The sequence below is a fragment of the Bufo gargarizans genome, chromosome 2, assembly GCF_014858855.1.
Source record: "Bufo gargarizans isolate SCDJY-AF-19 chromosome 2, ASM1485885v1, whole genome shotgun sequence".
NCBI lineage: Eukaryota > Metazoa > Chordata > Amphibia > Anura > Bufonidae > Bufo > Bufo gargarizans.
In genome coordinates this window covers 666,474,634-667,051,349 of record NC_058081.1, presented here as the reverse complement: position 1 = coordinate 667,051,349, position 576,716 = coordinate 666,474,634, and the positions used below count along the sequence as shown (strand labels likewise).

The following is a 576,716-nucleotide window of genomic DNA, read 5'->3' as shown; positions in this document are numbered from 1 at the left end:
CTAGATAGTGCTTTAACCACACTAAGCACTTGAGAAATACCATGACTCTGGCAGAATTAACTAGAAGCATTTTATAACCCTGCTGGGCAAAACAGGGAGTGTACAGCCTGGGTAATAGGGATAATTCTATTACACCTTGCTGCACTGACTGGGGATCCAAATTGCCATTATATTGCTGCTTCCAGGTTTGCAATAGAAGATACCTCTGTAATTCCAGCAAACCGTTCCCTTTATCCCAATAAATGGTCTAGTTATATGGTCTAAAGATTTTATGTGTGTATTAGTGGCAAAAAAATATATATTATTTGCAGTTTAGCGTTGCAGTTATATGTTCTAAAGCCTTTTTGGGCATGTATAAGTGGGGGGAAAAAAGTATTATTTGCCATTCAGCAGTGCAGTTATGTGTTCTAAAGCATTTTTGGCGTATATTAGTTAGAAAAAAAGGGCTTATTAGACATTGTGTGGTGAAGTGAGAAAATTACAGCCCTTTCTAGCATTAGTATTAGATGCAAAAAAAAGTATTATTTGCCATTGAGCAGTGCAGTTATACAGTGGATATAAAAAGTCTACACACCCCTGTTAAAATGTCCGGTTTATGTGATGTAAAAAAATGAGACAAAGATAAATAATTTCAGACCTTTTTCCACCTTTAATGTGACCTATAAACTGTACAATTCAATTGAAAAACAAACTGAAATCTTTTAGGTAGAGGGAAGAAAATGTGTACACCCTTAAAGTAATACTTTGTTGAAGCACCTTTTGATTTTATTACAGCACTCAGTCTTTTTATTTAAGAAGATTAAGACTTTAATCTTCTTCTGGTGAAGCCATTCCTTTGTTGATTTGGATGTATGCTTTGGGTCGTTGTCATGCTAAAAGATTAAGCTCCTCTTCAATTTCAGCTTTCTAGCAGTAGCTTGGTTTTGTGCCAATATTGACTGGTATTTGGAACTGTTCATAATTCCCTCTAGCTTTACTAAGGTCCCAATGCCAGCTAAAGAAAAACAGCCCTAAAGCATGATTCTGCCACCACCATGTTTCACTGTGGGTATGGTGTTCTTTTGGTGATGTGCAGTGTTGTTTTTGCGCTAAACCTTCAACCTTGGTTTCATCAGACCATAACACCTTTTCCCACATGCTTTTGGAAGACTTCAGATGTGTTTTGGCAAAATGTAGCCTGGCTTGGATGTTTTTCTTCGCAAGAAAAGGCTTTTGTCTTGCCACTTTACCCCATAGCCCAGACATATGAAGAATACGGGAGATTGTTGTCACATGTACCACACAGACAGTACTTGCCATATATTCCTGCAGCTCCTTTAACCACTTCAGCCCCGCTAGGTGAAACCCCCTTCATGACCAGAGCACTTTTTACACTTCGGCACTACACTACTTTCACCGTTTATCGCTCGGTCATGCAACTTACCATACAAATGAATTTTACCTCCTTTTCTTCTCACTAATAGAGCTTTCATTTGGTGGTATTTCATTGCTGCTGGCATTTTTACTGTTATTAATCAAAATGTAACGATTTTGTTGCAAAAAAATGACATTTTTCACTTTCAGCTGTAAAATTTTGCAAAAAAAACGACATCCATATATAAATTTTTCGCCAAATTTATTGTTCTACATGTCTTTGATTAAAAAAAAATGTTTGGGCAAAAAAAAAAGGTTTGGGTAAAAGTTATAGCATTTACAAACTATGGTACAAAAATGTGAATTTCCGCTTTTTAAAACAGCTCTGACTTTCTGAGCACCTGTCATGATTCCTGAGGTTCTACAATGCCCAAACAGTAGAAAACCCCCACAAATGACCCCATTTCGGAAAGTAGACACCCTAAGGTATTCGCTGATGGGCATAGTGAGTTCATAGAACTTTTTATTTTTTGTCACAAGTTAGCGGAGAATGATGATTTTTTTTTTTTTCTCTTTTTTCCTTACAAAGTCTCATATTCCACTAACTTGCGACAAAAAATAAAAAATTCTAGGAACTCGCCATGCCCCTCACGGAATACCTTGGGGTGTCTTCTTTCCAAAATGGGGTCACTTGTGGCGTAGTTATACTGCCCTGGCAATTTAGGGGCCCATATGTGTGAGAAGTACTTTGCAATCAAAATCTGTAAAAAATGACCGGTGAAATCCGAAAGGTGCACTTTGGAATATGTGCCCCTTTGCCCACCTTGGCAGCAAAAAAGTGTGACACATCTGGTATCGCCGTACTCAGGAGAAGTTGGGGAATGTGTTTTGGGGTGTCATTTTACATATACCCATGCTGGGTGAGAAAAATATCTTGGTCAAATGCCAACTTTGTATAAAAAAATGGGAAAAGTTGTCTTTTGCCAAGATATTTCTCTCATCCAGCATGGGTATATGTAAAATGACACCCCAAAACACATTCCCCAACTTCTCCTGAGTACGGCGATACCAGATGTGTCACACTTTTTTGCTGCCAAGGTGGGCAAAGGGGCACATATTCCAAAGTGCACCTTTCAGATTTTGCAGGCCATTTTTTACACATTTTGATTGCAAGGTACTTCTCACACATTTGGGCCCCTAAATTGCCAGGGCAGTATAACTACGCCACAAGTGACCCCATTTTGGAAAGAAGACACCCCAAGGTATTCCGTGAGGGGCACTGCGAGTTCCTAGAATTTTTTATTTTTTGTCACAAGTTAGCGGAAAATGATGATTTTTTTTTTTTCTCTTTTTTCCTTACAAAGTCTCATATTCCACTAACTTGCGACAAAAAATAAAAAATTCTAGGAACTCGCCATGCCCCTCACGGAATACCTTGGGGTGTCTTCTTTCCAAAATGGGGTCACTTGTGGCGTAGTTATACTGCCCTGGCAATTTAGGGGCCCATATGTGTGAGAAGTACTTTGCAATCAAAATCTGTAAAAAATGACCGGTGAAATCCGAAAGGTGCACTTTGGAATATGTGCCCCTTTGCCCACCTTGGCAGCAAAAAAGTGTGACACATCTGGTATCGCCGTACTCAGGAGAAGTTGGGGAATGTGTTTTTGGGTGTCATTTTACATATACCCATGCTGGGTGAGAGAAATATCTTGGCAAAAGACAACTTTTCCCATTTTTTTATACAAAGTTGGCATTTGACCAAGATATTTTTCTCACCCAGCATGGGTATATGTAAAATGACACCCTGAAACACATTCCCCAACTTCTCCTGAGTACGGCGATACCAGATGTGTGACACTTTTTTGCAGCCTAGATGCGCAAAGGGGCCCAAATTCCTTTTAGGAGGGCATTTTTAGACATTTGGATCCCAGACTTCTTCTCACGCTTTAGGGCCCCTAAAAAGCCAGGGCAGTATAAATACCCCACATGTGACCCCACTTTGGAAAGAAGACACCCCAAGGTATCCAATGAGGGGCCTGGCAAGTTCATAGAATTTTTTATTTTTTTTGCATAAGTTAGCGGAAATTGATTATTTTATTTTTTTCTCACAAAGTCTCACTTTCCGCTAACTTAGGACAAAAATTTAAATCTTTCATGGACTCAATATGCCCCTCAGCAAATACCTTGGGGTGTCTTCTTTCCAAAATGGGGTCAGTTGTGGGGTGTTTGTACTGCCCTGGCATTTGAGGGTCTCCGCAATCATTACATGTATGGCCAGCATTAGGAGTTTCTGCTATTCTCCTTATATTGAGCATACAGGTAATGAGATTTTTTTTTCCGTTCAGCCTCTGGGCTGAAAGAAAAAAATGAACGGCACAGATTTCTTCATTCGCATCGATCAATGTGGATGAAAAAATCTCTGCCAAAAAAAAAAAATGGAGGGGAAAGGCGTCTGCCAGGACATAGGAGCTCCGCCCTACATCCATACCCACTTAGCTCGTATGCCCTGGCAAACCAGATTTCTCCATTCACATCAATCGATGTGGATGAATAAATCATTGCCGGGATTTTATATTTTTTTTTATATATATATATACAAAGTGCTTGCCAAAGCATAGGAACGCCGCCTCCTCCTCAGCTCGTATGCCTCGGCAAACGTATCTGTCACTGCAGAGGAGAAAATCCCGTCTTGCAGCGCCGCATACACCGACTTGCGTGTAATCTGACAGCAGTGCAATGCTTCTGTCAGAATGCACATCGGTGCTGCAGCTAGTCAATCGGTTGGTCCACCTGGAAGGTAAAAAAAGAAAAAAAAAGAAAAAAAGAAAAAACCAGGCCGCAACGCAATAATTTTATTAACTTTGCAACAGAACATATAAACTTTAACTTTTTTAACTGAACATTAACGTGTTTGCTTACTGGTGTGTTTTTTTTTTTTTGTTTTTTGTTTTTTACCTTTATAGAACAAACCTCTCCTTCCCCATGGGTCAATGTGCAAAGCGCAAATCGCCCAAAGATGTGGCGAAGTGCGTTATGCACTTTGTCCCATGTGAAAGGAGACGTTTGCAGCAGCAGTGAGTGAATGGGCCCTAATAGCCCTGTGTGCCTGTCCTGGTGAGATGATCCCTATGCTAATAGTGTACCTGTGAGTGGTACTTCCGGAAACACTCTCCAAAGCATAGGGCAGGGTGGTCCGGACAGTCAGGACAGAAATAGCGGGTGTCACGCCTTATTCCACTCCTGCTACAGACACGACATCTTTTTCGGGGTGACTGTTGGGTTGAGGTACCAGGAACGACATTGGGGAAATGTCGCTCGTGTAGACGGCTAACTACACTGGTGGTTGGGGCCACGGAACCTCCTGGATACAGGAGGTTCTCGATGATCTCTTCCTGAACTTTGAGGAAGGATCCAGTTCTCCCAGCCTTACTGTAGAGAACAAAACTATTGTACAGAGCCAATTGAATTAAATATACAGACACCTTCTTATACCAGCGTCTGGTGCGTCGGGAAACTAAATACGGAGGCAACATCTGGTCATTGAAGTCGACCCCTCCCATGTGGAGGTTATAGTCGTGGACTGAGAGGGGCTTTTCAATGACACGGGTTGCTCGCTCAATTTGTATTGTCGTGTCTGCGTGAATGGAGGAGAGCATGTAAACGTCACGCTTGTCTCTCCATTTCACCGCGAGCAGTTCTTCGTTACACAGTGCGGCCCTCTGCCCCCTTGCAAGACGGGTGGTAACGAGCCGTTGGGGGAAGCCCGCGTGACTAGTTCGCGCGGTACCACAGGCGCCAATCCGTTCTAGAAACAAATGCCTAAAGAGGGCCACACTTGTGTAAAAATTGTCCACATAAAGATGGTACCCCTTGCCGAATAAGGGTGACACCAAGTCCCAAACTGTCTTCCCACTGCTCCCCAGGTAGTCAGGGCAACCGACCGGCTCCAGGGTCTGATCTTTTCCCTCATAGACCCGAAATTTGTGGGTATAGCCTGTGGCCCTTTCACAGAGCTTATACAATTTGACCCCATACCGGGCGCGCTTGCTTGGGATGTATTGTTTGAAGCCAAGGCGCCCGGTAAAATGTATCAGGGACTCGTCTATGCAGATGTTTTGCTCTGGGGTATAAATATCTGCAAATTTCTGGTTGAAATGGTCTATGAGGGGCCGAATTTTGTGGAGCCGGTCAAAAGCAGGGTGGCCCCTGGGACGGGAGGCGGTGTTGTCACTAAAGTGCAGGAACCGCAGGATGGCCTCAAAACGTGCCCTGGACATGGCAGCAGAGAACATGGGCATGTGATGAATCGAGTTCGTGGACCAATATGACCGCAATTCATGCTTTTTTGTCATGCCCATGTTGAGGAGGAGGCCCAGAAAAGTTTTAAGTTCGGAAACTTGGACTGGTTTCCACCGGAAAGGCTGGGCATAAAAGCTTCCCGGGTTAGCGGTGATAAATTGTGTGGCATACCTGTTTGTTTCGGCCACAACTATGTCTAAAAGCTCCGCAGTCAAGAACAGCTCAAAAAATCCCAGGGCCGAACCGATCTGAGCCGTCTCAACCCGAACTCCAGACTGGGCAGTGAAAGGGAAAACCACAGGTGCGGCTGAAGTTGGGGACTGCCAATCAGGGTTTGCCAGCACCTCTGGGATTCTAGGGGCTCTATGGGCACGTCTTTGCGGTGGCTGCGACGGGGTCACTACTGCACGTGCCACCGTACCAGCTTCAACTGCCCTTCTGGTGCTCGCTACTTCACCAGGTTGTACGGCAGTGCTGGTACTAGGTCCAGGGAGGGCTGGGCTGCTGGTGTATGCCTCACCACGTAATCCGACAGCACCAGCCCCACTCTGCTGCTCTTGAAGCGGATCCTGCGCAACCTGCGGTCTAGCGACACGGGGCCGGGTACGCCTGGTGGTATCAGGGACCTCAGCCTCCTCGTCCGAACTTTGGGTCAGAGAGCCACTGCTTTCTACAGGTTCGTATTCTGACCCGCTGGATTCATCAGATGAGGGTTCCCACTCCTCATCCGACTGGGTCAGAAGCCTGTAGGCCTATTCAGAGGAATACCCCCTGTTAGACATGTGGGCAACTAAATTTAGGGGTATTCCCTGAGACTACCCAAGAAAAAAAAAGCAAGCCTGTCTTACAAAGGGGAGGCTAGCGAAGTACCGGAGGCCGCTGCGGTTGATAAAAAATATCAAAACTGATTTTTTTTATCGCCGCAGTGCGTGTAAAGTGAATGTGCAGTGATCAAAAAAAAATTTTTTTTTTGTCACTGCGGTGGGGCGGGTGTGGGCGAACGCACGTGTGGGCGACCGATCAGGCCTGATCGGGCAAACACTGCGTTTTGGGTGGAGGGCGAACTAAAGTGACACTAATACAATTATAGATCTGACCGTGATCAGTTTTGATCACTTCCAGATACTATAAAAGTACAAATGCTGATTAGCGATACGCTAATCAGCGAATAACGGACTGCGGTGCGGTGGGCTGGGCGCTAACTGATCGCTAACTACCTAACCAAGGGACCTAAACTATACCTAAAACCTAACGGTCAATAACAGTGGGAAAAAAAAGTGACAGTTTGCACTGATCACTTTTTTCTTTTCACTTGTGATTGACAGGGGTGATCAAAGGGGTGATCAAAGGGTTAATTGGGGTTCAGGGGGGTGATCAGGGGCTATAGTGTAGTGTTTGGTGTACTCACTGTGAAGCCTGCTCCTCTGCTGGATCCAACCGACGAAAAGAACCAGCAGAGGAGCAGGCAGCCATATAACAGATCATATTTACTAATATGATCTGCTATCTGGCACTTTGATTGGATTTTTTAAAAATCAGCAACCTGCCAGCCACGATCATTGGCTGGCAGGTTGCTGATGAAATACTGCTGTGCGAAATGCCGGCGCGAACTGCGCATGCGCGCGCGCATATTCGCGTCATCTCGCGTCTCGCGAGATGACGCGTATATGCGTGACTGTGCGCAGCGCTGCCACCTCCGGAACGCACATGTGCGTTAGGCGGTCCGGAGGTGGTTAATGTTGCTGTAGGCCTCTTGGTAGCCTCCCAGACCAGTTTTCTTCTTGTCTTTTCATCAATTTTGGAAGGACGTCCAGTTCTTGGTAATGTCACTGTTGTGCCATATTTTCTCCACTTGATGATGACTGTCTTCACTGTGTTCCATGGTATATCTAATGCCTTGAAAATTCTTTTTGTACCCTTCTCCTGACTGATACTTTTTAACAATGAGATCCCTCTGATGCTTTGGACGCTCTCTGTCGATTATGGCTTTTTCTGTTGGATGCGACTAAGAAAATTTCAGGAAAGACCAACTAGAGCAGCTGAACTTTATTTGGGGTTAATCAGAGGCACTTACTCCTGTTACTCCTATTTAACATGATTTTAAATGCAATAGGGTGTGCACACTTATGCAACCACATTATTTTAGTTTTTTGTTTTGTTTTCTTCCCTCCACCTAAAAGATTTCAGTTTGTTTTTCAATTGAGTGGAACAGTTTATAGGTCACATTAAAGGTGGAAAAAGTTCTGAAATTATTTATCTTTTCTCATTTTTTACATCACAAAAACCTGACATTTTAACAGGGGTGTGTAGACTTTTTATATCCACTGTATGCACACTGTCACTCCAGAGGTGGATGAAGAGGCCGAGACTGCAGCAGAAGAGGAAGCAGGAGGAGCCAGAGACCTTTCTTGGTTTTTGAGGTGTCTACTCCACTGCAGCTCGTGCTTTGCACTTAGATGCCTGGTCATGCAGGTTCTGCTGAGGTTGAGAACGTTAATGCCTCACTTCGGGCTCTGATTGCACAGCTTGCAAACCACTCGTGTCTTGTCGTCAGCACATTGTCTGAAGAACTGCCACACCAGGGAACTCCTTGGAGCTGGCTTTGGTGTGCTTGGTCCCTTGTAGCGGTGGACAGCAGCAGGCGTACTGTCTAGGGGATGGCCACTCCGCTTTTGCACCCTGCTCCCTCTTCTGCTGTGCTGGTGGCTCTGTGCGACCACTGCCTCTTCCTCCGAACTACACAGGTCATTCGCATTACCTTGATTTAATGTGACGTTGAGGACCTCATCGTCCTCTACATCATCTTCCACCCAGTCTTCACCCCTGCCCTCCTTGTCGGTCTGCACACTTTCAAAAGCCACAGCAGTTGGCACCTGTGTTTCGTCATCATCCGAGACGTGCTGCGGTGGTCCTCCCATGTACTCATCTTGAAACATAAGTGGTTGGGCATAGGTACACTCAATATCTTCCACTTAGCTCGAATCATTTCAAATTGGTTTCTTGAACATGACAATAAGTTCACTGTACTAAAATGGCCCCCACAGTCACCAGATCTCAACCCAATAGAGCATCTTTTGGATGTGGTGGAACGGGAGCTTCGTGCCCTGGATGTGCATCCCTCAAATATCCATCAACTGCAAGATGCTATCCTATCAATATGGGCCAACATTTCTAAAGAATGCTATCAGCACCTTGTTGAATCAATGCCACGTAGAATTAAGGCAGTTCTGAAGGCAAAAGGGGGTCCAACATCGTATTAGTATGGTGTTCCTAATAATTCTTTAGGTGAGTGTAGATAGCACAATTCAGGCCTAGTTAGTCAGTTGAGAAGATGTAGCAGTTGAGTTCAGAGTGTGGAGGAAGAAGGAGATGGAGTCAGGAGCTAGGAGGAAGGAGAGGTCCCCTCTCCTCTCAGCTCTCTCTTGGGCTCCACAGCCCAGAGGAGCCAACTTGTATCTCAGTGTCAAGCCAGGAAGATAGGCAGAGGTGAAGTCTGTATTCTACCATTCACTCTTCCGGAGTAGCAAGTGAATTTTGTCAAGTTTATTGTGGATAAAGACAAAGGAAGAACAAAGCCATTATTTTGGGCTATAGGCGCCTTTGTATCTAGGTGAAGGATTTATTAGCTTCCGGCAGCCTCACTGTTATTCTAAGGACAGATAAGATTTCTGTTGCATCACTTGTGTGTAGAAGACTAAGGCCCCATTCACACATCCGAAATTTCGTTCCGCGGACCCATTCATTTCTATGGGACCGCACGATGTGCGGCCCAGCTCCGGAAATGCAGACCCACACTTCCGGGTATGCATTTCCATTCCCGGAAAAAATAGAACATGTCCTATTCTTGTCTGCAATTGCAAATGCGGAACGCACATTGCCGTGTCCGTGTTTTGTCCGTGGATCTGCAAAACACGTTACAGACGTGTGAATGGAGCCTAAGACTTGAACTACCTCAACTAAGACTGAAGCAAGGCAAAGAGCTGAATATCAGTGAGTACATAATTAACTTTGATAGCCTGAGACATAACTACAAGTACAGCCTGTTCCTGGGATTCATCACATCCAACTTGCATGTGTATCAGAGACTGTTTTATTACTGGATGCAAATTGTTACCAAGAACCTGTTTATAGTAAAGTTCTCAGTTGGATGCAAACCTGCCTCATTCTTCTATCTCCATACTACTACCACTCTCAACATTTTGCACCATCAAGGTGCTGGCATCATGACATTACTTAACCCCTTAAGGACTCGGCCCTATTTCACCTTAGGGACTTGGCCATTTTTTGCAAATCTGACCAGTGCCACTTTAAGTGCTGATAACTTTAAAACGCTTTGACTTATCCAGGACATTCTGAGTTTTTTCGTCACATATTTTACTTCATGACACTGGTAAAATGAAGTTAAAAAAATTCATTTTTATTTGTAAAAAATACCACATTTGCCAAAAAGATGTTTCAAGTTCTCTACTTCTATAATACATAGTAATACCTACAAAAATAGTTATTACTTTACATTCCCCATATGTCTACTTCATGTTTGGATCATTTTGGGAATGATATTTTATTTTTTGGGGATGTTACAAGGCTTAGAAGTTTAGAAGCAAATCTTCAAAAAAAAATCAAAAACCCAATTTTTAGGGACCAGTTCAGGTCTGAAGTCACTTTTCAAGGCTTACATAATAGAAACCACCCCCAAATTGCCCCATTCTATAAACTACACCCCTCAAGCTATTCAAAACTGATTTTAAAAACTGTGTTAACCCTTTAGGTGTTTCACAAGAATTAATGGAAAATATAAAATACAATTTAAAAATTTCACTTTTTGGGCAGATTTTCCATTTTAATAAAAAAAAAATTCCAGTTACAAAGCAAGGGTTAACAGCCAAACCAAACTCAATATTTATGGCCCTGATTCTGTAATTTACAGAAACACCTCATATGTGGTCGTAAACTACTGTACAGGCACACGGCAGGGCGCAGAAGGAAAGGAATGCCATACGGTTTTTGGAAGGCAGATTTTGCTGGACTGTTTTTTTTGACACCATGTCCCATTTGAAGCCCCCCTGATGCACCCCTAGAGTAGAAACTCCAAAAAAGTGGCCCCATTTTAGAAACTACGGGATAGGGTGGCAGTATTGTTGGTACTAGTTTAGGGTACATATGATTTTTGGTTGCTCTATATTACACTTTTTGTGAGGCAAGGTAACAAGAAATAGCTGTTTTGGCACCGTTTTTATTTTTATGGTTATGTCTACTTTTTATTTATTTATTTATGCAAGTTTTACACAATGATTTCTTTTTTAAAGCAAAAAAAAATCATGTTTTAGTGTTTCCATAGTCTGAGAGACAAATTTTTTTCATTTTTTCGGCAATTACCTTGGGTAGGGTATGATTTTTGCGGGATGAGATGACAGTTTTATTGGCACTATTTTGGGGTGCGTGTGACTTTTTGATCGCTTGCTATTACACTTTTTGTGATGTAAGGTGACAAAAAATGGTTTATTTAGCACGGTTTTTATTTTAAATTTTTTACGGTGTTCATGTGAGGGGTAAGGTCAAGTGATATTTTTATAGAACCGGTCGATACGAACGTGGTGATACCAAATATGTAAAAAGAAAATTATTTATGTAAGCTTTACACAATAACAGCTTTTTTAAAACAAAAACAATTATGTTTTAGTGTCTCCATATTCTGAGCCATATTTTTTTTTTTTGGGGGGGGTGATTGTCTCACATAGGGACTCATTTTTTGTGGGATGAGGTGACTGTTATATTGGTACTATTTTGGTGGGCAAACTCCTTTTTGATCGCTTGCTGTTCTACTTTTTGTGATGTATGGTGACAAAAAAATTGTTCATTTATTTTTTATTTTTTATTTTTTTACAGTGTTCATCTGAGGGGTTAGGTCATGTGATATTTTTATAGAGCCGGTCGATACAGACGCGGCGATATCTAATATGTATACCTTTTTTTCCCCCTATTTTTTGCCAATTTTTTGTTAACTTTATTTGGGAAAATTACGTTTTTGTTTATATTTACTTGAAACCTTTAATGGACCCTTCCATGCCATCGGGTCCCCCTTACAGCCCCATGGGGACCTGATGGCACTACCACCGCCACCGCCTCTGCCGCACCAGGTAAAAGCCGCAAACCGCAGGTCTAAATTGACACGGGGGGGGGGGGGTCACCGGGTCAGCAGGCACCTGGTTCCGATCACCGCCCGCCTGGCGTGATGTACCATTACGTCATGGGTCCTTAAGGACTCGGGAACCATGCCGTACCGGTACGTCATGGGTCCCTAAGGGGTTAAAGGGAACCTGTCATCATGATTTTGTGTATAGAGCTGAGGACATGGGCTGCTAGATGGCCGCTAGCACATCCGCAATACCCAGTCCCCATAGCTCTGTGTGCTTTTATTGTGTCAAAAAAACGTTTGATACATATGCAAATTAGCCTGAGATGAGTCCTGTCCCTGACTCATCTCACGTACAGGACACACCTCAGGTTAATTTGCATATGTATCTGTGTATCTGCATATGTAGCTCTATACACAAAATCCCGGTTTTAAGTTCCCTTTAAAGGGAACCTGTCATGTGGATATTTGATTATAATCTAACTAATTATATACAATCATTAACTACTAAAAAGTGCCTTAGATGTATTCACTTACTGGTGTGACAGATGGTTACCTCATAATATACACACAAAGATGCCACATGCCGCATGCTAATGAGCTGATTCGAGTCCGGCGTGATATCATTGAGTCCAGCGTATATTTAATTCAGAGCTATAGCCACTCCCCTGCCCACCTGCTGCTGATTCCTATGGAAACAAACTGTCATTCAGCAGCAGGTGGGCGGGGAGAGTCAGGAGCTCATGAATATTCAGGACTCATCATTATCAGCTGGAGTTTTTCAATACAAGATGTTGGCAGATTGACTGGGTCAATTAAAGAAAGTGACCCAGCATTTTGCTAAGAGAATCAGTCACTTATTTATGTTGCCCTTAGTTAGGACACCATAAAACTGGTGACAATTAATTAATGGGCCCAGCTGCACCAGCACTCAGAAACCCAATCACCATCAAGGGCACCTCAATTACCATCTGGCCGGTGTCCTCTGTAATAGAGTGTTCCCCGAAGAATCCAGTGCTGTTCTCCCCTTCACTGCACTGCTGGCCCTGGGAGGCGTCTGCTAAACCGCGAGTAACCGATAAACTGTTTTTACACTTCAGCCCACCACGACCCTCACATGTTCTACCCCTGCAGACTGGCACGTCGCACATGTATCAAAACTGACAGAAAACTAGAAACTCAAACTCACCAGAGGATGAAAGGAACCAAATGCTCAGGGTCATAGTAAGAGGCAGTGATGGAGCAACGGAGTGGATAACAGATGTATGGTACACAGGTGGATAGTGGATGAATGACAGTGAACAGAAATGGAGAAATACTGAACTAATGCTTTCTGAATTCTAATCAGCAATAGTCAGAACCGTGCAAAAGAACAGCAACAAATTCCAAACAAAACCATACACTAATGTGGAGCTACAGATTCAAAAAAATACACTAGACTTAGTGGAACAACACATATCAGTAAACATAAAACATACACTGAACTAGAAAAATAGTGTATCAGATTCTGAGAGAAAATAAATATAAGAAACAGTGTACCAAGCCCAGGCTGAAGAGAGGATCGGATATAAATAGACTGAACCTGTCACGACCCTTGGTCATGGTCGTGACTCCTTGGGTGCCGCATGCTGTTGCCCGCGGTTTTCCGTTGTCAACCGCAGCTGGGAGCACTTCGTTGTTGCCTCAGGTGCGGTTGCCGCAGACAATAGGCATGCGTGTGGTTGCCCTTGACAACGTGTTTTTGTGTGCACTCCCTTTGTCTGTTTGTTGTGCACGAGGTGGTGTTTGTATGCACTTGGACTCCTCCCTTCACCTGCGGTTGTCCGCGGCAACGTCTGGTGATGTTTGCATGCTGTGGAAGTGTCTCGGCCCGTTGGCTGTTCTTGAGGACACGGTTGCCACGCATGCCGTTGCCATCGGAGACAGGTGAGTGAGTTTGTGTGCTTTTCCCTTTATGTGTGTTTTCCCTTCTGTGGTGTAGGAAGGGTTAACTCCCTTCCCAGTGTGTCTGTGAGTCACTGGGTGTGTCTGACTGTGGGTGTGGCCACCTGGCCTATAAAGCCTCAGTCCCTGGCTTGGTTCAGTAGGTTGCTCTCAGCCATGCTGGCTGAAGCAGCCTCCTGTCTCCTCCATCTGCTTGGTGGGGACCATCCTTCTGTTCATAAATCTTCGTTAGTTATATTCATGTTTGGTGTTCAGAAGATGTTTGTGTGGTCTCTTTGTTGGTGCAGCATATGGTTTCCTGGGTTCCCGTGAGATGTCTGGTGTGTGCTGTGTCCTTTATGTTGCTGTGGACATCAGCACTTGTTCATGGGTTCCAGGTTTGTGTGTCTGTGGCAGGTAAGTGCAGGACTAGTCTCACTTACTTGTCATTTCCATATGTCTGTTGATGTTCCCCCTGTGTTGCTTGGCCGTTGAGACTCCTGCTCCTCCGTGCCTAGGAGGAGTAGGGCGTCTGACTCTGTCCCCTAGTTCAGGGCCGACTTGAGGGCTCGTAGGGATATTTAGGTTCCGGCGTATGAGCCCTCCTACCACCAAGGTCGGCTCATACTGACAGGAGACAGGGTCAGCGTTAGGGACGCAATAGGAGGTGACCTGCTCCCTAACTCTGTGGTCCCGTCCAAGGGGTAACCCTATCATCTCCTGGCACCGCACGGCTGGGGGTTTCCCCCACCGCCAGCCGTGACAGAACCATTGCACTCCACCCAAATCAACCAGGCAAGGTTAGCTGATGCCCAGACCCAGATTCAGATGCATAGATCTTGTCCAAACAAAGTTAGTAACTTGGTGAACTTGAAGCAACCCCTGTTGCTCATGACAGCCTGCCTCAGAAATGCTCCCTAGAGGGCTTGTCACAGATGTCTCTTAGGGTACCAGCTACAGGTGGTTTTAAGATACTATACCCCCCCATACACACACACACACACACACATACATACATACATACATACATACATACAGTAGCACCAGAATGCAGCTTGTGATTACTAGAGATGAGCGATCCAACAAAGCAGAATTCGATCCAAATTTTGGGATAAATTTGAATAGCCGAATTTCCTAGTGCTCTATGGTAGCGAATCAATTTAATCTGAAATAGTGTAAAAAAAAAATCATACTTACCTCCTTCATTTGCTCACGATGGGCTGGGCGACTCCATCTTGATTGAAGATCTCGGTCGAAATCCCCTTGCATGGTGACGTATGACGGCCATCCTGTAGTGAGTAAATGGATGCGGTAAGTATGATTTAAATTTTTTTTCTGTCAATATTTTACACCGTATTAGTATGAATAAACGCAGCATCTGAGAGGTACAATGATGAGGAGCGGCACTATCACAGCTCCCTGTCATTGCACCCCCTACCAAGCACATCACAAAGCAAATTTTTTGTAAAATTCACCAAAGCGGCTGAATAGAATTTTCCAAAACTTCGCTCATCTCTAGTGATTACCCTACCTGTACTTGGATGTGCTCCCTTATGATCTCCTGCAGTTGTTGTATTCAGAGTAAATTAATAAAAGTAAAGGTATCTGATGATATTTTATTTCAGCCACCTAGCAATCATATATACTGTATGTGTCTATTTCATCAGGGCCAAAACAGTGAAGTACAATTCTCCTTGAACCATCACCCCATCATTTATGACAAAATACATGTATGATTCTTATCTTTGATAAGGAGAGATATTTGTGAATCTGGAGCATCAGTACAATGAATTGCCTTCTATAAATTACATTATCACTATACTGATCCATCTCTCAAATGCAAGCCGTGACCTTGTCTCCCCTGCAGCCGCCTGATAACTGAACTCCATCTTTTATAGAGGTTATAAAGGCCATGGTAGTGCACAGTGACCATATGTTCCCAAAATAGAAGGAATACATCTTGAAACTCATGTAATTGAGATTCTCTTCCAGACATCAGTCCCTGGACATATTTGTACAATTTATTAAGGTGCTAGAATATCACAAAGACGTACAATTATATTTTTACTTTGAAGCTTTACCTTATCTGGATGGGTTAGGGTTGTCTAATTGTTCATAGAATGTGATCTTAAAGGGATATGCCAATCTCTACCAGTTTGTAACTCATCTTGTTTATGATTAGTACAATTGCCTGTTATGTATGTGCACCGCTTATCATATGTACAGTGCTATGGAATGAATGGCGCTTAAATAATAAATAATAATAATAATAATAATCTCTGTCAGATAAGTATAGGTTCTGCCTCTGATATCAGCGCCTATCTCAAGAGCCATGTAGAAATGAAGAAGGTCACGGCACTCCAAAAGCTTCCTTATTCAGTGTTCTTTATTGCACCAAAAATACATTTGCTGCTGTATTTTTGGTGCAATAAAGAACACTGAATAAGGAAGCTTTTGGAGTGCCGTGACCTTCTTCATTTCTACATGGTAACCTTGGGGGTCTCTGAGGCCGGGACCTGACGCCACGAGCACCGCCGCAAAATCTTTTGAATTTTTTCAAGTAAGTGGTGCTGTCCTACCATCTATTTTTTTCTATCTCAATAGCCAACTCCCATTTCATGGCTGCTGTGAATGGATAGTATCCTTTCTCCATTCACTTCTATAGGAGTTTCAACAATAGCCAAGCATGCACAAGAATGAATGTGGATTTCCACCACAGAGGTGGAACCTGCAACTATCTGACCTTTATGGCATGTCTTATGGATACAAATGAAGGACTACTACTTCTCTTTTCTGCTGAATCCACTTCTAGCTTTCGCTGGGGGGAAAAAAGGCATCAAAAACAGACACAAAAATTTGTGTGTGACACCACCATTATCCTTCTAGTTTCAAACGTTAATTTTATTAAGGAATAACAAAAGGTATGGTTACACAACCAAAATCAATATTGCAGAATTGCACCTCGTGGGGTTAATGATAAGCATATGATAAGCATGCAGTCTCAAGCAACCATGAATTGGTGAGTAAGAGAACAGAAAAATAATAACAATAATGACAATAAAATCAATAGATTCACAAACAAGTAAGGCTCCTTTCACACTAGCGTTCGTCGGTCCGCTCGTGAGCTCCGTTTGAAGGAGCTCACGAGCGGACCCGAACGCAGCCGTCCAGCCCTGATGCAGTCTGAATGGAGCGGATCCGCTCAGACTGCATCAGTCTGGCGGCGTTCAGCCTCCGCTCCGCTCGCCTCCGCACGGACAGGCGGACAGCTGAACGCTGCTTGCAGCGTTCGGGTGTCCGCCTGGCCGTGCGGAGGCGTGCGGATCCGTGCGGATCCGTCCAGACTTACAATGTAAGTCAATGGGGACGGATCCGTTTGAAGATGCCACAATGTGGCTCAATCTTCAAGCGGATCCGTCCCCCATTGACTTTACATTGAAAGTCTGGACGGATCCGTCCGAGGCTATTTTCACACTTAGCTTTTTTTTTGCCATTTTAATGCAGACGGATCCGTTCTGAACGGAGCCTCCGTCTGCATTATTATGAGCGGATCCGTTCAGAACGGATCCGCCCGAACGCTAGTGTGAAAGTAGCCTAACAAAAACATGGTATTCTGTTAAAAGTAAAGCTTTATGGGATTCTTAGCCACATGGAGGGGGCAGGTGCTGCAGGCAAAATGTACCCCAGGGATCCCAGAGTACATATTTTGGGGAGTCATAAACCTCTAACCAGCTTTATAATGACAAGTAGGGTATCCTATGGGAAGTGTGGGAGGAGGTCAGCCATGGCTGCCAGAGTTTCAAGTATGATTCCATCTTATCCTCTATAGTGGCTGCGATTTTTTCCGGATATGGCCATTCTATCCATCCGCACACTGCAAGAAGAAAGAGTTGGGCCAATTTAAATGGGGCGTATTTTAGGCTTACAGGCTTATCTCCAAGGAGACAGACCGATGGGGTCTTATGGAAATTGGTGCCTAAAACGTCCGACAAGACTGCGCAAACTTCTGACCAAAACGAACTTGCTACAGGGCATGCCCACCATATATGGTACATTGATCCTAAAGCGTTACAGCCTCAGAAACAAAGATGTGAAACAGATGGATATATGTGATGTAGCCTTTCGGGTACTAAATAGGCCCTGTGGAGGACCTTAAGAGAGGTTTCCACCAGGGATATTTGCCAACTGCCCCTGGTAATGGTTTTACAACACTTATGCCATCTAGCTAAAGACATTGAGCAGTGGATGTCCTCCTCCCACTTAAACATAAAAGGCAGCTTGATATCACTGGATGGGGTATTTAACCAACAATAAAGGAGAGATATCAGTCCCACTCTTCTAAATGAATATAAGAAAGGCAATAGGGCCTTAGATTTCAGGTCATTAGGGATAGGATTTGTATCCCAAAACAATGCAGGCCAGGAAAATGGGGCAATCATGTACGTCTCCAAGGCAACCCATATCGGGGGGCGTCGATGACCATGGACCAAAAGAAGCTGTGCTAAGCGAGCTGCTTTGTAATATTTGATGAAATTGGGGACTGAAAGACCACCTGATCGCTTGTGAAGAAACATAACTTCTAGTTTAATCCTCGGCCTTCGATGCGCCCAGATGAAAGAGACGAGGTCTCTATGTAGTCTGCATAGAACCGCTAGGGGAACCGGGATGGGTAAGATTCTGAATAGATACAATAGAAGTGGCAATATTACCATCTTAATGGAATGGAATCTACCTAACCAAGACAGTAGAGGCAAATCCCATTTGGCTAGGTCAGACCTAATCTCTCTGAGGAGGGGAATATAGTTCACTTTGTACAAATTGGACAGTTGTGAGGTGAGGAGTATTCCCAGGTAGGACAGTTTATTAGAACAGGTGCAGAAACCAAATTCCAGGGTGACAGTATTGGCAGGGGGTGTTACAATGAAGGACCTCAGACTTAGGGGGGTTAATTTTCAGACCAGAAGCCCTAGTGAACTCCTGTAGGAGGACGTTGAGGTTGGGAAAGGAAATAGCTGGGTTGGTGATTGTAAGGAGCATATCGTCCGCAAATAAGTTCACTTTTAGTTCCTGGGACCCAACCATAATGCCAGTGATATTAGGATTTTGCCATGTAAGGGCAGCTAACGACTCAATCTCTTGGGCAAAGAGGGTTGGGGACAAGGGGCAACCCTGTCTCGTGCCTCTTCCAATATTAACAGGAGAGGGGAGGTAGATGGTAATTTTAGGAAGGCTGTAGGGTGTGAGTAGAGAGTCGCTAACGCTTGGAAAAAGGGGCCATGAAATCCCATAATTTTAAGGACCAATAGCATATATTCCCAAAAGAGACAATCAAAGGCTTTTTCTATGTCTAGTGAAAGTAAGGTTAGAGGGCGTTCATGTGACCATGAGATTACATTGAGAATTTTGCGAACATTGACAGGGGCTTCTCTTTGAGGGATAAATCCAACTTGATCGGGATGGATCAAAAGTGGAAGTAGAAGGTTTAGTCTGCTAGCTAAAATTGATGTAAAGATCTTTGCATCAAGGTTTAATAAAGATATCGGTCTATAATTAGCTGGGGATTGTTGTTAGGCTTGGGGATAACTGTTATAAGAGCGTCCAGGAATTCATCTGACATTGCATTACCCTGAAGGAGGTGGTTACAGTAGGTTCGTATGTGCGGAGTGAGGATTGGGAAGAATTTTTTAAAGCAGAGTGCAGTCAGGCCATCAGGCCCAGAGGCCTTTCCTTATTTCAGGTTTTTAAGGGTCATCTCAATTTCTTCAGCTGATACCTCCCTAGTGAGCTGTAGAAGAGCGTCAGAGGTAAGTTTAGGGAGGTTGGCTTTTGAAAGGAAGGCATCAGTTAGCGTTGGCTTTTGAGGGTTCAGTGTTTATAAAGGGCTTGATAAAAAATCATGGAAGGTCCTGTATATATGGGTTACTAGTGACTTGGCCTTCTTTTGTTTGAATCCGTAGGACTTGGGCCACTCCCCTACGAGATTTTCTCATGTTTGTTCACAGGTGCGAATGTTGGTTTTCTCATGTATGTCCCCAGGTGCGAATGTTGATCAAAAATTGGATCCTATATGTTGATCCTCGGGTATATAGATAGGCCATATAAAATTCCCCCACCCCATGGTTTGGGGTTATACATCCAGAAGTCTCCTTATTTATGATAATGTATGCCGTTTATGCCATGCGGTTTAGAGCATAGGGTTTACATCATGGTCAATATTTAAACTTTCTTTATGTTACACCCCCTTGCAGATCCGGCGGGGCCATTATAGATGTAGGCTTCATTATTTTGACGATCTCCGTTTCCGGTCAGGTGAGCGGAAGTGGCTGTTCCCTCGGCCGCCTTTCAATACATAGAAGCCGCGCAAGCGCGATAGGGTTTAGGAGACACTGTCTTCCCCGCGTGGTCCTATAGAGTACTATATGGTACAGCTCTAATGTAAGTGTCTGTTAATGATATAAGCATGCACTGATGGGATAAATACATGATGTGATGAGTATATGATAATGTCACTATGAGCACACTGAGGGGGGGAGGGGTTGACCATCTTTTGTGATAATTGTTTAACCAATCCCTGTGGAAATGGGTGTATAAATTGTGTTCACTTGCACTATGTATGTAGAGCTTGAAAAATACTTGTAAAGTCGAAACATTGCTTTGGTTCGGAGTTAATAAATATACGATTGGTTTGAAGATTGGAGTGCCGCGGTTTCTTCCTATACCTACTTTTGTGATTGTGGCGCCCCTGAGGCCGAGGCCTAAAACTGTGAGCACCGCCGCCCTGAATGGACTATAAATAGTCAGTAAGTGGTGCTATCCTTTTTTTTTTTAAAGTGGCCATGCAGCTCTATAGTGTAGTGGTTAACATTCTGGGCAGAAATGTAGAAGGTTGTGAGTTTGAATCCCGTCAAAAACTTTTCAGAAATAGAGGCTAAATTAGATTGAAACATATATATATAAGCTTTTAGCCATAATATATTTACATATATTATTATATATTTAGAATATATAATATACTAGCAGAAGGACCTGGCTTTGCACGGGTATATTTAATCTATTTCATTTTATGTTTCCGTGTGTCATAAAAAGATATTGACAGTTTCCCCCAAAACAGTGACCTCTACAGTACCCGCCCCCTTAACAATGACCTCCACAGTGCCCGCTCCTTTAACATTGACCTCCACAGTGCCCGCCCCTTTAACAATAATATTCACAGTGCCCACCCCTTTAACAGTGCCTGCCACTTTAACAGTGACCTCCACAGTGCCCGTCCCTTTAACAGTGACCAACCCTTTAGCATTGACAACCCCTTTAATAGTGAGCGTCATAGTGGCCACCCCTTTAACAGTGACCTTCATAGTGCCTGCCCCTTTAACAGTGACTTCCACAATGCCCGCCCCTTTAACAGTGACTTCCACAATGCCAGCCCCTTTAACAGAGACCTCCACAGTGCTCATTCCTTTAAAAGTAGTTTTCACAGTGACCGCCTATTTAACAGTGACTTTCATAGTGGCTGCCCATTTAACAGTGACTTTCACAGTGACCGCCCCTTTAACAGTGACTTTCACAATGACTGCCCCTTTAAGTGACTTTCACAGTGACGGCCCCTTAAACAGTGACTTTCACAGTGGCCGCCCCTTTAACAGTGACTGCCCCTTTAATAGTGACTTTCACAGCGACCGCCTCATTAACAGTAACTTTCACAGTGACCTCCCCATTAACAGTGACCGCCCCTTTAACAGCGACTTTCACAGTGACCGCCACTTTAACAGTGACTTTCACAGTGACCGCTCCATTAACAGTGGCCGCCCCTTTAACAGTGACTTTCACAGTGGCCACCCCATTAACAGTGACTTTCGCAATGACCGCACCTTTAAGTGGCTTTCTCAATGACCGCCCCATTAACAGTGACTTTCACAGTGACCGTCCCTTTAACAGTGACTGCCTCTTTAACAGCAACTTTCACAGTGACCGCCCCTTTAACAGCAACTTTCACAGTGACCGCCCCTTTAACAGTGACTTTCACAGTGACCGCTCCATTAACAGTGGCTTGCACAATGACCGCCCTTTAAGTGGCTTTCACTGTGACCGCCTCTTTAAGTGGTTTTCACAGTGACTTTAACAGTCTCTGCCCCTTTCACAGTGACTGCCCCTTTTAACAGTGACTTTCACAGTGACCGCCCCTTTAACAGTGTCTTTCACAGTGACCGCTCCATTAACAGTGGCCGCCCCTTTACAGGGACCGCCCATTTAACAGTGACTTTCACAGTAACCTTCCCTTTAACAGTGACCACCCCTTTATCAGTGACCACCCCTTTAACAGTGACTTTCACAGTGACTGCCCCTTTAACAGTGACTTTCACAGTGGCCGCCCCCTTTAACAGTGATTTTCCCAGTGACCGCCACTTTAACAGTGACTTTCACCGTGCCCGCCCCTTTAACAGGGACCTCCACAGTGCCCGCCCATTTAATAACAGTGACCTCCACAGTGCCCGCCCATTTAATAACAGTGACCTCCACAGTGCCCGCCCATTTAATAACAGTGACCTCCACAGTGCCCGCCCATTTAATAACAGTGACCTCCACAGTGCCCACCCATTTAATAACAGTGACCTCCACAAAAATGGCTGGGTTGTTATGGAAACCTGTAGTAAAACTGTACCAGTTGGGATTTGAAGAGAAAGACTTGCAGGCTTGTATGGGGGGCTAATTTTTTGGAAATATCTCAGGAACGGTACGTCCTAGAGAGCTGAGAAGATCGGTCCAGTCGTTTGGTCGTGCATAAAAAGCGTCCAGACAGACGTCTAGACAGACAGAAACTCATTTTTATATATATGAGATACAGTTGCAAGAAAAAGTATGTGACCCCTTTGGAATGATATGGTTATCTGCAAAAATTGGTGATATAAATATGTGATCTGATCTTCATCTAAATCACAACAATAGACCATCATAGTCTGTTTAAACTAATAACACACAGATAATTAAATGTTACCATGTTTTTATTGAACACACTATTTAAAAATTCACAGTGCAGGTGAAAAAAGTATGTGAACCCCTAGACTAATGACCTCTCCAAGAGCAAATTGGAGTGAGGTGTCAGCCAACTGGAGTCCAATCAATGAGATGAGATTGGAGGTGTTGGTTACAGCTGCCCTGCCCTATAAAAAACACACACCAGTTCTGGGTTTGATTCTCACAAGAAGCATTGCCTGATGTGAATGATGCCTCGCACAAAAGAGCTCTCAGAAGACCTACGATTAAGAATTGTTGACTTGCATAAAGCTGGAAAGGGTTATAAAAGTATCTCCAAAAACCTTGCTGTTCATCAGTCCACGGTAAGACAAATTGTCTATAAATGGAGAAAGTTCAGTACTGCTGCTACTCTCCCTAGGAGTGGCCGTCCTGTAAAGATGACTGCAAAACCACAGCGCAGACTGCTCAATGAGGCAAAGAAGAATCCTAGAGTGTCAGCTAAAGACTTACAAAAGTCTCTGGCATATGCTAACAGTCTGTTAGCGAATCTACGATACGTAAAACACTAAACAAGAATGGATTTCATGGGAGGATACCACAGAGGAAGCCACTGCTGTCCCAAAAAAACATTTCTGCACGTTTACAGTTTGCACAAGAGCACCTGGATGTTCCACAGCAGTACTGGCTAAATATTCAATGGACAGATGAAACCAAAGTTTAGTTGTTTGGAAGAAACACACAACACTATGTGTGGAGAAAAAGAGGCACAGCACACCAACATCAAAACCTCATCCCAACTGTGAAGTATGGTGGTGGGGGCATCATGGTTTGGGGCTGCTTTGCTGCATCAGGGCCTGGACTGATTGATATCATCGAAGGAAAAATGAATTCCCAAGTTTATTAAGACATTTTGCAGGAGAACTTAAAGGGGTTGTCCGAGTTATTTTTTTGTTCTTTCTATGTTCCTAACTAAGCAAATGTAACAGCTTTCAAATTCACTCACTTTATCTCCAGTGGCTGGTTTCTCAGATTTCACAGAGGGTCACATGACCTGTGATCTCAACCCTTCACTGCCGTCTACTCTCTGCTAGGATTCTTAACCCCTTCAGCTGCACAGCAGTGAGGAGAAAATGCTAGGCACTGGAGCTGATATACTAGAGAGAGCATTGCACAAGAAGGTAGGGGGAAGATCCTGTGTGTATTAGCAGTGTCATTATACAGGTGGGACATGTAGTCCTACACATACAACATACTGCAGAGTCTCCCAGCACTCAGGGCAGCTGTTGTATCCACTCCCTTAGCAGTGTCATTATACAGCTGGGACTTGTAGTCCTACACATACATCATGCTGCAGAGTCTCCCAGCACTCAGGGCAGCTCTTGTATTTATTCCCCTAGCAGTGTCATTATACAGCTGGGACTTGTAGTCCTACACATACAACATGCTGCAGAGTCTCCCAGCAGGCAGACATGTCACTCAGGGCAGCTCTTGAATTCACTCCCTTAGCAGAGCAGGGGGAGGGGCAGAGATTGTTTTTATTGCATGTAAACAAAGGGCCAGAAAATAACCAGGGAAATGAGGAAAAATATATATATTTTTTGCATAAAACTTGCTTAGCTCAGTTATATATCAGATTTTCAGTGCTATATTTTTTTTTTTTCATAACTCGGACAACCCCTTTAAGGCCATCTGTCCACCAGCTGAAGCTCAACAGAAGATGGGTGTTGCAACAGGACAACGACCCAAAGCATAGAAGTAAATCAACAACAGAATGGCTTAAACAGAAAAAAATACGCCTTCTGGAGAGGCCCAGTCAGAGTCCTGACCTCAACCCGATTAAGATGCTTTTACATGACCTCAAGAAACCAGACATCCCAAGAATATTGCTGAACTGAAACAGTTCTGTAAAGAGGAATGGTCAAGAATTACTCCTGACCGTTGTGCACGTCTGATCTGCAACTACAGGAAACGTTTGGTTGAAGTTATTGCTGCCAAAGGAGGTTCAACCAGTTATTAAATCCAAGGGTTTACATACTTTTTCCACCAGTACTGTGAATGTTTACATGGTGTGTTCAATAAAAACATGGTAACATTTAATTATTTATGTGTTATTAGTTTAAGCAGACTGTGATTGTCTATTGTTGTGACTTAGATGAAGATCAGATCACATTGTATGACCAATTTATCTGGCAGATACTTGTGTGAATGACCCCCGAAGAAGAGCTAACCCCCACAATATATATATATATATATATATAACGATAATTCAGGGCAGCACTCCAAGTATAAGAAGCTGGGTGCCAACGGAACAAGCACCTTACCAAGGTGTATAATACAAAAATAGAAAACACTGCAGCACATCCGTTGGTGAAAATAGTGGATCTTTATTCACCCAAGCGAAGTTTCAGTCCTCTTACTGAGACCTTTCTCAAGCTTGAGAACGATCCCAGTAAGAGGACTGAAACGTTGCTTGGGTGAATAAAGATCCACTATTTTCACCAACGGATGTGCTGCGGTGTTTTCTATTTTTATATATATATATATATATATATATACAGACAAAAATAACTGGCAGCACCACCTTAAAAGCAATGGCAGATGGGTGCAAAGTCCAAGTACGGTAACTGGATCTTACCCACTTCAAAATAATGGAAAAAATTGGACTGCACTCCAGCCGGTTCCTTTTAGTAAAACAAGTGAAGTTTTATTCACACATGTGATAGCAGCAAAAGAGCAACGTTTCGGCTCAACATGAGCCTTTTTCAAGCATCAAAAAAAAAACTGAAAAAGGCTCATGTTGAGCCGAAACGTCGCTCTTTTGCTGCTATCACATGTGTGAATAAAACTTCACTTGTTTTACTAAAAGGAACCGTCTGGAGTGCAGTCCAATTTTTTCCATTATATACATATATATATATATATATATATATATATGTATATATATATATTTTGTAATTGCACATTTTTTACAATTACTAAAAAAAACATATATTATTTTAATATAGCCTCTATTTCTGAAAAGTTTATGACGGATTTGAACTCGCAACCTTCTACATTACTGCCCAGAATGTTAACATAGAAACATAGAATGCGTCAGCAGATAAGAACCATTTGGCCCATCTAGCCTGCCCAATATACTGAATACTATGAATAGTCCCTGGCCCTATCTTATATGAAGGATGGCCTTATGCCTATCCCATGCATGCTTAAACTCCTTCACTGTATTTGCAGCTACCACTTCTGAAGCCTATTCCATGCATCCACTACTCTCTCATTAAAGTAATACTTCCTGATATTACTTTTAAACCTTTTCCCCTCTAATTTAAAACTATGTCCTCTTGTAGCAGTTTTTCTTCTTTTAAATATTCTCTCCTCTTTTAACTTGTTGATTCCCTTTATGTATTTAAAAGCTTCTATTATATCCCCTCTGTCTCGTCTTTCTTCCAAGCTATACATGTTAAGGTCCTTTAATCTTTCCTGGTAAGTTTTATCCTGCAATCCGTGTCCTAGTTTAGTAGCTCTTCTCTGAACTCTCTCCAAAATATCAATATCCTTCTGGAGATAGGGTCTCCAGTACTGCTCACAATACTCCAAATTAGGTCTCACTAGTGCTCTGTAGAGTGGCATGAGCACCTCCCTCTTTCTACTGTAAATGCCTCTCCCTATACACCCAAGCATTCTGCTAGCATTTCCTGCTGCTCTATGACATTGTCTGCCTACCTTTAAGTCTTCTGAAATAATGACCCCTAAATCCCTTTCCTCAGATACTGAGGTTAGGACTGTATCACTGATTTTATATTCTGCTCTTGGGTTTTTACGCCCCAGGTGCATTATCTTGCACTTATCAACATTAAATTTTAGTTGCCAGATTTTTTACCATTCCTCTAGTTTTCCTAAATTCTTTTCCATTTGGTGTATCCCTCCAGGAACATCAACCCTGTTACAAATCTTTGTGGCATCAGCAAAAAGACACACCTTACCATCGAGGCCTTCTGCAATTTCGCAGATAAAGATATTAAACAATATGGGTCCCAGAACAGATCCCTGAGGTACCACACTGGTAACAAGACCATGGTCTGAATATACTCCATTGACTACAACCCTCTGTTGTCTGTCCCTCTGCCTCTGCCTAATCTATTCAACAATAAGGGAGTCCAAGCTCAAAGACTGCAATTTATTCCTAAGCCTTCTATGTGGGACAGTATCAAAAGCCTTACTAAAGTCTAGATAAGCGATGTCTACTGCACTTCTGCCATCTATTATTTTAGTCATCCAATCAAAAAAATCAATAAGATTAGTTTGACCCGATCTCCCTGAAGTAAACCCATGCTGTTTTTCATCTTTTAATCCATGGGATTTTAGATGGTCCACAATCCTCTCCTTAAGTATGGTTTCCATTAATTTCCCCACTATTGATGTCAGGCTTACTGGCCTATAGGTGCCCGATTCCTCCCTACTACCTTTCTTGTGAATGGGCACTAAATTTGCTAATTTCCAATCTTTTGGGACGACTCCTGTTACCAGTGATTGGTTAAATAAATCTGTTAATGGTTTTGCTAGTTCACCACTAAGCTTTTTTAATAGCTTTGGGTGTTTCCTATCAGGCCCCTGTGACCACTACACTATAGAGCTGTATGGTCAGTTCCTAAAAAAAAATATATATATGAGACTTCTGCTGTATATGAAAATGTACTACTAGTAAGTATTCCTATACAGCAGAAGTCTCATATGATTATAATTATATATTTTTTTGTAACTGGCCATGCAGCTCTATAGTGTAGTGTTTAACATTCTTGGCTGTACTGTAGAAGGTTGCGAGTTTGAATCCCGCCAGAAACTTTTCAGAAATAGAGGCTAAATTAGATTTAAATACACTGACTCGAGCATCGCGCTCGAGCACACGCAATATTCGGCCAAATGATCCCTGGCCCAGTGAAAATGCCTGAGCTTGTGGATCTTGCTTAGAAATGGCTTCTTCTTTGCACTGTAGAGTTTCAGCTGGCAACGGCGGATGGCACGGTGGATTGTGTTCACTGACAATGGTTTCTGGAAGTATTCCTGAGCCCATTCTGTGATTTCCTTTACAGTAGCATTCCTGTTTGTGGTTCAGTGTCGTTTAAGGGCCCGGAGATCACGGGCATCCAGTATGGTTTTACGGCCTTGACCCTTACGCACAGAGATTGTTCCAGATTCTCTGAATCTTCGGATGATGTTATGCACAGTTGATGATGATAGATGCAAAGTCTTTGCAATTTTTCGCTGGGTAACACCTTTCTGATATTGCTTCACTATCTTTCTGTGCAACATTGTGGGAATTGGTGATCCTCTACCCATCTTGGCTTCTGAGAGACACTGCCACTCTGAGAAGCTCTTTTTATACCCAATCATGTTGCCAATTAACCTAATTAGTGTTATTTGGTCTTCCAGCTCTTCGTTATGCTCAAATTTACTTTTTCCAGCCTCTTATTGCTACTTGTCCCAACTTTTTTGAGATTTGTTGACACCTTGAAAATGTTAAAATGATACATTTACTCGGATTAAACGTTTGATCTGTCATCTACGTTCTATAACAAATAAAATATTGACATTTGCCATCTCCACATCATTGAATTCAGTCTTTATTCACAATTTGCTTAGTGTCCCAACTTTTTGGGAATCAGGTTTGTAGATTACCCAACAGTCGGGGGGGGGGGGTTACCCTAAATTTGCATCATATGATATAATTTTGCTCTTATATGTGGATATTGTTATACATCATCGCATTTAGTGATTTGTATGTTAAAGTTTTAACCAAGTTAGAAAATTTACAATTTTCTGCCATTAACTTGTTATTTATGTAGCTATTGGTGGTAGTGGTATTACTATTCCCAATGTGTATACAAGAGCATGCATACAAATGCATCCTCATTATTATTTTACTGCAGGTGACAAGATTTAGGATAGGCATAGCTTGCATCTTGCTCATTTTCACTCTCGGTACAGATTTACGTGATACTGGGAATATTCTGTCTTGATTATAAATGTTTAGCATTTTCTATGCGCTTGTTCTCTGAAGGAAGTAGAATTTCGGAGGATGTGAATGTTACTACGGTAGGGAAGCATGAATAACAGGACAAGACAAAAGTTATATGAATAATGTATACCCTTTCCAATATATCATGGTGTGATTTTTGCTCATGCTCTTTACCAAATTTCAAGTGAATGTCGACTCTTAAACCTAATTTTGCCTCTTCTAGTTGAAATTAGTTCAAAATTATACACTAAGAATTTTTTTAAATATGTTTCTCAGAGCCCTAAATCCCCCGTATAGATCAATACATAAATGATAAAATTCTGGATACCAGCACTCACCACTAGAGGGAGTATAGGAGCTTACTGTATATACTGTACATTACATAGTAACATAGTATATAAGGCAGAAAAAAGACATTTGTCCATCCAGTTCAGCCTGTTATCCTGCAAGTTGATCCAGAGGAAGACAAAAAAAAAAAAACTGTGAGGTACAAGCCAATTTTCCCCACTTCAGGGGGGAAAAATTCCTTCCTGACTCCAATAAGACAATCAGAATAACTCTTTTAGTAGCTATAGCCTGTAATATTATTATACTCCCATTGAACTTTGTAATAAAGCAGTATGCAGTGCATTCCCTCTAGTGGTGGCTGAAAGCAGACTGAATGCTATGTTTTAAATCTATATTTTTGCAGGGGATTTGGAGCTCTACATTATTAAAATGGAGCCCCGATTGCTACTAAGATATATTTTGATTTCAATCAGGAAACAATTAGAAACCAAAAAATGACATGGTGTTAAAAGTTGGAGATTCACTCCAAAATCTAATTTTAGAACCCACAAAAAAGCTGACATACTGGGAAACTTAATAAAGTAATGCCTCACTTGCAACTAACTTTTGTACAAGTGCTGGGAGCAAACTGGATACATAATTGTACAGATCCCCTCGAGTATAGGAAAAATAATTTCAAGAGTTAGAAATGTTATTGTATTCTCTAGCATATGATATTCTCCAAAGGAGAAGGCAAGCCAAGATAAATTTGAGATGAAAGGTTTCTGTAAAGAGATTACATGTCCGATTCCCTTATATACTTTTGAGCACAACAAATGTAATTCTGAAAGACATATCGGCGGTCCTGGACCGTATGATTAGTGCTTCATAGTATGTGGGATTACAGAGTCCTGTGGTCAACGATATTAAACCAGATGAGTCAGTATCCAGCAGCAGATGAAAACTAGAAGATACATGTGTATTTGGTAAATCCTTACATTGTGTTGCAGTTGAAAACACAATTTTCTCGGAGCAGGGATTGCAAGGTGAGGCTTGTAGAATTGTGAATGCAATTTTGGAGTACAATTCTCACCGCAAAGCCTCACGCACACGAACGTGTCTGTATTTGAAGCACGTGCAAGAGGCCTTATACTGTCTGCAAACCATGGATACTTTCTGCGTGCTTTATTTGTTTTTCTCACTCCCATCAACAGAAAGGACTTTTCCTGTCCAAAAAGTAGACCGAAATAGGACATGTTCTATCATTTGTGGAACGGAAAAAAAAGGATCCGAAAAAAACTTCGACATGTGCCCAGCCCAATAGTAATGAATGGGTCAGTTCTCTGTCCGCAAAATATACAGATAACACATGGATGGTAAAAGTGGTGATGTGCATGAGTTCTAAATAATGTATTAACAGACTATATAAACGTTTTTATGTGGTATAAGTCTATATTTTAATTGTATATAGGTTATATAATGTTGCTCAACAGGGACTATATTGGCTTTACTTAAAAGGATTGTCCTGCAAAAAATATTCAACATTTTTCAAACCAGCACCTGGATCTGAATACTTTTGTGATTGCATGTAATTAAATGTTTACTATAGCCACTGACTTATTCACTGAAATCTCTCTCTATAGTGCCACCTGCTGTTTGCTCCTTTTCCAATTTCTCTGTCTAGCTAACTGAGATGGATGCACATGCTCAGTTCAATCATTCAACTGCCACCAACTGAAGTAGAAAGGACATGCCCCATGGGAAAGGGCATGCCCCCTAAGCTCCAAGCTTGAAAGAAATCTGAATGGTCTTTGGATCCATGGAGCTACAGGGCTGGCTTGTTTGAAAGAGGCAGTCATGTTCTATATCATATACAGTTGCAAGAAAAAGTATGTGAACCCTTTATAATGATATGGATTTCTGCACAAATTGGTCATAAAATGTGATCTGATCTTCACCCAAGTCACAACAATAGACAATCACAGTCTGATTAAACTAATAACACAAAAAGAATTAAATTTTTACCATGTTTTTATTGAACACACCATGTAAACATTCACAGTGCAGGTGGAAAAAGTATGTGAACCCTTGGATTTAATAACTGGTTGAACCTCCTTTGGCAGCAATAACTTCAACCAAACGTTTCCTGTAGTTGAAGATCAGACGTGCACAACGGTCAGGAGTAATTCTTGACCATTCCTCTTTACAGAACTGTTTCAGTTCAGCAATATTCTTGGGATGTCTGGTGTGAATCACTTTTTAGAGATCATTCCACAGCATCTCAATTGAGTTGAGGTCAGGACTCTGACTGGGCCACTCCAGAAGGCGTATTTTCTTCTGTTTAAGCCATTCTGTTGTTGATTTATTTCTATGCTTTGGGTCGTTGTCCTGTTGCAACACCCATCTTTGGTTGAGCTTCAGCTGGTGGACAGATGGCCTTAAGTTCTCCTGAAAAATGTCTTGATAAACTTGGGAATTCATTTTTCCTTCAATGATAGCAATCTGTCCAAGAAAGCAGCCCCAAACCATGATGCCCCCACCACCATACTTCACAGTTAGGATGAGCTTTTGATGTTGGTGTGCTGTGCCTCTTTTTCTCCACACATAGTGTTGTGTGTTTCTTCCAAACAACTCAACTTGGGTTTCATCTGTCCACAGAATATATTGCCAGTACTGCTGTGGAACATCCAGGTGCTCTTGTGCAAACTGTAAACATGCAGCAATATTTTTTTTGGACAGCAGTGGCTTCCTCTGTGGTATCTTCCCATGAAATTCATTCTTGTTTAGTGTTTTACGTATCGTAGATTCGCTAACAGGGATGTTAGCACATGCCAGATACTTTTGTAAGTCTTTAGCTGACACTCTAGGATTCTTCTTCACCTCATTGAGCAGTCTGCGCTGTGCTCTTGCAGTCATCTTTACAGGATGGCCACTCCTAGGGAGAGTAGCAGCAGTGCTGAACTTTCTACATTTATAGACAATTTGTCTTACCGTGGACTGATAAACAGCAATGCTATTGGAGATACTTTTATAACCCTTTCCAGCTTTATGCAAGTCAACAATTCCTAATTATAGGTCTTCTGAGAGCTCTTTTGTGCGAGGCATCATTCACATCAGGCAATGATTCTTGTGAAAAGCAAACCCAAACTGGTGTGTGTTTTTTATAGGGCAGGGCAGCTGTAACCAACACCTCCAATCTCATCTCATTGATTGGACTCCAGTTGGCTGACACCTCACTCCAATTAGCTCTTGGAGATGTCATTACTCTAGGGGTTCACATACTTTTTCCACCTGCTCTGTGAATGTTTACATGGTGTGTACAATAAAAACATGGTAACATTTAATTCTTTGTGTGTTATTAGTTTAAGTCTTATTAGTTTAAGTCTTAATCTGAAGATCAGATTACATTTTAGGACCAATTTGTGCAGAAATCCATATCATTTCAAAGGGTTCATATACTTTTTCTTGCAACTGTAGGATTTTCCTTTTTTACATTAATCATTGGATAACCCCTTTAATCTCATGTGGTAAAAGTACATGTCTGCATTATTTTATTCTTCCTAATCGCAGAGGTAATAGGCATCACATAGGGTCTGAGATCGTGCCAAATTCAGGTGTCAGAAAATCCTGCATGAATGGCCCATACAGAGCACAGGAATTCAAAGTGGATGTCCAGTCCTGAGCTCAAAGATGATGTCAATATCCATAGGTAAAAATTACTTACCATTTACCGTATTTCTCCTAGTGTTTTTTGCTGAGTTGTTTTTTAGCTCCACTAGGACAGAGTTTTGACTGTGACTACATCTTATCTACCGGACCTAGAGGGAGTCTGTGGTAGGCCTTAACACACTTTCTGCCTCATCATTAGTCAAGAATGCTCCTCTGCAGAGGTGCACCATCAATGAGGTGAGGTGAGGCGATTGCCTCAGGCAGTATCGGGTAGGGGCAAGAGGGGGGCAGCAGAAGGGGGATTATTTGTTTCTGCAGTATAGTATTGGGAAGCACAGTGGGCACAGTATGTGGCGCTGTATTACCCTGTATGTTTTGTAGCTATGTATGTAATATTTTTCAATTATGTCTTTAACAGTAGGGCTGGAGGGAAGGGATTAGGTTAAGAAATTGGCATTGGGGATTGGGACACCGCTTCAGTTTTCGCCTCAGGCAGCAGAAGGGCTAGGTGCACCCCTGCTCCTCTGTCCCACCCCCTGTAGCTTGTCTTCATTAGATTGGCTGCTGTTTGGAAACAAGCCCACCACAAGTTCCCCAGGAACTCACTGCATGATTGTAGCATCCAGATTACTAAAACCTCCAGGGACAAAAATATTATCAGGGAATCGCCTCACATAGGGAAATAAGTCTTAGGGGGAACCTGGTTGAAGGTTATAGGTTGGGGGGATATGTTGCTCTTTAAAGTGAAATAAGGAGATGGAAAAATGTCTTTTTATTTTCCATTTGGCTTTCCTTGTGCTGTAGAATCATCTCTCTACACACAGGTAATAGAATATTCATGACGACTGAAGGATGGTTATTATATGTATGCGGCACAAATTACCCTGACAATTTACTTGTTTGATGCAAGTGCTAATTTCATTTGTATTATGAACGGAAAGAGCTTACTGCCGTTTGTGTGTGCGGCTTGTAAGAACAACTGCTTGCTTCCCCTGATGAATGCTGTAGGAAATGATTAGCAGGTAAGGAAATGGCTCAAGACAAATCTGCTCACTGCCTGAGCACACGTAGCAGCACAGTCACGTAGCACTATGGCTTATATAGGCTTTTAATATTGATGACCTTTCCTCAGGGTAGGTTATCAATATCATATGGGCGGGGGCCCGACACCCAGCACCCCCGCCGCTCATCTGCATGAGGAGACAGCACGCGCAGTACTCACGTGCCGTCTCACGTCTCTCTTCCTGTTCACCACTGCTGTCTATGGCAAAGCAGCAGAGAGCAGGAAGAGATACAGCGTGTGCCTGTGCCATCTCCTCATAGAGCTGATCACCGGAGGTGCCAGTTGTAGGACGACCTAGGATGGGTGTCGGATGACCTATCCTGCATATCAATGGAGTGAGACGCTCATTTGAGTGGAGATATTTATTTATTTACATATCTAATATAGTTAAACATTAAATAATTTATAAAACATTTGGTTATATTAGTTAAACAACATTATATGCATCGCGGCCTGTAATTTAATCCACTAAAGTATAAATATGTATTTAGTAACTTCAAGTTGTTGTCTTTTATTAACAAACTGTTTTTACTATATATACTAATGGTAAATTGAATGCATGCCACCATGTACTGTCTTTCTGTGTCATGTCTTGTGAGCACATGCTGTAAATGTATGGTTCTTGGGCCTGGACCTCAAATGTAAAGCTCCGGCATTCTAGTAGGAGCAGGTCAGGTGACTCGCTGAGAGAGAGACCAGGGATCCCAGAGAAGTGCATAGAAGCATTTTATAACCACTTCAGTCATCTCAGAGACTAAGCATCTCTAAGGAACGCAATGTCGTGAACAGAGACAGCAGCAATACCTCAGCTGTGTGAATGTCTTTGTGACCCCCTTGGGGAAATATCATCTAGAAACAAGATAAAATAACATAGCTAAAAATATAAAATAAAATAAAAATAATAAATAAAGCACACAGTGAGTGTAAGAGGGTTAAACATGTCTGTAGTATATATTGTAGCTTGCCCTATTATTTATATAACCTACATTCCATTGTTTACTATATTTGATACGTAACTGAGGTTGGATTTAAGTTATACGTCTCCCTATGTTGAATGAATACATTACTATATGCGACAGCCTGTGTCAGACATTGTAGAAAGTGCTAGAAAGAAGGGGGTGGAGCATAGTGCTGACAGGATGTAGGGCTGTGAGGGACTGTTATGGAGACTTATGAGAGAAGAGTCATCAACGAGAATAGTTTCTAGAGAGAGAGAAATAAGAAGACTGAGACCAGAGACAGCACAGCTACAGAAGAGCAACTGGGACTGTTACCATACCTCCCAACTTTTTAGATGGTCAAAGAGGTACACTAATGGGGGACGTGGCTTGCTGATGGCAGAGTAAGATGCTGTACCAGATTTCCCCCACACCAGTCAACTCCAGGCACCTTTTTGCACCCCAAACCAAGTAGATCGCCAGGTGAAAGACAAGAACAGCATCTGATGTTGAGCCAGAGCCAGAGTATGCCTCCATAGAGAAGTTTTTCTCTTCATCCTCTTCCCAGCCAGACTGTGAAGCACTTCTCAAGATGGCGCTAAACAATACAGACACACAAGCTAGTGCTCCATCAGCAACACAGGGCATCCACAGGGGACCTCACCTCTGAGACTGGTAGGCAGCAACCCTGGGGATCCACTTGCCCTCATTGACAGTCCACTCGCTGGCTCAGATCCTTCAGCGGCAAGTGTCCACTTTTCTTCAGAGTGGCTTACGGCCCAGCAAAATGCAGGGCCATCACCATCATGGTCCTCTTCCCCCCAGGGGTCCTCTCCACCCCACGCTTCTGGGAAAAAGAACAACAAACCGAGGAATGATGACAGCTGGGACTGAAAGGCTCATATTAGGGCCATGCCTAAATGGAGATCGATGCCTTATTGCAGCATTTTGAGGCTTCACATAAAAAGATATGGAGGCCATCCATAAAGATATACAGCACATTGAAGGCAGAGTGGCTGAGTTGGAGGACGCGCAGGAAAAGATACAAGACATGCTGGGTACTCATGCTAACATGCTACATGGTCATTCTTTGCAAATTTATGAGCACCAGAATCATTTAGATGATATTGAGAAAAGAAATAGGAAAAATAATCTCCATATCAGGGGCCTGAGTGAATAGGTTGAGGGGTCCCAGTTAGAGGAGTTTGTCCAATCTTTATTTGGTAATCTACTTCAATATCCTTCTGACCAAAAGATCGAGCTCAATCTCATACATAAAGCCCTGGGTCCAAAGCTCTCTGACCCGACAAGGCCCAGAGACGTCATATGTAGGATCCACTTCTTCAAGGAGAAAGACGCTATACTGAACAAGGTTTGGGGCTCTGATTCCCCTCTCATATCAGAATAAACCTTTACTGATTCTCCCGGATCTAGCCAGATGAACTCTCCTTTTACTGAAAGCTTTGAAACCATTTTTCATGGTCCTCAGGGAAAATACAATTTTGTACAGATGTTCCCCTTTCAACCTATACTGTAGCACGTAAAGATAGCAAATCTGTGGTCTTCAGATCCCCTAAGGATCCCCCAAAAATACTGTGAACCTTTGACCTGGGAACCTTTGACCTGTCCCCAGTGTCTCTACTGGAGTGGCCTACACAGCATCCTCCTTCCCAAGCCCCACCCAGAGAACAGTGGAAGATGGTTCGACCAAAACCCCGACCAAAACCCCAGTGAGCTATGAAGAAGCAACGTCAATCTGCACATGGACCCCTCGGCTGAGTCATAGAAACATAGAATGTGTCGGCAGATAAGAACCATTTGGCCCATCTAGTCTACCCAATATACTAAATACTATGGATAGCCCCTGGCCCTATCTTATATGAAGGATGGCCGTATGCCTATCCCATGCATGCTTAAACTCCTTCACTGTATTTGCAGCTGCCACTTCTGCAGGAAGGCTATTCCATGCATCCACTACTCTCTCAGTAAAGTAATACTTCCTGATATTACTTTTAGACCTTTGCCCCTCTAATTTAAAACTATGTCCTCTTCTAGCAGTTTTTCTTCTTTTAAATATTCTCTCCTCTTTTACCTTGTTGATTCCCTTTATGTATTTAAAAGTTTCTATCATATCCCCTCTGTCTCGTCTTTCTTCCAAGCTATATATGTTAAGGTCCTTTAATCCTTCCTGGTAAGTTTTATCCTGCAATCCATGTACCAGTTTAGTAGCTCTTCTCTGAACTCTCTCCAAAGTATCAATATCCTTCTGGAGATATGGTCTCCAGTACTGAGCACAATACTCCAAATGAGGTCTCACTAGCGCTCTGTAGACCGGCATGAGCACCTCCCTCTTTCTACTGGTAATTCCTCTCCCTATACACCCAAGCATTCTGCTAGCATTTCCTGCTGCTCTATGACATTGTCTGCCTACCTTTAAGTCTTCTGAAATAATGACCCCTAAATCCCTTTCCTCAGATACTGAGGTTAGGACTGTATCACTGATTTTATATTCTGTCAAGGGACTTCTCAACTTCCTGGTCTTCTCATCATCTACAGCGCCCCCTCAACTAAAGTCAATACACAGGACTAGCTGCTAACTTGCCTTCTTTGTATCGGTTTGGAGTTTTTTAGTACCCAATATTAGACCCTTTGGTCTTCATTCCTTGAGGTGGTGTGGGATACCACCTCCGTCCTTGGCTTCTTCTCCCCCCTACAAGGGATTATGACACTAGTGTGCTGTTGGTGCCTTTAGTCACTTAGTAGTTCAGGCATATGCCTTTCTGTGATTTCCTTAATATGGATGTTATTGTCTTGTCTTTTGTGGTCTTGCCCTTCCTCTTGTGATCTCCTCATGTTTCCCCTTTCTGGTACTGGCATCTCAATGTTATTTTAGTTTTCACTGGAGGCTTTCCGGCATCATCGCAACCCTGACATTCTGCTCTTTTTAATGTCCGTGATCTTAACGATATTGAAAAATTGAGCCAAATCTTATATCATCTGCATAGGAGGGGGGTTGTGGTGGCAATGCTGCAGGAGACTCATTTTAAGGCCTGTTCTATTCCCAAATGTCCCTCTTTTTATTGCCCTAACTGGCATAACTCTTCCCACCCTGACCATCAAGTCTGCGGGGTATCGATCGCTTTCCATAAATCTTTCAAGTATGATGTTATAGCCTCAGAGGCAGGTTTTTATTTCTTAAAGTGTCTATTGCCAATGTAGTAAAAACAATTGCTTCTGCTTACTACCCTAATCAGGATCAGGTGCACTTTGGTATTTGAGTTCTACAGGATTTGGCGAGGTTTGTAGAATGAACCAACATCATCCTGGAGGAGACTTCAATCTTTGTCTTGACCCTTTAATAAATTCCTCCTCAGGTAGGACCTCTATATCTCTTTTGTCATTGAGAGCTCTCACAAGCATGTTGACTTTGATGTCCTTGGAAGACCTTTGGAGACTTCTTCACCTGAAACATAGGGGCTACACATTTCACTCCTCCTCTCACAATAGCTATGGACGTATAGACTACTTATTTTTATACCAAGCTCTGCTGGACTCTTCCCCAAGGAGCTCTATAATCCAGTTTGTACGGTCGGAACATGCACCAGTTAGAGGTGCTTTCTCTAGCTCTGGCATGTCCTCCCCTTCTTTCACCTGGCGTCTTAATGACAACTTCCTGAAGGTCCCACTATGCATGGTAGAGTTGGAAACAACTATATGGGAATATATATGTATATATATATATATTTATATATATATATATATATATATATATATATACAGTACAGACCAAAAGTTTGGACACACCTTTTCATTCAAAGAGTTTTCTTTATTTTCATGACTATGAAAATTGTAGAATCACACTGAAGGCATCAAAACTATGAATTAACACATGTGGAATTATATACATAATGTCATATTCTAGTTTCTTCAAAGTAGCCACCTTTTGCTTTGATTACTGCTTTGCACACTCTTGGCATTCTCTTGATGAGCTTCAAGAGGTAGTCACCTGAAATGGTTTTCACTTCACAGGTGTGCCCTGTCAGGTTTAATAAGTGGGATTTCTTGCCTTATAAATGGGGTTGGGACCATCAGTTGCGTTGTGGAGAAGTCAGGTGGATACACAGCTGATAGTCCTACTGAATAGACTGTTAGAATTTGTATTATGGCAAGAAAAAAGCAGCTAAGTAAAGAAAAACGAGTGGCCATCATTACTTTAAGAAATGAAGGTCAGTCAGTCAGAAAAATTGGGAAAACATTGAAAGTGTCCCCAAGTGCAGTCACAAAAACCATCAAGCGCTACAAAGAAACTGGCTCACATGCGGACCGCCCCAGGAAAGGAAGACCAAGAGTCACCTCTGCTGCGGAGGATAAGTTCATTTGGGTCACCAGCCTCAGAAATCGCAGGTTAACAGCAGCTCAGATTAGAGACCAGGTCAATGCCACACAGAGTTCTAGCAGCAGACACATCTCTAGAACAACTGTTAAGAGGAGACTGTGTGAATCAAGCCTTCGTGGTAGAATATCTGCTAGGAAGCCACTGCTAAGGACAGGCAACAAGCAGAAGAGACTTGTTTGGGCTAAAGAACACAAGGAATGGACATTAGACCAGTGGAAATCTGTGCTTTGGTCTGATGAGTCCAAATTTGAGATCTTTGGTTCCAACCACCGTGTCTTTGTGCAACACAGAAAAGGTGAACGGATGGACTCTACATGCCTGGTTCCCACCGTGATGCATGGAGGAGGTGTGATGGTGTGGGGGTGCTTTGCTGGTGACACTGTTGGGGATTTATTCAAAATTGAAGGCATACTGAACCAGCATGGCTACCACAGCATCTTGCAGCGGCATGCTATTCCATCCGGTTTGCGTTTAGTTGGACCATCATTTATTTTTCAACAGGACAATGACCCCAAACACACCTCCAGGCTGTGTAAGGGCTATTTGACCATGAAGGAGAGTGATGGGGTGCTGCGGACCTGAACCCAATCGAGATGGTTTGGGGTGAGCTGGACCGCAGAGTGAAGGGCAAAAGGGCCAACAAGTGCTAAGCATGTCTGGGAACTCCTTCAAGACTGTTGGAAGACCATTTCAGGTGACTACCTCTTGAAGCTCATCAAGAGAATGCCAAAGGTGTGCAGAGCAGTAATCAAAGCAAAAGGTGGCTACTTTGAAGAACCTAGAATATAACATATTCTCAGTTGTTTCACACTTTTTTGTTATGTATATAATTCCACATGTGTTAATTCATAGTTTTGATGCCTTCAGTGTGAATCTACAATTTTCATAGTCATGAAAATAAAGAAAACTCTTTGAATGAGAAGGTGTGTCCAAACTTTTGGTCTGTACTGTATATATATTGTGACAGGACCAGGGGGAAAGTGGTAGAAGGAGTCTACATTTCACCTAGGTTCCTGTCTTATATGTTCTAAAAAGCAGCCAGGGAATTGACAGCAAGGAAAACTAGGTTTTCTCTTTGCAAGGGTTTTGTTAAAAACCTGGTTAGAAGGGCCTGGCTGCTTGGAGCAGGGAGAGATGGGTGGGTCCCTGCTCCAATTAGCCACTCCAGGTATTCAGGGTAACTGTGGCTAATCACCTTGGAACCTGAGTGTGCTATAAAAGGGCAAACAGCTCACTAGCTGCTCTCTCTGCTCCTGGGAAGAACCCTGCTGGGTGAGTCAAAAACAACAGTGTGTTTTGTTGATGGACCTGGGCACAAGGCTCAGTTTCATGTAGTTAGGGACTACTGCCTGTTTAGACGTAGTGGCCAGACAGCCAGGTATTTCATTTGTTTTGAACTGTTTTGTTTAATATTTATTTCTGTGCAAAAGTCAATAAAACTGGCTGAGGCCAGTTGCACCATACTTGCTTGGACTGGACTGTGTTTTATGTGCCTATAGCGCCCGTCTATCCCAGGAGACGGCGGTCCCGTGAGCTAATCCCGTCAATATATATATATATATATATATATATATAGGACCCTCCAGCACTCCGGTGTAATGGGAAGCTCTCTAATGTGTCTTGAGGTGTCTTGATTTTCCATGGCTGTTGACTGAGAAAAGAGCGTTTATCTAAGCTTAGGGATTTATTCTTGAAATTTGGATGGAAGGAAACCTTAAATAAATCCTCTCCCTCCTCATCCCTGTGTGCTGAACTTTCCTCTATTAGACATCAAATAGTAGTCATCTTGGAAAAATCGCTCTGTATTAGAGATAAGATACGCAAGAGATATTATGAATAAGGGGATAAGTGTGGAAAGTGGTTGGCCAGAGCTCTCCATCCTAAGCTCCCCCCAGACTCAGCTGTTTGCCCTTAATTCCTCAGCAGGAGGCTTGATCCATGGTCCTACCGACATATTAGAAGAGTTCGGGACATCTCATAATCTTTACTTTATAAACAGTGATCCTAACCAAACGCATGACCCTCCACAAGAAGATATTGTCTGTTATCTTGGTCCTCCAAGGATTACAGACTCCACCTTGGTCACTTTAGAATAGGACTTTTCTCCAGATGAATTGGAGGCGGTCATTAAAAGGCCTGAAAGTGGGTAAAATCCCAGGCCTAGATGGTTACACATACATTTTATAAGCTGCTTAGGACTTCACTCTCCCCATTATTACTTGAGGCTTTTAATGACATATCAAAAGGGTGTCCCTTTCCACCGCAGTCTGTGGGAGCTCACATAATAGCGATTCCTAAACTGGGGAAGGACACCTTCTTCTGTGGGAACTACCTCTCTATCTCATTAATCAATGTTGATGTTAAACTGTATGCTAAGATGATATCTCTCTGCCTCCAGCCACTCATCCCTGGCTTAATTCATTTGGAACAGGTGGGATTTCCAGGTCGCTAGGCTAGGGATAATATCATCTAAATTATTTTCCTCATCTCAGCAGCAAAGCGTTCCAACTCACCACTTTGCCTTTTAAAAGTAGATGCCAAAAGATCACCCTTATCTCCGAGGTAAAACACCTAAGTAAGGTCTTTCGATAGTCCAGCAGTGGTGGCCATGCTTACACACTATAGGGAAAGGCTGGAAATGCTCACACCTTTACCTATAGTGTGTAAGCACTGCCACCGCTGCTGGATTGCAGAGTGGTCAAAACCATGCATATGTGCTGTGTATAATGTGATGGAAATGAGTCAATATGGACAATCACAATACATTGTAGTAAGTGCCTTGTATTAACTTTCTCTACATGATAAATGCCAATTAGTGAGACAACACCTTTAACCCCTTTAAGTGTGCTACACTTAATAGGGTTAAGCATAAATGTCTTGATTGCGTGTTTCCTATGAGTGATTGGTGTGTGCTATATATGATTTATGTATTAGTGGTGTATATGCAGCATGTGACATATGCATCAGTGGCATGTGACCCATGTATAGGTTTTTTGTATGCCGCATGTGTCCAATGAGTAATTGGTGTGAGCCGCATGTGTCTTGTTTGTTCTGGCCTGGCAGGACAGCCACAAATCCAGTTTGGCTGCCCAGAAGTCCAGCGGATCTTCAATGTGGGGTGGCAGGATGCTGTCCAAGTATGCCACCACCTGCTGGTTCAGGTCCTGCTCCAGGTCTAGCTGCTGCTGCTGTTGAGTAGTTTCTTCACTAGGCAGGTGAAGAAAGCTGCTCATCAGCGACTCTAGGCTCAAGTTGCTGCTGATGGAGCTAGAACTGCTCCTACCCCCACCCTGCCACAGCAGCCATGGCAGAGGAACATGAGCACAGAGGGCCCCCCTGGTCAGACCTGCAAAAGGGTGGACGATGGCGAAGATAGGCAGCGGCCAACTGACTACATAGGATGTCTCTATAGTAGTTCAGTTTGTCCTCCCTCTCAGCGGGTGAAAAAAAGGCCCCAATTTTGGACCGGTAGCGATGGTCCAACAAGGTGGAGAGCCAGAAGCCATCCCTCTGCCGAATGCTGACAATTCGGCTGTCACTACGCAAAGCAAGTGAGCATGCATCAGGCCATTTGGGCAAGTGACTTGGAGGGACTCCCTGCCTCCATTTCCACTGCATACTGCCACGGTGTGTCTGGGACCTCTGCCTCGTCTTCCTTATCTGCCTGGCTGCTCCTGCTCCTCCTCTGTCACCATTTCCACCCATTTCGCTACACATTGCTTGTACTCCAATGTCATCCTCCTCCAAATCCAAGATGGTTGAGACTATTTATAGGGCTGTGACATCACAGGGCTGGCTGCTGATTGGCTGCATGCATGGCATTGTGGGTGACCCCTCGTTCCCAGAGTTCCTTGCTCCATGTCCTAACATGAGCAGCAGCGATTTTAGGAAAAAATGTGATTTGTTACCACGAAGTGTGAGGAATTTCAGATTCGGTGCGAATTGAATTGTTCCTGAAATTCTGATCAAATTCCACATCATCGTAAACTTTGATTTGCTCATCTCTAGTCCGGATGGAACGCAAAAGAGATACAGTCCAAACCCAAGGGATCTACTGGATGCCGGGTGAGGTTTCTTTTGCCTTGGGATCTGGACTTATTACCACACCAGGTCCAATTCTTCCCCTAGTAGGCAATCCATTTTCAATGCTACATTAGAGAAACGACTCTTCTCCTCCCCTCCTGACTCTATTGCCAGACTATGAGATGTAACAAAGGTTGGTACCCTTTGCCCTTGATCTGACCTCCTACAAAATGGAGTGCTTCACCAGGCACATGGTTTAGGTATCTACAACTAAGGAGCTTTATTTTCTCTTTCCTTTCAATCCCTCACACAGTCCACACTTACTTCATTTGAAAAGTACAGCTTCTCATCTACCACTCCTGCTCATGGGATCTCAGTGTTATATGGAATTCTAATGGAAGGAGAGAGTGGGACGAGTACTTCGGCTTTTCTGAAAGCTTGGGAGGAAGAGTTGCAGAACAAGGACTAATAGAATATGGCCTTTGATTTTACTCACAAAATGTCCATTTCATGTAGGTTCCAAGAAACTAATTATAAGATCCTCTCCCGCTGGTACATGAAACCTGTACGACTTCAATGGATCTTTCTGCAAAACTCTCATATTTGCTGGAGATGTGGAGCAGCACCGGGCTCCATGTTACATATATATATATGTGTGTGTTCTTGCCCGGCCCTGACCCCCCCTGTATGGAATGATGTTTCCTCTCTCTATAACAACCTATTTGGGGACTCTGTGGCTCTCACACCTGCTATGGCTCTGTCTATATTCCCAGATGAGCTTGTGAGGATTCGCAAGGGTCTTCTTGGGTTCTTATGGCAATGTGTAGGATAATTCCTAGAATGTGGAAATCCACCGCCCCTCCGAGCAGGCTGGACTGGGTCAAGGCCGGTAATCAGATCATGAGAATGGATGAACTTAGAGCCAAAGACACTTTATCAAACGGTAGAGGTCATGGTTTGATTTTAGGGCCTCTCTTAGGTATGCCAGTTGGGTGACGGATAACACAAAATGATCAACAGGATTTATGAGCTTAATACCTTAGAGGGAGGCAAGGGCAGCTGACTATCTTTCTTTCCCTATCAGTCAATCTAAGTGGCTGCTGGTTATGTTATATTGTTATATTCCCCTGACCTTTATACTTTCCTATTGTTTATGTCCCGGTGATGTCTATTCTGTTGTCCTGTTTTATAATAAAAATTGTCTAGATTGCATTGATTGGATTTCTATTTGCCTTTGTTCTTGCTCATTCATGTATCCGCACTTGGTGCATTATTGTGCACGCAGACTGGTTCAATAAAAACTATTTGACCATAAAGAGGGACACTAATGGTTCATTGTGTGAAAGATCTATTTTCCCGGCATATTTATACACAATAGCGCAAAAATTATCTGAATATAGAAATGTCTAAAATCTAAATAGCATCAAACAATGAAATAATATAAAAGGTGGGGTCTAATATACATGTAGGAACCAGACAAACACTTTCTGGATCAATATTGTAATTGTAATCATGTTAATCTATACTTCAGATCAAAATGAGGGACATTTAAGAAGCAAAGATGGAAAAGGGACTTTTCACAAGTGCAACTACGACCATATATACTGTAGTCACTTAGTATCAAAACTCTTTGGTCTTTAACCCTTTCATGACACAGCCATTTTTCACCTTCCTGACAGAGCCAACTTTATGTAGTAATAACTTTAAAATGCTTTTATGTGTACTTATCCAAGTAATTCTGAGATTGTTTGTTTTCTCGTGACACAGTGTACCTTATTTTAAAGGTAAATTTGAGTAGATATGTTTTAATCCCAAATTTACTGAAAATTTTGAAAAATTCACTATTTTCTAAATTTGAATGTCTCTGTGCTTTTAAAGCCTTATTCACATGTCAATATTTTGGTCAGTCATTTCCATCAGTGATTGTGAGTAGAGATGAGCGAATTTCATATTTTGAAATTCAATTGCGATTTGTTTACTGGTAAAAGGTGAATTGCGTTATGAATTTTATTACCACGGACAATAACGCAATTCTATGATGGAATGCATAACAGAATGCCTTTAGAAGCATCCGGTTATTCGTTCTATCGTAATAGAAGTCTATGGGCTACAAAACGGATCCATCCCATTTCCGTTATGCAGGGGAGTCCTCATGTTACATTTGAAGGCACACTAAGGTACCCCTACAGTAGAATCCCCCAACAAGTGACTCCATTATGGAAACGACACCCCTCTAGAAATTTATTGAGGGGTGTACTGACCACTTTGACCCCACAGGCTTTTAATAGAATTTAGAAACACCGGGCTGTGAAAATGAAAATTTTCATTTCTTACAATAAAATGTTGCATGAGCTCCCCATTTTTCATTTTCACAGGGGGCAACATGAAAAAAAGCACCACAAATTGTGTTAAGCATTTTCTCTTGAACATGGCAACACCCCATATGTAATTGTAACTTGCTATTTGGGCACGCAGCAGGGATCAAAAGAGAAGGAGCACCATATGACTTTTGGAGGGCAGATTTTGGTGGAATGGTTTACAGGCCATATTGCTATTGATCAGCCTCTGGAGACCAGTAAAGCCATTTTCTGACAGTTATACATTTAATTTTTTTTATCAACGGAGCTTTAATATTTGTTCTATTTTGGGGTACATACAACTTTTTGTTTGCTTTTTATTTAGCTTTTTGGGAAGTAGGATAAAGAAAAGTCGGCAACTCTGCCATTGCTTTTTTTGGTTTTGTTATTGCAGTAAAACACTGTACAGAAAAATTACATGTTATCTTTATTCTGATGGTCGGTACATTCACAGGGATACCTATTTTATGTTTTTTTTTTACGTTTTGCCACTTTTACACAAAGCATTTTTTTTTATCGTGTTTGTTTTAGTTTTCTTCCAATCATCTTGTGTGGGGGCTCATTTTTTGTGGGATGAGTTGATGTTTTCATTAGATTCAATTTTGGGTTACATAGTACTTTTTGATCGCTCGCTTTTACGTTGTTTGCAAGCCAAGGTGACAAAAAAATTGCTGTTTTGACAGTCTTTTTTCAGATGAGGATAACCTATCCTAAGAATAGGTAACACAAATATTTTACTCTTGGAAAATCCCTTTAAGTGAACTATGTATATTTTATCAATATCACCATTTTTACTAGCCAGACTACTAAACTTAATGTCCAGTAGCCCCCCCCCCCCCCCTCACAGATGATGACTACTAATATTATTGGCAGAAGCTGTTCTTTCACGTATTTATGTGGCTTCTGACACTCATGACACCAACCATTATTTCTCATGTGTTTGGGAAACCATATACATATATTGTGCAATGTTGCCACCTCCTGACCATTTGTGAAACTGCATGGTTCATAAATTGCTGAATTTTAAAGACAATGCAGCATTACTAAATTAAGTAAAACTAACAGTATGTACGGTTCATTCGGAAAGTCTTAAGTCTATTTGTTTCATTGACATAAATATTTCAGATCCTTTATTCAGGACGTAGTTGAAGCACTTTTGGCAGCTATTACAGCCTACAGTCTTCTTGTCTATGTCACAAGGTTTGCACACTTGGATTTTGGGATATTCTGCCATTCTTCTCTGCAGATCCTCTGAAGCTTTGTCAGGTTGGACGGGGGCCATGGCAGACAGCCATTTTCAGTTCTCTCCTGAGATGTTCAATTGGGTTTAAGTCAGGGCTCTGGTTGGGCCACTAAAGGACATTTACAGAGTTGTGAGTATGGAATAGAACCGGCACTCAGAACATTGGGAATTCACGTGGAACCAAGATGTATGATTAAAAGTTTTATTAAACAATAAACCCTGTGAACACTGGGTTAAAAATACTTATAAAATATAACAATAAAACATCTATTTGAACACACTGAACACACTGGCCATAAATTCTCTATGCCAGGGAAAGCTGCATCCGTATCTTCCCCAGTGGGTCCGACTCGTTGGATCGCAGCCGTCTGTGGCAAAGTGAATCAGGGCTGACTGTATTCCAATTACGGTATACAAATAGCATGTAGTACGTGCATACAAATCGCATATATAATATAAATACACTGTATAAAGGATGTCACAATGCAAATGCAAATGTTAGCTCGTTCGGGTGTTGTTTTTTCTTATAGGATCGAGATTGTCCGTCCGCTGTAATTGGCTCAGAATACCGAGTGTGCTGGATATTGTGTCAATTGTCCAGCAGGTCTGTGTTACACACTTAATTATATCGTTTTTGTTGTTCAGCAATATGTTTGTACTCACTGTGGTCTCAATGTAGCCATTCCGCGGGAGGGTTACTGCCGTGGCGTCCCACGCTTCCACCTTTCTCCGCTGTAGCTGTGATGTTTTCCGGTTCTGTCCAAGTCTCGTCTCTGATCTCGTGACAGACCTATCTCAGCAGCTATACTTTCGTGAGTCCTACACCAATTCTTTGTAGCGTATGTGGCAGAACCACGTCTTTGTGATGGATGAGTTTTTCGTCTTTCAGTACATGGCCATGCACCGCCGGGATGTATATCTCACAGGTATTACGCCCAGACGCGTTTCGAGATGTCTAATCTCTTCTTCAGTGGGTAACCTGTGAGCTTTGGTGTCTGTTTTTTTATACTCTCCTCTTAATTAGATAATTGTTTTAACCTGTTCTAGTCGTGCTCTTGTGTGGTACAGACCTTAGTTTCCATTAGTATTCTCATATATTGTGTGCATTGTTATTGCACTACATAGTTTTTCATCAACATTTAATTGTAGTGTTGCGGTTCGTTCATACTTCTACATGTCCATATTTATTGCGTATAGATACATTGTGTGACAATTTAAGAGTGCAGGGATCGTATCCCTATTATACTTTAAAATATGCTGATAGACAGCGCTAACATATGCATAATTATATCGGCAGTAATACTGACCACAAAAGCACATTTTTCAACAATGCTCATTCATGTTTGGGGTTTTACTTAAGGTTTTTATTCCCTTATATTACAATACAGTTGTTAGATCTATTTACAGGTATCATTTGCTTGTTGGATTTCCACGAGCTGCTTGTCATAGCAGTTTCGGGAATTATCTCTCAGGGGCTTATTGCGACCAGCATTATTTTAGAGGTAAATTTTCTCAGTGTTGAGATATATAATATAATGGTTATTCACCTATCTCATCCTATTATGGGGTCTACTGTAAGTGATATATTTCCACACTGGTCTACAGACTGTTTTCTACTTAGATAAAATTTGCGGTCGACATTCATCATGAGATTTATTTGTGATTTTCCAATTTTATTGCTTTTTCTATTTCTTTGCATTTTTTACATTACGTTTTTTTTATTGCGTTATTTTCGGAGATATATAAATTGATCTTGTTGGGGGATTTTTTTGTAGATACAATAAGTCCGGGATTTCTCAAACTATTATATTGTGTCGGAAATTTAGCATTTTCCAATATATTTATTTATTTGCCGTCTTTTCTTGTTCAACTTATCGGCAGATCTCACCCCTATTATCCCAATGATATTACTCTAAATATATTTATGATTTATTTCATTGTTGTTCTATTCTTATAGTATTATCCCTAGATCTCATACTTTTATATTTTTATTATTCTTTATTATTTTAGATAAAACCAAAGATTTCTAGGTCTGAGTTCAGCCCGGCGGGGAGAAGACTTCCGAAGTCATAGATCCTTCTAGACTCGGCCCGGGACATTCGCATGATGTGGTTGCCTCCTCTCCAGTGTATGTCTACCTTCTCCAGGGCCACAAACGAGAAACCCCTAGGGTCACTATTATGTGACATTTTAAAGTGTTTAGAGAGAGAGTGGTTTTCGTAACCTTTCTTGATGTTATTTAAATGTTCCGAAATTCTCACTCTCAGGGGTCTCTTAGTTCTTCCGATGTACTGTTTGTGGCAAGGGCACTGGATCAGGTAGACAACACTGGAGGAGTCACATGTCAGGCAGCCCTTAATATCCAGAGAAAATTGATTTTGAGTAGAATGGACCCTAATGTTTTTTTTGGGGAATGTCGAGTTTTTACACCCCAAGCATCTCCCACATTTGAAAAACCCATTCATATTCAGCCATTTCTGGAGTGTAGGTGCTTCTTTTTTCTTGTGATTCGTTATCGAAGGTGCTATTTTTAAACCTAAATTAGGTGCCTTTGTGAAAGTAATTAAAGGGGAAGTGTGCAACATAGGTCCAATAACTTTATCCCTAAGTAGGAAGTGCCAGTGTTGGTTTATAATGTGATGAATCTGTTTGGATGATGTGCTGTAAGGTAAAATTAGCCTCAATTCACCCTCCTTATTTGTGTTTTTATGTGTGTTTGGCTGAAAGAATGTTTCTCTCTCTATTTCTCTGGTTTTCTCTAGAGCATGTCAGGATCTTTTCGGGGTACCCTTTACATTCGAATTGTTTCATTTTTAGGGCCTCAATTTCAAAATCAGTTTCATCGGTACAGTTTTGCTTAATACGGCGAAACTGGCCCGAAGGAATATTCACCAGCCACTGGGGCAGGTGACAGCTCGTGTATGGTATGAAACTATTCTTCGCTGTGGGCTTATAATGGGTATTACACCTGTATTTATTGTCATGTTGTGTAATCTGAAAAACCGGAAAACATCACAGCTACAGCGGAGAAAGGTGGAAGCGTGGGACGCCACGGCAGTAACCCTCCCGCGGAATGGCTACATTGAGACCACAGTGAGTACAAACAATTCTAAGATAAGTGGAGTTGCACCATATTGCTGAACAACAAAAACGATATAATTAAGTGTGTAACACAGACCTGCTGGACAATTGACACAATATCCAGCACACTCGGTATTCTGAGCCAATTACAGCGGACGGACAATCTCGATCCTATAAGAAAAAACAACACCCGAACGAGCTAACATTTGCGTTTGCATTGTGACATCCTTTATACAGTGTATTTATATTATATATGCGATTTGTATGCACGTACTACATGCTATTTGTATACCGTAATTGGAATACAGTCAGCCCTGATTCACTTTGCCACAGGCGGCTGCGATCCAACGAGTCGGACCCACTGGGGAAGATACGGATGCAGCTTTCCCTGGCATAGAGAATTTATGGCCAGTGTGTTCAAATAGATGTTTTATTGTTATATTTTATAAGTATTTTTAACCCAGTGTTCACAGGGTTTATTGTTTAATAAAACTTTTAATCATACATCTTTGGTTCCACGTGAATTCCCAATGTTCTGAGTGCCGGTTCTATTCCATACTCATATATCAATCAGAACTAGGGGTGTTTCTTTGAACCTGTGCACCGATCGTGATAAACCTGAGTGAGCCACCTGCTTAGTATCCATTATTTACAGAGTTGTCCCAAAGCCACTCCTGGGTTGTCTTGAAAGTGTGCTTAAGGTTACTGTCTTGTTGGAAGGTGAACTTTTAGTCCAGACTTAGGTCCAGAGCACTCTGGATCATGTATTCGTTAAGAATATCCATGTACTTTGCTTCATTCATCTTTCCCTCAACCCTGACCAGTCACCCTGTCCCAGTCACTGAAAAGTACCCCCATATAATGATGCTGCCACCATCTTGCTTCACTGTTGGGATGGTATTGGGCATGTGATGTGCAGTGGCTGGTTTCTTCCAGATATGACTCTTAGAATTGAAGCAAAAAAAAGTTAAATCTTGGTTTTATTAAACTAGGGCATCATGTTTCTCACAGTCTGAGTCCTTTAAAGGGTTTCTACCACCTGATTTTGACCAAATTAGCTCTCAGACACTAGCTATCTGCTAGTGTCTGATCTACCTAACAATGCTATTTTCAGACCTTTGTGTGGATCCGTTTCACAAAAAAAAAAACTTTTATTGATAGGTGCTATGAGGGCGTCTTTTCAGCACCTAGAGGCTCGGTCTACTCACACTGTATGCCGCCCCGCTCGTCCATCAAGCTCGCCCATCTCCTCTAAAATGCCATCCTCCATCTCAGCCAGCGGACGAATTCTCACAACTGCGCCGTGCGTGCCTGTATTCGGCGCAGGCACAGTGAATGTCTGACTGCTCCCTGCACAGACATCTCCACTGCGCCTGCGCCGATTGCGTCAGAGTGCTCCGAGGAACAGATGGTGCAGGCGCAGTGGAGATGCCGGCGCAGGGAGCGTTCAGACAGTCACTGCGCCTGCGCCGAATACAGACGCACACGGCGCAGGAGCGAGAATTCGTCCGCTGGCTGAGATGGAGGATGGCATTCTAGAGGAGATGGGCGGGCTTGACGGTCGAGAGGGGCGGCATACAGTGTGAGTAGACCGAGCCTCTAGGTGCTGAAAAGACGCCCTCATAGCACCTATCAATAAAAGTTTTTTTTTTTTGTGAAACGGATCCACACAAAGGTCTGAAAATAGCATTGTTAGGTAGATCAGACACTAGCAGATCGCTAGTGTCTGAGAGCTAATTAGGTCAAAATCAGGTGGTAGAAACCCTTTTAGTGTTTTTTTTTTTTTTGCAAAGTCCAGACAACTTATCATGTATCTTCTGAGAGAAGGCTTCTCTCTGGCAACTCTGCCATAAATCCCAGATTAGGCTACTTTCAGACTTGCGGCAGGATGGCTCCGACAAGCTGTTCACCCTGTCGGATTCGTCCTTCTGCTGTTTCGCCGTGCTGCCGGACCGACCGCTCCGTCCCCATTGACTATAATGGGGACGGGGGCGGCGCTCCAGCGCAGTACGAAAGGCCGCCGGACTAAAAGTCCTGTGTGTCCAACTTTTTAGTCCGGCGGCCTCTGACCACGAACTGCCGTACTGCGCCGGAGCGCCACCCCGTCCCCATTATAGTCAATGGGGACGGAGCGGCTGTCCGACGGCATGGCGAAACAGCGGAAAGACGGATCCGACAGGGTGAACAGCCTTTCGGATCCGTCCTGCCGCAAGTGTGAAAGTACCCTTAGTGAAGTGCTGCAGTGATGGTTGACTTTATAGAAATTACTACCATCTACACACAGGATCTTTGAAGCTCAGCCAGAGTGACCATTGGGTTCCTGGTCACCTCTCTTACCAAGGCCCTTCTCCCCCGATTACTTAATTTGGTGCAGCGGCCAGCTTTCCAAACTTCTTCCATTTAAGAATTATGCTGTTGAGAACTTTCAGTGCAGCAGAAGTTTTTTCTACCTTCTAGATCTGTGCCTCCACACAATCTGAGCTCTACAGGCATTTCTTTCCTTCTCATGGTTTGGTTTTTGCTCTGATATGTATTGTCGTTGTGAGACCTTATATAGATAGGGCTTTGTCTTTCCAAATCATGTCCAATCAGCTAAATTTATCACAATTGGACTCCAGGCGTAGAAACAACTAAAAAATGATCAAAAGAAATGGGAGTCCTCTAGAGCTAAATTTATGTGTCATAGTAAAGAGTAGTGATAGACTAACATCGGTCAGGACGATTCGTGAACGCGATCAAATGTTCACTTTAATGGCAGGCGAAACTGAAAAACCTTCAGCTCATATTTGCAGCCACCAAATACTTACTAAAAGTGCATAAATCGTCCCACAACATGGACAGTGACATACCAGAGGGGGATCAATGGCCAAAATTCCCACAAAAATGTATTTTATTCAGGGGGCATTTTTATGCGTCTTAAAAGGAAACTCTCAAAAATGTGCCCTGCTGGAGCCTAGAATTTTTTTATTTTAGGCCACTGGAGTACAGGCCCCAAATATTAGGCATTCACTGGGCAGAAAACATCAAGTGATTATGTGGCTGGAGGTATATTAGACGCTCAATGGATATCAATTTTACTACATGCCCCAAAAGTTATTCATTCACCGTACAGAAAAGAACAAGTGATTATGTGGCTGGAGGTATATTAGGCGGTCCCCCTGCTGCGCTGAACGTCCTATCGGACAGGACACTGGACGAGGGGCAAGCCAACAGTTCTATGGCAAATTGTGCCAGCTCTGGCCACAGGTCAAGCCTGCACGTCCACCTGTCAGTCTAGGCATTCCCTGAGGCTGGATCCGGAGGGCAGCTGTCGATGGATTGGTTGCAAGAATGAACTCATATCTGAAGTTTTTTTGGGGGGGCAACTGGTATATCACACCAGTAGAAATTATTGGTTCCAATAGCGTTTGTCACTCTGTGTAGATGCGGTAACACAGCAAAACCGTAGACAAATGCTGCACTACTCTAATGTACTATATAGAAAGTATATTATTGGTAGATAACACCCTTGCTTCAATCAGTTTTTTGGGGGGCAACTGGTAAATCACACCAGTAGAAATTATTTGTTCCAATAGCGTTTGTCCCTCTGTATAGCTGCAATAACGCAGCAGAACCGCACACCACTGCTGCACAATACAATTGCACTATAATATACTTTCTATGTTAGAAAGTATATTATAAGTATATTACACCCCTCAGTATATCACACCTATACCAGTCCTTAAAAGGATTTTGGTGGCCCTATTAGCTAGCGTTTGGTGTCCATAAGAGCCTGTCCCTGCTCCACACAGCAACCTCTCCCTACACTGGCAAAAGTCTGAATGTAAAATGGCTGCCAGATCGGGTTTATTTATAGGGTTGGGGGTAAGTCCATGTGCTGAAATATCTGAATTGGCTGTCCTGTACCACCTGATGGATGTGTCATGGGTCAAAGTTCAGCGCAATGCAAAAGAATATGGCGCTGGCGGACATCGCCATATGTTCCTATGTTCAGGGAATCGCGAACAAGCAAATTTTGCCGCAAAACGACCGCCGGGCGAACCACAAGGCCATCTCTAGTGAAGAGTCTGAGTACTTATGTCCATGCAAAGTTTTAGTTTTCCATTTTAATCAACTTAATAAAATTCTCCCTTTCTCATTATAGGGTATTAAGTGCAGAATGATGGGGGAAATATGAAATTGGCCGCTTTCAGAGGAGCGAGTTGTACACTATGGACTCGGAGCGTGGGTATAAGACAGCTCTCGTCCTGAACTTCCTGCACTGCTGGAGTCAAATGTAGATGGGCGTGTTCAGTCTAAAAGAGGCGCTACCCTCAATATACTACTAGAGAATTTAGACTAGAACCTTCAGAATGACAGGTGCATATCCATGAGGCAAGCATGATTATAAAAAACAAAATGGCTGCACACCATTATACATCCAGACAATAGAGCTAAGAAATGGGGGTCATTCTAAATAAAAGTGGTATAATACTGACTATAAATGAGTTAATGGAAGCTCTTAGCGCACATATTTGATCAAACGTGTGTCGGGCCCATCTACCAGGCGTCAAGGTGGCTTAAGCCATTGCATCATAAATCAATATAATGCTATGTGACCCCAGCAGTGCAGGAAGTTCAGGACAGGAGCTTCTTATACTCACGCTCCAGGTCCATAGTGTACAACTCGCTCCTCTGAAAGTGGACATTGTTTTTTTAAATTTTAGCACAAGGCTGCAACAAAAGTAAACGTAAAAAAGGGAAAGGGTATGAAGACTTTCTAAATGCATTTAATGTAGGTTTTATTGTCCATTAAAGCTAACAATGCACATTTGTGAGAAAACCTTTTTTTGTCATTCAAATTATTCATATGTTTGGTGGTTTGCTTTTGCAGAATAAATATTAACTCTGTTAATAATCACTTCTTCCCTTTTCTGCCACCCCGTACTTCTTCATAGATTGCTTTAACCTCTTAAGGACCAGGCCAATTTTCATTTTTACCCCTTCCTTCCAGGAGCCATAACTTTTTTTTTTTTCCACTCACATAGCCGTATGAGGGCTTGTTTTTGTGGGACAAGTTGCACTTTCTAAAGGCGCCATCTTATATTGCATACCATGTAGGGAAGCTGGAATGCATTTTTATGGGTTTTATTTTTACGGCATTACCTGTGTGGTAAAACTCACCTGATTTATTTATTCTGTAATAAAAAAACAATAAAAGTCTTTGAAACAAAAATATTTTTTCTTTGCATTGCCATATTTTGACCCCAATAATTTGTATTATATTTATGTCTACAGAGCTATTTTTATTGATACCGTTTTGTCATGTGTATTACTTTTTAGTCACTTTTTATTTAATTTTGTTTGGGAGGTGAAACGATGAAAAAATGGCAAATCACTGTACAGGATAAATCCGCTTATATTTTAATAGTTACATAGTTAATACTGTTGAAAAAAGACATAAGACCATCAAGTTCAACCAAGGGATAGATGGGGATGCGAATCCCAGAAGGAATTTAGACTCAGACTTCTACACGTTTTCATAAGCATTAATGTTTACTTTTAAGAATTCATCTAAACCCTTTTTACAACTGTCCACTGTTCCTGCTGTGACCACATCCTGAGGAAGTCAATTCCACAGTTTCACAGTTCTTACAGTAAAGAAGCTTTGATGTGTCCGGAGACTGAACTTTTTTCTCTCCAATCAGAGGCAGTGCCCCCTTGTCCTTTGAGGGCATTTTATAAGGAACAGCTTTTCAGCATATTTTTTGTACGGCTTATTTATATATTTGTACAGGTTAATCATGTCCCCCTTTAGACGTCTCTTCTCAAGACTAAATAAATTCAACTCTTTTAATCTTTCTTCATTACGAAGACCCTCCATGCCCCTTATCAGTTTAGTCGCTCTCCTCTGTACTTTTTTCAGCTGCAGAGCATCCTTTCTATGAACTGGTGCCCAGAACTGAACTGCATATGCCAGATGCTTTGTAAAGTGGTAAGATTACATCCCTGCCATCAAGTCCATACTTCGCCTAATACATGACAATGTCTTGAAAGCCTTAGAAGCAGCTGATAGGCATTGTATGCTGTTATTCAATCTATGATCTACAAGGACACGCAAATCCTTCTCTATAATTGACTCCCCAGTGTTACATCCCCTAGAACATATGAAGTACAGAGATTATTACTACCAAGATGCATAACTTTACATTTATCCACATTGAACCTCATTTGTTAAGTTGATGTCCAATCACTCAGAGTGTCCAATTCAGCTTGTATTTTATGGACATCTTCCATAGACTGCACAGTATTACACAGCTTAGTGTCATCTGCAAAAATAGAAATAATGCTATTAATCCTGTCCTCGATATCATTAATAAATAAATTAAATAGAGGACCGAGCACTAAACCTTGGAGTACACCACCTATAACCCAGGACCATTCTGAATAGAAATTATTGACCACAACTGTTCTGTCTTCATACACGTTCACACAGTGTGCAGTCTGACATTCACCATAAACCATTCATGTCTTCCAAATAAAAGGACTGTTCTTTGTAGTCTAACTTGTTTATTGGTCAACAGGTTGTACTCTCTGCGTGGTGCGCGTACGTGAGAGATTGTACAAGTGTACAATTAATTGGTAAAACAGGATTGTTGATTGGCAAAACAGGATTGTTTGGTAAAACTACAAGAATACAAATAACATGTATAAGTATATAGCATAGCATGTACTATAAACATTTGCATTGCCAGTGAAAGCACATGGTAAAATGGCTGCCTATACATAGGCTTGCATGAATAGCTAACAGTAGTAACTCCCTGAGTAACAATTATAACTAACAAAACAGCTCTGCATAACATAATGTCCCTGAAAGAAATGTAGATCTCTCACCAGATATGATTTCACATGAGGTACATACTGACATGACTACTGTGGTCACATGAGGTACATACGGACATGACTGCTGTGGTCACGTGATGTACATACTGACCTGGCTGCTGTGGTCACATGATATATATACTGACATGACTGCTGTGGTCACGTGATGTACATACTGACATGACTGCTGTGGTCACGTGATGTACAGTACATACTGACATGACTTCTGTGGTCACATGATATACATAGTGTCTCCTACCTGGATACGGCTGGACTCCTGGCTCACTTGCAATAAAGTTGAGTGTAGTGATAGTAGGAATAATAGAGGTATTTTGCAGAAGAAATTATGTCCAGACCTTTAGATGAAGTTCAAATGTTTCCGTACTTGAAATAACTTGCATCCAAGTGGTATAAAGCTTTGGTCTCTTGGTCCCAGCATGTTTTGGCAATCATTGGTAGGAATAAGTACTTATGCTTTAAATGTGGAGCTTGCAGGATAAAAACGTCTGCTTGGTAGCTCTATAATTGTGGCAGGGTTAGCTTCTGCACTTATCTGGTACCTTCTGCTGTGTGGGGACAGACTAGCTGAGGGGGAATTGGCTTCTCCTAGGTCTCTGGACTTAACTCACAGATGCTTTCTCAGGGGATGCTTTCTTCCTGGAACTCTGGAGGTTGTCTGTAGTGTCTGCTTTTCTCATCCAGCTGAGCTGAAGGTGCTCAGACTAGGTATATGGCCAAGTCTCAGACAAGACTAGGTCCTTGCTGTCTTCCCTATGCATGGGAGCTCCTATACACTAACACACAGCATTCCACAGCAGGGGTGACTGGTACACTAACTCTAACTTCCTTCTATACCCATGCTGCAGGATGTGGGACCAGCCCACTTCTCCACAGAAGGGGAGCTAAGCTGGAATAATCCATTCCAGCTCAGATATACTGAACTGTAATTTGTACCTGCCAATGTGTTGCTGCCACCTACTGGTAACCAGGCAAATGACATGAACAATTACATTTAACATAGATTTATATGCACATTTGTGAAGGACATAATATAATTTACATCTGATGACAGTATAAGGCTCTTAGGAGATAGTAACAGGGTAGAGGAGTGTAGTAACACAACTCTGGTGTGTTACATTTCCCCTTACTTTGAGTCAAGCCGCCCTCGGCTTGTGCTTAGTATAAGAGAAATGAGCTCTGGGGTACCCAATCAAATACAATGTGCTGCATGAAGTACATATAAAGACATACAAAGACAAACATATAATGGCTACCCTAAGGTTCCTGCCCGCATGAGTAGGGTGTCTTATTAACAGTTTCCCTCTCGGTATATCTAGTGAACCAACAGTCTGCACTAAGCAATCATTACTGACTGATTTTGAAGTATTTTGCATCCTAATACCAAAGAAAGCATGGGGGTGTCTTTACTCTGTAAGTCCACCATTGTGTAATAAAAGGCCTGCAAATGGAACGGTGGCTTTATCCTGTATACCCTTCTCTGCACCAAAGTCTGAAATTAAGGCTTATAGCATGATCACTATGGTGACTATGGGTAGCTAAATGGCTCTAAGGTGGAGGCGCAATACCTTAGGCAAAGGCACAGAAGGAGGTATACACTGCTCATAATACTTCTGGCAGTCACAGGAGGGTATAATAATCCCATAAAACACCCGGAAGACATCAAAGGATGGGGGTTTAGTAGTACCATTACCAATCCTGGCACATATAACAAACAGGAAGGAGGGGTATATTATTCCCCTAGCCATTCTCGAAGCAGTGGGGTTACCCTTGTAGTTGCTGGGGCTGCCTGGGACTTAACACTTGTCCTACCTGGGTACCTAGGATACCTGACACCAGGAGTAGGCTATTAGTATTAGAGTCCGCAGAGGCAGTCCGTTTAAAGAGAACAGAGATGTAAAGCAAACTGTCACAAAAGAAAGGTGCTACTGATCTGGCTAAGTGCAAAAGTTAAGTGCAATTTCACAAAAAGTGCATAATTCAAATTACGGCACCTCGAGAAGAATACACACAATGGGCATAAGTGCTTGAACGTTGCTTAACCTGTAAACATGTTGGGGAAAACAGTGCAAATATATTATGCATTTATTAGTGCAATCAATATTATCATAATACACTCCAATCTGACTTGAGTCCTTTTTCTTGTAGTGCTTTAAAATTAGAATCCTCTGGAAACAAACAAAAGTCGCTTGCAATCCAATAGGAGGTATATTTATAATCCAAGGAACGGTATAAAATATTACAAAACACATAAAATAGCAGCATGATAAGAACCATAATTCCATGAGGCTCTCAAATAACCAGAGAAAGGGGATAAAACAATGCACAAACTTTGGGACAAACTGGGATGTAAACAGTTGTTGAAATGGGGGGAGTCCTGACAAAATTGACCATCACTTAAAGGGATTCTGTCACCTCCCCTAACCCAAAAAAACGATTTTAAAGCAGCCATGAAGCACAGCTTACCTTGATTAGGCTGTGCTCTTTTATCTTGTAATCCGTCCAGCAGTTTCTGCAAAAAACGACTTTTATTGATATGCAAATGAGTCCTGAATGTGCCCAGAGGGGCGTTTTGTTCCTCTTAGAGAGCCCAGTACCGCCCCTCTTACAGTGCCCAGCCCGCCTTCCTTGCACTGTCTATCCGCCCCCAGCCTGCCACAGCCTCTCCTCCCTCTCCCTCACGCCGAACGAACTTTCGCACAGGCGCAGTACCCACTGAGGGCTGCGCCTGTGCGATCAGCAGGAGACTGAGGGCAGGAGCTTCATCCTCATCACTGGGCATGCGCCGAGCCCAGTGACGTCCGATGCTCGCTCTTCCCTGCTGACTGAGAGAAGAGCGAGCATCGGACGTGCCCAGTGACGAGGATGAAGCTCCTGCCCTCAGTCTCCTGCTGATCGCACAGGCGCAGCCCTCAGTGGGTACTGCGCCTGTGCGAAAGTTCATTCAGCGTGAGGGAGAGGGAGGAGAGGCTGTGGCAGGCTGGGGGCGGAAAGACAGTGCAAGGAAGGCGGGCTGGGCACTGTAAGAGGGGTGGTACTGGGCTCTCTAAGAGGAACAAAACGCCCCTCTGGGCACATTCAGGACTCATTTGCATATCAATAAAAGTCGTTTTTTGCAGAAACTGCTGGACGGATTACAAGATAAAAGAGCACAGCCTAATCAAGGTAAGCTGTGCTTCATGGCTGCTTTAAAATCGTTTTTTGGGTTAGGGGAGGTGACAGAATCCCTTTAAGGCTGCAATAAATGGCAAATTAACACAACAAACTGGCCAACAGTCTCTCAGCTTTCAGGACCAGCCCACACTGTGGCTCCCATAAAGCCCCTTTCACATGGACGAGAATTCAGCGCGGGTGCAATGCGTGAGGTGAACGCATTGCACCCGCACTGAATCCGGACCCATTCATTTCTATGGGCTGTGCACATGAGCTGTGATTTTCATGCATAATTTGTGCATTTCATGAAAATCACAGAATGCTCTATATTGTGCGTTTTTCATGCAGCGCAGGCCCCATAGAAGTGAATTCCGGCTGCTTGAAAATTGCAAGCATGGTTATAAGGGAAAATAATAGCATTCTTAATACGGAATTCTTAGTAAAATAGTGATGGAGGGGTTAAAAAAAATAATAATTTAACTCGCCTCATCCACTTGTTCGCGCAGCCCGGCTTCTCTTCTGTCTTCTTCTTTGCTGTGCACAGGAAAAGGACCTGTGGTGATGTCACTGCACTCATCACATGGTCCGTCACATGATCCATCACCAATTTGTTTTAAACCCCTCCAGCCTTATTTTACTAAGCATTTTGTAGTAAGAATGCTATTATTTTGCAAAATAATAAAATCTTCAGAACACCTAACCCAAACCCGAACTTCTGTGAAGAAGTCTGGGTTCGGGTCTGAGTAGAAAACATGCTGATTTTTCTCAAGTGCGTGCAAAACGCATTAAAACGCTTTGTACGGGGGCGGAGCTAAGCGGAGCATGTGAGCGGCAGCACGCCTGCCGAGCTCCTCTGCACCGTGTGTCCTATTATCCTGAAACCCCATAAAAAAAACCTTAGCAAACGGTGGGGGAAGGCTCTGGATCGGCTCCTGAGTGTACCGCCGACCTTTGAATCGTACAGGCGGCTGCGTTTGGGCACGATGAAGCTGAAGAAGGATGGGAGAGTGGTGGAAAGGGAGGCCAAAGATGGCGCCGACGCGGCAACCCCGGGCCGACAATGCCGGGTGACGGAGACACAGCGGGACGCTGCGGCCAGGCTGGAAAGATTTGCCAGGTCCTCTGCAGGAGCGGTGAGCAAAGGGTCCCAAAAGAGGCAGGCGGCTGTAAAGGGGGACATACAAATGGACTCTGATCCTGAACTAGAGGAGTCATCTTGGGAGTGCATTGACCAGAGTAACAGGTTTTCTCCACTATGCCCTGACAAAGATGCAAATGCTATGGGGGCTACAGAGTCTGATGTGGATGAACCTACTCTAAAAGATGTGATGGCGGCCATAACTGGCTGCAGCAAGTCGCTGGCTACTCTTACTGGAAAGGTGGGAGCCATAAAAGAGGACGTTACCATTGTCCGCCATGACATGAGAAAACTGGCAGAACGCACCACGGCCCTGGAAGACAGAATGGGCGCGGTGGAAGACATTTTGCTCCCCCTGAGTAGGGATTTGAGAGAGCACGCTAGGAGAGTGGATGTAATTGCTGCCAAACAGGACGACCTGGAAAACCGGGCCCGCCAGAATAACATTAGAATGGTTGGCATCCCTGAGAAAGCTGAGGGAAATCATCCGGCAGAATTTCTCGAAACCTGGTTTAAGAATCAGTTTGGAGTGGAGGTGCTGACACAGTTTTTTGCTATAGAGAGAGCTCATAGAGTTCCCACCAGACCGCTGCCACCGGGGGCGCCTCCGAGACCCATGCTGGTGAAGTTGCTGCATTACAGAGACCGGGACATTATCCTGAGGAAGGCCAGGGAGATGGAGGATCTTACGATCGACGGAAACAAGGTGTCCCTATATCCGGACTTTTCCCAAGAGGTGCAAAGACGGAGAGTGAAATTCCTAGACATAAAGAAACGACTGCAATCCCTGAAGGTTGCGTACTCCATGATGTACCCTGCCAAACTGCGGATAGTGGCACTGGGGTCTACAACTTTCCACGACAATCCGGAGGAGGCGAGGAAATGGCTGGGCCGGCACGAAGGACAGCTGGCGGCAGAACGGAATTGATGACCAGAAGAGGCGGTGAAAAATGGCACAATCATTGATAAGACTGTGTGATGTGCTGGATGATATGGGTGGTAGTGTGAATGGTATAGCTAGGGGGTCAAATGTGTAGAATGCAATGTCTCCTGTCTAAGAGCTGGGTGATGATGAGGGAGGTATACTGTATGGGGGTTCAATACCTACTGTTGTGAAAGGTGCGGAGGATAAAGGTGTATGTCATATATTTGCTAAGTTTAACGTGCACTTTGAAGAAAAGAGGGGGCAGGGAGTTTTTCTTTCGTTGTTGCTGCTGTTTTTTCCTATAGAGATAGGTGCTGCAGACTCCACCCTATTACTGGGGGATATAGGCCTATTATTGGTTCTTGGCCTTGACGGCGGGTGTTAATTGTATCCCACGTGCCTGGTAATACAGGTGTTTTTTAGTGGGGCCCCGTTGTGGTGGCTAAAGTGCCCTTTCCAATTTAGTGGGAAGGGTATAGTTTGGTTCTTTGTTCGACAAGGGAAGGGAAGAGGGGGGTTTCTATTTCTGATAGTTAGAGTCTGGGAGGTGTGATCATGATTTCTCAAAGTTTTACAGATAGAGTCTTAAAACATGGAAAGCGGAATTTACTGGGCCCTTTCATAGTAGATTCCCTAGGCTACATCCGTTATACTGATCTGATGACTAAAATAATACTATGGCAGGGATAGTCCATTTCCTTAGCTGGAATACCAGAGGGGTGAAGGAGTGTATTAAACGAAGGGCTATTTTAGATAATGTCAAGCAACATTACCCTGTGATATGCTGCATCCAGGAAACGCACTTACTAGAGGATCAAACAAAACTGCTTAGTCCGCATTGGGCTGGACATTGCTACCATGCTACATACTCTACATATGTGAAGGGAGTAAGTATTCTGGTACATAAATCCATAGCATTTAAGTGCATCTCAAATAAGATAGACAAGGAGGGTAGGTATATATGCTTGCATTGCACGCTATATAATGTCTCTTGTGTGGTAATAGGGGTCTACATCCCTCCGCCTTACTCTCCACAAGTGCTTAAGGCTATTTTGAGCTATATGGCGGAAGTACCAGACGTCCCGGTCATAGTTATGGGAGACTTTAATAATATTGTCAATCCTGCGCTAGATAAGATGGGAGGAGGATCACATCCTCCTGGGTGTGGCCTCTCGGCATTTGGAAGGCTTCTACAGGAATCCCTCTTGTTAGATTTCTGGCGATTGAAGAATCCATTGGTAAAATAATATTCATGTGTCTCCTCTACTTATGATTCCCTATCGAGAATAGACCTCATATTGGGAAATGCTAGCATGGGGCACTATATCAGAGATGTCAAGTACCTACCTCGTAACTAGGGATGAGCGAACTCGAACTGTATAGTTCGGGTTCGTACCGAATTTTGGGGTGTCCGTGACACGGACCCGAACCCGGACATTTTCGTAAAAGTCCGGGTTCGGGTTCGGTGTTCGTCGCTTTCTTGGCGCTTTTGTGACGCTTTCTTGGCGCTTTTTGAAAGGCTGCAAAGCAGCCAATCAACAAGCGTCATACTACTTGCCCCAAGAGGCCGTCACAGCCATGCCTACTATTGGCATGGCTGTGATTGGCCAGAGCACCATGTGACCCAGCCTCTATTTAAGCTGGAGTCACATAGCGCCGCCCGTCACTCTGCTCTGATTAGCGTAGGGAGAGGTTGCGGCTGCGACAGTAGGGCGAGATTAGGCAGATTAACTCCTCCAAAGGACTTGATTAATCGATCGATCTGCAGCTGTGCATCATTGAGCTACTGAAATTCAATTGCTCACTGTCAGTCACTTTTTTTCTGGGGTGATCGGCGGCCATTTTGTGTCTTGTGGTGCGCCAGCACAAGCTGCGACCAAGTGCATTTAACCCTCAATGGTGTGGTTGTTTTTTGGCTAAAGCCTACATCAGGGTGAAGCTGTCACACCAAGTGCATTTAACCAGCAATAGTCTGTTCATTTTTTGGCCATATACTACATCAGGGGCAAGCTGCGCCCGTCACCAAGTGCATTTAACCCTCAGTAGTGTGGTTGGTCAAGCTGTCACACCAAGTGCATTTAACCAGCAATAGTGTGGTTATTTTTTGGCCATATCCCAGTCTAATTCTGTCACTAAATCCATACCGGTCACTCAGCGCCTAAATACTAGGCCTCAAATTTATATCCCGCTAAATCTGTCGTTACCGCTGTACTGTTGTGGCTGGGCAAGTTATTTAGTGTCCGTCAAAGCACATTTTTTGTTCTGGGTTGAAATACAATTCCCAATTTGGCAATTTCATAATTTAGTGGTTTCTGCTATATCAGAGCTATTTGGAATCTATCCCTAAAATGGTATATAATATTCAAGGTGCACATAGGGTCATTCAGAATAACTTCACACACACGCTACTGTGCATTTCCAAGTCTAATTCTGTTAGTAAATCCATACCGGTCACCCAGCGCCTAAATACTAGGCCTCAAATTTATATCCCGCTAAATCTGTCGTTACCGCTGTACTGTTGTGGCTGGGCAAGTTATTTAGTGTCCGTCAAAGCACATTTTTTGTTCTGGGTTGAAATACAATTCCCAATTTAGCAATTTCAGAATTTAGTGGTTTCTGCTATATCAGAGCTATTTGAAATCTATCCCTAAAAGGGTATATAATATTCAAGGTGCACATAGGGTCATTCAGAATAACTTCACACACACGCTACTGTGCATTTTCAAGTTTAATTCTGTCACTAAATCCATACCGGTCACCCAGCGCCTAAATACTAGGCCTCAAATTTATATCCCGCTAAATCTGTCGTTACCGCTGTACTGTTGTGGCTGGGCAAGTTATTTAGTGTCCGTCAAAGCACATTTTTTGTTCTGGGTTGAAATACAATTCCCAATTTAGCAATTTCATAATTTAGTGGTTTCTGCTATATCAGAGCTATTTGAAATCTATCCCTAAAAGGGTATATAATATTCAAGGTGCACATAGGGTCATTCAGAATAACTTCACACACACGCTACTGTGCATTTCCAAGTCTAATTCTGTCAGTAAATCCATACCGGTCACCCAGCGCCTAAATACTAGGCCTCAAATTTATATTCAGCTGAATTTGAATACAATACATTGGGCCAAATAATATTTTTGTTGTTGTGGTGAACCATAACAATGAGGAAAACATCTAGTAAGGGACGCGGACGTGGACATGGTCGTGGTGGTGTTAGTGGACCCTCTGGTGCTGGGAGAGGACGTGGCCGTTCTGCCACATCCACACGTCCTAGTGTACCAACTACCTCAGGTCCCAGTAGCCGCCAGAATTTACAGCGATATGGTGGGGCCCAATGCCGTTCTAAGGATGGTAAGGCCTGAGCAGGTACAGGCATTAGTCAATTGGGTGGCCGACAGTGGATCCAGCACGTTCACATTATCTCCCACCCAGTCTTCTGCAGAAAGCGCACAGATGGCGCCTGAAAACCAACCCCATCAGTCTGTCACATCACCCCCATGCATATCAGGGAAACTGTCTGAGCCTCAAGTTATGCAGCAGTCTCTTATGCTGTTTGAAGACTCTGCTGGCAGGGTTTCCCAAGGGCATCCACCTAGCCCTTCCCCAGCGGTGGAAGACATAGACTGCACTGACGCACAATCACTTATGTTTCCTGATGATGAGGTCATGGGAATACCACCTCATTTCTCTGATGATGACGAAACACAGGTGCCAACTGCTGCGTCTTTCTGCAGTGTGCAGACTGAACAGGAGGTCAGGGATCAAGACTGGGTGGAAGACTATGCAGGGGACGATGAGGTCCTAGACCCCACATGGAATGAAGGTCGTGCCACTGACTTTCACAGTTCGGAGGAAGAGGCAGTGGTGAGACCGAGATAACAGCGTAGCAAAAGAGGGAGCAGTGGGCAAAAGCAGAACACCCGCCGCCAAGAGACTCCGTCTGCTACTGACCGCCGCCATCTGGGACCGAGCACCCCAAAGGCAGCTTCAAGGAGTTCCCTGGCATGGCACTTCTTCAAACAATGTGCTGACGACAAGACCCGAGTGGTTTGCACGCTGTGCCATCAGAGCCTGAAGCGAGGCATTAACGTTCTGAACCTGAGCACAACCTGCATGACCAGGCACCTGCATGCAAAGCATGAACTGCAGTGGAGTAAACACCTTAAAACCAAGGAAGTCACTCAGGCTCCCCCTGCTACCTCTTCTGCTGCTGCCGCCTCGGCCTCTTCTGCTGCTGCCGCCTCGGCCTCTTCCTCCGCCTCTGGAGGAACGTTGGCACCTGCCGCCCAGCAAACAGGGGATGTACCACCAACACCACCACCACCTCCGTCACCAAGCGTCTCAACCATGTCACACGGCAGCGTTCAGCTCTCCATCTCACAAACATTTGAGAGAAAGCGTAAATTCCCACCTAGCCACCCTCGATCCCTGGCCCTGAATGCCAGCATTTCTAAACTACTGGCCTATGAAATGCTGTCATTTAGGCTGGTGGACACAGACAGCTTCAAACAGCTCATGTCGCTTGCTGTCCCACAGTATGTTGTTCCCAGCCGCCACTACTTCTCCAAGAGAGCCGTGCCTTCCCTGCACAACCAAGTATCCAATAAAATCAAGTGTGCACTGCGCAACGCCATCTGTAGCAAGGTCCACCTAACCACAGATACGTGGACCAGTAAGCACGGCCAGGGACGCTATATCTCCCTAACTGCACACTGGGTAAATGTATTGGCAGCTGGGCCCCAGGCGGAGAGCTGTTTGGCGCACGTCCTTCCGCCGCCAAGGATCGCAGGGCAACATTCTTTGCCTCCTGTTGCCACCTCCTCCTTCTCGGCTTCCTCCTCCTCTTCTTCCACCTGCTCATCCAGTCAGCCACACACCTTCACCACCAACTTCAGCACAGCCCGGGGTAAACGTCAGCAGGCCATTCTGAAACTCATATGTTTGGGGGACAGGCCCCACACCGCACAGGAGTTGTGGCGGGGTATAGAACAACAGACCGACGAGTGGTTGCTGCCGGTGAGCCTCAAGCCCGGCCTGGTGGTGTGTGATAATGGGCGAAATCTCGTTGCAGCTCTGGGACTAGCCAATTTGACGCACATCCCTTTCTTGGCGCATGTGCTGAATTTGGTGGTGCAGAAGTTCATTCACAACTACCCCGACATGTCAGAGCTGCTGCATAAAGTGCGGGCCGTCTGTTCGCGCTTCCGGCGTTCACATCCTGCTGCTGCTCGCCTGTCTGCGCTACAGCGTAACTTCGGCCTTCCCGCTCACCGCCTCATATGCGACATGCCCACCAGGTGGAACTCCACCTTGCAAATGCTGGACAGACTGTGCGAGCAGCAGCAGGCCATAGTGGAGTTTCAGCTGCAGCACGCACGGGTCAGTCGCACTGCGGAACAGCACCACTTCACCACCAATGACTGGGCCTCCATGCGAGACCTGTGTGCCCTGTTGCGCTGTTTCGAGTACTCCACCAACATGGCCAGTGGCGATGACGCCGTTATCAGCGTTACAATACCACTTCTATGTCTCCTTGAGAAAACACTTAGGGCGATGATGGAAGAGGAGGTGGCCCAGGAGGAGGAGGAGGAGGAGGAGGAGGAGGAAGTGGGGTCATTTTTAGCACTTTCAGGCCAGTCTCTTCGAAGTGACTCAGAGGGAGGTTTTTGGCAACAGCAGAGGCCAGGTACAAATGTGGCCAGCCAGGGCCCACTACTGGAGGACGAGGAGGACGAGGATGAGGAGGAGGTGGAGGAGGATGAGGATGAAGCATGGTCACAGCGGGGTGGCACCCAACGCAGCTCGGGTCCATCACTGGTGCGTGGCTGGGGGGAAAGGCAGGACGATGACGATACACCTCCCACAGAGGACAGCTTGTCCTTACCCCTGGGCAGCCTGGCACACATGAGCGACTACATGCTGCAGTGCCTGCGCAACGACAGCAGAGTTGCCCACATTTTAACCTGTGCGGACTACTGGGTTGCCACCCTGCTGGATCCACGCTACAAAGACAATGTGCCCACCTTACTTCCTGCACTGGAGCGTGATAGGAAGATGCGCGAGTACAAGCGCACGTTGGTAGACGCGCTACTGAGAGCATTCCCAAATGTCACAGGGGAACAAGTGGAAGCCCAAGGCCAAGGCAGAGGAGGAGCAAGAGGTCGCCAAGGCAGCTGTGTCACGGCCAGCTCCTCTGAGGGCAGGGTTAGCATGGCAGAGATGTGGAAAACTTTTGTCAACACGCCACAGCTAACTGCACCACCACCTGATACGCAACGTGTTAGCAGGAGGCAACATTTCACTAACATGGTGGAACAGTACGTGTGCACACCCCTCCACGTACTGACTGATGGTTCTGCCCCATTCAACTTCTGGGTCCTAAATTGTCCACGTGGCCAGAGCTAGCCTTTTATGCCTTGGAGGTGCTGGCCTGCCCGGCGGCCAGCGTTTTGTCTCTACAGCCAATGTGGACAAGCTGACGTTCATAAAAATGAACCAGGCATGGATCCCACAGGACCTGTCCGTCCCTTGTCCAGATTAGACATTAACTACCTCCCCTTAACCATATATTATTGGACTCCAGGGCACTTCCTCATTCAATCCTATTTTTATTTTCATTTTACCATTATATTGTGAGGCTACCCAAAGTTGAATAAACCTCTCCTCTGTCTGGGTGCCGGGGCCTAAATATATGCCAATGGACTGTTCCAATGTTGGGTGACGTGAAGCCTGATTCTCTGCTATGACATGCAGACTAATTCTCTGCTGACATGAAGCCAGATTCTCTGTTATGGGACCTCTCTTTCCCGCCTGGGTGCCGGGGCCTAAATATATGCCAATGGACTGTTGCAGTGGTGGCTGACGTGAAGTCTGATTCTCTGCTATGACATGCAGACTGATTCTCTGCTGACATGAAGCCAGATTCTCTGTTATGGGACCTCTCTTTCCCGCCTGGGTGCCGGGGCCTAAATATATGCCAATGGACTGTTGCAGTGGTGGCTGACGTGAAGCCTGATTCTCTGCTATGATATGAAGACTGATTCTCTGCTGACATGAAGCCAGATTGTCTGTTACGGGACCTCTCTCCTCTGCCTGGGTGCTGGGCCTAAATTTATGAAAATGGACTCTTACAGTGGTGGGTGACGTGAAGCCTGATTCTCTGCTATGATATGAAGACTGATTCTCTGCTGACATGAAGCCAGATTGTCTGTTACGGGACCTCTCTCCTCTGCCTGGGTGCTGGGCCTAAATTTATGAAAATGGACTCTTACAGTGGTGGGTGACGTGAAGCCTGATTCTCTGCTATGACATGAAGACTGATTCTCTGCTATGACATGAAGACTGATTCTCTTCTGACATGAAGCCAGATTCTCTGTTACGGGACCTCTCTCCTCTGCCTGGGTGCTGGGCCTAAATTTATGACAATGGACTGTTGCAGTGGTGGCTGACGTAAAGCCTGATTTTCTGCTATGACATGCAGACTGATTCTCTGCTGACATGAAGCCAGATCCTCTGTTACGGGACCTCTCTCCTCTGCCTGGGTGCTGGGCCTAAATATCTGACAATGGACTGTTGCAGTGGTGGCTGACGTGAAGCCTGATTCTCTGCTATGACATGCAGACTGATTCTCTGCTGACATGAAGACAGATTCTCTGTTACGGGACCTCTCTCCTCTGCCTGGGTGCCGGGGCCTAAATATCTGAGAATGGACTGTTCCAGTGGTGGGTGACGTGAAGCCAGATTCTCTGCTATGGGACCTCTGTCCAATTGATTTTGGTTAATTTTTATTTATTTAATTTTTATTTTAATTCATTTCCCTATCCAAATTTGTTTGCAGGGGATTTACCTACATGTTGCTGCCTTTTGCAGCCCTCTAGCCCTTTCCTGGGCTGTTTTACAGCTTTTTTAGTGCCGAAAAGTTCGGGTCCCCATTGACTTCAATGGGGTTCGGGTTCGGGACGAAGTTCGGATCGGGTTCGGATCCCGAACCCGAACATTTTCGGGAAGTTCGGCCGAACTTCTCGAACCCGAACATCCAGGCGTCCGCTCAACTCTACTCGTAACTTATCGGACCATTCTCCGGTTCTGACGGTCGCTGATTTTCGGCCCAGCAGGATACGGAGAAATATGATTTGGAAGTTGGACCCACACTGACTATCTGTGTTACCAGATACGGGGGGAATAGGGGATAAACTGAAGGAATATTTTGACATTAATCTTCCATCGGCATCAAAATTAGTGGTATGGGACGCCATGAAGGCTTATCTAAGAGGGCTACTAATAGCAGATATCAATGCTAAAAAGACCAAAACTAAACTAACTGACTGACTACCGCAGTGGGGCTCTTGGAGGCAGCACATGTTGCTGTTCCAACAGCAGACACTGAGACGCAGTGGAAAGAGGCTCAAGAAAAAGTTGAATGAGAAATTACTACAAAACGCGAAGAATAAGAGATTCTTTCAAAAGCAGTCCTACTACGAGGAGGGCGAAAAGGCGGGAAAATTGCTGGCCTTAATCTCTAAAGCCCAACAGCAGACATCATATATAGCGACACTTAGGGACTCAGAGGGAATACTAAGGGACGACCCTGACATGATAGTTCATATTATGCAATCCTTCTATTCCTCACTGTATGAATCTAAGATAACTGCCTCGGATGCAGAAATTCATGAGTTTCTACAACAGTTGCTACTGCGTACCCTGTCGGGAGAACATAGAGACATGTTAGATGCCCCAATAACCATCAAGGAACTGGAGGAGGCCTTGGGATCCATGTCTAATAATAAGGCGCCAGGGAGGGATGGGTTGCCACCTGAACTGTATAAGAGGTTTTCAGCCATACTTTTGCCACAGTTGCTGGAGGTCTGTAAGGAAGCGAAGGAACTGGGGTGCCTACCTGCCTCAATGAGTGAGGCTGTCATTGTGCTCATCCCGAAACCCGGTAAAGATGACAAAGAAGCTGATTCCTACAGGCCTATCTCGCTCCTGCAGACTGACGCGAAACTGTTGGCGAAAGTAATGGCGAATAGATTAAATCAGGTCATTACGATGCTTATTCATACAGACCAAGCAGGCTTTATGCCAAATGCCTCCACTGCTGTTAATGTCAGAAGACTTTTCATGAATATCCAGGCGAGTCAGGTCCACACCTTGTGTGCGGCGGTCGCATCTCTTGATGCGGCCAAGGCATTCGACAGTGTGGAATGGCGATATTTATGGCTAGTACTGGAGAGGATGGGCTTTGGGCGCCGATACATTGAATGGGTACAACTCTTGTATGCAACCCCAAAGCTGTGCTACGAATCAATGGGGCCTTGTCGGATCCCTTTGAATTACATAGAGGGACGAGACAGGGGTGTCCCCTGTCCCCGCTATTGTTTGCGGTGGCAGTGGAGCCCTTGGCGGAGGCTTTGAGGCAGGCAAGCTCGGTGAAGGGTTTTCAGTATGGGGAACTGACTGAAAAAGTCGCTCTCTATGCTGACGATCTGTTACTGTTCATGGAGGATTGGAGAAATTCCCTTAAGGAAGCCATGAAGGTTATTAATGATTATGGGGCGTTGTCTGGTCTCCGTATTAACTGGACGAAATCTGTAGTAATGCCATTAGCTAAAGGAGATGTCCCAAACCCAGAGGACGCCATGGGCTTAACGATAGTAGCTTCCTTTAAGTATTTAGGTGTCCAAATAACCCCTGATACTAGGGATTACGAAAGCCTAAACCTGACGCCATTACTAAACAGATTCAAAGATAAAGTGAACACGTGGATCAAGCTGCCGCTTTCCATGGTAGGAAGGACCAACCTTATAAAAATTATTTTGATGCCTCAGTTACTGTATCTTCTACATAATGCTCCTTGCTGGGTACCAAATTTTCTAAAAAGTGAATCCCCTGTTTAGGGACTTAATTTGGAAGAAAGGGGTCCCCCGTATTAAACTTGGCACTCTACGGCGACCAAAAAACGAATGGAGGTCTGGCCTTACCGGACCCGTGGCTATATTATCTGTCGAGTCAGCTACAACATATTAGAGGATGGGGAGATATAGAGAAAGTGAACACGGTAGGGAAAGTAGTGAGATTTCTTGTAGGACGGACATGTTTGATGTCTGCACTGGAGGATGGTACCTTTCGTATTAAAGGGGAACGATATGGAGTACTGAACACCATTCACAAGGTGTGGTGGAAAGCCAGGGATGTCACAAAGATCCCTGGTAGGTTGGGTTACCTTTGTTCTCAATATGCTTGTGAAAATCAAATAAAAATATCTGATTAAAAAAAAAAACGCTTTGTACTCGTGGGGAAAAGTCATGCATGTTCCCACAACGCACCAGCATCTTTACCCGCAATGCACACGCAACGCCCGTGTGAACCCAGCCTAACATTTAGAGAAGGACTTGCAGGTTCTCCTCACTGCTGGAGCTGCTAAAGCTCATAAGAGGGTGCTCCCGCCTCTGATAGCTAAGCTTTGCGGCTGTAGTGATGCACCACTGCCCTCTAGTGGTGCTTCCTGTAATTGGCTGAGTAGTCAGCCTGGAGAAAGCTGTGGTAACCTGCTGCAAGCCGTAGAATCAGGCAAAACCTCTGCCTGAAGAGGTTCTGGAAGGCAATCAAGGGGTGCCTGTGGAAGTTTCCAGGGTAGGACATAGGGTTGTACCCTGGGATTAAAAGTCAACACTGAGTTGTTATTCTGACCCACCCGTAGTGTTGGGGGTGCAGCCAGGTCAGGGTTAAGGGGTTCTGGTTCAGGTTGGGCTCGCTCTCTGAACCTCAGCTGGCCATCTGGGGCTTCCAGCAGGCATCTGACTCTCCCAGCAGAACCTAGTTCTTCCTGCCCGGCCTCTGGGGTGATAGCAGGGGATAGTGGCTTGGCCAGGAGGGTAATCCCTGCGGCAAAGGGGTCCTGCACGGAGCGCTTCGGGGTGTATTCCACCTGGTCCCCGACATATACCGTATTTTTCACATCATAAGACGCACCTTTTCCCCCAAAAATGGGGGGGAATACTCCTGCGTCTTATGGGGTGAATGCTGAAATTTTTATATCGCAGCCTGCGATGTATGAGTGAGCGGGGCGGGACTGGGAGGAGGAGCTGGGGGCCGGCAATTGCTGCGGGGCCGGTGCAGTCACAGTACTCCAGCCCCCTCCGCTCCAGTGCTGCACTATACAAATATAAAATGTCTCATTCAATTAAAAGTGATTAAACATGCCCCCCCACTTTTGATATTACCACTGTTATGGGGTGGGGGTCTGTGGATGGCACATACAGTTCCAAGAAAAAGTATGTGAACCCTTTGGAATTATATGGATTTCTGCACAAATTGGTCATAAAATGTGATCTGATCTTCATCTAAGTCACAACAATAGACAATCACAGTCTGCTTAAACTAATAACACACAAATAATAAATGTTACCATGTTTTTATTGAACACACCATGTAAGCATTCACAGTGTAGGTGGAAAAAGTATGTGGACCCTTAGATTTAATAACTGGTTGAACCTCCTTTGGCAGCAATAACTTCAACCAAACGTTTCCTGTAGTTGCAGATCAGACGTGCATAACGGTCAGGAGTAATTCTTGACCATTCCTCATTACAGAACTGTTTCAGTTCAGCAATATTCTTTTGACGTCTGGTGTGAATCGCTTTCTTGAGGTCATGCCACAGGATCTCAATCGGGTCAGGACTCTGGAGGTCAGGACTCTGACTGGGCCACTCCAGAAGGCGTATTTTCTTCTGTTTAAGCCATTCTGTTGATTTACTGCTATGCTTTGGGTCATTGTCCTGTTGCAACACCCATCTTCTGTTGAGCTTCAGCTGGTTGACAGATGGCCTTAAGTTCTCCTGCAAAATGTCTTGATAAACTTGGGAATTCATTTTTCCTTCGATGATAACAATCCGTCCAGGCCCTGACGCAGCAAAGCAGCCCCAAACCATGATGCCCCCACCACCATACTTTACAGTTGGGATGAGGTTTTGATGTTTGTGTGCCTTGCCTCTTTTTCTCCACACATAGTGTTGTGTGTTTCTTCCAAACAACTCAACTTTGGTTTCATCTGTCCACAGAATATTTTGCCTGTACTGCTGTGGAACATCCAGGTGCTCTTGTGCAAACTGTAAATGTGCAGCAATGGTTCTTTTGGGACAGCAGTGGCTTCCTCTGTGGTAGCCTCCCATGAAATCCATTCCTGTTTAGTGTTTTACGTATCGTAGATTCGCTAACAGGGATGTTAGCATATGCCAGAGACTTTTGTAAGTCTTTAGCTGATACTCTAAGATTCTTCTTCACCTCATTGAGCAGTCTGCGCTGTGCTCTTGCAGTCATCTTTACAGGACGGCCACTCCTAGGGAGAGTAGCAGCAGTGTTGAACTTTCTCCATTTATAGACAATTTGTCTTACCGTGGACTGATGAACAGCAAGGCTTTTGGAGATACTTTTATAACCCTTTCCAGCTTTAGGCAAGTCAACAATTCTTAATCGTAGGTCTTCTGAGAGCTCTTTTGTGCGAGGCATCATTCACATCAGGCAATGCTTCTTGTGAAAAGCAAACCCAGAACTGGTGTGTGTTTTTTATAGGGCAGGGCAGCTGTAACCAACACCTCCAATCTCATATCATTGATTGGACTCCAGTTGGCTGACACCTCACTCCAATTAGCTCTTGGAGATGTCATTAGTCTAGGTGTTCATATACTTTTTCCACCTGCAGTGTGAATGTTTACATGGTGAGTTCAATAAAAACATGGTAACATTTAATTATTTGTGTGTTATTAATTTAAGCAGACTGTGATTGTCTATTGTTGTGACTTAGATGAAGATCAGATATCCTTTTTATGACCAATTTGTGCAGAAATCCATATCTTTCCAAAGGGTTCATATACTTTTTCTTGCAACTGTATATAACAGTGCAATCCACAGATCCCCCATAACAGTGCCATCCACAGATCCCCCATAACAGTGCCATCCACAGATCCCCCATAACAGTGCCATCCACAGATCCCCCGTAACAGTGCCATCCGCAGATCCCCCGTAACAGTGCCATCCACAGATCCCCCGTAACAGTGCCATCCGCAGATCCCCCATAACAGTGCCATCCACAGATCCCCCCGTAACAATGCCATCCACAGACCCCCCCAGTAACAGTATACTTCACAGATCCCCCCATAACAGTGTCAGTCACAGATCCCCCCATAACAGTGCGTCATCCACATATCCCCCATAACAGTGCGTCATCCACAGATCCCCCATAACAGTGTCAGTCACAGATCCCCCATAACAGTGCGTCATCCACATATCCCCCATAACAGTGCGTCATCCACAGATCCCCCATAACAGTGCGTCATCCACAGATCCCCCATAACAGTGTGTCATCCACAGATCCCCCCATAGCAGTGCGTCATCCACAGATCCCTCATAACAGTGTCCTTCACAGATCCACCCATAACAGTGTCCTTCACAGATCCCCCCCATAACAGTGTCCTTCACAGATCCTCCCATAATAGTGCCATCCACAGATCCCCAGTAATAGTGCCACCCACAGACAACCATTAGTTCCAAACCCACCAAAAGCACACCTTTTGGTTAAACATTTTTCTTTTCTTATTTTCCTCCCCAAAAACCTAGGTGCGTCTTATGGGCCGATGTGTCTTATAGGGCGAAAAATACGGTAAGTTGTGGCTGGCCTGTGGCAGGTAATTTCATTTAACGGAGAGGCGGCCCACAAATAGTTCTTCCCAGCTATGATTGTCTTGGAGGAACCCAACACCTCTCTCCACGGAGAACCACAGCACAGTTCCCGTGCATCTGATTAGTTTAGGGTCCACTGGTTGTGGGTCATCCAGGACCTGCTTTACCCACTCTTCTACTGCCGTTTTATGCTCCCATTGACTTTGGGCATGGCAAGTGATCTCGAGAGGGACCTCGGGATTAATATGACTGGGCGTGGGTTCAGTCCTCCTGAGTGGCGGAGTGGAAACTCCTGCAGCTTCCGCCGCGGTCGGATGGCCAGTTGTTGCGGTCGGATGGCCAGTTCCGGTGCCTCCTGCCAGTGTGCAGGGAACTCTGTGATGGGCGACATGATCACGGCGGTCTCTGAAGCCTCAGTCGACTCTGCAGGGGTCGCGGCTTGCTTCTGGGCCGAGTGGCTTTCTCCGCTTTGAAGTCGGCCCTATGTTGGTCTCCGGTATTGGTGACGCCCCCTACTTCAAGAGGTAGTTTGTGATACAGACCGATGCCTCTGAAGTAGGTCCCAGAGCTGTACTGTCTCAGGACATTAATGTTTTCCTGAACCAAAAGCTTACCCCAGCCGAGACTAGGTACAGTATAGTGCAGAGAGAGTGCCTGGCTATCAAGTGGGCATTCGAGTCTCTCTGCTATTATCTGTTGGAGAGAAAGTTCCGTCTGGTGACCGACCACTCCCCTCTCAAGTGGATGAGCCAAGCCAAAGAGAGGAATGCTCGGGTCACGAGGTGGTTCTTGTCTTTACAAAACTTTAAGTTTTCCGTGGAACATAGGGCAGGCAGGTTACAGGAAAATGCAAATGCCCTGTCCTGTTTACTCTGTCTGGCAAGTATCCACCCCCTCAGGGTTGAACAAAGGGGGGAGGTATTTAGGAAGGTGCAAGGGTCTGTCATTGATGGAAGGTATGTGTCACAGAGATTCCTGGCCTCGGTGAGGTAAGAGCCGCTAATTTTAAGTGTCAGCGGCAGTTAGTGCTGACTGACACTATTTGTTATTTAGTATGGCTGTAGAGCCGATCCGGGCCGGCTCTTACTGGGAGCAGCCAAAGTGCAGGGTGGGTGCCTTCTCCCTACGCTCCAGGCCAGGTTTTGGCTGGGATATAAAAACCCAGCCAGCAGTCTCAGCTGTGTGGATTATCCTCCACTTCACAGTGATGCTGTGGTTTTGGGATTTGCATGAGGTGTGCCGTGCTAAAGGGCTGAGAGCCGCATTGCTGTAAAACAGGCCCCCTAAAGCCTGCAGTTTATGGCTGATGAAAAACTGCTAACCAGATGAACGTTGTGTTCTGTGGACTTTCCATGGTGTGAACATACACCAATACTGAAAACTGTTATTTTGTTTTGCTTTTCGTGTGAATAAACACTGAACTATTTAAGTTAAAGATTTTGAGATTGCCTCTATACTGCGTCTGCTAAGCTGCCTTCCAGAGCAAATCCCCACAGTACATGGCAGACCTGTGAGCCATTCGGAGGTCACCGGTTGACATGGTAACCCTTATATCTTGTTGGGGGCTGCTAACGTGGTGCAGGGTGAGCTCCCTCCCTCTGGCTAACCACTTAGTGCTACGGTCATCATACAATAAGCAAATTCCAATTCCGGCTGTTGCAGTAACTGTTGTGTCACAGCTGACACCTGCTGCTGATGGTGAAGACTTAGCTCCTGAACGCGGACCATCATCACACTGTACTCTTAGGCTTCTTTCAAACAAGCGAGTTTTCTGTGCGGGTGCAATGCATGACGTGAACGCATAGCACCCGCACTGAATCCTGACCAATTCATTTCAATGGGTCTGTGTACATGAGTTTTCTTCACGCATCACTTCTGTGTTCCATGAAAAACGCAGCATGTTCTATATTCTGTGTTTTTCACGCAGTCCTGGCTCCATAGAAGTGAATGGGGCTTCAGTGAAAAACGCATTGCATCCGGAAGCAAGTGCGGGTGCGATGCGTTTTTCACTGATGGTTGCTAGGGGATGTTGTTTGTAAACCTTCAGTTTTTTATCACCTGCATGAAAACGCATGAAAACGCATTGCACAAAAACTGAACGCAATCTCAGACAAAACTGGCTGAACTTGTTTGCAAAATGGTGCGAGTTTCACTGAACGCATCCAGACCTAATCCGTCACGCCCGTGTAAAAGGCTATGTATGCGGAGTTCCTTCCTGCAAAAGCATAATGGTATGGTGATGTGCATGAAGGGGTTAAAATAACACAGTAGGTGAATATTGTGAATATGAGTTGTTATAACTGATAATAAACTCAGCCCTGCTACATCTCTAACTTTTGTAAAAAAAAATAATAGATCTATTGAACAGATCAGTCTAAGGAAATGGATCATATGCTTAACAATGGTGCCATCTTGTGGCGAAAGTACATAATTACATTGCAACAAGGGAACAAATATCAGGCCTACCAGAGCATTGCATCACATGTATATGTCTACAGCCATGCTGCATGTCTAACAATTACTTGTCAGTTTCTACAGTGGCAAAGGATTTTCTGAACCAAGAATGAAGTGTTGTATATCTAAGAGGTCACTATAATCAATTTAGCAGCTGGAAATCACAGAACCCACATACATTTCTTGCACATGGGTCCTCTGTCACTTATGTATGTCCCTGGGTATTGGGTAAACTACCATGAGGTCACAACAATGTTCCAGTCAGGTAAGCTGTTGGGACATCACAAATGTGTTTCTGTCCTGTAACTGTTGTGACATCACAATTTGGTATTAAACTGATAAATTGCTAATACACAACTGTGTTGCTATAAGATATGTACGCTGTTGTGACTTTACACGTGTGTTAAAGTAAGGCAAACCACTGTGACATTACACATGTGTTAAAGTAAGGTAGTCCACTATGACATCACAATGAACCCTTTAGTGGCCACTGGCCACCAATACGTCTTTTTACACTGATCACTAAGGGGCCTTAGGCTCGGTCACCATCTTTTTATGATAGCCCAGTCTAAGCGCTGTACAGGTCTTCCATGCAGTGGAGTGCAGGGGCACAGGCAGGCTTGGACTGGCCCACAGAGTTACCCTGTACAAAAAGCACATAGGACAGTAGAGTAACTGACCTACATATAGATAGGCAGAGTATAGCATCTCAACAGGCCTATGTCGTTATCAAAAACTGGGTGTGTAACACCCTGGAGTGGTGTTACCACTCCTACACCCTGCTACTGTCTTTAATGGTCTAACCTAAATGCAATCTTGTGTATTTCTGTCCAGGTCCTCTACATTGTGCAATCTTTATGCAACTGTTTTATTACATGTAATGTGCCTGGTTCACCAGCAGATAGCAGCGCAAATGGCAGAGCTATAGTTAGAGAGAATAGAACTCACTGTTCCACTATGTGACGATTTGCCACCGGGTTGACCCTATTGAACAAGCCCCTAGTCCCCGTGCCGGTAGCTGAACACTGGCAGGAGGATCCAGTAGGCGCAGGCCATGTGCGCTGCCTCCAAAAGACCATGGAGGGAGTCCCCCATTTGCAGGAGAAACCGCAGCCGGAGCTACTGCTGCCGGGACTACCACCTACACCCATCTTCCAGCTGGGATACCAGGTCACCACCGCTTTCTCATACAACCCTATGGTGGTTAACTATCAGTGGAAGATGGCGTCCACAGCAGCAAAGGGTCCCCGTTTCCCATCACCGCTGACGGAGCCTCAATTACCTCAGCCCCTGCAGCCGGAGATTCTTAGTTCCCCTGCCCCGGCAGGAGGAGGTTCCAGCACCTTGAAACATGAAGTGGCCGCAGCAATTGCCAGTATTACTAATCATTCACCATCAGGGTCCTCCACTAGAGGGCAGTGGAGCTCTGCCACATCAGCACGTCTGGCTTACCATGGGCAGAGGCGACCCCTGACGTCCTTCAGCAATGAGGAGGATTTCAGGTTCCTCCTCTAAAGAGCCCCCTTTGTGATCTGTAAAGCAAAGAAAAATCATGGACTACGGGCGCAACAACGTGGACTACCTCTGATGGGTCAGAACTAGTTGGCCTGTTTTTATGTTTTGTTGCCCTAAGTTGACTCTCTCCCAGAGGAGCATGGTTTGTTAGGACTCCTACCCATCTGCAAAAATACTTCCAAGTTGTGCTCAACAATGCCAAATTCCCTTTATTTACCCTTCTTACGTTAGGTGGGAGCACCCACATGTCTTAAGGGTTCCCATTAAATTTGCTGCTACCTCATGTGTATTACAAATGACTTTGTTCCTTTTGGCACTACATGTTACGTTTTGCAATGTTACAAGCCAGCAACCCCCCAGGAATAGACTCAAACGTATACATGAGCTCTTTGTGATTTTGTCAGGTAATATTTTAATGTATCTGTATAGTGGACCCCCAGAATAAATTTACCCCGACACTGGGCACAGGTGTAACATAACAGCTCTAACAGCCTGGACTGGTAGGAGTGCCAATCCTGGCTCTTTAACCCCTTACATGCCACAGGCAATGCCGCCCGCCTCATATAAGCTGTTACAGAGAGAGCAGATGTCAGTGCACACAAGCTGGGGTCTAGTGTAGCCCCTCCAGAGTTTTTTAAGCAGGCTGTGCCTCTCTGGCACTGACAATAAAATAAATTGCTCTACAGGAATAGTGCATAGTATTTTTGATTCTATCAAAAGATCGACTTTTATAGTCCCATTGTGGGAATATTAAATGTTTAAAAAAAGCAAAAAACTTTGAAAATAACCTTTATTTCTATTGAAAAAACTATTTTTACTCCAAAAAATGACAGAATTCCAGCTTTTTTTGTTTATGTGATATTTTTACAGATCAGGTTCTTACAGACACGGCGATACCTAATATGTGTACTTTTTTTTATTCATGTAAGTTTTAAACAATGATATAATTTTTCAAACAAAAAATACGATTTTTAGTGTCTTCATAGTCTGAGAGCCATAGTTTATTTTTTATTTTTTTGGTGATTGTCTTAGGTAGGGGCTTATTTTCTGTGGGATGAGGTGACGGTTAGATTGGTACTACTTTGGGAGGCATATGACTTTTTGATCGCCTGATGTTGCACTTTTAGAGATGTAAGGGGACAAAAATGTATGTTTTTTTAGCACAGTTTCTATTTTAATTTTTTTTATGGTGTTCATCTGAGGGCTTAGGTCATGTGATATTTTTATAGAACCAGTCGTTATGGATGTGGCAATACCTAATATGTATACTTTTTACACAATATCATTTTTGAAACAAAAAAAAAACATGTTTTAGTATCTCCATATTGTGAGAGCAATAGTTTTTTTTTATGTTTTGGGTCTTAGGTATGAGCTCATTTTTGTGGGATAAGATGACGGTTAGATTGGTACAATTTTGGGGGCATACTCCTTTTTTATTGCTTGGTGTTTCACTTTTAGTGATGTAAGGGGACAAAAAAAATGTTTTTTTAGCACAGTTTTTATTTTATTTTTTGACAGTGTTGATCTGAGGGGTTAGGTCATGTGATATTTTTATAGAGCCTGTTGATACGGATGCGGCGATACTTAATATGTCTACTTTTCTTTTTTTCCCTATTTTTTTACAATTTTTTTTAACTTTTATTTTGGGAAAAGGATGCATTTTTTTTTTACTATTAATTATTTTTAACATAGTATATAAGGCCGAAAAAAGACATTTGTCCATCCAATTCGACCTTTTATCCTGCAAGTTGATCCAAAGGAAGGCAAAAAAAAACTGAGGTAGAAGCCAATTTTCCCCACTCGGGCAATTAGATAACTCCCTGGATCAATGACCCCTCTCTAGTAGCTATAGTCTGTAATATTATTACACTCCGGAAATAAATCCAGGCCCCTTTTGAACTCACCATCACCACCTTCTCAGCTAAAGAGTTCCATAGTCTCACTGCTCTTACCGTAAAGAATCCTCTTCTATGTTTGCGTACAAACCTCCTTTCCTCCAGACGCAGAGGATGTCCCCTCATCACAGTCACAGTCCTGGGGATAAATAGACGATGGGAGAGATCTCTGTACTGACCCCTGATATATTTATATATAGTAATTAAAGAGGACCTTTCATCAGGCTAGCTCTAGTCTAAATATCATCCTACTTTATAGGGCGGCCCCCACTGATGCCATGGCACTATATTTTGGCACCTTATATTATAATGAGGCGGCTCAGTTATACTAGGCTGAGACTTGTATTTTCCTGGGAGTGGATGCACTCACAGCCAGGGAGAAGATAACCAGTCCCAGAGAAAATACAAGTCTCCGCCTAGTATAACCGAGTTGCCTCATTATAATATAAGGCTCCAAAATATACGGATCCAACAGCGGACGAACGGGGGGTTCTTTAGAAAAAAAAAGTGCTATGGCATTAGTGGGGGCCACCCTATAAGGTAGGATAATAATAGACTACAGCTAGCCTGATAAAAGGTCCTCTTTAAATCTCCCCTCAGTCATCTTTTTTCAAAAGTGAATAACCCTATTGTTGATAATCTTTCAGGGTACTGTAGTTCTCTCATTCCAGTTATTACTTTAGTTGCCCTCCTCTGAACCCTCTCCAGCTCTGCTATGTCTGCCTTGTTCACAGGAGCCCAGAACTGTACAGAGTACTCCATGTGTGGTCTGACTAGTGATTTGTAAAGTGATAGGACTATGTTCTCATCACGGGCATCTATGCCCCTTTTGACGCAACAACCCATTATCTTACTGGCCTGACACTGCTTTTCACAGCTTAATTTGCTGTTCACTAAAATTCCTAGATCCTTTTCCATGTCAGTGTTACCCAGTGTTTTACCATTTAGTATGTACGGGTGACTTGCATTATTCCTTCCCATGTGCATAACCTTACATTTGTCAGTGTTAAACCTCATCTGCCACTTATCTGCCCAAGCCTGCAATCTATCCAGATCGCTCTGTAGTAGTATACTGTCCTCTTTAGTGTTAATTACTTTGCACAGTTTAGTGTCATCTGCAAAAAAATGTATTTTAAAGTGCAAGCCTTCTACAAGATCATTAATAAATATAATGAAGAGAATAGGGCCCAATTCTGAGGTACCCCACTAGTGACAGTGACCCAATCTGAGTGTGTACCATTAATAACCACCCTCTGTTTTCTATCATTGAGCCAGTTACTTACCCACATACAGACATTTTCTCCCAGTCCGAGCATTCTCATTTTATATACTAACCTTTTATGTGGTACATTGTCAAATGCTTTGGAGAAGTCCAGATATACGACATCCATTGATTCGCCGCTGTCAAGTCTAGAACTTACCTCCTCATAGAAACTGATTAAATTAGTTTGGCATGACCGATCCCTCACGAAGCCATGCTTATATGGCGTTATTTGCTTATTTTCATTGAGGTGCTCCAAGATAGCATCTCTTAGAAAACCTTTAAACAGTTTACCCACAACAGATGTTAAACTTACCGGCCTATAGTTTCCAGGCTCTGTTTTTGGACCTTTTTTGAATATTGACACCACATTTGCTATGCGCCAATCCTGTGGAACACTCCCTGTCCGTATAGAGTCCTTAAATATCATAAAATAAGGGTCTGGCTATGACATTACTTAATTCTCTTAGGATACGGGGGTGTATGCCATCTTGTTCTGGTGATTTGTCTATTTTAATCTTTTTAAGTCGCTGATGTACTTCTTCCTGGGTCAGACAGGACATTTTTCATGGGGAATTTACTTTTACATTCTGCATTTCATCTGATAGTTTATTTTCCTCAGTGAATACAGTGGAGAAAAAAATATTTAACAGCTTTGCTTTCTCCTCGTCGCTCTCTGCGACTCCCCCCTCATTACTCCGTAAAGGGCCGACACCTTTAGATTTATACTTTTTACCATTTATATAATTGAAGAACATTTTAGGGTTAGTTTTACTCTCTTTGGCAATTAATCTCTCGGTCTATAGTTTGGCCGCTTTTATTTGTTTTTTCAATATTCTATTTTTTTCCTTATAGTTTTTCAGCGCTTCCTCGGTCGCCTCCTGTTTTAGTGATTGAAATGCTTTCTTTTTGTCATTTATTGCTTTCTTTACAGTTCTACTTATCCACATTGGTTTCTTCTTGTTGCTTAACCTTTTATTCCCATAAGGTATGTACCTCTCACAATTAGATTTTAGGATGCTTTTAAAAATATCCAATTTTGTGGCTGTATTTTTATTTTTGAGGACCAGTTAGTTAGGCCTATGGCCTCTCTTAGTTGGCTAAATTTAGCTTTTTGGAAATCTGGTGCTTTTGTTCCTCCCTGAAGAAACACTCTTTTGAATGATAATTGGAAGGTTATAACTTTATGGTCACTATTTTAACACATTTTTATTTATTTTTTTCACTTTATTTTTTGTCCCACTCTGGGACTTCAAATTTTGTGGGTCTGATCCCCTTTACAATGATTAACAATACTTCTATATTGTAAAGCATTGGCTGTAAGTGTTTTACCAGTGTAATACACTGACAGCTTGCTTGCCCGTGAGATCCAGGGGGCACATGCGCAGACCTTTTAAAAATGTGAAAAAAATAAATACTGGATCTGTTTTTCTGGATGACACCGGAGCGACAGATCCGGGGGTTTCAATGCATTTGTCATACGGATCCGCATCTGCATCCGGAAACAAATGCTATCCGTTTTGCATACGGATTTCCGGATCAACGGAACTGCCTGCCAGAATCCAACAACATAAGTGTGAAAGGACCCCAAGCTGAGGTGTGGACAACCCATATATACTGTACCATCAAATTTGTAGCTAGTAGTCAACACGCCCATATACTTGCCAGATAAGTCGTACGAGAGGGGTTAGTCCTAACTGAGAAGTACTGTAGGAAATGACATAGGCAAATTATTGTAACAGTATAGAGAGGTCAAAGAACAGGGTTAGGAGGAGTAGTATTATTATATATGCTGCCTATTTAAAGGTTAATTAGAGTTTGTTAAAACCAAAGGTATTGCATAGAGCAAGATGGTCAGTGGGATGTGGGAAATAGTGCCATTGATGTGTTTATACTGTAGGTAATCCAGGATTAGTAGGATATGTTATGAGTCCTCAAAGTGAGAGTTCCTGCAGTCTGGAGATCTGGTTGACTTTGTTTATCCAGTGGTGGAAAGAGTGGAGTTTTGCACAACCACTCTTGTTCTATACAGTGGGATGCTAAAGTTTGGGCAACCTTGTTAATCGTCATGATTTTCCTGTATAAATCGTTGGTTGTTACGATAAAAAATGTCAGTTAAATATATCATATAGGAGACACACACAGTGATATTTGAGAAGTGAAATGAAGTTTATTGGATTTACAGAAAGTGTGCTATAATTGTTTAAACAAAATTAGGCAGGTGCATACATTTGGGCACTGTTGTAATTTTATTGATTCCAAAACCTTTAGAACTAATTATTGGAACTCAAATTGGCTTGGTAAGCTCAGTGACCCCTGACCTACATACACAGGTGGATCCAATTATGAGAAAGAGTATTTAAGGGGGTCAATTGTAAGTTTCCCTCCTCTTTTAATTTTCTCTAAAGAGTAGCAACATGGGGTCTCAAAACAACTCCCAAATGACCTAAAGACAAAGATTGTTCACCATCATGGTTTAGGGGAAGGATACAGAAAGCTGTCTCACAGATTTCAGCTGTCTGTTTCCACAGTTAGGAACATATTGAGGAAATGGAAGACCACAGGCTCAGTTCGAGTTAAGGCTCGAAGTGGCAGACCAAGAAAAATCTTGGATAGACAAAAGCGACGAATGGTGAAAACAGTCAGAGTCAACCCACAGACCAGCACCAAAGACCTACAACATCATCTTGCTGCAGATGGAGTCACTGTGCATCGTTCAACCATTCGGCTCACTTTACACAAAGAGCTGCGAGAGTGATGCAGAGGAAGCCTTTTCTCCGCCCACAGCACAAAAAGTGCCGCTTGAGGTGGGCTAAAGCACATTTGGACAAGCCAGCTTTATTTTGTAATAAGGTGCTGTGGACTGATGAAACTAAAATTGAGTTATTTGGCCATAACAAGGGGCGTTATGCATGGAGGAAAAAGAACACAGAATTCCAAGAAAAACACCTGCTACCTACAGTAAAATATGGTGGTGGTTCCATCATGCTGTGGGGCTGTGTGGCCAGTGCAGGGACTGGGAATCTTGTCAAAGTTGAGGAACGCATGGATTCCACTCAGTATCAGCAGATTCTGGAGACTAATGTCCAGGAATCAGTGATAAAGCTGAAGCTGCGCCGCGGCTGGATCTTTCAACAAGACAACGACCCTAAACACTGCTCAAAATCCACTAAGGCATTTATGCAGAGGAACAAGTACAACGTTCTGAAATGGCCATCTCAGTCCCCAGACCTGAATATAATAGAAAATCTGTGGTGTGACAAAGAGAGCTGTCCATGCTCGGAAGCCATCAAACCTGAATGAACTAAAGATGTTTTGTAAAGCGGAATGGTCCAAAATACCTTCAACCAGAATCCAGACTCTCATTGGAACCTACAGGAAGCGTTTAGAGGCTGTAATTTCTGCAAAAGGAGGATCTACTAAATATTGATTTCATTTCTTTTTTGTGGTGCCCAAATTTATGCACCTGTCTAATTTTGTTTAAACACTTAAGCACAGTTTCTGTAAATCCAATAAACTTCATTTCACTTCTCAAATATCACTGTGTGTGTCTCCCATATGATATATTTAATAGTACAATCATGACGATTAACAAGGTTGCCCAAACTTTCGCATCCCACTGTAATTAAACAGTAAAGCACAGAGCACAGCAATGACACTGCTGTTTCTCTCAGAACCCCTTCTTATATAGTAAGGGGTAGGCAACTTTCCTATTGGTTGCTAGGGATGTTGCTAAGCTCATACAAAGACATTGCAGCCTTCTCATTGGCCCACAAGCAAGAAGGGAGGTTACTGATGAAAATAAATCTTGAATATTCAAGAATACGAATTTATAGCACTATATTCTAAATCTTCGCAAATTCTTGAAGTGACAATATCCGCAATTCGAATATTCGCACCCAACACTGTTCACTTAAGGATACATCATCAATATAGCAAAGACAGACAACAGCATCAACTTTATTTCACTATTTTGGACAAGAAAGAAAGCTACAACATTCCACAAAGCTAACACCTCTCAATGAAACATGCAAGCTAGTTCTCTTTTTAGAAGGACAAGAGAAACTCTTCCTGCTTGGTTGACTTGCCTTGTGGGTACTCTTTGGGGGTACTCTTCATCACTAGGGAGACCAAAAAATAAGCGCTCTCTTTCTCTCTCTCTCTGACAGAATCACTGGTAGGTCTGGATTACTATGTCCAAAATGCTATAGCGCACTACTGGCACCTGAACGGTGTGCAGAATATAGCCATGTGTGTCAGCCAGCAAGTGACCTATGAGAAAAAGTCTCAGCAGGTAGCCAGTGGAGTAAGCAGGGATTGCCTGCTCAAGTGTGATCAGGGTTTTGAGTTTCTCTTTTGGGCAGCAAAATATATAGATGTCCCCAAAAATATTGATTTAATCATGGTTTGCTAAGTCTCTACCTGCTGCTGTGTTCCTTATCTAGCTTTTCTTCCGGTGCTTCACTGTCGGCTCCTGTGTTCTTGGTTCCTCTTCCTGGTTGTTTCCAGTGCCTCTGGTCATAAGTGATTGTCTCCTCTGTGTTACTGTATTCAGTTTCAGTACACATTTTTCTGTGTAGCATTCATATTGCTACTGAAATGTTTTAGACACATTTCCAAGTCTTCATACATGAATTACTTGTTTTCGGGCCCTGCCATAGCATCTCTATTGGGTTCAGGGCAGAGTGGAGCAAATAGATTCTACCGATTCAGAATTTAATCCAAATTTCCACAAATATTCGGATTCTAACAAACTAGATTCTCTCTCACTCTTTCTCTGGACTTCTAGGACTCATACTGTATGTATTCTCTGAATCTTTTCTATAAAAAAGGAGTCCTAGGTGACAGAAATTAATATACCAATTTTCAGAGCAACTGGAGCATATTTGATTTATGTCAGAATTATTATTTTTTTTTTTTATCACCAAATTGGACACATAACAAATTTCAAGAAATTCACTCATGTCTAGTTCAGAGATGAAGTGGCTTACCTGAATATCAAAGGATTCTCCAGTTAGTCCAGGTTTAAAATGAGCCCCAGATACAAGATTCAATTTTTTATGGGTTAATCACACATAACCGATTTGATCTTATTGATAAAATGCCCTGTGTGTATAATGATAACCCCAATCCGATGCTGGCTGGGTTAATTTCAGGACTAAGATTAGGACATAGATTAAGCTACTGCAAAAATTTGTTTAGATTCTCTATAGCCAGACAGGTTTTTGATCAATGTCTTGTGGCATAATCCAATTCTGCTTCAGTAGAGCTTAAGAAGTGCTTACTACATACTGGTTCATATAGCATCCATTGAAATAATAAATACAGCATTAGTGAGCTCCCCCTAGTGGTGGCTACAGGCAGCCAGAATGTAATCATATCAATTATGGCCGTGTGAAGGAAGGCAGAGGAGCTCTGCAATAGATAAACAGAGCAACAGCTGCTTTAAAGATTATATTCTAAATGAAAGAAGAAAAAGATATTCACATAAAATTTCCCGTTTTTGGATAGTTTATTAACCACCTTAGCTCCCCTAGCTTAAACCCCCTTAATGACCAGACCACTTTTTACAATTCTGCACTACACTACTTTCACAGTTTATTGCTCGGTCATACAACTTACCACCCAAATGAATTCTACCGCCTTTTCTTCTCACTAATAGAGCTTTCATTTGGTGGTATTTCATTGCTGCTGACATTTTTACTTTTTTTGTTATTAATCGAAATTGACCAAAATTTTTGCAAAAAAAATGACATTTTTCACTTTCAGTTGTAAAATTTTTCAAATAAAACTACATTTCTATATAAATTTTTCTCTAAATTTATTGTTCTACATGTCTTTGATAAAAAAAAATGCAATAAGTGTATATTTATTGGTTTGAGTAAAAGTTATAGCGTTTACAAACTATGGTACAAAAATGTGAATTTCTGCATTTTGAAGCAGCTCTGACTTTCTGAGCACCTGTCATGTTTCCTGAGGTTCTACAATGCCCAGACAGTAGAAACACCCCACAGATGACCCCATTTCGGAAAGTATACACCCTAAGGTATTCGCTGATGGGCATAGTGAGTTTATGGAAGTTTTTATTTTTTGTCACAAGTTAGCAGAAAATGGTTGTAAGAAAAAAAATATAAAGTCTCATATTCCACTAACTTGTGACAAAAAATAAAATTTTACATGAACTAACCATACCCCTCACGGAATACCTTGGGGTGTCTTCTTTCCAAAATGGGGTCACATGTGGGGTATTTATGCTGCCCTGGCATTTTAGGGGCCCTAAAGCGTGAGAAGTAGTTTGGAATCCAAATGCGTAAAAATGCCCTGTGAAATCCTGAAAGTACTCATTGGAAATTGGGCCCCTTTGCGCATCTTGGCTTCAAAAAAGTGTCACAAATGTGGTATCGCCGTACTCAGGAGAAGTAGGGCAATTGTGTTTTGGGGTGTCTTTTTACATATACCCAGGCTGGGTGAGAGAAATATCTCTCTAAAAGACAACTTTTCCAATTTTTTTATACAAAGTTGTCATTTGCCAGAGATATTTCTCTCACCCAGCATGGGTATACACACACCTAAAGAATTATTAGGAACACCATACTAATACGGTGTTGGACCCCATTTTGCCTTCAGAACTGCCTTAATTCTACGTGGCATTGATTCAACAAGGTGCTAATAGCATTCTTTAGAAATGTTGGCCCATATTGATAGGATAGCATCTTGCAGTTGATGGAGATTTGAGGGATGCACATCCAGGGCACGAAGCTCCCGTTCCACCACATCCCAAAGATGCTCTATTGGGTTGAGATCTGGTGACTGTGGGGGCCATTTTAGTACAGTGAACTCATTGTCATGTTCAAGAAACCAATTTGAAATGATTTGAGCTTTGTGACATGGTGCATTATCCTGCTGGAAGTAGCCATCAGAGGATGGGTACATGGTGGTCATGAAGGGATGGACATGGTCAGAAACAATGCTCAGGTAGCCTGTGGCATTTAAACAATGGACAATTGGCACTAAGGGGCCTAAAGTGTGCCCAGAAAACATCCCCCACACCATTACACCACCACCACCAGCCTGCACAGTGGTAACAAGGCATGATGGATACATGTTCTCATTCTGTTTACGCCAAATTCGGACTCTACCATTTGAATGTCTCAACAGAAATCGAGACTCATCAGACCAGGCAACATTTTTCCAGTCTTCAACAGTCCAATTTTGGTGAGCTCGTGCAAATTGTAGCCTCTTTTTACTATTTGTAGTGGAGATGAGTGGTACCCGGTGGGGTCTTCTGCTGTTGTAGCCCATCCGCCTCAAGGTTGTGCGTGTTGTGGTTTCACAAATGCTTTTCTGCATACCTCAGTTGTAACGAGTGGTTATTTCAGTCAACATTGCTCTTCTATCAGCTTGAATCACTCGGCCCATTCTCCTCTGACCTCTAGCATCAACAAGGCATTTTCGCCCACAGGACTTCCGCATACTGGATGTTTTTCCCTTTTCACACCATTCTTTTTAAACCCTAGAAATGGTCGTGCGTGAAAATCCCAGGAACTGGGCAGATTGTGAAATACTCAGACCGGCCCGTCTGGCACCAACAACCATGCCACGCTCAAAATTGCTTAAATCACCTTCTTTCCCATTCTGACATTCAGTTTGGAGTTCAGGAGATTGCCTTGACCAGGACCACAACCCTACATGCATTGAAGCAACTGCCATGTGATTGGTTGACTAGATAATCGCATTAATGAGAAATAGAACAGGTGTTCCTAATAATTTTTTAGGTAAGTGTATGTAAAAATACACCCCAAAACACATTGCCCTACTTCTTCTGAGTACGGCGATACCACATGTGTGACATTTTCTTGCAGCCTAGGTGCGCAAAGGGGCCCAAATTCTAAAGAGCACCTTTAGGATTTCACAGGGCATTTTTTACGCATTTGGATTCCAAACTACTTCTCACGCTTAAGGGCCCCTAAAATGCCAGGGCAGTATAAATACCCCACAAGTGACCCCATTTTGGAAAGGAGACACCCCAAGGTATTCCGTGAGGGGCATGGCGAGTTCCTAGAATTTTATTATTTTTTTGGGCACAAGTTAGCGGAAAATGTTATTATTTTTTTTTTCCTTATAAAGTCTCATATTCCACTAACTTGTGACACAAAATAAAATTTTACATGAACTCACCATACCCCTCACGGAATACCTTGGGGTGTCTTCTTTCCAAAATGGGGTCACATGTGTATTTTTTTTTGCGGGGTGTCGGTTGGTTTGAAGTACCAGCAACGACATTGGGGAAATGTCGCTCGTGTAGACGGCTCACTACACTGGTGGTTGGGGCCATGGAACCTCCTGCATACAGGAGGTTCTCAATGATCTCTTCCTGAAATTTGAGGAAGGATCTTGTTCTCGCAGCCTTACTGTAGAAAACAAAACTATTATACAGTGCCAATTGAATAAAATATACAGACACCTTCTTATACCAGCGTCTGGTCCTGCGGGAAAGTAAATAAGGAGCCAAAATCTGGTCATTAAAGTCCACCCCTCCCATGGGCGAATTATAGTTGTGGACACAAAGGGGCTTTTCAATTACTCCAAATGCTCGTTCAATTTCGATTGTCGTGTCTGCGTGAATGGAGGAGAGCATGTAAACGTCACGCTTGTCTCTACATTTCACCGCGAGCAGTTCTTCGTTACACAAGGCAGCCCTCTCCCCCCTTGCAAGATAGGTGGTAACGAGCCTTTGGGGGAATCCCCTAGGTCGCGCGGTGCCACAGCAGCCAATCTGTTCTAAAAACAAATGCCTGAAGAGGGGCACACTTGTGTAAAAATTATCCACATAAAGATGGTACCCCTTGCCAAATAAGGGCGACACCAAGTCCCAGACTGTCTTCCCACTGCTCCCCGGGTAGTCAGGGCAACCGACTGGCTCCAGGGTCTGCTCTTTACCCTCATAGACTTGAAATTTGTGCGTATAGCCTGTGGCCCTTTCACAGAGCTTATACAATTTTACCCCATACCGGGCGCGCTTGCTTGGGATGTATTGTTTGAAGCCAAGGCGCCCGGTAAATTGTATAAGGGACTCGTCTATGCAGATGTTTTGCTCAGGGGTATACAAATCTGCAAATTTGGTGTTAAAGTGGTCTATGAGGGGCCGAATTTTGTGGAGCTGGTCAAAAGCTGGATGGCCTCTGGGACGAGAGGTGCTGTTGTCACTAAAGAGCAGGAAACGCAGGATGGTCTCAAATCGTGTCCTGGACATGACAGCAGAGAACATGGGCATGTGATGAATTGGGTTCGTGGACCAATATGACCACAATTCATGCTTTTTTGTCAGGCCCATGTTGAGGAGAAGGCCCAGAAAAGTTTTAAATTCGGAAACTTGGACGGGTTTCCACCGGAAACACTGGGCATAAAAGCTTCCCGGGTTGGCGGCTATAAATTGAGGGACATACCGACTTGTTTCTGCCACGACTAAGTCCAAGAGCTCCGCAGTCAAGAACAGCTTAAAAAAAAACAGTTCCGATCCGATCTGAGCTGTCTCAACCCGAACTCCAGACTGGGCGGTGAAAGGGGGAACTACTGGTGCGGCGGAAGTTGGGGGCTGCCAATCAGGGTTTGCCAGCACCTCAGGGGCTCTAGGGGCTCTACGGGCCTGTCTGTGCTGTGGCTGCGACGGGGGAACTAATGCACGTGCCACCGTACCAGCTTCACTGCTCTTAGAATCACTGCACACTTCACTTATTTGGGTGGTCACGGAGCCAAAACTGTCCAAATAACAACTCAGCCTTAGATCTCATGCACACGACCGTTGTTGTTTTGCAGTCGGTTTTTCATGAATCCGTTCCGTATCTGAGTTTTTTTTTCTCTGATTTAAGTCCTCTTCCGTTCCGCTATTCCACAAAACATATCCATATGGTTTCTGCATGCGATCAGTTTTTTGCAGATCGGAAATGGAAACAGTAACTTATTAATCACCAAACACATGAGCAATATGGGCTGGGCATAGCATTTTTACAGTATGGATCCGCAAAATACAGATGACATACGGATATGTTCCGTGTGCGTTCCATATTTTTTGCGGACCCATTGACTTGATTGGGGCCTCGGACTGTGATTTGCAGACAATAATAGGACATACACTACTTTTTTGCGGAACGGAAATATGGAAACGGAATACCTTACGTTGTTTTTGCGGATTCATTGAAGTGAATGGTTCCGCATAGGGTCTGAAAAAACCCCCAGAATGGAAGCGGAAAGAAAATACATTTGTGTGCATGAGCCCTTACAGGTAGATGTTAGCGTCAAGAAGAAACGCACTCCTTTTACACCGTCGTCCGCTGATTCCACATAGATGTCTACAGAACCTGTTCTATTAAACACTTATAAAGGTAGAGCCCCTGACAGAGTGGAGAGGGTGTCAGCAGTAAGTTTGTGTTGACATTACTGATTTATTTTCACCATTCTCTGATCCGTCAGAACAATTACCCAGAAAAAACGGATGCTGTCTATGGAGCATATGTCTTCACTTGGTCAGCATTTGCTTAATAATCCATCAGTATTGCTAAAGGCAAACAAATCTGTGGATCTAAAACATAGATGACACGTGAATGGAATATTTGCATGTCTTCTGTGTTTTCTACTCACTCCTGCTTTTGGCTACCAAATCATAAGCCAATTTTGATGGGACCATACAGGCCTTAAAGCTGCTACACAGACAGGATCTGTTGCGCGTCTCATTTTTCCTTCCTTCTGACAGATCAGAAGAAGTGTCAAATAAATGATGATGACAGCCAGGCCGAAAGCCAAAATAGTGGACCAATCATGAAGTGGGGAGGGTGAGAACAGCATGAAAAGTCCACAGAGTTGACCTATGACAGGGTGTGGAGGTGGAAGCAGTATGAAGAGGCCACCAAGTGGCACAATGACAGAGTCTGGAGGTGGTGGCAGCAGCAGCATGAGTAGGCCACAGAGTGGCACAATGATAGAGTCTGGAGGTGGCAGCAGCATGAGTAGGCCACAGAGTGGCACAATGACAGAGTCTGTAGGTGGCGGCAGCAGCAGCTTTAGGAGAAGGCCATAGAGTGGCACAATGACCAAGTCTGGAGGTGGCAGCAGCAGCATCAGGAGGCCACAGAGTGGCACAATGACAGAGTCTGGAGGTGGCAGCAGCATGAGGAGACCACAGAGCGGCACAATGACAGTCTGGAGGTGGCAGCAGCATCAGGAGGCCACAGAGTGGCAAGGTGACATACTGTGGAGGATGGTGGCAATACCAGTACCAGCTGAAGATTGTGGGTGAAAGAAGGAGCACTTGTCATCAGATGTGTGGCATCAGGTGGGTGACAGCATCAGAATAGTAGCTGAGGCAGGTAGCCAGAAGAAACTGGTCTCTTTGGTCAAATTGTTGGTGTGGCACCATGGATGATCTAGTCTGATGCATCAGGCATTGGTGTGTGGAAATCCTGGCTGATCCACGCCTGATTCATCTTGATGCAGTGTCCCACTATGTGCTATATGTGGGCACTTTAAACTGTTGCTAAATGTCATGTCAAATGTATTATCATGCTGTAATTCCCTTTAGCAGGCTGGCAGTGTCATTTGCCTTTTTTTTGCCCCTAGGTGGTGCTGGAACCACATATATATATGGGGGGGGGGGGGGGGGTCAAGTCAGTGTGTGTCTTGAGGATGAAAATAAAGAGGAGAGGCAGTTAATGGAGGAGGTGGGAAAATTTCTCCAACAAAATAGGTCACAAAAGATGTTACCGCATATAAGTTCAGCGCTTAACGCTGAATACAATTTTTTTTTCCATCGAAATAAGTCACAAAAGATGTTACCGCATATAACTGCAGCACTGAACGCTGAATGAAATTAGTTTTTCCATTAGAACAATTCACAAAAGATTTTAACGCATATAAGTGCAGTGCTGAACACTGAATAAAATAAATTTTTCCACCAAAACACTTTAATAAAGATTTTACCACATATAACGAAGCACAGAGATGGAAAGGGTCTTCGGATTCCCCCCATACTATACGGACGTCTCAGAATTTAACCGCTGCTCCCGACAGCAGCTCCTGGGAAGGTCATGGAGCGTCCCGGTCATCCGGCATCTATTCACTCCACTGAAGAATTATTTTGAAAGTGTGTAGAAGCCACATGGGGCCCCTACGCTGCAGATTTATCATGGAGATTTAACCGCATATAACAGCAGCGCTGATCACTGAATAAATTTTGTTTTTTGACCGAAATACTTCAATAAAGATTTTACCACATATAACTGCTGCACTGACTGACTGCTACTTCCGTGAACCCCTGCACCACTACGTTCCAGGTAGGTTGGCTGCTGCGAAGCAGGTGCTCTACACCGGGTACACTGCCGCCAACAAGAACTGAGAATGCATTTTTCTGTTTGTACTGAAAGAGGCCACTAAACGCTTTTAACACATATAACCGTCGCCGATGTGAACTGAGAATGTATTTTTCTGTTTGTTCTGAAATACCAAATAACACATATAACCGCCGCACTGACTGCTGCCGCCGCTACTTCCATGAACCCCTGCACCACTACTTTTTTCTGGGTAGGTAGGTGCTCTACCACTAGCACATTTGGCTCCCGACCTCCCACTGCTGCCAATCTGCTGAATCCCAGCCATGCTTTCAACACATATAACCGCCGACGTGAACTGAGAATATATTTTTCTTTTTGTACTGAAATAGGCCAGTGAACGCTTTCAGCAGAAATAAATGCACCAGTGAAGTGCGTATAAATAGTTTTTTCTGTCTTTTTGTTTCCACAATTGTTTTTCCAATAGCTGTCCCTAGCGCCTTCACGCGTCTGTACCTGCACTCTGAGCGCTGGAAAATGTCTGACTGTAAGATGTCCAACGTATTTATAGGGCTGTGATATCACAGGGCTGGCTGGTGCTGATTGGCTGCATGCAGGCATGTCAATCTGGGTGATCCCGCCTTCCCAGAGTTCCTTGCCCCATGTCCTCAGTCCTCACATGTGTAGCCGCCATTTTAGGAAAAATGTGATTCGTTACCACGAAGCGCGAGGAAATTCGCATTGGTTGCGAATCAAATTTTTCCTGAAATTCTAAACGAATTCCACTTCGTCAGCTTTGATTTGCTCATCTCTAGCTGTAGTGGTCACAGTATGGTGATAAGCATCTTTTATTTCCCTCAAAGTTTTTATTTTTTTTCAGTATTAAAACACAAGAAAAATTATACAAGTGTGGTATCGTTGTAATTGTACTGACCTGGAGAATGAAGATAACAGGTGAATGTTACCGCATAGTGTACGGTGTAAAAAATATTAATAAAAACCTTTGTCCCAATTTTTTCCCAAATTCTACCCCATTAGGATTTTTTATTCTGTAAGAGCAGTGAGACTATGGAACTCTCTTCCTGAGAAGGTGGTGATGGCGAGTACAATAAAGGAATTCAAGAGGGGCCTGGATGTATTTCTGGAGCGTAATAATATTACAGGCTATAGCTACTAGAGAGGGTTCGTTGATCCAGAGAGTTATTCTGATTGCCTGATTGGAGTCGGGAAGGAATTTTTTATTCCCCTAAAGTGAGGAAAATTGGCTTCTACCTCACAGTTTTTTTTTTGCCTTCCTCTGGATCAACTTGCAGGATGACAGGCCGAACTGGATGGACAAATGTCTCTTTTCGGCCTTATGTACTATGTTACTATGTTACTACATGGTATACAACCATATATGATGCCATTAGAAAGTGCAACTTGTTAAAAAAAAAAAAAAAGCCCTTATAAGGCTATGTGAACGGAAAAAATAAAAGTTAGGACTATGGGAATGTTGGGAGTGAAAAACAAAAACGCCAAAATGGAAAATCTCAGGGTCATCAGGGTTAACAGTAATATTTATTGGATTGTATATTTATTGCCTAATTTTTAATTTTTTTACATTTTCATATTTTTTATGACTAAAGGTCTAGTTTAAGTATTTTCTTGTGTTCTATTACAAACATATAATCAACAGTGGCATCAGACTGTAATATTTTGATATGGCAGATTTTTTAATTAGGTATTATACCGTTTTTTATGTCTTTCCTAAAGCACTATTGCATCCTGTTTCACATAGGGAAGATTATAACTCTCAAGATCAATTCGTCTTCTGAAGAAGCAATTCTAGCAGTAAGTGGAATTTTGAAAGTTTATTCTATCTTTATATTTTATTTAACAGTAATATAACAGTAATATAAAGCAAGATTGTATGAATATTTAAACATGTAAAATTTTTCAAAGGATCAGGTTTTAAAGGGGTTTTCCACAAGTGACTCTTTTTATATTTTTATAAATTCTATCCCTATCCTGCTGGATCTTTGAAGTGGACTATACGTGCCTGCTCCCGGCTACTCAGTTCCGGCTCTGTGGCTGTCGTCACTGCATGTAAACTTCCTGTATGGATGGCTTCATATGTGCATGTGCCAATGACTAACAACCTCAGTGGTGATGTGACCCCAAGCAGCACGTTATTGCTGGGTCACATGCAGCTTGGGATACATCACCACTGAGGGCAGTCATTACCCTCAGCAGTGTATTTGACCCCATCCATGCAGGAAGTTTACATGTGAGGTGGAAAGCCCAGGATCAGGACCTACAGAGCTGGAACTGAGATGTGGGAAAGTTCTTAACACATGTCCAGTCTGTAGGCGTTTTTTTTTAGAAGAAGGTCATTGTGCTTACTGATAATGTGGACATCCAGCTTATTATTTATTTATTTTTACTTTCGATTACTCTAGCATTCATAGAATAGACCATTAAAATACTTTGGTGCTGAAAATAATGGTGCAGTTCTGACATTTTCCAGCATTATAGATAATTATAGTATTTATGGCAAAAATGAAACATTAAATGCTCTTATATGATAAAGCCTTCCAGAAGTGAGGAACAGAGACAAACAACATGATGAATGGAGAGGTGTTTAAAAGGAGGGTGGTGGAAAAACATCAAGTTCATTTTTTTAAATCATAGCACTCTATAGAATTATTATTATAGAACATCATCAATGTATCAGCACTTCAGGCTGGTAGTATTCTGCTTGGTATTCTTGTTAGGCAGAGCTTTAGTGTTTCAGCCTTAAAGGGGTTCACCGGGATTTACATATTGAAGACTTATCTTCATGGTAGGTCATCAACATGGGATCGTCAGTCACCAATGAACGTGACGCCATATTACCTAGAAAGACTCCTAAGTGCTTACTGAGCGCCGGGTTGTCTTAGTACAGGGAGTCAGACTGCCACGGATCTCATATTGATAACTTATCCTGAGGATAAGTCATTAATATGTAAATCCCTGAGAACCCCTTTAAATCACTGCAGGTGAATTATTGATTTTAACATTGAGTCAATGTTTGTTGTTTAATATTGTCCCTTCTTCACCGTGAGTGATAATTCTACCAATCAGACCAGCAAACCATCTCACAATGGTTTTTCATGGAGTGATGTTTTAGAAGATATGTACTTTGTGTTTCAGGATCAGTTGAACCTCTAACAAGCACATAAAGGGAAGAATTTACTAAGACCAACATTTTATACCATCTGTTCCAGAATGTGGCTGCAACTATAGCTGCAGTAATGTCCAGAATTTGAAACAATTATCTCTAACAATTTGCCCTCTTGCTGAGTCTTCCCATTCTAAATTTGTATTGAAGAGGTAACATATACTAAATGATGATAATGGAGGTTGCAAGAAATGGCAAATCGTACTAATAGTACAAGTAATACATGTGCCTTTCAAAACGTAAACAACGTTATAGCAAATGTAATATATTTTAAAAGGGCAGATATATACTGTATGGGCAAAGGTATTAGGACACACCTGTTAATCATTGAATCCAGGTGTTTTATTCAGTCCCATTGCCATAAGTGTCTAAAATCCAGCCCCCAGCCATATAGTCTGCCCTTACATACATTTACGAAAGAATAGCTCTCTCTAAAGAGCTCACTGAATTTGAACATGGTACTGTAATAGGACACTATCGTTGCAACAAATCAGTTTGTGCCTTCCCTCCTAGATATTCCATGGCCAGCTGTGAGAGGTAATACTGCAAAGGGGAAGCACTTAGGAGCCACAGCACTAGGGTCACCAAGTGCTGAGAGACATAGGGGGACATTTGTCATTTTGTGTCGGTTATAAGCCTGTATTTGCTTTGTGTGCCTGCCCCAGATTTATGAACTGGTGCACCTAATAATATAATTGGAGTGAGTGTACAGTGGTTTACACCTACATGTGTAAAACTACACCAGGAGGTTACCTGGCATAGGCAACCACCTCTTAAACATGGACCACTTATCAAAGTGAAAGTGAGATTACTTTCACCTCTTAAATATAGACTACTTTGATAAGTGACGAGGAACAGCAAATGTCGCAAACATTTACCAAAGGGTGCCATGACTTGCAACTTTTTAAGCCACAAAGCTGACATATCTGATTTGATAAATGTCCCCCATAGTGCATAAAAATCACTAACACTCTGCTCATTCCAAATCTCCTGTGGCATAATCCTCACATAAACTGTACACCTGGAGCTTTATGGCATTTTTATTTATTTTTTATGGCCAAGCAGCTGCATGCAAGCCTTACATCACTATGCACAATGTCAAGCATCAGATTAAGTGTTGTAAAGCATGACACCTTTGGGCTCTGGAGCAACAGAGTTTATTCTATGTGTCTGGATTTGGTGAATGCCAGAATAATATCACCTGTCTGACAGTATTGTGCCGACTGTACATTTTTGTGGTGGAGGAGGAATAATGCTATTCGATTGTTATTTAGGGGTTGGCCTAGGCCCCTTAGTTCCAGTGAAGGAAAATCTTAATGCTTCAGAAAACCAAGATATTTTGGACATTTGTATGCTTCCAACTATGTGGGACCAGTTTGGGAAGGACCCTTTTTTGTTCCAGCATAACTGTGTCCCAATGCACAAAGCAAGGTCCATAAAGGCATGGTTGGGTGAGTTTGGTGGGGAAGAACTAGACTGCATATAAAATGAGAATGCTCGGACTGGGAGAAAACATCTGTATGTGGGTAAGTAACTGGCTCAGTGATAGAAAACAGAGGGTGGTTATTAACGGTACACACTCAGATTGGGTCACTGTCACTAGTGGGGTACCTCAGGGGTCAGTATTGGGCCCTATTCTCTTCAATATATTTATTAATGATCTTGTAGAAGGCTTGCATAGTAAAATATCAATTTTCGCAGATGACACTAAACTGTGTAAAGTAATTTACACTGATGAGGACAGTATACTACTACAGAGGGATCTGGATAGATTGGAGGCTTGGGCAGATAAGTGGCAGATGGGGTTTAACACTGATAAATGTAAAGTTATGCACATGGGAAGGAAAAATGCAAGTCACCCGTACATACTAAATGGTAAAACACTCGGTAACACTGACATGGAAAAGGATCTAGGAATTTTAATAAACAGCAAACTAAGCTGCAAAAACCAGTGTCAGGCAGCTGCTGCCAAGGCCAACAAGATAATGGGTTGCATCAGAAGGGGCATAGATTCCCATGATAAGAACATAGTCCTACCACTTTACAAATCGCTAGTCAGACCACACATGGAGTACTGTGTACAGTTCTGGGCGCCTGTAAACAAGACAGACATAGCAGAGCTGGAGAAGGTCCAGAGGAGGGCATCTAAAGTAATAACTGGAATGGGGCAACTACAGTACCCTGAAAGATTATCAAAATTAGGGTTATTCACTTTAGAAAAAAGACGACTGAGGGGAGATCTAATTAATATGTATAATTATATCAGGGGTCAGTACAGAGATCTATCCCATCAGCTATTTATCCCCAGGACTGTGACGAGGGGACATCCTCTGCGTCTGGAGGAAAGAAGGTTTGTACACAAACATAGAAAGGATTCTTTACGGTAAGAGCAGTGAGAATATGGAACTCTCTGCCTGAGGAGGTGGTGATGGTGAGTACAATAAAGGAATTCAAGAGGGCTCTGGACGTATTTCTGGAGCTTAATAATATTACAGGCTATAGCTACTAGAGAGGGGTCGTTGATCCAGGGAGTTATTCTGATTGCCTGATTGGAGTCGGGAAGGAAGTTTATAGTCCCCTAAAGTGGAGAAAATTGCCTTCCTCTGGATCAACTTGTGGGATAACAGGCCGAACTGGATGGACAAATGTCTTTTTTCGGCCTTATGTACTATGTTACTATGTTACTGGCCGCACAGTTGTGACTTGGAGATTATGAGCCAGGCTATAAGAGTAGCAGCTGTTGGCAAATGTTTCTATTGCTTAGATTTTAGTCACTGTTCTTTGCAGCATTGGAGTGTTTCCTATAAGTAGGGGGAAATTCACTGTGCACCTTTTCCCTGCGAGTTGAATTCAATAGGGTCTGTAATGTGAGCCGCGTGACTCATATCTACATTTATATTATATATTCATGTGTAGTATTGGACCAAGAAGAATGACAGGCTTAATTCTTATCACATATATGTAAATATTTAATATGCTTAATAACTGGTTGGTTGCGTATGATGTAGTGTATGAATAAACACTTCAAGAGCCAGAGCATCAGAGAACATTTTGGAAGCGGAAAAGTTCATATCTGTCTCTGTTGATACTCTCTGGTATACCATATTTTTTCTTTAGAATTTAGAACTTAAAATTAATTACTGTAACAGAAAATGGTCCTTTGAGCCAGAAACCACTACAAGATACTGGGGCCCCTCACAGGTGACCCACCTCTGGAGATCAACAAGGCATAAGTGTGCAGGTAATAACCTTTGATTCTTACAGTATCCTTGTCTATCTACAGTTGGTGAATTTTCACAGGTGACTAGTGACCCAAGCTGGTTTCATTGCCTTCATTCTAGGTGGTGTAAATGAAGGTGTGGGACCCATTTTTGTGTGTGACTGGGTTGTTGGAAGCATGCTGAATGTGTTGTGTGAGATAATGGCCATAGTATGTATATTGGAAACAAAGTAATGATTGGCATGGTGGCGAATTGTTACTTGTGAAAATTAAAGTTTGTTGGATTGAAGTTAAAGGGAACCTGTCACCAGTTTTATGGTGCCCTAACTAAGGGCAACATAAATAAGTGACTGATTCTCTTAACAAAATGCTGGGTCACTTTCTTTAATTGACCCAGTCAATCTGCCAACATCTTGTATTGAAAAGCTCCAGCTGATAATGAGTCATGAATATTTATGAGCTCCTGACTCTCCCCGCCTACCTGCTGCTGATTGACAGTTATTTCCCATATGAATCAGTAGCAGGTGTGCAGGGGAGTGGCTATAGCTCTGAATTAAATAAACGCTGGACTCAATGACATCACGCTGGACTCAAATCAGCTCAAATGCGGCATGTGGCATCTTTGTATGTATATTATGAGGTAACCATCTGTCACACTAGTAAGTGAATACATCTAAGGTACTTTTTAGTAGTTAATGATTGTATATAATTAGTTAGATTATAATCAAATATCCACATGACAAGTTCCCTTTAAGTCTTGGTATATGTGTGTCAATGTTCACTACAACCTTTAGAAAGTAATTTACAGACAGATTCTAAATGAGTCTACTTGGTGGCTTGAATAAAGAAACAGAGTCCTGTGTGAGGAGTTGGTGTGAACGGGAAAGAGCTTGTGAGATTTTAGTAACATTATGTGCGGTGGGATTCCACCTATTCATAGTTTGCTTATTCTTGAGAGTGGCAAGAAATTAACACAAGATAAGTTCTTCCTCAGTACCAATAGTGACAGAGAATTATTGGGTCATATATAGCAACCAATCAGATGCCATCTTTCATTTTTGACAGCTCCTTTGGAATTTGAAAGGTGGACTCTGATTGGTTGCTATGGACAACTAAGTTAGTTCTAATTTACACCAGTCTGATAAATTATCCCATTAGACTTTGGTTTGGTGAAGTTAAATTTAAATCCCCTCCATATCCAGTAAGTGTTGATGCACCAGTGACTGAGCACGGACAGGACCCCAGGGTTGAGTTTGTTGCAGTTAGGGACAGCAGAATTCCCCGACTGCCAATCGGTGTGTAGCACTTGGAGCCTGCGTTTACACTGACTTCCAGTTATTACTAACACAAGAATGTTTGAAACGGCAGCTAGAGATGGGAGTTCACCAACTTACGGAAAGGATGCACAACAGAGCTTTCGACAATTATCTACAAAGCATAATAATGGACAACAATATAATATTAGATGCCCATGCAGTGGATGCTCAGCAGCATACAATGACACTAAAAGGGGCATCTTCCAGCTTGGGAGGGTGGAGTTGGGATGGGGCAGGTCCTGCCCTTCTACTGGCAGTGTCAGACCGGACCTCACCAATTCTAAGGCCAGCGATACAGCCCCCATTGAAGCACAACAGTGAAAACCTGTTATTTATGTCGGGCAACAAAAACTCTAGAACTCTGCACTCATTGAGACCACACAGCTTCTACAGTATGTTAATGATTTATTGCTAGCCTATGATAAGTAAGATGCCTGTATAAAGGAGACGGCTGATTTGTTACAAGTTTTAGCTACAAATGGTTGCAATGCCTTCAAGAACAATTAACAATGTCTCATTTCAACGTATATAATATTGTGTTTCTGTGGGCTCTATGCAGTGTACATGCAGTATTTCAACATAAAAAGCACATGTTAGAGGCCCGGCTTACTCAGTATGAAGAAGTATTACACCTCCTTTTTATAATTTATATGTACAGTTCTGAACTCTGTGTTGCTCCCTTATGATTTAGAGGGAGAGCGGGCTCACTAACATGATTGTCATTGACACAGTTCTGGAAATATTGATTCCTAATGCAGATTTTGAGTTTTTTTCTAAAAATGATTCCAGGTTCCACTTTGAAGGATCATACTACCCAAGCTATTCAGTAGTAACAGCACATGGGGTAATTGTACAGAAACCTCTCCCATCCTCTTGGTCAGCACAAGAGGTAAAGCTGAAGGCACTCGCAACAGCATATGGTCTGGTGGAAGGTAAGACAGCTTGAAAAAAAAAATGAAATTGACCCCATTTCGTAGTCGGGTCCAAATTGATTGAAGGCAGAGCCAACACAAGTAGGTGGGGCTAGCAATACCATATTGTGGCACATTATACCACCCCAGCAGAGCCAAATAAAACAGTGCATCACAAAATACTGCTCTAGCAGAATAAAATACCTTCTTAAAATCTGTCACTTAATGGTGGCCAGCACCAGCTGCAAAGTTCTGTCCCCCTACTTCAGTTCCATAGCTCATTAGTTACCTGGCTAATGGCAATGAGGAGGGCTCAGATAGCCCGCTGTGCATCTGCCCACAGGGAGGTTTCCCTGTAGAGCCTATGGCCAGTCCCCCCCTGGCTAAGGTACACACTGATTCAAGGTATGGATTTGGTATAGCCCACAATTATGGGCCTATTTGTAGTAGGCAAACCAATAATGTGGATGCAGTGGAGGTGGTGATGGATGCTTTCGCAAAACCTAAGCTGGTAGCTGTATTAGTGATGCAGGCTAGTGTTGATTGCAAATATTCTAATTGCGAATATCGGCACTTCGAGAATTTGCAAAGATCTAGAATATGGTGCTATAGCTTCGTAATTGTGAATATTCTAGATTTTTTTTTTCATAAGTACCCTCACTGCTTCTTGCTTGTGGGCCAATGAGAAGGCTGCAATATCTTTGTCTGAGCTTAGCAAATCATAATGAGGTGGTTATTATGGGGGGCTTCAACTTCCCAGATATAGACTGGGAAACTGAAACTTGTATATCTCATACAGGAAACAGGTTCTTGGCAATAACTAAAGACCATTACCTCTCCCAACTGGTTCAAGACCTGACTAGAGGGACGGCCATACTGGATTTAGTATTAACCAATAGGCCTGACAGAACAACAGATGTGCAGGTTGAGGGACACCTGGGAAATAGTGACCATAAAGTAATAACCTTCCAATTATCATTCAAAAGAGCATTTCTACAGGGAGGAACAAAAATACCAAACTTAAAAAAAGCTAAATTTAGCCAACTAAGAGATGATCCGTTGAGATGCTCTACCATGAATATATGGTAGTTTCCACAGACCTTTTCTCAGGTTGGCCAGAAGCATGGCCAGTGTCTACTCCTACTGCAAGGAATACAGCAAAAAAGTTGATCAGTAAAGAGGTTTGCAGATATGGACTTTATAGAGAAAATAATGCAGGTGAAAATACACATGCTCTGGATAGCTTTGTACAGTGTAAGGATTACACTACATAGAAGACTGGGCTCAGATCCTTTGACTTACTTTTTGAAGGTCACTCTAAGATAGGCTTGTACTTTCCACAGCAACACCAAACCAAGTTTGAGGATATAACAGATTACCTCCAAAGGTTGTAGAAACCGTTCATAAACTTGTGTACTCTTCAATTCCAGATCCAGGTTCAAAAGAATAGGTCATATGACCGTTAGCCAGTAACTGGGTGGTACTGAAGAGATACATCAGAAAGAGTCTGAAAACAAGGTTTGATGGTCCCTGTCAGGTCCAGTCACCGTAAGAGAGCCCTAACTCTAGAAGCTAAGGAACACCATCTTGACAAGGCTGGTTCTTATCCTGATGAGTCAGATGTTGCCAGGATATTTGCACATTTCACACAAATTCAATAGGAATTTCCGGCTGCCAAGGTAATAGTTATTGGTTAAACATAAAAATATATACATATATACACGCAGGTTGGCCTTTAACAAAACCTTTTGGCTGCTGCTACCAGGAGGGCTTTGAGTTTGTAAGCATCTGGGCTACCGATAGGTCCCTCTGGGAGCAGTAGGTACTTGAACTCAAGCTAGGTTGACACCAGTCACCTTTGTGATAACACACAACAAGGTAAATCCCAGTTATCCTATACCATGCTTTACATTGATACAAGAGAAAGGCATGCCTAGATGGTAGCTATGGCATTAGGATGGTTATTGCATACGCTCTTACAATTATTAATTACAGCAGTAGGAGTATATTTATGCTGCTTATTGCTTTGGAAATTACTTATGTAAATTACCAAAACGAGTAGATAAAGTAACTAAGGTTAAGGTACACCAGCCATATATGGAAGAAAATGAAACGCCTTTACAGTGGGAAAAATCCAAAAAATAATATTTTAGTGAAAAGTGACATGTGCCTCGGAAGGTCAGTGGTTGGGAAATGAGGTGAAGAAAGTAACATCATAAGTCCCCTAGCTCTAGGACTGTGATGGCTAACCTCCGGCACTCCAGCTGTGGTAAAACTACGACTCTCACACTTGCTTGGCTGTTCTCAGAACTAAATAGAAATGAATGTAGAATGCTGGGAGTCATAGTTTCTCCACATCTGGAGTGTTGGAGGTTAGCCATCACTGCTCTAGGAGGTTCTAGGCCCTAGGGAGAGGAATATGTACCTAAATTAACAGAGATTAAACATAAAAACAAAAGAGGGGTTTATGAGACTAGGAGTTGTTTCTCATGGGAGATGTTTCCACTGTTTAGACCAGGGATCAGCAACCTTCGACACTCCAACTGCTGTGAAACTACAACTCCCAGCATGCCCACGTACTTGGTTGTTCTTTTAACTCCCATAGAAGTGAAAGGATGATTCTGGGAGTTGTCGTTTGAAAACAGCTGGAGTGACGGAGGTCTCTGATCCCTGGTTTAGACTCTTTTCCCATAAGTAGGGGAAAATTCACTGTGCACCTTTTGTCTGCTGTTTGAACTTATAAGGGTCTATAATGTGAGCTGCGTGACTCTTATCTACGTTATTTTTATATATGCACATGTAGTATAGAAACAAGAAGAATGACAGGCTTAATTGTTATTACATATATGCAAAAATCTAATATGATCAATAACTGGTTGGTTTGGTTCTGTATGATGTAATGCAGGCATGCTCAACCTGCAGCTCTCCAGTTGTTGCAAAACTCCAACTCCCAGCATGTCCGATCAGCCTACAGCTATCAGCCTACAGAAGGGCATTGTGGGAGTTGAAGTTTTACAACAGCTTGAGGGCCGCAGGTTGAGCATGCCTGATGTAGTGTATAAATAAACATTCTGGAGGTCTAAAAGTTTATATTTGCCTATGTTGATTCTCTCTGGTATACCATATTTCTTCTTTAATTTGGAACTTGGAGTGAAGGTGAAAATGAATGACTAAACTGTTCATCATCAGTATCTGACCTCAGAAATTTTCTTCTAGATGAATGGCTAAAAATTCCCACACACACACTCCAAAATCTTGCAGAAAGCCTTCACAGAAGAGTGTAAGCCGATTTGTCTGCAAATGGTGGACTAACTTCATATTAACTCCAATGGCTTTATGATGGGATCTCATAAAAGCTCCAGTAGGTGTAATGGGTAGGTGTCCCAATACTGTGGCCCGTATAGTGTATCTTTAAGATGCCAGTAGGTAGAGGATCATTGTTAGTTAGTTTTTTCATACTGCTAATTGCACATATATTGATTTATATTTATACAATCCATATGTGGCAGTTATATTAATTGCTAATATTTTTTTTAAAAAGCCGTTAGATTTGCACACAATAATAGGCTTCAAAAACATTGTTGACACAGGTCGATCAGAGCAACTCTATTATTCACTATGACGCAGATACACTTGTTAACCCCATCCTGACTGCCATACGGCTATATACGTCCTATCTGCACATACCCCGTGCAGCTAGCACGTGTATAGACGTCAAGGCAGCTCTTTAATCCAAGAGCTGCCAAACGCTTGGATTAAAGCTTCTGCCCCTGACCTGCTGCTGTCACAGACAGCATATAGTCCACTCTGATTGGTCCCTTGCCGGCAATCGATGCGATTGCGGCAGTGTAAAAGTGCCTGTTCCAGGCTCTGATCTGTGCTCTGCAGATCAGGTAATCTGATCTGTGCTCTGAAATCAGGTAATGTGTCCTCGTGCCCCCCGATCTGTGCCCCCTCTGTGCGCCTCCAAATAATAAAAGTAAAAATAAATAAATAAAAATGTAAATTAGAAAAATAAATTGCCTTTTCCTATAAAAAATAAATAAAAAATAGACATATTAGGCATCACCGCGTCCGGAACAACCGCCTCTATAAATATAATACATGATCCACCCTGTCGGATAAACACCATAAATTTTGTTTTTTTATAAAAACAGTGTAAAAAAAACATTTTTGTCACCTTACATCACAAAAAGTGCAACACCGAGCGATCGGCGTATGTCAAACAAAATGGTACCAATAAAACCGTCACCTCATCCCGCCAAAAATTAGACCCTACATAAGAAAATCGATCAAAAATAAAAATAAAAGAAACTATAGCTCTCAGAACATGGAGACACTAAAATATAATTTTTATTTCAAATGTACTATTATTGTGTTAAAGTGAAATAAATAGAAACATATTAGGTATCGCCGCTTCCGTAACAACATGCTCGATAAAAATATCACATGACCTAACCCCTCAGGTGAATATCATAAAAAAAATAAAAAATGAAAACTGTGCCAAAAAAGCAATTTTTGTCACCTTACATCACAAAAAGTGCAACACCAAGCCATCAAAAAGGCGTATGCCCCCCAAAATAATACCAATCAAACCGTCACCTCATCCCGCAAAAAATTATACCCTACTTAGACAAATTGCCCAGAAAATAAAAAAGCTATGGCTCTCAGACTATGGAGACACTAAAACATATTAGGTATTGCCACGTCCGTAACGATCTGCTCTATAAAACTGACCTAACCCCTCAGATGAACGCTGTAAAAATAAATAAATAAAAACTGTTCCAAAAGAACCAATTTTTTGGGTCACCTTACCCCATAAAGTGTAATAATGATCAAAAAATCCTATGTACCCCAAAATGGTACCAATAAAAAAACTCATCTCTTTCTGCAAAAAACGAGCCCCTGCAAAATACGATTGGCAGAAAAATAAAAAAATATGGTGTTCAGAAAATTAACACACAAAAACATAATTTCTTTTAAAAAAAAATTATTATGTAAAACTGAAACAAAGAAAGTAGACATATTTGATATCATTGCGTCCGTAACAACCTGCTCTATAAAAATAGCACATGAGCTACACCAGGGATCAGCAACCTCCAGCACTTCAGCTGTTGTGAAACTATAACTCCCAGCATGCTCCACTCACTTCTATAGGAGTTCTGAGAACAGCTAAGCAAGTATGCATGCTGGGAATTGCAGTTTCACCACACCTGGAGTCCCAAAGGTTGCTGACCCCTGAGCTACACTGTCAGATGAATCTTGTAAAAAAATTAAAAAAACGGTGCCAAAACAGCCATTTTTACCTTACCTCACAAAAAACGTAATATAGAGCAATTAAAAATCATACTGTATGTACCCCAAAATAGTACTAATAAAACTGGCACCTTATCCCCTAGTTTCCAAAATGGGGTCATTTTTCGGGAGTTTCTACTGTAAGGGTAGACCACAGTTTACGACCTCATGTGTGGTGCTTATGTAAACTGCAGAATCAGGGTAATAAATATTGAGTTTTGTTTGGCTGTTAACCCTCAATGTGTTAAAGAAAAAAAAATATTCAAATGAAAAATCTGCCCAAAAAGTAAAATTTAGAAATTTCATCTCAATTTCATTACATACATTTCATACAATTTCACAACAATTTCTCATAATTTAAACCTTGTATTTAGTAGTTATACTTTGGAGAAGTTTGTCCTTCTCTGTAATCCCAATAATATTAATGATTAACGACCTGGTTGAATTAACAGGAGAGGCAATGTAGGTAACATCCTGACAAATACAAGCTTAATTTGAAACTTTATAGCTGTGCATCAACTCATGAAGATATGGTTTTAATTAAGGTGCAGGGTAATGGCTTCATATATTTCTGTCACAGTTTATCTTCTCATATGAAGTAAATGTCTTAAAATATTGATATAGACTAATTTAGTTTGGTTGTCATTAAGTGTCATTAGCAGGCTGGCTGTTATGAAAATTTCTTAAAGGTAGCTTACCCTTTTCCACAATAAGCTTTGTACAATGTGTGCCTGTGGTATCTGAAAATGCGGCATCGGTCAATATTTTACCTGTCAATCACAGAACACCTTTCTACGTATATGTAGTTTGGTACAAAAAGTTATTCAGACCCCCTGCAATCAAATAATTATCCCCCATCCTTTGGTTAGGTCATATGTTTATATCATGATAATCTCTTTAAAGGTTGGTTTTGAACTTTTCCTAAAATATAATTTTACTCAAAACACTTTCTGCAGTCCTATGGATAATTCAATTTTGAGTAAAATCAGATTCTCACTTTTATAAAATCTTTTAAGAAATAGAAATGTTTACATTAAGGGCTATCTACACCTTTGCAGGTAATTTTTTATTATTATTGCATTGTACTCATTATGAGGCAAAAATATTTTTTTTAATTAAAAATATGGAACCATTTTCTCTGTACATGACTGAAATGCTCTTGTAGCAGGATGTGAATTTTCTCTCTGCTCCGTGGGCCAGCTAACCCATGGGCTCCTTTTCTCTGACCTTATAAACATTATAGCTCAATTCTTATCTTACTGATAAGAATGTATCTTAAATAAGTGTTTATGACTTCTTAGTAATTTAAAGATAAGGTTTATTAGAAGACCGGAACAAAGTGAAAGTAAAAGTAGGCTTCACACAGCTAGAATAACAGTTTACTCTGTGTGACAGAACGGCTCACAGAGTTATTTTTAGCCTAAAATGAGTAAAATGCAATTATGAAAAAATTGCCCCCGAAGGTGTACATAGCCTTTAATTACAAAAGTTCACAATAAATAGAAGTGGTAAAAAGAGGAGCCACAGTGCGGATGGCATATAAACAAGGTACCTTGTACGGTCCATCATCTGGATTTCTCTGAAGAACCTGGTATACAAGGCCAGAAATCCTATTTGGCAGGTGAGGCTTTGACTTGAGATTGTGTGGATCAGAAAAAATACACTTTATTGCAAGCCATTTATTCCTGAGGACAGGATTTTATATGGATTAACTTTTAGCAACTCAAACAGGAAACATATTCACACTAGTATGTAAGATTAAAAAATGTTTTGAACTGGGAGATGTTTTCTAGACAACCACGATGTATATTGACCATCAAAGCTATAGCAAGGCTTTTAACGTGGAGTTTTACTATTACCTACAGGTTATTATTTGCCAACTACCCACTTTCAACCAAATGTCTGTTTCAATTCCATAACCTGAATTTAAAAGAGCTATAACTTTTTTATTTTTCCGTCTATATAGCTGTATGAGGACTTGTTTTATGGGACAAGTTTTAGTTTTTAATGGGGTACACAAAACTTTCTGATTAACTATGATTAACTGTTTCTGGGAGAGAGATGGGCATAAACAGCAATGCTGCCACTGAGTATTTACGTTATAAATTTTATGGCGTTAATTTTTCCATCTAATAACATAATATCTTTATTCTCTGGGTCAGTACTATTACAGCGATACCAAATACATATAGTTTTTTTCTGTATGTTTTACTACTTTTGTGCAATAAAACCTTTTTTAAAAGGAAGAAAAGCATTTTGCATCGCAGCTTCCCAAGACCCATAACTTTTTTTGCAGGACAACTTGTAGTTTTCATCGGTATCATTTTGGGAGAAATTATGCTTTTTGATCGCTTGTTATTACGTTTTTTTTTGGTAACAACTAAGAATAAATGAGCAATTCTGCATTCACTGTATGGGATAATTTACATAATATTTGTGTAGTGCGGGTCGTTATGTTATTTTTGTAATTTTTTTCATTGAAAAGCGTATTTTCAAATGGAAAACAAAGCATATTTCCAATGGCATAAAACGCGTATATATTTTTTATTGCAATTGTTTTTTATTATTATTATTTTTTTACCACTCAATAGTCCCAGAAGGGGACTATAACAGGCAATATTTAGACTTTTTAAAATACAATGCACTATCCCTATAGTGCATTGCATTTCAATGTCAGTGCTATACTGACATTGACCAGCAGGTCAGAGAGGTGGAGCCTGCTGGAAAACACTCAAGGCTGACTTGGGCCTATACCAGACCCCAGCCAGCCTTTACTCACATCAGCACCCCTGCCAGTAAGGGCTGTTAGAGCAGGTGCGTGGCTCTCATTTGAGAGCTGAGCCCCTGCTCTCCACTGCAAGGGGGACCCATGCAGTGCTTAGTCCTGACTGCTGTAAAAAAAGGCATATTGGTGCCTTTTTACAGTCACTAAGGGGTTAAAAGGCTTCTGTCAACAGATTTATACTATGAACTGTCCTGTTGCATGTGTGCTTGGCAGCTGAAGGAATCTGCATTGTTCATGTTCATATGTGCATGTATTACTGAGAAAAATTAAGTTTTGATATATGCAAATGATCTTTTACATGCAATGGGAGCATTGCCACTACAGAAAGGTGAGCCCATAGCTTCTAGAGCAGGGATCAGCAACCTCCGGCACTCTAGCTGTTCTGAAACTACAACTCTCAGAATCCTCCTTTCACTTCTATGAGAGTTACAAGAACAGTCAAATAGGTGTGCATGCTGGGAGTTGTAGTTTAACAGCAGCTGAAGTGCCAAAGGTTGCTGATCCCTGTCCTAGAGGCTCAAGTTGCAACTATTAGAACTTAATTTTTCTCAGCAATGCAGGCAAATAGGAACATGGGACTAACACAGATGACTTCATCTGCCAAGCGCATATACAACAGGTCAGAAAGTTTCATAAGTACAAATCTGCTGACAGGTGCCCTTTTTTAAAGAGGACCTTTTACCACTCCTGAAATGTCTGTTTTAATAGCTTCTTGCTTTCCCCACGTACTAACAATTCTGGAGCATCTATTCTTATGTCTGTATGTTATCCAATTCCTCTATTATTTCTACTAGAAGTTATGAATAATTGTTAGCTGTCTACAGTAAGGGTACAGAGGAGAGGTAACAAGTTGGGGGAGTGTACCTGCAGTCTAAAAATGGCAGCACTGATTGGATAGAGTGAGTCTGTGCAGGTACAACCCCCCCCCCCCCCCCCCCAACTGGTTACCTCCCCTCTGTACACTTACTGAAGGCTAATAGCAATTCATTCTTCCATCATAATTCACTTGATAGGCATTTAAAGCCCCAATAAATTAATTACAGGTGCAAATACTACCAATTGTCTCTCTAGTACTTACAGAGGCTATTAACTGGGTTAAAAAGGCATGAACTTCAACTTCAAATTTTTATATTTCCAGATAGATGGGACAAAAAACACACCCAATATATCTTTATTTCTTTTTATTTTTTAACAAGCAAAGATATGGCAACCTTTCACTATAGATGCATATATAATGAAGGTGTGCAACGAACTGGATTACTGTAGATATATATTCAAGATAAGGAGTACACATTCCCTTTAAATAGACAATATCATGTTTCCTTCTCTTCAATCTTTGAATTTAGACATCATATTAATATCCCCCATAATGCTACCATATACGGCCACACTATACACTGATTCGTAAATCTCTCTAACCTCAGCTAAGAGTTTCATAGTAAACCAACTGACCTTTCATTTTTTGGACAGGTGAAAAGGTGATTGCACACACCGCAATGCAACAGTGCTAATCAGTGAGCTTCATATCTGCCCATCACATTCGCTTTAGTTGCAGCACATTGGCATTGTAAGCTTTCATTCCTTAATTTGAGTGTAACCTACATCTTTAGTTTAAATTTTAGTCTGCACTGAGTATATAACCTCTCATGTATCATCCATATTGTTCTATCTCACATTTTGCTTTCTCTTCATTAGGTTCCAATCAATTCTGGGTTTAATATATGTGTTTTGTAGACTAGTGGACCTACATATAGTCAAGTGCTTTAGAATATTCCCCAGCCATTTGTTTATTCTGTTTATAGTGTGTCAATTCGGAATCTGTTGTTATTTTCCTTTAACAAGCATCTGTCAGCAGATTTATACCTATAAAAAGGATGCGGCAGTTGCAGAAAGAGCAGAGTGTCTAGGTGTAATGGCAACGCCCCAGCTGCTCCTAGAGGCTTATATGCAGAGGCTATATATATTAAAACATAATTTTTCTCAGGAATGCTGGAACACATGAACATATCATACAAATTTGTTTACAGCACTCCGTGATAATGATGTTAATAAGTGATGATTTATTTCATATTATTTCAGCCGGACACAGTGGTACACAAGTTGCTTGCAACGTTTTGGCTAAGGCCTCTTTCACACGGGCGTCATGTTTTTGGCCCGGATAAGATACGTGTGCGTTGCGGAAAAATGTGCAATTTTGCCCGCGAGTGCAAAACATTGTAATCCGTTTTGCACGCGGGTGAGAAAAATCGCCATGTTTGGTACCCAAACCCGAACGTATTCACAGAAGTTTGGGTTTGGGAAGATTGTATTATTTTCTCTTATAACATGGTTATAAGGGAAAATAATAGCATTCTTAATACAGAATGCATTGTACAATAGGGCTGGAAGGGTTAAAAATAAAAATTTAAACTCACCTTAATCCACTTGTTCGCGCAGCCCAGCTTCTCTTCTGTCTTCATCTTTACTGTGCACAGGAAAAGGACATGTGGTGACGTCAGTGTGCTCATCACATGGTCCATCACATGATCCATCAGGTCCTTTTCCTATGCACAGCAAAGATGAAGACAGAAGAGAAGCCGGGCTGCGCAAACAAGTGGATTAAGGCGAGTTAAATTATTATTATTTTTTTAACCCCTCCAGCCCTATTGTACTATGCATTCTGTATTAAGAATGCTATTATTTTCCCTTATAACCATGTTATAAAGGAAAATAATAATGATCGGGTCCCCATCCCGATCGTCTCCTAGTAACCATGCGTGAAAATCGCACTGCAATTTTCAAGCAGCCCCATTCACTTCTATATGGCCTGCGTTGCGTGAAAAACATACAAAATAGAGCATGCTGCGATTTTCATGCAACGCACAAGTGATGCGTGAAAATCACCGCTCATGTGCACAGTCCCATAGAAATGAATGGGTCTGGATTCAGTGCGGGTGCAATGCGTTCACCTCACGCATTGCACCCGCGCGGAAATCTCGCCCGTGTGAAAGGGGCCTAACATATGCCCTTCATCAGGCACTAGCAGGACCACAAATCAAGTATTACCGGCGCATCAACATAGGACCAACACAGATGCCTTTGGGTATGTCTTACATACCCAAAAATTGTACTATTAAAAACGACAGCTCATCCTGCAAAAATGAGTCCCCACACAACCGAGTCAACAAAAAGGTAAAAAAGTTATGGCCCTAAAATCTATTTCAGCAAATTCCATGTTAGAAAATGCAGATGCCACTCATTTCCTTATGAATTCTGTCATCTGCTCATACAGCAGTTTTTGACCACATATGGGGTCTTGCTTTGTTCAAGAGAAAATGGGCAACAAATTATGGGGTGCATTTTCTTCTGTTATCCCTTGGTATAGCGAAAAATTTGGGTTTAAGCGACTTTAAAAACCAAGTGTTTCTAAATATTATGAAACGCCTGTGAGGTCAAAGTGGTCAGTACAGCCCTCAATAAATTGAGGGGTGTAGTTTCCATAATGGGGTCACTTTTTAGGGGTTTCTTCTGTAGGGGTGCCTTAGTGTACCTTTAAATATAACACCCAAAAACCATCCCAGCAAAATCTGCTCTCCAAAAACCATATGTAGCTCCTTTCCTTCTGAGACCTGCTGTGTTTTGGTAACCTACAGAATGAGAATAATAAATATTGATGTTTGTTTTGCTGTTTACCCCTTGCTGTGTTATAGGAAAAATTGGATTAAAATTAAAAATCTGCACAAAAACTGAAAATTGTAAATCTCACCTCCATTTTCCTTTAATTATTGTGTTAACACCTTTTCAATAATTTGATGGGTGTAGTTTCTAAAATAGTTTCTATTATATAAGGACCTAAAAGTGACTTCTGAACTGAATTGAGGTACGGTATCATTATCTTCCTTTAATGCGTAGAAATTAAAATTTTGAAAATTGCTATTTTTTCAAAATTTTCGGTAAATTGGGGAATTTTTATAATATACAGTTAAAACATATCGACCCCTATTTACCCCTAACATCAAGTACAAGATATACTGGAATAGCTTGGATAAGTAAAAGCATTTCAAAGTCATTAGCACATAAAGTGATACTTTAGCAAAATTAGGCCTGGTCACGAAGGTGAAAAATGGCTTGGTCTTAAAAGGGTTAATGGGGTTCTCCCATCTGGACATTTATGACATATCGATGGTACGGTATATCCCATAAATGTCTGACAGGCGTGAGTTCCATCTCTGAGATCCACTCCTATGTCAAGAACAGAGCCCTGACATAAATGGAGAGCAAGATTTGCATGCGCTGCTAACTCTATTCAGTGGTATAGAATTTCCAAAAATTCCATAAAATCCTATACCAGTGAATGGAGAGGAAACCACACATTCACCACTGTAAAATAGCCAGCTCTAACCAAGGCCCTGACATGAATAGAGAGCAAGCCATGCATGGGTGGCTTACTCCATTTAGGGGTATGGGACTTTGAAAAGTAGACAAGTGCTGCTTAGGTTATTTTCGTAAGTCCCATACCAATAAATGTATAGCTATGCTCTCCATTCATGTTGGAGCCTTGTTCTTGAGATAGAAGTGGATCCCAAAGGAGGAACTTGCACCTATTGATGGTATATCCTTTCGATACGTCATATATGTTCAGATGAGTATACCCCTTTAGGAGGAAATGGAAGAATGAAATTATCACAGGGTGACTGTCAATTTTGCATCATATAAGTTGTCTTGACCATTTGTATATTCTAATGGGTATACTGACAAGTGTTGCCTTTTAGCATAATATCAAAGTCCAACCATGTACCACTACACTACACTAGTCGACAGGTTCAGCCTTGTTCAGATACTTTTAGATAGAATTCCTGTATAATTTTTGTTTTGAATGTGACAATGGAAAAAAGAACCACAAGGACTTGCACGTTTTTTGTAACTTTTATTGAACACAAGTATTTTGACAGAATGCAAAGTTCTTCGTTAGTACTCAGTATTTACAGCAGTGAGAATGGGAATAAAGTTGGTAGTCAATGATTCACGGGTAAAAAGTTTTTTTATTTATTTTTTTAACAAGAGAAAAGGCCCCAGTAATAGGGAACATTGGGTAGGGATGTGAATGGAGGCATTTGAGCTGCAAATAGTCGGCCCAGGACAAAATGAGGCCTAACCCAGGTGTCATATACAAAATGTTTCAACTTAAATCTCAAACCCAGCAATGAGCATACGCATTTTGTCATCACAGAAAAAACAACGTACTATTCAAAGGATGCAATACAATCTTGCGCTCCTCTGCAGATAAATATACAGTGGCTAACATTAGAATAATATATAATTACTCATACATGACAAGTGTGTATATATTCTTGGTCCCTAAAAGTAGTGTCAAGATTCCATTTGTAGTGCTAACATATTATGACCCAAGGATCTGCTTAGATGTTCATTGTCTCATTTTCTATACTTGGTCATAAAAAGGAACATTATTTTTAGAACAGCAGAAGCTTTCTGATATTACGTGAAGGACCTATGTCTCCATCCGCAACCATCTTGTGTTTCTTGTTTTCTCTAATTCAATGGAAGGCAGCATATGGCACTCCAGGATTTGCTGAACTACATGTTTTATTAGCTACGGTACATGAAGTAATTAGTGTCTAGTTATCTAATGACGGCATCAAAATATGAGGCACCTAAAACCTCTTTGTTTTTACATGCTCTGTGTCTAGATCATTGTTTTCCAACCAGGGTTCCTGGTGTTCCTCACAAACCGGTTAGGAGTGCCCTGAAGAAAGCAACAGCAAGAGCTGTAGGGGTTAGTTTGAACAACTAGGGGAAATACTTCAAGGGCTTGCCCCATGGTGAAGAGGTTGCAAATGACTGGTCGCTATGATTGCCTACGCCCTTGCAATATTGTAGGGCATGTGGGTTACTTAATTAGGAGGAACATGAAGGACATAACATATTTAAAGCCTACAGACCCTACTTGGCATTGAGTGTTAAGCAAATCCCTCCATTTTCATCCCTATTAGCATTAGCAAAAATGCAACAAAAAAAAGTAGAAACAAACAGTAATTAACACGAAGCATTGTGACAAGACCTTTTTTCACAGTTTAATTTACTTAGCGTTGTTCACTTTCCAGATGCAAATATTAAAAAAAGGAATTAAAAATAATAATAATGACTATTCCATTTTAACCAAATGTTCATTCACTTAAAGGCATGGAAACACACTGAAGCAGAACTTTGTCATCTTGACATAATCTGAGGAACCATACGAAGGACTCACCAGCATTGTGACCGATAAAGCCTCCTAGGCCGTCATTCCCACCAACTATTGTTCCACCACCAGAACTAGATGTTTTTGATGCTTTTTTACTTACTTTTATTTTTCAATTCTGATACTATGACAAAAACACATTTCACACTAATATTCACGCGTTTACTGTGCACAAGCTGACAGCAAAATGGGGAAAGGGTTTTCTTTGTGATTATTTTAATAAAAAATTTAGTGTTTATAGTCTTTTTTTCCATACCAAAGATAATTTGAAAGAAAATGAAAGCACATAGTATCAATTAGACATACTCAAATTGTTTGTAGTATGAGAAGAGGTGTATTTGTAATGGTTTTAGCATCCTGGTAAAAGTAATATGAAGAAAAGAAAAATAATATATTCAAGTTTATAGGTTTACCTGGCACAAACAAAATAAAAATATTTGGGCAGATAGTCATTGGCCAAGGCATAAAATAGTTTAGGTGGTCTCTGAATGGTCATGAATAGTTGGGATAGCAATTGTCACTTAAATAAAAACATAAGACTGCCCCATGAGATTCTCACACACTTCTCATATACAACATATCCATGCAAGCAAGTCTCATAGAACAAACACAGTAACCTTCTGAACTCACTTCGAACAAGTACAAGATAATTAAAGGTGTCCTCTAAGCACAGACAACCCCTTTAATAAGGGTGTTGCTGGCAAAATCTGATTTTGCCAGGGGATGATATAGCAGGCTATACATTTCTGCTATAGCTTCCGTAACAAGAGGAATGTAGCATTACATAGGCAGACTGGGTCCACCACTGAGAGCTCTCAACTATGGGTAACAAAGGGAGATCCCAAAAGAGGGATGCCCCTTCATATCGCCCATAGGTCCTAATTAGAAGGAGGTTGTTGTACACTATAATTCCTTCTGTACTGCTTTTCTAAAGTCAATGCAGACTTTAACATTCGCTGTGCTGTACTAGAAAATATCAACATCTACAAAATATATGACTAGTATTTACTACTGAAAAGAAGGATATTGTCTGTTGAGTTTCTACCACTTGCCCAATGTCTACAATCTAGAATTTCGTTAACATGACATTTTCCAGTATTTGTTAGTACAAGAATCTATTATTTTCTAAGACTTTCATTCTCACTTTTAAGTGCCAGAACTATAAAGGATGTCTTTATATAAGATATAGCTTCATGGTGAACATTCACATAATACAGCCATAGTGCACCTCGTTAGCATTAGGCTACTTTCACACTAGCGTTAATATTTTCCGGTATTGAGATTCATATTAGGCTCTCAATACCAGAAAAAAACGCTTCCGTTTTGTCCCCAATTGTCAATGGGGACAAAACATAACTGAACAGAACGGAATGCTCCAAAATACATTCCGTTCCGTCCTCATACTGGAGAGCAAACCGCAGCATGCTGCGGTTTGCCTTCTGTCCTGGGATGCGAAGCAAGACGTTTTCTCTGACACAATCGAAAACAGATCCGTCCCCCATTCACTTTTAATGGAGATCATGAATACAACCGGCTCCATTCATAACAGATGCAGATGGTTGCATTATAAGTTACTGAAGCGTTTTTGCTGAATCCAGCAAAAAATGCTAGTGTGAAAGTAGCCTTACATTGGTTGCATATGCTGTTACTTGTACAGCATACTGTTTATATGCTAGCCATTACAAACCGATGTCTTGATGTATGGAGAGTAACTGCACCACACCCCACGTTCTGTTTGGCCAGGGGCACTCGTTTTCAGTTTGGAGACTAATTTCAATGCTCCATGGGAGAAATGTATGCAAATTAGCTAATGTCAGCCAGCAGACTCCTCTAAAGAGAAGAATGGGGCATACAAGGACATACAAAGGCAAGTGGGACCCTTCTCTAAGAACATGCCGCTTCAATCCAGGACATTAGGGCCCAGGTCTTGTTTGGGTCCAATGCTCCCCTTCCTTCATTTCCGAAAGAAATCTAAAGAGAAGAGGAAGCCGGTGCATGGGATAACAGGGATAACCTGAGCTAGAGACTTAGGGATCCCCTTTGCTTTTCATTCGTTAATATATGATACAATTATCTGGACTTAAAAGTGGAATAATTGTACTGAATAATTGTTGAGCTGTGTGGTAATTTAGACTTTTCATTAGTTAAATGAAACAGGACCAAGTCTATTGTAAACATCCATTTTCCCCTCGATACAACTCATTGCAAAGCACGCATGCTAATAATCTAATATATATATATTTATATATACCATGTCTATTTAAAAAATGCAGTTACACAAACCCTCAAGAAAAAACAAATGTTGAAATGTAAAAGGATGAGAAAAACAATAAAATGTAAACATGGAGAACAAAATATAAAAGATCATCTAACAAAATGTGCATGTCAATACTGCAAATTGAAATATAACATAAAAGCAAAAATATACATTTGGCATCCTACATAAGAAAACAGAAAATACACAAATCCCAAAATGATCCTGTGCAATGCTGAGATGGAGAAAAAGTGTGACCACAGGGTTCACATTCACAGAATAGCTAAATCTCTGCAAGCCAACTCCTGATAAATTGAAATGAACGTTGGGTGTAATTACAATGGAACCAATACCCACATCAAGTAATGGTGAAAATGCTAGGAACCTAAATTAGTTTTTTGAGACTAGTCTACCAAAGGCCAAACATCAATGAAAGTACTATATAAGGCAGGGATCAGCAACCTCCGGCATTCCAGCTGTGGTGAAACTACGACTCCCAGCATGCTTCATTCACTCCTTTGGGAGTTCTGAAAACAGCCAAGGAGGTGTGCATACTGGGAGCTGTAGTTTCACCACAGCTGGAGTTCCGAAGGTTGCAGATCCCTGATATATGGACTTGTCTATCAATGATGTTGTGCCTTAATGGTCTTTTTTGTACAGTGAATTTTGATTGACTGCCAATGTGTGCAAGTGACTCCATCCTAAGCATAGAGAAATGTAATTTCTGACCGTTGTAGAACTTTCTAAAATCTGGATACAATGGCTGATCATATACAGAAACAGAATACCATCACTCCAAGAGAAGAGGCTGATGAGCACTGCCATCTAAATTGTGATATAGGAAATATAAGTGATGAATCCAAAACAATTTTTTTTTGTATTTTTCTGCCCATACATCATATATGTTCAAAAGTACTGTAACACATGTCAAATCCTTGTCTTTCACTGACCTAGTGGATTAATATAATGGAGTCATCAAAAACAGTTCCCAACAACTACTTACATTTTCAAGGTTCAAGATGCCCAAAATATGTCACTTACTCCCAAGTTATAAGTATCATTCCTATAAGTTTCAACTAAGCGGACAAAATGTCTTTACCTCTATGGTTAAAGGGATTATCTGGCCAGATAAAAATAGTTTTAATGCACTAAACATTGAAAGTGGTTCAGACACACAAAATGGAGCTTTCCCCGACTCTGTGTCGGTATATGACTCTAGTTATAGGTTTGAAGGGGCTGTGTGGCTAAGTGCAATTGCTAAGCCTGCCCCCTTCTCCATTACAGTGCATGCAGAGATTGACTTACCTATTCCACTGAGCAACACAGCCAACCCCTTCAAGCATATCATGTACACAGAGAGGGAGACCTGCTGTACCGTGTCAGAACCAGTCCAGAAGTGCAGCAGGCCTGACCCTGGAAGCGGACATTGGAGCAGCACTTTCAGTGTCAATTGCATTAAACAACCTCCGGTCTGGCCGGAGAAGCCTTTTAGACAACTAAACCACTTGAACAGCATTTATTTTGACTGATACAAATCTTCATAAGGATCTGCATTAACAAAAGATTGACACCACGACAACCCAATTGTCTGGAACCCAACTTGGAACCAATTGTTTGGAACCCAACTTGGAACTTTTTTTTTCCGTTAATGGAATAGAGTATCTTATGGACTTCAATTGCTGTTGTGAAGTAGGCGGCATTTCATGTAGAAGGCCTCAAATATAAGTTAAACTAGGACTTTTTACTTAAAATTTAGAAAGCACAGAGATGTTTCTATCGGCTAATCTGGCTAGATTTCTAGATTCTCATGAAAACCAATGCTCAGTAGACTTATGGGTGAAATGAGTTTTTTTTGGCAAGAAGGTACCTGTTTTACATTTTAGAAGAAATAGTACGGAGCCAATAATGTCATTGATGTACGGGGCATCTTGTATGTGTTACTTTTCTCCACTTCCTGCCTTGTTGGTACAATTTGATCCTTCAATTTCATGGACGTTGTTTCAGGCAAAAAGCACAATGACTGCCTCCTTCTGATGATGTCTTTAAATACTGCTTTAGAAATATCCCATGGAGCCACTAGATTGCTATAGTATATGTTTATATGGAGAAAGCACATTTTGAAGCAGTCGTATCTAATACACCAACAATATTGGTGCTAGCATGTATACACAAACACATTGCATGTGAGATATATTGTTACTGGGATGTACTGATGCAATAACATATTTCAACCCCAACATTTGACATACTGTACATCAGTTAAAAGACAAAATCAGACCTTACAGATATATGAGGAGCATAGATTGGCAAGATGATGCTGGATTCGAGGTCTTCCTTTCAGAGGTAAGACCATACACAGAAGATAATAGATTGGATTACCGTACATTGTTTGGGCCCTATGACCAAGCAACAGACACTGTCCATAGTCTATTCTGCACATTGCAACTCTTGATTACTCAACTGTGGTTAACATCATCATCACTGGTCTTCAAAGTAAGAAGTAAAGATTTCTACCTTTTTCCTATGACTTGTTTACCTTTTCTTCAACTGGCTTGACAGAAAACCGAAACAGGCACCAGACTAGGGTCTGTCATGTTCATGCCATCCATTCTATGTACATTTTATTAATAGCCCCTTTATTCCATGACTAGCCAGAGCGTAGCCACATGATGCACCTAATTCACGATGCCTCACATACTTTGCCAATGTGCCAGACATGAATCCATTCTTACAACTTTTTAGAAGGTGCCTGCCTACCTTCACTTCATATAACCAAGTGTAAGGCATTGATGCTTTCTATTGGATAAAGCTCAAATAATGAAGATAGAAACAATATGGGGAACATCTTTCTGTCATCCCTGAAGAAACGATACAAGGAATTAGCCACACACAATTAAGCCATCAAGCAATTTCTTTTAACCCATGTACTATTAGAACCATCCAGTCAATATACGAGGGTGAAAGACTTTAAGACACATACAGATTACTTTCCATCTTCTCTGACTTTATTTTCCTATACAGTGGTAGAATGTAACAGCCATCATGTAAACCTTCTCAATGCCAGCCATGCAAGTACAACCGGCTTCTACAACTCAAAAAACCAAATGTTCAGGGCAAAACATACAAATAATTTTTACATTTACTCAAGAACAGAACTAGGTTCTTAAGGGTTGCTGGACCTTGATGTGGACAACCGGGGTTGATAAAGGCCTTACTTAACCCAACTACATGCACTGGTGTTTACTGTCTAAACAATTTCCTTTCCGCATGATGAATAATCAGGGATGGTAATTTTATTTCGGGACATTACTTGGGAAATCTCTATGAAAAGTTCCCAACAGGATTTTTTTTTCATAAAGAGTGTGCACACAAGAGATGAACCTTTTGTACAGTCTCACAAAACAAACAGGTTTTCTTAAAAGAAAAAAAATAGAATTATAACAAAAAATAATAATTATAACAACAAAGGCCAAGATTTGAGAGGAATGATGCCGTGTTTGTGTGTATGAACCTCACTCTGTAAATGGCTAGCATGAGGCTCTTCAAACATTATTTTTAGTATCCACTTTCCCCTTCCCACGTAACACACCCGCACCCCCTAGGAGGAATCATGCTTTACTCTCGCTTGCATTTGTTTGAGTGGCTTCATTAGGAACTGTTTTCACTTCTGCAGGGGTGCTCTTGCTGTCTGATTCCTCGGGCTTAGAGTTCTCTTCTACAGGGGCCTTCCTATAAATAGATAAAAAATAGGATGAATCGATGGAGCAAATAGATCTTTGCACAGATTTCATGCACATCTTCACTATTAAGGCCACAACAGTCAAGAGGTATCACATTTAAAGGAGTTGCCTAAAAGTTGAAAAAAAATGGATCTTTTGAAGAAACAGTGGCACTCTTGTCCAGAAGTTGTGTCTGATATTGCAGCCCAACTCCACTGACTTCAATAGGACAGTTCTGCAATACAAATCACAAGTCATAGACATAAGTGCTTCTGTTTCTTATCTCTGACAACTCATTTGAACAGGATCAACTAATACTCCACTTTACGGAAAACATGAACATCCACGTAATATCTTACCAGGCAACAAGATCACTGTATGACATTTAAAGGGTTTGTCCCAACATTAAATGTTATTTTAATATAATTCAGCATGAAAGACTAATTCGTATTTTAATTTATTTGCTTTTACAAAAATGTTTTACGTTGTAAGATATTCACTTTACTTCATTATAAATGGTGCCACTTGGTGTTCAATCTGTATAGTAATATGTATGTCCTCCTACTGAGCTGAGCATGCAGATCGCACATTTTCAACGCGGGGGGGGAGCAAAGAGAGGAGGACCTACCTGTCCTATCCATCATACTAATAAGAGTGGAGTGGTCATTATATTAATAATAAATAATAAAGAGGGGGCCAATACATTAATAACAAAGAGGAGGCCATTACATTAATAATAAAGAGGGGGCCATTATATTAATAATAAAGAGGGGGGCCATTACATTAATAACAAAGATGGGGCCATTATATTAATAATGAAGAGGGGGCCATTGCATTAATTATAAAGAGGGGGCCATTGCATTAATTATAAAGAGGGGGCCATTACATTAATAATAAAGAGGGGGCCATTATATTAATAATACAGAGGGGGCCATTATATTAATAATAAAGAGGGGGCCATTATATTAATTATAAAGAGGGGGCCATTATATTAATTATAAATAGGGGGCCATTACATTAATAATAAAGAGGGGGCCATTATATTAATTATAAAGAGGGGGCCATTACATTAATTATAAAGAGGGGACCATTACATTAAATATAAAGAGGGGGCCATTACATTAATTATAAAGAGGGGGCCATTACATTAATAATAAAGAGGGGGCCATTACATTAATAATAAAGAGGGGGCCATTACATTAAATATAAAGAGGGGGCCATCACATTAATTATAAAGAGGGGGCCATTACATTAATAATAAAGAGGGGGCCATTACATTAAATATAAAGAGGGGGCCATTACACTAATAATAAAGAGGGGGCCATTATATTAATTATAAAGAGGGGGCCATTACATTAATAATAAAGAGGGGGCCATTATATTAATTATAAAGAGGGGGCTATTACATTAATAATAAAGAGGGGGCCATTACATTAATTATAAAGAGGGGGCCATTACATTAATAATAAAGAGGGGGCCATTATATTAATTATAAAGAGGGGGCCATTACATTAATAATAAAGAGGGGGCCGTTATATTAATTATAAAGAGGGGGCCATTACATTAATAATAAAGAGGGGGCCATTATATTAATAATAAAGAGGGGGTCATGAATATTAATACTAATACAGAGGGGGGAATTATAATATACAGGGGAATAATATTATGGGGAATGGGCGACTATCTGTATGGCTCTAGCACAGTATTGGCGGGCAGCAGGATGACAGTGTTGAGAAACCAGGAAGGATAGGATGATAGTAAAGTGAGGAACCACATTTTTTTTCTGTTAAACTCTGCAGAGACGAGAAGTGGCTGAAAGAAGGTATCATGGTGGTCTTATCTCTGAATGAAGTCATTGAGGAAAGTCTACATCACAGAAGACGTTACTGGATGCAACAGGTATGGTGCTGTATTCTCCTGTATGTAATATGTCCATCCACATATCTGTTTCACGGGTTGGGGGAGGAGATTGAGAATTTGGCCCACTCTGCCCCATCCTGGCCCCAGACTTCAGATCACACTGTGCGTGTTCTGAATTCTGGGGGCTCACACCAATCTACTACATTATCTGTACTCAGTGAGTTATTACTGTTATCTGTGGTCTTACATAGGACTGCAGGTGATATCAACTACATTATCTGTACAGGGAGAGTTATCACTGTTATCTGTGGTGTTACATAGGACTGCAGGTAATATCTACTACGTTATCTGTACTCAGAGTTATCACTGTGTTATCTGATGTGTTACATAGGACTGCAGGTGAATCTACTACATTCTCTGTTAAAAGAGGAGTGCCCACAGGCTAGAGGGTGCAATTTTTTTCTCGCCCCGGGTGTTGGCAACCCACGTTACGCCACTGCTGCAAAAGAAAGGCCACATCTCATGAGAAACAAAATGTAGCACAGAAATTAGGGCAATGAAAGTGGAGATCTGTGGATCCATGTGACAGAGCTGGTTCTAGATTTGTTAGAAAGAGACTATATGTACTATATGATATCTGATTTTCTTTTTTTTAGATTAATCAGAGGATAATCCCTTTAAATATCTGCCAAATATAAAGCAATTCTGAAATCGTCCACTACTGAGGCTGGGAAATAGCTGGTTTGATAATAGTGGGACTCCGCAATATTTCCTGCCCATATCAGAAAGCAGACATATGATATGATCAGGTAGGAGCCAAGTTACTAACAAACAGGTCAAAACACAAAAGGTTTTCATAGCAAGTCAAGTTTCATTTAAAAATCCTGCATGAAAAATTTCCAAGGGGCAGCAGCAGGGGCGGGCTTGGACGGGGGGCAGAGAGGCAATTGACCCCCCAGGGAGCCCTAAAGCATGTTAAAAACAACCGCTGTGCCGTCTAACAAATATTATTATTTTTTTAATTCCTATGGAGAAGGGGAGCATTATGAGGGCATTTACTGGGGCACTATATAGGGGTATTTTATACTGGCATATATTATGGGGACATTAGCTCAACTGCGGGCACTAAGCGGGGGTATTTCATGTACTGTCATATTATAGGGAGAATTATTACTACTAGGAGGTATTATGCAGAGCTTTACTACTACTGGGGGGCTATGAGGAACATGATCACTAGTATGGGCACTATAGGGGCATTATTACTACTAAGTGTGCTCTGGCAGAGAATTATTTCTATTGGTGGGATTTTGGGGAGCACTGTTACTTTGGGGGGGGGGGGGACCCTGGCACAATATCAGCTTAGGGTCTGTGTGCCAATAATTGTTGAAGGGGGCACTATCTGTGTGGTAGCAGTATTTCCAGGGGGACTATTTCTGCAGTATAGTACTGGGGGTGGGAGGAAATGGTGTTCAGAAGATGATGGAAATGTGGGAAACTAATGTCTGTTTGTCAATCTCTGCAGAGATGGGAGATGGCGGAAAAATCATCATGGCGGTCTAGTCTGAATGGAGAAGATAAAGAAAGAGAACGTCTACAACAAAGGTGACATCACTGGATGTAAGAGATATGTGGAGCTATGTAGGAGAGGAGATGCTCCGGCTCCTCCCCCTGCCATTTTCAGAAGGAGGATTCAGCGCTGGGTGAGGACGGCCAAAGGGGCAGCAGGTCACGGGCAGGTGGCAGATGGTGGAGGAACCACAAGCCTTGAAAAGGATCTAGGGAGGGAGGAGAGCGGAGCAGCTTCCTGGCTGTAGTCTGCTGTTTATTGTATAATATGAAGCAGGCAGTGCAGCCAGGACAGGCCCTCCCCTCTCCGTATGATGTGTAGAGACAGGCCTCAACTATAGAATGTCAGCAGTACAGTGTTTGTTGGGAGTGGCCTATTATATGTAGGAGGGGCTTTTAATAATGGGTGGGGCTAAACATGGGCCACTTGACTGGATTCCCCCCCCCCCCCAGGACTAAGGCTGCCAGCCCTCCCCTGGGCAGCAGCAATTGATGGTTACCATATTATTCCCTATGGAGCACTGTCATAAAGACTCCATAGTAGCTGGATCTCTGCTGAACAAAATCTTAGGACTGAACCAGCATTAGATGCAGCTTGACTAAGAAGGAGTTGTCACACTAGATATGCCCTATAGATACTGCTAAAAAGATAAACATAATTTAAGTAACTGAAAAAAAGTTATGGCTTTCAAAGCTGCATGTACTTAAAAATGAAAATGGCCTTCAAGAGGGGAAAATCATCCAGTCTTGAACTGGTTAATATACTACTAGGTAATTATGATGTATTCATTGTTAACATATATTATCAAAAAATTACTTATAATATAGCATTGAGGTTGTATTGAGGTTGTTCCAAGACATCCCACATCCATTCCCTTCTGGATCATGGTCGATGGCTTTGAATACTAAGACTAAGGCTGGGGGAACACCAACACCAATCTCTCCCAACCCCTCCATATATATGCACACTTGCTGTGGCTAAGCATGCATGAGTTCTCAATAGGGAGAGGGTGGTAAATAGCTGCCAGACACCTATGGTGATTGCTTATTTCCCCTGGAAGCAAACGGATCAGGCATGTTAAAATCCAGCTGCCTGATCCTTCTCTCCATTGCCATTGGGGGAGTCGGCAAGTGGCCATCTTATTAGGTGGTCGATCAAAATCACTGACCTTGGCGGACATTAATCTTATGTTTACAGCCTGCTTGAAGATAAATTTAATTGATACATAAATTAAAACTAAATAGTTTTAGAATTCAATCATACATTACAAATTAATCAAATCCCTAGCAAAAATTGTGACTGAACTAATAAGGGCTGAGTTAGCAGAAGAAAAGCAATAACATTAGAGAAGACAAGCACAACACAGTAATAAGACAACACAAGACATAACAAACAAGGAGGATTAAGAGAGGCCATACTCGGTTTTGGATGACGCAGGCGGTACAGAGGTGTCTGTAGTGGAAGAAGCCAGCTCAGGAGCTTTCCCACTAGCCACAGCGGCAGAAGAAGAAGTTCCAAGAGCTGCAAAAACATCCTTTGCAAGGTCAATGTCTGGAGTCTTGAAGGTCCCCCCATCATTTTGAAAGTCCTCACCCTGGGCGGGTTTTGTGTTGCTGAGGGAGGCTGCCTCATTCTTGGTAGCCTCCGTTGGACTTTTCACTGTGCTGGGTTGTACTGCTTCTTTTTCTGGGCTTTTGGTGCCTGATGCTGCCTGCTTGAGTTGTTCAGGAGTAGCTGGGGGGCTTGTGGTACCAGCTGGAACTATGGCTGGCGGCTTAGCAGTGGTTTTGGGAGACTCAGTGGTAGCAGAACTGGGATTCAAAACTCCCCCTTGATTAGCTGAAGCATTAGCTGAACTGTTAGTAGATGGGGTATCACTTAGATCTACCAGAGGGGCAATCTTTGGAGAAGCAGCAGGGGCAGGTGAAGGGGCTTTAGGTGCCTCTTTTTTGGAGGGAGTAGCCTGCACAGACTGTGCTGTATTTGAGTCAGGAGCAGATGTTGGTGGAGGACCAGTGCTAGAGGTTAGGGTGGTGGTTTCGCTTGTGGGACTACTTTGAGCTGTGGCAAAGGTTTCCGTGATAGTATCAGAATTAGTGGTGACGGTAGTGACAGATGGCAGCATATCCTCGACGGTAGCTGTGGTATCAGCTGGATGCCTGCGAGAAGCATAGTAACAGAAAGATAAAGAGAGAGAGAAAGTAGACAATGAAGAAAACAAGTGACATATATACAAAGAGTAAACCACACGAACACATGCACATTACTTTAGAGACAGGTATAGTAACACTGAAGTGAGGTAAACTGTTAATAGCTATACTTAAGACAGGCAAGATGGAAAAAGAGATAGGAAAACTATTAGCTCAGGTTAGTTGGCATCCCTGAGGGTCATTCCTTCCTACAGTTCTGAAGTGCAGGTATACAGTACTTTAAGTAGTATTTCCCAGTTACCCTAATGTAAGAATGCTGCTCACTCATATCGAGTCCAATTAAACAATGTCACAACAGTTATTGTAAGGGTGTTGAATACACATTCAAACATGTCCAAAAGACCTGTTTAAAGGGCCACCAAACTCCGGGGGAAAAAAAAGAAAAAAGAAAAGAAAACATAACCTCCTCAGGAAAGTTTGTCTGTAGTTCTTCCTTCATGGACATCTGCACTCTACTACAGGAAACATATATCCTACAGTAAGTGAAGTATCTTCTTTCTCCCTGCCTCTCCATCTTCAGCTGGAGACTGACTCCGTGCACTAGCATGAGCTCACCGGACGAAGTTTGGTAAGGGGGCAGATCAGTGTGAAAGAGGTGGAAGCTGGAAAATTTCAACAGCTTCTTACAAAACCTCCCCTGCATGTGTGCAGTTATACTATACAGTACCAGACCAATGACACCACTGAAAGTTCAACCCAGCTTTCCCAGGTGTCTGAATGTCAAGTTTGTCCACATATAGCCAGGAGGGATTTCTCACTGTCTGTCTAGGCCATTGTGACATTCATCAGTGTTGAAAATCTGGATTACAAGTCTTGTGGAGCTATACACACTGTCCATATAATGTTACCCTTACACAGTGCAAGGAAACCCGCTTTCCCAGGACCCTGAAAGGCATATCCTAGCCTTGCTAGGGCACTATATAAGAGTGAGGAGGAGGCTTTATCTTGGTAGATTTGGTATTCTGCAGTCTATAACAGTTTCACATGGTGGTAACCCAGCTTTGCCAGGACCATGAAAGGCAAATCTGCCTATTTATGGCACCATTTAGTTGTCAGCAAGGGGATTTATCTTAGTAGATTTAGTATTCTACAGTCTATTACAGTTCCACAAGGTTGTAACCCAGGACCCTGAAAGGCAAACCTGCCTATCTATGGCACTATTTAGGAGTAAAAAGAATAATTTATTTAGGTAGACTTATTATTTCGCAGTCCCTACTACAGGTCCATATAATTTTACTCATGCCAAAATATTCCACAGTGCTTTACATGCATTATCATGATTAATTTGTTACCCAGCCTTCCCGGGACCCTGAATGACAAATCTATGCTGCAGTACGGAGGATTTGTCACTAGAATTCTTACCCAGCTTTTTCAGGCCCGGCCAGCAAATCTAGCTAGGTTTTCTACAATACTGGGGATTTAGGGTACATGCACACGTTCAGGGTTCATGTGCACAGAATCGCAGGCAAATCCGTGCAGTCAATCCACATCAATTGGTGCGGATTTGCATGCAGATTTGGTGCGGATTTTACTAAGTAAATGGAGAAAATCCGGTCAGGAAAAATAAAATAAATTGACATGCTGCGGATTTTAAAATCTGCACAGCAGGTCAAAATCCGCTCTGAAAAAATCTGCATCGTGCGCATTGAGAATTTCAAATTCTCAGAATACAATGTACCGTACATGACCTACGGTGCGGATTTTCCGCACGCAATCCTGATAGTGTGCATTTAGCCTTACAAATTCATAAACAGGCTGATTTGACATTCTGCAGTCTGGGAAAGCTGGATATCAACCTCTGTAATTGGAGCATTTTGGTTATATAAAATACAATGCCGTTCTGATATGCTGTGTGCATCCATCATATGGTACCAGGGAAACGCAATCTGTTGTTACCAATGCAGCTGCATAGTCTTTTTGCTCAGCTTTTCCAGGACCCTGAATGGCAAGCTTATCTAGCTATATGAAGGGATTTATCAGTATATAGATCCTAAATATATTAGGACAATTATGAGTATGTACTATATATTCAATTAGATTTCCAGCTAACCTCCACATGCTACCTAGCTTTTCAAAGCTGCTGAAAAGCAAATCCGCACAATTATGCAGTGTTGGAGGGAAGTATCACTGCGTAACTAGGCTCGTTAGCTATTCAGCTGTATGTACTGCACCATGACTGGAGCTGTTACCAAATCTATTTTGTACTATGAGTAACTAAGAAATTACAATGGCCATGCTCACTGTGTAGACAAAAATGTTCCAGACTAAACCCAGTCCCCTCTTCCTTATCTTCCTGGCTCACGTGCACTAGCATCAGAGGGGGGAGAGGGAGAAGATATGGCTGCAGCTGCACTGCTTTTCTAGTTTATTTTTCATATTCTGCAGTTGTGATATCTGACAAAACAACAGCAAATAACAAAGACAAATCAGGAGATTATGCTAGTGTATGTTTTTTTTTTTTTTCACTTTTGTTTGCATTCTGGATTTAGTGGCCTGAAAGCCATACAATACCATTATCCAGATTAGATCTTATACGGTATATTATGCATTCTTACCATGCTCTGACCACACCCCTAAAAGATTATTTTTTAATGCAATTTTGTCTGGTCGCCTGAAAAGGGTTCCACTCACTTCCAAGAAATTTGCCTGAGATTATAAATACTAGTTGCATGGTTTAACATTTTAACATTCTCTGCTTGCTGTAAATACGGCTAAGCTGCAATACCAAAGCCCATGGACAAGAATGATTCTGTGTCTGGAAAATATTAACACTCTTTTTTAATTAAACTCTGAGAAAGTGGAACTAGCTCATTTCCATATACCCAATTAGTGCATATGTGCACCAAAGAGATGGTCCATCACTCCTATCAGCCAGAGCAGAGGGCGACCAGGTGTTATATGGTTACCCACAGAACAGGCACAACCTGCAACGTCACAGGAGGACACAGATGAAGATTTATGGACAGTAGATCAAGGGATAAGTTGGAGAGTTTTCCACAGCAACCAGTCAGATTCCACCTCATTTACAATAGGTCGATTGCTTGCCATGTGTGCCTGCTCCTCTTTCCTTTTGCACTAATTCTAATAATATTCAAAAATCATATAATTTTTTGGGGTCTGGCTCTAAAATATGAATGTTCCCACATACTCAGGTCCTGTTAGCGGAGTGGTCTCATTGGGTTCTGTCTGGTTGCTTCCATCATGGTTTGGTGTCCTCTCTTCTTCTGTTCGTACCTCAACAATGGGTTCCTTAGACTCATCTTTTCTGTATAGAGAACACAGACACTACCTTGTTAAGTACTAGGAACAAAAATAATAAAATCCAGCAACATCAGTATACCACAAATATAGACTGCATTGGACTCATGTAGAAATACACAAGGAGTGAAAATGTTTTTTAAATGCAATGGTTAAGAAAACCCAAAAGCTACACCATTTTTTAAAAAAATATTTTACGACTAAGGAACAAAATAGAAAATCTAGACTTCCGCCTCTATTGATTCATTCAGATGGTTAAATGATATAATAACAGCAGAATAGAAAACAACTACTATAGTCTTATTTCTATAATAACCTAGTTCTAATGCACTGGTCATGTCACTAATTTGCATTAAAGTTAATAAATCCTTCTTTAACGCGTTTTCCTATCTTAATAACTCCTGTCCCTATGCCGTATTCGAGCACATGGCTGTTATTGAGGAGTGTGCCCCTGTATGAGTCAGAGTGAAGAGTTGCCAGCAAGAGGCAAGACCTGCTCTAGTCTAGTGGATTTAAGCCATCCATGTATTATACGGACGGCCATTAATCTGAAATTGAAGTGAGTGCAAAATCAGCTGCTTGTCAGGGTCTTAGCGACAAAATTCAGTGATCAAATTATTCACGGCAGGGGCTCTGGATTAAAATGGTTGTTGCAACCCTTTAAATCAGACCACACACATAAAATAATTTCCAGCCAAACCTATGTTCCACCTACAAACCTGACTACATGGCAAAATACATATTGGATCAAATAAGCATGAATGTTTACTGCCATACTGAGAATATAAGAAGCTACTGCAAGACACCTCTGAAATTCATAATGCCAAATCCTTCTTTGTTCTGATGTGACAAATTGTTTGTCCATCGCACTAGAATCATCAACATATACCTAAAATGTATGCAGAGCATTACCACACAGATGGTTCTTCTTTTCCTCTTGGCTCAACACATCCCGTGACCAAATAAGAAAAAAACTTAATTTTGTGATACTAAACCATGACATGTCTACACTATACAGTATGCAGCTTTCTGTAGCCACCCGGTGGCAGTGATGTGAATTGTAGCCTGCCAAGGGTTTTATTAACGTGTTATATTGTAATGCATTTATTTTGATGGCGTCCTTAACCAAATTCGAGCAAAGATAAGAGCGGACACATTTGTGAGTGGCCAAGGCAACCTTTTTTTTTTACAAGATGCAGCCTAATTCTGAGCCAATATCGATGAAAACCCAACTTTATTTAGCAGAACCCCATATTTTTTGTCATTACAGTGACAGTGTATATTTAATATGCCCATAAAAGGTTTACTTACGAAAACGCTGCCTTTCCTTCTTCAATGTCTTTGCCTTTGGCACCTGGGCCAGCCTTCCCACAGAAATTGACTGCAATGCACATCAGCAGACCACATTTGTTGAGGAAGTAGCATGTTACATCCACAACCACCAACAGGAGAACAAAGACCACGATGAGAATGCCCACAATGGCTCCTGTACCCAGTCCCGAGCTCGTGCTTGTGGTGGCTTGAGAAAGAAAAAAAGGGATAATGTAGTTAGACATGGTTACTGAGGGAATTCACCATTCTGTACAGCAGATATTATTGGGGTCAAACTGGTGTAAAGTAGAACTGGCTTAGTTGCCAACAGCAAACAATCAGGTTCCACCTTTCATTCTCCAAAGGAGCTGTCAAAAATGAAACGTGGAATCTGATTGTTATGGGCAACTAAGCCAGTTCTACTTTACACCAGTTTGATAAATGACTCTATATGTTTCCATAAGTAATACATAATGTATATAGAGCTGGCATCAATACATACTTTATCATAACATGTGTAACTGATAATTGACCCGTTTAATGCAAAACACTCGTTTATCAGGTGAAATGATCGTTTATGGGTACAATAAATCAAAGTTTCTGGACAGCAGATTGTGCTTTGATAACATTGATCTGCTGCCCAGAAACAATTAATCTGTAAGAGGACGAGAGACCGAAGTAGCCATAGCTCGTCCCATTCGCTGCAGGTAAATACAGCTCTTCCCTCCACTGACGAGCAGGCAATTATTGGGAAGGAACAGACATTCCTGATAACTGCCTACTTGTTTGGCATCTGTAAATGTGCCTTAAAGAGGACCTGTCACCACAAAATGCAATGCAATCTGAAAAGATTTAGTAAAACATGAAATGTATACACTTACATCTCTGCTTTTTCTGCCTCCTGTGAACAGTTATCGGTACAGGAGGGGTTATTAGTGATTGATAGCATTGTGTGTATAAGTGTCCAGAAGGGATAGCTGTCAGTCGCTGACAACACCTTCACCCTGTACTGATGTTCACATAGGTAGAAAAAACTAAGATATAAATTACAGAATCTTTCCACAAAACTATATATCAATCGTCTCAGCTCCTCCTGCTCTATAACATGCTGCCTTCAGATTGCATTGGGGTGACAGGTCCTCTTTAAGTGGATAAGACTGCATGGGCCATATTTATCATTAGCTCAAGTCAGAATAATCGAGTGAAAAAGTCCTAAAAAAAGTCCCAAACGCTAAAACTGCGCACAAATTTGCGACTTTTTTCTGCTCTGCACAATGCTCGCCAGTTTTCTAAAAGTGGGCATGTTTTCTTATGTAAATTAATCTCTAGACAGATTTACTATTGGGACTATTTAAAAAGTCACAAAAAAGTTGCAAAAAAGTCGCAATTTCACTCCAGTGAGGACCATGCTTATCTTATGAGACTTTTTAATAGAACATGCTACATGCAACTTTTTCGTAAAGATGTGCTACTTTTGTAAAGCTGCTTACTGACGGATAAACTGCTACCGTCAAACCACATTTATTACAGTCTTAAAGGGCCGATCATAAATCTGACTTGGCTAAAACTGACTTTAGCCATATGTTAAAGTGGAGTGAGCTGTCAGAGTCATGATAAATCTGGCCCCATGTCTCTTGCCTGACCACATTATCATATTTTGCTGATAATTCTTTAGTTAGGGCTGAACAATGCACTAAATCCTGCTCAATGTGCGCCACGCATTGTCTACATGCAGTACAATGAGAATCTAAAGACCATGAAAACTTCCATGTTCACTGAATACATTTCAGCTGCTCTATGTAGCCATTTTCTATACTATACTCACGGTCCCAGAACCTGGACATACATAGCTCGACCGACTAATAGGGCTGTACCTAAGGGCTCATGACCAGAGGGTGCCCAGAGCTCATACCTAGTAAGGCAGGGTCAAACGATTCTCAGAGGGATTTCATGACTCCATTGTAAATGGGTTGTCCAGGATTAGAAAAACATGCTTGATTTCTTCTAAAAACAGCACATCTGTATACAGATTGTGTGTGGTACTGCAGTGCCCCATTTACATTATTGGAACTGAGCTGCAGGAAAGAAGCCATGTTTTTCTAACCCTGGACAGCCCCTTTAAGCATATTACAATTATAAAGGTTGAAGGGGGTGCATGACTTATGAAAACATGGAGTTACACTGAGTTATTCTATGAATGTGCAACATGTTCTGTAATCATTCTGCTGGATCCTCTAAGGCAGGGATCAGCAACCTTTGGCACTCCATCTGCTGTGAAACTACAACTCCCAGCATGCTCGGCTGTTCATACAACTTCCACAGCTGGAGTGCCAGAGGTTGCTGATCTCTGCTCTAGGGTATGCCCCCCCAGGGTTGGCTATATCTGTAATAAGTAGCTGCAATATCCATAAATCCATATGAGTTTTGGTACATGTTGCATATCTCCTGGTCATGGTCGGTAAAAAATCGCTGAAGAAAAAGAAAAGAAAAACCTTTAATATCACTGGGTTTGTGTGTAATTTTGAGGTTTCCTCTTTGATTTTAATACTCAAATCACCACACAATCCCATAATGCTTCGGGTCAGAAAAATGCTAAAACTTGCTTCTTAGCAGTATACTGTTTTTCACTAAATATAAAACAGCTGAGCTGATAGTCAAATCATAAAAACACAGACTGAGGTTCATAATGCTCCCATTATTTTATAAAGTATATTTATATAACTTTTTTTATTAAGGGTGTGCACATTTTTTTTAATGTAAATTATGAAGCGACACTCTTGATGATCTTCATTAAAAATATCCTACCGTTTTGTGGATACAGCTCTTATGCAGTGTTATCTGTTTCTATGGTTACAGACTACAAACGGTGCGTACAGTCTGATCCTTCATTCAAGCAGTTACTCGATTCCATCTGCTGCATCTTCTTGCTAACCAGATGGAAGGGGGTAACTCAAGACTGCAGAAGCAGATAACATATGTCCAGATACAAAACATACATATGCAATATTAAACTTACCACGAGAAAATCTTGTCATTTACACAATAGATTGCCTGAATTTATAAATTACATTTTATTTTCTATTCAAAATGTTACTGTATTGTATAAGAACAGCAATCCACTGAGCTGTTATTAGATATACAATAATTCAAGACTTTATATATTATTGGGAATCATTATGACCACATGTAGCAGATTTTCCACTTAGGAATTTTCATGGCTGAATTTACTGCATTTCTGTAATTTTTGCAGATTTTGTAAAGAGTAAAGTCCGGGATGTAAAATCCAAAACAAAAACTCATAATCTTTGGATTTAAAATCTGTATTGCAGGTCACTTTATGCGGTGATTGAGATTTCTTAAAATGTCATCCACATTGATGGTACTGTGCAACACAGATTTCCCAATCCCAAATCCACAAAGGGAAATCTACACCCTGGATTTACCCTTACGGGACAGTTACCCAGTTGTGTAGCTGTTCTTTGTGCAGATTTGGATGTGGGTTTTAGGCCTCCCGTCGATTTCAATAGGAATTTCTATGTGAAATACACACAAAGACTGAACATGTTGCCTTGTATGAACTACAGCATGATTATGTCCCAATTAACAGATCTCCCAAACTTACAATGAGGATATAACAGTTTTTTGGCATAAAAAGTTTAGCAACTTTTCTCATTTGTATGTTGTTCTTGCCACTGAAAAAAGTAGGCGGGGCTTTGCAGGAGTCTGCATGGCCTTCTGTGAGCCGGCAAATTTACTAGCTGCCATAGATTTCATTACGATGAGATGAGCCAAATTCATTAAGAAGCCTGCACATTTTAATAAACTAGCTGCTTCTTACTCCAGCACCCTTCTCACTGGTGTCTGAAAAGCTATACACTGTATATATACATCTCTTATATATATAAAAATGAGTTTCTGTCTGTTCTTTATGAGCAACCAAACAACTGAACCAATCTTCAGCAAATTTGGCACACAGGTACATCAGGTGTCCGGGAAGGTTTTAGACAGGGTCTCAGCTCTTTAGGACGTACCGTTCCTGAGATAGTCCCAAAAAATAACCCACATTAGCCAAAACAAGCCTGCAAGTCTTTCTCTTCAAATTTCAACTGTCATACACACAGTTTTACTCCAGGTTTCCATAACAACCCTAGCCATTTTTCTTCACTGCTGTAGGTCAACTTTAGGCTAGGGCTACAGGACGACAATAAGTCGCACGACACATAGAGCACAGCTACACTGCTACATGCATCCATCTTGGATGTTTTTTTTTGTGACTGTTGTGTTGCAGTGCGCGACATTTGTTGTCGTGTAGCCCTAGCATTAAAGGGGCAGGGTTCTGTGGAGGGTACTGTTAAAGGGGCGGGCGCTGTGGAGGTCACTATTAAAGGGTCGGGTGCTGTGGAGGTCATTGTTAAATGGGCAGGGCACTGTGGAAGCTACTGTTAAAGGCGCAGGGCGCTGTGGAGGTCACTGTTAAAGGGGCAAGCACTGTGGAAGTCACTGTTAAAGGGGCAGGCACTGTGAAGTCACTGTTAAAGGGGCGGGCACTGTGGAAGTCACTGTTAAAGGAGCGGGCACTGTCAAGGTCACTGTTAAAGGGGCGAGCACTGTAGAGGTCACTGTTAAAGGGGCAGGGTGCTATGGAGGTCACTGTTAAAGGGGTGGGCACTGTGGAAGTCACTGTTAAAAGGGCAGGCATCGCGGAAGTCACTGTTAAAGGGGCGGGCACCGTGGAGGTCACTGTTAAAGGGGCAAGCACTGTGGAGGTCACTGTTATAGGGGCGAGCACTGTGGAGGTCACTGTTAAAGGGGTAGGGCACTGTGGAGGTCGCTGTTAAAAGGGCAGGGCGCTGTGGAGGTCACTTAAAGGGGAGAACAGTACAAAAAAATTCTGTTACACTGTTTCAAAACGCACAGTGGCCTCCATATTTTTTTAAATGGGAGAAGTTTTGAACAACCAAGCCGCCTCAACAAACTAAACAATCAGGGGAAAAGGACCTTGGTAAAAGAGTTGACCAAGAACTCAATGGTACTGGATCTCCACTGGACCATGAAAATCTAGCGAGTGTGTGGATACAGGGCGCAAACTCACAACCAGATGGCAAGTATAATAAGGTTTAACATGCTCGCTAGACTTTCATTGTCCAGTGAAGATCCAGTACTAATGTTTACCCGATTGGCGGTCTGGCCCCCGCCTAAGGCTTTTTCGGACAGATACGGCAGCACCCAGCAGTTACCTGTAATTTCTCCAGTTGGCCTTCATTGTGGTTGCACCCAATTTGGTGCAACCCCAATAGGTGAGCATAATTAACTCCCCTGTGTTTGGAGGACACTGTTTGTTTTGACGTACTCACCCTAAGAGCGCCTTTCTCTCTTTTTGTGGTCAAGTACTCAATGGTCACTCTGGCTGAGCTCCAAAGATCCTGTGCTCAGAAGGGAGAAACTTCCAGAAGGTCAACCATCACTGCGGCATTGAACAATATGGGCTTTATGGCAGAGTGGCCAGAAAGAAGCTTAAGTAAAAGACACATGGAAGCCCATCTGGAGTTTGCAAAAAAGCAGCTAAAAGACCCTGGGACTGTGAGAAATGAGATCCCCTAGTCTAATGAAACCAAGATTGAACTTTTTGACCTAAATTCTAAGTGTTGCTTTTGAAGGAAACCAGACATTGCCTAATACCATCCCTAAAGTGAAACATGGTGGCTGCATCATGCTGTGGGGGTGTTTTTCAATGGCAGGGACATGTAGACTGGTCAGGTTACAGGGAAAGATGAAAACTTGATCCAGAGTGCTCTGGACCTCAGACTGGGCCACAAGTTCAACTTCCAACAATCCAATGACCATAAGCACACAGCCAAGACAACGCAGGAGTGGCTTAGGGACAACTCTGTGAATGTCCTTGAGTGGCCCAGCCAGAGCTCTGACTTGAACCTAATTGAACAACTCTGGAGAGACCCGAAAATGGCCGTCTACCAACGGTCCACATCCAACTTGACAGAGCTTGAGAGGATCTGCAGAGAAGAAGGGCAGAAAATCCCCCAAATCCAGATGTGCAAACGTTGTAGCATCTAATCGCTGTCAAAGGTGCTTCAACAAAGTTCTGAGTAAAGGGTCTGAATACTTATGTCTATGCAAGATTTTAGTATTTTGTTTTTAATAAATAAGCAACGATTTCTAGCATTCTGTTTTCACTTTGTCATTATTGAGTATTGAATGCAAAAGAATGGGGGAAAACAAAATGTAAAAAAATAGTCTTAAGACTTTCTTAGTGCTCTCTCTCTCTCTCTCTCTATATATATACACTGTATATTCCTGCGAATAAGACTACTTTTTAACACATGAAAATCTTCTCAAAAGTCGGGGGTCGTCTTATACGCCGGGTATGGCGGGCGCTGCAGTTCCGGGACGCCCGAATTATCAACAGAGAGAGCCCGGGCTATTGCCTTGTATCCCCAGCAGCTGAGAGCTGCGATGTAACCCACGGCATATGCCCCCCCTGCGCTGTACCTTGTATACCGCCCCCTGCTCTGTACCTTGTATGCCTCCCCCCTGCTCTGTACCTTGTATGCTCCTTGTATCGCCATCCTCCCGGCCGCTCGCATCTCGCTCCTACGCATGTGCGAGATTTCATGCGGCGAGCGTGGATACACGGGATCCTCATGGCCGCTTGCATCTCGCTCCTGCGCATATGCGAGATCTCCGTGTGGCGTATCTAAGTGCGGCGCAAATGTGCATATGTGAATGTGAATATGAAGAATAACATAACAAAAACATGTTCAGGGTATAGGTGGCACATGTTTAGGGTCTGGGAGGCAGGGAGGGAGGACAAGGAAGGTGGTGGGATGCAGGGATGGTGGTGATACCATGGGATGGCGGTGGTACCTAGGGATGGTGGTGGGATGCAGGGATGGCAGTGGTATCTAGGGATGGTGGTGGGATTCAGGGATGGCAGAGGTACCCAGGGATGGTGGTGGGATGCAGTAATGTACTGCTGTGTGTTGAAAAAGGGGTAGTCTTATACGGCGAGTATATCCCAAACTCTATATTTTCAGTGTAAAAGTTGGGGGTCGTCTTATACGCCCAGTCGTCTTATACGCCGGCATATACGGTATATATATATATATATATATGTATATAGTGCTTTATGAAACTGTCTAAAAAGAAAAACTGTCCTTGCTGCCCATAGCAACCAGTCAGAGAGTTTAGCTTTTAATTCATATGCTCCTCATGAAAAATGAAAGCTGCACTGTGATTGGTTGCTATGGACAACAACGTTTTCATAAATCTGTTGAGCTGTATCCAAAATCGCTGAATTCTGCTCGCGGGTCTTCCTTCTGTGATCTTTGAAGTGAAGCTGAAGGTTGTAGAGCACACTGGACAAATATTCCTGAACTGCATTCTACATTAGATTATTAATTCTCTAGACATGGCATAATTGATAAAGCCCATTCTGTGTCAGAGGAAGCATGTGGTTTACAGGTTTTCATCAAAATGGACATCTGGAGAGGCCTATACCCATTGATTTAATTAGCACCATCAGGTTTGGCTTGAGGTGTTTGTGGCCACAAGGGAGACAGAGAAGTGTCATTGTTAAGGTTTCACAAATAAGGGTACAACACCATGCCACATCACGACTAGGGAAACTTTCTTGAAACCTGCAATTTGTGGTTACTGTGACCCAGAAATTGCAGGAAATCCAGTAGGGTTGCATTTCTTACTATAGTTGGGTTGGATTTCTTGCAGCTTGTCGGTCAAAATTTGACCCAATTCACTTTCACTAGTTATGATGTAGCGTTGCTCTGATCTCTGTGCCGTGGGCCGTAGATCCAGCTTTATTGATTTATACTGTGGGAACCACTTCAATTAAAAGAGGAAACGGGAATCTGTTCTACATGCGATATTTCGTAGCTGTAGATTTCACACAAGATAGAAATTGGAAATATTCTAAACATGTAGCCCATGTAGCATATCCAGTTAAATAAATGATAAAAAAAAAAATCCACACGCCTTATCTTTATTTTTCTAGAATTTTATTAATAGGAAATTCTCCACTGGTGAAATTAACTGTACAAGAGATACAAGTATATGGCTTTTGGCTTCGTTCAACATTTATACATACATGCTCCATCCATTCCTTTTACAAAAATATCTTTCACAGACAAATCCTTTCAGCAAGCAGAAGAATGGACAAGCCAAAGTACAGAGAGGAAGCAGAGAAAGCGTTGTGGTGAAACAGAGAGAGCGTCCTAGGCAGAGCAGGTTGTCACAGAACTCTCAAAGCTGCCTAAACTAAAGGGTGCTGATGTTCATCCCTACTGAAGGCCATATCGCTGACAAATATATGTATAGGTGGCAAAAGTGACATTTTACATAGAAAAGTGCAAGGGTTAATATGTTTTTCTAATGATCAAATTTCATGATGCCATGGTGAAAAAATAAAAAATACCACAACAACCCCTGTACATCCCTAAAGTGGTAATATACAGGGAGTGAAAAGTATCTGGTGACCTCTATTTCATCATTCTGTTTTTTGGGTTTGTTAGCCTTGATGAAGACAATTTTGCAGTATTTCTAGGACAAGCACTAGCAGCACTGATTGGATAGCGTTAGAATGTGCAGGGACACCCCCAACTGGTAACCCCCAGTTGAAACTTATTTATAAACTAGTAGAAATAAGAGAACGACATCACATAGTTATATGAAAAGATGGTCCAGAGTTATTACATGGGGAGATATTTCACGTCAGGAGAGATTACTGTTCCTGGTTAGGTACCTACAATAAACCCCATGTTTGTTCATGGTTGAGAACACATAACTTAGAGTGCATGGATGTTCATGCTCAGTTTCCATTTCCCTGGGTAACATTGGAACTACACTTATATTTCATTACCTTGGGATTGTTATATTCAGGACAGTAGATCTATTCTACAACAGCCAGAGGCTCAGAATGACCAATATGACAATACTGCAGCATATCCTAGTCAAGAGTGCCATTGTGTGTGGAATCATACCAAGATGTCACATTTTTTTAGATGAATGTAGTTCATGACTATTAGTCAAAGTTGAATGTGGTTCACAAGGTCAGAAAAGGCTGGGAACCCCTGATTTACACAGTGACGTGCGCAGGCATGCAGTAATTCTTAAGACCCAATATATTCTTGGTTGCTTCAATCTACTTCAACTTCTTCCTTTTATTATCCATAAAGGACGGACACGTACAATATCTCAAGTGTCATACATGTGCATTTGAAACTTAGTTTGTAGAAAACTAATTGAATGTAACCAAATACAAATATAAAATTTGATAGGACATTGTGGTTATAAAGGGACATACAGAAGATACCATCATAGCCCATTATTATAATACACAATACTTTAGAGCCCACTCGTGACCTACTGTAACATTTCAGTTAAAGGGGTTGTCAGCTTTTCTATATTGATGAGCTATCAATGGGATGGCTCTTTTCTGTTCAAGTGAGTGGGGACAGTGGTGTCGTGATTACACCTGCTCACCAAAGCAGTTGGCCCCTGCTGATCTGATATTAACCCTATAAGGATCCATGACGTAGCTGTACGTCATTGGTCCGATCCCTAAACACGTGTAAGCAGGCGTCTTAGCTGCGGGGTTTCTGCTATTTTAAATAGCAGAGACACGCGGCACATGTATGCGATCAGTTATAAGGCTGACCGGATACATCTTACCTTTCAGATGTCGTGGTCAAATGTGACCAGAACCGGAAGTCGCGCACTTCCGGTCCGGTAACAGCTTTCCCCGGCTGAGATCGGGGAATCTGTTACCTTGCGCTAATTGACCGAAGCCTTAAAGGGGTTCTGCACTTTGTTAAAAACTGATGATCTACCCTCTGGATAGATCATCAGCTTCTGATTGGCGAGGTTCCGACACCTAGGACCACCGCCGATCAGCTGTTTGAGAAGGCAGCGGTGCTCCAGCAGAGCCGCGACCTTATCACTGTTTACCGCAGGCCCAGTGACGTCACGACTAGTATCACTGGCCTGGGCAGGGCTAAGCTCTGTTCACTTGAATGGAGCTTAGTCACGCCCAGGCCGCTACCTTCTCAAACAGCTGATCGGCGGGAGTCCCGAGTGTCGGACCCCCGCCAATCAGAAGCTGATGATCTATCCATAGGATAGATCATCAGTTAAAAAAAATGGAAAAAAACCCTTTAAGCAGGCTTCAGAGTCAATTAGATGTATATATAAATACAGGCCACTAGGTGGCAGCCTTGTATTGATATAGTGCAAATGAAGTCTTCAATGATGGCTAGTTAGCCATCATTGAATACTATGGGCAATCGAATGATTGGCAGTTATTGTCACCCAAGGTGACTTAAAAAAGTTAAAGAACAAAAAAATAACTAAAAGTTCAAATCACCCCCCTTTCCTTAAAATAAAAATACTTAACCAATAAAAAAATAAAATAAACACGGGCATCGCTGAGTGTAAAAATGCCCATACTATTAAAATATAACAATATTGATGGCATGCGGCAAATGACGTAGCGGGGAAAAAAATATAAAAACAGCCAATTTGCCATTTTTTTGTCACCTCAACTACCCAATATTTTTTTCATAAAAAGTGATCAAAAAGTCACACACATTTAAAATTCTGAATATGGTTTGAAAAAGGTTTCCTCAGGTTAAAAAAAATTTCCCCGTATTAAAACACAAGAAAAATGATACAAGTGTGGTATAGTTGTAACCGTACTGACCTGGAGAATGAGGATAACAGGTCAATTTTACTGCATAGTGTACAGTGTAAAAAAATCAAATAAAAACCTTTATCAGAAATGCTTTTTTTCCCAATTCTAGCCCATTCGAAATTTATTTCCCACTCCCTACTACATCGTATGCAACTGTAAATGGTGCCATTAGAAATGACAACTTGTCCCACAAAAAATAAACCCTCATAAGGCTATGTGAATGGAAAAAAAAAAAGTTAGGACTATGGAAGGCGGGGAGTGAAAATGAAAACGCAAAAATGGAAAATCTCAGTGTCCTTAAGGGGTTAATGACCTATCCTGAGGATGATCAATATAAAAAAGCGGACAAACCCTTTAAAGGAGGACCTTTCACCTCTACTCACATGCCTGTTTAACAGCTTCATGCATTCCCCATGTAATACCAATTCTGGAGCATCTATTTTTATGGCTCTATGTTGTGCTTTTCCTATATTATTTCTACTAGAAGTTGTGAATGAAATGCTAGCAGTTTGCAGTAAGGGTACAGACAGGCTCGGACTGGCCCACAGGGGTACAGGTGAATCCCCCGGTGGGCCCCTAGTCTCCCACCCCTTGCACAAGTGGCACATAACACAGTAGACTTATTTCACTACATACACATATTCAATGTACAGCACCTCAACCATCCTATGTTCATTTAAAAACTTGATAGATTATTAAAGAAACGCCACAATTTATTATTATAGAGACAATCAAAGATGAGATGACCTCTAGGTACAGAGGAAAGCTGCCAGTGTCCTCTTTTCCCCAGGATCTACCTACTCAAAGTTGCTGCAAGAACCCCCATAGTCAATCATCTGGCAGCAACCTGCTGCTGTGTGAGCAGGTAATACTTAATTGTATCCCACAAAATAAATTTTACTGGTGGGCCCTAGGCACCCCAGTCCGACACTGGATACAGAGGGTGGTAACCAGTTGGGGGGGGGGGGGTGTACCTGCACAGTTTGACAATGGCAGCATTAACTGGATAGAGTGAGACTGTGCAGGTAAACACCCCCAACTTGTTAGCTCCCCTCTGTACCCTTACTGCAGACTGCTAGCAATTCATTCATAACTTCTAGTAAAAATAATAAAGGAATGGTACAACATAGAGCCATAAGAATAGATGCTCCAGAAATGTTATTACATGGGGAATGCATGTAACTACAGGCATGTCCGGAGTGTTGAAAGGTCCTCTGTAAACTGACACTGATTAGACTATAGCCAATATGAAACCAGAGTCTACAACAAAATGCCTGACTTCATAGGAAACAACTATAAAACATAGTGTATCAGCTATATAAATCTTGTCTTCTGATACTTCTACGTAAATGTCTTGAAATTTTAAAGACATTGATGAAAATGATGGACAGAACATAAACATAACTATACAATATCATCTCGGAGCATTTTACAAAAATAGTGGCTTAATGTCTTGTTGCTCTTTATTATTATTACATATGTCTAGTGTCCTTACAGCGTTGTCTACAAAACTAAACTACTTCGTGCAGGCTGCTGGCACGCTTTATCAAGATACCTTGTAAGACTAATTAGGAACCAGTAACATTTGTGAGTCATCAGGCACTAATGGTACATAAGTCATTCAGAAACTGCACTGGTTACTCATAAATTCACAAACTCTAGAGCGAAAATTAGTGTCCCACCCTATGCACCGACTTCCTTTACACCAGGTACATTATGAAAAGGAAAATATAACATGAAGAAATTAAGTAGTTCTTAGGGTCCATTCACACGTCCGTGTGTGTTTTGCAGATCCATAAAACACGGACATCGGCGATGTGCAGTTCGTATTTTGTGGACCGTACATCGCCAGCACTTAATAGAAAATGCCTAATCTTGTCCGCAATTGCGGACAAGAATAAGACATGTTCTATTTTTTCGGGAACAGAATTGCGGACCCGGAAGTGCGGATCCGCAATTCCGGATACCGGCAGCACATCGTGCGGCCCCATAGAAATGAATGGGTCCGCAATTCCGTTCCGCAAAATGTGGAATATAATTGCGGGCGTGTGAATAGACCCTAAGGGTGGCTAAGCTATACGCATTATAACAGTACACAAGTTGTATGATTTTAGTAAAAAATAATAATAATTTGCTTTCTTTCAGTACCTATCTTGTCCATGGGGCTGTGTGTGGTATTGAAGTTCATCCCCATTCAAGGGATAATGCTGATCTGCAATACCAAGCACGATCCATGGACAAAAGTAAAGGTGCTTCTGGAACATGAAAAATGCCTTTAAGGGATGTAATCTGTGACAAGATCTGCAGGTTATACAGGCAGAATTTTGGGGGATTTATTGTGTATTTTACCTTATATGTTGCAAAAGGTGAAATCAGAGGTGAAAATCTTTAATAAATTGACATTGTAGAATTAAAATCCTCACGGCAGATGAATTTCTGCTATGTGTGAATGAAATTTGTTAAACTATCATCCACTTTTCTGCTAGTATAATATATTGTGGATTTTCCATCCGCAAAATTTGGAAGCAAAATGCACAGCATATCTGCCATGTGGGTATGTATATATAGTGTGTCCTATATGACAAGCTTCTATTTCCTACATGGCCAGCTCATGAGGGAGCTTGTAAAACCTGATATCCTCGTCCTTTTTTTCTAAAAACCCACATGGCCACCAATTCAGCTTCATTTGCTTGTTGTGAACACATTGCTGATACTTTTGAACACTTTCATAACACTGATATTTGCTGCTGTTAAATTATCTAAAAAAAATAATAATGCATTTTAAAGGAACTGCCATGGGTCAATCCATATGCCTCATTTAGAATCATATCGGGAGATGGAATATCTACTTGTAAGCCAACTTTAAATATCTGTAGTTCAATTGTGTTAACATTAAATATAACATTGAAGGGAGAACAGCAGACTACTGAAAGGGTGAAAATCACTCACTAATATTTTAGCCATATTTTAAGTCATTTTTCCCACTGTCCTAATTATATTGCAATGCAAATATTCTTCAAATCAATGTCAATATGACAAGGGATGAGAGACAACATGGCTATTTGGTATGGCTAATATTCCTTGTTATGTTTTAAGGTTCTTTCATGGGTTAACATGGGAGCTACCCATTGGTAGCACTAGAGAGACCCGAATTATTTTGATGTCACTGGTTTAAGAGCATAACATGATCAATATGACGTGGTTGTAGGAAAAATGAATATATCATGCTGTAGGATTCAGCTCCCAACGGAATCATATACACAATGGCCGCTTCTTTATTATGTAAGTGAATGGGAAATGTGAAGTGACCTTCTCATACTTATTAGTTCAGCCCACAGAACTTGGTTTCCAGTGCAAGCAGTGAGATGGGTGATGTTATCTGGAAGGAGCAAGTCCATGAGAATCATTAGGTCACATACATTTTGGAACCCAGGGTCAAGTGAACAGAGCTTAGCCCTACCCAGGCCACTGATACTAGTAGTGAAGTCACCAGGCCTGCGGTAAACAGCAAGAAGGCCGCAGGCGCTACTGCCAGCGCCGCTGCCTTCTCAAACAGCTGATCGACAGGGGTCCTGGGTGTCGGACCCATGCCGATTAGACTCTGATGATCTATCCAGAGGATAGATAATCAGGGAAACTGCAGAACCCCTTTAACTAAATATTTCAGCTGATTTAAAAAAAAAAAAAATCATGTGATTCAAAACCCACCACCATGGCATCAAAAAAGCCATGTTACTCAAATCCCACCATCATAGCATCATGTGGCATGACATGGCATGCCATTCCTGAAGTCATTGTATAGCTCTAGCCTTGTGTATTATTTGTCCATGCAGATTTTGTAAAATTGCCTTGAAACTGTTACAACATTTCCTAAGAACTTGCTTTCGAGAAGTTTCCAAATAATTTTGCCACTCGTTGGCCAGTGATATGGTTTTGATGTGCGCTTTGCATTTGTATGTTTTAAGGGATGGCTCTCTATCAAACTCACTAGTAACTCTTCATTTTGTTTACTCCATAACATACAGACACAAATGTATAAAGCACTTCTTTTTTTCCCCAGAACAGCACCGCTTGTCCATGGGATATGTTTGGTATTGCAGCTCATCATCATTAACTTGAAAGAGGATCAACTGCACTACCAGCCCATGAGCAAGAGTGGAATTGTTTCTGGAAAAACAAGTGGCCCTGTTTTTCTAATCTTGGACAACCCTTTTAGTCACCATGATCAGACTATACTTTTTATGTTTATTCATATAGTCATAAGGACACTCTACTTGATTTGCTCCAACCTTGACATGTTCCTAAATTCTTTAAAAAAATTATTACCCTATTTAAGGTCACCTTAAAGGGTTATTCCAGCTCTTCTATCAACTGGTCAGTAGAGTGCTGAACCTAAAATAAAAAAAGGCTCTTACAGTACCTGCTCATCACAACTCTGTTCCAGCAATTCTCGTTCATATTCCAAGGGGGTCACAGGTCCTGCTGCAGCCAATCGCTGGCTTTAGCTGTGACATGTCCCGCAGTGGCACATGACCTGACAGTTTGAAGACACATCACCTGTGGGCCCGGTGATTGTCCAGACAGGCACATGTGACTCCATCTGGAGGTTTACATGCCAGAGACAGGAAAGAGCTGGACTGGATCCTAGGCGCTGAAACTGAGCATCAGGGAGCAGGTGAGTGCCTTTTTACTTAAGGATTAGCCCTAAAATTAACAAAAATAACTGAAATAACCCTTTAAAGCTGCCTTAAATTCCGCATAACTATTTTCTACCATGAGACCACTCTCAGTCTAACCTTCCATTCAGAGGTGACTACAACCTGGTGAAGGCTAAAAGTTAGAAATTAGTTTATTTCTCCAAATTCCCTAAACTAAACAAAAAAAAAAAAATTGAAAATAAAATTTCAGACACATGACATGGGATTGCTTGAATGGTTGCTTCTCATCGACAGAAACAAATTAAAAAGTAGTTTAAGAGAAAAGTACAATCACAAATAAGGCGAGCAAAGCTGCGGAGGTGGATGACACAGTACAGTTCCCGTTACTGGTTGCTGATGCAATGATTCCAAGGAAAGATGTTGTTGGCGAGAGCAATTGGTGCATGTAGAAGAATGGATGTCCAGGGGTAGTTGAAGTGACGCATAACAGACAAGGAAGAAATCAGGGACAGAGGAGGGAGGTGGGAGAAACCATAGGAAAGAGGGAAGGAAAAAGAAAGAGAAAACAGATAAGAAAATGAACAGGTCACAAATACAGAGAAAGAAAATGTAACAAAACTCAGCTTAGCCAAACAAGAAAAGAAGAAAAAAAAGATTGTGGCTCTTAAAGGAATTGCATAGTTACAGAAGCAAGCCAAGAAGCAGAAGCTGTTAGCAGCAAATTGGGGCTCAGACAGGAGGTAAGCGCAAGACACCAGGGCAAAAAATAGAGGTAAAAAATATGCTGAGCAGGAAAAAAAACAAAAACAAAAAACAAAACAACAACTAAAGACAATTAAACATCACGATAATACTCAAAAGTGATCTACTGTATGTCTGGACCTATTTTGTTTATGAATGCAATACCACTGAAAATACCAGAGTAGTCCTCTTGCACAATGTCTTAAAGGGAATGTGTCACGTATATATTTTTCTGCCAGTTAAAGCCAGATAGCGACACATCCTTTTTATCTAATCTATTATTATTATTTTCTGATTGTAGATTCTGTTTTGTTAGCGATAATCTGCCTGTGTAAAGGTGTTACTCACCTGATGAACATGTAAAAAGCCTGTTTATCGGGTAATAGGATCATTCGTGCAGACACCTAAAGCTAGTTTCACACTAGCGCTAAACCGTTCCTCTAACGCAGTGATGGCGAACCTTTTAGAGACCGAGTGCCCAAACTGCAACCTAAAACCCACTTATTTATTGTAAAGTGGCAACATGGCAATGTAACCTGAATACTACAGTCTAATGTAGTTTATCTTCCATGTACTTTATCATGTAGCTATAATAGCCTGCCTACATTCAATGTGCTGCCTGTGCTGTTCATAGTGCGCCCTGTGCTGATGATGGTAGAAAACATCTAAGGCAATTTGGTACACCATAGACTTTTTCCAGGGTGCGGGTGCCCACAGAGAGGGCTCTGAGTGCCGCCTCTGGCACCAGTGCCATAGGTTCGCCATCACTGCTCTAACGGAACAACCTGCCGGAGTTCATCATGTCTGGAATAGCCGGATACCACCTTTCCCCGCCAGAACCCCTTGACTATAATGGGAGTCGACTGGACAAATACCACTGAAAGCAGTGTTTTTTTTGTCCATCCAAACTGTTACTGGAAACAGGCCTGATATAGTCAATGAGCTGTGGCGGGAAAAGGTAGTATCCAGCTATGCTAAATACGATGAACTCCGGCAGTAGTGTAAAACTAGCCTAATGCACACGACCATTGTTGTGTTCCGTTCCGCAAAATGGGGTTCTGTTGTTCCGTGATCCGTTTCCGTTTTTGTTTCCGTGTGTCTTCCTTTATTTTGAGGATCACCAGACATAGAGGAAAGTAAAAAAAAAATCTAAGACACGTTTGCCATGCGCGAACGCAGATGACAATCTTGCATGCCTCCGTGTTTTTTTTTGCGGCCCCATTGACTTGAATGGGTCCGCAAACTGTTTTCCGTGAAAATAATAGGACAGGTTAGATTTTTTTGACAGACTGGAACCACGGATCACTGACGCGGATGACAAACGGTGCATTAGCCGAGATTTAAACTGACCCATTGAAAGTCAATGGGTCCGCAGAAAATCGCGAAAAACGGAACAACGGACAAAGAATAAAACAACGGTCGTGTGCATGAGGCCTAAATCATAGTTTGCTTGCAGATGGCGCCATCTAAACAATGGAAAATAATGTTACTGTATGGGTACAAGCAATAGCATTAGGGATCACTCCTCCCTATACTGTAGAGGGGATCAAAGCATCAAATACAGCTTTAGGGTCCATTCACACGTCCGTTGTTTCTTTCCTGATCTGTTCCGTTTTTTGCAGAACAGATCTGGACCCATTCATTTTCAATGGGTCCTGAAAAAAATCGGACAACACAATGTCAGATTTTTTTTCAGGACCCATTGAGAATGAATGGGTACAGATCTGGTCCAGATCTGTTCCGCAAAAAACGGAACAGATCAGGAAAGAAACAACGGATGTGTGAATGGACCCTTATTCTCCACTGATGAGCAAGTGATTGACAGGAAGGAACGCTTCCTTCTCAACAATTCCTTGCTACATTGGGCCATGTAAAGGGGCCTTTAGTGACCAAAGCGAATACTGCAGTATTTTAGGCTATATGCACATGACTGCAGTTTTTTTATGACCATTCTTCATCCATGTGTGAATCTATTTTCTGTCCGTTTGTCCGTTTTTAATGGCTTTAATGGTCTTGTATCTGCTTTGATGAAGTTTATTTATTTATTTTTTAGCATCCCAACCCCCTGCAGTGCCCTCAGTACACCCCACAGCGCCCCCAGTATCTATAATGGCCCCTCTGTAATGCTCCCTGGGTCTATATAATGCCCCATAATAGCCCCAATATATATAAGGTCCACCAGAGTGCTACCCTGTATGTAAAATATCTTCAATATTGCCTCCTGTATATAAAATCCCCCAATAGTGTTCCCCCAGTATAAAATACTCACTATTTTGATGGGTGCAAAAAATAACAAAACTAATCTCACCTCATCCCCTTCAGAGCGCTGACACTTGCTCTGCACTAGAAAAACCTAACGCTGGGAGCCCTTTAAATGGATGAGGTAACTATATATATAAATTTTTTGTTAAACCCTGAAAGGCATGTTAACCAGTTTTTAATGACCGTTTAATGGGTGCACTCCTGTCTACACGGTCATTAATAAAGGGCCCACTGATTTTAATGGGGTCTGTCTGCCAGTGAAAACAACATGTCCTATTTTTTGCCGGATGGTATTCAATGGGCGTTAAAAAAAAAACACCATGTGAATAGCCCCATAAACTGCAGTGGTTCTAAAAACAGCTATGTGACAGCCGCCCAAAAAAAAAGTCTGTCACATGGCCATTTTTCTGTGTGCATGAACCCTTAGTATTTATTATTATTATTATTTTTTATATAGTGACATTGAAAATAAAAAAATAACACTACCAAATATTCTTTAAAAGATCTTGAAGATAGCCCAGTGATCAGCTATAGGTATGTCCGCCTGAATGGGAATTGCTTGCTCATAGTGGGGATCCCAACTTCCAGGGCTTTATAACACAGATGGACCCTCTGATATTTCTATATGTAATCTTGCTCTAACAAATGATGTGATATTTAGAAAAATTACAACCAGTAAGCAATTACTGCTTTTTCTGCTCTTTTGGTATAGTTTTCGCTTTATTACTGTACCGTAGTTCTGAAATATGCTATAAATCCTACCCAGCCAGTAAAGTTAACACAGAAATACAGATGTATTGACAAGTCCTCAATTGTTAAAAGAACTGACAGGCACATAATAAATATTAAACTTCTACCCCAAAATACATGTTTTGAGAGATAGCATTACATTTGTATATGGATCTTCTTCACGGATACTCTAGACATTCGTTCTGTTACAATATATTGTTTAGGCTACTTTCACACTTGTGTTTTGTGCGGATCCATCCTGGATGGATACATTCAGATAATGCAACCATCTGCATCCGTTCATAACGGATCCGTTTGTATTATCTTTAACATAGCCAAGACGGATCCGTCTTGAACACCATTGAAAGTCAGTGGAGGACGGATCCGTTTTCTAATGTGCCAGTCAAAACGTTTGGCTCAGTTTCATCAGACGCTTCCAGCGTTTTGGTGTCTGTCTCCAAAGTGGAATGGAGACTGAACTGATGCACTCTGAGCGAATCCTTTTCCATTCAGAATGCATTAGAATGCAAACTGATCCGTTTTGGACCGCTTGTGAGAGCCCTGAACGGATCTCACAAACGGAAAGCCAAAACGCCAGTGTGAAAGAAGACTAATACTGAAGAATCCAAGCATACCTAATTTAAAATACACAAATGCGAGCTAAGCACATGTATTGATCCTAATTCAGAATACATTTTCTGGTAATATTCATTCCTTAAAGGGAAGGTGTCATCATAAAATTAACTATTGCTTAAATCACATTTTTATGTTAGAATTTTTGGTATTTTTTAAAATTTATTTATTTCCAGGATACTATTTACAGTATTTTTTGCTTTATAAGACGCACTTTCCTGCCCCCACCAAGGGGGGGGGGGGTGGCAGTGCGTCTTATAAACCGACGGTGTAATTTTTACATGGCTGACACTGATGTAGAGCGGGCCAGTATACTGCACAGCGCAGCCGGCGATACATCAGTTACAGTTATGCGGGGTGGGAGGAGGGGCTGGCAAGTCGCGGCCAGGCCCGATGCAGTCACTGTATTACACCAGGCCCCGCACACAGCAGTCTCTCTGTATGTAAAGTCTATTTCTGTAATGCTGAAGAAATTGCTCTCCTTTGATAAACTAGCCTAATCGCCTGAAACAGTACTCACTCTATGAATGCAGTGGTCCGGCCGGCACATGACATCAGTCAGTCAGTCGCACTCCTGCTTCATTAATTAAGTGGGAGGAGTGTGACTGACTGAGTGACGTCACTCGCCGGCCGGACGGCTGCATTCATAGAGTGAGTATATGTCACAGCACACATCCCACATAAAAGTGCATCATCCATAGATCCCCCATAACAGTGCGTCATCCACAGGTCCCCCATAACAATGTCATCCCGAGACCATAATTAGTTCCCAAATTCACCAAAAGCACACCTTTTGGTTCAAAAAAATAAATAAAAATCTTATTTTCCTCCTCAAAAACCTAGGTGCATCTTATAATCAGGTGTGTCTTATAAATAAGAAAATATGGTATATACCATATATATATATATATATATTTATATTTATTTATTTTTTAAATGTATATAATTCTGCAATTTGTACATTGGCTATTAAGTCTAATAATAGGTCATGACTTAATGTTCTGTACAGACAGGACCGGCCTTAGGGCTGTGTGACTGCTCAAGGAAGTGCCAGAATCCCTACAGCTCTGCACACAGACTGTTCTTCATGGCAGTTTTAGGATTATCTTCTGGCTACTGCTCTATAGGACTCCCTTTCTATGGCATCAGGGAGTGAGGGTAGTTAAGACTATGGCGCAATATATATTAATGTCACAGTCACATGACTGATTTCTCTGTATCAGATGGCAGCGCTAGAAGGAGACTTAAATCACTAAGCTGTATATATTTATATATACACACACACATTATTATTATTTTTTCGGTGATAGAGAGGTGGGGGGTGGGCACTAAACTAACTAATCTAAGGCCTGCCGTGTGTGCAGGTAAGGCTACTTTCACACTAGCGTTCGATCGGATCCGTTCTGAACGGATCCGATCATAATAATGCAGACGGAGGCTCCGTTCAGAACGGATCCGTCTGCATTATTTTAGCATATAACAGCTAAGTGTGAAAATAGCCTCGTACGGATCCGTCCAGACTTTCAATGTAAAGTCAATGGGGGACGGATCCGCCTGAAGATTGAGCCATATTGTGGCATCTTCAAACGGATCCGTCCCCATTGACTTACATTGTAAGTCTGGACGGATCCGCACGCCTCCGCACGGCCAGGCGGACACCCGAACGCTGCAAGCAGCGTTCAGCTGTCTGCCTGTCCGTGTGGAGGCGAGCGGAGGCTGAACGCCGCCAGACTGATGCAGTCTGAGCGGATCCGCTCCATTCAGACTGCATCAGGGCTGGACGGCTGCGTTCGGGTCCGCTCGTGAGCCCCTTCAAACGGAGCTCACGAGCGGACCGACGAACGCTAGTGTGAAAGTAGCCTAACTTTTCAGTAGACATTATCATCAACACTCATTATCACAACAGCCAGGCACCATTCACAATAGATGATATCACAACTTATCAGCTCCCTCTTGTCCTCTGTATAGGTCACAGAGCATGCCTAGAAAACTCTACTATGGATGTCAATGGGTTAGATCCTGTCCATTGTGTCTATGGTCCAAAAGACAGGAAGTCTTAATATATTTTAGGCCTAGTAGGCAGTCATAGCCAGTGTGAAAATTTCAGGATTATATACATTTTTAAATATAAATGACACGGACAAATAAAAAATAAAAAAATAACAAAAAATTATGAAAAAAAAATGTTTAACATAAAAATGTGATTTAAACAAAAGGTCCTTTTCTGATGACACATTTTTTTAAAGGTATTGTTTTGTTTAGAAAATCATTTTTTTTTAATTCTAAGTAAAGACAGAGAGAATATTAAAGAGGCACTCCCAAAAAAATCTTTATTGTCTGGCTCATTTAGAAAGGTACCTGATTTAAACTGTAGTGACAGTAATATTCTTACCAGTGACTGTATTTGTGAGTTATAACCTCCCTTCTGATCCTCAGCTGTGTCATGTGACCAGCACTCTGATCACTACACTGTGTCAGTTACATCTCTATTCATTCCTATGAGACTGACACTGAGGCTCCCATAGGAATACCTAAACTGCCTTTCTGTCCACACATGCTGTGTTATTTGGAGAGTCAGAGTGTCAGTCACTTCATGACCAGTTTACGTCATGTACCTTTCTAACAGGTCAGAGAATAAAACATTTGTGGCAGTGCTTCTTTAACTTCTTCTATGTTATGGTTTACTATTAATTATGTATATTCAGACATAAAAAAAACTGTAATATGATCATCTATATCCATTTTGGAACCTTTTTAACAAAAAAACGCATGAGAACCGCATAAAAACCGCAACAATATTTTTGGTCGATTTTACCGTATATGTTTTATGACGAAGGTATGCCGAAACTCGCGTTGGGGTTGGTGCCATCCTGGAGGAGACACAGTATGAGTAATTGTCCGATGTCCTTTTGATTACAGATGATTTGTTTGCATTTGCACTTTATCTTCCTATGCATTGCATTAATGGACTGATGTACGGACATGTATCCGCTGTATGTTTCCTGCAGTGACGTTGTCTCTCTTTTTATCTCCTGCACCATATTTTCTTTTAATCATGTTTGTAAATTTATGTGATTTGGCAATAAAGTATGAATTCATTATAAGCGGACTGGCATTTTGTGTAGGTTTTGTATTGTGGTAGTTTGCCATAGGCTTATGCCAGTTAATTACTTCTTTCAGTAATCATTCCCTGGTTGGGGTATATATTGGTTTTTGGTTATATATATGTAGATGTAAAAAACATTAAGACCTTGGAGCACATTCACTTTGGCACTTTTATTTGCATCTACTATCTTCCGGCAAATAATAATCCCTATATACCTTCTATGGAAATGTAAAAACCGTTTAGAGCAAAAATCTGAATGAATCCATCCCAAGTTTTATCATGACCCTAATATCCCATGAACCCACAGGGTGTTTAAAGCCGCTACAGATGACATGGGGGCTCGACCACTGAGAAAAGAACAGTAAATGTTCCGATCCGCGTTTGGATTTTATTTGCCCCCTATGTATGGACACTGTAAGATGCTATTCATAATCAAGCTTAAATAACATATGGAGCGCGCCAGGATTGTTCTCATCTGAAGTTGAAAGACGGACTGCTAGCATCTACACACCATGCGGAAGGCTGATTGTGCCTTCTACAAACGTACAAGTCACCCCGCACAAGTGCACGAGCTGAGTCTATTACTTACAGATGGGAGAGAAGACTCGAGGTAAAATCTCGGTGTCCAGGACCACGTGGGACACCACGGCAGGCACTAGACCTCTATCCCTTAAACAACAAAACCGTGAGTAAGGCTACTTTCACACTTGCAGCAAAGAGATCCGGCAACTGCTTGCCGGATCCGGCAAAATGTATGCCAACTGATGGCATTAGTAAGACTGATCAGTCAGTCAAAAATGCATTTGAAATGCCGGATCCGTCTTTCCGGTGTCATACGGCAAAAGGGATCCGGCATTTACCTTTATTCGGTCTCCGCATGCGCACTAATACATTCCTATGGGAAAAAATGCTGTATCCGGCATTCAGGCAAGTATTCCGTTTTTTTGCCGTATGACACCGGAAAGACGGAGATAAAACCGTAGCATGCTGTGGTTTGCTCTTTTGCCTGATCAGTCAAAATGACTGAACTGAAGACATCCTTATGCATCCTGAACGGATTACTATCCATTCAGAATGAATGGGGATATGCCTGATCAGTTCTTTTCCGGTATAGAGCCCCTGTGACGGAACTCTAAGCCGGAAAAAAAAAAAGTGCCTAACGCAGATGTGCGGTCCGGAGGTGGCAGCCCTGCGCATAGTCACGCATATATGCGTCATCTCGCGAGGGCCGGGATTTCCTGTGAACGCGCGCACACAGGCGCGCGCGCTCACAGGAACGGAAGGTAAGCGAGTGGATCTCCAGCCTGCCAGCGGCGATCGCTCGCTGGCAGGCTGGAGATCCGAATTTTTTAACCCCTAACAGGTATATTAGACGCTGTTTCGATAACAGCGTCTAATATACCTCCTACCTGGTCCTCTGGTGGTCCCTTTTGTTAGGATCGACCACCAGAGGACACAGGTAGGTCAGTAAAGTCGCACCAAACACTACACTACACCCCCCCCCGTCACTTATTAACCCTTTATGAACCCCTGATCACCCATGATCACCCCATATAAACTCCCTGATCACCCCCCTGTCATTGATCACCCCCCTGTCATTGATCACCCCCCTGTCAGGCTCCGTTCAGACGTCCGTATGATTTTTACGGATCCACGGATACATGGATCGGATCCGCAAAACACATGCGGACGTCTGAATGGAGCCTTACAGGGGGGTGATCAATGACAGGCGGGTGATCACCCATATACACTCCCTGATCACCCCCTGTCATTGATCACCCCCCTGTAAGGCTCCATTCAGACGTCCGTATGATTTTTACGGATCCATGTATACATGGATCGGATCCGCAAAACACATGCGGACGTCTGAATGGAGCCTTACAGGGGGGTGATCAATGACAGGGGGGTGATCAGGGAGTCTATATGGGTGATCACCCCCCCTGTCATTGATCATCCCCCTGTAAGGCTCCATTCAGACGTCCGCATGTGTTTTGCGGATCCGATCCATGGATCCGTAAAAATTATACGGACGTCTGAATGGAGCCTTACCAGGGGGGTGATCAATGACAGGGGGGTGATCCGGGAGTCTATATGGGTGATCACCCCCCCCCTGTAAGGCTCCATTCAGACATTTTTTTGGCACAAGTTAGCGGAAATTTTTTGTTTGTTTTTGTTTTTTCTTACTGTCTCATATTCCACTAACTTGTGTCAAAAAATAAAATCTCACATGAACTCACCATACCCCTCACGGAATCCAAATGCGTGAACATTTTTAGACATTTATATTCCAGACTTCTTCTCACGCTTTAGGGCCCCTAAAAAGCCAGGGCAGTATAAATACCCCACATGTGACCCCATTTCGGAAAGAAGACACCCCAAGGTATTCCGTGAGGGGCATGGCGAGTCCATGAAAGATTGAAATTTTTGTCCTAAGTTAGCGGAAAGGGAGACTTTGTGAGAAAAAAACAAAAAAAATCAATATCCGCTAACTTATGCAAAAAAAAATAAAAAATTCTAGGAACTCGCCAGGCCCCTCATTGAATACCTTGGGGTGTCTTCTTTCCAAAGTGGGGTCACATGTGGGGTATTTATACTGCCCTGGCTTTTTAGGGGCCCGAAAGTGTGAGAAGAAGTCTGGGATCCAAATGTCTAAAAATGCCCTCCTAAAAGGAATTTGGGCCCCTTTGCGCATCTAGGCTGCAAAAAAGTGTGACACATCTGGTATCGCCGTACTCAGGAGAAGCTGGGCAATGTGTTTTGGGGTGTCATTTTACATATACCTATGCTGGGTGAGAAAAATATCTTGGTCAAATGCCAACTTTGTATAAAAAAATGGGAAAAGTTATCTTTTGCCAAGATATTTCTCTCACCCAGCATGGTTATATGTAAAATGACACCCCAAAACACATTCCCCAACTTCTCCTGAGTACGGCGATACCAGATGTGTGACACTTTTTTGCAGCCAAGGTGGGCAAAGGGGCACATATTCCAAAGTGCACCTTTCGGATTTCGCAGGCCATTTTTTTACACATTTTGATTGCAAGGTACTTCTTACACATTTGGGCCCCTAAATTGCCAGGGCAGTATAACTACGCCACAAGTGACCCCATTTTGGAAAGAAGACACCCCAAGGTATTCCATGAGGGGCACGGCGAGTTCCTAGAATTTTTTATTTTTTGTCGCAAAATTAAAAATTTTAACCCCCCCCCCCCCCCCGCCCCTCATTGTAATCTGCCAGCAGGCTGTGCAGGGGGGGGAGGTGCGGCGGTGCTGCTAGGATGGCCGAGTGGTTAGCAAGCAGAGTGTCAGCACATTGCTGACACTCTGTTTGAAACGGCTGACATCTGTGCTCTGATGTCAGCCGTTTAACCCCTTCCATGCCGCGGTCCGTAGCTCCCTCTCTCTCCCATCGGGGGCTGCTGTGCCATTTCAGCCCCCGATTCTTGAAAGGATCACAGAAAGAGGGGGCCCACCTTACTCCCCATCACCCGCTGCTCTGTTGTGGCAGCGGGTGATGGTTACTATGGCAACCAGACGCCTTCACAGGCTTCCGGCTTTCCATGGTGCTGATCAGACTTCTGCTAAAGGCAGAAGTCTGATCAGACTAAGTGTAAAGTGAAAATACAGTACAGTACACTATATAGTGTACTGTACTGTATTATACAGACATCAGACCCACTGGATATTCAAGAACCAAGTGGGTCTTGGTCAAAAAAAAAAAAGTGAAAAAATGTAAAAACACATTTATCACTGATAAAAAAAATTAAAATGCACTACACATATTAGCTATTGCCACGTAATAACCTGCTCTATAAAAATATCACATGACCTAAAAAAAGAAAAAGAAAAATGGTGTAAAAAATTGTCACCTTACATCACAAAAAGTGTAATAGCAAGCGATCAAAAAGTCATACGCACCCCAAAATAGTGCCAATCAAACCGTCATCTCATCCCGCAAAAATCATACCCTACCCAAGATAATCGCCCAAAAACTGAAAAATATATGGCTCTCGGATTACTCTCTGAGACACTAAAACATGATTTTTTGGGGTTTAAAAAATGAAATAATTGTGTAAACATACATAAAAAAAATAAGAAGACATATTAGGTATCACCGTGTCCATAATAACCTGCTCTATAAAAATACCACATGATCTAACCTGTTAGATGAATAATGTAAATAAAAAATAAAAACTGAGCCATAACAGCCTATTTCTTGTTACCTTGCCTCAAAAAAAGTGTAATATAGAGCAACCAAAAATCATATGTACCCTAAAATAGTACCAACAAAACTGCCACCCTATTCCGTAGTTTCCAAAATGGGTTCACTTTTTTGGAGCTTCTACTCTAAGGGTGCTTCAAATGTGACATGGTGTCAAAAAACCAGTCCAGAAAAATCTGCTTTCCAAAAACCGTATGGCATTCCTTTCCTTCTGCGCCCTGCCGTGTGCCCGTACAGCAGTTTACAACCACATATGGGGTGTTTCTGTAAACTACAGAATCAGGACCATAAATATTGAGTTTTGTTTGGCTGTTTACCCTTGCTTTGTAACTGGGAAAAAAAAATATTAAAATGGAAAATCTGCCCAAAAAGTGAAATTTTGAAATTGTATCTCTATTGTCCATTAGATATTGTGGAATACCTAAAGGATTAAAGGGGTTGTCCGAGTTATGAAAAAAAAAAATATAGCACTGAAAATCTGATGGTCAGCAATATATAACTAAGCTAAACAAGTTTCATGCAAAAAAATATATCTATTTCCTCATTTCCCTGGTTCTTTTCTGGCCTTTGTTTACATAAAAATAAAAAATAAAATCTCTGCACTGCTAAGGGAGTGAATACAAGTGCTGCCCTGAGTGACATGTCTGCCTGCTGGGAGACTCTGCAGCATGTTGTATGTGTAGGACTACAGGTTCCAGCTGTATAATGGCACTGCTAATACACACAGGATCTTCCCCCTACCTTCTTGTGCAATGCTCTCTCTAGTCCTCCAGCTCCTGTGCTCAGAATTGTCACTGCTGCAGCTAGCCAGTATGTGCAGCTGAAGGAGTTAAGAATCTTAGGAGAGAGAGCAGAAGGGGGGCGTGGCCAGCACAGTGACGTCTCGTTTACAGGCTTGTAAACGACCTTTATCAGAGCAGGGAGAGAAGATGACATCACAGGTCATGTGACCCTCAGTGAAATCTAAGAAACCAGCCACTGGAGATAAAGTGAGTTAATTGGAAAGCTGTTACATTTGCTTAGTTAGGAACATAGAAAGAACAAAAAAATAACTCGGACAACCCCTTTAACGCCGTTTGTAAAATCAGTTTTGAATACCTTGAGGGGTGTAGTTTCTAGAATGGGGTCATTTTTGGGTGGTTTTTATTATGTAAGCCTCACAAAGTGACTTCAGACCTGAACTGGTCCTTAAAAAGTTGGTTTTCGAGAAATTTCAAGATTTACTTCTAAACTTCTAAGCCTTCTAACGTCCCCTAAAAATAAAATGTCATTCCCAAAATGATCCTAACATGAATTAGACATATGGGAAATGTAAAGTAATAACTATTTTTGTAGGCATTAATATGTATTATAGAAGTAGAGAAATTGAAACTTGGAAGTTTTGTATTTTTTTTATAAAAAAAATAATAAATTTGACTCCATTTTACCAGTGCCATTAAGTACAATATGTCACGAAAAAACAATCTCAGAATGGCCTGAATAAGTCAAAGCGATTTAAAGTTGTCACCACATAAAGTGACACTGGTCAGATTTGCAAAAAATGGCCTGGTCCTGAAGGTGAAAATGAGCCCGGTCCCTAAGGGGTTAAGGTGAAAATTAGCCCGGTCCATAAGGGGTTAAAAACATTGGTGGCGCAGTGCGCTCTCCCCAACCCCCCCCCCCCAATATTAAAATCATTGAATCATTGCTGGCAGTGGCCACAGTGTCCCCTCTCCCCTCGTCATTGGTGGTACATTGGCACTTGTGATCGGAGCCCCCGCAGTGTAATCCTGGGGCTCCGATCGGTTACCATGGCAGCCAGGATGCTACTGAAGCTCTGGCTGCCAAGGTATACTCCCTGCTGCTGTGTGTACTATGCACAAGGCAGTAGGGAGAGTGTGAAGTCCTATTCACCCTAATAGATATCTATTAGGGTGAATAGGACAAGGGATTAAAATGTCCCAAGTTCTAGCCCCTAAGGGGGGAAATAGTGATTAAATAAAAAGTAAAACAAAAACAAAAAACAAATATTAAGTATAAATCGCCCCCTTTCCCAATTTTACTATATAATATATAAACATATTACATATTGTCACGTCTGAGAAGTCCAAACTATAAAAAAAAAATCTCCTATGCGGTTAACGATGTAAAAGAAAAATAAATAAAAAAAGCGCCATTCGCAATGTTTTTTAGTCACCTTGTCCCACAAAAAATAAAATAGTACTTTCGATTATGGGCTGAACGTTCCATAAAATGGAAAATTTTATTTTGTTAGCGTGGTATGAAATGGTATCAAGTATCGCAATACTTTTTTATTGTATCAAAACTGAATCAAAATTTTGATATCGAGACAATTCTAATGGCAATAACAGAATACTACATGGCAATTCAGACATATGTAACAACAATGGTCTACACATAAAAAAAATAATCACATCAAAACTGCCAAGCACTACACACAAGGTATGCTATGTACACCTGTGTAGCTCTCATGATGCTAAAATACATCTCCTGCTTAAAAATATTTAGAATATGGTTCAGACTGAAGGGCTCACCATACAGAATGGAAGTACAACCCTTGATGAGGCCCATCAAAAACCAAAGGGCACCTTTCTGAGTGGGGAAAGGCCACATCAACTCGCAGCTGGTAGATGCCACCACCATCCTTTGGCCAAAACCAAATATCCTATGGCTCGTTGATGCCTGATGGCCATAAAATAAACCTTCAAAAAGACTGGCAAAGAAAGACAATTAAATACAAAAAAATAAATTTTTTTGTGGCCAAAAAACCCTCACTCATCAGAAAAGGATATTGGGTGAAGATACGTAATGGTTGGCATCCAAGAAAAAGCCCATCTCCTCTCATAAGGGGCACTATATGCCGATGTAGTGAGGTCAAGGTAACAACCCTAGTCAATAACAGGTCAGACCGCCTCCTCCTATCCAAGTTAACCTCCCTTGCAGTCATAAAATTAATGCATCTATTGTGCCAACCATATGTATAGATGGGTTGCAGGGACCTAGTCTAGTTAGAAGCAGTGACACAAATAAATCAAGTCATTGTATCACAGATACTGTACTTGATGATGGTTTCACCGTGTGAATTGCCTATAAATTTGTCACCACAATATTCACTACTACAATATTCATACAGAAGGCCTCCTGCAGCAAGTAGCTGTAAAAAACACTGGCCAAATTAGATACCTCCATATCCCTGACTCGCCCCCCCACCATACATGACTTTGCCTAGTGTACATGTATCCTAAATGGGGAGAGGGGAGAAAACAGTGGCCAGACTCTTCTGGCAGTGACTTATCTCCTAAAAAACAAAAGGGATTGTACAGTTGAAATCCAACTGCCTGATCCATATCTCCCCCAACGTCTGTTGATGGGGGGACTCGAGAGAACCCTATAAACATTAGTAGATGGTTGGCTGATCCTGCTAAAAATTACTGGTTCGGTTGACCTTCATCTAATGTGTGGCCAGACTTATTTGCCCATTAGAACCCACACTTATTACCGTACTTTTAAAGGTAATATTTTCCCCCTAAATATAAACTGGGCAGGGATTATGTCAGTCTGGTTGGGGTCCCAAGCCTGACTTCTCGTTCTCCCCTAATGGGAAAGGTCTCCCAAACTACTCTTTTAAAATCATACATAAGAATTCACAGTCAATGGTTATGCAAGAACAACCTCAACACACCATCCATTTGGTACAATGGTCATTCAATATTAGACTCCACATCACATACCCCGATTATTATTCTGTCCTGTAGAAATCTGCAGATGGTTTTCCAAAGTAGAATTAAGATGATAATTCAATCCAGGCTGATCAACCTTTGTATTAGTTCTCATAAACCTCAACTTACCAAAGAATTCACTATTTTCAAGGAAGTATACAGAAGAAACTTTCATAATGTACAATATAATCCTAGTAGTGAAGAAAATGTACATTTCCGAGAAAGCATAACAAAACTAACCACATTTCTGCAAGATTTCTGCTTCAGTCGTGAATTTGAGAACTGGGCATAAAAAGAAGCTGCTTGTTTCAGTAATTACTTGTATTCCCCACGAAAAACAAATGCAATATTTTCTTAGCACTCTGCCTCGTGCTGCTCCCCTGTTACTCCTTCTGGATATGTGAGAATAAGTTGATAACTTGGTGGTACCATTCTCCTTGTTCAATGGGGTGTGTCCCTACACAGTCTGACAGTGTCATCCCTGAATTGACAGTGTAGAGAACGGTAACACTCAGTTGTCCACTTATCCACATATTTCAAAGAGGAATAAAAGTTGCTCCAAAATGCGAAGTATTTTCAGACTGGCCTAAATGTACTCTTTACAAAGCTGATGCTGTACAGATGCAGTAGAGCCCAGTTTGATAAGTTTCTTTACTATCATGGACCATTATGAAAATTTTGAATTTAGTTTATAACATTTACATATCAAACTCATCTCTGCTACACCTGTGGTATTCTTTGGTACAGTATAGTATGAATATCTAAAAAGGGGTTGTGCAACTTTTTTAAACAGACCTCAAAGAGTGGCCTGACCAAAAAATAAAAAAATGGATGACATCCATTTTTTTTTGCGGATCCATTGTAACAATGCCTAAAATGGACAAGAATAGGACATGTTAAATTTTTTTTGCAGGGCTACGTAACAGACATACGGATGCGGACCCATTGAAATGAATGGGTCTGCATCCTATCTGCAAAAAAAAAAAGGAACGGACACGGAAACAAACAACTTTTGTGTGCATGTAGCCTTTCTCTGAAAATTTAGTTGACAGTAGTCACCCATGTGGTACGTCCCTCCATTGACAGTATGTTGATTCCAAGAGACCCAGGACCTGTGGAGGCAGCTGTGAAGCGATGGAATGGGGACCCTGCGTCAGAGACCAGGTAAGTATGATCACCACCGCAGGTCCAGCCACTGTGTAAGGTCTGCTCATCGAGGGCTACGTATACATGGATCCATGACCAGAGTAACATTAGCTTCATATATCAACAGCTGTTACTATGTTGCCTGTATACAATGATAAAAATGTTGTGCAGACATTGTCTGCAGCCAATCACAGGCCACAGCAGTCTCATGATGCAAGAGGATCCGGTCTCCGCTGTGGCCAGTGATTGGCTGTGGCAATGTTGAACCAGATGTTTTAGCAAGGCAGGAGTGAGGGGCTAACACTGGGAAGCAGGTAAGCAAGCTTCCCTTTACAGGTCTGGCCAAGTGGGGGGTTTGCAAACCCCACTCCCCCCCATTCTTGCACAACCCTTTTAAAGATGCTGATACCTCACAACAGATATTACGTACACATTACTTACAAGACAATTACAGAAGTATCACCAAACCCCACAAGCAGTTTATCATCTGCATTAATATTTGCAACATATAGTCACGCTCAGCCTACTGCATCAAGACATAGTCTGGGCAAAACACAAGCTGTACATGCAAGACCAGTTAGGGTGGTTGGTTATAAGCAAGCAGCTGGTCAGGGGCATGTACAAGCATGTTAGCTAGGAAGCAGCAGTCCTGCATTAATGGTTAAGCAGAAAGGAGAGGCAGTAAGATATGAAAGGTACCTGGAATGACAGTGGGCTTTGTGGTGGTCTTGAAGTTAAGCAGCGCAGCCTTTGACTTTCCTCGTTGGTTCTCAGCTATAACCACCAACTCGTATTCGGCATTCCAGTCCAGTGAGTGAAGCATAATGTGATCACTGTTTGATGGGATCCTCATTTCAGGTTTCCAGTCTGCAGAGTTTTTCTAGGGAAATAGGTACAGAACAATGATTGACATTCAGCACAGAATGTAATCAATGTATTATCAAACTATAAGATGCGTAGAATGATAGAACTAAGTTTAGATGGATAATAAAGATTTCTGTGAAATGTTGTTCTACTATTGCCTGCTTACACACCCACTGGGGCAAGTTTACTAATCCCATCTAGGGATGACCCAAATTACCACCTACTGTTTAGCTTACTTTGCAGAATTTTGTAGTAGAATTTCAGCGCAAGCTTGATGCAATGTAATGCATCTTGGGACACCCCCCTCTTCCCTTCCCAACCCATCTAATGAACGAGACACAGTGGATTTTTCTAAAAGTAAAACTTCACCAAATTGCACCACAACAGGGTCTGAGCCCAGTCACATTGGTAAATGTCGGCCACTATCTTACATGCACTCATTAGGGTACATATGTTCACAAAGAAAAAATACAGATGGAATTTGCAGTAGAGATCCAAGACTGCTCCACAAAATGTCTGCCTCGGATTTCCATCTACAACTGCTGTTGGACCTCACATGGACTGTCCCCATTCAATGACCAATCAGAGTTTCTACGTGAAATTCACTTCCAGAAGAGGAAAACATCACTTCCAAATTGTGGGAAAAACACACAGATGTATGGAGGGCAATGCAGAATGCTATTACACACGATGGGCTGCAGATCAGACGGAAGGCAAGAGAGATGCAATAGACTGCTAAACTTGTAGTTGAGTATATAGGAATGGCTGATGGAAACCTCGATGGAGGCTCCAAAAACATATGTGAACAGAGCCCCAGTCCTTAAGCTGGTAAAATACATGAGGTGGGCTTGCTTGAGATTGGGGTAGGAGTTTCACAATTGATCTTTTATGTGAAGAATAGTCTATTGCATGAGCACTTCTGTACATAACACCCCAATTCCTAGTTAACACCTCTTGGACATGCTCCTCTGTTGCCTATGTCAACCCTGAGTTAGTGCTGGGAGGAAGAAATAAGCAGAACTGGGACAGCGTGCATTTAAAAAAACTGTTGGTTCCTCAAATGCCCTCTAGACCAACAAACTGTTCACAACATATCAGTGAAAAGCAATAATTCCCACAGGAACATTTACCATTAACCAAAAAAGCACCAAACAAATTGCAGTTTCAGGCAATTCACAGTAAGTGTACTTACAGCTTTGTGGCGGACCAGATAGTGGAGGATTGGAGAACCGCCATCATCTTGCTTGTGGAGGACAACTCTAAATGAATTTCCATCTTCTCCAACGCGGCCGGACAGCTTTGGAGGACTTGGTTCTCCTGGAAAGAATCAGTGTTTCTTATGGTTAAATGATGGCTGACACAATCTGAATACCTAACAAAGAAGAGCTGACAGCGTTATGCACAGCCCAGCACTTAGATAATAGTGAATGGACGTGAGATAACTTCTATTCTTATTATACTCAATAGCTTATAGGATCAAAACCAGCCAACTAGATACAACATTAATATTCCGAAACAATATATTTTTTTTCTCGTTAATAATTTCACTACATAATTGCAAATGTACAATGTGAGTCCAACATCATATAGCGCTATAGAACATTCACACAAGGGCTGTATTGGTTTTATATACAATAGTAAGTTTGGTGCATCTATGATCTAAGTTTATGCTCTATCTTTTTAGGAATACATGTATTGCTTTTTATATTACTAGTGGTCTATGTGATGCTAGAATTTTTTATATTTATTAGATATTATCAAACTAAATATTTTAATAAAGCTCATTGCTATATAATTATTTCTTCAAGGTCTGTCATACACATAATAACTTGAGAGGAACCAGACAATTCCGGCAGGATCGGCTAACTATCTTATGTGTATTGGGGCCTCCTGACTCTTCCACAACAGAGGATGTCAGATGAAAGATGTCAACACCCGATCCTTTGCGCTCAGGAGAGATAAACCGCAGCCAGAAGTGTCTGGCCGTGAGCTTACTCCCTTCTCCCCACTGACAGCACATTCACAATCTACTGAATAGAATGTACACGTGTATGCAAAGTCAGAAGGACTACCTATCACCTGGATGAGCATTCGGCAGACAGTTATTTTTTTGTTTATCTGAAGAAAACTGACTTTTATGATTACTAAGATCCAGGTTAGGCTACTTTCACATCTGCGTTTTTGCTGTCCAGTTTTGAGATCCGGCATGGAATCTCAAAACCACAGCAAAATGCTTCTGTTATTATACAACTGGCTGCATCTGTTCTGAATGGATCCGGTTGTATTATTTTGAAAATGAAGAAACCGGATCTAAAACCTTTTGCGTCCGGAAAAAAAAAAAACGGATTGAGCCCCATTGACCTACATGGTTTTTGGTGCCTTCTTCTCCAGTTTTCCATGCCAGACACATGTGGCCGGCATGGAAACGCAACAAACCGGGGCAGAATACATTCTGGTGCACTCCGTTCCGGTTTGTTCAGTTTTGTCCCCATTGACAATGAATTGTGCTGCAGTTTTGAGAGCTGTGATGGATCTCAAAACCAGACAGCACAACGCAGATGTGAAAGTAGCCTTAGAGCTACCAAATTCTTTGCCTCAATACACATGAGCTGCCAGCTTGTATTCCCAACCAATTAAAGGTCATCTATCAGAAGATTTGTCCCTATGACACTGGCTGACCTGTTACATGTGCACTTGGCAGCTGAAGGCATCTGTGTTGGTTCCACATTCATATGTGCCCGCATTGTTGAGAAAAATGATGTTTTAATATGTGCAAATAAGCAGCTCTCTCTGTAGTGACAATGCCCTCATTGCTCCTAGAGGCTCATTTGCATATATTAAAACTTTAATTTTTTTTCAGCAATGCAGGCACATATGAACATGGAACCAACACCGATGCCTTCTGCTGCCAAGTGCACATGCAACAGGTCAGCCTTTTTTATGTTACAAATCTTACATACTGCATACTTGAGCATTGGTGAATGAGATGTTGTTATAAATATTTATATTCAAAAATATTTCTATATAAAAAAAATATCAGAAAAAAGTCTCAAAGCTAAACAATATGAAACACTGGCAAAGAAAAGAAGGATTCAAACAGACAATCACATTTACTAAATAATATCTTGCTCACCAAGTACAACCCCAGTTCCAAAAAAGTTGGAAGTCTGTGTAAAATGTACATAAAAACAGAATGAAATTATTCGAAAATCTCCTAGACCCACATAGATCATAGAACACATGCCAGATGTTGAAAATAAGACATTTTACCTTTCCATGAAAACAAAAACAAAAAAACCAAAAAAATAATAATTTAGAACTTGATGGCAGCAACACATCTCAAAAAAGTTGGGACAGGGGTGAAAAAATACTGGAAAAGTAAGTAGTACTAATAAAAAACTGCTGGAGATGCAATTTACAGCTAGTTCACATGACTGGGTATAAAATGAACATGTTAGGGAGGCAGAGTCACCCAGAAGCAAAGATGGCCAGAAGTTCACCAATTTGTGAAAAACTGCATCTAAAAAAATGTTTCTCAAAGTAAAAATGTAAAGACTTTGAATATTCCCCTATCTACAGTACATAATATCAAAAGATTCAGACAATCTGGAGAGACCCATGTGCTCAAGAAACAAGTCAGGCGGTCAGTATTGGATGCTCGTGATTTACAGGCCCTTAGGCTGCACTGCATTAAAAACAGGTAAGATTCTGTGCAGACAATCACTGCATGGGTTCAGGAACACTTCCAGAAATCATTGTCTGTGGACATAGTTCCCGCAGTCCACAAATGCATGCTAAATCTGTATCATGCAAAGAATAAGCTCCATGTGAACATTATTCAGAAATTCTGCTGTCTTCTATGGCCCAAAATGCATTTAAAATGGACTGAGGCACAATGGAAAATTGTTCTGTGGTCAGATGAATCCAAATTCGAGATTCCTTTTGGAAACCAAAGACACCATGTCCTGTAGACTCAAAAGGAGAGGGACCAGGGACCATCCAGCTTGTTATCAGCACACAGTTCAGAAGTCTGCATCTCTGATGGTATAGGGTTGCATTAGTGCAGGGTTCACATCTGCGTTGTGCACTCTAGTACTCTCTTCTGATCACTGTATCTGGCATACATGCCGGCTTTTGGCCAAACAAAAAATACCACATGCAGCATTTTTTGTCCAGGCGAGAGCAGGCATATATGCCAGAAAATGGCCGGATCCCATTATAGTCAATGGGGATCTGGCGGTCCACAGTGGTATCTGGCTATGCATGAACGCAGCGTTACACATCTTGAAAGGAACTATCAATGCTGAACAGTACATTTTAGTACAAATTTTAGAACATATGATCCCATTAAGACAATGTATCTTTCAGGGAAGGCCTTGCATAATTCAGCAAAACAAAGCTAAACCACATACGGCATCCATCACAACAGCATGGCTTCTCAGAAGAAGAGTCCAGGTGCTGAACTGGCTGTCTGTGGTCTAGACCTTTCACCAACAGAAAACATTTGGAGCATCATGAAAATCCAGCAAAAAGGACCAGGGACTGTTGAGCAGACATAATCCTACATCAGACAAGAATGGGGAAACATTCCTTTCTCAAAACTCCAGCAATTGGTCTCCTACAGAATGCAGACATAGTCCTGTCTCATCTTTTTTTAGATGCATTGCTGCCATCAAGCTCTAAATGAGTCAATTGTTTTCATGAAATGGTAAAATGTCTCACTTTCAATGTATGATGGTTTCTATGATCCATGGTGAATAATATATGGCTCTATGAAATTTGCTACTCATTACATTCTGTTTTTAGTCAGATTTATTTAGAGTTTACAATGTCCCAACATTTTTGGCGTTGGTATTGTAGGTGCATTAGCCCAGAGAACAATGTTACTGAACTGAATGAGTGCTTGAGTTTATGCATTTATTTAGATCTTTTTGGGTTATTTTTTATTTATTTTTTGCATCATCTGGATTGTATGTAATTTAGGCTTCTTTCACACTGGTGTTCGGATTGTCCGGCAGGCTGTTCCAACGTTTTTTGTCCGACCGCCTTGCGGCATGTTTGCCATGCGGCTGCATCTCCGGGCCGTCCCCATTATAGTGAATGGGGCAGGACTTCCACCAGTGTGAAAGAAGTTTAGAGTTATATCTCTCTGTAAGAAATGTCTTTTTTATAAATAGGAATAAATGAAATGTAATAAAAATGTCCTACTGTACGAGTAGAAAGTTGATGCAGCCGATGTGCCATGGTTACAGATTAAAAGTACACCCTTCCTGTTACTTGCTGAATTACAACTGTATAGGCATCTATATAGGTATCAGGCTAATGTTATTAGCTGGGTGTACAATATATCCCTGAAGAGACTTGATATATACAGTTTATTTAAAAAAATATCACAGCTTGCAAAATGATGCCAGTGTGAGACAGAAGAACAGACACAAGCAAACAGGCCATGACAGAGAGAGTAAAGGAGAGAGTGCGGCTTCACAGGGAAACCCCACTGAGCTCTGAACTTGAAGCACCATAAGCAGACATGCCAGACAGAGCAGGTCATGAAAATTAAAGAAGAAAAATAATACAAAATCATTAAATTATATAGTTACATAGATGCACACCAAAAATATTTTTTCCCAAGACAAAGGTACTCAAATCCTTTACAAGGGTTGTTCACCTTTTGGGGGTATTTGGGCAAACTCCCATTCTGGCCAGATCTGCAAAGCGAGGCATACTTACCTTTTTTCTGTATTTGGGTCCTGCCTCCTTTGCCAACACTGCCTTGCTCAATGTCAACATCTGCTTTGATGCCACTGCGGGCAATAACTGGCCGCAGCAGAGACCTGCCCCCTTGCATTACATGAACAATTGACAGGATGTAAGGTGCTCAAGTCACTGCCAAAGAGAATGTTGACAATGGGGGACCTGAGCAAGGCAGTGGTGGCGGGGGAGCGATGGAGCCGGGACTCAGCAGCAGGGAATAGGTAAGTATGCTTCCCTTTGCAAGTCTGGCCAGGAGAAGGAGGTCTGCTCAAACACCCCAAAAGGTAAACAACCACTTTCAGTGTATCAGTCATTGCATCTACTGAGTATTTGTGATTGCCTATATCAATTGTCTGTCATATTCTCCATCCATGCTTTGGATTCTTAAAATAATAGTACTGAATAAAACATTTATACTAATATCTCATGCACTAAAATTTTGAGATTCCTCTTTTCTAAAATGTCAACACCAATAAAGCTCCAATATTCAACGCAGTCTTAAACTCTCCTTCTTTGATAATTTTGGATCTATCTTCATTTGCAAATAAATAATAATAGATTAATAGATTCTTATAAATGCTACTCTTTTGAAGTGTTTACTTTCTAAAGCACAAAAGCAGCTAAATGGCCCTTAAATATTGATAAGAGCCTTAGCGGATAATCCACTGTTTCTCTGAGGATTAAGCCCATAATTCTTATAAACTCCAGTTTTATAAGTGGTCGCAGAGGTACTTTAGTGTTCCATTCCCAAGGACTGAAGAAGAGTGGAATTTTTATTATGGGAAAAAAAAAAGAAGAATTGCACTGCCCTTTATAGGAAGGTTACTCAGTGAACAGGACCTGCCAATTGTAAGAAACAAATAAAGTATAAAACAAAACAAAAAACAAAATCAAAGAAATAAATGACTGAGCTGCAAACAGAAATAGCAAACTAAAAATGCAGGGGTTAGTGATGAATGCAGCTAATAAGAAAAGAGGATTAGTGAGGAGAGAGTGGAAGATTAGTCACTTGAAAATACATCTGGCATAGTCACTGAGGGAAAGAAAAATCATTACAGAAGACATGGTTAAATGAAGGAGATGGATTTGACAGGCTGTTGTGAAATTCTGGAGATCATATCTTTTGACTGGAAATAAATGGTGTCAAAACATGCAACCAGGTTTTACAGACAAGCGCCGATTAGCATTGATAGGCAGGAGACATGCAACTTCATGCATCATGCATTAGGAATAAAGGAACCAAACAACATGACTTTCATTATTCCAGTTCAGTGTTTCCTACAGTCAAATAAGTAATTTACTCCTTTGTCTGCGCCTCTGTGCAACTTTAATACAGAGCACAGTATTCCTAGCCTATTCTTTTTTATTATTTTTCTCTACTTAGTATGAAATGTATTCAGTTCAAGCAGTACCTATGTTAACTTGCAAGCTAGCTCTTTTATACCACACTTGTAGCCAAAGGACCCTTGGAAGCCCAGAAACAGACAACCACTTTTTTGTGCAAGATGAATGAAGGCATGCCAATTAAAGTCATCTCAAGATGAATTGTTTCTATTTAAAAAAAGGTGCAGCTTTTTATATAATTGACAGCGATGTAATGGTCAATCAGCAAGGTAACTTCTCCATTTAGAAGCAAACACGCAACTAATAATAACCAAGCTTCCAGATCAATATAACTTTAGCTGTAGGCAACACTTCTACTTACATTCTGGTAAAGACTGGCAGTGGTCATCTTACAACCCTTTGTTTCCACTACCGGGAATTGTGGTCACTTTAAGCTCATGCTTGCTACAAGTATCAGATAAATAAGCACTTAGGCTGTTCTGGATATTCAGACTTATAACGTTGTTATTGTTTCAATGCGCTTCAAGTACTTTGATTGCTTTTAACAGTAATAAGCTGATATTTCATAAAGCATCTGCATGCTCAGCATCTATGCCTTTTCATATTAGGAGTTAGAATCTTAGAGAAGTTGATGTTCTTCTGACCAAATTTCTATCAAATATTTGGAGAATAACTTTCAGTTGTGGAACATTGGGGAAACTATGATTACTGCAGGCCTGGGCAAAGTAATACGCATTCAAGTGCTGGTACAGGTTGGTGTACCACTGTATGGGGTCCGAGTCTGAGGGCACTGAACTATTATAACTCAGCTAACTGCAAAGGTGGAGACAAATCAAACAGAGCAGGTCGTTTCTTTGTCCTCTCAATGTCTCTGCTCCTTGGGGAGGATCATTTCACATGTTAGTGGCACTAAATTGTCATTGGAATTAAGGATGCACCTAAAAGGGGAAATTAAGTGTTAATTACTAAACTGGACCTCAACAGGACCTAACCATGTTTTTTTTAGGAATCATAACATTTTAACATTTAACATTTTAAATAATTTTAGGAACAATGATGGGGTCCAAGCAACCCCCTAGTTTTCTGTCTAATTATATGAATATGTCATATATGAAACTGAGAATAAGATTCCTTATAACGGTTGTAAGCAGTTCAGCAGTTGTGACTAAATGCAAAACTGTCCCTTGTAACAGAAGATACAGTAGGACATATTTATGAATAATCTACAATGTACTGCACTTTTTTGCTATACATATAGAACTGCAATCACCTTGTTTTTTGTGACTACGAATCAGTATGTATCGCATTGCAGCATTCAATGCAAAAATAATGTGTCTGAAAGCACATTACGCTGTATCAGTCCTTTGTATCTGCATATCCCAGTAGAGACATGAATACACAGACTTGCATCTTCACAAAGGAGTATTTTAATATATATTTTTGTAATTACTTGAAATGTCTGTGCACAATATTTTTCTAGAATCTTAATATTTTACCTGTAGGCATTATACTGATCATAGCAAACAATAGTGAACTGATCACTTGCATTGCTTCACATGGGATTTTCATGGGCTGGTTGCCTTGACTGAAAGTTACAATAACGACAAGTAATAAAGCAAAAATGTCCAATAAATTCTGGTGTGAGAATCTATTGTTTTGTTACCTTAGCCACTCAACACTAAATTGTCTGCTGCTTATCATATGCCAACTATTGCCCCCTCACCCTTCTATAAAATTAAGCAGTAAGTTTACATCTGAGCTAAAATCTATATGTTCTACCTATGCTTAGCATGGGAAGGAGCCTAGAAAACCTAGAGAATCTCATCTTTTCTCCCAGAAAGAAAAGTTCTCCCGACTATGCCGCAAAAGCAACCAGAACAAATAATTTTACCTTCTGTTCACCAGCGAGGAGGACATCAGCAGCACCATGCAAGTCACATGACAATTCACATGATAGCACGCACATGATTGGTTGAAAGGAAAGTGGAGGGAGGTCACATGAAAAATATAAAAAGAACGTAAACGATGAGAGAAGGGGAGAAACATTTAAGGGCTAAATAAAGGGAAGGTAACATAAAACATAGGTGACAAAAAGCTGGAAACATATAAAACAAAATTACTGCTGGAAATGGTAAGCGGCTCATTTTTGGAACATTTAGCAGGAAAAAAATGCATTATTGCATTAATTACAATAACAGTAAGACAAGATTATTTCTGCTTGCAGAAGACCTGAAAGATAAAACACGTTGAAAGGGGAAATTTGTTAACATTAGTGATTAGCCTTGAGGAAAAAGGTGAAACCTGTAGAAGAAATGGTTGCTTTAATTGTAAGCTCTTTGAACCAGTAATAGTTGCACAAACTGTTGCTCCCAAATTGCATGAAATGTCTGGCTTGTAAACGTGTATCTTACATCAATAAAAAAAACAAGCACTTAAGGTGGAAATGCAGCTTTCTGGTCGATTTATTTGGCTATGATCCATGTAAACTGGAATAAAATTATGTAAGAGAAAGTTAAAAGAAAAAAGTTTAGCCACACCAGCACGTGTTGCTTAAGGAACTGAAACGTGTTAATCCCCCCCAAAAAAATTGGGCCCTAGACAATGTGAAATTCCCTGCTGTACTCATCAATGGTGTGATAAAAAGAGCTGATGTTTGAAGATGCCAGGACAGTGAAATGAGATGTAGAAATGAAAGAAAACAATCCATGTCATGATCTATGAACACTGCCCTGAAATAGCCACCCCTAAAAACACCCATGACTAGAGCATTCTCATCGGTCAAGTATGTCTTACATTTAGTACATAAGTAGGGATGAGCGAACTCGAACTGTATAGTTCGGGTTCGTACCGAATTTTGGGGTGTCCGTGACACGGACCCGAACCCGGACATTTTCGTAAAAGTCCGGGTTCGGGTTCGGTGTTCGTCGCTTTCTTGGCGCTTTTGTGACGCTTTCTTGGCGCTTTTTGAAAGGCTGCAAAGCAGCCAATCAACAAGCGTCATACTACTTGCCCCAAGAGGCCGTCACAGCCATGCCTACTATTGGCATGGCTGTGATTGGCCAGAGCACCATGTGACCCAGCCTCTATTTAAGCTGGAGTCACATAGCGCCGCCCGTCACTCTGCTCTGATTAGCGTAGGGAGAGGTTGCGGATGCGACAGTAGGGCGAGATTAGGCAGATTAACTCCTCCAAAGGACTTCACTTGATTAATCGATCGATCTGCAGCTGTGCATCATTGAGCTGCTGATACTCAAATGCTCACTCACTGTTTTTAGGCTGCCCAGACCGTTTGTCAGTCACTTTTTTATGGGGTGATCGGCGGCCATTTTGTGTCTTGTGCGGTGCTGCGACCAAGTGCATCCAAGCTGCGACCAAGTGCATTTAACCCTCAATGGTGTGGTTGTTTTTTGGCTAAAGCCTACATCAGGGTGAAGCTGTCACACCAAGTGCATTTAACCAGCAATAGTCTGTTCATTTTTTGGCCATATACTAAATCAGGGGCAAGCTGCGCCTGTCACCAAGTGCATTTAACCCTCAATGGTGTGGTTGTTTTTTGGCTAAAGCCTACATCAGGGTGAAGCTGTCACACCAAGTGCATTTAACCAGCAATAGTCTGTTCATTTTTTGGCCATATACTAAATCAGGGGCAAGCTGCGCCTGTCACCAAGTGCATTTAACCCTCAATGGTGTGGTTGTTTTTTGGCTAAAGCCTACATCAGGGTGAAGCTGTCACACCAAGTGCATTTAACCAGCAATAGTCTGTTCATTTTTTGGCCATATACTACATCAGGGGCAAGCTGCGCCCGTCACCAAGTGCATTTAACCCTCAGTAGTGTGGTTGGTGAAGCTGTGACACCAAGTGCATTTAACCAGCAATAGTCTGTTCATTTTTTGGCCATATACTACATCAGGGGCAAGCTGCGCCCGTCACCAAGTGCATTTAACCAGCAATAGTGTGGTTATTTTTTGGCCATATCCCAGTCTAATTCTGTCACTAAATCCATACCGGTCACCCAGCGCCTAAATACTAGGCCTCAAATTTATATCCCGCTAAATCTCTCGTTACCGCTGTCCTGTTGTGGCTGGGAAAGTTATTTAGTGTCCGTCAAAGCACATTTTTTGTTCTGGGTTGAAGTACAATTCCCAATTTAGCAATTTCATAATTTAGTGGTTCCTGCTATATCAGAGCTATTTGAAATCTATCCCTAAAAGGGTATATAATATTCAAGGTGCACATAGGGTCATTCAGAATAACTTCACACACACGCTACTGTGCATTTCCAAGTCTAATTCTGTCACTAAATCCATACCGGTCACCCAGCGCCTAAATACTAGGCCTCAAATTTATATCCCGCTAAATCTCTCGTTACCGCTGTCCTGTTGTAGCTGGGAAAGTTATTTAGTGTCCGTCAAAGCACATTTTTTGTTCTGGGTTGAAGTACAATTCCCAATTTAGCAATTTCATAATTTAGTGGTTCCTGCTATATCAGAGCTATTTGAAATCTATCCCTAAAAGGGTATATAATATTCAAGGTGCACATAGGGTCATTCAGAATAACTTCACACACACGCTTCTGTGCATTTCCAAGTCTAATTCTGTCACTAAATCCATACCGGTCACCCAGCGCCTAAATACTAGGCCTCAAATTTATATCCCGCTAAATCTCTCGTTACCGCTGTCCTGTTGTAGCTGGGAAAGTTATTTAGTGTCCGTCAAAGCACATTTTTTGTTCTGGGTTGAAGTACAATTCCCAATTTAGCAATTTCATAATTTAGTGGTTCCTGCTATATCAGAGCTATTTGAAATCTATCCCTAAAAGGGTATATAATATTCAAGGTGCACATAGGGTCATTCAGAATAACTTCACACACACGCTTCTGTGCATTTCCAAGTCTAATTCTGTCACTAAATCCATACCGGTCACCCAGCGCCTAAATACTAGGCCTCAAATTTATATCCCGCTAAATCTCTCGTTACCGCTGTCCTGTTGTAGCTGGGAAAGTTATTTAGTGTCCGTCAAAGCACATTTTTTGTTCTGGGTTGAAGTACAATTCCCAATTTAGCAATTTTATATCAGAGCTATTTGAAATCTATCCCTAAAAGGGTATATAATATTCAAGGTGCACATAGGGTCATTCAGAATAACTTCACACACACGCTTCTGTGCATTTCCAAGTCTAATTCTGTCACTAAATCCATACTGGTCACCCAGCGCCTAAATACTAGGCCTCAAATTTATATCCCGCTAAATCTCTCGTTACCGCTGTCCTGTTGTAGCTGGGAAAGTTATTTAGTGTCCGTCAAAGCACATTTTTTGTTCTGGGTTGAAGTACAATTCCCAATTTAGCAATTTCATAATTTAGTGGTTCCTGCTATATCAGAGCTATTTGAAATCTATCCCTAAAAGGGTATATAATATTCAAGGTGCACATAGGGTCATTCAGAATAACTTCACACACACGCTACTGTGCATTTCCAAGTCTAATTCTGTCACTAAATCCATACCGGTCACCCAGCGCCTAAATACTAGGCCTCAAATTTATATCCCGCTAAATCTCTCGTTACCGCTGTCCTGTTGTAGCTGGGAAAGTTATTTAGTGTCCGTCAAAGCACATTTTTTGTTCTGGGTTGAAGTACAATTCCCAATTTAGCAATTTCATAATTTAGTGGTTCCTGCTATATCAGAGCTATTTGAAATCTATCCCTAAAAGGGTATATAATATTCAAGGTGCACATAGGGTCATTCAGAATAACTTCACACACACGCTTCTGTGCATTTCCAAGTCTAATTCTGTCACTAAATCCATACCGGTCACCCAGCGCCTAAATACTAGGCCTCAAATTTATATCCCGCTAAATCTCTCGTTACCGCTGTCCTGTTGTAGCTGGGAAAGTTATTTAGTGTCCGTCAAAGCACATTTTTTGTTCTGGGTTGAAGTACAATTCCCAATTTAGCAATTTCATAATTTAGTGGTTCCTGCTATATCAGAGCTATTTGAAATCTATCCCTAAAAGGGTATATAATATTCAAGGTGCACATAGGGTCATTCAGAATAACTTCACACACACGCTTCTGTGCATTTCCAAGTCTAATTCTGTCACTAAATCCATACCGGTCACCCAGCGCCTAAATACTAGGCCTCAAATTTATATCCCGCTAAATCTCTCGTTACCGCTGTCCTGTTGTGGCTGGGAAAGTTATTTAGTGTCCGTCAAAGCACATTTTTTGTTCTGGGTTGAAGTACAATTCCCAATTTAGCAATTTCATAATTTAGTGGTTCCTGCTATATCAGAGCTATTTGAAATCTATCCCTAAAAGGGTATATAATATTCAAGGTGCACATAGGGTCATTCAGAATAACTTCACACACACGCTTCTGTGCATTTCCAAGTCTAATTCTGTCACTAAATCCATACCGGTCACCCAGCGCCTAAATACTAGGCCTCAAATTTATATCCCGCTAAATCTCTCGTTACCGCTGTCCTGTTGTAGCTGGGAAAGTTATTTAGTGTCCGTCAAAGCACATTTTTTGTTCTGGGTTGAAGTACAATTCCCAATTTAGCAATTTCATAATTTAGTGGTTCCTGCTATATCAGAGCTATTTGAAATCTATCCCTAAAAGGGTATATAATATTCAAGGTGCACATAGGGTCATTCAGAATAACTTCACACACACGCTACTGTGCATTTCCAAGTCTAATTCTGTCACTAAATCCATACCGGTCACCCAGCGCCTAAATACTAGGCCTCAAATTTATATCCCGCTAAATCTCTCGTTACCGCTGTCCTGTTGTAGCTGGGAAAGTTATTTAGTGTCCGTCAAAGCACATTTTTTGTTCTGGGTTGAAGTACAATTCCCAATTTAGCAATTTCATAATTTAGTGGTTCCTGCTATATCAGAGCTATTTGAAATCTATCCCTAAAAGGGTATATAATATTCAAGGTGCACATAGGGTCATTCAGAATAACTTCACACACACGCTTCTGTGCATTTCCAAGTCTAATTCTGTCACTAAATCCATACCGGTCACCCAGCGCCTAAATACTAGGCCTCAAATTTATATCCCGCTAAATCTCTCGTTACCGCTGTCCTGTTGTAGCTGGGAAAGTTATTTAGTGTCCGTCAAAGCACATTTTTTGTTCTGGGTTGAAGTACAATTCCCAATTTAGCAATTTCATAATTTAGTGGTTCCTGCTATATCAGAGCTATTTGAAATCTATCCCTAAAAGGGTATATAATATTCAAGGTGCACATAGGGTCATTCAGAATAACTTCACACACACGCTTCTGTGCATTTCCAAGTCTAATTCTGTCACTAAATCCATACCGGTCACCCAGCGCCTAAATACTAGGCCTCAAATTTATATCCCGCTAAATCTCTCGTTACCGCTGTCCTGTTGTAGCTGGGAAAGTTATTTAGTGTCCGTCAAAGCACATTTTTTGTTCTGGGTTGAAGTACAATTCCCAATTTAGCAATTTTATATCAGAGCTATTTGAAATCTATCCCTAAAAGGGTATATAATATTCAAGGTGCACATAGGGTCATTCAGAATAACTTCACACACACGCTTCTGTGCATTTCCAAGTCTAATTCTGTCACTAAATCCATACCGGTCACCCAGCGCCTAAATACTAGGCCTCAAATTTATATCCCGCTAAATCTCTCGTTACCGCTGTCCTGTTGTAGCTGGGAAAGTTATTTAGTGTCCGTCAAAGCACATTTTTTGTTCTGGGTTGAAGTACAATTCCCAATTTAGCAATTTCATAATTTAGTGGTTCCTGCTATATCAGAGCTATTTGAAATCTATCCCTAAAAGGGTATATAATATTCAAGGTGCACATAGGGTCATTCAGAATAACTTCACACACACGCTACTGTGCATTTCCAAGTCTAATTCTGTCACTAAATCCATACCGGTCACCCAGCGCCTAAATACTAGGCCTCAAATTTATATCCCGCTAAATCTCTCGTTACCGCTGTCCTGTTGTAGCTGGGAAAGTTATTTAGTGTCCGTCAAAGCACATTTTTTGTTCTGGGTTGAAGTACAATTCCCAATTTAGCAATTTCATAATTTAGTGGTTCCTGCTATATCAGAGCTATTTGAAATCTATCCCTAAAAGGGTATATAATATTCAAGGTGCACATAGGGTCATTCAGAATAACTTCACACACACGCTTCTGTGCATTTCCAAGTCTAATTCTGTCACTAAATCCATACCGGTCACCCAGCGCCTAAATACTAGGCCTCAAATTTATATCCCGCTAAATCTCTCGTTACCGCTGTCCTGTTGTAGCTGGGAAAGTTATTTAGTGTCCGTCAAAGCACATTTTTTGTTCTGGGTTGAAGTACAATTCCCAATTTAGCAATTTCATAATTTAGTGGTTCCTGCTATATCAGAGCTATTTGAAATCTATCCCTAAAAGGGTATATAATATTCAAGGTGCACATAGGGTCATTCAGAATAACTTCACACACACGCTTCTGTGCATTTCCAAGTCTAATTCTGTCACTAAATCCATACCGGTCACCCAGCGCCTAAATACTAGGCCTCAAATTTATATCCCGCTAAATCTCTCGTTACCGCTGTCCTGTTGTGGCTGGGAAAGTTATTTAGTGTCCGTCAAAGCACATTTTTTGTTCTGGGTTGAAGTACAATTCCCAATTTAGCAATTTCATAATTTAGTGGTTCCTGCTATATCAGAGCTATTTGAAATCTATCCCTAAAAGGGTATATAATATTCAAGGTGCACATAGGGTCATTCAGAATAACTTCACACACACGCTTCTGTGCATTTCCAAGTCTAATTCTGTCACTAAATCCATACCGGTCACCCAGCGCCTAAATACTAGGCCTCAAATTTATATCCCGCTAAATCTCTCGTTACCGCTGTCCTGTTGTAGCTGGGAAAGTTATTTAGTGTCCGTCAAAGCACATTTTTTGTTCTGGGTTGAAGTACAATTCCCAATTTAGCAATTTCATAATTTAGTGGTTCCTGCTATATCAGAGCTATTTGAAATCTATCCCTAAAAGGGTATATAATATTCAAGGTGCACATAGGGTCATTCAGAATAACTTCACACACACGCTTCTGTGCATTTCCAAGTCTAATTCTGTCACTAAATCCATACCGGTCACCCAGCGCCTAAATACTAGGCCTCAAATTTATATCCCGCTAAATCTCTCGTTACCGCTGTCCTGTTGTAGCTGGGAAAGTTATTTAGTGTCCGTCAAAGCACATTTTTTGTTCTGGGTTGAAGTACAATTCCCAATTTAGCAATTTTATATCAGAGCTATTTGAAATCTATCCCTAAAAGGGTATATAATATTCAAGGTGCACATAGGGTCATTCAGAATAACTTCACACACACGCTTCTGTGCATTTCCAAGTCTAATTCTGTCACTAAATCCATACCGGTCACCCAGCGCCTAAATACTAGGCCTCAAATTTATATCCCGCTAAATCTCTCGTTACCGCTGTCCTGTTGTAGCTGGGAAAGTTATTTAGTGTCCGTCAAAGCACATTTTTTGTTCTGGGTTGAAGTACAATTCCCAATTTAGCAATTTCATAATTTAGTGGTTCCTGCTATATCAGAGCTATTTGAAATCTATCCCTAAAAGGGTATATAATATTCAAGGTGCACATAGGGTCATTCAGAATAACTTCACACACACGCTACTGTGCATTTCCAAGTCTAATTCTGTCACTAAATCCATACCGGTCACCCAGCGCCTAAATACTAGGCCTCAAATTTATATCCCGCTAAATCTCTCGTTACCGCTGTCCTGTTGTAGCTGGGAAAGTTATTTAGTGTCCGTCAAAGCACATTTTTTGTTCTGGGTTGAAGTACAATTCCCAATTTAGCAATTTCATAATTTAGTGGTTCCTGCTATATCAGAGCTATTTGAAATCTATCCCTAAAAGGGTATATAATATTCAAGGTGCACATAGGGTCATTCAGAATAACTTCACACACACGCTTCTGTGCATTTCCAAGTCTAATTCTGTCACTAAATCCATACCGGTCACCCAGCGCCTAAATACTAGGCCTCAAATTTATATCCCGCTAAATCTCTCGTTACCGCTGTCCTGTTGTAGCTGGGAAAGTTATTTAGTGTCCGTCAAAGCACATTTTTTGTTCTGGGTTGAAGTACAATTCCCAATTTAGCAATTTCATAATTTAGTGGTTCCTGCTATATCAGAGCTATTTGAAATCTATCCCTAAAAGGGTATATAATATTCAAGGTGCACATAGGGTCATTCAGAATAACTTCACACACACGCTTCTGTGCATTTCCAAGTCTAATTCTGTCACTAAATCCATACCGGTCACCCAGCGCCTAAATACTAGGCCTCAAATTTATATCCCGCTAAATCTCTCGTTACCGCTGTCCTGTTGTGGCTGGGAAAGTTATTTAGTGTCCGTCAAAGCACATTTTTTGTTCTGGGTTGAAGTACAATTCCCAATTTAGCAATTTCATAATTTAGTGGTTCCTGCTATATCAGAGCTATTTGAAATCTATCCCTAAAAGGGTATATAATATTCAAGGTGCACATAGGGTCATTCAGAATAACTTCACACACACGCTTCTGTGCATTTCCAAGTCTAATTCTGTCACTAAATCCATACCGGTCACCCAGCGCCTAAATACTAGGCCTCAAATTTATATCCCGCTAAATCTCTCGTTACCGCTGTCCTGTTGTAGCTGGGAAAGTTATTTAGTGTCCGTCAAAGCACATTTTTTGTTCTGGGTTGAAGTACAATTCCCAATTTAGCAATTTCATAATTTAGTGGTTCCTGCTATATCAGAGCTATTTGAAATCTATCCCTAAAAGGGTATATAATATTCAAGGTGCACATAGGGTCATTCAGAATAACTTCACACACACGCTTCTGTGCATTTCCAAGTCTAATTCTGTCACTAAATCCATACCGGTCACCCAGCGCCTAAATACTAGGCCTCAAATTTATATTCCGCTGAATTTGAATACAATACATTGGGCCAAATAATATATTTGTTGTTGTGGTGAACCATAACAATGAGAAAAACATCTAGTAAGGGACGCGGACGTGGACATGGTCGTGGTGGTGTTAGTGGACCCTCTGGTGCTGGGAGAGGACGTGGCCGTTCTGCCACATCCACACGTCCTAGTGTACCAACTACCTCAGGTCCCAGTAGCCGCCAGAATTTACAGCGATATATGGTGGGGCCCAATGCCGTTCTAAGGATGGTAAGGCCTGAGCAGGTACAGGCATTAGTCAATTGGGTGGCCGACAGTGGATCCAGCACGTTCACATTATCTCCCACCAGTCTTCTGCAGAAAGCGCACAGATGGCGCCTGAAAACCAACCCCATCAGTCTGTCACATCACCCCCATGCATACCAGGGAAACTGTCTCAGCCTCAAGTTATGCAGCAGTCTCTTATGCTGTTTGAAGACTCCGCTGGCAGGGTTTCCCAAGGGCATCCACCTAGCCCTTCCCCAGCGGTGAAAGACATAGAATGCACTGACGCACAACCACTTATGTTTCCTGATGATGAGGACATGGGAATACCACCTCAGCATGTCTCTGATGATGACGAAACACAGGTGCCAACTGCTGCGTCTTTCTGCAGTGTGCAGACTGAACAGGAGGTCAGGGATCAAGACTGGGTGGAAGACGATGCAGGGGACGATGAGGTCCTAGACCCCACATGGAATGAAGGTCGTGCCACTGACTTTCACAGTTCGGAGGAAGAGGCAGTGGTGAGACCGAGCCAACAGCGTAGCAAAAGAGGGAGCAGTGGGCAAAAGCAGAACACCCGCCGCCAAGAGACTCCGCCTGCTACTGACCGCCGCCATCTGGGACCGAGCACCCCAAAGGCAGCTTCAAGGAGTTCCCTGGCATGGCACTTCTTCAAACAATGTGCTGACGACAAGACCCGAGTGGTTTGCACGCTGTGCCATCAGAGCCTGAAGCGAGGCATTAACGTTCTGAACCTGAGCACAACCTGCATGACCAGGCACCTGCATGCAAAGCATGAACTGCAGTGGAGTAAACACCTTAAAACCAAGGAAGTCACTCAGGCTCCCCCTGCTACCTCTTCTGCTGCTGCCGCCTCGGCCTATTCTGCTGCTGCCGCCTCGGCCTCTTCCTCCGCCTCTGGAGGAACGTTGGCACCTGCCGCCCAGCAAACAGGGGATGTACCACCAACACCACCACCACCACCTCCGTCACCAAGCGTCTCAACCATGTCACACGCCAGCGTTCAGCTCTCCATCTCACAAACATTTGATAGAAAGCGTAAATTCCCACCTAGCCACCCTCGATCCCTGGCCCTGAATGCCAGCATTTCTAAACTACTGGCCTATGAAATGCTGTCATTTAGGCTGGTGGACACAGACAGCTTCAAACAGCTCATGTCGCTTGCTGTCCCACAGTATGTTGTTCCCAGCCGGCACTACTTCTCCAAGAGAGCCGTGCCTTCCCTGCACAACCAAGTATCCCATAAAATCAAGTGTGCACTGCGCAACGCCATCTGTAGCAAGGTCCACCTAACCACAGATACGTGGACCAGTAAGCACGGCCAGGGACGCTATATCTCCCTAACTGCACACTGGGTAAATGTAGTGGCAGCTGGGCCCCAGGCGGAGAGCTGTTTGGCGCACGTCCTTCCGCCGCCAAGGATCGCAGGGCAACATTCTTTGCCTCCTGTTGCCACCTCCTCCTTCTCGGCTTCCTCCTCCTCTTCTTCCACCTGCTCATCCAGTCAGCCACACACCTTCACCACCAACTTCAGCACAGCCCGGGGTAAACGTCAGCAGGCCATTCTGAAACTCATATGTTTGGGGGACAGGCCCCACACCGCACAGGAGTTGTGGCGGGGTATTGAACAACAGACCGACGAGTGGTTGCTGCCGGTGAGCCTCAAGCCCGGCCTGGTGGTGTGTGATAATGGGCGAAATCTCGTTGCAGCTCTGGGACTAGCCAATTTGACGCACATCCCTTGCTTGGCGCATGTGCTGAATTTGGTGGTGCAGAAGTTCATTCACAACTACCCCGACATGTCAGAGCTGCTGCATAAAGTGCGGGCCGTCTGTTCGCGCTTCCGGCGTTCACATCCTGCTGCTGCTCGCCTGTCTGCGCTACAGCGTAACTTCGGCCTTCCCGCTCACCGCCTCATATGCGACGTGCCCACCAGGTGGAACTCCACCTTGCACATGCTGGACAGACTGTGCGAGCAGCAGCAGGCCATAGTGGAGTTTCAGCTGCAGCACGCACGGGTCAGTCGCACTACAGAACAGCACCACTTCACCACCAATGACTGGGCCTCCATGCGAGACCTGTGTGCCCTGTTGCGCTGTTTCGAGTACTCCACCAACATGGCCAGTGGCGATGACACCGTTATCAGCGTTACAATACCACTTCTATGTCTCCTTGAGAAAACACTTAGGGCGATGATGGAAGAGGAGGTGGCCCAGGAGGAGGAGGAGGAGGAGGAGGAAGAGGGGTCATTTTTAGCACTTTCAGGCCAGTCTCTTCGAAGTGACTCAGAGGGAGGTTTTTGGCAACAGCAGAGGCCAGGTACAAATGTGGCCAGCCAGGGCCCACTACTGGAGGACGAGGAGGACGAGGATGAGGAGGAGGTGGAGGAGGATGAGGATGAAGCATGGTCACAGCGGGGTGGCACCCAACGCAGCTCGGGTCCATCACTGGTGCGTGGCTGGGGGGAAAGGCAGGACGATGACGATACGCCTCCCACAGAGGACAGCTTGTCCTTACCCCTGGGCAGCCTGGCACACATGAGCGACTACATGCTGCAGTGCCTGTGCAACGACAGCAGAGTTGCCCACATTTTAACCTGTGCGGACTACTGGGTTGCCACCCTGCTGGATCCACGCTACAAAGACAATGTGCCCACCTTACTTCCTGCACTGGAGCGTGATAGGAAGATGCGCGAGTACAAGCGCACGTTGGTAGACGCGCTACTGAGAGCATTCCCAAATGTCACAGGGGAACAAGTGGAAGCCCAAGGCCAAGGCAGAGGAGGAGCAAGAGGTCGCCAAGGCAGCTGTGTCACGGCCAGCTCCTCTGAGGGCAGGGTTAGCATGGCAGAGATGTGGAAAACTTTTGTCAACACGCCACAGCTAACTGCACCACCACCTGATACGCAACGTGTTAGCAGGAGGCAACATTTCACTAACATGGTGGAACAGTACGTGTGCACACCCCTCCACGTACTGACTGATGGTTCGGCCCCATTCAACTTCTGGGTCTCTAAATTGTCCACGTGGCCAGAGCTAGCCTTTTATGCCTTGGAGGTGCTGGCCTGCCCGGCAGCCAGCGTTTTGTCTGAACGTGTATTCAGCACGGCAGGGGGCGTCATTACAGACAAACGCAGCCGCCTGTCTACAGCCAATGTGGACAAGCTGACGTTCATAAAAATGAACCAGGCATGGATCCCACAGGACCTGTCCGTCCCTTGTCCAGATTAGACATTAACTACCTCCCCATAACCATATATTATTGGACTCCAGGGCACTTCCTCATTCAATCCTATTTTTATTTTCATTTTACCATTATATTGCGAGGCTACCCAAAGTTGAATGAACCTCTCCTCTGCCTGTGTGCTAGGCCTAAATATATGCCAATGGACTGTTGCAGTGGTGGCTGACGTGAAGCCTCATTCTCTGCTATGACATGCAGACTAATTCTCTGCTGACATGAAGCCAGATTGTCTGTTACGGGACCTCTCTCCTCTGCCTGGGTGCTGGGCCTAAATTTATGACAATGGACTGTTGCAGTGGTGGCTGACGTGAAGCCTGATTCTCTGCTATGACATGCAGACTGATTCTCTGCTGACATGAAGCCAGATCCTCTGTTACGGGACCTCTCTCCTCTGCCTGGGTGCTGGGCCTAAATTTATGAAAATGGACTGTTGCAGTGGTGGGTGACGTGAAGCCTCATTCTCTGCTATGACATGCAGACTGATTCTCTGCTGACATGAAGCCAGATTGTCTGTTACGGGACCTCTCTGCTCTGCCTGTGTGCTAGGCCTAAATATATGCCAATGGACTGTTGCAGTGGTGGGTGACGTGAAGCCTCATTCTCTGCTATGACATGCAGACTGATTCTCTGCTGACATGAAGCCAGATTGTCTGTTACGGGACCTCTCTGCTCTGCCTGTGTGCTAGGCCTAAATATATGCCAATGGACTGTTGCAGTGGTGGGTGACGTGAAGCCTCATTCTCTGCTATGACATGCAGACTGATTCTCTGCTGACATGAAGCCAGATTGTCTGTTACGGGACCTCTCTGCTCTGCCTGTGTGCTAGGCCTAAATATATGCCAATGGACTGTTGCAGTGGTGGGTGACGTGAAGCCTCATTCTCTGCTATGACATGCAGACTGATTCTCTGCTGACATGAAGCCAGATTGTCTGTTACGGGACCTCTCTGCTCTGCCTGTGTGCTAGGCCTAAATATATGCCAATGGACTGTTGCAGTGGTGGGTGACGTGAAGCCTCATTCTCTGCTATGACATGCAGACTGATTCTCTGCTGACATGAAGCCAGATTGTCTGTTACGGGACCTCTCTCCTCTGCCTGTGTGCTAGGCCTAAATATATGCCAATGGACTGTTGCAGTGGTGGCTGACGTGAAGCCTCATTCTCTGCTATGACATGCAGACTAATTCTCTGCTGACATGAAGCCAGATTGTCTGTTACGGGACCTCTCTCCTCTGCCTGGGTGCTGGGCCTAAATTTATGACAATGGACTGTTGCAGTGGTGGCTGACGTGAAGCCTGATTCTCTGCTATGACATGCAGACTGATTCTCTGCTGACATGAAGCCAGATTGTCTGTTACGGGACCTCTCTCCTCTGCCTGTGTGCTAGGCCTAAATATATGCCAATGGACTGTTGCAGTGGTGGCTGACGTGAAGCCTCATTCTCTGCTATGACATGCAGACTAATTCTCTGCTGACATGAAGCCAGATTGTCTGTTACGGGACCTCTCTCCTCTGCCTGTGTGCTAGGCCTAAATATATGCCAATGGATTGTTGCAGTGGTGGCTGACGTGAAGCCTGATTCTCTGCTATGACATGCAGACTGATTCTCTGCTGACATGAAGCCAGATTGTCTGTTACGGGACCTCTCTCCTCTGCCTGGGTGCTAGGCCTAAATATATGCCAATGGACTGTTGCAGTGGTGGCTGACGTGAAGCCTGATTCTCTGCTATGACATGCAGACTGATTCTCTGCTGACATGAAGCCAGATCCTCTGTTACGGGACCTCTCTCCTCTGCCTGGGTGCTGGGCCTAAATTTATGACAATGGACTGTTGCAGTGGTGGCTGACGTGAAGCCTGATTCTCTGCTATGACATGAAGACTGATTCTCTGCTGACATGAAGCCAGATTGTCTGTTACGGGACCTCTCTCCTCTGCCTGGGTGCCGGGGCCTAAATATCTGAGAATGGACTGTTCCAGTGGTGGGTGACGGGAAGCCAGATTCTCTGCTATGGAACCTCTCTCCAATTGATTTTGGTTAATTTTTATTTATTTAATTTTTATTTTAATTCATTTCCCTATCCACATTTGTTTGCAGGGGATTTACCTACATGTTGCTGCCTTTTGCAGCCCTCTAGCCCTTTCCTGGGCTGTTTTACAGCCGTTTTAGTGCCGAAAAGTTCGGGTCCCCATTGACTTCAATGGGGTTCGGGTTCGGGACGAAGTTCGGATCGGGTTCGGATCCCGAACCCGAACATTTCCGGGATGTTCGGCCGAACTTCTCGAACCCGAACATCCAGGTGTTCGCTCAACTCTATACATAAGCCTTCATACATCTGGACTCAAAGTTTCTATTAATCCATAAGATCTAGCTGCTTTGACTAAAGATGATTTAACTAGATAATATCTCTGAAACCTCCAAATATTATTATTGGTGTCAGAACGTGTGAGTGCTCCAGGTAACATCCTTCAACATTCCTTTCAACATCTGAACGTGAACTGAACTAAACTCACTAGGCACATGGCTTTCTACCTGAACTTTCAATGAGATCAAACACTATATGAAACAGCATATAACCTCTAGACCAGTGTTTCCCAACCAGTGTGCCTCCAGCTGTTGCAAAACTACAACTCCCAGCATGCCTGGACAGCCTTTGGCTGTGCGGGCATGCTGGGAGTTGTAGTTTTGCAACAGCTGGAGGCACACTGGTTGGGAAACACTGCTCTAGACAGGTTTTTTTTTTTACTCATGGGCTGATAACCTGTCTTAATGCTAGTAGGAGCTTCAGCTACATGCTTACAGAGTATAAGAACTATGCAAGTGAAGTTATATGTTTTTACATATATATATATATATACAGTCATGTGAAAAAATTAGGACACCCTTTGAAAGCATGTGGTTTTTTGTAACATTTTTAATAAAAGGTTATTTCATCTCCGTTTCAACAATACAGAGAGATTAAAGTAATCCAACTAAACAAAGAAAACTGAAGAAAAGTCTTTTCAAGATCTTCTGTAAATGTCATTCTACAAAAATGCCTATTCTAACTGAGGAAAAAGATAGGACACCCTTGCCCCTAATAGCGAGTGTTACCTCCTTTGGCTGAAATAACTGCAGTGAGACGGTTCTTGTAGCCATCTACCAGTCTTCGACATCGGTCTGAGGAAATTTTACCCCACTCCTCAATGCAGAACTTTTTCAGCTGTGAGATGTTTGAGGGGTTTCTTGCACGTACAGCCCTTTTCAAGTCACCCCACAGCATCTCAATGGGATTCAAATCTGGACTTTGACTTGGCCATTCCAGGACTCTCCATTTCTTCTTTTTCAGCCAATCTTTGGTTGATTTACTAGTATGTTTTGGGTCATTGTCATGTTGCATGGTCCAGTTCCGCTTCAGCTTTAATTTTCTAACTGATGGTCTCACATGTTCTTCAAGCACCTTCTGATACACAGTAGAATTCATCGTGGATTCTATGATGGTGAGCTGACCAGGTCCTGCTGCAGCAAAGCAGCCCCAAACCATGACACTTCCACCTCCATGCTTCACAGTTGGTATGAGGTTCTTTTCTTGGAATGCTGTGTTTGGTTTACGCCAAACATGTCCTCTGCTGTTGTGTCCAAATAATTCAATTTTGGACTCATCTGTCCAAAGAACATTATTCCAGAAGTCCTGGTCTTTGTCAACTTTATCTCTGGCAAATGTCAGTCTGGCCTCGATGTTTCTCTTGGAAAGCAAAGGTTTCCTCCTTGCACACCTCCCATGCAAGTTAAACTTGTACAGTCTCTTTCTGATTGTAGAGGCATGTACTTCTACATCAACAGTAGCCAGAGCCTGCTGTAGTTCTCGAGATGACACTTTAGGGTTTTTGGAGACCTCTTTTAGCATCTTGCGGTCTGCTCTTGGGGTGAACTTGCTGGGGCGACCAGTCCTGGGCATGTTGGCAGTTGTTTTGAAAGCCCTCCACTTGTAGACTATCTTCCGGACAGTGGAATGGCTGATTTCAAAATCTTTTGAGATCTTTTTAAATCCCTTCCCAGACTCATAGGCTGCTACAATCTTTTTTCTGAAGTCCTCTGACAGCTCTTTTGCTCTCACCATGGTGCTCACTCTCACTTCAACAGTCAGGAGCACACCAAACTAAATGTCTGAGGTTTAAATAGGGCAAGCCTCATTCAACATGCAGAGTAACGATCTACTAATTATGTGCACCTGGTGTGATATACCTGTGTGAGATCTGAGCCAATTTAAGAGGGAATACATGTGAGGGTGTCCTATCTTTTTCCTCAGTTAGAATAGGCATTTTTGTAGAATGACATTTACAGAAGATCTTGAAAAGACTTTTCTTCAGTTTTCTTTGTTTAGTTGGATTACTTTAATCTCTCTGTATTGTTGAAACGGAGATGAAATAACCTTTTATTAAAAATGTTACAAAAAACCACATGCTTTCAAAGGGTGTCCTAATTTTTTCACATGACTGTATATATATATATAATTACTTTGTATGGTTGGACACACTTCCTGTTCCATACTGGAGTTCATTAATGGACCTGGCAGACTCCATAATAACAGTTTAACTTAAAAAGTGGGAAAAAGACAGTTTCAAAAGTAAAATTGCCTGAGACAGGGTTGATGTGTGAAATCTGTGCCAATGCTCACCTATGTGAGTTTTGCAACGAGGCCTAACTCTCTGGTGCACTTTAAATTCAGGGATATGCAGCCCGCTAATCCTCCCAGTAGTCCCTTCTTTCTCCTGTAGACGTTAAAATTTTAAGCAGTAGTAGAAAATGGATCTAGTACCACCACTGCTTCCCAAGAATAGTCTCAGGATCTCTACATGAAAGGAAATTAACTTTTTTTCATCTGTTAGATTACAATGCATTTTAGGCTCAAACCAAGCCTCCCTTCATGATAACAAACCCGAAAAAGGGCTCGGTTGGAGCCTGAACGTGTGATAATTTAACACATATATACTGGATAGACTTTCCAGTACTGCACAATATTAAAACTCTGTAATAATGACATACTTAACAACAGATTTTTTTTTTTTAAATAAGATGAATTTCCACAATATTTGAAAAACTACAGGGAGAGCTCCAGGAGTATGGTATTATAGGTGGAACTATAATAAAATATAAGTGCTCACATATTTTACAGCACCTCCACAGGAAAAATGAAAGCAGCTCTGTCAGCAGGATCAGCTCTCTTAAACCAGACATATTGGCTGGTATGGCTCATCATGCTGATTAAAACAATACCCTTATTTTGTCTGTATGCTAAACAGCTGCAGAGAAATATGCGTTTTTATGAATATCCTACTGAGAAGATGGAGAACCAGGAGGCAGGGCTGAATCTATTGAGCGCTGCCTTGTAACACCCCCTGTGCTCTGCACACTCCCCCCTCCCGTTGATGGACAGGACTAGACATGCTGAGGATAGAGCTGTGTCCTAGCATTTACCTATCATATACTCTATGTACTATAGCTTCACCACATCGAGATCTCCATATGATAAGGAAATAGACTTACCGTATTATAGGTTAAATATGGAAGAAAAAAAAAACTTAAAGTCTCTCCTAGGAGTCCAACCTGGGATTTCTACATGCAAAACAACACACTTACTACCAAGCTATAGCATTACCATGTAGAGAGTTATGTTTTTTTTTTTACTGGTGGCTAATCGTGTATTGTGCCTGTAAGTAAAGCAGTAATATGTATACTAGCTTTCTGAGCAGATCTCAGTGTGGTGAAGCTATAGTACATAAAGTACATGATATGTAGATAATAGGACTCAGCTCTGTCCTCAGCATGTCTAGTCCTTTCAATCAAGGGCAGAGGGGAGTGTACAGAGCACAGGGGGGGGGGGGGGTTACAAATGAGTGCTCAAAAGATTTAGCCCCGCCTTCTGGTGCTCCAACGTCTCATTTGCATATGGATACAAACTCAGATTTCTCTGCTGCAGTTTAGTAAAGAGACAAAAGAAAGGTATTGTTTTCATTTCAACACGGTGAGCTCTACCAGCCAGTATGTCTGATTTAATAGGGTTGATCCTGGAGACAGAGACACTTTAAGCATTACACTGTTTTCAATAAAATCGAATGAGATGGTTCCATTAATCAGGGACATGATGACTCATCCAATATTTAATCCAAAGAAATGTACCACATACTGCTTTATCACTGTATTATTTTTAAAGTGAACATCTGAGAAGCAATAGCCACACCCAATTCTTGGCTTTTTGATAAGCGCCGTGTGCACATTCTGAGGATACCAGTATATAGAACTCGCTAGTAGAACAGTGCTCCAGGACAGAAATATATTTCTATACTATGTTAGAGACAGTATGTGTGCAAACTTCACGCTTGTCTTAACCAAATATCGTACATTACGCATGAATATTTCATAACCTCTGTTTTTTATCCACAAGACTACTGCTTTATCTTTTCACCACTGGGAAGAGGCTCAAGAGCATATATTTCTGGGTTTTGATATGCCGTGTGTCTCTTGCTTTAAGAGGCAATAAATGATATGATTTGATTTAGAGTTATGAGGAACCACTTCTTCAACCTCATGCAGCCAAGATCAATCACAATAAGCTGCAGTTGTCCGCTCTTCATCTTCACACCAAGGCTGCACAGAACACCTCATGCATAACACGCCACACACAGCTCATTATGGAGTCAGCAAATCATAACGCTCTAATAACCCATTGAATAACAGACCTGACTAACATGACATACTGTAATATACACAACTCAGAATGGGTAAGACATGCTGAGAATATTTTAGTTGTTATAATTTTTATGTTTGTATACTGCTATAATTTTGTTAGGCTCTTGCAGTTAGATAATTCAGACATATACCACAGCAACAAAAATCATCTAGGTAAACTATACTAGGCCTTGCAGTATGACCCTACATTCAATACCTAAATAGCTTGGCTATTTTCGGAAGTCCCATAGAAATGAATTGAGAGCATACTGAACAAGGGCGGTTGCTCTCTGCTCACTTCGAGGGTCCCGTTCTGGAGATAGGTGCAGGTCCCAGAGGTGGGATGCATATCTGACATTGGATGTATATCTTAGCAATATGCCACTAATGTCTCAAGATGAGGCAACCCTTATTGTTACTATGGGAGTAAAAGTCAACAAAGGTCTACCAAGAAAACAGTGCACCTCACAAACTTGACGAGAAACATTTTGGCAGATGGCTCATTGCTGCCAATATCTGCTTTGCCAATTTACCTACAACTATGGGAAGTTTGGAGGTTGCTGTTGCACTAAAACCCTGGTGGGTGAACCCTTGCTAACCAATAGGTCACCATTACATTATATGTTTATAATTATGGCCCATTAGTTTGAAATAATACCTCTATGTATATGGTAAGTGATCCGAATCTACCCTATATGGGGCTAATTCTACGTTAGTGGATTCAAATTACAACTCTCCTTCACTATTATGAAGTCTTATGCCCTATGTTTCCAATAAGCAAAACATGCGATCATGGAGAACTGTTATATTGACATGCACACAGCAAACAGCCCACCATCGTGACCCTCTACTCACTAGGATACTCAGTTGTGCTTGCCGGTGGCACTGTTCCTAGGGGAATACAAGAGTCTTCAACCACATTGATCTTGTGTTTGATCAACTATATGGACACAACATTCAATACCCTGAGGACAGAACTAGACCAATGCTGTAAAACAGCTACTTACATGGTTTCTTCACTGTTGGTGCTGCACATCTTATGAGATACTGACTATTCTTAGATACATCTGCATAGGGCATAATGCAGTGGTGCAGCATGTAAGATGTATTCAAGAGCCTGATGCACTAGCAGTGAAGACCTGAGATTTTAATTAAAGGACAGGGTTTTTTCTTTAGTTTTCTTTTACAGCTTTCCTCCAATGTTGATGGCAGTCTGTTTTCTTGCCAAATGAGATTTAGGGAGACACAGGCTGTGTATCAGACAACATTTGAGGTACCCTTAATAACAGTATGCCACAACCGACCTGTTAATCTGCCAGTGCAAGAGTGCTGAATGTGCCGTTTAGCACTTAGCGTGTATGCGGCAGTAAGTCAACAATGTGACTCTGCTAGAGCTATACATCTGCGATTACACTGCTAGTGTCAATCTAAAAGGTCAATATATACTAGCAGCCAAGTCACTTACAGATGTAATAAACATACTGTATGTGTCCAACCTTATCGTTCTGCAAATCTTGTTAAGGACTTCAATTTCTCACAATACAAGTTCATTACATTTTTGCAGCATTAAAGCAAAAGCCTTGATAGGCTGTAACTCACATAACCCCTGGAAGGACACATCTGTACACTAATCTGGCATCAAAAGTTAGGGGCTCTTTGGTGGCCATCTTTGCTATGGTATAACATTGTCAGGATGCTGGGTTGTACCTCTTGTGTAACACAGATAAAGGCGGCTCTCCACTGGTTTTTCTGGTAGCAGGTGCTCTTGTCCAAATTGACTCACCCTCGTCAATAAAAAGTGGATTTAAAATTATATAGAAATAGTGGACAGGCACTCTATTTATGGGTTCATGAAAAGACGGTTTTATTTATAAAAACAATATATTAATAAAAAATATCAGCAATTAATATTAGTTAGTTAGTGAATATAGCAGCAATAAATAACAATAACAATATAGCAGCAGTTAATGGATGGCACTTGATGAATAAGAGCAATGTTCATATAGTTGCAATAAAGGTTTTTTATATAGTCTCCCCTTGTATAGACCACTGATTAGTGGAGCAATGTTGCAACAATGTTCTTAATGACAATCTTCTTAGTAGCTAAAAATGTCTTCTTATCTTTCTTTTCTATATCGTGCAGATAATCCAGTTTAGCTTATAAAGTCTCTATTATATGTATTCAATATTTCACTCACGATTAAGCTGTTTCTCTGGTGCGGCGTCCCGCTCCTGTTTTGAAAAACAGACTGACTTTTTGTGATTCGGATCCTTCAGTTTCAGCTTGTTCAGTGGTCGGCGTGCCACATGCTATGGCGGCGTATCTCTTAGTTGTTAGTTCGCCCCTTCAATGTTCAGGTCGCCTCTTGACCCCTTTGTTTCAGCTGTTAGGACTCCGCTTTGTAAGTAACAGGTCAGTTTCGTGAGTGTCTTGAATTTGGTTCTTCTTAGAGCGCTCCAGTGATGTAAATCTGTTCAAAGTATGCTGATTGAAACAGCATACTTTGAACAGATTTACATCACTGGAGCGCTCTAAGAAGAACCAAATTCAAGACACTCACGAAACTGACCTGTTACTTACAAAGCGGAGTCCTAACAGCTGAAACAAAGGGGTCAAGAGGCGACCTGAACATTGAAGGGGCGAACTAACAACTAAGAGATACGCCGCCATAGCATGTGGCACGCCGACCACTGAACAAGCTGAAACTGAAGGATCCGAATCACAAAAAGTCAGTCTGTTTTTCAAAACAGGAGCGGGACGCCGCACCAGAGAAACAGCTTAATCGTGAGTGAAATATTGAATACATATAATAGAGACTTTATAAGCTAAACTGGATTATCTGCACGATATAGAAAAGAAAGATAAGAAGACATTTTTAGCTACTAAGAAGATTGTCATTAAGAACATTGTTGCAACATTGCTCCACTAATCAGTGGTCTATACAAGGGGAGACTATATAAAAAACCTTTATTGCAACTATATGAACATTGCTCTTATTCATCAAGTGCCATCCATTAACTGCTGCTATATTGTTATTGTTATTTATTGCTGCTATATTCACTAACTAACTAATATTAATTGCTGATATTTTTTATTAATATATTGTTTTTATAAATAAAACCGTCTTTTCATGAACCCATAAATAGAGTGCCTGTCCACTATTTCTATATAATTGTACCTCTTGTGGTCGCTGTATAAAGACCTGTTGGTTGCATTGGTGTCCACAGTAGGCATATACTAATGACCTCTTCCACAGATAGCCAGGAGGGGTCAGGTTAGTTTTCAGACTTGGATCAAAATGTGAAGTAAGAACCTCATGTTCACGAAACTAAGCAGTGGTAAACGTTTCAACAATATGTGCAAAATACACTTTCTATTTTTATAGTGAAGAAATAAAGAGTTCCGAGCTGGTATCAATAAGTAGCCCTCACCTATCACTGCTCACTATCTATAAATCTTCAGTTCTCATTCAAAGCTGACAAAGTGCTACATGAGTGAATATAGCACAGTTTATGTGTGTCATGATCTGGAGAAAAAAAAAAAAAAAAGTATTTGACTCAAACCGAGGCTATCTTAAGTCATCTTGACTTGTTTACTGGAGACATCATAAATCTCGGTTCTCTGTTGGAGGCTTTTTATTCTTTACATGAAGTTTGGATGTAGCCATATTCTTCACAGATCAGAACTTATAAGAGCCCTGGAAGGATATTCGTATACACCTTTCTTGTTTGTCATCAGTGGCATTTCTGCTTTGGAGATGGCAAAGAGAACCTTAAGCCAGAAGCCTCCTGTAGTGACTATCCCCATGGCAGTAGAAGACTGTTCTTTTCTAACACATCAAAGGGAAAACTTCAAAGACTGTTACACACCAGCCATTTCTACAGTGAACGCTGCCCTGGTACAGCCCTGTAAGGACTGTAGGTCATTAGCTGTGTTTATGTTCACACTTCAAAATTATTTGTTATACACTGATCAGCTGTAACATTAAAGCCACCTGCGTGATATTATGCAGGTCCCCTTCGTGTCTCCAAAAAAGCTTTGTGCCGTTCACTTGACAGCAGACTACTTAAAGTGTCCAAAATTATCAGTTTCAGAAATTTCTGTTACAACAGCTCTATGGCATCAGACCAGATGGCCTTGCATTTGCTTCCCATGCACATCAATAAGCCTTTCGGCGGCCATGATCCTGTTGGTTAACTAGTTTTCTTTCCGTGGATCACTTTTGGAAGGTCCTAGCCACTGGGTACGGGAAACACCACCTACTGTTTTAAAGGTGCTATCCCAATTGTCATAATTTGACCCTAGTCGAAGTAGATAAGATCCTTATGCTTGATCTTTTTCCTGATTGCCATATGTCACCTTCAAGAACTGAATGTTCACTTGCTGAAGCTTGATTAGTGTGGCAAAACATCCCATCTAGAGTATCATGGGCCACTAACACAATGGGTAGAATAAATACCTGTCCTACGTATTTTATTTACCACGTAAAGCATCCAATGAAGAATATGCCCTGGCCCACTACAAGTTGGACAAAGTTGTTAAATGCTGATCGAGTCTCCTCTTGGTCTGAGGAGCTACTATCACTGACACCATAAGCAGAAAAGTCAGGTATCTATAAAGGCAACTGTTACGTCTCAGGTCTACATGAAGTAGGGTGGGAGTTCTACCATTTAAAATACACTTTTATTTTATGTTATGCCATGATGATCTTGGACCAAAGTAATTTTTTACATCTATGTATGAATATAAATATTTTTTGAGGGCTAAATATTCTTTAACCCCCGTTTACATATGAGCGATTTACAAATGCAATACTGTCCCATAGTAAAGACCGCTTACTTACAAAATACTACACCAATCTGTATATACTGTACTGCACCCCCATTCCAACGCATTTCATGTCCTCTTAAACCCTTGTGTGCTACTGGAAGAGCCAGACTCAGTGATGCAATGGATGTCATGGAAAGAGAGAGATTGCAAAGAGGCACTTACGTGGATGTGAAAAATCTGTGGTATTCCAAAGGGTGGCAGACAGATGGAAAGGAGAGAGATGGTTCGAAATAAAAGAGAATGCAAGTGAGATGGAGCCAAAGAGACAACAAAAGAAAGGACGAATGTAAAGCCAATATGTGAACACATAATGCAATGGAACCCAATGAAAATGAAATACTATATCAACATTATGTGATAACCTATCATTGTGTATATGCCAAAAAAAATGGCACCAGAGTGAACTTAAATAAGCGCAAGCTCAAAACTTGTTGAACTTAAAAACAATGTAAAAATGAAAAAATATGGCAAATTGTAGAAAAATCCCTTCCCCGGATTATTCAACAGAAACAAAAACTGCTTCTATTCATTTGTATAAGATGTGACAAATGTTAAATAAAGAATTGCCTTGCTAAAACCCATAATCGTTGTACTAGTGGGAAACGGATGAAGAGGGTAAATATTTCTGTGCAACTAAACCATTATAATCCGATAGAAAAACACATTCACGATACTTCTATTATCATTTCTAGCAATTATTTTGATTTGCATCCTATAAAAAAAATCATTCCTTTCAGACGGGCCAGGATAAAGTATAAAGAGACTTCTACTATCTACACAAAGCCTTCTTTAGAATCTTAGGCTGGATTCACACATGCAGTTTTAGTCCAAAGCCAGGAGTGGTTTTTTTTCTCTATGCCTTTCCTTCTTTTTATATCCAGACAAACTGAATAAAAATCTGTAGCATAACTGTAGGTGTGAATCCAATCTTAACGATTCAAGTTCTAAGTGGGGAAGTTATGTCCACTTTAAAGTTAGGACATCCAATAGTATCTAAAATATACCTTTACCCTTTATTTGGGGCTTTTCTGATCAGATATTAAATTAGCTTTGTATCACTGCATAATCCCTAGAATAAAAGACCCAATCTATACATTTAGTAAGAGTAAATACATGTCACCACAAAGGACAGCTATAGGAACCGCACCTGTAAAACACAGGATACATATATACATATAGCATATTACTATAAAGCTCTAAAATCACTTACGGACTGGCTGGGTCACAAACTCAAAAGATGGGGATGTCTCTCCAATGCCTTTGCCATTGATAGCTGACAGTTTGACAACATATGACGTCTCAGGCCTAAGACCTCCGATTGTGATTGCACTCTCTGTACTTTCTGTAAACAAACACCATAAATAGGGTTGAACAGTAAGAGAAATTGTTGCTTGTATAATATTTTAACAATTACAGGACATAAAGGGGTTGTCTAACTTTTCCTATTCAGGAAATAGGAAAACTGAGATGGTGGTCTTGTTGCTATCAGTCGTCTGTGCCTTGTTTCAAGTGGAACTTGGCTTTCAATGCTATCTATGGATATCTCTTGGTGATTATTTATTGTACTGGCGGTATTATGGGATGAACAACATATTTTCAATTGTTTTTTTTTTTATTAATAAATTTGATTTGTCTGTCTTCTGTGGCCACATTTACTCTCAAACATTGCAAGATGCTCAGCCCTGTTCAGTGTGAAATCCATCAGAGAAGCTCTCTATCGGCTCAATCTGCAGCCCCAATCTCTGCTCTCTTGAGCGCTCATAAAGTTGACATCTTTGGTCGCAAAGATGTCAGCTGAGATTTGGGTTGAGGGGAGCAGAGAGAGGGGCTACAGACTGAGTAGCCAGAGATCAATCTGATCGATTTCACCATGAACTGGACTGAGCAGCCTGCAATGTGGGAGAATACTTGCAAGCTATAAAGACAAAGGCGAGCTATAAACAGAGCAAAATTTTTATGAAAACAATTGCATATGTTTTTTAATATATATTACAGCCAATGCAATAAAAACTTGCTACAATGGTGCCTATATCCTTTAACAGAGCAGGGTCTAATAGGTATGAAAAACAGTATAAAAAATGTTGTAGAAGGAAAAGTAGCAATGGTCTCCTACACATGGTGAGGAAGGGGGAAGCAGTGGGTGAATAGTCCAATGTGCTTTATAAGATGAAGATGATTTTATTGTTCACAAACTGATTTGCATTTAATTAATTGACCATTTGTCAGGTTACAACACAAAGGGTGAATAAAATGTGAACTTAGTTTGTAATGTCATGCCTGAAAACACAAATTAAATATGGTCTCTTAAATTACCATCCCGGGCACTGAAGTTAGAAGTCTGCCATTTCTCTGCTCCTGTCGGTCTCCATTCTGCCTTGTACTTGAGGATGGGTACTCCACCGGTAGAGTCTGGTTCTTCAAATTCGACCATAGCAGTGCTCGAGTAAGACTCCACCCTAACGATTGTTGGTGATGAGGGGGTTTCTGCCAAAACATGACGATATACAGTACTTCAATTTCTCTATAAAGGTGATAAAACAAGCTCTTAACATGACTTCATCTTTTCAGTAAAAGCTAAACCTGAGTGACTCTTCTGGTGCTAGTTACTGCTCTACATGAAACTCAGATTATTCCTCAGATGGTTACTCACCTGCTTGTACGAGAATGAACTCAGAAGACTCCTGTCCAACGCTGTTGACTGCAGTGCAATTGTAGTTTCCAAAATCACTTTCAGAGTCAGGGTTGATCTGTTGATGATGGACATTCACTTGAAAATATGTCTACACAGTTGATGAAGCCCACAAAGGATGAAATGTAATACTACCCCCAGCACTGAAATGCCATCATGTATGAAACCATAAATTCTTTCAAAGCACACATGTTAAACTGGACTTATCCCAAAACTTTCAAAAAACAGTGAATCTTTCAGTATTTTGCTTTCAGTGAAATCCTGAGAAACCTGAAGAATATGGTAGTAGGACTGTGTCACACTGTTTACAATGGAAACCACAATGCATTGTTGAATGTGTGCATGAAACTGACTTATATTGGGGTTGTTTTGATCCCATAAAATCTCACAGAGCTTTCAATGCAGATGTGACCCTAGGCTAACACAGTTCAGGACTATAGTAAGCTGGCCGACAAGTCCTGTGGGAGCAGTAATGGCATCTATATTCTTTTTCTTTCAGCTTTTCTGTAAAAATAAATAAATAGATAGCTATGGATGTTTTGGCATTTGTACCTCGAGACTGCTGGCAAACGGACTACTGTAGATCTTGATGTTGGAGGAGTTGGAACTGGGCAGGAGTTGTCCATCCCTCAACCAGGACACTCTTGCAGTAGGATAGGCAAGGACTTCACAGGTAATGTTAACTGGATTTCCCTCCCAGGTATAAATGACCAATGGGCCCTTTATTTTGGGAGCATCTAAAAAAAATAACAATAATTATTACCATTAATATTTGTGCACACGTTCAGACAGAAAAATAAAAGAACCAAATTGTTTATCCAAACCTAAATGCATAAATAGCCATTCACATAGTGACATTCCTGCTATGAGGGATTCAGAGCTTTTTTTGTGATGAATTTTACCTCCTTAACCTGGATCTATTCAGCTTTTTTTTTTGTTTATTCTCTGATTATGGGTTTTTGGCATGTTTTATATTGCTAACAGCAGATATTCTAACGGTGGTCATATGGTATTATTGTTTGCACGTTATTTATTGCTCCTCTTCTGTTGGAAATTATGTTTTTTTAGCATAATTTCTATGAGATTTCTGATATAATATATAGTGATTATTATCTTTTCCACTATAAGCAAAATGTCAGACGAGCCAGTAAGTTTTTGCAACTGCTAGTTTGTTTGTTTTTTTGGTACAAAATCTTAAAAATGCACTAAACATTGGTATCATTTATGGGTGAGCAGACCAAATTAACAAATTTTAATCTCAATCTTCACATTGATTTAAATATCTGACTCCCCATACGCATGATCAGATTTATGTAAATGAGTATTGCAGCTATCTATTGATAAATAGTTGTGCCTTACGGTGAACTTTTATTATTTTTTATTTCCTAATACTGTGTATATATATATATATATATATATATATATATATCTATATAGCAAACTAATAAAATAGCAACTGCGATTTGTCTCAGGAGGTGCTGTTCCGTTTTTTTTTAATCAATAATATGCGCTAAGAGCTTCTTCACTGCATTTGCAGTAAATATTGGCTTCATGTATTTGACCCTGTTCACACATTCACCTGTATACTCAGTCTTAGTGCATTTAGTGGTGTGCTGCTACTTTATTAGTTTGCTGTATTATTGACGGGTAGCCTGCGATTTGTCTCAGGAGGTGCTGTTCAGTTTTTTTGCTTATATATATATATATATATACATACACACACACAGTATATATATATATATATATATATATATATATAAAACTATATGCTATAGCAAATTTTCTCACTGGTTCAAGAGTTTTCATTCTTTGCTGGCAATGTGCATGTTCCTAAGTTTAAGAATATAGGCCCAGGTCCAGGTGATAGACTATGGCAGAGATGAGGGAGAGTAGACACACATTACAAAACTGCTGCTCTTACAGAGGAGGATTTAGGAAACCCGATACAAAGCACTGTGAGAAAGGACTGTCTAAAGCAATCAATCAGGTTCAGATCCCAAAGTGATTCTGCAAAACAGGGGCTGGAATTTTAAATGTCACACCTTTTCCCTTGCATTCAATTTAATAGATCTTTCACTGTATTTACTAGTATCAGGCTGGGCGATTGGATGAGAAGAAGATAATGCTCTATTAACTGCAAAATGGATGACCGCAATTGCAACTCTCAAAGGAAGAGCAGTCCTGGAGCATAAACCACTGCTCCAACACATGGAATAGTAAATAAGACAACCATGAGAGCAGATGATGTATGGGCATGTGTAAGGTTTTATTATTTGGGTGGAGAGTCAATATAAATATATTTTATGTCGTAAACCATTGCAGGAGGACAGCAGTAACAGACTGCTTCTGTCATTACAAGATGCAATATAACGAGGCATAAAGCATGTTTATACTGTAAGCTTTCTTACTCTTCACATACTTCATCTAACCACAAGCTCATTCTGAGCAGCAGCATGAAACAAAATCTAAGTTCAGCAGCGCAGAAAGTACATGGCGCTCCCACAGCACGAAACCACATTAAAATTAGACCTATTGTCCGCAAAATATAATCATGCAAAGTCAACGTTCCCTCATCCTCCTACCTTATACATTATACTCTGAATATGCTGCTACTTCTTACTATACAATCAGCAAGTTGTGATATAATAGTCATATGTACCTTGCTTTATGTAGCATGATGAGCTGGAAGTGGTCCCTTAAAGAAGCACTTGGAGCAGTTAGTGTGTGAGATACATTATAGGGTTAGGACACTTCTAAATGGGCCCTAGTAGAGACCCTCGGGAGGTAAATCCTCAATAAACAACCGGTCACAAAACCGAAATTCCCTGCAGGGGTACTACTTTTTGGAACTAAAGGGAATAGACTTTATTAAATCAATTTAAAACAACCCCTCAAATATTAAAACTATCAGGTGATCGTGCTGATTACTAAGTTGCTTTTAATTGTAAGCCCCTCAACAATGTAGCGAAGAGGGGAGAGGAGGAGTGGGAGGAGCGTGAACAGTTGTCACCTTTTGTATGCAGTTACAATGCACAGAGTGCAGATGTGTCCATAATTAGGAGACATCATTTATATATTCTTATCTCCACTGTCTAAACTCATGAGTGCATTGCTCATTCACTGCCCCTGAACTGTCTGGAGGCTAGAACATTCACACACATCCTCATGCAATTACACTCATTGCGTTTTCCACCTTGTAATGTTTGCATGCACCTAGATCTAAGCACTGAAAACCTGCCTAAAAAGGATTGCGCCTAACACTAGTCCCCACCCTTTGTAACTGCATACAAAAGGTGACAACTGTTCACGCTCCTCCCACTCCTCCTCTTCCCTCTTCGCTACATTGTTGAGGGGCTTACAATTAAAAGCAACTTAGTAATCAGCACGATCATCTGATAGTTTTAATGTTTGTGGGGTTATGGTTCATTTAAGACCATGTTTTAAATTGATTTAATAAAGTTTATACCAGGCATGTCCAAACTGCGGCCCTCCAGCTGTTGCAAAACTACAACTCCCAGCATGCCCTAATAGCTGTAAGCTATCCAGGCATGCTGGGAGTTGTAGTTTCGCAACAGCTGGAGGGCCGCACTTTGGACATTCCTGGTTTATACCTTTTAGTTCCAAAAAGTAGTACCCCTACAGGGATTTTCGGTTTTGTGACCGGTCATTATAGGGTTAAGTACATATTTATATTATATACATATAAATAATTAATGTGAGCTACATGAAGGGCCAAAGTGATAAAACCACGTGCCTCACATTAATAGTAACCGACCCCATTAAGTACCTCCTCACATAATGGGCTACATGGGGTGCGAGGTACATGAGGGGTTTACTTGGAAATAACGTGAGACACATGGTGTTATTAATTTTGAACCTCTACGTGCCTCAAATTAATAGTAAATAACCTCTTCATGCACTCTTTCGCCCCAGCTGTATCCTGTGTTCCGGCATCCTACCCTGGCTCTCACCGCCGCTGCCACCTATTTGGTTCCTGTGCCCTGCCTTGGCTCTCACCCCTGCCACCTCCAGGGTTCCTGTACTCTCCCCCGGCCCTGACTCCTGCTTAGTGAAGCCTAGTACTGAAACACTGACAATGTCAGTATTGAACCAAAGAGGTCATCAAAGTGTCAAAATAGTATTGATATTTTGATGCATCGTGCAACCCTAGTGTGGACTCATGTACTATAACCCTGCACTCCTTGTCCCTCAGATAACCCAGTAATGATATCTTCAGCAGCACTCTGTGATTAAAGGAACATACAGAGAAATAAGGAGGGTAGAGATGGGTGGTGCCTGAGAACTGCCAGGAGGGATTTGATAGGTAATGGATGTACAAACCGGATTCCAAAAAAGTTGAGACACTAAACAAATTGTGAATAAAAACTGAATGCAATGATGTGGAGATGGCAAATGTCAATATTTTATTTGTAATAGAACGTAGATGACAGATCAAACGTTTAATCCGAGTAAATGTATCATTTTAAAGGAAAAATACGTTGATTTAAATTTTCATAGTGTCAACAAATCCCCAAAAAGTTGGGACAAGTAGCAAATAAGAGGCTGAAAAAAGTAAATTTGAGCATAACGAAGAGCTGTGTAACGGACCGTTTCAGCAGACAAGGGGTTAAAATCCGTTTAGGCGATATGCCCCTTTCCGAGAGACAGGCACAGCTACTGCAGAACACCAACCTCCCGAACTGGATACAAAATAGCACTCCAAACTGGAACCTCGCAAGTAGCTGCCAGTCAGACAAACAGGAAAAGCGTATCAGTCAGCTTACACTCCTGGCAATCAGTCTCCAACAGCATACAGGGAATCCCCCCAAGAACGAGACAAGGCTCCGTGATCAGGGTCAAGCAGTGCTCTGACTGTACTTCAAGTACAGCCTCTTTTATTGATAAAAAAACAAACATAGTACTGCCCACAGGGTTTTGAAATCCAACCAATCAGTAATTCACAACACACACAATGTAAATACAGCAATCAATCGTTCCCGCCCCCTAGAGGACCAGAAGGGAGACTGCGACACAGGACAGATACAACATATCCCCACAATGCATCATGGTTTCCTCCCCTCTGCTGGGAGACAACCGGGGGCAATCCAATTATCTCTCAGGACAAAGGGGAGATCACCAATACACATGTGGAGACAACAGGACAGACATCACCATTTAAACACACAATGGGACAATAGAACCACACCTAGCATATTCCTCCCAAGCTGACAAGTTACACTTATTATAAGTTGTTACAACTTTGTGAGGTTACATTGTCCATACATATAACTTACATCAATTTAAACAGTATAACTTGGGGACAAACCTATCCAAAATTCACCGGAATAGGTTCAGGGGTTCAAAAGTTAGCATGAGCCATAATCCTGAGGCAAGAGGTCTTCAAACAGCCCCCTCCAAAAGCCAGTGGCGAGGTTGGTTTCGCCACACATCTCCCCCCCCCCCCCCAGGGAAGACTAACCAGATACCTGACCTCACGCCGGTCGGTACCTGAGTTAGTCTGGCAGCCCACCCACAACCCAATACTGGACCTGCTGAATTCCGTAGCCTGTCTCTGTTCAGTGAATCCACCAAGATTATATCTGTAGCTGGTACTCCCGGTCTCTGAGTTGCTCCCTGGCTTGGAGTGGAGGTTGCTTTGTGGGCAGGGATCAGCGGTACTCTGCCCTGGTGCCAGCGCTACCACGGAAGAAGCCTGGCTGGAGTCTGGTTGTCGGAGGGGGAAACCGACTGTCTCCCCTTTGGCTAAACAGCCCTGTTGCTGGGGGACAGGACCGACTGTCCCTACCCCCTGTGCTGTAAGTGCAGAGACCACGGTCCCATCTGCACTGTTGTGGGGCTTACTGTCTCCCCTTGGTGCGTTAAGCTGCCGCTGGGAAGAGGGGGTAACGTGCTCCTCTCCCATACATACTTCCAGCCGCTGGGGAGGGTGAACGACCGCCCCCGCTCCCAATACAGTGTCCTGCTGCTGGGGAAAGGAGACTGGGCTCTCTATTCCCTGTAGGACACTCTGCCGCTGGGGGACAGGACCGACTGTCTCTGCCCCCTGTAACTCCGTCTGCCGCTGGGGAATGGAGACTCGGCTCCCAATTCCCAAAAAATCATGCTGCTGCTGGGGGGCAGGAACAACTACCTCTGCCCCCTGTAACTCAGCCTGCCGCTGGGGAGGGAGGCCGCTGCTCTCCTCTCCCTGCATTTCACACTGACTTCCCGGCACATCACTCTGCTGCTGGGGGCAGGAACAACTACCTCTGCCCCCTGTAACTCAGCCTGCCGCTGGGGAGGGAGGCCGTTGCTCTCCTCTCCCTGCATTTCACACTGCCGCTGGGGAATGGAGACTAGGCTCCCACTGTCCCGCAACCGTAACTTCCGATGGAGGTCCACCCAACGTGGCAGCTGACCGTCACCTTCTGCCCGGTATAGTAGGGTCTTAGACACTAGACTCCTCACGAACTTCACGTATTTCTCAGCTGGATTGGGTCCGAAGAAGTTCAGCCTCAACCACATCATACGGTCAAATTCCTCCATAGAGTATCTGTACTCCACTGCTGGTTCCATCCTGGTGCTTTTAGGGTCACTGTACTGAGACATGCGTTGCCCTTAAATTGTAAAATCCAAAGAAATGGTGTCTCCTGTAGCTGTCCTTCTGGCTGTAGGAACGATCCCGCTGCTTGCCACCACTGTAACGGCACCGTTTCAGCAATATGCCCCTTTCCGAGAGACAGGCACAGCTACTGCAGAACACCAACCTCCCGAACTGGATACAAAATAGCACTCCAAACTGGAACCTCGCAAGTAGCTGCCAGTCAGACGAACAGGAAAAGCGTATCAGTCAGCTTACACTCCTGGCAATCAGTCTCCAACAGCATACAGGGAATCCCCCCAAGAACGAGACAAGGCTCCGTGTTGAGGGTCAAGCAGTGCTCTGACTGTACTTCAAGTACAGCCTCTTTTATTGATAAAAAAACAAACATAGTACTGCCCACAGGGTTTTTCAAATCCAACCAATCAGTAATTCACAACACACACAATGTAAATACAGCAATCAATCGTTCCCGCCCCCTAGAGGACCAGAAGGGAGACTGCGACACAGGACAGATACAACATATCCCCACAATGCATCATGGTTTCCTCCCCTCTGCTGGGAGACAACCGGGGGCAATCCAATTATCTCTCAGGACAAAGGGGAGATCACCAATACACATGTGGAGACAACAGGACAGACATCACCATTTAAACACACAATGGGACAATGGGACAATAGAACCACACCTAGCATATTCCTCCCAAGCTGACAAGTTACACTTATTATAAGTTGTTACAACTTTGTGAGGTTACATTGTCCATACATATAACTTACATCAATTTAAACAGTATAACTTGGGGACAAACCTATCCAAAATTCACCGGAATAGGTTCAGGGGTTCAAAAGTTAGCATGGGCCATAATCCTGAGGCAAGAGGCCTTCAAACAGCCCCCTCCAAAAGCCAGTGGCGAGGTTGGTTTCGCCACAAGCTGGAAGACCAATTAACACTAATTAGGTCAATTGGCAGCATGATTGGGTATAAAAAGAGCTTCTAAGAGTGGCAATGTCTCTCAGAAGCCAAGATGGGTAGAGGATCACCAATTCCCACAATGTTGGGCAGAAAGATAGTGGAGCAATATCAGAAAGGTGTTACCCAGCGAAAAATTGCAAAGACTTTGCATCTATCATCATCAACTGTGCATAACATCATCCGAAGATTCAGAGAATCTGGAACAATCTCTGTGCGTAAGGGTCAAGGCCGTAAAACCATACTGGATGCCCGTGATCTCCGGGCCCTTAAACGACACTGCACCACAAACAGGAATGCTACTGTAAAGGAAATCACAGAATGGGCTCAGGAATACTTCCAGAAACCATTGTCAGTGAACACAATCCACCGTGCCATCCGCCGTTGCCAGCTGAAACTCTACAGTGCAAAGAAGAAGCCATTTCTAAGCAAGATCCACAAGCTCAGGCGTTTTCACTGGGCCAGGGATCATTTAAAATTGAGTGTTGCAAAATGGAAGACTGTTCTGTGGTCAGACGAGTCACGATTCAAAGTTCTTTTTTGAAATCTGGGACGCCATGTCATCCGGACCAAAGAGGACAAGGACAACCCAAGTTGTTATCAACGCTCAGTTCAGAAGCCTGCATCTCTGATGGTATCGGGGTTGCATGAGTGCGTGTGGCATGGGCAGCTTGCCTGTCTGGAAAGGCACCATCAATGCAGAAAAATATATTCAGGTTCTAGAACAACATATGCTCCCATCCAGACGTCATCTCTTTCAGGGAAGACTCTGCATTTTTCAACAAGATAATGCCAGACCACATTCTGCATCAATCACAACATCATGGCTGCGTAGGAGAAGGATCCGGGTACTGAAATGGCCAGTCTGCAGTCCAGATCTTTCACCTATAGAGAACATTTGGCGCATCATAAAGAGGAAGGTGCAACAAAGAAGGCCCAAGACGATTGAACAGTTAGAGGCCTGTATTAGACAAGAATGGGAGAGCATTCCTATTTCTAAACTTGAGAAACTGGTCTCCTCGGTCCCCAGACGTCTGTTGAGTGTTGTAAGAAGAAGGGGAGATGCCACACAGTGGTGAAAATGGCCTTGTCCCAACTTCTTTGGGATTTGTCGACACCATGAAATTCTGATTTAACATATTTTTCCCTTAAAATGGTACATTTTCTCAGTTTAAACTTTTGTTCCGTGATTTATGTTCTATTCTGAATAAAATATTAGAAGTTGGCACCTCCACATCATTGCATTCAGTTATTATTCACGATTTGTATAGTGTCCCAACTTTTTTGGAATCCGGTTTGTAATACTGTAGTTCACAAAAAGTCAGCCACGCAGGAAACATTGATCCTCTGTTTACATAGGAAAGTGTGCACGTGCCAGAGTGCTTCTTTAATTGGGTGTTATTTAGTAAATTAAAAGAGATGTGTTATAAAACTAAACTTTTAAATGGAAATAAAAAGCTGTAAAGGCTATGGGTGCAGGTCAGGCTCCTTTAATTTCTGCTGATCAGCTGTTATTGGTAGGGTGGTCATGTCATGGCATTTATTCACAAGACAGGGGACACTGCAGGCAAAATATATGTATTGCATGAACAGAGCAGAAGATGCTCTCCATTGTAGCAGAAAGAGGCAGTTCCAGAATGGCCAGAGCGGTGTATCTCTAGGGGAAAAAAATGAAAAACTCTTTACAGTGGTGGTCTTGTCAAGACAACCTCTTCCAGGTTAAAGATGGAAGGGCAATAAACAGCATGCAGTAACCTCCACAGCAAGAGCCAGATTGAGGGGGAGTCCTGACATCACATCCATGTGGACTTCTAAAGCATTTGGAAGGAGGCTGTATTCATGATACAACTATTATAAAGACGCACTAATGGATAGTATGATACTAGTTGTATACCTCCAATAGAGGCAAACCACTCAGCTGCTAGTGGGCCCTTGGGGAAAAGGGGCCTGAGTGGAGGATAGGCCCCAGCCCCAGAATAGTATCCCTACCATTAATGGAGAAAGCTAAAGGACCTGTGGTGACATCATACAGTGCATACAGTAAAGGAACTGCAAAAAGAATGGTTAGATAGAAGAATCTTCCAGGACCTGTGATTACATCATCATTACAGGTTCTGTGTATCTAGTAAAAGAACTGCACAGCAGAACATGATCACAGGTCCTTCAACCCCAACAGCATGGAAGATGAGCTCTCCGCTGAAACTATAATGGAGTGGTAAGAGGAGGTCTTCCTCCTTTCTCTTCATTTGCCCCCCATTACCTATTTTTACTCATATCTCACTCATATATACAGTACTGCAGTTACAACCAATATTACCTCATGTACATCACATAGTGACCATAATATATAAATGACCACATATATCTGTACACACTGCACTGTTATACCTTATACTTCTCACATTAGTTGACTGCTCTCTCTCTCTGTCTCTCTCTCTCTCTCTATATATATATATATATATATATATACAGTACAGTACAGACCAAAAGTTTGGACACACCTTCTCATTCAAAGAGTTTTCTTTATTTTCATGACTATGAAAATTGTAGATTCACACTGAAGGCATCAAAACTATGAATTAACACATGTGGAATTATATACATAACAAAAAAGTGTGAAACAACTGAACATATGTCATATTCTAGGTTCTTCAAAGTAGCCACCTTTTGCTTTGATTACTGCTTTGCACACTCTTGGCATTCTCTTGATGAGCTTCAAGAGGTAGTCACCTGAAATGGTCTTCCAACATTCTTGAAGGAGTTCACAGAGATGCTTATAACTTGTTGGCCCTTTTGCCTTCACTCTGTGGTCCAGCTCACCCCAAACCATCTCGATTGGGTTCAGGTCCGGTGACTGTGGAGGCCAGGTCATCTGGCGCAACACCCCATCACTCTCCTTCATGGTCAAATAGCCCTTATACAGCCTGGAGGTGTGTTTGGGGTCATTGTCCTGTTGAAAAATAAATGATGGTCCAACTAAACGCAAACCGGATGGAATAGCATGCCGCTGCAAGATGCTGTGGTAGCCATGCTGGTTCAGTATGCCTTCAATTTTGAAGCACCACCGCTTATGTCCTACAGAAGGTCTAAAAATCTTGGAGATCAGTTGGTGCATTCCTTTCTGCAGAGGCCTGACAAGTCACGCCTCTCCAGAAAGGGATGCTATCCCTGCCTCAACTGTTGCAATTGCAATAATGTACAGAAGGGACAAACCTTTTTCCATCCACATAGTGGGAAGAGGTATGATATAAAGGGTTTCTACACGTGCTCTTCTGAATTTGTGATCTATACATTGCAGTGCCCGTGTGGTCTCATCTATGTGGGTGAGACCACACAGGCCTGCAAATTGAGAATCAACCAACACAGGTATTCCATTCGGAAACTGTTTACGAAAATGGAGAGCACGTCTGGAAATCTGGAGAGTGAACTCCCGGTCCCAGAACATTTTTACAGATTCAAGCACACCGTTGCACAGTTGAGGTTTAGGGTTATTGATGGCGTTCCCGCGCCTCAGAGAGGGGGCGATCGGGAACGACTCTTGAAACGTCTGGAACTCAGATGGATCTTTGAGTTGGACACCATTGAGCCCAAGGGACTCAATCGGGAGTTCAAGGTGGGTTCTCTCTTCTGAGTCGTCTAACAGGATGTGAAGAGAAAGGGTTTTTATATGTAATAAGTAACAGTACCCGATATATAATCGAGATTATAAATTTTAAATTTTACTTTTCTTGTTGTATTTTTGTGTTTTTCACTAATAGATGAGGCATCCACGCGGGATGTACGCGAAGGATGGGAACAGTGACCTGGGAGCCGTCCAGCAGGTTATTATATTATTGCACGTGTTGTGCATTAGGTTCCACTAACTGATTATGTGTGGCGGAAACACATTATTCATTAAACTGACAATTTGACTAGATCCTACATTATCCGTTTTGGAGGCTATTTTATTCAGACAGAGGAATCTGGATGGCTGGTGACATAGGTTGTTTTTTATTGGAGTTCTTAGATCTGTGTAGGAGACCTTGGGGGTAAGCAAGGTAGGGGTCCACCTGACGGTGGGGCCCAGACCATGCGGGGGCACACATCGGTGGTCCCTCTTTTGATAGAGGGGGGACGATGGTTGTGGCCCTAGTACTCCCTGTCCAACAACAGTGGACAGTGTGATTTTGAGCATATCGTACTGCTACACCCCTGGCTATCAGCACTCGGGTGGGTCTGATTACTTTGCACCGTGTATAGCACGGGATCTCAACCTTTATGTTCACACTTGCCACTCTTGAATAATATTTTTCCAATTAAATGAATATTGGGAGGACCACACTGTTTGCACAGCCCTGTGTTGTTTTACTAGTAGGATCTTTTCTGAAATTCCTCCAATGGGATCTCATGTTGATTCCTTTTTTTGATCTCTCTTTACGTGATCATATTTATGTGTGAGATCATGTGTCTCCGCCTGACATATTTACAGTTGGTGTACTGAACCGCAATTTAGCTATGACTGAGGTTTTATAGATGGCCTGCTGTGATCGGTTCTCTCGTCGCTGTTTTTGTTTATTTTCTATTGTTGTTTAATAAGGCTGTCTCTCTGATATTGCGCCCATGGTGACCGGCGTCTGTGTAAATCCTCAGTGTGTATTAAAAATAATATCCAACGAAGGAATCTACAGGATAGGAAGGTTTTCCCTTATAGGACCTGTGGTTACTATGACAGCGAGTAGACGCTTAGACACGTCACCAGTCAGATGACCGAGAACAGCGCCAATGGTCATGTGACTGCTTAGATGACGTTGAGATGTATGTGAATCCCGTTAGGATGTTCGCGCAGGCGCATACGTATGCGGAAGACGCCGCTCGCCATGGATGCACTACACAGTGACAGCCGCACATGTGAACGCTTGGTAAGCCTCATATTAAATATACACGATGGTTGATTAATTAGTTATATGATTGTATGTACCTGAGAAGGGGTGGGATTTGTGTTAATGCACATTCACTGGGTAATTGGTATGAATTAGTACCCTTATATATTGTGAGTCATTTGTGAACATGTTTGTAGCTTGAAAAAGACTATTGTCGAAACGTTGCTGCTGATTTTGTGGTGTAATAAAAAACACTGAATAGCCTTTGGAGTGCCGTGACCTTCTTCGCTTTTTCTGGTATTTGTGGGGTCCATGAGGCCGGGACCTGACGTCACGAGCACCGCCGCAAAGCCTCTTGAATGAATTCAAGTAAGTGGTGCTGTCCTACCACTCTTTTTTGTCTGATTCGTTTGGGCCTGAGGACTTGCACACTGTCCATGGATTGAAAACAACAAGTTTCTTTGTGTTTTTTTCATGGATTTGAGCGGCATAAGCATAATGGCTACACCACACAGCTCTGTTTATTCAAGTGATCAAATCAATCACATCCTGAGTGGCGACGAGGGTGAGGGAGCCTTCCTGAACAAACCGACTGCTGATTCCATCAAGCGCAGGTTGGTGAATGAGAGAAAACAACTTATTAATTCGGAACTACATCTCCTAACCCTAAGAGAATACTACAGGGTGAGTCGCATACCTCGGGGTCTGAGGACTCACCTCAGACCAATTTTGTTTCCTGAGAATCAAGAATTCCTAAATAAATTCATGGAAATTGCGAATCGGTTCTCCATGGACATTATGTTATTGAACATGGAGTTCTTACAGAAGGACACAATAAAAATTAATACAAGGGTGCAGGAGCACGAGGAGCGACTAAAATCAATCACCAGCGCACAGGAATATGAAAAATTCCTTGACCAAATCAAAGGAGATCTTCATAAATATCGCCTTAATATTGAGGAGACTAAAAGGCAGAAGTGGTCTAGAGATGAGGAGGATTACACCAAGGGGAACATCTATAAAAGAACACAACCAGAGGTCAATAAATTCAGGTCACAGAAAAAACGCAGATTCCAGAGACCAAGGGGACGTCGTACAGACTTCACGGATACGGACTCCTCCACTGAGGGCATCAATGGGACTGATTTTTTAGGATCGGGACCCCTAAGGGACACAGGGGAAGACGCAGGGGAGGACGCAAACATCACCAGCATAGAAGGAACAACCAGGAATATCCGCTCAACGCGGTCAGCCAAACCACCGGTGGGAACCAAAACACCTGTGTCACAGCAGGGGAGAAGAGGTGCACAGAAGTCGGCACAATGAATGGGACTCAATTGGTGGTAAATATTTCCTCTTATGACCTCACTGATGTGGAATTAAGAGTATTGAATAAGGGATTGTCTTTTTGCCCTACATCCATGGTTGACTGGTTCCAAAATGAAATTGATTTGTTACATTTCTTTAGGCGGATTAAGTTAAAAGTTTTTTTCAATGATCAGACTCAAAGACCCAGGGAGGGACCTCCTCCCGGGGCCTCTGATGACACTGAGCACAGTATTTTAAGATTGACTGATTTGGGGCTACACATTAAGAGTGATTTCCAACCCCCGATATACCACAAAGCAATAGACACTTTTGTATCCTTGGTCCGGTCGGATGTCACTAGATTGAGACAACAGAATGATGGTGTCTCCGGTTCTAACCTGACCAAGGATGAAAAAGTTGCATTGACCTCCCTTGGTCGGCGTAAAGAGCTTACGATTAAGGCAGCCGACAAGGGAGGGGCAATTGTGGTTATGAACACTACACAATATGTCAGTGAAATTGAAAAACAACTGCAAGACACAGAAGTGTATAGACAAGTCAATGAAGATCCGAAATTCGGTGTGATGAAAAAAATAAAAATACTGGTAGATAATGCTTATGCTAATAACATCATAGATGTAAAACTCCATAGCTATCTGATAGAGAAACATCCAGTGACGCCCACCCTATATGTCTTACCAAAGATACACAAAGATCTATACAACCCGCCAGGACGTCCCATAGTGGCTGGTATAGATTCCGTCTTTGCCTCTGCGGCTGTGTTCATCGACAAAGTGTTGAGGTCTGCGGCAACGGGGGCGAAGTCATATGTGAGGGATACGACTGAATTCCTCAACAGGATCCAACAGTTGACGTTCGGTGCGGGTGATAGACTGGTGTCCTTCGACGTCACCAGTCTATATACCTGCATTGAACATGAAAAAGGCTTGGAAGCGGTGCAGTGGGCCTTGCAACAAACTGACCATCCCGCTATAGTATGTGAATTTGTCAGCTCACTGTTGGAGATCCTGCTGACGAGTAACTATTTTAGCTTTGACCAAAAGTTTTATATCCAAAATCGTGGGACTGCCATGGGGTCTAATATGGCCCCGACATATGCCAACATCTATATGACATATGTGGAAGAGTCGTTTATATACCCATCCACCCTGTTCCATTATGTGTCCGGGTGGATGAGGTATATAGACGACATCTTCCTCATATGGTCAGGGACTGATGTGGAGTTAGGAGAGTTTCATGACTTAATCAATAGTGTCCATACACAACTGAAGTTCACTAGGGTGGATTCGTTGCACTCCATACAATTTCTAGACACATCAGTCTATGTGGCTGAAAGCGGTCTTCAAACAGACATTTTTGTCAAACCAACGGATCGAAATAGTATGTTACGTTTCGACAGCGCTCACCCTAAGAACATGCTGAGTTCTCTTCCATATAGTCAACTTCTAAGGGTGAGACGCATCATCTCAGATGATGAAAAAATGGATGAGGGATTGCAGGCAATGAGCTCTAAGTTCATAGCCAGAAGGTATCCCAAAAAGTTGGTTCAGAGACATCTTGACAAAGTCAGACAACATACAAGGACGCATTTGTTGACCTCGACCAGAATTAAAACTGATAATAAGAGATTACCCTTTGTGTCCACACATTCGGTTTTGAGCAAACAAATAACAGATTCGCTCAGACGAAATTGGTCGATCCTGACACGTTCTTTCCCAGACATTGCCGAGTTTCAGACACCACCGCTTATGTCCTACAGAAGGTCTAAAAATCTTGGAGATCAGTTGGTGCATTCCTTTCTGCAGAGGCCTGACAAGTCACGCCTCTCCAGAAAGGGATGCTATCCCTGCCTCAACTGTTGCAATTGCAATAATGTACAGAAGGGACAAACCTTTTTCCATCCACATAGTGGGAAGAGGTATGATATAAAGGGTTTCTACACGTGCTCTTCTGAATTTGTGATCTATACATTGCAGTGCCCGTGTGGTCTCATCTATGTGGGTGAGACCACACAGGCCTGCAAATTGAGAATCAACCAACACAGGTATTCCATTCGGAAACTGTTTACGAAAATGGAGAGCACGTCTGGAAATCTGGAGAGTGAACTCCCGGTCCCAGAACATTTTTACAGATTCAAGCACACCGTTGCACAGTTGAGGTTTAGGGTTATTGATGGCGTTCCCGCGCCTCAGAGAGGGGGCGATCGGGAACGACTCTTGAAACGTCTGGAACTCAGATGGATCTTTGAGTTGGACACCATTGAGCCCAAGGGACTCAATCGGGAGTTCAAGGTGGGTTCTCTCTTCTGAGTCGTCTAACAGGATGTGAAGAGAAAGGGTTTTTATATGTAATAAGTAACAGTACCCGATATATAATCGAGATTATAAATTTTAAATTTTACTTTTCTTGTTGTATTTTTGTGTTTTTCACTAATAGATGAGGCATCCACGCGGGATGTACGCGAAGGATGGGAACAGTGACCTGGGAGCCGTCCAGCAGGTTATTATATTATTGCACGTGTTGTGCATTAGGTTCCACTAACTGATTATGTGTGGCGGAAACACATTATTCATTAAACTGACAATTTGACTAGATCCTACATTATCCGTTTTGGAGGCTATTTTATTCAGACAGAGGAATCTGGATGGCTGGTGACATAGGTTGTTTTTTATTGGAGTTCTTAGATCTGTGTAGGAGACCTTGGGGGTAAGCAAGGTAGGGGTCCACCTGACGGTGGGGCCCAGACCATGCGGGGGCACACATCGGTGGTCCCTCTTTTGATAGAGGGGGGACGATGGTTGTGGCCCTAGTACTCCCTGTCCAACAACAGTGGACAGTGTGATTTTGAGCATATCGTACTGCTACACCCCTGGCTATCAGCACTCGGGTGGGTCTGATTACTTTGCACCGTGTATAGCACGGGATCTCAACCTTTATGTTCACACTTGCCACTCTTGAATAATATTTTTCCAATTAAATGAATATTGGGAGGACCACACTGTTTGCACAGCCCTGTGTTGTTTTACTAGTAGGATCTTTTCTGAAATTCCTCCAATGGGATCTCATGTTGATTCCTTTTTTTGATCTCTCTTTACGTGATCATATTTATGTGTGAGATCATGTGTCTCCGCCTGACATATTTACAGTTGGTGTACTGAACCGCAATTTAGCTATGACTGAGGTTTTATAGATGGCCTGCTGTGATCGGTTCTCTCGTCGCTGTTTTTGTTTATTTTCTATTGTTGTTTAATAAGGCTGTCTCTCTGATATTGCGCCCATGGTGACCGGCGTCTGTGTAAATCCTCAGTGTGTATTAAAAATAATATCCAACGAAGGAATCTACAGGATAGGAAGGTTTTCCCTTATAGGACCTGTGGTTACTATGACAGCGAGTAGACGCTTAGACACGTCACCAGTCAGATGACCGAGAACAGCGCCAATGGTCATGTGACTGCTTAGATGACGTTGAGATGTATGTGAATCCCGTTAGGATGTTCGCGCAGGCGCATACGTATGCGGAAGACGCCGCTCGCCATGGATGCACTACACAGTGACAGCCGCACATGTGAACGCTTGGTAAGCCTCATATTAAATATACACGATGGTTGATTAATTAGTTATATGATTGTATGTACCTGAGAAGGGGTGGGATTTGTGTTAATGCACATTCACTGGGTAATTGGTATGAATTAGTACCCTTATATATTGTGAGTCATTTGTGAACATGTTTGTAGCTTGAAAAAGACTATTGTCGAAACGTTGCTGCTGATTTTGTGGTGTAATAAAAAACACTGAATAGCCTTTGGAGTGCCGTGACCTTCTTCGCTTTTTCTGGTATTTGTGGGGTCCATGAGGCCGGGACCTGACGTCACGAGCACCGCCGCAAAGCCTCTTGAATGAATTCAAGTAAGTGGTGCTGTCCTACCACTCTTTTTTGTCTGATTCAATTTTGAATAAATCCTCAACAGTGTCACCAGCAAAGCACCCCCACACCATCACACCTCCTCCTCCATGCTTCACGGTGGGAACCAGGCATGTAGAGTCCATCCGTTCACCTTTTCTGCGTTGCACAAAGACATGGTGGTTGGAACCAAAGATCTCAAATTTGGACTCATCAGACCTCCGCAGCAGAGGTGACTATTGGTCTTCCTTTCCTGGGGCGGTCCGCATGTGAGCCAGTTTCTTTGTAGCGCTTGATGGTTTTTGTGACTGCGCTTGGGGACACTTTCAAAGTTTTCCCAATTTTTCAGACTGAATGACCTTCATTTCTTAAAGTAATGATGGCCACTCGTTTTTCTTTACTTAGCTACTTTTTTCTTGCCATAATACAAATTCTAACAGTCTATTAGTAGGACTATCAGCTGTGTATCCACCTGACTTCTCCACAACGCAACTGATGGTCCCAACCCCATTTATAAGGCAAGAATTCACACTTATTAAACCTGACAGGGCACAAGTGTGAAGTAAAAACCATTTCAGGTGACTACCTCTTGAAGCTCATCAAGAGAATGCCAAGAGTGTGCAAAGCAGTAATCAAAGCAAAAGGTGGCTACTTTGAAGAACCTAGAATATGACATATTTTCAGTTGTTTCACACTTTTTTGTTATGTATATAATTCCACATGTGTCATAGTTTTGATGCCTTCGGTGTGAATCTACAATTTTCATAGTCATGAAAATAAAGAAAACTCTTTGAAAGAGAAGGTGTGTCCAAACTTTTGGTCTGTACTGTGTATATATATATATATATATATATATATGTAGTGGGGTTTCGCTCTGGTAGATAGGGTAAGCGGGCGCAGTACAGAGGCAAAATACAAGTTCTTAACTCAAAACGTCAAATAACTTTGCAGTCTTGGTGGTAATTCACACACAATTGAAAGTTCATATAACACAAGTCATCTTGCTGGCAGTTCTGCCTCCAGTGGTCCACACCAGGCTTTAGGGGGCCTGTTTCTCCTGCATGGGATTCTCAGCCCTCCAGCAAGGCACAAAGCCTCAGATCTCAAAAACTGAGACATCTCTGCTGAGCCCAGCTGCCTTTTAAGGACAGCCAGGTGCTGCCAAAACCCAGATTGGCACTGAAACTCCGGTCCAGTATCTGACCTCACCTGGCTGGAAACCAGCCCAGTCGCACATGCTGGGAGGAAAATACCTGACTTGCCAGACACAACCCCTCACTGTGTCACATACCCCTCCCCTTTGTTCAACCCTTAGGGGCTGGACACACACAGACAATGCACCCAGGACAGGGCATCCATGTTTCCCTACAATCGGCCTGCACTGTGTTCTACCGAGAACTTAAAGTTCTGCAGAGACTAAAACCACCTGGTGACCCGGGCATTCCTGTCTTTGGCCTGGCTCATCCACTTGAGAGGGGAGTGGTCAGTCACCAGGTGTAACTTTCTCTTCAAAAAATTGTAGCGGAGAGACTCGAGTGCCTACTTGATAGCCAGGCACTCTCCACTATACTGTACCTGGCTTCGGCTCGGGTGAGCTTGCGGCTTAGGAAGACAATGGGATGCTCCTTCCTGTTGAACTCCTGAGACAGTACAGCACCAAGGCCTACCTCAGAGGCAACCGTCTGTACCACAAACTCCCTCTTGAAGTTCGGCGTCACCAAAACCGGTGACCTACACAGGGCCGACTTTAAAGCGACAAAAGCCTCTTCCGCCAATCATCCCAGCGAATCACTGATTTTCAAGGGCCCTGTCAAGGGTGCAGCTAGAGTAGCAAAGTGGGGAACAAAGCTAATGTAATAGCCCACCATTCCCAGGAATTACTTTATTTGCCTAGTAGTGACAGGTCGGGGCCAATTCCGTATCGCCTCTATTTTGTTCACTTGGGGTTTGATGACTCCGCACCTAATGACATACCCCAGGTACTTAGTCTCTTCTAACCCTATCGTACAGTATGGTTTTAATCAGACTTTTGCCTAAGGCTCAGTGACAATGTCATGCTGGATTATGTAAGTGCGTCCAGGGAGGTCTGAGAACATAACGTGTTCCGACAAACGAACTTCGTGGCCTCCTGAGTTCTATTTTGTTTAGAGGAGATGCTGTCAGCAATTTTTACTGAAGCCGCCTCTCTTGCATCAGACAGATGGGCCGGTACCTCTTCTCCTAGAAAACCCGGCCGCGGGCTGTCTTCTGTACAGGTTTCCCTATCTTTCCACGGTTTGAGTAAATTCACATGGTACGCCTGCCCCAGATTTCGCTGCCCTGGTTGGTGTACCTTGTAGTTTACATCTCCAATTTTCTTGAATACCTCGTAGGGCCCCTGCCACCTAGCCAGGAACTTACTGTCCACGGTCAGCACCAGAACCAAAACCCGGTCACCCGGGTAAAAGATCCAGACCCAAGCCTGCCGATTATACACTCGACTCCATATGCTACCTAACAAGAGGCAACACTGTATCTGATCTTGCATCTGGGCAACGTACTCAATAACACTTTTATGTAGAGTGGGTTGTTGTTCCCACGCCTCTTTGGCCACGTCCTAGAGACCGCGAGGGTGTCTGCCATATAGCAGTTCGAAGGGCGAGAACCCAGTAGAGGCCTGGGGTACCTCTCGCACTGCGAACATGAGATAGGGCAGAAGGAGGTCCCAGTCCTTCCCATCTTTAGACACTACCTTTTTCAACATATTTTTTAATGTTTGGTTAAACCGTTCTACCAGACCGTCCATTTGTGGATGGTAAACGGACGTCCGCAGTTGTTTTATGTGCAGCAACTTAGAGTTCCCTCATCACCTTGGATGTAAAAGGGCTCCCTCGGTCGGTCAGAACCTCTTTAGGTAGTCCCACTCGGAAAAACATTTCCATTAACTCCTTAGCTATGAGTTTAGCCGAGGTATATTGCAGTGGCACCACCTCCGGGTACCGAGTGGCGTAGTCTAGAATGACTAAGATGTGTTGATGCCCTCTGGCGGACTTCGGTACTGGGATTATGAGGTCCATAGCTATTTGGTCAAATGGTACTTCGATAATCGGGAGAGGTACTAGGGGACTATGAAAATGTGGCTGGGGGCTAGTTATCTGACAGGTCAGTCAAGATTCTCTTCCACTTCTTTGAATATGCTGGGACCGCTGTAGAATACGATCCTGAGTTTTCTGCAGCCCCAGGTGAACCCCAAAAACATGTTGGTGGGCTAGATCTAAAACAAGCTTGCGATAAGCCTTGGGGACCACCAACTGTTCAATAGGCTCACCCCATAGTTGGTTTACCCAATACAACATATCCTGATGACCACAAAATGGGGAAACACTGACTCTGCCCCTGGTTGTTGTGGTTCACCATAGACTATTAACACATTTTCCCAGGCGCGGGATAGGGTTGGGCAGTACCAAAAGTATCCCCGGAGACATTGAGGTCTGCCAATTCAGGACCCGGGGTCTCCAACCATCACACTTAGCGGGGTTGTCTCCCCCACTTCCACCGAAGTGGTGGTCACCCCTACCAGTGGCCCTCAGGTTCCCAGAGTTCTGGTCTCCCCCCTGAGCGAGGCCACTCTGCTAGGGTTACCCCTGTCTCATGGGTATCAGTCACTCTCATAGCAGGCCACAGTGCTGGGAAGCCTGGGAAGTCTCTCCATATTATAAGTTCGAAGTGTAAATTTGGGGCAACTGCCACTTCATGAGTCCATCTGCCAGCCCCTGTGGTTAGAGACACCAGGGTGGTGGGATAGTCTTTTGTCTCTATTGATGCACATGACCCCAACTTTACGGCCAGTATACTCCACTGACCGTACCAGGGGAGCCATTACTAGGTCCCTAAGTCCAGCAGAGCCTCTGCTGGAGTGTTTCCTAACTCCACCTAGCACAGGTGGTTTAGAGTTTTTGGGGTACCTGGTGCACACAGCTTCCTGGCATATAGCAACTGACGGTAGCCATAGTTAGTATCCATGGGTTCCACTTAATGGTTACAGCTCTTACATGGCCTGGCTCCTGAAACCGCCAGCAGACTATCGGAGCCAAGTCCATAGAGGGTACACCCCGGGTGGGTTTGGTTGGTACAAGTCGCCAGGTCTGGGATGGAGATTTACAGGGTTTGACTGCCCCCCTCCCAAAATAAACCCCTGTAACAGTCTTCGTAGCCTCGTAGCGCTCCACCATTTCTAAGGTGTTGCCAGGAGACACTTGGTCGATCCAGTGCTGGAGAGGGTATGGCAGAGCCCTCCAGAACAGATCAGCCAATAGTCTATCCAGAATAGCCGTAGTACATCAGGCTGGAGCCACTTTTGCAAGAGGTGGAGTAAGTCATAATACTGGGTCCTCGCAGGCTCAGCCGGCTTAAACCTCCACTGATGTACCCGCTGGGCCCGGACCAACACATTCACCACCAGTCTTGCCAAAATCTCACCCTTTACTTTTTGGTAGTTTGCCGCTTGATCATCTGGCAAGTCAAAATACACCCGCTGGGAATCGGATACCGGGAATGGAGCGACGACCTCAGCCCACTGGTCACAGGGTAGCTTTTCCCTGATGGCCACTTTCTCGTACATCGCCAGGTAGGTTTCAATGTCGTCTGCGGGGGTCATCTTAGGAATCTGCTTTTCGGGCATCGTGGCTGCTCGGGGTTGCTCCTGCTGTCTGCAAAGCCATGACGTTTTGTAGCAGCAACTGGTTAGTCTCCTGCTGCTTATTAGCCTTGCGTTGCTGCAGGTTTGTCTCTCACTGCTACAGATTAGCCTCCATGAGGGCCTTCACAACAGCCTCCATTTTGTCGTGGGGCACTCGTTGTAATACAGCTGGTTTAATGTATGGCATACAACTGTGCATGAAAAATGCAGAAACCAAAAATATCGGCATTCACGCCAGCCTCACTGCTCTTGCCCTCATCCTCCACCAATTGTGGGGTTTCGCTCTGGTAGATAGGGTAAGCGGGCGCAAATGCACAAAATAGCACATGTGTGTGTGTATATGTATATATATATATATATATATATATACATATACACACACACACACACACACACAAACACTGTATCTGTTATGCAGTATAATATATGCAGTGGACACAGGCATGTAGTATACCCAGCAGTGTACTGATATGTGATGTATGGTGTGTGTGTGTGTGTGTGTGTATATATATATATATATATATATATATATGTATATATATATATATTTATAGTACATACAGCAGTGTCCTGATATGTGAGGTACGAGCTGTAATTTATACCTCATACCTCACATATCAGTACACTGCTATGCAAGAACAGGTAGTAGGAGGGGCTATTAATGAGGGATGGGGGCTCAATTTAGATTCTTGCTATGGGGTCCAGTGACTACTATGTATACCCCTGTATGATACTCTGGTGTCGTGCCTAGTGCAGGGTCTGAAGGGGCGGTGCATGACACAGGGAATTATGGGACACCAAAACGAATTCTTGTGAAATGTCCTGTCCCCTCAGGGCCTGCACCTGTGTCTCTGCTATAAGAAATAGTTTTCCTCAGGCTCATGACTGACAGAGTTCTTCAATTAAAGTTCTGGCATAATCCACTCTGCCCCCATAGGGCAGAGGTGACTTATCTCCTAGACCAGTGCTCTCCAAACTTTCTTCTTCATTACTTAAAACTGCTTATCAGAAAGTACTTACTTTACCCAATAAAATCACAGGTAATTTTTCCTAATTAGGCCTCATGCACACGGCTGTTGTGCAGCCGTTCCATGCATTGCGGACCGCAATTTGCGCCCTCTGAGACCTGGCCAAATAAATAGGGACCTCCACATGTGGTGTTGCTTTATCCTGATCGCCTGGAACCACATGTGATATACCTTGGGGTTCCCTTTTGTATATCAATATAGCCAGTCTCTTTATGTAATCTATTATCTTTGGTGTATTAAACTTCTGGCCCCTCTTCTTTCTAAACGGACTCCCTGAGGAACCCAAGTTGGGGGAAACGCATCGGGGTAAAAGGGAAAAACCTTAATGATTAGGGCCTACTAGGGCAAACTAGGATAGGCACGAGGACGGAGAGGCTCCACCATCAAGAGTTGTCTCCGGGCTAAGGGAGAAACAGGGTCTCTATAGGGAAAATCATCCCATTGAAGAGTTCCCCCTTTGTCCCCTTTTCTCTACACAGTTTTTCTACCATTTCTTTTCTTTTTTTTTTTGCATCTTCATTATGTACTTACCTACTGATTAGGGTCGTGACAGCCATTACTGTGACCTGCTAGGTCATGCCCCCCCCCCCCCTTTTTTTTTAAAAACTGATTCTAATAAAATTTTGATTTTTAGGGTCTTTTTGGCACTTTTTTTAATGTAGTTTCTTTCTAAATATATGGGACCCATTGATATCATTTTGTATATCTGCATATGTCGATGAAGGGTTTTTCGATTTGCATCAACATCCCTTTAAAATTATCATTTACTGTATGGTAATTTTGTAAGGTATTGCTTTTACTATTTTTACACCTATCTTCCGTTCTGGTCTGTGCTTACGGTCCATACAGCTTTCTTATTTCCTGTGATGTCAAAGCAGCAACAGGGGCAGTAATAAGGGAGTGTATGTTAGTAGTCGGGTGGGAGACACTATAAACTAGCTGGGCAATGTTAGGGGCGGCGCTGGAGCTGTGGCAGAGAAAGGAAAAGTGCATCATAGGTTTGGTTGGATACAACAGGAAGTGCTACATAAAGAATGGAAACCAACCTGAGTGATTTCAGAGTATAGTTAATACGGGTCAGGAGAGTCCATATTGAAAAAGAAAAAAGTATGTGAAAGATGTACATGAGGCAAGCAACTGTATGAGCATATCTGTCAAAACCCATAGTGGTTCCAGAAAACTGCTTAAAGTCAATTTAAATGTCCTTTTTTAATAATTTTGTAATGCGGTGTAAAAAATAAATAAAAAGGGGGGGGGGGGGTAACATGCCCAAGTTTATGAATAACTGTACTAGACCAATGTAAATGTTATGGTGGAGAACAAATCTGAACGTTGGGATAGTATAATATAACACTTAGTATTCTGGGCTAAAAAAAAAACAAGAGGTCTTACACTGTACTTCAAAGTACATAGCTCGGGTGTCCTGGCCGATGGTGTTGCTGGCAACGCAGAAGTATTCTCCGGCATCAGTGTACTGGATGTCCTTCAGGGTAAGAGAAGACATCCTGATGTGCCCCTGAACCACGATACGTCCATCCAAGGTCTGCAGAAAGGAGAAAAACGGTATCAATACACAGAAGCATTACTGAATGTCAATATATATCCCAGATCTATGGTAAACCTTATTAATAACTGGTATTCCTCCAGTGTTGGATTACCACATCATTAATGGCAAAACTTTTTTATTGATATCATTATACTATGATGTCAATGACTATTTAGGTTCAGTGGAGCCACTTTTGGAAAAAAAGCTGGTGTCACTGCTCACAGACAGAAGCACTCCCTAGGCTCTAATGGTTATTGCCAAAGAATGTAAACCTCCTCTTTGCAGTTTGTGTCTGGGGTTATATTTCTTCTTTATTATTTTATCAATGAAATTTGTGGACATTGTCAACATCTGCATCAAGTTCTGAAGCTTCTCCACAAGTTTATGAACCTTTTTAGAAGCACCTTAAAGAGAGGCTTCTGAAAAATAATTTAAATGGGCAGCAAGGTGGCTCAGTTCTCACTGTCACCTTACAGCCCTGGGGCCCTGGGTTCTAATCCACCCAAGGATAACATCTGCATGCAGTTTGTATTTTCTGCATGGGTTTCCTCTACACTTCAGAAACATACCGATATGTTATTAGATCACTATAATATTGGCATTAATGAGTGTGTAAGATAGGGAAACTAAAGGAAGGAACTCATATGAGTCATAATAAGCCCTGTACGGCGCTTTAGAATATGTTGACACTATATATGCAACAGAAATAATGCGGGTGATCTTATTTCAATGAAAAAGTTATAAGGTTATAAGAAACAGGGGTTATATTATAGCTAATTACTGGAGAAATGTGTATTAGGGTGCAAATGATCAGTGGGCAGTAAATCAATCAAAAACTTCCAGAAATGGTTGTCAAAATTACTATTACATACTATTTCACCTTATTAGTTTTCCAAGTCATTCATACCACAGCAGGATCAACCCACCATCAGGCATAAAAGTTGTCAAAAAGTAGCAAATTTTTGCACATGCACCTTAGGGTTCTATGCCACACTCAGCACTTCAAAAGTGGGTATAGCCTGGGTGGAGCTTAACTGAAATGGGCTGGCCTACTAATGCCCACTTAATTTACCAGAATATGCCCCAGCCCCCACTAAGTGTATTCACCACATCTCCATCCCCACATCACTCTTCAACAGTCCCAATCCAAGCAACATACTGCCTGTCCAAACCAACACTGTGTGAGAGGGCATTTATACAAACTACAACTGTTGTGTAACCTGCAAATTACACTACAGAGCAGTAAGAACAAGGAAACAAATGTCGGCCCAGGTCTAAGTGGACTTACTAGAATTCCATGTCTATAATGACAGAAACCAATTATTTTATTATACATTCTGAGAAGTTTCAATGATCTTGCTTTTTATGTTGTTTGTACTGCCACAATTTAGCCTGTAGGAAAAAAAAGTTCAGTACCCACTTGCAGAAGAAATGGCAGGAGTTGCTCGAACTATAGTATTAGAAAAGTGAAACAGCCCTAAGGAAAGTTTACTTTCTAAACCTAAAGGCAGTCCTTAAATGATTACACAACCAGTTGGGACCCCTACTCCTGGTCTGGAAATATAGATCCATTTGATGGCCACACTAAGAAAAAATACACCTTACATGAAATTAATTGAGACCAATTCCACCTTAACCAGAGCCATAATGTTATGCCGACACCAAGCTACATTTAAAGTATATTACCACAGGCTATAATATTTGAAGGCTACACCGAGACGGAAGGCATAAAACAGTAATCTCTTCTAATTAAGATGTGGAAGATATTATGTGCTTCTGAGTGGTCAATCTGCTTTTCCTCTACCCAATTCTAATTACAACATCCGGATGCTATAAAGGTGCCGTCAACAGGCAAATGACTGTAAACAATTTAACAATTTAATCTAATTATACCTTAAACTAATGTAGTGAAACCATTCTGAAATGGAAAGCAATTGCAAATTACATTTTTATGGGCTCCTGAATTGGGGAGTAATTGACAGTCATATGTTCTGGTTCCTTTAAGCATCTTCTGAGCTTATCATAAAAGCAAAGCAGATCCTTGAAAAAATATGTTGCTGAAAGTATAAATGCAGTCTCAGATTTATAGGCTCAATACTAGGTAAACCTCTGCGGCAATAAATCCCTGGCAGGGATGCTAACTGGCTGGGTAAAGCTCAGGTGACTTTGTGATGCTTCCTTGCAATAGTCTAGTTGCTGAGTTTAGGACACATGCGCTTCAGGATTTTCCTCCATTGTGATGGACCCAATTATAAGTCAGTGGGGTTCATGGGTCACTATTTGGATATGTCACAAAGCACCATGGCGTGTTAGAAACAGAAGACATGATGCCAGCTTCCAACTGAAAGGTAGGAAGGGGCACTTTATACTTATTTGCCCCTTTGATTGTTACTAGCGGAGACCATTTAATGGATGCAATTGCGGACCCTGTCTTAGACTTACAATGTTGTTAGATTCTGATGTTGCCAATCTAATGCAAGGATGGACCTACTACAAAACAACTGCTATGAAGTCCAGCTGAGGAGCCTAACTGCATTGTTGAAGGAGCCTCGAAAGTGAGGAGCAGTTATTGATCAATGTGCTTCTAATGCTGGAAAAGTGTTTGACCCATTTCCAAGTTTTTATATGCACCCTAATTGTTGCACCATTGATTTCATATCTATAGAGGCTGCCAGATATACATTTTTGCTGTCTAACCCTTGTACCAAAGATATCTCAGTCACTAATTCCCACCTGCCACCATAAGCATCAGTGTGCACCTATGGCCAAATTTTCACATGCATGTTAGTGGAGGTCAGAGGTGGTGTAAACTGCTGGTCAGTGACCTTACAGTGGTTATGTAACACGACCATGGCCAACCTACTGAACATTTTATATGTACATGTTATTATTGTCAGTTATTTTGCATGTAAATACAGCGGTCCCCTCCACTGACAAGCAGGCGATTGTCAGTGGAGACCAAGCAGTGTAAAGGGGCTTTAAGGTTGCTTTCACACAGTGATTGTGAGCCAAAACTAGAAGCTGAGCCTATACAAAGATAAGGTATAATGGAAAGATTTGCACTCGTTCTGTGTTTTTGGTAGCTCACAATCACTGATGGAAATGATCAAACACTGACAGTGTGAAAGAAGTTCTAATCAGTCTTCAGATTACTCCATTTTCTACGTTACCCCTGGAGTAATATTGCAAGAATTTAAAAAAGTTAAAGGCTATGTATGCCCTTGTGGACATTTTTTTTTTATTATTGCATTTTACTCATTTGGGGCAAAAAAAATGCATTTTTTTAAATGGTCTTTATTAAAAATATTGAGACGTTCTCTCACAAAGGGTTAACAGTTTTTCTAGCTGTGTGCATCCTAATTTCACTTACCCTTATCTCTAAATTACTTATTTAAGCCACATTCTGATCAGTAAGATAAGGATTGAGCTTTGATGAGTGTTTATAAGGTCTGAGAGCAGAGATAAGGAGTCCGGTCAGCTCCCTGGCTGACGGAAAAGAGAGAAAATTCTGATGCTGCTAATATAGCATCTCAGCTCTGTACAAAAAAATATATATTTTTAGCTCATAATGAGTGCAATGCACTGATAAATAAAAAATTGCCCCAAAGGTGTATATAGCCTTTAAATCTGACTGAAATCAGCTTGGCATGCTAACCGTGCAGACTTTTCAAAACTGGAGTAAAAATGCAAATTGTAAGACGTATTTTAAGAATTATTGAAACCAGAATTCTTGGTAAACCCCCTCCTCCTTTGCGCAAATTTAATGTATTGAGATATTGGGTAATTTGGGTGAACAATATAAATGCACTTACCTACAACAGCTTCTCTCAGATTGTAAAAACTAGATGCACAGCAGTGATTTATTTTAAATTACAATCTGAATTATTATTCCTATGCCAAAATGTATTTGAATCTGTCTAGTAGAACATACATTTTGACAGTCTAAAACTTGAACACTGTCCCCTTTTCTCTTTCCCTTTTTTTAATCTAGAAACATGAATTATCCCAGCAAAGGGAAACAGAAAAAAGTTTGTTTTCTCTGGAAATATAAAAAAGGAAAAAAAGGGAAAAAATAAGAACAAAAAGCTGTGACTGAGCCCTGTGGCGGTTTCATTTTTCCAAAGAAGTGATTTTCATATGACTTTGCTTATGCTCCGAGTCCGATGTAAAAGATTTACAAGCCAAATTTCAAGAAGATTGGATAATATTTAGGGGTTGCACACATTGATCACTTTTATTACTACTCTCACTCTGTACCTAGGAGGTTGGTCTAAAAACGACTTCAGTTTCAGGATCCCAGGGGCTCTGCATCAAGCAAGGTGGATGGCAAAGGCAATATATGCACTTAAAATTGTCCTCTTTACTAAACAGTTGAATATTCCTCAACGAGAATTGAAAGGAATGAAACGGGTTGCACATATTGTCAGCCTCATATATGTTCGCTTTTTGCACAAAGCTATTGTAAGTCGAAGGACTCCAAAGAATGATTTGGATATCTACAGCTTCTGAGCACTTACCCAGATGCAGACATAAAAAAGTGCTCTCCCAGTTGCTAAGAGACACCTTTGGTATCTGTCAGACAAGCGTAGGATTGGCTTTTTTGGACGAACGTATTACTCAGGCTGTTAAGGAAAATATGACTAAAAGTTTAGAAACTAAACCTGCAAAGAAAAAGGAAATTAAACGATTAGAGGGTAAAAACCTAGTTTTTGAAGGAAAAGACCTGAGCCATTTAGTTACTAATAAAAGAAGTTCCTTGAATTGTTTGGGATCCACGACGTGACAGAATACTGCAGTGATTCTCTAAGAAGCCATGTGAACACTTTTAAGGTGGTCAATGATACTGCAGAAAGAGTAATTGCTCTGATAAAAAAAATCAGTCAGGGATGAACAACAAAAACAATTCTTGTTGAGGGTAGTCGACCATCACAGAAAAGTTATCACCAAGCTAACAAAAGAAGGGATTGCATTGTTCAAAGTTGATTTATATGACACATGTTTTGCCTATCATACTACCTATTAATCTTAGTGTCTAGTTATAATATTATTTTAAGTTTGTGATTTCTAGTTTTCCCAATAAAAGTAATTAACTTTGAAAAATCTTATTTTTTGCTTACTTTTACAAAACTGATCAAAGTGTGCAACCTCTAAATATTATTCAATCTTCTTGAAATTTGGCATATATATCTTTTACATCACTGAGACTCGGGGCGTAAGTCTGCAAAAATTTTACATTTTATTTTTTTCCATTACAAAATGAAACATCCTACTGTACCTGGTGGTGGAATTTCAAGTTACAGGCGGCAGTTCTGCTAGCCTGTGCTGAATCCTTGGTTGCAAATTTGTTTGGATTCTTCTGTTAACCAAATCTTTCTTTACTAATGGAAAATAATTTGCTAATTGGTGAGCAAAAAATTAATGTTTTCTATTAAAGTTCCCCCAGGGGGTTTGTATGTTCTTCCCATCTTTATGTGGGTCTCCTCCAAGTACAATGGGTTCTTCCTACACCCGTACTGATAGGTTCATGTGGAATTTTGTTTGTGTGTCCCAGTGGGGGCAGTGAGTGATGACAACCACTGTGTAGAGGTGCAGAATATGTTGGTTTGATAGGAATAAAATAAATATACATACGAGGCATTGTAAGTAGCATGATAGTAAATGGTGGATGATGGGAGTGTGATTATGTCACTCAGGTCGGCCACAGCTTACTCTTCCCTTCCCAAAAACATGCCTGGTTGACCGTGTATTACAATTTCAATTGTAAATAGTAGACAAGCTGATGCCAGCAGCAACTCTGACAGCAACTTAGTGTCAGCATGCTGACATTGAAAATGCTGCTCCCTCCTTTCTGCTGATATTTGCCATTGTAGGGCTCATTAAAGGGATTGTCTCACTTCAGCAAACTGCATTTATCATGTAGAGAAAGTTAATACAAGGCACTTTATAAGGTAATATACCTTATAAACCAGAGAAGGGTCTTTATTGTGTACCTACCATGAAGAATATTCATACCCGGATGCGACAAAACCAGTTGTATATAAGATGTAGAGAGTGTAACACTGGTGCTAAACACGGGATGTTAGAGGTGCAGGAGGCGCAGCAATTAGATACTAGTATGTAGTAATCTGTTATAGTCTATGATAAGGAGAAACAAGCTGGGTTGGTGCAAGCTTGGTAAACTACTAAAATATTTCACATCTGATATTAACAGAGCAATAGCTGAAAGGGACTTATAAAATATTACATAAATGTATCACCGACAATAGCAACATTTACAAGTATCAATAAAGATGAAGTTCAATCTATGCGTAGTATAGAACAGGAAGAGCTGAGCAGATAGATATATAGTTTATAGAATCAGTATAATGTGCAATTAATTCATTACAATTGTACGCTGAGGAGTCCAGTGGGCGGTCCTACTTACTGATTGACAGCTATCTATGTATGCTACAGTGAAGGCTGTCAATCACTAAAAACTACTGCCCACATGACTCCTAAGACCAGAGTGAGCAGAGATCACTAATGAAAAGTAATGAAATGCAACCCATTGATATTCATCTGTTCAGCTCAATTTTCTCTAAAACATGGTGCCTGCTGACTTAATTGCATTTTTAACAAGATAGGTTCCCTTTAAAAAAAAAAGAAAAAGAAAAAGGGAGTTCCTATCTGTAAGGCTAAATGCACACGACAGTGAAAATTGGCCGTGTGACGGCCGTTACTTAGACATTTTTAGCACCAGTGAAAGTCTATGGGGCTATTCACATGGCCAGCGAATAGCGTCCGTCCAAAAATAGGACATGTCTGCGATCTGCGTGGTGACATAACCACGTGAGAGCGCACAGTGACGTAATTGCGCACCTTTGGCAGGTCCCGTTCTGTGAAGAGAGAAAAGACTACTGCAGCGCGAGCAAGTGGATAAGGTGAGGGTTTGTTGTTTTTTTTGTTGTTTTTTTGGCTGCGGGACACTATGGGGGCATTATATAAACCACGGAGGACATTATAAACCTGGGGGCCCTAAAAAATAAAAAAAACACACAATTGGGAACATGTTGTAGGATGGGGCCCTACATGGAGGCATTATAAAGGCTGGGAACACTATAAAAAAAAATTATATACACTGTGGTGGGCATTTATTTAGCTTGGGGCCTACATGGGGTCATTATTAAAGCTGGGGGCAGCAAAAAAATAAAAATAAAATTCCTACAGTATGGGGGACATTATTTTAGCTGCGGGCCTACTGTCCTGTGAGTGTTCTCAGAAGGGTGGGTCAAATTCATAAAATTTTCATATCCGTTTTTAACAGACATGAAAAACTGATGAAAATGGACATTAAAAACGGACACACAGCCAGAAAATGGATGCACACACTGACAGTGTGTTTGTGTCGTGTGTATTAAGCCTAATAGACCTCCTGATCTTCAACAAAAAATTATTAAGCCAAAAAGTGACGTCAGTAATAAAGTTACATTAATCTTAATACGGCAGGAGAAACATCCAGCAATACAGGGAACGACTTCAATGAAGTAAGGCTACTGTCACACTTGAGGTTTCCCTTTCCCCTATTGAGATCCTTCAAAGGATCCTATTAACGGAGGGGAGCGGGGGAAACGCTTCAGTTTTGTCTCCGTTCATCGTCAATGGGGACAAAACTGAACTGAATGAAACGGAATGCACCAGAATGCAATCTGTTCCATTCGGTTGTGTCTGCATCACTGACAGAATAACGCTGTGTCAATGGGCACAGATCCATTTTCTCTGACAGAATAGAAAACTGATCTGTTCCCTATTGACTTTCAATTGTGTTCATGACGGATCCGTCTTGGCTATTTTAAAGATAATACAACTGGATCCGTTCATAACAGATGCAGACAGTTGTATTATCAGAACGGATCCAGCAAGAACGCTGGTGTGAAAGTAGAAAACATGACGGATCTTAAAAATTAAAAAAAATAAATATATATATATATAAAAATAAAAACTGGCAGTGCAAAGTAAATGTAAAATCATTAAATAATATACGATCAGCTAAAATGGCAGCTTTCTTATATAATGGTCCCTCTGGCAAGGAAACACAGTAGTGTACTGTAGCTACTGTATAGAGGGTAGAGAGTCGTTCAGAACCCTGACATAACCATCATAAGTTGCCCATCGTTGGTCTGGGGTCTGTTCCAAATTTTGCACTAGTGGCTTCAAGTACGGTCTCTGATGGGACAGTGCCAACAATAACCCGTAAGGCTGTTCGGACAGCCTTAGCTAAAAAAACAAGCAGAATTAAACCTGCTTATTCATGTGCAGTGATGTACATAAAAAAGATGAGGGTTCAAGTAAAAAAATAAAAATACAATGAGCCCACTATTAGATTGGGTTTTGCCATTGAGGACAGAAGGGTATCTGAATACATGACTTCCAATGAAGAAGTACAGTCCTGATCAAAGGTTTTAGACCACTTGAAAAATGGCAAAAAATCATATTTAGCATGGCTGGATCTTAACAAGGTTCCAAGTAGAGCTTCAACATGCAACAAGAAGAAATGGGAGTGAGAAAAAACATGTTTTGAGCATTCAATTTAATGAAAACAACGAATAAACTGAAACAGGCTTTTTTTCAGCTGATCAAAAGTTTAGGACCACACCTCCAAAAAAAAACTAAACCCCCCAAAAACTGAAATCCAACTTCCAAACATGAACTCAGTAATGAGTAGCTCTGCCGTTATGGTTTATCACTTCAAAAATTTGTTTCGGCATGCTTGATGCAAGCGTTTCCATGAGGTGAGTGGGAACATTTCTCCAAGTGGTGAAGACGGCCGCACGAAGGCCATCTACTGTTTGGAACTGTTGTCCATTTTTGTAAACTTCCCTTGCCATCCATCCCCAAAGGTTCTCAATTGGATTTAGATCAGGGGAACACGCAGGATGGGCCAAAAGAGTGATGTTATTCTCCTGGAAGAAGTCCCTTGTCCTGCGGGCATTATGTACTGTAGTGTTGTCATGTTGAAAAACCCAGTCGTTACAACGCAGACAAGGGCCCTCAGTCATGAGGAATGCTCTCTGCAACATCTGGACATAGCCAGCGGCCGTTTGACGCCCCTGCACTTCCTGAAGCTCCACTGTTCCACTGAAGGAAAAAGCACCCCAGACTATTATGGCGCCCCCTCCACTGTGGCGCGTAGAAAACATCTCAGGTGGGATCTGCTTGTCATGCCAGTAACGTTGGAAACCATCAGGACCATCAAGGTTACATTTTTTTCTCATCAGAGAATAAGACTTTCTTCCACCTTTGAATGTCCCATGTTTGGTGCTCTCTTGCAAACTCCAAACATGCAGTTCTGTGGCGTTCAAGGAGACGAGGTCTTTGAAGACGTTTTTTGTATTTGAAGCCCTTCAGTCTCAGATGCTGTCTGATGGTTATGGGGCTGCAGTCAGCACCAGTAAGGCTCTAATTTGGGTCGAGGATCGTCCAGTGTCTTGACGGACAGCCAATTGGATCCTCCGGCTCAGTGCTGATGAAATTTTTTTGGGTCTTCCACTTGACTTTTTTGTTCCATAACCCTCAGGATCATTTAAGAAATTCCAAATGACTGTCTTACTGCGTCCATCCTCAGGAGCGATGGCGCGCTGTGAGAGACCCTGCTTATGCAGTTTAACAACCTGACCACGTAAAAAAAGGGAGAGTTTTTTTGCCTTTGCCATCACAACGTGTGACTACCTGACAGAAAATGACAAAAATACACATCTTTGCACAGATTTGGCCTTTTGGTCCTAAAATTTGGCATGTGGTCCTAAAATTTGGATCAGCTGAAAAACAGCCTGTTTCAGTTTAATCGTTATTTTCAATTAATTGAATGCTCAAAAAATGTTTTGTCTCACTCTCATTTCTTCTTGTTGCATGTTGAAGCTCTACTTGGAACCTTGTTAATATCCAACAATGTAAAATATGATTTTTTTTCCCATTTTTCAAGTGGTCTTAAACTTTTGATCAGGACTGTATGGTACAATTCTGATCTATAGGGTTTCACATGAAATACTTCCATGCTTACATAGTGGCACAAGCAGGTATGGAAAACACAGGATAACATTACTGTAGTAATCCATTCATGAGCACTAGGGAATTGTAATCTTTGCTACAGTGGCTCCGGACATAGAGTTAAAATATAGATAAGTCCTAGTGGGTTGTGTTTAATGGCCCCAATCATTCGTGCGTATGTCAGACTATAATATAGGTACCCTGCATCCTTGTTTGAGTTGGAAAACAAAAACACTCAGGGAATAATGGACGTTTCAATAATTCAAAAAGTCTCGTAAATGTCCTGGGGAGTGCTATGAAATATGTAGCTGAACAAACCTATTTAAAAAATCATAAACCCTACAACATGGAGGGAGAATTTTATGTGTGTACACTGGGATAACCGGGCCACGGTTTTATGAAGTCAGTCTATTTTTAAAAGGCTCGATATTTATTAAAAGGCTGTTATCATCTAGTGGGTGTGAATATGAACGGCAAGTTTCTTAGCGCTCATAACGCTGTGAAGTCTTCTGTTAACCCTTTACCCTGTATCTGCCATACATGGTGATACACTATTGCTGTGATGGCTCCAGCTGTGGTAAAACTATGACTCCCAAGATGTATTCTTGTTTGGCTAGTCTCAAAACTCCATAGAAATTAAAGGAGCATGCTTCATGGTTTCACTACAGCTGGAGTGCTGGAGGTTTGCCATCACTGCACTATTGCTTTCATCATTTGCCCCTAGAAATATGAGCTAATATGACCTGTTGGCTCTCCTGATACCTTATATTAAATCCTTGCATTCTACATGATGTAAGTCTAGAACATCTTTTCCTAGAAATCTGCATTGAGACGTTTCTCTGTTATTCCTTCTTCAAATGTATGAGTAAATTGACAACTGCAAGTTACCATTTTCTATAGGAATGTCCCTGCCCATTGTCGGCACTGACTGCACACGGACTATGTACGTGTAGTGATTTTGTCATGTGGCAGGGAATTATGCAGCAACAACTGCACACCGTTTACCTCAAACTGCCTGTTTTTCAAAGCATTTTTAGGTCAGTTTTTGCCCAGTCTACTCCCTGGCCAGTGACATCACGTTCATCGGTCACATGACCTGTTTGCAGCTCAGTCAGATGCAAGAGAATGGGTCTGGGCTGCAATACCAAGCACAACCACTATACAATGTACAGCGCTGTGCATGATAGGCTGTCAGGGGCCCGCGGTGCTCACCAGATTGCTGCAGACTCTTCAAACAGCGGGGGCAGGTAAGTATGTTTCCCTCCACAGGTCTGGCCAAAAGGTGGGATCTGCCAAAAGACCCCCAGAAGATTAACAACCCTTTTAAAAAGCACCTGCCCCCTTTCTGAATGTTCTGCATACATTACAAAGATTGAAGATGCTTAGAAAGTTACATTATCTTTATGGGTCAAAAATAAAACTTAGAATTTCGGCATAAAAAGCTTGGATCCCTCAGACTAAAGACACAGCTACTCCCTGCATCCAAAGCTATGGAGCGATATTTATTCTATCACCTTATTTCCTTGTACAATGACTGGGACTGCACTGGGAGTTTCCCAAAGATGGTTGCCGATTTCAAGAGACCCATAAATATTAGTAATGAAGCCACAAGCTGAGATGGTGTGCAAGTTCATCAGAAATTAATTGTGTATTGTAAACCAAGCACAAAATAAGTTACATAAAAATATAAGAAATATTGACTTTGTAACGGAAAACTGCATCCCTCGCATTTGTGGACAGACTGTAGATTAATAGGAGTAAATGACAAGAGGACTGAAGTCATATACCGAATACTGTATGAACGGCATAAAAACATTTCCATTAGTTCATCACCTTTGTTAATTTCACACTAATTTGTGCAATGGTTAGAAGGCTGGAGGACTGAGATAAGCATTGACTATGATAAAAAGGCACATCATTATGGCACATTTTATGGTACAACCACTTTATTGCACTATGGACTGCATGATAATGTTCATTACGCAGCTGGTTTGCTCAAGATTTGCATCCATTCATTTGATAAAATGGCAACTTCTAGATGCTGGATTAAAGAAAAGGTATAAAGACTATCTGGACCTGTTTAAAGTAAAATGCTGCAGTAACATGCAAAAGTCAGCATATTTATACCTCAATTATTAAGCAAAGACTGCAGGGAGTAATATGATGCAAAGAAAAAGGTGGCCACACACTTGAGACTTAGGCCTCTTTCACACGGGCAAAATTTCTGCGCAGGTGCAATGTGTGAGCTGAACTGAACCGGTCCCATTCATTTATATGGGGCTGTGCACATGAGCTGTAATTTTCACACATCACTTGTGCGTTGCGTGAAAATCGCAGCATGCGTTATATTGGAAAATGATCTGTGGTGACGTCACTGCGCTCATCACATGGTCCGTGGTGATGGATCATGTGATGGACCATGTGATGAGCACAGTGACGTCACCACAGGTCCTTTTCCTCCTGGTCATAAAATAAGAAGACAGAAGAGAAGTCGGGCTGCACAAACAAGTGGATGAGCTGAGTTAAATTATTTTTTTTAACCCCTCCATCCCTATTTTACTAACTATTCTATATTAAGAATGCTATTATTCTCCCTTATAACCATGTTATAAGGGAAAAAAATAAATTCTACAGAACACCTAACCCAAACCTGAACTTCTGTGAAGAAGTCCGGGTTCGGGCCTGGGTACCAAACATGCCGATTTTTCTCATGCACATGCAGAACGCATTAAAACGCTTTGCACTCGCAGGGAAAAATCACGCACTTTCCGCAACGCACCCGCATCTTTTCCCACACGTCACCCGCAACGCCCGTGTAAACCCAGCCTAAGGCCCCTTGCAGACGAGTGTGTGCGGATTAGGTCCGGATGCGTTGCTAATGTGTTCAGTGAAAAATGTGAGATTTTGCAAACCAAGTCATTCAGTTTTGTCTGCGATCGCGTTCAGTTTTTATCAGGTGGGTGCAATATGATTTAATGTGTTTTGCACATGCGTGATAAAATGGGGCCAGCGTTGAGTGAAAATCGCAGAATATAGGACATGCTGCAATTTTGACGCAAAGCACAAGTGATGCGTGAAGACCAATGCACATATACACAGCCCCATTGAAATGAATAGGGTCCAGATTCCGTGCGGACGCAATGTGTTTGCATCACGCATTGCACCCACGCGGAATACTCACTCGTGTGAAAGGGGCCTAAAGCTCATTCAGCCTACAGCTATCTTTGCCAACTCTACCATAAACATACAGGCTCCACTCGGCTGAGCGTGCATGTTTTAACATGCCTTCTTTCACCCTGACACAAGAAATTGTAGGACAATTTTAGCTCAATTGTATGTTCAGGTTGAGTAAGTTCTAAGATGCAGCTCTGTACTAAACTTACAGCAAGCAGTCAAAGATTATTCTGAACACATATACTGTATATGGGCCAAGGTGAAATTCATGGTGCATTCCCACCTAAGAAGTTTGCAATGTTTCAACAGGATATGCCATACATGTCTTATAGGTGTTGCCCCACATCTGGGAGCTGCACTTGTCTCCAGCACAGGGTTCCTCTGACCTCTGTTTCGCCTGATGAGGCGACTGCTATGTCCAGGGAGAGGTGACCATGCATGTCCATGCCTCTATCCACTCGCTTCTATGGAAGTCATGGAAACAGTCAAGCTCCGCTGTATAAATCCCACAGATGAATGGACAGCGCCTCGCACATCCATGGCCACATCTCCATTCAACATCTGCCTAAATGGGAATACCTCTTTCAACATTAAATTTTGATTCATCTCCAGAGATTAGTCTAAAACCACTTCTTTAATATACAGAATCACAAGCTATCTAGGACCTAAAGAAGTGCCTGAGATCATCAACAGTAGAAGAGAATTTTGCAATGGAAAAAAACATTCCATGTCCTGCAATGACTGGCCAAGTTTAACATGTTTAACAAAACATTGTCTTAAATGCAAAAAAATGTCTGCCAAATATTCTCAGTCTAAATTATACCAATAAGCACTATCAACCTACAATCCGAGGCTGACCAATGTGTTCTATAAGCAAGACTAAAAGATGATAAATCAATAAAAAAATACAGAAAAATATAAATACTAAAATATTCAGCCTATCAATTCACTAGAAACTTGTGTAACCCTAGAAACACCTTGGCCCCTGTGAACTTAGAATCTAGAGAAATGATAGGCTACGATATTCTACATAAGAATAGGTCACCTTCAAAATGATTGATGGGTACAGTTGACGAGTTTAGTTTTTTATCACATTTTCAGGAAATAGTGAATTTTTTCTCCTTTAACTTGTGAAACCAACCAAGCTTGTTTGAGTGTTAATGTACATAATAGTATCTACGGGTCATCTACAACTATCCTTTAACCACTAACAACATGGGTTACGTTAAGCAATGTCATTCTGGAGCACAGCTAAGGGTTAAGTATCTCGTTCTCTGAGTACAGCAGTTGACAGCTAATTGGTTTTATACCTCTTGTTTCTGGGGCCGAGTCCACGAAGCCTGGAGAGAACAGATATAAAAACACAACAAACACAGAAAGCAATAAAACATTTTTTGTGGTTATTGTATGTGCTGAGTTATGCTATAGTCAGCTGTCCGTGCACTGCATGCAGTTATGTGAATAGCTTGGGTGAGTCCTCTGCAACCTGGGGCCCTCCAGCAGGAATCAGACCACAATTCCAGCATGTAACACCAACTGGGGCATGCTGGGGTATGTTGTTAGGCAGCTGCTGGATGGCCCCAGGATGCTGACAACTGGATGAAGGTTATGACACATTTTCTCAACACAACAATTAGTAACTTTCACATGAATGAAGAACATCATTTTATCATCTTTATAGGTAAAGCAGCAGTACTTTGAAGTATTAATGTGGCAACTGTAAAATATCCGATCAAAATATCCAAAAAACGCTCTCCATCCCTGGCAACAATTTTGTTAGGCGTTCTTTAATGGGTCACCATATGGTAGAAAAAAGTACAATGAGCCTACTACCCATGGTGCTTACATGAAAAATAGGATGTTGCTTCTCCAAGAACACATCATTACCGCAAAGGAATGTCCAGAAGGTTCCAGGAAAAAGTAGAGATATTTCAGACTCCTTGAAGAGCTGGCAAATTGCCTCACTCAGTCTTAACTGTATGTGGCACAGCTCCAGAGTCCAAACAAACAGTGAGGGGATAGCGCCAAGTCACGTAAAGGGGAATGGCCTACTTTAAAAGGGGTGCAGCTCATAAAAACGGGGGATTTATAGGCTGGAAAAAAATTCACCCTACTCTACCTTAAGGTTCTTACTTACCAACACTGCAGTTTGTAAATTAGGAACAAATAGATCCCACCCTTACAAATGCCCCCAAATGGAGTGTTTGCCCATCTATAGATGGGGCTTATGCTAGTCAAGATCATTTTGGCCCAGGTCAGCCTAAAATTGCTAGGACAGGCTCTGCAAAGTCGCTCTTAGAAGACGTTGGCAAGTAAGTGCACGGCCAGCCTTCCTTTTCAGCTATCTTGTACAGTACGTTGAAGTGCTTCGGTTTTATGACACGTATACATGAGGCTTCAAGTACTATTCCAACTAAAATAAACACAGAGGGCTGAACCATGAAAACTGGCATCTTCATTTTCTATTGCCAAATGATGGAAGTCCTTAGACAAACAAGGTCGGCTAGAAAATGTTGGGCTTTTGTCAGTACTGCTGCTTTATCTGATGCTTCACTTAATCCATTAATTTAATGGGTTAAGATTGCAGAGATTTAAATCCCACATCCTGACATGATGAGTTATCGAGACACATTTTACACTTGAACATGCACACCCAAGCAGTTATTGGTCCCATGCACACAGTGGGGTTCAATGTACACAATGATGTCATATCTTTCCACATTACATGCAGGAAATGCAATGAATTGTTATTATTGCCATTAAAAAAATAAAAATAAATCAACTATGTTCAATCTACAAGTAATTTACTAGGCAGAAACTCTCATAAGATATAATAAGGGGAAGGCCTCTGAAAACAAAGAGCACCTATAACAGGCCAATAGGAAAAAAGAAAATGTGGAGAAAAAGCTCATATGATCAAGAAGCATAAAACAGGACTAAAACACACAAGCTGTCCTCATGATGTCTAGCTAGTTGTAGTCTATGGACGCTTGCTTATTATCTTTAGCTTCAACTCGGATAGTGTCTGCCTTTATTAAGAAATGTGGAAGCTTGCTTATCAAGTGCTACAGAATGTACAGCGATTATTTTTTGCCCAAGCAGCAATTTGTATCTATAGGAAATCTAAGTTGGCTATACATATTGGACAGCTGACTCCATCATAATTTTTTTTAATTTTAAGTGGGGGGAGAGATGAGGCCAGATACTTCTGGCAGCGGTCTGTGTCCCACAAAAGTAAAGGGTCAGATACAGTCAGGTCCATAAATATTGGGACATCGACACAATTCTAACATTTTTGGCTCTATACACCACCACAATGGATTTGAAATGAAACAAACAAGATGTGCTTTAACTGCAGACTGTCAGCTTTAATTTGAGGGTATTTACATCCAAATCAGGTGAACGGTGTAGGATTTACAACAGTTTGCATATGTGCCTCCGACTTTTTAAGTGACCAAAAGTAATGGGACATTTGGCTTCTCGGCTGTTCCATGGCCAGGTGTGTGTTATTCCCTCATTATCCTAATTACAATCAGCAGATAAAAGGTCCAGACTTCATTTCTAGTGTGCTATTTGCATTTGGAATCTGTTGCTGTCAACTTTCAAGATGAGATCCAAAGAGCTGTCACTATCAGTGAAGCAAGCCATCATTAGGCTGAAAAAACGAAACAAACCCATCATAGAGATAGCAAAAACATTAGGCGTGGCCAAAACAACTGTTTGGAACATTCTTAAAAAGAAGAAACGCACCGGTGAGCTCAGCAACACCAAAAGACCCGGAAGACCACGGAAAACAAGTGTGGTGGATGAGCAAAGAATTATTTCCCTGGTGAAGAAAACACCTTTCACAACAGTTGGCCAGATCAAGAACACTCTCCAGGAGGTAGGTGTATGTGTGGCAAAGTCAACAATCAAGAGAATACTTTACCAGAGTGAATAGAGAGGGTTCACCACAACATGTAAACCATTGGTGAGCCTCAAAAACAGGAAGGCCAGATTCAAATTTGCCAAACGACAGCTAAAAAAGCCTTCACAGTTGTGGAACAACATCCTATGGACAGATGAGACCAAGATCAACTTGTACCAGAGTGATGGGAAGAGAAGAGTAAGGAGAAGGAAAGGAACTGCTCATGATCCTAAGCATACCACCTTATCAGTGAAGCATGGTGGTGGTAGTGTCATGGCGTGGGCATGTATGGCTGCCAATGGAACTGGTTCTCCTGTATTTATTGATGACGTGACTGCTGACAAAAGCAGCAGGATGAATTCTGAGGTGTTTCGGGCAATATTATCTGCTCACATTTAACCAAATGCTTCTGAACTTATTGGACGGCGCTTCACAGTGCAGATGGACAATGACCCAAAGCATACCTCAAAAGCAACCAAAGAGGTTTTAAAGGAAAAGAAGTGGAATGTTATGCAATGGCCAAGTCAATCACCGAACCTGAATCCGATTGAGCATGCATTTTACTTGCTGAAGACAAGACTGAAGGGAAAATGCCCCAAGAACAAGCAGGAACTGAAGACAGTTGCAGTAGAGGCCTGGCAGAGCATCACCAGGGATGAAACCCAGCGTCTGGTGATGTCTATGCGTTCCAGACTTCAGACTGTAATTGACTGCAAAGGATTTGCAACCAATTATTAAAAAGTGAAAGTTTGATTTATGATTATTATTCTGTCCCATTACTTTTGGTTCCTTAACAAGTGCAAAGCACATATGCAAACTGTTGTTATTCCTACACCGTTCACCTGATTTGGATGTAAATACCCTCAAATTAAAGCTGACAGTCTGCAGTTAAAGCACATCTTGTTTGTTTTATTTCAAATCCATTGTGGTGGTGTATAGAACCAAAAATCTTAGAATTGTGTCGATGTCCCAATATTTATGGACCTTTCTATATACTGGAATTCAAAATTCCTGATCCTGGTTTCATCCAACATTGAAATCCAACATGCCTGACCCTTTTCCCCCCGAAACATCTGCCATTGGAACGGAGTCACAAGGCCCCCCCCATACACTTTAGATGGGTGGACAGGACGGCAGAAATCAGCCGGTTTGAACGAAATTCATCTCAAAAACACAAAATAAAATTAAAAAAACCATGCTGAGAACTCTTAGAAGCATATCTGCTCCTTTGTATTTTTACCCACCAGCCATGTTTTGGTGGGAACACAGTCATCGTGAAAGAACTCAGAATCAACCTTGTAATATACTTTATCAGTCTTCCAAAGAGAATACAAAGAATCCCGGGGCCATAAAAGATCCTGTACGTAATGTGCATAAGGAAGTAAAGGATATTTCCACCTCGGGTTTGGTCTCCGAGCTCAGATTTCCAACAATATACTATAAAGTGACAGCTTTGTGTGTGTCATCAAGTAAGATTAAAGGAGATTTCTCAAAATGACATTTATCACCCCCAAAGGACAGATAATATGTCTGATCGCTGGTTCCCCAGTACGGTTCCTACTCACTGCATGACACCAGTGGTGGCCGCGCATGGACCTGACGCTCCAATCTTCCAATCAAATTCTATGGAACTTACAGAGACAGTTCAGAGAAGAACTTGGCTGTTTTCATCATATTATGAATGGAGAGGAACCACTCATGCTTGACTGCCACTTCATTCAATCTTCTGAAAATGGTTGTACAGTAAAGGGGGATCAGGGTGTTTGGGACCCCACATCCTAATAATCCATGGAAGTCGTAGCAGTGAGGCCCCAGCAATCAGACATTTTTTTCTTTATCCAGAGGATAAGTAATAAAGTTTATATGTGGGAAGCCCTTCTAATGCAAAACTCATGACAAGGAATGTATCATTCTCTTCAATGCAGTTTTCTGGCAGAAACAAGCTGCAAACAGTGAGTTAGAGACTTTTTTTAAATGCCAATTGTGCAAAATTGTTTGTGTAAGTGACGTTTCTCCAACACCCTTTCCTTTTTCCCAAAAAGGGGTCATGGTGAGGCTAGGGAGTTGGCTGGGCCAGCAGGTCAGACACATTTTTCTTCTTTTATGCCAGTTTTCTGGTGTAAAAGAAAACTGAAAGGGGCTGGTGTAGATTTCCTTTTAGGTGCACTTACTGCCAGAGATGTGCCTAATTTGTGATGAGGTGCATGCCTCATCTTAAATTAAAAGCATCTTTTGGCAGCACATAAAATTCTGGTCTATGATAAATCCTCCCTTAGATTCTATTTAATTCTACTAATAGCATAAATAGCCTAATAACACCACTAACATTACAAAACTATACTTAATACACATCCTGGCATAAACTGTCCAGACTCTGAATCATCTCTTAGTATTCTGATTTTCACTGCAAAAACAGGAACTAATCTCCATCCTAATGAACAGTTGCCTGTAGTTCAATGGTTTCTATTTAAGTTCATCATAACTAATTATAATGCTACTGTAATTTCTTGGGCCTGTAGCTGATTAAAGTGACACTTTGTTCTGTTGGGGGCCACGATACTTAAGGCATTTTACAGAAATGCTGTAATGTGGAAGACTGATATAAAAATATGAGGATGAGTATTTATGCAGTGACAAATGCCATTGGAAGCTTGCGGAAAAGGCTCCTTTAAAATTCAATTAAATTTATGTTTTCATATTAATGAATATTAAATTGAATTGGCAATTTTAAAGAAAAATTTTACTCAAAATAAAAACAAAACAAAAATAAAACAAAATCAAAACTGTAAATTAACATATTGGATATTGATGCTAGTTGATCCAATTATATAATACTTCTAGTAATGCTTCCTCTGTATTGAATTTTTATGCTTTTTTTTATTGATCATTTCGGTAACAGTAATGAATCTTTACTTACTCTTCGGAAATGAGATGCATACATGTGACTTTTTGGACATCGGTTTTCCCAAGTATCCATTGGCAATAGTCATAAGCATAATAGAAATGCAACGACAGCTCTCACTAGATTCAAACTAAATGCTTGAAAGAATGACTCTGTCTATGACTGATCAAGAACTTAACAAAATAAATCTACAAAACAAAAAATAACCCACCCCCAACGTTAAAAAGTTAAAATTTATTTTATAAGAGCTTTTTAAATTTTTTTAAATTTACAGTGGGTTGCACTTGGTAAGAACATCAAACAATTCCATCTACTAATTTTTGTGACTTTGTGATATCAAAAATCCTCTGTAACAAATCATAAATATCCCGTTGTTCACCAAGTTTATTGTACTGCACATTTATGTATCAGCAAGAGGTGTGCGGCCCTCTCACAACAGAACAGAGTGGAGTCAGAATCTGCTCCCGTGTATGAGCTTTAGACTACTGCTGATTTAGAGAAATACTCTGTTTCAGATTCTGTTTCTTTTAAGATATTAGAACGCGAAGGTCAACTGCTGGGATGATCTCAGTTAAGATCTAGAGGGTGGGCCATTTATATGGATACACCTTAATAAAATGGGAATGGTTGGTGATATTAACTTCCTGCTTGTGGCACATTAGTATATGTGAGGGGGGAAACTTTTCAAGCTGGGTGGTGACCATGGCAGCCATTTTGAATCCAACTTTTGTTTTTTCAATAGGAAGAGGGTCATGTGACACATCAAACTTATTGGGAATTTCACAAGAAAAACAATGGTGTGCTTGGTTTTAACATAACTTTATGCTTTCATGAGTTATTTACAAGTTTCTGACCACTTATAAAATGTGTTCAATGTGCTGTCCATTGTGTTGGATTGTCAATGCAACCCTCTTCTCCCACTCTTCACACACTGATAGCAACACCGCAGCATATGCTCCGAAGATACGAGATGTGCAGCACCTGAAACTACGGATACTGGAAGCCTGTGCTAGCATTTCTCCTGCGGTGTTGCTATCAGTGTGTGAAGAGTGGGAGAAGAGGGTTGCATTGACAATCCAACACAATGGACAGCACATTGAACACATTTTATAAGTGGTCAGAAACTTGTAAATAACTCATGAAAGCATAAAGTTATGTTAAAACCAAGCACACCATTGTTTTTCTTGTGAAATTCCCAATAAGTTTGATGTGTCACATGACCCTCTTCCTATTGAAAAAACAAAAGTTGGATTCAAAATGGCCGACTTCAAAATCCATCGATCTTGAAAAGTTTCCCCCCTCACATATACTAATGTACCACAAACAGGAAGTTAATATCACCAACCATTCCCATTTTATTAAGGTGTATCCATATAAATGGCCCACCCTGTACTTGGTAATACCCATCTCAGACATTGATGGCATACTGTTAGGATATGTCACTAATGTCAGACATGTGAAAGAGAGCACACCACGACTGGGTGGTATGCTTACCAATCACAGCTATGGCAGTTCTGAAAACAGCAAAGAGAGTGCGCTTAGATATTTTCAGAAGTCCAGCTACTTTCACACTAGTGTTTTTGCTGGTTCCGGCAGGGTTCAGCAAAAACGCTTCCGTTACTGATAATACAACCATCTGCATCTGTTATGAACGGATCCATTTGTATTATCTTTAACATACCCAAGACGGATCCGTCATATACTCCACTGAAAGTCAATGGGGGACGGATCCGTTTTCTATTGTGTCAGAGAAAACAGATCCGTCCTCATTGACTTGCATTGTGGATTATGATTGATCTGTCTTGCTCTGCAGTCCAGGACGAAAAGCAAACTGCAGCATGCTGTGGTTTGCTCTTCGGTATGAGAACAGAACAGAATGCATTTTGGAGCACTCCGTTCTGTTCATTTAGGTTTTGTCCCCATTGGATGGGTACAAAACTAAAGCATTTTTTTCCGGTATTGAGACCCTATGACGGATCTCAATACCGTAAAATATTAATGCTAGTGTGAAAGTAGCCTCCCATACAAGTGAATGGAGGGAGAGTGCACCACGCATGCATGGCCACCTACAGTCATGTGAAAAAATTAGGACACCCTTTGAAAGCATGTGGTTTTTTGTAACATTTTTAATAAAAGGTTATTTCATCTCCGTTTCAACAATACAGAGAGATTAAAGTAATCCGACTAAACAAAGAAAACTGAAGAAAAGTCTTTTCAAGATCTTCTGTAAATGTCATTCTACAAAAATGCCTATTCTAACTGAGGAAAAAGATAGGACACCCTTGCCCCTAATAGCGAGTGTTACCTCCTTTGGCTGAAATAACTGCAGTGAGACGGTTCTTGTAGCCATCTACCAGTCTTCGACATCGGTCTGAGGAAATTTTACCCCACTCCTCAATGCAGAACTTTTTCAGCTGTGAGATGTTTGAGGGGTTTCTTGCACGTACAGCCCTTTTCAAGTCACCCCACAGCATCTCAATGGGATTCAAATCTGGACTTTGACTTGGCCATTCCAGGACTCTCCATTTCTTCTTTTTCAGCCAATCTTTGGTTGATTTACTAGTATGTTTTGGGTCATTGTCATGTTGCATGGTCCAGTTCCGCTTCAGCTTTAATTTTCTAACTGATGGTCTCACATGTTCTTCAAGCACCTTCTGATACACAGTAGAATTCATCGTGGATTCTATGATGGTGAGCTGACCAGGTCCTGCTGCAGCAAAGCAGCCCCAAACCATGACACTTCCACCTCCATGCTTCACAGTTGGTATGAGGTTCTTTTCTTGGAATGCTGTGTTTGGTTTACGCCAAACATGTCCTCTGCTGTTGTGTCCAAATAATTCAATTTTGGACTCATCTGTCCAAAGAACATTATTCCAGAAGTCCTGGTCTTTGTCAACTTTATCTCTGGCAAATGTCAGTCTGGCCTCGATGTTTCTCTTGGAAAGCAAAGGTTTCCTCCTTGCACACCTCCCATGCAAGTTAAACTTGTACAGTCTCTTTCTGATTGTAGAGGCATGTACTTCTACATCAACAGTAGCCAGAGCCTGCTGTAGTTCTCGAGATGACACTTTAGGGTTTTTGGAGACCTCTTTTAGCATCTTGCGGTCTGCTCTTGGGGTGAACTTGCTGGGGCGACCAGTCCTGGGCATGTTGGCAGTTGTTTTGAAAGCCCTCCACTTGTAGACTATCTTCCGGACAGTGGAATGGCTGATTTCAAAATCTTTTGAGATCTTTTTAAATCCCTTCCCAGACTCATAGGCTGCTACAATCTTTTTTCTGAAGTCCTCTGACAGCTCTTTTGCTCTCACCATGGTGCTCACTCTCACTTCAACAGTCAGGAGCACACCAAACTAAATGTCTGAGGTTTAAATAGGGCAAGCCTCATTCAACATGCAGAGTAACGATCTACTAATTATGTGCACCTGGTGTGATATACCTGTGTGAGATCTGAGCCAATTTAAGAGGGAATACATGTGAGGGTGTCCTATCTTTTTCCTCAGTTAGAATAGGCATTTTTGTAGAATGACATTTACAGAAGATCTTGAAAAGACTTTTCTTCAGTTTTCTTTGTTTAGTTGGATTACTTTAATCTCTCTGTATTGTTGAAACGGAGATGAAATAACCTTTTATTAAAAATGTTACAAAAAACCACATGCTTTCAAAGGGTGTCCTAATTTTTTCACATGACTGTATCTGTTCACCACTATGGGACTGCTGGTAATTCGGGGGACTCGCACCTATCTGACATTGATATCTTAACAATATGCTATCAATGGTCTGAGATAGGAATATATGTTTCATTAGAATTTCAATACAAAACAACTAAGGCTTTTTACCAGGTAGTTTCTCGACGCCCATACACTGTAAAAATTTGGACCAGTAATTTGACAGACATCATTCTTTGCAAACCTCTGGTTTAATCTTCCAAAGAGAGCTGAGAAAATGGCATGAAGTATCAGATTATAAAATGAGGTCTTCTTTTTCCCCAGGGTTGTCTTCTTTTTGAAGAGTTCAGCTAAATGGTACCTCAAAGTGATTAGCAAGTAGCAAACACGTGCAATTGCAGGTTGACATGTTTGATGGGACAGCCACTCAGAAAACACAGTACGCAACGAGCCAACCAAACACGGATACTGCACAGACAGAGAAGCTGAAGCTGGACCCAACAAAATAAAAACCTTGATGTCATAATAGTATGTAAAACTGTAGTTTACCCAAAGTAGTATAGACAAAAGCCAATAAAGTGTCTACGCTCATATGGTGGACCATGTTAACACAATAATCACTGTATATAAAACCCACAACACCAATCACCTTTTATTCAATCTATTAACACAAAATAAACCCTCATAATTTTCCTCAATGTAATGACCCATCAAAGTTGTCTTCTGTTCTCTTGGAATCATAAAATTGCTATGTAGTATTTTGGGTACTTTTAGAATAAAAATGGTAGGTGTGGGTACAGCTTACATTCTATAGAAGAGGACTGATACATCATCTTTAATGCATACAAAAAAATAATTTGCATTTAGAATTATTTACTTATTATTCTTTTTTTTTTCTTTTTCTTTTTACTATTATTATTGCTTGTTGAGAAATGATCTTATATTGTAGCCAAATCTCCCTCAGTATACGAGAAGAACACAGTCCATAGCACCATATTTTATTACCTAGAACACAACCACTGTATAACTCTGTACATACAGTAATATGCACATACAGCCCATATGCTGTATCGGGTTTATGGATGTTATAGAGGGGAGGGGCCCAGAACTGACAGACACTATTCCTGGTGGGAGGACCCAGTGTGTCCATGTATTACATTGCCTTCCCTCGTCGCTGATAACAATACCATGGGAAACCATGGACATATTAAAGTAATAAACAGCGTTCTAATTTAATAGGGTCAGTGTGACCCACTCAGTAAACATCTGTAAGAAGGACGACATCTAGGAATAAGATCTAACTACATGTTGCTCAACTCCAGTGCAATATTTCTAATTGGTCTTCATGGAGGTTGTACATTTTTAGGCATTAGTTCAATTATCTAGTCTCTCTCTCTGAAGCAAAATGTATGAATGGCCAGGGCTACAGAATCAGAGTTGAAGCTAGTTTTGTGTGGAGTAGGCAGAAATTAACTCTGACTCCAGCTTAGAAAATATTAGCAGTTTATATTATTATTATTATTATTATTATTATTATTTGGTAATTAATTTATTAACTTTCATCTAAATGTAGAAAAACTTAGAAATGTTCATCATAAATATGTTTGATGTTCTATCAATCTAAGGCCCGTATTTATAATCAGTTCTCACCTTTCTTGTCCCTTATACTATAAACAGTGACAAGCAGGGTTTTCTAGTGGTGATAAATAATCAGTGCTCAACTCTCCTGTGTTCTCTCTTTTCCTTATACTAGGTATCTTTATGTTAAAACGCCTGAAACTATACTGCATGGGATCAGTAGCAAGTTCCTCCTCTAAAGACCAGAGGACTTTTGACTCGTGGGCCACAATGGGATCATATACTGGACTCGGGGGCCGGACCAAGAGCAGATAGATGAGGCATTTTTGTGAATTAATATAAATTTTATTAAAATGTTGTAACATTAAAGGTTTAGTTTAATTCAAGGTAGAAAGACATAAAAAGTTATTGTACAAAACTTTTATGCAATGTATTTCATAGTATGTATAACTTACCTTCAAATTTTGTGGGAACAGTGTTGGTCTTCCTTTTTTGCTAAGGCTTCAAAGTCTCCATAGTGATCCCCATAGTGTGCCAATATAAAGGGCCCTCATAGTGCTTCCCCTCTTCTCCATAGTGGACCCCATAGTGCTTCCCCCTCTTCTCCATAGTCCCCCCCATATTTTGGCAGTATATAGGGCCCTCATAGTGCTTCCCCTCTTCTCCATAGTGGCCCCCATAGTGCTTCCCCTCTTCTCCATAGTACCAATCCATATTGTGCCAGTATATAGGGCCCCTATAGTGCTTCCCCTCTTCTCCATAGTGGTCCCCATAGTGCTTCCCCTCTTATCCATAGTACCAATCCATATTGTGCCAGTATATAGGGCCCCCATAGTGCTTCCCCTCTTCTCCATAGTGGCCCCCATAGTGCTTCCCCTCTTCTCCATAGTACCAATCCATATTGTGCCAGTATATAGGGCCCCCATGGTGCTTCCGCTCTTCTCCACAGTGGCCCCCATAGTGCTTCCCCTCTTCTCCATAGTACCAATCCATATTGTGCCAGTATATAGGGCCCCCATAGTCCTTCCCCTCTTCTTTATAGTACCAATCCATATTGTGCCAGTATATAGGGACCCCACCCCCCTTCTTGCCACAGTATACTATAAATAATAAAAACAATAAACACATATACTTACCTTATGCTGCTGTCAGTGATGCGATGCAGGCCTCTTATGGCCTGTGTCCCACTCTGTGCTGGCTCAATGACATCATTGTGCCGCCTGCACCGGCCTCTAATAGGCTACAGGCACTAGGCCTGTAGCCTATCAGAGGAACGGGCAAGGGAGACGCCTCCCCCTGCTTCTCTGCACCATTCATCTGTATCGCTGTCCTGAGGACGGTTGATACAGATGAATATAGAGATGAGCGCTTCCACAATGGATGCGCTCATCTCCACTCCTGCTGCCTCAGGACAGAAAGGGCCTCCCTCCCATCATAGTCGCATGAGCAGCTCTGCGTGCTGGATAAAAAGGTCCGCCGGGCCGTAGTTTGCTCATCACCGTGCTAGACACAACAGGAAGACAGCATTGAATGGTTTTATGGCGAGCATTGAATATAGCAGCTACATATTGTAGATCTTTCTTTTATTTAGATGTTTCTACCCATTTACACTTGCACATTATTCTCTACATTTCCAGGACATATGTATAGAGCTTTTCTAACTTTTACTGAGGACAAATTCATGGATTTCTTACAATTATTAAGTGTATAACAGTATTTTCCAGTTATTAAATGCATAGTGAATTGCATATTACAGGAATTTAGAAAGTTATATTCCAATAAATATGGTTTCAAGGCTATGTACACTTTCTGGGGCATTTTTTTTTAGAATGGCATTTTACTCATTTTGATATAATATTATTTTTTTCAATTGGTCTTCATTAAAAATATTCAGCCAGTATGTTGCAAAGGGTTAACTGCTTGTCTAGCTGTGACAATCCTACTTTAACTTTTGGTCACCTAATAAACCTTATCTCTAAATTACTAAAAGGTCATAAACACTAATTTAAGCCACATTCTTATCAGTAAGATGAAAATTGAGCTATAATGAATTATATAAGATCAGAGATAAGGAGACATCAGCTAATCTGCCTGACAGAATATAGTAAAAATACAGAGGCTGCTACTAGAGACTCTCAAGGCTGTACAGAGAAAAGGGCTTAAAATGTTTAATAAAGACCAATTGAAAAAAAAAATTGCCCCAAAAGTGTACATAGCCTTTAAGTTCTAACTAACCTGATTACTTACATGATAGTAAGATAAAGCCCAATGTTACCATTTTATTACAGTAAATTTGTTATTGCCAATTATGAGTCAGAGTGTGATAAAATGCAAGAGTCGGTGTTAGAACTTTGGCTTACTGACTCCACAGCCCTGAGAATAGAAACTACAATCCACATGGTGCATTCAAGGTGGAAACTGTATAACGTGTAGATGCCTTTAATGATGACATTTTGGTCTGGAGCTCTAGAGATTATGCTGTTCTGAGGCAGGTGCATAAGCTACACATTATCTACTGAAATAAAAGGGTACAAAACTGGCAGAAAATGATCAAAACTGGTGCAAAGAAAAAGTGGAGTTGTCCATAGCAACTAACCAGATTGGAAAATGAAAGGAGCAACTGCGCTGGTTGCTATTAGGTAACTATTCCAAATTTCCCCCACTTTGTACTAAAAAATCATTCTTGATAATATCTGTACCCTGTGGCTGATACATTAGGGTCCTGACTAGGACTCTCAAACCACTTAGAGAGGGCACTAGGAATGCCTTAATGTGACACTCAAAAGGAGGTTGCCTAACCAAGATTCTTTATTAGCTGCGTTCACATCATGTTTTGATCCTTCAGTGAGAACTGCATCCTGGACTTAAAATGCATACCTCTGATGGAAGGCTCAAATGTACTCCACTGTACAGTCCCTCTCTATGGCACTGTAATGCACTCACTACTTCCCCATCACTGAATTCTTTTGCAGAATTTAACCCCTTCCACCATAAGCAGCACATCCTTAGGGGATGAGGCAGAGCCTCCACATGCGCTGCTTATGGTGGAAGGGGTTAATCTATCACATAAACTCTCTGAGACATCAGTTTAATGGAGGCTAGTGACAAATGTCATAGAGGGACATCCTTCACCCACAGGCTATTGAAGCCTTCGTTAAATGGATCCTGTTGTCTACAGGACACAATAGGTTGGCATAGCGCAGTCTACTACGCTATCCCATGCTGGTTATTGCAGGTTACTGATATTCCTTTGACCTCCATCTCACTAATGGAGCCCTATGTAAACATTTAACGTGTAGGTCTGGAGATTTCCTAAAGTACATGCTAAAAGTAGGGGAAAGACATAATGTGAACTCAGCCTAAGACAATTCTATGACTGGGCATCTAATATTGATTTCTAATGTCAGCAGCATTCAGAGTACCTGTATGTAGTAGTATCCACTTATACGCAAACTGCAAACTCTAATACTATAACCATTAGGAATATAGATTTTAAAAAAACATACACCTGCACTGTAAGACATCACAGCATATATATAGTGGGTATTTGCTCTGGTAGACAGGTTAGCGGACGCAGTATAGAGGCAAGGAACCGGGTTGTAAATCAAACTTCAGTGTTTTATACACACTCAGCAAAACATAACAGCAAAAACAAAACAATGTTCACCTGGAATCCTAGTTGTCGGTTCATACCTGGCTGAATGCTCAGCCACAGAAAATTTTACTGGCACGCTTCCAGTAATGCCTGTTTGCTGTACTCAGCCTAGAGGACTCCAAAATACCTGATTTGGCCTAACTTCTCAATAAGCCCATCCACTCGGGGCATGGAATATGCGTGAAACTGGGAAACATCATTAAGTTTGCGGAAGTCATTACAGAATCGTAATATCCCTCCCGGTTTAGGTATTAAGACCATCTGACTGGTCCATTCACTTTTTGACTCCTAGATGACACCTAGCTGTAACATCAGCTGCACTTCTTCCGAGATGGCTTGTCGCAGCAACTCAAGTACCCGGTATGGTTTCAACCGGATTCTGGTCTGAGGCTCAGTGACAATGTCATGTCGGATGATAGAAGTGCATCCAGGGAGGTCCGAAAACACATCTGTGTTTCTGCTGACGAACTCCCTGGCCTCCTGAGTCTGTTTAGAGGAATGGTTGTCAGCAATCTTTACTGTGACAACTGCTTCCCTTGTATCAGACCGTGGGACTGGAAACTATACCTCCAGAAAACCAGTAAGTTTACATTGTACACCTTCTCCGGGTTTTTCCGCCCGGGCTGGAGTACCTTGTAGGTTACCTCCCCAACTTTTTCGAGCACTTCGTAGGGACCTTGGCACCTAACCAGGAACTTACTGTCCACCGTCGGTACTAGAACCAAAACCCGATCTCCCGGGTTAAATCCTGGCGATTATAGACCCTACTCTGGGCTCGCTGGGCTGCCGCCATATGTTTCTTAGCCAGCAGCAACACTGTCTCCATTCGCTCTTGCATCCAAGTGACATACTCAATCACACTTTCATGCGGTGTGGGTTGTTGTTCCCATGCCTCTTTGGCTATCTCCAACAAACCATGCGGATGTCGGCCAAACAGCAGTTCCAAGGGCGAAAACCCAGTAGAGGATTGGGGCACCTCTTGCACTGCAAACATGAGATAGGGCAGTAGAAGATCCCAATCCCTCCCATCTTTAGACACCTCCCGCTTTAACATGTTTTTCAAGGTTTGATTAAACCTCTCTACCAGGCCATCCGTTTGTGGGTGATAGACGGACGTCTGCAACTGTTTGATCTGTAGTAGTTTACTGAGTCCCCTCATGTGTTTTGACATAAAAGGGGTCCCCTGGTCGGTTAGAATCTCTCTCGGTAGACCCACTCGGGAAAACATCTCCACTAACTCTTTGGCTATGAGTTTGGCTGAGGTATGTCGCAGTGGCACCGCCTCCGGGTACCAAGTGGCATAGTTCAGGACTACCAAGATGTGTTGGTGCCCTCTACCGGAATTCAGTACTGGGCCTGAGATCCATAGCGATCCGCTCGAATGAAACCTCTATAATCGGGAGAGGGACCAGGGGACTACAGAAATGTGGCTGGGGGCTGGTTATCTGGCAGGTAGGGGAAGACTTGCAATACTCTTCCACCTCTCTGAACACACTGGGCCAGTAAAACCGCTGTAGAATCTGGTACTGCGTTTTCTGCTGACCCGGGTCTCCCCCTAGAAGATGTTGGTGGGCTAACTCCAACACGAGTTTGCGATACGCCTTGGGCACCACCAACTGTTCAATATGCTGTACCCATAGTTGATTTACCCGGTACATCTGCCCCCGGTTGTTGCGGCTCAACCTCAACTACTACCACATTTTCCCAGGCCTGAGATACAGTCGGGTCCTGGTGCTGTGTTGTACCAAAATTCTCTCCATAGACGTTGAGGTGTGCCAACTCCAGACCCGGCGGCAAATCCTCTACGTCTCCGACCATTACATTCAGCGGGGTTGGCTCCCCCTCTTCCCCCGCAGTGGCGACCACCCCTACTGCTGGCCCTTCGGTCTCAGGTTCCCAGGGTTCCGGTTTCCCCCTGAGCAAGGCCATTCCATTGGGGTTGCTCCTGCCCCATGGGTATCGGTGGCTCTCGCCTCAGGCCACAGTGGAGGTAAACCGGGGAAGTCTCTCCCAATTATTAGTTCATAATGTAACTTTGTGGTGACGGCCACCTCATGAGTCCAACTGTCAGCCACAATTGATAAGCACACCAGGGCGGTGGGATAGTCCTTTAAGTCTCCATAGATGCAGACGATGACTTTTCGGCCAGTATACTTGGCGGGTCGCACCAGGGCAGCTCTTACCAGTGACACCAGGCTTCCTGAGTCCTGCAGGGCCACCGCCAGGGTATTTCCCACTTGCACCTGGCACAGGAGACTATTGTCTAAAGTCTCGGGGGTACCGGTTGCGCACAGCCTCCTGGCATACATCGAGGGCCGGTAGCCATAGTTAGTGCCCATGGGTTCCCCTCCGATGGGGACAGTCGGCCCTTATGTGACCAGGTTCTTGACACTGCTAACAGATAACCAGAGCTGGGTCTGCAGGGAGTACATCCCGAGCGAGCCTTGCTGGAACCAGTCGCCTGGTCAAGGGTGGAGATTTCCGGGGTTTAACTGGCCCCCTCCCAACAGAACCCCCCTGTAGATTTTTGGTGGATTCATAGCACTCCACCAGGTCGACCATCTCTAGGGCATCACCAGGAGACACCTGGCCTGTCCAGTGCTGGAGAGGGTACAGTAAAGCCCTCCAGAACACATCAACCAACAGACGGTCCAGGAGAGCAGTGGTACTCAGTACGTCAGGCTTCAGCCATTTTTGCAACTGGTGTAGCAGATCATAATACTGCAGTCTGGCGGGTTCAGCCAGGTTAAATTCCCACTGATGCACCCGCTGGGCCCTGACGAATACATTCACCCCCCAGTCTGGCCAGAATATCACCTTTTACGGTCGGCTGCTTGATCATCTGGTAAGTCGAAAAACACCTGCTGGGGTCCAGATGCCAGGAACGGTGCGATGACCTCAGCCCATTGGTCTCGGGGTAACTTCTCCCTCACGGCCACCTTTTTGAACACCGCCAGATAGGTCTCTACGTCGTCCATGGGGGTCATCTTAGGGATTGCCACACTGGGGACTACTTTTCGGCCTTCAGGCCAGCCTCACTGAGTTTGCACGAATCCTCCACCAAATGTGGGGATTTGCCCTGGTAGACAGGCTAGCGGACGCAGTATAGAAGCAAGGAACCAGGTTGTGAATGAAACTTCAGTGTTTTATTCACACTCAGCAAAACATAACAGTCTTGGTGCCAATGCGACTTAGAATTTACAAATGGCGACAAGACTTTTTAGTCTTGTCGCCATTTGCGACTAGACCCACCGCTGCAGTTCTGCAGTTGAATACAGCGGCGGGGCACAGGAGATGATAGTTCTCTGCCCCGCCACCGATGTTCTTCTTAGCAGCGCAGTGGAGAAGGAGTCTCTCCCATCCCCCCTGTGCTGCTGCTGCCGCCGCCTCCGCCAGTAAGAAGAGATGGGAGGAGGAGGGGAGGGGCTGCAGTTGAGTTAACCCTTCAGGTGCGGTACCTGAGGGGTTAACTGCCGCTGATCGCAGCTCCCTGTCACAAAGGTCGGGTGCCGGCTATTTGATTCCGGCACCCGCCTCCTGTGTTTGTATAAGAAACATTGGTGGCACAGTGCGCCCCCCAACACCCCAGTATAAGAAACATTGCTGGCTCAGTGGGAAGTGCCAATGAGGGTTAAAAAATAATTTAAAAAATTAACTCACCCCCTCCAGTTGATCGCGTAGCTGCTGGTCTCCTGTTCTTTCTTCAGGACCTGTGGTGACGTCACTGAGCTCATCACATGGTCCATTACCATGGTGATGGATCATGTGATGTATCATGTGATGAGCACAGTGATGTCACCACAGGTCCTTTGACAGGTCCTGAAGAAAGAACAGGAGACGATCAATTGGAGGAGGTGAGTCAATTATTTTTTTATTCTTTAACCCTCATTGGCACTGTCTACTGCGCCACCAATGTTTATATTGAGGGGGGAACGCACTGCGCCACCAATGTTTATTATATTGAGGGGGGGCACACTGCGCCACCAATGTTTATTATATTGGGGGGGGGGGCGGCGCACTGCACCACCAATGTTTATTATATTGGGGGGGCGCACTGCGCCTCCAATGTTTATTATATTGGAGGGGCGCACTGCGCCACCAATGTTTATTATATTGACCTTCTACTATGCATTCTGTATTAAAGAATGCTATTATTTTCCCTTATAACCATGTTATAAGGGAAAATAATACAGTGAATAGACTTTCATCCTAGCAACCGTGCGTGAAAATCGCACCGCATCCGCACTTGCTTGCGATTTTCACGCAGCCCCATTAACTTCTATGGGGCCTGCGTTGCGTGAAAAATGCACAACATAGAGCATGCTGCGATTTTCACGCAACGCACAAGTGATGTGTGAAAATCACCGCTCATGTGCACATCCCCATGGAAGTGAATGGGTCCGGATTTAGTGCAGGTGCATTCCGGTATTTTGAATTCGGCATTCAGGCAAATCTTCAGTTTTTTTCGCCGGAGATAAAACCGTAGCATGCTGCGGTTTTATCTTTTGCCTGATCAGTCAAAATGACTGAACTGAAGACATCCTGATGCATCCTGAAAGGATTACTCTCCATTCAGAATGCATGGGGATATGCCTGATCAGTTCTTTTCTGGTATAGAGCCCCTAGGATGGAACTCAGTGCCGGAAAAGGAAAACGCAAGTGTGAAAGTACTCTAAAATATGAAGTTTAAATCCCCCCTTTCCCAATTTTACATATAAAATATATAAACAATAAATAAATAAACATATTACATAGTGCTGTCCAAACTATTAAATTATTAAAAAATATCTCCTATGCAGTGAGCATTCGCCATTATTTAGTCACCTTTTCACCCCAAAAAATAGGATAGGACTGTTCTATTATGGGCCGAATGTTTCATAAAATGCAAAAAGCATGTGGCTTTTTTTGGTGTTTTTTTTTGTGCGCGGTATTGAGTATCGCAATACTTTTTTATGGTGAGGAAAGCGAATCAAAATTTTGGTTTCAAAACGACCCTACGCCGAGCTGATTGGCGTAGCGTTGTCACGATACCAACATTTTGATTCAGTTTCGATTTGGCGACAAAAAAATTGATTTGGCTCCTAAGTTTTTCAGTTCAGGAGCCAATGGCTACTAGGTATTTCATTCGTCAGCCTAGAGGACTCCCCAGCTTCACTGTCAGATGGAGAAAAATCCACCCCACCTGATAGTGCTGATTGCTTTTATAAGCCTGCCAAGACCTGGTCTGGAACATGGGGAGTAGCCACCCACTTTGCTACTTTCTCCCAGTAACAGCTGTCCCGGATCAGCTTTACAGCCATACTAACCAGCTGAAGTGTCAGACTGCAATTTGCAATAATGACACTTCAGGGGAAAAAAAATGGCTCTTACCTCAGGAACCTCGGTGACATGTACCGACCATCAATGATGGACCCTTGTTCCTTCCTAATTATATATACATATATATATATATATATATATATATATATATTAGAAAAAAGTAAAACAGCAGCACTCTCTGAGTTGCCATGTGCAATTCCCACTTAAATTCCCGGACCAGCAGAATAAACTTTGTCTACACGTTTATACTATATATATATGTATATATATATATATATATATATATATATATATATATATATATATATATATAATGTCACTGCTTGTCCGATGTCATAGACATATATAAGGTTTTAATCTACAAGAAAAAACAAAATCTACAGTGTTTGTCCTTCTATTAGACTTTACTATGAAATGCTATCACGTCTATTAGAAATAAGCCTGTTTAGCCTGGAACAGCCTTCACGTCTGCCTGCTGTCTATTAGTAACACAGCTGCTCGCCGCAGTGAGTACAGGGAGTGATAGCTGTACTGTAATTACAGCTCTGAAGAGATATGTATGGTATCAAAGGATGCCTAGCATTTTATAAACGTGTGAGCTAAAACACAAGGGACTGTAAAGTGAAAGACCACAGACAGTAACTCAAGCAGAACACAGAGCAACAAGCACTGTATATAGAGAGATCGCATAGGTACAGCGTTCTGCCCCACAATTAAACCTGACATGTGGTCAGGAAAACAATGCCAGACAGGAGAGGTGAGAGTTTCAAAAATAGTCAGCAGTTTTGCAGATTTGCATGGAATCTGAGGAATCTTCCAGCTTGCTGATTGTTTCTTATTTTGCGACTTGATGCATAATATAGTTTAAAGGGGAATCCTGCCAACAAGAGTGTTCACTGTCGAGGCATAAGGTCCCTTATGTACATCAACATATATTCAATTGAAACAGATTTATTCGTATTTTTTTAGCTCTGCCTAGGCACAGGAATTCTCTGTAGGTTGGTGTTCCCCTTTAAGGCAGACTGCTGTGAAACAAGTGCCATGCCACTTTGTTATAGGTTTATAGCGTAACCTATTGCCTGCAAGTAGTCAATAGACAGCAATAATCTCCTTTTCTTGGTGCAATGAAGGCTGTACATGCTCTCATCTACGTGAGGCTATAAATACGATGTACAGGGAAGTACAGGGCAGGGAAGGGATCTACTGGAAGCAGTGTCAAAACTACTGATTATTTTTGCCTTTGTCACAGTGACAATCCATCCGCACACGACTGCTGTGGTGCTTTCAGTGTATACTTACATTTGTTTGCGCAAACAAATGGCGGCCATTGAAGGACACCAAGCTCATATCGCTCCATTCTCAGTCCAGCGTTCAGACACCAGCTTTCCCCTCCTAAGACCCAGTGATGATGTCACTGCACACTGATTTAATGTCATTGAACAGACCCAGAAATGATGTCACTGCACGCTGCCTTAATGTCATTGGTACTAGTTTCATAATATAAGCCTCAGGAAGGTATTGGATGTGTTATGAAAGTATTTCAATAATGAATATCCACCCACCAACAGTGCTGTATCTGCCATGATAATCACTATAAAGGACACGGGGGCATGCAACCACCACAGCCAATAAATCGCCTCAACAATGTACCTTTGAGGCAGAAAGGAATGGAATGGTTGCAACGGAGCTGGCAGAGTTTTGAAAGGTAAGTAACATTTTTTTCTTATTTTACACAATACCTTGTCTGTAACCCAAAATGTACTAATCTTGGAGTGATTCAGTAAAAATTGTCTTTAGACACACATAAAAAGATTCCAGAAGGAGAGTTCTCCACAGAGTGCTCAAACCTCTTTGGCACTGCTCAGAGATTTCTGATAATGGAAATCAGATACAAAATTCTACCCAAACCGCCATTGAGTTAAATGGACAATTGCTTAAAGGGCATTACTGGTTTCTAGATATTGATCGGTGGGGATCCAACACTTGACACCCTCACCAATCAGCTGTTTTCGGCTGCAGACAGTGCTGGAAACAATACAATCGAAGGAGCTGGAAGCAGAAAGCTCCATCCACTGTCATGCATCTAAACAGATATGTCACCACTTTTAAAGAACAGGCGCGCTTTGGCCCCTTTCACACGGGCGAGAATTCCGTGCGGGTGCAATACGTGAGGTGAATGCATTGCACCCGCACTGAATCCGGACCCATTCACTTAAATAGAGCGGTGATTTTCATGCATCACTTGCATGAAAATCGCAGCATGTTCTATATTCTGCGTTTTTCACGAAATGCAGGCCCCATAGAAATGAATGGGTCTGCGTGAAAATCGCAAGCATCCGCAAGCAAGTGCGGATGCAGTGCGATTTCCACGCATGGTTGCTAGAAGATGAAAGAAGGAAATTACTAAAATATGGCTTTAGGGGTTAAGAAAATAAAATAAAAAATAGCTCACCTCGTCCTGTTGTTCGCGCAGCCGACATTGTCTTCTTTCAGGACCTGCCAATGGACCTTTGATGACGTAATTGCGCTCACCATGTGGTGAGCGTGGTGATGTCAAAGCAGGTCCTGCTGAATGAAGATAGAAATCACGCAGACCCATTCATTTTTATCTTCATTCAGCAGGACCTGTGCTGACATCACCACGCTCACCACATGGTGAGCGCAATTACGTCATCAAAGGTCCTTTGGCAGGTCCTGAAAGAAGAAGACGAAAGAAGAAGATGTCGGCTGAGCAAACAACAGGATGAGATGAGTTAATTATTATTTTTATTTTTTTTAACCCCTAAGCCTAAAGCCACAGTTTACTAAGCATTCTGTATTAAGAATGCTATTATTTTCCCTTATAACCATGTTTTAAGGGAAAATAATAAAATATACAGAACACCGAACCCAAACCCGAACTTCAGTGAAGAAGTTCGGGTTCGGGTACCACAGTCAGTTTATCACACGCGTGCAAAACGCATTGCACCCGCATCCGAACCTAATCCGGACACGCCCGTCTGCAAGGGGCCTTAGGTTGCACTACAGAACTAGAGTATGTGTATAATATGTATGCTGTATTTTTTCTACCATTTGTCCACCATGACCTGAATTTTGTTAAGGGCTCCATACACCATCAAATACAAAAAGAGCAGAACAACGTAAATAATCTATGAGTCATGGGGAGTAAATAATAGTATTAACATCCAAAGATTCCCGAGGCTTTAGTAATGATATCTAAAGCACTTGCTAATGTATCTCTTCAATATTTAATCTTGCAAACCAGCTGTCATCCAGTGACATCATAAGCCAGAGGTCCAGTGACATCACAAATCAGCGCCCCATGGGAAATAATCAAGATAACCATACCTTGTCTTCCTCACTGATGTTACGTGTGGCTGTTCTCCAAGTGATGCTGGGCAGAGGATCTCCTGATGCCTCACAGGTCAGGGTGATCTCATTATCCAGCTCCAAGGCAGTTTTATTTTCAACATAGGTAATCTTAGGTTTTGCTAGAAGTGACAGAGAATACAGTATATTATAACTGTAAGATAAAGACTATTAATATTTATTATAGTACAGTGAAGGGTCTGCAATCATTCTATAAATGGTAAATTATGGACACCCAGACAGTATTGAGATGAAAATAAATTGAATCCAGTTATCAAATTTCTGAAGACTGGAATTAAAAGGGTTTTCTAAAACTTAGCTATTGATTACCTATTTTCAGGACATGTTATCAATATGATGTTGGTGGGAGTTTGATGCCCAGCACCACCTTGTTTTGGGAAGCTGCTGGTACTGGAAACTATACAGTGACTGCAAGGCCTGTCTATTATGTAGCTCCTGGCACTGGTGTACTGCACTTGAATGTGATGTGAGCTGAAGTTCCGAGCATGCCCACTACACAGTGAAGGGACCCCTCTGCTTCTGGCTCCAAACAATGTAAAGCCTGTATTGCATTAGGTGATTGTCGGACCAGTCATTGCTAACAAACGTTTGTATGAACACTTGTTAGTGATGGTCTGACTGACAGTGTAATAATGCCACCAATCACCCGATGAACGAGTAAACGCTCATTCATCAGGAAATCAAAATCTTTAAAAGTTTAAAAATTATCGTTTGCCCGCGGCAAATCGTAGTGTCTAATAACAATCTGCTGAGGCAAACAAGGACACCATGGGGACGAACGCTTCTTTCCAGACAATCGTCGGCAGAATCGGGCTGTCTAGTACAGCTTTCAGTTTCCGGGGCCAGCGGCTGCCTAAACCAACTGATCTGCAGGGGCGCAGAGTAGCAGACCCCCTCTGGTCCTGAGGATAGCCCATGAGTATATAAGTACTGGAAAACCCCCTTAAATTATACTATCCTGAAGTGGCTGCCATATAGATGCCATGAGAGGTACATGAAGATCTGTAATTGTGGCCTACTACTTATCAATGCATTTTAAAACCTATGAGTCCTGTTACTGTACCACATCTAGATATTTTGGCCTTCAGTCCTTTTTCAGGCTGTAGATAAATGATCCTATACTATTAGTTCTTTACCCCAGTGCGCACAAAGGCTAACATACTTCTGCACAGCAGAAAATCATCCCTATCTCATACCCTCTATTGGCAGGAGACCCTAACCATAAACCGAAAAACCCTCTCTGTCTTACAAACCATATTAAAATTCCTGTCTAAATACATATTTGTCCACTTAAGCTTGGGACTGACAGTAATTTGATAATAGATTGATGAGTCCTCACCATAGACCTTGAGAAGAATGGTGGCTTCACTGTCCCCAGCTTTATTCTCGGCAATACAGTTATATTCGGCCTCGTCGTCTTTCTCAATTCCATGAATGGTCATCTCTGACATGTCATCACTGAAGGAGTACTTGTCATCTCCAACCTCTATAGTTTCTCCTCTCCTGTAGCAGGAAAAAAGTCAAGTTATTCTGTAAGCTAACATGAAGCTTTTACTGTTACCTGAATTATGTCTATTCTAGTGAATCATATTAAATCCAAGATTTTGGCCATGAGGAAAAAATATATAATATTGCCCAATTGATACTGCACATCTCTCAGAATTTGCTGCCATGTTGGCTGAACGATTGTTCGGGCGACAACTATCTCCCCCAACTCCCTCCCAAATCCTCCAAACACATCCACATTCAGCTCGGTCAAACATGTATGTCTACTCAGTAGTGAGAGGGGATAAAGCTGCTGCCAAACATTTCCGGCGGTGGCTTATGTCCCAGGAGAACAAAACTATCGGTTGAAAAGATTCTCTAGAGCCTGCTCTTCCTGGGGCTTGCTCTACTAAGTGGGCTTCTTATTAAGTGGAGTTAAAAAAACAAGGAGTTCTAGTGCTGTGTGTGGTTTGGTGGGAGTGATTGCAGGTGGCTGAGTGTGGATTGCAGCAGAGATCATTGAAAGTTAAGTGTTTGTATTCTAGTACTGCCATTTAAACCTTTTTTTTTTTTTTTTCTCTCTGCTTAATTAAGGGGAGTGCCCTGGGCAACCAGGTGCTATAAATTGACCCACTAAAACTCTGTAGAGCCTGCTCTTCCTGGGGCTTGCTCTACTAAGTGGGCTTCTTATTAAGTGGAGTTAAAAAAACAAGGAGTTCTAGTGCTGTGTGTGGTTTGGTGGGAGTGATTGCAGGTGGCTGAGTGTGGATTGCAGCAGAGATCATTGAAAGTTAAGTGTTTGTATTCTAGTACTGCCATTTAAACCTTTTTTTTTTTTTTTCTCTCTGCTTAATTAAGGGGAGTGCCCTGGGCAACCAGGTGCTATAAATTGACCCACTAAAACTCTGTAGAGCCTGCTCTTCCTGGGGCTTGCTCTACTAAGTGGGCTTCTTATTAAGTGGAGTTAAAAAAACAAGGAGTTCTAGTGCTGTGTGTGGTTTGGTGGGAGTGATTGCAGGTGGCTGAGTGTGGATTGCAGCAGAGATCATTGAAAGTTAAGTGTTTGTATTCTAGTACTGCCATTTAAACCTTTTTTTTTTTTTTTCTCTCTGCTTAATTAAGGGGAGTGCCCTGGGCAACCAGGTGCTATAAATTAACCCACTAAAACTCTGTAGAGCCTGCTCTTCCTGGGGCTTGCTGTACTAAGTGGGCTTCTTATTAAGTGGAGTTAAAAAAACAAGGAGTTTAAGAAAAGGAGTTTGGAAACTAAGGTTGGATATAATTTCCTTGTGTGTTGTTGGCTTGGTTTTGCGTAGCCCTTCGGCTACAGCAGACAGGGTCTAGGTCTGAATCATATATACTGTTTTACTATTTTACTGTTGTAATCCCCATTTAGTATGTGTTGCACAATTTACAACGCAGTCCAGTGCACATCTTGCATGATGTATGCAGTCCTGGAACAGGAGTTCAAGGGTGCATATATTTGTTCTAGATGTGAGCAAATAACCCGTTTGGAATCGCAAATCGAGTGTCTAAATGAGCAAGTTGCAACACTGAGAGGCAATGATAATTTGCAAAAGAGTTTGCTTCTCACCGAGCAAGCACTCTTTGGGGTAGATGAGGGGGAGGGTGACAGAGAGGAGGCTGAGGAAAGTGAGGTAGCTAGCTGGGTAACAGTTAGAAAGCGGGGTAGAGGGAAGAGTGCCAGGGAGGCTAGCCCTGATCTGACACACCCCAACAAGTTTGCACGTTTGGCAGATGAGGGGGATGTCAGTCCGGGGACGGCACTGCTGCAGCCGGACACTTCCTCTGCCAGTCAGGGGAATGTCAGCTCCAGTAAGCAGGGAACCAGGAGAGCAGGGCAGGCCAGACAGGTGCTGGTAGTGGGCGACTCCATTATTAGGGGAACAGATAGGAAAATCTGTCACAAAGACCGTGATCGCCGAACAGTGTGCTGTCTTCCTGGCGCTAGAGTTCGACACATCGCGGATCGGGTTGACAGATTACTGGGAGGGGCTGGAGAAGATCCAGCGGTCATGGTCCATATCGGAACCAATGACAAAGTTAGAGGTAGGTGGAGAGTCCTTAAAAATGATTTCAGGGATTTAGGTCAAAAGCTGAGGGCAAGGACCTCAAAGGTAGTATTTTCCGAAATACTGCCTGTACCACGAGCCACACAAGAAAGGCAACGGGAGATTATGGAGATTAACAAGTGGCTCAAGAACTGGTGTAGGAAGGAGGGGTTTGGGTTCCTGGAGAACTGGGCCGATTTTTCTATCGGCTACAGGCTCTATCGTAGGGACGGGCTGCACCTCAATGGGGAAGGGGCAGCTGTGCTGGGGAGAAAGATGGCTAGAAGGTTGGAGGAGTGTTTAAACTAGGGACTGGGGGGAGGGTAATTACGTTATAGGACGGGAAGATAGCGCAGATAGAGACCGGGGGCAAGGTAATGGGACTGGGGGAGGAATGGAAGGAGGGACTAGAACAGTTCAGAAGGAAAGGTGTAGGGTAAAAAATATACATAAACCTCTCAAATGTATGTATACTAATGCCAGAAGTCTAACTAATAAAACTGGTGAACTGGAATTAGTGATGTGTGAGGAGAACTATGACATAGTGGGAATAACTGAGACATGGCTGGATGATAGCTATGACTGGGCGGTTAATGTACAAGGTTACAGTCTGTTTAGAAAGGATCGTCAAAACCGGAGAGGGGGAGGGGTCTGCCTCTATGTAAAGTCCGGTCTAAAGCCCACACTCCGCGAAGATATAATTGAGGGACATGAACATGTGGAGTCAGTGTGGGTAGAGATACATGGAGCTAAAAACAACAATAAATTACTAATAGGAGTTTACTATAAACCACCTAATATACCAGAGTCCACAGAAAATCTATTACTAAACGAGATAGACGAGGCGGCAAATCATAATGAGGTGGTTATTATGGGGGACTTCAACTACCCAGATATAGACTGGGAAACTGAAACTTGTATATCTCATAAAGGAAACAGGTTCTTGGCAATAACCAAAGACAATTACCTCTCCCAACTGGTTCAGGACCCGACTAGAGGGACGGCCATACTGGACTTAGTATTAGCCAATAGGCCGGACAGAACAACAGACGTGCAGGTTGGGGGACACCTGGGAAATAGTGACCACAAAGTAATAACCTTCCAATTATCATTCAAAAGAGCGTTTCTACAGGGAGGAACAAAAATACCAAACTTCAAAAAAAGCTAAATTTAGCCAACTAAGAGAGGCCATAGGCCAAACTAACTGGGACAAAGTCCTCAAAAATAAAAATACAGCCACAAAATGGGATATCTTTAAAAACATCCTAAAATCTCATTGTGAGAGGTACATACCATATGGTAATAAAAGGTTAAGGAACAAAAAGAAACCAATGTGGATAAATAGAACTGCAACGAAAGCAATAAATGACAAAAAGAAAGCATATCATTCACTGAAACAGGAGGGGAGCACGGAAGCACTGAAAAACTATAAGGAAAAAAATAGAACATGTAAAAAACAAATAAAAGCGGCCAAACTAGAGACCGAGAGATTAATTGCCAAAGAGAGTAAAACTAACCCTAAAATGTTCTTCAATTATATAAATGTTAAAAAGTATAAATCTGAAGGTGTCGGCCCTTTAAAGAGTAATGAGGGGGAAGTCGCAGAGAGCGATGAGGAGAAAGCAAAGCTGTTAAATATTTTTTTCTCCAATGTATTCACTGAGGAAAATAAATTGTCAGATGACATGCAGAATGCAAAAATAAATTCCCCATTAAAAGTGTCCTGTCTGACCCAGGAAAAAGTACATCAGCGACTTAAAAAGATTAAAATAGACAAATCGCCAGGACCGGATGACATACACCCCCGTATCCTAAAGGAATTAAGTAATGTCATAGCCAGACCCTTATTTCTGATATTTGCAGACTCTATACTGACAGGGAATGTCCCACAGGATTGGCGCATGGCATATGTGGTGCCAATATTCAAAAAGGGGCCAAAAACAGAGCCTGGAAACTATAGGCCGGTAAGTTTAACATCTGTTGTGGGTAAACTGTTTGAAGGTTTTCTGAGAGATGCTATATTAGAGCATCTCAACAGAAATAAGCAAATAACGCCATATCAGCATGGCTTTGTGAGGGATCGGTCATGTCAGACTAATTTAATCAGTTTCTATGAGGAGGTAAGTTCTAGACTTGACAGCGGCGAATCAATGGATGTCGTGTATCTGGACTTCTCCAAAGCATTTGACACTGTACCACATAAAAGGTTAGTATATAAAATGAGAATGCTCGGACTGGGAGAAAACATCTGTATGTGGGTAAGTAACTGGCTCAGTGATAGAAAACAGAGGGTGGTTATTAACGGTACACACTCAGATTGGGTCACTGTCACTAGTGGGGTACCTCAGGGGTCAGTATTGGGCCCTATTCTCTTCAATATATTTATTAATGATCTTGTAGAAGGCTTGCATAGTAAAGTATCAATTTTCGCAGATGACACTAAACTGTGTAAAGTAATTTACACTGATGAGGACAGTATACTACTACAGAGGGATCTGGATAGACTGGAGGCTTGGGCAGATAAGTGGCAGATGGGGTTTAACACTGATAAATGTAAAGTTATGCACATGGGAAGGAAAAATGCAAGTCAACCGTACATACTAAATGGTAAAACACTCGGTAACACTGACATGGAAAAGGATCTAGGAATTTTAATAAACAGCAAACTAAGCTGCAAAAACCAGTGTCAGGCAGCTGCTGCCAAGGCCAACAAGATAATGGGTTGCATCAGAAGGGGCATAGATTCCCGTGATAAGAACATAGTCCTACCACTTAACAAATCGCTAGTCAGACCACACATGGAGTACTGTGTACAGTTCTGGGCTCCTGTAAACAAGGCAGACATAGCAGAGCTGGAGAAGGTCCAGAGGAGGGCATCTAAAGTAATAACTGGAATGGGGCAACTACAGTACCCTGAAAGATTATCAAAATTAGGGTTATTCACTTTAGAAAAAAGACGACTGAGGGGAGATCTAATTAATATGTATAAATATATCAGGGGTCAGTACAGAGATCTATCCCATCAGCTATTTATCCCCAGGACTGTGACGAGGGGACATCCTCTGCGTCTGGAGGAAAGAAGGTTTGTACACAAACATAGAAAAGGATTCTTTGCGGTAAGAGCAGTGAGATTATGGAACTCTCTGCCTGAGGAGGTGGTGATGGTGAGTACAATAAAGGAATTCAAGAGGGCCCTGGACGTATTTCTGGAGCTTAATAATATTACAGGCTATAGCTACTAGAGAGGGGTCTTCCTCTGGATCAACTTGCGGGATAACAGGCCGAACTGGATGGACAAATGTCTTTTTTCGGCCTTATGTACTATGTTACTATGTTACTTGCCTCAGTCTCTTACTTCCCCCAAATCAACCGTTTGGGGGCGAGTAAGGAGCTTCCCACACAAGTTTAGACTGTTGGCTGAACACACCATTCTAAGGCTACTTTCACATCTGCTCTTTCCCTTTCCACTACTGAGATCTGTCATAGGATCTCAATAGCGGGGGAAAAACGCTTCCATTTTGTCCCCATTCATTGTCAATGGCGACCAAACTGAACGAAATGGAATGCACCAGAATGCATTCCGTTCTGTTTGGTTGTGTCCCCATCGCAGACAGAATAACACTGCAAGCAGCATTTTTCTGTCTGTGATATGGTGTGGAGCAAGACGGATCCGTCATGACACACAATGTAAGTCCATGGTGGCAGATCATTTTTCTCGGACACAAAAGAAAACAGATCCGTCTCTAAAACCATTGTAAGTCAATGAGGCATGGATCCGTTCTCTTTGCTATTTTACAGATAATACAACCGGATCCATTCAGAACGGATGTAGACGGTTGTATTATTATAGCGGAAGCGTTTTTGCTGATCCATGACGGATCCCGCAAAAATGCTGGTGTAAAAAGGAGATTTTTGTATAACTTACCAGTTAAATCTCTTTCTCGCTCTTCCTTGGGGGACACAGACCTTGGGGTATAGCTCAGCTCCCTAGGAGGCGTGACACTAAGTAAAACTGTTAAGCCCCTCCTCCATCAGCTATACCCTCAGCCTGGAGATAGAGGCTACCAGTTGCGTGTCCAAGTAGTGAAAGGATAACAACCAATAACGGAAACAACCAGCCAGCAACCCAACGGGGCGCCAGACCATAACCCTGTAACCAAACACAGAAGGGTGGGTGCTGTGTCCCCCAAGGAAGAGCGAGAAAGAGATTTAACTGGTAAGTTATACAAAAATCTCCTTTTCTCGCCCATTTTCCTTGGGGGACACAGACCTTGGGACGTTCAAGAGCAGTCCAAGAAGGGAGGGACCACAAACCCAAGGCGGAACACCACCAGAGCATCAGGAAACCGCTGCCTGCAAAACCAGGCGGCCCAACGCAGCATCCGCTGATGCATGCGTATGCACCCTATAGAACTTTGTGAAAGTGTGCAGAGAGGACCAAGTGGCTGCTTTGCACAACTGTTCAGCCGAGGCCCGATGCCTCTGCGCCCAGGAAGCTCCGACTGCTCTGGTGGAATGAGCAGTGACGCCAAAAGGCGGAGGTCTGCCCTTGGCTCGATAAGCCTCAGACACCGCCAGTTTAATGAAACGGGCAATAGCCACCTTGGAGACCGCCAACCCTTTGCGCGAACCCTCCGGAACCACAAACAGGGAGTCCGTGCGCCGAAAGGACCCGGTGACCTCCAAGTAAATCCTCAACGCCCTGACCACATCCAGACGGTGCAGTTCCCGTTCTCTGGGGTGGGAAGGAGAGGGACAGAGCGACGGAAGGACGATGTCCTCATTGATGTGAAAGGCGGAGACCACCTTTGGCAGGAAAGTCGGGACAGGCCGAAGCACAACCTTATCCTGGTGGAAGATCAGGAAAGGTTCGGAGCAAGAAAGAGCCGCTAACTCCGACACCCGTCGGAGAGACGTGACGGCCACAAGAAAGATGACCTTGCAGGACAGAAGGCGAAGGGAGACCTCCCGTAAAGGCTCGAAGGGGGCTGATTGGAGCGCCGAGAGCACCACATTCAGGTCCCAGGAAGGAACTGGAGGGCGGTACGGCGGAACAGAGTGAGCCACCCCTTGTAAAAAGGTCTTAATTGGCCCTAGAGGGGCCAGGGGACGCTGGAGAAGAATAGACAGCGCCGAAATCTGACCCTTCAGAGAACTGAGGCACAGCCCCAGGTCCAGACCCGACTGGAGGAAGGACAGGATTGTGGGAAGAGAAAACCGGAGAGGTGGGATGCTCCGGGACTCACAGAACCCCAGATAGGACCTCCAAACCCGATAGTAGATCCTAGAGGATACGGGCTTACGAGCCCGGATCATGGTGCGGACTACGTCCGCGGAGAAACCCCGTCGCGTTAAGACGGCGGTCTCAATAGCCACGCCGTCAAACGTAGCGAGCCTAAATGCTCGTGGAAGATCGGTCCCTGAGAGAGAAGGTCTTCCCTGGAGGGCAGTGGCCACGGTGCGTCTGCCAACAGCAACATTAGGTCGGCGTACCAAGACCGGCGGGGCCAATCCGGGGCGATTAGAATCGCGGGGACGCCCTCTGCCGCGATCCTCCGAAGAACCCGTGGCAGGAGGGGAAAAGGAGGAAAGACGTACAGAAGGGAGAATTCGCGCCACGGAAGGACGAGCGCGTCGGCGCCGTATGCCTTCGGGTCCCGTGCCCTGGCCAGGTATAGGGGGACCTTGTGGTTGAATTTGGAGGCCATGAGGTCCACGTCGGGGCGACCCCAGCGAAGACAAAGGGCTTCGAACACCTCTGGGTGCAGGGACCATTCTCCCGGGTCGATGGTGGACCGGCTGAGGAAATCCGCCGCCCAGTTGTCCACCCCCGGGATGTAAATCGCAGATAAGGCCGGCACGTGCGTCTCCGCCCAGAGGAGAATGAGGGTCACCTCTTGCATCGCTGCGAGTGCCTCCCTGATGGTTTATGTATGCCACAGCCGTGGCATTGTCCGATTGGATCCGAACAGGGTGGCCCCTCAGCAGATGGGTCCAGTGTCTGAGGGACAGAAGAATCGCCCTCAGTTCCAGAATATTGATTGGAAGTCTGGACTCCGATAGAGACCAAACGCCCTGGACGGACCGGGGAGGGAAAACCCCCCCCCACCCCCGTAAGCTGGCATCTGTGGTAATCACCAGCCAGTTCAGTGGAAGGAAGGACTTCCCCCTTAGAGGGATATGCAACCACCAGCCGAGGGAAGCTCGAGCCAGGGGAGGCAGAAGAAAGGTCCTGTCCAGACTCCTCAGTGATTTGTCCCAGGCCGACAGAATTGCCCTCTGAAAGGTGCGGGATCGGAATTGTGCGAACGGCACCGCTTCGAAACAGGCAACCATCTTTCCCAACAACCGCATGCTGGATCTGAGGGAAGGGCGGTGATGACGGAGGAGACTGCGAACCGACCCGCGAAGGGCCAGACGCTTGTCCGATGGAAGGCGGACCTCCGCCAACTCTGTATCCAGGAGCATCCCCAGGAAGATCAGCCGTCTGGAGGGGGTAAGGGAAGATTTGGGGTGGTTGATAATCCAACCGAACCGCGTCAGGGTCTCCAGAGTGAGTTCCACACTGCGGGATGTCTGAGAGAAGGAGGGTGCCTTGACCAGGATGTCGTCCAAGTATGGGAGAAGAAAAACACTTCTTGAACGTAGAAGGGCCCAGACAGGGGCCAGGACCTTGGTGAACACTCGAGGAGCAGTCGCCAGACCAAAGGGAAGGGCGACGAATTGGAAGTGATCGTCCCCCACCGCAAAGCGCAGGAAGCGGTGATGACATGGAGCAACCGGAACGTGGAGGTATGCATCCTGAATGTCGATTGAGGCCATGAAATCCCCTCTTTCCAGGGAGGCCACTGCGGACCTGAGAGACTCCATCCGGAATCTCTGCAGTCGGAGAAAACGGTTCAGGCGTTTTAGGTCCAAGATCGGACGCACTGAGCCTTCCTTCTTGGGAACCACAAAGAGGTTCGAGTAGAACCCCCTGAACCTTTCCGTCGGAGGCACGGGGGCGACGACACCCTTGTCCATTAGAGAGTGAATGGCCGCGAAGAAGGCGGCCACTCGTACGGGATCTCGCGGAGGACGGGATCGGAAGAAACGGTCTGGCGGAATGGACGCAAATTCGATTTTGTATCCGCAAGATACAATCTCGAGCGCCCATGCGTCTGAGATGTGGGCCCGCCATACGTTCCTGAATAGGAGAAGGCGGCCCCCCACCCAGGTGGGTGGGGGCGCACCTTCAGGCAGAGGGCTGCTGGCCTGTGGGAGCCCGTGCAGGCTGGGACTTGCGCCAGGTAGGTTGCGTCCGAAAAAACGGCTTCTTGCGTCTATCCTGGGCTGGGCCAGAGGAAGAAGAACTGGCCGCGGGTCTAGACCCGGTGGGCTTGCGAAAGGACCGAAAACGGGACGAACCAGCGCGACCACGGGGGGTGCCCATTGGCCTGGACTGGGGGAGGTGAGTACTCTTCCCACCCGTGGCCTCTGATATAAGTTCGTCCAGACGGGTTCCGAACAGGCGGGAACCCGTGAATGGTAGGCCGGCCAAAGAGCGTTTGGAAGCGGCGTCCGCCGCCCAAACCTTCAGCCAGAGTTCCCTCCTGACAGAAACTGCCAGGGCAGAGGAACGGGCAATGAGGGCACCCGCATCAAGGGAGGCCTCACAGACGAATTTTCCGGCCTGAACAATTAGTTGGGCTAAGGAACGGAGGTCCTGAACAGGGACGTCCGACCCTAACTCCCGTTCCAGTTGCAAACCCCATTCAGAGACCGCTTTGCCAACCCAGGCGGAGGCAAAGACCGGTCTAAGGGCCGAACCAGAGGCAGTAAATATGGCCTTGGAGAGGGATTCCGTACGACGGTCCTCAACAGACTGGAGGGAAGATCCGTCCTGTACAGGAATAGTAGTGCTTTTGGACAGGCGAGCCACGGGAGGATCAACCTTAGGCGGGGATGTCCACGTGGTCACAGAATCCGCTGGAAAGGGATAACAAATGTCCAGCTTTTTGGGTGTAATAAAGCGGACGTTAGGCCGAGTCCAAGCCTTGGATACCACAGAAGAAAAATCAGCGTGTATGGGAAAAACCTTGGAGGCCTGTTTGGGGCGGAGAAAGGACACGCCGGCCTGTTCAGAGCTGGGGGGGTCATCGTGTAGCTGAAAGGTATCACGGATGCTAGTGACAAGATGCCCCACCGCGGACGCCAATTTGGACGGAAGCTCTGAGTCCATGTCCACGTCCGAATCCGCCAGTTCTCCCTCAGAAAGCGTATCCCTTTGAGAGGATAGACTTGACTGAGCTCGCACGCATGGCGGAGAGAGCGAAGCATCTGGAGAAGATGTGCGCTCAACCCTTGAACGTTTCTGAGTATGCCGGGCCCTGGAAGATTCGCTGGGAGGCAGGGAACCAGTGGGGGCGGCAGAAACGGTAGTCCCAGCGGGTGCGACAGGGATTGTGGCAGCCTGCGGGAGAGGCGGTCTATCCACGAGACGGCCCACTACGTGTGTAAGGCTTTCCACCGCCTGAGACAGAGACCTAGCCCAGTCAGGGGGTTCAGAGGCACCGGGGGGCGCAGCGGGAAGCGGGCCCTGCACCGGGGCCTGACATGCAAGGCAATGCGGCTCAGATTGCCCACGCGGAAAAAGTTCCTTACAGGCGGTACAGGCATGGTACCAGGGTTTGGGGGCACCTGTGGGATCTGACATGCTGAAGTGTGGTTGTACTCTAATATAGAGACCACAAAGGGTTATAGCAGCTATGACCAGGAGGGTTAGGAGAGGGTTAACTGTCCTACCAGTGCCTCAGAAGAACGTCAGGAGATGGCCCAGATCAGCAGCAGCAGAGAAGCAGTGAACAGCAGTGAGCAGCAGAGAGCAGCAGAGAGCGCCCACAGAAGCCGAGCGATGTACACAGGAGGTTAGAGTCCCCCACCGTGTCCCAGCTTCCTGTCAGGAGTGAGGAAGCGCGGGAAACCTCAGCAGAAAGCGCGGGGAACAAGCTCCGCCCCCTCCAGCGCTTGAAATGTCTCCTGTGAAGGAGAACGTAGCTCCGCCCCCAAAATGACGCGCGGAAGCCCCGCCCCCTGCCGGGACCGCTAAGCCCCGCCCCCCGTTCTCGGCGGGAAGGGGGAGAGAGAGAAGAGAAAAATGGAGTCAGCCCCGAATGAGGGGGAGGGGGGGGGGAGAAAGATAGCAGCGTGGGGGGGAAAAGCGTGGGGGTGCTGAGGATGCTGCTGTGCTGCATTGTCCTGCAGATGAGCGCTCAGAATGAGCGACCACGGGTGCCCCCCTTACCCAGAGGGGTAGATGCTGCAGATAGGGACGGGGTATGGGCTGGAATAGCCATCTCACCGTCCGACGTCTTCACCCTCAGTCCTTTCCAGCAGGGTCGCCCCTTCAGCCACTGGCACCGCAGTGGCAGGAAGCTGGAAGAGGGGCTTGGCGTGCGGGCGACCCCCTAGCTGGCGGGATGTAGGGGAGCCATTGCTGCCCAGATCCTCCTATTGCTTCTGTGGGGGAGGCAGCAGTGCAGATAAGTTGGCACTGGCGCAGCTCAACCCCGGGAGAGCAGAGAGGTCAAATGCGTCTCTGGTATCCCTAGGAAAAAATAAAATAACAAAATTAGAAGAAAAAGTAAAAATAACAAGGAGAAAACAGCCCTGCAGTAGCAGGGAGTGTCTTGCCTCCTTGGACACTAAGCTAAAACTGGTAGCCTCTATCTCCAGGCTGAGGGTATAGCTGATGGAGGAGGGGCTTAACAGTTTTACTTAGTGTCACGCCTCCTAGGGAGCTGAGCTATACCCCAAGGTCTGTGTCCCCCAAGGAAAATGGGCGAGAAAGTAGCCTTAGCATATTTGGACGACAATACACTTATGTGTATGGCAGCCTTTTGTCATACAGACATGCCTTTTTAAAGTCTATATCCACCAATTATTCTTGATTAATTAAAATATCCTACTATTTTGATTCACCAGCTTGTGTGCAGATCTATGTGTTTCCATGGTTACATGCAACAAACAAACCCTGAGCATGATCAACCACTGGGTTTGTTGTCAGTAACTCTGGAGACACATAGGTGGGCATTTATTATTTTTTACTCCATTTTGTGGTGTATAAAGTTAGTAGATTTTGTCACAAAGATAGCCTGCAACAAAATCTAGGCGGAAAAAGGGAATATGGCGTGGACGGGGAAGAGGACGGGATGGCCGACCCATCTCATACATCATGCAAGGGAACAGGCGTAGTTTAAGCCATGTCGCACGGCTGGCAACAGCAAGAGCTGAAGTTATGTAGAGGCCTGCTCCTCTACATAACTTTGGCACATCCACCGGCAGCGCAGAGAGATTAAGCCCGGCATATAAATCGCTGGTCTTAAAAAATGACCCCATAGTTCTGCACAGGAGTTGAAGACTTTAGACAATTCTTTATATATATATATATATATATATGTATATATATATATAAGGTCTTTACGCAAAGTTGCATCATTTTGCATTGTAGATTCACTGGGGATATAAAAATCATTGCAAAAGCCATGAAATGCTATTTTACTTTTTACTGTCTATACAAAAGCTCAAGGACCTAGCATGGCTGTTAAATTACCACAACATGACCTGAGACAGAAAGCAGATGCCCTCTAGACTTCCCTAGGTGTAGCATATGGTAAGGCTAGTTATTTTTACGAGAGGACATGCCTTTGTGTGAGTTTCCTGGCATATACAGTTATTATGTAAATTACATTCAGTCCTCTCTTACTTTGTCCAGCTAATTTCAGGCTCGGGAAATCCATCAGCCTCGCAGCTTATAGTCACTGACTCTCCCATGCTGGCGGTGGCATTGACAGTCGTTTGTCTAGCCCGTACAGTTGGTGGAACTGTAGAGGAGAAGAAAAGACAAGGGGTTATTGAATTTGAAGTGTTATATATGATTCATTTGGCCTAAAAAAAAACAGAGATTGTATGACTGATGACTTTGATCACATCAGGTCCCAGCTTCTCTTACCCCAGTCTACCAGTCACAGAAAAACGCTTCTTGCTAAATATTCACATTATGTGTAGGTAATACTTACCGGGCCATTTAAATTAAGCTATGACCATGTAGCACATGGATGGGCCAGATGTGTATGAGCAGGGAATTTGATTACAAATGTTCTCTAAATAAATTGATTAGAAGTTATCTCACCGTTCACTACGACTTTAATATCCTTGAAGTTTATCTCTCCACGTGCTAGGATACGAGCCTCACACCGATATGTTCCCTCATCTGTTCTCTTAATGCCCCGGATTTGGAGATAATTATTGGACAGCATTACAAAGCGGACTGTGGAGAAAAGTCAGGAGAAGCGCTTCAACAAGTTAATGCCTTCATTGTTTCAATGTGGAGGGCAATGACTAGAAATGAACCTTTCATTCCTGATTATTGCCAGATCATTCACACATTCACATGCAGTAATCACCCCCTCTGTACAGAGATACATGAATTGTTTGCTGCCAGTGCATCCTTGTTAAAACAGGTCAATGTGCTGCCGACAAAAGGATATTTTAGTTGCTGTATGAAAGATGCAATAACTCGATGAACTTGGGCTGCTCCTTTGTCGGGTGATCGGCAGCACTTTAAACATCTCAGATAATTGCTCTGATCCTTAGCCAGTGTAAAATGCCCTTAGCCATGAGACATTAGACAAATTTCTTCTAATCCATGACATCCTCAGACACTGGAACGCAAACTCCTTCAATGGAGTTCGGTGGGGGAAATGAAAGAAGAACTGTCCTCAGTTCTCAAACATTACATTAAATGAAAATGTTCCTGTTAGGCTAAAGTTGGCCAAAAACCTAATAATATAACTTTATAAAATTAACCAATTCTGTTCAACAGAAATCTACTCTAACACTGGAACGCAAACTCCTTTAATGGAGTTCAGTGGGGAAGATGAATAAAGAACTTTCCTCATTTTTAGCACATTTGATGAAAATGAGAATTTTAATATTAGGCCTAAAGTTGGTCACAGACCTAACAACATAAAACACTAAAAGTGTATGTTGTGAAGATCAGACTTTGATAAATCCCTGTTCTTTACATAAAACAGGTTACCCACTCACATCTGATTGTTATCCCATTGACTGAAAATACTTGACTCTAATTTCACCTTCAAATTATTGTCTAATTCTAAAAAGTTCACATACTTTTAACAATCACAGATACTGTTTTTGACTCATCTGTTTGGTTTGCTTATCGCTTATCGTTACCTACTTTTAGGAAATGTGTGAAAATCTGATGTAGTTTTTGGTCAAATTTATGAAACCTTCACAAACTTTCAAACCCCACTGTATACTGTCTATCATGATAGGTCACATAACACGTTACAACGATATACAGTATATATATATATATATATATATATATATATATATACACAGTACAGACCAAAAGTTTGGACACACCTTCTCATTCAAAGAGTTTTCTTTATTTTCATGACTATGAAAATTGTAGATTCACACTGAAGGCATCAAAACTATGAATTAACACATGTGGAATTATATACATAACAAAAAAGTGTGAAACAACTGAAAAGATGTCATATTATAGGTTCTTCAAAGTAGCCACCTTTTGCTTTGATTACTGCTTTGCACACTCTTGGCATTCTCTTGATGAGCTTCAAGAGGTAGTCACCTGAAATGGTCTTCCAGCAGTCTTGAAGGAGTTCCCAGAGATGCTTAGCACTTGTTGGCCCGTTTGCCTTCACTCTGCGGTCCAGCTCACCCCAAACCATCTCGATTGGGTTCAGGTCCGGTGACTGTGGAGGCCAGGTCATCTGGCGCAGCACCCCATCACTCTCCTTCATGGTCAAATAGCCCTTACACAGCCTGGAGGTGTGTTTGGGGTCATTGTCCTGTTGAAAAATAAATGATGGTCCAACTAAACGCAAACCGGATGGAATAGCATGCCGCTGCAAGATGCTGTGGTAGCCTTGCTGGCTCAGTATGCCTTCAATTTCGAATAAATCCCCAACAGTGTCACCAGCAAAGCACCCCCACACCATCACACCTCCTCTTCCATGCTTCACGGTGGGAACCAGGCATGTAGAGTCCATCCGTTCACCTTTTCTGCGTCGCACAAAGACACGGTGGTTGGAACAAAAGATCTCAAATTTGGACTCATCAGACCAAAGCACAGATTTCCACTGGTCTAATGTCCATTCCTTGTGTTCTTTAGCCCAAACAAGTCTCTTCTGCTTGTTGCCTGTCCTTAGCAGTGGTTTCCTAGCAGATATTCTACCATGAAGGCCTGATTCACACAGTCTCCTCTTAACAGTTTTTTTAGAGATGTGTCTGCTGCTAGAACTCTGTGTGGCATTGACCTGGTCTCTAATCTGAGCTGCTGTTAACCTGCGATTTCTGAGGCTGGTGATTCGGATGAACTTATCCTCCGCAGCAGAGGTGACTCTTGGTCTTCCTTTCCTGGGGCGGTCCGCATGTGTTAATTCATAGTTTTGATGCCTTCAGTGTGAATCTACAATTTTCATAGTCATGAAAATAAAGAAAACTCTTTGAATGAGAAGGTGTGTCCAAACTTTTGGTCTGTACTGTATATATATATCACTCTTCAATTCATGAGCTAATTTCTTACCATCCTTCTTGAACTGCACGTCCTTCCCTTTGTGCTTCCAGATAATGACCGAGGGCATTGAGCTAGATACATCACAAATGATAACAGCATCTGTCCCTTCTGTGAACTCCTGCGGGGTGGGTGCATTCTTAAAGGTCAGCTTCTCTGTAAAAAAAAGTTATTGTATAGAATGAGATGTTTGTCAGGAACCTGCCCAGACAATTTTAAAGGACCAATGTAGCCTGTATGACCTGCCTTGTGGGGTTTATATGCACTGTATGGTACAACTGAACATGTTTATTTTAGTAATGTATTCTTCAATTCAACGCCCCTAAGGAAAATCAGCTGGCAGAGGTGTCAGCAATGGATCACAGCTAATCTCAGAGGCAGCAATCTTATGGTTACAAATGCTTCCCAATATATCTTCTAAGGCAACTTGAATGGCTACAGGTAAGCTCTATTGGAATACAGATTTAGCAGTACCATATGAATCTACAACTTCTTATTTCTTTAACCAAATAGACCAATGTACTGTGATTAATGACATTTACTTTATTTCCTTTAAATGGAGTCTGCCATGCTAAACTGCTTAAAGTACTAGGAAGAGGCTGGGAGAGCAGGTCAAACATTGCTTTTATCATCAGGAGTGGTGTGAAAAGTAAGTTTTTTTCTGCCAGATTTTGCACCAGCAGGGTAGATGTTTACTGTGAAGTGCTTTCTGCATCAAGTTGGTTAACGGTCCCTACCCTTTGAGTGACAGCTGTAGAGGTCACCTGTGTGTCCAGCGGTCACTTAGAGCAAAGGGGAGGGGCTGTGAAACAGCACAAGGCAGAGATTACTTGCCAGTGAAGTCTCGCCTCCTGGACACTTGCAAAGCAGAACCTGGCAGAATAAAACTAAATTTTCACAAGACCCCTGATAAGAAAAACTCCATAAAATGTATGCTTGTCCCAACCCCTACCTAGTTTATCAAGGACAAAACTGCTGACAGACTCCCTTAACCACCCGCCCCCCTCCCCCCGACATTTAAATTTGAAAAACCCTCCTCAAAATGTCACTTTTTTATTGAAGAAATAAAGAAAGAAATATATATAGTTGGTGTACATTTAATCGCTTGGTGACATAACTAATTTGAATTTAGGACCCCCTTTCCCCCCCTGTGTTCCAGCAGTCATTACTTTTAAATAATTCTTTCTTCAGTTTAGCTGTATGAGACCTTGAATTCTGAGGGACAAGTTGAATTTGTGGGATTTATTTTTACTGCATTCACTTTGTGGTATAAGCAATATGATACCATTATGCTATTAGGGTTATGATGATGCCAAATTTATATTTTTTTATTAAGTTATAATACTTGTACAATAAAAACACTGTTTTTACAAAATCTGTTTTCCATTTTCATTTTTCTAATGATATAACTATGTGAGGGCTAATATATTAGATTCCTCTCTAATTAAACTCCTACTGCAGGCTGTCAGTTCCCACACTACCCCCTCTCCTCTTCCACTGGCTGAGATCACAGCCAGCAGAAGGGGAAGGGATACTTCAACGCATCATATCTTGGACTCTGTAAAGGCCTGCTTTCACTTTATGCTGCAGTCACTCCCGAACCAATTTCTAAAGGTTATATCTCCTGATGCAGAAGAGATAATGTTAGGATTCTGGTCTTGTTTTAAAGATTAGATTGCCAGCTTTCAAATACGATCATATATCTGTCTTCAAAAGAACCTGAGATATTAAGACTTAAAGAATAACTGTATTTTCACACAAGTTTAGTAACATAGAAACATAGAATGTGTCGGCAGATAAGAACCATTTGGCCAATCTAGTCTGCCCAAAATACTGAATACTATGAATAGCCCCTGGCCCTATCTTATATGAAGGATGGCCTTATGCCTATCCCATGCATGCTTAAACTCCTTCACTGTATTTGCAGCTACCACTTCTGCAGGAAGGCTATTCCATGCATCCACTACTCTCTCAGTAAAGTAATACTTTCTGATATTACTTTTAAACCTTTGCTGCTCTAATTTAAAACTATGTCCTTTTGCAGCAGTTTTTCTTCTTTGAAACATTCTCTCTTTTACCTTGTTAATTCCATTTATGTATTTAAAAGTATCATATTCCCTCTGTCTTGTCTTTTTTCCAAGCTATACATGTTAAGGTCCTTTAACTTTTCCTGGTAAGTTTTATCCTGCAATCCATGTACTAGTTTAGTAGCTCTTCTCTGAATTCTCTCCAAAGTATCAATATCCTCTTTAGAGCAGCATGATCTACTGGTAATGCCTCTCCCTATACACCCAAGCATACTGCTAGCATTTCCTGCAGCTCTATGAAATTGTCTGCCTACCTTTAAGTCTTCTGAAATAATGACCCCTAAATCTCTTTCCTCAGATACTGAGGTTAGGACTGTATCACTGATTTTATATTCTGCTCTTGGGTTTTTACGCCCCAGGTGCAGTATCTTGCACTTATCAACATTAAATATTAGTTGCCAGATTTTTAACCATTCCTCTAGTTTTCCTAAATCCTTTTCCATTTGTTGTATCCCTCCAGGAACATCAACCCTGTTACAAATCTTTGTGCCATCAGCAAAAAGTCACACCTTACCATCGAGGCCTTCTGCAATTTCGTTGATAAAGATATTAAACAATATGGGTCCCACACTGGCAACAAGACCATGGTCTAAATATACTCCATTGACTACAACCCTCTGTTGTCTGTCCCTCAGCCACTGCCTAATCCATTCAACAATATGGGAGTCCAGGCACAAAGACTGCAATTTATTGATAAGCTTTCTATGTGGGACAGTATGAAAAGCCTTACTAAAGTCCAGATAAGGCCTCTTTCACACTTGCGTTCTCCGGATCCGGCGTGCACTCCACTTGCCTGAATTACACGCCGGATCCGGAAAAACGCAAGTGTACTAAAAGCATTTGAAGACGGATCCGTCTTCAAAATGCTTTCAGTGTTACTATGGCACCCAGGACGCTATTAAAGTCCTGGTTGCCATAGTAGGAGCGGGGAGCGGGGAAGCGGTATACTTACAGTCCGTGCGGCTCCCGGGGCGCTCCAGAATGACGTCAGAGCGCCCCATGCGATCACGTGATCCATGCGCTTGGGGTGCCCTGACGTCACTCTGGAGCTCCCCGGGAGCCGCACGGACGGTAAGTATGCTTCTCCCCCACTCCCCGCTACACTTTACCATGGCTGCCAGGACTTTAGCGTCCCGGCAGCCATGGTAACCATTCAGAAAAAGCTAAACGTCAGATCCGGCAATGCGCCGAAACGACGTTTATCTTAAGGACGGATCAATGCCTTTCAAAGGGCATTAATTCCGGATCCGGCCTTGCGGTAAGTCTTCAGGATTTTTGGCCGGAGCAAAAAGCGCAGCATGCTGCGGTATTTTTTCTGGCCAAAAAACGTTCCGTTCCGGAACTGAAGACATCCTGATGCATCCTGAACGGATTTCACTCCATTCAGAATGCATTAGGATAAAACTGATTAGTATTCTTCCGGCATAGAGCCTCTATGCCGGAAGAAAAGAACGCAGATGTGAAAGAGCCTTAAGCAATGTCTACTGCACCTCCGCCATCTATTATTTTAGTCACCCAATCAAAAAAAAATCAATAAGATTAGTTTGACATGATCTCCCTGAAGTAAACCCATGCTGTTTTTCATCTTTCAATCCATGGGATTTTAGATGTTCCACAATCCTCTCCTTAAGTATGGTTTCCATTAATTTCCCTACTATTGATGTCAGGCTTACTGGCCTATAGTTGCCCGATTCCTCCCTACTATCTTTTTTGCGAATGGGCACAACATTTGCTAATTTCCAATCTTCTGGGACGACGCCTGTTACCAGTGATTGGTTAAATAAATCTGTTAATGGTTTTGCTAGTTTACCGCTGAGCTCTTTTAATAGCTTTGGGTGTATCCCATCATGCCCCTGTGATTTATTTGTATTAATTTTAGACAGGAGACTTAGAACCTCTTCCTTTGTAAAGACACATGCATCAAAAGATGCATTAGTCTTCCTTCCTAACTGAGGTCCTTTTCCTTCATTTTCCTTTGTAAAAACTGAAAAGAAGAATTAATTGAGGCAGTCAGCTAGTTCTTTATCTTCTTCCATACACCTTCCTTCTTTTGTTTTTAATTTGGTAATTCCTTGTTTTAATCATATCCTATTTGGTAAACGGGGGTTTACATCTGATCACGCACCTAGCCAGAACTCCCTATATTCAGTAGAGCCACCTTTTTTCTGATTAATTCCTTGTTTTAGTTTCCTCTTTTCATTTATGTATCTGAAGAATGTCTTATTGCCTTTTTTCACTGACCGCTAATTTCTCTTCTGCCTGTGCTTTAGAAACTGTTATAACTTACTTGGCCTCTCTGCCTAATCTTATAAATTTGCCTGTCATCCTGTTTTTTTTTTGTTTTTTTTTTATAATTACTAAATGCTATCTTTTAGTTTTTAATGATTTTGGCCATTTCTGCTGAGTACCAAAGTGGTCTCTTTTTCTTTTTTTTTTTACTGACAAGCCTAATGCAATTATTTGTTGCCTTCAATAGTGCCACTATTAAGTAGTCCCATTTCTCCTGGAATTCATTGAAACTGTTCCAATCTGATAGGGACTCGTATACCACTAATCTAATTTTAGAAAAGTAAGTTTTTCTAAAATCTAAAACTTTTGTTTTTGTGTGGCGTGACTCCTTCCAGGTTGGATCCTCAACTACTTGCTGTAGAGATAATCCCAGTAGGGAATTTAGAATATCTGTACTCCTGGCAGAACTAGCTATTTTGGTTTTCCAGTTTACATCAGGAAGATTAAAGTCTCCCATAATGATAACTTCCCCTTTCAATGTAATTTTAGCTATTTCCTCAACTAGTAGATCATCTAATTCTTTGACTTGGCTAGGTGGTCTATATATCACACCTACACAAGTTACCTTATGATTATCTAGCTGCAAAGTAACCCAAACTGACTCTAAATTGGTCTCGCTAACTTGTATTAAATTAGATTTTATGCTATCTTTCACATATAGGGCCACCTTTCCCCCTTTCTTGCCTTCTCTGTCTTTCCTATATAGAGAGAACCCTGTTTTTGTTATATCCCAGTAATTACTCCCATTGAACCATGTCTCAGTAAAAGCTACTAAATCTATATTCTCAGAGGCCATTATAGACTGAAGTTCATTGATCTTTTTCCGTAAACTGCGAGCATTTGAAGACAAGACTCTGAGCTTGTCATTTCTTAACCTATGTGCTACTGGCATCTTCTGGCATTGTTCCGGGGGCAGTCGGACTGCTGGATTATCACTCTTTTGCCCCCCTTTCCTAGTTTAAAAACTCCATAGCAAATACTTTGAACTGTTCACTGAGGACATTTGTTCCCTTGAGAGAAAGATGCAAACCATATTTCTTGTACAGTTATTTTCCATTCCAACAAGAGCTAACATGAGACACAAAGCCAAACCCTTGGTTCAGACACCATTCACCAAGCCATACATTGCATTCCTTAATGCTCATCTTCCTGTCATGCTGAAGGTTATGCACAGGCAAAACTGAAGAGAATGAAATAATAATGTAACAAATGTCACAAATTTCTAAATCACTTCATTTAAAAAGTATGTCTGCATCCACCTGAAAAAAAAAACAAAAAAAACTCTAAAGTTATGGCCACTAGGGGTCTCACTTCCACCTAATCTGCAGTTCAATGCTTGTTGTCAGGCAAGATCAGTGCCTACTAACAGACACAGAAGACGGTTCACAGGACATGGGGATGTGTCAAAGCTAGCTGAAACTAATAAAATAATTGCTTCTACACTGCTTCGCTAGATCACAGCCACATTCTGTGTGTCTGTAGTCTTATTTCCCCTTCCTTGTCTGCTCTGTGAGCTGAAAATAAACCTAGTGGGAAGTAACTACTGGCAGATTCCATAGAAGGGAGACAATCCCTGCTTGTGAGAGAAATGCATCTAGCTGTGCATCTAGATAAGGGTAATAAGGCTAAAAAAGACATTATGGAAACCTAAAAACACCTATTCCTTCGCAGGAATAGAAGCACAGCCATTATGCAAACCTTTTTTTGAGAACTCAGGTATGCTTTGAAGCAGCCCTCCCCCATCGCCTTGCTACCCAAACTATCAACAACGTATTACTCTACATATTATTACATTTTATTTGCTTCTATCTTCCCGGAGGGCACAATGGGAAAGCTTACGATATATTTGGAGTGTAACAGTGCTTTCCGAACGTCCTTCTTCGGGGTTGCTGGCAATGCATTTGTAGGTCCCGGCATCGTGAATGCTGGCGTTGTATATAGTAAGTGTTGATGAATAGTCATCACTCTTCACTACCGAGATCTGCTGTTGGTTGCCTAATCTTTCACCGGATGGCGATTCCCAGTAGATCTCTTTTGCTTCACCAATGACTGTAACACAATAAAAATCAAAGTAGGGGAGGTCAATAAATTTAGTTTAGCCAGGGAAAAAGCAGGGGCCATTAGAGGGATGATAAAGAAACACAACTTAAAAATTAAAGATAAAGAAAGAATTGTACCCAACCTTGGATTGTCCAGGGTCAAAACCCCTTAAAGGACATGGACCTGTTTGGCATAAAAGAGGAAAAAGTCCTTCCTCAGTAGTGATCAGACTAGATTAAGATGCAACTATTTTATGTATTGAAATTATCTTTTCAAGAAAGCATCCAAACTAGAAGAAATTCCTTATGACCAAAATTATTCATATGTATTCATAACTTATATACCCCTTATTTATTTTGTTGCCTACCTTTTTCCCAGACTGGGGTATTTTTGGGAAATAAGTGGCAAGATCTACAGTACATATGCAAATGGAGGTGGCATTATTGCTTTTTTTTTTTTTTTTTTTTAAACTGCAAGATTGTGTTCAATTCTCCTTTCTTTCTGTCACATTTACAACATTGTCTTGCTGGTCTTAGAGGCAGCAGACTGGCATTGCATACTGCTATTTTATCTGTGACCTAAAAATACAGACGGCTGTTCTCCAGTAGCCTCTCTTAGAGTACAATCTATTAAAGGTAATTTGACTACTTACATATGAGTCCCTTGATAAAACAATACAATATACCTATATTATTTTCTTTTAAACATATTTTATCATTGATTATATAGATATTTACCTTGGCATAGGAAGAATTTGGATTCCCCTAGGCTTATTTCTCCTTGTTCAGGAACAATGGTAACTTCTAGAGCTGCTGTAAATGGAAACAGTAAGGAAGCTATTACCATCACATCTCAGCTTACAATGATTAGACAGGTGGTATTTATAACATTACAGAAAGCAATTGGAAAAAAAGGCAACAGGCACATGAACATCATAATCAATATCACTGATATCAATATCTGAACAATTCACAGGAAGAGACCTGGCTGCCATTTGGTGATCATCCTACCAGATCCCTAGGTTCTGATCTCAGCTATCCTTTTATTTCCAACATTTTCAAATAAAATGACCATCATAATGTGTATAAGGGTGTCCTGACTATCTCCCTATAGCAGATATTGGTGAAAAGGAGGATTAGGCTGTTGAGTTTTAGCATGACTGATCTTTTCGTTCTCAAGAAAGAAACTGCTGTTGGTAGCTCACTCTTTCTCCCCAAGCTCTTTCCCCCCCCCCCCCACACACACACACACACTAAAAACACAGACGTGTTCAGCCAAACATGGCATGAATGTGAATGGGGGGAGTTGTGGCGGGTTAGGTGTTGGCCGAACTGCTGTTCTAACGTGTATGGCAAGGTGGCTATGCAATTTACAGATCTGATAGGAGATAACCCAAATACTCCAAGAAACTGAGATATGCTGCTGTTTGTCAAGTTCCTCAAACATAGCCGATTTACCTGCACTATCAAATTTACCAGAAATCACTTTTACTTCAATTATGTTCCTCGTCAGGCCTGTAATTACACATATGGATCATACATCTGCTCTTCACACTGGATAGTCTTCCTTTAGCCAATGTGGGGCGCTCAGACCACTTTTTAAAATTTCCCTTGTAACCACAGTGACCTTATATCTCTATGCACACTTTCCTATACGTGATTAATAGCTGCCTCGTGTTGTAAATGGTCAGACTTTATGAATTTTAGCGAAGTGATCAAGAATTCCCTTAACAATAAAAGATTATGAGCAAAAAGCAAATTGGAAAATCAAAATGATTTAAATGGTTCACAGAAATTCATTTTGTAGAAGTGATTCTGAGCTGGGTCACCTTTTGTGACTCGTCTACATCTGCTTTAATGAAAGTGTACTTCTCCCTGTCCTTCACTGTATAAAGAGGAGAACGTGTTACCAAGTACAATTACAAAGGCATTTTCTACTAGCACACTACTGGGGTTCATAAGAGAAAAGGTTTAATTCAGTGGCAGCTATAGTCTCAGTTTTATGTTTTGCCTCTGCTTTCAACTCAGAGATAAAAGCAATATCCAATAATATTCAGCTGACGAGTTACCAATAATTCAAGCATTATTCTACTCAACTCCGCTTTCTCATCTACCTGCCTTGTTTATGCTGCCATTTCCCCATTTACTACCCAATACAGTCCATACAGAAGTACACTGCACTCCCAGAAAGGTCAGGCCTCTGTGTAGGCTTGTGTCACCTAAGAGACTGAATGAGGTCTGTTCTGTAAGAAATACTGTAACATAAACAAAGCCCAATACATGATATATATAAATATACATATATATATATATATATATATATATACACACTACGTGCAGAATTATTAGGCAAATAAGTATTTTGACCACATCATCCTCTTTATGCATGTTGTCTTACTCCAAGCTGTATAGGCTCGAAAGCCTTCTACCAATTAAGCATATTAGGTGATGTGCATCTCTGTAATGAGAAGGGGTGTGGTCTAATGACATCAACACCCTATATCAGGTGTGCATAATTATTAGGCAACTTCCTTTCCTTTGGCAAAATGGGTCAAAAGAAGGCTCAGAAAAGTCAAAAATAGTGAGATATCTTGCAGAGGGATGCAGCACTCTTAAAATTGCAAAGCTTCTGAAGTGTGATCATCGAACAATCAAGCGTTTCATTCAAAATAGTCAACAGGGTCGCAAGAAGCGTGTGGAAAAACCAAGGCGCAAAATAACTGCCCATGAACTGAGAAAAGTCAAGCGTGCAGCTGCCAAGATGCCACTTGCCACCAGTTTGGCCATATTTCAGAGCTGCAACATCACTGGAGTGCCCAAAAGCACAAGGTGTGCAATACTCAGAGACATGGCCAAGGTAAGAAAGGCTGAAAGACGACCACCACTGAACAAGACACACAAGCTGAAACGTCAAGACTGGGCCAAGAAATATCTCAAGACTGATTTTTCTAAGGTTTTATGGACTGATGAAATGAGAGTGAGTCTTGATGGGCCAGATGGATGGGCCCGTGGCTGGATTGGTAAAGGGCAGAGAGCTCCAGTCCGACTCAGACGCCAGCAAGGTGGAGGTGGAGTACTGGTTTGGGCTGGTATCATCAAAGATGAGCTTGTGGGGCCTTTTTGGGTTGAGGATTGAGTCAAGCTCAACTCCCAGTCCTACTGCCAGTTTCTGGAAGACACCTTCTTCAAGCAGTGGTACAGGAAGAAGTCTGCAAGGTAAGAAAAACATGATTTTCATGCAGGACAATGCTCCATCACACGCGTCCAAGTACTCCACAACGTGGCTGGCAAGAAAGGGTATAAAAGAAGAAAATCTAATGACATGGCCTCCTTGTTCACCTGATCTGAACCCCATTGAGAACCTGTGGTCCATCATCAAATGTGAGATTTACAAGGAGGGAAAACAGTACACCTCTCTGAACAGTGTCTGGGAGGCTCTGGTTGCTGCTGCACGCAATGTTGATGGTGAACAGATCAAATCACTGACAGAATCCATGGATGGCAGGCTTTTGAGTGTCCTTGCAAAGAAAGGTGGCTATATTGGTCACTGATTTGTTTTTGTTTTGTTTTTGAATGTCAGAAATGTATATTTGTGAATGTTGAGATGTTATATTGGTTTCACTGGTAAAAATAAACAATTGAAATGGGTATATATTTGTTTTTTGTTAAGTTGCCTAATAATTATGTACAGTAATAGTCACCTGCACACACAGATATCCCCCTAAAATAGCTAAAACTAAAAACAAACTAAAAACTACTTCCAAAAATATTCAGCTTTGATATTAATGAGTTTTTTGGGTTCATTGAGAACATGGTTGTTGTTCAATAATAAAATTAATCCTCAAAAATACAACTTGCCTAATAATTCTGCACTCCCTGTACACATACAGTACAGAGCAAAAGTTTGGACACACCTTCTCATTCAAAGAGTTTTCTTTATTTTCATGACTATGAAAATATTAGATTCACACTGAAGGCATCAAAACTATGAATTAACACATGTGGAATTATATACATAACAAAAAAGTGTGAAACAACTGAAAATATGTCATATTCTAGGTTCTTCAAAGTAGCCACCTTTTGCTTTGATTACTGCTTTGCACACTCTTGGCATTCTCTTGATGAGCTGCAAGAGGTAGTAACCTGAAATGGTTTTCACTTCACAGGTGTGCCCTGTCAGGTTTAATAAGTGGCATTTCTTGCCTTATAAATGGGCGTTGTGGAGAAGTCAGGGGGATACACAGCTGATAAGTTCATCCGAGTCACCAGCCTCAGAAATCACAGGTTAACAGCAGCTCAGATTAGAGACCAGGTCAATGCCACACAGAGTTCTAGCAGCAGACACATCTCTAGAACAACTGTTAAGAGGAGACTGTGTGAATCAGGCCTTCATGGTAGACTATCTGCTAGGAAACCACTGCTAAGGACAGGCAACAAGCAGAAGAGACTTGTTTGGACTAAAGAACACAAGGAATGGACATTAGACCAGTGGAAATCTGTGCTTTGGTCTGATGAGTCCAAATTTGAGATCTTTGGTTTCAACCACCGTGTCTTTGTGCGACGCAGAAAAGGTGAACGGATGGACTCTACATGCCTGGTTCCCACCGTGAAGCATGGAGGAGGAGGTGTGATGGTGTGGGGGTGCTTTGCTGGTGACACTGTTGGGGATTTATTCAAAATTGAAGGCATACTGAACCAGAATGGCTACCACAGCATCTTGCAGCGGCATGCTATTCCATCCGGTTTGCGTTTAGTTGGACCATCATTTATTTTTCAACAGGACAATGACCCCAAACACACCTCCAGGCTATGTAAGGGCTATTTGACCATGAAGGAGAGTGATGGGGTGCTGCGCCAGATGACCTGGCCTCCACAGTCACCGGACCTGAACCCAATCGAGATGGTTTGGGGTGAGCTGGACCGCAGAGTGAAGGCAAAAGGGCCAACAAGTGCTAAGCATCTCTGGGAACTCCTTCAAGACTGTTGGAAGACCATTTCAGGTGACTACCTCTTGAAGCTCATCAAGAGAATGCCAAGAGTGTGCAAAGCAGTAATCATAGCAAAAGGTGGCTACTTTGAAGAACCTAGAATATGACATATTTTCAGTTGTTTCAGACTTTTTTGTTATGTATATAATTCCACATGTGTTAATTCACAGTTTTGATGCCTTCAGTGTGAATGTACAATTTTCATAGTCATGACAATAAAGAAAACTCTTTGAATGAGAAGGTGTGTCCAAACTTTTGGTCTGTACTGTGTATATATATATATATATATATATATATACACACACACAGAGATGAGACAGAAAAATAGATAGATAGATAGATAGATAGATATGAGATGGAAATCCGTTGGTGAATTTAACATATGTGAGGCACTGTAAACATATAGGGGCACAGTTATTATAAGATCATTGTTTTAGACGCCGATTTTAATAAAGCCCTGTGCTGGCAGTGAATTGCTGGAGTCATGAAGCGACACAGGCCTCTTCATAACTTTGGCGGATCCTCCGCCAGTTGTAAATGTAAGCCAGGTTCCTAACTGTCTTACATCTAGGACTTTTTTACGCCTGAAACAGGAGTAGAAAATAGTAAATGAGACGGGCCTCCCAGACCATCCCCTGCCCCACCTGGCATGAGCGGGGAAAAGTTGCAAATGGTTAGTTGTGCCGCCATCTGCGCCTGAAACACGCCTAATATAGGTGTATTTCAGAATAATAAATGACCCGCATAATGTGGCATAAATAGGTTTTACAGTTTTTGAAGTTAGCGCCACTCTATTTTAGATTTTGTTTAGTTCTCCTGATCGGCAGTAATGTCAGAATGTCGCTTGCACTGAGGTTGCTATAGCAGCACCTATAAAATTCTGAGTATACACAACCTGTCATGTGACCTACACTTACATGAAATTATGTCTTTGCAGTACCATAGCAACAAGCATAGTGCTTACATAGCGGCAGTTAGTAGATAAGGAGAGGTGCAAAGAAATTAGATGAAAATGTCAGAAAATTACCTACTGTTTAAATCTAGCTGTAACAACTATATATAGATAAGATCCTCCATTTATAATAGGTGATGATCACAGCTCGCATCCTCCCCCTCCCTGCACAATAACCTCTGCACAGGTCACAGAAAATGCCTAGAACACTCTTCCACAAAAGTCAATCTCCTGCCTTCAAGTGCTTATGTCCATTTGACTGGCATATCTCTGAATGCTGTTAATAAAAACTCAGGCAAGAAGAAAGCCCCCATAATCATATACAGAAAACAGAATATATATAAATAAAAAAAATTAAAAAAAATCATTACATAAAAGAGTAGAAAAAAAAGAATATAAATTATCTTTAAATGAAGTGCGTTCGTAACTAAGTTCTTTAAAGGTGTTTTCTGTTAAGTAGATATTGATTACCCATCCTCAAATTATTAATATCAGATTAATGGGGATCCCACACCACAGCACTACTACTAATCAGCTGTTTTCGGGTAGTGGATGGAGCCTGAAGCACAAGGTTCCATCCACTGTGTATCAATCTGTAGAAAAAAAAATGACATTGGACCTCACATATACAATGGATATAAAAAGTCTACACACCCCTGTTAAAATGTCATGTTTCTGTGATGTAAAAAAATGAGACAAAGATAAATCATTTAAGAACTTTCCCCACCTTTAATGTGACCTATAAACTGTACAACTCAATTGGAAATCAAACAGAATTTTTTTAGGTGGAGGGGAGAAAACAAAAAATAATAATAATGTGATTGCATAAGTATGCACACCCTCTTATAACTGGGGATGTAGCTGTGTTCAGAATTAAGCAATCACATTCAAAATCATGCTAAATCGGAGTCAGCATACACCTACCATAATTTAAAGTGCCTCTGATTAACCCCAAATAAAGTGTAGCTGCTCTAGTTGGTCTTTCCTTAAATTTTCTTAGTCGCATCCCACAGCAAAAGCCATGGTCCACAGAGAGCTTCCAAAGCATCAGAGGGATCTCATTGTTAAAAAGTATCAGTCAGCAGAAGGGTACAAAAGAATTTCCAAGGCATTAGATCTACCATGGAACACAGTGAAGACAGTCGTCATCAAGTGGAGAAAATATGACACAACAGTGACATTACCAAGCCAGGCTACATTTTGCAAAAACCCATTTGAAGTCTCCCAAAAGCATGTTCGAAAAGGTGTTATGGTCTGATGAAACAAAAATTGAACTTTTGGGCCATAATTCCAAAAGATATGTTTGGCGCAAAAACCACACTGCACATCACCGAAAGAACACCATACCCACGGTGAAGCATGGTGGTGGCAGCATCATGTTTTGGGGCTGTTTTTCTTCAGCTGGAACTGGGGCCTTAGTTAAGCAAGAGGGAATTATGAACAGTTCCAAATATCAATATTGGCACAAAACCTTCATTCCTCTGCTAGAAAGCTGAACATGAAGAGGAACTTCTAACTCACTGTACTAATCGTATCTAACTGCAGGCAATGTTTAACTATAGAATAGCTATAGAATATCTTCAATCCAGCAGCCTGTACTTACGTCCATAGCAGGCAGGAGGCAGGAGGCTAGGCAGGTGGGCACTGGCAACGTAACTCACTACATCACGCGCCCGTGCAGCCTGCTTCATTCATAAAGTGGGCGGAGCAGGTGCGTGACGTAGTGCGTTACGCTGCCAGTGCCCGCCTGCCCAGCCTCCTGCCTGCTATGGACGTAAGTACAGGTTGCTGAATTGAAGATATTCTATAGTTAAACATTGCCTGCAGTTAGATACGATTAGTACAGTTAGCGGGGCCTGATGCAATAGAATACAGTGACTGCACCGGGCCCCGCTGCCATTGCAAAACAAGATGCCGGCCCCCATCCCCTTCTCCCTGATACATCTCTGACCACGCTGTGCAGCACGCGGTCGGCAGTGTATCAGTGTAAACTGCAGCATTTGCTCCATAAGACGCACTGCCATTTCCCCCCCACTTTTCGGGGGAGGGGAAAGTGCGTCTTATAGGGCGAAAAATACGGTAGTTTAAGGGTGTGCACACTTATGGAACCATATTATTTTATTTTTATATATTTTTCTTCCCTCTACCTAAAAGATATTTAGTTTGTTTTTCAGTTGAGTTGTACAGTTTATAGGTCACATTAAAGGTGGAAAAAGTTCTGAAATGATTTTTCGTTCTGAAATCTTTTTACATTACAGAAACCTGACATTTTAAAAGGGGTGTGTAGACTTTTTATATCCACTGTACGTGCCATGTACTCATCTATTGCCTCTCAGCATAATTTATAAACATCTCTATTGAGGCACTTAGTGTGCATTTTGTTTAAAACGCATAGGCCCACTCACCGGGTCAAGATAGCCTCTTATGAGTGGGTCCTACTCTGACAACTCCTACTCAGTCTCAGTTTAGGTTTCTGAGGCCACATGGAGGGGCAATCTTTCAAGATCTGATCACATTGTGCTGTGTTGCAAGGTGGCTGTTGCTGCTGTGCCTGTGGGTTGGTGGAGCCCAGTGCCGTGGGGGGCTTGCCTCACAGCAGGGACCTCCAGATGCTGTGTTGCAATGGTGGTGGTTCCCATGTGGTGCTGCATTAAATTAAAGTAGGGACCCACTCGTGAGAGGCCACCTTGACATGGTGAGTGGGCCTATGCATCAATGTGCCTCAATAGAGATGTTTACAATCCACACCTTTTTTAAAAAATACAGATTGGTATATTTCATCAACTGTGAGGTGACCGTACCAAGGTACTACGGCTCAGCTCCCATTTAAGTGAATGGGAACTGAGTCTCAGCACCCCAGCACCATCCTTCCATCCACTGTATAGTCTCAGGCACCGGTGGAAGCCACACACAGATGATCAGCACCAATCTGCTGATGACCTATACTGGGGAAAGGTGATCAATTATCTAAGTACTGGAAAAAACCCTTTAAAGATACATATCCTAAGAATGTTTTTAGTGGGTGAAGGAAAGTATCTGAAGAACCTTTAAACTCTAAGCTGATATAGCTTTGGTTTGATTTCTTCTCACAAGGTGGTAAGCAGTTTAACCAATGAGCCATGGTGCTGAATAAGTTATTCATAAATACACTGAGTGATCTCAACACAGAATTTTAGCTTTGACCGATATTAGACCGGTGAAGTCTGTAAACTTTCCAACAGAATAGGCAAAGTGATACGGCAGATCAAATGCAAATAATGAGCACTCTCAGAAACTGAAAAAATTCTATGTGACATTGCCATGCACATGAAATACAGCTGTTTGTCAAAACTTCAGGAAAGCTGTATAAGTGACTGTATAAGCCGTATAAGCTTCGACATTTTCCTTCTTCTTGCAAAGGCGGGAAAAAAATGAAACAATGCACACTTTCTGAGGACATATTCAACCACAAGACCTCTGAACTAAATAGACATGAAATAGATGTTACAGCAGGTAGAGGAACAAAATGACTCATCAGTGGGATCTAACTAGAAGGCAGAGGATTTGGGCGTGCAGAGTGTGATGAACGCGGTCTCAGGCGGGGAGCCCCCCCCCCCCTTAGGTCTGAATAATGGGGATCACCATGGAGATGGAACATTGAGGCAAAGGTTCTGTGTCTGCTCTGCCTCTCTGATCTCATCTCGAGCTGACTGCAAGTAATTAAGGTTGTACCCTGTGGGATGCTGTTGAAATGACAATATCATACACACACAGCTCCTGGGCCCTCAGATCATTGCAGGAGAGAAGACATGATATGCTACAGGTGACTCCCAAATGAAGGAACATATCCATTATCCGCATTCAGGGCTGTGATGAACCTGTATGAGCAAAGTTATCTGTAAGCCTTAGATAGATGAGTACAGGTAGATTTAATTACAGAGAGGCGGTGGAAAGGAAGAGACACAAGCTGCTGGAATACCATAAATTAAATTGTATGTCAGCCCGGGTTTACACGTTGAGATTTTTTTGTGCCAAAGCCATGTACAGATCATAGACTAAGGACACGCATGAAGAAAACAGTCTTCTTGAAATCAAAAAACTTGAATGTGAAAACCCAGCCTGCAGGCAAATTATTTTCTGCGTGTGGAGTTTGCTCAGCACGGAGAAATATTAGCTAATATATGTTTGTAAAGCACAAGCCGAAGCATAGTGTGAACAGTACGAGAAGGAATGATGACAGTAATAAGCCTACTGCACACTAGCTGGGATGATCCTGCAAACGGGGCACAAAGGGGAGAGGGGTATACAAATCCCTTTCAAAGGGGTCTATTTTGGGGAATTCCCACGGTGGAGCTTAAATGTCCTGATTTTGACATTTTAAATTTTGGTAAGCTTATTATATTTGCATGGCATAAAAAATGATTATAAGGGAATCGCCTATTATTCAAATCAAGTCTTTATGTTAAACATATATTTTTTTTTTCCATGCCACCATCTATATTTATATCCCTTTTGGGGGCTATTGTTACTGGCTAGTGAGGGCAGGTGGGATTTCTCAGGGTGAGGGCAGTGGCGGCCATCTTAACTGAATAGAGAAATTGCAGTTTTATGCAGACTGGTTCTAAGGGCTGAATCTTAGTAAATATGGGGTAAGTCAGTCTAATAATAACTGATTCTGGAATATCATGTTATTAGTAACTACATATATGAAAATTGAAATTAGGGACTAAATGTGACAATTATCCTTTAAGGAGTCTGTGAATTGATAGGATTTGAACCCACGGCCCACCATTTCCACTAGGCAATAACTGGGTAATACTGTATTCTTCACTTCCATTACTTATGAGGTCCAGCGCTGTTAGGCCCCTGTCATTATACAGCTGTCCGTCAATGATGAGGGGAATGATTATCTCTTTAAAGGGGAAGCAGAGTAATAAATGGTCTTGTGTTACAGATAGATGGAAGTAGATCACATTGTTGAACTTTGAACTTGGCTTTGACTTTGATTTCTAAAATTCGAGAGCTCTGCTTGTGCTGAAATCTGATACATTTAAAGCACATGAATGCTTAGAATATTCTAATGGTTCCAAAGGGTTGTATCTCTCTATAAGGCCCTGTTGTGTTGGAAATCTGTGATCTCTTGATACTCATATATGATCCTATCAGATTTCACTGGATTCCCCCCATTTACATGTAAAGGGTTACATTACTATATCAGGAAGTAATACTATTTTTAATCTTTAGGATAAGCCATCAATAGTAGATTGGTGGGGGTATGACTCCAAGCACCCCCACCTATCAGCCAATTTCAGGGCCTTCTGTGCTTGAGCGCTGCCTCCCCCTGACTGTCTACGCACAGGAACACAATGCCATACATTTTCTAGTGACTGAGCAACGAGTAAGGGCAAAAGAGTAGGGGATTTGCCTGCAATATTAAAATGTTACAATACAGCAGTGATGGCCAGTTCGCCAGCGAACACATGCGAGCTGCCATCTTAAATCACAAGTCCGGCGATGCACAGGTAAGTCCTTACCTGTGCCTGCGCCGCGAACCGGTCTGAAACAAATGCGGTCACCAGGAGCAGGCAGTTCCGAGAACAGCCCGATGAAGGCCCCCGGTGGCTGTTCTTGGAACTGCCTGCTCCCGGTGACTGCATTTGTTTCAGACCAGCTTGCGGTGCAGGCACAGGTAAGGACTTACCTGTACATCGCCGGACTTGTGATTCAAGATCGCATGTGTTCGCTGGTGAACACGGCGAACTGGCCATCACTGCAGTACAGGCTCAAGTTTTTAAAGAAACATTGCAGCGCTGAATTTCCGTGTAAAATACAGCTGTGCCTGGTACTGCAGCTCTTTGCAACTCATCACCATTCAAGCTGTAATACCAGACACAGCCTTAATAAAATGCACAAAGCGGCGCCTGATAAATAATGAAGGGGACGCATTACTTCATGGAGATCGCAGCACCTTCAGTCAGTTGATCAGTAGGCGTGCCTTTAGTCAGACCCCCACTGATCTGATACTGATGCCCTAATCTTAGAATAGGGCATCGCCACTATATGATAAAGGAAATACAGTCCTGGTTTTATTTCTGATGCCATGGTTTCATCCGAATGACCTTTAGAAAGGCCGGGTAACAATTCTGATTTGTCCCCAAATGTCAGCTATAAGCTTTAAGGGTTCTTTTACACTTGTGATAAACTTTTCCGGTATTGAGTTCCGTCCTAGGGGCTCAAAAGAACTGATCAGTTTTAACCTAATGCATTCTGAATGGAGAGCAATCCGTTCAGTATGCATCAGGATGTCTTCAGTTCAGTTACTTTACGTTTTTTGGACAGAGAAAATACCACAACCGGCATTATTTTCCATTGAAATGCATTAATGCCGAATCCGTCCCCAAGTATTCCGAAATAATGGAACCGGATTTTGCAGTCTGCACATGCGCAGACCTTCAAAAATGGGAAAAAGATAAATACCGGATCTGTTTTTTCCGGATAACAACCGGAGAGACGGATCCGGTTTGCAATGTCTTTGTGAGACTGATCTGCATCCGGATCCAAATACTAATAGTGTCCGTTTGCATGCAGATTGCCGAATCCGGCAGGCAGTTCCGGCGATCAACAACGTAAGTGTGAAAGTACCCTTAGTAAGTTTGACACTTACTGAATAAATAGTCCTACTACATGGTGAACAACATGGAGGCCAAGCCAACTGGCTGAAGGACCAACACTTCTGTTTACCATGACCTCCCGAATACCACCTCTATCAATATTTTTTTCTTTGGGGGCAACTGGTTGAACTACCACATAACTACTTTTTCCAGGTTCCGCAATATTATACCATCTAATTTTAGATCATCGAGAATTAGACAAAAAGGAGAAGACTATAGAAGTCAAGAGCTTCATCAACCAAGGCCATCACTGGAGCCTCGGTACTGGTGTCTGTGTGGTCACCATGTTTTTTTAAATCTATGCCTATTCTCATCTAATCATTGTGCGGTTGTGTTAAACATCCAATCTATTGTGCGTGGGGGGGAAGCGTACACTCCATATCAGTCTTTAAAAAGGCTGCTGTAAGCATTTAATTGAAGTTTTGGGAGAAGGGAAGAAGAGTCAATTATTCAGCTATTTTTCTGTTAAAAGTAAGTTCTTGACCGAAGGACAATTAAAGCTGATAAGATCAGGCAGGCAATCCCGTGGAGCATGGACTAATTTGAAAGTTGCTTTGCCACTCTCTTACTAAAAAAGCAGCCTGTAGAAATACGATCAATGTTGAGACAATGGGTCAAATCTCTGCAGCAATGTGATTGATTAGTTAATGAGTTACTTGAGATAAGTCTCCAAAAACACATGCAGATCATTTGCGAGGCACCTGACTTAATTAGGCCATAGTAAACTCTGCTTCTGTGGATGGGAAAAGCTTTCTGTGGCCCACCTTCTGCACAGGGGTAATGAAGAATATTAAAGGGATAGCCCTAGCTCAAACATTTATGGGTTATTAACCTCTGGGACCCACACTCATCTGTAGACCTAGAAGCTTTCTGTATACTAAACCTAGAGTAGGTGCTTCCTGCATATTAGACCTAGGAGCTTTCTGTATACTGTTTTATTGTTAAAGGAACCCTCCAGTTTTCTATAAACGTTTAACAGAAACTGGTAATGTATAGTTAATGTACCTGGTGCCCTCCTTTTTAGTGCTTCTTTCCCAGTCCTCTCTGCATTTATATGCAGTGGCAGCTCAGCTCTCAGACTATCCTAAGCACACTATTCACTCGGTAGTCTGGGACAGTCCCCGATGCTGCCCTCGGAGTGGCTAGTGGGGCTGATGTCAGCAGTCCAGAACAATGTCTGCCCACATGATAAATTATTTTCTGAAATACTTCCAATTTTTAAAACCTTCCATATCCTTTTAAATACATATAGATGATATAAGCCATTGGTGGATGTTCCAGACATCGCATGGCAAAGGCTTAAAAGCTTAGAGGGGTTGTCTGGGTTCAGAGCTTAAGGGTCCATTCACACGTCCATAGGTGTTTTGCGTTCTGTAAGCTGCGGAATTGCAAAACATGGACACCGGCAATGTGTATTTCGCAATTTGCGGACTGCACATCACCGGCACTATAATAGAAAATACATTTTCTTGTCCGCAACTGCAATTTCTTTCAGGAACGGAAATGCGGATAGCACATAGCATCCATTCCGGCCCAATTGAAAATGAATGGGTCCGCAAAATCCGGAAAAAAAATTTGGACGTGTGGATGGACCCTAACCCGGACATATCCCTTTCTTCCTCCACTCAGGAGCTGAGGACATGGGTTGCTAGATGGCCGCTAGCACATCCACAATACCCAGTCCCCATAGCTCTGTGTGCTTTTATTGTGTAACAAAAAAATATTTGATACATATGCAAATTAACCTGAGATGGGTCAGGGACAGGACTTCTCAGGTTAATTTGCATATGTATAAAATCCTTTATATTTTTTTTTACACAATAAAAGCACACAGAGCTATGGGGACTGGGTATTGCGGATGTGCTAGCGGCCATCTAGCAACCCATGTCGTCAGCTCTATACTCAAAATCCCGGTGACAGGTTCCCTTTAACACTGACCTCCATAGCGGACCGTCCCCTTAACTGTGACCTCCACAGTTCCCTGTCCTCTTAACAGAGACCTCCACAGTGCCCGACCCTTATCAGTGACCTCCACAGCAGACTTCCCCTTTAACAGTGACCTCCACAGCGGCCACCCCTTCATTAGTGACCTCCACAGTAGCCCATGTCCTTAACAGTGATTTCCACAAGACCCTGTCTCCTTAACACTGACCTCCATAGCGGACCGTCCCCTTAACTGTGACCTCCACAGCAACCTGCCCCTAGGCCGGACAGTACGGCTTTCAAACTCCCTGTCCTCTGTCCGGCGCAGGGCCTGGACGGACACAGGGATGTTCTTTTGAACAGCTCACTCTCAGACAGCAGCACTGTGCTGCTTGAGTGTGAGCTGCAGGAAGAAAGTCACCCTCCCTCGATCACCTGCAGCTGACAGAAGTTGATTTTTACCTTCATTTTTTCAATTCCAGTTGGCTGCAGAGTGAGAGTGGATGTGGCTTAGCGGGACCTGGGGGCGTTTTTTTTTTTTTTAAAGTTCATCTTTTTTTACATAGAATATGTCGGCAGATAAGAACCATTTGCTCCATCTAGTCTATGACCTGCCCATGAACTGTGACCTCCACAGAACTCCGCTCCCTTAACAGTGTCATCCACAATGCCCTGCCCCTTTAAAACTGACCTAGAGCAGTGAAGTAAAATGGCTGGGCTATTATGGAAACCTGGTGTAAAACTGTATGTGGAGACTAAGGGCCTGCAAGCTTCTACTGGCTGATAAGGGTCACGTGACCAGGCTTTATCTTGGCAAATTCATTTTTTGGGAATATCTCATGCAGGGATGTCCTTTTGAACAGCTCACTCTCAAACAGCAGCACTGTGCTGTCTTAGTGTGAGCTGCAGGTAGAAAGTTGCTGTCCCTCCCACTCCTGCAGCTGACAGAAGTACAGTCGTGGCCAAAAGTTTTGAGAATGACACAAATATTAGTTTTCACAAAGTTTGCTGCTAAACTGCTTTTAGATCTTTGTTTCAGTTGTTTCTGTGATGTAGTGAAATATAATTACACGCACTTCATACGTTTCAAAGGCTTTTATCGACAATTACATGACATTTATGCAAAGAGTCAGCATTTGCAGTGTTGGCCCTTTTTTTTCAGGACCTCTGCAATTCGACTGGACATGCTCTCAATCAACTTCTGGGCCAATTCCTGACTGATAGCAACCCATTCTTTCATAATCACTTCTTGGAGTTTGTCAGAATTAGTGGGTTTTTGTTTGTCCACCCGCCTCTTGAGGATTGACAACAAGTTCTCAATGGGATTAAGATCTGGGGAGTTTCCAGGCCATGGACCCCAAATGTCAGCGTTTTGGTCCCCGAGCCACTTCGTTATCACTTTTGCCTTATGGCCCAGTGCTCCATCGTGCTGGAAAATGCATTGTTCTTCACCAAACTGTTGTTGGATTGTTGGAAGAAGTTGCTGTTGGAGGGTGTTTTGGTACCATTCTTTATTCATGGCTGTGTTTTTGGGCAAAATTGTGAGTGAGCCCACTCCCTTGAATGAGAAGCAACCCCACACATGAATGGTCTCAGGATGCTTTACTGTTGGCATTACACAGGACTGATGGTAGCGCTCACCTTTTCTTCTCCAGGCAAGCCTTTTTCCTGATGCCCCAAACAATCGGAAAGAGGCTTCATCGGAGAATATGACTTTGCCCCAGTCCTCAGTAGTCCATTCACCATATTTTCTGCAGAAGATCAATCTGTCCCTGATGTTTTTTTGGGAGAGAAGTAGCTTTTTTGCTGCCCTTCTTGACACCAGGCCATCTTCCAAAAGTCTTCGCCTCACTGTGCGTGCAGATGCGCTCACACCTGCCTGCTGCCATTCCTGAGCAAGCTCTGCACTGGTGGCACTCCGATTCCGTAGCTGAATCCTCTTTAGGAGACGATCCTGGCGCTTGCTGGACTTTCTTGGACGCCCTGAAGCCGTCTTAACAAGAATTGAACCTCTATCCTTTAAGTTCTTGATGATCCTATAAATTGTTGATTGAGATGCAATCTTAGCAGCCACAATATCCTTGCCTGTGAAGCCATTTTATGCAACACAATGATGGCTGCACGCGTTTCTTTGCAGGTCACCATGGTTAACAATGTAAGAACAATGAATTCAAGCATCACCCTCCTTTTAACAGGTCAAGTCTGCCATTTTAACCCAATCAGCCTGACATAATGATCTCCAGCCTTGTGCTCGTCAACATTCTCACCTGAGTTAAGAAGATGATTACTGAAATGATCTCAGCAGGTCCTTTAATGACAGCAATGAAATGCAGTGGAAAGGTTTTTTTGGGGATTAAGTTAATTTTCATGGCAAAGAAGGACTATGCAATTCATCTGATCACTCTTCATAACATTCTGGAGTATATGCAAATTGCTATTATAAAAACATAAGCAGCAACTTTTCCAATTTTCAATATTTATGTAATTCTCAAAACTTTTGGCCACGACTGTATAGAAATGTAAGGGGACGTATGTATAGTCACAATATGTATTTTATGTATGTCTGGTGAACAGTAATGTATGATTGTGCCAGTTATCTATGTGTTTTTAAGGCCCAAGGGGTAGGTGGGCATTTCAGGTATTCTATACCCACTTCCCTCACAATTAATACAGTTACAATATATGTAAAAGATATTGATTACTGCCATTGATGGACAGCACAACTTTCTCATTTGTGGTTTCTTGGAAAATTTATAGGAATCTCCAATTTTAGAAAAATCAGACAGTAAAATGTGACATCATTAGCAGAAGTCAGAGATTCTCCAGTTGTGGAGCTTTCCTCCTAAATCCATCATGTCAGATTTATAGGTAGAAGTGACAGCTCTTTGTGAGTGTGCAAGTGACCTGCAAATGAGATCATTATATCAGTGACCTCTGGGCGAAGTGAACATCACGACTTCAGGGTAAAACAATATAGATTAGGAGACTTGGAGCACTTCACATTGAAATATGTCAGACACGAGAGATGACCAGCGTGGACGAGGCTGATAGCTGCAATTATAAATGATCAGTGAAGCACAGTAGGCACAGTCTCTTCTTGTATGCCATACTGCTCGGATATAATTACAGTTTAGATGAAGCTGTGTGAATGGGCATACAGAACGTGCAGATGTAGGTGCACTTCTAGCTATTATATGATAGTAATTTCTCTACAACGTTCCCTCATTACCATGCCAACCATTATCCTTCTACTCCTATTTTTTCCACAAAATATTTTCCATATTTTCACTGTGTACTGAGACGTGGGATAATGAAAACGACCCCTGGTAAATTCACAATGAAGACATTTACTTGCCATTTCAAAAATTCTCCATGAACCATGCCATCTTTTCTGAATAAATTATTGCTATGAGATGAAAAATCCTGTTGGTTTAGCAGGCATCTAAAAGAACCCCGACTCCTCAGGCAGCAGATGTATGGGAACTTTGGGAGAAAGGGGTGAAATTGTCATAGTCCTTGGTCAATAATTCAACAAAAATCTCCTAGCCTGGCATGCCTTTGGTCTTCCGGACACTAGGAGGGTCTACAACTGCAGCATTTCTCTACTCCAGAGACCACAGATCCCCAATAGCAACATTCAAGTCTTAGACCCAGCCTCATGTCAGCTGCACCCCCTCCCTAATGCTTTATCATTCCACATTACACAGGCCCACCCATATGCCACATTTTAAAATGTGATATTATCTTACCCTTATGCGTCAGGCAATCCATGTCTTGTAGAATAGAGTACAATGTGATTTTATAGTGTTGAGAATATTAAAACCTTCCATTAAAGAGGACATTTCCATGATCTATCAGTAGGACATGCAATCCCACCTCTGGGACCTGCTCCTATCACCATGTCCATCAATGTCTGAGATGGGAATACCCCTTTAACTTTTATTAATATATATTAAGTCTAGAGAGACTAAACCTGCTTTCTCTCTCTCTTTTCGTTCTGTAGCTCAATGCCATTTTACGGTTTCTTGTTCGCAGCCAATAACAAGGATAAAAATACATTGAAGTCCATGTCGTTAGGATCTGTACTTAATTTCACATATCTGACAACACCAACAATTACATAAATCTGTCCGGAAGATATCATTCAATAAGCCACCCTTATATAAATGTGATATGCTCTATTTTTCAAGATCAGTTAACATATTACACTAATAAAACTGTAGAATATGTATGACGTATACATTTCCCTTCTATGTATCCCTTTTTCTCCTACAATTTGCTGCTCAAATACTAATTGTGCTCTTCAATCTTTCGCATTGTGCAGCTATCACCATTTCTATCTGTGGCTGTCTTTCCACCTGTGGCCACCAGAGGGCAGCATTGAACCACTGAGATTTTGTGTTGTCTGACAGGCTAGCAGAAATCTGCAGTAATACAGCTACTCTACTGTGAGTGGCAGACGACAGAAGTGGCTGTACTAACATCAATTCTTAAAAAACTGGTTTGTCTGAAATAAAGAGATCTGCATGCAGTAGATGCTATTTCTGCACTATCACCAATTACTGGGGTTTTTCACTGCTCTAAATCTATTTTAATGATCATATAAATTTGAGTCAATGTTCAGCTTTAGCCTTTCCCACGATTGATTATCTCGTCGTATATAAATGGGTCAGGCACTCTCGGTATTTGAATGTTTGGCCATCGACAGTAGCTTTCAGCCATTTGGCTTGAGCTCCCGGAAAGAAAATCATTTGCTAATTCTTGTCTGTTTGCAGCTTTCCATGAAATGTCAGGTGTGACCTAGTAACAGCCCATCCAGTTACATGGCTCTAGCTCATAGGCAGTCCTCGGTGCCAGTCTCCATATTACATTCTTGTGGAGGAGAGAACTGAGTAGTAAACACATGCAGTAATGAACGGGCAGTGTATAATTCATCAGATTGGGTATATAGCTAATTGATGGAAATGTGAGGGCTTAGATTACATATGAAGACATACGTCAATGCTGAAAGAGAGTTTATCTGATGGTACCTTTACACGAGTAGATGATCGGTACGAATGAGCAACGAATATGTCGGTTCTTGGTGTAGAAAACCTTTCAACAATGACCCTTTAGATGCGCTGATTATCATTCACAAAATCCTAATTTCGATGGCATATTCCATTGTTTGTAAAGCAGGCGATTGCAGTTACACAAAGCGATAACTTGAGTGACGTGCTTAAACACGCCCACGGTGTAACCTTGTGTAATCGTGCGTGCCGTGAACGATTCCTGTTTACACGTATGAAATCATTAACGTCCAACCATGATTTTTGTGCCCACACAAAAGATCAAACCAATGAGAAATCTACCAATTGTCAGTTGTCGCTCTATCGCTCATTGCTTTTCCACTGCTCAATAATTGTGCAGTTTGCTTGATTTAATCATAATTCACGCGATAATCGGTTTGTGTAAAGATACCTTCAGTCACGTTGGTGTATAAACTATAGGCAGTTCCAAGAACCTCGAAGAACTGGATCTCAATATCCGTGCTTCAAGGCCATTCAACTGAAGGGTTGTTGCCACATATTGGTATCACTACCACAGAAGATAGATGTGGTTTTTGTGAATGTCTTTGGGCAGTCAGGGTTTGTCTTTCTTCAAAATAATAGCTCCAATACAAACCTGTCTGACAGAACTGCGATGATATCTGTAGTTTCCTTGCCTCTTGTGTATGGCTACAAATACTGGGTAGAACACGCTCCTGATGGACATAATACATGGTGACACAGATCGTGAAGAAAGGAATTTACTACGTAATGTCTGAATGCAACACACATCGTCAGAGATTTATCAAAACTGGTGTAAAGGAAAACCAGCTCAGTTGCCCATAGCAACCAATCAGACTCCACCTTTTATTTTCCAGAGCTCTGAAAAAAGAAAGATGGAATCTGATCTGATTGACTGCTAGGAGCAACTAAGCCAGTTTTCTTTTACAAAAGTCTTGATACATCTCCCCCGTTTATTTTTCAAATTAAAGTAGGTGTCCAATGGTAAAATAATTGCAACTTGTAGGAAAACTGAGTGAACAAGTTGTATTTACAGTCAGGTCCATAAATATTGGGACATGGACACAATTCTAAGATTTTTGGCTCTATAGACCACAACAATGGATTTGAAATAAAACAAACAAGATGTGCTTTAACTGCAGACTGTCAGCTTTAATTTGAGGGCATTTACATCCAAATCAGGTGACCGGAGTAGGAATTACAACAGGTGTGTGTTAGTCCCTCATTATCCCAATTACAATGAGCAGAAAAAAGGTCCAGAGTCCATTTCCAGTGTGCTATTTGCATTTGGAATCTGTTGCTGTCAACTCTCAAGACGAGATCCAAAGAGCTGTCACTATCAGTGAAGAAGCCATCATTAGGCTGAAAAAACTAAACAAACCCATCAGAGAGATGGCAAAAACATTAGCCGTGGCCAAAACAACTGTTTGGAACATTCTTTGATTTATGATTATTATTCTGTCCCATTACTTTTGGTCACTTAACAAGTGGGAGGCACTAGGGGTGGGCGATATATGCGATATGGACGATATGAATCTGTGCAATGATACAGATTTTGTCCATATTGCATATATCGCCGGACCGCGATATGACCAGGAGCGGTAGTGAATAGACAAACCCGAACCTTCTCTGCTCACTGCCGTGGCTCCGGCTCCCGACTCCGCTGTACTGTAGTTGCCAGGTCCTGGCGTGCACACAGCGTCAGCCCGCTGGCTGACGCTGTGTGTTACGTCAGGTCCTGCAATGCATGCTGGGAAGAAGACGCAACACCTGCGGAGTGAGGACTGCCGACTCGCGGAGCACCCTGGCCTGCAGAATAGGTAAGTATAGCGATTCTGGGGGGGGGGGGGGGGGCAAATGCCACATGGGGACTGATGGCATTGGCTCTTCTGGGCTGGGGGACATATGGTAGGCACAGGCAGATGGCAAATGCCACATGAGGGCTGATGGCACTGGCTCTTCTGGGCTGGGGGACATATGGCAGGCAATGGCAAATGCCACATGGGGGCTGATGGCCCCGGCTCTTCTAGGAGGGGGACATATGGCAGGCAGATGGCAAATGCCACATGGGGGCAGATGGCACTGGCTCTTCTGGGCTGCGGGACATATGGTAGGCACAGGCAGATGGCAAATGCCACATGAGGGCTGATGGCACTGGCTCTTCTGGGCTGGGGGACATATGGCAGGCAGATGGCAAATGCCACATGGGGGCTGATGGCCCCGGCTCTTCTAGGAGGGGGACATATGGCAGGCAGATGGCAAATGCCACATGGGGGCAGATGGCACTGGCTCTTCTGGGCTGTGGGCATATGGCAGGCAGATGGCAAATGCCACATGGGGGCAGATGGCACTGGCTCTTTTGGGCTGTGGGACATATGGCAGGCAGATGGCAAGTGCCACATGCCACATTTGTGTTTTACTAACACTTCATCTTTACATTGTTTGGAAAAAGATTGTTACACAATACACATATTAAAAAGTTTATTAATTTGTATTTTTTGTATACATACAGAAGAAAATAATATATTGCAATATATATCGCACATACTTCAAATTATATCGCAATATAGCTTTTAGACCATATCGCTCACCCCTAGGAGGCACATTTCAAATCCATTGTGGTGGTGTATAGAGCCAAAAATGTTAGAATTGTGTTGATGTCCCAATATTTATGGACCTGGCTGACTACCATTATATGGTGCCAACATATTCTGCAGCGCTGTGCGGAGATTACCATCCCCCACATCAGTCCTGGTCCCCCAGGGGGTCCAACAGTCTAAATTCTCTTGATTCAAGGAAATATAATTGGGGCTTTAGAAAAAAAAATTGTCATCCGACAATAAGAAATGGCCAATTCCTCCATCAACCTTTATGCTCATCTTCTACATATAACAATGGCACAGAACCTATAGAAGAATACAACACCATTTTTTTTCTCCTGATAGTAGACAGGGCGGGAGTCTCCAGTATCTCTGATAAACGCAGAGCTAGGTTTCCACCACCAAATATCTAGATTCAAGTCATCTGAACGTGACAATTTTGTCAGGAGTGGCCCACTACCTAATGTCCACGGAGGTTGGCCAAGCACGTATATAGGAGAGTGGGGAGGCATAGTTGTCGGTCAAAGGCGCATTGTGCCAGTAGCTATCTTAAGGCATCTTCTGTTGAAATCATATTCTCCGTACTTTTTAATGACCTTGAAGAAGACCTTGAAACTCAGTGCATCACCAGCTCAAACACACACAGGCTAGCGCAGCAATGCAGCATGACAAAGGGGAGTATCGAAGCAAGGAAATGCTCCAGGAGAGCCGTGGCCTTCTCACTGTTTACCGCAGGCCCATAACTAGTATCACTGGCCTGGGTGCGGCTATGCCAAGTTCACTGGAACGGAGCTTAGCTGCGCCCAGCAATACTAATTGTGATGTAAATGGGCCTGCAGGAAACAGAGAGGAGGCTGTGGCGCTCCTGGAGCACCGCTGCCTTCTCAAACAGATGATCTATCCAGAGAATAGATCATCAGTAAAAAAAATCAGTAAAAAAAAAAGAACTCCAAAAGCTCTTTAAATACTATATATAAACCCAGCTTAAGGGTAAATGCACACATTCAGGATATATGACAAGCCGCACTGAAATCCGCAGATGTTCGTAGGGAAATCCATGCGGTCAATACGCATCAATTGGTGTGGATTTGATGCAGATTTTACTCTCCCCACTGAAGTGAATGGAGAAAATCTGGTTAGAAAAATAAAATAAATTGACATGATGCCGATTTTGAAAACCGCACCGCAGGTCAAAATCCACACGGAAAAACTCATCTTGTGCATGAGAATTTCAAATTCTCATAGAATACAATGTACATGACCTACGGTGCAGATTTTCCGCATTCAAATTGGCACAGAAAATCCTCACGCAAACCTGATAGTGTGCATTTACCCTTAGGGTGATGCTACACATCACATCAATACTGCTTCACAAGTGCAACAAAAATCAAAAAACCATAAGGGATATTTACTGCCATTTTATACACGGGTCTTAAAGGGCTTCACATGAGTATGCTAGGTAGAGACTTCCGCCTAGCAGTGAGCCCGGTGATGTCACTGGCACAAATGGGCAGTCTATGGTACTGCCCCAGGCTCTAAAACAGCCTAGGGCAGAGCTGGAGATCGCCCATTTGTGACAGTGACATCACTGAGCTCACTGCCAGTACGTCACCGGTATTAAAGAAAAAGCCCTTGTCCTGCGCTATGCAGTGCGGGGCAAGGGGGAGCTCTGAAGCTCCATTTATACAAGCTATATGAGTGAATACAGGGGCTCACAGATGAACTCGGACAACTTTTTCACGTTGCAAAAAGTGATAGAGGGACTTTAGTCAAAAAGAGGGACAGTAGGTAGGCATGCCATATCTCCTAACTGGTAAAAAAAAAGTGGCTTATATGATGCCTAAAATGTCTATTATTGCAAATGCACAACAAATTAGAGGGAGCTATACAGTAAAAACAGAACTAGACAGTTTTCAAAACTACCAGAAAAATAGTGATTCTTGCTAATATGGAACTGCATACACACTTGAGAGAGGTGAATCAATGTATAAGCCATGTAAGATAAGCGCAGGGAGAGCAGACTTACAGTAAGATAAGTTGGTTTGCAGATCTGTGAAGAGGCAGTGAATCTGTCAGGTCTCCTCATCAGCTATTCCAGAACATGCCCACACTTCCTCCTGCTGGACCATGCCTAACCACAGTGGACTAGTGAGACCCCTAGTGGTCATATCTTTACAGCTTATGTTTGGGTGGATGCCGAAAAAATAATTTCAATAAAGTGATTTACAGATCTGATAATTAGACCCCTTCCTAAGAAATAAGAATACATCATTGTATTGTACAGTGACTCTTTCAAGACAACAGAAAACAAAATAGCCTTCAGTCACCTGTAATTAGATGAAGATACAGTAAGTTAGTGCCCCCTTACTATAGTGGTGCCCATGTACTCTTTAATAAAATTAAAAAATGACTACTTATAGTATTCTTTGTCATAGGTTTTATGTAAAAATAAAATAAAATCCAAGCTTTTTTTTTCTTGTCCACCAGTAAGGTACAGGTCTACCTATTGTCAGGTAGTGATTTTCTCTAGATATGTCATTCAAAAGACAAATACACAGTAATCCTCAAAATTCTCTTTTCTAGGGCTCAATAAACTTAAAATTTTCTTTAAAGACTGATAGGGGTTTTGAACCCAAGAACACTGCATGCGAGGCAAATGTCTAAACCACTGAGCTAACACTTCAGACAGCAAACTGAAGGATTCAGGGTCAGATGTCAGGTGTCACACTGGCATTATTCGGATACTTAACAATGATATCTGACCATGTCCTAAAATGAACGCTATACATTGGAATGATAAGCTTACCTATCAGCCCTGTAACACAACTACTGGCTTATCTCTGTCCTGTTTTTGACAGGTGCAGTTATGAAATTTACATTACATGAAAATACTAAGTAGAAAATAAAGACCCATTCTACCTCTACGGGATCTAGAGTATGTGGACCTTTGCTATCTACATTTCTTATGTACAGTGCAAGCAATCTCCAGGTCTGAGCTTCAAAGTGGCAGCCAGTATGGGCAATCCTTTCGGCTGTCACTCCCCCACAGGTAGAAGTAGTAAAATTGCCAAGAAAAACTGAATTTGGCAGCCATGCAGCAACCATACTGGCACCGGCGTAACCACCAGGGCGGCAAGAATAACAGGTGAGGCACAATTAATAATCATTAGGAATGGTGAAAAGCAGTGGAAGCGGTGGTTGAAATGTAAGGAAATAAAGGAAAGGAGAACAGAAACACAGGGGACGAGGAGAATAAAATATTAAATTCACTCGCTGCTAAAGTTGTTATGAAGAATCTCAATTCAATGAACCATGAAAAGAAAACCTTGGCCTCATTCAAGGCTGTATTTTTACAGGGTTGTTAATTAATTTTATGTATACATTCTTTTTGGTTAGAAAGCTTGTACATATCTTGATCACAGATGAATGCATTTATAAAAAAAAATGAACAAAAGAAATTCTGCAGTATTATCCTGTACTAATACATGGATTCCAGGGGCGTGCTTACCATTTAAGTCAATGGCATGAACCATTATGGAAAATAATTTGCTTGATTACTAAATGAGCCACAAACCGGGCCTCTTAATTATGTTTTTCACTAAGTTTTTGTTCAACTATTTCTAGAAAGGAATGTGTGGGAGTCCTGCCATGAGTTAAACTATTCTCTTGGGTGAAGGTTTGACAATCAGTGCAAATACCCTATTATTTCATTTTACAAAATACCACCAGATATCATTTATCATTAACAAATAAAAGAGTTTTATAAAAATAAAGGGAAAAAGGGTGTTTGTAAAACAATGTAAAGGCATTGAGGTTATTGAGACGTAGATAGACAGATAGAGAGAGCGATATATAGACGGGTACCTGACAGTAAGTATAGAGTTTACTGTCTTAATATTTTCATTTTCAATAGCCATGAGTTATCATAATTCTGTTTCTGGCCTATTAACATAGAAAAATTAACTTTTATTGTTCAATCTTTAAAATTATTTTATATAGAACAAAAAGTGCTCTTTGTGATATTAAAAAAACCTCAGACTGAACTTAGTTATATTTTATATTATTATATCTACTGAGTGTTATAATATTAGAGATTGTTACTATATAGTAATATAATATTCATATTCATATCATCTCCACTATTTCAGTTTGTAGCTATTTGTATCTTCATACGACACATAGCATCTTAATTTATGATGGAAAAAGGGATGTCACCCCTATTTCTAGTGATGACTTACAATGTATGTATTTATATATCTATAAACAGTGAAATAATGGAGAGTGTGGAGAACACACACAAATAAATTAATTTTAAAGATAGAAAAATTTACTTTTATTGTTCAATGTTAATAGGCCAGAAACAGAATTATGATAGTGCATGGCTATTGAAAATGAAAATATTAAGAGGATATTCTGGGCCGTAAAGGGTCTTTTTGAATGTATAGTAGTTTATTGTCATGCTCGGTAACTTCGGTAATTTTTAATACAGTACAGCCACCACTAGGGGAGCTCATTGCAAACTGATTCATTATTGATCTCCACACGAGCAGTATGCAGCAAGCTCCCTCTAGTGGTGGCTGATTGCAGACAGAATTAAACAGATATTCTCTTCAAGAAGATTATTATTGTTAGAATTCTAAAAAGAAGATTGGAAAGTAGCTTGATGGTCAAAAGCACTAGCCAATATCATATTTCCTATGGAAAGTCAATGTTTTAGCCTAAAATATGTGCTTACAATTCTAACTCTCCAGATATTAGCTTACAAGTGTTTGAGCTTGTTCAATAAAAGGAACTGATTTGAACTTGTGTTTAAAGCAGTGTAAAACACGGGCAAACAAAAGAATTCAATAATTTCAGAAAAATGAATATTGATGTTTCAGAAAAGGAGGGGAAGAGGTTGATCTGCAGGAAGAGCAGACTGTAAAAAGCTATGGATGACGCAGATGTTTATTTAGGGCTCTTTACACCTTATTGCCATTCTGTTCTCATAGAAACACTGCAGCAATCTCCTGGAAACCAAAGAGTGGACACAGGAGGGATAATTGAGAAGTGAAATGCAACCATTTAAATTCACAGTGGAAAATGACATATGAAGGCATCTGAGGGGCAAAAAAAGAAAAGAAAAAGACATGAAAATCTGAAAGTCCAAATACATTTATTTTTGTCTTTCAGGTGCACCCATTTTTATGGGTCCCAACATATCACAAAGGAACCAACAGAAAACACTCCCGTGAATTGAAGGGAGGGCTTATCCTTCTTCTTGCAGCATACATGGTGAAATGCCTAACCGACCCCACAGGGCAGATTTTTCACAGCAGATTCCATGCAGATATGTTGAGGATTTTGCTAAAGATTTGGCCCAGATGTCATCCTATGCATTGCAAAGGAACAAATTACCATGCTATGAAATTCTGCACTGTTGGGCAATTCATGCTGCAGATTATTTTTTTGTGTGTTGATGAGATTTCTTAAAATCAGATCCACTTTGCTGCTACAGCACACAAACCCACATGTGACTCTATCCTTAGGATTGCTAATATTGAGCAATTCTGTATCTCCCCAAGCATGATTACATTAGGACAAGTCAGTCCCTTAGAAAATGTTAAAGGCTAGTGACACCGCTGTGGGCTCATCTGATAGCTCCCTCTCCAGTCTCTCTGTCTTCTCTTAAAGTATAACTGTCATATTATTTTTTGGGGAGTATTGGATTGTGGTGATTAATATCTCATTGGTGGCCCTATTACAACTTTTCACTGTATATTCAATTACCCCTTAATTCTACAGTTTTGTTCCCTGTACTGCCTACTTTTACCTGTGCTTAAAATAAGGTTGCTAGGCATGGTCCGTCTATGTGTTGATAGACGGAGGACGCAGAAGCAGGCTGCGTGCAGGGTCACATTACTGACAGCCAGGGACTGTAAGGAAATGATTAAAGCCAGGCTGTGTGCACTTCTCCCTGTCCCTTCTCTTGGCAGACGCTCCCTCACTCAGCAGAGCTGGAGAATGCAGAGTTGGAGCAGCGCACAACAGGGAAGGGAGATCTGCCATCAGCTCAGTGTATAAATGAAAGCAACATGTGGTAAGAGGACCCCTTTGTGCTGCAGGAGATTAAACCTTTAGGGGGGGAGGGCTCTGGTTATTGACCCTTTTGGGGGGCTATTGTTACTGGCTAGTGAGGGCAGGCGGGATTAGCCTCAGGGTGAGGGCAGTGGCGGCCATCTTAACTGAATAGTGAAATTGCAGTTTTATGCAGACTGGTTGCTAAGGCTGAATTTTATTAAATATGGGGTAAGTCAGTCTAATAGTAACTGATTCTGGAATATCATGTTATTAGTAACTACATATATGAAAATTGAAATTAGGGACTAAATGTGACAGTTATCCTTTAAACTATCGTCTAAGCTAATTCATGACTAAATCAAAGTTCAAATTTTATTTTATGATAAATAAGCTTAGAAGATCAGCCAGGCGACGAGAGAAAGGAACTGGAGATGTGAATGGCATTCTGCAGACTGTTATGCAGTGTGATACATAAAAGCTGCAACATGCAATTAAGTAAACAAAAACACCCCTAAGGCTGCCCACAGCCTGTAAGGTTACATACAATGAAAATACACGTCTGTATTCACTATGGAAATTCAATGTAGAAGATCATTCGATGACCTTTCAATCGATGACTCCTATGAGATAACATGCTGAAATCCAGCTCAAACTAAATGGGAATATTCCCTCGGGTGCTTACTCCTGACACCATCCCACCCACAGTCACTTGTTAGCAGACCACTGTCCTATCTCATCCATTGTTTGATAGATAGAAGTCTACAGGTAGAAACCCTTCCCGCCATTTCAGGGACCAGCAATGGTTCATAATGTCACTTCAACTCCGGTCCTCAGGGCCCACCTGCCAGTCATGTTTTAAGGATTTACTTAGTATTGAGCGGGTGATATAATTAGTGTCAGTGCATCAGGACTTACCACAGGTGTTCATTCTGTGGGATATTCTTAAATCATGACTGGTAGGTGGGCCCTGAGGATTGGAGTTTAGAACACTGCTCTACAAGTCTTGAGGCACCCACAATGGCCAAATCCATGACCATCGATAGAAGAGTGTTACTGTCTGACTGCTCAACATGTTCCCATTAGGATCTGTAAGATCTGTCTACTCTAAAATCCTTCAAGGAAGCCACATTCAATAACAATCTGCTAATATAATCTAATTATAGAATAATCCACTTAGTGTTGGGACCGCTCCAGTAATAACACACGTGTTGAGTTCCAAGCAGTTGCCTGCAGACCATCATCACACTATAGATTTCTGGTTTATTAAGCTATCTACACTTTGTGCTCTACCATGTGATACAGATTATATTATGTGAACAATAGCGGTGGTGCTTATGACTGCCTACGGATGGCATGTGCTGTCATAAATGGATTACACATTAATATAATAAATATGATGTCTGAGGCTTCTTCATAATGGCAGCACCCCCGTCTCATGAGGCAGTAACTAGCTTAACAAATAGCAATCGTTCTGCCTTAATGCACAAATCCCAAGCACACTGAAGACAACAACACATAAATCAATGAGGTTTTTGATGGTGCCAAAAATCTGGAGTGTTATAAGCTTCCAAATGCCTTCCAACCATCACCTGGAGATCGAACCTTGGAGAAGGTCTAGTTTCTCTCTTACACTGCAATCCATCAGTGAGGCCATCTAAAAGGCTTATCATCATGATTATATGTCACAAGGGTGGAGGGGGGGCTATCAATGAAGCATTCTCACTCATCTTCTTCAAATGTACTGGTACAACTGCTTAGGTTAATATCCGCTATTAATGTTGTACACAGAAGCCTCCATTGGCATAACCAATAAAACGATTATAAGGTCAATAAAAATATGAGCTGCTCTTTAACCCCTTAAGGACCAGGACATTTTATGCAGTGATAATTTTAAAACGCTTTTACTTATCCAAGCCATTCTGAGATTGTTTTCTTGTCACATATTGTACTTCATGACAGTGGTAAATCTGAGTCAAACTATTTCATCTCTATTTATAAAAAAAGAACAAAAATTGCGAGAAAAAAATCACTATTTTCAAAATTTTCATTTCTCTGCTTTAAAAACAGATAGTGATACCTCCTAAAATAGTTATTATTTTACATTTCTTATATGTCTACTTCATGGTTGGATCATTTTGTTAATGACATTGGGGACGTTAGAAGGCTTAGAAGTTTAGAAGCATATCTTGAAATTTTTCAGAAAATTTCCAAAACCCACTTTTTAAGGACTAGTTCAGGTCTGAAGTCACTTTCTGGGGCTTACATAATAGAAACCACCCAGAAATGGCCCCATTTTTTTTATTTTATTTTTAAATACACCCATCAAGGTATTCAAAACTGATTTTTACAAACTTTCTTAACCCTTAAGCTAGGTGTGAAGACTGCACCTGGAGGGAGCCATTTGGTGTTGCTGCCATAAGGGGTTTGTAAGATAACTTGATTCAGACAGGCCGACACCAAGGTTCCCAGATTGACACATGAATCTGAGATACGATTTTTACCTTTTTAAGAGAGACCATGCATCTTACGGACGTAAAAATTACATCATCGTGTCACTCAGAATTCACTGGACGTTTACATAGGACAAACATAACTCTAAGAGGTGCCCAGGTAAAGTTATGGTGTTACCCCATCATAGAACCAGTTATAATAGTCATATTTGGTATCCCTGGACTCCATATTTTGTGGGGAATGTGAATATGTGCTTGTTACTTGTGTACAGCGGAGACATCCCGCAATATGGCACATGCCATATTTCAGAACTGACATTCACCTCAGGAATACAGCCTGCCCAGCAGGCGGACTCTTTATAACAAAGACCTAGAATCTTCTAAAGGAGTTCTCCACTTTTAACAACACCTGAAGAGGGCCTCAGCCAGAGAACCTGTGGGCTGTAGGCATATTCGGATTATGACACTGGACAAAGGTTTCTTGGACTTTATCCCTGCAACGGACAATTTCACCAACAGACATCTCTTCTGCGGAAAATAATTTTTTTCTTTCTTTTCTCCCTTTTTGTTTATTGGACTATACTTTCCTTGATTATTGTTTTAATAATTACTGTACATCTTGATAATTTGTAATTATATATATATATATATATATATATATATATATATAAATATAATAAATGACCTCCAAGTCATTTCTCTAGCCATATGCCTGTTTTCAAACACTGCAAAAACTTACCCTAGCCTCTCCGAAGAGAAAGCTACTCGGTTCTGTTATCCAGATAATGGGTTCCTTGCTCCCATAAATTGCACGGTGGTGGCAGTTAAACTACCCTGTGTGTGGTTCCAGTCTGGTCGCTCACACACTTACTGGCGGTCAATCGGCGGTCCAATCCCTGCGCTTTCAGCCTATAGACTGTACGGACTCAAGTTAGACTGTCGGTGTGCTGAAAGGGGCTGAGAGGTCTGTTTGCGGATTGACCACTAGGGGCACTGTGATGGTTTTGTGACGTATTGTGGCCGCGGCGGTCGCAGTTCGTCACACCATTGACTTGAATGGGTCCATGAACCGTTGTCCGTGAAAAAAAATAGGACAGGTCATATTTTTTTCACGGACTGGAAACACGGATCACAGACGCGGATGCCAAACGGAGCATTTTTTTTCGATTTTTCCACGGACCCATTGAAAGTCAAAGGGTCCGTGGAAAAAAAACAGAAAACGGAACAACGGCCGTGGATGCACACAACGGTCGTGTGCATGAGGCCTAAGGCTTCTTTTACATTAGTGTTAGGCTTGACATGCAGGGTGTTCCGGAAGGGGAACAGTCTGCTGGATCTGTACTAATGCTTGCACACGTCTCCTACCGGAAGTCCGGCCCAGCCCTACTCACTATAATTGGGACAGGCAGGAGATGTGGCCGCAGCATGGCAAACATGCAGAGAGGCGGCTGGACAAAAAAGACAAAAACTGCTGACAGGCGATTTTAAGTATTGCTGGATTTACAGCCTGAAGTAAGAATATAAAACATATGTTTATACGCTACATGATTTTAATAAAGCTAAATGGAAAAGCTGCATAAACAAACCCTACTTGTGGCATATCATAGAACATTATACTATGTGGCTTGAAACATCCGCAAGAAGGAAAAGGCCCCAAATGAAGGGATGTTCCTTGCATGAAACAGGAGTACCAGATCCAAATGGTCCAACAAGCCAATACAGAGTTGGTTGATCCTTTGAATACATGGCAAAAACTAGAGCGTTCACATCATAGGAGAACATAATGAGAGATCGTTCTCCAGCTGGTTCCTGAGATTTATCCCGCATTGTTCTGAAGTGGCTCGTCAACTGGCTCATGTGGTTAACCCACACTGCCAAAATGTAATGACCTGCTGTTAAGTCCGAAAGCTATTAACTGATGACACATGAGAATTTCTTATGTTGAAATGTTCTTGGCTCAGCAACCTTTACGGCTTCTGCTAAGACCTAGTCTTTGCATCTCTTAGATTCTCTCTTACTTTTGGGCTCATGCATCACCACCCATCAGCTCTCCACTGATTACTATGAAAAGCTGATGTTCAAAAGATATACACAATTTAAAACTCTCAAATGAAAAGATAGCATCTGTCATGGTCCTTAGGAACCTAATCAGACATTATCTTGCCACTGTGCACCCCTCGCCAACAATTAAGCGATTGGTGTGAGATCCTCTTATTGCATATGGCAGCATGAAAAGCCTGTGGAGATCAGGAGAGTAGACCTCTTAATTGTGTAGTGACCTGGTAAGGGGAACTGCAAGAGAAGAGCTTTAGGACATCCTTGATATTTCACCAACTATTAATAAAAGCTAAGATGTATGTGTATGAGGCAAGATCTTGAACTCAATGGCCCTGCTTTATCATGCCTTCGCTCCAGAATTCTGGCTTCAAAAAGTCTCAAAAGGGGGCAACTTTTTGCATTGTTACCCTACTCACTCCAGCTTTGAAATATGGGTGTGGCTAGCCATGTTAATGAGTTCCACTCCAGATTAATCATGGAGATTTAAAAAAATAATAATAAAATCGCAATCTCACTCCAGTAGGAAAGTGGATTAGCAAAACTGGAGTAGCTTTTCTAGACAAAAGTGTTAGTTTTAGGGATGAGGCAAATTTATCAAAGAACATGAGCTATTGATAAAGTATGCCAATGCAGACTCAAGCAAAACTGACCAAATATTTTCCTTTTGATAAATTCACCTCAATATCTGTAGGTGAGTTATACTCAACAGAAAAATAACGGCAAAGTAAAAAAAATAGTATAAAATAGTAATTGTGAAGGTGATGCTTCCTGGTCTCAGTACAATGATGTGTTCTAGTCATGTATTACTTTTTATGTCCTCAGACATCATTCACAATACCTCCCTAAACGACCTCTCCGTTCCTTCTCTCACTTACTTTTTGTTCTCCTTTTTCATAATCTCCTCCTTATGTATGACCCGACTTGTCCTTGTACTGTAGAACTCTCTGTCTTGTACTAATAGAGCCTAACCCCTGAAGTTATTTAAATTATTCCTGAAAATCTACCTGCTCAACCTCAACCAAGCTTAAGTTTAAGTTTTCATCTCACTTTCATCTAATAATAGCGCAATTCTCCTCCAACATCTTCCCTTCCAAATGAATCTCATGTTCTATTCACATCAGAATGTAAGCTTATCGATGCAAGGTGCCCTTCTTCTACAGGGTCTTATTTGTCGATCTATCTGGCTTTTCATTTTTTTTTATACTTTTATAGCCATAGCTTGTTTTTCTCGTATAGGTCTCCAAATCTCCTGTATAGCTCACTAATAACACAGCGGAGGTAAGCTCCTATGCTCCCCCTATTGGTGACTGAAGGCAACCAGCAGAGTATTTGAAGCCCTGTATCAGAAAAACAGAGCTCCAAGAATATATTATAAAACAGGTTGGCACAGAATTTTGGACAATGATATAATGATAAAGGGTGGACATTCTGGGACCAGCTCCAATCTCCAGAATGAGTCCCCCCCAAAGTGAAGCAGAGTGTAACACATAGTCCCACAGCGGTGACGGGAGAAGTGGATGTGCATGTGTTCTCCATTAATTTCTAAGGGTCTTCTGAAAATAGCCAGGCACAACTGATCAGCTATTTTTAAAATTCCCATAGCAGTGAACAGAGAGCGCACCGTGCATGAGTAGCATACACTCCTTCAGTTTGGGGCCCCATTCTAGAGAATGGAGCATTTCCCTGAGGTGGTACCTGCACCTATCTGATCCTGTTGGCATACCCTAGCAAGATAGGCCAACCCCTAGAAGTTTATATATCCCTGTTAGGTAATGTACAGGCAAACAGTTATATTCAAAAGCATTGGACATGGAGTAAGACCTGTATTAGTCAAGAACATGTACCGATTACCTGCCTAGTGTCCGCTCTCTTCAGTACCTGTGCCACGATGAGCTTCTCCTATGGTCATTAGGTTAGAGTGGCTCCATTTTATATTTTCGTACAGTGGCCCACATTTACTATGTTGTGCACTACATGTTTTTCAGATATGCCAAAAAAATATACTTTTACCGAAATCCTCAACGTTTTCTGGTATAAAAAAAGGAATGTGGATGTGGCCAGCTTCTGTCTGTCTTTTTAGATAATTTATGAAGCTGAATCCACAAGAAAAAAAAGTGCTTCTGGTTAGACCAACTTAGAGTTGGTCTAAAGTTTTTGGACAGATTTATGGCGTATTGGGACAAATTTTTGACAGAAGCTTATCCAACAAATGGGTGGTTTAAACTTGACAGACTATCAATTTGCCAGATTTATCATCCAGCACCAGCAACCGTGATAAATTTGGCAAATTTGAAGACGAATGTTTAAGTCTAAGGGGAACATATATGATTTTCATTTCAAAAGTCTGGTTTTCATTGTGTGGTTGCACCAAATTTATGAAATGGTGCACAGTTTTCATGTATTTGATGAATTGTGTTGTATGTCTTAGGCTAGTTTCACACTAGCAGTCATCTCCGGCACGATGTTCCCTGCAGGATCTGGCATTATCAGAAGCTGCCTGAAGTCCTGCCGGCCCCATTAAAGGGATTGTCTCACCTCAGCAAATAGCATTTATTATGTAGAGAAAGTTAATACAAGAGACTAATGTATTGTGATTCTCCACATTGCCTCCTTTGCGGGCTGGATTCGTTTTTCCATCACATTATACACGTCTTGTTTCCATGGTTACGATCACCCTGCAATCCATCAGCGGTGGCCGTGCTTGCACACTATAGGAAAAAGCTCTGGCCTATTTGGTGGCCAAGACCGTGGGACCAGACATAGGCTAGTGCTTTTTTTCTATAGTAACCATGGAAATGAGCAGTGTATAATATAATGGAAAAATGAATCCAGCCAGCAAAGGAGGCAATATGGACAATCACAATACATTAGTAAGTGCCTTGTATTAACATCCTCTACATAAAAAATGCTATTTGCTGTAGTGAGACAACCCGTTTAACTATAGATGTACTAGAGATGTTAAGTGTTGGTGTGAAACTAGTGTGAAAAATCTTACAATAATACACCAGTGGGCTGCCTGGCATAAGATACAACTTTTTTGCATCATTTCCAAGTGTTGCAGATAATAAATGTGCCTTAGTCCAGGCCTAATCTCACTTTTCTGCCTTATACAGAGACAACTTTGAAAAGTCCTGCGTCTCATAGATGTCGCAGAAATGTGCCATAATAGTGGGTTATGGTCATTACACTTGTAGCACAGAAATGAGGTGGCCAGGATGGGAGCTGCTGTGCATACCTGCCTATGTGAGCTCCCACAGTCCTAGCTACCAGAGAGGCCAACACTTTTTCCTATAGTGCGCAAGCACGGCCACCGTTTCTGGATTGCAGGGTGGCCGTAACCATGGAAACGAGCAGTGTATAATGTGATGGAATGAAAATGAATCAAGGCAATATGGACAATCACAATACATTAGTAAGTGCCTTGTATTAACCCCTTAGTGACCACCAATATGCTGTTTTACTGACGTAAACAAAGGGGGTTTAAGCTAGATAGCTGGTGTTAATCAATTATTATCTATGTACACAAAATGGTGCATTAAAAACTATAACTTGTCCTGTAGGTACTTTGATGAAAAAAACAAAAAAGTTATAGCTCTTGGAATGCAATTTTGAAAAAATGTGTGTGGTCATCACTATCTGATTGCTGAGGGTCCGACACCTGGACCCCCAACCATCAGCTGTTTGAGAAGGCAGCGGGTTCCTTTGAGCGCCGTGGCCTTCTCTTTGCTTTTCCTTGCTCAGTGAAGACACGTTCATCGAACTCGTGGTCTGGGAGCAGCTTAGCTCTACTCAAATGCAATACCAAGCACAGACGCTATACAATGTACGACGCTGTACTTGGTGAGCTGTGAGAAGGCAGCGGCGTTCACAGGAGCGCCGCTGCCTTCTCAAAACAGCTGGTTGGTGTGGGTCCCGGGTGTCGGACTCCCACTGATCAGGTACCGATGACCTATCCTCTGGAAAACAAATCCTGGAAAACCCTTTATATGATAAATGCCATTTGCTGAAGTGAGGCAATAACTTTGAAGGGGCCACTGTGTTTTAATAAGACTTATTTTAATACATCATTGCTATATAGGGTAGGAACAGATATATATACTTTTAAATAAACACAGATACGGCTTGAAGAGGAAAGCGTATGTGAATGGGAGAACATAAGATGAGACGCCGCCATTTATCTGTTCTGGTTCCTCGGTTCCCAGAACCTACGCAGGTTACTGTCAGTGTGTGTCACAACGCTTCACCAAGCAAGAAGCTGAATTGTTCTCTTATTATATTCCGCTGGCAGCCTTGTGGAGGAATGGATTCAGGAGCTGCTATACAGACACTTTAGTGAGATATGATGATTGCTAGGTAAACCATCTGTGTTAGGAATATGCGCTGCTTTCTGTATACTGTAGATTTGGCTTCATAAAAGGCAGTTACCGGCAATCAGGTGAGGTCATAAAATATAACAAATGAGCAATCTGTGCACTACAAATATCCTGGCCTATCAGTGAGTCAGTTTGCAGAAGCCATAAAGTCAGGGCAGTGACTAATGTACGGTATTTAGACATGAAATGCTGGTGCAGAATATGGAAAAAGAGCTTTTCTGTAAAATGATCTCAGGCACCATTGTATCAACACCTTGGGGAAATGTGATGATGCAGTATATTAAAGTGCCATGGCTTATAGTGGCCATTACCTCCAAGATTTGTAATTAATCAGGACCAGTTCTCATTGTTTCCAGCAGATGTTACGGCATTTTAAAAGTGCATGAAAAAAAATAATAATTTATTAATCAGTATTTTGTTTTATAAGGTAGCATGAGTGTTTTTATGGTGTTTTTGTATAGTGCCATTTTTTTTTTACACGTACATGACATAATTCAAGTCCTACCTAGTTCAACCTATCAGAAAAATGACAGAAAAATAAATGGCCACACATGCAGAATGCCACAAACAGAAACTCTTTGGGGAAAATCAAGATTGCTCCACCAGTCTTCATTTAAAGAATACGCTAGAGTAAGATGTGGCCAATTAATGACGAGGTGTCTGTGCACTAAAAAGGTGGCAGGTACCATTTATGCCAGTGAAGATTAGAATAAATCAGTGAGGACACTGGAGGTCACTGTCCTGTCACCCGCCAATCCCGTCGTACTAAGCCACAGTTGCCATACAGGTCTCCACTAGAGACTTCTGGAGGCGAATCCACTGTGAGCACAGAAGACGTTTAAGATTGGTTGGTGCGCCCAGACAGGATACAATCACGATTGTATGTACAATCGGTAAAAATAAAATTACTGATTTCACGCTCGAAATCAAATTAATTTGCTGCCACCACTCTTCGTATTGAATCGGGGCGAAGAGACACCGGCTAGCTAATCCTAAAGGGACGAAAGGTTATTTGCGACCTAGCTAGTACATTAACAATTTATCAAAATAAAACTATTTGGTAGTATGTCTTCTGAGGACAGAGTTCTTAGCATAGACCAGGTCATCAAGTAACAAGGGCAAAACCGGAACGATGAAATCGTTAGTTTTTATTCTAAAACTGCACATAAAAATATATATCCATTAAAGCTGAAAGATAAATATACCGGCCAGTTGAACAGATTGGTTTGGATAGAAATAGGTAAGAGGTGGAAGGGAATAGAATGTCTGTAAGTTCAAAATTACCGTGGTAAAGTCCAGTAAAAGGCAAAGTCTTTGTAGAATAATCCAAGATAGTGGGGTGTGCCCGTGTCCAGCGGGCAGTCGTGATGTTAGTCGATGTCAGATGGTAGAAGAACGACTCGGGCTGAATGTGTCACAGGGTTTTACCCACTCTGTAGTGGGGAGGGGTTGTGACCCGCACAAGTTCAGCCTTGGGTGATTGGAAGAGGGGCAGTTCCTGCCCTGGACAGAGGAAATCTGGCTGAATCTTCGCTGTGCCAGTTTCTCCGTACCCGTGGGTCAAATTAGGACATAGAGGTCATATTGAGAATCAGCCCAATTTTACAGATCCTCTGATATCAAACAGGATAGAATTACCATTTGGATTCCCTGAGAGCTTTGATAGTTGAGAGAGAGAGAATCTCTGATTGACTGGGCGATTTCCTGAAAGGTGTATTATTGGGGCCGGAATAATCCCTGAAGAGATGGTTCAGTGAATTGGTTCCGAACCCAGGAAATATGAGGAAATATGGACGCAAATATGAAAGCTATGTATTAGAGATGGCTGCCCGGTGACCTCTTTTTGGGTCTCAAACAGCTGTCTGATAAGAATCTGTCCTGCTCTCTTTGAAGCGCACTGGCAAGACTGAAGGTGTGAGAACCCTGCTGGTATTGGAGGCACTATGGCTGCAGAAAGACCAGGTTTAGGAGGTTCTGTCATAAGAGAACTAGATTGATGGCTACTCAATTTGGCATGGGGCAGGAAAGGTTTGTCACACGGAGGTGATAATGGCACCTCTGCTCTGTGAATTACTCCTTTAGTGAAAAGAGAAGATTTTTAGTGAAGGCTCTGGTGTCTGTGATTGCGAAATATGGCGCATTTGCAATTTCCTAATATCGCTGTGGATTGCAAAGCGTCACAGTCACGCCCTACTAAAAGAAAAAAGTGGTGTGAGCAGCATAAGACCCCAAAATGTTGCAATAAAAAACATATACACAAAGAGAGAACGGATATTCAGGTCATGATGAATTCTACCCATCATTCATGTTGTGCACATTATCGGAGCAGATTTACTAATCCTAGCACACACCTCCTAATACATTGGTGGCCACTAACCACAAACCCTTGCTCTGGTCTCAGAAGCAGAGTGCGTTATCCTAACCAGTGATTGACAGCGAAGCCGGTATAGAGAGAAAATTGTCAGTCACTGATGGAGACCACCCACTGGACTCCTAAGACCAGTAAGAGATGGATCCGAGATGAATAAAATACAAGTTTTGCTGAACCTTTTGGGGGTGTTGGGAGTTCTAACATTAATAACCTATCCTACTACTACTAATCTCTATTTATATTTCACTAACATGAATAACTAGTAAAAGCTTTGAGATCCATCATGTTCCCCACCATGGAGCACACTTACCGCCGGGTAATAAAGGAGGCAGAGCCTCCTTTTATCAATACAAACTTAAGGTCCTTCTACACGGACCAGTGATCTGGCAGATTATAGGGAAAGAAGTGGACATTCCTGATAACTGCCTGACCATCAGAGGAGATGAGAGCTGCATTCACATGAAGCAATCACCTCCGCTGTATGGGGACAAGCGAGCGATTATGTTTACGGTCCGTTTTTTGCGTTCCATATACGGTCCGTTGAAATGAATGGTTCCTCCAAATAAACAGAATGTACTCTGTATGCATTCTGTTTCCTTTTTTCCGTTCTGTTGAAAGATAGGACATGTCCTATTATTGCCCGCAAATCACGTTCTGTGTCTCCATTCAAGTCAATGAGTTCGCAAAAAAAGTAACACATACGGAAATGCATTTGTATGTCTTCCGTATCCGTTCTGTTTTTGTGGAAACATTTATAGAAAATGTTATGCCCAGACCAATTTTTTCTGTATAATTACTGTATACTGTATATGCCAAACGGAACAGAAACACAACTGAAACAAAAAACGGAACAACGGATCCGTGAAATACGGACTGCAAAACACTGGAAAAGCCACACGGTCGTGCAAAAGAGGCATTGGACAGAACGATCTGCTGCACAGGAACAAGTACTTTTTACACAGGGCAATTATTGGGAACGAGTATTCATACGAACGCTCACTCCTGATAACCTGACAGATCATCAGCCCTTGTAAAAGCACATTAAGAGCCCAAGAACATGCATTTAGAGAAAATGATCTGATCATGTCCTGTCTTTGGCTGTACATGTCTCCAGTAACCATGGCCATCGAGCCTGAAATTGCTGTTTGGGGTAGGAACATTTTTTCAATGCTATTATGCCATAAAAGTAGAGCGATTGTATTGATAAATCTCTTCATTATTGGTCCGATAGATCCATGCATTCTAATGTGGATAACAATAAACCAACTAGTCTCACAATGCTTTCTGTTCACTGTCTAGAAAAGCACATGATGTTCACAAAGTCAAGGTCTCATCTCTGGTGGGATCTGAGCCTTCTGCACGAGCCCTGAGACTCGGAGACATGACTACACTGCAAATTGCAGGTCGCTTTTAATACCCAGATCACCCCTGCAGATAAAGGCTATGCTTTTCATTTCTGTAGAATTGCTGTTTATGCCATTACCTAAAATGTTCTGAAAGTAGAACATCCCTTATGGAGGATCTGTCACCGCCCTGACTTGTCTGTTTTAGTAAATTCTTGTATTCTCCATTAAATTCTGAGACATCTTTCATTATGCTGTCCCTCCTAGAAATGTATGAATGAATTGGTAACTGGGTCTCTAGACCCTGACACTGTCCAATCAGCGCTACCAGCGTCATTGTCTAGGGACATGTCTCTTTGAAAAGGAACGGTAATGTCCAGTGGTCAATTTATTCATATTCTTCTAGGAGGAATTACAGAGGAAAACACACAAGAAAGTTTTAAGGGAAGGTGTTCCAGAATTTTACAGAGCAGCATTGGGGGCACTGATTCGCACGTTGTGTCTTACTGTATCTATGTATGCCTCATTTTTTATAAATCTCCTGCCTGGCCAAGCTATTACGGTACATGGCTGAGGGTATGTTCAAATCAGTGTTAGAAATCCGGTAGGCTGTTCTGGCATAGTCGGATACTGCCACTCACTGCCGGATCCCCATTCACTATAATGGGATCCATAGGGTTTCTGGCTTCGGCTGGACAAATACCACTGTATGCAGCGGTTTCTAATGGAGAATATTTATGACATACAATACAGCGCCATCCAGTGGTAAACTCCCTGCATTAAGCCTCTTAACTTCCTGAATTAGGCCTTAGAAGGGTTCGCTCATCTGGTAAAGTATATATCATTAGGTTATGCTACTACTTTATGATGGATGGAGATATAACTTCTGAAGGATGAATGAAGGAGAGACAGAGACAGCCCTGATGCAGAACTGTAGCCCCTTTAGTCTTCCCTTTCGATCTCAGAATCCATAAGAATCCCAGGTGTTAGATCCCCACCCAGTTGTCCATCCTCTGGATAGGTCATTAGTATCTGATGTCCAACACCCGGGGCCCCTGCCGATCAGCTTTGTCTCTCTGCTTACCAAGCACAGTGCCGTACATCGTATAGTGGCTGTGCTTGGTATTGCACTCAGACCTATTCACTTCAATGGGCTGAGCTGCACCTAGGCCATGTCACCGATGAACATGACATGACATGGCCTAGGCAAAGCTGTGAAGAAGGCAGCGAGTGCCTTCTCAAACCGCTGATCGGTGAGGGTCCAGGAAAAGGAGCAGAGCCTGAGGTGCAATGGCACCACCCTTGTTGCACCCAGTGTCTAATTAGCATAGAATAAAAGGAAACGATTCTCAAGAAAGAGGCCAACCAACAAAATAGGGCCCAGACCATTATGTATTGTACTGACAAGCGTGCATCTTGCATGTAAGGTGGATTTATAATGACGTATCCGGTGACAGATTCCCTTTAACCTCATCTCATTCTTTACAGTGTAATGACACTGCCTACATGTAGGAACAGAACCCCCTTTAAATAAATGGCATATGATAAGTAATAGAACTTTATTTATCTTCACTAGGGGTGCACTTAATACTTTTTTGATTCCCGGTTCGATACAATACAACGTTTAGCCTTTTTTAGATACTAAGCTGTGCTATTGTACAACTTAATATCAGTACATGACAGGGAGGGAGGGGGTAGAATAGGAGGGCACAGGAGAGAAGAACTCCCCATGGTCCTCGCGGTGCCGAATGCTGATAAGTAAATGACCTCATTTTCTATACAACGCTTCTATGTGAATCATGGTGGTTGCTGTGTATAAAGAAATTCTCCATTAAAATTGTTGCTTCCAAGGGCAAATAACTTGTTCTATAAATCTCCTGTCTGGCCAAGCTATTGCGGTACATGGCTGAGGGTATGCTCAAATCAGAGTTAGAAATCCGTCAGGCTGTTACAGCATAGCCGGATACTGCCAGTCACTGCCGGATCCCCACTATAATGGGATCCATCAGGTTTTTGGCTTCAGCTGGACAAATACCACTGTATGCATGTTCCTGTCCAGCCGGCACAGGCCCCCAGAACAGGCTGCCGGATGTCCTAACGTATGAACCTAGAGTATGGGTACGTCTGACCACATTCAGCCAAGATGCGCCCACCTTTGACAACCAATGACTGAACAAGCTTGCAGTAAAGTTGTGTGCCATTGGTTGACATGGGTGGGCATGGCCTGGCCAGATGCAGCCAGCCACACCTTGTGGCCGCACCCATAGGTCTGTGCGTGCCACTGTACAGTCTCCTGTACAATGTCCTACTATGTACATGACACCAAATTCTCAGGACTGAACCAACTGAATACTTTACACCATTACACAAGCGAGTGCCACGTTTCTGAGAGAATAGTCGCCCAAGGGGTTAAGCTCCTTTAATTATGGCAGAGAAGCAAGAACAGCTGCATAAAATATTCAGTTCTGATGCGTTCTGAAGCCTTCATAACTGCCTTAGCTTAACTCGGGGTGATTAATCAATTATTTACTTAGGGTAGACCATTTCTCTGTCATATAAATTACATTTAAAGCCGATCCATTACTCTCCATTATGAAAGTGCAGTTATGGCTTCCTGTTTTGCTGGTGACAGGCATTAATATAAATATATGTCTATATGAAAAGCACAAAATACCTCCGCCACATCCTCACACAGCTTTTGTTCCCTTTTGCAGGAAAATTACACGTTGGGGAAAGGCATATTCTATCCTGCCAATCACGGCATAAACTAGAAATGGGTCAATGCATCGTCTGCGAAGGAGCGCGTGCACATTTCACATTTCCCATTCATTCGCGGTGGAAGGTGTAGAATAAACCATCCAGGCGAGGAAGGCTGCGGTGTGGGATAAACCATGTTGTGAAAAAGACTGCAACGCGTCCTATATAGGTCAGTGATCGGCTGCCAGCAGGCGGCACACGGCGGGGCGGGGTGGATGCCGTCTAAACCATGCTTTGCTGGAATGGCTTGAATGCATGGACACAGCAGATCTGGAAACTGCATTAACAGCAAATCCTTAATATGTTATCAAATGAATCATTTCCATTAGCAGCAGGAGTGATGCGAATACAGAGCAGCCGGGGAGAATAGAAATCACGTCTACAGACTGGAAGTCCGATGGCGTTATTATTGCTACAGCTTTATTTTAAGAAATCGCTCTAGTAAATATTCATAGAGCTGTTTCTATCAAGAGGCAGACGTACAGCCTGCACTTGTTTTTATTAAATCATTCAATTTCATGATCGTATAATTAAAAACAGTGCCACCAATGTCTGGCACTGTACCACGCTGCACAGACACAGACTAGCGCAGTTTATACCACACCTTCTTTAGTCTGCAGGCAGCCTCTTATAGAGCAGGAGGAGCTGAGCAGATTGATACACAGTTTTGTTAAAAGTGACAGTCATTTATTCATGTAATCTCTGCTCATTCTGGACAGTGAGTGGTCCTACTCAGTGGGTGGTCCTACTCAGTGGGTGGTCCTACTCAGACTTACAGACTGAGATCTGTTGGCAAAATCATATAGGGAAGGCTGGTAATCAAGGAGTAGGACGACCCATTGCTCAGAATGAGCAGAGGTTTAAAGGGAACCTGTCACCAGGATTTTGGGTATAGAGCTGAGGACATGGGTTGTTAGATGGCCGCTAGAACATCCGCAATACCCAGTCCCCATAGCTCTGTGTGCTTTTATTGTGTATAAAAACTGATTTGATACATATGTAAATTAACCTGAGATGAGTCAGAGCTTGAAAATATGACTCTTCTCTGGTCACACAAGTAAGATATGATTCTTTTATGTTAATTTGCATATGTATCAAATCGTTTTTTTTACACAATAAAAGCGCAGAGAGCTATGGGGACTGGGTATTGTGGATGTGCTAGCGGCCATCTAGCAACCCATGTCCTCAGCTCTATGCCCAAAATCCCGGTGACAGGTTCCCTTTAAGTGAATAAATAACAATGTGAAAAATGATCACAAAAATGTCACCTCCACTTACTGAAAACATATTTAGAAAAACTCAACTACAACTAATAAACAAAAAGCCCAAAAAAATATTGAAATCTAACATTTGTTTCTTCGAATGGAGAATATTTGTGACATACAACACAGCGCCATCCAGTGGTAAACTTCCAGCAGTACAGAGCAGGAGATGCTTTATCTGCCTCCAACACATAGATCTGAATTAGGCCTTAGAAGGGTTCGCTCATCTTGTAAAGTATATATCATTAGGTTATACTATTACTTTATGATGGGTGGAGATCTAACTTCTGAAGGATGAATGAAGGAGAGACAGAGACAGCCTTGATGCAGAACTGTAGCCCCTTTAGTCTTCCCTTTCGCTCTCAGAATCCATAAGAATCCCAGATGTTAGATCCCCACCCAGTTGTCCTATCCTCTGGATAGGTCATTAGTATCTGATCGGTGGGTGTCCCAACACCCGGGGCCACTGCCGCTCAGCTTTGTCTCTCTGCTTACAAAGCACAGTGCCGTTCATCGTATAGTGGCTGTGCTTGGTATTGCACTCAGACCTATTCACTTCAATGGGCTGAGCTGCGCCTAGGCCATGTCACCGATGGACATGACATTACATGGCCTAGGCAAAGCCGTGAAGAAGGCAGCGAGTGGCGGTGCCTTCTCAAACAGCTGATGGGTGAGGGTCCAGGAAAAGGAGCAGAGCCTGATGTGCTATAGCACCACCCTTGTTGCACCCAGTGTGTAATTAGCATAGAATAAAAGGAAACGATTTTCAAGAAAGAGGCCAACCAATGAAATAGGGCCCAGACCATTATGTATTGTACTGACAAGCGTGCATCTTGCATGTAAGGTGGATTTATAATGACGTATCCGGTGACAGATTCCCTTTAACCTCATCTCATTCTTTACAGTGTAATGACACTGCCTACATGTAGGAACAGAACCCCCTTTAAATAAATGGCATATGATAAGTAATAGAACTTTATTCATTCACCTTTACTAAGGATGCACCGGGTACCAAAGTCTCCATACTTTTTCTACGATTTGATACGATACAAGGTGTAGCATTTTTCAGATACTAGGTAGCTATCAGAGAAATGGCGTGCACAAAGCGCAGCATATGCCGTGTTAACATAAGAGGCTGCACAATGGAGAAGAAGGGAGAGCGTCACTCACTGTGACGTGGCTGCCCACTGCCACCAATGAAAACACTTAGCGGTCCAATAGGGGCTTGACAGGGAGGGAGGGGTAGAATAGGAGGCCAGGGGAGAGAGAAACTTCCTGTGGTCCTCGTGGTGCAGAATGCTGGTTAGTTAAAGGACCTTTGATGAAGTCATCGCCATGTGACCAGTAACATCCACTTGTTACTGGTCACATGGTGTTGACATCATCAAAGGTCCTTTAACTAACCAGCATTCAGGAAGATCTAGCCGCAGGAGTTTTCCTGCAGTTTTACAGATATATGCTTTATGCTATGTGCATGTATTAATGTGAGGCACATGGTCTCATTGTACCTTCATGTGCCTCATAATAAAAGTAACAGTGACCCTATCATGTGCTACCTCACATAATGGATAACGTGGTGGTAATGATGTTGTCACTTACTATTAATATGAAGCACATGGAAGTTTCCAATTAATAACACTGTGTGCCTCACATTAACCCTTTAACGTATAATACTGTACAAGTACTGCATTAAGCGCAGGGGGTGGTATAGAACCGGTCTAATAGATCTCTATAAGGATAAATGGGACAAGGGATCAAAAGATCTCAGGTTCTAGAACCCTAAGGGACTAATTGTTTATAAAAAATAAAAAAAAACACAAAAAGTTTACATATAAACAATAAAACAAAAACATATCAATTCAAATATTTAAAATAATGCTCCTGTGCGGTGAACACCATAACAGAAAAAACAATAAAACCATGGAATCACCTTGTCGTCCCCCAAAGAAGTTGGTGATCACAAGTAGCATGTACCCCAAAAAATGGTACCAATTAAAACTACAGTTTGTCCCACAAAAAACAAGCCTGTTTTTGGCGTAGAAAGTTACTTAAATTTACACCAGCAAAGTAAGTTGGAGTAGATTTAAGCAAGTTGTATGGTTAGCGCCTAAGTTACCTCTACATAACTTAGGTGCATCAAGCAACAGTGCAGAGTTATTAAAACCAGCGTCCAAAATGGCGGTCTTAATAAATTACCTCATAAGATTTTATGGACGTTGTACCAGATTAATTTTGCAATTACTGTACTCAAATATCATATGCACTATATGTGCTGTGAAAATGCTACCATTTAAATAATATAAAACAGTTTAAACTGAAAAAAAAAAAAAAAAAAGCAAGTTAATAAAAATGTATATATATATATATTTCTTACCTTAAATTTGTCAAGAATAATTTTCACACATAGCACAAAGAAAGCGAAGAAGAAGCAGGGAGACAAAAAAAATAAAATAAATCCCTGTTAGTTTACTGTAACTTGCTGAATATGTATAAACTATTTCCAATTAAATTACAAATATTCCAATATGTTGTTCCTAAAATTTTAAGGGTATATCCATAATACACCTGGACAAAAAAGTACAGACAAACCGGTAACAGAAATGCAATAGCATTCCAGTGCAACCTACAGAAGGTAGAAGAAAGACTCAAAGATTGACCAATATGAACGTGATATGACCAAATAGGAGGATGAGTTGCTAAAAAACAATGACATACAAGCCCTAATTTTGTGAAAAGGAAGCAGCAACCTGATTTGTAGCTACCCCTATGCTCCCACTGCACTAGTTTTTATACATTTATACAAATGGACCAAATATCTAGGAACATGTGCTCCATTGTCTTCTCAATCTAACAAAAACACAGAACCAAAACTATCGCAGCTAAGGAGCAAGCATTGTGAGTTCCTGGGTTTAATTGAATTATACCAATGTTAATCCCCTGCCAGTCAGCGGATTGCGGTAAATCCAGTTACTGAAACCTCCAACAATAAGTTATCACCAGAGGAAGATACATTTTGGCCACCGGAGGAAAGTTTTTATTTTTCTAAGGATCATCTGCTGGTTGTGCCTGAAATTATTACCAACAAAAGGGCTATGTTCTCAGCTTCTAGAACAAAAGTCGCATAAGATCAACAAGTTATTCCAACTACTGATATGATTGCTATTCCATTTGTCTTCAGGCTTGTATACTCATGTTCATCATTTCTGTGACTATCATTCATGGACCATCTTTGACTGTCCACTTTCATGGTCCCTCACCTTCTAATGAATTGAGACTGCTCACATGTCCAAAATAAGATGGCCTCAGTCCTGATATTTGCCCTCTGAATGGAGTAATAATTTTAGAGTGGTTTTTGAGAAAGAAAATAAAAAACATGCTAACACTGACTTTTGAAGCATACCCCTACCACCTCTAGGGTAAACCAACATCTCTTTAATTGATGTAGTATCATTTGGCTCCAAGAAGAATAGATTTACGTTATAATGATTATGGTTGACCCTCCATATCGATATTGTTCTACTTGGATTGGTTAACTAATTAGACTTCAGCTCAGCAGTTTCCTTAGTGTTTCCTGTATTGGAGTGTGACAAAATCAGAGTTTAATGATGTTGACTTGGCACTAAATGGGTCATATCAAATGCAACCCACTTCTTCATGACACATATAAATTTATCAAAGATCAAATAAATGTATGGTAACTGAGCCCTGAATCTATAGAGTAAAACCAGGTTCACAACAAACTCCTACTCTGAAATAATTGCTTCTGTCCAGACCACTGGGTCTATGTGCCAGTATATCAGCCAAGAAACACTAAATCTTAACTCAAAGGTCAGCCTGACACCAAAGCATTCATTTCCTCTTCTAGAGTTGCCACCTTGGGAAAGAGATGCTCCTAATGAAGCGTGGAAGAGTGATACACAGTAGAGAGCACATTGAAAAAACTATAATTTATAGGGGAAACGTGAAGATCCTCCACGCCTCAGAGTTTAATATGCTGACTAGGTTCTCGGTATATGCACTGGAGGGACGAGGACAGATGTCTGCACCCCATAGAATTAGCATGTGTTTATTTCTGGGCTCATCACATGGGCAGTCTATTAATCTAGATCCCTGCTGGTCCTTCCTCTAATTACAAGCCTTCTGATTATGGCCTGTAGGCTCCCAGAACATAGAACAGCTGTAGTGATGGAATCTTACCAAAGAAACTCCAGACTCCGCACAGTCGCTCAGAGCAATCTACACTTCGACACATAATGAATCCTCTTCAACCACAAAAGTATTATCACAAAAAGCTATTAAAAACTGACAGCTCGGTGGCTAGATATATTTTTTAATTATTATATCCCCTTACGGATATCAAGCAAGGAGGCTCCGGCTCAAAAAACATTCCTTTGCGCTGGTACAGTTGAACCCGTGAAACCCACAGCTGTCACTAGGATAAATTATACCCCAGACAGCTGCAAGTTTTGGGGAGGAAAATGAGCGGTCTACATGTGGAATTACTTTGTAAAGCTGTACTGATTTATAAAAGCATAAATTATTAAGAAGGAATAGTTAGTAAAGTAATGATTACAGCACAAATGTTGGTGTCAACCACGCTCTTGTCATAAAAAAGGAAGGTTGTCAAAGTAATGTCTCTACCAACATAACTATATAGTGATTAAGGCTGTACCATCTCACACAGTGGTAGCATATAGGATATGCCACCCATGTCAGATAGGTGCAGGTCCCACCTCTGCGACCAGAACCTATCTCTAGAACGCAGGAGAGCGCACATTCATGCATGGAATGCTCCCCATTCATTTTTACTGGGCGTTCCTATATTAACTGAATGATCATGCGCAACTTTTTTTTTCAGACCTCCCATAGAAGTGAATAAAGAATGCACTGTGCAAGTGCAGCCACCTCTCCATTCACCACTGTAGGAGTTCTGGAAACAGCGGAGCTGGCATTCAGATATATATATATATATATATATATATATATATATACAGTACAGACCAAAAGTTTGGACACACCTTCTCATTCAAAGAGTTTTTATTTTTATGACTATGAAAATTGTAGATTCACACTGAAGGCATCAAAACTATGAATTAACACACGTGGAATTATATACATAACAAAAAAGTGTGAAACAACTGAAAATATGTCATATTCTAGGTTCTTCAAAGTAGCCACCTTTTGCTTTGATTACTGCTTTGCACACTCTTGGCATTCTCTTGATGAGCTTCAAGGGGTAGTCACCTGAAATGGTTTTCACTTCACAGGTGTGCCCTGTCAGGTTTAATAAGTGGGATTTTTTCCCTTATAAATGGGGTTGGGACCATCAGTTGCATTGTGGAGAAGTCTGGTGGATACACAGCTGATAGTCCTAATGAATAGACTGTTAGAATTTGTATTATGGCAAGAAAAAAGCAGCTAAGTAAAGAAAAACTAGTGGCGATCATTACTTTAAGAAATGAAGGTCAGTCAATCCGAAAAATTGGGAAAACTTTGAAAGTGTCCCCAAGTGCAGTCACAAAAACCATCAAGCGCTACAAAGAAACTGGCTCACATGCCGACCGCCCCAGGAAAGGAAGACCAATAGTCACCTCTGCTGCGGAGGATAAGTTCATCCGAGTCACCATCCTCAGAAATCGCAGGTTAACAGCAGCTCAGATTAGAGACCAGGTCAATGCCACACAGAGTTCTAGCAGCAGACACATCTCTAGAACAACTGTTAAGAGGAGACTGTGTGAATCAGGCCTTCATGGTAAAATATCTGCTAGGAAATCACTGCTAAGGACAGGCAACAAGCAGAAGAGACTTGTTTGGGCTAAAGAACACAAGGAATGGACATTAGACCAGTGGAAATCTGTGCTTTGGTCTGATGAGTCCAAATTTGAGATCTTTGGTTCCAACCACCGTGTCTTTGTGCGACGCAGAAAAGGTGAACGGATGGACTCTACATGCCTGGTTCCCACCGTGAAGCATGGAAGAGGAGGTGTGATGGTGTGGGGGTGCTTTGCTGGTGACACTGTTGGGGATTTATTCGAAATTGAAGGCATACTGAACCAGCATGGCTACCACAGCATCTTGCAGCAGCATGCTATTCCATCCGGTTTGCGTTTAGTTGGACCATCATTTATTTCTCAACAGGATAATGACCCCAAACACACCAAGGACTATTTGACCATGAAGGAGAGTGATGGGGTGCTGCGCCAGATGACCTGGCCTCCTCAGTCACCGGACCAGAACCCAATCGAGATGGTTTGGGGTGAGCTAGACCGCAGAGTGAAGGCAAAAGGGCCAACAAGTGCTAAGCATCTCTGGGAACTCCTTCAAGACTGTTGGAAGACCATTTCAGGTGACTACCTCCTGAAGCTCATCAAGAGAATGCCAAGAGTGTGCAAAGCAGTAATCAAAGCAAAAGGTGGCTACTTTGAAGAACCTAGAATATGACATATTTTCAGTTGTTTCACACTTTTTTGTTATGTATATAATTCCACATGTGTTAATTCATAGTTTTGATGCCTTCAGTGTGAATCTACAATTTTCATAGTCATAAAAATAAAAACTCTTTGAATGAGAAGGTGTGTCCAAACTTTTGGTCTGTACTGTATATATATATATATATATATATATATATATATATATATATTCAGCTCTTCACTCACTTTGGCTTTCCCATTGTGTACACAGGTGTGAGTCCAAGAAGTGGGACCCGCACCTATCTAACGTTGGTGGCATATCCTAGCGATATGCCACCAATGTCTCAGACGAGACAACCTGTTTGAGATCCTGACCAGTAACAATATATAGTACACAAAGAAACAAACTCATGGCTTTTCAGTTTCTCCACCACTAACTGTATAAGAAAAGCGTGTAACCAATATCAATATTCAGTAAGAATATCTTCTGGCTGGCTCGCCAATTTAAAGGGAGATATATTAATTTTAATAAATTAATATTTAATAGTTAATATTAATCACTCCTGTCACACAGCCCAATGGAGTAGAAGAGTGTGACTAATTTAAATGGGGTCGTCCAGTCTTTTTTAAATGATCACTAGCTGTTTGGTGGGAGTCTGTCAACATTGTAATGGACAGCTCTCGTCACTGCATGGCTGCTTCCACTGACTTCAATGGGAGCAGTGCTGCAGTGATGAAGCTGGTTAAAAGCCTTCATATCTTAATATAGTCAATAAGCTTCTAAGCTACATTCCTTGAACACTAAGCTCACACTAGCAGGTATTCCTTCACATGCCATCTGTACCCGTTACACAGCCAAGGCTAACCCATGACTGAAAAGGAGTACAAGGCTACAATAGTAGGCTACTTTCACACTAGCGTTCGTCGGTCCGCTCGTGAGCTCCGTTTGAAGGAGCTCACGAGCGGACCCGAACGCCTCCGTCCAGCCCTGATGCAGTCTGAATGGAGCGGATCCGCTCAGACTGCATCAGTCTGGCGGCGTTTAGCCTCCGCTCCGCTCGCCTCCGCACGGCCAGGAGGACAGCTGAACGCTGCTTGCAGCGTTCAGCTGTCCGCCTGGCCGTGCGGAGGCGAGCGGATCCGTTCAGACTTACAATGTAAGTCAATGGGAACGGATCCGCTTGAAGATGACACCTAATGGCTCAATCTTCAAGCGGATCCGTCCCCCATTGACTTTACATTGAAAGTCTGAACGGATCTGCTCAGGCATCTTGCGCACTTAGAAATTTTTCTAAGTTATTAATGCAGACGGATCCGTACTGAACGGAGCCTCCGTCTGCATTAATATGATCGGATCCGTTCAGAACGGATCCGATCAAGCGCTAGTGTGAAAGTAGCCGTAGGCGGGTCAAATAAGAAAAAAAATACTTCTTAGTCCTCTTTCACACTTGCGTTGTCCGGATCCGGCGTGTACTCCACTTGCCGGAATTACACGCCGGATCCGGAAAAACGCAAGTGTACTGAAAGCATTTGAAGACGGATCCGTCTTCAAAATGCTTTCAGTGTTACTATGGCACCCAGGACGCTATTAAAGTCCTGGTTGCCATAGTAGGAGCGGGGAGCGGCATACTTACAGTCCGTGCGGCTCCCGGGGCGCTCCAGAGTGACGTCAGAGCTCCCCATGTGCATGGATGACGTGCCATGCGATCACGTCATCCATGCGCCTGGGGCGCCCTGACGTCACTCTGGAGCGCCCCGGGAGCCGCACGGACTGTAAGTATACTGCTCCTCCGCTCCCCACTACACTTTACCATGGCTGCCAGGACTTAAGCGTCCTGGCAGCCATGGTAACCACTCTAAAAAAGCTAAACGTCGTATCCGGCAATGCGCCGAAACGACGTTTAGCTTAAGGCCGGATCCGGATCAATGCCTTTCAATAGGCATTCATTCCGGATCCGGCCTTGCGGCAAGTCTTCAGTTTTTTGGGCCGGAGCAAAAAGTGCAGCATGCTGCGGTATTTTCTCCGGCCAAAAAACGTTCCGTTCCGGAACTGAAGACATCCTGATGCATCCTGAACGGATTTCACTCCATTCAGAATGCATTAGGATAATCCTGATCAGGATTCTTCCGGCATAGAACCCCGACGACGGAACGCTATGCCGGAAGACAATAACGCAGGTGTGAAAGAGCCCTTAGTGTACTTTCACACTAGCGTTTTTCTTTTCCGGCATAGAGTTCCGTCACAGGTGCTATATACCGGAAAATAACTGATCAGGCATATCCCCATGCATTCTGAATAGAGAGTAATCCGTTCAGGATGCATCAGGATGTCTTCAGTTCAGTCATTTTGACTGATCAGGCAAAAGATAAAACCGTAGCATGCTACGGTTTTATCTCTGGCGAAAAAAAACTGAAGACTTGCCAGATTTTTCCCCATAGGAATGTATTAGAGCCGGCATTCAAAATACCGAAATGCTGGATCCGTCCAGTAAAAATGTGGAAAAAGATACAAGACGGATCCGTCTGTCCGCATGACAAGCAGAGAGACGGATCCGTTCTTGCAATGCATTTGTGAGATGGATCCACATTCGGATGCGTCTCACAAATGCTTTCAGTCACATCCAGAACAGCGGATCCGGCAAGCAGTTCCGACAACGGAACTGCTTGTCGGATCACACTGCCGCAAGTGTGAAAGTAGCATTAAGCCTGTATATCTCACTCATTTGTTCTCTGGCCCCTCTATAGACCGTTCTGAAAAGGAAACCTGCAATTAGATGTTGCTCTCCAATGTCATGGATGAGGTTATCACTGGAATTTGACCCCAGAATTACACCCAGCTCACACACCAGTACATCAAGACAGCAGCTACTTCTTGTAGTGACTCAGACTCTTTTACATCTGTATGCCCTAATAGCATCTGTACGGAGTGTATGGGGGCTGTCTGGGTGGGACAACCTCTTCAATTACAAACCGACTACTGTTTATATCAAATTGGACAGTCACACAAATGTTTATATGTCTCATGCAGATTTAAATACACAGGAGGCAAATTATTATACTCAAATTATTATACTCATACTCATATTAGCACAATTTTTCCAGTTTTTATAGATTTGTACATAATGACCTGGATAACGTCAGCTGAAGGATTACTTATTCTAGGACATCTACGCTGTGTAACCAGCTGCCCATCTCCTCTGGTCGATAAGAAATGAGAGGAATTGGCCCGACAATGACAGCAGACAGTTCAGAGCAGAGTGTGATTTAATGGCGGATATGCCTTGCTTTTTTTCTACTTCACACTTTATTCCAAACATCAGTTCACCTGGAATGAAATCACACGACCTGACAATAAATTATTCTGCTTGGCTTTCAGCCGAGGCAGATAACCGCGAGAGAGAGACGGATGAGTATAGATAGATGGACAGGAGGTCTGGAGGAGGACAGAGGCTGTGCTACTCAAGGTCGACTGATAAAAAAAGGACAACAGAATGGAGAAGAACCAGAAGTATTATGGCAAACCTCCACCACCCCCAGCATCCTTACACTGGAGAACTAATGGTCCAAGGATAACAAAACAAAAAAAAAAATTCAGTTTTGACTCCTTTTGAGCCACTATTTTTGAGCTGGGGAACAAATATTCCCAGTCACTACTATTCTACCAACCTAAGCCCTAAACCAGGCATGTCCAAACTGCGGCCCTCCAGCTGTTGCAAAACTACAACTCCCAGCATGCCTGGATAGCTTACAGCTATTAGGGCATGCTGGGAGTAGTAGTTTTGCAACAGCTGAAGGGCCGCAGTTTGGACATGCCTGCCCTAGACCAAACAACTCCCCATATCTCCGCTTCCTGGAACCCCCTGAAAAGGAGTTTAATTCATTAAAGGAGTTGCCCAAGTGTTTAATACTGATAACATATCTTCAGTCAGTATGTACTCCTGGGAAGGGCTCTCTTTAAAGGGGGTTTCTCGGTTATAAATTGTGATGACCTATCCTTAGCATAGGTCCTCAATATCAGATCAGTGAGAGCAGAATGGCCGGCATCTCCACCGGTCAGCGCCGGAAAGAACAGAGCCAGAAGAACAGCTCCAGGTTACGGCGGCTCAGCTCTAATTTACTATTAGGCAGTATTATTAGGGTGAGGCTCTATGGTACATGTATCGCAGGACATTAGAGCTAATGATTTTGTAATGGTCTTGCAATACGACATGCAGCAACAGCCGCAGAAAATCTGGACCGGATGGATTTTGTGTCGCAGGTCAAATGTGCCTTTTTTTTCTATTTAAATTTAAAGGGGTTCTGTAGCTTTTTATTATCTAAAGCAGGGGTGGCCAAACTTACAGACACAAAGAGCCAAAAAAGAAAAGTATGACCATTAGGAGCCACAAGCTATACATTTACACACAAATCACCGTATTTTTTTGCCCTACAAGATGCACCTAGGTTTTAACAAAGAAAAATAAGAGATAAAAAGATTTTTCATCTGATCTGAGGTCTGTCTTATTTTTCATTAGCAGAGAAAAAAAGAAAAATATATTTTTCATCAGACCTCAGATCAGACTCCTAAATCGGATTCCCAATTCTCATCTGACCCAAAATAAGATCCCCAAACCTTATCAGACCTCCAAATCAGACCCCCCAAATAAGACCCCCAATGCTCGGAACACAAATCAGACTCCCAGTGTCAGACCCTCAGTGCTCAGATCTCCCCCCCCCCCCCCCCCCCCAATGCTCATATCTCCCCCTTCTCAGATCTGATCCCCCCCATGCTCAGACCTGACCAACCCATGCTCAAACAATACCCCCCATGCTCAGATCAGACCCCATTGCTCAGATCAGACCCCATTGCTCAGATTAGACCCCCATTGCTCAGATCAGACCCCCATTGCTCAGAGCAGACCCCATTTCCTTGATCAGGACACACCCCCATGCTCAGATCAGAACCTCCCATGCTTAGATCAGACCCCCATGCTCAGTTCTATCATTTAAAAAAATCTCTTCCTTCTCCTGATCAGGCACTGGGCTCCTGCTCGGGCACCTGCTACTCTGCAGGTCTGACATGCTCTCCACTGTGACCTGATGAGCACAATGTCAGGTCATAGTGCGCGTCTCCACATACTATGTTCTTACACTGTGTGCATCAGGACGTAGTGGAGAGTGAGCTGGAGCTGTAAAGTAGCAACAGTGCCCGATCAGGAAAAGATATCTGAGCATGGGGTGGAGAGTGAGCCGCCTGACCGCTTCCCGACTCCACAGCTAGAGCCGCACTTGAAGAAAAGAGCCGCATGCGGCTCAAGAGCCACAGGTTGGCCACCTCTGATCTAAAGGATAGATCAGCATCTGATCAGCGGGGGTCCGACACTTGTAACCTCAGCAGATCAGCTGTATGAGAAGGCAGTGGCTCAGTGCTATTGAAGTAAACTGGGCTGGGGCGCTCTAAGTCCAGTGATAGTAGCTGTGACTTCACTGGCCTGTGAGAAACAGCGAGAAGACCACAGCTCTACTGCCAGCGCCACTGCCTTCTCAAACAGCTTATCGATGGGGGATCCCGGGGTAGATCATCAGTAATAAAAAGCTATAGAACCCCTTTAATGTAAGTAAAATGTGACATGCAACTAATCTGTAACTTCTCTGTGACTTGGCTGGTTTTACAGCCCAATCACAGCTCTAAAATAGTCGCATCTAGCTACAACAACACCTAAGCTAGCACTGTCTAAATATTAGGATTAGTGAATCTGCCCCCATGTGTAAAAAAATCAGCAGCTGAGATCAGGTCTAGGGGACCATGACTGATGGAGGGCCCGTGTTTGTTGTCAACATACCTGTGTATATGGAATACATACAATCAGGGGCGGACTGGGAACTTAAAGGGAACCTGTCACCAGGATTTTTTGCATAGAGCTGGGGACATGGGCTGCTAGATGGCCACTAGCACATCTGTAATACCCAGTCCCCATAGCTCTCTGCGCTTTTATTGTGTTAAAAAACAGTTTTGATCCGTATGCAAATGACCTGATATGAGTCCTGTATCCGGAGATGAGTCAAGCGGAAAGGAGCCCTTTCCGCGTGACTCATCTCCAGACACAGGACACATATCAGGTCATTTGCATATGGATCAAAACAGTTTTTTAACACAATAAAAGCGCAGAGAGCTATGGGGACTGGGTATTACAGATGTGCTAGTGGCCATCTAGCAGCCCATGTCCCCAGCTCTATGCAAAAAATCCTGGTGACAGGTTCCCTTTAACCTTCTGCCGTCACACTAACGCCGAAAGGCGTCAATGCTGCGGCGCTGCCAGGTCACACTAACGCCGATTGGCGTCATCTCGCGTGAGCCGAGATTTCCTGTGAACGCGCGCACACAGGCGCGCGCGCTCACAGGAACGGAAGGTAAGCGAGTGGATCTCCAGCCTGCCAGCGGCGATCGCTCGCTGGCAGGCTGGAGATCCGAATTTTTTAACCCCTAACAGGTATATTAGACGCTGTTTTCATAACAGCGTCTAATATACCTCCTACCTGGTCCTCTGGTGGTCCCTTTTGTTAGGATCGACCACCAGAGGACTCAGGTAGGTCAGTACAGTCGCACCAAACACTACACTACACCCCCCCCCCCCCCGTCACTTATTAACCCCTTATAAACCCCTGATCACCCCATATAAACTCCCTGATCACCCCCCTGTCATTGATCACCGCCCTGTCATTGATCACCCCCCCTGTCAGGCTCCGTTCAGACGTCCGTATGATTTTACGGATCCACGGATACATGGATCGGATCCGCAAAAAGCATACGGACGTCTGAATGGAGCCTTACAGGGGGGTGATCAATGACAGGCGGGTGATCACCCATATACACTCCCTGATCACCCCCTGTCATTGATCACTTCCCTGTAAGGCTCCATTCAGACGTCCGCATGATTTTTACGGATCCATGGATACATGGATCGGATCCGCAAAACACATGCGGACGTCTGAATGGAGCCTTACAGGGGGTGATCAATGACAGGCGGGTGATCACCCATATACACTCCCTGATCACCCCCCTGTCATTGATAACCCCCCTGTAAGGCTCCATTCAGACGTCCGCATGCGTTTTGTGGATCCGATCCATGGATCCGTAAAAAATCATGCGGATGTCTGAATGGAGCCTTACAGGGGGGGTGATCAGTGACAGGGGGGTGATTACCCTGATCACCCCCTGTCATTGATAACCCCCCTGTAAGGCTCCATTCAGACGTCAGCATGCGTTTTGTGGATCCGATCCATGTATCCATGGATCCGTAAAAAATCATGCGGATGTCTGAATGGAGCCTTACAGGGGGAGTGATCAGTGACAGGGGGGTGATCACCCTGATTACCCTGATCACCCCCTGTCATTGATAACCCCCCTGTAAGGCTCCATTCAGACGTCCGCATGCGTTTTGTGGATCCGATCCATGGATCCGTAAAAAATCATGCGGATGTCTGAATGGAGCCTTACAGGGGGGGTGATCAGTGACAGGGGGGTGATTACCCTGATCACCCCCTGTCATTGATAACCCCCCTGTAAGGCTCCATTCAGACGTCAGCATGCGTTTTGTGGATCCGATCCATGGATCCATGGATCCGTAAAAAATCATGCGGATGTCTGAATGGAGCCTTACAGGGGGGGTGATCAGTGACAGGGGGGTGATTACCCTGATCACCCCCTGTCATTGATAACCCCCCTGTAAGGCTCCATTCAGACGTCAGCATGCGTTTTGTGCATCCGATCCATGGATCCGTAAAAAATCATGCGGATGTCTGAATGGAGCCTTACAGGGGGGTGATCAATGACAGGGGGGTGATCAATGACAGGCGGGTGATCACCCATATACACTCCCTGATCACCCCCTGTCATTGATCACCCCCCCTGTAAGGCTCCATTCAGACATCCGCATGATTTTTTACGGATCCATGGATACATGGATCGGATCCACAAAACACATGCGGATGTCTGAATGGAGCCTTACAGGGGGGGTGATCAGTGACAGGGGGGTGATCACCCTGATTACCCTGATCACCCCCTGTCATTGATAACCCCCCTGTAAGGCTCCATTCAGACGTCCGCATGCGTTTTGTGGATCCGATCCATGTATCCATGGATCCGTAAAAAATCATGCGGATGTCTGAATGGAGCCTTACAGGGGGGGTGATCAGTGACAGGGGGGTGATCACCCTGATTACCCTGATCACCCCCTGTCATTGATAACCCCCCTGTAAGGCTCCATTCAGACGTCCGCATGCGTTCTGTGGATCCGATACATGTATCCATGGATCCGTAAAAAATCATGCGGATGTCTGAATGGAGCTTTACAGGGGGGGTGATCAGTGACAGGGGGGTGATCACCCTGATTACCCTGATCACCCCCTGTCATTGATAACCCCCCTGTAAGGCTCCATTCAGACGTCCGCATGCGTTCTGTGGATCCGATACATGTATCCATGGATCCGTAAAAAATCATGCGGATGTCTGAATGGAGCCTTACAGGGGGGGTGATCAGTGACAGGGGGGTGATCAGGGAGTCTATATGGGTGATCACCCCCCTGTCATTGATCACCCCCCTGTCATTGATCACCCCCCTGTCATTGATCACCCCCCCCTGGTAAGGCTCCATTCAGACATTTTTGTTTGGCACAAGTTAGCGGAAATTTTTTGTTTGTTTTTGTTTTTTCTTACAAAGTCTCATATTCCACTAACTTGTGTCAAAAAATAAAATCTCACATGGACGCACCATACCCCTCACGGAATCCAAATGCGTAAACATTTTTAGACATTTATATTCCAGACTTCTTCTCACGCTTTAGGGCCCCTAAAAAGCCAGGGCAGTATAAATACCCCACATGTGACCCCATTTCGGAAAGAAGACACCCCAAGGTATTCCGTGAGGGGCATATTGAGTCCATGAAAGATTGAAATTTTTGTCCTAAGTTAGCGGAAAGTGAGACTTTGTGAGGAAAAAAACAAAAAAAAATCAATATCCGCTAACTTATGCAAAAAAAAAAAAAATTCTAGGAACTCGCCAGGCCCCTCATTGAATACCTTGGGGTGTCTTCTTTCCAAAGTGGGGTCACATGTGGGGTATTTATACTGCCCTGGCTTTTTAGGGGCCCGAAAGTGTGAGAAGAAGTCTGGGATCCAAATGTCTAAAAATGCCCTCCTAAAAGGAATTTGGGCCCCTTTGCGCATCTAGGCTGCAAAAAAGTGTCACACATGTGGTATCGCCGTACTCAGGAGAAGTTGGGCAATGTGTTTTGGGGTGTCATTTTACATATACCCATGCTGGGTGAGAAAAATATCTTGGTCAAATGCCAACTTTGTATAAAAAAATGGGAAAAGTTGTCTTTTGCCAAGATATTTCTCTCACCCAGCATGGGTATATGTAAAATGACACCCCAAAACACATTCCCCAACTTCTCCTGAGTACGGCGATACCAGATGTGTGACACTTTTTTGCTGCCAAGGTGGGCAAAGGGGCACATATTGCAAAGTGCACCTTTCGGATTTCACCGGCCATTTTTTACAGATTTTGATTGCAAGGTACTTCTTACACATTTGGGCCCCTAAATTGCCAGGGCAGTATAACTACGCCACAAGTGACCCCATTTTGGAAAGAAGACACCCCAAGGTATTCCGTGAGGGGCACGGCGAGTTCCTAGAATTTTTTATTTTTTGTCACAAGTTAGCGGAAAATGATGATTTTTCTTTTTTTTTCTTTTTTCCTTACAAAGTCTCATATTCCACTAACTTGCGACAAAAAATAAAAAATTCTAGGAACTCGCCATGCCCCTCACGGAATACCTTGGGGTGTCTTCTTTCCAAAATGGGGTCACTTGTGGGGTAGTTATACTGCCCTGGCAATTTAGGGGCCCAAATGTGTGAGAAGTACCTTGCAATCAAAATGTGTAAAAAATGGCCTGCGAAATCCGAAAGGTGCTCTTTGGAATATGTGCCCCTTTGCCCACCTTGGCTGCAAAAAAGTGTCACACATCTGGTATCGCCGTACTCAGGAGAAGTTGGGGAATGTGTTTTGGGGTGTCATTTTACATATACCCATGCTGGGTGAGAGAAATATCTTGGCAAAAGACAACTTTTCCCATTTTTTTATACAAAGTTGGCATTTGACCAAGATATTTCTCTCACCCAGCATGGGTATATGTAAAATGACACCCCAAAACACATTCCCCAACTTCTCCTGAGTACGGCGATACCAGATGTGTGACACTTTTTTGCAGCCAAGGTGGGCAAAGGGGCACATATTCCAAAGTGCACCTTTTGGATTTCACCGGTCATTTTTTACACATTTTGATTGCAAAGTTCTTCTCACACATTTGGGCCCCTAAATTGCCAGGGCAGTATAACTACCCCACAAGTGACCCCATTTTGGAAAGAAGACACCCCAAGGTATTCCGTGAGGGGCATTGCAAGTTTTTAGAATTTTTTATTTTTTGTCGCAAGTTAGTGGAATATGAGACTTTGTAAGAAAAAAAATAAAAATAAAAATCATCATCATTTTCCGCTAACTTGTGACAAAAAATAAAAAGTTCTATGAACTCACTATGCCCATCAGCGAATACCTTAGGGTGTCTACTTTCCGAAATGGGGTCATTTGTGGGGTTTTTCTACTGTTTGGGCATTGTAGAACCTCAGGAAACATGACAGGTGCTCAGAAAGTCAGAGCTGTTTCAAAAAGCGGAAATTCACATTTTTGTACCATAGTTTGCAAATGCTATAACTTTTACCCAAACCATTTTTTTTTTTGCCCAAACATTTTTTTTTTATCAAAGACATGTAGAACAATAAATTTGGCGAAAAATGTATATATGGATGTCGTTTTTTTTGCAAAATTTTACAGCTGAAAGTGAAAAATGTCATTTTTTTGCAAAAAAATCGTTAAATTTCGATTAATAACAAAAAAAGTAAAAATGTCAGCAGCAATGAAATACCACCAAATGAAAGCTCCATTAGTGAGAAGAAAAGGAGGTAAAATTCATTTGGGTGGTAAGTTGCATGACCGTGCAATAAACCGCTAAAGTTGTGGAGTGCCGATTTGTAAAAAAGGGCCTGGTCACTAGGGGGGTATAAACCTGTGGTCCTTAAGTGGTTAAAGTAGCCCTGAAAAAAAAAGTTGTAGGTGAGTCCAAATTGACAGAAGGTGGGGCAATATAAGTAGGCGGGGTCAACACAAGTTACAAGTAGGCAGAGGCAACAGAAGTAGGCGGGGCCAGCAATATTGCAGTGCAGCACAAAATACTGCCCCAGAAGAACCAAATAACACAGGACGGTGATAGAGTTGAATACAGGAGGGCACCAGCGGCTGCTGGCCGGGTGTATAAGTATCTGATGCCCCTAACATTATTTAATGCCGAGCGCATCAGATCGCTATGTACCTGACCACCAGCCACAAGGAGGGCTCGGGTGCCTCCCAGGTCATCGGCCCCTCGGGCCTTCTCCTTGTGAAGTATATTGTCAGTCCACCCATGCATACAATCTATAGATTGTGCCCACAAAGTAGCAGCTATACATCCATTTACAGGGTTCAGCTGATATCTGGACTGTGGATGGGGGAAGGGGGGTGTCTGCAATCTACCTTGGAAATGGGTTTCTACATTTAGTGCCAAAGCTTATTACTTGTTGCTATATGGAACACATTTATACAGTTTGTGAACATGTAATGCAGCAGCACTGTGTAAATGATGTAGCGCAAAGATCAGCGAGTTATACCAAGAGCCAAGTCAATTTGGCATGTTAGAGAAAAAAGTTCAACCTCCAGAGCAAAGTTCATTGCCAGATAAATCAAGAATGGAAATCCTGCTGTGTGACTGCTGCCACAGATTTCAATATACCACTTATTAAATGCAGACATCAATAAGGTCTAGGACAGGCCGGCAAATGAACTAAACTATTATAAATGAACTACAAAAGTCCCTCCAATGTAGTTTTATTTTGGTGAACTCCCTCCATATATGAGCGAGAGGATTCAATACTGGAGCAGGAAAGCAACAGGGAAATTACATGCCTCAGGCATTCTGTGCCAATCCATCAGAAGACAATGGGGGAGATATATCAAGACTGGCACATCCATACGTCAGGCTTCATCTCCATGCGTCTAATTTATTAAGAGGCAGAAGCTTCTTAATAATTCAGGCACATCTCTACCCTGCCGTCCGCCAGCTACAGGCTGATGTAGACTTCAGCTATTGCATAACGTCCGCCATTTTCTGGCAATAGTTACAATACATGCGGCGGGTGGCGTGAAGCCACTCTTCTTCCACTAAGCCCTGCACATTAGAAAAGTGGTGAGCCTAAAAAGTCGCACAATATGGCTCACATATCATGTGTGTCATAATGCACCACTTTTCTACGCCACAAAGGTAACATAAGTAGCTTAATAAATGTCCCTCATTAACTGTTTTATGTTGGCCTGCATAATATGGAGAAGAGACATGCCCTATATCTAGCATGTAACCAAGCAATATCCATTATACAGCAGGAGTCCACTTGGAGAGAAACAAACCACTATGCCCAATATTAAACAGTGTTAGAAAATTGATTCTTAAAAATCTTATAGGAAAACGCACCAGTCTATGTGTGCTCCCACAGTCCCGACAATTTTTCCTGTACTGTGCATGCACAGCCACCGCTGATGGATTGCAGGGTGGGCGTAACCATGGAAACAAGCAATGTATAATGGGATGGAAAAATGAATGAAGCCAGCAAAGAAGGCAATATGGACAATCCCAATACATTAGAAAGTGGCTTTCATTTACGTTCAAAACAAGTAGAATGCATTAATAAAAATTCCCCAAAGGTATCCATAGCATTTAAAGGGCTTCTGCCACCCCCCAACCCCCAATTTTCACTATGAAATTTCACTATAAAATTTCCAAGAGTTTTTCCTCTAAAGCTTTCAGTTTCACTGCATCTGCAGACTGCTGCTTCTCCGTGAATTCCTCAGACAGCTGATCTCCTCCACAGTATGGGGAGGAGTGGTCACTACTGCCATCGCTCGTCCCCATACAGAATCATTATTTGCCTGCAGCAGAGCGTGATTAGATGCCACAATCTGCTGCTGGCACAAGCGAGCATATCACCCGATAGACGAGCATTTTGCTCGCTTATCTGGTAATCGGCAGCACATTTACCCCGGCAGATAATCGCTAACGAGCGTTCCTATGAACGCTCATTATCGGTTATCTGGCAGATGCTCGGCCTGTGTAAAGGGGCCTTAAGAGACAGCAAATGTTTTTGCAGCTGAATGAAATAGTTTATCTGGTTATCAGGTCACCGAACCAACTTGAAATCTGACCTGATAAAGTAACAGAAAGGCACAGAATATGTATAGAGTGTATAGAGATGTGGCATCTCTGAACTGAAATAGAGTAGCATTTTACAACCAGGGAAAGCAATTAAAGGGATTTACCTGGGGAATAATTTGAATTTAAAGCTTGATTGGGAGGGTACTAAAATAACAAATCATCATTTACTCACTTCACTGATCACTAATGGCTGCTGTTCAGCCCCTGCTTTGGTGCCAGCTTCTCTTCACTTTCGGGCATTAGGCTTGACATGCAGGAAGTGGCTTGGAGTGCGCCTTCCAAGCCATTCCCCGTGTGTTAATCCCTAGAACAAAGAGCGGGACCAAAATGGTAGCCAAATTGCAGTGGCCAGGGATGAGGTTTGAAATTATGGTTTGCTATTTTAGCTCACTCCGAAACCATTTTTTATTAAAATTATTCCCATGGAAAGCACCTTTAACATAAAAGATGCCAAACACTGAAGCATAAACATCCACCGCCAATTCATCTAGAACAGGCATGTCCAAACTGCAGCCCTCCAGCTGTTGCAAAACTACAACTCCCAGCATGCCTGGATAGCTTACAGCTATTATGGCATGCTGGGAGTTGTAGTTTTGCAACAGCTGGAGGGCCGCAATTTGGACATGGCTGATCTAGAAGAAACATCATCTTCCCTGAGGAGCTTACAATCTAATGTAAAATGCAGTAGGATTGTCTGCAGTCTTATTAAAGCTACAGATGTAGCAGATGTAATATCATCATGAGTTATACCAAATGATAAACTCAACTCTTCTACATATATATACTGTATAAAAAAAAATAAAAAAAAAACATCACCTTTGGTCCATGAAGTTCATGGACAATCATTAATTGAACTTTATGCCAAAAACTAATATTCTTACATACCCCCCATATTCCATGAGCAGCTGCCCGTGTAAGACTGACTGGCCCCCTTTTCATGCATCTGTAGGGTCCATCTGCCCCTGCAGCAATTCTCCCAGCTCCCTTCAGACCTCTATTGTCTTCTGCCTCCAATTTTTTGTGACATTTCAGATCCTTTATTAGATTGGTACTTTACATAAATACTTTGCTATCATTCTCACAAAAAAAACTTGCAAAACCCCTTAGATACCTGAATACAGAGATTTTACATCATATACCCCACGACAAACTTGGATCACCTATCTGACCACTGGGAATACCACTGAGGCTCCTTTCACCCAATATAGATATGGATATGCATTATGTCAGGATCAATCAATTTTTTCTGCGACTGCGATCAGCATGTGCGTTTTTTCTGTTTGGATTGTAGGTGGTTCCACAAGTAAAACGGAAGAATAATGATCTAGCAAACATCAGTGAAAAGAGCATTACATCTGGATTGCCTTCTGTTTTTCACGCATGCCCCCAGTGGCGACTCTAGGAACAATATATAGGGGGGGCACAAAGATACCACAGTCAAAAATGGGGGGGCACAAACAAAATAAGTATATATCAATAAGATTACAAAATACGAGAGAATTGCGATATGCAGGGATACAGTTATAATAAAGCAATTTACTTACAAAAGAAGCTATTCAGTCGTCTGCAGTGCCGTCCTCTGCTTGCTTCCACGGATTCTTTCCCCTTCTTTCTGTCTCTCGTCAGTGCACAGGCGCACTGTTATGGTGGATCTGTGGAAGACACACTGTTATGGGGGCATCTGTGGATGACACATTATGCCTCTCATTAGCCCTCATTATGCCTCTCATATCAGCCCCCATATCAGCCCTTATGCCTCATTAGCCCCCATATCAGCCCTTATGCCTCATTAGCCCCCATATCAGCCCTTATGCCTCATTAGCCTCCATATCAGCCCTTATGCCTCATTAGCCCCCATTATGCCTCTTATTAGCCCCATTATGCCTCTTATTAGCCCCATATGCCTCCTATTAGCCCCCATATGCCTCCTATTAGCCCCATATGCCTCCAATTAGCCCCCATATGCCTCCAATTAGCCCCATATGCCTCCAATTAGCCCCATATGCCTCCAATTAACCCCCATATGCCTCCTATTAGCCCCCATATGCCTCATATTAGCCCCATATGCCTCATATTAGCCCCATATGCCTCATATTAGCCCCCATATGCCTCCTATTAGCCCCCATATGCCTCCTATTAGCCCCCATATGCCTCATATTAGCCCCATATGCCTCATATTAGCCCCATATGCCTCCTATTAGCCCCCATATGCCTCCAATTAGCCCCATATGCCTCCAATTAGCCCCCATATGCCTCCAATTAGCCCCCATATGCCTCCAATTAGCCCCCATATGCCTCCAATTAGCCCCCATATGCCTCCTATTAGCCCCATTATGCCTCATATTAGCCCCCATATGCCTCATATTAGCCCCATATGCCTCCTATTAGCCCCATGTGCCTCCTATTAGCCCCATATGCCTCCTATTAGCCCCAAATATGCCTCCAATTAGCCCCCAATTATGCCTCCAATTAGCCCCCAAATATGCCTCCAATTAGCCCCCATATGCCTCCAAATGCCCCCATATGCCTCCAATTAGCCCCCAAATATGCCTCCAATTAGCCCCCATATGCCTCCAAATGCCCCCATATGCCTCCTATTAGCCCCCATATGCCTCCAATTAGCCCCCAAATATGCCTCCAAATGCCCCATATGCCTCCAATTAGCCCCCATAATGCCCCCAGCAGCCACATTTTCTATAAAATAAAAAATAAAAACACTTACCTCTCCTGCTCCTGGACGGACGCCGCCTGCCATTTTCTCCTCAGTCGACTGTGCTCTAAACTGGCGCGCACCGCGTGAGGTCACAGAGCGCCCTCACGCTGTGCGCAGCCCTGCACAGCCGACAGCCGAGGACCAGGAAGTGGTGAGTACAGAGCGTTCACCACTTCCTGGTCCTTCGGTACTAATGAGCGCTTCCATAATGGAAGCGCTCATTAGTATTCACTCTGGGGAATCAGCGGGGGGGGGGGGGGGCACCCGGGGGGGCAAGGGACAACATAGGGGGGGCAATTGCCCCCCCTCGCCCCCCTCTAGCGACGCCACTACATGCCCCATTCACGTCTTTGGAACCAAAGCTGCATGAAAAAAGCACAATATAGAAGATGCTGAGATATTTTCTGAACGCAAAGATGATGCGTGAAAAACAACGCTCAAGTGCACAGACCCACTGAAATGAATGGTTGAGGATTCAGTATGGATGCTATGCGTTCCCTACACACATCGCATCCGGGCGGAAAACTTGCTTGTGTGAAAGACTCTAATGGACCCTAAAACACCCAATGGCATTTAAATGGGGTGCTGGTCATGCATACACCATCTCCATCAGTCCCACATACTTTGAATGGAGCAGCAAGGCCACCACCATCCCTTTTGAAGGGTTTGAGATCCCCTTTCTAGTGAATAATCAGGGTCCCAGTGGTCGGATCCCCAGTGATCAAACATTTATCACATATCTATTTGGTCGGTGATAAAGTTGTGTTGCTTCTGGTAACGAGTTAAATACTGGAACATAATGGGACTGGGACATAATAGTCAGGGGTGCACCACCAATGAGGCCAGGTGAGGCGATCGCCTCAGGCAGCACCAGGTAGTGGCAAGAGGGGGGCACGGGAAGAGCCATCTGCAATGAGCACTTTTATTGTGGGAAATTGGTGGAGGGGCACCATTTTTGCCTCAGGCAGCAAAAAGGCTAGGTGCACCCCTGATAATTGCTACCATGTTACCATGTACAATGCGACTGATGAGATTTAGGCTGAGGCTACATGGAGACATGCACTGCATCCAATGATGTCACAATGCCATGTGCCATGTGTCGCAAAAAAAATCCAGACCTGCAACCTTTCTGTGACTTGTTTGTGTTGTTCAAATCACCGCTCGTGACAGCAAGTGGTAGACAGGTCACACATATTTTTGTCACGTGAATTTTCTGCCACTCGCTGTCGCTCGACACGTGTCACCCTGTAGCCCCAGCCTTACAAAATCCCCCAATTTATTTAACATGTTACAGTAAGTGCATTTTCTTCCCCTTTCTGCTGTGCACCTGGCTCTTCTCTTGGTGGGCTGAATTAGCATCTGAAAACAATGGTGAACCTCACAGATGTGCAGACAATAAACACCCTGTGCGCGTCCTGGGATACACAAACAGCTTTCCCTTTGTTCGCTCCACCACCACCAGCCTGCCCATTGTTATTCACCAGGCCTCTGCGGCTTTCCTGTTGCCATGGCAACTCTCCAGCATCCTCCCATAGAGGACAGCCGAGGTCTCAGCCGTAAACCGGCTGCATCACAAAAGCAGCGGGGAGGACTGAGACCTGGGAGCGTCTTCATTATAAGGCCTTTTGCTTTTAACTGCGTTTTTTTCTAATTGCCTGCTCATTGCAGCTGAGTTATTTTAACGGCCTGGCTGGGAAGACTAACAAATGGCGGTTTACAGCGTGCACAGCCCCCGCCCTATTACAAAGGCCAACGTGCTCACCTTAACACAAGCTGTAATAACCAATATAATATCATTGCTCACATATGAATTTCATGTGAAAGCCAATTATACTGATTGTTATTATCTCATCATAGCGGCGAGTATAAAGCAAGCGGAGGTATAATGGCCTCCAAGGCTACATGTAAAATGTCTACGTTAGCTTTGCAATGGTAATTTGTGTTGTTGTACAGACAAGGTGCCAGGCTCCGCGTCTATGACATCTGGCACAGTGGATGAAGATCTGACTATACTAGATAAGTAAGGTTTCCATCCCCGCACTCGGAGGCTATGCTCTAATAACAGGACTGTGATGACAAGCATCAGCCCCGGGAGCGCTCAGCCTTCATGCACTGCTATACAGGAGCACGGGGCTAATCTCCCCTACAGGTTATGTATGTAGGGGACAATATAGTACCGCCATCTATACTGACTCTAAGGACACAACATTTCTTTTTCTTTCACATTTATATGAAATCTTAAAGAGAGTGTGACATCTAAAATCAAAGCAAGAATACCGCCATATAGGGTAGGTGCCCCGATACATAACCATACCTTTCTTGGGAAAATGTGGTGCTCTAAACTGGAGAAAGGCTTCTTTTTATTAGAAAGACTTTTCGGTGCACCGTGGGTGGGGCCACTCCATTTGCAGTGCTCCAGACAAAAAAAAATGACCAGGAGCCATTGGCTCCTAAACTAAAAAAATTAGGAGCCAAATTACATTTTTTAGTCGCCAAATTTAAAATGCATATAATTAAAAAAAAAGGACTTTGAGAAGATGAGACGCAGGTCACAGTAGTGAGCCAGCACTACATATAGGAGAAAACCACATACCTCTCACATCCAGGGACATCTTCTGGGGAACAAGGTGACTAAAAATGGCGAATTGCGTGGTTTAGAGTTTTTTTTTCTGTTACGGCCTTCACCGAGCGGAAATATTTTTTTATATTTTAATAGCTCACACTTTTTGGGACATGGCGATATGTAATATGTTAATTCTTTATTGTTTGTAAATGTTATATGTAAAACTGGGAAGGGGGCCATTTAAACTTTTTGTATTTTGGTGTTTTTTTTTTGTTTAACCTTTTATTTAATAACCATTTCTTCCCTTAGGCCTCTTTCACACGGGCGTCATGTTTTTTGCCCGGATAAGAGGCGGGTGCGTTGCGGGAAAATGCGCGATTTTTCCGTGCCAGTGCAAAACATTGTCATGCGTTTTGCACTCGCGTGAGAAAAATCGTGCATGTTTGGTACCCAAACCCGAACTTCTTCACAGAAGTTCGGGCTTGGGATTTATGTTCTGAAGATTGTACCTTATCCTCTTGTTCGCGTAGTTCCCGGTCTGTTCTTTGCTAGCTGTGGGCTGAATGACCTGTGGTGACGTCAGATCACATGCTCCAATCACATGGTCCATCACCATGGTGATGGAGCATGTGATCTGACATCACCACAGGTCCTTTAGCCCAAGCCCACAGCTAGCAAAGAACAGACCAGGAACTACACGAACAAGAGGATAAGGTGTTAACTTTTTTATTTTTTTAACCCTTCCAGCACTATTATACTATGCATTCTGTAGTCAGAATGCTATTATTTTCCCTTATAACCATGTTATAAGGGAAAATAATACAGTGAATAGACTGTCACCTAGAAACCATGCGTGAAAATCGCACCGCATCCGCACTTGCTTGCGGATGCTTGCGATTTTCACGCAACCCCATTCACTTCTATGGGGCCTGCGTTGCGTGGATTATCGCACCGCAACGCACAAAGAGGAGCATGCTGCGATTTTCACGCAACGCATAAGTGATGCGTGAAAATCACCGCTCATATGAACAGCCCCATAGAAATGAATGGGTCAGGATTCAGTGCGGGTGCAATGCATTCAACTCACGCATCGCACCCGCGCGGAATACTCGCTCGTGTGAAAGGGGCCTTAGGGACTAGAACCTGGATCTTTTCATCCCTTGTGCTATTCACCCTGATAGAGATCTATCAGGGTGAATAGGATCTCACACTGTCCCTGCTGCCCTGGGCTCTGTGCACACAGCAGCAGGGAGCTGACCATGGCAGCCAGGGCTCCAGTAGCGTCCTGGCTGCCATGGTAACGATCTGAGCCCCAGCAGTGTAATCTGCCACTGCCACCAATGGAGGGGATGGGAACCTGTGGCCACCATATAACAATGGGGGGGGGGGGACTTGTGGCCAGTGATAATGGGGGGGGGGGTGAGGCTTTGGGGGGGGCGCACTGCATCACCAATGAATGTAATTAAAGAGGACCTTTCGTGGGTCCAAAGAATATTAACTTATTAGTAGCAGGCTGCATAGAGCGGCGCCCAGGGATCTAAGTGCACTTACTATTATTCCTGGGCGCCGCTCCGTTCGCCCGCTGTGGCCCCCGGTAATTTCAACATTCAGAGCAAGGAGGAGGAGACGCCAGTGTCTGTCCTTCCCCCTGACAGCAGCGCTGACCAATCAGAGCTCAGAGCTAGGGAGTTGTTTTTTCTCCCTCTCTCTGCGCTGTGATTGGTCAGCGAAATTACCGGGGGCCACAGCGGGTGAACTGAGCGGCGCCCAGGACTAATAGTAAGTGCACTTAGATCCCTGGGCGCCGCACTATGCAGCCTGCTACTAATAAGTTTATATTCTTTGGACCCATGAAAGGTCCTCTTTAACTCCTGTCGGCAGCGGTATAACAGACCCGGCACCCGGCCTCAATAACAGGGCATGCGATCTGTGGCACCTGAGGGGTTAATTACCGTAGATCGCATGCCCTGTTATTGAGGCCGGGTCTGTGATACCGCTGCCTATACTTATGTTTTACATTCATTGGTGGCGCAGTGGCCACAGCTCCTCCCTGCTATCTCCCCATTGGTGGTAGTGGCGGCCGCGTCACAGTGGAGAGGGAGGGACTCCTTCCTTCTCCACTGACTGTGCTGTGCTACTGAAGAGAACATAGGCTGCGCAGGATCGCGGCGGTACAGTCGCAAATGGCGACAAGACTAAAAAGTCTTGTCGCCATCTGCAAATTTTAAGGCGCATTGGCGACCGTTTTGGTCGCCATCTGGAGCCCTGATTTGGTGCACTACTGTTCGGCCAGTAACGCCTCTCTCACTTCTTTGATTAGCAGCCCCAGATATTTCATAACTGGCAGAGATAACATGGGCGAAGCCCAGTGCACCGAAAAGTGGCCCCTTCCACAGTGCACTGAAAACCTTATTTTAATAAAAGTAAGCATTTCTCAGGATTAGAGGACTTTCTGAAGAAAAGGGTATGGTTCTGTTTCAGGGCATTTACCCTACATGGCGGTATGCTTACTTTGAAACTGATTTTGATGGTGACAGACTCTCTTTAATAATGTTTCTTACAGATTAGGGAATATGTACTAAAATATCAATGCAAATTAGGGCTGCACGATAAATCGAAAAAATAATCGAATCGCGATAATCGGCAAATGCGATATGGCGATTTGGCCGACCCGAAAATGCTGCGATTATATATAAAGGGGCCCTGCGCACATAACTGCCTTTGCGTGTAAAGTGTTTTACTAGTGTGTGTGTGTGGGTGAAACAATCTCTCTCCTAACAGGTCCGGCCTCTGTACTCACTATGAATGCAATGCACTGCAGGGAGCGGCAGCGAGCTGGCCGGCAGGCCGGCGCGTGACTGATGTCACCTAGTAACGCTCCTGCTTCCTGAAGTGGGAGGAGCGTTACTAAGTGACGTCAGTCACGCGCCGGCCGGCCACCTCGCTGCAGTGCATTGCATTCATAGTGAGTACAGAGGCCGGACCTGTTAGGAGAGAGATTGTTTCACCCACACACACACTAGTAAAACACTTTACACGAAAAGGGCAGTTATGTGCGCAGTTTAGGACACATGAGGGGGACCAGCATAAGATGCTATATGTCTTAAGCTGTCCCCCCTCATGGCCCTATGTGTCCTCCACACATCCCCTATAACAGTGCCATCCACAGGTACCCCATAAGTGTCCTCCACAGGTCCCCCATAACAGCGCCCTCCACAGATCCCCCATATAACAACACCCTCCACAGATCCCCCATATAACAGCACCCTCCACAGATCCCCCATATAACAGCGCGCTCCACAGATCCCCCATATAACAGCGCCCACCACAGATCCCCCATATAACAGCGCCCTCCACAGATCCCCCATATAACAGCGCCCTCCACAGATCCCCCATATAACAGCGCCCTCCACAGATCCCCCATATAACAGCGCCCTCCACAGATCCCCCATATAACAGCGTCCTCCACAGATCCCCCATATAACAGCGTCATCCACAGATCCCCCATAACTACGTCATACCCAGCCGCGTCAGCGGCTCATATGGGAAAATCCAAGCAAATAGACCTCTAGCACAATTCCTTTAAAATATCGGCATTGCATATCGTTATCGCAATTTTTAGGGCCCTAATCGCAAATAGTGGGCCCTAATCGCAAAATTCCCATATCGTGCAGCCCTAATGCAAATAGTGTAGCAAACTGGCACAGTGGTACATGTAGTGCTAGAAATGAGGGGACCTGAGCTCAGATATCAGATTGGTGGGGGGTCCGACACTTCACTTTGCCATAGACATAGCAGCAGGAAGAGAGACGGGAGACGGCACGAGCAAACTGTGTGTGTCTTCCCTTCCATACATCAGTGGGGGTGCCAGGTTTTGGACCCCTGCCGATCTAATATTGATGACCTATCCTGAGGATAAGGTATCCATATTAAAAGCCCAAAGAACCCCTTTAGGCTTTCTGCCCTTTTAATAAAGATGCCAACGTAATACAAGATGTTTGCCTCCTTACACCCCAACAACATTGGCACATGTAAAATCCTAAAGCTTTTAAAAAAAGGACCACAGATGAAATGACTGGTGTCAGTTGTTTACCCTCCAAGAATCATTTCTGTTCAGTTCAGCTACACTCCATAGAAGCTGCTTTTACAAGCATTAGGCCTCCTGTACAGGATGGTATCATGGCGCCATACACCGTCAGGGTTAGGCTACTTTCACACTAGCGGCAGGACAGATCCGACAGGGTGAACATCCGTCCTGACGCTATTTTGCCGTGCCACCGGACCGCCGCTGCGGCGCAGCACGGTGAAAGGCAGCCGAACTAAAACTACTGCATGTCTGACTTTTTAGCCCGGCGGCCTCTCGCCGTCCACTGCCGTGCTGCTCCGGAGCTCTGCCCCCGTTCCCATTATAGTCAATGGGGACGGAACGGCAGTCCGGCGAAATAGCGGCAGGACGGATCCGACAGGGTGAACAGCCTGTCGGATCCATCCTGCCGCTAGTTTGAAAGTAGCCTATGGGCATGTATAGCGATGTGTTAGGCCCTACTCTGCCCTACATAGCATGGGGTGCGCCACTGATGGCCTATCCTCAGGACAGGTCATCAGTATCTGATCGGTAGAGGTCCAACACCTGGCACCCCCACCGATCAGCTGTTTGTAGACACCGTGGCACTCCGGTGAAAGCTGAAGCCACTTTCTAGGCCAATGGCATCACGTTCATTGGTCACATGGCCTAGGCGCAGCGAAGCCCCATTTAAGTGAATGAGCTTGAGCTCCAATACCAAACACAGCCTCTATACAATGTATGGTGCTGCACTTGGTATGCTGTGAGGAGGCCGCAGCACTCACCATGCACCATGGTCTCAGCAGACTAGCAGGAGTGGCAGGTGTCAGACCCCAGATATTGATGACCTTTCCTGAAGCTAGGTCATCAATACTGAGCTCCTGAAAAATCTCTCAGAGGGCAGGAACATGTCATGCCATGAGATATGAGACCTCTAACATGGACAGTCCTCATGCAGCATAAGACCGAGGTGGTGCACTCTTGGTAAGAAACTACTGTCTTGGGACAAGGATTAATTAACTGTTTCCATCCCAGTCTTCACCTTGGTGATTGCATTTATCCATATTTCTGTCAGTTTGTCATCTGTCAAATCTTGGAGTTGGAAACAGTGTTAATTTAAAATGACTGATCAAATTATACCCTGCATATTGAGACTTCCATCCACTCGCTGTAATTTCCAGATCATGGTGTGAAAATGTCATATTATGTCATGTAATCTTACACACTGAAGAAAGAACGCATGTCGCGCTCGTTGACTTGGCAAACTGGCTTTACACTGGATAAATTCTATAGAGCTCATTCTGTTTAATCGACTAGCTTAAAGGGGACATGCTACTATTTGGTCGGCCAATACGGTCTGCTTCAGTGATAAGTTTCCTGTTACATATAGTGGTACATTTGTAAAAAATGATTATATAACAATAATCGTATGCTTTTTCGGATCGTGCAGTCCCTTTGCTTACACATCTGCTCAGTTTTACAGGATAACTACCCTGCGTACCTAACCTTTGACAGGCTGTCCAATCCCAAAAACTATTTTACTCATGGCCTGAAAAGTGCTCAGCATGAACAAATCCACTTACCTAGTCAGTGGTTCTGTCCATCATCACATGCACTGCTGCAGCCAGTCACTGGCTTCAGCAGTGATGTGCTCCCATGTAGCATGTGACCTCTTTGTCCAGTGAACGACTTCAACAGTTCACGTGACGACAAGCAGGATGTCACACCTCTGGTCCATTGGGGGACCAGAAGCAGTGGGGCCACAACCTTCGGCGTTAGACTGGAAGGCCAGTGAAAAGGTAAATAGCTTTATTATGCTAAGCACTTTTGGGGCCATAAGTAAAATTGCTTTGGGGGTTGGACAACCCCTTTAAAAAATAATATGCTGGTTACCTGCAGCCACCATTAGGGAAACTTTGAAGCTTACTGCCTAAAGGAAGTCTGTCCCATGATTTATCTCTACCACACAACTTGGTAGGGCACTAAACAACATGCGATGCAAGTGCTCAATGCAGAAAAAAGTCTGTTTAACCCCCTGCGCAAATTATGTGGCAAATGCCTCAAGGGTGGTCCCAATCCCACCACGTACTCTGGGTCTGCCCAACGCTTCTCCCCTTTGCTCTGACTGAAGCAGCTGCTGACATCACCGCATACTGTGCATGTGCAGAACGGAGTGGAACACATAAAACAGCTTGGAAGTTTTGGAATTGTGGCTTAAAGATATGATTTCAGGCTTTTCCAAGCATCAAGATACCCTAGGTCAGGGATGCCCAACCTGCAGCCCCCCAGCTGTTGCAAAACTACAACTCCTGGCATGCCCGGACAGCCTACAGCAGGGCATGGCAGGAGTTGTAGTTTTACAACAGCTGTAGAGCTGCAGGTTGAGCATGCCTGCCCTAGTTTATAGTGACTGATATCAGTTTAAGGATCTAGAGTTACTTTAAAATCTCCAAGGCAATGAGTAAAATTCTCTAAAATACAAACTGAAATTGTGTGAAGCTTTAGTCCTTATGCTTTTGACTTTTCTTTAAAAAAACAAAAAACAAAAAAAAAACACATATCCAGTAAAAAAAAAAAAAAAAGGGTCATTTTTATAGTTATGTCATTCTGCTCTTGGTACAGATTCCATCCAGACATATAATGTTGGATGTGAACTTATTCACACATTTCCAGGTGGAATAAAAGAGGAACATCACAATATAGAGCTCTAAAACAACATGCTCCAGAATCGCTATTTCATGAGGAATGCAAGTATTTATTAAAACAAACAGTCATGTCAGGAGGGGTGACAGGTCCTCGGGGCTAGCACTAAAACTTTGCTAAAAGCTTCCTTGACTTTCTTAGAAACATTTTTCAGAAATGGCCTCATATAGCAGCCATGAATCAGCAGCTATGAGAAGCTCTATGTGGAGACTTTGTTACAAATCTCAGCTTTCCTCTCCAAGGTGAAAGTAAGTATTTATCTTAAAGGGGTTGTCCAGGTTCAGAGCTGAACCCGGACATACCTCCATTTTCACCCAGGCAGCCCCCCTGACTTGAGCATCGGAGCAGTTCATGCTCCGATGCTTTCCTTTGCCCTCCGCTAAATCGCGCAGGGCAATGTAATTTTCAAGTGTTCTGGTAACGTACCAGGGATCACCACGGGGCTGCCAGGAAGCCCGGTGACGTCACCAATAGACAGGCTTTAGCACTGCTCTAGCCAGTAAAACGGCTAGGGCAACGCTATAGCACGCCCATCAGACCCGGTGACATCACCGAACACACTGCCAGGCGGAAGCTTCCGCCCGGCAGTGTGTTATTGTAAACAAAAGAGCTCGAGCCCTGCACGATCTAGCCGCAGGGCAAAGGAGCACATCGCAGCATGAGAAGCACCAATGCTAACATCAGGGGTGCTACCTGGGTGAAAATAAGAGTATGTCTGGGTTCAGAGCTGAACCCGGACAACCACTTTAAGTGCTAAATTTGTTGAAATTCATCCATCTCCACAGACAGGCAGTGCGATGTGGATGCATAATTTACTGAATATTTCTAGAGTTGTTCAGGAACATTATTGTGGCACCGCAACACAAACGTGCACTATTCATGCTATGGAGCAGGGTCCACCCCCCAGCCATCTTGAAAGTCCCAGAGGTCATGGACTACTCCCACTACATAATTTTGCCATACAGAGGAGCACAGGATCTCCTGACTGGTTTTCATTGTTTAGGACACACATTTTGTGTCAAAGACACAAGACTAAGGGCCCATGGCTGTCACCACCGGAGAAGTAAAGAAGGATTGTGCACCTTATTAAACCTCATTTTTTCTTATACTTCAGTAACGAAAAACATAATATAAAAGTGTATAAAAGTAACTGCTAAAGCTTACTGCCATATACCAGCAAGAAATGAACTAATTATGGAAAGGGTACAGTGAAAGATATGGTTGTATGCAGCATCAGACTGAAGTTCATTGGGATGTGATTCTGAGGGCCCACCCTCTGTATACAGACACCTATAGGTCCCCTTGTCAATCATTTGTGTTTTCACTGCACCTGCAGGACTTATCAAAAAAGTTTCTTTGGATATGGCTTGAGCCTAAAAATGTATGTGGGCCCCTTGTATGTAACAACCAGTTTGTTCTGAACATAGGAGAATGGGAGGCCCCAGAGTGTCTGAAATACTTATATCTATGTGAAATTGAAGTTTTTCCTTTTTATCAAATTTACAAACATTTTTAAAATTCTGTTTTCACTTTCTCATTATGGGGTATTGAATGCAGATTGATGGGGGGAAATTAGATTTTTTTTTAAATTATTTTTTAGGGTCTGAAGACTATTGAATCCATTGGATAAAAAAATGGAGGGTGTTATTTAACCTTTGTGTGCAATGTCATCTTATATGTTCAATATATAATTTATATAATAAAATTACATGATCTAGAAAAAAAAGTGAACTCCCCCAGACCTCTCCTGTAGAAAGAATTGAAGTCTAATAAGCCTCACACAAAGAGTCTCACTAAACCTTGAAAGATTAGCACTCAACCTTATTCAATTCCGCCACCGTATCTTATATAAAAGGGCAGCTGAATTAATTTCTACGTCGTATCAAACAACTTGGACGTTCAGAAACGTATTAAATTTAGCTGGATCAACTCCATGTACTACTAGGATCTAAAATTAAAATGGATCAATATACACTGATCAGGAATGGCAAAATGAGGCTATTATACACCAGAAAAGATTATTATGGCAACTACGAGAGGCTGATGTAGTTCTGCAGCAGTAAATTGAGAATTTCACTTCTAGGATCTATAGGCCTGCCGTAAATAATGATGAATGTGCCATGGCCAATGGCCCTGCTCGTATCCTTCCCCTTTTACGGAAAATGGTGAGGGCACCGTCAAATGTGAGCTGAAACTAAAAGTTAAAATGGCATTTAAAAAGTCACAAAACCGTGTTTTTTGTAACTTTTTAATGCTAAAAGAAGGCATAGTGAATGATAAATTTTCCCCAAAGAGTCAATTTACAGACGGCCTAAATTCAATAGGTGCTATCCCCTCATTTCTGTTACAGCTCGGCACACTACAGAACTATGGTACCTTACTGTACCGCCAGTCTTATAAAGAGGAATACAGAGATTTATTTCATGTATGATTTGTATGATGACCAGAAATGAGAAGAAGATGGTATTCCCCCAAAAGATGGAATATTATAAAATGCTGTGAAATAGAAAATGGATTAAAACAGCTTCATGTGAAAAATAAAATGTATCTTTTTTTTAAAGACTAAAACAATGTCAAATAGACAATGGGCTTTGGGGTTTAACCCCTTATTTTTCAGGTAAAAAAATGGACAATAACAGTTTCGTTTTTTACCAGCATGTTACATTATTCTATCCAGTGGGAGTACACCATTTCTGGACTTTTTTTCTTCTCTTTTCAGGCTTTCTCCGTCCGGCTTGAACTAATTCTTCCAAGTGTTTGTTCTAGTGGTTGCAGCACCCTGACATCTGGGCCAAACAACCCGCTAGGGCCCAATAGAGGACCTCTCTATAGAAGTTAGGGCTGTTACCAAAATAACTCTACAATATCATACTAGCCAGTGTTGCGTCTGGTTTTTGTTTCCTATATATGTTGTATGAATCAACACAAAATGGCACCAAGTTCTTTTAAATGGCATAATACAGAGGTAGCCTTCCTAGAAACATCCCGGTAAAGTGGGAACACACAGAGGGACCATGTGGCTACCTGCTGAACGCCGTGTGCCTCTGTACAGCCTTTGTGCACACTGCCCATTAACTTAGAAGCACCTGAAGCAGGTGACTAGACAGGACAGGTCATTCCTCTCTAGAGAAGACTATGGTTTATTTAAAGGGACATTTCCATGACAATTTTTAATCACATATTAACAAGCTATGTGGATAGCACTCCATATGTACTAGTCCCTGTCCTGCCTCTTCAATTTCCTCTTTGTATGAAATTTTAGCATGGAAGAGAGGCTCACGTAACTCTTTGTCAGACCGGTGAGGGGTGGTAACTCAGAGTGCAACTCCTCCCCCATACTACCCCCAAAATGTGGCTGGTCAGGGCTTTTCACATTATATTAATCAATGAACTGCTCCCTTTGTGGCCGGTTTATCAGGACCTATGAAGACAACAAAAGAACTGTCATTCTGTCAATCATTTCAGACCTTCACCTATTATTCTTATAAGGGTTACCTTGCAGAGAACACTATCTTGAACATATCTTGAAAATGTCATACACCTAACGTTTCTTTTACGATAAGCCACCAGAATTGACTCCTGATGCTATACTGTATATGGATTACTGTATAATGACAATGCATTTTTTGCCAAGACCTCAGGACCCCCCAACTATGTGATCTGCATTTTCTAGCTGTCATTGACATACTGTATTTTGCATCATGTTCTTGGTGGTAAGCAGCAAGTGCACCAGACACAATAGATCAATCACATTAATTGTCATGTAGACAGTGTGATGGGCACCTCCAAGGCCTCAGCTTAAGCAGACAGAATGCGGAAACCTTATCCCCACAGCTTGCTAATCCGCTCCAACAGACAGGAAATCCTCGTCCCTCTTATATTTTAATCAGCTTCAAGAAGTGCTTAGCACTGGAGTTTGTGGTGAGTGTCTACTGCACTGTGTAGTGTATACTGTTAGCCATGAGGCATATTTACTACCGTACACCTGAAATGAGGAGCATCAGACCTTACAGTACATAAGTTGACCTGTTTTATGTATGTAAACAGTGGGCAGCTGGTGCCATCTTGTGCAGGTGCCTATGCTTCATGGACATACCTTGCCACATGAAAAGCATAGGTCTAAAGTTGTCCATATACACATTAGGATGATGTTGGGCGATTCCACCGATTTCTGCAGAGTCGGAGATGTCCCAAAACTCCCCTGACGTGATTTCGAGGGAAAGAAGGATTAGCATTATTCATTCATATTCTTTTTTTCAGGAGAAATAGTTGATGGCCAAACAACTGTTCAACAAATTGCTACAGAAGGTGTATGACCACCTTAAACGGTCAGTGCAGAAGAACGGTCAAGTGATGGACTTATCCATCAGAGTCTACAAGACGTAACATCGTGATCTACTGCACATGTAACATCCTTGATGCTTTTACGGTGCGCCCAACGATCCCAGGAAAACTAAACCCACAATTTTAAAAATTGTAGGGTGTGATGTTATCTTACAAGTCTTGTCATACCAGGACTGTTTTTTTGCTATAAAAATACCCTCCCATTCATCTTTGCCTTCCTTTTAAATGACTCATCTTAAAATAAGGTATTGATCCATATGTGACGCAAATGTGAGAGAAGTGGCTGAAAGCTTGCAAGAATCCTGTAGCCGCTGTTAACCTGAGACCCCTCTCTGGAATAGCACAGAATGCAGACGGCAATGTCAGGCAGGATAGGTGCCATTTACAGCTCGGAGTGCGGTATCGATCTCTAAATCTGCAGTAAAATGAATGCTCCTCAATGTAATTAAATTCAGTTAAAAAACACCAACGCACGTTATAAAGCATATTTTCACATACACCGCCATCAGAAAGACACTAAAGGTAAAAAAATTAAATTAAACTAAGTAGAAATCGGCGTGTATGCCCCTGGAGTCCTGCAATCTGAGAGCAATACCCCTCTCTATAGGTCAATAAGATAATAATGACCCCTTGAAGGGACAGTGGGGCAAATGTACCAATACTATCTATTAGTAAGACAGTCGTAAACACGCCACATTTATCACTGCTGCCGATGTTTGATGATAAATCTGGATGAACTGTAGACTGCATGAAACTAAAGGGGGCAGCAGCGTGTTTAAAACTTAACATTTAATGATGTCAGTAAAAAATCCTAGGAGCGGGAAAATGGACCCCTTACAAACATGAAACATAGACAGACAACAAAGGACCTGGAATGTGTTTAACATACCAGGTCACCTTTATTGTGGCCCCCAGCACCACCCCTAAACATGCTGGAGTGGGTCTGACAGGACAAACCAAAGGTAGGTAAATGCAAGACCACAGATGTGTACTCAAAGATGCTCATAGTACACTACTAGGTCTAATAGCATGCCAGACAGGCAGAAAAGGGGTAGGTCTTATCGGGAGGAGGACAATCAAGACTGGCACATTCAGAGGTGATTCTTTAACTTGAGGAGGTCTTCGGGTAGACGGTCAACATAATAAGGGAGGGCCTCAAGGAGAGGATCTGTCCCTGTTGGGCCCTACTTGGCCTGTTGTACCCTGAAATAGCCTCCTAACACGGGGTTCTTGCCCCGCCCAGAACCTAACCCTAAACTAATAACCCTAATTGGCCCTGCCAGAAGCAAAGTGTAAAGGCCAAGGGTAGAACATTAAATGTAGTGATGGATATAGAAAGCTAAGGTAGTGATATATTCACGTGACCCTACGCGTTTCATATATGAATATATCTAAAGAGAGATACCTGTAACTATAAAGACCCCATAAGTCATCAGGGGACACAGGTCTTAAAATAAGATACCCCCACTCCTGAAACAGGTATGAGATAAAGTGTAACTGGGAGGGGGGGAAATGATATGTTGGCACAGACCGTACAGGGCGTATGGCTCTATTCCACATTGACACAATGTCCTTGGAAAGTGTATGGCTTATTTCCAGGAACCCCGGCAGAGGAAAGGAAACTTGCTGCCGGTCTGCTGACGTCTGGCCACCTACCTTAGCTTTCTATATCCATCACTACATTTAATGTTCTACCCTTCGCCTCTACACTTTGCTTCTGGCAGGGCCAATTAGGGTTATTAGTTTAGGGTTAGGTTCTGGACGGGACCACCCCTTGCGGGGCAAGGACCCCGTGTTAGGAGGCTATTTCAGGGTACAACAGGCCAAGTAGGGCCCAACAGGGACAGATCCTCTCCTTCAGGCCCTCCCTTATTATGTTGTCCGTCTACCCGCTCCTGGGATTTTTTACTGACATCATTAAATGTTAAGTTTTAAACAAGTTACTGCCCCCTTTAGTTTCATGTAGTTTAAATTGCCGAGCAGTATCGGGGTAAGGTGCGACAGCACCACCTTTCCCCCGAGGGACCATCCTTTTGTTTTTTTACTATTTGAACTATAACTGCCAAGGCTAAGGCTACTTTCACACTAGCGGCACAGACCTCCGTCAGGCTGTTCCGTCAGGTGAAAAGCCTGTCGGCTCCATCCTGCAGCAAGTGACCGTGTGCCCCCGGATTCCCGCTCCTTCCCCATTGACTATAATGGGGGCGGAGAGGAGTTCCGGCAGAGGCACAGAAGCGCACGGCGAGAGGCTGCCGGAATAACTGTTGGACATGTCGTAGTTTTATTCCGGCACTATAACTAGCGGCAGGACGGATCCGACAGGCTGTTCACCCGACGAAACAGCCTGATGGAGGTCCATGCCGCTAGCGGGAAAGTAGCCTAATTTCACACCAATTTGTTGGCTTAGTTCTTGCCAAAAATATGACAAATTTGAGTGTATTTTTGTTACACAATGTCCAGTGTGTTCTACCGTTCAGGGAAAAATAGGTCTATCTGCATGATGGCCCCCCTACAACAATCCCTAAAAGGGGTCATCCACATTTTACGATTCTACTTTTTGGGAAGAATTTGCATGGGAACTTCAATCAAGATGGCCACGGCGGCCTCTTTGCGCTCAAATGGATGAGGTGAGTAAGTTCCGTTTTTTTTTTTTAACACCATTTCAGGGAATATTGATTTGTTACCATAAAGCACAAGGAAATTCAGCTATGCAGTGAATCGAATTTTCCCTAAAATTCGGATCAAAGTCTACTTCAAATCGCTCAACCCTATGTAACTATCTTCTTCAGTCCCACTTATTATTAATGGAGTGACAGGGTGCATGCTCAGCCCTCATTCTTGTGATCAGCGAGGGTCCCAATGTGTTTGGACACTTCTCACCTATCCAGCAGATAGAATGTAAGGGTCAATCTTGGGACAACCGCTTTAACATAGGGGGAGCTGCCTCATGGAAAAGAGCTGCAATGGGTGCAAACCATTTACGCAAGGATATTGACAGCCTTGATACATAAATTCATTTTTTTACTGTAAACTTTAATAAGATTATCCACAAGAATTATTATTATTATGTTTTTGTAGATGCAATCAAGTCGAGTTTTACTTCATACAGCCTCCAGGGTTTCTACATTTTATGACAAGTGAAGTAACTCTGGATTTAACCCTGCAGAACTAGCACGTAGACATGGCTTATCATCAGCGAGATACAAAACCCACAATTCTCCCCAAGGTGAAATCTGGAATCCATTTTAGTGTATAAACAGAAAACCAAAGGCGTTTCTGCCCCGCCCCAGGTAAATCTATTTTTCACCAGAGAACATATGCTACCTGCGTGTGACGTTAGATCAATAAACCCCAATGTGTTCCTTAGTGAGCGTTAAGCTAATTAACCTCACCCAAAGCCAGGCACATACTGTTTAACACTGTGCACACAAGAAATTGCAGGAAAACAATTTGAGCAGAACCTTGAGCAATGTAACCATAAAATTAATGAGAGAGATTCCAATACTGCTATGCACATTCTATCTGCTCTCAAATCGAAGCATCGGCCCATGAAAGAAATTGTATGTTAATTACGGTCTGCTTACACATGTAACACCGTCAGCAAAATGTTTTGGCCTTAACACATGATATTCTCTTGTAGCGTAGACCATAATTGTTTCCAGGCAGTATCGAAAAGGTCAGATCACACACATACAGGTATGGGGAAGACAAGCACTGACAGTACGGGGATATACTGGGATCTCTCTGGTTTTGGATGGTGATTCATGACATACCAAACACTGTATACAGTATATTGGACTAGCACCACCAATCAATAAAGCTGAAAATATGCATTAGATTTCTCTTCCTTCCCCCATACTGATTCTATGTCTGCTATGCTTGGATGAGTCTGAATGAGGAAAGAGGAGAAAGCTGCTGCTGTCCTCTATCTTCCCAAGACAATGGGATCGGACAGGCTGAAATACAACTGTGTGGTCCTTAACTACCCTGACAACTGCCATTGGGGAGAGTCAGGAGGCAATAATACACTTTAGATGTCTGATTGGTCCTGACATTTATCTAATGTGTATGGGCAGCTGAAAACTAGGAGTTTAAACAGAGCAGTGGTCCAGGATGTGTGCTGCTACTCCACTCAAGTCTATGGGTCTGATGGAAATAACCAATCTCCGTACTGTCTGCTGTCAGGAGCAGCATGACCCCACCACTCCATTCAAAGTACTGGTCAGCGAGGAGAAACTGGACTCAAGACCTCCATACTGGTGATTGTGGTGGTCCTGACAGTGGTTCAGGCAATCAGGCGTTAAAGGGGTTGTCCCACGAAAAATATTCTACAGTTTCCAAACCAGCACCTGTATCTGAATACTTTTGTAATTGCATGTAATTAAATATTTAGCATAGCCACTGAGTTATTCAATAAAATGTATCTGTATAGCGCCACCTGCAGTTTGTTATTTCTTATTTCTTTGACCTGCTCACTGAGAAGGCCGCACATGCTCAGTTTCATCCTTCAACTACCTCCTTAGCTTTGATAGGGAGAGCTGAGACACGCCCCCTTATCTGAGGCAGAAAAGACCCTCCCCTTGAGCTGTCAGCTTGATAGCAGCGCAATAAATGTGGAGATCTCTGGATCCATGTGCAGTACAGGGCTGGTTCTAGATTTGTTAGAGATGGCCTTGTACTAGACGAAGTCTGATTACATTTTTACATTAGTCATGGGATAACCCCTTTAAGGTGATAATGTAATTTGTGAGAAATGCCTTCAAGGGACATAGTAGTCTTAGCAAGTGGCAGCAAATCAAAACAATCAATACTGTCACTTGGAGATCCCACAGCTGGGACTAGACATCAAAGTGATCAAGACCTCCGGCATTTTCTCTGCACAGCTCGTCTCTCATCTTGGTGAGGAGTAGAAAACTTCATCTCAGCCCCATTACCTACTTGCACAGTGCTGGAAAGGGATTAGCTCTGTGTAGAGAAAATAGTGAAGGGGCTTCTCTGTGTTTCATCATCAGTCAGTGACTATTTGGTTCAGTGACTATTTGGTTGGAAGTAAAAAAAAAATACCAAAATGGAGCACTAAGGCCCCTTTATGTTACCATTCAATGTGTGTTTCATCAGTGGGGCCTGAGGATGAGCAAATTAAGCATTTTCTAGCGTTATATCCTAGCTTGCACGCCTCGAAAACCTTTTAACATACTGCTGCCACAGCAAATTATTCTAAACAATTGTACAATTATCTTTACATTTACCGATAAACATGTTTAATGAGGACATTTTTCAGAATGTCCAATCACTTCCAGCTGAGATCACACAGATAATCATCAGTCAAAAACATGTCCGTGATCATAGGATGCTAATAAATATAGCTGCAGTGTGAGAAAAAACACTAAGGGTACTGCCACCGACAGAAATATGGCTGACCAAGAAGAGAACTGGGGCAACGCACGGAGCTCTTTATGGACGTACACAGGGTGAGTATGGGAAAAAAAATAGACAAATGGATAGAAAAGTTGCAAGTTTACCATGAAGGAGCAGCTAGAAAAACAATATAAATGATGAAAACACGTCCTATGTAGGTCTGCACGTTGCACATACCAATGTTCACATGACGAGGGCAAAACAAGTACAAGTAAAGACGCTTTCTATAGGGTGTGATTCTGTTACCAAGTTCTCAGAATAGGTATCCATTAGGGAGCACTCTTCATATCCATATGTTTTTTTTAAATCACTTTCTCAGTTACACCTACGAGTCTTCATCACACAGCAAGATTGTAATTACAGCCATTAAGAGCACATACTATTCTTTATGTTGGACTATATTTCTTACTATACAGAAAGCTGTAGAAAATTACACTATATGTATGGTTAATGGCATGGGAGTAAAAAGTTTGTCACAATATATGGGCTCTTTATTTCTCGCTATAGGAGCAGCGCATAACTGACAGGAAGAGAGCCTAACAGGTCCCACTGACTAGAATGGGATCCAGATAGTTTCTGTTTGTGAGAATGCTTTTTTAGCTGTGCAAGCAGGACCTTTCTCTCCACTGATTTTCATAAAATCTGTGACGGAGGCCCTAAATAGAGCAATGTGAACAAGCCTTAACTTGAGATACACAGTAGAAATAATTCACTTAGTTACATCTGCTAAAAACAAAGTACCGGTCAAACACGGCGGTGTACCTCTACCTCCTCCTCTCAGTGCTCCTAAATGATCACTTAAAGGGGTTTTCTGGGATTACTATAGTCTTTAACAGACAATGTTCAATTTCAATGGTTTATGTGGTGTACGGATTTATATATCAAACCGACAGATTGTAACAACCTTTTGAGGTATGAAAGCTGCCTTCTGAGGTGAACTATTGATTCCTTGCCATACAGTCAGTTCCTTAGAGTCAAGCTCATTGTACAGGACTCTGATAAATCGTCCAATAGGTATCAAGAGATGACAAATACATTTATACAAAGAGGGTATCCTTCTAAACTTATACAGAAACATCTGACAAATGCAGTGAACCACCAATATTCCAACATGAAGGACAAGGCCCCTTCCATGCGGATACCTTTTGTCACTACCTTTTCTGAACAAAGTAGCCAAATAAATGGTATTATCAGGAAACATTGGTCAATTTTGACCAGCAATTTGAAGCACATTAAAGAATATACGGTACCACAACTCATGTCACATCGACGTCCGCCAAACCTTTGTGATTGGTTGGTGAAGGCTGATGTATCTAGTAAGGGTCAGGTACAAACATGTATCAGTACTATCCTTTATAATTTACAATTAATTTTCTTTATTTTATTTTTTAGATTTACATCTATTTTGTCATTTTTACGCTGCTGCATCCTGTTGGTGTCCATAATAAGAGGCCTCCTGAAATTATGTCTGTTTGTACATGTGGGGCTTTGTCATTGGATACTTTTTTAATAAAATGCCCTGAAGTATCTATTCAGTAAATCGGAAGCTTATTTAGGGATCAATACCTTGGCCTTGGGTTGGAGGACACATAATTGTGCCCTTGAACGTGGGACCATAATAGGGGTGGATGGAGTCATGCCATTGTCCATGGCTGGCTGCCCCACCTCATCCCTAAATGCTTCAATTGTGAGAGTGGTGTGGGACCATAGACAGTGGTCGGCATGCCCCTCTCTATTTTGACTACCTTATAGCCCCCATGATCTTACTATATATATGGCTCTTAGACATATAGAGTATATTTCTTTGGCTTTATGACTGTTATATCAAGCTCCTGTGTCTGAATATATGAGTAGTACTCTCACTCTATTTTATAAAATGTATTATTAAATACAAATAGATATATTGTGTCCTCAGGAGGTTGTCCCTTATTTGATTTGCTAGATATCTCCGATGTGGACTGCGCATGTCGGGAGAGGTATCGCTCCTTCTCCTCTGTCTGACGCTCCCGAGTCTCTTTGGAGCGCACACGTGACTGGTGCAGTAACGCCCCTCTGACACACAGGAATTGCCTGGAGATGAGAGTGCTCACACTATGAGCCACCAACGCTACAGCAGGTGTGTTTATAGATCTTATATCGAGCACAGCTGATGCTATTGATTTTTTTATGGCACAAAGCTCTCTTTCACAGGTGTAATCACATATTCATCCACAGGCACTTTAGATTGTATGTTATTTTATAACACTAAAGGATGAATTCACATATGAATTATTATTTTATTATTTGCTGTAATATGATTTTCTACACTATTGGCTATTGTTGTATTTAAAATCATGATATTATTATTATGCACACTAATTATGTATTATTGGAAATGAATCATGTAATTATGTATATTGTTCACTATGTGGGTATTTAAACCCCTGTGAGACATCATTTGCTTGCTTTACAAAGGCCCCATTGAGCTGGGCTGAAACGTTGGGACTGAGGTTATAAACGGGGCCACCACCCTCACCTTTTTTTGAAGTGGTGCCTCAATTTTTGTTCTTTGGATGTATCTGTGGATTTGTTCCTGTTATCTAGGAGGGATTGCACCCAACTCACCTTTAGAAGAGTGTGCTGCTGTTGTTTTTGTATATATAGTCTTTAACAGATTTCTTCATGCAGTTGCTTACCTCTTGTATGCCTTCCCCACACTTTTTTTTTTTCGATTTGGACCCGTTTTCACTATGTACACAAGTCATTTTGGTTTTTGTAGAATTATCTGTTCCTATATCCAACCAAACCCATGATGCACTTCTCCTTCCTCTGCCACAGCTCCAGCATCGGCCCTAACAATGCCCAACTAGTTTATAGCAACCCCCCAGCTAGTTACATAGACACTCCCCTATCACTGCCACTGACAACGCCCAGCTAGTTTATAGCTCCTCCCACCCAGCTAGTTACATAGACACTCCCCTATCACTGCCACTGACAACGCCCAGCTAGTTTATAGCTCCTCCCACCCAGCTAGTTACATAGTCACTCCCCTATCACTGCCACTGACAACGCCCAGCTAGTTTATAGCTCCTCCCACCCAGCTAGTTACATAGACAATCCCCTATCACTGCCACTGACAACACCCAGCTAGTTTATAGCTCCTCCCACCCAGCTAGTTATATAGTCACTCCCCTATCACTGCCACTGACAACGCCCAGCTAGTTTATAGCTCCTCCCACCCAGCTAGTTACATAGACACTCCCCTATCACTGCCACTGACAACACCCAGCTAGTTTATAGCTCCTCCCACCCAGCTAGTTATATAGTCACTCCCCTATCACTGCCACTGACAACGCCCAGCTAGTTTATAGCCCCTCCCACCCAACTAGTTATATAGTCACTCCCCTATCACTGCCCCTAATAACACCCAGCTAGTTTATAGCTCCTCCCACCCAGCTAGTTCCATAGACACTCCCCTATCACTGCCACTGACAACGCCCAGCTAGTTTATAGCTCCTCCCACCCAGCTAGTTATATAGTCACTCCCCTATCACTGCCACTGACAACGCCCAGCTAGTTTATAGCTCCTCCCACCCAGCTAGTTCCATAGACACTCCCCTATTACGGCCGCACCTATGGCCATAACATCATAGGAAATAAGAAAGAGCTGCATGGACATGGTCATATGACCACAGTCCATAACGGCTGAAAGAAGCAATAAAAGAAAAGGAAATACAATGCAAAATTACAGCTATCTGCATAAATGATAATTTTAAAGGGATGTTGATGCAAACCAGAAAACTCGTTTACAAAGAAATTCTGATCAAACTGACCAGAATTCAACTCCAGTGAGCATCTATGAGCACTCAGAAAATAGAGAGAGAAGCTACAGCCTGAGCCATCAGAGAGACCGAGAGATTTCACCAAGAACAGGACCAAGCAGCCTGTAATGTATGTGAAAAAAAAACTGCTGTCCAGAGTCAAAACTATTGACTATTTTTAGGTATCCATAGCCACACATAGACCAAATACTACAAAAGATGAGGGAATTAACATCCATCCCAAAAAGTTTTAATCACTGGGTATGGCCTCATGCACACGACCGTTGTGTGCATCCGTGGCCGTTGTGCCGTTTTCAGTTTTTTTTCGCGGACCCATTGACTTTCAACGGGTCCGTGGAAAAATCGGAAAATGCACCGTTTTGCAGCCGAGACCGTGATCCGTGTATCCTGTCCGTCAAAAAAATATGACCTGTCCTATTTTTTTAACGGACAACGGTTCACGGACCCATTCAAGTCAATGGGTCCGTGAAAGAACGCGGATGCACACAAGATTGGCATCCGTGTCCGTAGGTTACTTTCATACAGACGGATCCGAAGATCCGTCTGCATAAAAGCTTCCCCCCCCGCCCCCCCCCTTCCTCCCTCTATTGTTTTAATACATTGGTGGCAGTGTGCGCACCGCCCCCCCCCCTTCCTCCCTCTATTCTTTAATACATTGGTGGCAGTGTGTGGCCTCCCCTCTCCCCCAGCCCCCCCCCCACCCCCCCAGATCATTGGTGGCAGCGGAGTTCCGATCGGAGTCCCAGTTTAATCACTGGGGCTCCGATCGGTAACCATGGCAACGAGGACGCTACTGCAGTCCTGGTTGCCATGGTTACTTAGCCTTAGAAATAGTAGAAGCATCATACTTACCTGCTGGCTGCTGCGATGTCTGCGTCCGGCCGGGAGCTCCTCCTACTGGTAAGTGACAGCAATGCGCCGCACAGACCTGTCAATTACCAGTAGGAGGAGCTCCCGGCCGGACACAGAGATCGCAGCAGCCAGGTAAGTATGATGCTTCTACTCCGCTGCCACCAATGATCGGGGGGGAAGGGGGGGGGGGGGGAGTCGCACACTGCCACCAATGTATTATAACAATAGAGGGAGGAAGGGGAGGGGCGGGGGGGGGCGCACACTGCCACCAATGTTAATGCAATAGAGGGGGGGGCGCACACTGGCCACCAATGCTATTATTACAATAGAGGGAGGGGGGGCCGCACTGGCCACCAATGATATTCAAACTGGGGAGGGGGGGTCTGCCCCCTGCTGCCTGGCAGCCCCTGATCTCTTACAGGGGGCTATGATACGCACAATTAACCCCTTCAGGAGCGGCACCTGAGGGGTTAATTGTGCTGATCACGGCCCCCTGTAAGAGATCGGGTGCTGCCAGGCAGCAGGGGGCAGCTCTGAATTAAATATACGCTGGACTCAATGACATCACGTCGGACTCGAATCAGCTCATTAGCATGCGACATGCGGCATCTTTGTGTGTATATTATGAGGTAACCATCTGTCACACCAGTAAGTGAATACATCTAAGGTACTTTTTAGTAGTTAATGATTGTATATAATTAGTTAGATTATATTCAAATATCCACATGACAGGTTCCCTTTAAGGAGTTAAAGAGGACCTTTCATGTTTTTTTTTTTTTTATTCAAGATAAATACCTTTACTTGCGGGGAACCCCCCGCTGATGCTGCCACCCTGCCAGTTTTTTATTTTTTTAAATATCGCTCCAGCGCCCCGCTGTGCCCCTCTGTATTTTTCCCGCTCAGTATGTTAATACTGAGCATCAGTACAGGGAGGAGGAGACGTCAGGGTTTCTCAATGGGCGTCTCCTTCTCCCTGGCTGTGCCGCGATCCAATCACAGAGGAGAGCGTCGCATTCAAGGAGAAAACTTCTGAGCGGGAAAAATACAGGGGGACACAGTGGGTCGCAGGAGCGATATAAAAAAAAAAAAAACTGGCAGGATCAGCAGGGGGTACCCCGCAAGTAAAGGTATTTATCTTGAATAAATAAACAACATGAAAGGTCCTCTTTAAGCATTTTTAGTATATGGAACATATTCCCCTTTTCTCTCCTGCAGTTCCACATTATTATCTCCTTGGGTGGTATTAGCGTTTGCAGAAAGTAGAAAGGAATAAACATATGAAAATACAGGACTATTTGTAATGTATCTTAGAAAGCCAGCTTTATACCTTCTCACGTTCTTCTGATTACATTGAAGAAAAAAGATGCTAATTATATCCCCTGCACAGTTACCTTGTAGCTGGTACGACTTCAAACACAGAAATTCTCCAATCCAGTTAACCGAGAGACGCATTCACAGGTATATCGGACTGCTAATTGCAGGCTTCTTATACCGTATGTGCAGCTAACAGGATATAAAAGGTCTGCTTGTTACAATTTGACTATTTTCTTCTTTCCAGACTTTAATAGCTTATGGATGTGAAGCAAATGGATGTTCACATGAGCTGTCCAGGTTGTGTCAGTGACTGTTCAGTGAAAAACTGATGGTTTTGCAAGTTGTATCGGTTTTGTTTGCGATAGCATTCATCGTTTCAGTTATTTGGTCAGTTATTTCCATTAGTTGTTGTGACCCAAAAACAGTAATGAAGCCTACTCAGAGATTAGGTGTGAGGATCTGCACCTATTCTGTGTTTTTGACCCACATCTGGTTTTGGCTCACAGTAACTGATCAAAATAACTGACCAAATAACTGAAATGTGAACTCAGCCGAAGACTACATGCACAGGACCGCGCAGTGTTTTGCAGTACACAAAACACGGAGGCCAGCTGGGTGCATCCCACAATTTGTGGAACGGGTCACCCATTACAGAAATGCCTATTCTTGTCCGCCACGGAGCAGAGCAATGGATGCGGGCAGCATGCAAAGTGTTGTCCACAGCTTTTGCGGCCCCATTGAAGTGAAAGGTTCTGCATTTGAGCCGCATTTGTGGACCAAAACAACGGTTGTGTGCACGATGCTTAACATCTATTTTTCATGCGTGTGAAGAAAAACTGAAGAATAACATACAGCATCTCCTAGAAACCATCAGTGAAAACAGAATGCATCCAGAAGCCATGCTTGTGCTGTCAATTTTTTTTTTCCCACAGGCCCGCTGACTTCAATGGACCAGTCCTGTGTGAAAAACGGATGGAGATAGAACATGCTGAAATTCTTCCAATACGGACAGATGATGAATAAAGAAGAATGCTCATGTGCATATAGCAATTGAAGTGAACAGGTCATGGCTTAGTCTGGACGCAAACGATGAAAAACTCACTCATGTGAAATTAGCCGGTGTTTGGGTCTAGAAAAAAAAGGAGTATAAAAATTACGTGAAAAACAAAACAGTGATTCTAAACTCAATCCCCAGTCCATGCAGCGCAAAGAAGTTAGATATAAATGGGCTGAAATGTAGTACAAGAATGGCATTGAATGGGGGAAAACAGCCAATTTTTATTTATTTAATTTTTTATCTCTGACAAGATCTGTATATAAGAGTTGGCCTCATAACAGGTATTAGTGCCATATCATTAGCGTAGGAGGTATGACCAATGTGACCCCTGCTGAATGCTACAACCAAATGAAGGTGGCATGCCACTTCATCTTACGTTGGGCCTGCTCAATGTTCTTCCTGTTGAAACCACCAAGCAAAGTCACCTGCAGATGACATGGCATTTTCTTTCTAAAAACAGTCCGCTTCTGGCCACAGGCTGTGTCTGGTATTGCATCTGTAAATTTTGGACAGTGTGTACATGCTTGCACTGCTATCCTTGAAAACTATACAGGGCAGACCTCTATGTGGTGGCCAAAGTCACGTTTCCCTTAAAGGCTAATTCACGCAATGTTTTTTTGTGCACTGAAAAGCACCTCCTATCAGCGGGAGTCTGAGTTGCCATCTATACAGATCCGGAATATTTAGTTAAGAAGGGACATTTCCTCTCTCAAAAGACTGTGGCAGGTGACCACACGTGGATTAGCCCACTGACTATGGCTTCGCAGGCGGAGCTGCAACATGCAGTACCATGGCTGAAACCTGATGGTCAGCCTCAAATTTCTGCAGTGGATTTTTAAGGTGGAAAATACCCCGCTACCTTCCTTCTCTGGTTCATAGTCCATTCTCTATGTACCACAAATGGAATATCTTACAAATAATACACTCAAACCATGAAAATCATGTATCATTCCTTTTACGAGTCATTGATTTTGGCTTCTTGTGACCATATGAACAGTTCTCTAGAGTGCGGTGTCCTTTTAGGGTATTGATGGAATCGATACTTTCCTTGTCACATATCTTCACTGTCCAGTTTTCACATATTGTTTAACAAAAACACATAAATTCTTGGGAAATTATAATATAGATCAACTATACAGCAGAAATCTCCACAGGAAGCAGCTGAGTCTAGTCGGTCTATTTATAAGTGCCGTTACCATGTGGAGAGCTCAGGCCCATAGACTGCGAAGACTGATCAAAAGAATGGATAGAAAAGCTCCATAAGGAACTGTACGGCATGAAATGTAATCATATGTTACATCAGGCCTTAGCACAACTGTTCTACCATAAATGCACTTCAGATATGTGTCCCAGTACATGCCTCGGTTTTCCTGGTGCTTCAAGAAGGCGCGCCAGGCACCCCAGCTGTACAGATCTGGAATAACCCAGATGACAACACACTGAGAACATTTTCACCATAAGCAACTGGTTGATACATAAAAGGCAGATAACATTCTTGTCTTGCGCTTGAATTCTTGAAGCTTACAATGCTGACATCAACTACACAACAGATGCCTTATCATGTCTGGTTTTAGGGGGTGGCAAATTGGGCAGTTGTCCAGGGCTAGTGTTACTAAAAGCCCTTTTACACTTCCCGCCTTTAAGCAATTAAGGGGATCAAAGCAGTTGTTCCCAATAACTACCTGATGCAGCTATCACCTCCACGGTATGGAGATGAGCAATAACTTGTCCCCATACAGATGTATTGTTTCTGGACAGGGGATCCCTAGTTACAGAGAACAATCTGCTGCTTGGAAACAATGATTTTGGGTGCTGCATTAACTATGATTTCACCCAAAGAGCGAGCATTTGCTTCTTCAGCGGGTGATTGGCGGCACATTTATAAGGCAATTATGGGGATCAAGAGTTTGTTCCCTATAATCAACCATGTGTGTTCTTAGTTTATTGGTCTTTAGGAGATTGTGAAGGTAGGAACCTCAAGAGCAAATTAAATCAATTATGTATCATTATAAATGGTGCTTTTTTTAGGTACCTTTAAGCTATATTATGTCTTCTGTCGCATTGTACATATGCACAAAAACCTAGATTCTAAAATGGGATTTGAAGGATACGGCTGCATGTAGAGAGTTAATATCTCTGCCTGCTCGCAAACCATGTCACATTCAGAATATGTTGTTGCTAGGTAATAGACTTGCCTTGAGGCAGCCCTTATGTGTCTTGGGTAACAGATGAAATTGTCAGGGCAGAGCGGCCTCATTGTCTTCTTACTGTTCTGCCTAGCAGAGAGCTCTTATAAATGCAATGTGTATTGGAGAAGGACAAGGAGCTCAGGGGTATCACCAGCGTCCTGGAAACAGCTCGCACATCGCAGCATATATACAGCAAATAAGAATTCCCAAACTTTGGGAAAGTGATGTTATCAGTCTTTTTGGATCAAATCATAAATGTCCAAGGAAATGGTTGTGACTCCAGAAACTAAAGACTATGTCCACCTTCGCTATATATATTGTTTTATTGTTTCATTAGAAATTAAAAGCCACTTTGCAAATACTCATGATTAAAACTGTGTGTGTCAGTAGGTCAGACCATGCAAAACTGCTGACGGCCCTAGGGAGGCACAGGGGAGAGCAGCACAAACATACCTTCAGTGGAGCTTTTCTTATCAGGAGTAATACAAATATTACGTTTTATTCTGTTGTTGCAGAAGCCCAGGACGGAGCTTCACTGTGAACTGGTCTCTGCACTGAACTGCTTTACAGCCCCTCCCCTCAGGTCTGAGAGGCATGTGTAGCATCCAACCAGGAGACGACTGCAGCTGTCACTCAGAGCAGAGGGGAGGGGCTGTGAAGCAGCGCACTGCAGAGGGCATTTCACAGTGAAGCTCCGCCCTGGGAGCCGTCTGGAGCAGAACCTGGCAGAATAAAACATCATATTCACACTACTCTTGATGAGAACAGCTTTACATATTTTTTTTTAATCCTCCAGTGCCTACCAGTTTAGCAAGGTCAAAATGACTGACAAACTCTCTTTGAGAAAGTAGTCTTGATTAATGTTTTTTTTGTGTCTACATGCAGAACTATGCATCTCCGGAACAAACCCTACTAGGAACAAACCCTGCATAGTCTGATCCTGCAGTCATATTCCCCTCTATGGACCCATTCTTGTTACTAATCAACCATCACAGAGTTTGCTTTTAGGGTACTTTCACACTTGCACTAAATTTTTTGGCTATCAAGTTCTGTCCTAGGGGCTCAATACCGGAAAAAAACGGACAATTTTATCCTAATGCATTCTGAATGGAGAGAAATCCGTTCAGTATGCATCAGGATGTCTTCAGTTCATTTACTGAACGGTTTTTGGATGGAGAAAATACCGCGCACGCACAGACCTTTAAAAATTAGAAAAAGATAAATACCGGATCCGTTTTCCGGATGACAACCGGAGAGACGGATCCGGTATTGTAATGCCTTTGTGAGACGGATCCGTCTACAAATAGTATCCGTTTGTATACAGATTGCCAGATCCGGCAGGCAGTTCCGGCGACGGAACTACCTGCCGGAATCCAACAACGCAAGTGTGAAAGTACCCTTAGTCTGTCACCGTGACCATACATAGGTATGCATAGGAGCTGTAAACACAAGAAATGAAGACAGTCTATTAACATCTTCCCATTTATGGTTCCTTTAGGACCGCAGGGCAGAAGTACATCCTCTATGTGCTACATGGAAGGTCTTTTAGATCGTTCTAGCGGTATAACATGGTGACCACCATCATCTCCTTTTCCTGCCAAATTGAAGCAGCATGATTTTTTTTTTTATAACTTTTATTGTGTCACCAAAAACTTCATCTGACAGTAAAAATCAGATAGTAGCACATCTCCTTTATCTGTTTTTATTTTCTGATTGTAGATTTTCTTTATTCTATTTTCTGATATTATTATGGGAGCAGACATCTTGCCTGAGCTGTTCTTAACAGCATTTAGAGACAGTTTTCTATGTGACCTGTGCAGAGCTCATTGTACAAGGAAAGAATAGATAAGCTCTGACAATCACGTATTGTGAATGGTGGATCCTGTCTTATCTATAAACAGAGGTGATATCATTACAGGCAGGATTAGAATGATAGATACACAGGTAACTGCATTAAAGTGATCTGTACAGACCATGAAGTGGCGCCAATTATTAGACATAGTGGCCAGTGCAAAAACGGCAGGATTTTATCTTTTTTTTTATTTAATTTTTATTAACTATATGGAATTCATGCAAAATGAAAAACAATATCAAAATTTATTTTAAAAATGATGTTGAACATAAAAAAGTGATTTAAACAACAGGTCATTTTCTGATGACACAATCCTTTGAAAGAAAGGAAATCGCTGAAAATAATTACCAGAACCCACTTGTTCAAGACTTTGATGGATCTACACAAAAGTAAAGTTGGCAAGTATTCCAAATCTTTACCTAATACTATAAGGACAATTCATAAAGTAAAAGCATAAAGTAAAATCCTGCAGAACATCATGTTTTCTTATTTGGTGCAAGAATTTATTTTGCCAGCATTGTATTATGCCAGCAGATTATTTTTATCTTACAAAAATGTAAAAAATGACAAGCCCCCACAAAACAAAGCACAAAAGCTGCAAAAGCCAAATACAATGTAAATAGTAGAGTAAACTGTCCTAGAAGAAAAATGTTGAGTGCTCGAGATGGGGGACTGCTCTGTAATATCTGAAATGTGCGGATAAAGTAACTGTGCTTGGTACACGTTATATTCTGCGTTATGACTCATCTAAAACTCAATGAAGTCTAAGCAAAAGAGACAAAGGAAAGCAAAAGACAAAAGGACTGAAAAGACAGAGATGAACCTGGTTGACCTGTTACATGTGCACTTTGCAGCTGAAAGCATCTGTGCCGTTCATGTTCATATGTGCCCGTATTACTGAGAAAAATGATGTGTTGATATATGCAAATGAGCCTCTAGAGGCAATGGGCTCAGCTCCCTATGCAATGGCAATGCCCCCGTTGCTCCTAGAGGCTCATTTCCATATATTAAGGCCGAATGCACACGGCCGTGAGCGGTCCATGGTATCCCGGCCTGGCATCCTGCTGAGAGCCGTGCGCTTCATGCCGCCGCTGCACTACAGTAATACACTTGTATAGATCAAATGAGTGTATTACTGTAGTGCAGCGGCGGCATGAAGCGCACAGCGTCTCAGCAGGATGCCAGGCCGGGATACCAAGGACCGCCCACGGGCCGTGTTCCACAGCTGTGTGCATTCGGCCTAAAACATCATTTTTCTCAGCAATGTGGGCACATATGAACATGGGACCAACACAGATGCCTTCAGCTGCCGAGCGCACATGTAACAGGTCATCCAGATTCATAGTTACAAATCTGCTGACAAATGCCTTTTAAAAGGACAATATCATAACTTGAATATGAGCCTTAGTAAACAAGCTTACACTGATTTAACAATTTCAGCTTATCACATTGCCTAAGATAGGTTTGGACACAATTTTGCAGTATGGCATATTCAGTGTGGTCTGCCAATCTGATGTTAGTTACATAAACTGCACTGCTGTGTGCTCATATGGGTGGACACAAAAGTGAGGCTTTTTGGAGCATGTTAGGCCAGCCATATACATTAGGAAGATGCTGACCGAACACTCATCCAGCGGACAGCTGTCCCGCCCAGCCCCTCCATACATGTGCTCAGCACTTCTCCTCGAGCCCCTCAGTAGACCTCCACTCCTCAGCTTTCCAGTGCTGGCCAAGCTCCTCGCTGCACTGAAGCCCTCATTTACCTAAGGGATAAACGTCTTTTTCCCTGGGAACAAGTCAACCGATTTTCACAAGACAGAATCAGTAGCATCAACCCTATCAGGCAGTAGGGTTGTTCATGCTGACAGGTGCTTTTTAAAGAGAACCTGTCACCATTTCTGAATCAGTAAATACTTTTGCCATGCAATAACAATTACAGGACATATTTTTGTATTACTCTGCCATGTGCCGTTCCTCTGTTATTCCTTCTAGAAATGTATGAATAAATTAAAATATATTGAGTAGAGTTGAGCGAACACCTGGATGTTCGGGTTCGAGAAGTTCGGCCGAACATCCCGGAAATGTTCGGGTTCGGGATCCGAACCCGATCCGAACTTCGTCCCGAACCCGAACCCCATTGAAGTCAATGGGGACCCGAACTTTTCGGCACTAAAAAGGCTGTAAAACAGCCCAGGAAAGAGCTAGAGGGCTGCAAAAGGCAGCAACATGTAGGTAAATCCCCTGCAAACAAATGTGGATAGGGAAATGAATTAAAATAAAAATTAAATAAATAAAAATTAACCAAAATCAATTGGAGAGAGGTTCCATAGCAGAGAATCTGGCTTCCCGTCACCCACCACTGGAACAGTCCATTCTCAGATATTTAGGCCCCGGCACCCAGGCAGAGGAGAGAGGTCCCGTAACAGAGAATCTGTCTTCATGTCAGCAGAGAATTAGTCTGCATGTCATAGCAGAGAATGAGGCTTCACGTCAGCCACCACTGCAACAGTCCATTGGCATATATTTAGGCCCAGCACACACACAGGCAGAGGAGAGAGGTCCCGTAACAGAGAATCTGGCTTCATGTCAGCAGAGAATCAGTCTGCATGTCATAGCAGAGAATCAGGCTTCACGTCAGCCACCACTGCAACAGTCCATTGTCATAAATTTAGGCCCAGCACCCAGGCAGAGGAGAGAGGTCCCGTAACAGAGAATCTGGCTTCATGTCAGCAGAGAATCAGTCTTCATATCATAGCAGAGAATCAGGCTTCACGTCACCCACCACTGTAAGAGTCAATTTTCATAAATTTAGGCCCAGAACCCAGGCAGAGGAGAAAGGTCCCGTAACAGACAATCTGGCTTCATGTCAGCAGAGAATCAGTCTTCATATCATAGCAGAGAATCAGGCTTCACGTCACCCACCACTGTAAGAGTCAATTTTCATAAATTTAGGCCCAGAACCCAGGCAGAGGAGAAAGGTCCCGTAACAGACAATCTGGCTTCATGTCAGCAGAGAATCAGTCTTCATATCATAGCAGAGAATCAGGCTTCACGTCACCCACCACTGTAAGAGTCAATTTTCATAAATTTAGGCCCAGAACCCAGGCAGAGGAGAAAGGTCCCGTAACAGACAATCTGGCTTCATGTCAGCAGAGAATCAGTCTTCATATCATAGCAGAGAATCAGGCTTCACGTCACCCACCACTGTAAGAGTCAATTTTCATAAATTTAGGCCCAGAACCCAGGCAGAGGAGAAAGGTCCCGTAACAGACAATCTGGCTTCATGTCAGCAGAGAATCAGTCTTCATATCATAGCAGAGAATCAGGCTTCACGTCACCCACCACTGTAAGAGTCAATTTTCATAAATTTAGGCCCAGAACCCAGGTAGAGGAGAAAGGTCCCGTAACAGACAATCTGGCTTCATGACAGCAGAGAATCAGTCTGCATGTCATAGCAGAGAATCAGGCTTCACGTCAGCCACCACTGCAACAGTCCATTGTCATAAATTTAGGCCCAGCACCCAGGCAGAGGAGAGAGGTCCCGTAACAGAGGATCTGGCTTCATGTCAGCAGAGAATCAGTCTGCATGTCATAGCAGAGAATGAGGCTTCACGTCAGCCACCACTGCAACAGTCCATTGGCATATATTTAGGCCCAGCACACACACAGGCAGAGGAGAGAGGTCCCGTAACAGACAATCTGGCTTCATGTCAGCAGAGAATTAGTCTGCATGTCATAGCAGAGAATGAGGCTTCACGTCACCCACCACTGCAACAGTCCATTGGCATATATTCAGGCCCAGCACCCAGGCAGAGGAGAGAGGTCCCGTAACAGAGGATCTGGCTTCATGTCAGCAGAGAATCAGTCTGCATGTCATAGCAGAGAATCAGGCTTCACGTCAGCCACCACTGCAACAGTCCATTGTCATAAATTTAGGCCCAGCACCCAGGCAGAGGAGAGAGGTCCCGTAACAGAGGATCTGGCTTCATGTCAGCAGAGAATCAGTCTGCATGTCATAGCAGAGAATCAGGCTTCACGTCAGCCACCACTGCAACAGTCCATTGTCATAAATTTAGGCCCAGCACCCAGGCAGAGGAGAGAGGTCCCGTAACAGACAATCTGGCTTCATGTCAGCAGAGAATTAGTCTGCATGTCATAGCAGAGAATCAGGCTTCATGTCAGCCACCACTGCAACAGTCCATTGGCATATATTTAGGCCTAGCACACAGGCAGAGGAGAGGTTCATTCAACTTTGGGTAGCATCGCAATATAATGGTAAAATGAAAATAAAAATAGGATTGAATGAGGAAGTGCCCTGGAGTCCAATAATATATGGTTATGGGGAGGTAGTTAATGTCTAATCTGGACAAGGGACGGACAGGTCCTGTGGGATCCATGCCTGGTTCATTTTTATGAACGTCAGCTTGTCCACATTGGCTGTAGACAGGCGGCTGCGTTTGTCTGTAATGACGCCCCCTGCCGTGCTGAATACACGTTCAGACAAAACGCTGGCTGCCGGGCAGGCCAGCACCTCCAAGGCATAAAAGGCTAGCTCTGGCCACGTGGACAATTTAGAGACCCAGAAGTTGAATGGGGCCGAACCATCAGTCAGTACGTGGAGGGGTGTGCACACGTACTGTTCCACCATGTTAGTGAAATGTTGCCTCCTGCTAACACGTTGCGTATCAGGTGGTGGTGCAGTTAGCTGTGGCGTGTTGACAAAAGTTTTCCACATCTCTGCCATGCTAACCCTGCCCTCAGAGGAGCTGGCCGTGACACAGCTGCCTTGGCGACCTCTTGCTCCTCCTCTGCCTTGGCCTTGGGCTTCCACTTGTTCCCCTGTGACATTTGGGAATGCTCTCAGTAGCGCGTCTACCAACGTGCGCTTGTACTCGCGCATCTTCCTATCACGCTCCAGTGCAGGAAGTAAGGTGGGCACATTGTCTTTGTAGCGTGGATCCAGCAGGGTGGCAACCCAGTAGTCCGCACAGGTTAAAATGTGGGCAACTCTGCTGTCGTTGCGCAGGCACTGCAGCATGTAGTCGCTCATGTGTGCCAGGCTGCCCAGGGGTAAGGACAAGCTGTCCTCTGTGGGAGGCGTATCGTCATCGTCCTGCCTTTCCCCCCAGCCACGCACCAGTGATGGACCCGAGCTGCGTTGGGTGCCACCCCGCTGTGACCATGCTTCATCCTCATCCTCCTCCACCTCCTCCTCATCCTCGTCCTCCTCGTCCTCCAGTAGTGGGCCCTGGCTGGCCACATTTGTACCTGGCCTCTGCTGTTGCAAAAAACCTCCCTCTGAGTCACTTCGAAGAGACTGGCCTGAAAGTGCTAAAAATGACCCCTCTTCCTCATCCTCCTCCTCCTCCTCCTGGGCCACCTCCTGTTCCATCATCGCCCTAAGTGTTTTCTCAAGGAGACATAGAAGTGGTATTGTAACGCTGATAACGGTGTCATCGCCACTGGCCATGTTGGTGGAGTACTCGAAACAGCGCAACAGGGCACACAGGTCTCGCATGGAGGCCCAGTCATTGGTGGTGAAGTGGTGCTGTTCTGTAGTGCGACTGACCCGTGCGTGCTGCAGCTGAAACTCCACTATGGCCTGCTGCTGCTCGCACAGTCTGTCCAGCATGTGCAAGGTGGAGTTCCACCTGGTGGGCACGTCGCATATGAGGCGGTGAGCGGGAAGGCCGAAGTTACGCTGTAGCGCAGACAGGCGAGCAGCGGCAGGATGTGAACGCCGGAAGCGCGAACAGACGGCCCGCACTTTATGCAGCAGCTCTGACATGTCGGGGTAGTTGTGAATGAACTTCTGCACCACCAAATTCAGCACATGCGCCAAGCAAGGGATGTGCGTCAAATTGGCTAGTCCCAGAGCTGCAACGAGATTTCGCCCATTATCACACACCACCAGGCCGGGCTTGAGGCTCACCGGCAGCAACCACTCGTCGGTCTGTTGTTCAATACCCCGCCACAACTCCTGTGCGGTGTGGGGCCTGTCCCCCAAACATATGAGTTTCAGAATGGCCTGCTGACGTTTACCCCGGGCTGTGCTGAAGTTGGTGGTGAAGGTGTGTGGCTGACTGGATGAGCAGGTGGAAGAAGAGGAGGAGGAAGCCGAGAAGGAGGAGGTGGCAACAGGAGGCAAAGAATGTTGCCCTGCGATCCTTGGCGGCGGCAGGACGTGCGCCAAACAGCTCTCCGCCTGGGGCCCAGCTGCCACTACATTTACCCAGTGTGCAGTTAGGGAGATATAGCGTCCCTGGCCGTGCTTACTGGTCCACGTATCTGTGGTTAGGTGGACCTTGCTACAGATGGCGTTGCGCAGTGCACACTTGATTTTATCGGATACTTGGTTGTGCAGGGAAGGCACGGCTCTCTTGGAGAAGTAGTGCCGGCTGGGAACAACATACTGTGGGACAGCAAGCGACATGAGCTGTTTGAAGCTGTCTGTGTCCACCAGCCTAAATGACAGCATTTCATAGGCCAGTAGTTTAGAAATGCTGGCATTCAGGGCCAGGGATCGAGGGTGGCTAGGTGGGAATTTACGCTTTCTATCAAATGTTTGTGAGATGGAGAGCTGAACGCTGGCGTGTGACATGGTTGAGACGCTTGGTGACGGAGGTGGTGGTGGTGGTGTTGGTGGTACATCCCCTGTTTGCTGGGCGGCAGGTGCCAACGTTCCTCCAGAGGCGGAGGAAGAGGCCGAGGCGGCAGCAGCAGAATAGGCCGAGGCGGCAGCAGCAGAAGAGGTAGCAGGGGGAGCCTGAGTGACTTCCTTGGTTTTAAGGTGTTTACTCCACTGCAGTTCATGCTTTGCATGCAGGTGCCTGGTCATGCAGGTTGTGCTCAGGTTCAGAACGTTAATGCCTCGCTTCAGGCTCTGATGGCACAGCGTGCAAACCACTCGGGTCTTGTCGTCAGCACATTGTTTGAAGAAGTGCCATGCCAGGGAACTCCTTGAAGCTGCCTTTGGGGTGCTCGGTCCCAGATGGCGGCGGTCAGTAGCAGGCGGAGTCTCTTGGCGGCGGGTGTTCTGCTTTTGCCCACTGCTCCCTCTTTTGCTACGCTGTTGGCTCGGTCTCACCACTGCCTCTTCCTCCGAACTGTGAAAGTCAGTGGCACGACCTTCATTCCATGTGGGGTCTAGGACCTCATCGTCCCCTGCATCGTCTTCCACCCAGTCTTGATCCCTGACCTCCTGTTCAGTCTGCACACTGCAGAAAGACGCAGCAGTTGGCACCTGTGTTTCGTCATCATCAGAGACATGCTGAGGTGGTATTCCCATGTCCTCATCATCAGGAAACATAAGTGGTTGTGCGTCAGTGCATTCTATGTCTTTCACCGCTGGGGAAGGGCTAGGTGGATGCCCTTGGGAAACCCTGCCAGCGGAGTCTTCAAACAGCATAAGAGACTGCTGCATAACTTGAGGCTGAGACAGTTTCCCTGGTATGCATGGGGGTGATGTGACAGACTGATGGGGTTGGTTTTCAGGCGCCATCTGTGCGCTTTCTGCAGAAGACTGGGTGGGAGATAATGTGAACGTGCTGGATCCACTGTCGGCCACCCAATTGACTAATGCCTGTACCTGCTCAGGCCTTACCATCCTTAGAACGGCATTGGGCCCCACCATATATCGCTGTAAATTCTGGCGGCTACTGGGACCTGAGGTAGTTGGTACACTAGGACGTGTGGATGTGGCAGAACGGCCACGTCCTCTCCCAGCACCAGAGGGTCCACTAACACCACCACGACCATGTCCACGTCCGCGTCCCTTACTAGATGTTTTTCTCATTGTTATGGTTCACCACAACAACAAATATATTATTTGGCCCAATGTATTGTATTCAAATTCAGCGGGATATAAATTTGAGGCCTAGTATTTAGGCGCTGGGTGACCGGTATGGATTTAGTGACAGAATTAGACTTGGAAATACACAGTAGCGGGTGTGTGTGAAGTTATTCTGAATGACCCAATGACCCAAAGGGATAGATTTCAAATAGCTCTGATATAGCAGAAACCACTAAATTATGAAATTGCTAAATTGGGAATTGTACTTCAACCCAGAACAAAAAATGTGCTTTGACGGACACTAAATATCTTGCCCAGCAACAACAGTACAGCGGTGGGTAACGAGAGATTTAGAGGGATTTAAATTTGAGGCCTAGTATTTAGGCGCTGGGTCACCGGTATGGATTTAGTGACAGAATTAGACTTGGAAATGCACAGAAGCGTGTGTGTGAAGTTATTCTGAATGACCCAATGTGCACCTTGAATATTATATACCCTTTTTGGGATAGATTTCAAATAGCTCTGATATAGCAGGAACCACTAAATTATGAAATTGCTAAATTGGGAATTGTACTTCAACCCAGAACAAAAAATGTGCTTTGACGGGCACTAAATAACTTTCCCAGCTACAACAGGACAGCGGTAACGAGAGATTTAGAGGGATTTAAATTTGAGGCCTAGTATTTAGGCGCTGGGTGACAGGTATGGGTTTAGTGACAGAATTAGACTTGGAAATACACAGTAGCGGGTGTGTGTGAAGTTATTCTGAATGACCCAATGTGCACCTTCAATATTATATACCCTTTTTGGGATAGATTTCAAATAGCTCTGATATAGCAGGAACCACTAAATTATGAAATTGCTAAATTGGGAATTGTACTTCAACCCAGAACAAAAAATGTGCTTTGACGGACACTAAATATCTTGCCCAGCAACAACAGTACAGCGGTAACGAGAGATTTAGCGGGATATAAATTTGAGGCCTAGTATTTAGGCGCTGGGTCACCGGTATGGATTTAGTGACAGAATTAGACTTGGAAATGCACAGAAGCGTGTGTGTGAAGTTATTCTGAATGACCCTATGTGCACCTTCAATATTATATACCCTTTTAGGGATAGATTTCAAATAGCTCTGATATAGCAGAAACCACTAAATTATGAAATTGCTAAATTGGGAATTGTACTTCAACCCAGAACAAAAAATGTGCTTTGACGGACACTAAATATCTTGCCCAGCAACAACAGTACAGCGGTGGGTAACGAGAGATTTAGAGGGATTTAAATTTGAGGCCTAGTATTTAGGCGCTGGGTCACCGGTATGGATTTAGTGACAGAATTAGACTTGGAAATGCACAGAAGCGTGTGTGTGAAGTTATTCTGAATGACCCTATGTGCACCTTCAATATTATATACCCTTTTAGGGATAGATTTCAAATAGCTCTGATATAGCAGAAACCACTAAATTATGAAATTGCTAAATTGGGAATTGTACTTCAACCCAGAACAAAAAATGTGCTTTGACGGACACTAAATATCTTGCCCAGCAACAACAGTACAGCGGTGGGTAACGAGAGATTTAGAGGGATTTAAATTTGAGGCCTAGTATTTAGGCGCTGGGTCACCGGTATGGATTTAGTGACAGAATTAGACTTGGAAATGCACAGAAGCGTGTGTGTGAAGTTATTCTGAATGACCCTATGTGCACCTTCAATATTATATACCCTTTTAGGGATAGATTTCAAATAGCTCTGATATAGCAGAAACCACTAAATTATGAAATTGCTAAATTGGGAATTGTACTTCAACCCAGAACAAAAAATGTGCTTTGACGGACACTAAATATCTTGCCCAGCAACAACAGTACAGCGGTGGGTAACGAGAGATTTAGAGGGATTTAAATTTGAGGCCTAGTATTTAGGCGCTGGGTCACCGGTATGGATTTAGTGACAGAATTAGACTTGGAAATGCACAGAAGCGTGTGTGTGAAGTTATTCTGAATGACCCTATGTGCACCTTCAATATTATATACCCTTTTAGGGATAGATTTCAAATAGCTCTGATATAGCAGAAACCACTAAATTATGAAATTGCTAAATTGGGAATTGTACTTCAACCCAGAACAAAAAATGTGCTTTGACGGACACTAAATATCTTGCCCAGCAACAACAGTACAGCGGTGGGTAACGAGAGATTTAGAGGGATTTAAATTTGAGGCCTAGTATTTAGGCGCTGGGTCACCGGTATGGATTTAGTGACAGAATTAGACTTGGAAATGCACAGAAGCGTGTGTGTGAAGTTATTCTGAATGACCCTATGTGCACCTTCAATATTATATACCCTTTTAGGGATAGATTTCAAATAGCTCTGATATAGCAGAAACCACTAAATTATGAAATTGCTAAATTGGGAATTGTACTTCAACCCAGAACAAAAAATGTGCTTTGACGGACACTAAATATCTTGCCCAGCAACAACAGTACAGCGGTGGGTAACGAGAGATTTAGAGGGATTTAAATTTGAGGCCTAGTATTTAGGCGCTGGGTCACCGGTATGGATTTAGTGACAGAATTAGACTTGGAAATGCACAGAAGCGTGTGTGTGAAGTTATTCTGAATGACCCTATGTGCACCTTCAATATTATATACCCTTTTAGGGATAGATTTCAAATAGCTCTGATATAGCAGAAACCACTAAATTATGAAATTGCTAAATTGGGAATTGTACTTCAACCCAGAACAAAAAATGTGCTTTGACGGACACTAAATATCTTGCCCAGCAACAACAGTACAGCGGTAACGAGAGATTTAGAGGGATTTAAATTTGAGGCCTAGTATTTAGGCGCTGGGTGACAGGTATGGGTTTAGTGACAGAATTAGACTTGGAAATACACAGTAGCGGGTGTGTGTGAAGTTATTCTGAATGACCCTATGTGCACCTTCAATATTATATACCCTTTTAGGGATAGATTTCAAATAGCTCTGATATAGCAGAAACCACTAAATTATGAAATTGCTAAATTGGGAATTGTACTTCAACCCAGAACAAAAAATGTGCTTTGACGGACACTAAATATCTTGCCCAGCAACAACAGTACAGCGGTGGGTAACGAGAGATTTAGAGGGATTTAAATTTGAGGCCTAGTATTTAGGCGCTGGGTCACCGGTATGGATTTAGTGACAGAATTAGACTTGGAAATGCACAGAAGCGTGTGTGTGAAGTTATTCTGAATGACCCAATGTGCACCTTCAATATTATATACCCTTTTAGGGATAGATTTCAAATAGCTCTGATATAGCAGAAACCACTAAATTATGAAATTGCTAAATTGGGAATTGTACTTCAACCCAGAACAAAAAATGTGCTTTGACGGACACTAAATATCTTGCCCAGCAACAACAGTACAGCGGTAACGAGAGATTTAGAGGGATTTAAATTTGAGGCCTAGTATTTAGGCGCTGGGTGACAGGTATGGGTTTAGTGACAGAATTAGACTTGGAAATACACAGTAGCGGGTGTGTGTGAAGTTATTCTGAATGACCCAATGTGCACCTTCAATATTATATACCCTTTTTGGGATAGATTTCAAATAGCTCTGATATAGCAGGAACCACTAAATTATGAAATTGCTAAATTGGGAATTGTACTTCAACCCAGAACAAAAAATGTGCTTTGACGGACACTAAATATCTTGCCCAGCAACAACAGTACAGCGGTAACGAGAGATTTAGCGGGATATAAATTTGAGGCCTAGTATTTAGGCGCTGGGTCACCGGTATGGATTTAGTGACAGAATTAGACTTGGAAATGCACAGAAGCGTGTGTGTGAAGTTATTCTGAATGACCCTATGTGCACCTTCAATATTATATACCCTTTTAGGGATAGATTTCAAATAGCTCTGATATAGCAGAAACCACTAAATTATGAAATTGCTAAATTGGGAATTGTACTTCAACCCAGAACAAAAAATGTGCTTTGACGGACACTAAATATCTTGCCCAGCAACAACAGTACAGCGGTAACGAGAGATTTAGAGGGATTTAAATTTGAGGCCTAGTATTTAGGCGCTGGGTGACAGGTATGGGTTTAGTGACAGAATTAGACTTGGAAATACACAGTAGCGGGTGTGTGTGAAGTTATTCTGAATGACCCAATGTGCACCTTCAATATTATATACCCTTTTAGGGATAGATTCCAAATAGCTCTGATATAGCAGGAACCACTAAATTATGAAATTGCTAAATTGGGAATTGTACTTCAACCCAGAACAAAAAATGTGCTTTGACGGACACTAAATATCTTGCCCAGCAACAACAGTACAGCGGTAACGAGAGATTTAGAGGGATTTAAATTTGAGGCCTAGTATTTAGGCGCTGGGTGACAGGTATGGGTTTAGTGACAGAATTAGACTTGGAAATACACAGTAGCGGGTGTGTGTGAAGTTATTCTGAATGACCCAATGTGCACCTTCAATATTATATACCCTTTTAGGGATAGATTCCAAATAGCTCTGATATAGCAGGAACCACTAAATTATGAAATTGCTAAATTGGGAATTGTACTTCAACCCAGAACAAAAAATGTGCTTTGACGGACACTAAATATCTTGCCCAGCAACAACAGTACAGCGGTAACGAGAGATTTAGAGGGATTTAAATTTGAGGCCTAGTATTTAGGCGCTGGGTGACAGGTATGGGTTTAGTGACAGAATTAGACTTGGAAATACACAGTAGCGGGTGTGTGTGAAGTTATTCTGAATGACCCAATGTGCACCTTCAATATTATATACCCTTTTTGGGATAGATTTCAAATAGCTCTGATATAGCAGGAACCACTAAATTATGAAATTGCTAAATTGGGAATTGTACTTCAACCCAGAACAAAAAATGTGCTTGAACGGACACTAAATAACTCGCCCAGCTACAGCACTAGGGACAGATTTAGCTGGATATAAATTTGAGGCCTAGTATTTAGGCGCTGGGTGACCGGTATGGATTTAGTGACAGAATTAGACTGGGATATGGCCAAAAAATAAACAGACTATTGCTGGTTAAATGCACTTGGTGTGACAGCTTCACCCTGATGTAGGCTTTAGCCAAAAAACAACCACACCATTGAGGGTTAAATGCACTTGGTGACAGGCGCAGCTTGCCCCTGATTTTGTATATGGCCAAAAAATGAACAGACTATTGCTGGTTAAATGCACTTGGTGTGACAGCTTCACCCTGATGTAGGCTTTAGCCAAAAAACAACCACACCATTGAGGGTTAAATGCACTTGGTGACAGGCGCAGCTTGCCCCTGATTTTGTATATGGCCAAAAAATGAACAGACTATTGCTGGTTAAATGCACTTGGTGTCACAGCTTCACCCTGATGTAGGCTTTAGCCAAAAAACAACCACACCATTGAGGGTTAAATGCACTTGGTGACAGGCGCAGCTTGCCCCTGATTTTGTATATGGCCAAAAAATGAACAGACTATTGCTGGTTAAATGCACTTGGTGTGACAGCTTCACCCTGATGTAGGCTTTAGCCAAAAAACAACCACACCATTGAGGGTTAAATGCACTTGGTCGCAGCTTGTGCTGGCGCACCACAAGACACAAAATGGCCGCCGATCACCCCAGAAAAATGAGACTGACAAACGGTCTGTGCAGCCTAAAAACAGTGAGCAATTGAGGATCAGCAGCTCAATGATCCACAGCTGCAGATCGATCAGTTAATCAAGTCCTTTGGAGGAGTTAATCTGCCTAATCTCGCCCTACTGTCGCAGCCGCAACCTCTCCCTACGCTAATCAGAGCAGAGTGACGGGCGGCGCTATGTGACTCCAGCTTAAATAGAGGCTGGGTCACATGGTGCTCTGGCCAATCACAGCCATGCCAATAGTAGGCATGGCTGTGATGGCCTCTTGGGGCAAGTAGTATGACGCTTGTTGATTGGCTGCTTTGCAGCCTTTCAAAAAGCGCCAAGAAAGCGTCACAAAAGCGCCAAGAAAGCGACGAACACCGAACCCGAACCCGGACTTTTACGAAAATGTCCGGGTTCGGGTCCGTGTCACGGACACCCCAAAATTCGGTACGAACCCGAACTATACAGTTCGAGTTCGCTCATCCCTAATATTGAGTAATAAAAAAAGAAGTGTGCCCCTACACAGTCTGACAGAACAGATTGGACAGTGTGATAGAGTGATTGTCTGGCAACTGGCAATGTATTTATTTTGTAGTAACAGAGGAATAGAACTAGGACTTCTAGGAAAAGATGCTCCACAATAGTTATATTATAGGAGAGCGTCCAGGTCCTCTTTAAAGATGCAAAGAAAATCACCCTGGTTACCACCACATGTGAACACACAAAGTTTTGGCTGAATAATGAGCTTCTCTCTATCTGACTACTGGTAGTTGTCCACCCTTGGGTGCCCACAACAGAGTGCATGTTTCATTGTCTTAAAGGGGCTGCAAATGAGTGGATAAAAAAAAAGAATGAAAACCAACTCATAGAGCTATTTTGAAGCCACAGCTACTGTATAATAATGGAATATTTCCCTCCTATTTTCCTGATTATCAATTCTATTTGCTACATATCTTGGCTCCGGTTTGAGGAGCCCTTGGCCTACAGTAGCATTCATGAGCACAATAACTCAACTGTTTGCAGCTATCCCGGTGACGTTGGCCGTGTGGAACTTATTCTGCGATGTGCTGCCATGTCACTGCACCAGAAGCTGCACGGCACATTCAGTTTGACCTACTTCAGAATAAATTGAACGTACAATGATATATTGTCCTGGTATGCGACAACACACTTTAGATATAAGAAAGGCATCACAAGATGGCTCTGTACAAGAATCAACAGAGCAATGTCCTCCAGATTGTGGCACTGTAGCCTATGGGTCATGACCTAGAACACGATGCAGAGTAATTTATAGGATGCCTCTAAAATTATAACCTCTAAATAGATTATCTCCATAAAAATAACTGTTGTGCGATATTTTATAATTATTCAGCTTCTAATGATTTATAGAGATCAAAAATTGTAACCTTGAAATTATTAACCTTACAGTCTAAAGAGTTTCAGATGCCTCAAAAACAGCGGAGAGAAAATTCCTGCATGTGGGACTTTTTTCTCTGCTGAAAAATTGGGATTTCGAACAGAAACTGAACTAACCCAATTACAGTCAATAGGTCAACAGGAAATTTCCCTGTAGGGTCTATGCCAAGTCCACCCCTGGCGATCAGCTGTGAAAGAACCTGGAAGCAAGTGTTCAATTTCCCTGCAGCGCCACCGCAGGAGAAAAGAAGCATTACATGGGACCAATTGAATCATTGGGTTGTCCTGGTAATGTATGGATTGGCTGGGTCCTTCAGAGCCGCTTGTTGTAGCCTCTCTTTACTCCAAATAACTAGGGTCCCAAACGAGTAACTCCTGAATCGAACAACCCCTTTAATGTAGGGAGAGGGAAATGTCTCAAGGAACACATAAGTACAGAAGTCACGGCACGGCATTTGAAGACATGCTACAGCTCTTCTTTTCAAGTGAGTGAAAATGCTGGATGTACATGAAACCATGGGGTGTTGTTGTCAGCCTGCCAAAATATGCGGGCCAATGCTTAGGAAACAATGCGGCCACAAATGATTCATTAGGAAGTCAGTTACATGTAGCAACAGAAAAAAAATGGTAAAAACATGCTAAAGATATTTATTAAGTATGGTGTCAAGAAACGGAAGCCTTTATACATCCTGTGCTATGCTTTATTGCTACGAGACAAAGTGCTTTTATCTACTGAAAATACATTCTTCTTGATCTCATTAAATGGGTCAGTAATAGTGTAAGCAATAATCCATGCACTCCAACGGATACCAAGAAAGCCAAGCGAATTAATCTGCCAATAACAGATGCAATGCATCTCCCAGACATTACAATTTGGGGAAGCGTTGGTGTGTGAGAGGCAGCACTTCGCACGCTGTGTCCGCTGCAGCTGCTTTAAATATTTTCATCTCACAAGCTGAACACCATTAGTTTTTTTCTACAGTAGAAAGCAATATCCCATGTGGTGAGGTGTTGTAAGTAAAAAATACAAGCCCCTGCCTCCAGACATTGCCAACCTGATCTGTAAACGTAAGGGTATGTTCACATACAGAATACATATAGGGTACAGACTTTTCAACCGTATTAACTATGTAAGAATATATGCTATGGATTTTCCATTGGTGATTTGCGTGCCTGCAAAGTGAATGAAATTTTATGAAATCAGGTCCACATGGCACGGAAAAAAAAAAAATCCACAAAGGAGTTTGCCCATAACCTGCCCTGCCATGTGGTTCTAAATGTGAAACAAGTCAATTTCTGCTGAGATTTTATCCTTTGCAATGCTGAGGGCATAATCTGCATCCGACACGCCTCACGCAATAAATATGAAAGTGGTGTGGGCACCATGGGATCCATTCAAATAGGACAAAGGTATATTTTATTTAAATGGTAACTGTATATATATTTTTTTCATGAAATTGGATTGGTCTAAGTTTACCTTAGTGCTCTAGTTAATACTTTTGTATAGGTAGTGAATTACCTGGTAATTCTAGCATGTTCTTTCCTCCCCCAGGCATTTCAGTGATGCGGCTAAAACAGCGTTGCTATGTACAGAAGACGGAGGACGTAGTAGTGGCCAGTCCAGAATGCTGCGTGGGAGCTCCCGTCAGACCGGGATAGTGCCGATATTCACAATAAAAATTTGCGATAAAAAATTGCGATTAGAATATTAGCAATCAACTAATCAGGAGGAAGAGGGCGTGTTTAAGTCTGGAGAAAGCCAATTGGTTGGGGTGAGGCTGCACGTTCCCGAGATGAGCCGAATTAATTCTGGGTAGTTAGGGAGGGAGGTCTTAGCCTCAGGGTAAGGGCAACGACGGCCATCTTGAGAAGATACCGAGATAAGAGCTGTATATCTAAAAATATATCAAATTTATTTAAAGCAACAGACACAACAGGAATCAGTTTAAAATCATTGTATACAATAAATCAAGGCCATGTGAATCGACCATATACACATGACACCCTGGCTCACCACAACAACATGGACACGCCCCGACATAAATGAATATACTGCGAATTAAAGTGCATAAAATCCATCAACATAAATGGAGGACTAAAATACTTATCATTTGGATGACATAGTGGGGGTATGCGTGGTGGTCAGGAAGAAAGCCCAACCCTTATCGCCATGCTCTGCTGGCTTCCTCAGGGGTGCCTGTTCCTAAATGCCACATAGACTAATATATATATATATATATATATATATATATATGCATAATAATCAAGAATATTAATTATCACCTGTGCCATGGGCGTTCCATGTGCTTTGTTAAGCTAATGACCCCCAATGCTAATGACCCCCATGCCACAGGCTTCATGGATTCCTGAGATTTAACAATACATCAAGGGGATTTCATAAGGGCTCCACTTGTGCCGAACAGAGAAGGGACCACATTATTTTTCTATGCATTTCTTACAATATTGAGGTTTTAATGTAAAATTCATGAAGTTCCAATATCATTACCAATGCAAATGTAGGAGCACTGCATGCCTTGAAGCAATCTATGTGCACATTAATTTCCCTTGTGGTGAGAGACCTGTCTCCACTTCTTTACCTAACAGGCATCCAGAGGACAACCCAATGAAAGGTCAGCGGCAGCCTTCTTCTTGATGAAGCCTCCGGTACAATGTAGTATATAAGTATTCTCAAGACTTTCCATGCCCAACGCGCCACATGAATAATCTAGGGGGCGGGGGGGGTGTTATTCTGAATTGTTTCAAAATCCGGTAATTACCATACTAGTAGCTGGATAGCTTATGCCGGATTTATACTTGTTTTTTTGCCTTAAATTGCAAATGAATTACTTTACTTTAGATCTTTCAAATAGGTTTCTACTATGAACTCAAAGTAAAACTAAAATAACTGGTTACAATGATCGTGATATTAGATCCCCCAGTGCAATGATCTACGCTGGAAAGACAGTGACCACCCAACAGTATTGCCATTTATAAGTTACCTACTCTGTCTGATACTTATCAATGTATATACTATCAATGTCATGAATCTTCATAAAATTTTGTATTTTTTCATGTAAACAAGACCAAAAATCCTGTCCTTTTATGATAACGAGCTACCTAGCCTCTGCAGTCATACATTAATAACATTCTGCCACCACTAGAGGGAGCTTACTGCATACCGATTAAACTCTAAGCACTTATTATTCTTGATCTACTGCTCCATTATAGGAGCAGAAGAATGAAAATAATGTAAGTACTGGATTCGGTACATAACTGACAGGATCAGAGCCTAACGGATCCTTGTTCGCTTCAGGATAAAATGCAGGACTTTTGGACGAAGAGAGCCTCCAACACAGAACATGGCCTAACAATCCAGTATGCAATGAGTGTGAGAGCTCCCCGTAGTGGTGGCTGATTTTTTTTCTCCCGTTAAAGGCCATGTACACATTTGGGGGCATTAAAATTATCCCATTGTATTCATTACAGGGCAGAGATGTTCTACTAGCAAAATCTGAATTCTCTCTCTGCTGTCAGGCAGCTAGCTGACGGTCACCCATCTCTGACATTATAATACTCATCAAAGCTCAATTTTTATCTTACTAACCAACTGAAAAAATATTTTTAGCCGAAAATGAGTGAAACTTTACTTGGAGGATCTGAAATTCTGTATCAGAAAAGCAGAGCATCAACCTCAATAATATATACTGTATATACAGTATATATATATAATTAAAATACTAATTAGAGCAGAATTGTGGATATAAATATATCACATAATAAGATATTCTTCATATATGCATGAAAATAAATTACCGTAGTAAAGAAAGAACATTATTAAAAAAATAAAATAATATCAACTGCACTCCTGAACATTTAAAGGCCTCTCTCTTTCTATATGTACTATGCTATTGTGAGCACAGTGTGGTCTGCCATTTATACATGTGTATTAAGCTCATGGACATATTGAATTGATTTCTCCTAGGCATGGAAATATAATAGCTAAAGAGCAAAAACTTCAAAGTAAATGCTGGAGCCATTAAGATGTGCATCCAAATGTGCAGACCATTTTCTAATCATTCCGAAACCTCCAGACTTGTATAGACTCTGCAAATAACCTGCAATAGAAGGTGTTTTGCCGGCTAAAGGGCTAAAATCATCCCCCGGTGAACACTGCAGGAGACTGCTATTTAAGTAATACTAGAAGATGACACATAGACCAATCTCTTCAATTGCCCATGCATTGTCCACAAATGCCAAGGTACTTTTTCAGCCATTTAACCAATGAAACTGCTGTTTTCCCACTGAGGGAAAATCATCTAGAATATGTCAAGATAGAGCTCTCCATTCATCTGGCAAAAACTGCAGATTTTAACATCTTACCCCCTGATGAGACTAAAGTGACATCCAGCATGTTATATAGAGTCCTTCAGCCCCAGAAGCATGTAGGTTTCAATAAGTCGTAAGCCTGAGTCGATCTGACACTTATTTAAAAAATAGGTTTGTCCAGGTTAAGAATATGAGACCAGCACAGATTCCTTCAGCTACCGAGCGCACATGTAACAGGTCAGCCAGTGTCATAGGTACAAATCTGCTGACAGATGTCCTGTTCATGTATGGTACTGTTATGAATGGTAAGAGTTCAGTAAGTCACTGGTGGCAGCTTAACTCCCCTGTGAACAAAAGGATCAGGCATGTGTAAATTCAACAGCCCAATCCTACTTTCACTCGATACAGTATCTGTAGTTGGGAGAAAATTGGGACACATACCCCACATACATTAGCTGGTCCTCCGGCAGTACCATAGGAAATGAATGGAGGAGCCGAGTGCATGCTCAGCCTGCTGCTCCATGAGAAGAGAAGCATGGGATCTTCATTCTCGGGGTTAGTAGGGGTCCCTGTGGTCGGACCCTCATGATCAGTTAGTTATCCCCTAACCTATGGATAAGTTTCACACTTGCACTACCACTTTAATCTAATGTGCATGGGGCCCGCTGCAGCCTCTCCTCAGCATGAACTGGCTGCACACAGAAAGCAGTAACATTCATGTAACCACCCAGCAAATGGAAAGATAGACTGTTGTTACAGTGGTTTCCTATTTTTTAACACCTCCTAAATGCCCAGCATATCTTTACTGAACTAGCCAAAGCTAAATTAGAACAGAACGAGAAGTCGTTAATTATATAGATGTGTTAATTAGCATTTTGTTGTAAACACCATGTGAATGGTTATTTCAGTCTTTGACCTAATGTTTTAACCAGAGGATGTCTGTCAAACCGTTCCTTCCAGACCGCTAATCTAACTGTAGATGAGGTCATAGCCATGTCCTTCTGGTGCCTGGAAATAAAACCAACTGTATTACTCTACATCCGAAGCAAGCCAAAAACAACCTTCCTCCGCTCCTTGTAAGGCAGTCATTGCTAGGTCCAATATCACTAATTTACAACTTACAGTCAGCCAAGGCACATGTTCAAGTGTTTGGGATTACCTATGTCTAGCCTGGCCAGGTGAATAGTTTGGAAAGAAAGTCGTCCAATAAATGTTCAGGAGGAAATCCTTGTACACAAGGCAAGCTGCGTGTTTTATTTCTTATGTCATGTATAGGTAACATGTTCTGCATTCAGTAGATTCATGGATCAAGGCTTAGGAAGAAGAAACACCTTGATTAAAAAGGAGAGAAAGGAGGAAGAGAGGTAAGGAGGAATAAGAGAGTAAGGAATAGGGGGAAGGAGGAATGAAAGAGAAAGAAAGGAAGAATAGAGGGAAGGAAGGCTGTGAACTCACACTAAGGGCGCATTTACACGAGCGTAGTGTCTTGCGGAACCGCAAATTGTGGATCCACAAAACACGGACAGCACCATGATAGAAATGCCTATTCCTGTCCACGATTGCAAACAAGAATAGGACATGCTCTATCTTTTTTTTTGGAGCCGCGCAATGGAAGTACGGATGCGGACAGCAAACTGCGTGCCGGCACCATAAAAATGAATGGGTCCGTGACTGTTCCGCAAAATTGCGGAATGGATGCGGACTCATTCATACGGCCATCTGAATGAGCCCTAACACTGCATGCTATTGTGGCATATGAAAATGGTAAGGTTACAACATGGTCAGAATTCCTGCAAATATTTCCTTTATTGAGGTCATGCCTGAGTGTAGGTAATGTGGCTGTGGAGCCCCCTGGATATCAGTTCAATTGTTAAAGGTATTATAGACTGATGAGCAGAAGCAACCTCATTACTTCCCTACAACTACTGGATCATTGAGAGAGCTTTGGGTCTTGTAGCCCTGCAGATGTTTGTCTTTGAAGATATAAAAGATAGTAGATAGATATAAAGCAAAAATCGGGCCGCACAACGTCCAACATAAACAAAAGAGGGTGCACACCCGAAGGGACTAGACTGTTGCCCAATACACAAAGAAGCAAAAAGGCAGCACTCCAAAATCAGTAAAAAAAAATGAAGAAAATGCTTTTATTCACTCATGTGGATAAGCTATGTTTCGACTCAAGACTAGAGCCTCTCTCAAAGCACTGCTAAATAGAAGCTGGAAAGCGGTGTGCCAGCGGCTAGGATATGGTCAAACTTCCAAATAGGCAATAGCAAAAAAAATCCACTGCACTTCCAGAGTAGGCTTCAAAGGGATGGCCTTTTTATTCACCCATGCAACGTTTCAGTCCTCTTACTCCCTTTCTCAAGCAGTCTTGACTGCTTGAGAAAAGTCCCAGTAATAGGACTGAAGGGTTGCATGGGTGAATAAAAAAATCACTTTAAAGCCTATTTTGGAAGTGTGGTAGATTATTTTTGCTAGATAGATAGATAGATAGATAGATAGATAGATAGATAGATAGAAGTGACCTCCTAGTGGAGCTAAACATTAATCCGGTATCTTTGGATTAGTCCTGCACATTATCTTAGAGGAATTTTAACCCATTCCTTCAGCTATGTTATACTGGTGAGTTTCCTCCCATGAACTGCTCGCTTTAGGTCCTTCCACAATATTTCCATTGGATTAAGGTCAGGACGTTGACCTGGCCCGAAACTTTGCATTTATTCTTCTTTAACCATTCTTTGGTAGAACGACTTGTGTGTGTAAGGTCTGTGTTGCTGCATGACCCATGTTCTCTTGAGCTCAGCTCACGGACAGATGTCCTGACATTTTCATTTATAATTTGCTGGTAACATTCAGAATTCATTATTCCATCAATCTTGGCAAGCTGTCCTGGCCCAGATGCAGCAAAACAGGATCAAACCATTATACCACCACCACCATTTTTCACAGATGGTAGGAGGCTTTTATGCTGAAATGCAGTGCTTTCCTTTCTCCAAACACAAACATTTTATTTTGGTCTCATCCATTCAAAGAATATTGTTTCAATGGTGATCTTAAGCCAACTGCAGATGAGCAGCAATGTTCTTTTAGGAGAGCAGTGGCTTTCTTCCTACAATCCTGCCATGCACACCATGGTTATTCAGTGTCCTCCTGATGGTGGACTCATGAACATTAGCTAAAGTGAGAAAGGCATTTAGTTACTTAGAGGCTACCTTGGGTTCCTTTGCAACCTTGCAGACTATTATATGGCTTGCTCTTTGCATGATCTTTGTCGGGCAATAATGGTTCTGAATTTACTCCATTTGTACATAATCTGTGTGACTGTGAATTGGTGGAGTCCAAACTCTTTACAGTTTTGCAACCTTATCCAGCCTGATGAGTATCAACAACTCTTCTTATGAGGTCCACATAAATCTCCTTTATTTGTGACATGATAAATTTCCACAAACATGCTGCGAAAATCAGACTTTGATAGATCCCTGTTCTTTAAATGAAACAGGTCTCCCACTCACATCTGCTTGTCATCCCATTGATTGAAAACACCTGACTCTAATTATCTGCTAACCCTGAAGGTTCACACACTTTCACCTCTCACTGACGTGTGGTATTGGATCATTTTCCTCAATAAATAAATGACAAAGTGGAATATTTCTTATTTATATCTCCTGTTAGGACTTGTGCGAAAATGTAATGTAGTTTTTGGTGAAATTTATGAAGAAAAATAGAAAATTCTGAAGGGTTCAAAAACTTTCAAGCACCATTGTAGTTAGATAGATAGATAGATACTTACAGTTATCCATCACATTGACAAGCTTGGTCCCATACATGTAAGTTGTAGACAATGCTTTACAATGATAGGTACATACTGTGCCCATCATCATAAACAAACTGGAAATCCTGGCACATTTCATTAAGTATGACACATTTCATTGTTGTGAACTAAAACCCACATGCTTTGCTTTGGTTCCCACAATGATTCAGCTCCCTCCTGCATCTGCTCTGCTCTTTCCTATAAACCATGTTCCACAGCAATGAGGTAGTGTTTGGCTGCAGGTTCATTCAAGGAAACATCAGGAGGTCATTTACTACCCAGTGTTACATTCCTCCCGGACTAGACTCTGCCCTACGAACATTTTTCTAAGTCCCTTTAGAATTGGCCTTTGAAAACCTAATGAAAAGCAGCACTTGGAAATGAAAGTCATCTTACCTTTTTTCAGTGATTAATACCAGAAGCCGGACCAGCGGAGAACACACAGGAATATTCGGCCAAGTGAGAAGATTGAAAAGACAAGAAGGGAGGGAGAGAGGGGAGACGAGATCGGATTAGTACTGAACATTGTAGCTCACAATACACAGAAAAATTTATTGTAAGATACGGGGAATTCAGAAATGTAGGAATCTGAACACTTTTACAAACTTTTACAAATGCTGTATAGAATCTTTCCAACAAGAAAGACGTAAGAACGGGCAAGACAATCCTATGTGACCTGCGGGCACTATAATGTGACATGATAGACACAACTGTCTTTAGGTCAACTTTTCCACCAACTTTTTGTCTAGTCCTACTTTGTCTTAGGCCTCATGTACACAATCGTATACGGATTTCAGTCAGCAAACCACGGATCCGCGAAATACGGATACCTTCTGTGTGCTTTTTGCATTTGTCTCTTTACCATCAATAGAAATGACTATTCTCGTCTGCAATGCAGCTCGAAATAGGACATGTTCTATAAAGGACATATGGATGCAGAAAGTACACAGGTGACATCCGTGTTTTTTTTTTTTTTGCGGACCCATAGCAATGAACGGGTCCATGTGCGATCCTCAAAAGATGTGGATTCGACACAGATGCAAATATATGGTGAGGTGCATGAAGCCTTTTGGTGCATATTGTGGTTAAAATCTATACAAGCTCCAAAACACACTGGTTTTTACAGAAAAATCACAGCTTTAGCCACATTTAGCAACCGTAATACATACTGAATAGAGATGTTAGGAAATTTGTTCTCGCTTCGTTTAGTGGTAAAAGCAGAATTGCGTTATGGATTCCATTACCACGGACCATAGCGCAATTCCATGACGGAATGCCGTTTTTCATTCCGTCATAATAGAAGTCTATGGCCTGCATAACGGATCTGTCATGTTTCCGTTATGTAGGAGAGGACTCCCCTGCATAATGGAAACGGGACGGATCCATTCTGCAGACCATAGACTTCTATTATGACGGAATGAATAGCGGCAATAAAGGCATTCCGTCATAGAACTGCGCTACGGTCAGTGGTAACTGAATCCATAACACAATTCTGCTTTTACAACCAAACGAAGCGTGATCGAATTTCATAACATGAAATTCGCTCATCTCTAATACTGATCATAAATTTAACACAAAGCAAACTTATATTTGGAGGTCACAGCTCTAAGCTCCGCCACTATCACTCGGCTAAGCCCTACTCTCAGCTTAGACAGTTCTGCTACTATGCTGCAACCTAGGACTTCAAGAATTTGCATGGTGGTAAAGTCTTGCCACTGGAAATAGGCTACCACTTACATGGTAACAAAGTTATTTAAATGGGACATCTCCCCTGTAGTGGCCGCTGCAGAGAAAATGAGCAGCTGCACCAAACTGTAGCCAGCAGGACTTAGGGGTGCTGCACCTAGGACAATCAGTTGAGTCATTGGAACAGCTTCAAGGCTTAAATCTAAAGGTGGTCAAACACAGTGAACAAACGTAATATTTTTAAGGGAGATAAGCCTCCGCTAGAAGTGTCTGGTTCAGCTTACGCCACAAACCCATTTAGAACACATGCACGCTCAGCCGAGTGTGCATGTGAATGTGTGTGTGTGTGGAGGGGGGGTGGCTGGGAGACCAAATGTGCATGGACAGCTTTGCTCCCCTTCCCCATTATTATTGAATGTGTATGGCCACAGGGTCATCCAGACAAGACAACCCTTTGAAGGGAGAAACATGAGAAAGATATTAAAAAAAACTTTAGTAATTCTTCTTTTATTGGGATCTGTCCCTGTGTAATTTTCAAAAACAACAACTAGGACACGCTGCAATTGAACTGTAATTTCTACTCTACATGCTACTGATTCAGAAAAGAGGGATTCGCAATTCAGTAAATAATATTCCAAGACCTAGAATTACATTACAGAGTGTGAATCAATACAAAATCATCAATAACTGACATGGTTAGTGACATTCATCTTTTTGTGGCCTGATAGCAATTTTCATTTCCTCGCACACTTTAGTACAATATAAAATGAGAACTGTAGCGGCAACGCTTGTACTTGTGTGATGCCCGAGGCACAAGGAATGAGCCGCAGCACATCTGCAGGCTTCAGTGGGTTGTTTGGAGACCATGTCTGAAACCTATTATACGTGTTTTACAAGCACCAAGGAAGAAAACGCTTGGAACACTGCATGCCTCATATATTACATATCAGTCCTAGTAAACCAGGAGCAACGCTGTCCATGTCAAATAAGAGAAAGGACCAGTGTCCTAATAGTATCAGAAATAGAAAACAATACGCAGTTCAGGGACCGCCGGCTAGCCAGTGTTTATGGATATCATGCTGCTGCCATCTTTCCTGATCCCCTAAAACTAATACTGTTGGTAATGCAATATCCTATAATTGTTAAAAAAGTTTATCTGGTGGGCCAAATGGGTTAAAAAATAAAAGAAGCATTACTCACCTTACCTAATCCCCCGTCACTGACATTCCCACGCTTACAGGTCAGAGCTCAACATATAGGAAATTGCAGGAGAGGCATATTCAGCCAATCACTGGCTGCAGCAGTGACCCGCCTCAGCCAGTGATTGGCTGAGCTGGCATCTTCTGCTATTTCATGTGTGTCAAGCCAGTACCAGCAAGCCAAGCCCAGCGGGGACTCCGTGTCAAAATTGCAGGAGAACAGCAAGGTGAGTAATGCTTCTTTTATTTTTCAGACCTTTTCTAAAAACGCAATCTGATGGCAATTTCTGACTGGATAAACCCTATAAAATGATATTATAGAGCTAATGATGGTATGCCAACCAAAGAGACCCTGGCTAATGATGAATACAAAGGGGCTGCAGCCACATTTAAGTGACAGATTGCTGCAACTAATATATCATGTAGGCTCCACATCATATACTGATATCAGTGACCTGTCTCAAGCCAATTCTTGACAGACATTGGAAACAGTTTTACTCCAGTTTGCTGGATTAACTACAATGCAAAGCATGCACTACAATCAGGCCAAATGCCACATTCCTCACGCCCCTCGTCATGTGTTCCGTAAGAGGAAGAGTGCCATGCCAGTCACATCAATTTGTAAAACATTCTTGCCTATTTCCAGCATAAAATGCATTGGTGAGCTACAGTATACCTTGGTAAAAGGATCTAGGTTTTTTTTGTGGATTTCTTTCTGCAGCGCATGGCACATAGATAGTTTTGACATGATGTGCAATGCACTGCAGGGGAAATGCAGTATTAAATTCAGAAATCCCAGGCCCATGTATGATGTCCATATGCCCTAATAAACCATTTGGAGGGGTTATCTTATGAGAAGGAGTTGGTCTGCTACATACATCCTATAATAAAATGGGGCTGAGCTGCAGTACCTGCCACAGCCTAAAGTGGCGCTGTTTCTGGGAAAACATTAGATTTTATATTGTAATCTGTTCAACCCGTTTATGCAGGATACTCTTTGAGTTCTCACTCATTTAGGGAAAAATATTCATTTTCTTCCGCACAAAACCCTCAGGTCAGCCTCCTGGCATTATCCTGATTTCTACCTCAACAACAGTCTCACTTAATGCTCCATTTCCATCTGTTTTAAGTGACTTAACCCAGATTTTTCAGTCTACAAATGACCCCATTAATCTGTTTTCACTGTGACCAGGAATAGCCTCAGTAACGAGTGTTTTCATGTCTTTGTGTTTCATAACTGCTCTGTCCCCTCCCCGAATTAATTTCTGTGCCAAAGAAAGAGCCCTTTGTGCATGTTAATCATCAGCCCCTGGCATCCAAAAGACCCCCATGTTTAGGAAGTTGTACTTCCACTCCAAGTGAAAACTTTGCCAGACAAACCCTTCTATTGTGTCCTCCTCGTCGCTCTTGCATCATAAACTCAATGCTCCGACTACTTGCATGTGGATGAACTCGGGGGAGAAATCCGAAGGACTTTTACATGCGACCTATATTCTCTTTTATTGACTGGCACAGACCAAACATAATAAATATGATAAGCCAACCATATAAAATAACTGAGTATTTATTCCTGTAAATGATGGTCACAATACTGAACTCCACATTTGCCTAAGGGTACTTTCACACTTGCGACAGAGGATTCCGGCAGGCAGTTCTGTCGCAATCCTGACGCAATCTGATGGCATTTGTCAGACAGATCCGGATGTGGATCCGTCTGACAAATGCATTGAAATACCGTATCCGTCTCTCTGGTGTCATTCGGAAAAACGGATCTGGTATAATTTTTAATTTTTTTTTGCATTTGTAAAGGTCTGTGCAGACCAGAAAGCCGGATCGTTTTTCCGGAACACTTAATGCCGGATCCGGCACTAAGACACTTCAATGTTAATTAATGCAGGATCCGGCATTCCGGAAAGTGTTCAGTATTTTTGGCCGGAGATAAAACTGCAGCATGCTGCTCCATTTTCCCTGTCCAAAAAACGTAAGAGGGACTGAACTGATGCATCCTGATCGGAATGCTCTCCATTCAGAATGCATTAGGATAAAACTGATAATTTTTTTTCCGGTATTGAACTCAATACCGGAAAATAAAAAGCCTAAGACAACAGCTTCTTTCTGTTCCATTACTAATAAATGATGTATGGACTATAGTCATAGCTAGGCTTTCCTTCACTTGGGGTAAAGATAAATTTTGCTGCCCCGGCCATGTATCTAAATAGAATTTATAAAAAACACGCCCCTCTACCTGGGATTTCTGAGCAGAGTACGTATGTAGCTGGTCTCTACATTGCCCTGAATATTGTAGGCTTAGGTAAGTCCAAAGTGAGGCAGAATATTTAGTGTTAGGGACCATCTGCGGAAGCCACCTTGACGCCTGATAGATGGGCCAGACACACGTTTGATCAAATATGTGCGCTAAGAGCTTCCATTAACTCATTTATAATAGGTATTGTACCACTTTTATTTAGAATGACCCCCATTTCTTATCTCTATTGTTTGCATGTATAATGGTGTGCAGCCATTTTATTTGTTATAATTATGTTTGCTTCATGGATATGCACCTGTGATTCTGAAGATTCTAGTCTAAATTTTATTGTAGTCTAAATAGAATTTAGTCAGGAATTCCACTGAACACTGTGATTTCTATGACACCAACGTATTCCAAAGTGCAGTATTACTTGCCAGCCAATCAACAGAGAGCCAGCATGGATGGCTACGTTTCCAGACTGCTGCTACCTAACACCTCTCTCTATAATGTCCACTAGTCCTTATAGTTCATGATTTATGCCCCAATATTACCCAGGCACTCCTATGTCAGCACTCCTATAATGGTAGTGGTCCATAGGTTCTAGCTTCTGGATATTTTCTTGCAGGGTGATTACTTTAGTAATTCTAACATATTCCACAGCGCTGTACATAGATGGCTATGGCATTTATGAGAACATTATTCACCTGTCCCTGCTGGTGCTCACAATATAGATTCTATCCTATCCATCTGCTGTATGGAGAGTGAGAGAAACCTGGAGCACCTGGAGGAAACCCACAAAAGCTCTGGGAGAACATACAAACTCCATGCACATGTTGCCCTTGGTTGGGTTCGAACCAGCACTGCAACTACTAGCCATTGAGATACTGTGCAGCCCAAGGAATGGAAATCACTGGCCTCTTGCACAAGCTTTATGATGTGTCAGATAAAATATGCAGATGGCCAACAAGATCTTCTGTAAGTAAAAATTCAGACGGTTAAGGTGGATTTAGACAGGCCGATGGGCAGCAGAATCCCCTCTAAGATGCCTGGCCCCGCGACCCTTCACATACTTAACTGGTCCCCGACGCTGGATTCCACCAAGAGCTATACTAGGGTGCAGCCAATAGCAGCCCACTACAGCGACTTACCCCTGTCTTGGAGAGATCCTGGAGAAAACCGACGTCAGGGACTAGGTAAGTATGTGCAGGTTGTGGGGCCAGGCATCCTAGGGAGGTTATTGAAAATTGGATAACCCCTATAATCTTTAGGATATGACCCCATGGTACAGCTGGTTGCATGTGGCAGAGACATGACTACCTGCAGCAGCCAGAGGCGTCAGAATTTAGTAATTTTGGCTGCCGAGGGTGGACGTGGCTTGGCTACATGTGGCCAACCACATTGTGGGATTGTGTCCCTATAGCAGGAAATAAAACATGAATGCCTGATGAAACGACACAAAACTACAGGTAATTCTGTTACAAAAATTAGGCCAATTTTTCTCGTCCTGCACCTAACAGACGGCCTGTCCCGTATCGCTAATTCTAACTTAAAGACCATTCAGCCGCTGCTTAATTACAAACAATTTAGCTCTGCAGAAATACATCAGATTTTCAATTATGGTACAGAGACTTCCCAAAGATGTGATTTTACACCTAGAATACAGATTGTAGCATTCAGCCAAACAAGAAGCATTCAGAGTATTTGCTCAACTCTATTAGATTGCTATTTTAATGGCAACATGATACTCAGTTGGTCAATTATCTCCAGGGAGGAACATCATCTTTTACAAGTACAGTATATATCTGTGAGAACGCAAGGAAAATGCATCTATGACTGGAGTACAATACAGCTATATGAATATGTAGCCATCTCCTCTGGTCTACTGTAAGTATACAGTTCTCGCAGAAAATCCCGCACAGCGTCGCCATAACCCTCTGAGGCTAATCACAAACATCGGTCACTTGCTAACAGAGAGATTGTTAAGAGGGCGACTATCACCTCAAGTATCAGAATGTCTATAAACTAATGAGCAGCAATTATCTAGATTTGAGGGATACAAAGTACATAAATGTATCCCTCCCCATATATAAATGTATCCTTCCCCATATATAAATGTATTCTTCCCCATATATAAATGTATCCCCGTTTCCTGTACATAAATGTATCCCCGTTCTTTCCCCATACACAAATGTATCCTTCCCCATACACAAATGTATCCTTCCCCATACATAAATGTATTCTTCCCCATACATAAATGTATCTCTCCCCATACATAAATGTATCCCTCCCCATACATAAATGTATCCTTCCCCATACATAAATGTATTTCTCCCCATACATAAATGTATCCTTCCCCATACATAAATGTATCCCTCCCCATACATAAATGTATCCTTCCCCATACATAAATGTATCCCTCCCCATACCTAAATGTATCCCTCCCCATATATAAATGTATCCCTCCCCATATATAAATGTATCCCTCCCCATACATAAATGTATCCCTCCCCATACATAAATGTATCCCTCCCCATACATAAATGTATCCCTCCCCATATATAAATGTATCCCTCCCCATATATAAATGTATCCCTCCCCATACATAAATGTATCCCTCCCCATATATAAATGTATCTCTCCCCATACATAAATGTATCTCTCCCCATACATAAATGTATCCTTCCCCATACATAAATGTATCTCTCCCCATACATAAATGTATCCCTCCCCATACATAAATGTATCCCTCCCCATACATAAATGTATCCCTCCCCATACATAAATGTATCCCTCCCCATATATAAATGTATCCCTCCCCATACATAAATGTATCCCTCCCCATACATAAATGTATCTCTCCCCATACATAAATGTATCCCTCCCCATACATAAATGTATCCCTCCCCATACATAAATGTATCCCTCCCCATACATAAATGTATCCTTCCCCATACATAAATGTATCCCTCCCCATACATAAATGTATCCCTCCCCATATATAAATGTATCCCTCCCCATACATAAATGTATCCCTTCCCATATATAAATGTATCTTTCCCCATATATAAATGTATCCCTCCCCATACATAAATGTATCCCTCCCCATACATAAATGTATCCCTCCCCATACATAAATGTATCCCTCCCCATATATAAATGTATCCCTCCCCATACATAAATGTATCCCTCCCCATACATAAATGTATCTCTCCCCTACATAAATGTATCCCTCCCCATACATAAATGTATCCCTCCCCATACATAAATGTATCCCTCCCCATATATAATGTATCCCTCCCCATACATAAATGTATCCCTTCCCATATATAAATGTATCCTTCCCCATATATAAATGTATCCCTCCCCATACATAAATGTATCCCTCCCCATATATAAATGTATCCCTCCCCATACATAAATGTATCCCTCCCCATACATAAATGTATCCTCTCCCCATACATAAATGTATCCCTCCCCATACATAAATGTATCCCTCCCCATACATAAATGTATCCCTCCCCATACATAAATGTATCCCTTCCCCATACATAAATGTATCCCTCCCCATACATAAATGTATCCCTCCCCATATATAAATGTATCCCTCCCCATACATAAATGTATCCCTCCCATATATAAATGTATCTTTCCCCATATATAAATGTATCCCTCCCCATACATAAATGTATCCTCCCCATACATAATGTATCCCTCCCCATATATAAATGTATCCCTCCCCATACATAAATGTATCCCTCCCCATATATAAATGTATCCCTCCCCATACATAAATGTATCTCTCCCCATACATAAATGTATCCCTCCCCATACATAAATGTATCCCTCCCCATACATAAATGTATCCTTCCCCATACATAAATGTATCCCTCCCCATACATAAATGTATCCCTCCCCATACATAAATGTATCCCTCCCCATATATAAATGTATCCCTCCCCATACATAAATGTATCCCTCCCCATACATAAATGTATCCCTCCCCATACATAAATGTATCCCTCCCCATATATAAATGTATCCCTCCCCATACATAAATGTATCCCTTCCCATATATAAATGTATCCCTCCCCATACATAAATGTATTCTTCCCCATACATAAATGTATCCCTCCCCATACATAAATGTATCCCTCCCCATACATAAATGTATCCCTCCCCATATATAAATGTATCCCTCCCCATACATAAATGTATCCCTTCCCATATATAAATGTATCTTTCCCCATATATAAATGTATCCTTTCCCGTACATAAATGTATCCCTCCCTCCCCATATATAAATGTATCCCTCTCCATATATAAATGTATCCCTCCCCATATATAAATGTATCCCTCCACATATATAAATGTATCCCTCTCCATATATAAATGTATCCCTCCACATATATAAATGTATCCCTCTCCATATATAAATGTATCCCTCCCCATATATAAATGTATCCCTCCACATACATAAATGTATCCTTCCCCATATATAAATGTATCCCTCCCTCCACATACATAAAGATATCCCTCCATGGTAACCAGAATATTGACATAAGGATACATTGAGTTGTGCATTCTGATGAGACAGTTTACTTAACACATTGTAAGATACTAGTCAACATATGGATGATGAATTGCAATATATACATCTTTCCTTCTAGAATTTAAAGTTAAGCTCCACCTTCAAAAGGACACCTCTATAAATATACCATACTACAAAACAGCTGACTAATACATATCTATGACATATATACACTTTATATGAAAGCAGTTCATGTGCTAGAGGAAAAAACTGCAATGAATTCAAGAGTTCTTCCTTCTGGCACAAGCTCATTGTAGTCTGACCATAGACATAAGATAGGTGTCAGCCACTCATACTGCCAGACCCCTGAGAACAAAAGGATCTGGCAGGCTGAAATCGAACATGCCCAAACCTTCCTTCCCCTGACATCTGCCTCAGGGGAGAGCTGTGACACCGCCACATTCATTAGATGGTCGAGCAGTCAATAAACTGGTCACCGCGGCTCAGGCTAAGGGCACGTTCAGATCTGCGCTAGTTATTTCCGATGTTTTGTTCTATTAGAGCAGAACATTGAAAACAACGGAAGTGCTAGATTCAGCACAAAACAGAAACCAACGGAGCCAAACAGATCCCACTGACTATAATGAGGTCTATTGGGTTTCTGTTTAGATTTTTTATTTTTTCTTATAGTTTTTAGTAGAAATAAAAGTCCTGCATGAAGGACTTTTTTGTCCACACTTTTTGACAGAATCTGTAACAGAGGTCCCGAACGGAGCCTCCAACGCAGGTGTAAACAAACCCTAACATACGCTGAGGAGTGAGGAGGTGCTGTCCAGGGAAGCATATCCCTGGAGCACGTACAACCGAATTTCCGACCATGCAATATATGGTTGCGTTGAGTCTGTCGCCCACTGTGCACACCGGCTCTCTCATGTGTCCAACAGAATGGTGTCCCAAGTAATGTCCCCTCTCAATGATGGCAACATGGAATCAGATGGGACATCAGATTCTGGGGACTTTTTGCTATTTACAGCAGCCAGTATTCTGAGATCACTAGTAGAGATGAGCAAATTTAATATTTTGAAATTCTTTTGGTGGTAAAAGCAGAATTGCGTTATGGATTCCGTTACCACGGACCATAACGCAATATAGAGGCATTCCGTTATTTATTCCGTCATAATAGAAGTCTGTGGTCTGAATAACGGATCCGTCCAATTTCCATTATGCAGGAGAAGACTTCCCTGATTAACGGAAACAGAACGGATCCGTTTTGCAGCCCATAGACTTCTATTATGACGGAATGAATAACGGAATGCCTCTAAAGGCATTCCGTCATAGAATTGCGCTATAGTCCGTGGTAACAGAATCCATAACGCAATTCTGCTTTTACCAGTAAACGAAGTGTGAACGAATTTCATAAGCGGACATTCGCTCATCTCTAATCACTAGTGAAAACGACAGATGTTTTGGGCTAATGGCACCAGGAGAAGAGAATTAGTCCTCACGGACACGACTGTATATATTATGCAGTCCACAAAATACAGATACGATCCATGTTGCATCTGCATTTATTGCAAAACCTTTGCTTCAATCCATGGTCCGCATTTTGTGGCCAACTCCTATCTTTTTGGAGGATGTGGAAATCACACAAAAGGATAGTATATGTCCGGAAAATGTGGAGCACAGACCTACTGAAGTTAATGGGTCTGCAAAAAATAAAAAACATTGACTGCATCCGTATTTCGTGGATCTGTGGTTTGCATGGTCATGTGCATGAGAATCTAAACCCCTGACTGCTGATACCTGAATTACACCAGTTCAAGAAGGGGGCAATCTGGAGAATACAGAAATCTCAGTGAAATTGCTCATACTGCAATTCCCTAATATACAAATGTTAAACAGCTGAAATATCTTGACAGGAAAGAGCAGGACAACATGCTGTCAACTAAAACATCCTGATGTATAACTAATTTACCTCTATATAATGTCTGCCTCTTCACGTACTCAATTCTCCGCTAGTAAAGAACAATAAATGATGAAGACAGTGGGGTTTGCTCTTTTAGAGAAGGGTATCAGAGCATTGCAGATCCTACTGTCAAATCCGTTCCCCCTGCGGAGCGAAATTTATCCAGAAACTAGGCCACTGTACAAGTGTCCATTAAGCTGCTTAATATAGGCAGAGAGTCTCGTAAGTACCCCAATGGGCTCGTAAGCCTTCCAACCGACTGACAAAGCATGCTGTTCATTTTCTTTTCATAAAAGGACTCATTAAGACGTATCCTATGTGTTCGCTGATGCCCAGGAACTTTTGCTACGGCTTTAATAGACTAACACCTTAAATAGGACAGAACTCAGCTGATTGCTCACAAACACATATTAGTTGAATCTACACAGCGCCTGTCCCAAAAAAAAGGTCACACGCCTTTAGCTCTGATTACGGCACGCATTCACTGTGACATTGTTTCGATAAGCTTCTGCAAGATTTATTTCCATCCAGTGTTGCATTCATTTTTTCACCAAGATCTTGCATTGATGATGGTAGAGTCTGACTACTGTGCAAAGCCTTCTCCAGCCCATCCCAAAAATTCTCCATGGGGTTAAGGTCTGGACTCTGTGGTGGCCAATCCATGTGTGGAAATTATGTTTCATGCTCCCTGAACCACTCTTTCACAATTTGAGCCCGATGAATCCTGGCATTGTCATCTTGGAATATGCCCGTGCCATCAGGGAAGAAAAAATCCATTGATGGAATAACCTGGTCATTCAGTATGTTCAGGTAGTCAGCTGACCTCATTCTTGGAGCACATACTGTTGCTGAACCTAGACCTGACCAACTGCAGCAACCCCAGATCATAGCACTGCCCCCACAGGCTTGTACAGTAGGCACTAGGCATTATGGGTGCATCACTTCATCTGCCTCTCTTCTTACCCTGATGCACCCATCACTTTGGAACAGGGTAAATCTGGACTCAGACCACATGACTTTCTTCCATTGCTCCAGAGTCCAATCTTTATGCTCCTTCGCAAATTGAAGCCTTTTTTTCTGGTTTGCCTCACTGATTATTGGTTTTCTTACGGCTACACAGCTGTTCAGTCCCAATCCCTTGAGTTCCCTTCACATTGTGCGTGTGGAAATGCTCTTACTTTCACTATTAAACATAGCCCTGAGTTCTACTATTGTTTGTTCTTCGATTTGATTTCACCAAACGTTTACGTGATCGCTGATCATTCATGATTTTTTTACCACCACATTTCTTCCTCGAATACGATGGGTCCCCACTATCCTTCCAGTTTTTAATAATGTGTTGGACAGTTCTTAACCCAATTTTAGTAGTTTCTGCAATCTCCTTAGATGTTTTCTCTGCTTGATGCATGCCAAGGATTTGACCCTTCTCAAACAGACTAACATCTTTTCCACGACCATGAGATGTCTTTCGACATGGTTGTTTAAGAAATGGGAAGCAACTCATTGCACCAGTTGGGGTTAAATAACTTGTTGCCAGCTGAAAGATAATCGCCCATCCAGTAATTATCCAATAGGAGGCTCATAACTATTTGGTTAGTTAAATCCAGGTGGCAACTTTTTTTAGGACAGGCAGTGTATTTTAGGTTAAAGAGGTTATTCAATAGTACAACGCCCGGGTCCCTCCTCTAGACAATACTTACCAGATCCCCAGCACCCGTGTCCCCCCGGATCCCTGCACTGCCACCGCTGAATCTCCCCATTGCCCGGATCTGGCGACGAGGAGGAGCAGCCAATAGCAGGCCGCGACGGTGACCAGCCTCCCTAACATCGCGGGTGCGGGGACCGAGTAAGTATAGTCTTTAGGAGGGACCCAGGCATTGTGGGGTATTTGTACTATTGGATAATACCTTTAAGTATAATAGCAAAGAAAAGGCTGCTGATCCCAGGAAGGAAGTGCTGCTACACAGGACAAAATCCATGGGCACCTTGGACACTTGGTCTCAGAAGTCAGGTTGTCAACAAACCGGTAAACCTATCAATGGAGTAACAGCATACACTGCAAAAATACACTACTCTAATCAATTAATAAATAAAAAAAGAATAATACAATTAACAATAAGTCCTGCAACATACAAAAAGGACAACATCCAAGGAGCACCTAATGAGAATAAATATACATCTGCCTTATTCCATATCCCTGCTTAATTAAAGCTAGAGACAGCAAGTATAAAGAACATGCCTAGTCCAATAATGCTGCAGTCTAACGTATAAAGTATATCTAGTAATCAACTCCACATGTAATAAAGTATAAAAAGCAGGGAGCAAAGGAGTTAAAGAGGACATGTCACCTCTCCGGACGTGTCATCCTGCTAGAAATGATAAATGAATTACTAGCAGTTTGCAATGAAGGTCCAGATGGGTGTTACCTTTGGAGGGGGATGTCCCTGCACAGTCTGACACTACCCAATCAGTGATGTCAGTGGTAGATTCTGTAGGAACATTCCCCCAACTAGTAACACCCATCTGGACCTTTATTGTAAACTGCTGGCAACTCTTTTTATAACTTCTAGCAGGAATAAAGAAACGGCATATCGAGTCATAAGAATAGATGCTCCAGAATTGCTATTACATGGGGAATGCATGTAGTTACTAAAACAGACAAGTCAGGAGAGGCTGGAGGTCATCATTAATGAGAAAATACAAAATGACGATGTAAATAATACTAACCCATTGTGGTATAAAAATCAACGGGGATTGCATCCACCCCATCATGCCTTTCAGCATGCTAGCCATCATCATGATACGGTAACGGGATTAAGGTGCAAGAACATTGTACTTTTTGTGGGGAATAACAATATGGCGGCTTTTTTTTTCTAGACGAATACGTTCTGAAGGGGAATACTGAAATGTTCAGCTCAATTAAGAACAATTGTAAACAATGTGATTTTTCCAAGGAAAAGTTTTCATTTTTTATTTTACTTACCAAAGTTCTGTTCATTAAAATAAGGAATGAATGCTGCCAAGTAACTTCTTGGCACATTCCTCATTTAAAGTGACTACGTGAGGGCGGACTGTTTTTGCAAAAACTGGCACTGGCATGTATACTGCCTCTGATGAACCCTCCATTTTCTATATTGTATGTTCTAGAAACATTGGCCAGTTTCTAATAAAAGAAATAGGGCTCTGTGCAGATGCATGCAGTACTGAGCTATATACAGGAGAACTGGGCAGGCTCATAGGATTCATATGATGCAGAAACCAAAGAAGACTCTGGGCATGAGCTGTAAACAAAAGCCATAAAATCCTGCAGTTTTTGCGCTGGCCACTATGTCTAATAATTGGCGCCACTTCTTGGTCTGTACAGATCACATTACTGCAGTTACCAGCTTATCTATCATTCTAATTATGCCTGTAATGGTATCACCATTCACAATAGGTGAGCATGCCTAGAAGACTCTCCCATAGAAGTCAACTAGGTCTGCTCCTGGCCATTGTGTCTATGGACCATGGGGCTACCGAAAAGCAATTTTCTTAATGCTTTCTAAATGCTGTTAAGAACAGCTCAGCCAAAAAAGCCGCCCCCTAAAATAATGTTCAGGAAACAGAATAAATCTGAAATCAGGAAATAAAGACAGCTTAGAAAAAAAAAGGATACATGTTGCCATCATTTATTTTTATTTTTTTCAGGCAGATACATTTTTGGGTGACAAAGTCCCTTTAAGCTTCTCGATACTGCCTGGACAAGTAGGTTCTTTATCTCCCTGTATCGTTCTATTTTTAAAACTAATAGAAATAGAATTGATAAAAAAAGTAAAGTGTACACCAAAATGGTGTCATTTAAAGCTACAAATTGCCCTGCAAAAAATGAGCGCCCACGCAGCTCTAAAGATATAACCCTAAAACATGTTACAAGGGTCTAATTATGGAAATGTGCAGAAAAATTTATTCTAAAGTCTTTTTTATTTTTATTTTCAGTATTAAATCACAAGAAAGCAATATAAATGTGGTATCACTGTGATCATACAGACCCAGTGAATGATGGTAACAGGTGATTTTTACTGCATAGGGAAAGCAGTAAAAACAAAACCCATAAAAGCTATGGCCGAATTACATTCCCCCCCCCCCCCCCAATATCGTCCCAATTTTTTCCAGCTTCCTACTACACTGTATGCAATAATAAATATGGCCAGTAAAAATTCTACTAGTACCGCAAAAAACAAGCCCTCATCTGGCTATGTGAATGGAAAAATAAAAATGTTATGGCTCAGGGAGGGCACAGAGTGAAAAATGAAAACAGAAAATCGCCAGGTCCTGAGAGGACACTCAGCAGAGTGGCATCTATTATAAACATGCACCAGTAACACTTCATGGACTTCACTAACTTACAATAGGTTCACCTAGTTCTGCTGAAGTATCTCTGACAGATACCCTTGACGGACCCTTTAATGCTGATCTAAACAGAACCTAAGAAACAGTTGCCAAACAGGACAAAATGGACCAGGTAAAAGTAACCCAAAGGTATTTATACTACAGTACAATGACTTGTAAGACCATGACTGTACAGCTGTGATACTGATGTCTATATTAATAAGGCCATATTCAGCAGATGTGTTGCTGAAATTTCTCTTGACTGAAAATTAGTTCCATTGCTTTGCCAGTGTGTGCCATGGATATCTACAAACCTTATTCAGGCGAATGGGACAGGAGAAGCAATTTCTGACCAAGTCAAAAGAACTAAAAACCAATGGACTGATTTGGGCATGACGCTGGAATGGTGATGAGTATTTATACCTTCCATTAGGTTGTGTTAATTGGGTTATTTCTATCTCAAATTGTTCCCCCCTCCCGGTCAGGACTATAAAAATAGCCAAGCAGTCTATGCTATGCTGCTTCTGTAGTCCCCGTTCAAGTGAATGGGTGTTACAGAAATGCATTGTCCAGCGAGCCCCGCTTTTTCCATAGCATGTATGGGAGCTATGAAAACAGCGTTGAATAGCCCGCTTGGCTGTTTCCACAGACTGGACCACCAGTGGCTGCCACATCCAGGCAACAAGGGGTCAGAGGGCCCTGTCCTTGGGTGAGGGCACGACAGGTGGGACCTGCATTTATCAGACACTCATGGAGTCTCTTGTGGATATGCCTACATTTTTTAGATGTTATAACTTCTTTAATAATCGTGAATCACTTTCACATCAAAGAGTCTTTATTATCAATATCAAAAAGGGCCACTGAAGTCCACAGGGATTCAATGTAGTTGCACAATAAATCACGGAGGAGGGGATGAATACTTTTGCAGCCCACTACACTAGCAGGCACAATGATAAACCCTTATGGCCTCTACACTAAATCACTTTTGATACTCGCTGTGAACACAGACCGCTCTGAGCTCCTGTGTAAATCCTTTTCTAATATCCTAATCCATGGGGGAAAAGGTAAACTGAGGGTCTCTCAGTTCAACATGATGTACTGCCTATTCCCATCTGAAATAATGAAAATGAATGCCCTTAATCATTTAAATTTTCAACATCAAAGGACCAAAAAGAGTTAATGCAGCAACCAAATTTCTTCATTTAGCTCCAACTGGCACAAAACTGGAGGTGTGGGATGCCGTTCTTTGTAGCGAGTGGATGGCTCACTTGGTCAGCAGCATTTCCATGGATAGATCGGAGGGTGGTACATAGTGTGCCACCATGTCTACCCAATTCCTGTCTCTCCTCACAATGCCAGCATGTCTATAGGAAGCAAAGCACAACAGAAGCTGTAGCTGCACACTTTATGCCTCAGTTTATATGGCGGGTCAGCGGTACTTTCATCCCCTGAATGTAGTTTACATTTAATTTCTGGTATCAAACCAGATAAATTCTACAATTATATTCTTCCATGCAGACAATGAAAGAACCAGATAATGGGGGATCTGCAGCACTCATCTACAGCGCCATATCCCTCAATATTCTAGATGTGATGTTGAGGGATATGGTGCGCGTTATTACCAGAATGCAATATATATGCCGTCCATCGAGGCCATAAATGACAGCTGTTTTCCTTCTCTTTCCCTGGTGAAGCCTCAGCAGTAGATAAAGGGGTGTCACTCATAAAATAATATTTTAGGAAGCCATGATAAAGAAATGTAATCCAGCTCCACAGGGCTATGGGCAATGTAGTATTAAAGGGTTCTTCCAAGAAAAAAAATTCAAACCAGCACATGGATCTCAATACTCTTATAGAAAAATTCTGTTTAGCTGCTCAGTTATTCAAAAAAGGCATCTGTATACCGCCACCTGCTGTTTGTTCTTTTTCTTATTTCTCTGTCCACTTTACTGATCAGTTCTGTCCTTCAACTGCCACCAGCCCCACCTAATATGAGTTGTAGGGAGAAAGCTGTAGCAGAAAGAACACACCGCCTGAGAAAGCACAGACCACCCTAAGCAGCTAGCCTCAAATAAATCTAGCAGAGCAATTACAACAATGAATGGGGAGGTCTCTGGATCCATGCGAGGTACAGGGCTGCTTCTAGCTTTAGTAGAAACAGTCATGTTCTATATATTTTTTACATTAAATACTGAAACAAATATGTAGAGCAGCACCAAAACATTCCAGACTCCTTCAGACATGCATCAGCCAATCCAAAGCACCAGATTCATGGCGCTTCATAGATAAAATTCCAAGATGAAACATCCCTTCAACCGCAGTCATCTAAAGAATCGTTGTAGGTCTAATTCTATATCAAACCAGTCACTTGTGGATGATGGACAAAAAGTCAATCCCCGACCCAGGCTGGGTGATGATGCATGAGGTGAGGAGCCCATCACTGAACACTCTCCTGATGGTAATGGGCTATATGTTAACTACACTACGTGCAGAATTATTAGGCAAATGAGTATTTTGACCACATCATCCTCTTTATGCATGTTGTCTTACTCCAAGCTGTATAGGCTCGAAAGCCTACTACCAATTAAGCATATTAGGTGATGTGCATCTCTGTAATGAGAAGGGGTGTGGTCTAATGACATCAACACCCTATATCAGGTGTGCATAATTATTAGGCAACTTCCTTTCCTTTGGCAAAATGGGTCAAAAGAAGGACTTGACAGGCTCAGAAAAGGCAAAAATAGTGAGATATCTTGCAGAGGGATGCAGCACTCTTAAAATTGCAAAGCTTCTGAAGCGTGATCATCGAACAATCAAGCGTTTCATTCAAAATAGTCAACAGGGTCGCAAGAAGCATGTGGAAAAACCAAGGCGCAAAATAACTGCCCATAAACTGAGAAAAGTCAAGCGTGCAACTGCCAAGATGCCACTTGTTTGGCCATATTTCAGAGCTGCAACATCACTGGAGTGCCCAAAAGCACAAGGTGTGCAATACTCAGAGACATGGCCAAGGTAAGAAAGGCTGAAAGACGACCACCACTGAACAAGACACACAAGCTGAAACGTCAAGACTGGGCCAAGAAATATCTCAAGACTGATTTTTCTAAGGTTTTATGGACTGATGAAATGAGAGTGAGTCTTGATGGGCCAGATGGCTGGATTGGTAAAGGGCAGAGAGCTCCAGTCCGACTCAGACGCCAGCAAGGTGGAGGTGGAGTACTGGTTTGGGCTGGTATCATCAAAGATGAGCTTGTGGGGCCTTTTTGGGTTGAGGATGGAGTCAAGCTCAACTCCCAGTCCTACTGCCAGTTTCTGGAAGACACCTTCTTCAAGCATTGGTACAGGAAGAAGTCTGCAAGGTAAGAAAAACATGATTTTCATGCAGGACAATGCTCCATCACACGCGTCCAAGTACTCCACAACGTGGCTGGCAAGAAAGGGTATAAAAGAAGAAAATCTAATGACATGGCCTCCTTGTTCACCTGATCTGAACCCCATTGAGAACCTGTGGTCCATCATCAAATGTGAGATTTACAAGGAGGGAAAACAGTACACCTCTCTGAACAGTGTCTGGGAGGCTGTGGTTGCTGCTGCACGCAATGTTGATGGTGAACAGATCAAAACACTGACAGAATCCATGGATGGCAGGCTTTTGAGTGTCCTTGCAAAGAAAGGTGGCTATATTGGTCACTGATTTGTTTTTGTTTTGTTTTTGAATGTCAGAAATATATATTTGTGAATGTTGAGATGTTATATTGGTTTCACTGGTAAAAATAAATAATTGAAATGGGTATATATTTGTTTTTTGTTAAGTTGCCTAATAATTATGTACAGTAATAGTCACCTGCACACACAGATATCCCCCTAAAATAGCTAAAACTAAAAACAAACTAAAAACTACTTCCAAAAATATTCAGCTTTGATATTAATGAGTTTTTTGGGTTCATTGAGAACATGGTTGTTGTTCAATAATAAAATTAATCCTCAAAAATACAACTTGCCTAATAATTCTGCACTCCCTGTATATTGAACAATACACTGTGATATTTGTAGATTGGTGGCTTTTCAAGCCTGCGTTGGGCTCTGGAAATTCACTAAAGAGTATTGGTCTGCTCACTTTATGGGTGGTATTAGATGTCCTATAAGTAGTCTGGGATAGCACTTCATACTAGGCTTGACAAAGACTAGGTATTAATCGAAACATTGCTGCTTTTTATGCACCTTTCTGTACATGTCTTCATGGACTAATTGTAAATAAAGGATCTTTGGACGAAAATGCTGCCGTCATCTTTTATCTTGGAATTCTATCCTCTGGATAGGTGATCACTATCTGATCGGTAGGGGTCCAACACCCAGTACCCCTGTCAATCAGCTGTGTGAGAAGACACTGACGTTCCTGTGAGTGGCAAAAACTTCTAGCAGCCTTTCCTAGGCCAGTGATGACATAGAAGTGAATGGGGCTGAGCTGCAAAACCAAGCATAGCAGCTATACAATGTACAGCACTGTGCTCGGTGAGCTGCAAGAAGGCAGCGGCGTTCACAGGAGATCGGCAGGGGTCCCGGGTGATGGGTCATCAGTATTAAAATGTCAAAAAAAATCAAGGGATAAACCCTTTATCTGAATATTAATTATATTTATCTCTGCATTTTGCCATGAATAAGAAGCACCTGTTGCATGTGGACAATAAATGCAATATTTAATGCACGTATCTAAGCTACTGTGAAAAGGGCATGGCCATGTCAACGCACTAGAGCGTTATCTGATTCAAGGCGCTGTTAGGGTGACTTTGGGTCATTGACAGGAGGTAATATTCAATAGGATTAAATTCATAAGTGACAAGCTGGAGACTGAGAAGGTATGAATAGCCATAATGACCAGGAACAGCTGATAGGAAGGTAAGAGATTTAAAGGGGTTATCCAACATTTTCATACAGGTTATGTATCCTCAGTATAGGTCCTCAGTATCTGATCGGTGGGGGTCCGACATCTGGAATCTCTGCCGATCAGCTGTTTGAGAGGGCACTGGCGCTTGCAGTAGCACTACAGCCTTCTTGCTGCTTTCCCTAGAACAGTGGCATCACTTTCATTGGGCACATGGCCTAGGTGCAGCTCACCCCTATTGAAGTGAATGGGGCTGAGCTGTGATACAAAGTACAGCCACTATACAATGTACAGCGAAAGGCTGCAACACTCACAACAGCGCCAGTGCCTACTCAAATAGCTGATTGGCGGGGATCCCAGGTGTCGGACCCCCACCGATCCAGATACTAATGACCTATAAACAGTATTAAAATCTCAGAACAAAAATACCTTTAATGGGCATCTGTCAGCAGAATTGTACCTATGAAACTGGCTGACCTGTTGCCTGTGCGCTTGGCAGCTGAAGGCATCTATGGTAATTCATTTTTCCATCATATTATACACTGCTCGTATGCAGGGGTTACAACCACCCTACAATCCAGTAGCAGTGACTGTGCTTGCACAATATTGGAAAAAGCGCCTTCTCCTGTAATGTGCAAGCACGGCCACCACTGCTGGATTGCAGGGTGATCAGAACCCCTGGATACAAGCCGTGTATAATATGATGGAAAAATTAATCAAGCCAGCAAAGGAGGCAATATGGATAATAACAATACATTAGTAAGTGCCTTGCATTAACTTTCTCTACATAATAAATGCCATTTTCTGAAGTGAGACAACCCCTTGTTGTCCCATCTCAGACAATGGGGGCATATCGCACTTACAATGAGAACGGAGCGGGGACATGAACGGAGTGCGCACTGAGCATGCGCAGCCGCCCTCCATTCATTTCTATGGGGCTGCCGAAAATAGCCAAGCGCTGGCTCGGCTATTTCCGTCTGCTTCATAGAAATGAATGGGAGCAGGGGCTACACGTGCGCAGTGTGCTCCAATTCACTTCTATGGGAGCAGCGCTTGGTGGTGGACCGACCCTGGGAACTCAGGGGTCCTCCAGCCACAGCTCTCCCCGCTCCGTTCTACCCGCACCTATCAGACAATGGGGGCATATCCTAGCGATATGCCCCCATTGTCTGAGATGGGAATAACCATTTAAGCTTATACTAAAACTTATAATAAAACTGGAAAAGGCTTGATCCATATCTGTAATCTGAAAGGTGGGAGACAAGCCTGAGAGTTGTAGCTGGAAGTAATGTCCCAGATAATAAATGAGACCCCAGAGAGGAGACTTGGGGACTGGATAATTCGTGAATCTAACTAGTTATTTCCCATGTGAGAAGGATTCAGCATTACTACCATCTGTTTGATAGCATTCAGAGCAATATCAAAACTGACTAACAAATCTACACATAATGACATATATCTGCTTTAAATCACACATTCTACAGATTTTATAATCTATTTCATATATATATATATATATATATATATACACACATACACAGTGAGCAATAGAAGTATTTGAACACCCTGCGAGTTTTCCCACTTAGAAATCACGGAGGGGCCTGAAATTCACATTGTAGGTGCATTCCCAATCTGAGAAACAGAATTAAAAAAAATTAAAAAAATAACATATTATGATTTTTAAAGAATGTATTTGTCTTGCACTGCTGAACATAAGTATTTGAACACCTGAGAAAATCTGTGTTAATATTTGGTACAGAAGCCTTTGTTTGCAATTAGAGGTCAAACGTTTCCTGTAGTTCTTGACCAGGTTTGCACACACTGCAACAGGGATTTTGGCCCACTCCTCCACACAGATCTCCTCTAGATCTGTCCGGTTTCGGGCTGTTGCTGAGCAACACAGAGTTTCAGCTCCCTCCAAAGATGTTCTATTAGATTTAGGTCTGGAGATTGGCTAGGCCACTCCAGAACCTTAATATGCTTCTTACGGAGCCACTCCTTGGTTATCCTGGCTGTGTGCTTCGGTCGTTGTCATGTTGGAAGACCCAGCCACGACCTATCTTTAGTGCTCTGACTGAGGGAAGGAGGTTGTTTCTCAAAATCTCACAATAAATGGCCCCATTCATCCTCTCCCTAATACAGTGCAGTCGTCCTGTCCCCTTCGCAGAAAAAGCACCGCCAAAGCAAGATGCTACCACCCCCATGCTTCACAGTAGGGATGGTGTTCTTGGGATGCAACTCATACTTTTTCCTCCAAACACGACCAGTGAAGTTTAGATCAAAAAGTTCTACTTTGGTCTCATCTGACCACATGCCTTTCTCCCATGCCTCCTGTGGATCATCCAGATGGTCATTGGCAAACTTCAGACGGGCCTGGACATGTGATGACTTGAGCAGAAGAACCTTTCCGTGCAATGCATGATTTGAAACCATTACAGCGTAGTGTTCTACCGACAGTGACCTATGAAACTGTGGTCCCAGCTCTCTTCATGTCATTGACCAGCTCCTCCCTTGTAGTTCTGGGCTGATTCCTCACCTCACTCTTATCATCAGTGATAACACAAAAGGTGAGATCTTGCATGGAGCCCCAGTCCGAGGGAGACTGACGTCTTTAGCCTCTTCCATTTTCTTGCCCTGTAGCCCTTTCCAGCCTTGAGAAGGTCCACAATTTTGTCTCTGGTGTCTTTTGACAGCTCTTTGGTCTTGCCCATGGTAGTAGTTGGCCTCTGACTGACTGTGGGGTGGACAGGGGTCTTTAAAGAGCACAAACAGGTGCTACTAAGTTAGATTGACTGGAATAGAGGTGGACTTTTTAAAGGCAGAGTAACATGTCTTTGAGAGCCAGAATTCTTGCTGTTTCTCAGGTGTTCAAATACTTATGTTCAGCAGTGAAAGACAAATAAATCCTTTAAACATCATACAATGTGATTTCCAGATTCTATTTTTTTTATTCTGTCTCTCAGAGTGGGAATGCACCTATAATGTGAATTTCAGACCCCCTCCATGATTTCTAAGTGGGAGAACTTGCAAAATCGCAGGGTGTTCAAATACTTCTGTTCCTCACTGTATATATATATATATATATATATATATATATATACACACACACACACACACACACACACAAAAGATAATATACAGGTAAAAGTAACAGCCAACTTGGCCATGAACTAATGAGTGAGCTCCTGATCAACCAGTTCCCAACATTGCATATGGCCAACACCCATGTAATACAAAGCGAGATGGTAGTAGCAAGACACTTCTTATCCTGATGATACATTCCAAGGAATTAGAGGGAAAGGAACCACTAAATACCTTGCTATAACTTCTCCCAGGGTTGTCTTAGGCCAGGTTCACATAATTTTTTTTTCAAGCTATCTAGGCCAGGTTCACATAATTTTTTTTTCAAGCTATCTAGGCCAGGTTCACATAATTTTTTTTTCAAGCTATCTCCAGAACGGGGTCCCAGAAGTAAAGGAGAGCACACAGCGCATGCACGACTTCCTCCTCATTCACTGCAAATAAAACTTTTGAAAATAGCCATGCAAGCGCTGCCACCTCTCTATTCACCGCTATGGAACTGACGGAAATAGCTGAGCCGGCCCTTGGTTATTTTCAGAGCTCCCATACCAGTGGACAGATGGTGGCCACACATGCACGGTATGGTCTCTCTCACTTCGGGAGCCCAGTTCTGGAGAGAGAAGCAGGTCCTAGACGTGGGACGCTCGCCTATATAACATTGATGGTATATCCTAGCAATATACCATCACCACCTTTAAGGTAGTGGTTAGTTAAAGGGTCACTGTACTTTCATAAAAGTTTTAATCGGTAGCGGTCAGGGCGCTGAGATCCCACAGATCTCTAAAACGAGGGGAGAGAATCGCTCAGGACAGGAAGTGAGATGGATTCAATAGAAAGTCTAGGGGCCCATCTTGTGCACTGAGGAGAGCATGCTAAGCATGGTCTCCCTTCATTCTAGCGCTCAGACCTCAACTGATCCCTATAACATATCAAAAGTTTTGTGAAAGCACAGTGACCCTTTTAAGGGTATATAGGCGTCAGTTATGAAACATCTTGACTGATAGGCTGCAGGACGCCAGCTAGAGGCATGAATAACGCTCCTAAGATCAGAACATGGAGTCAGTCAGCCCATTGCTTGGAATCATTCTAAGCTCAAATCATTGCAGTCAATTCTGCTGACAACCTTTCTCTCCAGCTGCTGCAGAAGTCCACACCATCTTCCAACTCATTTGCTTGTGAGAATAAATTCAGTTACTGTATCAGAAATTACAATTATCTTTATTGTCTATTCTGGCAGGCATAAATAAGAGACCTGGCACAATGAAAAAAATAGGCCCTAGCCTGTCCTATCCTTTTAACATTTGCCAGTGGCATTTCATTCAAAGAGATAAAGTACAATTGCCATCTGTTAGTTGAAGCCCTAGACTAAAAAAGTGACTGTACAGAAGTACAAGAAATGAAATTGTCAATGCAGTAAGGTGGGTTTGTCAAGTGTTCCATTTTTGTCATCTGCAATCTTAAAGCACTACAGGTAAACCTTGAAGCGGCATGTATTCCCAGATCAAAACCTCACCTATGTACAGGCTAGGTAATAAGTGTCTGATCGATGGACGTTCCACCACCGATCATAAAAAGGGAGTTCTGTGTCCACCATTTAAATGGAGCGACACTTGTGAATTGTGGACCAATGTATAGACATACATTTTTAGGATAAGCTCATTGCATGAACAGTATGCAGTTAGGGTACTTTCACACTTGCGGCAGAGGATTCTGGCAGGATCCGGCAATCCGAACGCAAACGGATGGCATTTGTCAGACAGATCTGGATGCGGATCCGTCTGACAAATGCATTGAAATACCGGATCCGTCTCTCCGGTGTCATCCGGAAAAATGGATCCGGTATACATTTTTTTCACAGGTTTAAAGGTCTGTGCATGTTGGGACCAGAAGAACGGATCTGTAAATGCGGCAATTTTAATGCTGGATCCGGCACTAATACATTTCAAGTGTTCAGGATTTTTGGCCAGAAAGAAAAATACAGCATGTTGCAGTATTTTCTCCAGCCAAAAAACGTAGGAGGGACTGAACTGAAGACATCCTGATGCATACTGAACGGATTGCTCTCCGTTCAGAATGCATTAGGATAAAACAGTTTTTTTCCGGTATTCAGCCCCTGTGACAGGAGCTCAATACCGGAAAAGAAAAACGCTAGTGTGAAAGTACCCTTAGCTTCCGAGATCCGTTTAAGCCCTCTTTCACACTTGCACTATTTATTTCCGTTGTTCTGCTCCATATGCAAATCAGTAGAAAAGAGCCGACAGAGCAGCACCCATCGCCAACAGTGCCCACTGCCCAGCCACTCCCATTTTACTAGAACCCGCTCCTTGCCTATGCGTCATTTCTGGTGTCATCAATGCACTGTTTGAAATCTCCCACTGACACACAGACACTCTCTTTTCACTTCTGCGCCATCTTTGCCCTTCTGCAGACAGCAGCGTCATCAACTCTACTGCACACGCACCATTAGGATGTGCAGCACAGACAATGGGAAAGAGGAGATCGGCCAAAAGAAGGACACGGCGCAGAACAAAGGGTAGCTGTGCGCCTGCACAAGGTTTCAAGCGGTGGATTGAGGACGTCAGGAGAAAAAAGGTTGGAGAAAAAAAAGCAGAGGAAAGCAGGGTGAGATTCAAATGGGGTGGCAGGCTCTATGGGCGACGAGTACTGGCCCTCGGGCTCTTTTCTATTAATTTGCTTATTAATCAAAATTTGTTTTTCAGGGGCAATAAATATTAACAAAAGGATGTAAAGGTATGTTTGGGATATGGTGTATGTCAACTACAGGCACTAGGAACAGTCTAAAGTGTTAATAAGCAGAGATGGAAACCTTTAGAAATTATCTAACAGGTGAGAAAACGTGTAACCAGCTATAGATGGCCGTGGTTTGCGCCCACTGCTTACAATGCTGGCTGCAACTGAACATAATACACAGTGCCAACAAGGCTCTGGTTATAAAGTGATTTTATTTCACCACTAAGCATTTTATTTATCAAAAGGTCCATCAATGTTCCGGACAGGGTCGTCCTTTCAAGGACGAGTGCCCTGTGGTCAGGTTGCTATCACACTTCTAGTTTCTAGGGTATTGGCTAGACAGCCATAGGATTTCCCTAGGGACCCTACACACATGTGTTAGACTGTCAGCCGGTTGCTATCTCCCTATTGGTTCATCCGACCATCCATACAGGAAGAACGACTACCGGAATATCGTGTGCTGAAGCAACCGACAACTTTCCCTGGGTACCGGTAGGACACACTGGTTACCCTCTCAGTGCCGCCGCGCACTATAATTTATTATCAATATACTGAGATGACCATGGGCCACAGCCATTAATGGCCCTGTACCGTGTTCATCTCACTATATTTAATTTTCTTTTTCGCACATTGTATCAAGGATTTTAGAAATTTAGACATTAAATGTTATGTTTTAAGATTATTCCTCTTGAGTGACAATTGTATCCTGGATAATCTAGAAGGCAGATACACCTTGATCTGACCTCCTCAATTATTTATGAATTTTGACCAGCTATAGATGGCCGTGGTTTGCGCCCACTGCTTACAATGCTGGCTGCAACTGAACATAATACACAATGCCAACAAGGCTCTGGTTATAAAGTGATTTTATTTCACCACTAAGCATTTTATTTATCAAAAGGTCCATCAATGTACATTTATAAGAAAGGGTGGCACTTCTGAGGACCTACAGACCTTACTTCTGAAGACAAACCTTATTCTATGTGCTTTGCCTCACAATCTACCCATCTGATTTTCTGAAGCTTACACTACATTCACACAAACGTGGTGTTTTGCGGATCTGCAAAACACGTACACCAACCCATGTGCGTTCCGCAATTTGCGGACTGCACATGTGGCGGCTGTCAAAAATGAATATTCTTGTCGGCAATTGCGGACAAGAATAGGACATGTTCTATTTTTTTTGGTGGGGCCGAGGCTAGGGTTGGGAAAAAAACGGTATTAACGATAAACCGCGGTATTAAGAAACAGAGATATTAGTTACGTCATAGGGGCAGACACACGTCAGTGCTGAATGCCTCTAAAACGTCCGGCGCACATTACAGCAGGCACAGTGGAGAAGGAGAGAGTCCCTCCCCACTCAGATCCGGCTGCCGATGCGCCACCAATGAGAAGGTAATAGTGAGGAGGAGGAGTTATTACTTTACATTCCCCATATGTCTACTTCATGTTAGGATCATTTTGGGAATTGCATTTTATTTTTGGGGGACGTTACAAGGCATAGAAGTATTTTCAAAAAACAACTTTTTAAAGGACCAGTTCAGGTCTGGATTCACTTTGTGAGGCTTACATAATAGATAGCCACCCCAAAATGACCCCATTCTAGAAAAAACACCCATCAAGGTATTCAAAATTGGTTTAACAAACGTTGTTAACACTTTAGGTGTTCCAAAAGAATTAATAGAAAATAGAGATACAATTAAAAAATTTAACTTTTTTGGCAGATTTTCCATTTTAATATTTTTTTTTCCAGTTACAAAGCAAGGGTTAACAGCCAAACAAAACTCATTATTTATGGCCCTGATTCTGTTGTTTACAGAAACACCCCATATGTGGTCGTAAACTGCTGTACGGTCACACGGCAGGGCACAGAAGGAAAGGAATGCCATACGTTTTTTGGAAGGCAGATTTTGCTGGATTGCTTTTTGACACCATGTCCCATTTGAAGCCCCCCGATGCACCCCTAGAGTAGAAACTCCAATAAGTGACCCCATTTTAGAAACTACGGGATAGGGTGGCAGTATTGTTGGTACTAGTTTAGGGTACATATGATTTTTGGTTGCTCTATATTACACTTTTTGTGAGGCAGGGTAACAAGAAATAGCTGTTTTGGAACAGTTTTTTCTTTTGTTATTTACAACATTCATCTGTAGTATTTTTATAGAGCAGGTTGTCACGGATGCGGCGATACCTAATATGTATACCTTTTTTTTAATGCAAGTTTTATACAATGATTTCATTTTTGAAACAATAAAATATTATGTTTTAGTGTTTCCATAGTCTGAGATTCATAGTGTTTTTAGTTTTTGGGCCATTATCTTGGGTAGGGTATGATTTTTGCGGGGTGAGATGACAGTTTGATTGGCACTATTTTGGGGTGCATATGACTTTTTGATCGCTTGCTATTACACTTTTTGTGATGTATGGTGACAAAAAATATGTATACTTTTTATTCATTTATGTGAGTTTTACACAATAACAGCTTTTTTAAAACAAAAAAATGATGTTTTAGTCTCTCCATATTCTGAGCCATATATTTTTAAATTTTTGGGGCGATTGTCTCAGGTAGGTGATCATTTTTTGCGGGATGAGGTGACGGTTAGATTGGTACTATTTTGGTGGGCGTACACCTTTTTGTTCGCCTACTTTTTGTGATGTAAGGTGACAAAGAAATTGTTTATTTAGCACAGTTTTTTTTTTTTTACGGTGTTCATCTGAGGGGTTGGGTCATGTGATATGTTTATAGAGCCGGTCGATACGCATGCGGCGATACCTTATATGTCTATTTTTTTTCCCCCTATAGTTTACAATTTTTTTTTACTTTATTTGGGGAAAATTAAGTTTTTGTTTATTTTTACTTGAAACTTAATTTTTTTGGGGGGGGGGGGACTTTATTTTTTAAACTTTTTTTTCACTTTATTTTTTTGTCCCACTTTGGGACATTAACTTTTGGGGGTCTAATCCTTTACAATGCATTCCAATACTTCTGTATTGGAATGCATTGGCTGCATGAGTAATACTGTGTGTATTACTCATACAGCTTCCGGCTTGTGAGATCCAGGGGCTGGATCTCAGAGGCACATCACAGGAAGGCAGCGGCGATGCCACAGGAAGGCATTGCGCTGTTTTCCATGCCATCGGGGACCCGATGCCACCACCGCCTCCCGCACCATAAAAAGCCGAACCCGACGGTCTGATTTGAGCAGGCATCGGCTTCCAATCACCGCCCTCGGCGCGGCGGTGATCGGAAATACACAAGTACCAGGACATGAGGGCGTACCTCTATGCCCTGTGTCCTAAAGAGGTTAAAGGGGCGGTCACTGTTAAAGGAGCGGTCACTGTGAAAGTCACTGTTAAAGGGGCGGTCACTGTGAAAGTCACTTTTAAAGGGGCGGTCACTGTTAAAGTCACTGTGAAGTTTAATGGGTCTCGATCTGTCCCGGCTAATGTGCGACCGTGTGCATGAGGCCTTAAACTGCCAGGAAAGGATATTAGCGGCTCAATGGGTCTGGACACAGCTTCATTAAGCTCATTAACAGGATGTTCAGGAGGTGAGGCAGAGTTAGGAGGCAGCCTGTAAGGTCATTGAACGCCACTGACAGCTGCACCCAGGAAACTTTTCACCTACTTGTCAGGAGATAACAAGCAGAGAACTTATAATTTTATTTCCCTCCTGTGCAGGAGAGAGAGAGTATAACACATTTTCTAGACATTTCACATGCATCCCTAAAATAAATCAACACGTCTATTGCTTAATTCACACTTACATCACTGCTAAACAGGAATGCACGGGGCATCGACACTGCAAACAAATACAGCAGGGGACGATCTATAAGGTCCTATATAAGAGTCTTGGGTATGTTAAAGATAATATAACCGGATCTGTTCATAACAGATGCAGATGGTTGTATTATCAGTAACGGTAGCATTTTTGATGAACCCTGCCGAATCCAGTAAAAACACTAGTGTGAAAGTATCCTTACATGCAGTTTTGTGGAGGTTTTGATTCATTTTTGTTGCATTTCGGAGGCAACACTAGATGTGCATGGCACAAAAATGTAAAAAAAAAAAGGCATTAAAAATGCATGTGTGTCATGTCTTTTATAAATCCACATAGACTTACAAACATTTGGAGACAAATAAAAAACAACAAGAACTCAAGAACTATTCATGAAACCATTCTTACTTTGGCCCTAATATGGGTCATCACACAGAATTTATAGATTTATTGTAAAGCAAATGCATTTCGCCTTAGGGGTGGTTATGGGGGAAATTAATATTATGCATCTACTTTGCAGCAGATATCATTGTGGGCTTGAAAAGTAGACCGTCAGATCATTGACAGGGGCTGTCAAAATAGGTATCCCCCTTGAAAGGGTTCTTCCCCATCTGCCCCCAGACCAATATCAATTGCTGTGAGGTGCACATGCTACAATCCTCCTCCTGATTTTGGTTCCACATTTAGGGTATGACCACACAGCACTGGCATGTCACAGATGCAATATGGCAGTGCTGTGTTCAAATACTGAATGGCCAAAAGTGCCACAGCGGGCTCTAATTAAACTAATGAGGACCGAACTGTTCAACAAGCACCTTCAACACTGTGTAGCCATTAACAATACAGACACGCTGTACATAGTAACATAGTATATAAGGCCAAAATAAGACATCTGTCTATCCAGTTCAGCCTGTTATCCTTCAAGTTCATCCAGAGGAAGGCAAAAAAAACTGTGAGGTAAAAGCCAATTTTCCCCACTTAAAAAATCCTTCCCGACTCCATTCAGGCAATCAGAATAATTCCCTGGATCAACGACCCCTCTCTAGTAGCTATAGCCTGTAATATTATTACACTCCAGAAATACATCCAGGCCCCTCTTGAACTCTTTTAGTAAACTCCCCATCACCACCTCCTCAGGCAGAGAGTTCCATAGTCTCACTGCTCTTACCATAAAGAATCCTCTTCTATGTTTGTGTACAAACCTTCTTTCCTCCAAACACAGAGGATGTCCCCTCGTCACAGTCACAGTCCTGGGAATAAATAGATGATGGGATAGATCTCTGTACTGACCCCTAATATATTTATACATATAGTAATTAGATCTCCCCTCAGTCGTCTTTTTTCTAAACTAAATAACCCTAATTTTGATAATCTTTCAGGGTACTGTAGTCACCCCATTCCAGTTATTACTTTAGTTGCCCTCCTCTGAACCCTCTCCAGCTCTGCTATGTCTGCCCTGTTTACAGGAGCCCAGAACTGTACACAGTACTCCATGTGTGGTCTGACTAGCGGTTTGTAAGGTGGTGGGACTATGTTCTCATCACAGGCATCTATGCCCCTTTTGATGCACCCTATTACCTTATTGGCCTTGGCAGCACCTGCCTGACACTAGTTTCTACAGCTTAGTTTGCTGTTTATTAAAATTCCTAGATCCTTTTCCATGTCAGTGTTACCCAGTGTTTTACCATTAAGTATGTACTAGTGACTTGCATTATTCCTTCCCATGTGAATAACCTTACATTTGTCAGTGTTAAACCTCATCTGTCACTTAATTAGAGCCCACTGAGCAGCACTGTACTCGAATGCAGCACGGTGGCGTCAACGACTGTGCCATGTGGTCGCATCCTTAATTTGCAGTTGGTAAGACAAAAGTCTGACCAGACCTGTTGCAACCACTTCAAATATGAGCTTATTATATGCATTTGCTAAAACAAAGAATATATCAAAAAGGTGATAAGATGCAAATGATGAAAAGGTCATAGCCAATATATGAGTGTGCCCGCCCTAAACTAAATTATCCCTACTATTCCCAGAACATCCATTTGTGTGCATCCTTCCCACATCATTGTGCTATTCCCAGGAGCTGCCTTTCTGTACTTTTATAATGTAAGATAAGATCCAATTAGATTACATCTGATACGGGAACAGCTGGCTCAATGTTATCCATTAGATATAGCTGTAATGTGACATTGCGCCTGTCTCCAGGCGGCACTCTCTCAGTCCGATGGCAAATGATCACTAATGGTGCGTATCACCTGCTAGGTTTATGTAAAGAGAGAAAACATTCATCTATTTCTACTGTAAAGGGTACCACACACACTGAAAAGACAGTGTAAGAGAATTATCAGACAGATAATATAGATAGTAGACACGTAATTAGTTAAATTAAAGTAAGTGGAAAGTAATGTGCTTCTTAAAACAGTACATTTATTAGTATAGGTATACTAATAAAGGTATTGTTTTAACAAGCACGTTACTTTCCACTTACTTGAAAATACAGTGTGCCTGTTATAGAGCAGGAGGAGCTGAGCAGATGCATATATATTTATAGGAAAATACTCAGGATAACGTCCAGTTGGTGGTCCTACCCAGTGACTGTCAGCATTTCACTGTAGGACTGAGCATACGCAGATAGCTGTCAATCATGAATGGGACCCTCAATTCCTAAGACCAGAATGAGCCAAGATTTAATGGAGTTACACCACTGATCACAAGAAAGGGTGTAGTGTACCCCAGTATAAATTGTGAAGCAAGTTGTAAATGTCCGCCACTGCATCCATTCTCTATAGGAATGCCAGAAATAGTCAAGAGCTGTACTTAGCTATCTCGGTAGTCCCTTAGGGATGAACATGTACAACTCCATAATAAAACAGTATGCAGCAAGCTTTTAAGCTCTCCCTAGTGGTAGCTGCAGGTTGTTAGCATGTTATTTGTTAAAGGGGTTTTCTGGAATCAGCATATTAAAGTCCTTTCCTCAGAATAGATCAGTGGGGGTCCGACTCTCTGCACCCACCAAACAGGTGACTGAAGAGGTTGTGGCGCTCTCTGCAGCATCCTCAGCATCTGTGTAGCTGCGGCAGTGCAGGATACTGCATCTTGGTCCCATTCAAGAGAACAGGATGAAGCTGCAATACCCTGCAGAGCGTGCAGCTAGAGGGGTGGAGGTACACAATGAAGGGGCAATGAAGAGCTGATCAGACCTAAAAATAACAATGGTAAATGTGGAGAATTATATATACTATATACCGGTACATGCATATCTATTCTATCTATCTAAACTAGCTGTCAAAGTAACAACCTATATAAAAAGACAACAGACTGCACATTGCTACAAAGGGATTTATTATAGACAATGCTGAGAAATAAATTGAAAGCAGTATATTTTTGTGACTGATTGAATCTCAAGATGTCACAGGCTTCAAAACCCATGGTGTTTGATCTTTTAACCTACCCCCCTAGACATGGAGTGTAGCACATTTGCCTGTTGTATCTGTGCTCTCCTGGGAAGCAGACAGAGGCCGGGGCTGAATCCTATTAGCTGGAGATGACAACATGATGTATAACACAACACACTAACTCTAAAGCACGCGCTCCATAATGAATTAGACATGCCCCCTATGGGACCTGCTTAGCCAGAATGGAGGAAAGGCAGCAAACACCTACAAGGAGGTGGGTTTGGTGTAACAAACAAATTTGAAAAAAAAAATTAAAGTGAGAGAAATGCTATTGTTTCACCGTCCATTCTAGACAAGAATTACATTATGTTTCCACATCAGCACAATTCTGTGCAAAACGTTACACCTTAAAGTACATCTACACACAAGTAATCCAATTTACCTGTGCTCATGACTGCTCAGGATTTAGCTTGTTGGTGCAGCAGCTTGTGCTCCAGAGCTTTTCTTCCTACTGCATCTGGGGACATTCACCACCCTAGCCCAGCCATTTAAAAAGCTTCGGGGAATACAACCCGGACACAAGTATATAGACACTTCCATGTTGTCTTATTAACGTCTAGGTCTTTGGGCATTTGTAACAGTCATGTCAAGGTATGCACTAAAATGAGGGGTAGGGTTTTAGAGTCACACAGAGTATGGCTTAATAATTGACAATCTCTACAGACTTTAGGCTACTTTCACACTAGCGTTTAAGTTTTCCGGTATTGAGTTCCGTCATAGGGTCTCAATACCGGAAAAACCGTTTCCGTTTTGTCTCCATTCAATGGGGACAAAAATGAACAGAACGAATGCTCCAAAATGCATTCTGCTCCGTTTAGTTGCATTCCCATACCTGAGAGCAAACCACAACATGCTGTATTTTGCTTTCCGTCCTGGGATGCGGAGCAAGACAGATCCGGCATGACCCCCAATGCAAGTCAATGGGGACGGATCTGTTTTCTCTGCCACAATCTATCACAATATAGAAAACAGATCCGTCCCCCATTGACTTTCAATGGAGTTCATGACGGATCCATCTTGACTATGTTAAAGATAATACAAAGTGATCCGTTCATAAAAGATGCAGATGGTTGTATTATCAGGAACGGAAGCGTTTTTTGCTGAACCCTGCCGGAACCAGCAAAAACACTAGTGTGAAAGTAGCCTTAGACCTGATGCACACAACTGTATTTTTCTTCAGTGTCCTATCAGTTTTCAAAAGCGGGAAGAAAAATGTATTTTCTTTAGAACTGCCAAAAATACTGTGAATACAGCCTTAAAGTATAGCTGTAATTTCAGTCTATTTTAATGTTGTGTAGGGAGAGAGATGTTAAACATTTGTGAATAATATGCACTATTAAGAAAAGGTGTTTATTTGTACTAGAAAACAGGGTGTAAAGCGTTGTCTTAGCAAAGCTTGGAGTGTTTCTAAGGAGAATCTGTCTTTAATCTTCAGCCTTTTATTGAGCGCTGAAGACACCTATGTGTAACATACAGAAGCTTCCAGCCGCCTCTTGTCACTACCCCAGTCCCCGACTATGCACATGTGCCCTATCACTGCCCATCACCCTGCTATCTGACTTGTTACACACAGGAGTCTTTAGCACTCAGTAGAATGATGAAGACTACAATCAGATACAGCTTAGAAGACTCCTTACAACTCGTCTTCTAGTACAGAGAAGTGTCTTTCCCTAATAAAGCATATTACAAAAATGTTTAACATCCCTTTCCATACACAAGATTATAAGCTATAGTATTATTTATTATTACATATAACTATATATTATTAAACTGAAGGGACTCAACCCTTAGAACTTTCAAGCAACCTGAGAGGCAGAAATGCAAACCTTACTTCTTTGGCTGATTGTACACATGAGAAACCTGTTAGCTGAATGCTCAACAGAATACAGTAAGGTAAGATGCGCTCAATTTAGTGTTTGTATGTATTGCATTTATGTTTGTCATGTATATCAGGGAAATATCCTGATGTATGTGCTGAAGAAAAGCACCAAGATCAGCCACAGTATGTATTAGCTGTACTTAATGACCAATTTACTAAAGTGTCCTTACGGCACATTTACATGAGCGATGTCACCGAGCAATTATCAGGAAGGAGTTATTCCTTCCCAATAACTACCTGCAGCAATCTCCTTCACTGTACGGGGACGAGTGACGTCTAGTGCAATCACTCCTCCACATACAGATCCCTGTGCTGCATCAACAAATAATTCATACAATGAACGAGTGCTTTGCTGGTGGCTCATCTACAAGGGCCGATTATCGGGAATACATTTTTTTGTAACGTTTGTTCCTGTAAAAACGCCTTCAGTTTTGATAAATCTCCTCCATACTAGCGCCATTTGTATTTGATGGTGTAAAGTTGTTACGTAGCGTCCCGCAGAACTCTTCACAATAGAAAAATTATATATAAAATAAATACAATTTATAAAAATAATAACATACTGGTGGCTGACAATGACTAATGTGGAGTAATATTATGTTATCAATCAATCCCGGTAAAAACAAACACAAATCAGTGCTCTTATTCTGTTAATTTTTTGTGTTTCTATGTTTTCCTTAGAATTTGGCTGTGACATCTGTTCTTCCCGAGTTCTGCAACCCCGGTGATTTTATTCCAACTGTTCTTTAACCTGCCACTGACCTTGAGCAGGTGTGCAGGATCCTGGAAAAACGGAGGGGTCAACTGAGCAGGCGCAAGTCGTAAGGAGTCTGCCGCACTGGTGTGCGCCTCCTCCTGACAGACAAGCATCTGGTTCTAGCTGTCTGTACTCCACCATAATATAATAACATTGAAATGTAAGCAGAGAAAGGTCTTCTAAGGTTGTCAAAAAAAAAAAAAAGACACCCCCTCTGATTCTTTGTTCCCCTTTGTCTTTCATTCTGCATTGAAAAGCTGACGGTATAAGGGACCCAAATCATTAAACTGCACAGTAACACAAGAGAATATAGTGACATCTGTGCTGTCATTTGCATATTTACCCCCCCATCCCCCCATTATGCTCCTTCTAAGGTGACAGAAGCACAATGAAAATGCTCCATAAGCACCAGGGGATTCGCTCTGGCAGGCAGGGTAAGCGGACGCAGTACAGAGGCACAAACAAGGTTGTAAAGCAAAGTTCAGTGTTTATTAACACATGAGGAAAAAAACAAGCCAAAAGTAACGGTGTTCAGTTTTGGTGCCTGTTCACACCACACAAAGTCCACAGTGCAAAAAGCCTTCACCTGGTCAGCAGATTTCAACCCGCAGTCCAATGCAGGCTTTAGAGGCCTGTTTCCCCAGCATGTGGCTCTCCCAAATAGATGGCCTCAGTGTCTCAAGCCACAGACTCCACAGCTTCAATGTCATGGAGGATAGTCCACACCAGCTGAACGTGCTGGCTGGGTTTTTATATTCCAGCCAAAACCCGGCCTGGAACTGTGGGGAACAGCCACCCACCCTGCTCTTTGGCTGCTCCCAATAAGAACCGGATCGGCTTTACAGCCAACTAACAGCTGAAGTGTCAGACTGCAACTGCAAAACTGACACTTCAGGGAAAAACCCGGTTCTTACCTAACCGAGTCCAGGACCCTCGGTGACACGTTTCTTCCGTCAATGACGGCCCCTTGTTCCCTCTTACTATAACTATATATATATATATATATATATATATATATATATGTATATAGATAGATATAGATTTAAAGCAACAACATATTCTGCAGTGCTGTACAGAGACCATTAAAGGTACCCTATCTACAGGATAAGGGAATAACTAGTGGATCAGTGGGGGTCCTTCTCCTATCTCTAGAACTCTTATAGAAATTAATGGAGTGGCCGCGCTTATGTGCGATCGGCCGCCGCGGTCATTTCAAGGGGCCCCACTAACCACTGATCTAATAGGGGAAAGGGGATAACTTGAAACAACCAGAATACCATTCAGCTCCTGGCTCCAATGGGCTCTCCATCTAATTTCTCCCATTTCAAACACACACAAGCTAAGGACAATTTCATTAGAAGTCAATTCATTTATCTGATTTATCAGTTTCCCTTTGGGACAAACCTGAGACCCCAAAGCAAAACCATACAAACTTGTGGATGCTATCCTTGGTGGGATTCGAACTAAGAACCCTTGTAAAAGCGCTAAACATTGAGTCACCATGCTATAAAAAAAGCTTTCTTACCGCGCATCCTCTGCTGGTTGCTGTGTGAACAGCAGCCTATAGACATGCGACAAAAGAGCAGAGTATAGTTGGTCATACAGACTACTAGATTAATGTTGGCTGACCATCTAATTTGTATGATGAAATCCCACTGCCCGTTCTTTCTGTCCATCGACACCTGCTGCTGGGATCAGGTAGTTGGACTTCAACATAACTTATCATTTTGTAAGCAGGGCTTTTTTATATTCAATCATACGCTCAGGAAAATATGTGTTTGAAATAATGAACTCTGAGATGACATTATAAAACATGGCTGCTATCTTTCTGATACAGCACCACACTTGCCTCCAGGTTGTGTGTGGTATTGCAGGTCTGGTCCACTTAAAGATGTATCCTGGTGGCATAACTTTGCTAAGCTGCAGTACCACGCACAACCTGTGAAGAGGCGTGGGATTGTGACTGGAATAAGTTAGCCACGTTTTTCTAATCCTTGACAACCCCTTTAAAATCTGTCATACAGTACATTTATTTCATGGAGTCAGTTACTAAACAGAAATAAAATAAAAAAACATGATTATTAAAAAGAAACAAACTTTTTGTCCACAAATCTGGATCAGGCAAACCGGGATTTCTTGAGAGGCCGAGTTATGTAATGAATCATTACAATGCTGCTCTAATTAATCCTCTACCATCTAATGGAAATAACGCGTTATACAGCAGCGCACGTTAATGGGCTCTAGCTGCACCTTTTACAGCAAATGGTTTTTAAAGGGCATATGCATCTAGGAAAGTTATCTCAATTAAACTAGGCTGTTTTTTTAAATCACAGAGGAAAAACAATATTCCTAACATCGAAAATTGCTCTTACAGAAGGTTATTGCCTGACATTAATGCAGAGCCTGTAATGTGTTCAGGATATAGCCCGACACAAAGGCTAATCTGATAACTGCATCTGCAGAGATACTATATAATGAGGGGACTAATAAAAATACCTCTAAAAACACAAAATCACTAATAGTTTATTGTATAAAGGTTTTTTGTTTTTTTCAAAACAAGCAAAATACAAAAATATATATATAAAAAACACAATGCATCCTACATACAAAAAAAACACAATGCATCCTACATACAAAAAGGCACTGACTATGGAAAAAAGTGCAGGAAACCGCACACCCATTCATGAAAAAAGGGGAAAACTACACTACACTAGTACCTTATGTCCATCCCTAATAAACTGTAATACATAAACCATCCATAATGATGTTCACATTGTACACAGCTCAGACAAATGCTCCTATACATAAAAATCATGGGAGACTACGGATCAAAGCTCGTAGGGACTATTTGTCAGGGCTAGCTGCTACTCCTTCCTTGTAACACAATAGCATCTTGGACATCCTTTATTGAATATATTGGAGATTTACTAATTAAAATATGCTAAGGGCTCATGCACATGGCCGTTTTGCAAACTCCTGATCCACAAAATAGGGATACCGGCCATGTGCTTCCCTGGCCTATTGTAGAAATGTCTATTCTTGTCTGCAAAACGGAAAAGAATAAAACATGTCCATATTTTGATGTGGCCCCATAGAAATGAATGGGTCTCTGTGTGATTTGTGCAAAATGTGGATCAGGCGCTGCCCCAACATACGGTTGTCACTTCTAAGGAATCTGTCACCTTGATTAAGCAGTATTAACCGCAGTACTACACGGGTAGATGAGGAGGGCTGCTGGAACGGACTACTTTATATCTACATTCCCCCCACCCCACTGTGTCATTGCAAAGCTCCACTGCAACACATTGACAGGACTCATGAGCTGCAAGTATATAATGGAGCGGCAGCTCGTGAGTCCTCTCTATGTATTCCAGTAGTGGCAGCAGTACTACTCATGGACTACTGCAGTAAATAGTGATTAATCAATGCTACAGACTCCCTTTAATTTGTGCAAAAAAAAAAAAAATGGGTAAACATGCTTGTACATACTTTTTAACTAATGCCCACAGCCTGCCTCCTGAAACAGCAGATTCATACTTGCTCCCCGTCGCTCTGGTCCGCCCCGCTGCCTCTGCTGTGTCCATGTTCCGGTCGCTGAAGCATTTACATCGGTCCTGCACGGGTAAAGTCCAAGGCAGCACATCACCAGTGAGGACAGTCATTGGGGGCAGCAGACCATGTGCCCATGACCATGCAGCGTCAGATGTAAACACTCCAGGGGTGGGCATTAGAGAAAAGTACGGTAATTATTCCCAGACAGCCCCTTAAAGTGATGTAGACACTTTTTCTACATGTCCGACACAGGGCACAGCCAAAAAGGAAAGGGAAGGCTTAAGTTGCACCAGTGTATGCCAAAAGAAGCACCAAAATGCCGTTTCAAGATTCTAGTGAAAAATAAGCAAATAATAGGTGGTGTAAGTCTAGTAAATCTACGCCATGTGTATTTGTGTGTCTACCAATCTACATGTTATTCTAGGCTGTGATTCTCAAACGTTATGCGACCCCCCAATTACGGGTGAGTAAATCTGGGGAGGTAGCTTTGACAGTATTTTCTGCACCAATCTCTGGTTTCACAAAATACCTGCTTCATTTTATACTAGTTTTTAATATTATACTGAATTGCATTTTTTGGACTAGTATTCAGACTTACCGAGGTCTTTATGTTACAATCTGCAGACTACCAGTTACATTTTATATTCATTTAGCATGGGGAAAAGTCTGTTCTCCTTTTAGCCAAACGACTATTATCCACACGTCGTGTCTGGATAATAGGAGCAATCAGAGAATATACCGCACACAGGGGCGGACTGGCCATAGACCCTACAGGGAAATTTCCTGATGGCCCGATGCCCAGAGGGCCACCAAAACCCTCTTCTTGGCCAAAAGCCAGGTACAAAAATATCTGATGCCCTCAGCATTTATTAGTTTAGGCAGTATTTCATGCTGCACTGTGGTATCAGGTTCTTCTGAGGTAGTATTTTGTGCTGCACTGTGGTATCAGGTTCTTCTGAGGTAGTATTTTGTGCTGCACTGTGGTATCAGGTTCTTCTGAGGTAGTATTTTGTGCTGCACTGTGGTATCAGGTTCTTCTGAGGTAGTATTTTGTGCTGCACTGTGGTATCAGGTTCTTCTGAGGTAGTATTTTGTGCTGCACTGTGGTATCAGGTTCTTCTGAGGTAGTATTTTGTGCTGCACTGTGGTATCAGGTTCTTCTGAGGTAGTATTTTGTGCTGCACTGTGGTATCAGGATCTTCTGAGGTAGTATTTTGTGCTGCACTGTGGTATCTGGTTCTTCTGAGGTAGTATTTTATGCTGCACTGTGGTATCTGGTTCTTCTGAGGTAGTATTTTATGCCGCACTGTGGTATCTGGTCCTTCTGAGGTAGTATTTTGTGCCGCACTGTGGTATCTGGTTCTTCTGAGGTAGTATTTTGTGCCACACTGTGGTATCTGGTTCTTCTGAGGTAGTATTTTGTGCCACACTGTGGTATCTGGTTCTTCTGAGGTAGTATTTTGTGCCACACTGTAGTATCTGGTTCTTCTGAGGTAGTATTTTGTGCTGCACTGTAGTATCTGGTTCTTCTGAGCTAGTATTTTGTGCTGCACTGTGGTATCTGGTTCTTCTGAGCTAGTATTTTGTGCTGCACTGTGGTATCAGGTTCTTCTGAGGTAGTATTTTGTGCTGCACTGTAGTATCTGGTTCTTCTGAGGTAGTATTTTGTGCTGCACTGTGGTATCTGGTTCTTCTGAGCTAGTATTTTGTGCTGCACTGTGGTATCAGGTTCTTCTGAGGTAGTATTTTGTGCTGCACTGTAGTATCTGGTTCTTCTGAGGTAGTATTTTGTGCTGCACTGTGGTATCTGGGGCCACTTTTAGTTTTTTTCCAGGGCCACTTTAAGTTCCCAGTCCGCCCCTGACCGCACATATAGCATATCCATGTTATCCACGAGGGGAGCGATCTCCCCACTCCACTCTAGTCAATTATTGGATTTTGGGGAATGCACCGGAATACACCAGACTCCAACTATGGAGACAATGTATTGGCTTTCTTCTGTAAGTTTATTAAAAGGCAGCAAATTGACCTTCGGACCAATTAATGACCTTGAGAAAACATTGAACCGGCTTGTAAACTTCCTAATAATTTATGCATTTAACATTCTCATGCCTACACATGTATCCAAATGAAGGCGATTGATCCTCACAATTCAAGGCACAATACATGTGATGCTGCTCTTTTAAATTTATCAATTTATTACGATAGACTAAGCAATTTCCAAACTTCATTCAGAAGATAAATCTGCATTAAGTGCTCCTGCCATGTAGATGAATGGGGTTCATTAACGTGACATCAACACAGGCTTAAGTCGTACAACACCATAAGGACTTAGTAACATTACTAGGGATGAGCGAACTCGAACTGTATAGTTCGGGTTCGTACCGAATTTTGGGGTGTCCGTGACACGGACCCGAACCCGGACATTTTCGTAAAAGTCCGGGTTCGGGTTCGGTGTTCGTCGCTTTCTTCGCGCTTTTGTGACGCTTTCTTGGCGCTTTTTGAAAGGCTGCAAAGCAGCCAATCAACAAGCGTCATACTACTTGCCCCAAGAGGCCATCACAGCCATGCCTACTATTGGCATGGCTGTGATTGGCCAGAGCACCATGTGACCCAGCCTCTATTTAAGCTGGAGTCACATAGCGCCGCCCGTCACTCTGCTCTGATTAGCGTAGGGAGAGGTTGCGGCTGCGACAGTAGGGCGAGATTAGGCAGATTAACTCCTCCAAAGGACTTGATTAACTGATCGATCTGCAGCTGTGGATCATTGAGCTGCTGATCCTCAATTGCTCACTGTTTTTAGGCTGCCCAGACCGTTTGTCAGTCACATTTTTCTGGGGTGATCGGCGGCCATTTTGTGTCTTGTGGTGCGCCAGCACAAGCTGCGACCAAGTGCATTTAACCCTCAATGGTGTGGTTGTTTTTTGGCTAAAGCCTACATCAGGGTGAAGCTGTCACACCAAGTGCATTTAACCAGCAATAATCTGTTTATTTTTTGGCCATATACTACATCAGGGGCAAGCTGCGCCTGTCACCAAGTGCATTTAACCCTCAATGGTGCGTTTGTTTTTTGGCTAAAGCCTACATCAGGGTGAAGCTGTCACACCAAGTGCATTTAACCAGCAATAGTCTGTTTATTTTTTGGCCATATACTACATCAGGGGCAAGCTGCGCCCGTCACCAAGTGCATTTAACCCTCAGTAGTGTGGTTGGTCAAGCTATCACACCAAGTGCATTTAACCAGCAATAGTCTGTTCATTTTTTGGCCATATACTAAATCAGGGGCAAGCTGCGCCCGTCACCAAGTGCATTTAACCAGCAATAGTCTGTTCATTTTTTGGCCATATACTACATCAGGGGCAAGCTGCGCCCATCACCAAGTGCATTTAACCAGCAATAGTGTGGTTATTTTTTGGCCATATCCCAGTCTAATTCTGTCACTAAATCCATACCGGTCACCCAGCGCCTAAATACTAGGCCTCAAATTTATATCCCGCTAAATCTCTCGTTACCGCTGTCCTGTTGTGGCTGGGAAAGTTATTTAGTGTCCGTCAAAGCACATTTTTTGTTCTGGGTTGAAATACAATTCCCAATTTAGCAATTTAAAAATTTAGTGGTTTCTGCTGTATCAGAGCTATTTGAAATCTATCCCTAAAAGGGTATATAATATTCAAGGTGCACATTGGGTCATTCAGAATAACTTCACACACCCGCTACTGTGCATTTCCAAGTCTAATTCTGTCACTAAACCCATACCTGTCACCCAGCGCCTAAATACTAGGCCTCAAATTCATATCCAGCTAAATCTGTCGTTAGTGCTGTAGCTGGGCGAGTTATTTAGTGTCCGTTCAAGCACATTTCTTGTTCTGGGTTGAAATACAATTCCCAATTTAGCAATTTCATAATTTAGTGGTTTCTGCTATATCAGAGCTATTTGAAATCTATCCCTAAAAGGGTAGATCATATTGAAGGTGCACATAGGGACATTCAGAATAACTTCACACACCCGCTACTGTGCATTTCCAAGTCTAATTCTGTCACTAAACCCATACCTGTCACCCAGCGCCTAAATACTAGGCCTCAAATTTATATCCAGCTAAATCTGTCCTTAGTGCTGTAGCTGGGCGAGTTATTTAGTGTCCGTTCAAGCACATTTCTTGTTCTGGGTTGAAATACAATTCCCAATTTAGCAATTTCATAATTTAGTGGTTTCTGCTATATCAGAGCTATTTGAAATCTATCCCTAAAAGGGTATATAATATTCAAGGTGCACATTGGGTCATTCAGAATAACTTCACACACACCCGCTACTGTGTATTTCCAAGTCTAATTCTGTCACTAAACCCATACCTGTCACCCAGCGCCTAAATACTAGGCCTCAAATTTATATCCTGCTAAATCTCTCGTTAACGCTGTCCTGTTGTGGCTGGGAAAGTTATTTAGTGTCCGTCAAAGCACATTTTTTGTTCTGGGTTGAAATACAATTCCCAATTTAGCAATTTCATAATTTAGTGGTTTCTGCTATATCAGAGCTATTTGAAATCTATCCCTAAAAGGGTATATAATATTCAAGGTGCACATTGGGTCATTCAGAATAACTTCACACACACCCGCTACTGTGTATTTCCAAGTCTAATTCTGTCACTAAACCCATACCTGTCACCCAGCGCCTAAATACTAGGCCTCAAATTTATATCCTGCTAAATCTCTCGTTAACGCTGTCCTGTTGTGGCTGGGAAAGTTATTTAGTGTCCGTCAAAGCACATTTTTTGTTCTGGGTTGAAATACAATTCCCAATTTAGCAATTTCATAATTTAGTGGTTTCTGCTATATCAGAGCTATTTGAAATCTATCCCTAAAAGGGTATATAATATTCAAGGTGCACATTGGGTCATTCAGAATAACTTCACACACACCCGCTACTGTGTATTTCTAAGTCTAATTCTGTCACTAAACCCATACCTGTCACCCAGCGCCTAAATACTAGGCCTCAAATTTATATCCTGCTAAATCTCTCGTTAACGCTGTCCTGTTGTGGCTGGGAAAGTTATTTAGTGTCCGTCAAAGCACATTTTTTGTTCTGGGTTGAAATACAATTCCCAATTTAGCAATTTCATAATTTAGTGGTTTCTGCTATATCAGAGCTATTTGAAATCTATCCCTAAAAGGGTATATAATATTCAAGGTGCACATTGGGTCATTCAGAATAACTTCACACACACCCGCTACTGTGTATTTCTAAGTCTAATTCTGTCACTAAACCCATACCTGTCACCCAGCGCCTAAATACTAGGCCTCAAATTTATATCCTGCTAAATCTCTCGTTAACGCTGTCCTGTTGTGGCTGGGAAAGTTATTTAGTGTCCGTCAAAGCACATTTTTTGTTCTGGGTTGAAATACAATTCCCAATTTAACAATTTCATAATTTAGTGGTTTCTGCTATATCAGAGCTATTTGAAATCTATCCCTAAAAGGGTATATAATATTCAAGGTGCACATTGGGTCATTCAGAATAACTTCACACACACACGCTTCTGTGCATTTCCAAGTCTAATTCTGTCACTAAATCCATACCGGTCACCCAGCGCCTAAATACTAGGCCTCAAATTTATATCCCGCTGAATTTGAATACAATACATTGGGCCAAATAATATATTTGTTGTTGTGGTGAACCATAACAATGAGAAAAACATCTAGTAAGGGACGCGGACGTGGACATGGTCGTGGTGGTGTTAGTGGACCCTCTGGTGCTGGGAGAGGACGTGGCCGTTCTGCCACATCCACACGTCCTAGTGTACCAACTACCTCAGGTCCCAGTAGCCGCCAGAATTTACAGCGATATATGGTGGGGCCCAATGCCGTTCTAAGGATGGTAAGGCCTGAGCAGGTACAGGCATTAGTCAATTGGGTGGCCGACAGTGGATCCAGCACGTTCACATTATCTCCCACCCAGTCTTCTGCAGAAAGCGCACAGATGGCGCCTGAAAACCAACCCCATCAGTCTGTCACATCACCCCCATGCATACCAGGGAAACTGTCTCAGCCTCAAGTTATGCAGCAGTCTCTTATGCTGTTTGAAGACTCCGCTGGCAGGGTTTCCCAAGGGCATCCACCTAGCCCTTCCCCAGCGGTGAAAGACATAGAATGCACTGACGCACAACCACTTATGTTTCCTGATGATGAGGACATGGGAATACCACCTCAGCATGTCTCTGATGATGACGAAACACAGGTGCCAACTGCTGCGTCTTTCTGCAGTGTGCAGACTGAACAGGAGGTCAGGGATCAAGACTGGGTGGAAGACGATGCAGGGGACGATGAGGTCCTAGACCCCACATGGAATGAAGGTCGTGCCACTGACTTTCACAGTTCGGAGGAAGAGGCAGTGGTGAGACCGAGCCAACAGCGTAGCAAAAGAGGGAGCAGTGGGCAAAAGCAGAACACCCGCCGCCAAGAGACTCCGCCTGCTACTGACCGCCGCCATCTGGGACCGAGCACCCCAAAGGCAGCTTCAAGGAGTTCCCTGGCATGGCACTTCTTCAAACAATGTGCTGACGACAAGACCCGAGTGGTTTGCACGCTGTGCCATCAGAGCCTGAAGCGAGGCATTAACGTTCTGAACCTGAGCACAACCTGCATGACCAGGCACCTGCATGCAAAGCATGAACTGCAGTGGAGTAAACACCTTAAAACCAAGGAAGTCACTCAGGCTCCCCCTGCTACCTCTTCTGCTGCTGCCGCCTCGGCCTATTCTGCTGCTGCCGCCTCGGCCTCTTCCTCCGCCTCTGGAGGAACGTTGGCACCTGCCGCCCAGCAAACAGGGGATGTACCACCAACACCACCACCACCACCTCCGTCACCAAGCGTCTCAACCATGTCACACGCCAGCGTTCAGCTCTCCATCTCACAAACATTTGATAGAAAGCGTAAATTCCCACCTAGCCACCCTCGATCCCTGGCCCTGAATGCCAGCATTTCTAAACTACTGGCCTATGAAATGCTGTCATTTAGGCTGGTGGACACAGACAGCTTCAAACAGCTCATGTCGCTTGCTGTCCCACAGTATGTTGTTCCCAGCCGGCACTACTTCTCCAAGAGAGCCGTGCCTTCCCTGCACAACCAAGTATCCCATAAAATCAAGTGTGCACTGCGCAACGCCATCTGTAGCAAGGTCCACCTAACCACAGATACGTGGACCAGTAAGCACGGCCAGGGACGCTATATCTCCCTAACTGCACACTGGGTAAATGTAGTGGCAGCTGGGCCCCAGGCGGAGAGCTGTTTGGCGCACGTCCTTCCGCCGCCAAGGATCGCAGGGCAACATTCTTTGCCTCCTGTTGCCACCTCCTCCTTCTCGGCTTCCTCCTCCTCTTCTTCCACCTGCTCATCCAGTCAGCCACACACCTTCACCACCAACTTCAGCACAGCCCGGGGTAAACGTCAGCAGGCCATTCTGAAACTCATATGTTTGGGGGACAGGCCCCACACCGCACAGGAGTTGTGGCGGGGTATTGAACAACAGACCGACGAGTGGTTGCTGCCGGTGAGCCTCAAGCCCGGCCTGGTGGTGTGTGATAATGGGCGAAATCTCGTTGCAGCTCTGGGACTAGCCAATTTGACGCACATCCCTTGCTTGGCGCATGTGCTGAATTTGGTGGTGCAGAAGTTCATTCACAACTACCCCGACATGTCAGAGCTGCTGCATAAAGTGCGGGCCGTCTGTTCGCGCTTCCGGCGTTCACATCCTGCTGCTGCTCGCCTGTCTGCGCTACAGCGTAACTTCGGCCTTCCCGCTCACCGCCTCATATGCGACGTGCCCACCAGGTGGAACTCCACCTTGCACATGCTGGACAGACTGTGCGAGCAGCAGCAGGCCATAGTGGAGTTTCAGCTGCAGCACGCACGGGTCAGTCGCACTACAGAACAGCACCACTTCACCACCAATGACTGGGCCTCCATGCGAGACCTGTGTGCCCTGTTGCGCTGTTTCGAGTACTCCACCAACATGGCCAGTGGCGATGACACCGTTATCAGCGTTACAATACCACTTCTATGTCTCCTTGAGAAAACACTTAGGGCGATGATGGAAGAGGAGGTGGCCCAGGAGGAGGAGGAGGAGGAGGAAGAGGGGTCATTTTTAGCACTTTCAGGCCAGTCTCTTCGAAGTGACTCAGAGGGAGGTTTTTGGCAACAGCAGAGGCCAGGTACAAATGTGGCCAGCCAGGGCCCACTACTGGAGGACGAGGAGGACGAGGATGAGGAGGAGGTGGAGGAGGATGAGGATGAAGCATGGTCACAGCGGGGTGGCACCCAACGCAGCTCGGGTCCATCACTGGTGCGTGGCTGGGGGGAAAGGCAGGACGATGACGATACGCCTCCCACAGAGGACAGCTTGTCCTTACCCCTGGGCAGCCTGGCACACATGAGCGACTACATGCTGCAGTGCCTGCGCAACGACAGCAGAGTTGCCCACATTTTAACCTGTGCGGACTACTGGGTTGCCACCCTGCTGGATCCACGCTACAAAGACAATGTGCCCACCTTACTTCCTGCACTGGAGCGTGATAGGAAGATGCGCGAGTACAAGCGCACGTTGGTAGACGCGCTACTGAGAGCATTCCCAAATGTCACAGGGGAACAAGTGGAAGCCCAAGGCCAAGGCAGAGGAGGAGCAAGAGGTCGCCAAGGCAGCTGTGTCACGGCCAGCTCCTCTGAGGGCAGGGTTAGCATGGCAGAGATGTGGAAAACTTTTGTCAACATGCCACAGCTAACTGCACCACCACCTGATACGCAACGTGTTAGCAGGAGGCAACATTTCACTAACATGGTGGAACAGTACGTGTGCACACCCCTCCACGTACTGACTGATGGTTCGGCCCCATTCAACTTCTGGGTCTCTAAATTGTCCACGTGGCCAGAGCTAGCCTTTTATGCCTTGGAGGTGCTGGCCTGCCCGGCAGCCAGCGTTTTGTCTGAACGTGTATTCAGCACGGCAGGGGGCGTCATTACAGACAAACGCAGCCGCCTGTCTACAGCCAATGTGGACAAGCTGACGTTCATAAAAATGAACCAGGCATGGATCCCACAGGAACTGTCCGTCCCTTGTCCAGATTAGACATTAACTACCTCCCCATAACCATATATTATTGGACTCCAGGGCACTTCCTCATTCAATCCTATTTTTATTTTCATTTTACCATTATATTGCGAGGCTACCCAAAGTTGAATGAACCTCTCCTCTGCCTGTGTGCTAGGCCTAAATATATGCCAATGGACTGTTGCAGTGGTGGCTGACATGAAGCCTGATTCTCTGCTATGACATGCAGACTGATTCTCTGCTGACATGAAGCCAGATTGTCTGTTACGGGACCTCTCTGCTCTGCCTGTGTGCTAGGCCTAAATATATGCCAATGGACTGTTGCAGTGGTGGCTGACGTGAAGCCTCATTCTCTGCTATGACATGCAGACTGATTCTCTGCTGACATGAAGCCAGATCGTCTGTTACGGGACCTCTCTGCTCTGCCTGTGTGCTAGGCCTAAATATATGCCAATGGACTGTTGCAGTGGTGGGTGACGTGAAGCCTCATTCTCTGCTATGACATGCAGACTGATTCTCTGCTGTCATGAAGCCAGATTGTCTGTTACGGGACCTCTCTGCTCTGCCTGTGTGCTAGGCCTAAATATATGCCAATGGACTGTTGCAGTGGTGGGTGACGTGAAGCCTCATTCTCTGCTATGACATGCAGACTGATTCTCTGCTGACATGAAGCCAGATTGTCTGTTACGGGACCTCTCTCCTCTGCCTGTGTGCTAGGCCTAAATATATGCCAATGGACTGTTGCAGTGGTGGCTGACGTGAAGCCTCATTCTCTGCTATGACATGCAGACTGATTCTCTGCTGACATGAAGCCAGATCGTCTGTTACGGGACCTCTCTGCTCTGCCTGTGTGCTAGGCCTAAATATATGCCAATGGACTGTTGCAGTGGTGGGTGACGTGAAGCCTCATTCTCTGCTATGACATGCAGACTGATTCTCTGCTGTCATGAAGCCAGATTGTCTGTTACGGGACCTCTCTGCTCTGCCTGTGTGCTAGGCCTAAATATATGCCAATGGACTGTTGCAGTGGTGGCTGACGTGAAGCCTCATTCTCTGCTATGACATGCAGACTAATTCTCTGCTGACATGAAGACAGATTCTCTGTTACGGGACCTCCCTCCTCTGCCTGGGTGCTGGGCCTAAATATATGCCAATGGACTGTTGCAGTGGTGGCTGACGTGAAGCCTCATTCTCTGCTATGACATGCAGACTAATTCTCTGCTGACATGAAGACAGATTCTCTGTTACGGGACCTCCCTCCTCTGCCTGGGTGCTGGGCCTAAATATATGCCAATGGACTGTTGCAGTGGTGGCTGACGTGAAGCCTCATTCTCTGCTATGACATGCAGACTAATTCTCTGCTGACATGAAGACAGATTCTCTGTTACGGGACCTCTCTCCTCTGCCTGTGTGTGTGCTGGGCCTAAATATATGCCAATGGACTGTTGCAGTGGTGGCTGACGTGAAGCCTCATTCTCTGCTATGACATGCAGACTGATTCTCTGCTGACATGAAGCCAGATTCTCTGTTACGGGACCTCTCTCCTCTGCCTGTGTGTGTGCTGGGCCTAAATATATGCCAATGGACTGTTGCAGTGGTGGCTGACGTGAAGCCTCATTCTCTGCTATGACATGCAGACTAATTCTCTGCTGACATGAAGACAGATTCTCTGTTACGGGACCTCCCTCCTCTGCCTGGGTGCTGGGCCTAAATATATGCCAATGGACTGTTGCAGTGGTGGCTGACGTGAAGCCTCATTCTCTGCTATGACATGCAGACTAATTCTCTGCTGACATGAAGACAGATTCTCTGTTACGGGACCTCCCTCCTCTGCCTGGGTGCTGGGCCTAAATATATGCCAATGGACTGTTGCAGTGGTGGCTGACGTGAAGCCTCATTCTCTGCTATGACATGCAGACTAATTCTCTGCTGACATGAAGACAGATTCTCTGTTACGGGACCTCTCTCCTCTGCCTGGGTGCCGGGGCCTAAATATCTGAGAATGGACTGTTCCAGTGGTGGGTGACGGGAAGCCAGATTCTCTGCTATGGAACCTCTCTCCAATTGATTTTGGTTAATTTTTATTTATTTAATTTTTATTTTAATTCATTTCCCTATCCACATTTGTTTGCAGGGGATTTACCTACATGTTGCTGCCTTTTGCAGCCCTCTAGCCCTTTCCTGGGCTGTTTTACAGCCTTTTTAGTGCCGAAAAGTTCGGGTCCCCATTGACTTCAATGGGGTTCGGGTTCGGGACGAAGTTCGGATCGGGTTCGGATCCCGAACCCGAACATTTCCGGGATGTTCGGCCGAACTTCTCGAACCCGAACATCCAGGTGTTCGCTCAACTCTAAACATTACCTATCTATCTATCTGTTATCTATTATCTATCTATGTATCTATCTATCGATATATATCATCTTTTAGAAAGAAAAGAATAATTATTAGGGATAATAATAATAAAAAGGCTATGGTCATAATAATCTCATTTTGCATCATCAAAGTCAATCGTGTTGATCGATGGCGATTAAGGCAGAAGACGCAACCGGCTCCATAAAAAATCCAACTAAATATGTCAAATAAAAAGCCATTGTGACCAATCACGATTTCCCCATTTTGATTTAATTTTAAAAAGCTATAATAGAAACACGTTATGGAAGGTGGTGCAAAAAACAAACAAACCCTGGCGGTTACAGTAGCATGCTACCCTATGATTCCGTGGTACTAATTATATGTCATTTATATATGGATTACCCGAGTTAGGCCTCATGCACACTACCGTTGTGTGCACCCGTGGCCGTTGTGCCGTTTTTTTCTGCGGCTCCATTGACTTTCAATGGGGCCGTAGAAAACTCGGCTTGTGCACCGTTTTTACACCGCGCCCGTGACCCGTGTTTCGAGGCCGTGAAAAAAATATAACCTGTCCTATTTTTTTCACGGCCAACGGTTCACGGGCCCATTCAAGTCAATGGGTCCGTGAAAATCACGGATGCACACAAGATTGTCATCCGTGTCCGTGATCCGTGTCCGTGTCCGTTTTTTCCTATCATTTCAATGGCAAACTTGACTTAGATTTTTTTTTCATCTTTCATGTCCGTGGATCCTCCAAAAATCACGGCAGACCCACGGAAGAAAAAACGGGCACGGATCACGGTACAACGGAACCACGTTTTGCGGGACGTTAAAAAATACGTTCGTGTGCATGAGGCTTTAAACTGTAAGTGGATGGATATGACGCAATATCAATGGTTAATTGTCGTTCAGCGGATCGCATGCCCTGTCATAGAGGCTGGGTGCCGAGTATGTGATACCGCCGGCACCCGCAGCCTACACTTGAATTAATGTGTTAATTACATTCGTTTTGGCACCGTGGCCACAGCCCCTCTCCTCCTCCGCAGTACTACGTTCCCATCAGTGGCGGCAGAAGCAGCAGCACAGAGCGGAGGGACTTACTCCCTCCTTCTCCACTGCTGAAGAGAACATGGTGCGCGCTGAGAGCGGAGCGTGCTATGTTCTCTAAGTGATGCTAGGCTGTGCAGCAGAGCATCCTAGTATTATTAAATAGTAAAACCCGGTATTGAATCGATGCGGGTCTAAAAGTATCGATTGGTTATTGATACTCCAATACCCGGTGCAACTCTACTAAGGACACGTCAATATATGATCGTGTTTGTCCAACCCCAGGACCCCTGCGATCGTCACCACTGAAGGTCCCCATACACATTATTCTATTGTTGGCCTAATCCGCCAAGAACTGCGGGTTCAGCTGTTTAATGTGTATAAGCAGCTCCTGACTCTCCACCCGGGAGATAGACTACTGACAAAGATATCTGGCCGAGCTGAATGTGCACACGTATGAGGCAGTCAGGGGAGATAGCTGATGAGCCGACTAATAACGAATGAGTATGGGTGCCTTAAGAGGCCTGTTATCAATGCAGTCTTTCCATTGTTTCTCCATGCACAGCGACACAAAGTATATACCACTGTGGCTGCGCTGGTACTGCTGTTCTACCCACTGACTTGATTAGGCTGAGCTGCATAAACACCATACTCTTTATGACTGTCACTGTGTCTGTATAAACAACAAAGGGACCTATCATCTGTTGGCTGGGACACCAAGGCATCATAAAAGTAGGCAATCAATCACAAATCCTGGAAAACCCATTTGAAGGGTCAAAAACATGGGGTGGAGATTTATCACACTGGTGTAAAGTAGAACTTGCTTAGTTGCCCATAGCAACCGATCAGATTCCACCTTTAATTTTCCAAAGGAACAGTCAAAAATGAAAGGAGGAATCTGATTGGTTGCTATGGGCAACTAAGCCACTTCTACTTTATACCAGTTTGATAAATCTCCCCCGTATACATCAGGATAGGGGATAAGGATTTGATCGTGGGGGCTGACCGCGGGGGTCATAGGAGGGAAGGTCAAGATTTCCCACTTTATTCATTTGGGTAAGGGTCAGACCCCCCACCAATCAGATGCTTATCCCCTATCCTGTGAATTGGGGATAAGCTCTTACCTTACAAGATTTTAATACTGATGATAGGCCATCAGTATCTGACCAGTGGGGGTGCGACTCCCAGGAACCTCATTGATAAGCTGTTTGAGAAGGCAGCAGCCCTCCAAGTAGGGCCACAGCCTTCTCTTACCTTTCCCTAGGCCAGTGACGACACGTCCATCAGTCACGTGGCATAGACGCAGCTAGGTGCTGAGCGTGATACCAAGCACAGACGTTATATAATGTAGGGTGCTGTGCTCGGGGAGCTGCGAGAAGGCAGTGGCACTCACAGGAGAGCAAATGCCTTCTCAAATAGCTGACCGGCGGGGGGGGCCCGGGTGTCGGACCCGCTCCGATCAGATACTAATGACCTAGTCAGAGGAAATCCCTTTTAATCAATGAAAAACTACTGTTTGGAAAAAATTAGGAGGTAATACAAACCACTATCAAAGGAAAAGCTTATGACATAAGGTTTTCTCATGTATTACTCTGCACCCATGCAATGTTACAACAGAAAGGAATAGCACACTGATTTTAATTCACAAACCATAAGAGGACTCAAGAGACTGCAAATTAAGTCAAACCAGCTGAGCTCATCCCCATGGCCTCCAAAAAAAATGCTGCTTTCATTGACTACGTTCAGGACTCCTCCGTAATGAACAAATTCTGGAGTAAACAACCCTGGCGCCAACCAAATCTGGTGTAATACACAAAGGTCCAACATCTCCCAGAACATAACATTATACCTGCGCAGGCCAACGGCTCCGTACCTAATAACAGGCTACTGGTAATACCCTCTAATCCAATAGAAACAAAGGCTGGAGAGAGATTTTTCCATCTCATCTGAATTGTACAAACACAGACGCTCATTAGTATTTCATTATGCACCTAACGAGGTTACAACATAAACAAAATAAAAACTAAAGGTAGATCGAAAATCTGAAAATTGAGTATTAGTTAAAAAAAATACATCTGAATATTTCATCCACTATGTGTAATTTACATAGAAGTGATAATAGTTTTTTCTTTTCTTTTTTTTTTTGTTGTTAACGTATTGGTCAACCCTATTTTGGGACAATTTTAAAGACCCCATGTGCCATGTAAAAAGAAAATATATTAAAAAATATATATAAAATCAGGGCCTATTGTATGGAAAGCATAGGAAAATACATAGCTGCATGACTGCAGGGACTCCATGATAAACACATGCATTGTAAATGTTGGGTTCTAAAGAGGAATATAAATGGAAAAATATATACCGGTACATTTTTTCTGGATCTAACATGGCTGAAAAGCAAAAACTGCATCAAAATGGCACTATGTGAACAAGCTCCAAAGATTTACACTGTATATTGGATTGCAGTTTGGGTGCACTTTTGGCTGTATTCACTGTAATAAAATATTGCATCTTTTTATAATGAATTCATGTATCAATTGGGTGCACAAAACATGCATGTCAAATAAAGAGGAATCTTGTGGAGAAACATGGCCGCTGTCTTCCAGACACTGTGGCACTCTCATCCATAGGTTTTGTGCGGCACTGCAGCTCAACCCTATTCGCTTGAAATGAGCTAAGCTACAATCCCAACTCCTTAACCCTGTGTTTCTGAGACGCGCGTTTTACGCGCGTATTTGTCACGCGTTTTTATGCGCGTTTTTTGCAATAGTAAACGCGCGTTTGACGCGCATTTGTGTGATTGACTGCATTGTTGTCCAATGAGTCTATGGCCAAAACGCGCGACAAACGCCCCAAAAAAAGCTCAAGAACTTGTTTATGAGTCGGGCGTTTTACAGCGCGTTCAAACGCGCTGTAAAACTCTCAAGTGTGAACCAGGGCCATAGAGAAGCATTGGTTTTCACGTGTTGAGCGTTTTACAGCGCGTTTGAACGCGCTGTAAAACGCTCAGGTGTGAACTTAGGGTAAAGGGTTTTATCTCTTCAGCAAATAGCATTATCATTTCAGCAAATGTAATTTGTAATGTAGAGAAAGTTAATAAAAGGCACTTACTAATGTATTGTGATTCTCTATATTGCCTCCTTTGCTGGCTGGATAAAAATTTTCCATCACATTATACACTGCTCGTTTCCATGGTTACTAACACCCTGTAATCCAGCAGCAGTGGGCATGCTTGCACAATACAGGAAAAAGTGCAGGCCTCTCTGATGGCTGGGACTGTGGGAGTGTGCATAGTACAGCATTTTTTCCTATAATGTGCAAGCACGTCCACTGCTGCTAAATTGCAGGGTGGTCGTAACCATGGAAACGAGTAGTGCATAATGTGACTGAAAAATTTATCCAGCCAGCAAAGGAAGCAATATGAACAGTCACAATACAATAGTAACTGCCTTGTACAAACTTTCTCTACATAATAAATGCCATTTTCTGAAGTGAGACAACCCGTTTAATGCATGTAAGGCACTTGCTAATATATTGTGATTGTCTATATTGCCCCCTTTGCTGGCTGGATTCATTCTTCCATCACATTAAACACTTCTCAGTTTCATGGTTATGATCACCATGTAATCCCGCTTCAGTGGCCGTGCTTACACATTATAGGAAAAAGTGTCGATCTATGTGCGCTCCTATTGTTCTATATTGTGCAAGCACGACCATCACTGCTTTATTGCAGGGTAGTCGTAACCATGGAAACGAGAAGTATATAATGTGATGGAAAAATGGATCAAGCCTGCAAAGGAAGCAATATGGACAATCACAATACATTAGTAAGCGCCTTGTATTAAAGGGGTTGTCCGGGGTCCCCCCATATGTTTTTAGGTATTTTCACCATTTCTACATGGCTCCGACGGTCCCCCACGCATTGTTTACATCTATGTTTATTTTTTCATACCTTCCTGCCGCACTGCACTGTGGTTTCCAGCGCAGCGCGCCTTCACGTGCTTTCAAATGAATATCATCTCTGCCGCGACTCCGCCCCCTCATTAATATTCTGTGCTCTGCCGGACCAGAGGGGCATGGCTTAGTATGATTGGTTGCCGATTTGTTACGGCTCATCCAGGCACTTTGAATAATTAATGTGGCTGAGGGTGACGTCATCGGGCTCCTTGCGAAGCAGAAGAAGAGGCTTTGCTCAGCAGAAAGGGACCCGGTACGTCACTGAGTCTTGGAAACACAGCACTTCCAGCTGAGAGTTGGAGATTTGAAAACTGGGCATTAGAAATGTCAGATAAAGGTGGGACAGGCACGATTGTAACATTTAGGGCATTGTTGTACACATACTCCAATCTTCCCAATCCCGGACAACCCCTTTAACTTTCTCTACATGATAAATGCCAGTTGCTGAAGTGAGACAACCCCTTTAAAGGGAACCTGTCACCGGGATTTTGTGTATAGAGCTGAGGACATAGGTTGCTAGATGGCCGCTAGCACAACCACAATACCCAGTCCCCATAGCTCTGTGTGCTTTTATTGCTTTAAAAAACCGATTTGATACATATGCAAATTAACCTGAGATGAGTCCTGTCCCTGACTCATCTCACATACAGGACTCATCTCAGGTTAATTTGCATATGTATCAAATCGGTTTTTTAAAGCAATAAAAGCACACAGAGCTATGGGGACTGGGTATTGTGGTTGTGCTAGCGGCCATCTAGCAACCCATGTCCTCAGCTCTATACACAAAATCCCGGTGACAGGTTCCCTTTAACTGCCATTGTCTGGCCGCAGCCATCGCTCCACAGATTCTGGTAATGTATGGGCTGACTGGACGGCGTCACAGTCTTCAGTAGCATATCAGCCCAGAATACAGAAACAGGGGTGTTGGGGCCTAGGGAAAAGAGAGAACAGACATTTGTCCATCCAGTTTAGCCTGTTATCCTGCAAGTTGATCCAGAGGAAGGCAAAAAAAAAACTGAGGTAGAAGCCAATTTTCCTCACTTTAGGGGAATAAAAAATTCCTTCCTGACTCCAATCAGACAATCTGAATAACTCCCTGGATCAACGACCCCTCTCTAGTAGCTATAGCCTGTAATATTATTACACTCCAGAAATTCATCCAAACCCCTCTTGTACTCTTTTAGTGATCACTAGTGTTAGGCGCGAATATTTGAATTGCAAATTTTTATCGAGAATATCGCCACTTCGAGAATTTGTGAAGATTTAGAATATAGTGCTATATATTCGTATTCGTGATATTCTAGATTTTTTTTTTTTTTTCATCTCAACCCATGATTCCTCCCTGTTTCTTGCTTGTGGGCCAATGAGAAGGCTGCAATGTCTGTCACAGCTTAGCAACTGCCCATCACTGTTTATGAAGTTCTGAGAGAGAGAGCAGTGTCATTGCTGTGCTCTGCAGTGTCATTACATTAGATAGTTAGTTAGCTCATATATATAATACAGATGGTTAGTGGGAGATAGTCAGTGTAGGTTAGATAGTGATATAGTGTAGCTGATGTACACATAGTGTAGCTCCAGTGCAGAGTGTTAGGTAGTGTGATAGGAATTACTGTTTATCTTCTTTCCATACATACATGCTACAGACACAGTGCTATTATGTCACAACAATACTTAGTGCACCAATCAGTAATATGTACCTGCTAAAATGTGAAGTTGCATGTATTGTGCAAAAAAATATGTGCATCATTAATTGCCGATTTGCTCAATTGCAAATATATTGGAGCACTCTATCTGCATATGAGGCTATTGTAATGTTCTGCCGGGCCAACCATTTTCTCCAGTCTCAGGAAATTTCTAGATTGAAAAATGCAGCAAAAGTGACTGACGCCTGTACGTGCATATTACATTGGTGATTTTCGCTTTCAAGAAAATAATGGCGAATTTGCAAATTTAACACGAATATTCGTCCAAATATTTGCGAAACATCATGAATTCGAATATTATCCCTGCCGCTCATCACTAGTAATCACCATCACCACCTTCTCAGGCAAAGAGTTCCATAGTCTCACTGCTCTTACCGTAAAGAAGCCTTTTCTATGTTTCTGGAGGACATGTCTGCTCTAAAATGTCCATGTCTATACTTTAATATCACATTGAGGAATGAATACACCACTACTGCCCTTCTATACTGTGCATAACTACTAAGTAAGACATCCAGGTAGATGGATTCCTGTAAACGAGGTGTGCACACAAGCACCACTGACCCCTCAAATAGCTGACTGGTGCAGGGGCCGAGAGTCCGGGCCCCACCTATTTGATATTATTGACCTATCCCTAGTACCAGCAATGTTCTGAGCCAAAAAAAAAAACTATAATTAGAATATCTTTTGAACTAATATTTCCATTCTAACTATAAGACCATCATTAGCACACCCCGAGGAATGCTCACTAGCAGTATCAGTGTTATTTTTAAACTCCACTGACTTGTTAGTTACAAGCAAGCACAGGCTGCAATGGTTCAATGAAAATTCATAGCTAAACAGAAAAATTCTTTATCTAAAGCAGATTTAGGCCTCTTTCACACAGGCGTCACGTTTTGGCTCCGGTTGCGTCCCGGGTGCATTGCGGCAAAACCACAGAGTAGATACGCTATTGCAGTAAGTTTTGACTGCGATTGCGTTCCATTGTTCAGTTTTTATCGCGCCGGTGCAATGTGTTTTGCATGCGTGTGATAAAAACTGAATGTGGTACCCAGACCCGAACTTCTTCACTGAAGTTCAGGTTTGGGTTCAAGGTTGTGTAGATGTAATTATTTTCCATTATAACATGGTTACAGAATGCTTAGTAAATTAGGGCTGGAGGGGTTAAAAAATAAAAATGTAACTCACCTTAATCCACTTGTTCGCGCAGCCCAACTTCTCTTCTGTCTTCAGGACCTGGGTAAATGACCTTAGATGACATCACTGCGCTCATCACATGATCCATCACCATGGTGATGGATCATGTGACGGACCATGTGATGAGCACAGTGATGTCACCACCGGTCATTTTCCTCCTGCACAGCAAAGAAGAAGACAGAAGAGATGCCGGCTGCGCGAACAAGTGGATTAAGGTGAGTTAAATTATTATATATTTTTACCCCCTCCAGCCCTATTTTAGTAAGCATTCTGTATTAAGAATACTATTAGTTTCCCTTATAACCATGTTATAAGGGAAAATAATAATGATCGGGTCCCCATCCCGATCATCTCCTAGCAACCATGCGTGAAAATCGCACCGCATCCGCACTTGCTTGCGGATGCTTGCTATTTTCATGCAGCCCCATTCATTTCTATAGGGCCTGCGTTGCGTGAAAAATGCATAAAATAGAGTAGGCTGCAATTTTCACGCAACGCACAAGTGATGTGTGAAAATCACCGCTCATGTGCACAGCCCCAGAGAAGTGAATGGGTCTGGATTCAGTGCGGGTGCAATGCGTTCACCTCACGCATTGCACCCGCGCGGAAATCTCGCCCGTGTGAAAGAGGCCTTAGGGCTGTATTACACTGCAAGATTTCAGATAAGATTGTCAGGAAGGAGGCATTTCTTCCTAACAATTGCCTGCTTGTCAGTGAAGGAGACTGTTGCAATTACATGCGGCAATCTCCTCCACAGTATGGGGAGAAGTGATCACAAATACTATCTGCCAGCAGTGGAGCATGATTAGACAGTACAATCTGCCGCCGACAAGTTTTTTTAACCTGCTTAAAAACTGAGGGAGTAGGAGGCGCAGGTCTTCCTCTGTGCAGGGAAACTCACTGTGAAGGCTGTGCTGGTTGGAGTGACAAGCCACGCCTCCTGCACTGCCATCTGCTGGCCACACACTTCACTGCCCAATCTGCTGGCTGAGCTGGCTGCCCTGTGTCTACCCTCCCACTGGATTCTTCAGCATAGTTGAAGGCTAGGTCTACACGACGACATTTGTCGCGCGACATTTTGTTGCACTAATGTCGTTTTTTATAATGGCAGTCTATGGTGTTGCACTGCAACATGCGACATGCTGAGACTGTGACGCTCGCAGAAAATCCATTCGAGATGGATTTTTCTGCGACTGTCGCGTCGCAGTATGTCGCATGTTGCAGTGCGACACCATAGACTGCCATTATTAAAAAAATTGCGCGACATTAGTGCAACAAAATGTTGCGCCACAAATGTTGCGCCCTATCTGTCGCGAAACAAATGTCGTTGTGTAGACCTAGCCTAACCCCTTCTACCATAAGCAGCGCAGACTTAGGGGGGCTCTGCCTCAGATACTGGGCAGCTGCAGAGTTTCCTCTTCTCCAGGCACTGAAGAGACAAATGCTGTGCACAGGATCCTCCCTCCTCATCCTGCAAACACAGAGCTGACAAAGACCAGAGGAGTTCTCTCCTCTGTACTCTTCTGATGGCTGTGAGGAAGTGTCTGCAGAGCATTGCACAAGAACAGGTAGGGGGAAGATCCTGTGCTTATTTTTTTTACATAACTCAGACAACCCATTTAAATATTTTTATGTTAAAAAGACAAAGGCATTATATCAGTGATACCTTTATTGGCTAACCCAAAAAATTATATTTGCAAGCTTTCAGAGCAGAGGTTACTTTGTCAGGCAGCATGCAGAAATCATTAAGGCTACTTTCACACCTGCGTTCGATCGGATCCGTTCTGAACGGATCCGCTCATATTAATGCAGATGGTGGCTCCGTTCAGAACGGATCCGTCTGCATTAGAAAATTTTTCTAAGTGTGAAAGTAGCCTGAGCGGATCCGTTCAGACTTTACATTGAAAGTCAATGGGGGACGGATCCGCTTGAAGATTGAGCCATATGGTGTCATCTTCAAGCGGATCCGTCCCCATTGACTTACATTGTAAGTCGGAACGGATCCGCTCGCCTCCACACGGCCAGGCGGACACCCGAACGCTGCTTGCAGCGTTCAGGTGTCCGCTCACTGAGCGGAGCGGAGGCTGAGCGCTGGCAGGCGGATGCATTCTCAGTGGATCCGCCTCCACTGAGAATGCATTAGGGCCAGACGGCTGCGTTCAGGGCCGCTCGTGAGCCCCTTCAAACGGAGCTCACGGGCGGACACCTGAACGCAGGTGTGAAAGTAGCCTTACCAATATACATTTTTGAATCAGCCTGAGGAAGGAGCCTCTGTGCTCTGAAAGCTTGCTAACAGAAATTCTTTGGTCAGCCAATAAAGGTATCACTGCAATAATACTTTTGTCTTTTTAAACACAAAAGTGTTTAACATCGCATGGTTTCTGTTGAAATATAGATATTGACATGGAAAAGTAAAAATAACATCACAAAAAATTCTTAAAAAATATGTTAAGCATAGAAACTTGATTAAAACATTAGGTCATTTTCTGATGACACATTCCCTTTAAGTCAAAAATAAATCATGAGATTTAATTGTAAGACCAATGTCAGTGTAACCATAAAGGCCAGGAAACCAAATCAATCATGTAACATTTTTCCTGTGAAAGACTAGGCACGCTTGTCTTTAAGGGCTGGGAGAGCATATTTCTCCCCATCTGCCATGCAGGAATTTTAGGAGTATCAAATCGGTTTTCCAGCTCTTGTTCTCAGACAACAGGCTTCGCATCTGTCGCCTCTCCCAACTGCCAGTTGTGACTAAACGTCTTGCTACACCATCCTAGCAAATCGCAGGGCCCTCTTACAGCAGACATGGCTCGCAGGGGGGTTATTAACATTTTTGTTGTGTCCAGACGGATGCAGCTTAGCCTTTATCGTCCTGTCTGGCGTGGAGGACTCCAGTCATCTATGACCAGTCGCTGATTCTATCAGTTAATCTTAGCAAATAAAACCAGTCTGGTCAACATTAACCTTTTGCCAGCTCTGCTAGTACGAAAGCAAAATCCTCAACATGAAAACTACAATGTACTGCAGCATTAAAGAAAATATATACAGTTGTGTTCAAAATAATAGCAGTGTGTTTAAAAAGTGAATAAAGCTAAAATTCCTTCTAATAGCTTTTATTTCCATACACACAAATGCATTGGGAACACTACACATTATATTCCAAATCAAAACATGAAGAAAAATATATAAAATTTGTGTTGTTCCTCTAAAAAAATAAATTGAAGAAAAGTGAATATTAGACTGTTCAAAAAAATAGCAGTGTTTGTATTCTTCTTTACAAACTCAAACATTCACTATATAAACTGAAAAATGTTTGAAGATTATACTTTCCTTTGGATCCACTAACTAATATTTAGTTGTATAACCACTTTTTCTGAGAACTGCTGTACATCTGTGATGCACGGAGTCAACCAACTTCTGGCCCCTGTGAACAGGTATTCCAGCCCAGGATGATTGGACTACATTCCACAGTTTTTCTCTATTTCTTGGTTTTGCCTCAGAAACTGCATTTTTTATGTCACCCCACAAGTTTTCCATTGGATTAAGATCAGGGGATTAGGCTGGCCGCTCCATAACATCAATCTTGTTGGTCTGGAACCAAGATGTTGCACATTTACTGGTGTGTTTGGGGTCGTTGTCTTGTTGGAACAGCCATTTCAAGGGCATTTCCTGCTCAGCATAAGGCAGCATGACCTCTTCAAGTATTCTGATGTATTCAAACTGATCCATGATCCCTGGTATGCGATAAATTGGCCCAACACCATAGTATGAGAAACATCCCCATATCATGATGCTTGCCCCACCATGCTTCACTGTCCTCACAGTGTACTGTGGCTTGAATTCAGTGTTTGGGGGTCATCTGACAAACTGTCTCCGGCCACTAGACCCAAAAAAACAATCTTACTTTCATCAGTCCACAAAATGTTGCGCCATTTCTCTTTAGGTCAGTCAATGTGCTCTTTGGCAAATTGGAACCTCTTCAGCACATGTCTTTTTTTCAACAGTGGGACTTTGCGGGGGCTTCTTGCAGATAGCTTGGCTTCACATAGGCGTCTTCTAATTGTAACAGTACTCTAGGTAACTTTAGACCTTCTTTGATCTTCCTGGAGCTGATCGATGGCTGAGTTCTTGCCATTTTGGCTATTCTTTTTTCCATTCGAATGGTAGTTTTTCGCTTTCTTCAACGTCTTTCAGGTTTTGGTTGCCATTTTAAAGCATTTGCGATAATTTTAGCTGAGCAGCCTATCATTTTCTGCACTTCATTATATGTTTTCCCCTCTCCAATCAACTTTTTAATCAAGGTACGCTGTTCTTCTGAACAATGTCTGGAATGACCCCTGTTCCTCAGAATTTCAGAGAGAAATGCACTGTAACCAGCATGTACAACATTTGCTGCCTTCCTTCCTTAAATAAGGGCAATAATTGCCAATGGTTTTTCAAAGAATGAATTACCTCACTCATTGAACTACACACTGCTATTATTTTGAACATGCCCCTTTCAATAAGTGATTGAATTACAGAGAATCAGCAACATGCATGTCATGAATGTTGGGTCTGTTGGGTTTCTATTACTCTACTACACCTGCTAGTAAATTATTTGCCATGTAGAAATACAATTTCTACCAAAAACAGTAATTGATCAGGTTAGTGATGTCTGACTGCTATTATTTTGAACACAACTGTACACACTATAAAAATACTAATCCCACAAGAAATGCACCACATGATATAGTATGCACATTCACTTAATATACAGTAGATACACAAATACCTTCTATACTTTGACTCTTTCAGCCCCGGGCAATTTTCCACTCTTGTATTTTTCACTACCTGCCTTCCCGGAGCTATAACTTTTTTATTTTTCTGTTCACACAGCTGTATGAGGGCTTGTTTTTACTTTCTAATGACACTATTTAATATGGCATACCATGTAGGGAGGAGATGGAAAATAATTCCAAATGGGGTGGAATTTGGAAAAAATACAATTCCACCACAGTTTTATCGGTTTTGTTTTTACTGTGTTCCCTGTGCAGTAAAAATGACATGTTCCCTTTATTCTCTGGGTCAGTGCAATTACCATGACACCACATTTATATAGTTTTTCTTGTTTTAATACTGAAAAAAAAATTCTGTTCATTGCCAGATTCTCACCCCCATAACATTTTAATCGTTATGTCTATACAGGGCTGTGTGACTCAATTTCTGCAGGGTGATCTGTAGTTTTCAGGCCACAGCAGACGAATGGAGTGGTGCCCAGGAATAATACTAAGTGCACTTAGATCCCTGGGCGCCGCCCTATGCAGCCTGCTACTAAGTTCATACTCTTTAATATGTGTCACCAACGCATGTGTCTTGACTCCAGTGTCCACCTGTGATGTGATACGCATATAAATAGAGATGTCATTGTGTACATACACGTGTATATATCGTGTGACGTGTATATATCGTGTGTAATGGGCTCGGTAGACTGATGGTTTACATTGATGGTGTTTTCTGTGTTTCCATCTGCGTTGCCCTTTGACCGACAGCCCGCTACTGACTGCTAACATAACCCCTGGCTATTTCACTACTCCTACAGGTAATGACTGCAGTCACTGTCCATGGGGGTGATTTATAGGGGTAGGAGAACTTCATATTTGAATTCAGCTTCCTCATGTACTGCTATTTTGGGGGTGGAGAGTGACATCACCACAGAATGACCCCCCCCCCCCCCCCTCACAATACCAGTTGTCACTTGTAGCCCATGTGGAGCCCTGTCCTCTTCTTTAAAACCTCCCAAAAAAGATTTCCTCTACAAATTATCCTAATAGGATTTTACCCCAGTTAGATGGATCGTAAGATGCGTCCCTACACTACCACACACCGCCCCATACAGTATAACGTCTCCTTGTGGCCCACCGCCCCATACAGTAAAATTTCTTCTTGTGGCCCACTGCCCCATACAGTGCAACGTCTCCTTGCGGCTGCCCCATACAGTGCAACGTCTCCTTGCGGCTGCCCCATACAGTGCAACGTCTCCTTGCGGCTGCCCCATACAGTGCAACGTCTCCTTGCGGCTTCCCCATACAATGCAACATCTCCTTGCGGCTGCCCCATACAGTGCAACGTCTCCTTGCGGCTGCCCCATACAGTGCAACGTCTCCTTGCGGCTGCCCCATACAGTGCAACGTCTCCTTGCGGCTGCCCCATACAGTGCAACGTCTCCTTGCGGCTGCCCCATACAGTGCAACGTCTCCTTGCGGCTGCCCCATACAGTGAAACGTCTCCTTGCGGCTGCCCCATACAGTGCAACGTCTCCTTGCGGCTGCCCCATACAGTGTAACGTCTCCTTGTGGCTGCCCCATACAGTGTAACGTCTCCTTGTGGCTGCCCTATACAGTGTAATGTCTCCTTTTGGCCCCAAGTGTTTTTTTTTCCTGCTAAATGGGTATTTATCGCGATATATATCGTTATCGCGATAAATTTCTTAATATCGTTATCGTGAGAATATTTTTGATATCGCCCAGCCCTAGTCCTACACCATATATCGAAACCAACTGTAAGTGCTATACTAGGCATGGCTTTAGATCAAATTCAACATTTAAGCCGTCTGGCTGCAAAGTCCCCAAATTATAAATCCACTCAACCTCACGTTTGTTGATTCTAGCAATCTGGTCTCCACCCTGCCAGTGTGGTTTAACCAGTTCTATGCCCATGAACTTTAAACCCTTTGGATTTTTTTGGTGCATCTTTTTAAAATGTAATGAAACACAAGGGGCCAGATTTATCATTACTCTGACAGCTCACTCCACTTTAACATATGGCTAAAGTCAGTTTTAGCCAAGTCAGATTTATGATCGGCCCTTTAAGACTGTGATAAATGTGGCTTGACGGTAGCAGTTTATCCGTCAGTAAGCAGCTTTACAAAAGTTGCACATCTTTACGAAAAAGTTGCAAGTTTTTATGAAAAAGTTGCAAGTTTTTATGAAAAAGTCGCATGTTCTATTAAAAAGTCTCATAAGATAAGCATGGTCCTCACTGGAGTGAAATTGAGACTTTTTTGCGACTTTTTAAATAGTCCCAATAGTAAATCTGTCTAGAGATTCATTTACATAAGAAAACACGCCCACTTTCAGAAAACTGGCGAGCATAGTGCAGAGCAGAAAATTTGTGCGCAGTTTTAGCGTTTGGGACTTTTTGGGGACTTTTTCACTCCATTATTCTGACCTGAGCGAATGATAAATCTGGCCCTATGTGTTTCAAGGCCCTTTTTTATATTTCGTATGTGTGCCTGAATTCTTATTTTTAGTATGCGATTTTATGTGACAATGTAAAGATATTATCTAGCTCGAATCAAACATATAATATCAGTTTGTAATGAACATGTGAATATTTTTAAGTGAATTTTAACAATGTTAAAGGGAACCTGTCACTGGGATTTAGGGTATAGAGCTGAGGACATGGGTTGCTAGATGACCGCTAGCACATCCGCAATCCCCATAGCTCTGTGTGCTTTTATTGTATAAAAAAAACCTGATTTGATACATATGTAAATTAACCTGAGATGAGTTAGAGCTTGAAAATATGACTCCTCTCTGGTCACACAAGTAAGATATGACTCTTTTGTGTTAAGTTGCATATGTATCACATCGGGTTTTTTACACAGTAAAAGCACACAGAGCTATGGGGACTGGTATTGTGGATGTGCTAGTGGCCATCTAGCAACCCATGTCCTCAGCTCTATAACCAAAATCCCAGTGACAGGTTCCCTTTAGGCCTCTTTCACACTACCGTTTTTTTTTTCCGTTTTGCGGTCCGTTTTTGGCGTTCCGTATACGGTCCGTATACGGAACCATTCATTTCAATAGTTCCGCAAAAAAAACGGAATGTGTTCCGTATGCATTCCGTTTCCGTATTTCCGTTGAAAGATAGAACATGTCCTATATTTGGCCGCAAATCACGGTCCGTGGCTCCATTCAAGTCTAGGGTTGGGCGATATACCGGTATCACGATATACCGCGGTATTAAAAAAAACGGCGATATGGCGATATCGCCGTTTCCTGTCATAGAAGCGGTCATGTGCGCTGACCCGCTTCTAAATCCGCGGCCGCCCGCCCCTGAATGAACCGTACGGCACATTTACAGAGTACTTGTACGCTTGCGGCGGCGCTCTTATCCATTCAGCCGGCGTGAGGGAGGGAAGGAATACTGTGACTCGCATTCCCGGCACCCGACCTCTGAGAGGACTCTGTGATCCGCGCAATTAATCCCAGCGCGGTGATCACAGCGTCCTCTCAGAGGTCGGGTGCCGGGAATGTTCTTAAGTCCCTGCATTGGTGGCAGCAGTGGGCCGTTCCGATCGGAGCCCCAGCACTGTAATGCTGGGGCTCCGATCGGTTACCATGGCAGCCAGGAAGCTACTGAAGCCCTGGCTGCTATGGTATGTTAGTGAGCGGCATTATACTCACGTGTGCCGTGGCCGCCGGGCGCTCTTTTTTCTCATAGGTCTGTTCGGTGCATTGCTAATGCTATAAGCATTAGCAATGCGCCGCACAGACAGAAGAAGGAGCGCCCGGCGGCCACGGCGCACATGAGTATAATGCTGCTTACTAACATACCATAGCAGCCAGGGCTTCAGTAGCTTCCTGGCTGCCATGGTAACTGATCGGAGCCCCAGCATTACACTGCTGGGACTCCGATCAGAACTGCCCACTGCCACCAATGATGGGGGGACGACCCTGTGGCCTCCAAAGATTAATATTGGGGAGGGAGGAGGGGGGGCCCACTGCCACCAATGATGGGGGGACGACCCTGTGGCCTCCAATGATTAATATTGGGGAGGGAGGAGGGGGGGCCCACTGCCACCAATGATGGGGGGACGACCCTGTGGCCTCCAATGATTAATACTGGGGAGGGAGGGGGGCCCACTGCCACCAATGATGGGAGGGGGACCCTGTGGCCACTGCCACCAATGATTAATACAATTAACGTCTCCTTGTGGCTGCCCCATACAGTGTAACGTCTCCTTGTGGCTGCCCCCATACAGTGTAACGTCTCCTTGTGGCCCCAAGTGTTTTTTTCTTCTAAATGGGCATTTATCGCGATATATATCGTTATCGCGATAAATTTCTTAATATCGTTATCGTGGGTATATTTTTGATATCGTCCAACCCTATTCAAGTCAGTGGATCCGCAAAAAAAACGGAACACATACGGAAATGCATCCGTATGTCTTCCGTATCCGTTCCGTTTTTTGCGGAACCATCTATTGAAAATGTTATGCCCAGCCCAATTTTTTCAATGTAATTACTGTATATTGTTTATGCCATACGGAAAAACGGAACGGAACAACGGAACGGAAACGGAACCACAACGGAAGCAAAAAAACTCAACAGCGGATCCGTGAAAAACGGACCACAAAACACTGAAATGGACATACTGTAGTGTGAAAGAGGCCTTAAGCTGTTGAAAAAGAGGGCGGAGTCCTCAGTAGTTTGTTCGCCCCAGACGAAGCGTCAAGCAAAACCCGGGTCGGGTCTGAACATAAGGCTATGTTTTAAGGCATTTTAAAACATTTGTGTTTGTGAGTATAATAATGTACTTTTTTACCTCTTTTGGTGGTACTTCACTATCTGTGCACATCCCTTTTTGAAGGTTATACGATCTACCGGGAGGGTGTGAGCGACTGTGAGGATTCGTATGTACTACATTTAGGAAGTGTGGAAAAATCCTGCTACGAAAGTCTATTCCTATATGGAGATTGAAGCACCTACCAAAAAATTAACCAAGAAGTATTCAAAAAGTCGTACATACTCTAAAACGGTATCATTGAAAACTACAGACCGCCCTGCAGAAATTGAGCGTCACACAGCCCTGTATAGACATAACGATAAAACGTTATGGGGGTGAGAATATGGCAATGAACAGAATTCATTTTTTTTTTTTTCAGTATTAAAACAAGAAAAACTATATAAATGTGCTGCTACAAAAGTCTATTCCTCTATGGAGTTTGAAGCAGCACGGTCCTCCATACAAAACACATTACTGTGTGAACTTGCCCATATCACTCCAGGACCTGCAGCGCATAGTAGACAGGCAACGTATTTTGATACCTTTTCTTTTCATTTTTTATGCCAATACTTATGATGTTTATGTTTGTCTTGTTTATTTATTTTTATGTTTATAATAGAGAAAGGGGGTGATTTGATTTTTGATATTTAAATTTATTTTTTATTTTTTTTTAAACTTTTTTTTTTAGACATTTCCCCCCCTCCCCACATGGGACTTGGACATGTAATTATTGGATCACTTTTGCTTTCAATCATTGCAATGTATTGCAGATTCACTATGTTCTTATGAATCCCTGACACCTATAGCTCTCCAGAAGAACAAGAGCTATAATAACATAAGATTCTTCAGGGAGATCCAGACTATTGCAGACAACAAACAGCTTCCCTGTATTCTGATTGCAAATTGTGATATTCTGTTATCTGACTAACATGACTATGGAGGCTGCCATACTGCCTGAGATGTTAACAGCATTGAGAGATGTGTCTAAAACAGTCACCATGGGTAATAGACTGGAGGTGACTCAATGACGTCTATGGGAGAGATTTCTGGACATGCTCTGTGCCCTGTGCAAAGGAGGGAGGAGTAGATATGTTGTGACCATCACCCATTGTGAATGGTAGATCCCGTGTTATCTGTATGTAGGTGATACCTATGATTATAATCCTGCCTATGATAATAAGGAGTTGACTGTTGAAAAGTAATTTGAGCAGAGCAAGAAGTAGTAACTATTATTTGGCTTAGTGGCCAGTGCTAAATCTTCAGGATTCAGTTTTTTATTAAAAATATAAATAGTCAGGGGGCGTGGCTTCGGCATGGCGGCGTGAGGACGCATGTATGGTGAGCTCCGTGACTTGCCTCAGGAGAACTAGCACGGAACACCTTCCTAGCTGTCTTTCCGGCCATGACTAAGGGGAGAAGATCGAGGAGTCAGCCTGCGGTCCCCCCTGAACAATCCATCGGCCGTTTCCTCAGATCTGCCCAGCAAGGAGGCTGGGAGTCTCCTGTAATGGCGGCCGCTTCTTCCTCGCTGCGGCCAGCGGCACAGCCGTTTTCGCCAGCGCGAACATCGGAGCTCCCTACCCCACGAGAACGCCGCTTGAGTGAACAGATCCATACTCACTCAGCTCCGGCCTCCCAGCGTGACACCCGACCGGATCCTTCTCTGCGCCACGCAGCTCCACATCAGCCGGATCCTCCAGGTACCGCCACTCAGGCTAGGTCAGGGCCTACTACCGACGGGAGCCTGCATGCCCGGGCCCCTTCCCCTCACCAGACGGACAATGCGATAACTGGGTCTACTCAAGCCCAGGAGCAGTACAGTGCACGCGCCAGCACTCCTATCGCTAGCCCCTCCAGGGATCCCACTGGGGGGTTGCCGCCATCTCTGAGGAATCCTATCCTCACTCAGGGCCACGTGTTACCTGCCCCTGCTACTCAGTCTCCCAGTCAAGATATACCTGCTATCTTCTCCTCCTCGCTGACACAGCATCCAGAAGAGTCTCAGGGGTTCCCCCCACCCCCTTCCTCCATTGACCGCACGCTGGCAGAACTATGGGAGATGGTGCGGGCGTTACCCACGAAATCCGATCTGGAGGTACAAGTGTCTCGCATTGAGGCCAAGCAAGCCCAGGCCCTGCAGGCAGTCCGCACGGAGGTTCAACAATTGGACGACCGTCTGTCCTCACTAGAACGCGAACATGCAGCTACAGCCGCTGTGGTTCATTCTCACTCTGCGGTCATGTCTGCACATACCTCTCAACTGCAGGACTTTTCGTTACACCTTGACGACGTGGAGAATAGGGGCCGTCGAAACAACCTTAAGATCCGTAACATCCCGGAATCGGTCCCCAACGATCAGCTACACTCTGTCGTGGTCGACATTTTCAATTCAATCCTGGACGATCCTCCTCAAACGCAAATCGAACTTGACAGGGTTCACAGAACTGCCGGACCCAGAAATCGGGACGTGGATAGGCCACGTGATGTCATCTGCCGGGTACACTTTTATGTTGTAAAGGAGCGTATCCTGCGCAAAGCCTGGGAAAAGAAGGACCTTTTCTATAAAGACATTCCGATTACTGTATGCCTGATGTTTCTCGCCTAACCCTATCTATGCGGAGAATGGTGAGGCCTCTGCTAGAAGCAATCAAAGAAGCAGGAGCATCATATCGTTGGGGTCACCCGTTTCACATCATTGTCAGATATCCCGACGGTCAATCTATGCAAGTCCGCTCTCCGGCTGACCTTCAGGATTTATTCAGATTCCTTGACATCCGTCCATTCCCGGTTCCAGATTGGACACTACCCTCCTTTTTACAGGATTTGCCTCAAGGTCCGGATTTTCCAAGACGATCAGCATCTCCTTTCTCGAGGCGCATATCTCCTGGCCGTTCCGGCTCCCTCCGCGGTCACCTTTCCAGGCCCCGCTACCAGCCTCCACGGCGCCTACCACCGTCTCCCCGCTGATCTTTCATTTTGATCCCTACTACGGAGACCTTCTGCCTGCATTGTTGAGCGGGTCTTCACTAGACAGTTATTCATGTTTCTGTTCCTGAGCCGTTCCACCAATCTTTCCCACCTGGATTCCTGTCAGGGACTATGATGACTTCCACTCCGCGTCCCTTCAGCTCCAGATGTTGTTTACAGTCTTGCGACTTGGGTTTTTGTTTTGCCTCGATGTTATCTCCCTGTGCTCCCTTCCTCTTACCTGTCTTGTAGGAGTAATATTATGCATCTGTCCTCTCCCCTTTTCCCTGTCCATGCCACTCTACATTTTAGGAAGGGGTCTCCCAGGTGCAACATGTTCCGCCTCATGTTTAGGTCACTAGGTGTTCTCCTTATGATTAGGTTTCATCTTTTCCCCAAGCGCCATCCGTTCTACTTCCCCAACTAGGGCACTGTGGGTCCTTTCCTTAGTACTGTTTGGATAGGCCTCTCACAGTTACTATTGTTATAGCAGGTGCTACTGCTTATAGTTAGAACCCGTCCATTCTTCTTTCACTTCTCTTTCCTTTTATCTTTCCTTCCCTAGTCCCTTTTCCCTCCCTTTCCCTTGACAGCTCACTTCTCTCTCACGAAGGTATTGTGTTCATTGTGCTCTGTAGGACTTGTTATTCATTATGTCTGATATTCTATTAGTCTCCCTTAATGTACAGGGTTTGAACCTGCCAGAAAAGAGATCTTCTCTCCTGCGTCTCCTTTGGAGAAAAAGAGCTCACGTGGCGTTTATCCAGGAAACTCATTTCCGCTCCTCTTCTACTCCAAGACTCTTCGATAGACGCTTCCCTCATGTTTACCACAGTTCGGACCCTGACTCTAAGACGAAAGGAGTCTCAATCCTTGTCTCCAACGCAATCTCCTGGGACCTGATTGATTCTCGCACTGATGGAGCTGGTAGGTACCTGTTTGTAAAGGGAAGGTTGGCTGGGACTTTAGTTACATTGGCGTCCGTTTATGCCCCTAACACAGGCCAGGTTAGTTTCCTGACCAAGACCTTTAGAGCCTTGGAGGATTTCACTGAGGGCCTCTTGATTCTCGGAGGTGACCTTAACATCGTATTGGATCCTCGCCTGGACTCCTCCAAGGGTCAAGTTTCTTATCCCCACTCCACCACTTCCAAGCTTAAAGAGCTCCTTTTCTCACAGCAACTTACAGACCCATGGCGCATTTTGTACCCGACATCTCGAGACTATACCTTTTTTTCTCACCCTCACAATTCCTACTCCAGGTTGGATTATTTCCTTCTGAACCACGCTAGGCTGGACCTCCTCACTAGGGCGGAGATCGACCCAATAACCTTTTCGGATCACGCCCTGATCTCCATATCGCTCACTTTTTCATCCCACCAAGCCAGAGCCTGGCATTGGCAATTAAATGACTCGCTTCTACAAGACTTACAGGTCTCTTCTGAAATAAGGAAGGACCTGGCTGAGTATTTCGAGACTAACGTGGTTCCAGAGAGTGATCCCCTTACTATTTGGGAGGCCCACAAATGCTTTATTCGAGGCTCCTTTATAAAACTAGGTTCCCAGTTAAAAAAGGAAAGAGCAGCAAAAATAACTTCCCTCCTTTCACGCATCCACGTATTAGAGCAGCGGCACAAGCAGACCCTGGACTTGCAGTTGGGTGCCGAGCTCACACAACTCCGAGACCAGGTTCGTTCTCTTTGCCTCACAAGAGCAAAAGCGACCTTGGTCAAATGCCGTAGACACTATTACGAACATGGGAATAAACCGGGTAGAACCCTGGCCCGGGCTCTGCGGAAAACAAGGCTTTGCTCTTACGTTCCACATGTGTCTACTTCATCTGGCTCTAAGGTCTCCCTTCCGAGGGAAATAACTGAAGCTTTTAGATCTTACTATCACACATTGTATAACTTGGAGGACTCTCATCAGTCTACCGTCCATGAATCAATGCCCTCGTTGAGGACTTACCTAGAGTCCGCGGGCCTTGCTTCTCTCCCCCCGGAGGCCATTTCGACACTAGAGTCCCCCATATCATTGACTGAGTTACAGGCTGCTATTAAAGATTCCCAAGCGGGGAAGGCTCCTGGTCCAGATGGACTCACGCTACCCTACTATAAACAATTTGGGGACGTTTTATCCACTCATTTTTTAGCTGCCTTTAACTCATTTGATGCGACCCGTTCTCTCCCTAATGATACCCTTAGAGCACACATTACAGTCGTCCCCAAGGAAGGGAAGGATCCGACACAATGCCACAGCTACCGTCCCATCTCTCTCATTAATGTGGACCTCAAACTGTTCTCGAAAATTCTTGCTTCACGCCTCCTGCCTCATCTCCAAAAATTAATCCATCTAGACCAAACTGGGTTTTTACCCTTGAGGGAGGCCCGGGACAATACGACGAGAGCTATAAACATGATTTACCAGGCTGTTACTTCTAAGACCCCGTCATTACTCCTGTCAACTGATGCCGAAAAGGCTTTTGACAGGGTTAATTGGAAATTCATGTTTGCAACCCTTCGTCATATTGGACTAGGTGAGAAGATGATGTCCAGAATTATTAATCTTTACTCCAACCCCACGGCAGTTGTCAAAGTGAATGGCCAATTTTCCTCGCCCCTATCCATCCACAATGGAACGAGACAGGGTTGCCCCCTCTCCCCTCTAATATTTGTTCTATGCCTAGAACCGCTTCTATGTCACATTAGGGGGAACCCCGATATTGCTGGTTTACAGATACTTGGGACCTCACATAAAGTCGCAGCCTACGCTGATGATCTTCTATTTTTCCTATCCAAACCGAGGGTAACCATCCCAAACCTGATGAGGGAGCTCAAAATATACGCCCACCTTTCGAACTTTAAGATTAATTATCAGAAATCTGAAGCCTTAAACATTAATCTCCCGTCTGCCACGGTCATGTCGATTGCCGAGAGCTTCCCCTTTAGATGGGCTCGCTCGTCTCTAAAGTACCTTGGAATATTCTTGACCCCCACACTCTCTGACCTTTACCAGGTTAACTACCCGCCTCTTCTCCAGGCCATAAAGTCTGACCTAGATAGGTGGCATAAAGGCACGTTTTCATGGTTTGGTAGGATTTCTATCTTTAAAATGAACATATTACCAAAAATCCTCTACTTCTTTCAAGCCCTCCCGGTCCATATTCCTAGACTCTTTTTTCACAATCTCTTGAAGATATTGTCTCAATTTATCTGGGCTGGCAAGCCGTCCAGGATTGCTAGGTCGATACTTTTTCGGCCTAAACTGGAAGGTGGACTAGGGCTCCCTGACTTTATTTCATACCACAGAGCATCTCACCTCCTCAGAATGGTAGACTGGTGTAGACACAAAGCCTATAAACAATGGATCTCGGTCGAACAATCTTTTCTGTCCACTCCTTTGCCTGCTACCCCATGGTTAGGCACCTACGTTCCGCTTGATGCTCGTTTACACCCAACCATAGGTCCCTCACTGAAGGTCTTCTCCTCCATTCAGAATCACCCCAATATCTCTCCTTCCCCCTCTCCTATGTTCCCTCTTTTGGGTAATCCACAATTCCCCCCGGGGTTGGAACAAGGTCCCTTTCGAACTTTGGTAAACTGCAACAAATTTAGGGCCCATCATTTGATCGCCTTGAATTCGTGGCTTTCCCCCCAACAAGTCTCGGAGATGTCGGGTATCCCTGCCATTAACCCCTGGCAGTCTCGTCAACTTAAACACTTCATGGCTACCCTCCTTCCGGCAGAGTCCTATGTCCGTGAAAAAACTGACTTTGAGTTTCTGTGTGACCAATCAGGTGTGTCGCGCCGCACCCTCTCTCGAATGTACTACCTACTACTCAATCCGGCCAATCAACCCCCTCCTAACTTTGTCTCCCAATGGGAAGCGGATATAGATTCCACACTTTCATCGGAACAGAGACTCAGGCTGTACACATGCGTTCATAAAACTTCTATTGCCAGCAATGTTCAGGAGGCTGGTTTCAAACTGATGTCCCGTTGGTATAGGGTCCCTACTAGACTCCACTCCATTTTCCCGCATACCTCGCCTTTATGCTGGCGTTGTGGCTCGGAGAGAGGCACTATCCTACAAACATTCTGGAGCTGTTCTTGTCTCTCCGGTTTTTGGGACTCGGTCTGGTCAATTACATCTAAATTCACCACATATACCCTCCCTAAAACACCGGGGTTCTTCCTACTCCATCAGTGCGAGATTCCTCTCTCCTCCTACAAAAGGTCTGTGGTTAGACATCTGGTGAACGCTGCAAGAGCTTGTATTCCGTCTCTCTGGAGGCAACCAACTGTTCCCTCTGTGTCCATGTGGATCAACAAAATCCAGGAGACCATGAGAATGGTAGATCTCACCTCTACATTAAGGCGTACTGAGAAGAGGTTTACTAAAACTTGGAGCCATTGGATGGAGTTCTATGATTCAGCGGAATGCAGGTCGCTTCTAGCACAGCCGTGAGAGTGAGGTCTGTTGTTGCCTTTCCGCTCCTTCTTCCCCTCCCCCCCCCCCCCTCCCTTTTTTCTTTTTTCCCCTTTCTTTGATTACTTCATCTTTTTCCCCCCCTTTGTTCTTTTTCTTTTCTTTTTTCTCATTTGCATCATTTGTCTGTCTGTGACCTAGATTGCTCATATTGTTCCACATATGATGGTGTAGTATCCCATTGGGTACTTGGCCTCTTCGCTTAACAGTTGTCATTTGTTACAATTTCATTTTATTCTGTGATATCGGTCATTCTCTGTTGTATGACTGCACTGATCCTTGGTACTTGGAAATGAAAATGAAAATGAAAATGAAAACTTAAATAAAGAATTTACAAAAAAAAAAAAAATATAAATAGTAACATGGAAAATGAAAAACAACATCACCAAAAATTCGTTAAAATATATGTTTAAGATAAAAACTTGATATAAACACTAGTGGGGTTATTTATCAAACTGGTGTAAAGTAGAACTGGCTTAGGCTACTTTCACACTAGCGTTCGTCGGTCCGCTCGTGAGCTCCGTTTGAAGGAGCTCACGAGCGGACCCGAACGCAGCCGTCCAGCCCTGATGCAGTCTGAATGGAGCGGATCCGCTCAAACTGCATCAGTCTGGCGGCGTTCAGCCTCCGCTCTGCTCGCCTCCGCACGGACAGGCGGACAGCTGAACGCTGCTTGCAGCGTTCGGTTGTCCGCCTGGCCGTGCGGAGGCGTGCGGATCAGTCCAGACTTACAATGTAAGTCAATGGGGACGGATCCGTTTGAAGATGCCACAATATGGCTCAATCTTCAGGCGGATCCGTCCCCCATTGACTTTACATTGAAAGTCTGGACGGATCCGTACGAGGCTATTTTCACACTTAGCTGTTATATGCTAAAAATAATGCAGACGGATCCGTTCTGAACGGAGCCTCCGTCTGCATTATTATGATCGGATCCGTTCAGAACGGATCCGATCGAACGCTAGTGTGAAAGTAGCCTTAGTTGTCCATAGCAACCAATCAGATTCCACCTTTCATTTTTGACAGCTCATTTGGAGGAAGGAGGAATCTGATTGGTTGTTATGGGCAACTAGGCCAGTTCTTTACACCAGTTTGGTTAATAGGAGGGTTAGTTATTTTACTTTTGTGTTGTGTAGCTGGCACGGATCCGGTCACACACCATGTTGCGGCCGAATCTTCGTCTTCTTCTCTGCTCACCCCAGCGTGGGTGGGGATGGGCCAGCAGGACCGTCTCATTCATCATTTTCTGTGCTTGGTTTAGATGTAGCAAATGTTCTAAATGTAAGACAGCAAGGAAGGGGTGGATACGTTGAAGTTATGTAGAGGCCTGCACCTCTACATTACTTCAGCTGTAGGGCTTATTAACGCCGCCATCTAAAACATCGTTCTTATTAAATGTGCCCCTAGGTCTTTTTCTGATGAAACGTTCCCTTTAAGAGTGTTGTTGGCATTTGCTGAAGTCTTGTCGCCACTGCTCTGCCTTTAGCTCTTTGTGAATTATGCCCTGAGCCTAATACCTGGCAACAAACTGGTTTCTAGTAATACAGAGAGTTAAAAACCCATTTAAAAGGCTGTATCTGTCAAGTAATTTGTCACTAGCAACCAGTCCATCTTAGATGACTCGGAAGTGCAGATAAAGCTGTACTGGCAGTGGCACAAAGAATGGGGGAAAACCCTTGGCAGCAGTCACACCATGTCATTTCCAAGTCTGCTTTATTAATAATCATTATAAAATAATCATTTATTACCATTACTGCCATCGATTTTATTTTATTTTTCATTTTTTCAACTCCTGAAAATGCATTTTGATAGCAGTGCCAGCTGTCAGAACGCAGAATGTGCATAAAGGTTAATCACAGCACGTATAGTTCTTGCACTGTCAACAAAATTTTCTTCTGGGAATCAAATAAAAGCATGATTTTTTTTGTTTTCTAGCTTGAATATTCAATCCCATTAGCAGCTTCACTCAAGCTTTCTTAATACCTTCAGTCAGCCACAGGCAGAGCAGCCCACTGAAGATTACAGCGGAAATAGAAAGAGCACACAACTTCAATAGCACACAAAATGGCTGAATAGGCAAATGCATTAGCCTTAAATTCAATAAAAGCCTTCTTCTGTCTCAGGCAAATACAGATAACAGATTAATAAAGGCAAATTGCTATAATTTTAGATTAACTACTGCCAGTAAGCATCCATTGGACTTATACAGGTGGAGTAAAAGGCACTGTGTCTTCCCTCCCATGGCGCACTCAGTAGAGCCCTACAGAAGGTCTATTCATAAGTGTGATTAGGACATAAGTGTGATTTATTACATTATAGAGCAAAAATCAGCTTGGAGAAACCATGAAAAAACCACTCGCTTTATAAATTTTATATGCAGCCTTCACTCAGTCAATTAGACGTCTATGCTCAACCAAATAAAGCCAAGGTCGATCAGAGGCAAAGGGTTTCTACCCTGTTATGACCCCTTTGTTCATGGTATGTTTCCAAAATGTAAGCCTGTATTAGACTGGCCAATGGTCAGCCAGTTTATCGTTAACAAGCGTTCACAGAAATGATCTGGCAGCGCACTACTGCCACCGCTGTTTAATTACACTCTTCTGCCGGCTAACAACTAGAAAGCAAGGGGACTTGTAATGGCTGTGGAGATGGCTGCATGTACTAGCAGTGCTCTCCTCCACTAGCGCTTCCTTCCCGACAATCGCCTGCAGATTCTGGCTCTCTGGATTCTGAAGGACATGACAAAGAACCTGCACTCAGGCAATCATGCTGGAAGTGCACGGCGACACAATCACACTTGAGCGCAGGTCCTTCAGCGGGCCCTCTGCACGTCCAAGTGGGGTACGTGAATCTTTTTTTCTTTTTTAGCTAAAAACAAACATTACAACTGAGAAGCACTATGCAGGACATTGGGGGCCACAATGGGGAACATTATGGGCCACTATGGGGGACATTATTACCTCTGGGGCCATTATAGGGGGCCTTATTACTACTGGGGGACACTATGTGGGACATTCTTACTGCTGAGGGCCACTAGCGGGGACATTATATATAATGCAGGGGTTTGGATTTTATAAAAAAAAAAAAAAGGGCCATTTTGAATGGCTATTTTTTAATAGCCATGAAAAAGGGATGCAAAACGGCCATAAAAACAGAGAGACGTCCGAGTGAATGTAGCCTAACAGACGATATGGCTGTTGACAGTTGAAGAATTTAAACTGAGCATGTGTGACCAACTCAGTGAGGTGGACAGAAAAATATGGAAAAGAAAAACAGCAGGTAGCGCTAACACAGATACATTTTATTCAATATAATTAAAGGGGTTATCCAACTCCTATAATAACCCCCCAATGCCTGGCACTTTATATAGATTATACGTACCCTGCTCCCTGGCACCCGCGTCACTCATGATACCCCGCACAGCCGCCACTGCATCTCCCTGTCGCACAGATCAAAACATCCGGTGACGGGGGAAGCAGCCAATAGCAGGCCGCAATGGGTACAAGCTTCCCTAGCATCGCAACATAAACATAGCTTTATCTACCTCTACATCAGCTTTATTATACAATATATGTTATTATGGTATTCAGGCCCCGTGCAGTCCATTCATTGTTAAGCACTGGACTCAGAGAACGAGACGGATCACCTCTTACTGAACCCACAGATAAGGCCATAAACATCCGGGACTGGGGGATATTGTTCCAGCCTTTGATGTCTGGTATCACTAATACAGATGCTAAGGCTATCATGTGGAACCAAGGCATATCAACCTAAGGGTATTTTCTTCTAGAAATGTCTCACCAAGGCTCGTTTACTCTAAAACATTTTGGCCCCTAAATATAGAATCTGAACAACTGTTCTCTGGAATGCTCTGTCTTTTTCATCTGTCTCCCAGCACTATTTATTACAGACACAGATGGTCAATATCTGCAATAACAGAGTTTTTTCTATTCTTTTTCACATTATCATCATTATTGTTCTCTATGGTGTGGAGTGTAGAATCAGCTGATGCCATGGACTGGAGTTGTAAGCATCTGATGAGTGCAAGATGTGACAGTTTTTTCTTACTACAATCAAGGGAAACATCACTGCTGACATGTAGGGTTAAATCATTACAAAGTTAAGTGTGCGGTGTCTGCGCCATTACATGCAGATACACCCATGGTGGTGGTAGCGGTGATGCTGCAGCACACGGATTAGCACCATGAATCTATTATTTTGGGTCTATTTTAAAAATAACAAGAACCAGCAGAAAGATTATGTGTTCATACTGGGCAGAATATAATACAACTCTGTCATCATAACTTTCCCTAATCTGGAATAGACAACTGGAACCTCCAAGACTTCCACATCGCAGGAGTTTGGATTTTGGAAGTAGGTTTATATTTGGAAATTTTAATAAGACCCACAGTGACTGTAGAGCATCATTCATGTCAGATAGAGTACTCTGTATAATAGTTGCTCTGCTGAGATCTAAAACATTCACCAGTCATGAAACCAGAAAACCCTTCATCTTCAGTAGCTCTTCTTAAAATCCAAATGCTACAATTTTGCAAACAGCTTACAATAAAACTATATATAGCAATAAAGCAGGAGGTACACCATGTACAGCAAATGCTTACAGGGTTCTCTTTCCTAGAGTTTAAAGAGGTTACCCGACTCTTTGTAACCGATGACCTCTGGGTAGGTCATCAGCCTCTGATCAGACACATAGGACCCCTGCCCATCAACTCCTGTGAGTGCCGCGGCCTTCACGCTGCTTACCCTAGGCTAGTGACATCATGAACATTAGTCGTCACTAGCCTAGGCGCAGCTCAGACCCAATCAAGTGACAGGATAGGTCAAGATAGGTCATCAATATCTGATCAGTGGGGGTCCAATACCTGGCACCACTGCCATCAGCTGTTTGAAGAGTCTCCGGCACTCCGATGAGCGTTATGGCCTTTTCCTAGGCCAGTGACGTCATCCTCATCAGTCACATGACCTAGGTGCAACTTTGTCACAATTCAAGTCAATGGGTGTGAGCTGCAATACAAAGCACAGCTGCTGTAAATAAACGGTACTGAGCTTGGTATGCTGTGAGGAGTCCACAGCACCCAACTCTTCAAACAGCTGAGCAGCAGGGTGATGGGTGCCACATATTTATGACCTATCCTTAGGAAAACCCCTATCCAGGAAAAACCCTTTTAACTTCACTACAACCAAATTGCAAGTCAGTAAAAGAAACCGAGAAAAAACACCACACCACCGTTATTCTTCAGTCTGGGAGAGCAAAAATATTTTTTTAAGTTTTAAATAATTAGAGTATATGTAAGGTATCCACAGGCACTGGCCTTAGGGACGTGTGACCTGTTGGGATCGCACAGGGCACATCACTCCCCAGCTGTGAAGAGACCGACACAACACATGCACTTGATACAGACAGCAGACTGTCAGGTGAGAGGTGAACGGCTGCTGGAGTCCCTGACAGCCTGCCCTGTGTGGCTGAGCAATGCACAGAACTTTCTCAACTCCTTCTCTATATCCCTCCTCTCTCCTACATGGGATGCCTCTCCTCCATATCCAGATCCAGCACCAAGCCAGCCAAGTCCTCTGCTCTTTCCCTATATAGCAGTGAGGAGAGGACTTTAGTGTGGGGCAGGGCTAAAGGCGCAACTGTATGTAGAGTATTGACAGAAAATAGGAGGCTGCAGGACCTTTAGTGATGTCACAGTCACGTGATCAAGGTTCTTCAGCCAAGTGCTGCACAGAAGGAGGGCTGAACTGGTGTGTGAATAGGGTAAATAAAGTCTATATAGTATGTGCAAAGGGTAGTAAATTATATAGTGTGTGTATAGGGTTAGAAAATCATATAGTGTGTGTATAGGGTAAGTGTAGTCCATATATTGTGTATGCAGAGTAAGTAGTCTATATAATGTGTTTAGGGCAAGTATAATTTATACAGTTTGTATATAGGGTAAGTGTAGTTTATATAGTGTGTATAGGTTAAGTGTATTCTACATAGTAGAATACACTTATAGGGTAAGTGTAATATATATATATATTGTGTACACAGGGTAAATGTCTACATAGTGTGTTTAGGATAAATATAATTTATAAGTGTAATCTATATAGTGTGTATATAGAGTAAGTAGTTTACATAGTGTGTATAGGGTAGGTGTAGTCTATGCATTGTGTATATATGGTAAATTAAGTGTTATATATATATATATATATAAAGAATGAGTGTAATCTACAGTATAAAGTGTGTAAATAGGGAAAGTGTAGTCTATATGGCGTGAGAGTATAGGGTAAGTAGTCTATATAGTGTGTTTAAGTGTGGTCTATATAGCGTATGTATAGGGTAAGTGTAGTCTTTATAGCGTGTGTATAGGATAAGTGTAGTTTATAAAGTGTTTGTATAGGTTAAGTACTCTATGTAGTGATTTTCTTTCTTATGATGGTAAAAAAAAAAAAAAGCTCCACACAAGGTGCCATTTATTCTAAGGCCGGCCCTGTCTACTTTCCCCTCAAAGACTTAAAGTAGGTCCACAGTTAGATAGTCCTTTCATAACTCTTTGTCACAGATGCTGTTGGATCTAATAAAGATTGTCCAGATGCTGACCTACTAAGAACAGCGTAAAACTGCTTCCCCACTAGTCTTTCATTCCTAGTCCTGGACTCCTGTCTCGACTAGTGTTGTTGCAATACCAAATTTTTGATTCGGTTTGGATACCATAAAAAAGTATTGCGATACTCGATACCAAGTGAAAAAAATAAAACGCCCAAAAATCCACGTGCATTCCGCAGTTTCTATTTATTTATTTTTATGTTCCAGCGTTCACCGCATAGATTTTTAAAAATATTTTAATAGTTTGGACTCTTCGGAAATGGCTATATGTGATATGTTTATTTATCGTTTATATATAAAATTGGGAAAGGGGGTGATTTATACTATTTTGGTGTTTATTTTATTTTTTTGTTTTACTTTTTATTTAATACCTATTTCCCCCCTTAGAGGCTAGAACCTGGGATCTTTTCATCCCTTGTCCTGATCACCCTAATAGAGCTCTATCAGGGTGAATAGGACTTCACACTCTCTGCTGTCCTGGGCTCTGAACACACAGCAGCAGGGAGCTGACCATGGCAGCCAGGGCTTCAGTAGCGTCCTGGCTGCCATGGTAACCGATCGGCGACCCAGAATTACACTGCTGGGGCACCAATAAGAAGCTGCCAGTGGCACCAATAAGAAGGGGAGGGGACCCTATATCCACTGCCACCAATGATTTTAATACTGGGGGGGGGGTTGATAATGATAATAAACTTTTAATACAGGAGCGGGTGCCAGCAGCAGATCAGTGGCAGTTAACCCCTCAGGTGCCGCACCTGAGGGGTTAACGTTAACTGCCGCTGATTGCAGCTCCCTGTCAGAGGCAGGCTGCCAGCTATGTGATTCTGCTGCCGGCGCCTGCCTCCTGTATTAAAATTTAAAGACGATCTTTCATGGGTTCAGACTTTGTTAAGTTAGCAGGCTAAATAGAGCGGCGCCCAGGGATAATAGTAAGTGCTGGGAGATCCCTGGGCGCCGCTCTATCTAGCCTGCTACTTAAAGTCCGGACCCATGAAAAGTCCTCCAATCACTGGAAGCGCAGTGCGCCCACCCCTCTCTCTTTATCGGCAGCAGCGGCACAGAGGGAGGAAGAGACTGCTTACTTCTCCCCTGTGCTGCTGAGGGAACATGAGCCCGCTGACAGCAGTACGGCCATGTTCTGTGATACTAGACTGCGCAGCCCGGTATCGAAAAAATGGAAATCCCGGTATCGATACAAAAGTATTGATTGGGTATCGAAATTTCGATACCCGCAACAACCCTAGTCTTGACACACAGGTAATGCATGCGCAGCCAATCACTGACTTTCAGTCGGGTCGCCGCTGCCTCAGCAGGCATTTCCTGCATGTTGACAGAATGCAGGAAGTAGAGACCAGTGGATCACCTAGTAAGTGTCAGAATGGGACCAAGGGGGAATGGAATGGTTAGTATCTCCTATTTTAATGTTTTACACAATCTGAGCTGGTTATAAAATGTTTTCAGCAGCTAGACAACCTCTTTAATATATCTGGGTTGTTGCTTAGCAACAGATGTCAAATCCAGCCTGTGACAACACTGGACCTTCATGTTCCTGTGCAGTTGCAGTCATGTTGTTAGCTATATAAGACGTAGTGATGTCCATGACCAGCAGTACTGGATACAGGCAACTCAAAGTAGAATATGAGTGTTGTCCCTAGTGGTTGGGAATGGATTTTAGGGTTGTTTGCGTGCCTACCAGATTGCTTTCCTAACTTCCAGAAACTGATATAGAAAGTGCTTAATGCAGCTTCTGCTTTACATTTCTGGCAAGTATCCCAGAATAGATAAGCAATGTAGAATAATTGCCCTACAATTAATTGTCATGGTCTATTCGATATAAATACTTTCTTCTTTGCTGAAGCTTCTAAAATTCTATTGTTTGGAAAACAAAAAGTATCTTGGAGAAAAAAAAAAACTTCTTTGTTATAGCTCCTCACGGGAGCAATTTAAGCTATTGGTTAAAAATCAATGAGAGAGCTGCAGTGCCAATCTGAGCACGCCAGGCTTCACAAAAGGAACTGGAAGCGGAGTCAGACTTTTGGTAAAAAACAAAACAAAAAAAAGAAAAAAAAGAAAATTGGGGTAAAAGAAGACAGATTTGCCAGTGAAATGTCTGTAAACGAAACTCTGTCCCACACAAATAGGATTGATTCTGCAGCATGTGCATGAAGCTCTTTGTGGTCCCATTATCCACTGGACAATCCTAATTTACAGGACGGCGGAGGCCAGTGGATACGGAGGATGCAAGGCTAGTGGGACTTCAAATAGACCCAATAGACCCTGTCACCTCAACCTTACTTTTGCAGGAGTTTTAATACTTCTGCACTAATGTGCTACACATATGATTGTTTTCTCACATCCTGTGCACCTTTTATAACTATGCAGCCCAAGACTAACACCATATAAATCAGTAGCACTCGTGATATCACACACCCACTCAATATTATAAATGCAAATGCTCAAAGCTAGTGAAGAATTGTACATTTCCAGTAGCCTATTTAAAGAAGAAATTGGATGTCACCTTCACAAGGTCATAAGAATGATCATTCCTGATTGGTGAATAGTGAGCAATCAGCCCAAAAATTAGTAAACTTGTTATATTGCCGATTGGCGCTTGTTTAAAAAGCATCCATATTTCCATGAAGTCATTAGAAATCTGGGTGCTGTCCAGTGGGTGATATGGAGCAGACATGGACTGTATTACTAGAGTATCCTAAAAATATTGTACAAGCACCTAGTATTTAACAATCTAATATATAAAGCTGAGTGCATGTGTGTGTGTGTGTATATGTCCGCTAAAGGAATCTACACCGTCACATTTACAATCACGAAATTTGGCACACAGGTGTCCAGGAAGGTTTTAGAGCAGGTCTCAGCTCTCTAGCACTCCTGAGATATTCCCAAAAAATGTATTAGCCAATAGAAGCTTGGTCACATGACCCTTATCAGCCAATTGAAGTTCGCAGGCCAGTCCACACACACACACACACACACACATATACAGTTATACTCCAGGTTTCCATAACAACCCAGTCATTTTTCTTCACTGCTGTAGGAGAGCTTTAAAAGAAATCTGTCACCAGGATAAATCGCTATTGAAGTAAAGCCATGGCCTAATAGCACTTAGTACCTTATATCCAAACGTGTCCTTGTTCCAGTAATAGATGTGCAAATGAGCCAGTACGGTGCCCAGAGGGGCATCACTCTTGCAGGAAGGAGCCCAGACATGCCCCCTGCTACAATGTGTCCAGCCTCAAAAGACGAACTTAAAACCCCGCCCCCATGTCCCGCTTAGGCTACTTTCACACTGCCGTTTCAGGGTCCGCCTGTGAGACCCGTTTCAAGGCTCTCACAAGCGGATCAGTTTAGCCCCAATGCATTCTGAATGGATAAGGATCCGTTCAGAATGCATCAGTTTGGCTCCGTTCCTCCTCCATTCCGCTCAGGAGGCGGACACCAAAACGCTGCTTGCATCCGTCCTGAGTTACAATGTAAGTCTATGGGGGCGGATCCGTTTACATTGACTTTCAATGTAAAGTCAGGACGGATCCGTTTAACTTACACTTAGACTTAGACTTTTTTTTGACTAAGTTATGCAGAACGGTACTGTACTGAACGGATACCATCGTTTGCATTTATAGATGCGGATCAGTCTGTGCAGATACCAGACGGATCCGCACCTATAGCAGGTGTGAAAATAGCCTTAGCCACGCCCTGATTCAGTTAGGCCACGCCCCCTCCCACTCCTCAGCCGACAGGGATTGAAAAAATGAAGGTAAAAATCAACTTCTGTCAGCTGCAGGGGTGGGAGGGAGGGTGACTTTCTCCCTGCAGCTCACACTCAGACAGTACAGTGCTGCTGTCTGAGAGTGAGCTGTTCTAAAGGAAATCACTGTGTCCGTCCAGGCCCTGCACCAGATGGAGGACGGAGCCTGAAGGGAGCGGGGTGTTGTTATCTTTTAACAACACACAAACATTAAATGAAATAGATCAAATATACCCGAGCGAAGCCGGGTCCTTCAGCTAGTATGGTAATAAAGCAACCGATTATAAAGTAAGTACACCCACAGAGAGTTATTTTAAATCTGAAAGATGGCGCTCTACTCTACTTTTTGGAGCATGCATAAATGTGCCTGTCAATAGTTCAATCAAATAGACCTAAAAGTGGCCAAACACATCAAACATTCCTCACAAACTCCCCATACACGAGCACTCTTGCTTTGGGCTGATCATGTATGTGCTCAGGGAAGCCTGAAAGGAGTAAGCCGCTGCCATTTTTCTGACACCAGCTTATCTCCCAGGAGAACAAAGGTCCTGAATGTAGAAGTTCAACATGCTTGACCCTTCTTTCCCCAACATCTGCTGTACCCTCACGCACTGTACATGGCTGGTTGGTATTGCCAAAACCATCTCATGAGTATTCACACCATTAAGAGAATCTGTCATCAGTTTTTTACTGCATAGACTGATGACAGAGAACCAAAGCAATGTGCCAAGTTAGTTTCTTGAAATGAACCTGTCGGTTTGCTAAAATCTGTATTCAGCGGCTCCAGACCAAATGGAGCACAGGCGTCCTCAGAATACACAGTGAGTGCCAGGGAGTCCTTATATTCATGAGTCTCGACTCTTCCTGCCCCACCACTGATTCACAGCAGGGGATGGGGAGAGTCGAGTGAGCGGACTCCCTTTAAGATCCAAGCTTTTGGCCCTGATTCTTCCATTTCCAAGTCTGTTTAGCAGGGCCAAAAAATGTGTTTGCTTTTTGTTAAGAAAGAGTTTAACGGTTGCCATACAATTCTGGCACCGCTTATCGTTGGACTGTTCCTACAGACATAAGAATAGGCGGATCCACCAACTAAATACTTTAGAACATGGCCAGCTTTACTGTGGACTGCTGAAGACTAATAAGCCTTTCTCTAGTGCATGCATTACATAATGACATTTCGTGATGCACCATGATCAAGAGCAGACTGATAGTTATTCTTAGCAGTAATCTATTTCAAGGGCTCAACTCTAAAACCACCAGTAGCACTGCCTCAATCAGCACACAAACCAGATCCTGGTGTTCACTACAAAAATGTGGATAAAGATAAAGCCTTACTTTCAGATAAGACATTTTTTGTTCCACTTGCTACTGCTGGCATGATGCCCAATTATATAATAAATAACAGATGGGTTCTAGGCACAAAGACATTTCCAGATACGTTAGAAGTACTAGAGCTGGAAAAATAACTCACCCTGGTCAGGATAATTATGTATATTTACAGATGTCAATATGCTGCAGTCACCTGCCGAGTACACACATGCATTTTATGCTGAAAGTGTCTATAGGAGGACGCTAATTAGCAGCTTCTTTCTGGAGACACAGCAGGTCACATTTGTGCAAAAGCGCTTCTTCCACTTTCCGCGCTGCTCTAATTAATGTGGAAAACCATGAGCTGCGTTACTGGCACTTCCCAGGCTTTCATGTGGCAGGTGCCGGATATAAAATGATGATTCAAAATTGAGTTGGATGCAAAAAGACAAAAGTGTCAACATACAAATTGCCTGCCTACAGTAGTATATTAATGATTATGTATTTTAAAACTCAGATGATAATGCTTAAATTTTTTTAAAAAATTTAAAGAGTTTTCCTACCTTCATCTAATGGATCTGTGTTTTGTAAGGCTACCTTCACACTCGCGTTTGGTGCACAGAAGGATCCGTTAAGATAATACAACCATCTACATCCGTTCAGAACGGATCCGTTTGTATTATCTTTAACATAGCCAAGACGTACCCGTCTTGAACACCATTGAAAGTCAAAGGGGGACAGATCCGTTTTCTATTGTGCCAGATTGTGTCAGTGAAAACAGATCTGTCCCCATTGACTTACATTGGGTGCCAGGACGGATCCGTTTGGCTCAGTTTCGTCAGACGGACACCAAAATTCTGCAAGCAGCGTTTTGGTGTCCACCTCCGAAGCAGAATGGAGACGGAACGGAGGCAAACTGATGCACTCTGAGCGGATCCTTTTCCATTCAGAATGCATTAGGGCAAAACTGATCAGTTTTGGACCGCTTGTGAGAGCCCTGAATGGATCTCACAAATGGAAACCAAAATGCTACGGTTTTATCTCTGGCAAAAAAAACTGAAGACTTGCCTGAATACCTAAAAAACGCACTTTTATAATATGTTAATTACCTGGCTTACCAGCAAGTAGGGCGGTTGCTTGCTGGTAGCCGCCGTATCCTCCTTTAAAAAAAACGCCCCCTCCTCTTGTTGATTGACAGGGCCAGCGAGCGCTTTCCTCCTCCGGCTGGCCCTGTTTGTGTTCCAAATCTCGCGCCTGCAACGTACCAGTCTTCAGTCGGCGCAGGCGCACTGAGAGGGGGACGCTCGCTCGGCCACTCCTTCCTCAGTGCGCCTGCGCCGATGACGTCACATCTACACCCGGCGCAGGCGCACTGAGGAAGGAGCGGCCGAGCGATCGTCCTTCTCTTAGTGCGCCTGCGCCGACTGAAGACCGGTGCGGTGCAGGCACGAGATTTGGAAAACAGACAGGGCCAGCCGGAGGAGGAGAGCGCTCGCTGGCCCTGTCAATCAACAAAAGGAGGGGGCGTTTTTTTTAAAGGAGGATGCAGCGGCTACCAGCAAGCAACCGCCCTACTTGCTGGTAGCCAGGTAATTAACATATTATAAAAGTGTGTTTTTTTAAGAAACTAAGCCACAGAAAAAGGTAAGAGCACTATATATTGAATAATCGCACTATAAGGATTTTAATTAGCCCAAAAATGAAAAATGACTTTTGGGGGGGTGACAGAAGCCCTTTAAGTTCTCCTGCAAAATGTCTTGATAAACTTGGGAATTCTTTTTCCTTCGATGATAGAAATCCGTCCAGCAAAGCAGCCCCAAACCATGATGCCCTCACCACCATACTTCACAGTTGGGATGAGGTTTTGATGTTGGTGTGCTGTGCCTCTTTTTCTCCACACATAGTGTTGTGTGTTTCTTCCAGAAAACTCAACTTTGGTTTCATCTGTCCACAGAATATTTTGCCAGTACTGCTGTGGAACATCCAGGTGCTCTTGTGCAAATTGTAAACGTGCAGCAATGTTTTTTTTTGGGGACAGCAGTGGCTTCCTCTGTGCTATCCTCCAAGGAAATCCATTCTTGTTTAGTGTTTTACGTATCGTAGATTCGCTAACAGACTGTTAGCATATGCCAGAGACATTTGTAAGTCTTTAGCTGACACTCTAGGATTCTTCTTCACCTCATTAAGCAGTCTGCGCTGTGCTCTTGCAGTCATCTTTACAGGACGGCCACTCCTAGGGAGAGTAGCAGCAGCGCTGAACTTTCTCCATTTATAGAGAATTTGTCTTACCGTGGACTGATGAACAGCAAGGCTTTTGGAGATACTTTTATAACCCTTTCCAGCTTTATGCAAGTAAACAATTCTTAATCGTAAGTCTTCTGAGAGCTCTTTTGTACGAGGCATCATTCACATCAGGCAATGCTTCTTGTGAAAAGCAAACCCAGAAACAGTGTGTGTTTTTTATAGGGCAGGGCAGCTGTAAACAACATCTCTAATCTCATCTCATTGATTGGACTCCAGTTGGCTGACACCTCACTCCAATTAGCTCTTGGAGAGGTCATTAGTCTAGGGGTTTACATACTTTTTACACCTACACTGTGAATGTTTACATGGTGTGTTCAATAAAAACATGATAACATTTAATTCTTTGTGTGTTATTAGTTTAAGCAGACTGTGATTGTCTATTGTTGTGACTTAGATGAAGATCAGATCACATTGTATGACCAATTTGTGCAGAAATCCATATCATTCCAAAGGGTTCACATACTTTTTCTTGCAACTGTATAGGTGGTGCTGGAGATTGACAGGTGACTTGGTAACTTTTTTTTTACCCCATTTACTGCCGCTAGCCAAATTTTAAAATTGGGGAGAACTCCCTTAATTCTACTGATTGGTGTGGGACCCAAGGTTCAAACCTCACTTATGGCCCATCCTAAGGATGGCATGAGTCTCACAAACGGATATTTGGTCCCCAATAAAAACGCATCTAATTATATGAGAATTTTGAGTGAAAATAATTTACATCTTAACTGGCAGTAAAGACCTCAATGAAGAACTTTTGAAGAAGCTCAGGAAAATAACCAACTTTGTATTGTTGAAAATTGATAATCAGGGCTAATTAGCTTGAAGAGTGGGTGAAACTGATCATTTCCTTTGTAGGATGGATTTTTGCCAAATAATCTTTTATTATTTAGTGCCTTTTCAGCAAAAAGCTGACAGGGAGAAAAATGTTCAGATCTTGGTTTAATTCCAACAGGCTTCAAGTAATAGTTCTGCAAAGAGATAGCTAAGAGGGTCAAGTTTGTTGGTTGGCAGAGAAAACAAATTGAACTAAAATTATTATAAAAGTATGAGGGTACTTAAAGAGGACCTGTCACCACAAAATGCAATGGAACATGCAGGCAGCAAGTTTTACAGCAGGAGGAGCTGATTGATTCATATTTGTGTGGTAAAAGAGGCAGTAAAACCTGTATTTATACATCTAAATCTACTCTTTATTACTTCAGTTGTACACGGGGGAGGTGTTATCTATGACTGATAGTATTCTATGTGTAAGTGTGTATACAGAGATAGATGTCAATGACTTATAGTTGAACACAGGGAGATGTTATCTGTGATTGATAGCATTCTCTGTGTAAGTGTGTATACAGAGATAGCTGTCAGTCACTTATAAGATGGTCCTGTGAACAATGAAATGAGAAACAGAAGAGATTTAAATGTATAAATTAAGGTACATTTACACTGCATTGATAAGCAGATAATTATTGGGAAGGGAAGGATAGCTGCATACAAGGATAACCACACTAAAAGGATAATTTGAGATAAAAGTATACCTCCTAAATGTAGTTGTATTAATAAATACGTTTTAAAATACTAATTACAATTAGAAGCATTAATATACTAATTACAATCTGGCAAAAATATATATATATATTAATTATATGTTATCTACATCAGGGGCGGATGGGGAATTTAAAGTGGTCCTGGAAAAAATAAAATAAAAGTGGCCCCATACTGTAGATGGGCCAAAATTGACAGAATGTGGGGCCAATACAAGTAGGTAGGGCCAACTCATATAGGCGGAGCCAGTAATACCACAGAGGGGCAGTATATTGTGCTACACTTTGGTATTTGGTTCTGCATCAGAACAAAATATGACAGTGCAGCACCATATACTGCCCCAACAGACCCAAATACCACACTGCAGAACAAAATACTGTCCCAGCAAAACCAAATCCCCCAATGCAGCACAATATACTACTCCAGCACAACCTCCCTGGAGGCTGTCCCTATGTGGTGGCCAGCACCAGCTACCATGTTCTGTCCTCCTCCGGTTGGCTCTATTTAAGAAATGGAGGGGGGCCTGAGGAGGTGAGAACAGGTCATAGCAGCGATCCCTACCTTCTGTATGCTGCCTGGTTTTTCAGCACTACTAAACTTACAGGAGAATACATAGTTACATACTTATTACATCCAGTGACAGCTCATCTGATGTAGATGTTCTATTCCCTTATCTTCTCCATTCGTACCAAACCGCTATGATTTCTTTCATTCATGTCTCATGTCTGGAGAGTTTGCCACACAGATATCTTAGATCAGGCATGCTCCACCTTCGGCCCTCCAGCTGTTGCAAAACTACAACTCCCAGCATGCCCAAACAGCCTATAGCTATCAGCCTACAGCAGGGCATTGTGGGAGTTGTAGTTTTACAACAGCTGGAGGGCCGCAGGTAGAGCATGCCTGTCTTAGATCACTAATTTTTCCATCATTCCTCCTTCTCAACTCCCCATCCTGCTGCCACCCCCAATACTGTGTCGACTGTGTTCCCCAAAGCCCCCAAATACTGTACTGTAAAAAAAAATGTGCTGCCAGTGTCCCCAGTATAACAAATTCCACCAGAGTGCTCACAGTAATGTCTCATTACATAAAGTCTCCAGTAATGCCACCTATTGTGTCCCCAGTATTAAAAATTCCCCAATAGTGCCACAAGTAATGAACACCATGTAAGTAATCCCCCTACAGTGCGCCCCCAGTGAGTAATGCCCCAGTAATGTCCCTATAATGCTTCCAGTGACAAATGCCCCCTATAGTGCCCCATCTCCACAGCAGAAATTAGATACTCCCCTCCATCATATGTGTGCAGTAGTCTGTTCCACATTGATGCAATGAGTTTGGGAGATACTACATGCAGTAAAGGGGTACACTACATTACAGAAATAACGAAGCCAGTTATGCAATGATTCCTTTCCTATTTTATACTATGGGGCAGAAATTACCCTTATTAACCCCTGAACGGCCTAAATGGTAGCCTCAGATGCAATGAACGAGGCATATGAGGGTTTCAATGACGGGGGGGCTGCACAATCACCGTTCCCCATCATCGCACTTGAATTTTTCATAACTTCACAACTCCACCCACAATGTTCTTTGGCCTCATTAGGCCTCATGCACACAGCCATTGTGTGGCCGTTCCGTGCATTGGGGACCGCAGCTGCGGTCTCCAATGCACGGGCGACATCCGTGCAGCGGGCCTGACCCATTAAACTTGAATGGGTCCATGCACCGCAAAAAGCAAAAAAAAATGACGTCATATTTATTTGCGGTGCAGAACAACGTAAAGAAACACCACGGAAGCACTCCGTAGTGCTTCCGGTGTTCCGTTCCGTGACTCTGTTCCGCATCTCCGGAATTGTGGACCCATGCACACGACTGTTGGGCGTGTGCATGGGGCCTTATGCTAAAATAGGGCCCCCATTCTTGTACGCATGTCCCAGCTGGATAGATAGGAATTATATTTAGATTCTCTAGCCCAGTTTTCATGTATAGCAATCAACATGAAATTGTTTTAAAAAAAATGTCCAACTCAAAGAATTAATTCTACCAAGTTGTCATGCCCCAGGTTATATCATTAGTCCTTCTGCATCACCCAGACTACATTGAACTACAGCTAAGAGTACACGTCTATCAATGGCAATCTAAGACACACAGGAGACCTATGAAGGTCAATGGAAAATCATGCCACCACAATGTTTCTGCCTGCTACAGTATGCATCCTCCTGATGCCTGGGAGTGAGGTGCAAACTTCCCAGTGGCGTGCTCTGTCGGCATCTGCTGCTCCACTGAGAGATGGTTCTGTACATGAAGTCTACTATTTCACTTCACACTGCATCTCACTCTTGATATATATTGCACAGTAAACTATGTGGAACTCTTATTCTTCTCTTATTCTGCAAGCAGATGGGGTTTTGTTATAGAAGACCCGATAACGTTAAAAGCTGGGCTGATCAATCGAGAGACGTCACTGTACAGCTGATGTCAAGCTGAAGAGTGTCCACATCCAGGAACTCGCCTGTAGTGATCATATAGAAACCCCCGCACTGGCCAGGAAGCAATGGCCTTTACTTTCCCTTGAATGGACACTGCACTAATTCTCTTGCTTTCAGCTTTTTCCACTTGAATAGAATTGTACAAAATGAAACCCTTTCATATAAATGATTGCAATTCCTCCCTGTTCCTTTCTTTTTTTTCTCAGGCGTACTATTGGTCCCCTCAGAGTACACACAATGCAAAACAGGAAAACTACTTTCACACACTAATTAATATGCAATGGCAGATTCCTTTACACTTGTCATTTTAAAGCAAAATTTGAAAGGCCCTCAAACAGCAGGGCAGGGAACTTGATCACGTTTCCAAATGTTTACTTTCTAGCAGGGCTGTGTGATGAATCCAATTCATGTGATTAATTCACCCTTTTAGTGCCCGAAGATGTAGTTTTTGTCTACAAACTTACACTGCTAGGCGGAGGTTTTACAGACTAGGGCAGCGCTAAAGCCCGCCCATCAGTGCCGGTGACATCACCGGGTACACTACTAGGTGGAAACCTTTACCTAGCAGCAACTCAATACAACACCAGCAGCAACCCAGTACCTGAAAAAGCCCTTGCCCTGTGCGATTCAGATCGTCTGCTCATCTCAGAGGGGCTTCCTGGGTGAAGAAGGGGATAAGTCTGGGTTCATCTTTGAACCTCGACAACCCCTTTAACTTCCTAGATGCCGCAGACAATAGCAGCACAGAGGTTCCCTGTCACCATCGCCCCTCACAAACACAATAGAAGGGCACTGATGCATTGTCATGGCAGCCGGGGGCCTATTTGTCTCCTGATGGTGGAGGTGCTTGTGGGTGCCACCACTTTTGGTTTGATATCCTCATTCCTATGCTGCACCCCCCCCCCCCCCAATCCCCGCCTCATCAGTGGACCAGATCCTAGATCTATCCCTCCTCTTCCGCCAGCCCTGCGCTCCCTGGCTCCAGTCCAGTGAAGTGAAACAAAGCCTCCAACAACTCCTCGGGAAGGCTGGACAGAAAAATACACCAGAATTTTTATTTTATTTTTTAAATAAATAAATAAAAATAATCATCTTTAAATTGAAAATAATAAAGATTATTATTCTTTTTTTACAGAAATATCCAGCCCTACTTTCTAGATATTAATCTGTTAGTATTTTAAATGATGTTGCTGAGTAATAATGGCTATTGTTCTCAGATCCAATGCACTGAGGACCAGAACAGGTGGCAGTAACGGGGCCCTTCTTCCAATGCTCCTTCATTGTATAATGAAATATTCTGCAACTTGTTAGTATACCTAGAGTATCAACTTCTTACTATAGTCTAAAGTTTATGCACAATTAAAAAGCCATTAACACGAGGGGACAGAGCCTAAAAACGTTTGGTCCCAAACACTGCCACAAGAATAATCGAACGGCAAAAGATAATTTGCACATTTGATCGCATCTTTTATGATAACAGAAAAATCATCTTTTTTCAGCAGGAACGGAAGAAATAAATGATTGCACGAATGATTACATAAAAAAAATAATAGCACCATGTAAATGAAAGTAAACGAGCACCAACTGACTATATCATTTATCAGCTATTGCAATTTTCCTGCCGGTATCAGGCAAGTCTTCAGCATAATCTGCATGATTTACTATATATGCAGACTTCCCATGGATTTTACCTTCTGCATTACAAAGGGCCTAAACTGGTATTCTGCAATAATCCACATGAGAGCTCAATTTACGATGCAGATTTTTTTGGCAGCATGTCAATGATTTCTTAATTGCTGGTGCGGTAATTGCTACAGTAGCAAATCCACAGCACGTATGTCCTAATTAGGGTGGGTTCACATCATGTTTTATGACTTTGTTTGACATATACGTTAGAAAAAGGATACAAAAACGCAGCACACCACGTTCTTGTATCCTGCACAGTCTGGTAAAAAAAAAAAATGTATACTTTTTTTTACAATGGAACTCCCCTGTATGGCATCAATCTGAGGCATCCATTTAATGTATACGTTTTTTGTACACGTTAAACGGATGGGAAAAACATGATGTGAACCCAGCCTTAGGCTACTTTCACATTAGCGTTTTTAATTTCGGTATTGAGATCTGTGATAGGATCTCAATAGCGGAAGAAAACGCTTCAGTTTTGTTCCCATTTATTGTCAATGGGTACAAAACTGAACTAAATGAAACAGAATGCTCCAAAATGCATTCCGTTCTGTTTGGTTGCGCTCCCATAGCGGACAGAATAACACTGCAAGCAGCGCTTTTCTGTCTGCGATGTGGTGCCGAGCAACACGGATCAGTCCTGGCACATAATGTAAGTCAATGGGGACGGATCAGTTTTCTTTGACACAATAGAAAACGTCTCCCCCAATGACTTTCAATGGTGTTCATGACAGATCCGCCATGGCTATAGAAGACAGATACATTCATGTCGGATGCATGCGGTTGCATTATAGTAACGGAAGCGTTTTTTGCAGATACATGACGGATCTGCAAAAAACGCTAATGTGAAAGTAGCCTTAGACATACACTTAAAGCACCTTAAAACAGCTGCACTGCTCATGGACGGAGAGTACTGATACACTGGCCCAGATTGATTAATGTGTCTGTGGCTAGAATCTGTCCGAAAAGTGGTGCAACACTGGTGCTATTTTGGCGCAATTAGGGTTTCTCCAATTTTCTCTGACTCACTTGAAAAGGGGCAGGCTTAGCTGGAAGGGTGTGGCTTTGCAGGAAGGAGGCGTGGCCTGAGTTGTGACATTCTGTCTCAGAGTAAGCCAACCAACAGATGGTATACAGACAGAAATGTGTCTATCCCTGCACAGCATGTACCATCCATCCTGAGCCAGTGATAAATCTGGCACAGGTCTACACAGACTAAGTTTATGCCATCAACGGGCTTAGTAAATGTCCTCCATTGTCTTAGTAGGACTGGGAGGAGTTGCCACTGTTTCAGAGTTTATTAGAAAGTTGCATATATTTTCATAAAACAAAAGATGCCATCAAAGCCATATTCACACAAAGCGTGTTCCGCCACTTTCACCACTGCAGTACTTTAACATATTGCTCAGAAGTTTCATAGCTGGGAATAAAAAGTTCCATCCAAACCATGCAATTAAAACTTAGCAGATCTGAGAGTTTGGCATGCTTTCTTCAAACCATACTGTGTCCTGTAGATGGAGTTGTATTTGGATTTATGTGGTTGGTTTTCCCCACTGACATCACAATGGGGAAAAACACGAGCCTGAATATATAATCTTTTTTTTTTTTGCATGCGGTAAAGTATCTTCAAAGGGAACTTGTCATTTCTTAAAATCGCTAACAAACACAAACCATTGGTCGCTACTAGTGTTGAGCGAACTTGTGTTTTCAAGTTCGGCGTATAAGGTTCAGGTTCAGATTATCTAAGAATTCCGTTATGGATTACGCTACCAGCGACCATAAATTATAGTTGGTGGTAGCGGAATCAATAACGGAATTCTTAGATAACCCGAACCTTGTACACTGAACTTTAAAACACAAGTTCGCTCAACACTTACTACGCAGCTGCATCCAAGTCACCTGTTGATGCTGTAATGCTGCAGGAGCGGCAACTGAAATCAGTGTATGGCTACAATGGTTTAAAGCTGACAGTACCCCAGACGGTGATCCTCTTTACTAGCTGAACTTGCACTTAAGGTGTTCAAAACACCTTAATGATATTTTAATCTTGACCTTTATGTATTATATCTTCCAAGTTTCCAAAGAATTTGGTAGAACATCCAACTTACAAGACTGCTGCAGTCCATTACTCATCTCATTCTTCCAAATCTGTTCAGCTTAGCACACCCACAGTATACTTTCTAGGAAATTAATTTAGCAATTTCCAATTACAAATTTCCAGTCTTCGATAACATAGCAGTTACAAGCTGGTACCGCACTAGTACAACTGTGCTCCATACAATGACATGCTAAGTGAGCAGAGCAGACATGAGCCCCCGGTTTATATAGGAAATAGTCTGTTATCAGTAACTACAGATATTGTGAATGTTACATGTACAGACAGTGTGCTCACTAACAACTCTGCAGGGGGTAAAGTATTACTGCTTCTAAATCATAGAACTTGGTTTCAATTGGAATTCAGCCATGAGTATTAAAAGGAGATAGCACTTTAATAAGCACTTACTATATGGCATGATCCTGAGAAAGCTTTGCTATAGCCTATTTGGGAACGGTCAGATATTTTGGTCCATTGGGGCTTCATACAACACCGTACATAGTATAGTGGCTGTGATTGGTATTGCACTTAGCCTCATTCATTTGAATGGGACTGACTTGCACCTAAGCCGCCCACATGACGTATGTACGATGACGTCACTGGCCTTGCAAGATGCCTAAGCGCTCACTGGGGGTCCAGGGAGTCAGACCCCCGCCAATATGATAATGAGGACCCATCCTGAGGATAGGCCATTATAATCACATTTCTGGATAGCCCCTTTTATAAATACAGGGCATTCTAGACTGCCTAAAAGTCAGCAAATGAAATCTAAGCAGGCGTATATTTGCACGAAAACGTGTGCAATTTTCACCTTTAATATTAATAAATCTGTCTATAAGTTTTAGGCCAGCACCCCTTTTTTTGAGCAATTTGCTACTTTTTCCTGCTTTTTTGAACCAAAACAATAAATCCTCCCCTAAATGTCTAGCGCTAGCACAACATATATGCCAAATCCCACTGAAGTCCATTGTCAGTCCAGTGAACCATAGACAATTGGCGCTGTCAATATCCAGCAGATATCTGCTAATGATCCGCTTTATTTTGATGAGATTATTAAAGGATTTTTTCTCCACAAAAAGCACAAGGCAAATTATCTAATCATTATCTGTCACTCATTTGGGTTCTGCAGAGATTTCATCTAATGCTTATGCAGTTCATGTATAATGCACTGTTTTGTCAGAAAGACCATAGTGTCCGCTTGAGCAACCTGAAGCTTCCTTCTACACTCCTAGGAGACCTCAAACAGATTAAATGCACTCGAAAATGTAAAATCCTTTACCATGATGTGGGTCTTCTATGTAACGTGCTATCCTGGTGTTAATTAACTTCCCAAATGAGTGTGAGTTGTTACGGGCAAACAGTCATATTTCTGCCCAAGTTACAAAAATGTAAAATGTCGCTGCTGAACATTATCTAAACTGAGCTAAAATAGAAAAATAAGTGATTTATACATTTTCATTCATTCACATTAATATATAACTGGTTTCAGCAATGCAAATTATGTAATTTAATAACACGATCATGCTCTCTTCCTGTTGAGATGATTAGGGATCTGCATGGGCTAAAATAATATATATATTTTCTGACATATGCAGGAACTCAGGGAGGAGATGGCCAAGAGGTTCATCCGACCCGAGGAGCAGAGAGTTACTACAACAAATTCTGCTCTTTTTAATATCATATAATGCATATTCATTATACGTAATGAATTTCCCCTAAAATGTCACTGAAATATCTTTTTCACAGTCAAACCAAAAAATAAATGAATGTAAAAGATAGAAAATGCTTAAAGGGGTTGTCGGGGTTCAGAGATGAACCCGAACATACCCATGTTTTCACCCAGATAGCCCCACTAAGATGAGCATCGAAGCATTTCAGCATCTCCTGAAAATGTCTTTGCCCTGCGCTGAAATGCTCCGATGCTCATCTTGGTGGGGCTGCCTGAGTGAAAATATGGGTATGTCCGGGTTCATCTCTGAACCTAGACAACCCCTTTAAAAAGATGAACTGATATAAGGCACATAATAGGCATATCCTGGTTCACATAATAGGCATATCCTGGTTCCTGTGCATGTGGTCTTTTCTGGTGGGCCAAATGCCAACTTAATCATGAGGCGTTGAGCAGAGGTGCATGAGCGGTTACTGTCTATTCTTAGGTGACCGTCTTTTCGCTAGTTAATGTTCTGCAAACAAAACCACCTAAGAGAAGCAAAGCTGTCTAGAGAAACTAGACATAGGATGATTATGATAGTGTGTGCAGGCTGCGGCCTGTATATTTTCTGTTTCACCTCCCAGCCTATTCTATAGGGTGTATGTGTGCTCCTTCTTAAAAGGCCAGTGTGCGCTCATCCAAGTGTTTCCCCAGCCGATGTCTGGCTGAAAACATTCCCCAGATAAGAGAGTGCCTGAGCTATAAGTTTTTAGTAAACAAGCGAAGGCAATATATCCTCTCCTGCCTGACAAAAGACTCTCTCCCTGACCTTTGCCTGTTCTTTGTACTGCTTCTTGGCCCCCTGACCCGACCTCGGATCTGTCTTCTGGTTACGCTACTACTTAGCCTGTATTCAAACTATGTTTAACACTACATTCAGGATACCTTTGACCCAGGTAGCATTTGTTAACCTCCTCATCTTTTTTTTTTTTTTTTTTTTTTTTACGTGTCCACTGTATGGATCGGCTAGGGGTACCACCGCTGCCGAACGGAGGTTATGAGGCTGACTCGGGATGGACTTATCTTACTACGGACACCACCCGGTTAATCAAAAGAGTCAAGAGGGAAGTTACCAGCTCGATACCAATAGAATATGCCGATAAACTGAAAGCCAAGCCTAATGGGACTTAGCTCAACACTACTATCAATTATACTGAAGGGACTACAGTAAGGACAGATGCCAACAATTTGGGAATAATTAAGGACTTTATTCGTAATGAAATAGATGGGTATATTTTATCCAAGTACCTCTCCATCTGAATAATACCCCGGGGATTGAGACTGTCCTTCAAACCCACCTTCCTTGAAGATGAACTTTTCTGTACGAGATGGATGGAGATTTTTGATGAGTGTTCTGTCAAATATATGAGAACACTCATCACTAAACGTAAACGCATTTGCATAGATTTGGTTACCAAACTGAAATATGCCTTATACACCTTTTCCAACAACCATTGCCAATGATCCAATAAAATAACTATTTTGAGAGTCTTTAAGTACAACGAGGTCAGGAATAAACCTAACAAACTCCTAAGAGATCTAGCAGACTACAAAAGTGATACAATTAGAGTGTGGGAAAGGAAAAAAGATACAGAAAAGTCAAAACATAATTACAATAATCTCAAGTGGGCATGTATTCCCACATACCGTCATATTTAAGGGAGAAATTAACAGTGCTCCTCCCAACAGGAATTACTCCCCTAGACGATCACCACGCTCGTATGTATCCCCCAAACATTCTAGACCATCACCTCCACTTAGTACAACAGTTAACAACACAGTACGTATTCCTTCCCATCCCAGTAGAGACAATCCAGGACAAAACCCCTCTTGCTCTCCGACCCCAGTGAGTACCTCTCACTCTCAACCCTCTCCCAATAATCCATTGAATATTTCTACTCACTCAGTCTCACTGTCCAGTTCTGGTAACAATGAGATTGTTCTTAAAAGCGCTGATAAAGGGGGCGGCATAGTGCTCAAGGATGCCTCCTACCATATTGCGGAATCCCTTCGGATTCTTTCTGACAAGACTTACTATCAAACTCTACCCTCCGATCCCACCAAAGAGTATAGAAAGCAACTAACAACACTTGTCGATGAGGGGTACACGTTAGGCATCATTGATAAAAAGGAGAGTAACTTCCTCAAAATATCACATCAGTCTATGGCACGTTTCTACTTTCTACCTAAGATACACAAATCTCTAGTAAATCCACCAGGGAGACCCATCATATCAGGGGTGGGGTCTCTCACCTCCAATATGTCCTGATACGTAGATAGTATCGTACAAAAGTATGTGTTCTCTTTTATACATCTCTATTTTTGGATTAGTGCTTATCTGACTGTACTGTTCTATTGCGTATATTTTACCATCTGTATGCTTATTATTATTATAATATTTATACGCAATTCTTTTAGGTACTGCTATATTTTGTTTATACCGGTACCAATGTGAGTCCTTATATGCATGAGATTCATTTTCCCCCACTTGCATATAGATGTTATTTTATGTGCCCTACCCCCACCCTTCTCATGAACCCACTGGCGTTCATTTACACCTAAACCTCCATTTGTTCCCACCGGGCTGCCGTTGTAATCTTTTGCACTTGGAACGCACAATGCCCCATGCGTTCCTTTGGAGTGCATGCACACGGGCCCTCATGCGTTCCATCTGTGCATCTCACCGGGTCTGGACCGGAAGTCATTGTACTTCCGGTCTCCATGTTCTCCACCGAGCGCCGTCTCCTCAAAGTAACTTTATATTTTTTCAGGCCTCCCACATCAGGTCCCACCTGTGCACTATCCCACATTACTCCTATGCATTTTTTTTTTTTATTAATACATGTATTGCCATCACTCGTTATCTCATGTACAATGTGCATTCCACAGTGGAACGCACCACTTCCGGTTTGTCCGGAAACCGGAAGTGATGTCATTTTGGCGGTCATTTGATGTTATTTATGTGTGTATATATGTGTACTACCTGTACCCGGTTTTTATTATTATTCTTGCTCCTGGTGAAGGGGATTTTATGCCTTCCCCGAAACGCATTGAGCCGCAAATCCTTGCAATAAAGCTATTGACAAAGAATTTGCTGACCCGTGTGCTGTTTGCCATCTCTATTGCATAACTGAAGCGCTGGGTAAGCGCCATTTGGTGATGTTTATTTCCATTACCTTTACCTGTTCAAACTATGTTGCCTGACTCCTCGGTGCTGCGCACCAGTGTATCTGACCCCCATGGGATTATCTCAGAAGGTAGTGGCCAATTGGCTCTTCCCCAGTGAACCCCAGATCTCTGTGCTGAAGGGTGAATACGAGGACTGCCAGGATAATGTCCTTAGGCTAGTTTCACACTAGCGTTAGACATCTCCAGGAGGCTGTTCCGGCAGGGAGCAGCCTGCCAGAGATATCTGGATCCGGCAATGTTGGACGCAACCTGATAGCCGCTAGGGGCCAGCGGGTCTTCAGGCAGCTTCCAGCAATGCCAGATCCAGACATCTCTGGCAGGCTGCTCCCTGCCGACACAGCCTCCTGGAGATGTTTAATGCTAGTGTGAAACTAGCCTTACAGTTTCCCCACATTCAAACTGGTTGGTTTGTACAGCAGGGTCACATTCACTGCTGTGACACATAACTTACTTTAATAGTCCCCTTTAAGTGGCTGAAATTATAATAAATGTGGGAGATTTCTACCTTCCACTAGTTGTGAAAAGTCATATTACTGTCTGTTGTAATTTGGTAATAATTCTATAGAGGGAAAAGAGCTTTTTTTACACAAAGCTTCACACAAGGAGCACTAACTCTAATCTACATAACAAATAAACAAGGACCTTTTGACATTGTTCCTCATTCTACTTGCATCACAAAAGAGTACTTCTCTGGATAGAGGCCTTTTGTAATGCTGCCCAAGGCGGGTGGTAAGCTACATCTTCCAGCATATTACTACTGCTTAAAATCAGAGATCTGCAGCATGTCACCAATGTCTCACCTTTTCTACAGTAGATGATTATTTCAAGTTCCACGTAAAATTACTGTTTTTTTATTAAAGGGGTTGTCCCATGAAAAATAACATTATTTCAAACCAGCAACTGGGTCTAACTTTTTTGCTATTTGCATGTAACGGTAATTAAAAATTTTGCATAGCCACTGAGTTACTTAATACAATGTATATGTATAGCTCTACTTGCTGTTTTTTTTTTCTTATTTCTTTGTCCCAGCTCACTAAGGTGGCCGCACATGCTCAGTTTCATCCTTCAACTGTTTCCTGAGCTGTGATGGGGGAGAGAACTGCAGCAGAATGGACACGCCCCTTGAGATGCCAACTCAATATAAATCTAGCAGAGCAATGAATAGGGAAATCTCTGGATGTGAGGTATAGGGCTGGTTCTGCCTTTGTTAGAAAGATTTTTTACACTAGTCATGGGATAACCCCTTTAACTTACAATTTATTGATGGTTTACATTTCCAGTTTAAATGTGATCCACGTTTCATTTTTCTATGATTATATTTGGTAACTACTCAGCAACTTTAATCTTCACTTTTGTTTTTTATTTTGTCTTTTAATTAAATTCTGTTTTATCTACCAGATACAGTATTGTCCTTAATTGTCCTTTCTCACTTCAGAAAATGACATTTATCATGTAGAGAAAGTTAATACAAGGCACTTACTAATGTATTGTTATTATCCATATTGCCTCCTTTGCTGGCTTGATTCATTTTTCCATCACATTATACACTGCTTCTATCGAGGGGTTAAGACCACCTTGCAATCCAGCAGTGGTGGCCATGCTTGCACATTATAGGGAAAGGCTCTGGCCTCTCTGGTGGAAGGGACCATGGGAGCACACAAAAGCAGTCATGCACAGCAGCTCCTGTACTGGCCACCTCGTATGTGCACTGCAGAGTTGGTAGTAATACAAGCAATATACAATGTGATGGAGAAAATTAATCAAGCCAGCAAGGGGGGCAAAACTATAGATCAATCGGCTCAGCTCCTTCAGCTCTATCTCCTACTGCCTGCAGATTGCATTGCAATTCATGGTGACAAGTACTCTTAAACCACCTAACTGTTTTGGTTGAGTCCAGCTCCAGCAGTGGTAAAAGTAGCTAACAGGAGGGGGAGGGCTGCTTTAGATGCCGCTATCTCCTCCATGGTAGCAGCTAGAAACATGCAACTGGTCTTGTTTGAAATTTGGCATTCCAAGCTTTCAGACAATACCAGCAATATGTTCAGTACAGGGGAAGATATCACTGACACAAATTGGGATGTTGTGAATGCAGCTGAAAGTGAAAGTAAAAGCAGGTTTTCCCCGCAATTATTCCCGATTCGATTTCATTTTGGTCTTCTATAAAAGACTGGAATGTCAGCTTTCAAACAAGACCAGTTGCGTGTTTCGAGCTGCTACCATTCAGGAGATAGCAGCATCTAAAGCAACCCTCCCCCATCCAGTTAGCTACTTTTCCCCACTACACAAGCTGGTCTCAGGCAAAACAGTTAGGTGGTTAAGCTGGTAGTGTTGCAATCCCTGAGCAAGGTCCCCAACTATTTTTCGAGGTGGTGTTTACAAGCACGTTATGTATAAGAAGCATGGCGCCTCATAGTCTGCACATTTGTGCTGAAAGGAGTAGCACCTGTGTCCAAATGTGTGCTTTCTGTCACTTTAATTTTACTATCCCCTTTGGACTCTCCAATTGACAGGTGACCTATTAGGTGCCATACATCAACATTCTCTTTACTGAAGACAGAAACCGAGGACGCTCAGCTGGTGCTCACAGGGGATTTACACATTATAAAAGAAGGAAAAGAAGAAATAGCCTGCTCTAAGCAACAAAACATGGAGGGTAACGTATATTCTAGATTTACTGCTGGAAATAGGGTCCAACAACTTGTAAAACTTTGAATTGTCATGAGAGGTACACATTTATACATTGAGCCACAATGCAGTGGAATTTATGCATTCAGAAGGCATAGTCCGTAAAACACAGTGAAGTTAGCGCTGCCCCATAAAGTTAGGAGTCCTTTGAATAGTTTAAAGGGGTTATCCAATTTCTCAAAACCCCCCCAAAATGTGCCGGGCCCCTCACTGGTAATATACTTACCCCGGTCCTTGCACCGCTGCTGCGTCTCCCTGCACACACACGGATGAAAACATCTGGTGTCGGGGGCGGGAGCAGCCAATGGCAGACGGGGACGGAGACGAGCCTCCCTAGCGTCACCCGCAATGCTGGGGAGGCCCGTCCCCATCCCCGCCTGCCATTGATTGGCTACCCCCGACACCAGATGAGGGGCCCGGCACATGTTTTTTTTTTGTTGAGAAATTGGATTACCACTTTAATATAACACTACTACATGTCACCAGACTGGTGCCTTCATCAGATATCTTTTCTTGTTCCAACATTGTCTGGGAGGGTTTGGTCTGCTTCCTCTGGAGCAAAAAATAAGATCTATGAGACAGGCCTAATTTTCATCAATGGTTTGCTGTAATCAGTGGCTAAGGGTAGGTTTACTTCTCTGCTAAAGACCAGACACTGACGTGCACCGCCAGATCACTTTTTATTATAATGGGATCTGGTGACTTTCTGGCTTTCTGCCTGACAATGTTGCTGGATCCCCTTCAAATCACATTACAATCAATAGGGATCAGATAGTGCCCGGCGGCCATGCTGAATACAGTCATTTCTGTGGTCAGTTCCTCTGCCGGAACAGACTACTGGAATACCTTGAGTGGAGATATAAATGTAGTTTCAATCTTTGGAGACTGTTAAAAAAAATAAAAAAAATTGGAGGAGAGTTCTGACTGGTGTGACCCCCGGCAGTCTCTAGCCATAGAAAGCACTGTCCCACTTTGTCTCCTACTGGTTCCACTTACCTTTCTTTGGCCTATTATAGTTGAGCTGAGACCGTTCGACAAACACTGGGGGCCAGCTGTGTAATACAACCAGCACCCTCCCACAATGACAATAGCAATCACGGCATATGTAGGGTGAGGCGGAAGGATGGGACACCCTCTGCCATCCAATCAGAACTCTCGTGCTCTGATTGGTTGCCATGACAGCTTGAGGCCTTGGGAAGGTTCCCAGGCTTGTCATAGCTAACTGCCTGAAAAGCTGTGCACAAGGTGCGGTTTTTATTGCACAGTATCATAATCCCATAGACTGCAATAGTAAACTATTGTAGTCTTCAGGACCAACGTTCTTGCACGTCAAATCCTCTACCATTTTTGCAGCCTGCTTCTGCACCTGTTTTATGGTATCTATATATTTTTGTAGGTGGGGTCTCCAGACCTAGAGTATTCCAGATGAGGTCTCACTAGCGCTCTATACAGTGGGATCACAATCTCTCTCTTCCTACTGGTTATACATCTAGCTATACAGCCAAGCATCCTACTTACTTTTGCAGCTGCCTGGCCACACTGTGAACTCATTTTGAAGCTGTCTGGTATCAGGACACCTAAATCCTTCTCTTCTGAAGTCTTGGCTAACAGAACTGCCAATATGATAGAGGGTTCCATGAACTGCAGCTTCCATTGTTAAGACCATTTATCCAGAGCAAATCTTTATCCATATTACTAATGCCTCAAGAATATCTACCCTGTTACACACTTCTGTGTCAGCAGCAACCAGGGAAACCTTACCTACCAAACCTTCTCCCATGTCACTTACAAAGATATTAAAAATAATAAAACCCAGGACAGACCCCTGAGGTCCACCACTTGAAACTTGTCTCTCCCCAGAATGCACACCATTAACAACAACCCTCTGGTGTCTATTCAACAGCCAACTGCGCATCCACTGAACTATCCAGTGGATGTCCCGATGTTCACCCTTTGGCCTCCTGCACACGACAGTATTTTTTAACGTCCCGCAAAACGTGGTTCCGTTGTACCGTGATCCGTGCCCGTTTTTTCTTCCGTGGGTCTGCCGTGATTTTTGGAGGATCCACGGACATGAAAAATGAAAAAAAAATCTAAGTCAAGTTTGCCATTGAAATGATAGGAAAAAACGGACACGGATCACGGACACGGATCACGGACGCGGATGACAATCTTGTGTGCATCCGTGATTTTCACGGACCCATTGACTTGAATGGGTCCGTGAACCGTTGGCCGTGAAAAAAATAGGACAGGTCATATTTTTTTCACGGCCAGGAAACACGGATCACGGACACGGCTGCCAAACGGTGCAGTTTCCGATTTTTCCACAGACCCATTGAAAGTCAATGGGACAGCAGAAAAACACGTTAAACGGGACAACGGCCACGGGTGCACACAACGGTCGTGTGCAGGAGGCCTTACCCTGTGCTATATAGCCTTGCAATGTATTTTTTGTTCTCGCACGGCTAGGGGAAGGCTTCCACCTAGCAGTGTTCTCAGTGATGTCATCGGCTCTGATTGGCAAGTTTTAGCTCAGCAGTTTTACAGGCTCTGACAGCGCTAAAGCCCACCCTGCTCACTGCAGTGAATTGTGAAGGGCAAGGGCTGTTTGTTTACATCTGGACACTGCTAGGGGGAGGCTTCCTCCTAACAGTGAGCCCGGTGATGTCACCAGCACTAATGAGCAGTCTTTAGCGCTGCCCTAGCCAATTTACTGTTGCTGTAAAGGCTGTGGATTTTCCACCCACAATTCCATGCCAGTAGGTCTGCAAGATATATAGCCCGTGTGAACATGCCTTTAAGCTGCCCAGAATTGTGCATAAAAGATAATATAATTCAGTATCTTTATTAAGCGTACGCCCAAAACTATAAAACACAATAAATCCTATTTGTGCTGTTAGCTCTTCATGTCTTTGCCTGCTGAAAAGGCACCATGCCAGGCTCACCACATACTGTTTTAGTCAACTTTCAACCACAGACCTACTTATTAAATAGCTCTAAATATTTTTACATAGAGATCATTATAATATAAAGGGAAAAGTAACTGATGAAATGTTGATGTATCTGGCACAATAAAAAGACAACCACACAAGCTATTAATGAGGACAATAAATACACATTGCGGTACAGAAGGAACATGAAAACTTTTTAGCCACGAAATTACAGCAAGTGACGGCACTTTGGTCTTTGTCCAGCATCACCCAAAAAATTTGAGCCATTTCTAATATAGCACCAACATAGACTGGAGCACTTTACAATGGATGTCATACTACATTACTGCCACGGCCATCATGAGGAGGTTCTGCCCTCATTAACTTAGACCAATTAGTGTTTTTCCACCATTATCACCCGGGAATTCACTCTTCTCAACTTATGCAGTAATGCATATGAGGTAATAACCATTTCTGTCTGCACCTGCTAGAACTAGAGGTCTATACATTATGAACAAGTTGTTAGATACGGTAGATTTTGTTACCGATTAATACTTTTCAAGTCCATTTGGATAGAGATTTGTAAGCATACAGGGGGAGATCTGCGTGTACTATGCCAGTCTTGATATCCCCTGCTCTGCCGAAGGATGCACTTAAAGGTGTTTTCAGAGTATCTGATCGGTTGGGGTCCCACACCCGGGACCCCTGCCGATCAACTGCTTGAGAAGGCAGAGGCACTTGCAGTAGTGCAGCGGCCAGTGACGACAGGTTCTTCGGTCACGTAGCCTAGGACCATTCCAGTTAATGGGGCTGAGCGTGATCCCAAGCACAGACGCTATACAAGGGACGGCGCTGTACTTGGTGAGCTGTGAGAAGGCCTTGGCGCCCGCAGGAGCCCTGGTGCCTTCTCAAACAGCTGGTCAGTGGGGGTCCCGGTTGTTGGTTATAAAATCCTGGGAAACCCTTTTAACCTATGACAGAAGGTGCACGCCTAAATTAAATTTAGCGCATCCTCCTTTGGTCTGTGTGCCTGCTTGAAATCTAAGCCAGATTGTAACTGGTGTATACTTAAATGGGTATTCCAATCTCAGACAATGGAGAAATATCGCTAGGATATGCCCCAATTGTCTGATAGGTGTGGGTCCTACCTCTGGGACCCGCGCCTACAATGAGCACAGAGCGGGGAAATGAAAGGAGGGCGCAGCCGCCCTCCATTCATGTCTATGGGGCCGCCGAAAACACCATAGAAATAAATGGGAGCAGGGGCCGCGCGTGCGCAATGAGCTCCCATTCACTTCTATGGGAGCAGCAAGGAGCAGTGCTTGGTGGTGGACGGACCCCAGGAAATCCAGGGTCCTCCAGCCACAGCTCTCCCCGCTCTGTTGTCGTTGTAGGTGCGGGTCCCAGAAGTGGGACCCGCACCCATCAGACAATGGGGGCATATCCTAGCCGGGCATGTTCCGTACATTGCAGACCGCAATTTGCAGCCCCCAATGCACAGGCAACGTCCATGCGGTGGCCGGGATGGATCCAGACCCATTCAACTTGAATGGGTCCATGATCCGTCCTCACCACAAAAAATAGAGCATGTTCCTTTTTTTGCGGTGCTTCCGTTCCGCATTTCCGTGATTGCGGACCCATTCAAGTGAATGGGTCCGCATCCGTGATGTGGAGTGCACACGGGCCGGTGCCCATGTATTGCGGACCTGCCGTATGCAAAATGGCCATGTGCAAGAGGCCTAAGTCATCATTTAAGCAAGAAAACTTCACTAGGCCCTGTTGAGAAAGTGGTATGGGCAGCTGCAACTACATTTAGCCAACTGCACTATTTGGAGTAGGGGAAAATAATTGATCCCAAAATGTCCATTCTGGCTGACAATCTTTTAAACATTGGCAGAACCAGAGTTATGTGGCTGGAACGACTATGCAGTATGTACACATAAAACAAAGCGTTCTACGCTAACAGATCTGATCACACATTAATTCCCAGTGCTCTCGGTCTTTACACTTAGGCGCAGATGTGACAAAACAGCCTTCATCATCACATAAAGAATGTATTTAAATTAAGAATATTCATATAAAGATACAGAATATTAGCCCAAGGGAATCAGCCAAAGCAAATCTGTTACTATTTACTATTCAGTACATTTCATAACACTGAAATTTACTTGGTGCCATTATTAAAAAATGCAATGGTCAGTCATTATTGACATTACATCACTACTCAATGAGCTCTAGTTCACACTACACAGAAATCTCACATTATAGGTTTCCATGTGGATACTCAGATATTAAGACTATTGACACTGGGACAATTTAGGTTGGAAAAATCCACAGCAGAAACCTAAGGTTGACCCTCGGGTTTCTGCTATGGTCTTGTATTTAGAATGCAGCGAATCTTCTCACGGCTTTAGCCCAATTGAGTAGGACTAGGCCGCAAGACGACACCCAATGTGGTTTCTAGGGGTGTCCTTGCACGGACAGCAGTGTGATCTCTCATGACTATCGTTTCTGCACAGTGTCTGGCACAGAAATCGACAAACTCTGCCTTACCGTACATTGTGTTATAACTGTAGCTTACTTGTGCAGGGGTTAATCATAAGACACTTTTACGTAGGCAGATTATCCGGCCGTTTCTCTGGAATGAACGTTCCTACAATTGCTCATTCACAATAGCTGGCCCACTTGATCATTGTTTGCCAGCCGCAGATTGCCCTGTGTAAACAGGGATGTACTACTAGCAAACAACTACATTGTATGGGGATGAGCAACTGTAGTGGTGATCACTCATCCCTGTACAGAAGAGATGATTGCTGCATGTAAATGCAAATATCACTCCCAACCAGGCAATTATTGGCAACGTTTGCTTCATTCCGATAATTGTCTTTACTAATGGTGATAACAACCCTGTTTTTCCACAAAACTGAAGACAAAGGAAATCATCACAGATGTTGTTAGGTACACCCTGTGTGTATGCCCTGGAAAAAGGGATCATCAGAACAGAACTGCAGATGATTTTTAAGTAGCATTTATTCACATTGCGATTATCATTTCACTACAGTTGTCACAGCATGAGCAAACCAAGGCCGGATTTCCACGTTCAGGTTTTTAGATGTATTTTTTGAAGACGAAGACATGAGGACATTTATAATTGTGGTGAAAGCTCAGAGTTTCCGTCTTCATTTGTGTAGTCTGATTATAATCTTTAGTGTCAAAAACTGCATCTAAAAACCTGACCGTGTATAAACCCAGCCCAAGGCACCAGTGTAAATATGCTGACCGTTCGCACCTGAGACCATATATATGACTGATAGCGTGGCTGTTCGGTCTTATTATATAACAGGCCCTTGCCAATAGGGCCCAACAAATGACTTATTTACAGCAAAATTTCTCTGCCGCTCAGGTATCTACACTTTGAAGATTTCTGATCATTTCACATTTATTCAGAAGTGCTTGGTTGTAAAGTGTTAATACACATTTTCTTTTGTTTACACGTACTGAGGCTCAGTGCCACCAGTTAAGATGGCCATACACATGAATGTTGGCTCAACCTTACTTCTTTGAGCTGGCCAACCGTTTAATGTGCATGTGGGTGTCTCCCCGTCGGCAGATGTTGAGGGAAAGAGGGATCAGGCATACTAGATTTCAACCATGTCTTTGTTGTCACAAAAGATAATCTTCTGTCAGGTGTCTGGAAGCAGCTTATTCTCCTCTAGGCATTGAGAACACAGGACTGCTTGGCTGGGTCAAGCCTCCATGGGGTCGGGAGGAATAGATGTTGGCCAAATGAATGTTTGGCTGACAGCTATCTATGGTGTATGGCCACCCTAAGCAGAAAAAAAATCTACCCAGACAGTGGAAACATGCAGTATTGAAAGTCAAATCTTTCGTACTGTATAAACCTATGTAATCATTAAAGGGGTGGTCTGATCACAGACAATGGTGGCATATTGCTAGGATATCCCCCTATTGTCTTATAGGTGCGGGTCCCACCACTGGGACCTGCACCTATCTCCTAAACGGAGCCCTGCAAAGAGGTGGCCAGAGGCTTCAGGTCACCATAGAAGTGAATGGGAGCGCACCATTGTCTGTGATGAAACAACTTATTTAGTTAACTCAACATTCAACACTCAGTGAGCCGTCCTGGTCTTCTAGGTCAGTAAACCTATTCTCACATGGATCCCAACCCAATGGATTTATTCTGGTCTCTGGTTTCAGATATGGTTGATGGCAGGACTGCACTATGCTTTCAAAAAACACTGGAAATGCAACTGAACAGGAAAAAAAAACTTGTTGCATATACTGGATGAACAAATGTGGGCCATCGATCCTTATTCTGATCACCATTTACCATCAGGAAGGATTCTTGACTCCTTAAGCAGCTGGCAACTATCTTATGGATTTATTTTTCTGAATCAAAGCTTAAAGGGATTCTGTCATAAGATTTTACCCCTATAACCTAAACATATGCTCATTTCCGGAGTAATAATAAGAATCCTAAGCTGGCATTATTAAACTTTGTGGCTCTATTTGCACAAAAAACAGGTTTTTATAACCTGTCAATCACACACTTAAGGTACCCAAGGGGAGGTCCGTTAATACAGGGTGCCCGGCCGCACCCCTCGCCATTCGGTGCCCAGCGCCGCCTTCCCTAGCTCATGCCGGCTGATGCGCACTTCGCTCAACAAAGCCGCTGCCAGGAGTCCACGGCGCATCAGGCTGAGCCTAGTGCCCAGGATCTGGCAGAGGGACGGGTAGGATTGCGGAGGCGGTGCTGGGCACCAGACGGCGAGGGGTGCGGGCACCTTAAGTGAGTGATTGACAGGTTATAAAAAACATTTTTTTTCCCACAAATAGAGCCACAGTGAAGTTTAATAATGCCAGCTTAGGATTCTTATTATTACTCCAGACATGAGCATGTGTTTAGGTTATAGGGGTAAAATCTTATGACAGAATCCCTTAAAAAAAAAAAATGAGGAAATTTATCTTTCCCTTTTTGCCATAAAACTAAAGGCAAAAAGTATTACATTTTGGCACAAAAATGTAATAATTTTTTGTATCTTCATCCCGAAAGTGGCATAAATTATAAAATAAAACACTTGTCTTAAGCTGGAGATGAGCAGACAACTGTTGGGAAGGAGGAGTTCCTTCCCGACAATCACCTGCTCGTTAGTGGAGGAAAGAGCTGCATTTACAGTGATCTCCTCCACAGTATGAGGACGAAGGATCGCTACTGCTATTGCTAGTCCTCATACAGCTGCATAAGAAATAATTTAGCTGCACTCATGAAGCGTTTCACTCGTTCATTGGGTGATCTGCAGCACCTTTAGATGGGCCACTTATGAGGAACGAACTTTCGTAGGAACTGTCATTCCTGATAACCGGCCCAACCATCAGGCCATGAAAATCACCCTTTAGTAAATTCCACCCGAATGTTTCAATGGGTCTGCAAATAAAATGCGGACAGCACACCGCGTGCTGTCTTGTCCTATTCTTGTCCGTTTTAGGCATTGTTACAATGGATCCGCCCAAAAAATAAATGGCATATGTTTTTTTTGCGGACCGCAAAACACATACAGTCGTGTGCATGTAGCCTAAAGCAGCAGGAACGTTTCATCAATGATCTGTGAGATTAAAAGACTTACAAGGAAATGCTTACTTAGGATATTTAAAGGAAACAGCAAAATATACAAACCTTCATCATACACTGACTTGTTTTCCTTAAGGTGATCCCCAAGGGAAATGGTTTGCTGTGTCTGGAGCTCCTTTTTAACTCTCTGCAGACAGACTGTAGCAGGTGCTGTGTTTCACCCCCCCACCCCCCCCCATCCTAAACCAATCACCCAAACCCTTTATTGTTAATTATTTTCTCTAAGAATACAATAACAGGATACAAAATATTGGACTATGTTTTATGCTAGTCAAAATCATTTAGATTCAGATGCTCAGCTACGGTATATGTGGTGTACACCTCTTTTTTTAACCGGTGTAGCCCTATTTCTGCACAGATGCCCTTTCCCTAAAATGCTTGGGGATTGAGGGGAAAGAAAAAAGCCATCTGCTTGCCCTATAAATCAGCTCTGAAAAGCCCTTAACGATTGTAATAAACACAAGAGTAAACGAAGGCATTGTTATGCAAGAGCAACTACTTGTAGGGAGGGAGCAAAAGGTCAAAGCGGTTGCAGAACACAATGCCCCCAAAATCATTATGCACAACCCCTTGTCTTCACTCTCCTTTATCCTTATCCTGCCCTGCCTAAAAAGCGCCCCAGATATGTTACAATGACCTCAGCAGACGCCCTCCTCAGAAGATGTAGGAGTATGAGCAGCCACTGAATTTGTATAATGTACAAAGGAGAAGATTACTAATGACGGTGCACTATACAGCGGCCCACCATATGCACAAACAAGCAGCACGCCTGAGGTTGCTTAGTGCAACTGGTGCACTTGGTTTGTGTTGTGAAAAGTGCTGGCCGGCCATGATGGCTATAAGGCCTCTTTCAGACGGGAGTCCCGGATTCGCTCCAGATGCGTCCCGTGTGCATTGCGGGAAACCCGCGCGAGTGTGCACACAATTTCAGTCAGTTTTGACTGCGATTGTGTTGCATTGTTTCGTTTTTATCTGTGGTACCCAAACTTGAACCCCCGACGTCTTCAATGAAGTTCGGCTTTGGGTTAGGTGTTCTGTAGATTTTATTATTTTCCCTTATAACATGGTTATAAGGGAAAAAAATTGCATTCTTAATACAGAATACTTACCAAAATGTCGATTGAGGGGTTAAAAAAATAAATAAAAATCAACTCACCTCATCCACTTGATCGCGCAGCCGGCATCGTCTTCTTCTTTCAGGACCCGCAAAAGGACCTTCGGTGACGTCATCACGCTCACAACGTGGTGAGCGTGGTGAAGTCAGCGCAGGTCCTGCTGAATGAAAATTCTGATTTGCAGACCCATTCAAGTGAATGGGTCCACACGGCCGGTGCCCCCTGTATTGCAGCCCGCAATACGACCACGGAAGCACTACGGCCGTGTGAAAGAGGCCAAATGCTATGAAAACTACTGGTATATCACACTAGTGAATTTTCCCCAAGATCTGGACTAGTGTATTCTCTCTCTCATATGTGCTGTGAACGCAGGCTGTCTGTTCTGGCAGCATTTTCTGTTTTGCCAAAAGCCGCCATATAAGGCGGAAAACGGCCAAATCACACTGCAGTGAAGGGGAACCTGGCGGTCCAGCTATGGTACCAGTCTATGCCGGAGACAGTGAACTTCGGCAGTCTGGTCCTCTGCCGAGACAGAGTGACAAAGTTCACAGTACATATGTGAATGCGGCCCAAATAATGTCAGTGAGTGCTACTGCCATTTGGGGAGTGAGATGAAACTGTGTGCAGAACGCAAATGCACGTGCTCAGCCAACAAAGCAAAAAAGACATCTAACAGATACTCTTTCTTCGAGGGGTCCGGCCGACAGACTCTCCTTAGAGCAGGCATGCTCAACTTGCAGCCCTTCAGCTGTTGTAAAACTAGAACTCCCACAATGCCCCGCTGTAGGTTGATAGCTGTAGGCTGTCCGAGAATGCTGGGAGTTGTAGTTTTGTAACAGCTGGAGAGCCGCAGGTTGGGCATGCCTGCCTTAGAGTAATAAGTTGGACAGGCGGGTGTGGACCACCTTTAACTTGCAGGAGATAAATTGCACATGGTTGTGACTAGAATGTACGAGCTCCTAAGAGAATCTTTGGATGACCAGAAGCCGCCCTGCCCCCACAGCATCCTCATAAACCCATTTCCACTCCCTAACCCCTAAAAAACACACATATGGAACCTTTAAAAATCTCAGCCAAGCCCCTCCAACTGGCTAAAATAAATAAATATTATTATACTCGTATACCAGCATACCCATGTCGCAGAGGAGAGTATAACATTTTTTATTGATCAGTTGTGGGTTGTCTGAGATTTTTAAGTATTTTGGTCAACCTTTTTAAAATGGCCCAAGAGCACCCAAAAAAAAAGCATCACTTTCCTCATCACAACTTTTCACCACCTACAATCTGAACGTCACATGACCTTCTCATGTGACATCATACGTTTCTAGCCAATAGGTATACGCGATGGTAAAAGCTTATGGACACCTTGGAAGGCTTTTACTCCACTGTTGCGGCGTTAAAAAAATTACAAACTATGGAGCAAGTCATATTTGTATCATACATTTACCTGTGGTAAAGCTAGGACCTGGACTTTATACACCTGTGGCAATGGTACCGAAATAAAATACCTGAATTCAATTATTAAGACGTGTGCACAAAAGACATAGTATAGCAAAATTTTTTTAACATACTAGCAGCTCCACATTTTCTGCCGCACAGAGATGCGACTAATGTATTAAGAGACATCTGCCTCCATTATTTTCACCATTTAAAGTTGTCCCGCAATAAATATTCTACAGTTTTCAAACCAGCACCTAGAACTGAATACTTTTGTAATTGCATTTAAAGGGAACCTGTCATCAACTTTGTGCTGCCCATACTAACGGCAGCATAAAGAAGAGACAGGCGAGTTGATTTCAGCGGTCTGTCATTTATAAATTAAATGTAAGTGGTTGCCGAGAACCAACATCACAATCATTGCAGCCTGGGCCTGGAAAAGAGTCCCGGCCACCTGAGAAGAGTCCTGGTTATTCATGAATTCCTGCTCTCCGGCCCACCTGCTGATGACTGACAGTCTTCTACCTAGTTGTCTCCCTCTCTCTCTAGGAGAGAACGGCCAATCATCAGCAGATGGGTGTGAGTGCAGGAGATTATGAATAACCAGGACTCTTCTCAGGTAGATTTGACTCTTTTCAAGGCCTGGGCTGCAATGATTATGATGCTGGTTCTCGGCGACCACTTACTATTAGCTCATGAGTGAAACACGGCTGAAATCAGTATTTCTGTCACTATTTTATGCTGCTCTGAGTGAGGTCTGCATAAAGTTGATGACAGGTTCTCTTTAAGCTTAGCATAACCACTGAGCTATTCAATAAAAATGTATGTATAGCGCCACCTGCTGTTTGTTTTTTTCTTATTTCTTTGTCCTGCTCACTGAGATGGTCGCACACGCTCTGTTTCATCCTTCAACTGCCTCCTGAGCTGTGATAGGTAGAGCATGGACACGCCCCCTGAGCTGCAACAGAAAAGACCCTCCCCTTGAGCTTGATATAAATGTAGCAGAGCAATGAATGTGGAGATCTCTGGATCCGTGTGAGGTACAGGGCTGGTTCTAGTTTTGTTACAATGAGATTGTCATGTACTACAACCCCTTTAAGTCAATGGTGGGATGGATTTTAAAAGCATGGAAACACTTTCTATAAGATTTTGGAGTGTGTCTGTGTAAATTGTTTCCTATTGATTCAGAAGAGCAATTGTGAGTTCAGACACTTATGTCGGACGAGAGGGCCTGGCTCACAAGCTCCATTCACATTCATCCCAAAAGTGTTCGATGGGGTTGACCAAATTGTTCCCACAAAGTTGGAAGTAGAGTTGTTGCGGGTATTGAAATATCGATACCCAATCAATACTATTGTCCCAGTATCAATACTATACCAGGATTTGACATTTATCGCTACTAGGCTGCACTACTGTAAAGCCTAGCATCAGAGAACATGGAGCGCACTGCTGTCAGCACGCTCATGTTCCCTCAGCAGCACGGGGAGAGAGAGTCACTCCCCCCCCCATCCTGTGCCGCTGCTGCAAATAAGAAGAGAGAGGGGCAGAGGACGGGCGGGCGCACTGCGCCACCAATGATAGTAGAGGACCTTTCATGGGTCCAAACATTGTAAACTAACCATCAGGATATGTAGCTCGGCGCCCAGGGATCTCACTGCACTTACTATTATTCTTGGGCGCCGCTCCGTTCATCCGCTGTGGCCCCCGATATATTATCCAGCTCTGTATGCTAATTGCTAGCATTGGAGCAATGGGGAGGAGACTGCCCTTTTTCTCAATGGGCGTTCCTTCTCCCTGGCTGTAGCGATGTCCAATCAAAGAGCAGAGCGTCACAGCCAGGGATAAGAAACGCCCATTGAGAAAAAGGGCAGTCTCCCCATTGCTCCAAAACTATTAAAATATTTAAAAAAATCTCCTATATGGTGAACACCGGAACAGAAAAAAAGTGTGATTCACCATTTTTTTAAATGCGGAATGCACATGGCTTTTTTGTTGTTTTAATATTTTTTTTTTGCGTGGTATCGAATGGTATTGCGTATTGCAATACTTTTTTAGGTATCGAAATCGAATCAAAATTTTGGTATCACAACAACCCTAGTTGGAAGCATACAACTGTCCAACATGTTTTTGGTATGCTAAAGCATTAAGATTTCCTTTCAATGGAAGTAGCGGTCTTGGCCACCCCTTGAAAAACAGCCCCATGGAATTATCCATCCTCCACCAAACTGTCCAGTTGGCACAATGCGGTCAGGCAAGTAACGTTCTACTATCATTTACCAAACCAAGACTCGTCCATCAGACCGGCAGACAGAAGTGTGATCATCACTCCACAGAACACATTTCAACTGCTGCAGAGTCCAGTGGGGGAGCTTTACACCACTCCATCTGATGGTTGGCATTGTACTTGGTGATATAAGGCTTGGATAAGGCTGCTCAGACATTGAAACTCATCACATGAAGCTCCAGATGCCCAGGTTTTGTGTTGATATTAATAGCAGAGGAGGTTTGGACGCAGCAGTTATTGAGTACCAAGAGGATCCTCCAGTGGGCCCAAGCTCTCACAATAATGCTCCCCTAATGTAATTTCTACACCCGTGGTAGAGCTAGGGACTGGATTTTATACACCTGTGGTAGGGCTAGGGGCTGGATTTTATACACCTGTGGTAGGGCTAGGGACTGGATTTTATACACCTGTGGTAGGGTTAGGGGCTGGATTTTGTACACCTGTGGCAGGCCTAGGGGCTGTAATTTCTACACGTGGTAGGGCTAGGGGCTGGATTTTATACACCTGTGGTAGGGTTAGGGGCTGTAATTTCTACACCTGTGGTAGGGCTAGGGGCTGTAACTTATACACCTGTGGTAGAGCTAGGGGCTGGGTTTTATACACCTGTAGTAGAGCTAAGGGCTGGATTTTATACACCTGTGGTAGGGCTAGGGGCTGGATTTTATACACCTGTGGTAGGGTTAGGGTCTGGATTTTATACACCTGTGGTAGGGCTAGGGACTGGATTTTATACACAAGTTGTAGGGTTAGGGGATGATTTTATACACCTGTAGTAGGGCTAGTGGCTGGATTTTATACACCTGTGGCAGGCCTAGGGGCTGTAATTTCTACATCTGTGGTAGGGCTAGGGGCTGGATTTTATACACCTGTGGTAGGTTTGGGGCTGTAATTTCTACACCTGTGGTAGGGCTAGGGGCTGTAACTTATATGCCTGTGGGAGAGCTAATGGCTGGATTTTATACACCTGTAGTAGAGCTAATGGCTGGATTTTATACACCTGTGGTAGGGCTTTTATACACCTGTGGTAGGGTTAGGGGCTGGATTTTATACACCTGTGGTAGGAATAGGGGCTGGATTTTATACACCTGTGGTAGGGCTAGGGGCTGGAATTTCTACACCAGTGGCAGGTCTAGGGGCTGTAATTTCTACACCAGTGGTAGGGCTAGGGGCTGGATTTTATACACCTGTGGTAGGGCTAGGGACTGGATTTTATACACCTGTGGTAGGGTTAGGGGCTGGATTTTATACACCTGTAGTAGGGCTAGGGGCTGGATTTTGTACACCTGTGGCAGGCCTAGGGGCTGTAATTTCTACACGTGGTAGGGCTAGGGGCTGGATTTTATACACCTGTGGTAGGGTTAGGGGCTGTAATTTCTACACCTGTGGTAGGGCTAGGGGCTGTAACTTATACACCTGTGGTAGAGCTAGGGGCTGGGTTTTATACACCTGTAGTAGAGCTAAGGGCTGGATTTTCTACACCTGTAGTAGGGCTAGGGGCTGGATTTTATACACCTGTAGTAGGGCTAGGGGCTGGATTTTGTACACCTGTGGCAGGCCTAGGGGCTGTTATTTCTACACGTGGTAGGGCTAGGATTTTATACACCTGTGGTAGGGTTAGGGTCTGGATTTTATACACCTGTGGTAGGGCTAGGGACTGGATTTTATACACAAGTTGTAGGGTTAGGGGATGATTTTATACACCTGTAGTAGGGCTAGTGGCTGGATTTTATACACCTGTGGCAGGCCTAGGGGCTGTAATTTCTACATCTGTGGTAGGGCTAGGGGCTGGATTTTATACACCTGTGGTAGGTTTGGGGCTGTAATTTCTACACCTGTGGTAGGGCTAGGGGCTGTAACTTATACGCCTGTGGGAGAGCTAGGGGCTGGATTTTATACACCTGTAGTAGAGCTAATGGCTGGATTTTATACACCTATGGTAGGGCTTTTATACACCTGTGGTAGGGTTAGGGGCTGGATTTTATACACCTGTGGTAGGAATAGGGGCTGGATTTTATACACCTGTGGTAGGGCTAGGGGCTGGAATTTCTACACCAGTGGCAGGTCTAGGGGCTGGAATTTCTACACCTGTGGTAGGGCTAGGGGCTGGATTTTATACACCTGTGGTAGGGTTAGGGGCTGTAATTTCTACAACTGTGGTAGAGCTAAGGGCTGTAACTTATACACTTGTGGTAGAGCTAGGTGCTGGATTTTCTACACCTGTGGTAGAGCTAAGGACTGGATTTTATACACGTGTGGTAGGGCTAGGGATTAGATTTTATACACCTTTGATAGGCTAGGGGCTGGATTTTATACACCTGTGGTAGGGTTAGGGGCTGGATTTTATACACATGTAGTAGGGCTAGGGGCTGGCTTTTATACACCTGTGGCAGGCCTAGGGGCTATAATTTCTACACATGTGGTAGGGCTAGGGGCTGGATTTTATACACCTGTGGTAGGGTTAGAGGCTGTAATTTCTACACCTGTGGTAGGGCTAGGGGCTGTAACTTATATACCTGTGGTAGAGCTAGGGGCTGGATTTTATACACCTGTAGTAGAGCTAAGGGCTGGACTTTATACATCTGTTATAGGGCTAGGGGTTGGATTTTATACACCTGTTAGGGGCTGGATTTTATACACCTTTGGTAGGGCTATGGACTGGATTTAATACACAAGTTGTAGGGATAAAGGCTGATCGTATACACCTGTGGTAGGGTTAGGGGCTGGATTTTATACACCTGTAGTAGGGCTAGGTGCTGGATTTTATACACCTGTGGCAGGCCTAGGGGCTGTAATTTCTACACCTATGGTAGGGCTAGGGGCTGGATTTTATACACCTGTGGTAGGTTTAGGGGCTGTAATTTCTACATCTGTGGTAGGGCTAGGGGCTGTATTTTATACACCTGTGGGAGAGCTAGGGGCTGGATTTTATAAACCTGTAGTAGAGCTAATGGCTGGCTTGTATACACCTGTGGTAGGGCTAGGGGCTGGATTTTATACACCTGTGGTAGCGTTAGGGGCTGGATTTTATACACCTGTGATAGGGGTAGGGGCTATATTTTATACACCTGTGGAAGGGCTAGGGACTGGATTTTACACACCTATTGTAGGGTTAGGGGCTGGATTTTATACACCTGTGGTAGGGCTAGGGGCTAGATTTTATACACCTGTGGTAGGGCTAGGGGCTGGATTTTATACGCCTGTGGTAAGGCTAGGGGCTGGATTTTATACACCTGTAGTAGGGTTAGGGGCTGAATTTTATACATCTGTGATAGGGGTAGGGGCTGGATTTTATACGCCTGTGGTAAGGCTAGGGGCTGGATTTTATACGCCTGTGATAGATAGGGGCTGAATTTTATACACCTGTGATAGATAGGGGCTGGATTTTATACACCTGTGGTAGGGTTAGGGGCTGGATTTTATACACTGGCTGAAGGGCTGAATTTTATACACCTGTGCTAGATAGGGGCTGGATTTTATACAACTGTAGCGATGAAAAACGTTAACATACTAGCATTTCCACATTCTATATACACTAAATTAGCTCCTGTTACATGCCATTTAATACATTTCGCCACCTATCATCTCATACTACGCTCACAACACGTCCTATGCTAGCCAAGGTGGGGAGAACTACCTGAGGTGAGCCCAGCCTGCCCGCACACACGTACAGTAAATAAGGTGTGGCGGAGGTCTGCGCCGTCCTCGGTGAGGAGACTGACAGATTTCTGTGAAGAAGCGTTTTCCCGCCCATAGGGGTCACCGCTGATTGGCTGGGGAGCCGTAGATATCAGGCGCATGCGCACAGCTTCTACCCTGAGGGCGCGCACCGAGCTTGTACCAGCAGCAGTAGCTAGCATCATCATCATCCCCACCACTACACAATGCGGAGCTCCGCGCACTGACAGCGTCGTCTCCACACCGCAGAACGGGCTCTCTCGGCCGGGGACCCGAGCGAGTTATAGGGAGCAATACGCACATTATACATTAATCACTGCTCAGTCTGCACCTTTCGAGGCTCAAATAGAATGATGTAGAATCACCTCAAGCGGACGGCATAACACTAGATAAGGCTCACTGCCCGTATCTGTATCCTAGAGAGGGGGCGGCTCTGCCAGCTGCCCTCTAGTCTCACAGGGGTTAAATAAAAACGTGCCTGCCGCACCAAAAATACGTGAGAACAATGGCGTGAGAACCGTGCGACATATTTACCCTCATGTACCAGCAAAGGGGCGTGGCTAAACCCAAACCCACCAGATGTATCCGCACGTCTGTGTGCGCGGAGAAGATGGCGTACATGGAGAAGAAGGCGCCCGCCGCTCCAATGGGCGACAAACACATACACATTATCTTCTATCTGCCACGATGTATCACATATTCTGTAACATCTAAATATGTATAATTATCCATCCACCTCTATGTATCTACACACTTTCTCTGTGACTATCATAGTCTATCTCAGCTATCTGTCTATCTACACTCTCTCCCTCTGTCTCATCTTTCTATCCATCCATCTGTATCTATGTATCTTCTCTCTCTCTCACTGTCTCTCCCTCTGTGTGTGTGTCTCTCTCATCTATCTTTCAATCTATCTGTATCTTCTCTGTCTCCCCCTCTCTCTCTCTCCTTTCAGTCTATCTGTATATATATATATATATATATATATATATATATATATCTTCTCTCTCTCCTTTCTTTCAGTCTATCTGTATATATATATCTCTTTTCTCTCTCTCTCTCTCTCTCTCCCTTTTTCAGTCCATCTGTATCTATGTCTCTCCCCCTCTCTGTCTCTCTCTCCTTTCTTTCAGTCTATCTGTATCTATGTCTCTTCTCTCTATCTCTCTCTCTCTCTCTCTCTCTCTCTCCTTTCTTTCAGTCTATCTGTCTCTCCCTCCTTTCAGTCTATCTGCATCTATGTCTCTCCCTCCCTCTCTCTCTCCTTTCAGTCTATCTGTTTCTATGTCTCTTCTCTCTCCCCCTCTCCTCTCTCTCTCTTTCCATCCGTCTATCTGTTAGATGCCACCTGCCCTCATCCATCTTATCCAGGGCTCAGCCTCTGTGTGCCCTCTCCTTACCACAGCACTGCTCTGTTACAATGTGTTTGGGAGGGCATTTCATCCCAGAACATGGTTTCTCGCCCCTACAAGTGCCAGCTCTCATGTGGGCATCACCCATTTGCAATCTCACTCATGCTCTTTATTGCATCCCTCTCCCTTTGCCCTACTCCCCAGCCATGGCTATAGAGAACTGTGCCCACCATGATGCCTGCTGTATACACCCCCTCCTGGCAGGGACGAGCCTGGCATAATGTGGCACACACATCTAATAGAAGCTGCAACCACCATCAGCTGTGCTGCCCGCAGCCCCCATGGACGTGGAGGCACCAGGGAGGCAGTCCGCCCCTGCCCAAGCCTTTTCTTTCAGAGCCGGGTACCATGACCACAAGGTTCACATTCCCGGAGCATGCAGTCACCAAAAAAAGCCAGGAATGAAGTTGTGCCAGCCACAGAAGACATGCCCTGTTACTATTTCTTGCCCAGCTATGGCTAAGCCTTCATTAGCAAGCCACATCACATAGAGAAGCTGCTCTGGAAAATCCAGAAGACACAATAGGAGGGGACCAGGCAAAGTTCCCTTCATCCACAAGATTGGGGTGTAATGCAGGCAACCATGCCAGCCACTTCTCTTCTGTGCCCGACATGCTTGGCATGCACAGGGCATCAGAGGGGAGGATGGCTGTGCACAGCCTAGATGGGCATTCATCAGCTTCCATGGTGTGAATGACACCCTAGAAGCTGGGGTGAAACAAAAGGGGCTCCCCACCCAATGCCCCCTTTGCAGCCTATCCCTGAGACAGAATAACACAAGGCGATAGGAGCAATCCCTGTAATGCTACACAGAAGGGCATCGACACAAAGAGCCCGAGCATCCTCTCGGTGACAAGGAAAACCCTTCCACTGCAAAAGGGGCACAAACAAACAAATCAATGCAAAATAACAAAACAAATACCTGCAGCTCCGAGGAAAAACAAGGTCCCGATGAGATCCTTAGTTCGCAGCATTGTAAACCTGCAGACGGAGGAATCTCTCCTGCTGCTCCTATTCGTTACAATGGGTCCAAAGATGAACATAGGCGTTTAAGATCCCCACCTTCCTGCTCGCAAAGGCTGGAATAATGCAATAGTACAACAACAAAAAAGATGGGGTCTTGATGCTTTTTTTTTGCTGCAGATTTGGAGGATTTTGCAAGGATTTTTTTTCTGTAGTGGATTGCCAGCTGCTCTGTAAGCTGTGTGCAGGCACTGATCAGAGAATGAGTGACAGTCTGAGCCTCAGCACAACCCCCAGCAAGCAGACCTGATCAATGCGCCCAGCCAGAAACTCCAACTCGGTGTCTGGATGCAAGAGAAAGAGCGCAGCACCAGTATCCCTCCGCAGCCTCTGTACAAATACGCTGAGCATCCGCCAGCCCAGAGATAAGAGCAGCTGCCTGCAAAAGATGGGATGGCTCTACTGCTGCCTGTTCTGCGGGGGTCACAAGTGTTACCGGAGGGTCTGCGGGAAACCACTTCATTTGTTTAACTGAATGGAATGGATGTCATTTTATTGAACTGCCAGGCTTTATGGAGGCAAAGTGGGGAGGGGGAATAGATTTTTCAAAATCAAGGACTGTCTGCTGCTGTTTTTGGTGGCTGTGGATTGAAGTGAGGTTCAGGCTGTTTTTGGTGGCTGTGGATTGAAGTGAGGTTCAGGCTGTTTTTAGTGGCTGTGGATTGAAGTGGGGTTCAGGCTGTTTTTAGTGGCTGTGGATTGAAGTGGGGTTCAGGCTGTTTTTAGTGGCTGTGGATTGAAGTGGGGTTCAGGCTGTTTTTAGTGGCTGTGGATTGAAGTGGGGTTCATCTTTTGGACCCGGCCAGTATATTATGGAGTTTCCCTATTAGCAGTTATCCCCTACCCCAGTAGCTAACTTAGGGCTCATGCACACAACCATGGTTTTTGTTGGATACAGAGCCATTCACTTCAGTGGGGCCACAAGTGCTGTCCGCCTCCGTATGTCTGTTGCGCCCCCCCCCCCCAAAAAAATAATAATAATAATTTCCTATTCTAGTTCGTTTTGAGGACAAGCATAGGATAGTTCAGTACAGAAGACAGGATGTTCCATTCTTTAAAATGCGGAACGCACATGGCCAGTATCCGTGTTTTACAGACTATAAAAACGTCAGCGGTCATATGCATGAGCCCTTAGGCCTCATGGACACGACCGTATGTATTTTGTGATCCGCAAAAAACAGATCCGCAAAAAATACGCATGACGTCTGTGTGCATTCCGTATTTTATAGAACAGCTGGCCTCTAATAGAACAGTACTATCCTTGTCCGTAATGCGGACAATAATAGGACATTTCTATTTTTTGTGGAATGGAAACGGAATGCACACAGAGCAACTTCCATTTTTTTCAGAGCCATTGAAATGAAAGGTTCCATACACGGTCCGCAAAAAGAAGGAACGGTCACGGAAAGGAAATACGTTCCTGTGCATGAGGCCTTACTCTTATAGATGCTGCTGGGAAACCATTCCTTGCAGCTTTTCACCTGTTATTACCCACATTGGTTTTCAAAAGGTTAGATTAAAGGGGTTATCCAAGACTAAAAAATGTCCCCCATATGCTCGGGCCCCTCACACTGAATATACTTACCGGACTCCCCGATCCCTGCGCCGCTCCTGGTCCCCGCACCGCCGCTGCTGCTTCTCCCTGTGCGTGGATGAAAACATTCGGTGTCCGGGAGAGAGCAGCCAATGGCAGGTGGGGACGAGCCTCCCTAGCAATGTAGGTGACGCTAGGAAGGCTCGTCCCCGTCCCCACCTGCCATTGGCTGCTCTCCCCGACACCAGATGTGGAGAAGCAGCGTTGCGGGGACCAGGAGCGGCTCCGGTAGACGGGCATATGGGGGATATTTTTTAGTTTCAGATAACCTCTTTAAGGGCTCATACACACGATCGTATGTATATTGCGGTCCGCAAAACATGGATCTACAAAAAATACGGATGATGTCCGTGTGTATTCCGCATTTTGCGGAACTGAGCAGCTGGCCACTAATAGAACAGTTCTATCCTTGTCCGTAATACACACAATAAGGGTCCATTCACACGTCCGCAATTTCGTTCCGTATTTTGCAGGACGGAATTGCGGAACCATTCATTTTCTATGCGGATCCGCACTTCCGGGTCCGCAATTCCGATCCCGAAAAAAAATAGAACATGTCCTATTCTTGTCCGGACAATTGCGGGCAAGAATAGGTATTTTCTATTAAGTGCCAGCGATGTACGGTCTGCAAAATGTGGAACGCTCATCGCCGATGTCCGTGTTTTGCGGATCCACGGGCAAAACACACACGGATGTGTGAATGGAGTATGGACCCTAATAGTACATGTTCTGTTTTTTTGCGGAATGGACATACGAAATTGAATGCTTACGGAGTATCTTCCGTTTTTCTGCGGACCCATTGAAATGAATGATTCCACATATGGTCCACCAAAAAAACGGAACGGACACAGAAAGAAAATACGTTTGTGTGCATGAGCCCTAAGTAAAGGTATTTTCACACATGAGATTTTTTGAGTTTTTTTGTTTTGCACCAGCTATTTTTGCAGTAATAACGCCTGCTCCAGATGTTAACTGAAGGTGCAATCTGAAACACAGGCCACACCAGCATTTTTTTTTTGCTCCTGCGGTTTTTGTTAAAGGGGTTCTGTAATCAAATACATCATAATACAACTGCTTCACCTCAGCGATCATGATCTTGGTCCTATGTTATTCTTGTTGCTCCTAGGGGCTCATTTGCATATTATAAAACATCAAACGTCTCAAGAATGTGGGCAACTAGGAAGATGGGTCCAAGACCATGATGTTAAACTTTCAGTAGCACGTGTCTCAGGTGAGACTGTTGTATTGCGACATTTCTGATGATAGAACCCCTTTAATTAGGTGACCTTTTTATCTTTCTGGCTTCTTTTGGAAAAAAGCAACATGCTGCGTGTTTTCCAGGCGTTTTCACATAACTTTCTGTATAGGGAAAGCCCATGATATCGCCAGTGGGGACGGGGTTGCCTACTAGAATTTTTCTTTTTTTCTGGACAACTTATCCCAAAATCACAGACAAATTGGAAAACCATATGAATGATAAAGAGTATAAGTAATCCACGTCTATAGCTCAATATACTGATAAGGACTTATTACTAGAATTTACTGTGAACTGTAAAATAATGATAATTACCACCTAAATAATCTAGTCAAGTACCACCAGCCTGAGAAAAATCATAGACATGTCTATTTTTTTCCAAGGTCACAGGAAAAAGTTGCTTGTTTTTAAGGTCAGTCCAGAAATTTCTTCCACCAGCAGGGATTTTACTAAGGCCTGTTTTACATCTGCCAGATTAGTCACTGTGGGGCTCTACCGAAAACACCAGTCCTTAGAGAATGACTGACATCTGCGCAAAAAAACACCAGAAAAAAAACACAAAAACTGTGGCAAAAAAAGTTTGCACTTATTGGCTACTAAAAAAAGAGTGAAAGTCACGTGTGAATAGAAGTATATGAAGTCGGAATCAGCCCTAAGGCTCATTACACACAAAGTTTGTCTGGCATTTTTTACCACTAAAAACCAGATTTGAAATATTTTATAACCTGCTTTTTTTTTTTTTTTTTTTGCTTCATTTTTGTGGCGCTTTGTTTCTGGCATTTATGCAAACTATGGGGGAGATTTATCAAAACTGGGAAAACTGGCTTATTTTCCCATAGCAACTAATCAGATTCCACCATTTATTTTCCAAAGAGTCACTAAACTAAAATGAAAAGTGGAATCTTATTAAGTACTATGGGCATCTAGGCCAGTATTCCTTTAGTCGGGATTTGATGACTCTCCCCCAGTGTGTTTTGGTACTATGGGGTTTCACTCTGGTAGATAGGGTAAGCGGGCACACTACAGAGGCAAAATACAAGTTCTTAACTCAAAACATCAGTGTTGATTTACACTTGAGGCAATTGCACAAAACAGCACGTAACTTTGCAGTCTTGGTGTTAATTCACACAATGGAAAGTTCATATAACATGTCACCTTGCTGGCAGTTCTGCCTCCAGTAGTCCACAGCCGGCTTTAGGGGGCTTGTTTCCCCAGCGTGCGGCTCTCAGCCCTCCAGCACAGCACAAAGCCTCAGATTCCAAAAACAGAGACATCTCTACTGAGCCCAGCTGCCTATTTAAGGACATCCAGGTGCTGTCAAATCCCGAACAGGCACTTAAACTCCGGTCCCGATATTTGACCTCACCTGGCTGGAAACCAGCCCAGCCGCACATGCTGGGAAGAAAATACCTGCCTTGCCAGACACAATCCCTCACTGTGTTCAACCCTGGGGGAGTGGACACACGCCAGACAATGCACCCGGGACAGGGCATCCGTGTTTCCCTGCAACCGGTCTGCTCTGTGTTCTACCAAGAACTTAAAGTTCTGCAGAGACAAAAATCATCTGGTGACCCGGGCATTCCTGTCTTTGGCCTGGCTCATCCACTTGAGAGGGGAGTGGTCGGTCACCAGGCAGAACTTTCTCCCCAGCAAAAAGTAGTGGAGAGACTCGAGTGCCCACTTGATAGCTAGGCACTCTCTCTCTCCACTATACTGTACCTGGTTTCGGCGGGGGTGAGCTTTCGGCTTAGGAAGACAATGGGATGCTCCTCCCTGTTGACTTCCTGAGACAGTACAACACCGAGGCCTACTTCCGAGGCATCAGTTTGTACCACAACTCCCTCTTGAAGTCGGGCGTCACCAAAACCGGTGACCCACACAGGGCCGACTTCAAAGCAGCCAAAGCCTCTTCCACCCAATCATCCCAGTGAACCATTACGGATTTTCGTCCCTTCAAGAGCCCTGTCAAGGGTGCAGCTAGAGTAGCAAAGTGGGGAACAAACCTCATGTAATAGCCCACCATTCCCAGGAATGACTTTATTTGCCTAGTGGTGACAGGTTGCGGCCAATTACATATCCACTTTATTTTGTTCACTTGGGGTTTAATGACTCCGCGCCCAATGACATACCCCAGGTACATAGTCTCTTCTAACCCTATCACACATCATTTGGGGTCAGCGGTTAGGCCAGCTTTCCGAAGGGAGTCCACTACAGCCTGCACTTTGGGTAGGTGACTTTCCCAGTCGGTACTGTGGATGACAATTTCGTCGAGGTAAGCCGAAGCATACCGACGATGTGGACGAAGCACAATGTCCATTAGTCGTTGAAAAGTGGCGGGAGCGCCATGCAGACCAGAGGGTAAGACCTTATATGATACAGCCCCTCAGGCGTGATAAAGGCACCCTATTAAGGGCACCTGCCAATACCTTTTATTGAGGTCCAAAACAGAAAAATACCGGGTTTGTCCTGGCCTCTCGATGAGCTCATCCACCCGGGCCATGGGATACAAATCGAATTTGGAAACTTCGTTAAGTTTTCGAAAGTCGTTACAAAACTGCAGCGTCCCGTCCGGCTTGGGTATCAATACCATAGAACTGGCTCACTCACTTTTTGACTCCTCAATGACTTTTAGCTGCAACATTAGCTGTACCTCCTCCGATATGGCTTGTCACCGAATCTCGGGTACCCGATATGGTTTTATTCAGACTTTTGCTTGAGGCTCAGTGACAATGTCATGCTGGATTATGGATGTGCGTCCAGGGAGGTCCGAGAACACATCCGTGTTCCGACTAACGAACTCCCTGGCCTCCTGAGTCTGTTTAGAGCAGAGGCTGTCAGCAATTTTTACTGTGGCAGCCGCCTCTCTTGCATCAGACAGAAGGGCAGGTACCTCTTCTCCTAGTAAACCCGGTTTGAGTAAACCACATGGTAAGTCTACCCCAGCTTTCGCCTCCCTGGCTGGTGTACCTTGTAGTTTACATCTCCAATTTTCTCGAGTACCTTGTAGGGCCCCTGCCACCTAGCCAGGAACTTACTGTCCATGGTCAGCATCAGAAAAAAAACACGATCACGCGGGTTAAAGATCTGGACCCGAGCCTGCCTCTGGGCTTGCTTATCTGTCTCCATATGCCCCCTAACAAGAGGCAACAATGTCTCTATCCGATCTTGCATCTGGGTAATGTACTCGATTACACTTTTATGTGCAGTGGGTTGTTGTTCCCATTCCTCTTTGGCCACGTCCAAGAGACCACAAGGGTGTCTGCCATATAGTTATGACTAAAGACTAGGAGCTACTTTCACACTTGCGTTCGGTGCAGATCCGTCTGGTATCTGAACAGATGGATCCGCACCTATAATGCAAACGTTTGCATCCGTTCAGAACGGATCCGTCTGCATAACAATTTTTTCACATCGTGAAAACTCAGATCCAACAGTATATTCTAACAGAGGCGTTCCCATGGTGATGGGGACGCTTCAAGTTAGAATATACTAAGAACTGTATACATGACTGCTGCCTGGCCGCACCAAATCTCTTATAGGGGGCTGTGATCCGCATTTAACCCCGCACCTGAGGGGTTAATTGTGCGTATCATAGCCCCTTGTAAGAGATCAGGTGCTGCCAGGCAGCAGGGGCCAGACCCGCCTCCCTCCACAGTTTTAAATTCATTGGTGGCCAGTGCGGCCCCCCTCCCTCCCCAATATTAAATTCATTGGTGGCCAGTGTGGACCCCCCTCCCTCCCTCCCTACCGAGTATTAAATTTGTTGGTGGCCAGTGCGGCCCCCCCTCCCCAGTTTTAAATTCATTGGTGGCCAGTGCGGCCCCCCTCCCTCCCTCCCCAATATTAAATTCATTGGTGGCCAGTGTGGACCCCCCTCCCTCCCGCCCTACCGAGTATTAAATTCGTTGGTGGCCAGTGCGGCCCCCCCTCCCCAGTATTAAATTTATTGGTGGCCAGTGCGGCCCCCCTCTCCCCCCCCCCCCCCCAATTAAAATCATCCCCCCATCATTGGTGGCAGCGGAGAGTTCCGATCGGAGTCCCAGTTTAATTGCTGGGGCTCCGATCAGTTACCATAGCAGCCAGAATGCTACTGCAGTCCTGGCTTCCATGGTTACTTAGCAATTTTAGAAGCATTATACTTACATGCTCTGTCTGTGTCTCCTCCTACTGGTGACAGGTCTGTGCGGCGCATTGCTTATAGCGCCCGGTCAGCCACAGACAGTGCAGGTAAGTATCGATCGGAACTCTCCACTGCCACCAATGATGGGGGGGGATTTTAATTAGGGGGGAGGAGAAGGGGGGCCGCACTGGCCACCAATGAATTTAATACTGGGGAGGGAGGGGGGCCGCACTGGCCACCAATAAATGTAATACTGGGGACGGGGGGCCGCACTGGAGTGCTGGAACTTCATTTATTATTACTTTGTAAATTGCCATGCAGTGCAGATTTTAAATTTACTTGGCGGCTTTTTACTGAGGATATCCCCCCCTCTCACTACATAGCAAATATACCACTAAATTCTAATACTTGTGGATTTAAATCCACTGCTGAATCTGCAGGATACCCTCAAGGGAAGTTCAGAAGCAGCAGAACATTTTGCTTGTGAACTTTGCTGCAGAAATCCCAGGGAGAAATCTTTACAGCTTTTTCACAAAAGAAGGAGCATGCTGCAGGCGAGCAGATCGTGCAGGTGTATAGAGGGAAGCGCAGAGAGGAATGTATTGTTACCTTAAGACAATACAGTTGTGTTAAAAATAATAGCAGTCAGACATCACTAAGCTGATCAGTCACTGTTTTTGGTAGAAATGATATTTCTACATGGCAAACAAATTTACTATCAGGTGTAGTAGAGTAATAGAAATCCAACAGTCATGCCATGCATGCTGCTGATTCTGTGTAATTGAATCACTAATTGAAAGTGGCATGTTCAAAATAATAGCAGTATGGAGATCAATTGGTGAGGTCATTAATTCTTGGAAAAACCGTTGGCAATTATTGCCATTTTTTAAGGAAGGAAGGCAGCAAATGTTGTACATGCTGGTTACAGTGCATTTCTCTCTTAAATTCTGAGAAAAATGGGTCGTTCTAGACATTGTTCAGAAGAACAGCGTACCATGATTAAAAAGTTGATTAGAGAGGGGAAAACATATAAAGAAGTGCAGAAAATGATAGGCTGCTCAGCTAAAATTATCGCAAATTCCTTAAAAATCTTTCAGTTTCTGTTATGTAGGAGAGGACTCCCCTGCATAACGGAAACAGGACAAATTCGTTTTGCAGCCCATATAATTCTGTTATTACTGTATGTCAAACAGTGTTCCTTGTAAGCTGTGTGGGTGCGCGGGCACGCAGCTCCCTTTATGCCTCCGCTCAGGACCTCTGCAGGCCTGCTCACTACCACAGCCCGGACTTCATGTAATGGTGTATGCCTGTTCCGTCCTCTGGGGAAGCCCACCCTGGCAATGCACACAATTTTCACTGTGTGCATTGCTGTAGTGGGTGGCCCTAGAACTCGGAACAGGCACCCACCATACTGCCCACAGTGCCCTTAACGTCCTGACATTATCCAGTGTCAGGACGTTCCTGTGCGGCGCTCCAAGCTGCCTCTGTCTCCTTCCTCATGCGCTGCTGCTACTGGAAGAGGAGAACCTGTGCAGCGCAGCAAAAGAGGAGGGGACGGCATCTTCTTAGACCTAGCGCCCCCAGCCAAAGCATTGAAGTGGCGTCCGAGATCCCCAAGGGCCAAGCCAAGTAATTGTAAGTTTTCATGTGGAATATGTTTATGTTATAAACATATAGCATACCATATACTGTGCCACACAATCTACAGTATACCTCTACACAGTGTAAGGATTATACTGTATATTGTACAGCATGGCGCAGGGGTTATATTGTCTGGCATGGTGTAACCTCCGTACATTTGCTGTACAGTATACATTATAATCCTTGTACCATGCCGTACAATATACAGTATAATCCCTGCACCATGCTGTATAATATACATTATAATTAGAGATAAGCAAATTTCATGTTCTGAAATTTGTTCTCGCTTCGTTTGGTGGTAAAAGCAGAATTGCATTATGGATTCCATTACCACGGACCATAGCGCAATTCTATGACGGAATGCCTTTAGAGGCATTCCGTTATTCATTCCGTCATAAAATAAGTCTATGGCCTGCATAACGGATCCGCTATAAATTCTAATGTAATACTTGTGGATTTAAATCCACTGCTGAATCTGCAGGATACCCTCAAGGGAAGTTCAGAAGCAGCGGAACATTTTGCTTGTGAACTTTGCTGCAGAAATCCCAGGGAGAAATCTTTACAGCTTTTTCACAAAAGAAGGAGCATGCTGCAGGCGAGCAGATCATGCAGGTGTATAGAGGGAAGCGCAGAGAGGAATGTTTTGTCACCTTAAGACAATACAGTTGTGTTAAAAATAATAGCAGTCAGACATCACTAAGCTGATCAGTCACTGTTTTTGGTAGAAATGATATTTCTAAATGCAAAAAATTTACTATCAGGTGTAGTAGAGTGATAGAAATCCAACAGACCCAACAGTCATGCCATGCATGCTGCTGATTCTGTGTAATTGAATCACTAATTGAAAGTGGCATGTTCAAAATAATAGCAGTATGGAGATCAATTGGTGAGGTCATTAATTCTTTGAAAAACCGTTGGCAATTATTGCCATTTTTTAAGGAAGGAAGGCAGCAAATGTTGTACATGCTGGTTACAATGCATTTCTCTCTGGAATTCTGAGAAAAATGGGTCGTTCTAGACATTGTTCAGAAGAACAGTGTACCTTGATTAAAAAGTTGATTAGAGAGGGGAAAACATATAAAGAAGTGCAGAAAATGATAGGCTGCTCAGCTAAAATGATCGCAAATTCCTTAAAAACCGCTCCGTTTCCGTTATGTAGGAGAGGACTCCCCTGCATAACGGAAACAGGACAAATCCGTTTTGTAGCCCATATACTTCTATTATGATGGAATAATTAACGGAATGCCTCTAAAGGCATTCCATCATAGAATTACGTTATGGTCGTGGTAACTGAATCCATAAAGCAATTCTGCTTTTACGACCATTTGAACGAATTTTTAAAATATGAAATTTGCTCATCTCTAATGGTCCCTGCACCATTCCGTATAATATACATCATAACCCCTGCACCATACTGTATAATATGCATTATAATCCCTTCACCATGCTATATAATATACATTATAATCCATACACCATGCCGTTCAATATACAATATAACACCTACATCTTGGGGTTATGTTGTATATTGTACGTCATGGTGTATGGATTATAATGTATATTGTACGGCATGGTGCAGGAATTATAATGTATATTGTACAGCATGGTGTAAAGATTATACTTTATATTAGTGTATGATGTATGGATTATAATGTATATTATACAGCATGGTGCAGGGGTTATAATGTATATTATACAGAATGGTGCAGGGATTATACTGTATATTGTACAGCATGGTGCAGGGATTATAATGTATACTGTACAGCATGGTGCAGGGATTATAATGTATATTACACAGCATGGTGCAGGGATTATAATGTATATTATGCAGCATGGTATAGGGGTTATACTGTATACTGTATAGCATGGTGTATGAACTATACTATATATTGTACGGCATGGTGCAGGGATTATAATGTATTCTGTACAGCATTGTGTAGGGATTATAATGTGTATTACACAGTTTGGTGTAGGGATTATACTGTATATTGTACAGCATGGTGCAGGGATTATAATGTATATTACACAGCATGGTGCAGGGATTATAATGTATATTATGCAGCATGGTATAGGGGTTATACTGTATACTGTATAGCATGGTGTATGAACTATACTATATAGTGTACGGCATGGTGCAGGGATTATAATGTATTCTGTGCAGCATTGTGTAGGGATTATAATGTATATTACACAGTTTGGTGTAGGGGTTATACTGTATATTGTATAGCATGGTGTATGAACTATAAGATATATTGTACGGCATGGTGCAGGGATTATAATGTATTCTGTACAGCATGGTGCAGGGATTATACTGTATTCTGTACAGCATTGTGTAGGGATTATAATGTGTATTACACAGTTTGGTGTAGGGATTATACTGTATATTGTACAGCATGGTGCAGGGATTATAATGTATATTACACAGCATGGTGCAGGGATTATAATGTATATTATGCAGCATGGTATAGGGGTTATACTGTATACTGTATAGCATGGTGTATGAACTATACTATATAGTGTACGGCATGGTGCAGGGATTATAATGTATTCTGTGCAGCATTGTGTAGGGATTATAATGTATATTACACAGTTTGGTGTAGGGGTTATACTGTATATTGTATAGCATGGTGTATGAACTATAAGATATATTGTACGGCATGGTGCAGGGATTATAATGTATTCTGTACAGCATGGTGCAGGGATTATACTGTATTGTACAGGATGCATCTACGTTGCAGAAATACGAAGTGTCTGCCTTTTCTTTCATTGCATTAAAATTGATAATTTGTTTGAAAATGTTTAAGCCATGTGTGCAGGTGTCAGGAGATGGTAACAGTACTTTTGAGCAAAGGATATGCTTCTGCTTGTCAGTGGGGCAGGGGAAATTCCACCATCCCCCTTACACATGCCTATAAGAAGTAGATGTCTAGTCTTCGTTTTCTTTTATTCAGTATAGTAACTTTATTACTTAGGCTGAGTTCATATCACCGTACAGTTTTCCGTCCTTCTGATCTGTCAGAAGAACAGAAAAATAAACAATGCAGGACTTTTTTTTTCCATCTAAAATGACTAATCTCAGACAGAAATGGCTAAAGTGGATGCAAAATGTGCATAACGGAGTATAACGGATGCTTGAAACAACCGATCTGATTTTTGTTTATTTTTCTGTTCTTCTGACTAATCAGGAAAGTGGAAAACTAAATGGTAATGTGAACCTGGCCTTAGGCCGAATGCACACGGCCGTTGTTCACGGCCGTGAGCGGTCCGTGGAACCGCGGCCTGGATTCCTCCTGAGAGCAGGAGCGCACGGCGTCATTGGTTGCTATGACGCCGTGCGCTCCCTGCTGCCGCCGCAATACAGTGATACACTGGTATGATCTATACCAGTGTATTACTGTACTGTGCCGGCAGCAGGGAGCGCACGGCGTCATAGCAACCAATGACGCAGTGCGCTCCTGCTCTCAGGAGGAATCCAGGCCGGGATACCACGGACCACTCACGGCCATGAACAACGGCCGTGTGCATTCGGCCTTACCCATTAGCTCAGAGAATCCCTACGGTTTCTTTCAATGGGGCCGCAAAAACTGGAAATGACTCCGGGTGCATTCCGTGTCCGTATGTCCACATGGCTTTTCCACAATAAAATAGAACATGTCCTATTATTGTCCGCATTACAAACAAGATATAGGTCTGTCTATTAGGGTCACGGACAGTATCTGTGTTTTGCTGATCCGCAACACCAACGGTCGTGAGCATGAGCCCTTGCATAGCATGCTATCCTTGCCTCACATGATGGGATTCAATCTGGCCCTTGGCACTAAATATGTGGTTCCAAAATAGACCCTTGTTATGGCCATGTGCTCAGAATATTAGGGAGATCCTAGAGGTATTCTTTAATTCCCTCTCTGCATTCAGAGTACATGTATGGTGCATGTCAGGTCTTTAAAGATGGTGCTTGCTCTGGAGTGCAGCAAGCCCCATGGCTTCCGGGTGCCTGCTGTTTTACACAACAGACACCCAGAGGCAATGTTCGATGATAATGCTAATCATGGACATTTAACTACTTAGGTGTCATAGTTAATGGCAACCACAACATCTGAGAGTCTTCTCCCTCAGAGCGCCGAACTGCCAGGACCTAAAACGTACGTCTCCCCCACGCGATATAATGATCATATGTTAAAGTCTTCTAAGGGGACTTTAAATAAGTGTCAAAAATGTCAAATCACCGCCCTTTCCCCATATTAAAAATAGATAAAAAATAAACATCAGAAGTATTGCCACATCCCAAAATATTAAAATATATAAACGTGTGGTGAACAGGGGAAAAGAAATCAAAATTATTGATTTGCCATTTTGTTGTTGCTTCATTTAATAAAAAGTGATCGAAAACTCATACATAACCCAAAATAATATCAATGAAAACTAAAGATTGCCCTTCAAAAAATTAACCCTGACACAACTCTGTAGATTTAAATATGAAAAAGTTATGGGGGTCAGAATATGGCTATTGTGGTAATGTGAACAGGAAAGTATATGGTAGTCCTGGAAGGGTGCATATCTCAGCCAGGTTCCTCAACTGGGTGAGGTAAGTAAGATCCAGAATGGTGCTGGCTACAGCAAATATAGTTCCTGAAGCTATTTTCTTTAGTAGTTTATGGGCTGGATTTTATTGGACTGGGGAATGTAGACTTGGTAGAGCGATCTCCCCAGTCCACCCCATTCCAGGGCATGTTTTCCCCTAGCCTTTGGGATCTCCAGGTGTAGTCATCTGCGATCATTAAAGGGAAATAAAAACCTGTCCCAGGCCGTCAGTCTGGGGGAAGTGATATCTGGAGATAAGTCCAGGAGGCTGGCTGCTGTCCTTACTAAAGAAAAACCTGATGCCCTGCGTGACCTGTGTTTTCTAGGTGAGGCAGATACTATCTGTATTAGTTAGTGCTCAGACGAGCAGGAAGGAAGGAGAGGAGCAGGAAGTGGAGTGCAGCGGGGACCCCAGGAACTGATTAGTTAGGTGAGCATGACATCAATTGTATTTTCTTAAAGGGAATATCCAATGCTATAAACTGCCCCCCCCCCTCTTCATATGCCTGGCCCCCCACACTGAATATACTTACCCCGCCTCCTGCACCGTTCCTGGTCCCCACACTGCCGCTGCTGCTTCTCCCCGTGCTCGAATGAAAGCATCTGATGTTGGGGGAGCAGCCAATGGCAGGCGGTGATGGGGACAAGCCTCCCGTGATGTTAGGGCGGATCGTGCCCGTCACCGCCTGCCATTGGCTGCTCCCCCCCGACACCGGATGTTTTCATCCGAGTACAGAGAGAAGTAGCAGTGTCGATGCGGGGATCAGGAGTGGTGCAGGGAGCGGGGTAAGTATATTCAGTCTGGGGGTCCAGCATATGGGGGGGGGGCAGTTTATAGTATTGGATAACCCCTTTAAAGAGGTTGTCCAGGCCTTTTATTATTGATGACCTATCCTCAGGTCATCGATATCAGATCCGCAGGAGTCTGACAACTGGCACCCCTGCCAATCAGCTGCACAGGGAGACGTGCGCGCAGTGCCACGTGCCATCTCCTTTGTCTCTTCCTGCTTGTTGCTGCTTTGCCATAGACATAGATCAGTGAGAAGGCAGACGAAATGTGCGCACTGCGCGCACCGTCTCCCCGTACAGCTGATCGTCGGGTGTTGGACCCCTTCATATCTGATTTTGATAGGATAGGTTATCAATATTAAAAAGTCTGGACAACCTCTTTAAGCATTTCCAGCCCATTGGAAATCTCTTCTAACCTGCTGGAATACCCCTTTAATTATAAAACAAATAAGTTATTGACAGAACTAAATTTCATTGTTTACATTCAAAATAAGTGAAATTTGTACTTTCACATCTTTTGGTAAATTAAACGCGATGGTTGGAGGCAATTGCAGATTGATGTTAGCCTTTCAGAGGTAAAAATGTGATCTGCACACGTTAACTATTCATTATTAACACACTGCACACTTCTGTCACCTCTTTTTACCTCCTTGCTCACGACGTCAGATCGCCGCAAGCTCGCGATGTGCAAGCTCGCGCATGCGCAGTTCTTTCCCTGAGGCTGCAGCACAGGGAAGGAACACTATGCTGGCACTGCGCATACGCGAGCTTGCGCATTGCGAGATTACGGCGATCTGACTTCGTGAGCAAGGAGAAGAATCCTGGTTACAGGCGGCTCTGGACTCCTTCACAGGTGGGCTGCCTGGGCTCCAGAACAGTTAGTACAGTCCCTTGGGCTCCTTACCAGGCTGATTTACATATATATATATAAAATCATTTTTTACACTCAATAAAACCACACAGAGCTATGGGACAGGTATATTGCGGACATGCTAGCGGCAATCTAGCCGTGCATGTCCGCATCTCTACAGGGTAAAAAGAGGTGACAGAATCCCTTTAAAAACTCAGAAGAAATGACTTAATGGTTTAAATGAAGAAATCTCCTTAAGGCCCTATGCACACAAACGTATTTCTTTCCGTGTCCATTCCTTTTGCGTATACGGAGCCATTCATTTCAATGGGTCCGCAAATAAAACGGAAGTTACTATACGTATGTTACTATACGTATGTTCGTATTTCAGTTCCGCAAAAAAAATAGAACATGTCCTATTATTGTCCGAATTACGGACAAGGATAGGGCTGTTCTATTAGGGGCCAGCTGTTCTGTTCTGCAAAAAAACATAGAATGCACACAGACGTCATCTGTATTTTTTGTGGATCCGTTTTTGCAGACCGCAAATTAGATACGGTCAGTGTGCATGAGGCCTTAACCACAGGAACAAAAAATAAATAAAACTGGGCAGCCTGCTAGGGAGCTATTAACTTAAGTTGTGTGGTAATAAAAGAGCCATCAATTGGGATTAGGAACCGGCACCTGTTGTGGGGGGCCCATCATGTTTTATGAGGCCTGGATTTATAGCCACACATGACATGTTACTTGCTTAAAGCCTGCATGTCAGGCAGGAAGGTGAGGTTTGAGTTGAAGCATTTGGGTTTACTATATTTTACCTATGTCTGTAACATATCGGTAGCTATCCTTTATTAATGCATGCTAGTGTTTTTTTGCATTGTCACGAACAGCCAATATTTCCATTGAGTGAAAATCATTGAATCGTCTTCTTCTTGTTAAATACTGTAGTTACTATGTCCTACTTACCTATGGATAATTGAAGGACTCAATGTCCACTTTATGAGGACAACCATTACACTCGCTCACAACCACTAAGGCCGTTCATTGTTTCGGCAGTAGGTTTGGAACAGATTTGACTTTGGGCTACTCCTATGGGCGTTATTCTGGCAGTCCCCTCGTTTTCACCCTTTGTCTACACATCATCTGCATGCTCTATTAGGGCATGTGGATGTAGTAGATGGGGATACCCCACTCAGAATCCTCCTATATCAGCCAGGATTACCAGGATGAAATGCTACATATCTGCAGCTGTAGAAGCCAGATGCAGCTTCCCTTGGCAATACCAGCTGATACCACATGTAATGAAGCTGGACCTACGACAGTACAATCATTTGGCCCAGTATTACATAGTTACATAGTTCTTAAGGTTGGAAAAAGAGAAAAGTCCATCAAGTCAACCCTGTAATTTTGCTATATTGATCCATGGAACAAATTCCTGGACCAATGTCCATCTTCCTCTTAAAAAGGGTTTGGGCCAAAGGGAAAGGGTGTGTAGAACAAGATTTCTGTACATTGTCATAAGCCTCAATGCTATTTTGAATTAGTCATCTAAACCTTTTTGAATCCATCTCCTGTATCTACAGTGACCAGCTCCTGCGGCGGGGTATTCCAGAGATTCACAGCCCTTACTGTAAAGAATGCTTCTCACCTCATGACTGAATCTTTTTTTTTCTCCAGGTGTAGGGAGTGGCCCCTTGTTTTTTGAGGGGGTTTAACACAGAATAGATACGCTCAATATTGTTCGTATGGTCTCTTTATATATTTCTACAGGTTAATCGTATCCCCCCTTAGACGTCTTTTTTCAAGGCTAAACAATTTCAGTTCACTTAATCTTTGCTCATAACTAAGCTCTTCCAGGTCCTTTATGAGTTTAGTCTCTCTCCTCTGTACTTTTTAAGTCCAGGGTATCCTTTTTATGGACTGGTGCCCAGAACTGAACCACGTATTCCAGGTGAGGACGCATCAACGCTTTGTATAGAAACAATATTACATCCCTGTCCTGCGAGTCCATACCTCTTTTAATACAAGGCAAAATTCTGTTGGCCTTAGAGGCATCAGACTGGCATTGCATGCTGTTATTTAGTCTATGACTTACTAATGTGTGCAAGCGCGACCACCACTGCTGGATTACAGGGTGGTCGTAACTATGGAAACGAGCAGTGTATAATGCGATGGGAAAATGAATCCAGCCAGCAAAGGAAACAAAATGGACAATAACAATACATTAGAAAGTGGCTTGTATTAACTTTCTCTACATAATACATGCAACTTGCTGAAGTCAGAGAGCCCCTTTAAGTAACATGAGTAACATTATTAGATAAACTATTAATTTACATATTCTTTATGTACGTAGCATGTCTTTTATGCTTGATTTCCCAAGAGAGCATATTCAGCTTAAGCTGGCCATACACATTGCAGTTAAAGGGGTATTCCCATCATAGACAATGAGGGCATATCGCTAGGATATGCCCCCTTGTCAGATAGGTGCACCGCCAAGCACTCTACCCATACAAGTCAATGTGCGGCCACCACTTACATTTATTTCCATGGGGCCGACGAAAATAGCCGAGCCAGCGCTCGGCCCCATAGAAATAAATGGAGGGCTGCTGCGCATACACAGTGCACCCTCCATCACCTTCCCTGCTCCAGCCTCCGCGTAGGTGCAGGGTCCCTTTGGACCCGCATCTATCAGACAATGGGGGCATATCCTAGCGATATGCCCCCATTGTCTGTGATGGGAATACCCCTTTAAGTTGACCAAGCCTAACGATCTTTACAGGACTGGTCAACTATCTAATGTCCTGACTCTTCTTCAAAAGATAATGTTGTGAAAAAGAGGAGTCGGATATGTTGAATTTTAGCACCCAATCCATTAGTTTTTAAAGGTGATAAGCCACCATCAGAGGCGCCTGGCAGCAGCTTACTCTCCTCTCCTCTTCGAGAACCGTGTGTATGTACATGGGGGAGTCAGCAAGAATAGCTGTTGGCCAAACTATTGGTGATTTTGTTATTGTTCTCATATTATATCATTGCATCAGCTCATTTTGTAACATGTAGATAGGGCATTTCAAACTGAACTATAGAGCACCATAAGAGATTACAAATCCCTACATGAATATCAGAAGAGGATGGCGATGTCCTGGAGAACATCCAAGTTTTCTATCCTCCTCCATAAACTTCACAAATGTGTAAAGAAACGTTTTCTATTACAATGTACGTTTCTGGATGCGCCAACACCAGTACTCCCTCCCAGCACCTACATAAGTTGTGCTGACACGTTCACAAGCTCTTGCTGTGATGATATATTTATAAAGGATCTCAAGTTTCCAGCTTGTAAAACAAGGTCATGTATTAAGGTTACCATAAAACTTTATGAGCAGTCACCTTACCAAGTGCTGCATGTGTCCATGTCAGTTTCGCCATATCAGATTCATTTCTTTTGTCTTCTTTCAGTTAATAGTTATATACCACACACGGAAGTAACATTCATAGAAAAAGTTCACTTGTTACAGCTCTGACAAGTCACATATATATATATATATGTAAAGTGGAGTGGAAAAGGTAAGTATCACAGACAAACACCACTAAAACATAACTTTTAATTTATATCCTAAAAACATAGCTGAATATCACCTCCTATGAAATTCCATACTGTGTAGAAGAGGAGGAATTAATATATGTCCCTAATCCTCTCCCTATTCCTATTGAGTCCCTACCTAAGAACGGAATTGCCACCCCGATAGGGGCGATCCCGTGTCAGGAACCTCCTGGTTTGCCCAATCTGGCCGCTGAAACAGAATAGAGTACTATCACCAGAGTGCCCCAAAAAATGTCCAATAGTCACGTCAAAGTCAAAGTTTACACCTTATTAACATTTATTAATATAATACACCTCAAATGAAGAAAAAAGGAAATGATTGATGTTAAACACTATGTCCACTTGAATATCGTATGCGTCCCAATGCGTTTCACTGTGCCCATCAAGCACTAGTTCATCAGGGGACCAAAGACAAATGGAAGTATTTTCATATACAGGTGAAACTCGAAAAATTTGAATATTGTGCAAAGTTCATTTATTTCAGTAATGCAACTTAAAAGGTGAAGCTGACATATGAGAGAGACTCATCACATGCAAAGCGAGATATTTCAAGCCTTTATTTGTTATAATTTGGATGATTATGGCTTACAGCTTATGAAACCCCAAAGTCACAATTTTAAGGTCCCCTTTGCTCAGTGGGTATGGATTAATTAGCTGACTAGAGTCTGACACTTTGAGCCTAGAATATTGAACCTTTTCACAAAATTCAAATTTTAAGCTGCATTAATGCAATTCCTTTTAAGTTGCATTGCTGAAATAAATAGACTTTTGCACGATATTCAAATTTTTCGAGTTTCACCTGTAGATCAATATAAAGATGTGTTGTAGAACAACAAAAAAATATATAAAAAAATCATAATAAGGTGAAATGTGACCACTAGTACATTATAAAAGATCATTAGATATATATCGGCCGCCAGTCCTACACAAAACTGACCATGTACATATTATCAATAGGCCTCTATCAAGCATCTAATAATAGGTAAATATGATAGAATAGATAAGCATATCATACAACTGGCCAAAGGGCCAGTTACTTGCACATAGGTAGCATGTTGAGGCGGTCCCAGCAATATAGATTGATGGTGCCACGATACTTATCTGGGGCTCAGGTAGCTTTAGGTCAGGGTACAGGGTACATGATGTGCACCGCTCTACGATCGGCGTATTTTTGAATTTGTGCACTTTATCAAGGGGAGAGAGGACGCGCATCGCGAGATTACGCCGCAACGTCAGTGCACACGTGATCGTGGCCTGACGTCAGGACGCACAGCGATGCGTTCCACTACTTAAGCTGCGATGCTGGGTTGAATACACAACTTCAGCAACTTTATTTAAAACAAGCTTGGTGAACATACATTTAAGTAGTTGCCTCAGCGATCAATTCCATTCAAAGTGGCAACCTTGCAGGCCAGAGGCATAAATACATCTAAAAAAGGTGGGGCATACAAGGAAACCATAATTACAAAAAGAGGAGGAAAAAATGAATTACAAAAATTGTTGAACAAATAATATAGAGGGGGTAGCCAATAGTTATATCAATATACATTTGTTATGGGCAGAATATTATACAGTGCCCTCTTGGTGGGAGTCATCTTATATATACATATCTATGCCAGGTTGGGACAAAGAGGTCGTCCCATCCATAATGCATAGATAGAGGATACCACTAATAGAGGGTGCCCCCTGATCCCTCCCCAAAAAAATATGTATAATACATATACATACAAGTTTTTAAATAAAGCAAGTAAAGTCAATGTTTTCATTTAGTCCTGTAGGTGTAACCGTATCCAATCGGTATATCCACCGTGATTCTTTTTGTTTTACTATCTGATCAATGTTTCCTCCCCTGATTGATGTCCGAACCACTTCAATCATAGAGAAGGAGATGCCAGCAAAGTCACCATTATGTTGTGATTGAATATATCTAACAATAGGTTTATCGCGTTTATTTCTAATATCGCCTAGATGTTCTAAAATACGTATTTTGAACTCCCTACATGTTTTACCCACATATAAGGACCCACATTGGCACCCCATCAAATAAACTACACCCCTAGTATTGCAGTTCTCAATAAACTTTGGTCTCTGAAAACATCACCCACTCTAATAAATGGACAACCTTTGCAATGCCCACACTTAAAGGTGCCCTTTTTGCGACTTTGAAGCCAGCTCTCTTTTCTTGGTGATTCAAAATGACTATTTACAAGGGCATCCCCGATGTTGCGACCCCTTCGGAATGTAATGGAGGGAGTGTCAGGTAAAAAATCCCTGAGGTCAGGATCTGTTTTGAGGAGGGACCAATAGCAGTTTAAGATATCCCTCACTTGATTTGACCCAGAATCCTAAGTACCAATTATACGCAGTAGGCTATCCTCCTTTTTTGCCCTTGGTTGGAAGAGTGCCCCTCGATTACTATTACGTGCAAACTTCCAAGCCTCCTTTAAGTATCGGTCAATGTAGCCTCTCTGTTTAACTCTGTGGAATAGTTGTAAAGCCTCATACTCAAATTCCTCCAAGGTAGAACAGTTTCACTGAATCGTTAAAATCTGACCCTTGGGGATACCCCTCAGGGGTTTAGGATGAAAGCTTTACCACCTCTTTTCAGCATTTTGGTGATGGTACTCCTGACACGGGGCGGCTATTCCGTTCTTAGGTAGGGAGAGAATTAGGGACATATATGAATTCCTCCTCTTCTACACAGTATGGAGTTTCCTATGGAGGTGATATTCAGCTATGTTTTTTAGGATATAAATTAAACATTATGTTTTAGTGGTGTTTGTCTGTGAAACATAGAAAAGGCTTACTACTGCATTTGGGTTTGACATTTATTTCAAACGTTGTCCCTAAACTAATTCCACCGATGGCAGGATGAAAATTAATTCTAAACTGTGTCATTGTGATATGGTAATGATAGCAGAACATTTATTTTTCACTGAAAATGTAATGCTGCAGTTGAACAATTTTCATCAGTTCCTTATGTCTTGCTGTTATAAAGTTACAAGGTACCAGAGGACAAGTAGAAGACAACATGACCACAGGATGAGTATGACCACAGGGTTTGCTTGTAGCATGTAGCCATGCAGAATCATGGGTCTGCACAGGAACTATATACCCAAAAGATATTTTCGATAGAGACAATTTGCAAAGTTGCTCCCCTTCTCATTCTACAGGGAGTGCAGAATTATTAGGCAAATGAGTATTTTGACCACATCATCCTCTTTATGCATGTTGTCTTACTCCAAGCTGTATAGGCTCGAAAGCCTACTACCAATTAAGCATATTAGGTGATGTGCATCTCTGTAATGAGAAGGGGTGTGGTCTAATGACATCAACACCCTATATCAGGTGTGCATAATTATTAGGCAACTTCCTTTCCTTTGGCAAAATGGGTCAAAAGAAGGACTTGACAGGCTCTGAAAAGTCAAAAATAGTGAGATATCTTGCAGAGGGATGCAGCACTCACTAAAATTGCAAAGCTTCTGAAGCGTGATCATCGAACAATCAAACGTTTCATTCAAAATAGTCAACAGGGTCGCAAGAAGCGTGTGGAAAAACCAAGGCGCAAAATAACTGCCCATGAACTGAGAAAAGTCAAGCGTGCAGCTGCCAAGATGCCACTTGCCACCAGTTTGGCCATATTTCAGAGCTGCAACATCACTGGAGTGCCCAAAAGCACAAGGTGTGCAATACTCAGAGACATGGCCAAGGTAAGAAAGGCTGAAAGACGACCACCGCTGAACAAGACACACAAGCTGAAACGTCAAGACTGGGCCAAGAAATATCTCAAGACTGATTTTTCTAAGGTTTTATGGACTGATGAAATGAGAGTGAGTCTTGATGGGCCAGATGGATGGGCCCGTGGCTGGATTGGTAAAGGGCAGAGAGCTCCAGTCCGACTCAGACGCCAGCAAGGTGGAGGTGGAGTACTGGTTTGGGCTGGTATCATCAAAGATGAGCTTGTGGGGCCTTTTCGGGTTGAGGATGGAGTCAAGCTCAACTCCCAGTCCTACTGCCAGTTTCTGGAAGACACCTTCTTCAAGCATAGGTACAGGAAGAAGTCTGTATCCTTCAAGAAAAACATGATTTTCATGCAGGACAATGCTCCATCACACGCGTCCAAGTACTCCACAGCGTGGCTGGCAAGAAAGGGTATAAAAGAAGAAAATCTAATGACATGGCCTCCTTGTTCACCTGATCTGAACCCCATTGAGAACCTGTGGTCCATCATCAAATGTGAGATTTACAAGGAGGGAAAACAGTACACCTCTCTGAACAGTGTCTGGGAGGCTGTGGTTGCTGCTGCACGCAATGTTGATGGTGAACAGATCAAAACACTGACAGAATCCATGGATGGCAGGCTTTTGAGTGTCCTTGCAAAGAAAGGTGGCTATATTGGTCACAGATTTGTTTTTGTTTTGTTTTTGAATGTCAGAAATGTATATTTGTGAATGTTGAGATGTTATATTGGTTTCACTGGTAAAAATAAATAATTCAAATGGGTATATATTTGTTTTTTGTTAAGTTGCCTAATAATCATGCACAGTAATAGTCACCTGCACACACAGATATCCCCCTAAAATAGCTAAAACTAAAAACAAACTAAAAACTACTTCCAAAAATATTCAGCTTTGATATTAATGAGTTTTTTGGGTTCATTGAGAACATGGTTGTTGTTCAATAATAAAATTAATCCTCAAAAATACAACTTGCCTAATAATTATGCACTCCCTGTACAAGCATGGACTCAAACCCCTTCTTATTGCAGTTTTTTATTTTCTGGGCTTTGTTTACCCAGATGTCAACAACAGGTAACTACTGGTAAACAGAGGCAGCCGGGAGAACTGGAGCGGCAGCAATTGAACAACTAGGTAAGTACAACTCATTTCTTTACTGCAGCCTATTCCTTAGTGTTGTCTCTGGTTTCTTACCGAAACTAGATGACCACTTTAACCTGAAGTAAGTGTATGATATCACTTATATAGCACTTTGCAGACATTAGTATCACAATCTAAGTTCCTTATCGGTATTTCTTTGAAGTCTGGGAGGAAACACACACAAACCCAGGGAGAACATACAAACTCCATGCAGATGTTGTCCATGGTCGGATTCAAACCTAGGACTCCAGCGCTGCAAGACACAAGTGCTAACCACCGAGCCACCGTGCGTCCAAAGCGATATGTAATGGGGGTCCATGTCCTGATCACCCTCATCCTGTCCGTGTGAAGATTTCATTGGATATTGGCCATATTCTCATAACCTCTCATTTATTTCTTTATACTTTATATTGTCATACTCCTGCTATAGTCAGTTATTGAAGTACAGGACATCGAGCAGTGCAGAAAAAGGCAGCATTAACAAACATATATGAATGAGCAAGTATGACAGGCGTGTGTATGAATATTTCATTAAACATAACTATCAGAAGTAAATACACCTAGTATCTTCACTCTCAGCCATATTCAGATACTTATCAGATGGCTAGCATTTGTTTATTCAGTTGTTTTCTACATACAGTACACGGTTTGCCTAATGCTCCTTATTTCCACCAGAGAAGATGATTCAGAAGGCTCATCCTTCATCTATGTAGAACAAGTGCATTTAATTTTTGTTTTGTTTTATCTTGACCTTTATCATTGTGCACACAAGACACATCATCAATAAGAAATAGGTCATATTGACAAGCAATTGACTCCAAAGTCATCCCCTAATGGTGTTGACTTCTGCTGGCCCTTTTAGGCTTATTAAGGTGCCAGAGACTGGGCCCTCCGTATGATCCTGTGGGGTTCCGTCTACCTCTGTCTTCATACGTAAAAGTACCTGTGTATTTATTCACAGTATTGTTAGATTTATTCACCAAGCGTCCTCCGAGCAATTTACATAGACAGCTAATTAGTTAGGAAGCGTCATGTTCATTTTTATTGCTCACTTAAGAAGAACGTTATCACATTGCTAGAGAATATTCCTGACCAGAGCAGTTTGATTTTTAGTATTATGCGGAGTGATGTACTAGAAATGTATGTGAAAAGCAAATACCCTCATACTTATCATATATATATGCTACATAATGCTGGGGCTGGTTGCTATGAAACACTAATAAAGGTGTTAGGGTGATGCCAAGCATTAAAGTGTATTCCCAGGTGTCTACACCAATCCTTTTATTCAGATCTTTTGTTGAACTTCCAGGTGTTAAAAAATTTATTGGAAGATCCATCATTTATGCAGTAGAAAAAAATCCTCATTTGTCTGCAGAACATCATCCTGTGTAAACAGAGAAGTGCTATCGATAAAACAATGAATCTATATGGGGATGAACAATCGCAGGAGCCCACACCATCACTTCATCGTAAGGGTATGGCCACACGGTCAGGTTTCTGCATGCAGTTTTGGAAGCCAAAATCAGGAGTAAATCATAAAAGGAGAGAAAGTATAAAAGACAGATAAAACTTGTCCTCTTTTTTGAATTCACTCCTGGCTTTGGCTTCCCAAAACTGCATGCAGAAACCTAACCGTGTGGTCGTACCATAATAGTATGTAGGTGAGCATCACTTATCTTCCCTGCATGATGTACTTGACCATTTGAGGGGTTGTCCGGGTTTATGCTTCGATGCTCCCCTTTGCCCTGCGCTGAATCGTGCAAGGAAAATGGCATTTTCGGGAGATGAGGTGATGTACCGGGCTCTCCATAGGGCTGCCAGGCGGAGGCTTCCGCCCAGCAGTGAGCCCGGTGACATCACCGACACTAATGGGCGGGCTTTAGCGCTGCCCTAGCCTGTAAAACGGCTAGGGCAGCCCTAAAGCCGGCCTATCAGAGCCGGTGACATCACTGAACACACTGCTGGACTGAAGCCTCTGCCTAGCAGTGTAAAAACATAAAAAAGCCCTTGCCCTGCGTGATCCAGTGCAGGGCAAGGGAGAGCATCGGATCATGAAATGCGTTGCTGCCATCATGTCCTAAATATATATATATATATATATATATATATATATATATTTATATATATATATATATTTTTTTTTATTTTTTATTTTTCATGAAATGGTAAAATGTCTGTGTTCTCTGTTCTATTGTGAAAAAAATATGGGTCTATAAAATTTGCAAATAATTGCTTTCAGTTTTTCTTTAAATTTATTTTTGGGAATTGGGGTTGTATATGCAAATGTACAGTTAAGTGCAACGTTGCACATAATGGCTTGGGCCTGCCCTTGGTGCACTAATCTGCTCATTTGCATGTGAATTAATGGAACTTTTCTGGCTGAAAAGTATTTTTACATTCAGCTGAGCTTGCACAAAAAGGCATTGCTTTCTGGTTACAGATTCCTTTTAAAAGCATTTGCAAATATGCTTTACAATAGCGACATGGACCATAAGAACCTGTAGAGATGACTCGCTGTGGACATGCTCTGTGACCTATGCAGAGGTCATTATGCATGAAGGAGATAGGAAATGAGCTGTTTTTATCACCTACTGTGACTGATGTGATCCTGTGTGTGTGTATATATATTTATATAGTAACATAGTACAGAAGGCCGAAAAAGACATTTGTCCATCCAGTTCGGCCTGTTAGCCTGCAAGTTGATCCAGAGGAAGGTAAAAAAAAACTGTGAGGTAGAAGCCAATTTTCCCCACTTTAGGGGAATAAAAAATTCCTTCCCGACTCCAATCAGGCAATCAGAATAACTCCCTGGATCAACGACCCCTCTCTAGTAGCTATAGCCTGTAATATTATTACACTCCAGAAATACACTCACGCACCTCTTGAATTCCGTTATTGTACTCACCATCACCACCTCCTCAGGCAGAGAGCTCCATAGTCTCACTGCTCTTACCGTAAAGAATCCTCTTCTATGTTTATGTACAAACCTTCTTTCCTCCAGACGCAGAGGATGTCCCCTCGTCACAGTCACAATCCTGGGGATAAATAGCTGATGGGATAGATCTCTGTACTGCCCCCTGATATATTTATACATAGTAATTAGATCTCCCCTCAGTTGTCTTTTTTCTAAAGTGAATAACCCTAATTTTGATAATCTTTCAGGGTACTGTAGTTGCCCCATTCCAGTTATTACTTTAGTTGCCCTCCTCTGGACCCTCTCCAGCTCTGCTATGTCTGCCTTGTTTACAGGAGCCCAGAACTGTACACAGTACTCCATGTGTGGTCTGACTAGCGATTTGTAAAGTGGTAGGACTATGTTCTCATCACGGGCATCTATTCCCCTTTTGATGCAACCCATTATCTTATTGGCCTTGGCAGCAGCTGCCTGACACTGGTTTTTGCAGCTTAGTTTGCTGTTTATTAAAATTCCTAGATCCTTTTCCATGTCAGTGTTACCGAGTGTTTGACCATTTAGTATGTACGGGTGACTTGCATTATTCCTTCCCATGTGCATAACTTTACATTTGTCAGTGTTAAACCTCATCTGACACTTATCTGCCCAAGCCTCCAATCTATCCAGATCCATCTGTAGTAGTATACTGTCATCATCAGTGTAAATTACTTTACACAGTTTAGTGTCATCTGCGAAAATTTATATTTTACTGTGCAAGCCTTCTACAAGATCATTAATAAATATATTGAAGAGAATAGGGCCCAATACTGACCCCTGAGGTACCCCACTAGTGACAGTGACCCAATCTGAGTGTGTACCATTAATAACCACCCTCTGTTTTCTATCACTCGACCAGTTACATACCCACATACAGACATTTTCTCCCAGTTCGAGCATTCTCATTTTATATACTAACCTTGTATGCGGTACATTGTCAAATGCTTTGGAGAAGTCCAGATATACGACATCCATTGATTCGCCGCTGTCAAGTCTAGAACTTACCTCCTCATAGAAACTGATTAAATTAGTTTGGCATGACCGATCCCTCACGAAGCCATGCTGATTGCTGATATGGCGTTATTTGTTTATTTCCGTTGAGATGCTCTAAGATAGCATATATATATATATATATATATATATTCTGTGTATATAGACATGTGTTACCTTTCATGGTCATCTATTCTGTGATGATAATAAGATTTATGTGGAGAAGTGATCTCTACAGAAAAGGGCGTGCCAGACTATTACGAGGTTCAGTGAAAGCTGCAATATTTTTTTAATATGGTGACAGTGATAATGAAAATTCTTAAAAATATATTTTAAATGCAAATTCATGTAACTAATTGGTAATTTGCTGATGTCATACCTTCTGTTGGGAGAGTTGCTAGAGAAATCTTCCATTCTTTTCTTCTTCAAACTATACATTTCTAGAAATGGCCTTGCGGTTTGCCCGGTGGTCATTTCGCGGCCAACTTTGCGCGTTCGTGATTCGCCAAACATGCGAACATATGGCGAGGTCGGCCGTCGCCATATTCTTTTGCATTGCGCCAAACTTTAACCCATGACACATCTATCAGGTGGGACAGGACAGCCAATTGAGATGTTTCAGCACATGGACACACCCCCACCCTATAAAAGAACCTGATCTGGCAACCATTTTACATTCTGTGTTTTGCCAGTGTAGGGAGAGGTTGCTATGTGGAGCAGGAACAGGCTGTTAGGGACACCAAACGCTAGCTAATAGGGCCACAAAAGTCCTTTTTAGGTATAAGTGTGCTATCGATAGGTGTGATATACTGAGGGGTGTGATATACTTATAATATACTTTCTAACATAGAAAGTATATTATAGTGCATTTGTATTGTGCAGCAATTGTGTGCGGTTCTGCTGCGATACCGCAGATACAGATAGGGACAAACGCTATTGGAGCAACTAATCACAATGGGTGTGATTTACCTGTTGCCCCCCCAAAAAATGATTGAGGGATGTGATATACCTTCTTCCACAAAATACTGATTGAGGGCTGCGATATACCTGTTGCCTCAAATAAACAGGGTGGTGTGATATAACTGTTGTGGCAAAAAAAATAATTTAGGGGTGTGATATACCTGCTTCCACAAAATACTGATTAAGAGGTTCGATATACCTGTTTCCACCAAATATTGATTGAGGCCTGCAATATACCTGCTTCCACAAAATACTGATTAAGGGGTTCGATATACCTGTTTCCAACAAATATTGATTGAGGGGTGCAATATACCTGCTTCCACAAAATATTAATTAAGGGGTTTGATATACCTGCTTTCACCAAATATTGATTGAGGCCTGCAATATACCTGCTTCCACAAAATACTGATTAAGGGGTTCGATATACTTGTTTCCGCCAAATATTGATTGAGGCCTGCGATATACCTGCTTTCACAAAATACTGATTAAGGGGTTTGATATACCTGCTTCCACAAAATAATGATTAAGGTGTTCACTATACCTGTTTCTACCAAATATTGATTGAGGCCTGTGATAACCTGCATCCACAAAATACTGATTAAGGGTTTTGGTATACCTGCTTCCACAAAATACTGACTCCTCCTTTTCCACTGCTATCGTCTCTTCTGCTGCGCCCCCCAAGCTCCCCAGAACCTATTTAACATCCCAGGTGAGACACTGCCATGCTGTGCTGCGGCTATTGTGCCTGGAAGCCAAGAGCCACACCGGTCCTGCACTACTTTCAGCTCTGCAGTCACAGGCCAATCAGTGGCTAACCCTGTCCAATTTGACAGTTTGCAAAGTGGTGTGCGACAACTGTGCCAATCTGCTGAGCGCACTGAAACAGGGAAAAAAGACACACATGCCGTGCATGGTACACATCCTGAAATTAGTCGTGCAGCGATTCGTTGCCAAATACTCCAGGGGTCCAGGACATCTTGCGGCAGGCCAGATAAATCTCTGGCCATTTTAGAAGTTCTTACACGGCCATGGCTCGCCTTGCTGGTGTTCAGCGGTGACGTCTGATTTATGACAGCCCGACGTGCTGGAACTCCACCTTGTATATGCTTGATAGGCTGCTCCAGCAGCAACGTGCCATTAATCTACCTGTACGAACTCTGCAGCAGGACAGGTTCTGGGGAGCTTGGTTTCTTTTCAGTGCGCCAGTGGCTGCTTATGCGCGACCCATGCAGACTTCTGTGGCCATTTGATGAGCTCACCAAACTGGTCAGTCGCAGCTAGGGCACCATCAGTGACATCGTACCTTATTCCTTCTTTCTGGAGCGTGCATTGCATCGTCTCATTGATCAAGCCGTCGAGGAGCAGGAGCTGGAAGATGAGGAAGTCGCAATGCTGAATGAATTCCTAGGGGGGCTACTCTATCTGAGACAAGTCAGCAGGAGTCTGAAGAGGATTTAGAGGAGAACGGTGGCTGAGGGGAAGAGAAGGAATAAGAAGAGCAAGGTTTGAGGGGTCTTTAAACTTTTCGGATTCCTGGTGTTGGGTGAGGAGACTGAGGACGACACTCTCCTGGGCAATGAGCAGGAGCCAGGGCGCTCCACCGCTTCCAATTTAGTGCAAATGGGGGCCTTCATGCTCCAGTGTTTGAAGAGGGACCCCCGTATAAAAAGCATAAAGGTCAAGGACCAGTACTGGGTGGCAACGTACTTAGACCCCTGGTACAAACACAAAATGGCGAACAAGTTACCAGCATCACAGAGGGCTGGCAGAATGGAGCATTTCGAGATCTTGCTGCGAGAGATGCTGCATTCTGCTGTTGCGGGCACTGGTAGAGGAATGTCCACCCACAGCGAAATAGGTGCGGGTACCAATTCTATCGCGCCTGCAAGAAGAGGGCAGTTTGACGATGTGTTGGTCACTTCGGATATGAAATAATTCTTGCAGCCAACTCATCGACAGCCAGCCTCAGGGAACGCCTAGACCGACACTTGTCCGACTACATCGGGTTAACGGCCGATGTGGACGCTCTGAGAAGCGAGGACGTTCAGCGCAGCAGGGGATATCATGACCGATAAGCGCACTCGCCTAGCTCACAACAGTGTGAACTACCTCACATTTCTAAAAATGAACAAGGCATTGATCTCGGAGGAATTCAACACCTGTGACGACCACATGCAATTGAATTTCCTCATGCCAGCCCACACATATCCACTACCATCCAGAACAAAGAATGGTCCTTGTCTTATGTATATACAGCGGCATAAAAGGCCTTTCCTGTCTGGTGAATGCCTAATTTTTGGGGCCTGTACTCCAGTGGCCTACAGTGAAAATTTTTATCCAGTCACCGCCTCCATATGTACCTCCAGATGTACCTTCTGTCAGGTTAATGTCTAATTTTTGGGGCAAGTACTGGCCTACAGTAATACAGTAAAAAAAAATTAGCCAGTGACCGCTTAATGTACCTCCAGCCACATAATCACAAGTACTTTTCTGTCAAGTTAATTCCCACCGTATTTTTTGCCCTATAAGATGCACCGGCCCATAAGACGCACCTAGGTTTTTGAGGAGGAAAATAAGAAAAAAAATGTTTTTAACCAAAAGGTGTGCTTTTGGTGGGTTTGAACAAATGGCGGTCTGTGCATGGCACTATTATGGGGGATCTGTGGATGATGCACTGTTATTGGGTGGGGGATTTGTGGATGGCACTGTTATGTGGGGGATCTGTGGATGGCACTGTTATGGGGTGAGCTGTGGATGGCATTATGATGGGGGAAGGGGTCTGTGGATGGCATTATGATGGTGGGGGGATCTGTGGATGACACTGCTATATGTGTCATCCACAGATTCCCCATAACAGTCCCATCCACAGATCCCCCCCATCATAATGCCATCCACAGACCCCCCCATCATAATGCCATCTACAGACCCCCATCATAATGCCATCTACAGACCCCCATCATAATGCCATTCACAGACCCCCCACCATCATAATGCCATCCACAGATCCCCCCACCATCATAATGCCATCCACAGATCCATCCATTAATCACTAAGGAGGGGCTGTAGTAGGCGGGGAGAGCAGCGGGCAGTGCAGGCACTGTACTCTGGCCCCACCACTCAATATGTACTGTATTATATCTAGTGTTAATCATAATATCTAAACTGCGCTCCCCCTGCTCCCCATTTGTACCGTACTTACCGGTACATGTCACACTCCGTCTCCTGTAGTAAGTGCTAGCAGGCAGGCCGGGCTGCAGGCGGCCGTAGCTCACTGAGGTCACGTGCCTGCTCCGCCTGCTTCATTCATAAAGTAGGCGGAGCAGGCTTGTGACCGGTAAGTACGGTACAGATGGGGAGCAGGGGGAGCGCAGTTTAGATATTATGATTAACACGAGATATAATACAGTACATACTGAGCGGCGGGACAGAGTACAGTGCCTGCACTGCCCGCCGCTCTCCCCGCCTAATACAGCCCCTCCTCCCTCCTCACTAATACATCGCAGACTGCAATGTAAATTGCCAGCATTCACCCCATAAGACGCAGGGGCACTTTCCCCCCACTTTAGGGGGGAGAAAAGTGCATCTTATGGGGCGAAAAATACGGTAATTTTTGGGGCCTGTACTGGCCTACAGTCAATTTTTTTTCCAGTGACCGCCTAATATACCTCCAGCCACATCATCACAAGTTCTTTTCTGGCAGGTGAATGCCTAATTTTTGGGGCCTGTACTCCCGTGGCCTAACAATTTTTTGTGTGAATTTTTGCCAATGATCCCCCTCTGGTATGTCACTGTCCATGTTGTGGGACTATTTGTGCACTTCTACTGAGTATTTAGTGGCTGCAAATATGACCTGAAGTTTTTTCAGGTTCTCCTGCCATTAAAATCAAAGTGTGGTACTAAATGATATTTTCTTCTGTTGACAAAGATGCAATTGCGTACTTGTTCCCTCACTTCTTGGATACCCTTTATTCCTCTGTCTCTCCGAATGTAGTTTATAGTACATTGTGTTTGCATAAACTGTCAGGATTATGCATTATTTGTATTTTGTATTAGTAGACTGTAAATGTTTTACAATGTACAGTTCCGGGATAATTCAGATATAACCATCATCATCATAATACTGTTCTGCAGCTCAGTTTCACACCTATAAGGACTCAGAAGTGTATTTCTCAGAATCATGTTGGTCCTGTGTCTAGGTGACCTGCTGCCTCTAGGAAAATAGCAATCTCAAAGAAAACTGTTCTCAGTGGTAATATATCTTGCTTGAGCTGACGAGATCGTAATATCTGGCATATACTTTGGCAGATTCATTATGATTTGACTGAGTCAAGTGTTCAAATTATGACAGAAAATAGTGGAATGCCCTGTCCTTTTGAAAATGTTACTTGATTTGAGCAAAATATGGTATCTCCAGGATGAGCATATTCCTGTTTTACAAATTGCTCTTTATAGAAACTCAGAATTTTTAGAAATGATAGTTTTCAGTCATCTCTAAATGTAAATCTCTTCTGGCAGGGCTGGGCAACACTCCATATGGCCACCATTACAGCTCTGATAAGGGCTGTTAAAGGGGTTGTCTCACTTCAGCAAATGGCATTTATCATGTAGATGCAGTTAATACAAGGCACTTACTAATGTATTGTGATTATCCATATTGCTTCCTTTGCTGACTGGCTTAGTTTTTACATCACATTATATTCTGATCGCTTCCATGGTTACGACCACCCTGCAATCCATCAGTAATGGTCATGCTTGCACAGTATAGGAAAAAGCACTAGCCGATGTGCGCTCCTATGGTCTCGGCCACCAGAGAGGCCAACACTTTTTCCTGTAGTGAGCAAAAAATGTCCACTGCTGGATTTCAGGGTGGTCGTAACCATGGAAACGAGCAGTGTATAATGTGATGGAAAAATGCAAAATGGATAATAACAATACATTAGTAAGTGCCTTGTATTAACTTTCTCTACATGATATATACTGAAGTGAGACAATCCCTTTTAACCAGCTTTCTCAAATTTCAGAATAGCATTTCTATTATGTATCAGTCAGGCAAAAACAGATCCGTCATTGCCAATCCGAATATAGAAAACAAAAATAACACTTGGTAGGAACTTTGATGCTTAGGCAAGTTGAAGGTGGCAACGATAGGTTCCTAATGATAGAGATGCTGAGCCATCGGCTGGACAGTCAACTATCTGGCCTTTTACAAACCGGATTCCCAAAAAGTTGGGACACTAAACAAATTGTGAATAAAAACTGAATGCAATGATGTAGAGATGGCATATGTCAATATTTTATTTGTAATAGAACGTAGATGACAGATCAAACGTTTAATCCGAGTAAATGTATCATTTTAAAGGAAAAATACGTTGATTCAAATTTTCACGGTGTCAACAAATCCCAAAAAAGTTGGGACAAGTAGCAATAAGAGGCTGGAAAAAGTAAATTTGAGCATAACGAAGAGCTGGAAGACCAATTAACACTAATTAGGTCAATTGGCAACATGATTGGGTATAAAAAGAGCTTCTCAGAGTGGCAGTGTCTCTCAGAAGCCAAGATGGGTAGAGGATTACCAATTCCCACAATGTTTCGCAGAAAGATAGTGGAGCAATATCAGAAAGGTGTTACCCAGCGAAAAATTGCAAAGACTTTGCATCTATCATCATCAACTGTGCATAACATCATCCGAAGATTCAGAGAATCTGGAACAATCTCTGTGCGTAAGGGTCAAGGCCGTAAAACCATACTGGATGCCCGTGATCTCCGGGCCCTTAAACGCCACTGCACCACAAACAGGAATGCTACTGTAAAGGAAATCACAGAATGGGCTCAGGAATACTTCCAGAAAGCATTGTCAGTGAACACAATCCACCGTGCCATCCGCCGTTGCCAGCTGAAACTCTACAGTGCAAAGAAGAAGCCATTTCTAAGCAAGATCCACAAGCTCAGGCGTTTTCACTGGGCCAGGGATCATTTAAAATGGAGTGTGGCAAAATGGAAGACTGTTCTGTGGTCAGTCGAGTCACGATTCAAAGTTCTTTTTGGAAATCTGGGATGCCATGTCATCCGGATCAAAGAGGACAAGGACAACCCAAGTTGTTATCAACGCTCAGTTCAGAAGCCTGCATCTCTGATGGTATGGGGTTGCATGAGTGCGTGTAGCATGGACAGCTTGCATGTCTGGAAAGGCACCATCAATGCAGAAAAATATATTCAGGTTCTAGAACAACATATGCTCCCATCCAGACGTCATCTCTTTCAGGGAAGACCCTGCATTTTTCAACAAGATAATGCCAGATCACATTCTGCATCAATCACAACATCATGGCTGCGTAGGAGAAGGATCCAGGTACTGAAATGGCCAGTCTGCAGTCCAGATCTTTCACCTATAGAGAACATTTGGCGCATCATAAAGAGGAAGGTGCAACAAAGAAGGCCCAAGAAGATTGAACAGTTAGAGGCCTGTATTAGACAAGAAAGGGAGAGCATTCCTACTTTTAAACTTGAGAAACTGGTCTCCTCGGTCCCCAGACGTCTGTTGAGTGTTGTAAGAAGAAGGGGAGATGCCACACAGTGGTGAAAATGGCCTTGTCCCAACTTTTTGGGGATTTGTTGACACCATGAAATTCTGATTCAACATATTTTTCCCTTTAAATGGTACATTTTCTCAGTTTAAACTTTTGTTCCGTGATTTATGTTCTATTCTGAATAAAATATTAGACGTTGGCACCTCCACATCATTGCATTCAGTTTTTATTCACGATTTGTATAGTGTCCCAACTTTTTGGGAATCCAGTTTGTAAGAAAACATCTGGCCAAGTGGCAATGTGAAGGATCAGGAGCCTTGGCACATCAGCGGTGTAGCAATTACGATGCATCTCATTTCCCTTCATTGCCGTCTAAGGCACTTCTGTTCAGAAGCCTAAGATAGATTTTACACCAAATCTCAGAACGTTTTATTTATGTTATTAATATATGATATGGTCCCCTCAGTTCCTAAGGTCCATTAAACTGGATATTATATAGATTTATAGGAAACATACAGGGAGTGCAGAATTATTAGGCAAATGAGTATTTTGACCACATCATCCTCTTTATGCATGTTGTCTTACTCCAAGCTGTATAGGCTCGAAAGCCTACTACCAATTAAGCATATTAGGTGATGTGCATCTCTTTAATGAGAAGGGGTGTGGTCTAATGACATCAACACCCTATATCAGGTGTGCATAATTATTAGGCAACTTCCTTTCCTTTGGCAAAATGGGTCAAAAGAAGGACTTGACAGGCTCAGAAAAGTCAAAAATAGTGAGATATCTTGCAGAGGGATGCAGCACTCTTAAAATTGCAAAGCTTCTGAAGCGTGATCATCGAACAATCAAGCGTTTCATTCAAAATAGTCAACAGGGTCGCAAGAAGCGTGTGGAAAAACCAAGGCGCAAAATAACTGCCCATGAACTGAGAAAAGTCAAGCGTGCAGCTGCCAAGATGCCACTTGCCACCAGTTTGGCCATATTTCAGAGCTGCAACATCACTGGAGTGCCCAAAAGCACAAGGTGTGCAATACTCAGAGACATGGCCAAGGTAAGAAAGGCTGAAAGACGACCACCACTGAACAAGACACACAAGCTGAAATGTCAAGACTGGGCCAAGAAATATCTCAAGACTGATTTTTCTAAGGTTTTATGGACTGATGACATGAGAGTGAGTCTTGATGGGCCAGATGGATGGGCCCGTGGCTGGATTGGTAAAGGGCAGAGAGCTCCAGTCCGACTCAGACGCCAGCAAGGTGGAGGTGGAGTACTGGTTTGGGCTGGTATCATCAAAGATGAGCTTGTGGGGCCTTTTCGGGTTGAGGATGGAGTCAAGCTCAACTCCCAGTCCTACTGCCAGTTTCTGGAAGACACCTTCTTCAAGCATAGGTACAGGAAGAAGTCTGCATCCTTCAAGAAAAACATGATTTTCATGCAGGACAATGCTCCATCACACGCGTCCAAGTACTCCACAGCGTGGCTGGCAAGAAAGGGTATAAAAGAAGAAAATCTAATGACATGGCCTCCTTGTTCACCTGATCTGAACCCCATTGAGAACCTGTGGTCCATCATCAAATATGAGATTTACAAGGAGGGAAAACAGTACACCTCTCTGAACAGTGTCTGGGAGGCTGTGGTTGCTGCTGCACGCCATGTTGATGGTGAACAGATCAAAACACTGACAGAATCCATGGATGGCAGGCTTTTGAGTGTCCTTGCAAAGAAAGGTGGCTATATTGGTCACTGATTTGTTTTTGTTTTGTTTTTGAATGTCAGAAATCTATATTTGTGAATGTTGAGATGTCATATTGGTTTCACTGGTAAAAATAAATAATTGAAATGGGTATATATTTGTTTTTTGTTAAGTAGCCTAATAATTATGCACAGTAATAGTCACCTGCACACACAGATATCCCCCTAAAATAGCTAAAACTAAAAACAAACTAAAAACTACTTCCAAAAATATTCAGCTTTGATATTAATGAGTTTTTTGGGTTCATTGAGAACATGGTTGTTGTTCAATAATAAAATTAATCCTCAAAAATACAACTTGCCTAATAATTCTGCACTCCCTGTATGCTTGTGTATCTCAGAAAAAATATTTCCAAACATGATACAAGGAAATCATTAGTATTACAGGATTTGTATTTATATGTGTGGTGTTTGATTTCTGGGGCAAGGTAACGTAGTACAGTTGTGTTGTCCCATGCAGAAGCTACAAAAGTCAGCACTTTGGAACATTTTCCCAGGCAGGAAATAAATCGTATTTGACTTTTTGTATGTTAGAAGCTGATTTGTCATATTGCTACATATTTTTTATAATTCCAGTGCATCTAATATGAAAATATGAAACAAAGTTGCAGAAGGAATTAATATCTTACTATTTTGTATGTACAGTTCCTGTGCAGACGTAGGCATATCCATGGTAACAGACAACAAACATAACCTTTGTAGTCTGATCTTGCAATCATACTTTCATCCAACTGTTCATTACTGCTTGCAAATCGATTAGGTTAAGGCCTCATGCACACGACAGTTTTTTTTCACGGTCCGCAAAAACGGGGTCCGTGGGTCCGTGATCCGTGACCGTTTTTTCGTCCGTGGGTCTTCCTTGATTTTTGGAGGATCCACGGACATGAAAAAAAAGTCGTTTTGGTGTCCGCCTGGCCGTGCGGAGCCAAACGGATCCGTCCTGAATTACAATGCAAGTCAATGGGGACGGATCCGTTTGATGTTGACACAATATGGTGCCATTTCAAACGGATCCGTCCCCATTGACTTTCAATGTAAAGTCTGGAGTTCTTTTATACCATCGGATTGGAGTTTTCTCCAATCCGATGGTATATTTTAACTTGAAGCGTCCCCATCACCATGGGAACGCCTCTATGTTAGAATATACTGTCGGATATGAGCTACTTCGTGAACCTCAGATCCGACAGTATATTCTAACACAGAGGCGTTCCCATGGTGATGGGGACGCTTCAGGTTAGAATACACTACAAACTTTGTACAAGACTGCCCCCTGCTGCCTGGCAGCACCCGATCTCTTACTGGGGGATATGATAGCACAATTAACCCCTTTAGGTGCGGCACCTAAAGGGGTTAATTGTACTATCATATTCCCCTGTAAGAGATCAGGGCTGCCAGGCAGCAGGGGGCAGCCCCCCCCCTCCCCAGTTTGAATATCGTTGGTGGCACAGTGTGCCCCCACCATCGCCCCCCCCTCCCTCCCTCTATTGTATTAAATCGTTGGTGGCACAGTGTGCCAACCACCATCGGCCCCCCTCCCTCCCTCTATTGTATTAAATCGTTGGTGGCACAGTGTGCCAACCACCATCGGCCCCCCCTCCCTCCCTCTATTGTATTAAATCGTTGGTGGCACAGTGTGCCAACCACCATCGGCCCCCCTCCCTCCCTCTATTGTATTAAATCGTTGGTGGCACAGTGTGCCAACCACCATCGCCCCCCCCCTCCCTCTATAGCAGTAACATTGGTGGCAGTGTGCGGTCTCAACAGTAGAAGATTCATACTTACCTGCTTGCTGCTGCGATGTCTGTGTCCGGCCGGGAGCTCCTCCTACTGGTAAGTGAAAGGTCTGTGCGGCGCATTGCTAAAGAACTGTCACTTACCAGTAGGAGGAGCTCCCGGCCGTTCACAGACATCGCAGCAGCAAGCAGGTAAGTATGAATCTTCTAACATGCAGAAGTGGTAGCTGCAAATACAGTGAAGGAGTTTAAGCATGCATGGGATAGGCATAAGGCCATCCTTCATATAAGATAGGGCCGGGGCTATTCATAGGATTCAGATATATTGGGCAGACTAGATGGGCCAAATGGTTCTTATCTGCCGACACATTCTATGTTTCTATGTTTCTATGAGACCGCACACTGCCACCAATGTTACTGCTATAGAGGGAGGGCGATGGTGGTTGGCACACTGTGCCACCAACGATTTAATACAATAGAGGGAGGGAGGGGGGCCGATGGTGGTTGGCACACTGTGCCACCAACGATTTAATACAATAGAGGGAGGGAGGGGGGGCCGATGGTGGTTGGCACACTGTGCCACCAACGATTTAATACAATAGAGGGAGGGAGGGGGGCCGATGGTGGTTGGCACACTGTGCCACCAACGATTTAATACAATAGAGGGAGGGAGGGGGGCCGATGGTGGTTGGCACACTGTGCCACCAACGATTTAATACAATAGAGGGAGGGAGGGGGGCCGATGGTGGTTGGCACACTGTGCCACCAACGATTTAATACAATAGAGGGAGGGAGGGGGGCCGATGGTGGTTGGCACACTGTGCCACCAACGATTTAATACAATAGAGGGAGGGAGGGGGGGGCGATGGTGGGGGCACACTGTGCCACCAACGATATTCAAACTGGGGAGGGGGGGGTCTGCCCCCTGCTGCCTGGCAGCCCTGATCTCTTACAGGGGAATATGATAGTACAATTAACCCCTTTAGGTGCCGCACCTGAAGGGGTTAATTGTGCTATCATATCCCCCTGTAAGAGATCGGGTGCTGCCAGGCAGCAGGGGGCAGTCTTGTACAAAGTTTGCAGTGTATTCTAACTAGAAGCGTCCCCATCACCATGGGAACGCTTCTGTGTTAGAATATACTGTCGGAAATGAGTTTTCACGAAGTGAAAACTTAGATCAGAAAAAGCTTTTATGCAGACGGATCTTCGGATCCGTCTGTATGAAAGCAACCTACGGCCACGGATCACGGACACGGATGCCAATCTTGTGTGCATCCGTGTTCTTTCACGGACCCATTGACTTGAATGGGTCCGTGAACCGTTGTCCGTCAAAAAAATAGGACAGGTCATATTTTTTTGACGGACAGGATACACGGATCACGGCCTCGGCTGCAAAACGGTGCATTTTCCGATTTTTCCACGGACCCATTGAAAGTCAATGGGTCCGCGAAAAAAACGGAAAACGGCACAACGGCCACGGATGCACACAACGGTCGTGTGCATGAGGCCTTACAGAAGTTGGAAACGGATGGCCCTGAGATGGCAGGAGACAGTAGACAGTTACTATGAAGCCATAGAGCTCTCCACTCAAGTAACAGGATTTTTTATGAAGGTTGCAATTGGCAACATTGATTCGTGTTTCATGTGTTGGAACAATAAAACAAATGGCAGTAGGGTGGATATACCAAGCTAATACTGTCCCATTAGGATACCCTCATTAATTGTACCTATATGACACTAAACTGTGTAAAGTAATTTACACTGATGAGGACAGTATACTACTACAGAGGGATCTGGATAGACTGGAGGCTTGGGCAGATAAGTGGCAGATGAGGTTTAACACTGATAAATGTAAAGTTATGCACATGGGAAGGAATAATGCAAGTCACCCGTACATACTAAATGGTAAAACACTCGGTAACACTGACATGGAAAAGGATCTAGGAATTTGAATAAAATGCAAACTAATCTGCAAAAACCAGTGTCAGGCAGCTGCTGCCAAGGCCAATAAGATAATGGGTTGCATCAGAAGGGGCATAGATTCCCGTGATAAGAACATAGTCCTACCACTTTACAAATCGCTAGTCAGACCACACATGGAGTACTGTGTATAGTTCTGGGCTCCTGTAAACAAGGCATAGCAATGCTGGAGAGGGTTCAGAGGAGGGCATCTAAAGTAATAACTGGAATGGGGCAATTACAGAACCCTGAAAGATTATTAAAATTAGGGCTATTCACTTTAGAAAAAAGACGACTGAGGGGAGATCTAATTAATATGTAAAAATATATCAGGGGTCAGTACAGAGATCTCTCCCATCAGCTATTTATCCCCAGGACTGTGACTGTGACGAGGGGACATCCTCTGCGTCTGGAGGAAAGAAGGTTTGTACACAAACTATGGAACTCTCTGCCTGAGAAGGTGGTGATGGTGAGTACAATAAAGGAATTCAAGAGGGGCCTGGATGTATTTCTGGAGCTTAATAATATTACAGGCTATAGCTACTAGAGAGGGGTCGTTGATCCAGGGAGTTATTCTGATTGCCTGATTGGAGTCGAGAAGGAATTTTTTATTCCCCTAAAGTGGGGAAAATTGGCTTCTACCTCAAAGGTTTTTTTTTTTTTTTTTTTTCTTCCTCTGGATCAACTTGCAGGATAACAGGTCGAACTGGATGGACAGATGTTTTTTTTCGACCTTATGTACTATGTTACTATGTTACTATATATTGTCCAAAATAACAATGACAACAGCATGATGCTCAATAGCAGTGATGACTACAGGATCCCGAATAGGTCTGATGACCACTGTGCCCCAGTAGCAGTAGTAGCTGCAAACACAACTCAGTGGGCCCAGCTCTGTGAATACTTCCCAACATACTTTTTCACTATCTACTCTTGATCTTGATCCATCCATGCCAATTCAGGCCTAGAGAATTTCTACCCTATTATATTAAACTTCTGTGATGGCTGCTGTCAATGTCTTAATAGGGTTAAACAAGAGCTCACTCTTCTGATCTCTGTATGCTATCACTTTTTAAGGAATTATAAACATCAAGGACTGTGGTGACACTAATATTATTTTTATATTACATTTAGTATGGTTGGAGAGTGGATTCCAGCAATGTTTATGTGTTATGGTCTCAACTAGACAGACTTCCTTCAGATTGCTCAGCAGGAAAGCAGCAACCTATGGTGGAAGCTGGCCTGGGAATTATTTATCTAAACATACAGCCAGATTTTCCGATTTGAGCTTTTGGAGTAGATATTTATCATTGAGTTGAAGGTCAGGACCTGAAGGGAAATTGTTGACCACTAGACCTAAAGTACACAGATTATAGACTGCCAGAGAGACACCGTCCACAAACATGTACATAAATGGTTCTGGAGGTTCTAAGAGATGCAGATATATGAAATTGAGTAATGAACATGGGGTCAGTAATTTTTCTGAACTTATTATTATAAGTCCTATTAAAGAACATTATAATCAGCCTGTCCACAGCCTGAAATGGCTGCCTACAGGGAGTAATATATTGGATTCACATGTGCAGTAAATGTACATGAAGAGATACATTAGCATTAGTATCCCTCTAAGGCTACTTCCACACTAGTGTTTTAGTTTTCCGGTATTGAGTTCCGTCATAGGGGCTCAATACCGGGAAAAAAAAACGCTTCAGTTTTGTCCCCATTCATTGTCAATGAGGATAAAACTGAACGGAACAGAAAGTAATGCTCCAAAATGCATTCCATTCCGTTTAGTTGCGTTCCCATACTGGAGAGCAAACCGCAACATGTTGTAGTTTGCTTTCCGTCCTGAGATGCGGAACAAGACAGATCTGGTATGACGTCCAATGCAAGTCA

General features: G+C 42.9%; 1 protein-coding gene across 4 annotated transcripts; it reads right to left on the bottom strand.

The window, feature by feature from the left end:
* Positions 1-119,334: 119,334 nt before the first annotated feature.
* On the bottom strand, positions 119,335-534,955 carry NCAM1 (neural cell adhesion molecule 1). Of its 4 annotated transcripts, XM_044282273.1 has the most exons (21): positions 534,541-534,955; positions 289,551-289,625; positions 288,613-288,822; positions 282,410-282,553; positions 279,965-280,102; positions 279,539-279,656; positions 266,577-266,740; positions 265,196-265,338; positions 227,471-227,621; positions 203,265-203,449; positions 202,674-202,770; positions 202,337-202,507; positions 201,234-201,365; positions 200,186-200,200; positions 196,048-196,083; positions 191,924-191,926; positions 168,087-168,211; positions 166,730-166,910; positions 134,095-134,302; positions 132,674-132,790; positions 119,335-123,898 (listed from the first exon to the last, which is right to left on the bottom strand). In XM_044282273.1, exons 1-21 carry the CDS (start codon positions 534,659-534,661, stop codon positions 123,778-123,780), a joined length of 2,655 nt encoding a protein of 884 aa, XP_044138208.1. In that variant the 5' UTR covers positions 534,662-534,955; the 3' UTR covers positions 119,335-123,777. The 4 variants fall into 4 exon arrangements, with proteins under 4 accessions (XP_044138208.1, XP_044138209.1, XP_044138210.1 ...); XM_044282274.1 differs by lacking the exons at positions 196,048-196,083; positions 200,186-200,200; XM_044282276.1 differs by lacking the exons at positions 119,335-123,898; positions 132,674-132,790; positions 134,095-134,302 and adding an exon at positions 149,639-149,865.
* Positions 534,956-576,716: the final 41,761 nt, after the last annotated feature.

Coding starts and splice junctions, on each gene's coding strand:
- NCAM1 (XM_044282273.1), bottom strand. CDS start 534,661: ATGTTCATCTTTGGACCCATTGTAACGAATAGGAGCAGCAGGAGAGAT. Junction 289,626..534,540: donor GTTTTTCCTCGGAGCTGCAG/GTATTTGTTTTG, acceptor TTCCATTTACAG/CAGCTCTAGAAGTTACCATT. Junction 201,366..202,336: donor TAACTTCAGTGCCCGGGATG/GTAATTTAAGAG, acceptor GTTTGTTTACAG/AAAGTACAGAGAGTGCAATC.